Source organism: Mustela nivalis, assembly GCF_964662115.1.
Source record: "Mustela nivalis genome assembly, chromosome: 12".
Classification (NCBI taxonomy): Eukaryota; Metazoa; Chordata; class Mammalia; order Carnivora; family Mustelidae; genus Mustela; species Mustela nivalis.
Window position 1 is genome coordinate 13,210,856 of NC_139031.1, and position 473,261 is coordinate 13,684,116.

At 48.3% G+C, this 473,261-nt stretch overlaps 5 protein-coding genes and 3 long non-coding RNA genes across 15 annotated transcripts; 4 read left to right on the forward strand and 4 right to left on the reverse strand.

The window, feature by feature from the left end:
- The first annotated feature begins 8,093 nt into the window (after positions 1-8,093).
- On the forward strand, positions 8,094-50,720 carry PARP12 (poly(ADP-ribose) polymerase family member 12). Its single transcript, XM_082693887.1, has 12 exons — positions 8,094-8,990; positions 12,590-12,725; positions 15,417-15,717; positions 17,759-17,860; positions 23,799-23,922; positions 30,775-30,970; positions 34,840-34,981; positions 37,793-37,889; positions 43,689-43,764; positions 45,524-45,654; positions 46,495-46,646; positions 49,596-50,720. The coding sequence occupies exons 1-12, from the start codon at positions 8,149-8,151 to the stop codon at positions 49,919-49,921; spliced, it is 2,625 nt and encodes an 874-aa protein (XP_082550013.1). The 5' UTR covers positions 8,094-8,148; the 3' UTR covers positions 49,922-50,720.
- Positions 50,721-53,425: 2,705 nt separating this feature from the next.
- TBXAS1 (thromboxane A synthase 1) lies at positions 53,426-218,697 on the reverse strand. The gene is made up of 14 exons (XM_082693906.1): positions 218,573-218,697; positions 203,434-203,682; positions 166,257-166,350; positions 163,599-163,651; positions 132,513-132,609; positions 119,985-120,101; positions 106,094-106,182; positions 104,198-104,346; positions 102,382-102,512; positions 98,317-98,631; positions 61,266-61,357; positions 57,413-57,550; positions 55,846-56,008; positions 53,426-53,663 (listed from the first exon to the last, which is right to left on the reverse strand). Exons 2-14 carry the CDS (start codon positions 203,520-203,522, stop codon positions 53,589-53,591), a joined length of 1,602 nt encoding a protein of 533 aa, XP_082550032.1. The 5' UTR covers positions 203,523-203,682; positions 218,573-218,697; the 3' UTR covers positions 53,426-53,588.
- On the forward strand, positions 74,625-244,809 carry LOC309845683. Its single transcript, XR_014301417.1, has 4 exons — positions 74,625-79,180; positions 141,529-141,739; positions 241,057-241,115; positions 244,635-244,809. It is a non-coding gene; the product is annotated as an uncharacterized lncRNA (long non-coding RNA).
- Positions 244,810-247,477: 2,668 nt separating this feature from the next.
- Positions 247,478-251,032, reverse strand: LOC309845674 (uncharacterized protein; the record flags this gene model as incomplete). Of its 5 annotated transcripts, none has more annotated exons than XR_014301401.1 (3): positions 247,478-247,895; positions 247,985-248,155; positions 250,842-251,032. XR_014301401.1 is itself a non-coding variant. In XM_082693966.1 (3 exons), 2 exons carry the CDS (start codon positions 250,371-250,373, stop codon positions 248,096-248,098), a joined length of 594 nt encoding a protein of 197 aa, XP_082550092.1. In that variant the 3' UTR covers positions 247,478-247,895; positions 248,051-248,095. The 5 variants fall into 5 exon arrangements, 1 of the variants encoding a protein (XP_082550092.1); XR_014301402.1 differs by lacking the exon at positions 250,842-251,032 and adding an exon at positions 249,840-250,373; XR_014301403.1 differs by lacking the exon at positions 250,842-251,032 and adding an exon at positions 249,737-249,795.
- HIPK2 (homeodomain interacting protein kinase 2) lies at positions 250,190-430,604 on the forward strand. 4 transcript variants are annotated; one of them, XM_082693876.1, is made up of 15 exons: positions 250,190-250,415; positions 305,421-306,504; positions 372,065-372,188; positions 372,456-372,575; positions 374,358-374,444; positions 376,323-376,507; positions 380,745-380,907; positions 384,549-384,675; positions 385,589-385,710; positions 394,422-394,564; positions 397,565-397,744; positions 400,325-400,606; positions 411,083-411,327; positions 417,166-417,323; positions 418,611-430,604. In XM_082693876.1, the coding sequence occupies exons 1-15, from the start codon at positions 250,397-250,399 to the stop codon at positions 419,079-419,081; spliced, it is 3,510 nt and encodes a 1,169-aa protein (XP_082550002.1). In that variant the 5' UTR covers positions 250,190-250,396; the 3' UTR covers positions 419,082-430,604. The 4 variants fall into 4 exon arrangements, with proteins under 4 accessions (XP_082550002.1, XP_082549999.1, XP_082550000.1 ...); XM_082693873.1 differs by having other exon boundaries at positions 250,232-250,415; positions 384,468-384,675; positions 418,583-430,604; XM_082693874.1 differs by having other exon boundaries at positions 250,233-250,415; positions 418,583-430,604.
- Positions 320,754-327,515, reverse strand: LOC309845684. The gene is made up of 3 exons (XR_014301418.1): positions 323,174-327,515; positions 321,737-321,841; positions 320,754-321,629 (listed from the first exon to the last, which is right to left on the reverse strand). It is a non-coding gene; the product is annotated as an uncharacterized lncRNA (long non-coding RNA).
- Positions 430,605-438,991: 8,387 nt separating the features above from the next.
- Positions 438,992-441,047, forward strand: LOC309845682. Its single transcript, XR_014301416.1, has 2 exons — positions 438,992-439,571; positions 439,996-441,047. It is a non-coding gene; the product is annotated as an uncharacterized lncRNA (long non-coding RNA).
- A 391-nt stretch (positions 441,048-441,438) lies between these two features.
- CLEC2L (C-type lectin domain family 2 member L) lies at positions 441,439-455,220 on the reverse strand. The gene is made up of 5 exons (XM_082693961.1): positions 454,548-455,220; positions 447,325-447,399; positions 444,973-445,139; positions 444,036-444,136; positions 441,439-442,105 (listed from the first exon to the last, which is right to left on the reverse strand). The coding sequence occupies exons 1-5, from the start codon at positions 454,735-454,737 to the stop codon at positions 441,994-441,996; spliced, it is 645 nt and encodes a 214-aa protein (XP_082550087.1). The 5' UTR covers positions 454,738-455,220; the 3' UTR covers positions 441,439-441,993.
- Positions 455,221-473,261: the final 18,041 nt, after the last annotated feature.

Sequence of the window (473,261 nt, forward strand, 5' to 3'; positions counted from 1 at the left end):
AGCTGTTTCTATAGAGCGAGTAACAGCGACTGCATATTTGCTGTCTGACATTATGTTGAGGGGTGTCGGCAAATGACTGTAGGACCACAGTAATTACCAGCAATTCTGTCCTTTGTGCTGTATTTGCTGGTACAACCACAGGTGTTACGTGTCCATTTATAACGTAAGCACCTGTCCCGTTTTTGCTCCCATCAGTGAAAACAGTGGTAGCTCCTGCCAAAGGTTCTAAGCGACATACCTTTGGCCATATGAAATATGTTTCTTTACAGAAGTCAGTTAGAGGATGAGAAGGATAGTGATTATCAAACTTTACGGGGTAAGAAGTTACTAAGATAGCCCAGTTATCATTGGAATTTACAAGGATATTCATTTGACCCTTATCACAGGGAATAATGCAAGTATCAGGTAACCGTCCAAGAATGCTAAGACACATCCTTATGACTTTGGCAGTTAAGCTAGCAACAGCATTTGGATATATAGTAGCAGCACGGGAGAGATTATGTGGTAAGTAAGCCCACTGTAGAGGCCCTCCTTGCCATAGCACTCCTGTAGGTGAGCCTGGCGATGGAATGACTATAGCCATCACTGGATCTGCAAGGTTACATCTATCTGCAGTAGTATTAGGCATTCTCTCTTCAATCAAATTTAAAGTCTTAACAGCCTCGGGGGTGAGGGATCTAGGAGAATCTAAACCTGGATCCCCACGTAGAATATCAAATAAAGGTTGTAATTCACTTGTGGTGACTTTAATATATGGTCTTATCCAGTTAATATCTCCTAGGAGTTTTTGGAAATCATTTAGGGTTTTAAGGTGATCCTTTCGTATGTTCATTTTCTGGGCTGATATCATCGTGTCTGAAACCCTCAGACCTAAATATTCCTTCAGGTTTCCTGCTTGAATTTTCTCAGGGGAGATTACTAGCCCCCATGTGGCAAGCTGTTGTTGCATGTAAGTCAATGCCTCAGGGAGTGTCTGCGGATCCTCTCCACAAAGTAAAATATCATCCATGTAATAATAACAATGAATATATGTGAATCTTTTTCGAAAAGACTGAAGGGCATTGCTGACATACAATTGGCACATTGTAGGACTATTGGCCATCCCTTGCGGGGGACAACCCATTCATATCTTTGATCAGTCTCGGCATGATTAACAGATGGGAGGGTAAATGCAAACCTTTCTGTGTCCTCTGAGTATAGGGGTATAGAGAAGAAGCAGTCTTTGATGTCAATAACTAAGGACAGCCAATTTTTTGGCAATGCAGTGACTATGGGAAGTCCCAATTGAATGGGTCCCATTATCTGCATTTGCTCGTTTATCTGCCTGAGATCATGCAACAGCCTCCACTTACCTGACTTTTTCTTTATGACAAATATAGGAGTATTCCAAGGAGATGTGGATTCACGCAAATGACCCTCCTTCAATTGGTCTTGGACAAGTTCTCTAGCTGCCATCAACTTCTCTTTTGTCAGTGGCACTGAGGCACCCACCGAGGCGTATCATCCTTCCATTTAATTCTTATTGCCCCAGTGGCCACTGGAAAAAACCCTGGCCCCCCATAGATGGTAGCCTAGGGTCTCCTTGCCTTTGCTTTCCTAGTCCTTCTCCTGGTTTATATCCCATATTCTCCATTATATGCTTTGCAGGATCACTATATAATTTCTCTGTGGTTATCACAATATCCATTTGTTCCAAGACGTCTCGTCCCCAGAGCGTTACGGGAAGGGGATGCACATAAGGTTGGAAGACTCCCCTATGTCCCTCTTCATCCTCTTACTCTAATGAAGAGGCACTAAGGTCTGGACTTGTGGCCACTCCAATACCTCTTAGTGTTTGATTTGCTTTTACTAGTGCCCAATCTTTTGGCCAGTCTCTTTGGTTAACGATGCTTTTGTCAGCTCCTGTATCCAATAGTACATAGAACTTCCTTCCCCTTATCTTTAAGGGTAACATAGGCCTATGTTTCATATCCATAGTTAAGCATGCTAAAGAATCCCCTGTCGACCCCTCCTTTTCTTTGAAGACCCGTAGATGCATAGTTACCATGCTTACTAGGCAAAATCAAGAGCTGAGCAATTCTTTCTCCAGGGTTAATGACTGTTATACCCTTTGGGGAAGAAACCAAGATTTTAACCTCTCCAGTAAAATCTGGATCAATCACTCCTGGATGAACAATTAAGCCTTTTAAGGTAGAGGAACTCCTCCCTATAAGCAACCCCACGGTTCCCTCTGGGGGCCCTCCCGCTAGATCAGAGGGAACCGCCTGCACTCCCATATCTGGCGTTAGGACCAGTCTGGAGGTTGCACAGATGTCGAATCCTGCAAATCCTGCAGTTGCTCGCCTTGGTCTGTTGGCGGGTAAAGTTGCCGCACCATCTGGGGCAGAGTCATGACCGCCCCGTACATTTGATTCGGGCCCCGGGGGGATGGGCCCAGCCGTCCGTTTTTTGACTCAACCCAATTATTAGGGGGTAATGGGTTGCCTTCTATATCAACCACAGAATGGCATTCACTAGCCCAGTGGTTTCCTTTTCTGCACCTTGGGCATAAGTTGGGTTTAGGATATCCTGGAGATTTACCACTAGCTGCTTCACCAGGCTTCACAAACTTAACTGTTTTTATCTGCCCTTGACCTTGATATTGCGTTTTTCTTTGAGGGCAGTCCCTCTTGAGGTGGCCCCCTTGGCCGCTTAGAAAGCATCCTTTGGGTCTTGCTCCTGTGCCTTGTAAGGCTTGCGCAAACGCAGAGCCATAACCTGTCCTTGAATGACTTGCCCTGAAATGTCTCTGCAAACTTTAATATAAACAGATAAATCCTTAGCCTTCCATGGCCTAAAAGCTTCTCTACACCACTTATTTGCATTTTCAAAAGCCAACTGTTTAACCAGAGGCATGGCAGTATCCACGTCCCCAAATACTCTCCCTGCTGTTTGCATTAACCTATCTACAAAATCTGCGTAAGGCTCATTTGGCCCCTGCAATACTTTGGACAGTTGCCCTTCAAAGTCTCCCGCCCCCCGCAAGGTTCGCCAAGCTCTAGTCGCAGCTGTAGCTATTTGATGATAAACTCCAGGTGGGTACTGACTTTGCGCTTGGGATCCCAAATAAAGCCCAGTGCCGGTTAACATATCTAAATTCTACTGAGGATTTCCTGCTGCTGCATTCCTCCTTGCTGTCTCCTGACAATTATCCTGATTTTGTATTTTCCACTCTAAATACTCTCCCCCTGATAGTACAGCTTTAGCTAAATTTCCCCAATCTTCAGGAGTGAGGTAAAGGCTCCCCACAGCTTCCACCAAGGAAATTGTGAAAGCAGCCTGTGGCTCATATTGCATAACTGCCTCTTTAAGTTGCTTCACCAATTTGAAGTCTAAGGGCTGATGATACCTCTGCTGGTTCTGATCTTTCATAACAGGAAAAAACCCTTTTCCAGGACCGAGTACCTCCCTCCAATTTTCCGCTATGCAAGCAGGACATAGACACGCCCCCGAACAGGCGGGCCTGTAAGGGGGTGGCCATTCATAAGGTGGGGCTGTAGGGCCAGGAAATGGCGCTGTGGTATTAGGTTTATTCCCTACTTCCTCTTTTAATTTTAACTGCGCCATAACCTTTTGTAACTCCTCTTTCTTCTCTCTCAGTTGAGCCAGAACCTTCCTCACTTCTCCCTCTTTTAAATTTTCGTCTCCCTTCACCTTCTCCTGCGTGGCTATGTCTTCTAGCTCGTCCTCAGAGAGCCCTTCGGAGCTTTCACTATCAATATTAGAGCTTTGGAGCGGCTCTCTACGAAACTCTTCTTTCACTTGCTCTAAAACCTCTTCCCCCCTGTTTTATGACTTCCCGCACTGGCTCCCGCTCTGACTGCAGGCATAGTTTTACTAAAGACCACACGGCAAGGTGGCCAGCGCTGACTTCCGGATCACACCTGAGATCTTTTCCTAAATGCTCCCACTGGGGTATATTCAGGAGTCCTTCCTCCAGAAACCAGGGCGCTACTCTCTCAACCTCTTTTAAAAAGGCTTGGGCTGGGACGCCTGGGTGGCTCAGTTGGTTAAGCAGCTGCCTTCGGCTCAGGTCATGATCCCAGCGTCCTGGAATCGAGTCCCACATCGGGCTCCTTGCTCCGCAGGGAGCCTGCTTCTCCCTCTGACTCTGCCTTCCACTCTGCCTATGCTGGCTCTCCCTCACTCTCTCTCTGATAAATAAATAAATAAAATCTAAAAAAAAAAAAAAAGGCTCGGGCTGTTTTCGCCTTTAAGGGGCTGCCTTAGGCTTTAAGCAGCTCCCGCAAAGGTCCTTCCATCCTTATCCTAGGTACCTCGTTTCCCATTTTGGAAAGCTTTTCTCTTGTCCTTATGGAACTTCCCTGTCAAAAGACAGACTCTGGGTGCACACTTACCTTCTCCTTGTCAATCCCCTGTCTCCTATACTGAATTTTGAGGTTCCCGGGTTTCGGCGCCACTTGTCGCTCTCGCCTGCAAGAACGACCAGGAGACATGGAGTGACAAACTTGCAAATCTTTATTGTTCTCCCCTTACCCGGATGTTTACCCCTATTTATATCCCCTCTCCTCCAATCAGCAGACTGTACACATGAAAGGAAGCCTGATCAACGCTTAGCATGATAGAAAGCTTGCAGTGTCCACAGGCTTCCTGTTCTGGGCATAGCCAATCATCTTTCAGGTGGTGCGCAGGTCCTCTGCCTGGCCGCAGGCGCAAGCGCCATGTTGCATATTACGTACATAAGCTGCCCCCAACAGAGGTGTGCATGCAAACTTCTAGATTCCTAGAAATATGTTGGAGCTTTTCAAAGCCCCAGCAGACATCTCATCCTTCAGCTCTTCCTTTAAGCTTTTGGTTAGTCTATTGTTTGCCTCAACTGTTATCCATTGTGTCAGTCCCCCATTCTGTGACGATAAAACACTGAACCACCCCTGGGGAGAAGCCATAGGGACTGGGCTAGTTCCCATGAGAACAAACAAATATGAGTCTTTTCAGGAGGGCCTTCCAGGGAACCAAGTAGACAAGTCACAAGACGCATTTTTGAAAAAGCTATGGCCCTGTTCTGCCCTCTCTGGTACTGGTACCAGGAGCATCGGTGGTTAGTTTTCAAGGGTGCCAGGGAGCTGGAGGAGATAGGACCAGGGTAAGTTAAAATGCTACAAAGCCTCTAGTACATGAATGCTGGTTCCATTCACGAAATTCGGAAAATTTTCATGAAGAACTTGTTCCACTATATCTTCTAGACTTCTTTCTTTCTCCTCCCCTTCAGGGATTCCAATAATTCTGACGTTGGAACGTTTCATGGCATCATTTATTTCCCTGATTCTGTTTTTGTGGCTTCTAAGCTGTTTGTTCCAGGTTTCCTCCTGATCCTTTCTCTCTATCTGTTTGTCCTCCAGATCACTAATTCTATCTTCTGTCTCAGTTACTCTAGCGTTAAGAGAATTTAGATTAGATTGGAACTCATTGAGAGCATTGTGAAGGTCATCCCCGGTAGCTTTCAGCTCTTCCCTAATATTAAAAACATGATCTCTGATCGTTTTCAGCTTGGCCCTAATCGATTCCGTTTGGTCACCCACGGCTTTCTCCAACCTAGCTATTGCTTGGATAATTGTTAGCCTGAATTCTCTTTTTGACATATTGTCTATGTTGATAGCCGTTAGCTCTGTTGCAGAGCTGTATTTTTCTTCTGTTGGGCATTCCTCCTCCTAGTCATTTTGGTGAGAGATGGCTGAATGGGATAGAACTTCCCTATGATCCTGCAATTGCACTACTGGGTATTTACCCCAAAGATACAGATGTAGTGAAAAGAAGGGCCCATCTGTACCCCAATGTTTATAACAGCAGTGGCCACTGTCGCCAAACTGTGGAAAGAACCAAGATGCCCTTCAACAGACGAATGAATAAGGAAGATGGGGTCCATATACACTATGGAGTATTATGCCTCCATCAGAAAGGATGAATACCCAACTTTTGTAGCAACATGGACGGGACTGGAAGAGATTATGCTGAGTGAAATAAGTCAAGCAGAGAGAGTCAATTATAATATGGTCTCACTTATTTGCGGAGCATAACAAATAGCATGGAGAACATGGGGAGATAGGAGAAGGGAGTTGGGGGAAATTGGAAGGGGAGGTGAAGCATGAGAGACTATGGACTCTGAAAAACAATCTGAGGGTTTTGAAGGGGCGGGGGTGGGAGGTCGGGATACGGGTGGTGGGTATTATAGAGGGCACAGATTGCATGGAGAACTGGGTGTGGTACAAAAAGAATGAATACTGTTATGCTGAAAATAAATTTTAAAAAATTTAAAAAATAGGGCGCCTGGGTGGCTCGGTGGGTTGGGCCACTGCCTTCGGCTCGGGTCGTGATCTCGGGGTCCTGGGATCGAGTCCCGCATCGGGCTCTCTGCTCCACAGGGAGCCTGCTTCCTCCTCTCTCTCTCTGCCTGCCTCTCTGCCTACTTGTGATCTCTCTCTGTCAAATAAAAAAATAAAATCTTAAAAAAAAAAAAAAAATTTAAAAAATATATTAAAAATTGCTACAAAGCTTGATGTTTTCACTTAGATTCAGCTGTTTTTCTTGACTCAATGGTAAACGAGTTGCTACAAGACTTTAGTTAATTTCCGGATATCTGAAAACACAGATTCCGACCATTTTTGCCACTTTTTCACTGCTGCCACACTGCCACTGATGGGCAAACTTTCTGAGGCCCTTACTCCATTTTCCACTGATGTTAACCTTCCTTTCTTAAGAAATACTATACTGCAGGGGCACCTGGGTGGCTCAGTGGGTTAAAGCCTCTGTTTTCGGCTCCGGTCATGATCCCAGGGTCCTGGGATCGAGCCCTGCATCGGGCCCTCTGCTCTGCGGGGAACCTGCTTGCCCCTCTCTCCCTGCCTGCCTCTCTGCCTACTTGTGATCTCTGTCTGTCAAATAAATAATAAACAAAAAAATCTTAAAAAAAAAAAAAAAGAAAAACTATACTGCAAAACAATATCAAAACCACAATTAAAAATTTAAATTAAGAATTAAATTTTTGAGAAAAAACTTTTATACAATTTTATGGGGCACCTGGGTTGCTCTGTCAGCTAAGTAGCTGCCTTCATCTCTGGTCCTGATTCTGGGATCCTAGAATTGAAACCCCTGTTGTTTTGTTGTCAGACTCCCTGCTCAGCAGGGGAGCTTGCTTCTCCCTCTCCCCCTACCCCTCCCCCCATCCTGCTCTCCATCAATGTCTGAAATAAATAAAATCTTAAGAAAAAATTTTTACACAATTTTTTAAAAATCCACAATCAAAAGCCAAGAGAAAATTGCCCCTCATCCCATTCCCTAATTCATTTGTAGGTTACTATACTTAAGAGATTTTTACGTTTTTATAGTAACATACAGAATTTTAACATCATAACCTAAATTTTCTTTCTGCCCCTCATCCTATTCCCACTTCCTAGTACCTCTTACTGCATACTCCTCACAGCCAGTGTTAATGGAAATTTTGGCCCAGTGTGTGTCCCTCCTCAGCCTTCTCCTTGCTCATTCAAAAATAGCCACTTCCCCACACAAATAGATGCTCTTTTTGATACTGATTTAGACGTTTCTATACCGTTTTCTTTTTTCCCTTAACACGTCAGGGACGTCCTTCAAGGTCATGCTTGTTAAAGCTGTGTGACAGTCCGGGAAAGGACCAACCACGTTGCTCCCTGCACCACGCCTCCTCCCACATAAACATTTTCTTCCGTAACTCATCTATGTTGCTTTTACTTCTAGAAGATTCCCAGAAGACAAACCGCTGGGTCAAAGGTCATGCGCATTTACAAATTTTCCTAGCGATTCCCGGACTCCTTTCCCAAAGGGCTCTCTCAACAGTTCACATTTCTGTCAACAACCCGAGTGTGCACCTAGGCTCCGAATGCTCCTTAAACACTTGGTCCCTCCATTCTCTGAGGAGAAACGGATATGCTTTCTAGGAGAGACAGACCCTTTCAAGCTTTAAAGCCCTGAAGAGAAAAAGTAGCCTGAAGTCCCGCGGGCAATTCGGCGTGACTGCCGTCACGGGCGCGAGTGTGGGGGGAGGTGACCGGCCCGTGGCCCCCGCACCCCCCTCCCCGCGTCGACGGGAGCCGTCGGGGCGACCCGGCTCCGTCCCTGATGTGGGGGAAGCCCCGGCCGGCGCCGCCAGCGCGCGGGCGGGAGAGGTCCCGGGGTCTGGCGGACGCGCGGTTTCCGACCGCCTGGGGCTTCGGCGGGAGCTGCGCACGGCCCGGGTGTCTCCGCCCCCGGCCACTAGGTGAAGACGCTTCGCGAGCCGCGAGGCGCTGCCCCGAAGGACGTGCCTGCTCGTCTCTGTCAAGTCCCGGAGACCCACTCTTCGGGTCCCCGGCTGCCGACGGAGCGGAGGAGCCGGCCACGGGGCCCGGCGGCCGCGCCCAGCTGGGGGCCCTGAGGCCGGAAGGCGCCGCCGAGCCCCCTCAGCTGCGGGCCGGGGGGCGTGGTGAGGCGGCGCGGGTTTCATTTTCCCGGGCCCCGGGGAGCTTTCGCTTTCGCTTCCAGCTGGCGTCTGCACCCCGCGGGAGCCGCCCGCCCAGCCCGCGTCGGCCGCCGCCGCCGCCGGGGTCCCGCCAGGCGCTCTCCGACGGGCAGCACGCCCCCGCCGCCGCGGCCATGACCCAGGCCGCCGCCCTCGGCGAGGTGACCCAGGTGCTGTGCGCGGCCGGGGGCGCCTTGGAGCTGGAGGAGCTGCGGCGCCGCTTGCGGGAGGGCGTCGGCGCCGACGCGCTGGAGCGCCTGCTGCGGGAGCACGGCCGCTTCGCGGTGGCGACGCGGGCGGGCGCGGGCGGCGCGCTGGCCACCGAGCGCGTCGTGCTGGCCGTCTCGGCGCTGCGCCTGTGCCGCGCGCACCCGAGCCCCAAGCCGGGCTGCGTGGGGCTGTGCGCGCAGCTGCACCTCTGCAAGTTCTTGGTCTACGGGGCCTGCAAGTTCACGAGGGCCGGGTAAGCGCCGCTCCGGGAGTCCGACGGCGGGGCCGGGGACCAGGGGGTCCTGCCCTCCCAGCCTGCTTGGGGCCCCGTTGACGTGTGGGGACGCCGTAGGGGGCCGTTCCCCGGCCTCCCCGCCTTTATTCTCGTCAGCGAACGTTTATTGAGCACCTCCTGAATACCGGGCGCCCTGTGAGGGACTCGGGCTGGACGGTGGCGCCGAGGCTCCTGCAGCCTCGGAGAGGGACTTGGAGCGCGGTACCCGGCGGCACACCCCGGGGCGTGGGGCGACGGGGCTGGGGGCTCTCCCGGAGGAAAGCGGCCGCGTCTGGCTCCTGGAGCGCCATGAGGCCCCCCGCTCTCCAGAGCGAGCTTTGAGGGCCACGCAGCCCGGGGCTCTCGCCGAAGGAGTTGAAAACCCGCTTCCGCTCTTGTTCACTTGCTTACAGGGTGGGCGGTGGCTTCTGTCGCCCTTGGAAGAAAATGCGTGCTCCTGTCCGGAAGCCAGTCCGCTTGTGTCGAAGAATTGGCTCCTTTTTTCTTTCCTTTTTTCCCCCTCTTCTCCCTCCCTTCCTTCCTTTCTCTCTTTTCTTCCATTCTTCCTTCCCTTCTGCCTTCCCTCTCTTCCCTCCTTTTTGTTTCCCCCCTGACTTAACACAGTAGGTTAAGTTATTTTTTGCTCACATCAGGTCCACTGGTCAGCATGAGGTAGGGGCATGGCCTGCGGTCATTCAGGGACCCCGGCCGGAGGACCTAGACTCCGCCTCCGGGACTCTCGTTCTGGCCACTCTGGTATCTGGTTGCAGGAGCAGGTGGACAAGACAGACCGTGGAGGGTTGGTGGGTCTGGACGTGGGAGTGACCTTCCCACACATGCCCTGGACCACAGATGTCTCCTGACCGTCCACCTGTGGAATATGCGCCCCCCCACAAGCAGCTGCTGAGAAATAGCTAGATTAGAATATTCCAGGGGCCTAGCTAAGGCCTTAAGCGGGAGGGATGTGTATGTGAGAGATTTGAGAGACCGAAAGTTGGTGTGACTGTGGTGACAGGATGGGTGAGAGGTGGTGGCTGTTTTCTTATTGTTAACTGAGAGATGAATCGTTTTTTGTTTTGTTTTGTTTTGTTTTGTTAATTATTATTGTTGTTATCGACTGAACGCTGATTTTTCCTTTTCTTACTGGCTGAGAGAGCAGGAGACAGCCAAAGTCTGACGCCTGGGAGCCCGGCCAGGGTCCCAAGCACAGGTTTGGGAGTTATTGGTTGGTGTTCGCCGATGCTGCTGCCCCAGGAGCAAGTCAGAGCTGAGGTGGAGGCTGAGGGTGGGACCTCAGGGAAACTTCTCTCCCCTCAAGAACGGGCAGAGAAGTGTCACCTCAGGGGAGAATGAGGAGCAGCAGCTGGAGAAGAAGGTGGACATGATAAATGGTGGCTAGATAGAATGAATGATTTCTAACTGGTGGCTCTTGTTAATGTCTGTATTTGGTAAAGTAAAGACAGCAGCCCTGTTCTCCAGCTAGTTCCCAGAATTTGGGGTCAGATTGTATTTGTTCTGGAAATCTGGAACTCTGATATCTACTGGCGTAGATGATTTTGAGCTTTCTTTCTCAGTCTTCTTGGTTCCATTTTCCTTGTGGTTCACACAGGACGGTTTCTTAGACTTTCCTTCCCTGACCGCTTTAGGGTCACATAAGGGAATGTGGGGGTGGTTGGTTGCCCTTTTGATGCTTTCCCTATTACTGTGCTTTGTCTTCCTGAACCACAGGATCAGCTGTTTCAGAAACAGATCATGGCTTTTGTTTTTGATCATTGATGACAGCTGGGGAGGGTCCCAGGTCCCTGACTTCCATCCTGTGCTTAGGGGCAGTGAGCGTGTTGCTTAAGAGCACAACCCCAAGACAAGACTACCTTGTTTGAGACCTTGCTCTGCTCCTTACTAGTTCCATGATCTTGGGCAAGTGACTTTATACCCGAGCCTCAGTTCCCTCATCTGCAAAGTTAGGATAATACCACCCATCTCATGGGCTTGTTGGGGACTGAGTGACTTCTAAAACCTTCAGGTAATCCCTGGCTTGTGATAGATGCTCAGCAAGTTTTAGCAGCTGTTGTCACCATCATCATCTTCATCATCTTGGTGGCATCAAGTTTTCCTAGAATGTTTTAATTTTCTCCCCTTGGTTGGTTCTGCAACCCAGATATTTGGCCCAGGCTTGACACCTTCCAGGCAGTGTCCCTTGATTGCTTCTCCACTTCTCTCAGACTCAGGAGGTGCCCGTCCTGTCTGCACTGATATCTTCTGAGCATGGCTGACCTTGCACTTGCCCTGCCATTTTAGAATCCTTTCTGTTTTCTGTCACTTTCACTGGAGTAGGAAAGGGGAAGAGTCCACACAACTCCATGGTTGTTGGTGTGTGCAGCGGAGGAGGGAAGTTGTCTTTCACTGAGATGGGGAAGTCTATCAGGAGTTTGGCTTTCTTTTGAAAAACGTATTAACTTATTAATGCTAATTAACTTCTTAATTAATGCATGTTTATTAACATGACATTAGAGCTTGGGCAGTGTTTGAGTAAAGCTAATGATATTTGCCTGACTATTCTAGGTCCTGGTGACCTGGGTGATCATTTGAAGACTTTGGATCATTGGGGTGTGGTGCCAGTGCCTGGCTTGCAATGAATGTTGCTTGTGAATGTTAAGAATGGAGGAGGGGAGCAGAGAAAAGGGCTGGGCCTCGAGGCATGAGTGAGTGTACACATACCTTTAACCGTAGGTGTCCACACTCATTTATTCAGCCATTGTTTAAGTGTCTGCTAAGTGCCCACCAACTGGCATGCTGTGACTCTTCTTTGGGGAATGGCCCTGTCTTTCTTATCAGACACTGATAGGAGGTGCTGTCCTGGTCCCTAGAATTCAAAGGTGCTACCTCTTCCTTTGTAAACAAGCACTGTGGTTTTTCATTGTATAAACATGCTGGTTTTTCTCTGGCGCTGCTAAACAATATCAAGAACTATTCCTGAAAAATTATCTTAAAGACTGATTTTATGAGTTGTATGAGTTTGGGCAGCCATAGCAAGGTAGCACAGACTGGGGTTTAGACAGAAACTTCTCACAAATCTCAAGTCTGGAGATCTAAGATCAAGGCAGGATTGATTTCTTTCTGAGGCCTCACTCCTTGGTTTGCAGATGGTGTCTTCTTCCTGTCCTCACATGTGTGCGTCTGTGTCTTCATTTTGTTTTCTTAGGAAGACTTTGGTCAGATTGGATTAACCCCCCCCCCCCCCCCGCATCCTCTTTTTAACTTAATTACCTCTTTATTTTTTAAATTGTTAAAGTGATTTTATTTATTTGAGAGAGTACAAGCAGTGGGGAAGGGCAGAGGAAAAGGGAGAAGCAGACTCCCCACTGAGCAGGGAACCTGACTTGGGGCTCCACCCCAGGACACCCGAGATCATGACCTGAGCTGAAGGCAGACACTTAAGCAAATGAGCCACCCAGGCACCTCATTGATTACCTCTTTATAAACTATCTCCAAATACAGTCACTGGGGGGTTAGAACTTCAACATAAGAATTTTGGGGAGGCTCAGTTGAACTGTGACACCAGCTCTGCTTCTTTGCAGGAAGAACTGTAGAAACAGTCACAGCTTGACGACAGATCACAACCTGAGTGTGTTGAGAACTCATGGTGTTGACCACCTCAGCTACAGTGAGCTCTGCCAGCTTTTGTTTCAGAATGATCCCTGGCTTTTGCCAGAGGTGAGTTCCCGGGAGGGGATGTCTATGTGTGTAAGTGATGGGGGAGAAGCCAGAAGGTTGGAAGATAGGAAATATAGCAGAAGAGACCCCATAGTGACCACAGGGATCTGCTTGGAGGAGAACTAAATTACATTCCTGGCTCTGCTGATTTTTATACCTCTGGCCTTGGGCCAACCTTGCCTTGTCTAGAAGACTCCTTTCCTTCTATTGCATTTGTGCTGGCACCACCTTTGCAGGGCTTCTTTGAGGTTGGGAAAGTCTGTTTGGCCGGTGGCTGCCGCATGATGTTTCTTACATGGGGATGAGGGGATGAGAGACTCAGCAAGCTCCTCCCCATCTAGCAGGACTTGGAACCATGTGTTATTGCCAGATCCAGGAGGTCTGCGAGGAAATGATACTGTCTGTACTAAGTCAGTCACACCCAGGGAATTTTGAACTTTAGTTGATGTAAAGTCTCATAATGCACTTCAGATGTCACGCAAATCTTGCTGCAATGACTATGTACTAGTTTAGGTCCTCTGAGAAGCAGACACCAAGATGGGATTCGAAGTGCAAGAGATTTATTGGAGACACAACAGAAGGAGGTGGGGAGCCTTTGGGCAGTAATGTGGCAGGATTGGGAAAAGGAAGAGGCCGGGGTAGGAAGAGACCCTCACTGTAGCACAGTTCCAAGAGAGCTTCTGTCTAGCCAAAGGGAGGTTTGGAACTATAGTAGCTCGTTGTTGCCTGGGAGCAGCCCGTGGAAGCATGGGCTCTGTGTGAATAAGGTGGCGGCTCCCGAGGGCAGCAGCTGAGCTGAGGTGATTGTGCGGTGCAGCACGTCCGAGTGGTGTCCTGTGGCTGGCACAGGTTTGTGGGGTAAGGCTATGCAGATTAGGTTGACCTGTTTCAATGAAAATGCTTCCATATTATTTAATTAAAACCACCCATTTGAGAAAGGTTTTACATGGCTTGGTGATGATTAGCACATAATAGGTACTAACTTTTTTCTTTTGCCTTTTGAAAATTAGTATTGATTTAATTCAGCTAACCTTTATTGACTTTCCACTATGAGTTAGGCACTGGTGATAAGGAGAGAAAAAACCCTGTTCTGCCCTTCCGAGGCCCGTTTCCTGGGTGAGACAGATAAGTCAGCATGGATTGCAAGGTGCTGTTCTAGATGCTGCCGTGGAAGTCAGCACTCTGGTCTCTGGGGCCCAGTTTAGGCACCTGGGGAGGCATCCTGGGGTAGATGGCATGTGCTCTGAATGCTGAAGGTTGCATGAAGGATGAAGGTCTGGGAAGAAGGGGGCACAGAAAGGATGGAACTGGCATGGTTGGGGACTGTATGTAGGTCAGCACAACGTGGATTTAGGGTGGGAGAGGGGAGAAGGAGAAATGGGTGAGTAGAGACTCATCCATGCAGCCTTCAGTATCATGGGAAGGAGTTGCGGTGAGGGGGCCTCTGTTTGGAGAATGGGCATTAATGTTTTGGAGAGATCGTTTTGTCAATAGTATGAAAAATGAATTGGAAGGTGACCAGTCGGAGTGTGTAGCCTCCTTTGTACTTGGGTGTGCAGGTTGTTTCAGAACGCAGTGCCAGCAACTGGGAGCTGTGACTGTATATTTGGACCCAGTGCAGCTTTCCTGCCAGGCCTTCTGCTTGCAGTCTGGTCCCCTTATCGGATGAGCAGTCGGGGACTGCCACCATGAATCGAGCACCTGCTATGTTCAAAGACATTTGTATTAGCCACTTTGTGTGTTTCCCATTTAATCCTCGTGATAGCCCAGTGTTATAGGTGGAAGTATTCCCATTTTAGGGATTAAAAAGCTGAAACTCAGAGCTGGTGAGTGGCCTGCCTAAGGTTAGGCATCTTGTACGTGGCAAAATCAAGGTTAGGGCATAGCTCTTTCTGGCCTTTTCCCTTGGGGCTTCCATCCCCAGAGTGGAGTCCCTACTGATCTAAGTCTGGGTTCAACAGCCCTCTGCTGCATTTCTATCTCTTGTTCAGTGTAATGCCTGTGAATTGCCTGGGTAGACCCTTGGTAGTCTTTGGCCTGGTTCTCATCTTCGGGAATTTGGAATGTAGAGAAGGTGCAATTGATTCAAGTTCACGTCCCAGCTTTACCAACAACCAATTCAATATACATTGTACATACCAAATGTCGATAGCCGTGTGAGCTAGGGCAAGCCAGTGAACTTCTCTGAGTTTCTGTTAGCTCTTGAGAAAGAAAAGGGCTGTATTTGGCCTTCTCCAAGATGCTTTAAACACTCAGCCTCTTTGACCCTGAATTTCAGAAAAAGAAGATGGTATGATGAGGCCTGGCTTAGGGAGTATTGGTGAGTCAATGCGGGAGGTTGTAAGTGGAGTATAAGTTGTTAACTTGCTGCCCTATGAGTTACACTGAAATGTCTCCTGAGAAGGAAGCAGCTCTGATCAGTTGGAAGTTCTTTGGGTTTTCCCAGTGGAAGAGCTTATTCTGCACAATCTGCTGTCCACCCAGTTCTCATTTTATTCAAGGGCATCCATTAGCAGTCATCCGTCTAGAGTGGGGGATGTTCTCATAGCTCTGCAGCTTGTGAGGATGATGGAATCACAGCTTTGGCTAGGTCTCTAGAGGAACCTCTTGTGACCATGCACTGGTCGGGAGTGGGGGTAGTGTCCTGTGTGGCCTTCCTAAGCTGGTGTTTTTTTCCTTTTCTGTCAACAGATCTGCCTTCATTATAACAAAGGAGATGGACCCTACGGCTCTTGTTCCTTTCAAAAGCAGTGTATCAAACTCCATATCTGCCAGTATTTTTTACAGGGTGAATGCAAGTTTGGCACTAGCTGTAAGAGATCACATGATATCTCTAATGCTGAGAATCTGGAAAAACTGGAGAGGTTGGGCATGAGCTCAGATCTGGTGAGCAGGCTGCCTTCCATTTACAGAAATGCTCACGACATCAAGAATCGGAGCTCCACCACCAGCAGAGGGCATCCTCCTACCCTGGGCCCACAGGGGACTTCTGGTAAGGCTTTGGACTGGGGCTCTTGGATTCCACATTAATGGAATGTGTGACCTCAGGCAAGTCTCTGCTGCTTTTAGTAAAGTGCTGTTGGTGATTCCTTCCCAGCTAGTGGGTGTTTTGAAGATGACTTGAAATCATAGCCACAAACAAGCAAGATATTCTAAATAAATGCCAATTCATGTGGAAGGTGAATGAATTCCTACCAGCGAACAAACTTAACACTATGATCTAATCTGCTGTGAACAAAGCCCATTTTATTTTATCTTATTTTTTTTTAAAGATTTTATTTATTTATTTGACAGAGATCACAAGTAGGCAGAGAGGCAGGCAGAGAGAGAGGAAGGGAAGCAGGCTCCCTGCTGAGCAGAGAGCCTGATGTGGGGCTCTATCCCAGACGCTGGGATCATGACCTGAGCCGAAGGCAGAGGAACAAAGCCTATTTTAATTTCAGCTCTCTTTTTGACATGAATAAAGGGAATTATTTAGTCCCCATAAATTTGCTTTGTTCATTGTTCCTCTCCAGTACCTAGACAGTGCCTGACCTACAGTGGGCACTTAGGCATTTGTTGAATGACCAAGTGTGCTAGAATACTTTTTTTTTTTTCTTAAAGAACATCAAGAAACATAAAGAACATTTTTTTTTTCTTAACATCAGGTTTAGTGACAGGCAAATGGGGAAATTTTGAGCAGAGATTGCTTATTAAATAAGCATTTCTTCACTTATTATGTGGGAAATAAATAATGTAGTCCATTAGAGAGGTTATGACACATTGGGGTCCTTTGGATTTCACAGTATCAGCTGTTGGCTGGCCGTTCTGGTTATCCATTCTCTCAGTTAACAAATTTGGGTGCTTGCCAGGGCCCTGGAGTAACTTCCTTTGGACACTAGGACACAGTACTCCTTACCCCCCACCAGAATGCATAACCAAACCCTGTGTTGTCTGTGGGATTTTAATAGGCTTTTATAGGGGTTATCTAGGATTTTTTAAAAAAGATTTTATTTATTTATTTGACAGAGATCACAAGTAGGCAGAGAGGGTGGGGTATGGGAGAAGCAGGCTTCCTGCTGAGCAGAGAGCCCCATGTGGGACTTGATCCTAGGACCCTGGGACCATGACCCGAGCTGAAGGCAATGGCTCAACCTCTGAGGGTTGAGCCCACCCAGGCACCCTGTTATCTAAGATTTTTAATAGACCACTGCTAAAATATCAGGTGAGTGCTAGGACTACCAGCAAACAAACTTAACACTATGATCTTACCTGATTTTTTATATTTAAAAATTATCCTTGCTATATGTGTTTTTTTTTTTTCTTTACATTTTCTTCAGTGATTTTGGGTTAATTTCTTTCAGTAGTGGGAAGCTAGATGTAGATAGGTTTTGTTTTAAATAGATCTTTACGAGCGTCAGTTCAATTTTGGCCTTAGGAAGGGAGGGAAAGCTGTCTGCCTTTGGAGAGCAAAGGTGGTGTCCTTAAAGGCCGCAAAGGTATAGGTTTTTAGGCCCACCCTGTGGGTGTCTTGAGGGGCCTATATAAAGGAAAAGGAAAATGAATAACAAAATAACAGGTGATACTGAATACTGAAGGTTTGCGAATGAATTTTATGTACTTATATGGTGGTGGGGGACCAGGGGTAAAGTCTCATTAGAGCACTACTAGTAAAGGTAAACTTTGAAATCTCCTCCGTGCCTGTTTTATATTAAAATTCCTACAACTGACGTGAAGTTACTCCAGGAGGTTTCAAGATTAGGAGCACAGCCAGAGAAAAAAGGACCCCTCCGTGGTGTCCTGGATTTGGCAAGCAGCCCTGTGGCCTCAGGCTTCCTGGCTCCTCTCTAAAAAGCCAGAGGGTCCATTTACATGTCTGAGGGTAAGTTCATCCTGATCATCATAGGATTTTGTGAGATTGCCTCACCCACTTTTGTCTTCTGCAGAGAAATGAATGAATTTTCTTTTCTCTCTTTTTATCTTGAACTACTCTGACTCCGTCATATCAGAAGCTCTGATGGATGCTGATACGTCTTTGTGGTATTTCTTTGTAGAAAGAAGAGATAGCTCAGGTTCTGTGTCCCCAAATACCTCTAACCAAGAGGAGAGCGATCAGATCTGCTTGTACCATATCTGGAAAAGTTGTAGCTTTCAAGGTAGGTCAGAGGAATCCCCTTCCTCCACTTGCAGGCGGGACAGTGGTTTCTTGTTTCAAGAGTTCTGCTCTAAGGCCACCCTTCAAGTTCTTCTCCCCCATCCAGAGAGGGTTAGGGCCTTCTTAACTGAGCTGGGGTGGCATTTCTGGGGGAGTTGAGGATGGTAACAATTGAATTTCGGAAATAAGAGATGGTAACAATTGAATTACGGAAATAAGACTATAGGTGAGTTTTTGGGAATATAACTGGTCCATGCAGGAAGTGCCAAGTGTTGATCCTTTATCAGCTTAGCATGAGGTCACAGACCAGTGCAGATGCCCAATATAGTGGGAACAAATCTGAGTGTCCCTCGTAAAGGGTTGCTGTAGACTTAGAAATGCCTCAGAAACCCAGAAGGCCCTCCCTCAGTATATGTCCCTGTGTGCTCTTGAGGAACAAGAGCTTAAGTTGGGGGTTTCTCTCCGTGGTCTCTCTTTTATCAAAAGTAGCACTTCTTGTGGGTATATGTGTGTCTGTATTTTCACTAAACCTTTGTTTTCTTCTTACCGTTGGCCTGGGCTTTGACTGAAGAAAGCTTACTTTACAAATTTGGTGACTCTTAAAAAAAAAAACACAAAACACCAAACTTCTTGTTTCATTTTCAGTCTTTAAAAGCCACCCAAGCAATTCAGGACTACTTTCACTTTGTAAAAGAGTCCAATAATACAGAGTAAATTCTGAAGTTCTCCTTCAGCCTTCCCCAAAGGTAAACATGTGCTGTGTGGTCATGATGCTTGCTTTGCATATTTTTAAACGGATGGGTACATGTGATAGGTATTCCTTAACATGCTTCCTTTACTTAACATTGTGTCTTGGAGATTTTTTCCACCTTAGTATATGTAAGTCCATCTTATTTGTGTTTTTATTTTTTTTAAAGACTTTATTTATTGACACAGAGAGATCACGAGCAGGCAGAGAGGCAGGCAGAGAAAAGGGGAAGCAGGCTCCCTGCTGAGCAGAGAGCCCGATGTGGGGCTTGATCCCAGGACCCTAAGATCATGACCTGAGCTGAAGGCAGAGGCTTTAACCCACTGAGCCACCTAGGCGCCCCAGTGCATCTTATTTTTAAAAAGCAACTGTAGTATCCAGTGAGAATGATAGTCCATTGAGCATCTGAGTACACATGCGTATTTCCATAGCTCGGTTCCTGGAAACAGAATGCTAGCTCAAACAGATATGTGTGTCATATATACATGTATGTTTTTAAAATCAACATTATTGAGCTATAATTTACCCACTGTAAAATTTTAAATATTTAGAATTTTTCAGTATACACTGAGTTCTGGTAATGACAATTTAGATATGAAAGAATTTCTTAATTCTGAAAGTGTCCCTTTGTCCCATTACAGTTAATCCTCACCCCCTAGTTTTCTGACCTCATGCAGCCCCTATGTACTTTGTGTCATTGTAGAATTTCCCTTTCTAGAATTTCATATAAATGGAATCATACAGCATGTATTTTTCTGTCCCTGTCTTTGCTCACTTAGCATGTTTATTGTGATTTGTCCATGCTGGGAGATCAGTAGTTTGGTCTTTTTTATTGCTAAGGAGTATTCTGTTGCATGGACTGACTACAATTTGTTTATCCATTCATATGTTTGATGAACATTTGAGAGGTTTCAAGTTTTTGGCTTTTATAAATCTTTTACAAATATGTACAAGTTTTCATGTGGTTATCTGTTTTCACTTCTCTTGAGTGAAGGCCTTGATGTGGAATTACTGGAATATGTAAGTATGTGTTTAACTTTTTATAAGAAACTGCCACTGTCTTCCAAAGTAGGTATACCTTCCCATAAGCAATGTAGGAAAGTTCGTTGCTCTGTGTTCTTGTTAACACTTGGTATTGTCAGTCTTTTAAACTTCAGCCATTGTAATTAATGAGTAATGATATCTCATTGTGGTTTTAATTTACCTTTCCCTGATGATAATGATGTTTAATGTTTATTTTCATGTACTTACTGGCCATTTGTATATCTTCTGTGAAGTATCTAGTTAAATTTTTTGCTAATTTTTTTATATGACTGCTTGATTGAGATATTAAGTATAATTCACATTCCATACAATTCACCCATTTAATGCTTTTTAGTGTAGTTACAGAATTATGCAGGTATTATCAAGTCAATATTAGAACATTTCTTCAGCCCCAAAGAGGTGCTCTGCCAATTCTCCCTGCCTCCATCTCCTGGCAACCACAGGTTTATATCCTGTCTATATGGATTTGCTTGGATGTTTCATGTAAATGGAATTATACAATATGTGGTGTTTTGTGACTATTTTGTCCATTTTCTAAATTGGATTGTTGATCTCTCATTATTGAGTTGTGAGGGTTTTGAGTATTGTTTATAGAAGTCGTTGTCAGATAGAGGTATTGAAAATATATTCTCCTTATCTGTATCATTCATATTCATTTTCTTTATGGTGCCTTTGAGGAATAAAAGTTACAATATCAATGACCATATTAGTATCTTTTTCTTTTATAGTTTGTTTCTTGTGTCCTAAAAATCTTTGCCTGTTCCAAGCCCCTCAAAATGGCTCTATGTTTTTTTTTTTTTCCTAGAAGTTTTGTAGGTTTCACTTTTATCTTTAGGTCTGGCTGTTACTCTTGATCTGTTTACTCTAATAATTATTCCTTAGGTATTGATTTTTGTGTGTGAATTAGCTTCCCGTCTGTGTTATTTTTTCTCACATGTTGGGTGACTCTTGGTTGTCTTCTTGAGAATCCTGGGGTCTGCTGGTGATTCCGATTCTGATTCGGGCTTAGAGGGGAAGAGCTGCTTGGTGGTGTGGGCTGCTGAGATGTATCCTCGGAGTGGGGTGGGAGCTTTGATGGCTTCTCTCTCTCTCCAGCACTCTGGCCACACGCTCGCATGTTCCTTGGGGCAAAGAACAAGGTTGCAAGGCACAAGCAGGGAATGGAGGAAGTGCCTGCTCTAGTGGGTGGGTCCCAGTTACTCTCATTGTGACTGGCCAGGTGTCCTTGCTTTTTTGTTACCTCTAACTCTGAGTTTGTTCAGGACCCCCACCCCAGACCCATTTCCATAGCAGCTCTCTTCTGCATATTTTACCTGGGTTTTTCTCTCTTTAACTCTTGTAAGTTTGATTCTGTGTGCTTCTGTGGGTTTTTTGATGACACTCCTTATTGTTTTCCAGCATTTTTGGATTTGTTCTTCTCTCCTGCCTGTCATTTATTTATTTATTTATTTATTTATTTATAAAAGATTATTTATTTATTTGACAGACAGAGATCACAAGTAGGCAGAGGCAGGCAGAGAGAGAGGAAGGGAAGCAGGTTCCTTGCTGAGCAGAGAGCCCGATACAGGGCTCTATCCCAGGACCCCGGGATCATGACCTGAGCTGAAGGCAGAGGCTTTAACCCACTGAGCCACTCAGGTGCCCTGTCCAGCCTGTCATTTAAAGTGATGTAGGGAGAAAGGGGATATGGATGTGTTATTTTGTCTCCCAAATCGATGTGGTTTTTGCAACCCACCTTCTGGAAAGCCTAGACTTCTAGACTTTAGACTCAACAAAGCAGGGAACATTAGAAGGAGGGAAAGGAAATGGAGAAAGGGGTCAAGAGGACCAGGGAAGATATGGCAGACAAGGGACCTCATTACCTGAGACTCTGCCTTCACCTGCCACCATGGCTGTAGTGGCCTGCATGGCACCCTTTTTTCTTGGGCTCCTTCTGGTTTGTGAGTGATGTGGGCTCCACGTTGAGCTCACATTAAGAACTGGAGGCCCCAGGACTGCTGTTCGACCACAGCACCTTGCTTTGGCCCCTGTGTCCTTCACAAGGAGATGTCAGCCTGAAGGTGATTGGGTGGTGTGCTTTCCCTGAAGGGGGCCTTCTTAAGGGGAGTGTCTTTGTTCCAGCTGTCCAGCACTCACTTGAGCTGGGGTCTGTAGGTGCAGTGACTGAACACTGATCATTAACCCTCATCATTTCCATAGTGCCCTCAGGGAGGGAACAAGAAATCTTATTTGGTTATGATCTCTGGACCATGCCTGTGACCTTATCTATTCAGATTGGGCCCTTCATTATTGTTCTATCATACATACTCTGGTAGAGAGTCCAAGAGGTCTCTTAGCTTGTTATGAGCTGTCCATGCTATAACTCTGGACAAGTCATGATGTCCTGAGTCCCCAGAGTGGCTTAACCCAGACTTGGTGAACTGGGGAATTTCCTTGTTTGAGTCTCCTTGGCTGGGTGTTCTTGTCTGTCCTGTCTGCCTGGCCTCAGGCCTGGCTTTTGACATTCCCAGACAGCCTGCTCACCTGCCTCTATGGTCCTCCTCCCGCAAGGTAACTTTTGTAGAGTCTGTGGGAAAGAAGAGGCATTGAAATGTGCCTGAAAGGCTGTGTACAATATTATTATTATTATTTATTTGTTTGTTTTAAAGATTTATTTATCTATTTTAGAGAGCAAAGTGGATGTGCAAGGGACAGAGGGAGAGAATCTTTCAAGCATATGCCCCGTTGAGCATGGAGCTTGATCTCACGACCCTGAGATCATGACCTGAGCTGAAATCAAGAGTCAGACGCTTAACTGACTGAGCCACCCAGGTGCCCCTACATAGACTTTTAGAAAATTTTATTTTTTTTTTCCAGCGTCAAATTAGCCATATTTCATTGTCATTGTTTTGAAAGATAAAGATGCATGAAGGACAGCCAGTAGGAAATGTTTCTCTCATACCTTTTTTTTCTGGCACCCAGATCCCCTCCAGAAACAATTATTGTTACCAGTTCTTGACTGTCCTTCCCAAAGATTTTATTCTTGTATAAGCATATATGTCTGGTCAGTTTCCTTCTCACATAGGTGCTCTATGCACACTGCTTTTGTATCTTTTTTCACTTAACTAGACATTTAGTTTTTTGGAATATATTCTTCTGGTTCAGAATTCTGAAGACATAGGAAACAACAAGAATCTTTCCTCATAGCTTTGTCCCTGGTGACCCACTTCCCCTCAGCAAGGAAAAATATGCGTGTATGTATGTATTCAATCGGAGTATCTCTAATTTTTCTTTTCTGTGTTTCACCTGAATAGAGGTATGTGTACCTTGTCATGTATCTTTCTACCCAGTAGCGTGTATGTTGGAGGTAGGTCCGTGTCAGAGTGCAAAGAGCGTCCTACAGCTTTTCTTTTAAGTCTGCCTTTCCTCTGTGAGGATATAACAGAACCTCCTATAGAATATTGGAAGGTAGAGAAAGTGTTGGGTGCATTCCAGACGAGGCAGGCAGGATGTGCTGGAGTGACAGAGGTCCCAGAGAGCACAGGGAAGATGTGGGGGAAGTGACTGGCTGGGAACTGTAGAGCTGGGCCATTCTGTGTATTTGGGCAGGGGCAGGGTGGTGTGTATAAACATCTTCAGAGATGTGGGGGTGTTGAGGGGGTGAGTATGTTAGCAGCCAGAAGATCAGAGTGGGCTGGAGCCACACTGCTGACTTAGCTGTGGTCAGATGCGTCAGGGTTTGGATGGGTTTCTAGTGGAGATGAACCTGACTCTGTTTTTGCTATGACTGCTTCTTGTCCACATGCTACATGCATAGCGATAATGGATTGTCATACTGCCCCCTGCAGTCTGATTGGCGTTCTCACTATCAGCTTCTTGACTGGAGAGATGAAATTCATACATGATGTAACCTACTAACACGTGTTTTTAAAAATTGACCTAATGTCCTGTTAAAAGGGGAAGCATAAAAGGGAAGTGTGTATAATAGAACACACAGCATTTCAGTATTTAGGTGCTCAGGTATGACTGCTCTAAAAATGACTCCCCTGCAGTTCTCCAAAGTGTTCCCAGTTCAGTGGGCAGCACCACACCCATTGAGAACCACAGGACTAGGTCATGCTTTGTCTATATTGCCAAGATGCCTTACTTCCTTATATTCTTATTTTAGATAAGTGTAATAAAGTTCACTTCCATTTGCCATATCGATGGCAGTTCTTGGACAGAGGCAAGTGGAAGGATTTGGACAAAATGGAGCTTATTGAAGAGGCATATAGCAATCCCAGGAAAGACAGGTATGAAATATGTCACTTGTGTCCGCTGTGTGCCTGGTTGAGTGTAGGGTGGGGAGTTGAGACTCGGCAGAGTTGAGATTTGATACCGCGTGCGTGTATCACACACACATGTGTGTACACATGCACACCCTCTTCCCCTCCCACACCAAGTAAACAACCTGGACCGGAGGTAAAGGCTTTGGGCTGGAAATTAGAAGTTAATGTTCATACTGTGTTTTGGTCCTCTGCTTTCCCACCTTTCTCTCCTTTAGGAAGGAGCCGTGGGGAAAGGAGATGTTGGTACCAAGTAAGTTTTGAATCATTTGCTGCTGGGATTGATCACGTACATATATCCACACTGATTACCGCGGAAGAGCAAGAGGCATTCATTTGTGAAATTTTAGCCATTGTGTGTAAAGTCCTGTAGCTGAACTGCTGTTTATTGTTTGACTTTTAACTTTTTAATTTTTCTAAGTGTGTCCCACTATTTTCACTTAGTCAATTCAGAGTCAATTGGCAAGTCCCAGAGAGACTTATTTTCAAATACTTCTCATATTGTGGCTTGAACTTGCTAAAATATGTTGCCAAGAAAAGAATTTAAGCCTACTTTTTAAATGGGAAAAATAAATTTGTGCTCAGAGTGCAATTACGCACAAATTGCTGCTGGTAGAGTATGTGAAACAAATTGTTCCCCTTTGGAAGATGAATTGGCTCACATGTGCCCCCCTCTCTCTTTTTCTGAGGCAGAATTTACACATCGGGAAGTACACAGATAGAAATTGCATAGTTCGCTGAGTCTTGACAAATGCACGCGTTCATGTAGCAGAGATTCTAATCCAAACAGAGATCGTTTGCATCACCCCAGAAAGTCTTCTCCTGTCCCCTTTGCGTCAGTGCCCACCCGTGGGCCACCATTGTTCCGACATCTGTCACCACAGATTAGTCTCGCCTGGTCTTGAGCCCCATCTAAATGGAGACTTACCCTCTCTACCGCCGTGTCTGGTGCCTTTCTCTCAGCGCTCTGTTCTCAAGACTCAGCCACAGCGTGCTGTCTCCTGGTGCACATGCGTGCGAGTTGGGGGGCAGATGAAACTGCGGGGGGCGAGTGGGGGCGGGTAGGCTGGGTCTGTCTTCAACTCTGCCAGGTGATGCTAAACTGTTTTCCGAAGTGATTCTGCTGCTTTCCACCCCCATCCATGGTCTGTGGTAACCATCTCCCTAATGTCTGGTATTGTTTGCCATCTGAACTTTGCCCAGCCTGGGGATGTAAAGTGCTATCTTGGCTTGCCTCTCTCCAGGTCCTAATGAGAGAAAGTGTCTCTGCCTGTTTGGGGGCCATTCCTTGTAGTTTGCTTGTTTTGTTGAAGGGAAGTTTGTGTGTTTAGTTTTTTATTTAGTTTAGGAACTCTTTAACTTTCTGAATATTAAATATGCTTTGAAAATAAACTCTTCCTGTCAACTTATGATATTTTTTAAATATAGAGAAGTATTTAACCATCTTTATCTTTATGGTTTTGTACTTTTTGAGTCATAAGGAATCCTTATCCCAAGACCATGAGGAAATGTTTCTAAATTTTCTTTAAAAAGTCTCGATTTTTTTTTAAAGATTTATTTATTTATTTATTTATTTGATAGACAGGGATCACAAGTAGGCAGAGAGGCAGGCAGAGAGAGAGGAGGAAGCAGGCTCCCTGCTGAGCAGGACCCTGGGATCATGACCTGAGCCAAAGGCAGGGGCTTTAACCCAATGAGCCATCCAAGTGCCCCAAAAGTCTCGATGTTTTAAGGACTGTGTTTACTCTTTTGCTGCAGGTGGTGAAGTATGGGTCCACTTTCATTCTTACACAGATGAATTAACCAGTTTTGCCAAATTGCTTTTTAAAAAAAAGACTTATTTTAAAAAATTAAAATTGTAAAAAAAAATTAAAATTGTGATAATATACACATAACAAAATTTGCCATCCTAACTATCTTTAAGGGTACACTGTGGTGGCTTTACATTCACATCGTTGTGCGGCCATCCCCAACATCCATTGCCAGCAGTTATTTTAAACCTGTCAAAATTGAGCCAAATTTGGCAAACTCTTAACACCTTTTATAGCTTATTTTCAGACCCATGTGCCAAATATCACTTGTTTAAGTAGGCCATCTCTTCTTCATGTATTTCCAGGGCCACCTGTGACAGGTGTGGAATTAGCAAATACACCCAGGTCTGTTTCTGGTCTCTTCTCTTCCATTGGTCTGTCAGTCTGTGTGTCACACTGTCTTACCTAGTGGAGCTTTAGAGTGTGTGTTGGCATCTGATAAGCCAGTCTCCCATCTTGTCTGTCTTGGAGCTCCCTGGGCTCTTGGTCTTTTGCTCCTCCTTAGAAATTTCTAAATCTTACTGGTTCATCTCTGCTGCAATTTTTGAAATTGAAATTACATTGACTGTTGTCCTAGGAGAACTGACATCCTAATGGTGCTGAGATTTTTCTGTTCATATACATGATAGCAGCTGATTTATTTAAATATTTTTAAATGTCTTTCAGTAGTTCTGTAATTTCTCCATTAAGGTCTTAGGTATCTTGTGTTAGAGAATTACGTTTTTTTTCCCCCAGTTATACTGAGATAGAATTGACATACAACAGTGTAGAAGTGTAAGCACAAGGACTTGACAGATGTATACATTGTATGACGACCCCCACAATAAGTTCAGTTAACCTCCCTCACTTCATACAGTTACAAAAACAGTTTTTTTCCCTTATGATATAATGAGAACTTGTAGAATTTATTCTTTTAGCAACTTTTAAATATACCATAAAACGGGGCGCCTGGGTGGCTCAGTGGGTTAAACCCTCTGCCTTCAGCTCAGGTCATGATTCCAGGATCCTGGGATGGAGCCCTGCTGGGCAGGGAGCCTGCTTCCCCACCCTCACCTCTGCCTGCCTCTCTGCCTATTTGTGATTTCTGTCTGTCAAATAAATAAATAAATCTTTAAAAATATATATACACCATAAAACATTGTTAACTTTTGTACATTGTACATTGCATCCCCAGTTTAAAAAAAATTGTTTCTCTCTGCTGATGTACAGAAATTCAATTGACTTTTTTGTCAGCTATTACATCTTGCAACTTTACTAAAATATCTGAACTCGGGACGCCTGGGTGGCTCAGTTGGTTGAGCAGCTGCCTTCGGCTCAGGTCATGATCCCGGCGTCCTGGGATCGAGTCCCACATCGGGCTCCTTGCTCAGCAGGGAGCCTGCTTCTCCCTCTGCCTCTCCCTGCCATTCTCTCTGCCTGTGCTCGCTCTCTCCCCCCCTCTCTCTCTGATAAATAAATAAAATTAAAAACAAAAAACAAAAAACAAAAAAAATATCTGAACTCAGAAGACTCTACTGATAATTTGAATTATCTGTAATTCAGAGTTGCCTGTGTGTTCTATCTAGAAGTTAGTATCTGTGAATAGCATTTTTTAAAAAGATTTTACGAGGGGGAGGGAGAAGCTGACTCCCTAATGAGCAAGAAGTCCAGTGTGGGGTTCCATCCTACACCCTGGGATCATGACTTGAGCCAAAGGCAGAAGCTTAACTGACTGAGCCACCCAGGAACCCTTGTGAATAGCATTTTAATTTCCTCCTTTTTTATACTTACGCATGTTACTTCTTTTTATTGCCTTATTGCCTGATTGTAGTGGCTAGGACCTCCACTGGCATGCTGAATGTAAGTGGTGATTAGCTGGAATATTATTTTTTCTTCTTTTTCCCTTGATTTTAAGAGGAGTAATTATTAAATGTTTCACCTTAAGCATGAGTGAATATTTGGAATCTTTGACTTGCTAACAAATCCCAATTTTATTCCTAGAATGCTAAGAGGGTTTTTTGTTTTTTTTCAAGATTTTATTTATTTGAGGGGCGCCTGGGTGACTGCTTTCGGCTCAGGTCATGATCCTGGAGTCCTGGGATTGAGTCCCACATCGGGCTCCCTGCTCAGCAGGCAGTCTGCTTCTCCCTCTGACTGTCTCCCCTCTCATGCCCATTCTCTCACTCTCTCAAGTAAATAAATAAAATCTTAAAAAAAAATACTTCATTTATTTGAGAGAGAGAGAGAGAGTGTGTGTGTGTGTGTGTACAGGGAAAGGGAGGGGCAGACTCCCCGGCTCAGGTCTTGATCCCAGGACCCTGAGATCATGACCTGAGCCGAAGCATACACCTAATTAACTGAGCTACCCAGACACCTCTAGGAGGTTTTTAAAAAATTGTGTATAAAAATGGAATTTTGGAAAATGTCTATGCTACCTAAAGCAATCTACACATTTAATGCAATTCCTATCAAAGTACCATCCATCTTTTTCAAAGAAATGGAACAAATAATTCTAAAATTTATATGGAACCAGAAAAGACCTCGAATAGCCAAAGGGATATTGAAAAAGAAAGCCAGAGTTGGTGGCATCACAATTCCGGACTTCAAGCTCTATTACAAAGCTGTCATCATCAAGACAGCATGGTACTGGCACAAAAACAGACAATAGATCAATGGAACAGAATAGAGAGCCCAGAAATAGACCCTCAACTCTATGGTCAACTAATCTTCGACAAAGCAGGAAAGAATGTCCAATGGAAAAAAGACAGCCTCTTCAACAAATGGTGCTGGGAAAATTGGACAGTCACATGCAGAAAAATGAAATTGGACCATTTCCTTACACCACACACAAAAATAGACTCAAAATGGATGAAGGACCTCAATGTGAGAAAGGAATCCATCAAAATCCTTGAGGAGAACACAGGCAGCAACCTCTTCCACCTCAGCTGCAGCAACTTCTTCCTGGGAACATCGCCAAAGGCAAGGGAAGCAAGGGCAAAAATGAACTATTGGGATTTCATGAAGATCAAAAGCTTTTGCACAGCAAAGGAAACAGTTAACAAAATCAAAAGACAACTGAGAGAATGGGAGAAGATATTTGCAAATGACATATCAGATAAAAGACTAGTGTCCAAAATCTATAAAGAAGTTAGCAAACTCAACACCCAAAGAACAAATAATTCAATCAAGAAATGGGCAGAGGACATGAACAGACATTTCTGCAAAGAAGACATCCAGATGGCCAACAGACACATGAAAAAGTGCTCCATATCACTCGGCATCAGGGAAATACAAATCAAAACCACAATGAGATATCACCTCACACCAGTCAGAATGGCTAAAATCAACAAGTCAGGAAATGACAGATGCTGGCGAGGATGCGGAGAAAGGGGAACCCTCCTACACTGTTGGTGGGAATGCAAGCTGGTGCAACCACTCTGGAAAACAGCATGGAGGTTCCTCAAAATGTTGAAAATAGAACTGCCCTATGACCCAGCAATTGCACTACTGGGTATTTACCCTAAAGATACAAACGTAGTGATCCTAAGGGGCACGTGCACCCGAATGTTTATAGCAGCATTGTCCACAATAGCCAAACTATGGAAAGAACCTAGATGTCCATCAACAGATGAATGGATCAAGAAGATGTGGTATATATACACAATGGAATACTATGCAGCCATCAAAAGAAATGAAATCTTGCCATTTGCGACAACATGGATGGAACTAGAGCGTATCATGCTTAGCGAAATAAGTCAAGCAGAGAAAGACAACTATCATATGATCTCCCTGATATGATGAAGTGGTGATGCAACATGGGGGCTTAAGTGGGTAGGAGAAGAATCAATGAAACAAGATGGGATTGGGAGGGAGACAAACCATAAGTGACTCTTAATCTCACAAAACAAACTGAGGGTTGCTGGGGGGAGGGGGGTTGGGAGAAGGGGGGTGGAGTTATGGACATTGGAGAGGGTATGTACTTTGGTGAGTGCTGTGAAGTGTGTAAACCTGGTGATTCACAGACCTGTACCCCTGGGGAAAAAATTTATGTTTATAAAAAATAAAAAATTAAAAAAAAAAGAAAACAATCATTAAAAAAATGGAATTTTATTGAGTGCTTTTTCTCTATCAAGAGTCTATGCTTTGTTCTCCTGTATTTGTTAATGCAGTTAACGACATTAATTTTCTGATAAGTCCACCATATTTCTAGGCTTAAGTCATAGTTGTGCAGTTCTCTCTCGCTCTCTCTCTGACACACACACACACACACACACACACACACACACTGCTGAATTTGGATGGCCAGTACTTAATTTAAGATTTTTGCATCCATATTTGAGTGAGATTGGTCTATAATTTTTTGATATTATCTTGATCTGGTTTTTATCTTAGGAAATATCTAACTTCATAAAGATGAGATTGGGATGGTTTCTTTTTCTGTTCTCTGAAAACACTCATGTACCGTTAGAATTGCTTTTTCCTCAATAATTGACCATGTGTCTAAAGAATATCGAGGTGTAATGTTTAATTTATGGGAAGATTTTTTAAAGATTTTTTTTATTTGAAGGGTCAGTTTTTTACTGCCCAGTTTCTTATAATTGTTAGAGGATCAGTCATGTTTTCTATTTTTCTTGAGTCAATTTTGGTAAATTTATTATATTTTTCAGGAGTTTGTTCATTTTATTTGTTGTCAAACTAATTGTCATAAAGTTGCTTATAATATCCCTTTTAGTATCTATGGCATCTTTCATTTTTTACCGTCTGTATTTCTAATATTCTCCTTTTTTCTTGATCATCTTGCAGAGACTAATTTTATTTTCAGAGAATATTAATTTCATTATTATTTTTTTGTATAAGAACCGACTGTCCTCCCCTCTTCCCACTTGGAACCCCCCCCCCACACACACAGTATGACACTGTTATATTTAAGTTCACATCTATCAGCTGAGCATCAAGAAGACCACAGGTAGAACCCGAGTGTTCATTTGGCTGGTGGAGAATTCCATTTACCTCTCATGTTCTTTTGCAGGATCCTGTGTGCTGAGTCAGCCAGCAGCTTTCACTTTGATTGTCTAGACTTTGAGTCCATGATGTTTGGCGCGGCCCCCGCCCGCCGCCTCTCCACGGCCTCCTCGGTTACTAAACCTCCACACTTCATCCTCACCACTGACTGGGTTTGGTACTGGACTGATGAGTTTGGTTCTTGGCAGGAATATGGACAACAAGTAAGTGTCACAGAAAGAGGGCAAGTATTTTCCCCCAAGCGTCCGTGATGGAGGAGTAGTTCCCAGACACGAACATGAGGGTTGTCCTGGAGAGTCCTCAACAGAGGCAAAGATGCCCATATCCCCCTATGACTCTTGCTTTGGGGGAATTAGGGCAAAACTAGCTAGTTGTTCCTTTGTAGGAGGTTCTGTCTTTGAATGTTTAGGTATTTGTTGGCTTCATGAGAACTGAATGACTATAGATTATAACGAGTTGACATTTCTTCATTGGTTTTGCTAAATGGGGTAGAGAGATGCCTCTCTAACTGTCGAACAGGTAACTCCAGAGCAAGTGCCTGTGTGTGTAGGAGAGTGTGGGTAGCTGCACAGTATACTTGAAGGCTTTTCAGAGGTGGCCTTCTGCCTTCTCTGTAGCAGCAACTTCACAGAATGTGGGCAAGTGTAAGAAAATGGATTCATTTCAGATATTGATTTGGAATCTGGATCTAATAACTGCTGCTGCCAATTATTTGAAGATGTTCATGGCTGAGTCAGATTGAGTCCCCTGGTCACTTGTAGAGGTACAAGGATAAGAAGGTCGCCACATCTATGTGGATCTATATGGATAGTTTTCCAAAATGAATTTTGGGATTTTGATCTGATAGACACTTATATTCTTCCAGGTTATAAAAGGCTATATTAAAGCTTGAGTTTCTTGTTCTTACCTGCACCTGGAATGTCTTCTTCTCTGGGAACAGTGTAATGAGGGCTGCATGAGCACAGGGAGGTTGGTCTCTCTTGTGCCTCCAGTGTGCCCCTGTGTGGAGAATAGTGCCTATACCTAGCAGGTCCTCAGGGCAGAGATATTGCCTGGCTGAAGGACAGAGTAATTGCTGTCCTCTGGCCTATTGGACATGGTCACGATCATCAGGGGCCTCACTTCAGCCTTCATCTGCTTCCCCTCTGCGTCCTCAAGTGCCAACCTTTCCTTGGTGGCTGTTCTGTCTGCCCTCTTTCCCACCTGCCTGCCCCTCTTGAGCATCCTGGGGTTTTTTCCACCTTCCTTGCCATGTAGATTTGCTCAAGGAGGCTCCCCACCATTGCTCTTGGTTTGGTCAGGAGCAGGAGCGGGGAGGCCGTGCCTGGCGTGGAGGAGCAGGAGAGAATGAGGGGCTGGTCATGCTCCCTGAATGGAGCTTACCTGGTAGCATCAAGGGGGACCCTGTGGCAGGTGAGAAACTTAGCTAATGCAACAACCTCTCACCTTTTGTTTTGTGATTTGTCCCCTTTCTTGGGGAGCTGAGTGGGATGACATTAGACCCTGGTGACTCCCTATGCAAAAGTTTTTCCTTAGGTGACTTTGCATTTTTCCTTAGGTGACTTTGCAAACTGGATTGTCATGACTTTAGGGATTAGGGGCCTTTCTCCTCCAAACACCCCCTACTTAGGCTTTTCCCTTATTCTTTTCTATGCAGCTACTTTCTTGCAGTTTAGGCGGAGTGTATGACCTCATTGAGGACATGAGAATCTCTGGCAATGACCTGTATTTGGGTATCATTGATATATTGCACAGTGCTGGGGTACAGATGCACGTGTGTGAGCTCAGTGGCTTTTGGTTGTGTGGTCTCATTTGGTACCATCAGCTGGATCCTCTCCTAGGGTGGCCTGTCCATTCTAGCTCTTCTTTTCCCCACACACTCCTGGAGTCCCTGCATATGTGGATTTCTTTCTTATTTTTCTGCTAATTGACAGTTTAGGACCATTTCCTTTTGATTCAGGGAAACTAGGTTCTCTTCTGCCTGATTTCAGGATGTACAGCCCAATTTCAGGTCCACATTGCCTCCACCCTATATTAATTTCCTGAGGCTACCACAGACTGGGTGGCTTAGAACAACAGTGATGTATTGTCTCACAGCTGGATGCTGGAAATCAAAACCAAGGTGTCAGCAGGGTCATGTTCCTTTGAAACTTGTTAGGAATCATACCTGCTCTTCCTAGCTTTTGGTGGCTTCCCTGGCTTGTGGGTGCCTCAGTCCAGGCTCTGCCTCGTTGTCCTGTGGTCTTCTCCCTGAGTCTGCACGTGACCATTCTCTTTTAAGGGCATAGGATGTGTGGTTTAGGAGCCCATCCTTTTCTAGCATGATCTCATCTTAACTAATTACAGGGTAGTAACCCTGTTTCCAAATAAGGTCAAGTTTCGAGGTACTAGGTTTAAGACTTCAGCTTATCTTTTTTGGCAACCAGCGTGTCACAATTCAATTCATAACGTAATCTTGGGTTTAAAGGTATTACTGTTCTTACCCCACTGAATTTTCCTATGTTGACCTTGACGTCCCTGAGGTGTTGGGCTCCAGGATGCCTTAACCTGACCTGTATCCTCTTTGGATCATTCTCAGCAGGCTTCTCATGTCGATTGACATTTTGCATTTTTTCCCCCTTGCCTGTGATCCTCTTTGCCTTGCTATAAAACCTCTACTGTTGCCTCACCCTTTTGTACCTGAACGACGCATCCATCTCTACTTGAAAGGCAAGACCCTCGTTTATTCCCCTACTTGCCAGGATCTGACTTCTGTTCCTGTTACTTGTTCATCTAGTCACATAAAAAAAAAAAAAAAAAGATTTTATTTATTTATTTGAGAGAGAATGAGAGAGAGAGAGAGTGAGCACAAGGGGAGGGTCAGAGGGAGAAGCAGACTCCCTGCTGAGCAGAAAGCCTAAAGCGGGATTCAACTCCAGGATCATTCATGACCTGAGCCAAAGGCAGTTGCTTAACCAACTGAGCTACCCAGGTGCTCCTCATCTAGTCACTATCCGTGGAGTGCCCGAAGGAGGTGGGACACTGCCAGGCACAGCCCTCACAGTGCTGTTGACACTGCAAATGGTCAAGCGCCCAGGTGCCAAATCTGGTGGCATTTCCAGCCTTGGCCCACTCCCTCCTCAGTCTCCTGGCTGCCTTGCTCCTCCTCTGTCTCCTTCATGGGCTGTTTCTTTCTGCTCCCCTTCATGAATTTTGGGGGGAGGGTCCCTAGGGTTCAGCCCATGCCTGATGTTCTTCTGACATTAGTGGCCACCTTAAGTGATCTCTGCACCTCTGTCTCCAGACCAGATTCCTCTTCAGAGGAATATCTAGAAACTGGCCCAATGTTTCTGTGGCACCTTTGCATTTGGTTCCAGGCACTGTGCTGTGTGTTCCAGGCACTGTGCTGGTTCCAGGCCTTATTTTAATGATTCTTCCAGCCTGTTGAGGATGGGACGGCACTCTTGTCTCGTGTTAGGGACGTGACTTAAGTTTGTTCCTGTTCCTGTCCTGTTGAGATCACTGAAGTTTAGAGGGGCCAGAATTCAAACTCAGTCCATCCCCAAATCTTAGATGTCCTATAGGTAATTGGAGAGAAGGTGTGGGATCAAAATGGGTAATGCATTTTGATAGAGAGCTTCCGTGGGCTCAGGAAAGAACACAGAGAGGGACTAAGCTCTGAAGTGTGCTGGGTGCAAGAACGGGCAGAGAAGAGGCAGCCAGGCTCAGCCCATCCCTCCAAGTGGACCGAAGAATTCAGTGTTGACGTTCACCCTCATTCAAATGCTTGTGTCATCCATTAGGAGTAATTTGAACGCTGCTGTCTTCTGTCGCACAGTCCACTTACCTGCTTAGCAGGACCTGCATTTACTATTTTCCCGGGCAGCTTTTAGGAGGCATTTGTGTTGGCTTCTATGCTGTGTCTCCCTCTCCTGCCACACCCCTGCTCCCTGGCTTCCACTTCCCTGCCTCCCCCATGACACAGATACCCACTGCAGGCATGTCTGCCGTGTGGTGTGGATCGCGCCCAGCAGCTTGCTTCATCATCGTAGCTTTTTGCCTTCATGGAGTATCTGTCTGGCTTTCCCTGTAGGGCTTGGAGCACCCCGTGACCACTGTCAGCAGCAGCGATTTGGAGAAGGCCTACCTGGCGTACTGTGCCCCGGGCTCTGACGCCCAGGCAGCCGTCCTGAAGTTCCAGGCCGGAAAGCACAAATACGAGTTAGACTTCAAAGGTATGTCCTGACCTGTTGCCCTCACCCAGCAGGGTTTGGCCATCTGTTGGCCTGGCCTTTCCCTCCTTGACCCTGGAGAAGTTCTGTGTACACACTGAGGGCCAGGAAAGGAAAGGAGAGGGGGTCCCTGCTCCTGAAGTGCTGTCCACGTGGAAGGGGAGTCAGACCTGTGACAGATGGTGGCAGCCCGGGGTGGATGGAGGAACAGCTGCCGGGGAGAGGGAGCTGAAGGGAGAGGAACCCGAGGAAGGACGGGAGCCCGAAGTGTGGAGGTACGGGCAGGGGCTGCTTTTGTGCAGTGCTGGTGGTCCTGTAGGCCATGGACGAGGCTCTGGGGTCCCAGGGTTAACCTTGGTCCCTGGCTGGTGTCAGCCATTCTGCTCTGCACTGTGCCCTGTCCTCCCTGGCCTGGCGGCTCCCCATCGTCCTCTCAGCACCTGCGGCTCAGGTGGGCTGCAGACTGAGCACATGCTAGATGTGCACTTTCCTTAAAAGTTACTGGAAGCGGATTGTCCTGCGCCCATAGTGTCCTGACACTGAACTTTAAGTGACTTGTCCTGGTTGCCTTTGCAGACAGACAGAAACAGGCCAAATACCCTTTGGCCAGTTCATGTAGTGACTGATTTTGGAGGATTTTTTTTTTTTTTTTCATTTTAGTTTTTTCTGTGGCTTCTCTTAAGACATTTCCTCATGGTTTTATCACCCCAGCTCTGTTTAACTCAGTGTTGCCTTACCTTTTAAATTCTGAGTACTTCTGAATGTTCAGCACCTTTTGAGGGAATTCACTGGGCCTTCCTTTAAATACAATTTGCTGTTTTTTCTGTTTTGTGGACCTTCTACTATGTGGAGGGCAGCAGAGTGTGTGCACTGAATTATCCTAACACCACGCGACCTGCTCGCTGTGGTTTTGTAGTGCTTGTTTTCTTGGTGAGGGTGGAACCGCTGCCCCTCAGTGTGCCCTTGCAGAGATTCTGTGCTCTCTGCAGGGAGAGCGGCTCACCTGCCCTCAGCATCTGCTGGGGACCAGTAGCCATAGGTCAAGTCTGGTTTCCTGTCCACAGTCTGATAGATACAAATGCACGAAAGGGGTAGCGAGTTACATGAGGATCAAGTCCTTGCAACTAGCACCCATCTGAAGGCCGCTGGCAACCGTTTGAAACACTCCTTTTAAGTATCTGGAAAACGTCAGAGCCAGAAATGTCAGATGCGGCCTTTACCATTCTCAGCCTAGGCTGCATCCCCAGGGGACAGAACCGAGAATCAGGGTAAGGGTGGGAAAGAGCACACACATGCGGTTTTCTGTAAACTGCAGGAAAAAGTGTGTTCACGCCACACTGACCCAGTCTCACGTGGATAGGCACAATTCGTTTTGCTGGTGGTGGATCACAGCAGCAACAGAAGTAGTTTGAGGTGAGTTAGGTTCCCGTCTCACAGCGAGATGTTGTGAAAGCAAGTCTCAGACCCAAGTCAGCCAGACATGTTTATGAACAAAATATTATTAGGAAACAAGTGCAGTTAAGAAACACACATAACAGGTCAAATGATTGGTTCTGTAGGATTGAGGAAGACTAGTGCTGTCATTTTAGGGACTCTTGTCACAAGCTTTGCTCAAGGCCACTGCCAGTGCCTCGATTCCCGAGGGAGAACAGCGATATCTATTAGCTACAATCAGATGGGCAGAATCCCCAAGGTCACGCTTGTTTAGGGACTTAGCCTAGTGTATTCCTTGTAGGGGTAACAAAGGAAAAAACTCACTTTTTCCCATCCACAGAAGGGTAGGGAGTGGGTCTCAAATATAGTTTATTTTGCATGTCTTGAGTAGTTTTACCAGTGAAAGACCATTTGAGACTTAGGATGATGTCAGTCAAGAGGCCAATAAAAACCCAAGTAAGTGTGCTAATTATTGATGGGAGGTGAGGGGTGGACAACAGTGGGGCTTGTGGTAGCCATGTTTGGTGCCTGGGCTCCTGATTAGAAGGTGGGGGACCCCTGCGAGTTCTGATCTTGATGACCACCTGGGCGACAGCATGAGGGACTTCCACCTCAGTGATGTTATGCTCAAATGCAGTGTATGCTCAAATGCAGTAACATAAGTTACAGACACCTACAAATTAATGTTAAAATGGTTTTTTAAATGAAAAAGAAAAAACTGGTTTTGTATTCTTAAGTGCAGAAAGTAAGATGTGACAGGGTTTTCCTGGTGGCAAGCAACATGTAATCTAGCTCATAGGTGTTTGTGATTTTTCAACTTGAGGATCAGTGTCTCCTCTCATCCCCTCAGGATGAACCCGAGGATCATGGGGGTGGGCGTAGGGCAAGGATTTTGTTTATTAAAGATGGTACAGGTTTAAAAAGGTTGAGAAATACTGCTGTGGAGTCAGTTTAGTCAAATTAAAAAAAGTTATGAGTAAAATTAGTGTATTAATTCTAAATCCCCCTGGCTCAAAATGTGGTAATTTGGTCTCAGGCTGGGCTGAAGCTTTTTTTATATCCAAGTTGGGAAAAATTGCTAAGCAAAATAATGGTTTAAACAAGATTGGAAGGAACAATTTAAAAGTGCTCATGTATAATTGATATGTCAATTACTCATCATTCATGTGTTCATTAAACCCAGTCTCCTAAGGATACCTATTTTCTTTTATGAATATTTGAAATGTGAAAATTGCCTTGTTTTTTTAACAGACTGACTCTAGGCTTTACACATTAGGATTAGTTTTCCAAACCATTTAGTTTGTGTTTATAAAACATTGCCATCCTATGTGTGTGTATATATATGCATTTGGTGTTTTGTTTTTTTTTTTTCTTCTTTAGTGTTTGTTCAGAAAAACCTGGTCTATGGCACAGTCAGAAAGGTTTGCCGGCGACCCAGGTTCGTGTCCCCGCAGGAGGTGAAGGTGAAGCAAGCCTGGTAGGTGGCATGAGAACCAGGGGGCCGTGCTCTGCTGCACGTCCAGGAAGCCTCCCCGGGCTGGCATAACGCAGTAAGAGGGTGTGTTGGCTTGTGTCACTGAATGTGCCAGTGCTCTGTCTCTGAGTGCCCAGGCCCGCCCCCCAGGCAGGACCTTCGTACTTTCCTTCACTTAATACTATAGTGCTGGTATTAATATCCATGTTCCAGAAAAGGTCTGAGAATTCATGAAACTGGAAAACCAGGATACACTTAGCACATTTCAGAGAGAGAAGTATTAGCATGGATTATAAGATGATAAATAAAATTCAGGTGTATAGAAATATGTCAGAGTATTTTTCTAATTGTGTGGTAGACTAATTAACTTTTAGTTAATAAAGCATTAAGGTGCCAAACGAAGTGTAACATGAAATAAAGGGAAAAAAAGACCTAAGACACTGGAAAAGAATTGTATAATTAGATTTTTTTTAAAAAAAAAAGATTGATTTATTTGAGAGAGAGAGAATGTGTGTGTGCACGCGCACGCATGGGTGCACGCAGAGGTGGGGAAGGGCAGAGGGAGAGAATCTCAGGTAGACTCTGCACTGAGCACAGAGCCCAATGTGGGGCTTGATCCCACAACCCTGAGAACATGACCTGAGCTGAAATCAAGAGTAGGACACTTAACCGACTGAGCCACCTAGGCGCATGCCATATAATTAGATATTTTAACTCTAAGTGTGCAAGTGGTGTTCCTGATTCATAGGGTATTCTTGTGCAGATTTTTCCAGAAACCAAAAAACTTACTCCTGACTTTAGACTAATTTAGAGAATGGTTAGGGAACAGTAATAATCTCACTTCTCATAATTTCTGTCTGTCTCCATCTTCAAGTGATTGTATATTTTGCTTTTTAACTTGGAAGGGATCTTTATAGTGGCTCTTAGGGTTTTTCTGTTTGTTTTTGGAGTCCGATTTTGTTATTGGTAGTGAGCTGTGGACTTGGCTTCTGACAAAGTACGTGGGGCTCTTTGTTCTCCAGTCGCATCATGTGCGAATGCCAGCTTCGGTGCCATCACCTGTGGCAGTGTGACTGCTGGTATCTGTGTGCCAGGGGCTGGGAAAGGCTTAGGGCCACAGTGTCATCTTTTGGGTAGAGGATTTGTGATTCACAATTACAGGCTGCTTATTGTGCTCTGCAAGCCGGTTAGGCTTGAAGCTGGCTCATCAGTTTGTATTTTTCAGTTGAATAGTTGAATCATAGATCTGAGTGTTTGAAGATGTCGAAGTGATAGAAAAATAATGGAATTATATACCGATAAGAAAATTATGTGTTTCATGGTTTTATGTACTTGCATATCATGGGATACCAAAAACCTGAAAATGGCTGCAGCCGTTGGTCTCTTAGTGGCCGCTTAGTCTCTTCTTCCTCGGGGCGGGATCCCTTTTGAGTTCCAGAAGCCACTAGGGGCCTTCTAAGCATTTAGGAGCAGGAGAGGGCCCTCCTGCAGCTGATGGGGCATATTTAAGAGCTTGGCTCTACCCAGACCCCCACTGAACCAGTAGTTTTAGGCTGGGTGCAGATGTCCTGGGATTAGAGCTGGGAGAAGGGTTCTTTCTCTCTAATCCACATGGCCACCTGCAGGAGGACAGTGGCTGGATGGCAGCAGGTACCACAGCACCTGGTACATGGGGTGTGGCACAGCCCAAGCTGGGACTTCAGCCAGTGTTGTCCTCAGCCAGCTGCGCCTTCCTTTAACCAGAGAAACCGGGCTCATTTCTGTTTCATGGTGAACCAAATAGTTTTTCTCTGCTGGCTCTTCTGGGGTCTTGCAGATGGACCTCAGTAGTTGTATTTGTGGACCATGGTCATTTAAAGAAGAGTTTGATACAAACTAGAGAGAAAAGGTATTATCAGTCCAAGAAAAGGGTGTACTCAGTAGTCAGTGTCTTCCTGTTGTCTCCAGCGTTTCCACAATGAGTCGCCATTTGCATACATTTCTGATTTATCTTTATTATCTTTCTTTCTGCGAAAATGAGCAAATGCGTACAGAGAAAAGTATTTTCTGATTTCACTTTTCTTGCACCAAACTAGAGGCAGCATTCTGTATGTACTGCTCTGTACCTTTTCTTTTCCCTTTCAGGACACTGAAGTCTTCTGAAATCTGTCTGTCTGCGTGGCTCTCCATCACCTGTGCATACCCTAATTTATTTAATCTGTCTCCTTTGGAGGGAAGTTTTGCATTGTTTCAGCTCTTTTGTTGTTACAAGGGTAACACTACAGTGGATGATCTGGTGTACGTGAGGTTTCATGTTCAGGAAGGTTAATGTTCTGGAAGATAAATGCAAATTCCTCTTAATGGGGTTGAACCATTATACACTTGGCCTCAAGGTGCTTGAGGTACTGCCTTGGCCTTGGCAACCAGTGAGTCATCAAGCTCTTGGACTTTTGCTGTTTTCATGTGTGGCAAAGGGTGTTTCAGTGTATTTTAATTTGCGTTCTCTTATGAGTGAAGTTTAAAGTTTTTTTGCTAAATCTACCAGCCATTTGCCTTTCTTTTTCTGTGGGGAGTTTGTCTTTTTGTTCAATTTTTTTGTCAGCCTTTTGGTGTTTTTTTTTATACGTTAAGAACCTTTTATCTACTGGGGAGATCAGCACTCAGTTTCTTATACAAATCACAAACCTTTTCTCTTGATTTCTTAGTTGCCAGCTTTGTTTATAAAGTATTGTACCCGGGCAGAAATGTTTATTTTTTAGTAAAATGGATCCATCTCTCCTGTATATTGCTTCTGGATTTAGAGTTTAGTTAACTGTGGCCGCTTCTACTTCTGGAAGTTATTTTTTATTTTTCCCCTAATCAAAGCCTACCTTAGATACAGTTTGGAAAAAATCTTTCACCTTTCTGAGACTGGATGTTTTTTGTTATCACTGTAATGTGGTCTTTAGAGGGCCACAGACACCACACATCAGAAATAAAAGCGATCATTTTGGTCAGATTCAGACTAAGATATGCCTGATTCAGGCAGGATCTTCCTAGTGCATAACCTGAGAGTCACACAGTGTCCACGCAGTGAAGCCTGTGGCTCTTCCTGCGAACCCAAGTGACGGCTGCCAGCTGTTGGAACTCTAGTAAGCAAGTCTGCTCCCGCCTCTCTAGCCAGCTGGGACTCCTAGAGTGGGTTGCTTTCAGAAACAACTTCTCTGTTTACACGAATGACAGGGTCACAGAATATGATCTCCGCATTCCAGAGTTTTAATACCAGAGTTTGATGTGAAGTTTGAAATGGCATTTACACATCGGCTCTTTGGTTTAGTTCCTTACTGTCCTTATATCCTGCATAAAAATGTTTTATTCATGTGATTGAGTCCCTATTTTTTCTTTTCTTGCCGCCTTATGGATATTTTTGGTCATTTCATTTTTTCCCCTCCTATTAGTTTGGAAGTTATGTACTATATTACTTTATTTTTTTTTTAAGATTTTATTTATTTATTTGACAGACAAAAATCACAAGTAGGTAGAGTGGCAGGCAGAGAGAGAGAGAGAGAGAGAGAGGAGGAAGCAGGCTCCCTGCTGAGCTGAGAGCGGACGTGGGGCTCGATCCCAGGACTCTGGGATCATGACCTGAGCCAAAGGCAGAGGCTTTTTAACCCACTGAGCCACCCAGGCGCCCCTACTTAATTTTTTTAAAGGCCACACTAGAAATTATAACCTGTTCTTAGGTATGAGTTGGTCAGTATCTTTGCCTTCCTATCGACTAATGTAAGAGCTTTCAAATACCTTATTCCATTAATTTCCTCTCTTGTTTTTTAACTTCATGAGTATTGTTACTTTATACAATGAATGTTTCATTAGATTTACTCATGTTTTACTGCTTTGTCTTTTCACATTTTCTTAGATGAAGATCTGTTGGAAAATTGTATTTTTGTTTGCCTAACTACATCTTCATTTTTTTTTAAAAGATTTTATTTATTTATTTGATAGAAATCACAAGTAGATGGAGAGGCAGGCAGAGAGAGAGAGAGAAGCAGGCTCCCTGCCGAGCAGAGAGCCCGATGCGGGACTCGATCCCAGGACCCCGAGATCATGACCTGAGCCGAAGGCAGCGGCTTAACCCACTGAGCCAGTCTTGAAAGATATTTTTATTGGCTCTAGCGTTTTAGGGTGTGGTTATTTTCTCCTGGAACATGGAAGAGTTCATTCCACTGTCACCTGGTTTCCATTGCTACTGTTGGAAAATTGGTTGTTGGTCTAAGCAGAGCCCCTTTTCCAGACTCATTCTTGTCTTCCTCTGACTGCTTTTCAGATTGTGTTGGTCTTGCTGTTCCGTGCTCTCACCCTGGTGTGGCAGGGTGCGTGCTCTTATTTATCCTTTTGGAGATTCTTGGGGCTTTTTAGACCTCTCCTTTGTTCTCCTTAAAATAGCCTTCAGCCTTTCCTCTCCTCTCTTTTCAGAGCTTTGGTTAGCTTCTGACCAGATCCAGGCCTTCTCTCTCTCTCCTCCTGGTCCCAGCTTCTCCTCCGTATCTCTCATCTCGGCATGCTGGATAACCGCCCTTCCTTTTTTGTTCAACTTACTCCCTCTCCTCAGGCGGTCTCCCTTGCTCACAAGGTTGTCCTTGGAACTTCGCCTAGCAAGGAGTGTCTTTCACTTCCAGAAGTTCTTTTTCGTTCTTTTTAAAACCCTCCACATTTTTTTATAGTTCAGTTCCTTGCATATATTTTTAAAGTTTTTCTTTTATTTCTTTAAACACAGAAAAAATAATTGTTCTGTTATAATCTTATAATCTTGCCTCATAATTTCAGCATCTTCAGTCTCCACGGTCTGTTTCTGGCTAATTTTTGCTTATGGGACCTTGGTTAGTTATTTTAAACTGTGCTGTTTTCCTAGGAGAGTTATTTGTGGGAGTTCTTTGAGGCTTAGGATGAAGGTACACATCTCATGCCAGTGGAAACAGAAGGTAGATCTATTGTAGAAAGAACAGATCATTCTGAAATGGAATCAGAAGGATTTGCTATTACAGTGACATAGTTCCTGTTCCTAGACCTGTTGGGTCACATGTCTTTTAGAACTCAGTCTTTGTTTATTTTTATTTTTTGGAAAGATGATAAGGTGCTTATGTTATGTGAAACCTGTAATTAAACATGCTAATATTGCAGCTGTATGAAATAAGCTTAGTCCCTTTAAATAGGATATTTACAGACCACAAATAGCCTCCTAGCAGTTGTAGTCAACTTTCTACTGTCAAAGGAGGATTTTTTTTTTTTTTTTTTTAATTTGAGAGAGAGCGTGAGCACGAGTATTGGGCAGCAGGGGGAAAGCAGACTCCCTACTGAGTGTGGAGCCTGACACGGGGCTCCGTCTCCCTGAACTGAAATCAAGGGGGATGCTCAACCGACAGCCAGCCAGGCAGTCCTGCTAAATGAGTTGTGACATACATTTTCTGTTTTTTAAAAAGTGTTTTTGTATGCCAGTTACACCTCATTGAGGCCTCTTGAAAAGAGAGCTCTTTGAATTTTAAAATTGTGATGAAAGTTTGTATGTGCTCCTTTGATCAGTTATTCTCTGCCTTCCATGCAAGCGTTGAGATACAGGTGAGAAATGGATCCCTTGTGCCTGAGATTTTGGGGTTTGGCCACGTGGGCAAAGATAGATGTGCTCCCATGTCATGGATAGTATGCTTAGGGGCTTCCCCATCTCTACCTGCTCTTACCAAATGGTATGCTGAGACCCCAGACCGTTGGTACTGTGAGTGGCAGCCACCAGTAGTAGATCTGCCTAAGACTAAACAAAATCTCAGTGTTTTTGTTTACATTTTGTAGCAGTGTCAAGTTTCAAGGCCCAAAGAGCATCCCAGACCATTGGGACCCCTCGGCCCTGCCAGACCCTGGCTTTAAGGTATGGGACTCACACTGCCTCGGGCCACGGAGGAGGGTGTTCTTAGACACAGTGAGTGAACAGACTCCACCACTGAGGGAGCCGTCCGGCGAGGCTGGGGCAGGAGGCAGGAGCTGTGTGTGGGTTTAGGTTCGGGTCTTAAGGGTTTTAAGGCTGGATGACCACCAGGAAGATGGTTGGGGCCCCAAGGGAAAAGGCTGTATTGTGGATGAAGGATGATGACCTGGAAATTTCTCAAAGGGCAGAAATAAGAGCTTAACCGCTGTTTAGCCAATAAGTATTAGTTTTACCAAGCAAGAAAAGAAAAAGCCAGGGAGGATTTGAGTGTGATGAGGGACATGTCGAGGGGAGTTGCTATAGGAAGGCGCCAGATACCAGAAGACAGGGACACCAGTTCACATGGCTCATGTCAGGCCTTCCAGCTGACGAGAGCTACACTGAGTTCTATGGAGTACTCAGGCCATTGTCCACTACCGCCTTGTGTACATGAGGTCCTCTGACGCTGGCATCCTGCTGAGCACTGTGCTGACGGCTCTGTGTCTGTCTTCCCTGGGAGGACTCCTCTTATCGAGTTGTACACAGACCCCAGTATGCACACAGACCCCAGCAGCCCAGACACATGTGCGAAGGGCTGGGCGAGCTTCAGTGGTAGTACTCAGCGTCACAGGGCCAGGTGACCAGATGAAGGGGAATAGGGAAGGTTTCACTGGGTCCGCACCTAAGTGATGGCTGATGGTTATACAGACAGAAGTAGGGGAAGAACATACAGGTCGATGGAGACTGCATAGGGAAGGAGCCCAGGGCAGGGTGGAGGGCATGCATAGCCCCTGGGGAGCAGGAGGGAGGTCAGGCAGGTTTGGTTGTATGGTTGAGCTGTAGGCCATGACAGGTATGGGAGCCCTTGACAGTCTGGTCTGGGGGGAGGGGCAGGCTGGTTCCCTATTGGGGGAGGGGAGTTTGTGTCCTCCCATGGGATGGAAGCAAGGAAACCAGTCACAACTTCAGTTGCAGGAGATGCATGGACATTCAGACTGCACTCACCGTAGGGGAAGGCCATGGTACAGAGTGATCGCCCAGGGATCCCTTAACAGGCTGTCATTGGGCCAAGCCTCAAGGAGCAGGAACAGGGCAGCGGGTTAGTTGCAGGCTGAAAGTGCAGGAATTGTCACTGCAGACATCAGCTGCCCTCGGTCAGGGCCCCTCCTGGCCCCTAGGGGGTGCTGTTTCCCAGAGCAGGGCGCTAAGGGAGAGGTGGGCTCTGCTGGGAGGAGGCAGTAGCCAGGCACCATCCCTGCAAATCTCCTCATGCTCCTGCGTTGATGTGTATTGTCTGCTGGCCTGACATCTTCCCCGGCACTTGTGGTGAGGAGGGCTTCTGCCATACACACCTTCTTTAATGGGGTCTGCCCCGCTCAGCCAAACGTGCACATTCCATGCATATTAACACCAGCTCTGGTCCTGTAGACTCTGTAGTCTGTGTGGGTACAGAGGAGGAGCGGGGATGTCCTGGGGACACCGAAAGTGGTGCCGACGTATCACGTGCCCGTCCTTCAGGAGGGTTCCACAGTGAACAGAAGGGAAGTGACCACAAACCGCAAATAGCCCACAGCTGGAGAGACTACACCTCTGGCCAAGGGAGAGTAGTGATCCCTGTCTGGGCTTGCTTGCAGTTCTAGCATTTTATAAGCAGCCTTGGGAAGGCACTGATCTATATACACTTCGAGGATAACGGAGAAAAAAAAATGTTTGCTCCCTGCAGAAGATTACCCTCAGTTCTTCATCAGACGAGTATCAAAAGGTCTGGAACCTATTCAACCGTACGCTGCCTTTTTACTTTGTCCAGAAGATTGAGCGAGTCCAGAATCTGGCCCTTTGGGAAGTCTACCAGTGGTACGTGAAGGGCCCACTCTTGCTGGGCTGCTGACCATCCCCTCTAGTATATACACGGGAGGCTAGCTGCTTGTCAGACATGTCCTGGGTTTCAGGGACAATCTGAGATGGCAGCCACTGCTTTCCCAGTGCTGGGGGCATCAGGGACTGTGTCCCTGCTTTTCTCCCCATCTCTCCATCTTTATAGCTTAGTGCTGGCACATCCCTCGAGTTGAGGGGATTCAAGCTGCCCTAGTGACAACCAGCACTTGTGCTGGTGACTTCTGCCTTCCTGGCGGAAGATCAGCGGGACCGGTCCGTGTAAGCCACCCACGCGCAGAGGGAGATAGAGCTGTGTCCTGACAGCCAGGGAGCCACGCCTCATTTTTGTGCTTGAGGACTGGCATGTTCTTGGGTGCTCAGTGGCTTGTCCTTGTAGGGAGGAGATCTGTAGCAGGTTACCATGGCGGGCCTGGGGTCCTGCTGACCTGTCCCCAGAAGAGGGGGTTGGAGCAGTGTCATCTGTACTCTGGGACTAGTGATGAAATCGGGGTAACAGGGGGAGAGGGACGGCCCCCCACTGACCAGCATCCTCCAGCTCCCCAGCTTCCCTAGCTAAGCTCCGGAGGAAGCAAGGTAGTGGGGAAGAAGTGGGTCTGGTCTGCTTCAGGAGTTCAAGAAGCTGAAGAGGCCTTGAGCTGTGGAGGCAAAGGCTTCCCATGGGCTTTGCACCCAGGTTGTGCTGTTCACCCTGGTCTCATGGGCCTGGACTCATGATGCTTCTAATAAAATGTGTTTTCTTGGGTCAAGTGGCCTGCATTTGGCAGCAAGCACCCTCTGCCTCCTGTCTCATGATTCTAGGCAAAAAGGCCAGATGCAGAAGAGAAATGGAGGGAAGGTGGTCGATGAGCGGCAGCTCTTCCACGGCACCAGTGCGAATTTCGTTGATGCCATCTGCCAGCAGAACTTCGACTGGCGGGTCTGTGGTCTTCATGGTACTTCCTATGGCAAGGGTAAGGGCAAAAGTGGCCCCACCGGCAGAACCTGGCTTTCCTCCCAGGGCCTGGGAAACCCTTTTATTTATTTATTTATTTTTTGTATTTAAAAAAAAAATTTTTATAAACATATAATGTATTATTAGTCCCAGGGGTACAGGTCTGTGAATCACCAGGTTTACACACTTCACAGCACATACCCTCCCCAATGTCTGTAACCCCACCACCCTCTCCCGACCCCCCACCCCGGCAACCCTCAGTTTGGTTTGTAAGATTAAGAGTCTCTTATGGTTTGTCTCCCTCCCGATCCCATCTTGTTTCATTTATTCTTTTCCTACCCCCCAAACCCCCTACGTTGCATCTCCACTTCCTCATATCAGGGAGATCATATTATAGTTGTCTTTCTCCGATTGACTTATTTTGCTAAACCTAATACCCACTAGTTCCATCCATGTCGTTGCAAATGGCAAGATTTCATTTCTTTTGATGGCTGCATAGTAGTCCACTGTGTGTGTGTGTGTGTGTGTGTGTGTGTGTGTGTGTACACGACATCTTCTTTATTCATTCATTTGTTGATGGACATCTAGGTTCTTTCCATAGTTTGGCTATCGTGGACATTGCTGCTATAAACATTTGGGTGCACATGCCCCTTAGGATCACTATGTTTGTATCTTTAGGGTAAATACCCAGTAGTGCAATTGCTGGGTCATAGGGCAGTTCTATTTTCAACATTTTGAGGAACCTCCATGCTGTTTTCCAGAGTGGTTGCACCAGCTTGCATTCCCACCAGCAGTGTAGGAGGGTTCCCCTTTCTCCGCATCCTCGCCAGCATCTGTCATTTCCTGACTTGTTCATTTAAGCCATTCTGACTGGTGTGAGGTGGTATTTTATTGTGGTTTTGATTTGTTTTTCCCTAATGCTGAGTGATGTGGAGCATTTTTTCATGTGTCTGTTGGCCATCTGGATGTCTTCTTTGTAGAAATCTCTATTCATGTCCTCTGCCCATTTTTTGATTGAATTATTTGTTTTTTGGGTGTTGAGTTTGCTAAACTCTTTAGATTTTGGACACTAGCCCTTTATCTGATATGTCGTTTGCAAATATCTTCTCCCATTCTGTCAGTTGTCTTTTGGTTTTGTTAACTGTTTTCTTTGCTGTGCAAAAGCTTTTGATCTTGATGAAGTCCCAATAGTTCACTTTTGCCCTTGCTTCCCTTGCCTTTGGCGATGTTCCCAGGAAGAAGTTGCTGCGGCTGAGGGGGAAGAGGTTGCTGCCTGTGTTCTCCTCAAGGATTTTGATGGATTCCTTTCTCACACTTAGGTCTTTCATCCATTTGGAGTCTATTTTTGTGTGTGGTGTAAGGAAGTGGTCCAGTTTCATTTTTATGCATGTGGCTGTCCAATTTTCCCAGCACCATTTGTTGAAGAGGCTGTCTTTTTTCCATTGGATATTCTTTCCTGCTTTGTCAAATATTAGTTGACCATAGAGTTGAGGGTCTATTTCTGGGCTCTCTATTCTGTTCCATCGATCCTATGTGTCTGTTTTTGTGCCAGTACCATGCTGTTTTGATGATGACAGTTTTGTAATAGAGCTTGAAGTTTGGAATTGTGATGCCACCAACTTTGGCTTTCTTTTTCAATATTCCTTTGGCTATTCGAGGTCTTTTCTGCTTCCATGTACATTTTGGATTATTTGTTCCATTTCTTTGAAAAAAAGGATGGGATTTTGATAGGGATTGCATTAAATGTGTAGATTGCTTTAGGTAGCATAGACATTTTCACAGTATTTGTTCTTGGGAAACCCTTTTAAAGCAAATTGATAGAGGGCATAGGGGGACCAGTGTGAGTTGATGAGCGGGGTCAAACTCAGTGAGTTATGGACCCCTGGCCCTCTGGGGGAGGGTGCCCAGCTGTTGGCACCCTTACCCTGTCCTCTGTGTGCAGCCAGGAGCCTCGCCCAAGGTTCTAGCAGGAGCAGCCCTGCTCAGGCTGGGCTTTGTGTCCCTGTGGAGTGGAGGCTGTGGGGATGGTGAGCATGCGTGGGGGGAGGGGAGCAGGTACCTTCCCAGCCCTGAGTCCGGCCTGACTGTGCCTGCGTGATCCCTGGAATGGGAATCTGAACGCTTCAAATAGGGGGGTGTACGCGTCATCCCAGCTGGAATGAGAGTTAGCTGTTTCTCTGTGTTATTTTCAAGCTTTATTTGGAAATAATTTTAAACTCACAGGGAAGCCTCAAGAATAGTATTTTAAAACCCCCTACATAAATTTTACCTAGATTCATCAGCTTTAACCTTTTTCCACATTGGCTTTATTTCTTTAGACCCACTTGCAAGTGGCATATGTCATGCCCTTTCCCCCTTGAGTGCCTCCTAAGAACAAGGATGTTCTTTGCTGTAACCATGACACGGTTGCTAAGTTGAAAATCTCATATGATGTGATGCTGTAGTCCGCAGCCCTCTTTGGACTCTGTCACTTGTCCATCAATCAGCCTTAATCAGGTTTAGTTGTGGGCACAGGATGGATGGAAGCCGGTGGTGGGTCCTATTTCCAAATGTGTATGTGGCAGCCTTCAGTGCAGGTCCCATTCGACGAGCTTCAGAATTCTCTTTGCAGGGCTGCCAGTGGCTACGGTTGTCCCTGTATGGGATCTTGCTCCCTTTCCACACCAACCCTATGAGGCTGGCGTGATAGCTGCATTTTAGAGCTGAGGGAGCTGAGGTTTGGGGGCTAAGTAGTGATGTGCCCAGGGGAACCTTTAGGATTTGAGGGACTGAGTCAGAACTTGAGTTTTCTGTCTCAGAGTTTGGTGAGACTCCTGATGCCCTTCACGAGGGAAGAGGCTAGAGAAATGTGAGAAGAGGGAGGCAGGGGTGTCGCCTGGCTGACAGGACCCCCCAAGCATCCTCTTCCAGGCTGTGGGCTGCCTCCCGCCGCCCTCCACCCCAGCTGAACCCGTGTGTGTCCTTGCAGGGAGCTACTTTGCCCGGGATGCAGCGTACTCCCACCACTACAGCAAATCTGACACCAAGTTGCACACGATGTTCCTGGCCCGGGTGCTGGTGGGGGAGTTCATCCGAGGCAATGCCTCCTTCGTCCGTCCCCCAGCCAAGGAGGGCCTTGGCAATGTATTCTACGACAGCTGCGTGAACAGCATGTCCGACCCGTCCATCTTCGTGGTCTTCGAGAAGCACCAGGTCTACCCGGAGTACGTGATTGAGTATACCGGCTCCACCAAGCCCACGACGGGTGCCTCCGCCCTCTTCTCCTTGGCATCTTTCTTTGGTGGCCGGCAATGAGCCTGCGAGGATGTTTTTAATGCCTTTCAGGTGTGGCTTCCTTGGAGTAGCTATTTGGGAAGGTTTTTTTTTTTTTTTTTTTTAAACAAAAACTTTTAATGAACTGTTCATTTAATGTTGACTTCCTGATGAAGTTATATTCTTAATCTCTCACTGATAACGGTTTTCAGTTTTAAGCCACTTTTGGGGTCATTAGTAGATCATTAGTAGACTAACCAGAAGTGACTATAGGTGGGCCCGTTACTGCCTTTTACTAGTCTGTTAAAGTTTTATTATTTACACTCTCTGTTGACTGTGGCCGATGGGCACCAGACACAGAGTTTCTAGATAATATTTTATGGATTGATTTTAAATTTAAGTTTCTGCAGTGAGTCATTGGGTTTTTCAGGGTCTCAGTGGCATCTTGTTTAATTTTTTGTCAAAATGATGCAGTAGCCATCAGTGCAGGAGGCCGTCACTGTCTGTTGCTCTGGTTCTAATCCAGGCACCTCTCCTTCCGGGCTTCTGGCCTTGGAGTCGGCCCATCCGTCATGGTGTTAGAGCAAGTGGCTACTGTGTGGCATCACTGGGGCCCCGTCAGCTTCCCTTTGTCCTGGTGGGGTCTGTATCACTCAGTGGAAGGTGACAGGGATAGGTGGCCGCCCCCAAGGACCCCCGGGGCTCTACCCACGAAGGCCCATTCCCACATCTGAGCACACTGGACACCCTCCGAATGTGGGTTTTCTGTTCCTGTGAGATTTGAATACCTGAGCTGCAAATGTCACAGTGGAGCATGGAAATAAAAGAATATTTATCTGAAGTGGGCAGCGACCAAAGCTCATTCTTCAGCGTCTATTTATCTAGCACCTGCTGTATACAGGCACTTTTCTGGGTGTCGGGATAGAACAGCCCCCAGTACTGGTCTTGGGGGCTGTGTGTGGATTTACGCTAAAGATGATGAACCTGAAGGTTCAGGACCTCTCACTCGCTGGGGCTCCTTCCACAATCCTAAGAGGAGCCCTAACTACATGGCCCCATGGTCCTACATCTCCGTTCAATTTATAGAAGTTATATATTCGTATTTTTTTTTCTTTCCCCCAACCGCTGTGAAGTTCTGCGAAACCCAGACTGACTCCTGAGCAGAGTGTGTCATGGATGTGGAGGGCTGGGTGTGTTCTGCCTCACACACAGCAGTTGATGGGAGTCCCTGATGGGCACCAGCTCGCTCTCAGGGAGGAGGGATGGGCAGGGCAGCTCCGTGTCATGATGTGGCCATCCCTTTTGGTCTCTGAGTTCAGTCCTCCGTAATGGGCTCCTCCTCTCCCCCTACACCTTTCCTGCCCATCCCCCACCATCCTAATATAGTGTGTCCACTCCGCCTGCTGCCTCCGCTTCTGTCACTCTGTCCTCGAGTGCTCAGATCCAAGGCTGTTGAATTTTTCCATCTTTGGAACAGGGGTAGGCAGTACCTTGGAACCTTACACAGGTCAAGGCAGAGAAGAACTGAATTCTTTGGCCAGAAAAATGCAGCAACAGCAGTACTATGTTCCCCACCTGCCAGGCTAATCAACGGGTTTACATGGTATGATTTTTTCAGAGCCCCCAAAATATTTCCTCCATACCCTGCCTGATCCTGAAATCTTACTCATTGCTTTTCGACTGAGTCCAGGTCCTACTCCAGTGTAGGTGGAGGGCCAGAGGGGGTCAGGGAGAAACATGAAGTCAGGTACTTGCCAGCCAAGTCTTAAATGTGAGTGACCCCATGCTCATTAACCATCTTGCTGCTGGGAGCTGAGCGGTGGGCAGCAGAGATGGTCCACTGGGAAGTGTGGGTGGGATGGATGGCTGGAGAAACCTGGTGTGGGCGGTGGTCACATGCTCCAGAAAAGGCAGTTGAGCTATGAAGACTGCAGGGGCCCTGGATTTGCTCTCCTTTCAGAAAGCAACCTTGGACCTGAAATTTGAGAGAGGGACAGGGTCCGTGTAACCTGTTTACGGGGGGGGGGGTGGTGGTGGCTAGGCACTGTGGTGGGAAGAAGTCAAAATAACGATAGCCCTTGGTGCAAAGAGGCGGTGAGACCCAGGGCAAGGGTGTGTGACTGACTTGTCACAAGGACTTGGTTGGGATTCAGCTAAAGGGTCCTATGGAGGGCCCAGTCCGTGCCAGCTCCTGCCCCGAGGTAGCTGGTGTTGCACACGGTGGTGGGATTTCAGGGGAGCTCGAGATTGTGGGTTGAAACAGTCGAAGGGCTGAGTCCAGCAATTCTAGAATATGAGGAGGCCTCACTGCTGTGTCTGAAGATGAGAAGCACCTGGACAGAGAAGTTGAGGGAAGCCAGTGGAGCTGATGGGCTGGGGGCGCCACACACGGACTGTGCTCTGAGGAGGGAGTCAGGTGCTCAGCTGGGCTCTTCGGCAGGATGACGCTGTGTGGTGGCCATAGAGGGTTAGGGGCTGGGAGACGGGCAGGCTGGTCAGGAAGGACAGATGGGTCACCAGGAAGTGGAACGTGTGGCCATACATGGCCAGACATCTTGAAGGAGCTGGGGCCCAGAGAGGAGGAGTGGTGAGGGCAAGGGTGCAGAGAACGCTACGTGAGGGGCTGGCCGGGCAGCTCCTAGGGCTGGGACCATGCTGGGGGAAGAGGTTGCCTTCCTGCCTCTGGGGAAGCCTGAAAGTGAGAAGAGGGCTCTCCAAGGAAGGACTTTGGGGGAAGCATGGGGTCTCCTGGGCTAGAGTAGGAGAGGACCCAATGACAGAGGCAGGATCCACAGCCACGGATACATGGAAACCTCTTGTGCCAGTTCTGAAACAGCCTACATGTGGGCCAGCGTCTGGGTAGCCACGCTCACGGACTCCTGCTTGGAATGCTACCTACAGGATACTCAGCCCCTTCTCGCTGCTCAGATGGTGCACAGGGGAGGGGGCTTTGATCTAGGTCAGCAGCCCTGTGTTACAGATGAGTACATGGAGGCACAGGGATGTGGGAAGACCAGCAGCCACGGCCACATGTGGCTGACGGCAGATGTGGGATTCAACTTGAGAGCTCCTTGTTGGATTTCAAATTCTTAGCAACATGATAGTTTTAATAAATTCACTTCTGTGTTTTGATTCTTGGATCAAAAGGAAGAGAAGGTCCAATGCCTATGTTTCCATCTCTCTCACTCTTCTGTGCATTAAAACCTTATCAAGTTAGTATTATCCTACCTAGGAAAAATCAAAACATAAGAAAGCTTTTGAGCCACTGTTAAAGCTGGGCTTCTGATAAATCTCGTTTTTTTAAGTCAAATGCCCCAAGTGCACCAGAAGCTGGAGGCCCAGGAGCTGGTGCTGTAAAGGAAGCTCACCCAGTGTCCCCAAGTCCTCTGTCGTACAGATCCCTCCCATCCTGAGGCCAGGACTTCCTTCAAAACCCCGAGTTCTCAGTCAGTCATTCTGCCAAAATTACATTTTTGCTTCGTTGTCAGCAATCCTGGATGGAGAGAGGCGGGTCAGTGGTTCATACATCGTCAGCAAAGTCAAAACTAAGTGCAATAAACTTTTATTAAGCATTAGGAAATGTTATCTAAATACCTCTTTTCTACTTGCACATCAGGCACCCTTTCAATTGCTTCAGTGATGTTTTCCCCAGAATCTGAATTTCCACAGGAAGGTCTACTTTGAATCTGGGAGTGCCATCACAACACTGTCAGCGGGAGACAACCTTGATATAGACGCCATTCTTTGGCCCTAGGGCAGATCTGGATTCTAGCTGCAGTGGTACCTGAAAGAGATGAAGAGACCGGTTACAGCTAACCGCATCTGCAAGGAAGCTTCTTTGGAACAGGGCCTGGAGAATGATTGTGGCAATGAGGGACAGCAGGGCTGAGGTGGCAAAGCAGCCTCCTAGCACGGCCTTGAGAAGGCGGCAAAACTGCGTCTTGGGGACAATGGACGCTGGTGCCCCAGCAGCACCCTGGCGCCTGACCCGCTTTCCCATGTGGATGAAACACCGCAGGTGAGTAAGGTACTCGGTCCCGCGTTTATCCTCCCAGGAAGCCTGCATAGGCCGTGGGAGCGGCTCACTCTGCAAATGAAGAAATGGAGGTTCAAAGACACCAGGTGACTCATCCAAGGTCACATGACTAGAAAGTGAGGACCAAAGCCTCAAACACTCTCACCTACCCTCCTCTCACTTCCCGGTGCCCCAGCGGTCACTGAGCAGCCCCCTCTATAAGGGGTTTTGGGAGAGTGGCTTTGTAGCGTCCCCTTCTCATGTGTGCTGTGGTCTAGCCTCACCCCCTTCTCATGTGTGCTATGTGGTCTGCCTTGCTGCCATTCAGAGAGCTTTCATGTCCAACTTAGAAGGCAGATTGATGGTGGACTGGGGACTTGGAAAAAAAGCCAAAGAATTGCTCAAGAAGCAGGGTGTCTCCTGGAGCCCTGTGTAAAATGATGGTTCTGTGGCTAATGTGAATGAACGCTTTCAGGGAAAGAAGAATCACTGGGCCTCAGTGTCGGGGCCTTGGCGGCTTTTCAGATGTCTTTGGTGGGTTAAGGTTCAGAGGGGAGACAAGTTACATGACCAGGAAACAAGATGAACTAACCCCGCACTATCCTGTCCGGTAGCCAGTAGCACGTGTGGCAACTGAGCAAATGAGGGGCTGAATTTTAAATTTGATTATTAAAGGTTAGGGTGGCTGGGAGCTACTGTATTAACACCAGTCTAGACAAACTGGGAACTCCATTGGACTTCCAAAAAGAAGACCAGTTGGGGCTAGCAAAGTCAGAGAGGGCTTCCTGGAGGAATGAACACCTGAGGTGGGCCTAGGAATGGGAGAAGCCTTAGGGGCAGGACTTCTCAGGGACCACTTTCAGATTTGAGGGAACACCAAAGGATTTGGAAGATGGGATTAGGCTGGGGGCGGGTGGTGGCATTCCAGCTAGGGAGGAGTGGGGAGAGCCCTCTCACAGTGGGAAGTTGGGGCAGGGAACACAAAGTGGCCTCAGAAGAGCTCTCCATAGATCCAGCAGGCTCGGGGACTCACGGCTGGTTCTTGAGGGGGGGAATGTCAAGCACAAGCAGTGTTGGGGGACAATGGCTGCTGTACTGTCAAGATCAAGGGTTAATGAGACAAACCCCAAAAGGAAGTCTTGCACACACAAACACCTCAGGCATTTGGGGGGCCTGCTTTTCTTTCTGTTGGTTTGGCTCTGTGTTCCCAATTTGCCCCTCCCACTCTCCAGCTTGGAAGCCAGACTCTCTGTTTGTCAGAGGCAATGCCACGCTCTGACTCCAGCAGTTGTCCCTTCATCACTGTGTCCTTAGAATCTGTCCCCAAACAGGCTCCTGTCTGTGCAGAGGGATTCTGAATAGACGTGGAGGGACACAAGTTTCCGGCTGTGTAGGGAACAGCCCACACTGGAGAGGCGGCTAGAGGCAGAGGAAGGAGGGTGGCTTACGGGGGAGCAGGTAGGGGCGAGCCAGGCCTGGCTGGAGCCGGTTTCTTCATTCCCCAGCTAATCACTCATTTGCTCCTCAACATCCATTCAGTGCACGTGTGTGCGCCTGCGCGGTGCCTGGTGCTGGAGACTGCCACAGTGAATAAGGCAGACTTGGTTCCTGCCCTCACAGAGCCTGCAGTCCAAGTGCGTGGCCTCAGGCAAATGACTTAACCTGAGCTTTATTTTAGCTTCTCATCTGAAGAATGGAAATAATACAACCTGTTCTGGGGCATCCCTGGGTTCTCTTCGCTGAACAGGGAAGAGCTACAGACTCGGAGGCGCAGCGTCGGTAACCGAGAAGGTCCGTGGTAGTAGTGGGAATGCAGACTGGGCCAGGTGCGTACCTGAGCACTCGGGCGGGCCCATTTAATCCTCGCAGAGGAGAGCAGGGAGAGGGCGTGATTATTGGCCCCCCTGTCGCCGATCAAGAGCCCCTCCCCCAGCCGCAGCGCTGGGCTCACCTGCGTCTCCCGGCAGGCCTCGAACCGGAACTGGCGCAGGACGTGCAGCAGCGTCAGCTTGACCTCCAGCAGCCCCAGCCGCACCCCGAGGCAGCTCCGCGGGCCCGCCCCGAAAGGCAGGTATGTGAAGGGACGCTGTCGTCGCCGCGCCTCGGCCGTGAACCTGCGGGGGCCGGGCGGTCAGGGTAGGCCCCGGGACACCCGCTTCCCTTCCCCCGGCTTCGTAGGCCCCTCGCAGTGGCCGAGGGATCCCTTCATCTGAGCCCACGTGGGCCTGAGCCCCACCACGGTCCACAGAATCCCGTTTTCCTGTGGCCGCCTCCCTCGGGCTTGGAGCTGGTGGCTACTGCTCCCTGAGCTTCCGTCCTGCCCTCTCTTCCGTCCTCAAAGCCCTGGAGGGGCTTGAGGCCCTTGAGAGGGCCCTCTCCCTCTCAAAAACTGATTGTGTTATGGATCTGAAGGCTCCCTGGGATCCACTGGGATCAAAGTCTCAGGAATCCACAGCCCTCCCCTGAGCCTGTGGCTCCAAATTCCCCAGAAGCCCCAGCAGGACACCTGCAGCCACCAGCTCCCTAAGCAGAATCCCTGGGCGCCAGCCCTCCAGGCCACCTCCTGCCGATTTAGCTTTGGAGGCCACACTGGGCCACCATCTCCTCTGCCCACACTTGTGTCTCAAGTGTTGAAACTGGAACCACTGGGGGTTTTTTGGTCTGTGAACCATTACAGGAATTGTCCTCCCTGCTGTCACATAGCATCTGTCACCTGTGCTCCAGGACAGTAGAGCTGGGTGTCCACCACCGTCTCATAACAGCCCGCTCACTTCGGCTGCAGCCCTGGTGCCTGGGCTCCCCTGTGTACTGCGGGGTATGAATTGATGTAGGTCCTGCTGCCCACTACCCCCCCTTCCACCCCGCTCTGACCCTGGGGTGGGGTGGGAGGGTTGGGGCCTCTTTTTCATGAGAATTTGAAATTCCTGAAGGTGGAAACAGTGTCTGTCTGCCTGGCTCTCCCCTTTGTCAGATCAGGCCAAGGAAGGGATATCCATCGATTCCGACGAGAAGGGTGTGGATGCCTGCTCAGACATTTTCAATCTGGGAGCCTAGAAATGAAATGTAGACAAAGGACCAGATCCACACAGGGGACAGGAGCGGGGATCTAGGGCTACCTTGCGAGCACAGCTGGGTCTCATGAAATCGGGGAGAGATTTGTTGATGGCTCTTGTTTTGGAACAAGCTCCAATTTTTAAAAAAAGGAAATGATGTTTTGTTACGTTCTAGTGCACAACTGAAATCCGGTCGTGTGTCCTGTTTCTTGGCTGGGACGGAGGACCCCCGTTAGAAATTGCCCTGTTACCTGCATGCGGGGCTGCTGAAATGTGAAATCTCTGTATTCTGTTCAGGGCTTTTTAAAATGGTACAGTTAATTTCCTTTAGAAATTATGTCTCTCATGTGTTTAATGGCCATGCCTTTCAACTATCTGGGGACAGCTTTACTAAATCCTTGTCTCCCCTTGGCCACCTCTAAGTGCTTTACCCTCGCATTGCCCATTTGAAGGGACTGAGCTCACCTTTCTGGGTTGAAGGTCTCGGGGTGTGGCCAGTACTCGGGGTCATGATGCAGGGCGCCCACGGCCACCTCCACCACGGTGCCCGCCGGGATGCGCTGCCCCTTCACCTCGCAGTCCTGTGCTGCCTCCCGCGTGAACCTGTGGGGACAAGTCGGTTACCCCTGCCTTGAGGCATAGTAGCAACGAGGAAAGCTTGCTGGCGGTGTACTAGGGCAAATGGGGTTTGAGCCTGAAGTGTGGAAAGGGGATGGGGGAAAGGAAGCCCAGCCCCCTTGCAAGGGTGACCAGGATGGCTTCTACCACACAACCCCCTCCCCCAACCTTCCACTGCCCATGGCCCTACAGCCTCCGAGCTCTTAGACTCCTTTGGCCCTCAGTGAAAATGCAGTCATCCATCACGCCTGAAGAGCTTTTCTTAGGCCTGATTAGGGGAGCAGGGGTACCTCCGAAGGGCTTCTCCCTGCAGGGGCGGGGGTTGTAGGGTTATCACGCTGGCCACACTTTCCCTCATCTTTCGTCTATGGGCAAGCCTCTTTAAATGGCCCTCACCCGCCCCCTCGCTTTACCTAAAGGAAACTTGAGTTTGAACCTCTGGCTCTGTTCCTGGTCTGCGTCACTATGGATAACTTCTACTTGAGGGCAAAACTGCTGGTCAGACTGGTTCCCAAATGCCACGGTACAATCCTTTTTATGTTGTGTTTTTAAGAGCCAGACTATAGATGTTTGCACACAAATACACAATTTATGGAAGAACACTTGAACTTCTACCATGATTTCTTCTAAGGGATGGGACTGGGGTCGAGGGCGGCAGGGGATCAGAGATGCCAACTTTTTCTTTAGGTCTTTCTGTATTGTTTCAGGGGTTTTGTTTTTGGTTGTTGTTTTTTTCTTATAGCATAAGATTATTATTTTTGTAATGCAGGTAATCACTTTAAAAATTAAAATTATCTATGCTGGCTTTTACTTCAGGTTGTAAAGACTGGACTTTCCTAAATATCTTAGAGGAGATAAATTATTATACTAATTACCATTATATTCTGTTCTCACTTATAAAAGAAATGAAGAGCAACCCAAGGCTCCCAGTAGCCTTCATCACTCTGTCAGGGGCCTTTAATGTAACAGGAGAGGCCAGGACTGGGGAAACCCCCCCCCTTTCAGATCCTGAGCTACCAACGCAGTTAATACGTGCTTGGATCTGGTAGCGAAATACCAGTGCTCAAATCGGCCTTGGTTCTCAAGGGGTCCTTTTCCAAAGTCGTCTTCTTTTTCATCTTTACTGGAAATTTCTTGCACCTGGATCCAAGGCCCCTGGAAACCAGAAACTAGGGCCTTTCCTTCTGTATGCGGTTGGGCCTCCCGTCCGGCTAGGCCAGGCCATATCCAAGGCCAGAAAAATCTGCTGAGTTATACCGCCTGGAATCCTGGATTCACACTGATAACACTTCAGCAAGAGTTTTAAACAAGTGTTTTACACACGGGCCATTCTGAGGGTTTTTTTTTTTTTTTTTGGTGGATAATGGTACTCAGTCCAGGTGCGTCAGGGCTTGGGAAAAGCCAACACACTTTTCTGAGATGAAAATAATAAAGTAGAATAAAATAAATAAATTAAATTCTCATACTATCTGTATCCGTCCCCATATCTGTTGTCCGGGCTGAAGTGAATTGGCCTCTCGTTTGGCTGAGAAGAGTGATGGATTCTCTCTCTCCTTTCTGTTGATTGAGAGCAGAAGTCTGCAGAGCTGATGAGATGAACAACTCCAGTGTAGTGGGTATGGAGGAGGGTGAGGCCCAGGAAATCGTGTCTTGCCAGGACCAGAGTTGGCCGGAGGCTGGCCATTCGGCTGGGACAGTCCTTTTTGCTTTCCCCCTCATACGTGATGCGAGACTTAGAGTGTACGGCGTTTCAGCCGTTCTGTCCCACTGTTTTTCTCCACTCGTGTAGGGGGACGAGCAGGCGTTAGGTGCCCGCTGAATGCCCTGGAAGCTGAAGCACAGAGCAGCACAGTGCTTACCTGAGGTCACACCGCCAGCAAGAGGTCGGGGTGTGAGACTGTTTCGACTTTCTGTCTCAGTCTGTTCTGCAGTTTTGGACCACTAGAACTCGATGTGGGTGGAGGACGAGTCAGTCAATTCATCCCAGTTCCCTTGTTTGTGTCCTGCCTTCAAGGGAGACCACCCGCTGCTGCTTCCCGGGAGCCGTGCCTCTGCTGGCCGCCTTTATGCGGTACGGTTTCTGAAGTTTCTAGGGGTCCCTCGGAGAATCGATCAGGGCACTTGCGTGTTGAAGAGCCTGTTCACTTCGTCATTCAATGCATCCCCTCTACAAGGTCTTTCGTGATGAGTTCTTGATTGGGTTTAGGTCTAGGAAGGGATCTGGCTTTGACCACTATATAGAGTTTCCTCCTGCTGGAGAATGCAGCGGTTTGACTCTGCTGGTTTTTCTCTCCGGGAGGAGCCGCGGTGGGGACCTGACCGTAGTTATCAGCCATCTCTGGGGTCCCGTAAAGGCTTCTTCCCCCGGACGGCCTTTGTTCCATCACTGAGTGTCTTACTTTGAGCTTCGCTTTAATGTGGACACCATCTGCCCACTCTCCCTTGGAAGGAAGCTGGATGTAAATCACTAAAAAACAAAGATTGGATGACAGCGTGCTCTGGGGCTCCCAAGGAAATCAGGGAAGGCCCATAGAATTTGTCTTCATGTCCACACCAGGAGAGCACGGCAAGGTGCGTCCTGGGGTCCTGGCTGCTCCGAGAGCAGGGGACTGATACCCGGTGTGCTTGAGGACCACGTGGTTCCACTCACGTCTCTGGAATTATGTTTGCTCCGGGTCCGAACACTTTGGACAATATCTATGATCACACCCTCTGTGATATTTTTGGTTTGGAATATAATGAGATACCTTCAAAGAATCCACATTTTCTCTTTTAGAATGGCAAAATCTACCTCTGTATGGATGATGGAGTGTATTAATGTACAGACATGCAGAGTGGAACTTAGGATACATTAAATGCTTTGTGCCGCTTCTGTTTCTAGAACGTAAAATCTGGCCACTGTTTCCCACCCTGCGGGCGTGAGGGCCCCGGTTAAGACCGTGTGGTCCATGGAGTGCCTCATTTAGGGGGAGTTGGAAAGAAGCAGAAGACCAGATTCCTGCTCTCGAGGCACTTACAGGTTGGTGTGAGCAGATGTCCACGGGTAAGATGTTGCAGAGCAGGTGACAAGTGTCCAGGAACATAATAAGAAGTACAGGGCTCTGGAAAATGCTGGGGGAGGAGGGGCAGACTGCATGGGGTAGCGAGTGTCGGGCTGGAGCTCCAAGGACGGGGCAGGGGTGGGTAGCTGGAGAGTGAAGAGAGGCCTCCCAGGCCTTGGAAGTTTCCCCTGGAATGTCAACTCCAAGGGCAGGGGTTTTATCTGTTTTGTATGCGGCTGATTACGCCGTGCTTGGCACAGCATTCGGCTCAATAAATAGTTACCAAATGGAAGAATGGATGAACGGACCCACAAGCAGGGGGACCCCCAAATGCCATTTAAGCCTAGGGGGCCAAGGAGACCACCTTGGGTTGGGGAGGAAGGTCATGTGAAGAACAGACCGGTGCGGTGACAGTTCGAGAAGGTAGTTCACACAGAGGAAAATGAACCAGACATTTACTGCTGCGGTCACTCTGTGGAAGGCACCGAAACCGGAGAAAACCAGGACTTAGACCTTGCCCTCCAGGAGCCTAAGTCCAGCATTCTCGATAACGCAGGTGGTGACAGACTGAGGACTAGTGATGGGCTTAGATTCCTCGAAAGGGCTTTGGGGTGTAGGGGTGCTGAGTAGGGGGAGGAAGGGCAGCAGCGCAGGCATACCTGAAAGCCGGTGGGTAAATCCGCAAAGTCTCAGCGATCACCATGTCCAGGTAGGGCAGGCCTTCCTGGAAGCTGCTGTAGTCAGGGGCCGGCTGGTGGGGGGTCGTGACAAAGGAAAAAAGGTGAGTTACACAGAGCCCTGCAGCTTTCTGGCTTCTCCAGTAGCTTTAGGGTCCTGCTGAATGGAGAGTGATAAGTGGAGACGTCTCGGCAAAATGCAGTGAGTGCGGTCCACACAGTGTTAGGTCAGCGCCCCGTGTGCTGCCTCGGACTTGGGCTGCAGTGCTGTGTGTTCTCGTGGACCAGCTGGGCCAGCCTGGGCCTTGGGGACCTCGGAATGTCCTACGGAGAAGTTTGGCTCTAATGTCACGGCAGTAGGTGCGGCTGTGAGCATTTATGGAGGGAGGGGGGCTTGGTGGCTACATGTCGCATAGACACCAGCTGGATTAATCCTCCCTGCAGACCCTCGAGGCAGCCGTTCTGCCATCTCTCAGATGAGAAGATTGAGTCTTGGGTGAGGGGCGGTCACGGGGGTGGTAACTGGCACATCACAGAGTTAAAAGATGCAGCGGGAAATCGCAGAAAAAGCAAAAAAAGTTCCAGGGATGTAAAAGATGTGTAGTGACAAAACCCAAGGAGCTATTCTAAGTCAGGAAGGAAAGAAACTCGTTAGGAAAATGGCCAAAGGATTTGAACAAGTAGAGCCAAGAAGGAGAAATAAATTTGCCCAGGATGAAAAATACAAATGAAGACAAGGAGATTTTGTTCTTCAGTCAGATCAGGAAAGGTCAGGAAATACGGATTAGATCAAGGGCGAAGGTGTGGAGAAGCATGACCCAGCAGGCTGTGTCCCTTGGACAATGCCCACTGGGGTGACACTGTCACCCTCCCCTCCCCCCGGCCTGGGGAGGAGGGACACCTGGGAGAGGAGCTGGGGAGCAGGACGTGGTGGGAGGATTGGTTAGAATGGGGTCACGGAGGCTTTTTCGTGGCTCTGCTGGGTTTCCCCAAATCTCTCTCATTCCATTCCCTAGGGAGCCAGAGGGGGTCCCCTGTTTGGTAGGAGACTGCCTCCTTTCTTTCAGGCAGATAGTGCTGATGCAAGAGCCTCCCCTCCCAGAGCAACAGAGGGCAGCACTGGGGGGCAAGTCCAGGCTGCGGCCCCCAGCTCTCCGTGGATGGGCCCCGAGTGGCCTTGCTCCCCCTCAGGGAGGCCTTCACAGGCCTGCAGCTGGCCACATGGCTGCCCTCCCTGGGGCTAGTGGCTAGCAGGACAGGGCAGGGACCCCAAACACACGTGCAGGTCTGGCTCCCCAGCCCACACAGTACCCCATGCACGGGGGAGTGTCTCCTTGGGGGAGCCTGGCACCCTTCTCTTCTTTCTTTTCTTTTTTTTTTTTTTTAAAGATTTTATTTATTTATTTGTCAGAGAGAGAGAGAGAGAGCACAGGCAGAGTGGCAGGCAGAGTCAGAGGGAGAGGCAGGCTCCCTGCGGGGCAAGGAGCCCGACGTGGGACCCGATCCCAGGACGCTGGGATCATGACCCGAGCCGAAGGCAGCCGCTCAACCAACTGAGCCACCCAGGCGTCCCCCTTCTCTTCTTTCTAATGCTTAGTTTGATTTTGCTTATTTTTTCTGGCCGGTGAGTCACAAGATACAGATTGCGTAATTTCATTGATTCTGCATGTACGTTAAATGCTCTGATATTTACATTTAAAACTGGCATTGCGTGATATAAAGGTGAATGGTAGGATTCATGCTAAAGAAGAAGAGAAAAAGGGAAAACCTTCGACTCTACCGTTAATGGCACTTTACCCTGCCTTTTGAGTGAGGGGCCCCATGGTTTCCGACCGCGGAGTTGGCCATACAGGCCACGGTTGATTGGCCCCAGAGTGAGCCTCTGACGGCAGGGCACCAGTCTGGAAATTTAAATCTAGTGCAGAGAAAAAGGAGTTTTGCCTCCAGGAGGTGGGAACTGAACATAAGGGAGTCGTGACCTGTTGGTGACCATGTTCTTCCTTGTGGATGAATGAGCAGAAAATTCCAGTTGGCTGTGAGAAAGAAGGAATGAATTAAATGTGCAGAGAGAAGCGGAGGCAAATGAGAGAGAGAGACTGTTTCCTGGTGCCTGTGTGCCAGTAGCCCCCGTGGGCGGTGGATCCGGGCTCTTAAAACACTTTCTTGTTCATGGCCTCAGTTAACAACAGCTGAATTCTGTTACCTGCAACCAAAGGAGACTTACCAAGTGCAGAAAATGTTAAATAAATAAATAAATAAATAAATAAATGAAAAAGAAATGGTAGTACCACGCACCAAAATGTAGAACTAAATCTCAAAAAGAAAAAGAAAACCATCTGCAAGCAGCGTCCCTAGCGGTAAATGCTTTTGGTTCCCCAAACAAAATCTGTGATTTAGAAGCAATCAGCATTTGTCACAGAAAGAAAACTTCTAAAAGCAGCCTGAAGGAGTTTGCTCTTATAAAGGCAAAGTCTTCACTTATTCTTCCCGTGGATGAGCTTTCTGCTGTGCCTCTAAAGTTTTGGCTCAAGATACACATGGAGCTCTCAGCTTGGTCCAGTGGTTCTCAATGTGGCTGAACATTAGAAGCAGTGGGACGGCTTTCAAGACAGAAGGATAGTTGGGCCTTGCCCTGCGGGAGTCATCTGTTGGTTTGAAGTGGGGCCTGGCCACCAGATCTTCTTTTGAAGCCCCCTCCCCCAGCCCCACCCCAGCAGTTACAACAGGAACCTTGGGGTGAGACCTCTCACTGCCTTAGTCCTTCTGCGTTGTAGCCCAGGGATCCCTCCCACAGGAGGAGTGGGCCGGTGGGGTGGAGGGAGGCTCATGCCTGCACATTTTAACCAACCCCACGTGAGGCAATGAAATTCAAGTCCCAACCTCACAGACAGACGGTCCACCTGTCTGGACCTCTGCCTCCTTGTAGTTCTTTCAGGAAAAGCAGGGATAAAGGGGTCCTGCCTCCATCCCACCAGCAGAGGGCAGCAAGTGTATGGCGAATGGGGACTCCCCAGCCATGCTGAGCCCCTACTCAGAATCACAAATTATACTCTCCAAAGACTTAGAAATCGTGAATCCAAATTCTTCATTATAGAGATGAGATAAATGAGACCCAGAGAGGAAAGGCTTTGGAGCCAAAAGCACACAGATAGGACTTGAAGTGGAAAAACCATGTCCGTATTCATTCAGCAGTCCCTCTACTTATGTAGTTGTTGGCCCCGTGCCGAGCTGCTGCATACTGCTGGCCAGGCACTGTGCTTGGCACAGGGCACACATGCGGACCCTTTCCACCCTCCTAGACCTCGTGGTCTGTCTCCGACTGTGAAGCAACGGCAAGGGTTAGGGAACGGTGAACCTGTCTGTATGAGACAACAGAGGACAGACCTCCCAGGCATTCCTGGCAAGCTGCCAGAAGGAAGCAGTGCCTAAACTGAGATCTTTGGGAAGGATATGAAGAAGCCAGTTACAAGTGGGACGGCTTGTTTGGATGCTGGTTCAAATAAACCAGTCTAAAAATATATATATATATATCCATGAGTCCGCCCCAGGACATTGAACCCTGACTGGGTCTTCGATACACTTCGGAAATTACAATTCATTTGTTTTTAGTGTGATGATGGTATGGTGGTCCTGTTGTAGAAAAGAGCTCTTGTATTTTAGAAATACAGAAGGAAATATTTACAGATGACATGATAGGACATCTGGGTTCTTTCTTTCTTTTTTTAAAGCCTTGAAGTGGGGGAAGGTGGTGAAATGGATGAAAGAGAGGCCCCAGAGGACTCTGCTGGGCGCTCGGTGAGGGAGACATAGTTCTTCCAAGCGGTCTTCTTATTTGTCTAAGTTAAAGTTTTCCTTCAAAAAAAGAAAAAGCTGAAACACTAAATAGCGATATAAATAACAGTAGTGTGTGGCGTTACCCCCATGCAAAGACTTAGAGCTGCACCAAAGAGCTAAACCTGTTTAAAATAGCAGCAGCCTCCTCGCGGGCAGGGGCCTGGGAGCTGAGCTTCTGGCCCAGCCCCTCCAGTGCTGTCGCCCCAGGCGCTCAGACCCTCTGTGCTGGAGGAGGGCTGCAATGTCAGGAGAACTCAGTGTGGTGTGTGTGTGGGGGGGGGTCGTCTGAGCAGAGTATGTTTTCATTTCAAGCCAGGAAGCACTTAAAGCATCTGTTTCCCAAAGATAACGTTAGAAAGGGATCCCGGAAGGTTCTCCCTGACTCCTGTTGCACAGCCCGTACTACTCAGAATTAGAATTAACCTGTCTTGCCTCCCACCCAGTGGGGTTGCTGCTGCAGCCTCTCTCCCTGACCTTGGCCATGGCTCGGGGTGGTCACCCGGGCCAGCCAGGGTCTCTGTCCTGGGTCCGTGGCCCAGCAGCCGGGGCCTGGGGCCAGTTGCCAAGGCAACATCAACAGGTCACCTGGTCTGTAAGTTGAGGTCACGCCCAGCTCACAGGGCAGGGCGAAGGTGACTGTAAGGTGACAGATCTCTGGAAACCATAATGCCCCAAATGAGCAGAGAGTCCTTCTGTTTGAATGTATTTGGTGGCAGGGGGCTTATTTCATCACCAGGCCTTCTGTGGCATGTATTAAATGACTCTATAAGGACGTGTTGGAAGAAAGAGATTTTAAAATCTGGTAGAATTTATTTCGGCTGGGGCTTGTTTCAGAAAAGAAGGAGCTGTGCTCTTAGAAGTTTGAAAATAGATGTTAAATATTTATTATTATTCAATAGTGGGAAATACTGATTAAATAGTAAATATTTGATTGCTAAATATTGGTGAAAATAGAGATTAAAACATAAACTGCCACATGGTTTACAGTCTCAATCCAAAGTTCCTTAATTTTCTGGAAGATTTTTTTCCATCTATATTTGATTTTCAGTGGGCAGTAACTTCTAATTTTATTTCAAAGGTCCTTGGTTTCTTAGTCTTTTTATCATGTAGCTTAGATCTGTGAAATGATATTTAAATGTGATGGATAAACCTGATGGTTGGAAAAATCTATGGGTAAATCCTTTTAAATAGGAAATAATACTATTCCCTGACCCATTACTGTCATCTTGCCACATTTAGATTTTTGTGTGCCATTTTCTCTGAGAGCTAGACGCACGCACATGCACAGACGCACACATGCCCCTCCCCAGAGGCACTCACACCACACACACACCACACGCTGGGTGTGTACAGATAGGATGTGGAGAATAAAGGAGAAAAAGAAAACAAAAATATCGTTGCTTTCTAAAAGATTTTTCCTGGAGATTGAGGGAACCCAATAGAAAAATTAACGTTTTCTTACTCTGCTGAAGGAGACAGAAGCGGGGGCGGCTTCAGGTTTGTCCCCCCGCCCCCAACAGCCGCAACAGCAGCAGCAAAGAGGGCGGGTAATACAGTGATGATCCGGCTTTGGCGCCCGATGCCGTGGTACAGAAAGTGGGCTCCGTTCTGCCAGTCCTTGCCCTCCAGGCGGGGTCGGAGCTTGAAATCCCTGAAGACCCGGCACTCCGGCCTGGGGCAACCAGGGGCCACTCAGCCCATGTCAAGAATAAAGATTTTCCCACACTCTCATTCTCTGGGGAACATAATACCATAATAGGAAACCAAACCGTGGAAAGGGGAACAACCTTCGCTCTGCCCTTTTGAGCACCGACCCAGAGGAAAAGCCCCTCCCCTTGTGACCGGTCTCCGGACAGGAGCACTGAGTCCTGCGGATGAGACCAGAGTGGGGACCCGGGCTCCTCGCTGACCAGTTTTGTAACCAGAGGCTCTGACTCGCTGGCTTTGAGGGTCCGGCGATGCGCCCACGTGAGCTGGTCCAGGTTTGGGGGCCCAAAGCCACGAGGGATGGAGGGATGGGACAGGCCACGAGTCGGGCAGGATCTTTCTGCTAACATCACTGCCTCGCCTCGCCTGGGCCCAGAAGGTCCTGGGTGCTGATTTGAAGAATGTGGCAGATGGAGGGGCAGACATGCCTCCGTACTTTAGAAAAGAAATCAGGAGAGTGAATATAGTATCTATTTACACCCACTTTAAAGGAGACAGAACGCATCTCGCACAAACCTGCGGGTCATGCCAGGTGTTCGAGTTCTCTGAGGGCCGGGCCACGAAGGGATTAGGGAGGAGATTGTAAGGAAAGAACATAACCCCGCCTGTGGGTGCACACACACGTGCACACACATGCACACACACATGCACACGCATCCCTACCACTAACCCTTACCACCGATGGCCCTGGGTGGAGCTATCTTGATGTCACCGACTTTCCCCAGGAATTCCTGTCCTCGGAGATCTGAGACAGCAGTAGCTTTGTTCCCTGCAGTGTTTACTGCTCACAGAGGGTTTTTACATCTCTTCTATCTTTGGGTCTTTGCACCTGTACCGTGTGGTAGGTAGTAGGGCAGTTTTTGTTGCCTACTTTATAGACGAGAAAAGCAAAGATTCAGAGAGGTTAGTGGCTTATCCAAGGTCGCACAGCTAGTAAGTGGCAGAGTTGGAACTAAACCCAGATTTTCAAATTCTAAGACTTGTCCATCAGGCAGTACAGCCTCGACCCCCCTCTCTAATCGCTCTCTCCCTCCTCCCTTCCTCGGCTCCTCCCTCCCTCCCTTTCCTTATGTACATTTTATGGAAGAGTAACATGCACACACAAAACATCACAGGAACCAAAGCTCAGAGTTCAGTGACCTTTCACAAAGCGGGCACGCCTGTGAACCCGCACATCACCGGCACGCCGAATCCCCGCCGTGACCCCATCCAGTCGCTGTGACCCCCAAGGGTGACCTGCCCTGTCTTCTAACACGACAGATTCCTGTGCCTTTTTAAAAATTCTGCATCTGAAAAGAATATGCACAATGTGGGTGTCGCCCGCGCTTGCTCGCCTTTTGGGCCGTGTGTGGGAGCTACCCCCCCCCCCCCCGCGGTAAGGCAGGTGCCGCCATGTGTCCACTCTGGATGGGGCTTGTGCTCTGTGTCCATCCTTTCGATGGTGGGTGGGCATTTGAGTTGCCCCAGTTTGGGGCTGTTATAAATAAAGCTGGGCATTCTTGCATGTTTTTGGTGGACATGTGTCCACACTTCTGCGGGGTATATACCTATGGGATATATATACCTATATACCTTTATATATACCTATATACCTATGGGATATAAACCTAGGAGTGGATTTGCTGGGTCACAAGGAGTGTTTAGTAGGTATTTTGGACAGTTTTCCGTATTGGCAGTCCGTCTTGCCTGAAATTTTAACAGCAATCCCATTAAACCCACGCCCGTTCCCTCTATTATATCTCACTGGGGCTCCCCCCACTTCCGTCGACCTGCTCCTTGGACACGCTGAAACCCGACCACTTGACCACTGTTGGGGGAGCGGAGTTGTTTATCCCTACAGTGGGCACGGAGGGGAAAGGGGACAGATAAGATACGTCTAATCACCTGGTTTTTAAAAATTGTCCCAATTATCAGACATAAGCACTCATAAGCGTAAAATTCCCAGATCAACTAGATTCGAGCCGTTGGATTATCTGCTGTTATGTAATATTTAGGATTCCATTCTCTCCATTAACAGCCGAGTGTATATGATGTTTAAAGAAAAAAGCCCCTACGGAAATGACAGTTAAATCACCCAGCTCACTTTCTCTGCACTGGGGAGAGAGGGGGTTGCATTTAATTTGCAGAGAAATTCTTTTTGCTCACTGTCTCCCGATGTAGACAGTGAGTATGTCTATGACATGAGTGTGACGTGTCCTTAGCAGAGTGTGGGGGTGGGGAGGCAGGGGAAGAGAGGAGACAAGACCTGTGAGTCAAATCTTTGGGGAACCGATTTACTTGTTTATTGCGATTTATTATTATGGTAATAGGGAGCCACTGAAGGTTTGATGAGCAGAGCAGTATGTTTGATGGCATACTGAAAATGGTATTTTGTGCCCTGACAATGACATACATACACGAGGGCAGTTGTAAGAACTGGTCAGTAGGACGATAAGAGGGGAGACTGTTGCAATAGTCCGGGCAGGGGTGAGGAGCTCACCAGTACAGTGGTCAGAGTGGGCTAAGGGTTGAAGGGGAAGTTATGTAAACAGAGCAGGAAAGAGGACCGGTCTGGGCGAGGCCGCTGAGGCAGCTCGTCTAGCAGAGCTCCACTCTGGCAGGCTTGGTGGTGGGGGTGGGTGGGGGTGTGTGTGGCTAGAGGGAGATGGGGTCCCGCTCAGCTGCACAGACAGGTTGAGTCCCCTGGAATGGGGGCAGAACGGAAGAGCGAGGTGCTGGGGACTGAAACACAGGGCCGCCCAGGGAAAGGAGGCTGAGGGACTAGAAAGGAAGGGACTTCCGACAGAGTGACGGACACAGCCATGGAGATTAGGGACAAGGAAAGGACACCGCCTCACTCAGCTGGGTGGGGGAGGGGAGACCAAAGCGGGGCGGGGCGGGGGGAAGGGGGGTTTAACTGCTGAGCACAGGGACAGGGGACGGAGTGAGCAGGAGTGCGCTGGTGCTGGCACACCACTTCCAGAGGAAAGAATTCGGGCCCCCGCTCCCCGGCCCGAGAAAGCCAAGGGCAGAAATGAGAGCATCGCCCCAGACCCAGCTGCAGACTCGTGACAGAGGAAAAGCACGAGCTGCTCCCTAGTTGGTGGGGTGGACTCAGGCCCAGGGAGGACCGTTCTGATGCGACATAGGGAAGGGTTCTCCAGTGACTGGAACTTAATGCAATCTGCAAGGCCCCACGGCCACTGGAGATTGTCAAAAGCTGTCACTGAGCATCTGAAAAGGTTGCCGGAGGCTATTCATGGGTCCCTCATCAAAAGGAGGCAGACGTGGGTGACCTCGTGGTGCCTTCCACAGAGAGGTAGGTCGGAAGCCTCACAAGCAACCCCCAGCCAGCCCCACCCCATCTAGCCCGGGACAGCCTGTGACACCAGCAGATCCTGGGTCACCTGCCAGCCGCGGAAATGTCACGTGACGGTGGAAAGTGATCAGCTTGCTTTCTCCCCGACCTCCGCCCCCAGCAGCCCCGAGCCACAGGGGCCTCTCCATGGCCCCCGCTCCGAGTCCGAGCCCTGGTCACGTACTGTTTGGGGAAACGGTAAACAAAGATAAGAGCTCCAAGCACTGGAATTTATTTTTTATCCACTTGGCCTAAAAGGCGCTGCGTGTTAAATTTAGAAGGCCGGCTTCCAGACCCCTCCCTGCCCTCCTGTGTCCCGTGTCCTCTTTGCCGCCTCTCGCTGACCGTGGCATGGGAAATGCGTTTGGAAAGCTCGGGCGTCTTCCGAGGCTGCCTGCCTGGATGTTTATAGAAATGTACCATCTGCGGGCCTGGGAGAGAGGGCCATTTCCTCCGCTCGCCGGCTCTGCTCACCGTCCCAGCAGCAGCCATCTCTGCCCAAATATTTACCCAAACGTCCTCCAGGCAGGGCCGGTGCTTCGGCCTCTCGCTGTCGGTAGGTGAGCTGCTCCCCCAGGGAAGCCGCCGCATTTACTGCAGGCCCCCTTACAATTTATTTACAAAGGTCTCCCTCACGCCTGGGAATCTATAATTGAACAGCTCTCTTTTCTATGTAGGTTAAATCCCTTTGCAACCAACTCCAAGAACCTGTAGAAATCCTTTTGTCGGCCTGGAATTCTGTTGTATTGAATATTGTTGGAAATAAATGAGCCATTGTCTGGGCTGAGAATTTTCTGGTTAGATAGAGATCTCCACTGTGATGCAATTTATTGTGGCAGGATTTTTTTTTTTTTTTCCCTAGCTCATTTTAAATTCCCTGTTGCCTGCTCAGTCCATTTTTCCCATCTCAGGATATAAGTGGGGAGGGCTAGGCCCAAGCTAAAAAAAAAAAAAGAAAAGAAGTCTCGTTTGCCCACGGATGCTGTCCAGAGGCCTGAGTGGAGTCTGATAACCAGATTTTAATGGGGAAGAGCAGTACGTCTGCTGGTGGCTTTGGGGAACAAGAGTGACTGGCCCTGGCTGCAGGCACGTGAGTGGGAGGTTAGTCCAGGAGCATAAAGAGACTCAGAGCTTCAGAAGGTCCATGAGTTCAATCCTCCGGCCCCCACAGTACGGACGAGGACACACAGCTTGGAGAAGTGGGGGGCTTTGTCCCTGCCCGTGCCCGTGCAGAAATGCTCATTCGCTGATCTTACAAAAAATGATCCCCCTGACCCAACTACGCTTTAAAGTATATCCAGCCCTCATTATGAGTAAATTTTTGGAGTTAAAATTGGAAAAGAAAAACCACAGGGAGTCACATAATGTCTTTTTTATAATCAACTCTTGAGACTTTGAATTTCGCGGTTGACAGACAGAATGGCAAAGTGGAGAACCGAGATGTGGCATTCAGCAGATCTGACTGGAAGACAGTGGCCAGGTTCTCAAGGCTCACCAAGATTCAGTCTGCCCGTCTGTGAAATGGGAACAAATCACAGCTCGAAGGTGGTAGTGAGGATTCCTCATCAAAGGCCAGTCAGGGTTTTCTGAGGAAGCTGTTTGTAATTCTCTTGCTTTGGGCCATGAGGTGTGGGGTGCTCGAATCAGATTTGCTTGTTTCTAAAAATGCTGGTCAGGGACCTTGTGAGTCCACAGAAGCTGTGGGTGTGGGGTCATCCCAGCAGGGGTGGAAATAGCCATGCGAGTGAGAAGAACTCAGTGGACCCACCTTGGGGGAGACGCCAGCGAGAGGACTCCTGACTCCTGTGACCGGAGGAGGGAGGAAGGTGCTAGAAGGTATATTGTGGAAGATGGGGCAGAGGCTCTTGGTGATCTGCCTCAACTCTTCCCTGTGCCAAGAGCCTTGCGGAGCGCCTCCTGTCCTCTTGTAAGATCCCATTTTGCCCTGGAGAAGATGGGGGTGCCCAGGACCAAGGGGCCGGGCACGGGGAGGACTGGCTACGGGGAGGGCTGGCCTTCAGTGAGGGCCTGTCCCCCGGGCAGCCCCTTACCCTCGATGGTGGCTGCCTCGCCACCCCCACCCCCACCCCCGTGCAGTTTTTGCCCTTGCCCTTTCTCTGCAGGTGGCAGCTTTTCGTAAAGAGGATTCCTTACCAAGAGTGGCCTCTATAGTGGCAAAGCTAAGTAAACACGGCTTTACTTGGCTGACATGAGCTTCCCACCCATAGTGTTGTGGGCCCCTGGAGCTAGAGGACCCACTTTGGATGTTTAGGAATGAGGTTCTTGGGGAAAAGCCCTCCCCTTTTTTTGCAATTAAATTTGAGAGTGGAAGGAGACTCAGTACATCACAGACAGCATACGCCTTGGAGGCTCCACAGTGATTTCTGTTTCCAAGCCTCTGCCTCTGGTCTGCTGGGTGGGGGCTGGGCCTCAGGGGAAGGGGTGCTGGGCCAGCCGGCCTGCAGGTGGTCCCTGTCAGGCCTTTGGGAACGGGAACGGCCCGGTAGGTGCTCCCCTCATCCCACGTTATGAGATGTGGAGGGCTCACCTCCCTGGAGTGGACGTGGGGGGAGAGGATGGTCACTCTGTGCATCCTTGTCCTGCCCACGGGTGCTTCCTAGGGCTGCAGGTGGGAGAGAGGGCCATAGGGAGACTGCCCTGCTAATGAGACCCCCACACTCCGTCTCTCATAGAATAGGAGGCTGAGTGCTCCCGGCCAAGGCTCCTTCCCATCCCCCCAGCTGCTGGGCAAGCTGGACCTGTGCCCCCTTCACTGGGCATTCAGTTAGGGGCTTCGCCCACTGCTCCTGTGGCCAGAGTTGCAGAGCATGAGCCCCTGGGGGCTTCATCCCAGTCCCCGCTCTGCGCATAACGTTTGTTAACTGTTTTTGTTTGGTTTGCTTTTATCTGATATTGGACTATTCCGCTCATGTTGGACAAAACCCCCAAAGGGTGACCATGACTGTGGCCACACGAGGGGACATCACCACTCCTTCCCCTCCTCTCTATGAAAAATGATTCTGTTGGTGCGCTCATAATCTTTATGCTTTTATGTATGTATTTATTTTAAAGATCTTTCTAATATCTTTCCTAAGAAGAACTTCACCTGTCCTACAGGGATTCCCTCAGCCATGTCTGGGACTCCCGGGATGTCTGGGAACATGTCCTCTGTGCCCGCTATGTGCCAGCATCGGCGGGGGGTTGGGGTGGCACCGGGCCAGTGAGGGCCCCAGGGGAAGGAGCCCTGCCGACCCTTCTGAGCCTCCGAGAGCAGGGATCCCAGAGTGGGGACAGGGAGGGGACACTCTGGGCGCCGTCCAGCCTGCCCCGGCTGTGGGCTTGGAGACGGGATCAGAAACGTTTCCTGGAGAAGGGGAGGTTTACGCTGAAGCAATTTTTTTTTTTAAAAACATTTATGTTCTTTCACACAGAAACAATAAAAGCCTTAAACCAGGTTTTGGAGCAGCACCGAGCGAGCTCCTTTGCAGGCACGCCGTTTATTGCTGTTTTATAGGAGCGCGTGCTCTCTGCGGTTTACGGTGTCTGCCGCGTGCCCGCCTCGTCGCGGCCCGTGGAGCGTGGCGGTGGCACGTGTTAATTACGGCCCTTCGCTGTGGCCGTGGATCCTAAGGCATCGTTTGTTTCTTTTGTCTGCGGCTCCCCGAGGTGCCCACGGTGGGACGCGATTTCCCTGGACCCGGCAAGGCTTCTCACGGGGGCCTGACCTGAAGGCGGGGGGGGGTGCAGAATGGCACCCTCAGAGGGGCAGGAGGTGACTGTGTCATGGCAGGAGGCCCTGAGCCCAGCAGGGTGAGGGATTTTTGCAGGATCATAGGTCCAGGCAACCAGGATGGCTTGACCACATATGGACTTGACCACAAGTCCTGCCATGGACCAGGCAGGGGAGGAGGTGTGGGCAGGGAGGGAAGCAGGGGTCCCCTGGGGACAGAGATTCAGCCCTAAGGAGGTGGGCATGGCTGAGTGGCGCTGGGCACGTTTGCACTTATGTTTCCTGCTTATCGGGGGGGGGGGTTTGTGACAGCAGATGACCCCCAGGAGCTCCAGGGGCAAGGAGGAGGCCCCCAGGGGTCAGGAGCAGAGGTGGTGGGATGACATCCCAGCAGACATGAGGAGGCCAGACCCCCTAAAGGACCTGAGGGTTGCATCCTGCCACACAAGAGACAGATCTGGGAAACTAGCCGCCGCCTTGAGCACCAGGCTCTGGAGCTGCTGCCTTCACTGGGAGCACAGGCTGCCGGTGTCTGTCGTGCAGGTGCTGCCATGTACTGCCCACGAGTGCTGGACCCACCCCAACGGTTCAGAAAGAGGACAGGAGTGCTGGGCCCAAGCACAGCCCTGGAGCCCCCAGCTGCCAGCCGCGGCCCGGGGGCTGATCTCCCTGTCTCCCCTCAGGGCCAAGGCTGAGGGGAAGGGGCCAGTGCCAGGTGGGTGGGGGGCAGGGACGGGATGACTACAACAAGAGAAAGGAAGCCAGGCCTGGGGCGGGGGCGGGGCCAGTCTGAGAGTGGAATCGACGATGTCCTTTTAAGAAGGGAAAGTTCGCAGCTATGTTGGGAATTTATTGACCCATCCTGGGGGTCAGGCACAGGGCGAGTGTCACATGTATCATTTCACTGAGTTTCCATTTTACAGATGACAAAACTGAGGCTCAGAGGGGTTTGTGGGCAAGGTCGGGAGGCAGAGAGAGTATGGGGCCCGGCAGAAACAGTGGCGTGTGAGGAAAAGCCAAGTCTGCCCGATTCTAAAGGCTGACAAGGCCACGCCGAGGACAGTGAGGAAGGAAGCCTTTTCTCTCATCCTCAGCCGCGCAGGACCACAGGGTGCACTGTGCGCTGTGACTGCTCCGTGCCCACGGCTGAGCAGCCGCTGAGGGACGGTTGGAGGCAGATGCTCCTAAGCGGGCACGGAAACTGAGGCAGGAGCACATAAATGGGTTGGCTTGGGTCTGGAGCATTCTGCAAGAGGGAGGACTCTGGGTGGGTGTGGGTGGACAGGACTCTTGAGAGTCCCGAGTGTTCTGGACCCCCAGCCAGGGAGATGGGGTGTGTGCAGTGGGGGCCCCTCCCTGCAAAACCAGGAGGAGCCCTGCAGGGACCTCGCGAGTCCTTCTGGGTGCCTGGCCAAGTGCTCGGGCTGGCGAGGGCCCGTCTCATCCCAGATGGACGAGGGTGTGCGTGGGGGGCTCCTTGGGAAAGAAGACGGAGCCTCAGAGAATTCTACGGCCCTTGCTCTTAGGGTGCTAGATACAGAGTTTCTGCCTCGTCATGTTTCTGAGCCTTGGACCTTTAGTCCCCCTGAACTTTTGGGGCATTCTTGGGCACCGGGCCCATGAGGAGACCACGGCTCTACCCTATAGTCTTTGCAGCAGATCTGCAGGGGGCTCAGGGCTCCGTGTCCCAGGCGGTTTACCACTCTTACCTCTCTGGCCCCAGCCGGCTCTGGCTTCTTTACGAAGAGCAATTGCTCCAAGGCTGTCCCTGGGCCGTGGAGACCACCCCCGGGGGTCCTGGCCAGACCAGTAAGTATATTTGCAAGTTTACTGAAAATAGCACAGTGCCCAGCTGTTCTCCATTTTTTTTCAAAGGGAAGGGCAGGAGGAAATGGAGTTAAATGACAGCCGGAGGAGGGCCCCTGTGGGATCCTCTCAAGGTTCGTTAACCCCACAACAAGCCATCACCTTCCATAGAAGTCCTTCTGATGTCTGCTCCCTTTGGCTCAGCCTGTGCTATGCTGTGATCTTTCCCCAGTGATCTAAGGAAAGAGAGTCATTTCCACAAACTGAGACTAATGGTAGGTAGGGCTGGGTTTCTAGTTTGGGAACTAAATTTTGTAAAACTGGTCAAACCTGCCTGGTGAGAAAACACCATTGTTACAAAGGTGTCACTGACCTCTGACCCACGCCATCTTCTAGGCTAAGGCCAGCCTGGCCTAGGCAGCCTAATCGGGTCTTTAGGACCTCAGATTACTTAGCTTCCTGATGTGTGTGTGTGTGTGTGTGTGTGTTTAAGGTAACTGAGGGCAACAGTCATAGGGGGTTAGAGCAGAAATGTCTGGAATTCACTTTAGCAAACTCTGCAGGTACCTGCCCATTACCTTTCTTTCTGATGATGTTCCTAGTGGAATGGTCACTTAAAATCGTTTACACAGCTGACTGTTCTGGGCTCAGAGGCCCTGAAAATGGATTTATGGGAAATGATCCTGGGAAACACAGGGTGAGGCTTACCATGGATGCAGCCAAGGAAAGGGGCTTCGGTCCTGAACATTTCTGGAAGAATACTGGCTAGGCGAGCTGGAAACAGCACAACACGGTCAAAGAGCCACGTGCAGTCTCTGTCCCCAGTGTCGGACTCTCGGCCGGTCTCTGGCCGGAGCACATTCCCTCTGCCCCGACCGTTCTGGCCTCTTGCACAGGGTGTGCGGATATGAAACTCCAGTCCCCACGGGGATGGCAGCGAGATCCAGTTCTGGGAGGAAAGGGCGCAGTAGAGCAGCTGCCGCTAGTGTTTGGATTCATGCTGGTTCTCCCGCTGAGCTGCACCCTGGTGTCCCTGGGGACCCTGTGCTATCCCTTCGAGAAGCCCTGCCACGCTCAGGGGCTCAGTGTCATGCCCTGGGCTTCCAGAAGGTTCTATAAAGTCTAGCTCTGTACAGAGGACCTGGGGAATTCGTTTCAGGGTCTGCCCGTTTCCACATCACACTTCTGCCATGGGAGCCAGAGTTGCACAGTGGTTTGAAGCACGCTCACCAGCTGTGGACGGTGGTCAGCTTCATGGTCAGCCTCAGTTTCTCACCATAGAATGGGGATGATTCTAAGACTGTTCCAAAAAGCTGTAGTCGGCAAAAAGGCCAGCACTTGCCCATGCCTGGCGGGCAGTAAGTCTTTGGGGAGTGTGTGCTGCTGTCAAGGCCGTAGCTGTGTATCCGCCCCCCCCCCCCCCACCATGCCACCGTAATCAGCCCGGGCTTCCTCCCCTCTGGCCAGCCTGTGTAGACTGACTGCACCTCTGTAGGCCCGACCCACTCTCTGACTTGGTTTCTCCCCGAAGATGCTCCCGGAATGCCCACTTGGCATCTCAGTCACACCTGAAGACGGGCTCCCGTTGTGATACCATGTTGGGAACAGGCTCGTGGGTGCTGCCCCAACCCAGGACCACAGTTCCCGGGCACCTGCCTGTCTGGCACATGACAGGAAAGGACATGGGGCTGGTGGACATGAGGTGGGGTCAGAGCCTACAACAGGGGTCCGTCTGCCCATTTCTTAGGGCCCCTGGGAGGGCCCCGGGCCCTGGGGCTGCTCTGGTGAGTCCCTCTCTGTGGAGCTTCCGGTCCAACGGGAAGACACACAAAGCCACCGCGGAGCCAAGTGCTCGGAAGGAAAGATTCAAAGAGGGTAAATCGGACGTTGTTCACCGCGCTTCGGAATGCTTGAAGGAGTTCATTTTTTTGGAGCACAGAGAAAAGAAGAACCTTATCTAGTGTATTTGAAACTTGTAGGACTTATTATTCTACAGGGTTACTATAATTGAGCTCTCTTTTGACACATTCAGGGACGATTACCAGAGAACAGGTAGGTCATTAACGGGCCCACCTGGCCACGGGAAACCACCATCACAGAAGCCGCCACGGCGTTCCCGTCCGCCCACACCCCGGCCCAGCCGCCACTCTGGCTGTGTCACCCCCTAGAGGGACACAGTTAGACCGGAGGAGCACTCGGGAGGGCTGGGGGACTCGAACCTCTGCCACACGGAGAAAATCTGCAGAAGCCAGAGGGGTGTAGTCTCTAACTTTGAAGGGTCGTTCTCTGCGGGGCCCAGAGTTTGAAGCGATGGGGAAGCTGTAGGGAAATGGATTTGTGGATTCATGGTCTGGTCCAGTGTGTGAAACGTGGAAGAGCTGAGCCCCTTGTCCCTGGAGAGACTGCCGGATGATGGGTCTCGAGCTGGGAAGGGCCTTCGGGATCGACCAGCGATCACCGAAATCCTTCCAGGTCCTCAGGTCTTGGTAATTCGACCATTATTTTGTTGGTCGCTAGTGGGAAAGTGTGTCCTGGGGAACTAGGATGGAAAATGAGCAAGTTATGTGGGAAGGGCAGGAGGTAGGGAAAGTTCCAGGCTGAAAGGAGACCCTGGAGTGGCGGGGGAGGGACTGCTGGCAGAGGGGCACGGATCCCGAGAACCAGAGTTCTGTGAAGGGACACGTGTCTCCCGAAGGCTTCTGGGATGATAGCTGTACAATGGGATAATGGAAGAATCGAAACAGCAGCAGAATAAAAACCAGCTTGTGGAGAGCACAAGCACCGGGCCCTTTTTGGTGCTTCCTGTTCGTCGCTGCATTTAATCGGCCCCAGCAGAAGGGAGCAGATACGTTCATTAGCCCCTTTTAACCGTTGGGGAAACTGAGGTTTAGGCTCATGCAGCTGGTTCAGGGGTTCAGCCTGGCTTTGAGGCAGGAAATCCAACCCGGAGCCTTCACCATCAGCCCAGCTCTATTCAAGGCAGAAGAAGATAAATTGGGGAAAGGGCCATGGGAGCTGCAAAATGCTATCTGGGAGTCCTGCCTGAGCATCTTGCTTTGTGCGCTCCCTGGGGAGCAGGGCTGCGGCTCCCTGTTCTGAGCCCTGTGTTGTCTGCGGGCCCCCTTCAGCTCAGCAGACCTCCCCGTCTCGATGGCAGAGCATAGGAGCTAGAGCAAAAACACTTGGGCTCTTCAAGTCTGCATTTGCTGTGTGACCCTGAGAAAGACACTTAGCCTCTCTGAACTGATGTTGTCTCAACTCCAATAAGGGAATATTTACAAGAGATGATACCCTGTCAACTTCATAGATCAGGGAGAACAAACAGTAACAAATAAGTTACTATTCTTATGTTTTCCTCACATCTCTGGCAGTGCCTGTCCCACGGGGAGCATGTGGAGCATGCGCTGTAAAGACCTTCTGAGGCACCGACATCGTGAGCCAAGGCTTGGGGCAGAGGGAAAAGAAGATGCCGAAGATCAAAGGGTAAGTGCCAAGATGAAGGCGCTTAAATGTTGCCATGTCAAAGCAATGATATAATCAGATTAGATGAGCAATGATATAAATCTTGGGCATTTTAGAAGAATACAAAGTGATAACAAAATGGTTTAGAAGATGTTTAGGTGAAATAAAACAAAAACAGCGTGGCTCCCAGCATGTGCGTTGTAACTTGGAGATCAAGAAAGTAGACACTAGAAAGTGCAGTAGAATGAAACCAGAAACACAGGCTTGAGAGCTCGGGGACCCGTTTTATTCCTGGTTTAGCTACAAATTAGTGAAATGGACTTGGAGAGTCTCTTAACTGATCCGACACATTTCCTCATTTGTGTAGTGGGTTTTATAAAAATCTCTTGGGGCACCTGGGTGGCTCAGTTGTTAAGTGTCCGCCTTGGGCTCAGGTCTTGATCCCAGGGTCCTGGGACAAGCCCTGCGTGTGGCTCCCTGCTTGGCGGGGAGCCTGCTTCTCCCTCTCCCACTTCCCCCGCTTGTGTTCCCTCTCTCTCTGTCTCTCTCTCGGTCAAATAATAAATAAATAAAAATCTTAAAAAAAAATATCTCTTCATTCACTTTCCTGAGCTATAACCTTCTAACCCAGTGTCTTTCAAAATATGGGCTATGATGCCTTAGGGAGCTGTGAATTCAATTTAGGGGATTAAGACCAGCATTTTAAAAAGGGAAATAGAATGGAATAGAACATGGAGTAAATCGCACACATAAGACATATTATTTCATAAAACATTTGTTTCAATTACATAGGTGTGTCTGGACTGGGTTGATTTATAAAGTATATTTCTTATGATGCACTGTGGTCAAAAGTTTGAAAACCAGCTTTGTAACACTTCCAGTGGTGCCAGGAAAACTCAGGTATGCTGTCTACCTCAGTTTCCCTCTTTGCCCTGGTACCTCTATAATCCGATCCCTTTGACTTTGCATAAAGATACCAAGGGCTCAGAGGCCAGCACCCTTCTCTACACAACATTCCCTCTCCCCTCTGTGAGCACGGAGCCGGTAGGGGATAGGGTATTTATGAAGTCAGAATAGAGTTGCCAGATTAGTCAAATAAAAATAGAAGCCTCTGAGAGTTAACTGTGAATTTCTACTATACAATGAATCATGTTTTAGTATAAGTGTGTACCAAATATTGCACAAGACATACTTACACTATGAAATGATTCAGGGTTGATCAGAAATTTAAATTTAACCAGCCACCTGAATTTTATCTGGCAAAGCTAAGTAACTAATAAATAAAGAACAAACGGGAGGGAAAGTTTCCAAAGATTACAACTTTGTGCCCAAACTACAAAACTTTGTGCTTTAATATGATCATAAATTAACATCTGTATTGTATTATGCAAATTTATGTTAAGTTATTCACTATCTGTCATCACGCTCCAATAAAAATTGTATATATGACATTTAGAAAAAAATGGCATCTTTTGATAAGAGTTTTGTGTTGCATTTTGGTGGCGCTGATTACCTTTGGTTCGCCTGAATGCCGTAGCCACGGACACACAGGGCCGGGGTCTTTGTGAGGGACTCCCTGAATTACTCATGGTCTGTCTAGATCCTCGAGAAAATCTCAGGGAGTGGCCAGGGGCTGCTTTCCCTCCATTTTCATGCCTTTCAGAGGAAATGCAGGTCAGCGGTGAAAAAGGAAAGAAATCCGCCCACCCTTCTTCTAGGAGGTGGCCGTTTCCCACCAGTAAACACTGTGCAGTATGAAGGTTAGCCTCACTGCACAAGTGAGAAGGGAGATGATTTGGTTTTTAATCTCTGTTTGCCTTCACATTTCTGGGTGATTGTACACAAAGAGAAGAAAGCAATTTCTGCGGTTTCCTTTCCATAGCATCGTAGAGAAATGTCCACCACTCAGCTAATTCAATGTCAAGAGTATAATGGATATGCTTTATCTCCGGGCTGATTTGCTTAATTTTTTCTCTGATGATCAGCACCCTCTTGGAGACTTCTGGTATACCACCAGCATTATTATTATTATTATTATTATTATTATTATTTCTGTTACTATTATCATTATTTTTTTTTTTAGTTTTTATAAAATTTTTTTAAAATTGTGGAATATTGTCTGGAAGAAATGTGGGGGTCTGTTCTGGAAAGGTGGGAGAAATTGACGTCAGGTCTCGCTAAGGGCACATTACAACCCAGAGCTGAAGCTTAGAGGACGATAGGGAGCAGCCGGCCCTGAGCAATTTTTGAGGAACGCCAGGCCGGGCTTGGAAGACAGGCTGTTTGCAGCAGGAATGACCGGGAGGAAGGCAGGTGAGGTCTGTACAGTTTGTTCATCCAGAAGAGAAAATACAGGCACTGTCCTGCCGGGGGTGGGGGCGTGGGGTTCGCTACACTGGGCGCTACACCTTGCTTGCTCTCCCAGCACCAGGGTGACTCTTGCTGCTCCAAAGATGGAACGTAGGGGCCAAGGCCCCCAGGCTGCACTTGGTCGTAGAGAGGGGCCATAGAGAGAGGCTGGTAGGCCTAGGGCCCATGTCAGGAAACCGCACCCAGACAGTGTGGTCTCCGGTGGTCTCCTAAAGCCCTTTGCCTCAGTTTCTTCATCTGTCAAACAGGGATTAGATTGCATGATCTCTAAGTTTCTTGTGACTTCAGCCTTCATTCCCTCCTTCATCCAGCACTGAGCACCTCCTGTGTGCCTGGGTGTGATGCAGGTCGCTGCTCTCGGGGTGCCAACCGCCTAGCTTGTCTAGGGTCAGCAGGGAGAAGTGTGCTATCCGCCTAAGAGAAGCACAAGGAGAAGGAGAAAGAGACAGAGAAGCGGGAGGTGGAGGAGGAGTGGGAGGGAGGGGATGGGATATGGAATTCTTTCTAAGGTTGCTGACTCCTGATTTTCTGAAAATATCTGAGAAAGACAGATCCCTAGGTGGGGGCAGGGGAATTTGTTGCTTTCTTGGTCACTGGCTTTCCCAGCTGAGAAGGCAGAGGTAGGTCTCTACTGGCCAGCCACGGACAACTAGGAGGAGGTGCTCCTTTCTGGAAATTATTCTCTCAAGATGGAGCCCCAGCAGGGAGGGATTAAGCCGATGGACACTTCACCTAACCGACACGGAAGTGACTGCACGAATCAGAAGGAAAGAGCATTGCAGCTCCAAAGGCTGTCAAGTTTGATATAGGACATAGGATTTGGAGGCATGGGTGGTGTTTTCATCCTTTCTTCCCATCCTAGAAAAGAAGAGCAGGCCTGGACATGTGACCGGACACTGTTAGATGCCAGCAGTGGGACAGGATTTGTTTCGCTGGATTACGGCCTGTCTCACCAGAAATCTCATGAAGCCAGAGAAAGGTGTCTGTCAGGATACCCACAGACCTTATTAAGTGGGCTTTAAGCTAAATTTTGAGGAACGGGGAGAAAAATGCTACCAGATACGAGGATAAATGACAAGTTTGACATATGAATTATTCCCGAGGGGAGAAACTGTCTGTCTGAAACCCAAGAAACAGAATGAACGGAGAGATTCTGATATGGTGGATTTTCCATAGAAAAAAATTGTTTTACATGGAAATATCGATAGAATTTTAGTTTCAGATGCCCAAGGGCAGAGGAGGAAAATGTAAATTTATCAGATGTTAAGTAAAAAGAAACCATGTACTTCTTGGCTTAGGGTTTTTTTTTCTTTCTTTAGGTATAGATTTTTATGTTGTTTGAGCTGTTTATTGTTTGTTCGAGTAAATTAATTAATTTTTATGGGGAAGTCTGACACATCTTGGTTTATTACGATTTATTAGTTCCTCAAAGCCAAAGATCTAAGTAGAAAATGCCATTTATTCTGATAATGACCTTAGGTACCTGGTGGCAGAAAACAAAGAGAGGCTCTTCTCTCCCTTCAAGAGAGGAGGAGAAATACTTTGGGAAATTGCTGACATCCTGAGAGAGAGCTGGCTATCACAGGGCGAACATGATGGTCATAAATGTGTCCGAATGTGTGCTTGCCCACTTTGGACAAGCATCTGCTCTCATAGAAGAATCTACTAGAGACCCTACTGGTCGTTCCCAAGACAGCACCAAGGAACAGAGAGCTAGAGGGTCTGAGTTCACATCTAGGCTCTGTTTCTGCCTTGAGCCATTCACTTAATCTCCCAGTTTCAATTTCCTAATCTTGAAGGAAATATTTTCTCCATGTAGACATACTGAATTGGTTGTTAGATTGGCTTGGCCCGGGACCAGGCCCAGAACATGTGCTCAACAAATAGTAATTCGTCAACTTCTTATCCATCATGATTATTATCAATATGATTTGATATTGAATACTTGATCCCAAAGAATCACTCCTTGGTAAAAACAAATCCGAAGCGGGGTGTTTCTGAAGCAGACCTTTAACGTAGCTCACATATAAAGCAGAGAGTTACACCTGGCTTCAGGTTCAAGACTGAGTTCAGGAAGACAGAAGCCCCTGAAATAGTGTGAGTGACTCACAGTGACTCAAGTCCGGGAATAAAACTACCAGATGGGACGCATGTCATGGAGCCCAAGACACTTGCCTTTGCTGTTTCTAGGTGATTTCTAATTTACGTAATAATCTTGGTTTGTAGGGCCCATTTCTTTACAGAGTTAGGTCAGCTTTATTTAACACATAAGATGATTATGAATAATTATGGTGCTCCATAAATGTTTACTGTTACAATGACGATAGTGGTGACCACATCATTAGCAGCTTTCTGGCCTACAAATCACTGATTGGCACCCAGACTGGGGAATCATTAAATGAGCTTTTAAGAGAAAGGCAAGAGGGTAAGAGAGACAGAAGGAGAGAGGCAGGCCCTGGGCAGCCAGAAGCACATTCCCTATATTCTGAGATAACCTGTGGCCTAGGAACTTTGTTAGGCCTCAGTTGTCTTGTCCAGAAGGCAGGAAAAACAGCCCCTACCAGCCCTTGTAGGTGGAACACACACAAGAGGACCTTCAGGCTTGGGATCTTCTGGGTGGAAGGATCTTACTTCTAAGAGCTGCCTCCAAAGAAGCGGGTCTGCTGAGGTTCCTCATGGGCCCTGCCAGCGGTGCCTTTGTTTCTTGGCTCTCTGGCTGGGCTAGAACTAAACCGCAGCACAGTCACAGAAAACCCACCCCTTCCTGGGACCAAAAGACTGACTTTTGAAAAAGTAAAATCACATCCAGTAATCATGTAGCGTATTTAAAAAGTTAGTCCTGTCCTTAATTATGCAACCCAAGGTCACTGTCAAAGCCAAGTTTGCAGAAGCACCTCATGGGAATATGGCACTAGCTCTTCAGCCCAGTGGCGTGTTAGGGTCACTTGGGGACTTTTATTTTATTATTTTTAAAATTTATTTATTTATTTATTTATTTATTGGTGGGAGGAGAGAGAATGGGTGGTGGGAAGGGTCAGAGGGAGAGGGAGAAGCAGGCTTCCCGCTGAGCAGGGAACCTGACATGGGGCTCGATCCCAGGACCTGGAGATCATGACTTGAGCTGAAGGCAGATGCTTAACCCACTGAGGCACCCAGGGGCCCCCCATTCTTTTAAAGGAGCACAAGGCCCAGCTCTGCTGCATGCCAACATGAAGCACATGGGCTCCACCCCCAGAATTGCTGGGGATGGGGCCCAGACATCTGTGGTTTCTAGTAAGTTCTCAAGGACAGGGAATTTCCCTGGTGGCTCTTAGGCTTTGATTTGCATGTAGCCCTCTAGTCCAGTGGCCGCGTGGAACATAGAAGGAACTGCTAGAAGGTCTCTAGTTGCCTAAAGTCTGATTCCTCCTAGAGAAGGCCTAGGATCTACTCTGTAATCCAGGCCTCAGTCTACTTCATTCAGAGACTCAGGGAATTTGGGGAGCACTTTGTAGGCCTCAGGGGGGAGCAGCTGCCGATCAGGGAGGAGTCGGGCAGAAGAGCATCCTTCTGAGATAGAGGGCAGGCAGCAGCTTCACCCTCAGGATGAGGAAAATGGCACTCTGCAGCTGTTACCAGCTGGCCCCAGCCAGGAGAGCATCAAGTCTGGTGTCCAAGGAGACCCAGGGGAAGGGAGGACAGCGCTCGCTACTGTGGCACAGTCAAGAGCAGAAGAGGGCCAGGTCAGTAATTAGGCTGCAAGACAAATGTCCCAGACGCATACTTCAGGCTTTTCACCGAAGAACACAATGAACGTGAACCTCAAGGAAATGCAACTAATGGAAAATTCCAGGGCCACGCAACCCGCAGAGAGAGCCAGAGGTGGCTGGGGAACTTTCTGTAATAAAGGAGACAGGGTCAGCCTCACCAATAATGGGAGAAAAGCTGTAAGAATGTTGCCTGTGGAGGGAGAAAGAAGCCCTAAGATATGATGTTAGTTTCTGGAATATTCCTGCTGTGGGTGCGGGTGTCCAGGGAGGCAGGGCAGCGAAGAAGTTGCCCGTATACTCTCTGTCTTGCACTGTGTGAGCCATGGAAAAAGAGCGTTTATAGACTCAGAGAATGGGCCTTGAAAAAATCCCAGAAGGAGGAGGGAGAGCCACCGCAAACCCAAGACCTTCCAGGAAAGCTTATCCTTAGGGCAGAGAGCCAGGATGACAGGCAAGGACAGTGCATACCAATGTGCCGGACGACGGTGTATGCCCCCATCTGCTCGGACAGCTGACATCTTCTCCGCGCCATGGAAATGTGGTACAGACCCAGCTACAAGCCTCCACCCCAAGAGGCAGCCCAGAAGTCCCCCTTTCTAGAAGTGCTAGAGCCATAGGGGACACATGCCCTCAGGCAGGACACCCCAGGATTGAGCAACTGCTTCACTGTCACTGAACACGGGAGACGATGCTGAGCATGGAGACTGAGTTGTCAGGAGATGCGAGTTCCAATCCAAACCAGACCCCTTCCTCGTGTGTAACCCTTGCAAAGTCACCTTCTTGATGCTTCTGCGATGGTGAGTCTTTCATGCCAAGTTGGTCAGGCCACAGTACCCACATTTAACCAGACACGAATCTCAGCGTGGCTCTGAAGATTTTTTGTAGACGCGGCTGACATGTACAATCAATCAGTTGACTTGAGTCAAGATTACCTTTGATGATGTGAATGAGTCTCAGCCAATCAGTTAAAGGCTTTGAGAGCACAAACTGAGGTCTCCTGGAGACGCACCAATTCTATTTTGAGATTGCAGCATCAAATCCAGACTGAGTTTCCAGACTGCTGGCCTGCCCTGTACATTTTGGACTTGCCAGCCCCCACAGTCAAATGAGTCCTTTCCTTAAGACCTCTCTCTCTCTTCTCTGTCTCTCCTCTTGCCCAACTGGTTCTGCTCCCCTGGAGAGCCCTCCCTGACTCAGCCCCTGTCTCCCCACCCATTAAGTGGAGATGGTGGAGTTCTGCTCCATTAAGCGGTGGCAGTCAAGTTCTGTACAGCATATAAACATTCAGTCATCAACAGGATTATTACTGCCAGCAAAGAAGTCTGGTTCGGTCCCTTCCTTTCACAGATAAGGAAACTGAGGCACAGAAAGGGAGATGATAGTAGAATGTGTCTGTACAAAGGCCCTGTGCCCAGAATCGTACCTGGGTTCATTCACTTAATCCTCCATTCACTTAATCCTTACAAGCTATGTACTGTTGTCATCCCCACTTCACAGATAGGAAGACTGAGGAACAGACATTATTGTGCCAGTCCCCCATGTCACACTGACAAGGAGTGGCAGCTCGGTGCCTCCGTGTGCGCCGCTGGTGCCCAGGTCTTGGGGTCTCCTCTTTTGGGTGGCAGTGCTCCTTGGTCAGAGAAAAGTCTGAATGTGATGGGAGCCCCCCCCCCCCAATGCCCCACTGTGGGAGCTTCTGGATTCTGCAACCAAGCAGGTGAACCAGCAAGAGCAGGCACCTGTCACCTGTGAGGGGTGAGAAGTGCCTTCAAGGAGCGGGACCCCCAAAATAGTGATCGAGGAGGCCAGGATACTAGTTATGCCATTTTCATGAAAAAGTTTGTGCTTTTCCACGAAATATCCTCCCTCCGGAGCTCCCTCCTCCTCAGCTGCTTGGACAAGCTTCTCAGTAAGTTGAGTTCTTGCCTACAGCTAAGGAGGTGAGGAGGTCATCCTCTGCCTTCCGGTCTGAAATGACTAATTCAAATGTCTTGGAGACTGAGCCCATTGCAGAAAGAGTCTGGGTGGCTTTCTAAAGCTGCCTGTTCATAACCAGAGGGAAGTTGGTTCCCTTCTCATCTTTATAATAAGGATTCTTTTCGCGGGGTGTCTGTTTTGTGCTTCCTACAGCTCTGGCCCCGGTTCGGTCCCAGCAGGGGGAGGCCAGTGCACTTTAATTACATTCCTCCTACAGGGAACGTTCAAGCAACGAGGCTTTGAAAAACAACTTGTGCCATGAAAAAGAAAAAAAAATCAAATTAAGTGAGTGAGAAACAGGCATTGCCTTTTGCGTCCCAGAGACCCAATCTAAATATTTAAATTTTAAAGACAGAATTCTAAGCGCTTAACTTTATAAACCCTACCCGTCGCAATTCATAGGGGAGTCAAGCATCCCTTCTGATCTGGAATATTCATATGCTTGGGCTGACGGGCTCGTGTGGTTGCTATCTTCACACATCCCATATTCAACTATAAAACAAAAATGCTAAAAAAAACCAACAACCCCAAAACCAAAAACCAAATGCAACACACGCAAAACGCCCAAAATAAAATGTAATGCTGCTTACAGTCCCGAGGCAACGCAGACATTACCAGAAAACAGAGTAAACTGAATGTCTGGGCCACAAGCAAAGAGTTGAGAAAGGTCCCTGTTCTCTACTGGTTCCCCAGTTTCCCGCCATCTCTCCTTCTGTGAGATGCCCAGTCACTGGATCCTGGCAAGTGTGGAAGTAGCCCCCAGGCGGAAGTGGCCTATTCGCTGACTCGAGTAGACAAAGGCCATGAACTGAGAAAGCACAACTAGGCAACTGGGTGGGCAAGGAACCAAGGCAGGTTTCGACTCAATATAAGGATAAAGTAGTAAGTTCCTTGTGCCTGGGAGCATTCAAGCAGAGTGGCATGAATGTGTTTCGGCTATCTGTCCTGGGCTGCAGGATGCCCTAGATGGCTTTAAGATCCCCTTGGAGGCTAAGAGCTCAGGCTCCCTCTGTTCCAGGCTCCATGGGAGCCCTGCGGGAACACAAAGACAGGACCGTAGATGGCCGCGTGCTGCCTCCATCTGTCTGTGTCTCCCTTGGCTGTGGCCTTGTCTATCTGACTCCCATCTCTGTCCTCCCTTCTAGGGTGAAATAGCCATGTTATCTCCCGTGTACTCCTCTGCACTTCCCCAAATTAAATTTGCTTTCAAAGGGGCAAATGGTGTGACATTCGTTGGTTCATTCATTCGTCCTGCGCCCACCTGTCGCGAGCCTGTTGTTTTCCAGGCACTGTTGTGGCTCTGGGAGGTACCAGTGTGCCAAGCAGACAAGTGCTCGCTCTCCTGGGGCGCCTAGTCTCGTAGGGGCTCGATTACAATTCCTCTTCCCAAGAGGAAGGGGCATTTTAATAATGGCTACTGTGTTGGAACATAGGAAGGACCTCCAAATGGTGAGGTTTTAAGCCTAGTGATGGGCGGATGGGGAAAGGAGCCAGACTCTTTTAAGTTTGCACCCGAGGATACCATTCTGAGGCTCCTGCTTCTTGGGGGTCAAAGTGGCTTTGGTCAAGAGAGTCCAGTGAAGTGGAAAAAAAAAAAAAGTGCCTGTATTCATGCTTTTATTCCAAAAGCTAATTGTTGGGAATGCAACTCATCCCTTTGATGTTTTAAGAGCCCACAACGTGAGCAATAGTTAAATAAACAAGCCACTCAGTTGAGACTCTCACTCAGCGCCAAGAGGACCTCACAGAACGCAGAGCCTCACCTGTGGAGTCTGCTTTCCCAAGTTTATTTTTAATTCTTGCTTTTCTGGATTGATGCGCGCTGGCCCCACCAGCTTATTTGCTTAGCAATGCTTGGCCCCTCCAGAGGCCCAGATATTGAATATAAAATACTCGGAGTTGCCACATGAAAGGCACCAAATATATGCTGATTGGTGTGGCCTGTTCCCCGAGGAGTCTCTCCTTTGCAGGTCGCCTCTCCTTCTGCCGAGACAGAATCGCTCTGTGGGGACTCAGGGGTGGGGGCTGGGGGGCGGGGGGGGGTTCAGAGTATTATTAGCTAGAAATTCAAAGTGCCGAAGTGCTAAGCTGGGCAGCATAAGAAAAACATTTGCACGTCCTTTCTCTTCCCACCTGCCTCGCACTGGCTCACCCCCACTGCCCTCATTTGGGCTGTCACTGTGCAAAATTACAGGCTTCGGGGGTGGCCAGCGGCTCCCCTGGGGGCAGTGGGTCAGGAGGTGAGGCAGGGAAGCTCTGTGTCCCCCTGACCTGGGGACTGGAGCCAGGACGAGGGCGAGGAGACTAACTGGTGTTGCAAACTTTGTAGAGCGGGAGGAGAGGAGACGGAGGAGGGGCCTGGCGACAAGGGGAGACAAGACAGGAAGGGGCACCGGAGCTTCACGGGGTTCTGGATGGCGTGCGGCCTGGGGATCGGCGGTCACTGCTGAGGCCCAGGGGAGTGGCTCAAAGTCAGGGCAGGTGAAGTTCCTCGGTGGGTGCGTGGGCATGGGCTGGGGGCACCTCCAGGCAGTAGGGACTTATTTGGAGCCTTGGGTGGGGGCCCAGGAAGGTCTTGACACTGGGCAGCACTCAGGCGCAACACACAGGGTTCTGCCTTCCTGCAGGGGTCCCCAGGGCAAACGCGGGCAGGCGACCCGGATGACAGAGGTCATTGTGTGTACCTAACTGTCCCGTGGGCAGTTACACACTGGGCCTGCCACCTGATCCAGGGCGATGGGTCCGCCTGTGACCCGTGAGTTGAGTTGTCTTGAGCAGTTTTCCTCCCCAGAGCTGGTCCATTCGTGGCAGTGGCCACAAATGGTGACTTCCAGGATGGAGGTCTAGGTGCACGCCCACAGCGTTCCCTCTTGTAGGCTGCTGAGACTTCTCTGCTCTAATATTAGCTATCGGGATGCCAGGGAAGGGTGAGAGAAGCCCGTTCTGTAGGTCAGACGCTTCCAGCACAAAGGACGGGAAGCGGGCAAGTTGGACACGTTCCAAGGTCCCCCCCCCCCATTTTCACTGAGCTTGTAGTGAAAATAGGATGGATTTTGCTCCAGGCCCCAGGGGAAGAGCCTCGAGGAGGTGCTCACTGAGCACAGTACCTCCACGTGGACTCTCCTCCGGGGACTCCTAGAGCTGCCATATACACGAACTCACCATTTGGTCTACGGGGACTCCCTCCCTAAAAGATCCAGTCTGGTGGGAACTGGGGGGTGTGAGGTCAGCTCTCCAGTCAGTCTGCTGCATCTGCCTGGAAAATGACTTCACATCAACTCAGATGCTGCCCCTCGCTTCCCACCCTGGGGAAAGCTGTTGAAGGAAGCAAGCTAATTTTAGGAGTAGAGGCAGCACGCATCTCAAGATATCCCCCCGGTCAGACTGGGTGATTCCTACGCCACTTTCTCTTGTACTCAGTGAAGCGAGAGTGGCATCGTTCTCTTTTGGAAGGCTTTTGAAACTATTTTCACTTCTTAACAAAAGGTAAATTATGGGGGAGTATCTGTGCTCTCTCCGGAGGAATAAGGACTTGCCGCCTCCTGCACGGGCAGGTGCGGGTCGTAGGCTCTGGAACCCGGCGGCTCACAGTGTGCTGGTCCCTGCTCTGGTCTTTGGATTCTGCTTCGACTTCACGGCTGTAGGTTGTCCTGAGTTCCTGCCTCTTTCCGTGTACCTGTCAGCTTTGTGCTCTGCTGGGCTGCCGTGGGATCTGTAGGGCAGGGCTCAGACGCTCCACGAAGCCCCATGTGGCGGGGGGCAGAGAAGTGATGAGGACATCTAAGTTTATTCCTCCTAAAGTGTCGGACAGCAGGACCAGGGCAGAGGGGACAGAAGCCTGCCGGATGTGGGTAAACCCATTTCGAGTCTGTCACTTGAATCTTAAAGTCAACCCTGCCCTACTCCCTGTGTGAAGATGACCCTGAATTTCACCCTGGGTAGCATCCAAACTGGGAGACATATTTTTTCTTCTCCATAGTGAGGTTGAATTTAAGCTACTCATATTTTCACCCAACCCTCCTCCTGTGACAAAGGATGTATATTATTTATGAAACAGCTGGTTGGGGGCAAAATGGCTGTGTGTGTGTGTGTGTGTGTGTGGCCACAAAATATGCTTTCCTTTGAGATCCTCTGGCTGTTTCAAGGAACAAATCCCCAACCTTGCTCACATTAGCAGCATGAGCTAATCAGCCGAAATACCCAGCATGGAAAGCTTTTATCCTTCAGAGAAAAAGAAGGAGTAAGTTGTATTTTAATTAGATATTTACAATGGTTACAAAGCAGCTCTTCAAGAGAAGTTTTAAGAATTTGGCCTTCCTTCTAAGGCATAACTGTGTTCAAATTATCCTAAAGAGAGACTGTATATCAATCCAGCCCAATTTGTGATAAATTTACAACTGGGTTCTGCACAGCAGATTTATAACAACAATTAAACAGAAGGAAAATGGGTCATAAATTCTGGCTGGCACAGTCCGGCACCAAAGAGAAGAAAAGAGAATGGTTTGGCCAGATCAAAAGTCAATAATTTCCACATAAAGTGCTAAAGCTATAGCAAAAACAATTTATATGGAAAGAAGCTGTTTTTTTTTTTTTTTTCCTCCCATCCTTTTCAAAATTAGATATTGGAGAACACAACGAAGCATCTACATTACAAAGGCCTTATTAAACAATTGGTGCGCTTTCTTAGTTTTACGAGTGGTACAGGCCTCTCCCTGCTCCTCAGTGCCTGAGTTTAGTGAAGGGACCTCCCCTTCAATATGACGAAGGAGTCGTGGGGGCAGAGAGTTCTCCAAGAGATTGTGTGACTTGAGAGAGCAAGGTTGAAGCTGGATTTTGGTGGTGGAATGAGAGGCAGGGAAGCCAGACCAAATTCCAAAGCCAGATGATTTGGAAGCAAACACATGTGTTCCTGGAACGAAGCAACCTAGAGGCACGAGTTATAAAGTGGGTTATAGCTGTATTATAAGTGGAAACAGAAATCCGACCCCGGAAAGGAGAAAGACATTAAGGCCACTTGGGTCAGAACAGGTGGCGGGAAATGGAGTATTATTACACGAACGTGTGAGCTGTGAAAGGTGGGCCAAGATCACCTTCACTGCTGAGGGAAGACCTTCCAGAAGAATCCTTATGCCTGCCAGAAGTTTAGTTCTGCTGAGAGCCCAGTGCCTGCTTCGTGGATGTTCACCACGGATGAGCTCACAGTGTGACTGGCAAAGGAAGCAGTGAGACCAGCCACCAGCCAGGACTTCCTCCTCACTGATAGGAAAGCATTGACTAGCTCCGTGGAAACCACAGGACCCTTGGTAGGAAGTGGCCACACCACTTGTAAGAAGTAAGGAACAGGCGGGATACAGGATTCCAGAGCTCGAGAGAGCGTGCAGCGCCAAGTGCTCTTGGACTTACAGACGTGACTCTGGAAGTTCAGCGGAAAGGAGTGTGTGTGTAAGGAAAGATTTCAAAGTGGGAGCCTCTAACCTGTGGACCGCCGAGTCTGTGTACTTGACTGGGCCAAATTCCTGCACCTGCAGCCATTCTCTCCATGTCCAAGAAAAGGGGTTCGGGGATCCACCGCTTCCCCATCTGAGGTCTGAGTGGTTGGATGAGGTCGCCCCCAAGTCCCAGTCCCAGGGATGGGACGGGGACCCAGGTCTACACCAGTCAGAGCGTCCTAATCCCCTCGGTCCCAGTGATTGGTTGAGGGGTGGGCACGTGGCCCAGTCGCTGTCAGTGAGATTCAGGAGACTTCCGCTGATTTGGAAGAGGGGACGCTCACTGCTGCCGGCTGGACCTGAACCAGCTCTGCTACCCCCTCGCCCCCACCCCCACCGGCTTATGGAAAGCTTAGAGGGCTTTAAGGAACACTTGTCAGAGCCAGGAGTCATCCGCTTAGAGAAGAGTGTTTCCTGGGCCCAAGCCAAGGGATGGGGTCTGGGATAGATAGGACACCCATCGAGTCTGGGGGCCGCTGGCCGAGCCTGGCCTTCCATTCTCCAGTTCATTCACCGGCTGATGCAGCAGGACTGCTCATTTGCCCCTCCTCCCCCACCCCAACCTATCTGAGCAGAGGAAAAGTAACTGGGGAGAGAGATGTCAGGACAGAGGGAGAGAGCAGAGGGAGCAGCCTCTGTTGGTGCGGCCAAAGTGTGTGTCTCCCGTGGGCCAAAGGGATGCTATGGAAGGCAGGGAAGCTCAGAACGAGCCATCTTGCCAGCATCCTGCTCAAGAGCGATGCTGGCTGCCAGGAGTTCCCATCACCCAGAGGCATGAGGTGGGAGCAGGCAGCCCGACCCTGTCAGGGAACCGTGTAGTGGGCAGGTCCCAGGAGTGCCCTGAACAACTCTTGCGGGGCCCCATGCCAGAAGCCACTGCAGGGGAGGTGCTGAGAGAAGCCTCCGTTCGGTACAAATGGGGGATCTATGGGGAGACCCCAATCCTGAGAGGAGAAGGGCGCCCAGGAGGGGCAGGGCAAGGATAGGGAGGAGGGTGAAAAAACAGACCACTGGCCCTCCCCAGGGCAGCTTCCGTGGGCCACACGTCAGCCCAAGCTGAGGAGAAAGAAGGACATTAACTTGGAGCTGAGACTGAAGTTTTAAACTGGGCCAGACTACTCTGGACTTTTTAATGCCTAAAACTGACCAGAAATCCTTGCGATCTATTGGAGGTATCATCAAGGAAGGGAAAAGGAGATTCATCAGCACACATTTAGCAGAAATACTTGGAGAAAACACGAAAATCTGCATGTCTGTACTTCACTTAGTTCGGGCTGACCAACATACTGGTTCCACATCTGTCTGGTGACCATTAGGGCAGGTCCTATCTGAGAACGGAGTATGCCCAGAGTGAATGAAGCTGAAAGGTGGGGAGAGAGAACAACCTGGATTCCAGTGATAGAGTTTGAGCCTCTGCATCAAGCCATACCTGAAGGTAGATCTCTTCTCTGGAGTTTTCTGTTATGTGGGTCAATAAACTCTCTAGCTAATCTGAGTTTAATTTTTTATCACTATCAACAGAAAGAATCCTGATGGTTACAGTGCATATACATACTCTTATTCTTGGGGAGAGGGACATAACTTTCATTGGATTCTCGTAGGGCATGGCTAATAAAGGATATGGCTCAGAGGAGAGAAACCCTGGAGCTGAAATCCAGTGATCTCACTGACAAATACAAGGGAAACCATTGAATGGAGCGTGTGGACCTTTCCAGGGGCATCGTGGAAGAGCTAGGTCAGAGAATCCTTGCATGTAGGGGCCGAAGCCCGAGTCTGGCATTAACTGGTACTCAAGAAATATTTGTTGCATGAAAAACAACAGGAAAATTATAACAAGTCATACTGTACATGCAGATTTTCAGAAAAAATATCGAATGTGTGAACATCTAATCTGCATTTCCATGTCCTGACAGATGGCCCGTATTAACAGAACTCTGATTATAGTAAAGAAAGAGAGAAAAAAAGAAAGAACGAACCTACAAATACTCATTGAGTGGGTACCATGTGCAACACTTAACTATTAAAACAATTGTGACTGCCAAGACAAGTTTTTTTAAAAAGACGTCTATGTAGTCCCGTTTCTCAGAGACAGTCCTAATTATGACCCAGAAAAAGAAAATGACCTGGCTTGGTGGGTGGGAAGGGGGTGCTTTCTTGGCTAGGGCAGGGCTTGGACCCGGTTTCTTCTTAGAAGAGGAGTCTAGACCCTGAGAATCTAGGGCTGACTTCTCAGAGTGGAACCAGGGACCACCTGTATCAAAATAATCTGGTAGGTTTATTTAAAATTCAGGTTCCTAAGCCCTGGTCCAGATTTACAGAATAAGAATCTATGAGCAAAGTATCCTAGAATCTGCATTTTATTTTATTTTATTTTTTTAAAAGATTTTATTTATTTATTTGACAGAGAGAGAGAGATCACAAGCAGGCAGAGAGAGAAGGGGAAGCAGGCTCCCTGCTGAGCAGAGAGCCCAATGCGGGGCTTGATCCCAGGACACTGAGATCATGACCTGAGCGGAAGGCAGTGGCTTAATCCACTGAACCACCCAGGTGCCCCTAGAATCTGCATTTTTTAAAAAAAACTTTATTTATTTATTTGACAGAGATCACAGGTAGGCAGAGAGGCAGGCAGAGAGAGAGAGGGAAGCAGGCTCTCTGCCAAGCAGAGCTCGATCCCAGGACCCCGGGACCACGACCCGAGCTGAAGGCAGAGGCTTTAACCCACTGAGCCACCCAGGCGCCCCTAGAATCTGCATTTTAAACCCTCTTCCCGGATGCTTGTCTGTACATGAAAGTGTGAGAAACTTTACCTGCCAGAATCTGTTTATTTTCCCATGGGTTCTCAGTGCCTGGCGACATTCCGCACAGCCCCAGGGGAGGTGGGTCTCCCGGGGCTGGGGGGGATTGGAAAGAGGCCAGGGTTCGGTGACACAGTATCACCCTCACTGAGGTCATGGTCAGTTAAGGCTATGTCAGAGGTAAGGGGTTGTGTGAGTGAGGGCCTCTGAATGGAAGCCAGCGGAAACTCCCCATGTCCTCGTGGTAGAGGAACATAACCAGATACAATTATGATGTAGCCGGTAGGACGGACTCCTGGAGCCCCCAGCTCTCTAGAGGACACCACACATTCTTGGCTTGATTATTTGCTGCCTTCTGTTGCCCTGGACGGTGTCATTTGGGAGGGAGGTATTGTTTTCATAGACATTATTTTTTTTCAATTGGTGATTAAATTTCCTGAAGGCAAGGATCGTGACTTCTCATTCCTAGAGCTCTTGTCCCCCTTCCACCCACCACCATGTCTCCCACACGGCCGACCACTCTCTAGGCTTACAAGTCTTTAGTTCGACCCGTGTTGCAGTTTGTTTGAGACCAAGGGGCGGATTCCCTCTACTGCCTTTACTGCCTTCGTGGGGTAACAGCCAGAACGCCTTCTGGCATGTGCTGTCCCAAGTTCTCAGTCCTATGACATGGGTTTGATCGACTCCAGGGGTGGGACTGACCAGCTTAAGCCCTTCTACGTCCCCATTCCCAGGGCCACAATAGTTGGTTCCAGAGTGGGCAGTGACCTAAGCATCCCAACCAGAGTGAACCTGGTGACTCTGGCTGAGAATGTGGGGCCACCACTTCTTTGCTCTCTCGGTAATGAGCAAGGAAGCCCGCTGTAGTTCTAGACATTCTTGGCGGGCTGCCTGGACTTCGAGAGGAAAGCACACAGGAATGGGGCCATGACTAAGGATGCACAACCACGAAGACACTGGGACCCGAGCACATATTTGACCTGGGTAGATTTACCTGAAGCCCCATCTGTTCCTGGGCTGCTCAGTGATCTGTACTAATAAGTACTCCTCCCTGCCACTTTTTTTTTTTTCTTAAATCAGTTTGAGTTTTGTTATGTGTCATTAAATGTATCCTGATAGATATGCCCGTCAGCTCCCCTTAGTCCTCTTGCAGTAAGGTACCTCCAACATCAGGTTCCTCAGACAGACAGAGACAGACAGACAGATACCACAAGTACCCATGAAACAGGATAAGACAGGTGGTGGGAGTAGGTAGTAGGGTTATTTGCATGCATGACTTGCGGAGACTCCATGCCCAAAGAGTATTGATTAATGGATCGATGTCAACCTGGAGGGAAGCCCCGTCCTGTTCAACATTTTAATCAATGACTCGGATGGAAGAGGAGGCATGCTTAGCAAGTCTCAAATGACACTGGGCTGGAAGAATTGCTAATATGACAGATGGCAGAATCAAGATTCAAAATTATTTTGACTGACTTGAGCAATAATAAGGATAAATATAAACTCTTGCATCTAGGCTGGAAAAAAAAAATCAATTGTCTACGCAGTGGATGGGGGAGACCTGGTTTGGCAGATGTCACAACAGTGTGGCACGTGAAGGGGACTTTATGCTCGTGATGAGCCCAGAGTTGGGGCCATTGGGAACACAGTTCATGACGTTTTCAAATATTTGAAAAATGCCTTGGTGGAGAAAGGCTGACCTTGCATCTACTTCCCCAGTGGGATGAAGACGTGGAATTTTCTGGAAAGCAGTTTTCAGCTTAATATGTAAAAAAAGTTTCTAAGGATTCTAAGAACAGGCCACTTCCCCCAAATTGTGACTGTGATGATTATATCAGAATGGAATAGGAAAAGTCTCTTAGGGTGGTTTTCCCTTTAAAAGCTCAGATTTTAACCATTTTAACAACTTGTAAGTCAAAGCAATACACACAAAAGCATCCAGAAAAATATGAGGTCATAAAGTTGCCTCGCTCAGCACCCTTGAAAGTTTCCTTCAAACTCCCCAAAGAGGAGGCTCATTGAGAAGGAGTATACAGAATCTGGACTCGGGACTGGCCAGCCCCATCTCACCTCACTCCATTTACCGCCTTCCTCCTCATTCCCGCTTTGGCCTGGCCCGTCCTTCTGTCGGCTCCTGCTAGTTAGGACTCCGTCCGTTCCCTTTCCTGCCTCACCCCTGTGCCCCAGGGAGAGCGCTGACCCCACAGCCGGAGCACTGAGAAACCACACCTCGTTCCAGTCCCTGCCCTGTGACCCTCACTCATGGCTAAGACTTTGCGCCTCCTGGGGCATCTGGGTGGCTCAGTGGGTTAAAGCCTCTGCCTTTGACTGAGGTCATGATCCCAGGGTCCTGGGATCGAGTCCCGCATCGGGCTCTCTGCTCTGCAGGGAGCCTGCTTCCTCCCCTCTCTCTCTCTCTGCCTGCCTCTCTGCCTACTTGTGATTTCTGTGTGTCAAATAAATAAAATCTTAAAAAAAAAAAAAAAAGACTTTGCGCCAGGCCTGGTTTCATGGACCACCCTAGATGCTGAAGGTATATGCCCAAGACACCTTCTTTTCATTCTTTTTTTTTTTCCTTTTTTTTTTTTTTTCTGTTATTCTAAGCACTTCCTTTTACTTGCTAACCCAGAGAGGTGGAGAACAGGGTCAATAGCCCAATTTCATCTTATAAACGTAGAATGTGGTTTTTGCAAGGAAGTTATCGATAGCATTAAGTTTCACTTCTACCAACACAAAATCACATGTCCTGCGGATTTCGCACGACTGATTGTACTCACATATTTCTCATTAAAGCTGTCCACCTCTGTCAGAAGCTTCTCTTGGCAGTCAGGGTTGGTGGCCAGGAGGTAGGTGGCAAAAGAAAGCGTGTTGGTGACGATCTCGTAGCCAGCGATGAGGAAGATGAAGGCCTGGCCCACGACCTCGTCCACAGTCAGTGGCTTGGACAGGCGGCCGGGCTGGTGTGGCCGGGGGGCACCTGCGGTGCAGTGGGTGGAGGGGAACACTTGTCTGACCATATCAAAGCTGTCCACCCCCACAGAGGGGGTGGAATGTCGGGCATCCAGGATCAGTTGGAGGAAATCTCTCCGCCTCTACGGGACAAAAGGAGAAAATGCAGATTCTGGCCTCTGAGTCACATGAGTGAGATTTCTTGGACCCGCAAGTGGAGCTTTTCTAAGGAGCTGGAGCTTGATGGGAACCAGCACCCTCACTGTGGGGTTCTCGGAAATGGTGAGAACCTGGAAGCCCCGACTATCCCTCCCATGCACTCTGGGTCTCAGACTTCGGTGCAGCAAGCCACAGACGGTGATGCTGCCACTGAGGAAGGATGAGGCCATTCTAACTGGGCTGATTGGGAAGCGCGGTAAGCCGTTTTGGGAAGGAAAAAATAGAGCACGTCGCAGAACAGTACACACAGTGGAATCTCATTTCTGTAAAAACGGTATGTGTACAATATATACAGTTACACGTATTTGTTCATGCGTAGAAAATGTTTAGCAACATCCATACCCAGTCGCTTGCAGGGAGCCAGAGGAGGTAGGGAAAACCTAGGGGCACGGGGAGGATGGGGGGGGGGAGCTTCGATTTTTTTTTTTTTTTTTTACTACATATTTGAACTGTTGGTTGGCTGGTTGGTTTTCCAACAATCAAACAATGAAAACATCATTTAAACCAAAGCACAGGTTCCCTTGTTCCCTTACGCACCGTTCAGGGCTCATGGGGGTGGCCAAACATGGTCCTCATGCAGTAGGAAGGTGACAGAGCTGGGGACGGCAGGGAACCAGCCTTGGGGATGCTTGTCTGCTCCTTGGGTCCCTTTTCCCCCGGGGGATCCTCTCTCCCATTTAAGTACTTAGAGCTTTCTTACTGTCTTCCCCTCCCTTCCTTACCAGCACAGATACCCTTCGTCTTTCACTACCACTAACTGTAACTATACAAGTGTTCACATATGCCTTCCGTATGGACGAAGTGTATCCCTGGCAAGTCCCTTCTTCGAAAAGCCCGTTAATGTGATGAGTGACAGCCAGTATGTTCCTCTTTTCCAGAGTTTATGGGGCTAAAGCAGCAAAAGAAGGGTGTCTCAACCACCGGCAGGAACATACTATAATTTCAAAGTACTTGACTTGGTGCTGCATTTGCTCATTCATTGGCTTCTGAATTTCTGTCACAGGAATAATCTGTGCCCCACACGTCAGCACTTAATTCCCTCTTGTGAGGTTGTAGTTACTTCCCGTCTTGTTGCTTTTTTTCCTCCGTAAGAGTATAAACATGTCCAGGGCAGGACCCTGTGGCCACCCCTCTACCCCGGGGCGCATGTGGCACTGAGCACGTGTTAGGTCTGTATAAATAATCACTGCGATGCAGTAAAATGCATTTGAGAAAGACCGTGTGAGCTTTGCTTACAAGGGCACAGGATCTGGGGCGGGAACCTTGGAGCACGGGGCCTTTGCAGCTTGCCTGCTGCCCCGCTTTTGTGACCTTGCAAGGTGTCTGCCTCTCAAGATTCCAGCAGGCCTCCTAGCTAAGACACGGGGCCTCAAGGACGTTGCATTTTCTGTGTGTCTTGCCGGCCTGCTCAGGTGAACCATCGGTGGTTGCCGCTTGCTACCCCGGGCCCTGGTCATTCTGATTTCTGGGTGGCATCGTCAAGGGCTGGCTCTCCCCAGACTCCCTCCTGATGCTTGGCCGACATCTGGGTGGCTCTTGGGGCCCCGCTGCCCACCCTGGTTCCGTGGGGCAGAGTCGGGACAGGGCAGGGGATGATGGCCCATCGGGGAGCTAAGAATCTTCCACTGCCTTGGCTCCTGGATGAGAATCGGCAGGACTGACAGCTAGGGAGGGTTAAACTCCTCAGGGCGCCAAGCAGTAGTCCCCAAGGCTCACCCGAGACTTTGCTGGAGGGCGGGGTGGGGACCCCGGTGGCGGGAGGGAGAGCTCCGGTGGCTTTTTCCAGTGGTGGAGCTGCGGCTGGCCCCCTTTCCTCTCCCTGCCCAGACAGGCTGCTAGAGGGCCATCGGGCATGGTAGAAATCCGTCTTCCCCTCCAGCTCCAGAGGTCAGCGGAAAGGGCTGCTCTCTGGGGCCCGCACGTTGGAGAAGAGCATTAGCGTAGATGGGTTTCTTTAATTCGCACTGCATCACGGAGGCTATGTGAACACTGCCCATTTAGGACTGAAACAGTGCTGCTTTATGGCTCTATCCAAGAAAAATACGCACCCTGATAGATGTAGGTGTCTAATCCACCCATCGGCTAGAGCTTAGAAAAATATTTACCTTTTAACATCTGTGCTGCATTTTCCACTGCGCAAACACACATCTGCTTGATGGAATGTCTACAGAGTTTAGATGGGTTTAAAGCAAGTTTTCTTAGTAACCATATAGCTCTGTCTTGACACGGGCAGTCCTGGATTTGTGGTTGGGAGGTTTTTCTCAGATCAACTCATTGTTTGAAACAAATAGCTCTTGAGTTTATGAAAGGAAGAGCTTGAGGCAATGCTAGTAATTGGATCTTTAATAAACCCCTCACCTCACAGTAAGCCGTTGGGTGCAACAGTTTTAGGATCTGCAGCCTGATTCCATAGCCTGTGGGTTTCGGGCTGGGGGAGGGGGAGGGGAGCGCGTGTGACAAAACTGTTATCAGGAAGCCCGTCAGAGCACTGCTGAGGTTTGAAAACGTGGCTCCCTCACCCCTCCTTCCGCAGGCTTCCTCGTCATTGTGGAGATGCAGGAACCCGGGATGAGAATGTTCTGTCCTTTTAGGGGGCAGGGCTGGGCCAGGGAGCCCCAGGGAGCTGATGGTTCCCACACGTCCAAGGGCGTCGAGTGGCATTCATGATGGTGTGTGGGCCAAGGGGCTGTGAGGGTCTGTGCACCTTTCTCTGCCTCCTGAACTGGGACACCTTTGCTTCCCAGTATTGGGGGTAAGCCAGGCGGGACGGAACGAGGCTGCTGCTGGTGCCTCCCCCCACTAGCTGCCCCGCCCCCACTCCCCATCTCATCCTGGGCCAGTGGTGCAGCCGCCGGATCTCCGCGTCCCTCGTTAAGCCCTCTGAGCCAGTCTCTGAGGCAACTCTGCCACGCTCGTGCGAATCAGTTCCGGAGAAGACATTTCAGGCCTGTTTTTTCCTCTTGAAGCAACTTTCTCGAATGCAACGAGGCCCTTAAAGAAGAGCATTATACATGCATGAGTGTATCCAACAGTGAAATTATTTTCCCAACACTGGAAAGTCCTATTTCTGTTCTCAGCCAAGTTCAAACAACAAATATTTCTTGGATTTCCACACTGTACCAGGCCTGGTGCAAATCTGTAGGGAGGAAAGAAGTCTCTGGGTGTCAGGGGATGCGCAGGAGCCCTCAGGCCCCGACTGTGTAGCCACGTCCTCCATGCTGAAAGCCAGTGGGGATTGCTTGTCAGCTGCCCAGACCCTCTCTGCTGCCGATGCTCTTCGCGTTGTAAAACGCCATCTTGCCGATGTTCAGGAGAACGAATATGCTGATGGAAAGTCCAGGTTGGCGCATTTATCTAGAAACTTCTTTGGGGCGGCTATTGCCGGTGCTTGAGAGAGAGAGGGGCCGTGCATTTGGGGGGGCACCCGTGTCAGAATGTGGACAGTTCGCTCCGGGCTTCTCTCCGCCGTCCTTCCCTCCCTGCCCTCACCCTTCTCGCCCATGTTTGCCCCCCACCACCCCACCCCTTCTCCTTTCCTTCTAGTGCCCTGGAAAGCCCTGAGCAGAAGGCGGCTAAAGGCCAGTGTGCGGGGTGGGGAGGCAAGAGGAAAGGGAGAGCGGTGCCAGGTTACGCCCCGTGCCATTTCGCTGCTGTGTCCTATTACGGTCCCTTACCTCTTGTGCTTCTTGCTGGTCCCGCAAGGCAATCACGTTCCTAATGAGTTTGTTAAAAAAGCCATTCAGTTCATCTCGGTTCTTATTGGGCAAAATCCGGGCCAGTGGGACCATTATGGATGGAAATGATACTTGAAAGAGAAAAACAAAAGCACCACTGAAAACAGGGCGGCAGTAACCCGGGGCTATCAGATGCCTGTTGCCAGGGAAGCAGAACCCCCTCCCCCCGCAGCCCCCGTTGGAAGGCAGGGCTCCCCTCGGGGTCCGTGTGCTTTATGGCAGGGCTCGAGCCTGACTTCCACCTGCCGACTCCTGACCGCCCCTCGCACGTGGCAGGCGCTCGGTGCATGTCTGTTCAGTTGAGTCGGCGCTGCCATCTGGCCCCTGGGACGTCAAGCTCGCGCTTAGAAATGAGTTTTCGGGGTCCTAGGTAGGAGGGCCCGAGGTCTTCGTGTTCCATCAAGGAAGGGCCGAGGTTGGGGCATGGTTCACATCTGAGCAAGGCGGGAAGCAGACCTACTTTCTTAACTTTGTTTCCCCAGGGGTAACTGTCCCCCAAGGGACCACCTGAGTGGTCCCCAAGAGCTGCCACAGCCGTCGATGGCAAGAATGCTGGCCCCTTGGGATCCTCCCTTCCTGTGCCAGGCCTGTGCCACCTGTGCCCTTGCTGCCACAGCTTGGCAGGGCTCCGCGGGCCAGGGACACTCATCCCCTCATGGAGTAGGTGGGGGGCTCAGCTGAGGGGCTGAGTTGCTGCAGGGTGGCTCGGGTCAGCTCTGCTTCCCAGAACGGACCGGGGGCCCACTGCACAAGGCACTGCATGAGAGCCCGGATCGGGGGTGTAGTTCTGGACCTCCGGAGCTCTCAGAATACTCTGCCCGTTTTCAGGAGCCAGAGCCTGAACCACTGTGGTGCGGCAGGGAGGTGGGCTCAGAGTGGCCGACAGACGAGGCGTAGCAGCGCCAGGACAGTGGAGCCGCCCACCGGAGGACGTGCCCGGGTCCCTGGGCCACCGCAGGTGGAGCGGACACGGGGAAGCAGCTCCCAGGGGGTGGCTGGGGTGAAGGGTGGAGCGGCGGCTGCTCTGAACCCCCTTGGCGACCCCTCGGTACAATTTCAGCACGGAGCTGATGGAGGTGCCCGGGACTTCCACAGAAATGGACTCACAAATGGGAAAGGGACTGACCGAGGAATGGATACAATTTAGCAGCCCGGCAGAAGGTTAGAAGTTCGGGCAATAATCAATAACAGCAATAGCAACGCTTCAACACTTCCATAAAAGCAAGAAGATGCCGGAATTGGCCAGAGGGCAAAAACTCACTTCTTGAAATAAAAATAAAATAAATCGACCAGTCCCTATGGCATTAGGTAACCTGCCAGTCACCCTTCACGTATGATTTCTAGTTTGCCGGGCGCTGGGCTTCCAGCGGGGAAGTCTTCTGGAGAGGATTTTGCTGGAGGGGAGGAATATGTCATAGAAAATGAAAGGCTGTGGACTCCCATCTTGGCTCTGCCTTTCTAAGCTTCAGTTTTTTCATCTGTGAAGTGGGGACGTGGTGGTTCTCGCGGCGGCGGTGGCGAGAAAGGCCAGCACTACCGCCTTGCTAATGAGTGGCCCCGGCCGGTGACAACAGAAGCCTGGGTGGTTCCAGGAGCTTAAGGTCTCTGCAGGTGGACCCTGTAGGGCGAGTCTCAGGGACCCCTCCAGCGCCCCTTCCTCATGGTGGGGGCTGAACCCCGAGAGCTGCCGTGGGGTCTGGCCAGCTTGCCGGACCCCAGTCCTACACCCATCCCCCTGGGCAAGAGCTGTACTTACAGATTAAAACCAGGACAGGCCTGGGGATGGAGTATGCAAAGAAACGCCTGCAGTGCGTCACAAAGGGGTCCTCGGGGGCCCTTTGGGAGTCCACTTGGGTCCCAAAGGCGACACTCGCAACCACATCTGTGGTGTAGCAGCTGTAGCACCTGCGGGAGAGGGAGCCATTTGGGTTTGGGAAGGACTCGGCCATTGGCCTGGCCATCGTGCCCTGTCCCCCCACACCCCCCCAAGGGATCCGGCTCCATCGTCTGCCTGCTACAGTGGGAAGCAGCTTCCTGCAGAGCTCAGGTGAGGGGCTGGGATCCCTTGAGCATGGCAGCAGAATTCAGGAGGACACGCGGAAACGTACTGGACAGCTGACGCAAACCAACTCTGGGAAGGGGAGGAGGACATCACTTCCTTGACTCTCCGGCTCCAGGCAGCCTGAATCCGCCAGCAACAAAGTCCAAGAAGCAGGCTCCGAGCCTTCCTCCCCGTGGAGGGAAACAGTTGACCCAAAGCCCACGGGCATGAAGCCAGAGCTGTGCAGAGTCTGTCCAAAGCGAGGATCGAGGGGTCAATTGGTATAGAGCAGGTTGGGATCAGCAAATTGGCAACCTGGTTGTCTAGTTTTACTATTTTTGTCCCCCTCTCCCTCCTAATGATTTTGCGGTTTTTCTAAGAGTAACAGACCAAAAACGAGGGTGCTTCACACTCAAATAAATAGAAGACAAACTTTGGGACCAGCTTCATGAACATATGTGTGTTATTACAGAAAACACACGTTGCGCTTTAGAAACAAACAGGAGGAAAAGTGGCAATAGCTCCAGCAAAGTTAACCTCTTCAGCTCTAGGAAACCTGCCCTCAAAGGGCCATTTTAAGCCAGAATGATCTTTTTGTGCTGTCTCGCAGGAGCGGTCAGATGAAGTTATTTCTAAAAAAAAGGCTGCCAACGGGGTATGCATTTCCTTTTATAATGAAAAGTTCTTATTTTTTGTGGCTCGACACGAGTGGGGGGCACACACAGAGTTCCTTTCTTCAAGGCTCTATCACCAACAGCTTATCGTTAAAGAATAAATGACATCTCCAGATGACTTTTTTTCTTTTGAGAGCTTGATTGAAAACATTCCTACAATTGATTACACATGTCCCCGCTATAGTGAAAACAGTTTGCCTACTGAGTGTGATTGCGTCTGATCCTAACCCCCCAAGAGTTAAGGGTTTTTAAGTTAGTTATTTACTTTGCTTTCATAGTTGGTCTTTAACCAACGCACACAGCCCATGACCAGAGAGAAGAGAGTGTGAGAGGATTTTGTAAACACCACGGCAGAATTTGAATGCTGGTGATGGTTTATGTTATTACTTTATGAGTAATGATAATAAGAACGAGTCAGCTTCTGGCTGACCTGCCTCTCTCGCCCTGCTCCTCCCAGGCTGGAAGCCATGACTTAGCCCAGGACAACTGGAGGGGAAGCCAGATAATCAGTCATTTCAATTTGGAGTCCACCGCTACGTCCTGGCTTTAGGCTGAGGTGCGCAATTCTTGTGGTAAAAATGCATGGACTTTCTCAGCTCACCCCCCACTCCTGGCACCCCCTTCCCCCTCCCCCTGTCGCTCTGACCCCTCCTGCCTCTGCAGAGGTCAGAGGGCGTGTCCACACACACTCCGCTGCCCACTCAAGGCCTCCGTCAACACGCCACACCTACCCTGGGCTTTGTTCACATTCTCTTCACATCTTAGGCGGGTTTCATTTCTTCTTATTATTCAGTCCACCCATGCTTTTTATGAGCTTCTAGCATTTCCATAGTTTGCTGGTCCCAAGGTAATTGTCCAGCAATTATGTAGAGTTACAAGAAGCAGCAATCCAAACGCACGATTCCTCATCTGTCATGTGTCCATGTAGCGCCCTTACCTCTGGATGTCGAAAGCCTCCCCGGATTCCGCATAGCGTTTTAAGTGAGCCAGGAGCAGATCACAGGCTTGGCTGATTAAGGGCGTCATCTGATAGCAGATAACAAAGGGGTAATTAGGACACCATGCAGGGAGCCCACCTAAATTAGCTGCAGATAAAGAGGTCGAGTGAGGCTCTTCCTGGGAAAACAGACATTGTTTTCAAGGTAACTTTCACGCATCTAAGAATCAAGAGGAGGGTCTGAAATTCATAAATATCATAAAATACAATAGCTGTAAACGTCTGTTTTGGCTTAAGCAATCTGTTCTTTGGGAAGCGAAAAGAAGAAGGGATTTAGAGTAAATACTGGGAAATAATTATAAAAATGATCATTAAGTGCTTAGACAGAAATGAGAATCAGTACTCGGTTTCATGACATTTGGTTAGCATTAGAGAGTAAATAGACCACAATCCATATGTACTCTCTCTGGAATTAGCCCCAATCCATGTTTGCTTGGTTCCAATTTTACTTTAGGTTTTCTGTTAGAATATAGAATCCTAGTCTCCAAAGGAACGTAAGGTGGTCCATTTCAAGATTTTACAATACAAAATCACTTTCAGCACATTTCTGATGGATGGCTATCCATTTTTGCTTCAGCCGCTTAAACCTTTGAATACGTATGTGTAAGGGAGCCCTTGACTTCAAGGGACCTTCCATGCCCACCTCGGAAAATTGCTGAATTTCTTTTTTTTTTTTTTAATATTTAAATATTTTCATTATGGAAATGTCTAGCATATGCACTCACACACAGAGAATGGTGTCATGAACATTCATGTAGTTACGGCTCAGCTTCACCAAATTCGGATCTCATTTGGAAATCATTTTTGGCTGTCGTCACTCTGACCCCAGCAGTCTGGCTCAAGCAGGTAGGGTTCCTTGCAGAGCCCGAAGGCCACTCACATGATCTTATATTTTCTCCTGTATGTTCGCAAAGCCAAGTCACCACCGTAGAATATGGTGTTACTCTAACGAGTGCACATTCTAGAGTAACACCATAGCTAAAGCAACATGCTGTAACACATTGTTCTGAGCATTTCTTATGGAAAACATTTTTTTTGAAATGTAAATAGGTTCAGATTTTACGATTTGACACTAGACCATAACTTCCTGAGGGCAGAGAAGATTTTTGTCTTTTTGTCTCTTTGTCTTTTTGTTCATTTTTATGTTCCCAGAACCCAGAGCAATGCCTAGCACACAGTAATTATTTGTTGAAGGAGGAAATGAATTTGAATGATTATTTAAGATCCAGTCTTTGCCCTGAAAATCTTGAGGCTTTAGGGAAAGTTATAGAATGTTAATCTACTTATTAGAAGGTATGTTGTACTGAGGCAAAATTTGTCCCTTCTGACAACCTCTCCCTGCTTTTAGTAGACTTCTTCCACACGGTAGGGCTTCAGATACCCAGAGAGCAAGTGCTGGTCTTCTTTACCTCCTAGACACTCCTCACACAACATGGTCTGCGCACACTTCTCCATTCTTATCTCTCTCTGATCAGTGTTACTCCTAAAAGGCAGCTCCATCAGTGGAACACCAGTATTTCAGGTAAGATTCCATAAATCATAAATGGGTCCCTTCCCTGCATGCCAGTCCCAAGCCCAGGTGTATGTGGACTTTTTGAGAAGACATGTGGGACAGGCAAATATGAAGTTCAGGTCAGCAAAAGCTACAAGGTCTGTTTCCACGAATCATCGCCATATGCAATTGACTTTTTGACACTTCAGATTCCGTTCATTAGAAAAGCTTTATATTTACATTACATTTATTGTTTAAAAAATTGTCCTGCCATGTGTTCTGAGCAGAACAATCTTTCAACTCACCTAAGACATTCAGGTGATTGGAGAAGCCTGGCACAGTGGGGCAGCCTGGGTGGCTGTTGGCCAGGTGTTGGAGGGACACATGGCTTTGTTGGATTCCTCCTTCCTGGAAGTCTGAAAGCCACCCCATGTGTTCTGGAGTGTAAGGACAGAACTGTGACACCAGGGGCCCAACTGTTTGCTGTGGGAGCTCTCTCTGGAGGAGATGGCCCTGAGAAGCAGAAGGACACTCCTGCTGAGTAAGAGTGAGCTGTCGGCTAAGCTTAGGGCTGTGTGAGTTCCCGGAGCGGGGTCCGTGGCCTGGGCAACACCAACAGGCAGGTCAAGGAGCAGATATTCAGAGCAGAACACTGCCCCTTCTGCCCCACTCCGTGGAGAGATGACAGAACATCTCAGATTCTCCCTTGTGGCCAAGCCTTCTGGGAGAAGTATCTGGAGAGGAAAATTCTAAGAAAAAGGACGTTCTGCTCATCTAGCATCAAAGCCTTAGAGCACGAGGGTGCATGTGCTGCTCAGTATAGGTGGGCAAGGGGCGTACTCACGCGTTCAGGTCTCATCTTCCGTAACATTGGCTATTGCTTCTTGCCCTCTGAGATTTGGTAAATGTGCCTTCTGAGCCTTCATTTGGTTTGTCATTGTGTGTCCAGGAGCAAACACAGAGCCCATGGCCCTCCACTCTACTTTAGGTGGTTACTTTAGGGAGCTATGGAATTGGTCAATCATCAGTGTTTCTTGTTCTTCCGCCACTTGTGCGTGAACCTAAGTAAATAGTCAGCCAGGCACCAGCTGATGGGTAAGTTGGCCGGGGAAGAGTTTGTCTGATGATTTGCCGAAACAGAAATGGAATTGACCTCATGTGCCTATCCTGGAGTCCGCTCAAAACAGGGATGAGAACGGCTACCCTGATTTATTCCTGGTAACTCCGGGGCAGAGATCTTCAGGACAGCTGTATTCTTTTCTAAATATTCACCCAATTTAATAATCCATCAAAAGTGCATGTAAATGGGTCCTTTTCAGTGGCCTCTGGGCCATCACTCTCAAAAAATCTTAGACTACCTCCGTGTTTGGAGAACTCTGCTATCTCAGCCACTTTTCTGCGACTGCCTTCGCTGGCTATATTCTTCCATTATTTTAATAAACTTAGTGGTACAAGTGAACTCCATTTTCATAAAATCCCATATACTAAATTTCTCTTCGGTTTATTTCAGAGGAATCAGAACATGGTAAAAAAAGAAAAATGCTGTTTGAAAGGAAGTCTTTTTAGATATCAAACTTACAGCTCCCTTAATGTAACAGAAATGGTATGCAACATAAAATTGGATTTATGCTCAACTCTTCAGAAGCATGCCATGTGCATACAGAGGGGTCCACCCGTGCTCAGTCCAGTCGTATGCTGGACAGTGCACAGGGGGGCTGGACCCACCACCACCCACCCTCGATTCCTCTACATGTTTGTAACCAGAATGCTTTGTGGCTGACTGGCATGATTGTAATTTTCTACCATCTCTGCCTGCTGTCTGTCGCACTGAATGGTTAATGACATTTTTATTTGGGTTAATGTGATATGAGATGGGGCATGTAATATGAAAAATGTTTTAAGAAGCAATGCAGAGAAAATATTGTAAGACCGTAGAGCGGATCTGTATGTTGGCCAGTGGGCATCATTTCAGGCTTTCTTCCTTGCATTATACACAAGTAGTTATGGAATATTCACTCCCACACGAGTTGCATACAAACAAAAGCTCTCTTTGATGGGCTTGCAATCATCTTCCTACAATCCACAAGCCCAGCAGTTACTCCCCTAGATCTGCAGACAAGCAGGCATAGGTGGCTTGTGCAAACACACGTGCACAGATGAGCACACAATGCTATCATCAAATCTTAATAAAGGATTCTCATCTGATTGCTACATTTCATCTTTGTAGGATAATGAGAAATTTTTATTTTTGTTTTTTTCCCCATATTTTTCATAAGGCATGGACATGATACTTACCAGATAAAATACTAATGCTATTAGATTTTAAAAGAATGATTTCTTCTTGGGGATGACAGTCTAGCAGCCACGCCTGGGGAGAAGGGGTTCCCATTTTGCTTCTTTCACCTCTCACATGGGTTGGCTTTATTCTAGATGATGCTGACCCTACAGCTGGCCAGCCATTTGGAAACTAGCAGTCACCATCCAGGGTAAAGTACCACCCTCAGCCTGGGGAAGAAATTTGTCAAGGAAGAAGTCCCTGCTCTTTACCTGGAACTGACTATTATTAAATCCCCCAGTTAAAAAAAAAAATGGATCTTTGTTTTTTTCTTTTTTTCCAGACTGTATCTGAGGATTTCTGAGTCAAGCAGGGACAGAGGGCAATAGAATTAATTTAACAAGGTGGAGAGAGCTTTCTGAGTGGTCAAAAGAGACAACTCATGTGGTAATGACAAAGAAGAGCTAAGAAATCTCCTGCTTATAGGCTTTCTACTCTCCTTTTAGGTGATTCCCAGCATTTTGCCAGTGGGGCTTCCTTCTCTGAGGCTAAGATGCTGACCTTGTTGAGTACATCTGACCCTGGCAAGAGCAAATATTCAAAGCCACTGCCAGTTATTAGATTTCCTCTCCTTGGTACTTTTTAGTCGTGTGACATTGGGTGAATTTCTCAACTTCAGTAAATCTATTTCTTCATCTGCAAAATTGGGTAATAAGACCTTCTTCGAAGAGTCGTGACAGTGATTAGAAATATATAAAAGGCTTGGCAGGAGAAGGCATGCCAGATGTCCTCTGGAGGACCCCCATGCTCCCAGTCAGCTCTGGATGCCTGGCACCATTTTCTTTCCTCTTAGTCCTTATGAACAAGACCCCAGTGGATCCACCTGTTCTTGACTCACCATGTTATCATTAGTTCCTTGTCTCTCTCCCTTCATCTTTATCTCCCCATCGACGACTCTAATTCAGACTTTGCCACCTGTCATCTGGAATATGGCTGTCATCCTACTTCTTGAGAACAAAGAAGCGTAAACATCTTTTGTAGTCTCAGTACCTTGTATAGTGCCGGACACATAGGCAGACTAAAAAACAGTTTCCAAAGAGCTTCCTAGCCTTCTTTCTTTTCACTTTTCAATACATTCTATACTCAGTCACCAGATTGGTCTAATGAAAATGCTTGTTATCTATGTATCCCCACTGACTGAAGGACATAGGATAAACCTGTTATCGTATTTTCCAAAGCCCACTAAGAATTGGATCCTGCCGGAGCGCCTGGGTGGTTCAGTGGGTTAAAGCCTCTGCCTTCGGCTCAGGTTGTGATCCCAGGGTCCTGGGATTGAGCCCTGCATCAGGCCCTTTGCTCAGCAGGGAGCCTGTTTCCTCCTCTCTCTCTCTGCCTGCCTCTCTGCCTACTTGTGATTTCTGTCTGTCAAATAAGTAAATAAAATTAAATAAAAAAAAAAAGAATTGGATACTGCCAGTAACCATGTGAGTAAGCTTAGCAGATCTTCCCCCAGCCAAGCCTTCAGATGAGATCACAGCCCAGGCTAAATGCAGAGACCCTGAAACAGAGGCACAGCCTGACCCACAGACATCATGAGCTAATAAAGTTTTGTTGTTTTAAGCTGCTAAGTTTTGGGGTAATTTGTTAAACAGCAATAGGTAGCTACTACACTTTCAGTGTCACCCTCTCGTGGCAATTCCTATATGTTGTCATGTGTTATTGAAGTTTTCAGTATTTGTCCTATCAGGAATGAGCTCAGTGCAACACGTTCAGTTGTTCTCTAGAAATATCTGTGCGATGACAGATTGATGGAATGTTCCTTAAGGGTCTTGACATAGAAGGAACATTAATTGATCGAAGAGCTCTTTCTGTCTGAGCCTGAATGTCATGCGGTTTACCGGGAGCGGGCTTTGTGTGAAAAACCTGGCACATGTGCCCATTTTACCTCTTACTTTGGGCAAGTCATTTGAGTCTCTCTGAACTAGGGTCCTTATCCCCAAACAAAGGACTAATTGCACTGCCCTATGAATTCCCTTTCCATGGACATTCTAGGATTTGAATGAGGTCCCTAAGCATCAGATTGAAACAGTTACTTAGAGACCATGGAAAGAGAAGGCAGCTTCCTACTCTGGCACAGTGAAGGGTTGGATCCTTGAGCCTTTCTGCTTGCTCCGATACATCCCATCTGTAAGAAAGTCTTTTTGTATCTCTTTGATGCATTGACTTCAGAATTACACAAAGACCTACATCTGGTTATTTTTATGTTTCAATAATTTAGTAAAAATGAGAATTAGAAATTCAGATCCTCTGACTCCTAGCTTGTTGCTTTTGTCTCCGAAATCAGAATCCATTCTCTTTGTTCCTCAGTCAATTGACTTCTAGGTTATAATTTCACTGAATACAGCTCTGATGTCATGGACTTGGAAAACAAACAAATCAACAAACACCATTAAACCTTTGGAGCCCCCTGGAAATTTGGAGAACAGGGTCAGCCTGAAGACTAGAGAAGACACATTTCCTGAGCAGGGAGCAGGCAAGAGAGAGTCCCTTCCGCATTATCTCATACTTCTAACCTGAGATGACCCCCACACTTTGATGGTGTGTAGGCAGGGTGACTCATTGGTCTACATATGAAGAGGGATTCAGAAAAGAGCCTGAGCAGAGGGCCCCATCCTAAGATGAAAATATGGGCCTGGGGAGCTGTCCCCCCACGACCCCCGCGGCTGTGGAAAGTGGAGACTCCAGAGGTATGACTTGCAGCTGTCCTCATCTGCCCCGGAAGTGTCTGTCGCAGGATCTAGGGGAAATGGCACATCCTGCAGGCTAAGTGCCTGAAACCCCTTTCCTTACTCCCTTACTTTCAAGTACTTAATAGCTCCTCACCCTCCACTGAAGCTCGCACCAAACACTCCCCCAGCACAGTACTCTCTGTGCCTCAACCCACTTTTCCAGTTTTCTTTCACTAATCCTTATAGGTACCCTGTGTTCCAGCCAATTTGTTAACTCCTCTATTCCCTGAACACATCTTGTACTTTTTGTCCAGATGCATTTGTTCCCGTTACTCAGTCCACTTGCAGTACACCTTCTGCTTCTGTCAAAGCTCAGTAAAATCCTCAGGACTCACTTCCCACGCTATCCCCTATGCCCCAAAGTGACTTCTGCTCCTTGAAAGTGGACGTGAACTCTGTCACCATTTTCCACTACTCAGTAATAATGTAGGATTTATGCACTTTGTTGCCCTTCTACATTATAAACCCCTTAAAGACAGGAACTAATAAATCTTCATTGAATTTTATGAATTTAATGTTTCATTCTATTTGGCACTCTTAGACCTGCAGGCTAGGTTGTTTTGGAATGGATGTCAGAGGGGGGTTTTCTGAATAAATAAGGGGCAGCTAATGGGGATGGGAGAAGGTATTTAAGCATATTGTTGACCTCAGAAAGAATACAAAAATAACAATACCTTAAAGTGCTTTAAACTGGGGGCTAACAAATGTAAAATGAATACTGGTTAACAAAACTTCTTATTTCCTTCTACCCTTCCCCCCCAATATTAAAAACATCCAGGACTTATTTTTATGCAGAATTTCCTGCTGATAAGTATCAGCTTTAGCCATCTAGGTGAATAATCAAGTGTCATTTCTAATAAGTCCGTGGTTCCTGTCAAGAGCTGTGGCCAATTAGAACTCACCCCAACAAGGAGGAGGCTGCCGGTGTTGCCAGGCAACAGCCAAGCTGGGAGGCACATTTAGATGCTCATTTAGATTTAAGCAGTGGTAAGTCAGAGTGACACTATGATTCTGGCAAAGGAAAGCCAAATTATAACCCAGGATGTGGTACCCGGGATGAGGAGTGTGTTTTCTTTTAAATGCAAATGGAAAAGGAACATTTTAACCAGAATTTAAACAGTCCATCATTATACCGATTTTAATTAGGAGGTTAGGTGTCAGTGGAATACAACTGTGTCGAAGGATAATGGTCTCTTGCTGCTAGATAAATACCCAGACATTCTGGAAAATGGGCAACTGGTCAGGCAGAGACAATGTATTTTTGGACGCCACAGTATTTATTAGCACAGCCGCACTTGGTTGTAATGACTTCCATTTTTACTGTTTGGAAGGATTAAGAAATAAAAGCAAATATTAAAAATAGACCGCTGGAGGCTCTTGCAGCCGAGAGAGAGAGAGCTGCTTGCTGCAACAAGCGGGTTCTGTTCTAGAAGCCGTCGTGCACAATCGTCTGAAGAGCGCACAGTGAAAATGCCAAGGCCAAGCCAAACCGTGATGAAGACTGTAATCCTGCAAAGACTTTTGCCCTGAAATGATCGCAGCTATGCATTTACTCATAAGCTGGCTATATCAACTTAAATTTTTTAAAATTGTAGTCATTCTGGAGTAATATGTCTTCTCCAAGGCAGGAAAGGCCTAGAGGGAATAATAACCACATCTGCCGCCGCCTTTAAGATTCATACATTATTGACTGTGCCTTCCTGACAGGAAACATCTGGATGAAAGTGAAAAATTAGGCAGAGCGCTGGATTCTTGGCGACTGTGAGAGATACCAGCCTTCCCTGTCAGTCTGGTTTCTCTTTAACGGAGTCCCTATGCACAGAGATACGATTGGCTCTTTTCCTGTTGAGTGACGCACCCAGCCAGGCTCCGACTGTCCTGGGTGAAGCTTCCAGCTCTCCTGTATCTGCTCAGGGGGTCACCATCAGCTTAGTGACGTGTGTGAATGAGGACATACCCATCCCTTCTACGGTGCTTTGAGGACTGAGAAGACACCAGCCATCATATTGGGTAGATCCTACCCCTGCCCCCACCACAACTAGAGGCACTTAAAAATTGTGTCCCCCATGGACTTTACCACCAAAGTCACAGTGCCCTGTGGCCTCATTTCTCCCACTAGCCGGCTTTGACGTTAATGACCTGTGTTTTCATCTACTAAGAACCTATTTGAGCCCAGAACAAACAAGGTTAAACAGACTGCTTCACTGCAAACTCTCCCAACCCATTAATATGCTAAGGTACGTCGAAAATCTCTCAGAAGGTGGTTGTCAGGGGCACCTGGGTGGCTCAGTTGGTTAAGTGTCTGACTTTAGCTCAGGTCCTGATCTCAGGGTCCTGGGATTAATAAGTCCCGTGTCAGGTTCCCCACTCAACAGGGTCTGCTTGTCCCTCTCTCTCTGCCCCTCCTCCTGCTCATGCTTTCTCTCTCTCTCTCTCTCTCTCTTTCTCTCTAAAATAAGTTAATTAAATAAAAAAGATGGTTGGCAATATTTTATGGAATTGTATGACTATGGTCCTTTCAATCCTCAATGATTTTAAATCCTTTTCCTTGGTAGTAATTCATAGTTTTTAAAGTTCATTATCCTAGTTTGATGTATTCTTCTTGGGTGTATTATTTTATTCTTGGTTACACTGCAAGTTAGCTGCCACTTTTGTGTTGACTTATGTAGTCTTAGATGAGTCTTAGAAGCTTATTCTAACTGACTTAATCTTACAAAATCAGAAGAGCTTAGAGGAATTTACAGATGTGTAGATTGCACGGTATGCTCCCTCTTTTGGATGAATGATAAAATTTAAAAATAAAATTAGTGCTAACCTGGGTCCCCAGGGAATCCCCATTATTTATATTTTACCCTCAGAGAAGAATTAATTTAACTCCAGTTTCGTTTCCTAAAATTAAATCTATTTGCTTTCTGACCCATAATAAAGTTTTACACACCCCAGGGTTACTCATTAGTAGTCTTTGGTAGAGAATCTAGCATAAGACTCTAAAAATCTCAATAAATCTACTGGTTCCCCTTTTTAAAAAATTAATCTCTTAGGGTGTGGGGTGAACACTCTGGCAGGTCCACTGGGCAAAATATTTCCTAATTAAGAAAAAAAAATCCATTGTTTTCTCAGCGATGCTCAGCAGTCCTGTAGTATAAACCTCAGTAGCTTGGCTGTCATGAGACTACGACTGTGGGAGCCTCTTTTTCTGGAATCAGGAGTGCAGCAACCAAATTTTCACCTGGGCTGTATCTTTCTAAGTCATCCCTAAACTGAAGCCAAAAGATCAGTTTTATTTTAAATAAAACACAGCTTTGTGATTTAATGCTGATTTAAAGTAAATTTCGAGCATTGCTGACCAAGGCTGCCCAACAGGCCGATAAAGTCGGCGCCATCTTGACAGTTTGGATATTAATGACACAGGATATTCCAGACACAGGAGAGGGCACAGACTGCCAAAGTGTTAATGGAAACAAGTTGCCGAATGTTCCAAGGGAAAACAAATGTTTATTTCAAGAATAAATTCAGCAAGGAATGGAGAGATTGACATTTCAAAGCTATTTCAGGGAGAACGGACTTAGGTGTCCATAATTAAGTGGAGAGTAGGCTCGGGTCTGTTGTCCGAGCTTCTCTTGTCATCTCTGCCTCCTCCCCTCTGGGTCCCTGTGTGTCCCACTCTCCTCTATGTCCCTGGGATCTGCTTTTTCTGTTTCCGCATGTATATACCTATGACTCTCCAAAGAGAAGGCCAACAATGTGCCTCATGCCCTTACTTAACTTTTCCTTGATAAAATCATTCCCTTTTTTCCTTTTATCTTAGCCTTAACATTTATCTTTCAGTAGAGAGCTTCTTGGTTCTTTGATTCCCCATCCATCCATCCATCAGGCCGTCTGTCCGCCCATCTGGTCATCACTGAGTGCGCATTATGTGCCTATCGCCATGCAGTTAACGATAGAGAAAAGAGGAGTAGGGTAGGTGGGCTGTAGCCCACAGTCATGCTACAGAGAAGAATAGAGTGGGGGGTGGAGAGGGTTCTGGGGGCCCAGCTCCTATAAGTCTGGGGAAGCCCCTGGCATTTGATGGTCAGGCAAGGGACCAAGAGGAAGACACACCAATGCTTTCCACTCGCTCTTACCAGAATTATAGTGGGAAACTTGTAAAACATCTAGGTTTTTTACCCATAGAAGTTCTCATTCTGTAGGTCTTAGAATTATGTATTTTAACAAGGATTCTAGGTGATTCTGGTGTAGCCTTGGGTTGCACAGGGTTTGAGAACCAGTGACCTAGAGAGCAAAGGCCATTGGGAGGTTAAAGACTAAGGAAGCATCCAGAAACCTAGAGGGTCACTTGGGCTGGGAGAGGAGGTAGTCAGAGGCATTAAGACTGGCTCACCCTGCCTCCCTTCCTCCTCCCCTCTACCCATCTTCCTCAGGATAGCAACTACCCCCTTGTCACAGCCTTCACCCTGTCTACACTTTGGTGTGGAGTGACACTCTGTGCTCAGAATCCCAAACCTTGCCCTTCAGATTCCCAGGAAGCTGCCTGTGGAATGAGGAAAGCTCTTTGCTCTCCCAAACATGTTTGACTTCCAAGACCACTGTCTCAAAAGGGCTTCAGAAAGCCTGATATGCGCGCGGGTCAAAGCTGAGCATGGACCTCCTTGTTCTGAAAGGCATCCCCTGCTTCCTTCTGAAGCAACACACACCACCGATTCTGGGCAGGAAGGAAGATCCCAGGGGACATGATCTGTAGAGCGCAACACGCACAGACATTGCTTTAATGTTTGAAAATATTATTCTTGTCACACAGTTCTTTGGGCTGGCGAGCCTTTCTACCCAAGCAACGTTTAACACCTTTGGCTGCTCCTTCCTCCTTGATACACATTTCCCTTCCATTCTCCTGGACTTCTGTTGCAGCCTGGTCCTCCTGAGTCATACTTGTAGGTCTCTCCCCTGTCCCTCACTTGAATGTGGCTCTCACCACCACCCGCTGGGCGTGATCTCGCCATGTCTGTGTTTTTGGCCACCATCTTTCCTGCCCTCCTTTCTTGAGCTCCTGATCTGCAGTCAGCTACTTCCTGACACATCTCTTGGATGCTGCCCAAGAACCTCAAACTCACCCAGTCTAAATGCTCCAGAGGTGGGGAGAAAGGTGACCGTCGCTGCCACAGGAATGGTATCCTTGCTAATGGAAACGCCAAGAATTCAAATTCAACTATATTGAGTGGAAAGATGTTTCACTAGGGTTAAGTTTATGGTAGTCTATGTTAAGTAATTAAGTAGACCTAAAGCAAGACCCAGGGAATCTGGTCTATGAAACGTCTCGCCACTTCCCCTTCCCACTCCCCTGCTCCTGCTGCCTCTCTCACATCATCTATGACCCTTAACCCCCCCCCCCCCCAATAGGTACCTTAGTGCAATGAACCATTTGGAGGAACTCTTTTTTTTTTTTTTTTTTTTTCAATGGATCCAAAGCATTTTCTTTTTCTGGTTCAGATAGGAAAAAATGCTTTGGATCCTAGGAGCACTGAATTTCTCTGGGAAACGACATTCTCTCCATTTCTGGAGTATAAAGAAATCTATAAAGTGCTAAAGAAATCTAGACCTTGAAAAAAGATCCAGATTTATTAAGAAACATAGCTCAAATCTGTCAAGAAAACTTTTTCCCGTTCTTGCTTCCCTTTAAAAAACCAGCTACACTTCCTCAATTTCTTTTTGATAAGTGATGAGATTCTGTGTCTGTGGTGCTGCCCACAAGTCACTGTTTACTCATGAGTCAAGAATTTTGATGCAACATGTTGGAGCTAGCGATGTCAAGCCTCGGTTTACCTAACTTCTCTTCCCCTCCCCTCCTTTCGGTTACGTCAACATTTTAGTGACTGTGGTAATAAAGGTGACACTTCCCCCAACCTTGTTTGGGTGGTCTCCCTACCGCTCTGCAATTTTTAAAGAAGCAGGCCCATCCTTGGAACAGATGGTCCCCTGAAGTGTCCATAGGTGACCTAGTGAAGCGAGGAGCCAGGCCTGTGGCTCCAGCTGAAGTGAGGCCTCTCCTCCTGGCTGAGATGGGTTAGGATGTCGGCTGTGCCACTTACGAGCTATGTGACATGGAGCGTGTTACTTAGTCCCTCTGTGCCTCAGTTTCCTTATCTGTGCCATGAGGGTGATCCTGATGCTATGGACCTCACAGGGATGTGGTAGAGATGGTGTGGTGGACAGAGGGGAAGCCCTCAGCGTGCTGCCTGGCACAGATAAGAGCTTGTTTCCGCTGGTCCTATAAACTGAGCTCACCCCCCGCCACCAATACCAAAACCTCACTGACCGTGGGCAGGATCAGTGGTTTCTGAGCGTGTTTTATTGGACGGGATTAATTATGAAGCACGGGACCTCTCCTCTTCTGGGGAGCTTCCTGGGATTTGTAGGTCTTAAACGGGACCGGATGGGTGAGCATCTTGAGTTAAGAGTAGTCTTCGCTTCACTTCCTGAGCTGAAGACAGACCCTGGCTCTGAGCCCAGGCTTTCTGGAACAGCTAGACAGGGAGCGGCTCTGGAAGGACACTTGCCCTGGAGTTGCCCGGATACTTGGGACTCTGAGTTAGTCCCTGAGCACTTCACATCAGAAGGGCTCATGGGCTCGATCCCCCAAATTCTTGCAGAATTTAGGCCAAACACCAAAGCCGAACTTACAGGTGTGAAGATCGGGTGTGACAGATCTTGGCCCAGAGGCAGGACCAAGGGCCGGAAAGAAAGAGCGGGGCCCCTCCCCTGCGACCTGAAGCCATCTCTTCCCCTCTGCGGACTGGAGCCGCAGCTCACCCTCGTTTCTAGCTGCTCTGTTTCCTCCCCGTGTAAAACATGCTTCACCTGGGAGCTTGGCAGAGATGTAGGATCTCAGCCCATCCCCCACACCCAGACCTGCTGAATCGGACTCTGCATTTTGACAAGATTCCCAGGCGATCCGTCAGACCTAGAAGGATGAGAGGCATGTCTCCCATTTCCTCCTGGGTGGCCCCAATGTGCCTGGGGACGTCCCAGGACCTCGCAGGAGTGCCAGACACGCTTGGAGACTCACAGTTGCTTCATGGCCACTGGAGATGTGGGGCCTGGGGAAGTGGACCTCACTCCAGCGCTCTCCCCTGGGCTTTTTTTGTCCTAGGGAGGTCTGATGGCCCCTGTGGGCAGGGCATTTTAATGTCCTGCTTGGACAAGGGGCGCCCCAGGAACCTGCTCTCCATCACAATTGGGAGAGAAGAAACGGTAAGGGGTCCCGCATTCCTTGCAGCTTACCTCATCCAGCTTGTCAGGACTGAAGGACGAAGTCAGGACACTTCTGACCTCTTCCCATCTTTTGTCGCGTAAAAACAGGACACTGTCCATCACCGGTTTGGACTCCAAACCGGACACCTGAGACAGACAAGCAGAGGATTAGGACACGAGGGAGCGAAAGCCACTTTGGTGACAGTACAGGTCAATGAGAAAGACTCTGGTTAAAGCCCACGAGTGACCCACAAACTGGGACGCGGGGGAAGCATGTGAAGACTCAAGGATAATGGTCCAGAGATTCATGGTGAGGGCGTGTGCGCAGCCGCCGGGTAGGCTCTTCTGACCCATGTCTACCCTCTTACAGTGCCACAGAGTAACTCAGCAGCTTCTGTGGACAAGGAGCGAGGTCTATGAAGTTTCCTGGGTTTCAGTGAGGGTTCCCTGAGGCCCAAACAGCCGGCTTCATGGAGATGGGCTTGTCTTTCCTAGGATTGAGTTTCATGTCTAAACATGGTGGCAGAGGGTTTTGTGTGACAGGATTGGTTAGGCCGGGCCAGGAGATGACAGACTCATGTCTCTGGATCTTTGGAGACATGCTGTGTGGAGGGGGAGAGAATGTGGGGAGTGGCGGGGGGGGTGCGGGTCAGGGAAAAACAAGAGAATCTTTGAGAAGCATGTCCCAACAGAGCTGCTTCTAAGAGACCTCCTATCCCTGTGTTTCTGGGTTCTTCTTGTCATTCATTTTTCTCATTCAGCCAACTTTTGTTGTGTCTCGTGTGCAAAGAGTTGGCTACACAGTGTCTAATAGGGAAGGCACTGCCTGGCCTTCAAGGAGCTGACGGTCTCTTGGGGATGCAGACGGAGACCTCTGCACTAACCAGTATGTGTGTTAGAAATAGAGCCGGTGAGAGAATGATAGGCCCAGCTTGCCAGGAAGGCTGCTCTGAGGAGATAGATTCGAGCTGAGTCTGAAAGCGCCCAAACACGAGGACGCCTCACCCTTTTCCCCATCCTGTTCCATCTTGAAACCAGCTACTCCAACCGGGTCATCAAAATTGGGGTCCCTCAAGCTGGTTGGCACACCCCCAGACCCAGGGCAGTGGGGTACAAGGAAGGCAGGGGGACTGGAAGACCCAGCACTCTAGGTAGCTCTTGTGATGGACATGTTCACTGTGTCTTTTCACTGTTGTATAGCTGAAATATGAAGCCAGCTGTCATAATTCAAAAGCCTGGTAAAAACTCGTGTTTAGAGGAAAATTATAATTTTCAGATAAAATATGAACATTCAAAATAAGCTATAAAACATAACTTCAAAGTATCTAGGGGAGATTTAATTATATGGTGGAATGAAGCTGCAGAGGTATTTTTCTGCAAAGAAATCCCTCTCCCTACTTAGAAGGAAATTCTTTAGGAGTGCCGTGGTCACTGTACAGAATCGTACTTTTACGGGATTTGGGGAACATGACCCATTTGTTTGGGTTCCAGAGTCAAAGGAGGAAGTGGTACCTTGTGTGAATTTGCATATTGGCAAGCACCCAGTCCTGGGCCATGCTACATGTAATAAAGCATTTGGCTCCAAGGAGAGCTGGGTGGTGTTTTATAGGGTTCTGACAGAACAGAATATATTAGAGGTAAGAGTCGTGGTTGATGGGATCTTGCATCTGTCCTTTAGAACTAAGGGTTGGATCCACGAGATTTTTTTAGTCTGGCACCCAGAGGACAAATCTAATCTTGCACGTAATATGTCAGTGCTGTCCTCAGCTCGCTCCCTCACCAGCCTGCCACGCCAGCGCTGTCCTCTCAGCCTACAGCCAAATTCTCCGTTTCGTGATGGGACATTTCGGGGCATTGGTCAGAGTCATGATTTCGTTTCGAGAGATGACTCTAAGAGGGAGAGGGGCCAACAGGTCCCTTCAGAGGAGCAGTGTGGGGTGGTGAGGGGAGACTTGGACAGATTTTGGAAGGTGAAGCTGGAAAGTGGAGACTTGGGAGATCAGAGGGTGGTGCTTAGGATGCACTGAAACAATACTTACTGAACTGTGCAAGAGTCTGTGGAAAAGGGGATTAAGGTTGTTTCAGTGACCCTGAGGGGTGGAAATGGCTTCTATCGTGGAGGCTGCAGGGAAAATTCCAGCTCATCCAAAGAAGAACTTCTGAACAGTCGCACGTCAGAATTGCCCCAAGATAAAATAACCTGTGGTGAGTGATGAGGCCCCATTCCTGGTGACTGTAGTCCCTTTGGGGGAAATTCTACACCAGAGGCTTGAGCGTCCAGGGAGGATTGGTCTAAATGACCCTTAAGGACTCCTCTAATCCTGAGGCTCTATCTCCAGGGGACCGCTGCAGGAATGTTGGTTTTCACACAAGTATATATATACTTTCCGACTGTGGCAAAATACACGCAATGTAAAACTGACCATCATAACCGTCTCTAAGCGTACAGCTCCGGGGCGTGAAGTGTATTCACGCTGTCAACCATCTCCACCGTCTGTCCACAGAACGCTTTTCCTCTTACACAACTGAAATTCTGTGCCTTTGGAGCACTGACTCCCCCGGCCTTGTTTCCCCATAATAACTGTTTCCCCAGCCTCACCCAGCCCTGTTTCCCCATAATAACTGACTCCCTTTACTGACTGATGCCCACGAGCCTCAGGAAGGAAGAGCCAGAGAAACAGGGCTTTCTAGACTCCCATCTGTCCGCCCAGCCCTGTCTCCTGAGTCTCGGTGCAGGTCCCTGCAATCAGCCCTCAGCAGGGTTTCCAGACTCCAGGCCACAACCAGCCACGAAATCGAGATAGTGGATGGCAAACAGCATTTTATGAAAGTCGAGGGAAATAAGGAGTCGAACAGGGTAGAAGATACTCTGAGGAGTGTTTCACAAAGTAAAAATAAGTATTTGGTTTTCAAGGTAGGGGTGTGTGTGTGTGTGTGTGTGTGTATGTGAAAGAGAGCACGCACGTGTGAGAGTGTGATAGAGTGTGTGTGTGTACTCTGTCATGATGTGAAGTGTGTTTTCACACAGTCAAAAAATTTTCAAAAAAGCCTACGCTAACCTAAACCCCCTAAAACTGGGAGTTATCCCCCCTCCCTCAGCTAAAATCCAGCCAGTTACGGAGTTACCACACTGCCACCCTTTACTGAGCACCTATTATGTGCCGGGTGGGATGCTAGCACTGAAACTATCCGGGCAAAGAATGGAATCCTTGCCCTCGAAGGAGCTCACAGTTGACTTGGAGGCTGGGAATGGGGTGCTTTACAACCAGTGTCTGTTGATCTCAAAGCTAACGAAGTGCTTTACACATCCTTTCATTCGTCTTGGGGTGATTCTCCAGAAATGAGGAAAACACCGTCTTGGCAAGCAGCAGTGGTTCAGTAGTGGCCTCGTGGCTCCCCTGAGTTTCCCGCGGACAGTTGAATGTGTTTGTCTTTTCAATTAAGATCTCTTAAAATCGAGTCCAGCTTCTTCTTAAACCAGCTAAGCATAAGCTTTAAGGTTGAAGAATCACAGAATCCCGAGGCACAAGTTATTAAGGAAAACCAACACCTCGTCATTCTGTGTTCCCATGAAGAGAGCATCCCACGCTGGGGGTTGAGCATGGCTCAAACCCGTGGTTCTCAACTGTTCTGAGGGAGCCACACAACTCTTTCTGGAAAATGCTGCCACATGCATGTAGTGCCTCTTTGCGATGTTGTGATGAAGAATGTTGAGGAGGCCTAACGGAATGTGAAGCTGGAGCCACACGAAAAAAAAAAAACAACGCTTTTTGCGTCCTGGCATCTGTAAGGATGTTGACTTCAGATGCGTACAATCTCTGTGGCGCCTTGGCCAGGCAGTCAACCATTTCCCAACAGCCACGCAGAGCTGCAGGCAAACAGAGGGGGGCGCTTCCGAAGACTCTGGAATATGGTTGTAGATCACTGGTCACGAGGCCAGTGTTGCCAACCCGTTCAGTGTAAAGGATGTCAAGTAGGCTACAAAAATAGGAACACCAAAGCGTGCCGTGATCACAAGATGCTGAACCCACCGTTGCAAACTTTTGAATTCTCACACAACCGGGCGCAGATGAAGGAAGCTCTATGGTACCACCGGTCTCTCTCTTGCCTGTGTCTGTGAAACCTCTTGCGCGGTCCCATATTATATGAATCAACAAAAGTTCTAGAATTTTCTCACCTGGATAAGCCTGGATAGAATGTTCTCACCTGGATATTCTTGAAAACGTTACTTTCAACCTATGATGATTGCTCTTTGGCTATAAAAACATTTCAACCAAACAGGGCTTACATTTGGTGCTTTGGTGTAGCAAAAGTGTTCTGTCCACTGGAGAGTTTTCATCCATTGACTCTTGGCCAGTAGAAAATGATCCTAAGGGACATTCTCTGTTCCTTCACTCTGCCTTAGACTGGGACGGGTCTAGGGGGCTGGCTTAGGGGACGTAACCCAGATAGGGCTCCTTCTGCCAACCGGACATCAGCTGGTGGAAGGAAGGGGACCTCTTCTAATTTGGATAGAGTCCTAATGTGGACTCTGCTGGCCTGGCCTGATACAGGGTTCCTAGAATTTTATCCACCAAAGAGGAGGAAACCACAGGCTTGGAACTGTGCTTCTGTGAGCCCCATGCCCCACAGTGTGGGCTCTTCCTGACTGGAAAGAGGGTCCGGGCGTTTGTTAAGTCTTCTGAGGAATGCCTTCAAAAGCTCTCAGCAGTTTCTTGCCAGAAGCAGTGTTAAGGAGAGACAGGTACCCCGGATACAGCACCTGTCATGCTTGGCTGGGAGAAGAAATTCTCCTGATGGGCCCGAAGAGGGACGCTTACATCTCAAACTCAAAATGGCTCTCTGGGATGCTGGCAGGAGACCATGTATTACCCATTGGCACTGACTGTCCCCTGCACTGGGAGCCAAACACACCTGGTAGTTAGCTTGTCTGTGGCTCATACTTGATGCAAGAGGAAAGAGGCCCAGAGAAATTGAAAGGACTGGTCCATGTCACTCAGCTAATAAAAGGCAGCAAATCCAGAATCTTTTTTTTTTTTAATTTTATTTATTTATTTGAGAGAGAGACAGGGAGAGAGAGCATGAGTGAGGAGAAGGGCAGAGAGAGAAGCAGACTCCCCGCGGAGCTGGGAGCCTGATGTGGGACTCGATCCCGGGTCCCGGGATCACGACCTGAGCCGAAGGCAGTCGTCCAACCAACTGAGCCACTCAGGCATCCCGCAAATCCAGAATCTTATTTCATTTCTTTAAATTTAAGCCACGTGCCTTTCACTACACTGCTGGGGCATGACTTGTAAGAAGGTGGGGGAAGATGGGAAGAAACAGGGTGAGATCAAAAGAGATTGTGGTTGGGGTGCCTGGGTGGCTCAGTGGGTTAAAGCCTCTGCCTTTGGCTCAGGTCATGATCCCAGAGTCCTGGGATCAAGCCCCACATCAGGCTCTCTGCTCAGCAGGGAGCCTGCTTCCCACTTTCTCTCTGCCTGCTCCTCTGTCCACTTGTGATCTCTGTCTGTCAAATAAATAAAATCTAAAAAAAAAAAGAGAGAGAGAGAGAGAGATTGGGGCAAAGGAGGAGCGTGAGGGTCAGGACTTGGGCACAGGGACTTGACTTCACGAGATGTTCAGGAATATAACCCCTGAGACACCAAAATTGCTTCTGTGGCTTATTTACTATTCTCTCCCCCAAATTCTGGATATTAATCTCCTGGTTTACACATTCATTTCTACTTCTGCTGACACAACAGTTAAGGAAAGGAGGTACAAATACAAGAACAAGATTTTACTTCTTTCTTTTTTGAAAAATGTAAAGATGGCTTCCTGTTGAAGCAAGGGTCCTAGTAAGACATGAACTATGAAATCATTTTCAGCAAGATTTTGGAGTTTTAGAAAGTTCTTCAGGGCACTGAGAGAAGAGAACTTGAGCATTCAAATCAATACCACTTAGCACTATTCCTGCCTTCCTCAGGCTTCGTGATGTACTCAGGGCCTTGAAAAATGTTAAAGTTCACACTTAACCAAGTTGGAAACGTGAAGCTAAGTGCATTTTTACAGACCAAATGCAATTCCCTGGGCCTGGCTTTTTTAGGACCAGCCACGTCCGGACCTGAGAAAAGCCGGTGAAAGGGGAGGCCTCCAGGGAGTGGGCATCTCATCGTGGGTGTCCCTTGGGACCTCCCACGGGCAGCCCATCCCAGGATGAGGTGCTCCTAGCTCAGGCTGGAAGGTTTCCGGCACATATCACAGTGTGTCCTAAAAGGCATGGCATCCTGGTTCAAAACAAGGCTCGGGCAAATAAGGTTGCACACATCTGTTCCTGGTTTTGGCTGTCTGGGTTTTAAGTATGAACTTTTGCCTTACTTGCAGCCGTGGACCTATCATGTGCATTGACCCCTTCTTAAGAAAGGCAAAGCTACCAAGTGAAATAGGTCAGTCAAAGAAAGACAGATACCATCTGATTTTAGTCATATGTGCGATTTAAGAAACACGCAATCACATAGGGCACCTGGGTGGCGCAGTGGGTTAAAGCCTCTGCCTTTGGCTCAGGTCATTATCTCAGGGTCCTGGGATTGAGCCCCGCATTGGGCTCTCTGCTCCGTGGAGAGCCTGCTTCCTCCTCTCTCTCTGCCTCTCTGCCTACTTGCGATCTCTCTCTGTCAAATAAATAAATTAAATGTAAGAAAGAAAGAAAGAAAGAAACAAACAAACAAGTGATCACAGGGGAGAAAAAGAGACAAACCAAGAATCAGATCGTTAACTATAGAGAACAGTCTGATGGCCGTCAGAGGGAGCGGGTGGGGGGATGGGGGAAATAGGTGATGGGGACTAAGGAGTGCATTTGTTGTGTTATGGGGCGCCTGGGGGGCTCAGTCGGTTGGGCATCTGATTCTTGATTTGGTCTCAGGTCATGGTCTTGGGGCATGGGATTGAGCCCCACGCTGGGCTCCACACTTAGAGCACCATCTACTTCTCTCCCTCTCCCTCTGACCGTCCTCCCCCTCCCCACGCCCACACACTCTCTCTAAAATCAATCAATCAGGGGCGCCTGGGTGGCTCAGTGCGTTAAAGCCTCTGCGTTCGGCTCAGGTCATGATTTCAGGGTCCTGGGATCGAGTCCCGCATCGGGCTCTCTGCTCGGCAGGGAGCCTCCTTCCCCCCCCCTCTCTGCCTGCCTCTCTGCCTCCTTGTGATCTCTTTAAAATAAATCAATCAGACTAGCTCAAAAAAACAAAAAAACAAAAAAACCCAAACAATAACAGGAGTGCACTGGCGACGAGCACTAGGTGTTGTTTGAAAGTGCTGGATCACAAAATTGGCCACCTGAAGCTAATATTACACTGTGCGTTAGCTAACAGGAATTTGAATAAAAACTTAAACCCATGAAGCTGAAAACAGCGCTCGAGGTTTGACATTCTCCCAGCGTAAGTCTTACTGCTCGCATTTGAAAGCCTGAATGTTTTCATTTACTCAACATCCTATTTAAGGGAAAGGGGCTCAGAAATTCTAGAGGAGCAAGTCTCCAAAAGCTGTCAGCAGGGAGGTACCAGCTGCAGGTGTCAGGGACTAAACCCGCCAAGTCTCCTCCAACTCCCTCCCCCCCACCCCCCCCCCGCCCCTGCCACCCCACCTCTGCGGGCACAGCAGGCAGGTCCCCAGGCCCCAGCCCTGGTGGCCCGCTCCACCTGCAGCCCTGGCCGGAGCTTTCTGTGCTGATGAGCTCTGCAACGAGCCCACGGGTCCTTTGGAACGGGGCGCTGCTGCAGATGCTGGGGGTCATAAGGTTTTTAGTGACTCATTTGCTCCGAAGTTCTGTAATCTTTGCCAGCGGCCAAAGCTTGTGGTTTCACAGTGAAACCAGTGATTCCCGTGTGCATGTGGGGAGGGGCAGCGGCTGGGGCAACCCAGACACTTGGGTCTTCATGGTTCTGGGTAAAACCACTCACCAAGTCCATTATGGGGCTATGGGCGCGACTCTTGGGAGTGAGTGGTGTGGCTGGACCTGTGCCTGGACAGGAGACACCCCCGCCCCCGTGGTGCCTGTGAGGGCTGGAGCACACGTCCCACACCTGTAACCTTCGCACCTCCCGCCCCAACTCCGCATGCAGGCAGCAGAACGGGGAGGGGCAGGCCCGTGGCCCGACCCAAGCTCCATGCTGTCGTTCGGGACTAGAACACACAGTTCCTGGTAGCAGTTTGGTGACTGACCACACGTCTTCATGCCCCCATCCAACAGCGCCGATCTAACACAGACCACAGACTTCCCGCAGCTTCCCTGACTCCAGGCCCTGAGGGGAGGCCGGAAATAAGTCCCACTGCTGATGACGACTATTCTGTGGAGTCATGTGGGCCCAGCTCCAGTCCCCACAGATATTTAAAGAGAGAGAGAGAGAGAGCTGCCCCATGGCTTCATTGAGTACCCAGTAGCAAAGGGGAGCTAATTAAAAATACCTCAATTTAAACCCCCAGATCCTGAGGTGCTGGGACAACTGAGGTCCTAGAAATGCTGAGAAGATTGATCTGGGTTTAACAGTGAATTGTGGCTGCAGCCCCAGAAAGGTGCTTCAGGAGGGGCTGAAGGCCGTGGTAGTGGCCCACGGAGTCCATCTGGAGAAGGGGCAAGACGCAGCTGGGACCCCACATGGAAGTGAGGGCCTCAAGGACCAGTGAGTGGAAAAGCGAGATACCAGAACCGCCACCCCGGGTCTGACCCCGGTCTCTTCAGCCCAGGCCTCTCAAGGTGGAAAAAATGTTTCACTCAACAAGTTTGAATTCAAATCTTTGCTCCATACGGATGTGTGTCAGCGAGTACCCTGTGGTGTCACTCCACCTCCAGCCGCTATGCTCCGTCAGTCCTTCACGGGATGCTCACAGCTCACAGCAAATTCTAGAGCCAAACCCAGCTTCCCATATCATAGCCGTTCCGCACCAGGCTGTTCTGGGACATGCGTAAGTCAAGCCTGAATTTGCGAGCAGAGATGGGCTCTCACAGTTGAAAAATGAAGCCATGCGTTATTTAAGTTCCTTCTCACTTAATGTATCAAACTAATATGCTGAGGTATTTTCTGTATCACAAGGGACCATTTGGTGGAAGCTTGCATGGAGTAAGCGTTTAATGTTTACTGAATGAATGTATAATAAAGCTGAATTGCTGAACACTTAAGTAAACATGGCTTATTAGAGGGAAGGCAGCATGGTGTCGGTATGAAGAGAGCACGCCTCACTAATCTCCTTGAGTTCTTTGAACAGATAAATAAGCATATGGATAAGAGGGAACCACAGAACCCGGTTTAATTTGACTTTCAAAAACCTGTGAGAAAATCCCACTCTAAAGATGATTTTTAAAAAACTGAGTCACTAAGGATTGTTTTGTCATGAATATGGAATTGGCTGAAAGACCATAAACAAAGCTAAAGATAAGTGAATACAGTCCCAGATGGAAAACCATAAACATGGGGGTTTCCTAGAAATCTCATCTTTGATAGGTCTTTTTACGTGTTTATGAATGATCTAGAAGAGCAAGTGTGTATTGAATCTCTGGGTTCAGGTAGCAGAGGATGGTTCTTCTGAGGGGGATGTAAAGTTGATGGGGATTTAATTTGGTTTGAACAAGAATGTATCAGGTACTGAAGAGTCATCATGGTTTGGACCATGAGGTATTCCAAAGACATAGACCCTGAAGGGGCCAATCATTGCGTCAGCACACCTTCATTTAACTGTAGATGGCAGAAGGCACCGTGAGGTCAGTGATGATGTGGTGCGTGAGACAAATGCCTGCCGTGAGGGTTCAGACAAGGGGAGAGGTAAATGTGGACTGAAGTAGGGAAGGCTTCTTGGAGGAGGCAGCATTTGAGGAGAGCCATGAAGAATGGCTAGGGTTGAGTGGCTGTAGAAGAAGTGGAGGATCTTCCTGTCAATAGCAGCTAATGCAAGCAGGGTGCTTTTCTCGCCTTTGTGGAAGGTGGGACTTGTCTGTGTGATCTCATTTAGCCTCACTGCAGCCTAGTGAGGTCGATCGGATGCTCCTTTTCTGAAGGAGGAATGAGAAGCTTGAAGAAGGTAAATGATCTACTCCGGCTCATATGGCTGGTAAACGGACCCACTGTTGTGATGCCTCCAGTTTTAGTGAGCGAGGCAGCATGAGGAAAGGCACCGGGGCAGGACTCTCTAGAGCAGGTTATAGAGAGAACAGAGGGGTCAGTCCCGCTGCAGCAAGAACAGCCTGTCTTGGGGAGGTCGGAGCATGTGCAGGGGATCTAAATGACAAAGACCCTCCAGTCTCGTCTGGGGAGCTTGAACTTTATCCCGAGGGCACTGTGTAGAGTGGAAGAAGGAAAACAGAACCATATTCTGGGGATCATAGTCTGGGAAGTAGCAAAAAGTTAATCTGGGAGATGGAAAAAGTTGAGACAGACAACTGGTCTGGAGGAGAACCTGGCTGAAGCTGAGGCAACTTTATTTTGTGCCCCTGCTCGAACTTGCATGTTGAATGTATGCCGGGCCCCAGCACGTCTCGTAGAGCACAGCCCTCTCCCAGGTCAGCACTTGGGGTCTCGTGCCCTGGTGACATCCCAGGTGTCACACGGCTGCCATGTCCCATGTCACTGCCCGGGATGGGGGGTGGCTTAGGCAGCTCAAGGGGTGCCTTCTCTGCCTGCTGGAACACAGCTTGTGGGTCCAGGCCCTGTGAGGTGCTGGGTCCCCTGCTTCTTTAATCGGCATTGCTTACTGAGTCTGCCAGAGCTGTGTGCTACGTCAGACTCCGTCCCTAAGCTCCCGGCAGGACAGGAGAACTTCAGGGGTCCCTGAACAGCAGAGTAGCAGCATCAGGTTTGGGGAGGAGTATGCAGAGGCAGCAGAGAAGTTAAACTTCCGCAATTCCTTCAGCCACCCTGAGGTGGCAGTGTTAGCAGGCCAGGCTGTCACCTCCTTCTAGTGGCCATGTGGTGTCTGACACTCTGGGGCCGGAAGATGAGCTTATTTGGGGTGAGGGACCAGCTACTCAGTGACATCAGAACTGTCACCCGAGGCAGCTGTTAATAGTGGAGGCAGTAAGGACTTGAGTCAGGAGGTGACACGTGAATCCCTGCTCTTCCTTCTGTTAGTCACATGACCAGGGGTGTCGCTTAACCCCCCTGAGTCTTAGGTTCCCTGTCTGGAAAGTAGAGATGGTAATTGTACCAATCTCCTAAGTTCTTAGGAAATTTAATGAGAAAAAAGCCACTCTGGGTGGCTCAACCAGCACAGAACACAGGGGAGCTATGCTGATGTCTTTAAGATTCAGCCCCAGAGATCTACCTAATAAACCTTCCCCCGCCCCATCCCGGATGGCACAGAGATTTCTAGTACAGCACACTGCAGATCCAGACCATATCATACTGGTCTCTTGGCCCATCTGCTGCTGTCACTAGACTGTGAGCTCTTTCAGGGTAAGCCCGCATCTTCTGTCTCTTTAAAATCAGCTCCTAAGGGGCACCTGGGTGGCTCAGTGGGTTAAAGCCTCTGTCTTCGGCTCAGGTCATGATCTCAGGTCCTGGGATGGAGCCCTGCATGGGGCTCTTTGCTCAGCAGGGAGCCTGCTTCCCCCTTGCTCTCTACCTGCCTCTCTGCCTGCTTGTGATCTCTCTCTCTCTCTCTGTCAAATAAATAAATAAATAAATAAAATCTTTAAAATAAATAAAATCATCTCCTAGACAGTGCCTGGCATATGGTGGGTATGTGAAGATTTGCCATATAACCAAGAAAAGAAAAGTGAACATATCACCTCCTATTCCTGTCAGAATGGAAGTTGGGTTTAATTTGCCTCTGTCCCCCCAAAGGATTGTGAATTCTTATGAGCAAGTGCTTATTAATTCACTTTAGAACCTTTCCAAGAATCAACATAAAGGTTATTGGTCTTCTCTGTAGAATTCTGATCCTCCCCATCTTTGAAAAATAGGGACAGCCCTGACATCTGCCTCTGTCAGTCACCTCTCTCATTCTTGGGTAGTTCTCATCAAAGACAGAAAGTAGGATATGTACTTTTTTAAAAAGTTGGAATGTGCACGTTAGTGGATTGGATTGAGCTGACATCGGGGAGCCCTCTTACAGGCTTCTCCTGCTACAAGGGGACAAATTTTCCTTGTAATGCTGCTGGTCCTCCCTTTCCGGCATTAAGACTTTTATACGCTCTGGGAAAGATGTAAGCACAAGAGGCTTGAATTTTGCTTTCCCTCTGATATTCATTAACCTTCCTCTGTTTTCCTCAGTCACTTGACCTATGCCCTCTGGATTCCTCTAGCTTTGAGCACAAGCTTTAAAAAAACCCTTCCAGTTTTAGCATTTTTATTAGCCAGAACTTGTCTTGAGCTTGAGCTTTCTTGAAGCGTTTCTTAAATGCAAATGCCATTCTACCAGTCCTGCACGTCTCTTTTGAAAACCTGAATTCACTGCAGAGCTGTTTTGAGTCAAACTGATCTAAACCTGATAAGAGACCCAATCACATCCCTATTAGATGTGATGTGCAGTCCTTGAATCTTTGAAATTATTCCCCATTCATCCATACGCAGAGAGAAAACTACATACCATTCTGTTGGTAAAGTTATGAAACTTCTCAACCAACACCTGCTCAATCATGTCTGGCTCAGAGATAACAATGAACATCCGGCGACCAAGATAGTACCTGGGGGAATAAAAAGATGGCTTTAAAATGTGTTGTATTTATCTACCCATTTCTTCTTTCCAAAAAGAATTCACCATGCTTAGAATGAAGGATAAAAGACAAATAGGAGGTAAAGATGTGGGGAAGGTGTAGAAATGTGTGTGCTAATCGTGAGGAATAGTATAGCTGTGATGATCTATTATCAGGTTTCATTCCACAGACATTTCTGGAATTCCAACTTGCACCAGGTCTTGGAAACTCTGAGATAAATAAGACAGAGTCCCTGCCCCCAAGGAGCTCATAGCCCGATAGAAAAGATAGATCTGTAAATGTAAACACAATATTAAGGAACTTGTAAGGTCCAGGAGTAAGTAAAAATGGCAGCAGTCAGCATTGTCCATATTGTCCCTAAATGCGGAGGCAGTCATTCTAGCAAAAGAAGGCCAAAACTTTTATATATTGATCCTTTGGAGAAAGTCTAATGTGAATTAATAAATGCTGCAAAAATTCAGGAAGAATCAAACCTCCTTGTGAAGATCTGGTTGCCACCCCCATGCGTGAAAAAGTTCAACAGATGCTCCTGACATTAATGAAGAAATGGAGGAAAGGAACAGCCAATCAACTGGTGGTAGTGAACTCTCAGTGGGGGCAGCACTTGAGTACACGTCTGGTTATATTCATCAAAATCCTGGGGGGCACAAAAGCAAGTAAGACCCAGTCACAGTTTTCAAGGGTCATGCAGTCTGTTGTGAGTGCAAGTTAGCTAATCAGCACACAGCATGACATCTGGCAAGCAGGGATAACATTGAGGCACACCCAACTTCCCAGAGGTGGTGCTTCTCAAACTGAGTTCCAAAAGATAAACAGGAGTTAGTTCAGAAAAGTAGGTGGCAAAGGGAGTGAAGCTATCCCAGGCAGAAGAATCTGTTTGTGCAACTGTCCAGGGACAAGTGTGCTTGGGGGAACCAGGAGTGCTTGGCTACCATCCACATGAAGCAAACCCAAGTGGTGATGATGAATGGATTCACTGCATAATCTCATGTCTTTAGTCTATGAAATTATACTTTTAGGATGTAATGTGATCACTACCATATCCAGCTTAGAGCAATATGGAATAGAGTTTAAAGGGTAAAGCCACAAGATATGAAAACAGCAAATTTTACTCTGAATTTTTAGTTACTAAGAACTTTTCAAAAGCTAAAAATGACCTTAAATATTTTTAACTCTTTTCTTTTCTCACTGACTAGGGAAAAAATGAAAAAAAAAAAATATATATATATATATATATAGCTGGCACTTATTAGGCACTCAGAAAATATTTACCTGAGTGATAATATTTTCCAAAATTGTAGGGGAAATCTTTGGGAAACAGGAATTCAACAGGTGTGGTAGAAGGAAAGAAATGATACTTAGTAATTTTTATTGTTTTAATCAAGAAGACCACAATATGGCTATAAACCAATACTTTCATAAAATTTAAGGGGAGTGTCATGGAACTCTTGAGAATCTAGTGAAAGCTGCAGACATTCTCCTAAGAAACATGGACATTCACAGCATTTTGTATACAATTTGAGTGGCTCTTGGACCCCTAAAACCGACTGTAGAGCAAAGCTTCTTAAGTATAAAATGTGCTTAAAAGCCACCTGCTGAAAACTTCTCCCATTTGGCAAGAAACATAAACTTAGAGATTTAAGAAGCTGAATGACTCCCCTATAGGAGGAACCCAAAGAAATCCACACCAAGACATACCATAGTTAAACTTCTGAAAGCCAAGAACAGAAAAAAACCTTGAAAGCAGCCAGGAGAAGGGATGGATTATTTATAGGGAACACTGATTCAAAGGACAGCAGATTTCTCATCAGAAACCATGGAGGCCAGAAGAAAGTGGCATATTTCTCAAATGCTGAAAGAAAAAGACTATCAATCACAAGTCCCATACTGGGAAAAAGTATATTTCAGGAAAGAAGAAGAAATAATAGTTTTGTCAGATGACAGAATACTAACAGAATTTGTCACTGTCAGATCTACCTTTAAAGAATGGCTAAAGATATCAAAAGAAGTGAAATCTTGCTATTTGCAACAAGGTGAATGGAACTAGAGGGTATTATGCTGAATGTAATAAGTCAATCAGAGAAAGACAATTTTCATATGATCTCTCTGATATGAGGAATCTGACAGGCAGGGCAGGGAGTCTGAGGGGTAGGGAAGGAAAAATTGAAACAAGATGGGATCGGGAGGGTGACAAACCATGAGTGACTCTTAATCTCACAAAACAAACTAAGGGTTGCTGGGGGGAGGGAGGATAGAGATAGGTGGTTGTGTTATGGACATTGGAGAGGGTGTGTGATATGGTGAGTGCTGTGAAATGTGTAAGCCTGACGATTCACAGACCTGTACCCCTGGGGCAGATAATACATTATGTTAATAATAATTTTTAAAAAACAATGACTAAAGGAAATTCTCCAAACAGAAGGGAAATAATAACAGAAGAAAGCTTGGAACTTCAGAAAGAAAAGAAGAATGCAGAATGCCTAAAAAGTAATAGACTAGACTTTTTATGAGTTTTTCAAATCATATTGATAGTTGAAGCAAAAATGATAACACGATCTGATGTGGGGTTCAGTATACTTAGAGATAATGCTTAAGATAATTATAGTTAAGAAGTAAGCAGGGTAAAGGGACCAAAATGGAAGTAAAGTTTCTTCACATCACTTAAAGAGGTAAAGCATCTATACCAATAAACTGAAAATTTACATATGTATATTTATTCAACCACTAAGAGCACTATACAAAGTGATATACAAAAAAATGTTTAATGTCATAAAGGAACTGTAAAAAATGTTCAAATAATCCACAAGAAGGAAAGACAAGTGAAACAAGAAATAGAAAATAATGCATTACTCAATTATAAATATTATAATTAGATAACAAATTGTAATTTGTGTTTGTAGCTAACAGTGTTGAGACAGAAATTTATAGCATTAAGTACTGTCTTAGGAAAAAAGAAAAACCTTAAATGAATAAGTGCCCGCATCAAGCATCTAGAAAAAGAAGAGCAAAAAACCTAAATCAAATAGAAGGAAGGAAATAATTTTTTAAAAAGCAGAAATGAATAAAACTGAAAACAGAAAAACAAAAAGTTAATGAAACAAAAATTGTCTCTTGGATAAAAATCAATAAAATTGGTAAGCATCTAGCAAGATTGACAAAGATAAAAAGAGTCAAGACAAAAATCACCAATATCAGGAATGAAATGGGAATCACTATAGATGCTACAGCCATTAAAATAATAAGGGACTACTGTGACAACTTTAATAAATTTGACAACTTAGAAGAAATGAACCAATTCCTTGAGAACCACAAACTACTAAAACTCACCCAAGATGAAATAAACAATGTGAATAATCCCATAACCATAAAAGAAATTGAATCCACAATTTTAAATTTCTTGAAAAAGACCTCCCAACTCAGTTGGTTTTAGCGGAGCATTCTACCAAACATTTAAAGACTAATTAATAATTTTACATGCTCTCTTCTAGAAAATAAAAGAGGAACAATTCCCAACTCAATTTATGAAGCCAGTATCACCCTGATACAACCCACCCCCCAAAAAAAACAGTACAAAAAAAGAATACTACATAAGTATTTCTCATGAACTTGGATTCAAAAATCTTCAACAAAATATCAATGAACCAAAGCTTGCAATCTATAGAAAGACTTATACACCACAACCAAGTGATATTTATTCTAGGTATACATGACTGGTTCAACATTTTTTTAAAAAGAGTTTACAGTAATTTATTTATTTAGAGCCAACAAGCACGAGTTGTGAGGGACAGAGGGAGAGGAAGAGAACCTCAAGCAGACTCCCCACTGAGCCTGACACCAAGCTCCCTCTCATGGCCCTGAGATTAGGACCAGAGCCAAAATCTAGATTTGCATGCTTAACCAACTGAGCCGCCCAAGTGCCCCAAGCTGGTTCAATATTTTTTAAAAAATCAACATGAACCACATATAAATTGGATAAAAAAGAACTATGTGATCATTCAGCTGATGCAGAAAAGAGCATTTGACAAAATCCAGCACTCATTCACAATAAAAATTCTTATGAAGAGGGGAAATTCCTCAGCTTTAAAATAGAAAGTATCTACAAGAAATCTACGGAAAGGGGGACCTAGGTGGCTCAGTGGGTTAAAGCCTCTGCCTTCAGCTCAAGTCATGGTCCCAGGGTCCTGGGATTGAGCCCCGCATCAGGCTCTCTGCTCAGCGGGGAGCCTGCTTCCTCCTCTCTCTCTGCCTGTTTCTCTTACTACTTGTGATCTCTGTCTGTCAAATAAATAAATAAATAAAATCTTAAAAAAAAAATTACAGAAAAACAGCTAACGTCACACTCGATGATGAAAGAGTGCTTATTTCTAAGACTAGGAACAAGGCAAGGACATCTACCCTCTCTACTGTTACTCAATGTAGTACTAGAACTTTTAGCAAGTGCAATAAGGCAAGAAAAATAAATAAAAAGCATACAGGTTGGAAAGGAATAAACAAAATTGTCCCAACTCTCAGATGACATCATTGTCCACATAGAAAATCCTAAGAAATAAAAAAAAAATACTGAATAATAAGTAAATTCAGCAAGGTTGCTGTATTCAAGATGAACACATACACGCATAAAATCAATAATATTTCTGTATGCCAACAATGAACATGTTGAATTCAAAATTAAAATACAGTGCCATTTATAATATAGAGGAAATAAAGGACACCTAAATAAATAGATACAGCATGTTCACGGGTTAGAAGACCCTACTGTAAAGTTGTCAGTTATTTCAAAATGGATCCATAGGTTCAGTGCAATTCCTGTCAAAAGCACAGCAAACATTTTCTGTAGGCATAGACAGGCTTATTCCAAAATTTTTATGGAGGAGTGCCTGGGTGGCTCAGTGGGTTAAGCCTCTGCCTTCAGGTCAGGTCATGATCTCAGGGTCCTGGGATCGAGCCCCACATCGGGCTCTCTGCTCAGCGGGGAGCCTGCTTCCCTCCCCCCACTGGCCTGCCTCTCTGCCTACTTGTGATCTCTCTCTCTGTCAAATAAATAAATAAAATCTTAAAAATAAAATAAAATAAAATAAAATTTATATGGAAAGGCAAAGGACTTAGAATAACTAAATCCATTTTGGAGGAAAAAAAAAAAGAGTAAAGTGGGAGGAACAGTCTACCAGATTCTGAGACTTGGCTACAGTAGCCAAGAATGTGTGGTCTTGGCAGAGAAATAGACACATCAATGAATGGAGCAGAATAGAGAGCCTAGAAATAGACCCACACAAATATCATCAACTGATTTTTGACAAAAATACGAAAGCAACTCAATGGAGGAAGGATGGCCTTTCAGCAAGTGGTGCTGGAATACTTGGAGGTATGCTGGCAAAAAACCAAACCTCACACCTACAAAAATCAACTCAAAATGGATCACACAGTTAAATGTAAAACATAAAACCTCTAGGGGAAAAAAAAGGTAGAATCTTTGGGGTCTAGGACTAGGCAAGAGTTCGTAGACTTGACAACAAATGTACAATCCATAAAGGACAAAAATTGATCAATTGAACCTCATCAAAATAAAAATTTTTTGCTCTTTGAAAATGCTCTCTAGATGCAAAGACAACTGACAGACTAGGAGAAAGTATGTGTAAACCATCTATCTGACAGAGAACTTCCATCTAGAATATATGAAGAACTCTTAAAACTCAATAGTTAAAAAAAATATATACCAATAATCCAGTAGAAAATGGGCAGGGGCACCTGTGTGGCTCAGTCAGTTAAGCATCTGACTGTTGATTACAGCTCAGGTCATGATCTCAGGGTTAGTGAGACTGAACCTGATGATGTTGGGCTGCACACCCAGCGAGGAATCTGCTTGGGATTCTCTCTCTCCTTCTTCCCCTCCCTTGCTTGTGCATGCTCTAAGTAAGTAAGTAAGTAAATAAAATCTTACCCAAAAATGGGCAAAAAGACAGGAAAAATATTTCACCCAAGATTATACAGATGCCAAGGAAGCACATGAAAACATGTTCAATATCATTGGTCATTAGGGAAAGGCAAATTAAAGCCACAATGAGACATCAATATATATCTATCAGAATGGCTAAAATAAAAAATAATAAGGACATCAAATGCTGATGAGCATGTGGAGAAACCAGATTAGTCATGCCTTGCTGAGGTGGATGTAAAATGGTACGGCCTCTCCAGAAAGTAGTTTGGAAGTTTCTTGTAAAACTAAACATGCATTTACCATATGACCTGGCAATAGCACTCTTGGGCATTTATCCCAGATAAATGAAAATTTATGTTCACACTAAAACATATTCATGAATGTTCATGGCAGCTTTTCTCATAATAGGCAAAAACTGAAAACAACCCAAATGCTCTTCAACAGATGGAAGGTTAACAGTGGTATATCCCTACAGTGGAATACTATGCAGCAGTCGAAAACTCAAACTGTTGATACATACAATGATTTGGATGGATCACAAGGGAATTATGGGAGTGAGAAAAGCTAATCTAGAGGAGGTGACATGTGATTCTTCTTGTATAACCTTTCTGAAATTGCCAAACTGTAGAGAAGGAGAAGAAATTAGTAGTTGCCACAAGGTTAGGGATAGGAGTGGGGAGGAACCCATGTGGGCTCCAAAGAGTGGCGCCAGAGAGCCTTGGGGGTAAAGGGACAGTTCTGTATCTTGGCTTTGGCAGTGGTCACACACATAAAACCACATAGATCTGTACACACACACATACACAAGTGCGTGTAAACTGATAAAATCTGAATAAGTATTGTGGGTTGTACCAGTTTATCAAACCAGTAAGTTTCCTGGTTTGATGATGTCCTACAGTTATTTGGGAGGTCATCCCTGGGGGAAACTGGGTAAAGGGTACACAGGACCTCTCTGTACCTTTTTTGCAACTTCCGATCAATCTAGAATTCTCTCAAAACAGTGAAATGTTTTAAGTCACCTGGGAGCTTGATGTACACAGTCCCTGCTCTGCTCCTCCCCAAGTCAGACCAAGTAGGCCTGGGCGGGGCCAAGAATCCGCATTTTTAACAGGCTCTCCACATTCTGATGCCAGGAGACAACGAAGGCCCACACTCTGGGAAATGCTCTCTGAAGGGGGTGATTTTTCAGCCTCAGTGGCTGGTCAGAACTGTCTGTGGAGCGCTCAGAAAACAATGCCTGCCCCACCTAGACCTGCCTGACCAGAGTCTCTGGGGTGGAATCCGGTCCCTTTTAACAAGGTCCCGAGGGTGACCAGCCTGGGGACCCACAGCTAAAAATCCTGCTCTATATTTAACCGAAGTTCACACTCATTCTCATTTCCCTATATTCTTAGACCTAAAACAAAGGGATTTACATTAGGGTGCACCCATATTCTGGCAATATATTTGTATTGATTTAGTTATTACCAAAATAATTTTACATGTGATCTGGATTTTAAAAAAACAACAACAACAAAATAATGCTTCTATATTCAAATGGAAGTTGTCCTTCCAAGTGGGCACCTTGGGAGTCCTTGTGCTTTTTTCTAGTAATATTGCTAATGCTAAAAACAATTTTGTCACAATTCCTTTAGAATTGCTTCAGAGACTGTTTATGAACCTCGTGAGAAAACTGGCCCCATTTTACATGTAAATTGCGTAATCTTGTGAATTTATATTTACACAAACACTCATCTCTAGTTTGAGGAGCTCCCAGAAAGATTTCGAACAGAGAAAAATGTAATGAAGATTGTTTTTCGGGGTCCCCTCCTGGGTACCTGGGAGGGCTCTGGCCTTCCTGTCTGCCCAGTGCCGCCACAGGAGGCGGCCTCCCCTATTCCGTGCGGTACTGGAGGAGTTGTTGATGATAGCACTTTGCCATTTCACCACCAAGTCCACTCCCGTCTGGTCATGGATGGACTCGCCACCCAGGCATGCCAATCACAATGACTCATCTCCTTGGCAACACTGACTGGTCCTGGGTGGACACATGACCCAGTCAGGGCCAGTCAGAATCCTACATTGGATCTATACATGCAGACTGCAGGGAGAAAGCTTCAGCTTTCTCCTAGAGCTGCTAAATTGGGGATAAAGGGGAACAGGGCAGTTGGCCGCCATCTTTCTACTGTGTGGTAGGAACTGTCCGCAGAAGGAGCAAACAGGAACGAGCAGAGATTTCAGACAAAGGGGGTGTCAAGGAAGTACAAAGTCCAGTTCGAAGCTCTGCCTGCTGCTGCCCTTCCCGGATTCCCCACACTTCAGTCATAGCGTTTGTGCTTTAGGTCATGTGAGTTGGGTTTCTATCATTTGTTAGCCAGAAGTCCTAACCAAGATGGTGCCCCCTTTCCTCCTTAGCTTTGTGAATACCTGACACCCTCCTGCCTCTCAAAATGTACTTCCCCAAGGGGGCTGATCTCAGTTTGGTACATCAGTGTGAAGGTATGGGGGCATCTTACTGCTCCCTGAGATGGGGGGCACCTACTGCCCAGTAATATGCACCCGAGCTCAGAAGGCTGGATCTGGGATCAGCCAGCATTGCCACCCACCCAGACACTAGTTCTGGGCTCCAGCTTCCTTGACTCTGAAATATGGAAGGAAAACATGATAATCTCTATAGTTTGGTGTGGCTTTGAAGCCTTTAATTCCTATGAATTAAAAAGAAAATTACATCATGGTCTTTGAATGTTAAGTCTCCTCTCTATAGGGTGTGAAGGCACTCCCTAGATCAGTGCAATGAGCCAGTGAGGTGTTGGACTGGGTTGAGGGCCATCCTCAGGACCTTTGCACGAACCAAAGCTGTTAGCATTCACTGCACACTTACCACCTGCCAGGCCTTGTTCTAGGTGCGTTGCCCATATGATCTTATCCTTAAGGGACGTGGATGCGGTAGTTACTATACCCACTTTTCAGAATAGGACACTGAGGCTAAGGGAAAGAAGTTGCCCAAGGACGCGCTACTCCAGGGCCGCCTGATCTGTGGAGCTGTTCAACGCTGAGCAGGTGAGTGAGAGGAAGCCACCAAGCCACCAGCTGCGCCGACGGGTTCTTTTCGAGGAGGAAACACAGACCAGCTTCTTGTTTCACTGACCAGACCCCCAGCCCCCACCTGCCAGCTCAGTTACAAAGGTAAGTTCTTACTTCACCTTTTGGTAAAAGTTCTTAGCCATTATGTTCATTTATGTTTATTTATGCACATAAGAATCTGCGTATTGAACTCCAGAGCAACTGGTTGAAGAGAAAATTTAGGCCAATCATGAAGTATTGTGCAAACAAGAAAACCCACTTGTTTGACTGTTTAATTGGCAGATTTTCTGTTTTGTGTTTTTTTTTTTTTTTTTTAAACTGACCAGTCAGTTCAATCAAGATAGCCGATAATTGCCTTCTGGTCACCGAGGTGAGGTAGCCTGCTGGTATTAGCCTGTGGACTGCCTGGCCCTGTGCCAGGAGGCCTGCACCTGTCAGGGGCAGCCCAGCTCTCCAGGCTGTTCATCAGAGGTGCCTACAGGACCCGTCATGAGAGGATGGGCAGGTTACGCAGCTGAACAGAAAAGCACATTGTAAACTAGTACATGTAGTTGTGTAAATAAATACTAGCCCATCCAACTGTATCAGTTCACCCAACAAGCATTTACTGAGCCAAACTCTGTGTCAGGCACAGTGCTGGGTCATGTTAATAATATCCCTAGAAAAAGTCTAGAGGAAGCTGTACTGGCCCACGGTGCTGGTATCTGAAGCAGGAAATGTTGGGGGGCTCTGACTTGTCATGCTGTCTTTATTTCTTTAATGTCCCAGTATTTTATAATGAGTGCGTGTGACTTTTCTAATAAGAAAAAGACCAAAGCGGGGGGAAAAAAAAGGATTTCTCACCGGATTGGCCCCGTGGTGTCTTTTTTAAGAGTCAAGGTGGGCGTTGGCAGTGACACAACTGTCTGGACTTGGGTTCAAGGCCCTGCCTTATGATTTCACAACTGTGTCACCGTGAGCAAACCACAACTTTCTGAACCAGTTTCTTAATCAAGGAGGTGTGCTAGGAGGGTTGGATGAAAAACAGGGGAATGTTTTGCCCACAGTAAAGTTTTAGGTAAGCACTGGTTATGATCACCTCTCCATCAGCAGTGTGAGCCCCCTTCCCTGCGTGCCCCAGCAGGTGGGCCGCACCCTGGTAGAGCCACTTGTAGGGGGTGAAGAGGCTGGGTGAGGCATGCCCCTGGGGGGGACAGATGATCTGCTGGCCCCCAGCCCCCAGCGTCTGCAGAAGGAACCTGGACACTTATCCAGAGACTCCTGGTTTCCAGGGAGGGTCTGAAGGATCGATGAAGCATCTGGTAAATCCTTGCCTCAGTGACAGTGTGATTTCCTGGCACGTGGGGGTGGGGCTGGCTTGGCCTTAAGCCTAACCTCTGGCCCCCCGTAGGTGTGGAAGAGGTAGGCACGCAGTTGCAGAGGGTTGTGCAGAGCCTGAAGGAGGTCACTGTGATGAGTCCTAGTCTCTCACTTTCCAGAAAGTTCTGAGAAAGGCTAGAAAGGCAGAAGTCCACTGCCAGTTGTCCTAGGTCATTGGCTTTCTGGGCTGTGCAGCGGCCATGGTGCTGGGAGAAAGAATGGCCCTAGGAGGCCTGAGAGTCTGTCCCAGCTCAGCTCACTGGGGCATCTTGCTATCCAAACTGTCATTAGAGCCCAGGAGGCTTGAGTTAGCAGAGAGGCAGAGTAGACTCAAGCTGCCAGGGACACTTCCTAGAGGAGCAGTGACAGAGTCACAGGCCCATGGAGTTTGGAGTCACTGGGAGCAGGAGTGTGCCCCCTGCGTGCGGACGCCTCACTGCACACGTGCTGGGGGGCATATACTGACCTCAGCCCTACAGAGCCTGATGGACCGACTCAGCCTTTTATAAGGAGCCCTGCCCCTCTCGGTGGGGCCTGGGGCAGCTCCGTGTCTTCCTCCTGCCCTCCTCCTACTCTGGTCTCTCACTTCCTGGCTGGACTTTGGATCTCCCACTCAGAGATGTATGTCTCCATCAGACAAGACAATCATTGGCTTGTCTTCCCAACCTGCTGCTTGTCTACACATGGGTCCCGACTCAGCTATGCACCTGGGACCTTGTAAAATGCAAATCTAACGGTACCACTCCATTATCTTAAACCCTTCAATGGTTGGTCACCATCAAGGTCTTGGGCAGTCTTCAGCTCGGACTGCAAAATGTAGCCCCTGCCTTGTTCTTCAGCCTCACACCTTCCTATTCCCCATCACCCCAAGTGCCAGGATGGATGGATGATCACCCTGATTCATTGAAACCCTCCATCATCCCTCACCTCCACACCTTTGCACATGCTGTTCCCCCCGCTTTTCTGGAACAGCATCCCTCCTTCTCATTTTCCTGCCTGGTTGACTATTAGTAGTTCTCCACTAACAGTAGTTAGATGTGTGCTTGGCTGTCCGTCCTCGTGATTCTGAGTGCTTTAAACAAAGAAACCTTCTTTTATTTATATTTGGCCTTTAGCACTGACTACAGTTGTGGGCAGGTGGTAGTAATGTTAATGGAGCATGTGTATCCCAGCCCCACCCTCTAAGGCCTCAGGGTAGAGGCCCCGTCTCTCTGGGGAGGACCATTGCAGTAGCCCTTAAACCAACTCCTCCAAACCAGCTCCTCCCTCAAGACCAAATCTACCCTTGAAAGCAGAAGCTGACTATGTTGTCACATGCCTGATAAGCCTCTAATTGCTCTCCATTGTTCGAAGTAATAGGTCCAGCTTCTTGGCCTGTCACCAGGGGCCCTGCAGGAGCCCATAACCTCTCTCCCTACCTTATTCCTCTTCTACCAAGGTTCACAAACTTTCTCAATTTGTGGCACGGGTACTGACTTAGGAGCTTTACATAGCCTCCCAAGGCTGAAGGAGGTACCCAAGAGTCTCCTTTTTAAGCACGTAAGTCCAAACAACTCAATAATTATTCATGTTCTAACAACTCAGTGGACATTGGGAAAAGGAAGACACATAAATTGAAAGTACTTCTCACAGTGTCCAAAAGATGTCACTGTGTTCCCCATGAATATTTAAAATACCCCAGGAAGCCCCTGGAAATTCATGGGTGGCACCCTGGGTTGCCTCAGGCACGTAGTTTGGGAACCACAGCCACATACAGTTGCTCAAAAAATGATCATTTGTGGTTCCCCAGATTTGCAGCTTATCCCCATGCCCCATTCTTTTCACACACAATTTTCCCTGTGATATCCCGGTCTCCATCTTGTTGGGAAACCCCGTTCTGAAGTTGGGTCACCTGTCCGCTCTTCTCTGGACCCTTCTCAGACCCTTCCTTGCGACATCTAGAGCGCCTGGTCCACTCTTTCATTTATTTACATCTCATTCTGTTTTATTTATCGATAGGCTCCTTACTGCTATGGATTCTTTGAGGATAAAGCTTTATTCTTATTTTTCTCTTGCATCCCTGAGAGGCCAGCAGAGCTCCCCCTACATAGGAGTAAATGGGGGGATGGTTCGGAATCTGCCTTTCTCGTTCTGGGGAGTCACTTGGTATGCTCCTGACTTCCCAGTTCCTGCGACTGGCCCATTTGAAGCCAGGCTTGAAGCCTCAGAGCCTTGTGTCCCTTTATCCTGCATTCCAAAAGCCACCATGGTCCCCGTTCCTTCCAAAACCTCACAGGTCTTCCTGTTTCTCTCCCACCGTGATGGAAGCAGCGTCCGCATGGAGGGCCGCTCTACTGGCTTCTTCACCAGTGTGTGTCCCTTTGTGGCTGGCGCTGGTGATCTCAGTTACGGTTATGCACTGTCACCTGGGCGCCAGGGGGCGGGAGGAAGTTGGCGCTGAGCATGCAGAACTCTTAGATCACCCCCCTACTGCCGCCCAATGGCTTTGCCCAGTGATTTCACTTGAATCAGAGGTTCCATGACATGGTAACACTGAGACGAGTGGCTCAGATCCCCCTTTAGGGGAGGACTTAGCCCGCCATTGACAGCGTAGTCAGCAGAGAGCCTCCACTCTAACTCCTGGGTCTTGGGCGACATGGACCAGGCTGCAGCTCCATCTTTGTCCCCCGGTCCAGATGGTCAACTTCTCGTGCTCCAACCGTTCCCACCTCAAAGTCTTTCTCTAACTGTTCTTACAAGGGGAAACTCTTTTTCTTCTTCCTCCTCATCTCCCTGTTATCATCCCTCAAGACCAAACTCAAGGACTGCCTCATCCTGGAAGCCCTCTCTGCCTTCCCTGGCCCATGAGTCTACCCAGTTCATGGCTTCAGGTTGTCTGCTTAATCATGTATTCAGCCATTTACTCCCTGCCATTCTGTACAACTTGGCCTAGGTCTGTGTTTTTCTTCTAAATTAGATGCCAAATTTCTTCAGGAAACAAGAAATGAGTGAGAGTTTTTTTGGTTTTTGTTTGTTTGTTTGTTTTTGTTTTTGTTTTTTCTTGTGGAAGAGCGGGATGATCTCCCCACTGCCGTCAGCTCAGTGCTACCCGCATAACCAAGCCCAAAACATCTGCTGAGTGGACGATGCCAGGGCTGAGGCCAGCAGTGAATTCTTCCAGCCATGGGGGAAACTGTCCCCTCTGTCTCTCTGCCATTAGAAGAAATGGACCCAGACCCCGAAAAGAGTGTGGAGAAGGTCATAAGGAACAGAGAGAAGGGCATGCTGCTCCCACGACGAGCTGAGAAGTGATGGCTGAAAGGGTGTTGCGTATGGAGTTAGAATGCTGTGACTCTAGGCTGGTCCCTTCAATCTTAGGGTCACAGTCCCTACACCCAGTAGATTTTCCAGGTATCAAGTGGAAAAGCAGGTCTCCCCACCCTTCCTTACGGACCTTCTTGGCTCCTGCCAGGAATACGTGTCGTCGGTCCTACTGTGGGTTTCTAGTAGTGACAGTAGGGGGTGAAGGAGGGCTTGGCAGAGTTCACACAAGCCACCTTGGAAGAGGCTGGAGAACCACAGCGACCCCAGGGGAGTCCATGAGAGCCAGGCCCGCCTGTGACCCTCCCCGCCTGCAGACCATCTCCCGCTGGTCCCTCACCCAAGCAGTGTCAGCCACACCCATGGAAAACAGGCCAATGCCTGCTCCTGAGGGGCCCAGGTCCACAGCCCTGGTGCGGTGTCTGGGTGACGGCAGCGTCCTACCAGGAGGCCTCACGCTGCGGAGGAACAACCCCAGGCTGGCAGCCAGGAGATGCGGGTTCAAGCTTTCCTCTACTTTCATGAGTCTCTGGCTCTGGGGCAGGAAGTTAGCCTCTCCCCTGACCCTCAGCTTCTTCATCTGTAAGATGAAGTGGCCCTTCCAGTCCTGGTGAGCTGTGACTCTGTCAAGCTACCGTCACGCTTCCTCCAGAACAGAGCTATGGCAGAAAAAGGGAACTGCTGGGCAGCAGGGTTGGGGGGGGGGCGGTTAGTTATCTGAAACAAACCTACAACAATAAACCTCTCTACTCTATTGAATATACCCGCCCATTTAATTTATTCAGTTAATAAAACTTATTCCCCAGAGGGGGACAGGCAGAGGTAAGCCACAAACCAGTCTGCCTGTGTGAGCATGGGTATATATGTCTCGCTCATAACAATAAAAAAAAAAGAGTAATTAAGAGACGTATTGAAGTGTACAGAAATCCTGAAGGACACCGAAGAGTCCAATTGGAGTTACTGTCCTTGGTGCAAATTTAATTCAACAGGGAATAGATAAATAAAAATAAAGAAAAAACAAATTCAGAACAGATGTTAGGCAAGCAATTTTTTTCACAGTAAGAATCATAAACGTGAAGAACAGCCTATAAGGCAAAGTTGTTGATGCAAACAGCATCAAGCTACTAAATAAATAGTTAGATGGCTCTGCAGGGACAAAGAAACATTAAAATAGTCATTTGGCTGTCCCCGAATATTTGCGCCCACACAGTGATGCCCAGGCATGTCGGTTCCCGGGCACAGGAGGGGGCTGTGTGTGTGTGTGTGTGTGCGCGCGCGCGCATTCTGGTGGGTGTAGAGAGGACGTGCAAGGCATATATTGGTGTGAGACTCTAGCAAAATCTCCTCTCCCCGGCTGCCATGTGGGCGCAGAATATGAATAGTGAGGCTCCGCAAATGCTGGAGAGTCGGTTCGAAAGAAGACAATGGGGTCGGGGAGGAGCCCCAGTGCCGGGATGGCGCACCCACAGTCCTGGGCAGGCAAAGATCAGAGAGTTCAGTGGCAGAAGGATTTCAGGCACAGTGAGGGAGAGATGGGGGCAGGCCCGGATCACAGTGTTTTTAGAGAGACAAGGAAGCTCCAAGATGATCTTTCTAGCCCAAACTCCCCTCCCCCATTGCATAGCTGGAGGAAAATGAAGGACCCAAGAGGAGAGATGACCCGTGGGCACCACCTGGACACTTGCCACGGCCAGGAGGAGGGGAGGTCAGGAATTCCCTGGGAGCCACAAAAAGCCAGAGACACTGCTGCCTGACTTTCCTGAGGACCTGTAGCAGGGGGACGGAAGCTTGCCGCAGCCCCAGCTAGGGACGGCCCCTGGAGCTGGCGCTCTCCCTGGGGGCACCTGCTGGTGTAAGACCTTTCAGAGACTGACCTGAGGAGCGGACGGATCATCACCGCACCCAGGGCAGGCTGCACTCACGGTTCCTTCGATTTTCAGGGCAGACCTGGGAGGTAGCAGGCACGTGCATGTTTTTTTTTTTTTGAAGGTTGGGGACAATGGTTCAGTCGCTTGTTCTAGTCCCACGGCTGCAAACAGCCAAGCTAAGACCAGAACCCAGATCTGGCTGGCAATCCAGTGCTCCTTTGGGCACCGTGGGCAGACCCCCAAGGGTTAGGCTAGGGGAGAGGGTGCCCCTTGGGAGGGGGATGGGTTAGTAGCCCCCAAAGAACCTGATGCATGACCAGAGGGGAGCCCCGCTCTTGTGTCATGAGAGCGGCGCCCCTCCCTCATCTATTTATCCCGTGGATCCCAGGCTGGACTGGCGCGTGCAAATCACTTCTGTGCTTCTGCGGGCTCGCTACTGAACTGATGGCCATGGTCACTGATGGAGAAAGGTTATAGACTGTTGGCCCCAAACCTTGATTTAATATGAGAACCTTTCCCCCAATTCCTTTCGTTATATCCCAAGGAAATAATACTAATTATCCCAATCAGCAACCCGTTGAGGTTTTATCCCAAAAGGTACATGCTGGTCACTCAGCAGATGCTTCCTGAGCCCACGTGTCGGGCACCGTCGTGGGCTCTGGGAATAGCCCCGCACGGGAGACAGACTGCGCGTCCACACAGAGCGTGCATTCTGAGAGCTGCGCGGAAACAAGTAATGAAGTGACTTGTCATTGGGTCTGATGTCCTAAGATGGGAGTGTTGGGAACATCCGAGGAACAACACTAGGGGACTGTGGAACAGAAAAGGCTTGGAACTAGGAGAACCAGGGACATCTGGCTGACTCAGTCCATGGAGCACGCTGCTCTTAATCTCAGGGTTCTGAGTTCAAGCCCCATGTTGGGCAGGGAGCCTACTTAAATTAAAAAAAAAAAAAAGAGAGAGAGAGAGAACCTGCGCAGCCCTGCACTCAGCTCTTGCTAACCATGTACTATTTTTGTCGTGTGTTTCCATATAAGTGGAGGATAATTAAATCAGCTCAACCAAAACCCCCAGGGTTGTTGGGGTGGTCACAGGGGATACTATCCTAAAGGGACAAGACTCAAATAGAAGACCAGAAAACAGTTACCAACTGGTACTTACTCCGTAAGCAGCCCCAGGGAACAAAGGTACATGTCTCTTAGAGTCATGAAAGCAAGATACATGCCCGTAGCCTGCGCACACAAGTCCATAAAGCATAAAAGGAGGTCCATGGGAGCGCTGTTTGCTGGAGGCCATGGCGTGTCTCCCTCCCCCCCCCCACACACACACTGAGGAGTGGGGACAGGGATGGGCAGGAAGAGTGGAGCCCCACTCTCTGTGGGAGCCCCGTGACGTGAGGGTCCCTAAAGCAGAGCGCTCAGTGAAAAAACCAAAGCAGGGAACGGGGACAAAGCCATCGGGATAAGCGAAGGCTAATGCACACGAATACACAGTTTGCAGGAACGCGTGCCAAAACAATGCAAGTTAAGGACAATGGAATGGTTGTCTGTTGGGGAGACAACGGTACGAGGATACAAGGGAATAAATACACATGCAGAACACGTGGCAGCGTGTTCCCTATTTTCCACGGCATCTCAGAATGAACACACACGCACAGAGAGACAGAGACAGAGATGGAGACAGAGACAGAGACAGACAGAGGGAGAACATTCTGAAATGGCGGTAATTAGTAATTACGGGTCGCAACACGGATAATCCACCGTGGGGAAGTGAGCAGCTCTCACCGATGGCTGTGTTTCCTGGGGAATACGTTGGGAGTAAAATGCTATTTGTTAGATCAGTGTTTTCTCTCAGAGCCTGCTCTCTATATTCTAGTCCCAAGAGACATTCTGAAAACAAACAAAAAAGGTTCTGTGGTCAAATAAACCCTGCGTGCTAAGCGTCTCCCTTGGAGGTGTTCCAGCACGTCAGTACGGGAAGGGTTCGGAGAAGCCCCACGATCAAGAGACCTGTGTTCCTTTGACTAACCCAGTGTTTCTCGCATTTGACCAGGGGGGAACGCCCCCTTTTTTATTTTCCATGTAACGATTATTATTGTCCGTGGAAATGGTCCAAAGGACACTCTGTGGGAAACAGCACGTTAGATGGTTGAAGGATGTCGAAGGCTGAGACTCCAGAAGGCCAGAGACTCGAGATTGCAAGCACACTCTGGGACTCACACCTCCCATCTCCTTCCTAATGCGGCTCCGTGCCTGGGGTGCTTTGTCCTGAAGTCACCGGGGATCCCATATCTCATCCATAGCTCCCGCTGATCGCAGCAGAGATGGATCTGCCTTTCCCTCTGCCTTGCTCCCCTCCTCAGGATGGGGGGAAGGACCTTTTTGTCTCCAGAACTCCAAGCCCACATTCAGGGATGAATGTCAGTCGTGTCTTATTCCTTAGAATGGACCAGTCCGTCGTTCACTTCTGCTGCTACAGGATGTTTCCTGGATAAAGTTCTCCCTCGCGTTTAGACCTTGTATTTCTGATGAGCCAAATCACTGTCATCATTCACTAGGGCCATTAGAAGGATTGTTTGTTTGTTTATAAATTCCATCCCTTTCCTCCCCCACCATGACCCCGAGCACCTACTTCCTCCCAGGAACCCACTTCCTTAGCACCATGGCTTTGGTCTGTCTCCTCTCCCACACTGCCAAGGTCATGCTCTCTGTCACTGTCCCAAAGATCACATTGGCCTAGCACACCCTTGGCCTGTACTCACTCCCTTTCTCCATCTCAGCCAAAACCCCATAACTTCCTCCCGAGCTTATGCACCCGGGCACACCATCTCTCCTTCACGGGACCCGATGTGAAGGCCTTCGGCCCCTCTCAGTGAGCGCACACTCTGTGCAGAGGTCGCAAGGACCGAGGGGGACTTCCACGTGCCTCCTCCAGCAAATCGTCACAAAGCAAGGCCATGATCTTAAAAAGTTCCTTGAGGTGTGAAGTCCAGATAGGGAAGGGCCAGTGCCCAGGAGAGGAGACGTGGCCTCGTGAACAAGTGAGTGGACGTCAGCAGGAGTCCCAGACACTGAGGACTAAATTTATGTGAGACACAAAGGCTACAGTGACCTGGCGAGAAGGAGGAAGCTTGGAGGGGCTGAAAGCAGAACCGAAAAGTAAACACATAAATTGTGAAGGGTTTGGCAGAGAGTGAGATAAGAAGAGAAGGGGCTCCGGGAGGGGGACTACTGGGAATTTATTAAAACGAACTAAATTGATGGTGCAGCTCAGGCATTTGTTGATAACAGGGCTAGTCTGGTAAAGAATGTGCCCGCTGGCTTATAGTCAACAGGAAGCTGGGGCAAGATGACTGGGGCCACGCATTCCAGTTAGAAATGTGTGGCTCACACTGACCAGTTGGGTTCCAGAGCACATGGGGAAGTTTACATTTCTCCTGGGGTTCACTCTCAAGGTTGGGAGGCAAAAAGTAACGGCCACATAGCCACGGTCAAAGGGAATAGTAAAGCATTGGGACAGAATGTTGTCCACATGTAAAATGGTGCAGTCAGTACGGAAAACAGTAGGGCATCGCCTCAAAAATGAAAAAGAGAATTACCACATGGTCCAGTGTTTCTGCTTTGGATCTCTCCATGCGAGAACTGGAAGTGAGATCTCGAATTGCTACTCGCACACCCACGTTCATAGCCACGCAGTGCACAATAGCCCAAAGGTGGGAACAGCCCAAGGGTCCACAGACGGATGAATGGATAAACAAAACATGGTTTATACTTAAAATATCATTCAGCCCTAAAAAGAAAGGAAATTCTGACACCTGCTACAACGTGGGGTGACCCTGAGGCCATTATGCTCAGTGAAATTAGTCCGTCACAAAAGGACAACTGTGGGATCATTCTGCTTCTTTGAGGTTCCTGGAACAGTTGAAATCATAAAGCCAGAAAGCAGAATGGTGGTTGCCAGAGGCTACAGGAAGGAGGTCGGGGGAGGCTTTGTTTCATGGGTACAAAGTTTGTTTTTTTTCCAGAGGAGAAGCGTCCTGGAGATGGGTGGTGGTATGGTTACCCAGAAGTCTCAATGTACTTAATGCCCCAGAATTGCACACTTAAAAAGGATTAAGATGGTAAATTTGACATTGTATTTTACCACAAAAGAAGAGCCCTCCAGTCAAATGTCCTCCATGCATGCCGACCTCAACACCTGGGTCAGACCAGGAGTCGGGGACCCACTAATCCCACAGCCACGCGGTCCGGAGGCACAAAAGCCCATTCCATCTATTACGATGAAATCTTAATTCTGTGGGTGTCGGTTGTGGGGTCTCGGACACTGAAGCCTGTTGTTCGTTAACAAGTATAGATATGGGGGTGGGCAGGACTCCGGATGTTAAGTGTCCATTCAGGAGACCACATCCTAGTGGGATCCTGGGCTAAGGAGAACAAAGAACTAAAATGGTCTGAGGGACCCAGACTCTAGCAGAGACATCTAAAACTTCAGGGAAGCCGTTAAGAATCTTTAGGCTGGAGTCCTTCGGAAGGATCGAGTAGCCACGTGAGTCACAAGGGACAAGCTGTAGTCTGGCGGTGAATCTGAGAAGAGAACTTGGAGAGTTACAGACACGTCTCAAAGGAAAGTGGCCACTCAACAGTGGCCTCTCTGGAGGTTCATACCCAGCGAGCACTGCATTAGCGTTGGAGAAGATGGAGGAGATGACCCTGATGGGACGTGGGTTTCCTTCCCAAGGGGTCCTGTTGGGAAGGGCAGTGACCATGATCAATAACCAGATGCCCACTTCCCCTGTAGCCTGAGGAGTACCAGGCGGTGCTGGTGGGTGTTGGAACACAACAAAAGACCACACTCACCACGTCCACCTACCACGTGGCGACGGGCCATCCACCAGCCAAAGGCCCAGGGCAGAGGTTATAATTTCCTCTTGAAACAGGGACAAAGATAGCATCATTTGCTCACGGTGCCTCCTTAGTGGTTCATGTGGGGAGCCTGGGCAACGAGTCAGAGTCAGGCCTTTGTCAATACGCCAGTATACTGTGAGCCTCACTCGGAGTAGGAAATTTCATATAGTAGGTTGCAAAATTCTTACAGTCTGGGGGTGTGATGGGGGAGAAGTTGTGAGAAGCATGGTCTTGAGATAAGAACAATAATCAAGGAACTTAATTTTAGTAATTAAGTTGCTACGTATGATCATGCTCCAGGCATGCAGGCATCCTAAAACCTGGCCGCCCCTTGCTAGGAATTACTTTGTGTGCCCAGCGGCAGAAGTCTCCCACTTAAGACAGACCAGGAATAATTGCAATACATAGTAAAAGACCCAAACTCTAAAAGATTTAGGGGTCTTGAGGAGGAAAGGAGAATATGGTCCATTTTATTTTTTCTTAATAAAGACTTTATTTATTTATCTAGAGAGAGAGAAAGAGAGCATGGGAGTGGGGGAAGGGGAGAAAAATCTTTAAGCAATCCCTGCTCCCCTCAACCATGCCAAACGTGGAGCCTGGCATGGGGCCCAATCCCACCACATGAGATCATGACCTGAGCTGAAACCAGGAGTTGGTCGCTTAATGGACCATGCCACCCAGGGGCCCCATGTGGTCCATTTTATTATTTTTTAAGAGGTTTTATTTATTTGAGAGAGAGAGCACAAGCAGAAGGGAGGGGTTGAGGCAGAGAGAGAGCAGACACCCCGCTGAGCAGGGAGCCTGAGGTGGGGCTCGATCCTGGGACTCTGGAATCATGACCTGAACCTAAGGAAGATTCTTAACCAACAGAGCCACCCAGGCACCCCTAAATGGTCCATTTTAAAGATAAAATTTGATCATTCCCAAAACCTAGTAGAATTTCAAACGTGTGAGACGATACGTGATTTGTTTGTTTGAAAGTTGTATATATCCAGAGTTAATTTGGTGTAGTGATTTAGGAGTCATTGTAGTGTAGTAGGAGTCATTGTAGTGATTTAGATGCCTTTGCCTTCTGCCCTATGTAGCAAGATTCAAAACTGTTCGCCCTTTTTTTTTTTTTTAAATCATTCAAGGGCTCCAGGAACTTGAAAAAAGTTTCTCTGCTCCCAAAATTGGGACAAAGAAGAACTTGAAGCTCTGTGTGAATTCGGAAATTTGCTCCTTTGAATTTAGAAATGACTTTTTTTTTTTTACATCGTGAAATCAAACATAGTGTGTCATTCTTATTTTTGGACAGAATAGGGATGCTATTTGCATTCTCAATTAATTAGGGTTGAGAGCCATAAGAATTGGGTAAGCGTGTGCAAATTTTGAGAGTATCTGTGCAGAAGAGTTCTCGACAGAAGATGTCTGCTAACGCCATGTGTTATCTGGACCTGCTTCCAGATGGGAGAATGCCTTGGCAAATGCCACAGTGATTCATGACTAGGTTACATAATTCTATTTTGCATTTTGGGTTGAACAACTTGGATTTGTTGCAGGTACAATTCAATTAAATATGGAATTTATTATTTGAAAATATTAGTTGGAAATAGAGCTTTCATGCAGTTTTAATTTGAGATGTTCTACTGTTCGGGGGCACACTGGTACAGGGCTGTCACCTGAGGGATAAAGAAGTCACTGATGCCGTTATGTGGTTGTCACTGATGAAGGGTGAGCTCTCTTCCGTCTTGAACCCGCTATGCTGGTAGATTTGGGGAACGCACATGAAGGAGTGTAAAACTGAAAATCTGAGGCTGACTTTTCCCTGCCTCTGAGCCCTGCACTCTTCCCAGCCAAGTGCTTGTCCCCCACCTGCAGTCCCAGCCCCTCCCCAGATGTGGAACAACCCCAGACATCCCGTCCTCAACCTTGATCTGCTGCCCCCAGGATGGGTCTCTTGTCCCCAGCTGGCAGCAGGGACTGGGTCTGGTTTCTGCATCCTGGACCTCACATTCTGCTCCCAGTCTGAGGACTGAGCACCTGTGTGTGAGCCCCTGTGTGTGTCCTCAGGCCTCTCCCCCGCTGATGCCCTGCTTTCCTCCTCCCAGAGGCCCATCTCAGGACCCGGCACCCCGTTGTTGGGGCCTCATGTCCACTGACAGGTCTTCCTGATTTCTGCTTTTCTGGATGCCTGATTCTTGTCCAACTGACCTCCTCTTTGGGCACCCTTCTCCTGGACTGTTCACAATGGCCATGTTTGCTGGAATGGGGAGCTGCCAATTTCTTAACCCTTTAAACACTGTGCTTTGCTCATTGGCTGGAACCTCCTCCATCAGCAACCCCAGCCTGGTCAGTTTTCCGTACCTGGCCACCCCAGTGAATGTCTGGGTCATTCCCTCTGCTGCCCCATCCCTTGGAAGCACACAATGATAGCCATACCTCACCAAGACAGAGTTTTCCCATGAACTACTTAGATATTGACCCTCAGTGCAAAAATAGTGCCGACAGATGTTTTAAATTGCCAGCCCATATATTCTGTTAACACTTTTTCGCTTGAAAGATTCTGGGTTAAGCCTGGGCAGTAATTGTCATAATGCCTGAACTTGTGATTTTAAAGAAGCAACAGCAAGGTATTCTTGGGCAGCAAGTGCTGAGTGAGGAGCAGGATGCCCTCCCCCCACCCCCCCGCGGAGGGACGGTTTCAGCTTATATTCTATTTCAGCCACTGATTTTGTCCAGGGGTCTCATAGTCCGAAACCACCATAAAAACAGGGGCTTATCACATTTTCAGTGATGACTGTTGGAGTCGAGCCATTGGTTTGCAGCTCCCTCGTTTAGAGCTGCCAAGGGTTTCAGGTATCATCTGGCCCTTTGGTTTTCGAATTGCTCATCTTGACTTACTAGTGGTTATGAAACCGATTCAGTGAGCCGTGACGAACTTGTATTTTTTGTTTTGTTTTGTTTTGTTTTCCAGGAAATAATAGAATAGGTCAATGTGGATCTTCCAGTAGTAAGATGTTCTTTTGTAAGACTTTTATTTCAAGTGTGCGTGTCCTGGATCACCATGCAAAATGTTATTATTCACCAAGGCTCATAATTCAAGTGTCGAAGTCACTGATAGAGTCCATATCCCTCATTTTATTTTGAGAAATCTGGGGCTTCGAGAGGGGAAGAGATTGGCTTAAATCCATCAAGGTAACAAGGGGGCAGATAGGGGAGCTGGAGCTGGAATGTGAACCCCAGTTTTCTCCTGTAAGTTGGCATGCTCTGTTTGATGTTTTTCTATCCAAGAAAGGGGAATTCATACAGGCTCCTGATTTTTAGGAGTGTGGGTCCGAAAGACCTGGACAGTAGGAGTCATTGAACTGCGCAGTAACCCCCACCGATGGGTTGTCATAGAATGAGAATGGGGGAAGGGAAGTGGTGAGAAATGGTGTGTTAAAGAAGAGACTCGAAGTCCAGAAAAAATCAGTAAACATCAGAAGGGTCTTTGGATGAAGACTAGGGAAAAAGAGTACTCTTAAGTCATAAGGAAGCCTTATAGTAACTCAGGTGTAACAAGAGACTGTGATAGGGATAGGAGAGGTGAAAAGCAACCTCATTCAAGAGAAGTGGGATGCTAATAGAATCTTCCTGTCCTTTTGGGTCTAGATTGCCTATTTATCTTAGGACAACTGTTCCTTTGATAATTCTACCTATTAGGCTACATGCTTCAGTGGGTGGTAATTATCATGTATTTTCCTGCTGACAACTTTCTTCCTTCTCTTAAAGCCCTCCTAAGAAAAAAAAATCAGCCAATTATATTCATTTTTATAAAAAAAAAATGCACCCCACCCTAAAATGCAACACCAGGGTAATTATTCATTAAAAAATGGGCCCTTGCAAGTTGAGTGTTAGCAACTGATCTCTTTTGACCTGCGAGAATACAGGTATTTAACTCACAGACTGATTCTCAATAATTATGGCATGCAGACCACCAGGTCTCATATTAATTTTGGTTTCAGACTCACATCACTTGAAGATGGTGATCCTAAGCTTTGTTTTCCACACTTTCTTCAAAGACTCAACTTTTACCAAGTCAGGAGACCCAAATATTGCCCCCTCCGCCCCCTATAAGTTGCCCAGGTGTGAGTCTGAACACTTCTATTTTCTTGAACAAAGCAGCCATGGGTTCCAGCCCACGCCATACTCTGCCACGTTTTCAAGTCCCCTGTGTTCAAGCGTCTTGTATTGTCTTAGAGAACAACCAGGGGACACAGGGCTGTAGCAGACTGAGTCCTTCGGAGCCCTTTCATTCCCAGAGTTCTAGGTCTTTTCAGGTCGGCCAGCAAACGTCCTGCACGTTGATGACAACAGCCATCTGCCTGCATTTAAGCCAACCCATCTCAGCGCCATCCTGCTGCTGCACGTGTCTAGCACGTGAGCTCACTGGCTTGGAGCTCTCACGTGCGAATGTTCCAGACCCTACTCTGTTCGAAGTGCTGGCTCTCCTGAAAAAGCATTGAAATGACCTTCCTGTTTTCGTTGCTTTCCCATATGCATCCCAAAGTTCTCAACTTCCTCACTGCCTGGTGACAAGGTGCTGTTAGTTCATGGGTGCTGGCTAATTAAATAAAAACGGTGCTAAAAACCTCCAAGTTGGAAGCATATGAGACACCTCTACCTCCCATGGGCATGAACCTTGTGTCTGAGTGCCAGGTCTTTTCTACCAAAGCCTTATTTGTTTGCTAAATTGATTTTCTTTTTTTTCAATTTGGGGACTCAAGGATCCCTGAGAGATTGCTTCAGATTTTGAGGCTTGCAAAGATGTTCTGAGAACATTCTACTGCTGGTAGGTACCAGAAGGTACTGCGTTCATGATATCCACATGAGATTATTTGGTGGAGCGCTGACATGGAATTAGGAAAGGGATTAGTGCACAGAAGTCAGAAATATGTAGATATGGGCACTAGTAAATGATAACAGTGATATTCAGTTGGAAAAGGATGACTTTCCAGATGGAACACTACCATCTGAAAAAAGTAAGAGTGAATGCCTCCTCCTACCCTTACTCTCAAGTAGATTCTCAAGGTATTAAATATTGAAATTTTTTAGATGAAATAAAAAACACCAGAAAACTGGAAATTAAAAGCATATATTTTTTGAGTAAGATCCAAAATGTAGAGACCATTAAAATTGATTGAATTCAACCATTAAAAAACCAAATGTTTTCTGATTGGAAAAAAAAAAACCACAATAAATGAAGTTAAACAATATATAGGAGAAAATATTTGCAATGTATGTTAGATGTAAAGGGCTATTTTCTTTAATATGTGAAGAGCTTCTACAACTAATTGGGAAATTGGGAAAAGATCACTAATCCAATAGAAAAGTGGCAGAGGAGTTTTCAGGAAAAAAATGCTTTTAAACATAAACAAAGAAAATGGATTTTAAACATATGAAAGATATCCAAGCTTGTTCATCATTAGAAAAGTGCAAATCAAAACTACCATCAAGTGCTAAAGACTTAAAATGATGACCACCACATGTTAATGGCAATCACGTGAGAGAACCAGGTGCTCTCATATACATATTTATGAGAATGTCTATTGATATAACTCCTAGACAGAGCCATTTAAAATAAAATTAGAAGTGTAGATAATCTTTGACCTAATAATTTGTTTTAGGAATTTATCCTACCGACATACTTACATAAGGTAGCAATGATGTATATACAAGAATATTCACTGCTATATTATTTATGAGAACAAAATATGTTCATCAATTGAAAACTTAATTTTAGAATTCAGATACATCCATACAATGGAATCCTTAAAAAACAGAATAGCAGTTATGGGGCACCTGGGTGATTCAGTCATTAAATGTCTGCCTTCGGCTCAGGTCATGATCCCAGAATCCTGGGTTCGAGCCTCACATGGGGCTCCCAGCTCAGCAGGAAGCCTGCTTCTCCTTCTCCCCCTGCTTGTGTTCCTGTTCTCACTATCTCTTTCTCTGTCAAATAAATAAATAAAATCTTAAAAAAGAGAATAGCTATTAACAAGAATGAATGTACTGAAATGGGACAATTTCACAAATATCATTAATGAACAAGGCAAGATAAAGAACAGCATCTAGCATATATTATCCATCTGACTGTTAGGAAATTGATAGCAGAGGTTTCTTCCGGGAAAGAGTGGCTAAGGGTCCAAGAATGGCGTCAGTTTCACTTTCTGCTGAATACTTGTTTGTACTTTATGAATTGTGTACAATATGCATGCTTACCTACTTACAACATACTATTCCAAGGAGGGTATGTGAGATCACTGTACAAATCTGGCTTGTTAAAGGGATATAGGAATGAGGGGGCAGTAATGAAACAGACGGGTGGAGAAGGATGGAGGCCAAGAAGCACGAGAATCAAATTCAACAAGAGGGAGTAAAGTTTATACTAGAAATCAAGGGTCAAAATAAAGTAAGGGCAAGAAGAGATAGAGACGGAGCTAAAAAGAACAGCTACAGAACTATCCCTTAAAAGACATCTAAGAGAAGGGTAAAGAAGCTTTGGATAGGAGACTGCAGGAGTCACAAATGAGCTAAACTTAGGTGCCGTAAGTACTTAAAAGTAATTAATAGGAAGAGTTTAATAAAGGCTTGTCATCCCCTGGATTATCAAGCCAGTTACAAATTGGAGGAAAATCATCTCCATCCTGTTTCTATCCAATTACAAGTGTCTGATGGTTATGGTGATGCTGTTCTTTTAGGGTTTAGGAAGGAATACAAATCCAACTGGGGGCTCACACTCAGACCGAAGGAGCTAACCAGTAATCATTAACTGACGGCAGGTTGTCTAAAGCTGTAAAGCCTCACTTTCTTCCTATTATGTTGTCAGGGGTCCTACCGTGCAATTCAAAAGAGTTCAAACCAAGTATTGTGAATAAAAACTGGATAGGTACGCGTGCCAGTCCATCTGCTTTACATTCAAGTTCAAAGAAGGCAGAGACAACATGTGTAGTTTTATCTGCACAGCGCGTGGCAAAGCAGGCTACATAATTAGATACTTGGTAAAGACATTTTGTTCTCGGTGGTGGTGGCGGTGACAATAAACAGTGATGCTGTCAACCCTTCTTGGCAGAAAGCTTCTCGAGCAGTATCTTCCCCATAGCAGGGAGTGGGAGGGAGGATGGATAAGGAGCCGATCTCCAGTTTGGGGACCCAGACTCCGACTGAGTTGCTATGATAACAACCAGATAAAAAGCATCATGATCCCCATATTTGGCTTTCAGGTCCAGAGCAGAGAGGAGGTCCTCTCTGCGCGCGCTTCTCCCAGCACGGAGTAGTGTCCCGACACCCAGCAAGGCAGTGCCTCTCTATATGGCATCAACAGTGTGGGGCTTCCCTTGTCAGATGCTGCGTCGATCTATCATTTTAATTTTTAAGAGGACCAATCTGGGCTTGGTAATATTTTCTAAAAAAATAAAAGTAGGGGCGCCTGAGTGGTTCAGTTGGTTAAGCCACTGCCTTTAGCTCAGGTCATGCTCCCAGAGTACCGGGATAGAGTCCCATATCGTGTTTCCCCTGCTCTGCAGGGAGCCTGCTTCTCCCTCTCCCTCTGCCTGTCCCCCTGCTTGTGCTCACTCTCTCTGTCAAATAAAGAAATAAAATCTTTAAAAATAAATAAATAAATAAATAAAAGTAGTGAGGGGTGCCTGGGTGGCTCCGTCGTCTATTAAGCGTCTGTCTTTGGCTTGGGATGTCATCCCAGGGTCCTGGGATTGAGCCCCGCATTTCATCGGGCTCCCCGCTTGGCAGCAAGCCTGCTTCTCCCGCTCCCCCTGCCACTCCCCCTGCTTGTGCATGCGCGCTTTCTCTCCCCAAAATAATAATTAATGGATAAATAAATATCTTTTAAAAAATAAATAAAAATGATCTAAAAATTAATATAACTTCAACTAAATCACTGTATAAAAGAAAGGCTTTTTACTGAACGTAGTTCATCCTTGACATTCCCAACTGCTTAACCAACTGAGCCACCCAGGGGTCCCCATCCCTTTCATTTCTAAAGGTGAGCACACCGATTCTCATCAAGATTACAGCGCTCAGGCCGGACTTGGCCCCATCACCGTCTTGACTCCAAATCCAGGAGTGGACATGTTTAAAAAGAAGTCAGCATTTTATGGCTCACCTTTTTCTCTAAAGGAGAAAAATGTTGGCAGTCCTATAGGAAGAAATTATTTCATCCCCTTTCTTATTTTCTCTTTTCACCAGAGGTGGGAACAAAGAGTGGAGATGATACTGCAGTTTCTGTCTCTACAACCTCATCAGAAATCAGTCTCTTCGATTCCCTTTTTCTTGAAATGAAAATGATAAATGGTGTTAAGTTAGTTAAAGTTGGGCTGGTGGAGGTGATTAGACATCCTGTTGTCAAAGAGACTAATTTTCTCTCCCTCCTCCCCTCTTTCTCTTTGCCCCTCACCTCTCACACAGGCATGCACACCACACCAGCCACAAGTTAATACAGTGCCCTTTAAACTCTTCATCTGACATTTTTAAATTATTTTAAAATACCCAAGTGCTCTACTCTGAAAAATCTGTACCAGAAGAGTACTCCAGGGGATGGATTCCTAGAATTCAAACTTAGAGAGGCCTTTTCCTAAATTCTAGGGAAGCTGCTGTCATTCTGAGTCACTGCTATGTCTCAGTAATGTATGGGACGGTCTCCAAGGTCAGTGTCAAGTCAACCACAGATTGAGACTGTTGGGAAGAGAGAACTGGAATGAGAACTTTGAGAAAGCAGTAGAACAGCACAAGAGTAAGAGAAAGGTAAATGGGTTAATCCTTTGAGCCTTTATTAAGTATCTATCATACTTAAAGCAAGAAGTTATGCAAGTAAGAAAAAACTGAAGACCAAGCTAAAGGATATCTTAGAGAATTACATAGAGTTAATTATTATTGAAAGATGTGCACCGTCTCCCTGCCCTTCCATCAGAGGAACACACCTCCCTGCCCCATCCGTGTCAGGCCTGGCCAAGTGACTTGCTTTGGCCTCACTGCGGGCAGAGTGTGCTTCCTGCCCTGACTTTGAGTGGCCATAGAACTTGGTTTGGCCAATAGGATGTTATCAGACATGATGCAGCAGAAACTTAAAATTTTCTTGTGCTCTTAGGTATGCTCTCTTGAATATGTGCCTTCACCTTGAGAAGAGCCTTTCCTGGTTTCCTTGATATTCCAAGAAGGATGAGAGATACATAGAGCAGAGTTGCCCCACTTGAGCCTAAGTGAGCTGGCTGCCCAGAGGACCAGCAGATGCACCAGCAAGCCCAGCTGAGTTGAGCCAAGGGTAGCTTAGATTAATCGATTCCAGCCACTCCTTAGACATGTGATGAATAATAATTTATTGTTTAAGTCCCTGTATTTTAGGTCAGTTTGTTCTGCAGCAGTAACAAACTAATTCAGAGAGCATCTAGTATGACAATTTATTACTTTTGCAGGATCATATAGCAAACTGAAGGGCAGTGAGAACAACTTGGCCAAAACTTTGGCCAACAACTTGGCCAAAACTTTACCCAGCCATAACTCCCAGGTAGGGCCTTTTCCATAAAATACAAGTCAGTCTTTTGAAAATCGTCACTGGGAGAAGAAGCATCACGGATCTTATGGATAGAAGGGTTCCCAAACCAGTGGACCCCATTAGCGTGTACATTAGGAACACAACGGAAGTTTACTGCACCTAACACAGTGGTCACAGACCTGGAGGTCTGGAAAAAAGCTGCTAATAATCACCCCATGGCTGAGGAGGAGCGGTACAGAAACAGACTAAAAATGATTAGGACTCCAGTGTTGAAAGACGCACGTTGAGAATATGACTCAAATCTGTCAAATCTTGAATAAAATAATTGGTTTTAACATATGTTTGTTCACCAGATTCTGGAATTTCATTTTTTTTTTTTAAAGAAGGAGCATTATCTGAGACATAACAAGGGAAAATTCAAGAAAAAAAGAGGGCTCTAGTACTTTACATGGCAGAGGACTAGGGTGACCAGATGTCCCAGTATATCCTGGACAGTCATCATGTCCACTGTTGGCCTGGGATAATTATTAATATCGCCCCCTTTCATGGCCAGCACAGTGTACTGTATTGGATGGCAGGTTATATGGTCATGCAGCTGACGGCATATTTTACTCACAGAATTGAACCAAATGGATCCAAGTTAGGTTTTGGTAAGTTCATGAGAAAAGACCAGTCATGGATTCTCAAGGCAAACTAAAGTGAGGCATGGAGGGCCCCTGTGTCCAATTGCAGCAGTAGTGCGAGATGGTCAAGGCACCCAGGGTCTGACCTAACTGGTCAGGGTCTTAAAGGCTGGGAAATGGTGTTCTTTCAGCCTAGCATGGGGCCCCCTTGGGCAACACTGGGGCCTCCTCCAGGAGCCTCATCTGTACAGTTAGGCCCTGGCTTTGTGGGTCCTCGAAAGACCGAAACGCACGCAACATCCCCATTCTGGTTATTACTTCCTTATCAGAACATGCAGAAATCAAGATAAATGGTAGAAAAGTGGAGTTCCCTCTTACCCACACAGAGGTCCGTATAGCTTTCTGAGCTCCATCTGGCTTTCCCAGAAACCCTGCAGAAAACACATCACTATCGTAAGAATAAGATTCAACAGTATTTCAAGTATTCAAATTTATTCAGGAAAAAGTCCAGAACCGTGAGAACACAATTACATAAACAATAAAAAAATAATTCAAGTTCTATTGCTTTCAAGTACTTTGAAGTATTAGAATAAACAAATAGCTTTAAAAAACGTATTGCCAAGGAAAAATCTCGGTCAACTCTGGTTTAATGGATGGAAGGAGATCATCTCTACTTAAAGTATTTGCGTGGAATTGCTGCTAAAATATTTGAAAACTGTTTGCTTTCTCAACTATGTTAACATTCCCCTCTGCAGTGTGGTTTATATTATTATTAATTTTGGCAAAGCCCCCTTTGACAGCCACTATGTGTGTCAACGCCTGCTGAATCTATCCGAATTATCACAAATTCTGAATATCATGATCCAAGTGAAATTTTTGACTAAAATCAATGGAGTCAGAACATAAGAACCTTAGAGTAGCTTCACATGGGACAAAACATTAGACACATTTTGTCATGGGAAACAAGTATACCTGGAGACAGATGTCAGAAAATGCCACACCCACTGTGCTGCAGGGTTGGGGTCATGTAGTGGGGATGGGGTTTGTGTGCAAATATAGACGGAGGAACTGTAGGGGTCAAGGTCTGGAGATTGCTAGATCCCTGTGTCATGGGAATGCAGTATAAAGGAGACACAACTGAGGCGTGGGGGAGAGGAGACAGTTGGGAGGTGGCGGGTAGAAGACGTGGATGTCCTTAATGGAAATACATCCCATCCTTAATACATCCACTTGCACAGTCTAAGCTTGCCATACATCAAGGAAAGCTTCTATGAATATAAAAATAGTCGCTGAAATTACTATGTTCTAGAAGGATCTTGGCAAGGTTTGTACATACAAGGATGACGAGCTGAAAAGGAGCATATGTGGAAATTACCAGAGGCAGGAGCACAGTGTTCTCTTCGTATCGACAGTTCTACTATTTTTCCTCAGAATGTTAGTACTAAATTACTCAACTGAATACAACTGATCATTCCCTCCTCCCAGAAATATGTGAAATCTATTTATTTTGAATTTCCTCTCCAGCGTGTTGTTCTCTTTTGACACTTAGAAATTTCTTCACACTTGCTTCAAGGACTCACCGGAAGCCTTAATGAGGTCGCTGTTTGTGGGTTTAGCGTTGTGAGCGCGCCAGCCCTGAGACAGAGGTGGGGAGAAGGTATTTAAAACACTAGGAAGAGAGCAACAGCAACAATAAAGAGGAATGAGAATGTCAGACAGAGAAAAGAGACAGAAAGGAAAAGAAACCGAGGAAGAGGGAAAAGGACAGAAATAGCGAATGCTGTTATCTGTGCGGTGCTGAGGGCCAGCCTTTCTGAGGCGGGTGGTGGGGAAATCCTAGAACGACATCGAATAGATATGACCAGGATTGGCCCAGTTAGCCCTTCCTGTCTCTGTTCAGCTCAGCGGTTCTTCACACATGGGATCTGTCGGCTCCTGATGCAGGGTCTGGTGGTAGCACCACCATGAGTTCGCAGATTAAACCATCTGGCTTCTGAGAAAACCCAGTGAAGGGAAACAAAAATATTCTTAGAAGATAGTATCTTGGGTCTCCATCTACAAATGCCTACAGGACCTTTCCACTTGCATGTCTTTCCGGCCAATCAAAGGTATCTCCCCAGACCAGCTGCCCTCCAGACCTTCTGTTTCTGTCAACTCATGGCCATTCTCCCTGTGAACCTGGCTCAACACTTAGAGACGCTTTGGCTTATTTGCCTTGAATTCTCTACACTGAATTCATCCTAGGAGTTACTAACTTTGCCCCCAATATCCTTCTCTTTCACCCTCACCACCTGAGCCAAGCCCTTACCACGTCACGTAGACTTTTTAAACTAAGTTTTCTCCCCTGCAGCATGACTTTCCACTTTAGGGTCCCTCTCCTGCTCACAAGTGATAGTACACAGGCCTTTCTAGAATGCCAGCCACCCAGGTTGTCACTCCCCCATCTTTGGCTTCTAGTCAATCCAGGCTACTCATCAAGCTGTGCCCTATTTCTCATTTAAGTCCAAACACACATATTATTGTTCCTCACCTGGTATTGCATTCTTGCCCTTGTGTTTATTGCTCCTGCCAGACCTCCATCTCCAGGAAGTCCTCCAGGGTGATTCTAGCCCTGACAGATCTTCCTCTCTTTTGAAGGACACCACAGCTACCATCTCTCTCACCTAATCCAGCACTAGGGTACATCCCGTCTAGTGCTGAACACCATGATTTCATGCGCACGCTTAAGGGCATAAGTAATCTCTCTACTTCTTCCACATCCTAGGGCCTGGCACATTTAGATACTCAGTCAGTTGGATTTGGGGTAAATGGAGGAATGGACAGATGGCAGGATTCAACACATGTTGATGAGTGATAATCAATGGAACATTGTCGTCATGTGAGACTTCATTCAAGGAGGAGAAGGCTCATCACACAGTGCCTTCACATATAGACCACCCAGGTGTGGGTGACCTAGATGGACGCAGTGCTCCATGGGAGAAGCTGCCCTGGGCCCAGCATATCTTATGCTGGAAGACAATGGAAGGCTGCCCTTACCTGGCGGAAAAATGTCAAATTTCCAATAAAAGGAGATGGCTTGGGATGTCTGATGCCCAGCTTCTCCAGTCTTGAAAACGCTGATGTGGAATACCTGAGGGGAAAAGCAAATCTTAAAAACCAAGAAATTGAAGTTTTCATTCATATGTTGACTCTGTTGGGAAACAGAATTAGTGAGTTCTCCTCAAGGTAGAGTGGAAGGGAGTGGTTTCTGGTTGACAGTGTCTAAGGACCAAAGCGATAGAGGCATAGAGGGCGAGAGTAGAATGGACCCAGGAAATTCCTTGCGATCCCATGGCGGGCTGGAGATGGAGGAATCCTAAAATCTCAGAGGTGGGAGATACCTTGGCGAGGCTGTCTTCTAAATGCCCTTTCCCCACCATCAATATGTTGTTTTTTAAAAATGTACCTCGCCCCAGTTCAATTCCTTTGCTTCTACATCAACCATGAACAATTATCAGAAGACAAAGGAAAAAAAAAGTCCCAATGGCAAAATTAAGTTCTCTGTGCAAATTTATGTGTTTTGCTGGTCAAAAATGACCTCTGCACATAATTTGTCCCTCATCACATTCCATGGCTTAAGAGAGAAACACAGAAATAGGGAGGCAGAGAACACACCATGGAGACAAAACCTCATCGCCAACTGCTTATAACCTCTTCGTGTCTTTGTTTTCATGGCCCAAAACCATATGGGAAGCATATTTTCTTAACCAAAAATCAGGAAACGTGGGCCCGACAGATTTTGATGCCACTTTCCAGGAGAAAGCAGTAGTCTGAGAAGTGCAGCGTAGCTGTCAAAACATTGGAATTACTAGGATATTTCACCAGCTTATGGGAACAGTGGGATAACAGAGTTAAAGTCAGAACTGGCTTAGAAAAACCTGGACATATGGCTATAATCCCTAATCAGCCAGCCAATTAGGTCAAAAGTTCAGTTAGTTCAGAAAAATTAATGAGTCAAACTGGGTGTTTAGCATCATGCAGAGATCAGCCAAATCTCAATTTAGGAGCAAGGAAAAATATAGAGCGTATCATTACAGCCAAGCTTCCTAGGAGCACTAGAATTTAGATGAACAAAATGCTGCTCTAAAAAATCACTCACTTATCATTAGAAAGATGGAATGTTCGCTATAGTCTTCGACCTCCCCTTTGCCCACCTATAGTCCAATAAGGAGCACTTAAAATAAGAACTTTTCATCAAATATTCAAATATTCAGGGAAAGGACAACCCAACCCAAGTGCTGATTTGCATTATTCTGAGCAATGGGTCTATTTCTAAAGTAGTCACAAGGGAGAACCAAGAATGGGAAGGAGGTTTCCACCATCTGGCTGCTTTACTGGGTTTGAATGAATTCCTAGAACATCACACGGAAGTCCATGTTCAAGTATAATTGCAAATCACCCTCTGAAGCCACATGTGAATTATACAGATTAGTCGTGCCAACATTCCTCTTCATTAGTGTGTGTACCAAAGGTCGATAGCATAGTATGTACAATTATTTGTTCAAGTAGACTATGATATTTTAAATAACTCCCCTCACACCTAAAAGGGAAGACCAAAGAAAACTTATCAGCCCTCTTAAGACTTGCCTCAACATCCTTGAATCTGGTTTCCAGGTTCATGTCTTCATCAGTTTTTGTGAATTATTTTTTTCTAAATGTGATCTCTAATGGATGGAAGGAAATATGTAGATCTTGGGCCACATAATTACATCTTAATTTTGTAATTAGATGTCTTGATTGTCTAATTAAAGGACAAGAAGTCTGTGCCTAATTACATGTGCTAATTATAATGCAAGTCCATGCCCTAATTATGTAACTCCACTTACAAAAACATGGCTTGTGTGTCTCTGCACAAAATTCAGACATTTTCAAACATATGGCATCAGCAGAGAATGTTCTGGACACAACCATAAACTTCACTTTGCAACCCATACTCAAGTATAGAATTTGAGCATCTTCAGCTGGGAAGTGGCCACAACTCGTCATCAGTAACCAAAGTCCTTGCACCAAAATCATCAGGGGGAAAGATCACTGCCACGAGACTTCCAGGCAGAATTGCAAAGTGGGTTGCATTGGTCTTGCTCCCACTTACTTCTCTGCACCCTTGTTTCATACTCTCTGATCCCAATATTCCCATACTGCCCTCTGTCTCAAAAAAATAAAAATAAAAAATAAAAGGCTCTTTGGACAACTCAAAGACCCCAGGTGTTATGGTTTGAATCTGTCACCCCCCAAAAAGATCAGTTGAAGTCCTAACCCCTAACCCACAGAATATGATCTTATTTAGAGAGAGGGTGGTTGCTAATGTGATTAGTTAAGATGAGGTTGGGATGCCTGGGTGGCTTAGTTGGTTAAGCGTCTGCCTTCAGCTCAGGTCATGATCAAGTCCTGCTCCTTGTTCAACAGGGAGCCCGCTTCTCCCTCCACCTGCTGCTCTCCCTGCTTGTGTACTCTCGAGCTCTCTCTCCCTGGCAAATAAATAAATTAAAAAAAAAAAAGATGAGATCATACTCAAGTAGAGTGGATCCCTACCCCATGACTGGTGTCCTCATAAAAGGATAGCCACATGAAGACATGGAGACACAGGGAAAATTTCATGTGACAGCAAAGGCAGAGACCAGAGTTACATAGCTACAAGCCAGGGAACACCAAAGATGGTCAGCAAACCAGCAGAAGCTAGAAAGAAGCCAGGAAGGAGTACCCCCTACAGGTTTCAGAGGGAGCACAGCCCTGCAAAAAGCATAATTTCAGACTTCTAGCTTCCAGAACAGTGAGAAAACAAATTTCTGGTGTTTTAAGCCCAGTTTGTAGTACTTTGTTATGACAACCCCTAGGAAAGGAAAACACCAGGAATACCCCTGAATGAGTTTTAGAGAGTCAATGATAAAAGATTTTTAAAATGTCCTCCTACTACGTTAAAAACTGTCATTGCAGAGGAAATTTCTTTTTTTATGTCAAATCGTGCCATTAAGTCCTGTGCCATCAGAAAAGTGCAGGTGGTCTGGGAGGCTACTGTGAAAGGTAATAAGTGACCAAGTGGCCGCCATATTGTGATATTTAGAACAGCTTCTCTTTGATGGGAATTTTTTAAGAAGATTTTTTATTTATTTGTTTGACAGAGAGAGACATACAGCGAGAGAGGAAACACAAGCAGGGTTAGTGGGAAAGGGAGAAGCAGGCTCCCCGCTGAGCAGGGAGCCCGATGTGGGTCGATCCCAGGACCCCAGGATCATGACCTGAGCAGAAGGCAGACGCTTAACGACTGAGCCACCAGGCGCCCCTCTTTGATGGGAATGAATGCAAATATCCCTTAATTATGATTATGGACATCTATCATTGTTTACATTAAGGATACTAATGTTGGAAAATGACATCAGAAAGCATATGCAGTAGCTTCAGATAGCATCGTTTGGTTTCATTTCAAGCTCAAGCGATTGTTTCTTGGTACAGCACACACACCCCTGCAATGGCAATGGTGTGCCTTACACTGCCAGTCTCTAAATAAATTGAACCATGTGGATCAATTTCAAAGTAAGATTTCATTTTTAAAGCCTAGAAATTACCCAGCATTTCATTTTCCCCAAGACAAAGCCCTTTCTTGGTGGATTCAACAGAAGTGGTCAGCCAATACACTGGTTAGCCCAAGAAGCCACTTGTGATAAATTGTGGGGATATTTTGATGACTCATTCATTAAAGAGACAGTCAAGTTGATTGAGGTTTGGAGCAAGAGAAGACCATCAAATGATGGCCTGCCCTCCAAGATTTCCCTCATTGCATATCTTAAGCAACCATAGAGGAAGTGGTTTCTCTGCAGTGTGCTTCTGGAAAGAGCCAACTCCTGGTTCATCCATGACGTTCTCACTAACACTATCAAAGAATTTCTCCTTGATGAGTTTCAGAGGCTGTTGATATTTTTGAAATGCTGAAAGATTCCTTTGGCAAGAGCACATCTCCTGGGGTAAAAACTGTGATCCTCCAGTGAAGCCAGGTAGCCCATCTGTCCTGCTCTTTGGAGAAGAAAAGCCCTTTGTCATGGTTCTCTGCGCTTGCAACACGTACAACTCTCAATTCCATTAAAAATTGTGGCCACATTGGAAATGTTATTAGAAACTAAGACTTTAAATTGTAGCTTCCAAAAGGTCTTCAGACAAAGGAACAGAATGCGATGTTGGCTAGCTTTGACAGAAATACTACCAACTATTGGAGATATGGCCTATTTTCATTTTACTCTAATTCTTTCCAGTTTTTTCTCTGAGGATATTTTCTATTTTTGAGATTCTATTTTCTATAATGTTTTTCTATTTCTATTTCTTTGTATTTCTACTTTTTTCATTTAATATAAAGAAAAATCTCCATGTTGTGAATTCTTTATGAATATTATTTCTATGGCTATATGATACTCCTCTTATGGACATATCCTAATATACTAAACTATTCTTCTTATTAAATATTCAGGGTGATCTTGAATTTTTAGCTAATTTAAATTATGCTACTGTAATGAATATCTCTGTGCATCAAGCCTTTCCAGCACTTTCTCCATGGAGCTTTCCCAGACCTGAAATCCATGGGTCACTGGATTCAAACACTGGTACACAAAGCTTCCCAGAAAGTTTGTCCCAACAAGTCTCACTGTGTGTGTATTTGTTTCACCAAAGGCTCTCATGAAATTTTTTTCTAATTTTGTAGACACGTTAATGTATCTTGATGTCTGCATTTCTTTCATTATTAGAGAGAGAGAGAGAGAGAGACAGAGAGAGAGAATACATTTTGCCATCTCTTTTTCCTCTAATTTCAAAAATATTTCCCAACTTCAAAATGATTCTCCCTGCCCCCTCCCCCCTGTTCCTACCATGGCTTATCTAGGTGGCAGGCACAATTGTGCCACACTGACTGGTTAAATAATTAATTGGAAACTGAGCAGTCATTGATAGGTGACTGCAGGCTGACTCCAAGCACACATTTGGACCGGGAGAGGAAGATAAGCAAATGAATTCTGAATAGTTTTTATTTAGAAAATAACTCACCATTGCCTGTTAGTTGATTTTAAATTCTATTTTCTTCTCCTTCCTTGCCCCATTTATACCACAGAAACCGTAAGCATAGCGGTTGCCTCAGTCATGCCTCCCACCAGGAGTTCCTTGGAAATACGAAGCTTCTAGAAGAGGTCATTCCAGTTTGCCCTGTCAGCACCTCATCTCTGTTTCAGCATCCTTAGCCTCATGTTCAGTCCCCTTTCCTGGAACCCATTCCCTCAGCTTGACTTCAGGGCTGGAAATCATCTGGTGTACATTCATCCATGTCTCCTTAGTAGTACTAGTTAGATTATCTACTAAGATAAAACTTGCAAAGCAGAATGTTCATTCACTAATCTATAAAGTTGGTGTCCTTTTCCAGGAACAAGAATCTGATGTTCCTGCTCAGGGTCCCTCCTTTCCAAGTACTTGAGACACCAAATCTATCATCAGAGGGTAACGTGTTGAGTCAGGTTCTATAATAAGAGGGGGCTCATCAAACAAGTATGTCCCTGGGATCCTGGTAAAATAATCCTGCCCTAAAGCCAAGCATACCACTAGAAACAGTTGGCCAAGAGACAGTATGTTTACTGTCCTGCTCCTCTCTCCCTGCTGACTGGCCGCCTCTGTCTTACACCTTAGTACTAGTGGTGCTTGGGTCTATTCTGATCCTTTTGTCTGGCTTGTGGAAACCCCTCACTATTTTAGCTATTATAATTCTGTAATACTTTTTAATATCTTACTTTCTTATATTTTAGAATTAATTAGTCTAGTTTGATGAAAAATTTTGTTGAGATATTTTTATTGGAATTGCATTAAATTTATAAATTAGAGTACAAATGTTATCACCACATTGAGTATTCTCTCTTTTTTTTTTAAAGATTTTATTTATTTATTTGACAGGCAGAGATTACAAGTAGGCAGAGAGGCAGGCAGAGAGAGAGGAGGAAGCAGGCTCCCCACTGAGCAGAGAGCCCGATGCGGGGCTCGATCCCAGGACCCTGGGATCATGACCCGAGCCGAAGGCAGAGGCTTTAACCCACTGAGCCACCCAGGCATCCCCACATTGAGTATTCTCATCCTGTGAATGTGTTGTAGCTCTCCATTAATTCTATTATCTCTTTTGTTCAGTAACATTTTCTAATCTTATGCACAGAAGAGTATCTTTTTGCCATCTACATGCATTTGTTATTGGTATTGCTCATGTGTAGAAACTCCATTTGGACTTTTAAAAAATTACCATATAGTATATTATTAGTTTCAGAGGTAGAGTTTAGTGATTCATGGGTTGCATGTAACACCCGGTGCTCATTACTACAAGTGCCCCCCACTGCCCCTCCAGCAACCCTCAGTTTGTTTCACATAGTTAAGAATCTCTTATAGTTTTTCTTCCTCTCTGTTTTCATCTTATTTTTTTCCTTCCCATCCCCTATGTTTATCTGTTTCGTTTCTTAAATTCCACATATGTCAGAGAAAGACAAATACCATATGATTTCACCATTTGTTTTTTATGCCAATCTTATCATCAAGGATCCTTCTAAACTTTCTCTTTAGTTCTACTGATTCACCTGTGGATTATCTGATTTCTTATGCTGACAGTCATATTTTATACAAATAATATCAGTTCTATTCTTTTAATCCTTTTCTCTCATTTTTCATTCTCTTCTCTTATTACATTGGTTAGGACCTCTAGTACAATGTTTAAAAGCAGCATTAAAAGAGAGTATCCTTTTCATTCTCCTATGGAGTGTATCTAAAAAATCAAGTGTGAGGTTTTGCTGCAGAGTTTTTACAGATATCCTTTAATGGGTTAAAGACATTTCTTCTATTACTAGTTTGCTTAGAGAGTTTTTCTAGATTAGTCTTGCTATAAGCTTGTTTATTTTATTAATCTTTTCAAAGCATCAAATTTTGCTTTTTTTGATCATTTCTAGGTTTTTTGTTTGTTTTGTATTTCATTATTTTATACTCATTTTTTATTGTGGTATTTCTTCTACTTTCTTTGGGTTTACTTTTTGTTCTTTATTTCTTTGTTTTTTTTGTTTGAGTTTTTAAGTTAACAATATAACTCACTTTTTTACAGTATTTTTAAAAAATAAATGTAGTTAGGGATGTAAATCCTACTCTAAGTACTTCCCCACACACACACCCAAAGACTTCTTTACCTGCATCCTACACATTTTGAAATGTAGTGCTTTCATTGTCCAATAACATTCTAATAGGAAACTTCTGAATATAATATAAAACGTACTGTAGGGGCACCTGGGTGGCTCAGTTGGTTAAGCAACTGCCTTAGGCTCAGGTCATGATCCTGGAGTCCCAGGATCAAGTCCCACATCAGGCCCTCTGCTCATCAGGGGGCTGGCTTCTCCCTCTGCCCCTCACCCCTTTCATGCTCTCTCTCTCTCTCTCAAATAAATAAAATCTAAAAAAAAAAAAAAAAAAAAGTACTGTAAGGTGCACACAAGCAAAACTCAGGGAGATATTTTAGAATTGTAAGACCTTCCAATTGTTTTCAATTCTACCCAGCCTTATCCACAAGACATAGTAAATAAAATTCATTATAATTTGAATCCAAAGACCTAGAAAAGGGAATTGCATCTAATCTTCACTCCTCTGGAGGTAGAAGAATGAAGGAGTACTGAGCAAATACTGAAGTATCTGACTGATGTGCAGTTCTTTCCCCAATAATGTAAGAACCACAAAAGCCTAGTCATTGTAATCGTTAAACTGATGACAGCTTTGTCACAACAGAAGAAAAATACATTTATACAGACATGCAAAGAAAGTTATACAGTCATTACTATTATTATAATTTATAATAATTTTGGATGTTTCCTATGTACCAGGTACTGTGCTAAGAACTTTTTTATACATTGTCTTACATGAGCCTTCCAACAATCATGTAAAGGTAGAAATCAATATTATCTTCATCTCGCTGATTAGGAAATTAAATCTTAAAGAGGCCAGGGAATGTACCCAAGGTGATGCTGCCACAGTTGAGTGAGAGTGGAAACCAGGTCGGCCACATTTCAAACAGGTGCTGGTAGCAACTCACTCCACTAACCTGTTCCTTCTCGTCCTCGAGGCCGGGATGCTGCGGATAAGCCACCACATGAGAACACACAGTGACTACGCCGAGAACAAAGGCAGGCTTATTAGAAACCCAAAGTACAATAATAACAGATACTAATTAACTGACGATCATGATGAGAGAGCTTTTGTCCTTGTAAAAGCCAACCCCCTCACTTCTGTTTCTTACCTGTCTTTTACTCAGAATGCTCAACTATTTCTTCTTTCTGTTGTGTTCCTGTTTCCTTTTCTACTGGATCATTCCTATCCATATACAGACATGTTGCAGTATCTTCCATCTTGGAGGAAAAAGGTAAATTCCTTCGATTCTAGTTATTGCCTTGTTTTTCTTCCTTCCTTGCTAGTAACTTCCTTGGAAAGCATTATCTAGACTTGTTCTCTTCCCTTCTACACCCCTAGTCTCTTCTCCAACTGTTCCAACCACGTTTTGTGTACCCACCACTTCACTGGAACTGCCTTTGTCAAGGTCACCCATAATCCTGACTGGGTCAATCAGTGATTTCCTGGCCAGTCTTTGTACTTGACCTCTGAGCAGCATCTGGCGCAGATGAACACTTTCTTCTTCCTGAATCATTCTCTTCCTCATGCTCCCTGTCGGCACTCCTTCGACCTCAGCAGCTGCTTCTTGGTGTCTTCGCTGGCTCCTTTCCTTCTAATAGTCACATCAGCTTATATACCCCTATACATCACTAACTTCCACATTTCCACGTCTAGTTCCATTCTCTCCACTGACCTCTTCTTTATCCAACTGCCAAATTGGCTGCACCCTTTTAATGTCTGTTAGGCACATTAAACTTAACATATCTAGACCTTAATTCAGTTTTCCCTCTAAACTTCATCCTGCCCAGTTATCTCTATGTCACTGTTGCAACCACGATCCACCAGTTGCTCAAGCCAGAAACATCTGAGACATGATCGAGTATGTGATTGTTTAGAATATGTCTGTATATGGATAGGGTTATACATCTCCAGCCCATTTACAGTAGGCTGGGTTATATGACTTTTTTTTTTTTTGCCAACTGAGCACGAACAGACACGATGTGTGCCACATCCAAGCAGAACTCAAAAGAGCAGCACGTGGTGAGCCATTTGATATTTTCCCCTATACCATAGACCACTAGTCTCCCAAGTGAGAGTTGTTCCAGAAGCCTGGGTCCTTTTATGAAGATGAGGAGGACCAGAGTTGAAAGTGGCCCATGGTGGACATTTCGTGGGGGCAAGAAATAAGTATTCGTTGATGTAAATCACTGAGATTGGAGGCAGTTGCTATCCATGTGAAACTTACCTGAAGCTGACTGATACTAGACCTGATTTAGCCTTTTCTTTCGTTTTTCTTACTTTACATACATTCTTATCATATCTGCCCACTTCTCTCCATCTCCACTGCTTCTATCCTGGTACAAGCCCATAAGAGGATGATTTGCTAGTATCTAGCATATGCATTTCCCTTTGACCCATCAAATTCACTTTTAGGAATTTGTTCTACTCATATACTTGAACATATACATATGTTGAGGGGTATTCATTTCAGCATTTCTACAACATGGAAAGACTGGAAACAACCTAGATATCTGTCAGTTTGGGGCTGTTTAAATAAATCATTATGCATTATTAAATAAATCATTATGCATATTGAATAGTATACTATGCAGCAAAGTTGGAAAGTCATCAAGACACAATATTATCCATAGTCAACATTTAAATTTCCCCAATTGTCTCATAATTTTACAGTATGATTATCAAATGAGGACCTAAATAAATTCTATATGTTGTAATTGGGTCAGAGGCCTTTTAAGTATCAAGTCTCTAAATTTCCCTCAACTTCTTCCCACCCACCTTTTTTCCTCTTGCATTTTTTATAAACAGAACAGGTTGTGTCTTATAGGTTTTCCCATAGTCTGAATTTCACTGGTTGCTTCCTCTGGTATAGTTCAACATGTTCTTCAGTCCCAGTCTGGTAGTGAGATCTAAACCATTGGTTCTTGAATTTGTCTGCACCCTGAGAACCTTCAGAATATTCTCATTTTGTGTCCCACTCCCACCCCCCGTGGTGACTTAATTATTTAGGGTGTCGCTGGAGCTCTGGAATTTTAAAAAGATCCTCAGGTGATTGTGGTGTTCCAGGTTTGGAAACCACTGATCCAGAGGCTTCTTCTTTCTTCTGCAAGACTGCTCTATGGGAGATTGATAATGTCTGTTTTTCTCTTTTATTGTGATCTTAGCTGCTGTGAGGATCATCACCTAGATCTATTAATTCATTAGAAGCTGCAAAATGCTGATATTCCTTCTGCACTTATTAGCTGGAATAATTCTAAATTTACCCTCTACTGCTACAATTACTCTGAAAAACTGTTCATATAAGAAAAGTAGGATCAATGTTCAAGTCTTTCCTTTTATTGTTAGTTTTCAAAATAATGAGTTGATTCTGTAACATCATACATTAGTAACTCATGATATTTTGTATTCTTATGAATTCATGGATTTAAAAAATATTTGATGCTCTTTGATCCATTGCAATCATCATTTTATTCATCAAATTGTCCCATCTTTGGCTAGTGGGAGCATTTATAAGTTTGCTCCTGAGTGTTTTTGATAGAACGTCTTTCTTGCTTTCTGAAATGACAAGATGCTCCAGGCTCATCTTGTACATTTCTTGCCCTAGACCTAGATTATCCACTTTCCCAAAAAGTCCTGGTTCTGTTTAGTGTAAAATGATCTCTAGAGATCCTAAGAGGAGAAAGACTTTTCACTGTACTTCTTGGTGATACTTCATGATACTATTTTGATACTTCAATCACATAAATGTCTATTCAAAAGCATAAATAGATCCTGAAACTTTTTAATTGACTCCTCTGTAATTAGTATTATTTTAAATGTCTAGTGGTATCTACAGAAAAGATCAGTATGGTGAATCCTATTAGAAAGTGAGGGAATTTTTCCACCTCACACAAATCAGAATGGCTAAAATCATCAGCAAGTCAGGGGATGACAGATGTTGGAGAGGTTGCAGAGAAAGAGGAACCCTCCTACACTGTTGATGGGAATGCAAGCAGGTGCAGCCACTCTGGAAAACAGTATGGAGGTTCCTCAAAAAGTTGAAAATAGAGCTACCCTATGACCCAGCAATTGCACTGCTGGTATTTACCCTAAAGGTACAAAGGGACACATGCGGGGAGCCTGGGTGGCTCAGTGGGTTAAGCCTCTGCCTTCGGCTCAGGTCATGATCCCAGGGTCCTGGGATCGAGCCCCACATCGGGCTCTCTGTTCCACGGGAAGTCTGTTTCCTCCTCTCTCTCTGCCTGCCTCTCTGCCTACTTGTGATCTCTGTCTGTCAAATAAATAAATAAAATCTTTAAAAAAAAAAAAGGGACACATGCACCCCAATGTTTATAGCAGCAACGTCCACAATAGTCAAACTACGGAAAGAGCCCAGATGTCCATGAACAGATGAATGGATAAAGAAGATGTAATACACACACACACACACACACATACACACACACACACACACACAATGGAATACTACTCAGCCAGCAAAGAAAAGAAAAAAGACATCTTGTCATTTGCAATGACGTAGATGGAAGTAGAGGGTATTATGCCAAGTGGAAGAAGTCAATCAGAGAATGACAGTTATCATATGATCTCATTCTTATGTGGCATTTAAGAAGCAAAACAGAGGATCATAGGGGAAGGGAGAGAAAAATAACACAAGATCAAATCAGAGAGTGAGACAAACCATTAGAGACTCTTAATCATAGGAAATGAACTGAGGGTTGCTGGAGGCGAGGTGATGGGGGATGGGGTAACTGGGTGATGGGAGTTAAGGAGGGCGTGTGATAAAACGAACACTGGGTATCATATGAGACTAAGGAACCACTGACTCTGCTTCTGAGACTAATACACTATATGTTAATTAATAGAATTTAAATTTAAAAAATAAAATTTAAAAAGAAAGTGTATTATACCTCCACCAGAAAGGATGAATACCCAACTTTTATATCAACATGGACGGGACTGGAAGAGATTATGCTGAGTGAAATAAGTCAAGCAGAGAGAGTCAATTATCATAGGGTTTCGCTTACTTGTAGAGCATAAGGAATAACGTGGAGGACATTGGGTGAAGGAGAGAAGTGAGTTGGGGGAAATCAGAGGGGGAGATGAACCATGTGAGACTATGGACTCTGAGAAACAAACAGGGTTTTGGAGGGGAGGGTGGTGGGGGGTTGGGTGATCCTGGTGGCAGGTATTAAGGAGGGCACACATTGCATGAAGCACTAGGTGTGGTGCATAAACAATGAATCTTGGAACACACACACAAAAATTTAATTTAAAAGAAAAAGAAAGTGAAGGAAATTTTTAAAGCAAGCTCTCCTAGCTGTATTAGTTTCCTAGTGTTGCTGTAACAAACAACCACAAAGCTGAAACAAAACAATGTATTATCTTACAATTCTGGAGGTCCATAGTCCAGAATCAGTCTTGGTAGTCTAAAGTTAAGATGTCACTAGGGCTGCTTCTTTCTGTCCAGAGGAGTATCAGTTCTTTGCCTCCTTGGCTTATGGCGACATCTCTCTAATCTCTACTTTCAGGAACCACATTAATGTCTCTGATTCTGACTCCTCCTGCATCCCTCTCATAAGGGCCCTTGTGATCACATTTAGGGCCCATGCGGGGAATTCAGAACACCTTCCCCATTTTTGAGAGCTTTAATCACACCCTCAAAGTCCCTTTTGCCATCTAAATGGCATTCACAGTTTCCAGGGATTTGGACCTGGACATCTTTGGGAGTCATTATTCAGTTGCCACATCACCTTATATTGTGTATATATCCTGACTTTATGTTGGAGTATGCCTGAAAAGGGGAAATGTCTCTGTGGGGACAGTGAGATCATCAGGGCTTCCTGTTTAGAGAGAACTGGGTGGTACAGCTCCTTGGGGGTGGGGCAGAGGCAAACTCCAGGCTCATCTGACACAGCCTCTGTCTGGGCCATCACTGAACTAGGCTTTGCTGGCTCTACTGCCTGAACAGCCAACAGATAAATATTTTAAAGAAGACACTACAATTTTCTTTAAACAAAGAATAAGTCATCCAGCTGATGACTATTATAGCACAGAGAGCTAACTTTTCCATTTTTATCCCATCTTTTCAGAGCAGGAGAGTCGGTTGAGTCAATAAATCTCAATCGGTATGAAGACATTAAACTTCTAAATTCAGTCATTTGTAGAACATCTTTACAATTTTGTCATATCTGCAAATCTCCTCTGCTATTACTTGCTTCCCCATTTCCTTTAAATAAACTTAAATGCATTCATTTAAAAGGAAACTATGTTGTGGCCATAAATGAAAACCATTACCACTTCCAAAAAGAAAAAGTAATGGTAAAAATCAACACCTTACCATGGAAAACTTTTGAGGTCTGTGAACCCCCTAGAAGGACTGTGTTGTTCTACAGGCCACTGGTGGAAAGACCCGGCTCTCAAGGATGGCCCAAGAGGTGACATTTTTTTAATGGGCTCTGTCTCAGTTGCCCCAGCTCAGCTAATGGTGTAACGGCACGGCCAGAGGATGCTGAAGCATCTTTCCCAGGGCGCATGTGCAGAATTAGAGTGAATGAATGCCATCATCCTGTCCTTCCCTTTCTCAGAACTGAGGAGAGCTGGTCTGCTTCTACCATTGCTGGTCTGCTTCTACCCTATGATAGTAGTTTACCCTCCCGAAGGGGAGAGGTCCTCATGGTGAAGCGCGTTATCACTGTTAGAGCTAATGGGAACTGACATGTCACAAATGAAGAGTATCACTGGGTCGACACGCAGTCCCTGTATGTCTCATAGCAGACCCAGCTCCCGATGCCAGGGAGGCCACAGGGACGTGGCATGTACAGCCTAGTGGACTGGACAGACTCTCAGTGGCTCGTGACAAGCAGTTAATTACGCATTTACGTTATGATCCTTGCCGCGAAGAAGCATCCGTGCCAGCTGAAATGTACACTTTGTGTTTTGATAACTTAGCACTTCCTCCGTCCGACTACTGGATGGTATTTGTCGAAGCTGAGAACAAATGACAAGCGGTCCTTGTGCTTATTACCTCCCCTCATGGCTAGTTTTCTGGCAACAGGACCCTCCAAAGACGACCGGTCTCCTGAAAACCATTAAACTGAGGACAGAGGAGTCAAACTGGCCTACGGCAGGGGAAGGCACAGGAAGACTGCGCTGCTTTGGAAGGACTGGGGAACCAGGTCCGGTGAGCGGGGAGCACGGGTGCGTGGAGGGGGCCCTGCTTTCTCAGGCTTTCTGATGCCCATCCCACCCCAAGAAAACCTACCAGCAGGAATTAGCTGGCACCTCGGGCAGAAGCAGCACAGGGCAGGGAGTCAGAGTTGGTCAGGAAGGGAGGCGGCACAGTGAAGCCGCCTCAGCCCCTGCTCCACTCCTCTCCTCCAGGCCACGCGGGTGGCCGCGAAGAGATTCTGGGAGTGGGCCTTGCCCTTCTGCACCAGCGAGAATTAAGGAGAAGCACAGAGAAGTTTCACAAGGTGAAAACACAGGCAACCTATTTTGTTTGAAAAATAGAGCAAAGCAAATGAATTATGTCATAAAATCAGTTAAGTGCTATTTATGAAGCACTTCTGGATTTTTTTTAAAGTGTTGATTATTTGACTGAATTTAACTAGTCTGAGCCTCCCTCCCCCCACACACATGAGAAAAAAACAATGACCTATATAAATGCAGGCATGACGGCTTCCCCTCAAACCTCTCTTCCAGCATGGAGAAGGGGAAAGAAAGACTAATGGCTTAATGCATTTAAAAAATATTCATAATAAGTATGTTTAAATAAAACATTTATATTTATTATGGCATATTTAAACGTATCAATTTTAAATACAGAGCAATTCACATATAACTTTATATGTTTATACATTTGAAAAGGAAATGCTGCCTCCTGTATTTGGGCCTTGAATTCCTTATGTGTGAGGGGACCGTAGGCCCAGACGCGGCATCTTACAAAAGCCCCACCTCATCCTGCTTCACCCGGAAGCTGGAGGACAGATAGCTCCTGAGAGGTAAAAAGCAAGTCCTCCCCAAATTTCTTACAAACTCCTGTCAAGAAAGAGTTTTGCTCCTGGGCACTCCCATCTTCCGAGCTGCCCCACTGCTGAGCTCTGCAGCCTTGCCCACAAGAATGAGGTTCTCATCAGAGAGGCACAGGCAGCTTCTAGATCTAGAGACACAAGTCACCGGAGATGTATTTTTGCAGAGGTGGAAAAAGAACTAGGTGGCTCCAGGTCAGTGGAAGCATCACCAGGAGACAACTGAAAGGACTCTTGTTCCTCGTGGACAGGTAAGGGTCCAGGCCAGAGCCCAGAGTTCATTTTTATCTCTCTATCTGCCAATTAGTAGACTGGGCCTCACTGATAATTGTGCTCTGGAGGTAATGGCTTGTTGAAGTAATTGATGGTGTTTGTCCTCACTAGGGAATCTTAGCACATCAAAAGATGTTGAGAAAGCCAGAAATTCACCTAGAGTCTGAATTAATCACTTTGTCAAGCACAACAAAGGCTGTCTTGCTTGGTTAATAATCCCAAATGAGGTAGCAACCCTCAGTTAAATAAGGAAACTGTGGTGTCTTTAATTAATATTTCAAAGAGCTCAGACTGGCTTTTTTACTCACTTGATGTTTATGAGAATGGGACAAAATGCATCCAGAGCAAGAAGAGTGAGGCCTGGCCTCACGGGCTTCGTAGAGAAGGATCTGGGGGCTTTCGTTAACCACAGGGTCAGTGTGTGTGGCTGAGCCCGGGTCAGAGGAAGTCAGTCTGCGCGTCTGCCTCCGAACGCTGCCCTGTGGCCTCAGCACTTCCTCTTACCGAGGCTTGGCTTCTGGGGTGCTGCTGAACACTTCCCCCTTCCCCCCAGCTCAACTACTTCAGCCTCTCTGGGTTCACCTCAACGCGGCTGCCCTTCAGCCTGCCCTCTGGCCAACTTTCCGACCTCAAAATGGCTCTCTTCACAGGAAGCTCAAGCTTCCCCAGCTTCCCCCACAGGTCTTTGCTGCCTTTGGCCTCTCCCCCTCCTCCCCCTACCTCCCAGAGCCCCAGGCCAGCTCGGGCTCGGCCCTGGCTTGCAGCCATACTGCAGCCCTGACTCAAGGTCATGCAGGCCAAGGTCAGGCTGGACACACTGCCGTGTTGGCCTGATCCCCGCTGCACTGCCATTTTGAAAAGAACGTTGACACCCCCAATGCTACTTGTAAGCCACCGTGCAGGGTGAGGGGATGGGGTCGGGAAGGCTGCCAGTCCAGTTCGGCAATCCTTACAGAATGTAGATACCATACAGAGGGTGAGTAAGACATCCCCGCCCCCCCACCCCCCAGAGTATATCCTATGGAAAACCAATGGGGGAAGGGGGGATTTCCCTTGGACTTGGGGAAGCCCTGGTAACTAACAACCTTCCAAGTACTTCTTATCTTACCTAATAACTCCCCAGTTGGTATCCTCAGTGTCGTCTTTGACTCTTTCCATCAATCTTTGTCTGCAGTCAATCGTCAAGTACTGTCAGTTCTGCTTTCAGAAGATCTTGGGCGTGTTCTTCTCCTTTCTTCTAACTGGCACTGCCCTGTTTCAACTCTCATTGTCTCCCTGGGGCATGGGCCCCTCCTTTGTGTCCTGACCTGGCCTTCCAGCCTCTGGTTTCTCCCTTCATCCAATAATCCAGTCCACGCCAATCCACACCAGTGCCAGAAGAATCTTGCTAACGCACAAATCTGATCATGCTGTGGCCCAGTTTGGAATTCTCTATTGGCTCCCTGTCAAGACACACTCAGCTCCTTTATCTGGCACATAGGACCTTAGATGATCTGGCCCTGGCTTGACTCTTCAGTGCCACTCCAAGTGGACTCTTCTCCCCTGCCTTTAGACTCTAGCAATCTTGCACGACTTGGAACATTTCTGGTTATGCCGACTTGTTTTATCCTTCCAGGCTTTTCCCGCACGCTCTTCGTCAGGGCCAAGACTAAGGTGACACAGCAAGGGATCTAGGGTGTGACATTTAAGGAGGCACTCACTCTCAGGGATGTGCAAGCCTGAGAGTGAGCGCCTTCTTAAGTCTTGTGTCCCAGATGCCTGCTTACCTCACCCTGGTCCCAGTACTCTTCCCTGCCTGGTGTGTCTGCCCTCTTTCTCCACTTGGAAAGTCCTGATCATTCTCCAGGTCTCTGCCAGAGGGATGCCTCCTCCAGGAGCCCTCCCAGACTGTCTTTGACACATAGAGACCATCTCCTTGGCCAAGGGCTCCCTAATGAGGAGGGACTGCAAATGAAGAGTGGAAAGCTCAGTGTATTGTTTGTAGGAATACAATCCCAAGTTCATTATTTATTGTACCTAGTTCTGTTTCCATCATGTGGGTTTAGTCATCTGTAGTTAATCCTTTTGTTTTTATGAAGTCCTTAAAGAACCCTTTAGATGTTGTTGTGAAAGAGTGACATCTGCCTTGGGTGAACCCTAACAGACAATTAAATTAGAGCCCAGGGAGGACAGAGGGGGCTCCTCTCATCTCTGTGCCCTGCATAATAGTAGCGAATAATTACAAAGTGTTTCCTGCAAGCCAGGAGCTGGTCTAAGTGTTTCACACATGTTAACTCACTTATTTCTCTCCGTGCTCTGTGCACGCGGTGCTATGATGATCCTTTTCATCTTGCAGATGTGAAAACTGAGGCTCAGAATGATTAAGTGATTCACCTAAGGTCACACAGCTAGTAAGCAGCTGAGAATGTCTGGTTCTGGAGTCTGTGCTCTTAGCTAGCAGCCTCTACTGTCTCTCCTTTTTATTTTTATGGAGCAGCCGATTGCCTACAACCCGACCCGTCTACTAGAGAGTGGCTTAAGGACTCTGAGACGCCTGTGAATAGGCAGATGCCATTATCCCCTGGGATCAAATCAGTTGATCAGACTGGCTACCGAGTCAGCAAGGCCACAAGACTTGACGTAAGGACTGGTGAGCTCGAAGAGAAGCCTGGCCTATGCAAGGTAGACCAGCTGTTTCTTTGGCCAGCCCAATTTCAGTATCTCTAAGTAACCAAGGTTGGTACACAGAAGCACAGGTTACTGGTGCACAGAATGGTTCTGTTCTTTCGTATCTTGCCTAGTAGGCACTCAAAAAAATATTTGCCAATAAGGGGTGCCTGGGTGGCTCAGTGGGTGGCTGGGTGGCTCTGCCTCTGGCTTAGGTCATGATCCCAGGATCCTGGGATCGAGCCCCGTATCAGGCTCTCTGCTCAGTGGGGAGCCTGCTTCCTCCTCTCTCTCTGCCTGCCTCTCTGCCTACTTGTGATCTCTGTCTTTCAGATGAATAAATAAAATCTTTAAAAAATATATATATTTGCCAATTGGATTTGAGGTTATGTCCTCATGAACCCAGCCAATACTGCCATCTTTCTATTGAACTGCGACCTGCCCAATAGCCTGGAACAGGCCAGGAAAACCCAATTCTGTCTCCCAGCTTTGCAGATGGCTTAAAATGCTTAGGCAATTGAGATAACAAAAGGTTACTGGGAGTGTTTCAAAATGTTTACAATCCCACTGCATCTTGTTTGTTACTATAGTCCCCACATCTCTGCAGTGACCTAACTCTTAGCAAGTTGACCCCGTGGCCCTTGCTCATCTAGCGATGGTGAAGAACCACAGGACCAACTGGAAATTGTATGGAAAAGGTCAGAAGGCAATGACAGCTCCAGTCTAAGATCGCCAAGAGTCCCGATGCCCTTTGCTTTTCAACATGGTTGGTTCTGGCTCTTATGGCTCTGGGACCTGGTTCAGAGGTGCAGACCTACAGAATCAGCCTGACCTTCCCCGTAGCCAGCCCATCTGGGTTAGGCCTCTTACCTGCCTCCTATACCTTATAGTCTCTTGTATAATTACTGTCTCCTGCCCCAGCCTTATCCTGGCCATTCTTAGCTCATCATTTGTACTGGGTATTTATTGCTGTGTAACAAATTGCTCCAAAACCAAAGTGGCTTAAAGCAACACATATTTATTACCTCACACAGTGTTTGTGTGCTGGTCATGAATCTGGGCACGGGCTCCCCCAGAGGTGATGGCTCTGGGTCTCCCGTTAGGTTACAGTCAAGCTGTCCACTGAGGCAGCAGTGGTCCGAGGCTAGCCTTGGCCTGGGGAATCTGCTTCCACACTCACTTATGTAGCTATTGGTGGGCATCACCCACGAGCCTCTCTGTAGGGCTGGTCCGTGGGCCATCTCTTTCCCCGCTGAGCAAGTGGTCTAAGGGAGGCAGGGAGAGCCCAAGATGGCAGCTTCAATCTTTTACAACCTAATCTTGGAGGTGATAGATTGTCACCTTGGTTGTATTTTATTGGTCACATGCCTGACCCTGATAGAGTAGGGGACAGGACTGTGCAAGCCTGTGAAAATGGCGGAGGCAGGGGGCACAGGGATCATTAGGAGTTATCTTGGGAACTGGCTGCCACCTTGCCCTTGCCCCAGTGTGAGACAATTTAATTCAAGTACATCCTTCTTCCAAAGTTTCACCTTGCGTTTTTCAAGTTGGTTACTGAGCCTTGTAAAGTATGTAAGCTGTTCTTCCCTAAGATTAAAACAAGCTTTGGTTGCTCTGTTCTTGATTCCCCTAAGTAGTTAGTGCCTCCTCTGTGCTAGGCACTGGGCCAGATGCCCTCTCTCCTGACCAAGCGTATACGTAGGACCTTCTTGGCTTTTACTGAAGAATAAAATAGGGAAAGTTTCTAGCTAAGGGGGATGAAAATGGATGTAGAGCTGTCAGAAAGACAGGGCCAGTGACAGGAAACATTTCCCAAGCTCTTGCTATGGATTAGGCATTGTGTCAAACACCGTGCCCTTTCCTCTCCAACCACATTCTTATGTCCACCACATAGATGGGGAAACAGGCTTAGAGCCTGGCCCCAGGGGCACAGGCCTTGGTCTGACTGACGGAGGGGCCTGAGCCTCCAGCCAGGCCTCTGATGGGTCTGCTCTGGCTCAGCAAGGCCAATAAGAAAAAGGAGACTAAAGGAGTCTCCTAGGAGCAAGAGAAAAGAAAAGCAGCCCAAACTGAGGGATTATAACCACGGAACTAAGTTCTTTAGTTGCTCTGGAGGCTAGAGTCTGACATCCAGGTCTCAGAAGTGACATGGTCTCTGAGGCTCTAGAAAAGGACCCTTCTGGGCACCTGGGTGGCTCAGTGGGTTAAGCCGCTGCCTTCGGCTCAGGTCATGATCTCAGGGTCCTGGGATCGAGTCCCGCATCGGGCTCTCTGCTCAGCGGGGAGCCTGCTTCCTCCTCTCTCTCTCTCTGCCTGCCTCTCTGCCTACTTGTGATCTCTCTCTGTCAAATAAATAAATAAAATCTTTAAAAAAAATTTAAAAAGGACCCTTCCTTGCTCTTCCTAGTTTCTGGGGTTGCTGGCAATCCCTAGAGTCCTTGGCTTGCAGCCACATCCCTCCAAGCCTGCCTCCATTGTCACCTGTGTGTCTATGACCTGAGATCTTCTTCACTTTGGCTGTGTCTGCCTCCAGGGTCCCTCTTCTTAAAGCACACTCACTCATGGATTAGGGCCTACTCGAATCCACTGTGACCTCTCCTGAACTTGTTTGCATCTGCAAAGACCGTATTCCCAACTAAGGCCACATGCTGAGGTCCCTGGTAGATGTGAATTTTGGGGGGACACTACTCAACTCAGGGCAAAGACCATCAGAGCTGTCAGCAGTCCTGAAAAAAGCCTGAAGGGAGTAACCCGTGTGTGTGTGGGAGGGTGGGGTGGGGTGGGGACAGATCTTCCTGGCCACTCTGGGCACAGGAAAAAAGGAGATAGAAAGAAACTGACTCTAATGAAAGAAGACACTAATTCAAAAACATTTTTCCCCACAGCTCATTCTGAAAGCTAGGCTTTGTTGGTTGCCGACTGGGATAGGGGGACTCTTGTGATTTTTGTTGTTGTTGTTGTTAAGATTTATTCATTTATTTGAGAGGGAGACAGAGAGTGGGCAAGTGAGGGAAGGGCAGAGGGAACGAGGAACCAGACTCCCCGCTGAGCAGGGAGCCCCATGCGGCTGATCACAGGACACTGAGACCATGACCTGAGCCAAAACCAGCAGCTGCTGCTAAACCGACTGAGCCACCCAGGTGCCCTGGCTCTTTTGGTATTTATCATTACTTGAACTCCTCTGTATTTAGCTGTTTTACTCCGCATTCTCGGTTTATAAGGAAAAAGGATGCAAAATCTTGTGGCTGCTTTCGGATGGCAAGAGGAGTCCCTGTTCAGCTCTGCCAACAACTTTGTAGTGAACAGTGTATACAAGTACATGACTGGGAGGGGCCCGGAAGTGAGTTTAAAGTCTTTCTTTGTCTTTGAAAACCTGAGTGAAACTCACCCTGTGTGACAGGCCTTGTGATACTGGGTTACACCCTTTCGTCTTATAACCACCAGCCAGCACCAAGGGTTACTTTCTTGAAGGGCAAGAGATAATCCTAAAACATATATATATTCTTAATAACACAGTAGGCCTTAGCACCATGAGAGTATTTAAAACAGCTCTGGAGCTATTTCTGTCTTCAGCCATAGCCATGTCTTGGTATAACAGCACCCATAGATTTACTGCCCAGCAAAGAACAATAAATTTATCCTAAACACTGCAGCTCACAATTTACAAGGATGTCCCCTGGCTGTAATATATTTCAGGATAGGGTGGACACACTCGGTTTTCTCCACCCAGGCTTCTTCAGGTCTTCTGGACTTAAGCAGTGCCTCCCTTCCATCCTGCTTTTCTAGCCTGGAGTTGGGTCCCCGATGGGTCAGCCACTCCCTTCCCCGCCTCACCTCCTGAATCACTGTTTGTTCTTCTCAGAGTATGTTCCAGCACCGTCTTCTGTCTGCCCCTGGCCTCCAATGCCTGTTCACCAGAAATTCCCAGGCACATCTCCAGACTCGGTTCCGGTCAACCTGAGCCCCTCCCCTGAGCTCATGACCCCACGTTAGTACTGTTGGTGCCAGCATGTCACTCCATGGCCGAGACCCACCGAGACCCGCCATCTCAGTGTCTCAGCTGCCAATTTCCCCACCAATGTCTGCTCTTTTTTTCAGAGGTCACTGTGTTCATTTACAGTAAAAATCCAGGTGTCTGGTAGCTTTAAGGTTTTGTTGATTCTTTGTTTTTATTTTTCTTATTTTGTTTTGTTACTCATGGCCTCTTTCTGCTTTGCCAGAGATCAGAACCCAGATGTGAAATATTGGAGCATACGGTAATTGAATCACTGCTTGCAATTCTTCATGCCCTCCCTGTATCAAAATTCCATATCACCGCCCTTTACTGGACAGCTTTCAAGTACCTCCCATTGTGGTGGGTGGTGTCTTCTTCCCATGAATGTTGGGCTTGGGCATATCAATTACCTTATCCAGAGAAATACAGGCAGAAGTGACATTAAACCACTTCCAGACTGAGGCCTCAAGAGACATCATTTCCCCTGGCATCCTGTGCTTTCTTGTGATCTGTCAGGAGTAGAGTTTTCCCCCCACCTATCCTGTTCAGCCTGGGCCCCATTACCAACACATATGGGTCAGATCTGAACCCAACCCACAGCCTAGAACAGAACTACCCCCCAACCCACAGACTGTGAGAAAAACGAATGCTGTTGCTTGCCAATGAGCTTAGGGTGGTTTGTTACACAGCGTTGCAGCTGTAGCTAATACAGGTCAGTTCTCCTGACTTCTCTGCTCATTCACTTCCTCATCTGTAAAATGAGGCCACTGGATCATAATCAAGGTACTCCGCCTCTTTTCTACCCCTGCGCTACTGATGTCTCTGGCAGGCACCCAACAGTAATAGAGACTAGATGTGGCAGAGTCAAATATTACAAATCTCTAAAGAAAGAGAAGGATGCGGAAATGTTAATTCCATTTAGGAGTGGCCTCGGAGGGAGTCATTTCAGTGGGGCTGACGGGTGAATGGGAGATGAGAGTGTGAGCAAGTGTGGGGTCCTCTTTCTAGCCTCGTGGCTGGGAAGAGAAGGGTGAGTGCAGTGGTAGCTGAGTGAAGCACGCAGACAAAGAAGAGATGGTGAGTCGGTTAGTTGGTTGGCTGGCTGGCTTACTTGGGTGTTTTAAGATGAGAGGGATTAAAATCTGCAAGGAAACATTACAGTGTCATATTTAAGGGGTAATGAAGGTGAGGGCTTAGACGGGAGTGTGCAGGAAACAAAAGGTCTGGTCTGTGAGAGAGAGTAGAGGAAAACTTCCCAGGATTTATGTACGGATTTGATATGCCTCATTTACATTCCAGTTCTCAAACCCATGGGCGAGGCAGGTGTCAACCAGTGAGACAAAGACGAAATGGCCAAGGGAATTGTGCAGGTACTGTTCAGACCAGAGGAGAAATGTAAATTTTGTCGTAGGAAAATTTTACATGTTTCTGGAAAGCACTTTGGGTTTAAAGCTTGATTTATAAAGCACTTTTCAAGAAATAGATTTTCTTCTCTTTTTAAACACCTACAACTAGGAGATACAAACTGGCATCGGCAGACTAATAATATATGTGGATAGAAGATGTATCGATCATGAGGTACTCATCCTCCCCTTTTAAGGAGACAAGAGCAGGAGGACTCTGTCTCCACTCTGTCACTGGAAACTCAAGCTCAGGAAGGCGGCTGACATCTCAGAGCTTATTCCCATCTCTTCTCCCTCACCTTCCTTCCTGGCTGCTTCAAAACCTGCTGCATTTTCTGGCGCCCGTCCCCACCACCCCATCCATGGCCATCTCCAACAGCACCTAACACTTCTTAGTCGCTAAACCCAACAGGTATTTTGCAACCTCATCTTACTTGTTCAAGGTCAAAAAGCAACCTGGTGAAAGAAGTCCAAGGTCACTCACAACAAGGCCACTTGTTTGAAATACAGCTGTCCACACTTTTTCACTTCAGTGCCCTCCTGAAGAGCACGGGAGAATTCGGAAGGGTGTTAAAATTATTTAATCAATTGACTGAAATTGAGAACAAAATCATGAGCCATCTCCCCTGGATCTACATCATTATTATGGGGTATAAGCCTGCAGCGATCCCGTAATAACTCGCTATCACTTATCGAACATTACCGGGCCCGGCCTGTCTATTCTATATCTTAACTCACTGACCCTTGCAAACACGCCAGGAGGCAAGCACAGTTACTGTGCCTATCTTACGAATGGGGACACTGAGCTACAGAGACCTTACCAACTTGCTTAAGTTTGCAAGGCTAGCCAGGGCTTTTGAATCCAGGCAATCTGGTTCCAAAGCTCATGCTCTGGACCACTGTGCAAGTGCAGAAAGGCAGCCAGGAGTGAAGTGGGTTTTGGTGAGGTTTCAAAGACCGTGTTGGAGAACCAACATGCTGCTCAAGTGCCTGAGGGTCCTTGGATTTCCCAGATGGGTGCCATAGTCACCTCTGCATGATGATTTTGTTTAGGAACCCTTCCCTTATCAATAGTGCAGAGATGAAATTCTCCCACAGCCCAGGCTCGCCTGAATTATAAAGACAGAATCTTTTATTAAGATCCAGAGTTCAAGTCGGTGACATTTTGTTATATAACAAATGAGAGTGGTAGCTTGTTGCAGTGGTACATGGTCAAAAATGAATGGAAGGGACGCCTGGGTGGCTCAGTTGGTTAAGCAGCTGCCTTCGGCTCAGGTCATGATCCCGGTATTCTGGGATCGAGTCCCGCATGAGGCTCCTTGTTCAGCAGGGAGCCTACTTCTCCCTCTGTCTCTGCCTGCCACTCTGTCTGTCTGTGCTCACTCTCTCTGACAAATAAATAAATAAATCTTAAAAAAAAAAAAAAGAGTGGAAATTCTCTATGATAATATCCATAGCAGCAAAGAACAGCTAGTTTGTACTGGGAGTCCCTATATGCCAATCCAGGCCACACTGAATTCTATGTATGATCTCTCTCAATTCGGCTTAGCTCAACAAGAAGTCTGAGTGCTTATTTACCCAATAGAAATGTATCATGTGGCCCAGGCACAATGCTGGGCACTTGAGATGGAAGGTGTGTAAGGCCAAGCCCTGCCATTGGGGAGCTCACCTTAGATGAGTGGAAAGCGAGAGAAGGGACCAGATGCAGTGGGGCCAGGAGCATAGGGAATGGCAGAGGCTTCCACCTGACCCGAGCTGGAGAGGGCACCCCAGTAGAGGCATATGGGTGGTAAACAGCATGGTGTCTGGAAGGAACTGTGAGCACCAGAGAGGAGAGGGTCTGGTGAGAATCGCTGGGAAATGAACAGGCAGAGGGTGAAGGGAGCAGGTCAGAGAGGGGGAGGGGTGGCTGCAGGCCCTGGAGCCTTCATTCCCTAGGTGGGGCAGGTGCCATGGAAGGGTTTTCTGCAGGACAGTGGTGAGCTCCTATGGTGTGCTTCTGGCTGCAGAGTTGCAGGACAAAGTTGAGGGACACAGGCAGGAGGCAAGGAAGCCAGTCGGGAGGCTATTTCCAGCCAAGAGATGCTCTTGAAATTCTGGATGGCAGTAGTAGAAGAGAGAAAGAGGAAAGAATAATAATTCAAGGACCATTTAGGAAACGAGACTGGCAAGAATGTAGATGGGCTGGACATTAGGGTGAGCAGAGCTGGCCTAGGTGGCCAGGTGGAAAGGTGTCATATGTCGAGGTGCAGGGACTGTCAGCCCTTTCTTATTAATGAGGAAACTAGCAAGGATGGACTTTTTTCTGGTGGAAAAAGTGTATCTGTCCTAAACTGTAAAGGCCTAGCTGATTCCCATGGTACCATATTTCTCCAGATATTCCCCAGTTACCTTCCTATATCATCCTTTTTGTCATGAGATGACGCTCCCTATTTTGGTCACTCTCTGTTTACAAATAGAGTTCAAGCCCCGAAATGTATAACTGACTGTGCTTTACAATGCTTATGGCCTGGCATCTCCAGATGCCTACTGATTTGCGAAGGTAGGAAGCGGGTACAAGAGATATTATCAGCATTTCAAAGAGTCTGATGTAAATCAGGCAGTTACTGACAGTAAGATCGTGCAGGTTAACGAAAATACCAAGGTTCTTTGCTTTGGAGTGGAATTATAACTTGGTACGCTAATGCTGGTTATCTCATTGATCAGCTGTTCTCACTGGCAGAGCTTCTATCATTGTCTTGGAATGACTAAAATGGGAAAATCAATCAATCATTACTTAAATATGCATTGTTATTTAGACAATGGGACCTATGTGGAAATAATATAAACAGTGGGTATTTGCATTGCTTTAAACTGTGGGGATTAGTGTTCAATAGAACAGGGAAGAGGAGGTGTTTGTCCTTTGATGCCTCTCTTTTGGGGGACTGGATACCTCCTGTCCCCCTGCACTATTGTCAGGGTATCCTGGCCAGACCCCAAAAGCTCTAAGATCCATATGCCACCTCTACATGGCTGTGTCCTGCTGTCTGTCCCATCCTTTCCTTTTTGCATCCGAGCCCTGCTTTTTAATTTCTCATGTGACAGTTTATCTGTCTGCATTCCTGAGAATGTGATCCACTGCACATCAGTGAGGGAGAAGCAGCACACAGCCTTGAAAACCTTCAGCATTCAATGAGTGTGTGAACTTAGAAATCATTTATTTACTTTCAGCAAGCCACGTGCAAGGCATTCTGCTAGGTGTTGGGAACACAGGGCCCCTAGCGTGCAAGTGAGTCGGAGGGAGACTGATCCTGCCATCCCCGGTGCTCACAGGCCCACACGTGCATCTCAGTGACCTGAGGGATGGGGATGATCATTAACGTTTATTGAGCAGCTACTATGCACAAGGCGCTCACTGGCTCAAGTTCAGCCCTGTGCTGGGGGTTGGAGTCAGGCTAAGACAGGACACATGAACACACAATAAGATAATACAGTAAGTACCGAGATGGCCATAGACACAGCGGGGCTCTAGGGAAGTTCGAGGTGGGCCGGGCTCCTGAGGCCTGGCTGGTTAAGGTCACCTTCAAAAAGAGTGGCTTTGGGCAAGGTCTGAAAGGCTAACTGGGGTGTCCACAGAGAGAGGAGGACATTCACACAGCAGGGACTGTGATGAGGGAGCAAGAGTAGGGAGAAGAAGGGGCGTATTGTGTGCAGGTAGTGGGGAGATGTGGAGGAGGATCTGAGAGCACCTTTAGCTGACATGTGGGGGCTGAGGCTGGTTTTGGTGCACAGGGCTGGCTGTCCCTAGGGTGTCCGTGTGTGGTGCTCAGAAAACGGTTTTGGTTGAAGCCACTATTCATCAAGGTTGGCTTTGCTTTCAGGCCATCTCTGACCCTTTTTTTCCAGACATCTTTGAGCAAAGAAAGGGCCATCCCCCTTCTGGGACCATGTTCAGGAATTTCTTCTGCTGTGGTGAAAACCAAGACACACCTTTGTAAGGACATATGGAAGTGGAGGGTGGCCCGGCAGCGTGGCCCCATGCCGGACTCTGCCAGGGGACCGAAGACAACCGAGAGCCCAGGGCTCTGGGATCTCCCCACCCAGTCCACACCCCACCCCTGCCTGTTCCCAGAGAAGCTATGCAACATCACATATTTTGGCAAACCAGGAATGAGGTGGCTCTTCATAACGGAAGCACCAATGCGGAGCAGCCCTGACTGCTCCTTCTCTCGCCAAAGTTCCATCCCCAGAACTTTGAACTCTGAACTTTCTGTTCAGAGATACATTATACGTAGAAATATGTTATACGTAGAAATCCCTGCCGTGCTGCTCAGGTTCCTAAAGAGAGGGCACTTACCCCAGTGGCAAGTGACAGCCTAGGTGGAGGGAAGGGGTCGTTCAGTTACTTTATTTCTGGAAGAGCCACGGTTCTCCCAGGGAAAGCAGCACCAAGCATATACTCAAGAATCACAGTAAGGCGCCAGCATAAATGCGATTATTTGCCTTGTCTATAGAACGAATGAGATTCTGCTTTTATCCCTGCCCAAAGAGTAGATGCTATGAGAAGCCTGAACTCTCGCGAGATAAGAGAAGTATGACCTCAAGTATTAAGATTATTGGTGTTGTTTTCTTCACAACAAAACAAACCAAAAAAGCTAAGAACAATGCATATGACCCATGAGAGGGGCCCCTCCCCAGAAACCCCCGGCTTCCTCTTGAGTGAACAACAAGAAGCCTTATTGTTTTATAATCACATTTTATTTTGAGCCAAAAATAATGTTTCCCAGTCTAATCACCTATTTGCCAAAATTTGGACTGTTTTTTTAAAAAATCAATCCATTCTCAAAAAGATGACAGCTGGTTGCCTTGAGGTTGTCGAGAGACTGCCTCCAGACACCAAGGGCCATTCCTAAAGAAAAGTGCTAAGAATGTGATTTCTGATAGCGGCATATCTGCAGTAAACGTTCAGCCTATCAGGAAAAAGCCTTTGAAGGTCATAAAATTCATTTGGCTGTATAAGTTCTGGTGTGTATGCTAAAATAATCAGTCACGTTACTTTATAGTCACGCCTCGTACTCTCGTTCTGGAAAATCAATAAAGTGAGGGGAAGGCTAGGGATATTGTGTATAACTATTTAAAAGAGAGAAAATAAAAAAAATCATATTCTGTGAAAATGGTCCTCAAGGAAGCACAGACCTAGTTTTCTTAAGCAGGTTCAATTTTATATCCCAAGCCCATCACTGAGTTATTAAACCAAAGGACCCATCATATCCTAAACAAAAAGCACAAAAAACCAAAAAGGGAAATAGCATGCATCCTTCTCTAGATGTTCTGGGGCACTGCAAATTATCCATGGCCTTTAAAATGTATTTCTAAAATGTGTCCATTATTCACACCGTTAATGTTTTGTTCCACCAAATGGTACAAACCCTGAAACCGTGACACTTCCTCACCCGAAATTTCTCCCTTCTCTCCTCTGCCACGTCAATTCTTCCTTCTCTTTCCAGTCCCAGCCCCAGACCCTTCTGCATCCCATAGCCACCCCAGACAGGCTGGCGACCCATAAAGTCTGAGGAGCGAGGGCTGGAAGGCAAAAGAGAGTCGTGCACGAAGCCATAATGAGGCCCTGAAAAGCTGCTTTGTCAGAGTGTTTCCCGGCTCCTGGGACCCTCTCCCCCGGAACCACTGCTGAGGATGAGTAGGGTGTCCGGGAAGAAGAGCAAGCAGTTCCTAGTGGACCACTTGTGTTTATCTGACTCGCTTTTCACCAGCTATGGCTGGTCCTGTACAGACTGGCCCCTGCATAGAGTCCAGATCCAGAAGGCATTCAGTGCTCACGGGGGCCAAGCACCCACACCATGCAGGAAGTGCTTTGGTGGCATTCCCAGCAGATGAGGAGGGATGTTCCCCACCCCCCGGAGCAGCATTCCTGCCACCGTCGGAGGACTGTGTTTTTCCGTTCACTTCAAGGTTGAATCAGAGCCAGCCTGCACACTGGTGCTCCTTTACCCTCTAGACTCCATACCCTCTATGGCCAGAAGTAAACATCATCAACCCTGGAGCCTCGAAGCTTGTAGAGGGATCTTCCACATATATTTTACTCCCCGTTTCCACCGGGCTACGCAGCTGCCTGACCAGCACCAACACATCTGATTGCTCTTTGCAAGGGAATATCTTAGCTGGTCAAGATCGCCCTTCACCATAGCCATACATAGCATTTCTTAATCCAATAAACTTAGGAAAACTGGGTTAAGTGAAGTTAAACATTTCTTGACTGCAGAACTTTTGGGACCTTTGATAGGCTATGAATCTCCAAGAAGGTTACTGCCTACTTCATTCCCCAAACATTTTTAGGAACAGAACTTGGAAAATGGTAGCCAAACTGATCTTCAAATACCCTTATTCTGCAGCTAGACACCTCTCTCTCCCTCCCTCTGATCATACCTCTTTTTCTCTCCTTCTGATAATACTACGTGGCTTCCTTGCTCTGACAAATTCGAGGTTTCTCACCTTGAAACCAGCCCAATGGTATCTGTTGTTTTTTTTTAAGCATATTGATGTAAGATTGACAAATGAAAGTTATATATATTTAAGGTATACAACTTGGTGTTTGAAATAGGTATACCTGTATAATGATTACCACAATAAAGCTAACTAACTCTTCTATCACCTCACATAGTTACCATTTGTGTGTGTGTGTGTGTGTGTGGTGAGAACACTTAAGATTAACCTCTTAGGAAATTTCACGTATTCGACATTATTACTAACAGCAGTTACCCAGCTGTACATTAGGTCTCTAGAGCTTGTTCACCCTATAACTGAAGGTTTGTACTCTCTGACCAACATCTCCCCATCCCCCCTACCCTCCAGCCCCAGGCAACCACCATTCTACTCGCGACTTACATGAGTCAACTTTTTGATTCCACATCTATGTGAGATCATGCCATATTTGTCTTTCTGTGTCTGGCTTATTTCATGTAACATAATACCCTCCAAGCTCATCCACATTGTTACAAATGGTGGGTTTCCCTCTTTTTTAAAGCTGAATAATATAGCTTGTCCATTTGGTTCACAATTTATCCATCCATGGGTCAATAACACTTAAAGTTGCTTCCATCTTTTGGCTATTGTGAATAACGCTGCAACAAACTTGTGAGTGCAGATATCCCTTCAAGATGCTGATTTCATTTCCTTTGGATATGTACTCAGCAGTGGGAGTGCTGGATCACGTGGTGGCCCTGTTTTTAATTTTTTGAGGGACTTCCCTATTTCCATAGTGGCTGCACCAATCTGTGTTCCACCAACAGTGCCTGAAAGTTCCCTTTTCTCCACGTGCTCGCCAACTCTTGTTATCTTTTGTCTTCTACATGATGGTCATTCTAACAAGTGTTGAGGTGACTACTCTTGGCTTGGATTTGCCATTTCTGTGGCAATTAGTAATGTTGATCACTTTTTCCTATACCTGTTAACCATTAGTATGTCTTCTTTGAAAAAGACATCTGTTGTGTCCCTTTGCCCATTTTTTGATCGGGTTGTTTTGTTGCTATTAAGTTGTGTGAGTTCCTTATATATGTTGGATATTAACCCCTGTTCAAATATACGGTTTGCAAATATTTTCACCCATTCTGTAGGTTGTCTTTTCACTTTACTAAGTGTTCTCCTTGTTGTGTGGAAGCTTTCTAGCTTGATGTGGTCTCACTTGTTTATTTTTGCTTTTGTTGCTTGTGCCTTTAGTGTCATATAAAAAAAAAATCGTTGTCAAGACCACTATCAAAAGGCTATACCCTCTGTTTTCTTTTAGGAATGTTACAGTGTCGGGTCTTACATTTAAGTCATTAATCCACGTTGAGCTATTTTTTGCTGTGGTATAAGATAAGGGTCCAGTTTCATTCTATTGCATGTTCTTATCTAGTTTCCCCAACATCGTTTATTGAAGACACTATTCATTTTCCATTGTGTGTTTTTGGCTCCTTTGTCAAAAATTAATTGAGCATATAAGCATGAGTTTATTTCTGCATGTTTTCTTCTATTCCGTTGGTCTATATGTCTGTTTTTATGCAGAACATACCATTTTGACCCTACAGCTTTGTCATATAGTTTGAAATCCAGAAGGGTGATGCTTCTAGCTCTGTTTTTCTTTCTCAAGATTGCTTTTGTGGCATAAAAATGTCAGGATTTTTTTTCCTATTTCTATGGAAAATGCTATTGGAATTTTGATAGGATTACATTCAATCTATAGATTACTCTGGGTTGTAGGGACATTTTAACAATATTAATTCTTTTAACCCATGATCACTGGGTCTCTTCCCTTTTATTTGTATCTTTTTCAGTTTCTTTCATCAATGTCATAATTTTCAGTGTACAGATCTTTTACCTGGATGGATAAATTTATTCCTAAGTATTTTACTATTTTTGATGCTATTGTAACTGGGATTGTTTTCTTTAAATCTCTTTTCATATAGTTTGTTGCCAGTATAAAGCAATGCAGCTGATTTTTGTATGTTTCATTTTGTATCCTGCAACTGTACAGAATGCATTTATTAACTCTAATAGCTTTTTGACGTAGTCTTTAGCATTTTCTATACATAAGATCATGTCATCTATGAACAAACAGTTTTACATTTTTCTTTCCTCTTAGGATGCCTATTATTTCTTTTTCTTGCCTAATTGCTCTGGCTAACACTTCTGGCTTTATAATGAATAGGAATGGTGAGAGTGGGCATCCTTGTCTTATTCTGATCCTAGAGAAAGGTTTTCATCTTTTCACTGTCAAGTATAAAGTTAGCTGTGGGCTTGTCATATACAGTCTTTATCATACTGAGGTATATTCCTTTTATAGCTAATCCATTGAAAATCTTTAACAGAAAAGGAAGTTGAATTTTATCAAATGCTTTTTCTGCATCTATTGGGATGATTATATGGGATTTTTTTTTTTTTTTTGCTCCATTCTGTTAGTGCAATGTTTTATGTCAAGTGATTGGTGGATATTAAGTCTTCCTTGCCTCCCAGGGAGATATGGTTTCTTCTGAATATGGTCTAGGATTAGATTATCTAGACTACTGGATAGAGTCTGGGCTTAGAATTAGAATCTAGTCTTCCCGTATGTAAAGCAAGCTCTCTTGGACCAAGAGATACCATGGTATCTGGTCCAGTGATTTTCATTATAGTTGTAAGTCTTAACAATCACCAGTAACAGGGCACCTGGGTGGCTCAGTGGGTTAAGGCCTCTGCCTTTGGCTTGGGTCATGATCCCGAAGTCCTGGGATCAAGCCCCACATCAGGTTCTCTGCTCAGCGGGAAGCCTGCTTCCTCCATTCTCTCTCTCTGCCTGCCTCTCTGCCTACTTGTGATCTCTGTCAAATAAATAAATAAATTATTTTTAAAAAATTATCACCAGTAACATTTTACCTTAACCTGGTCTTAGAATGAGCCTTGATCAGAACCCTAAAGCAGCCTGATTCCTGTTTTAACAACCAGTTGATTCATACCTTCTGAGTCTTGGGCTCCTGAGCTTTAAATGCAGCCTGGCATTAAAAGCCTTTGCCTCTTTCCAAGACAGCCCTTCTCACCTTCCAGTGTATTCCTACATTTACCTTCTTCGACTGTTTAGCTGTAATGGAACCATTACAGTTTACTTTTTGCACTGCCTAATTAGCCAAGAAGCTCTCCCATCACTCCAAATTCCCCTTGTACATTCTACTCTATTGGTAGAAATAATGAGATTATCATCCTGAAGACTTCCACGCCCAAAGCATAAAACTGGTTTCCTCTTCACTACTGGAGAAGAGCAATTTCCTCTTCTTTTTAGTAAAGTTTCTCTCTTTTTTTTTATTTTTTATTTTTTGCTCAGTAACTCATATGCATGAAAGAAATATGGAAGCTGTCAAAAGACTAAAAAAAGAAATAGAAATCACTCATAATCCCACCAAGGAAGAAAAACCGGTGTTAATATTTGGGCCACTTCCTTATGCTCTTTTAAAGAATAAAGCAATCTTTGCCTTCGGGAATTCAGCTGCCAAGTATTAGGTGTGCTTGAAAGTTTAAATACACTAGAAGTTAAAGTTGTCTCTAGCAATATTCAGTTCATACAACTTACTTCTTATACATTAAATCTTTTCCAGAAGTAAAACTTTCAAACAATTTTACCCAGAAAAAAAATGAGCTTTGAAAATATCTTGTCATGTGAGCTAATCACCTTTGTGTGTGTTTCATGTACTTCTGGCTAATATATTCTACATGTCCGCTCCAGCTCCAGCTCCAGCCCCAGTGGGGCAGCCTTGATCTCCTGATACCCCATCAACTGTTGATTTAAATACGTGTTGTTGAAAATTGTGTCAAATGCACTTTGAGGAAAACTATAGAAATATACTGTGCCTGTTTTATAATGGTCTCTTTTTGAATGAAATTGACTCTTTTGCTTTCTTCTTTCAAATTCACATATGCACTTCATGATTAAGAAGTCTTTATTAGTAGACCTCATGGTCTCTGTTTGACAGTGCGTCTGGGCCTACAGCAACAATTTAAAAAGGAGTCACTGAGTTGGTACAAACTGAAAACACAACAGGCTTTCAGGAAAAGGGGTGACTCGTGTGGGCACAACTGTTAAGATCTGTAGTGATCTGGGAAGGCTAAGAGAAGAACCAGCAAGAAAAACACCAACAGAGATCAGAGGCTGGAATTAGCCGTCAGCTAGCATTTGCAATGCACCAGTGCCACAGGCTGGGCACCGGGGTATGGGGGGAGTGTGATGGGAGATGTGGTAAAAGCAGCACTGAGTGGGGACTCCTAAGTGCTCTGGACAAAGAGGAAGAGCTCCCCTGAGGAGATGCCCCTGACCTGAGCACTGAAGGAAAGAGAAGAGGAAGGGAATTCCAAGCACGGAAGGACACAGGCAGCAACACGACCACTTTCAGAACAGGTTATGGGGGAGAGGAAGCCACTGAAGAGGCAAGAGCCAAACCCTAAGTCCTGGGTGCTGGGCTCATGAATGTGTACTTCTTACCTTTACTGCCATTAAACCAAATGCTAGAAGGACATATGTGCCATGGATAGAGATTTCTGGAACTGCAGTGAGCCATGAGACCTCACCCCTCCCTGGCAGGAACTCACAGGCCAATGCGCAAGGCAAGACGCAAACCTCCTAATTCTACTTTCTCAGAGTTTAGGCTCTCCCTGACACTCTTATATGACCCAATGGCAAAGATGATTCTCAAAGGAAAGACAAAGGAGTTTGAATGATCAAGATGAGCCATCCTCCAGTGTCTTCTTGGGAGCAAGATGGCTATGGGGATCTGTCTACCTCCAGCTTTCCCTGAGCACTGCTCTCTTTCCACAAGTACCCCTCAGGAGAAGGAAGCAGGAGGAGAGATCCCACCTCATTCAAGCCGGCGTCAGTTGCTAAGAGGATCCCTATAGCCTTGCCTGGAAGAGGAGGCTTGAGAGCCCAAGAATGGTCACCTTGAGCTGGATCAAGGGATAGACCCTGGAGCTCTAGAGTCACGACTGCAGCCACGGTCTTCTGCTGCCTGCTCTCCTTCAGCGTGATTCCCTCCAGACACCATGCTTACCCCAGAGCCTCCATGTCTCCCCCTGCCTCGGGCATCCGATCCCGACCCCCTGTTTCCTGACCTTGTACCAGAAAGCCTCTACTCCAGGCCTGGCATACATTAACAGATCAACAAATATTTTTAAGATAACAAATTGAAGTCAGCTTTCACTTCCTGTTTACCATGGCTGCTTCATGCTTTTATCTAATCTGTGACTTTGCTCGAGGTTATTAATATGGCCCCAGGAGTGGATCGCACAGCTGCCTTGCTGAATGGTGCGGTGTTATTGTCCGCGACTTCCTGATCTACAAGAATGATACCCATCCAGTTACAGCAGCTTATCAGTCAGGACACATGCCCCTTTCCATGACCAGAAGGACACTAACGTATGCAGTTCATTCATTCGTTCATCAAACATTAATCGAGGCCATACTATAAGTCAGGCACTGAGCCGGGAGCTGAGGGGGTGAAAAAAACACACACAACAGAGACAGAAACGTGTAGAAAAGTGTCTAATACCAACATTAATGCTGTGAAACGGCCTGGAGGATTCAGACGGGACATACTTTGAGAACCACAGTCAGAGCATAGCTATTGATGGGAAAATAGATTCATAATCCTATGAAGAAGAAATTTAAAATATACTGAGGGGCGCCTGGGTGGCTCAGTGGGTTAAAGCCTCTGCCTTTGACTTAGGTCATGATCTCAGGGTCCTGGGATGGAGCCCCGTGTCAGGCTCTCTGCTCAGCGGGGAGCCTGCTTCCCTTCCTTTCTCTCTGCCTGCTGCATCTCTGCCTACATGTGATCTCTGTCTGTCAGATAAATAAATAAAATCTTTTAAAAATATATATATGTACCTGAAGCACTAAAGACTTCTCTTCCTCTGCTTTAGCATACATGATGGTGGCTGCCATCTCCTAAGCACCTACAATGTGTCCAGACTGAGGTATAGGCATCCCTGAGCACAGGAATACTTTGAGATGGATGAGTGGGGTGGTGGGGGGTAGGAGGAGCAACTCGTTGCTCCTGGTTTTGCATGTGGCTGGTTTCAAGGCAAGATAAGCTGCACTGAGAAAAGTTCAAAAGATAATTAAACCAGTTAAAAAGCAAAAACAGCACTGGGACTGAAGCTGAGTTTCAGAGCCAATTTCCAGGAAGTCATTTCATCATCACAGAACATCAAACGTGAATTCCATTTTCAGCTATGCAAATTCCAAAAGAATAATACCTTGCATTTGCATAATGCTTGATGCTTTTCAAAGTGCTTTCCCAGTTATTAATCTAGGGGAGGCTTTATTACCACCGGAAACATAAATTGAAATTCTGCTCAAACTCAAGTTCTCCATTAATTTTTCCACTTTCTCCTCAAAAACCGGAGCCACGTAAATCCAGGTGCTTTGGATCGAGTGGGTGACTGTAGTAAGTTAAACCAGCAGGGTGCATATGCATAAATGGGCCCATATTGTGCGCCTTTCCCTTGACAGGCATAGGTCTTCGGCAGAGCTGGACTTTGAAAGCTGCCTATGGAATTAACCAGGTAACAGGAAGCTACTCTCAGTTCAAATCCGAGATCCTTTTAGGGTCTCATGTACTTCCAATCACCAGAATCCATTCCCTTCTACCAAATAGCAGAAAACTAGAAAATTAGTTCCACCACTTTGTCCTTAAACCCACAGAAATCCCTGCCCGTGTCCTCCTGCAAAGTGGCCCACTATGCCAGACAGTTCCTACGTCCCTCCCGTTTTTAATGTCCCATGAACCAAGAGGCTGAATCCACAGTATCCCCATCATGGGGAGCAGATCTCAGAAAAGCAAGGGGAGAAGATATGACGCACACGAGGAAATGCTTCCCCCCAAACCTTTCCAATTTGTTTCTTTTTCCATCTTTCAAACTTAATTATGTGTAGCGTTCTCAGTCACTGAATCACCAGCCTTTCCTGACACCTCGATCTCATGCATTTTAGCAAAAGATTAACCTGGCTGTTTGCTTTTAATTCTGAAGCTGTGTTAATACTCAACTCCCTCTAGATTAGGAGAGAAGAAAAACACTCCCACATCCCCCGCCCTGGCTCTAGCGAGGCTCCAGGGCGGCTGATGCTGACAATGTCACGGTCGGTCGTGGGAACTTGCAGGGTGACTTACCACTTCAGGAGGGCCAAGAGGACTGCTGAGAGGGCCGCTGCCACCATGGGGCCATTCACTTCTAGTCCGAGAAACCCCAAGACTTCCATTGTTGCTGAGTTCCTAGAAGAGTGATCTTCCGGAGGAAAGAGGGAGGCTGACCCCCTGCTGTCACAGGGACCACGATCCACAGGTGGAAGAAGGATCAGGCAACCAAGACCACATCACATCAAGTGGGTCCCCAAAATGCGCTCTCAGTCAGAGTGTCTCCTTATAAAGAGGAAGGAAGAGAAGGAGAAAACACAGAGTTTCAGTGTAAGGCAATGAATCAGCAACTATTTTCTGGAGGACAGCACTGTCAATAAACATTTATGTTAACTTCCCAGGGAAGTAGCAGCAGGACTGGTCCCATGTTTGTTGAGACGCTAAATGGTTGCAACCATAGATTTCTACTCTGAGCAGCAGTCTATGGAGAAAGACTCCCCTTCCAAAAAATTAACTCATAATTCAGTGAAGATATGGGGTCTGGAGACTCTGAATGTCCCAGAAAAAAAAAATGGAATCAAATATCAGCCTGATTGAAAGTGCTGGTGAGGAGTCAAGATGGCGGAGAAGTAGCAGGCTGAGGATGCATCAGGTAGGAGATCAGCTAGATAGCTTATCTAAACATTGCAAACACCTACAAATCCAACGGGAGGTCGAAGAGAAGAAGAACAGCAATTCTAGAAACAGAAAATCAACCATTTTCTGAAAGGTAGGACTGGCGGAGAAGTGAATCCAAAGTGACAGGAAGATGTGACCCCAGGGGGAGGGGCCGGCTCCCGGCAAGCGGCGGAGCAACGGCGCCCAAAATCAGGACTTTTAAAAGTCTGTTCCGCTGAGGGACATCGCTCCAGAGGCTAAACCGGGGTGAAGCCCACGCGGGGTCACAGAAGGATGGGGGGTGTCTGAGTGTCGCAGAGCTTACAGGTATTAGAGTGGGGAAGCCGGCTACAGAGACAGAGCCGAGGAGTGAGCTTTCAGCTCGGGGTTACCTTGAACCGGTCGCAGGCTCAGTGAGCTCAGAGCGCGGCCGGAGGTCAGGGAGACGGGAGTTATTGGGCGCTGTTCTCTGAGGGCGCACTGAGGAGTGGGGCCCTGGGCTCTCGGCTCCTCCTGGCCGGAGACTGGGAGGCCGCCATTTTCATTCCCATCCTCCAGAACTCTACTCAGGGAACAAAAGCTCCCAGAGGCAAACCCGAGCGGATTACTCAGCCCGGCCCCTGGTAAAGGCGGTGCAATTCCGCCTGGGGCAAAGACGCTTGAGAATCACTACACCAGGCCCCTCCCCCAGAAGATCAACAAGAAATCCAGCCAAGACCAAGTTCACCTACTAAGGAGTGCAGGTTCAATACCAAGGAGAGCAGAGGAATTCCAGAGGAGGAGAAAGCAAAGCACTGAACTCATGGCTTTCTCCCCATGATTTATTAGTCTTGCAGTTAATTTAATTTGTTGTTGGTTTTTTTTTTATTTTTTTTCTTCTGCTGCTGAATTTTTTTAACTTTTACCCTTTTTAACGTTTTTTAACTAGTTTATCTAATATATATATATTTTTCCTTTTTGTTTTTTTTCTTATTCGTTTTCTTTTTTTAATTGTTTCTTTTTTCCTGAACTTCTTTTTATCCCCTTTCTCCCCCCGACCAATTTGGTCTCTCTTCTGGTTTGGTTAAAGCGTATTTTCCTGGGGTCTTTGCTACCCTTTTAGTATTTTATTTGCTCCTTCATATACTCTTATCTGGACAAAATGACAAGGCGGAAAAATTCACCACAAAAAAAAGAACAAGAGGCAGTACCGAAGGCTAAGGACCTAATCAATACAGACATTGGTAATATGTCAGATACAGAGTTCAGAATGACAATCCTCATGGTTCTAGCTGGGCTTGAAAAAGGCATGGAAGATATTAGAGAAACCCTTCAGGAGATATAAAAGCCCTTTCTAGAGAAATAAAAGAAATAAATCTAACCAAGTTGAAATTTAAAAAGCTATTAATGAGGTCAATCAAAAATGGAGGCTCTCACTGCTAGGATAAATGAGGCAGAAGAAAGAATTAGTGATATAGAAGACCAAATGACAGAGAATAAAGAAGCTGAGCAAAAGAGGGACAAACAGCTACTGGACCACGAGGGGAGACTTCAAGAGATAAGTGACACCATAAGATGAAACAACATTAGAATAATTGGGATTCCAGAAGAAGAAGAAAGAGAGAGGGGAGCAGAAGGTATATTGGAGAGAATTATTGGAAAGAATTTCCCTAATATGGCAAAGGGAACAAGTATCAAAATCTAGGAGGCGCATAGAACCCCCCTCAAAATCAACAAGAATAGGTCCACACCCTGTCACCTAATAGTAAAATTTACAAGTCTTAGTGACAAAGAGAAAATCCTGAAAGCATGGGGCGCCTGGGTGGCTCAGTGGGTTAAAGCCTCTGCCTTCGGCTCAGGTCATGATCCCAGGGTCCTAGGATCGAGCCCCACATCGGGCTCTCTGCTCTGTGGGGAGCCTGCTTCCTCCTCTCTCTCTGCCTTGCCTCTCTACCTACTTGTGATCTCTCTCTGTCAAATAAATAAAATATTTAAAAAGAAAAATCCTGAAAGCAGCCTAGGAAAAGAAGTCTGTAACATACAATGGTAAAAATATTAGATTGAGGGCAGACTTATCCACAGAGACCTGGCAGGCCAGAAAGAGCTGGCATGATATATTCAGAGCACTAAACGAGAAAAACATGCAGCCAAGAATACTATATCCAGCTAGGCTATCATTGAAAATAGAAGGAGAGATTAAAAGCTTCCGGACAAACAAAAACTGAAAGAATTTGCAAACACCAAACCAGCTCTACAGAAAATATTGAAAGGGGCCTCTAAGCAAAGAGAGAGCCTAAAAGTAGTAGATCAGAAAGGAACAGAGACAATATACAGTAACAGTCACCTTACAGGCAATACAATGGCACTAAATTCATATCTCTCAATAGTTACACTGAATGTTAATGGGCTAAATGCCCCAATCAAAAGACACAGGGTATCAGAATGGATAAAAAAACAAAACCCATCTATATGGTGCCTACAAAAAACTCATTTCAGACCCGAAGACACCTCCAGATTTAAAGTGAGGGGGTAGAAAACAATTTGCCATGCTTATGGACATCAGAAGAAAGCAGGGGTGGCAATCCTTAGATCAGATTAATTAGATTTTAAGCTAAAGACTATAATAAGAGATTAGAAAGGACACTATATCATACTCAAAGGATCTGTCCAACAAGAAGATCTAACAATTTTAAATATATATGCCCCTAACGTGGGAGCAGCCAACTGTATAAACCAATTAATAACAAAATCAAAGAAACACATCAACAATAATACAATAATAGTAGGGGACTTTAACACTCCCTTCACTGAAATGGACAGATCATCCAAGCAAAAGATCAACAAGGAAATAAAGGCCTTAAATGACACACTGGACCAGATGGACATCACAAATATATTCAGAACATTTCATTCCAAAGCAACAGAATACACATTCTTCTCTGGTGCACATGGAACATTCTCCAGAATAGATCACATCCTGGGTCCTAAATCAGGTCTCAACCAGTATCAAAAGATTGGGATCATTCCCTGCATATTTTCAGACCACAATGCTCTGCAGCTAGAACTCAATCACAAGAGGAAGTTTGGAAAGAACCCAAATACATGGAGACTAAACAGCATCCTTCTAAAGAATGAATGGGTCAACCAGGAAATTAAAGAAGAATTGAAAAAACTTCATGGAAACAAATGATAATGAAAACACAACGGTTCAAAATGTGTGGGACACAACAAAGGCAGTCCTGAGAGGAAAATATATAGTGGTACAAGCCTTTTTCAAGAAACAAGAAAGGTCTCAAGTACACAACCTAACCCTACACCTAAAGGAGCTGGAGAAAGAACAAGAAAGAAACCCTAAACCCAGCAGGAGAAGAGAAATAATAAAGATCAGAGCAGAAATCAATGAAATAGAAACCAAAAAAAAAAAAAATAATAATAATAATAGAGCAAATCAATGAAACTAGGAGCTGGTTCTTTGAAAGAATTAATAAGATTGATAAACCCCTGGCCAGACTATCAAAAAGAAGAGATCGGACCCAAATAAATCAAATCATGAATGAAAGAGGAGAGATCACAACTAACACCAAAGAAATACAAACAATTATAAGAACATACTATGAGCAACTATACACAAACAAATTTGACAATCTTCGAAGAAATGGATGCATTTCTAGAGACATATAAACTACCACAACTGAACCAGGAAGAAATAGAAAGCCTGAACAGACCCATAACCAGTAAGGAGATTGAAACAGTCATCAAAAATCTCCAAACAAACAAAAGCCCAGGGCCAGATGGCTTCCCGGGGGAATTCTACCAAACATTTAAAGAAGAACTAATTCCTATTCTCCTGAAACTGTTCCAAAAAATAGAAATGGAATGAAAACTTCCAAACTCATTTTATGCAGTCAAATGCTCTTCCACTGAGCTATACCCCCTCAAACTCATTTTATGAAGCCAGCATCCCCTAATCCCAAAACCAGACAAGGATCCCACCAAGAAAGAGAACTACAGACCAATATCCTTGATGAACACAGATGGGAAAATTCTCACCAAAATACTAGCCAATAGGATTCAACAGTACATTAAACGGATTATTCACCACGACCAACTGGGATTTTTTCCAGGGCTGCAAGGATGGTTCAACATCCACAAATAAATCAATGTGATACAATACATTAATAAAAGAAAGAACAAGAACCATATGATACTCTCAATAGATGCTGAAAAAGCATTTGACAAAGTACAGCATCCCTTCCTGATCAAAACTCTTCAAAGTGTAGGGATAGAGGGCACATACCTCAATATCATCAAAGCCATCTATGAAAAACCCACCGCAAATATCATTCTCAATGGAGAAAAACTGAAAACTTTTCCACTAAGGTCAGGAACACGGCAGGGATATCCATTATCACCACTGCTATTCAACATAATACTAGAAGTCCTAGCCTCAGCAATCAGACAACAAAAGGAAATTAAAGGCATCCAAATCGGCAAAGAAGAAGTCAAACTCTCACTCTTCGCAGATGATATGATACTATATGTGGAAAACCCAAAAGACACCCCTCCAAAACTGCTAGAACTTACACAGGAATTCAGTAAAGTGTCAGGATATAAAATCAATGCACAGAAATCAGTTGCATTTCTCTACACCAACAACAAGATAGAAGAAAGAGAAATTAAGGAGTCAATCCCATTTATAATTGCAACCCAAACCGTAAGATACCTAGGAATAAACCTAACCAAAGAGGCTAAGAATCTATACTCAGAAGACTATAAAGTACTCATTAAAGAAATTGAGGAAGACACAAAGAAATGGAAAAATGTTCCATGCTCCTGGATTGAAAGAACAAATATTGTGAAAATGACTATGCTACCTAAAGCAATCTATATATTTAATGCAATTCCTATCAAAATACCATCCATTTTTATCAAAGAAATGGAACAAATAACCCAAAATTTATATGGAACCAGAAAAGACCTCGAATAGCCAAAGGAATATTGAAAAAGAAAGCCAAAGTTGGTGGCATCACAATTCCGGACTTCAAGCTCTATTACAAAGCTGTCATAATCAAGACAGCATGGTACTGGCACAAAAACAAATAGATCAATGGAACAGAATAGAGAGCCCAGAAATGGACCCTCGACTCTATGGTCAACTAGTCTTTGACAAAGCAGGAAAGAATGTCCAATGGAAAAAAGACAGTCTCTTCAACAAATGGTTTTGGGAAAATTGGACAGCCACATGCAGAAAAATGAAATTGGACCATTTCCTTACACCACACACGAAAATTGACTCAAAATGGATGAAGGACCTCAATGTGAGAAAGGAATCCATCAAAATTCTTGAGGAAAACACAGGCAGCAACCTCTTCGACCTCAGCCACAGCAACTTCTTCCTGGGAACATCGCCAAAGGCAAGGGAAGCAAGGACAAAAGTGAACTATTGGGACTTCATCAAGATCAAAAGCTTTTGCACAGCAAAGAAAACAGTTAACAAAACCAAAAGACAACTGACAGAATGGGAGAAGATATTTGCAAACGACATATCAGATAAAGGGCTAGTATCCAAAATCTATAACGAACTTAGCAAACTCAACACCCAAAGAAGAACAAATAATCCAATCAAGAAATGGGCAGAAGACATGAACAGACATTTCTACAAAGAAGACATCCAGATGGTCAACACACACATGAAAAAATGCTCCACATCACTCACCAGCAGGGAAATACAAATCAAAACCGCAATGAGATTATCACCTCACACCAGTCAGAATGGCTAAAATTAACAAGTCAAGAAATGACACGCTGGTGAGGATGTGGAGAAAGAGGAACCCTCCTACACTGTTGGTGGCAATGCAAGCTGGTGCAACCACTCTGGAAAACATCTGGGAGGCTCCTCAAAATGTTGAAAATAGAACTACCCTATGACCCAGAAATTGCACTACTGGGTATTTACCCTAAAGATACAAACGTAGTGATCCGAAGGGGCATGGGCACCCGAATGTTTATAGCAGCAATGTCCACAATAGCCAAACTATGGAAAGAACCTAGATGTCCATCAACAGATGAATGGATCAAGAAGATGTGGTATATATACACAATGGAATACTATGTAGCCATCAAAAGAAATGAAATCTTGCCATTTGCGACGATGTGGATGGAACTAGAGGCTATTAGGCTTAGCAAAATAAGTCAATCGGAGAAAGTCAACTATCATATGATTTCCCTGATATGAGGAAGTGGGGATGCAACATAGGGGGTTGGGGAGGAAAAGAATAAATGAAACAAGATGAAATCGGGAGGGAGACAAACCATAAGTGACTCAATCTCACAAAACAAACTGAGGGTTGCTGGGGGGAGGGGGTTTGGGAGAAGGGGGTGGGGTTATGGACATTGGGGAGGGTATGTGCTATGGTGAGTGCTGTGAAGTGTGTAAACCTGGCGATTCACAGACCTGTACCCCTGGGGATAAAAATACATTATATGTTTATTAAAAAAAAGAAAAAATGCTGGTCACCCTGAGGACATCATCTCACAAAGTTCATTGGTTCCTGGGGCCCGAGGGGTCCTTGGTGACTGGCCATTGGAAGTGACCAAAGATCCTGCCTTGTGTCTGCATTCTCTTCCTGAGTTGGAGGATTTCTCCCATGTCTAAAAATGTGTGCATAGGCTCATAGGCATGGGTCCTTTGTTCTGCCTCTGAGCTTATCTGACCAAAGTATACTGAATCATTTTTTGCTAATTAGTCAGCGTATTACACTTTTAATAATGGGGAGGGTGTATCAGAAAGTGAGTCATTCACTCACCATGCTATTCATCCATTCGTTCAATATGTATGGGGGACCAGGCTCTGGGCTAAGTGGACAGTGTTGGAAAAATGGAAGTTGACCCAGGCTCTGGGAAAATGCCTCGGGGGAGAGAGGGACAATAAACATGTCGACAAATAAATAAGTAATTGCAAGTTGAGAGCAGTGCTGTGAAGGTCATGAACACAGGGCTAGGTCTAAGAACAACTAGGGAGACCCACTGAGGGAGTGTTGCAGGGGAAATCTCTGTGGAAAGGAAAAGCTTGAAGCTCAGTTTCTCCATTGAAGAGCCATGGGCAAAGCCTTCTGGGGAAACAGGGTGACACAGACAGAGGCTCTAAGGTGGGAAGGAATTCCCGGGGTGGGAACTGGAAAGAGGCCAGTCCTCTGCGGTGGCGTGGACCAGCTCAGGGAGGCATCTCTTCCCTAAGAGGTGGAGATGGTCACTAGAGGCTAGACAGCACAAAGCCACAGTGAGAAGCGTGGGTTTCATTTTATGTGCCTCTTAGAGTTTTAACATGCTCGTATTTATATTTGGCAAAAGCATTCTGGCCGCACGTGGAGAATTTGTTGGAAAAGAGCAAGAGGAAAAGCAAGGAGGACACTTAGACCATTGATTTGTCCCGAGATGAGCCGGCTTGGATAGAGCAGGGATGGAAGGAAAAAGAAGTAGATGAATTTGAAAGATATTTAGGGGGCACCTGGGTGGCTCCCCCACCCAGGTTAAGCATCTGTCTCTGGCTCAGGTCATGATCCCAGGTCCTGGGATCAAGCCCTGAGTCAGGCTCCCTGCTCAGCCAGAAGCCTGCTTCTACCTCTCCCTCTGCCTGCCACTCTGCCTCTCTCTCTCTCAAAAATAAATAAATAAAAGATGGGGGGGATATTTAGTAGTAGACCACAGAATTTCCCAGTGGATGGGGTATGATAGGAAAGGGGAGGGAGGAAACAAGTCTGACTCCAAGGCTCCTGACTCGAGCTGTGGGTCAATGTGTAGAGGTGACAGTTACTGAGATGGGGAAGATGGGATATTGGTGGGAAGAATCAAGAATTCAGTTTGGGTCCTGTTTAGTCTAAAATGCCTGGGAGACATCTGAGTGGAGCTATCAAGTTGGAGAAGAATCTTGGCTGAAAACAAAAATAATAATAATGAATAACAACAATGCCATTTATGGAGTAGCAACTATGGGCCAGTTACTATTCTAAGAGCATTCACATGTGTTAACTCACTCAGTCCTGCAAAGCTTTGTAGTAACTCCCTTTTATAAAAGAAACTCAGACATGGAATGTAGGACTCCAAAGCCCATTTTCCTAATCAAAAGATTATATGCAAATATGGAAGGCACAATATACAAATAGTATTTAAATCCAGAGGAAGAGGGAAGCCACAGCCACAAATAGGATAGCAAAGCACACAAGGACGAGGTACCTTCCCAGTACTTCCCTTCTCTCCAGCCATGTGCCGTGCCTACCTGTTTTTCATCCCCATTTAGGTGCCACCAACAGCCACACCTATGTACCTCACACTCCAGCCCAGCCCTTTTGATGTCCACTCCCCTCTCCATAGTCTACATCTCCTCGGTCCATATCTGATCAGGACTACACTGAGAATATAAGGGATCTGTGTATTCCTCCCCTAACAAAACAGAGCTAGGCTCCATCTAGGGTCCGGTGAAGTATGGTGCTTTCAATCACAGGAGCCACAGTATGGGGCCTGGGGGCAGAGCTAGCAGGTGTAGAAGCAGCACATCACTGTGGCCGTGGATTCAGAGAGCTGGAAGGACCTCAGATATTACTAAGGCCGGTGTATCTATCAGAGAGAAGCTCAGGAAAAAAAAATTTTTTTTCTTAAGATTCCAAAGTGAAATAAACATGAGAAAATGCTGGTGTAAGCATCGATAAGTAAGCGTATTTCCTGAGCCACCTTTCAGAGACTTGAACTTGCTAATGTGCCTTGTGAAGCTCAGAGAGTGGCATGCAGGGAACGGCATCGTTCTGTGACCACAGAATTCTTGTGAAGGGGTATTTATGAGCACATCCGGATGTGGTTCTTAGGAACGTGCTTTGAGAAATGTGATGGAACCCAACTCTCATTTACAGAGGGAATAAAAACCCAGAAGGGGAAAGTGACAGGCACAAAATCCCGTAGGGATAAAACGTGGTTCTCCCATCTCCCTCTTCAGGCTCTTCATCTAGAACACGCTGCTCACCCCCCCAGCCTGAGCCGGGCACGGGTCCTACCTTGTTCCCAGAGCATCTCTGAATCCCATTGGCCAGTTCAGAGCGGTCTGACTTCCTTGCGGGGTTGCCAGCTCCCCAAGTGACTGAGTTCATTCATTCCTTTCTCTGGTATTTCTGGAGCCCTTCCTATGTGAGTTGTGATTTGGGAGAGCTGTGAAGGCTGGGGAGAGATCAGCACCCCCCCCCTTTCCACACCAGCATCAAAGCAGAGATAAAACTCAGTGATTCCAGATAGTAAATTAGCCAAGATGGAGTGGAAGGATCAGAGATGAACAAGAGCAAGGATTTTTTTTATCAGAGAGTAACATGATTAGGAATGTATCACAATTTTGAAATCTATGATGCAATGCAGAGACATTTTGGGGGTTTTCCACAGTGAAGGACAGACTGTCGCCAAGATGCTTATTATAATTAAACATTAGGCCTTTACTCTCTGAATATTTTCTTTTCAATGGTATATCTATTTTTAAAAAATCAACTTTCTAGGACTCTCTTAAAAAATTCTGTAATTCCTAGAGATGAACTCTGTCAACAAATTAGCACATATCCTCTTACATCCTTTTCTGTGCAAATACAAATGGAGGTATATTCTTAGTTTTTATAAAAACAAGATCATCATACTCGTGCCCTCCCGCAACTCGTCTTTTTCACTTACTATGGCATGCATAGCCTTCTGCGTCACACCTAGAGATAGATGTACGTCACTGGCTTCCTCAGATCCCACAGAACAGTCGTGTTGACTCATTCAGCCTGACTTCGCCGAATGACATTTGAATTGTTTCCAATCATTCCCAACTACAAATGAGGCAGCCGTGAACATCCTTGTACATATCGCTATGGCCTTGGGGAAGGACATCCCAAGCGACAGTCTTCGAAGTGGGAGGGGGGCACCCAAAGATACGCATTCCAAAGAGGCTGGTGGATGCTTCCCCCCCCCCCCCCGCCAGAGGTAGTTTCAATTCTCCTTCCCTCAGGCTGTGTCGAGGTGCCCACTTACCCTACCTGGTGGGACACCCCACAGGGCTTTGCTCCTTCTGTCTCATCCCACCCCAAGTCCATCCCTTTGTTTTCCTACATCCAGGCAGACATCTCCCCCAGAGTTGAGTCAACTGTTTTGACTTAAGTCTTGTGTTTCTTTTTAAAGCTTTCACTCCATAAATTCTGTGGTATTTCCTCCATGTTCTCTGTGTTTAAAAACTGCCTATGCAGATGTCTGAGTGGTGCCTGCCTTCTCTGCTGAAGGCTCCCAGCTGGCCTGTCCGAAGCCTGATGTCTCAGGGCGGTCTGAGGCGCAGGGGACATTCTCCCTGCCCAGTAGGGCCCTGAGTGAAAGGACAATGGGTGCTTATCCAGCACCATAGAAGTTCAGAGAACATTTACACAGAACTTCATTTCAGCCTAGAGCAGCCCAGAGGAGTAGGTAAGCAAGACCTTTCATTCCCAGGCTCTGAGAGCAGGAGGCTGGAGCTCAGAGATGTAACAGGACTGAAATCTGGAGGCCAGGCTCAGGCCCCCATCTTCTGGCTTGAAACCTAATATTTCTGCCCTTAAATCTAAAGTCACATTTTGGCTTAAAAATGCATATAGTTCACCAAGCCAGCCCATGGTCCGGATACAGTTTATCTTTATGTTCCCCCCCTGGGGCACAGAGCTGCTACAGTTAAGGAAGATGCAGGGATGGTGTGCACCTATGAGCTGTTTTATCTCCTTGCAGATGACACTAGGGCCCCTTCTGGAAGGGGACAACAAGCTCTTCAACTCCATCCAGTATCTTAGAGCTTCTCCGTCCAATTTCTGAGAATGTGGGGTGAGAGGAGGGGGGCTCATCCATTCTTTAACAAACATTTATTGAACAGTTGCTAAGCCCTGGGCTCCAGGAATTGAATCCCAATGTAGAAGACCTAGGTCTCGCCGCCAACAAATGTTCCTCCCAGGATAGGGAAGCAGAAATGTAAATATTTAAGTGTCCTCAGTGTGAAAGATACTGTGACAAGTATGTACGGGGTGGGGGTGGGGGGCAAAAACAGGAGGGAGAAGATTGGTAAAAATTTGAACAGACGACACGTTATCTTTAGACTGGACAGGTGACGTCACTAAGTGATGAGAATGGGACAGATGTGCTTAGCGGAGAGAACACAGCTCACTCTTGCCCTGAGGTATAGGAAGCCCCAGCAAGTAGGGAGAAGGGGCAGGTGCTCAGAGACCAGGTCACGCAAACCATTGCGGGCCATGCCAAAAAGTTTACACTTTATTCTAGGATCCATGGGAACCCAGAGGAGGACCTAAGTCGAGCAATAACACGATGAGACTTGTTTTTAGAAACTTCCCTCAGGAGGCAGATGGGATGGGTCAGACCTGAGGTGGGGAGACCAGCGAAGAGGCTGCTTGGCCATCTAGGTAAGAGATACTGGCCTGCATGAAGCCGTCGAGCTGGAAATGGGGAAGAGAAGACTGTGCTTTGGGATGGCTGGGAAGGCAGGATCGGCCGTAGCTGGTCATTGATGGAGTATGGGAGTGAAGAAGAAGGGGTTGTTGAGGATAACGCCCCACAGAGAACAGGTCGGGTGTTTAAAAGCAGGTCATGGGAGAAACACTAGGAACAGCAACTTTGGGGGAAGCAGGGGCATGGCAGCGGGGGTTGATGGTGTCCAAACGGAGCTTGAAAAGCAATTGAGGAGAGGGATGGTCTGAGAGAGCAGGAAACCCCGCAGAGGGACCCCGTGTTCCTGCGAGGATGTAGCGCTTGGTTTTCCAGTGACCCGGCTCCTTGAAGAGTCCTCTAGCTTGGAAAGTTACTGAACCCCTCGGTGCCTCAGTTTGTCGTCTGTGAAGTGGGGACAGCGGTACGCACTTCCCAAGGTGGTCATGAGGAAATCAGGGTGCCCGTGGGGCTGCTCAGCCGAGCTCCTGACACACGGCGAGCACTTCATATGCGGTCTGGGGATGTTTTCACCAAAGCCACGGGAGGACGGTTGGAAGGAGCAGGAAATGGCCAAGGGCATGAATGTTGCAGAAGGGTCAAGTGAGGTGGTTGCCGAAGCATCTTTGGATTTGGCAACGTGGGTCATCACGGCCACCCCCAGAATGGCTGTGGCCGAGCGGCGGGCGTGGAGAGGCAGAACCAGGGAGAAGGAGGCTTGGGCAGGGCTGAGGCAGCCTTCTCCGTCATCTCTTCGGCCCCATGCCTGAGAGGTGTGAGGTGGGAAAAGACGCAGGTTTGCACCGACTGGAACAGGATTTCCAGGTGCCACTACGGGGGGACCCGCGTGAAGTGAAGCCACCTCCTGCACCAGGAGGCGGGGGTGGGGGACAGCGGCCATCTGTGCGGGTTTCCCCTCCCGCGATGAGGACAGAACTCTCTCCTCTCCTCGAGGTTGCTATGGAGACACGGACGGGTTCGCGAACAGTTGTAAGATCTATGTCGCATCTTGACTTTGTGTTGCTTGTGAGGGCAGGGACCACACTTCACGTATCATTGTGCGACCACACCGCCTGTCACACTGCCAGCGCGTACACTCGCGCGGCTTTAATTAGCATCTGTGAGCCGGTCAGTCCCGAATCTGTTCTCCCAGCCCCGTTCTCGGGGCCAAGGCTCAGACATTCATCCCCTGCCTGCCGGTGCCCGGCTCCCAGATATCCCACAGACGCTAACAGACGCGAAATGTCTAAAACTAGACTCGTCGTCGCGGCGTCCGTCCCCCGTTAAACTCTTCACCCTCATCCCGTGCTCCCCATGTCAGTAAATCACTCCTCCTTCCACTCTGCTCCCACGTCGGAAACTGGGGCTCATCCTTGACTCTTCCTCCCCCCTCCCCCCCACCTCCCCACCCCCCCACCTCCCCACCTCCCCACCCCCCACCCCCCCCACCCCCCGCCACCACATCCCTCCATTAATCACCGACTGCTGTTGTTTCCACCTGTGAGGTCTCGCTCATTCTGGTCACTACTCCCTTTATCCACTTTTTTTTTTTTTTTTAAGATTTATTTACTCATTGAGAGAAAGAGCAAGCAATGGGAAGGGCAGAGGGAGAAGGAGAGAGAGAATCCTCAAGCAGTCCTCCCTGCTGATCCCCAAATCCCAGGTGGGGCTTGATCCCAGGACCCTGAGATCATGACCTGAGCCAAAATCAAGAGCCACTTATCCGACGGAGCCATGCAGGTGCCCCACCCGTCCGTTCTTACGCTCACTCCACTGGCTCCACGAAAGCACTGGCAAGTGGCTGCATTGGGCGATGGGAACACCCTCGTGAAGCAAACAAGCTACAGGTCTTCAATCTCATAGAGCTCGTATCTAGAGCAGGATCTACTCCAGTCACTGCTCTCTGCTCCCCCGACCCCAACTGCAGTGGTCTCTCAGGGCTCTGTGCCTTTCAGTGTAGCCATCAGTGTTTCTCTTTTGAGTCTGTGCCAGGTGCTGGCACCGTGCTGGGTGTGCCCGAAGATCGCAGAGGCCAGCAAGACTGGGGCCCACCCAGCAAGTGCCAGTGGAAGTCTTTGGCAGCTGCAGGAGGCTAGCTAGCGGTCAGAACACGTAAGATCTGCTGGGCCCTTGAAAAATGTACTCCCTCCTTCCAAAAGGAGCAGGGAGCCATTGAAGGAAAGGCTTCAAGCAGGAGAGTGACATAATGCTATTCAGGCCAACTCTGTCCCATCTGCTTTCACTATTAAAATGAGTGTGGAGCTCATCAGATGACAGTCTAACATCCACAGGTCACCGGGCGCCCCAGTCACACAGTGGGGGCCCTGAAGCTGGGCTACCGGTCAGACCTTGACTGTGCCTTTCATCAGAAGGCGGGAGATGCCCTTGACCACAGGCTGCTCTTGATACCGCTAATCAGACATGACCCACTCTATGTCTTTCACATCTCCGCTTCTCTGTCAATTTGTGTCACCCATGATCTCAGCTCGTCAGATGTTAGTACTTCCAAAAATTATCATCGGATCTCTCCTGGCATGCCGCGTGGCTGATTGTGGCTACATGTCGGTGATCTCACAGTGTTGCGCCTGTGAACGTGGAGAGTCAGCAGATGTCTTGACTGCCTTAAGGCGAGTCTCGGAGCTTTCAGGCAAGCCAGTGCCCAGATCAGCCATTTCTCACCTCCTATCACTGGAGGTGGGGCAGGCCTTGTGGAGACAAACTGCCCGCCCACCCAACAAGCAGAATCCAGAGTCTGACGCGTGGCCGCCATGATATTCCCAGCAAGTCAGTACCGCAAAGTCCCCACGCCGAGGAAAGAGGGCATGGGGACACATGCGCGGGACCTGATGATGGGGATCCCAAAGCCGAAGTTAATCAGGAGTTTTGGCAGCAGTGCTTTCAAGGAAATAGATACATAAGCCAGTAGTGGGATCCCAGGCCCCAGAACAGCAATACAGAAACAAGACCGGAATCCCGATGGGGCAGGAAGGGAAAGAGAATGAATAGAATAGAAATAGTAACAAGAAGCCCCCGTGTCTCAAGGGCTTAACCCTACAGGAATCTATCGCTTACTCACCTGACAGTCCAAATGTGGGCGTTCACACAGCCTTCCGCTCAGTGACTGGGGACTCAGGCTCCTTCCGTTCTGGGGCCCCGCCACCCACTACCCGGCAGATGCCTCTGCTGGGTCGTCCTCAACTAGCTGGTGAAGGGGAAAAGGGAAGAGAAAAGGTGTGAGGAAGGTTTTTACAGGTCAGGCCTGGGAGTGGCATGTTTATCAGCTATCCTGATGTCCTTGGCCACAATTCAGACGTGGCCGCACCTACCTGCAGAGGAGGCTGGAAATGGAGAGAGAGAAGGCTGGCGAACACATAGCATTCCTGTCCCAGGTAGGTCCCATCCTGGGTATGCTCTCAGTCCAACGATTTCTGCAGAGGAGGCCAGCTACTAGAACAGGGTGGAAGGTGGCATGACTGAGCCCCCTTTCCCCCCAAAAAGGCCAAACCCAATAGTCAGTTCAGGATCAGAGACAAAGGGCAAGCAGCCTGTAAGATGAGAGGATTCTGCTGTCTGGTGGTGCTCTGGCTCTTTCCCCAGCCCATGTCCCATGGCACTCGCTGTCAGCTGCGGTTCTGTGCTGAAGTCTCAGCCAGGAGCTTTCCCACAGCTCTGTGAAGCCGTCGGAGCCGTGTCTGTAAGATTCTCATCTAGAACCAACTAGACTAGACTAGTCCGCCTAACTAGACTGTCTTAAGACGTGGCTCTGCTTGAATCAACTCCCCATGCCCCAAATGGACTATGTGAATCAGACATATTTACTCCACCTGAAGAAGTCAGTTTTGTACCTTGAACATTCTGTCAAGCTCTGGCTTTACTGGTACTACCTTCCCCCCACCCTCCTCATCCACACTGGTTTGTGTGATGAGGCCCCAGGCTGCCTTTTCCCTGCCCACTGGAGTCATGACAGGCCTTGTGCCATTCTATAGTCTCATGTCCCCAAACCCCATCTTGTCTGCAAAACTCAGATGTCACCTCCTCAAGGAAGCCCTCCAGGACTACCCACGATGATGAGCTGTGCTTTTGTGTGCTGCCATACCATCCCAGGCTTTCTCCATTGACGTTGCCTGACTAGTTGTCTATCTGTACTCTAGATGTAAGCCTTCTGAGAACAGAGGGCATGTGACTCAGCTTCTACAGTGTAGCCCCAGTGGCCAGGAGAAAGCCTGCTGTCACTCAGTAGGTGTTGGTGACAGGCGTGAAGGAATGAATGCCTGTGTTTCAGGTAGCAGCCACCAGATGGCAATAGCGCTCTTCGGGTTAGGAAGGTAAAGGGGCGGGCTTTCTGCAGGAGCACCCGAGATAAATTGAGGTTTGTCCCCATCATCCAAGCACTTGACTGTCTTTCTGTAAAATGTACCAGTTAGCTGAAATAACCACAAAGTCTCCCCAAAGCCCATACGGAAAGGAAAAGGTACAGAGAAAGAGCCGTGGAGCCCTTGCGCCCTTAGGACCGACCCCTCTCCACGTCATCCCAGTATGGAGTTACTGAACTCGAAGGCCCGAGAGCGTCCAGACCCCTGAGCGTGTGAAGTTTCTGAAACTGTCCCCGCCTGACCCCTGCGTGGCTGCCTGTACCTGTTCCGGGTTCGCCGGCTCTAATTTTACTTGCTTATCTTATCGGGGGGTTGCCAGTGGACCAGTTTGGCTGGGGAGGAGGGTTGATGAAGGCTCGTGAGAGATAAGGTTGGGGGGAGGGAGAGGCCAGCGGGAGGAGGCCTCCGGACACCACGCTGGGCAGTGTGGACTTTACCCCAAGCGCAATGAACCGCCTGGCGAAGGTTCTTGTGCCCCGCACGTCTGCACACGCGTGCTGGCAGGTGCCGAGCTCGCACGGGAGGGAGGGGACCTGCAGTGGGGAGGGACGGACAGGTGCCGGGCGGTGTGGAGAAGGACAGACGGTGGGGCTGGGGGACACTGAAGCAAGGGCGGCCGTGTGGGGGCGGGGGGTGGGGTAAGGGAGTCACTGTAGCAACCTAAGATGTAGGGCCGAGGCACCTGACTGTGGGGGTCGGACCAGCGGACATCCGGGTGGATTCGGTCGGTTCCGCAGGTAGGGCAGCTGCAGGACTGGACGACTGGTTGGGAAGCAGAGGGGGAGAAGAGAGTCTGGCAAGGAGCCCCACTGTTGGACTAAGCCCTGCCTTTGCACAAATGAGAAAAAGGGCTGTCTTCTCGAGGACACTCGACTTCTACCTGCTGTCAAACCGTCTTGTCTGCAAAGCTCCTAGGTGACTAGGGCCCCTGAGTGAGTCGGTCTATGCCTGCCCTGCTCCACTGGGGTGGGACCCTCAGGGTTCCAAGCCTGGATGCGGGAAACAGGACTGGGATGGCATTTCTGAGGAACAGTGGAGGGGGGCTGCTTTTAAGAGAAGGAGCATCCTGAGTTTCCTACATCTCCAGCACAGTGGTTCTCAAACTTTGGAGGGCATCACACACACATGGTAGAGCTTGCTAAAACACTGGGAGGTAAGTGTCTGGTTTAGCAGGTCTGGACTAGGGCCTGAGAATAGGCATTTCTTCCAAATTCCCTGGTGATGCAGATGCTTCTGGTTCTGGGACCATGCTCAGAGTCCTACCCAAAGCAAATGAATCAGAATCCAGGTGAAGAAAATCTCCTGGATGTCCTCCCTGTCCCTACAGCTCAGGTCAGAATGCTGCTCTATAGAGAGCTGCAGTATACTAGCAAACTGTTTGGCTTCTGTTCCTGAATTTCCCCCATTCTGTCTCTAACGCTCTCCTCTTTCCCCCAGGAGAGGATTCAACTTCCCCTCTTTCCCTGATCACACACCATAGTGGCCCAGAACTGTCCAGTCCTCCCTAAGAAGCAATGTGACTATTTGAAACTAGGTTCTTTCATACTATCTACTTGCCACTTTGCTTTTTCTAGCTCTTCCAGATATCTTCTAGATTTTCCAGAAACATCTATGCTGCACATCCTGTGGGCAGGACATGCCTGCTTACTGCTTACCTGCTGAATAGGAGTTCCCCATTCCGCTGCTTCTCTTTTCGGTCATGACCTCCTCTTACCCCAACCCTGGTCTCACCCCTGCACTCTCCAGTCACCCAGGGTTTCGGAGTAGACATCTGTCTCACCTGACAATATGATTATTCGAGGTTCTGCAGAAACTAAAAAAAAAAAAAAAAAAAGTGTGTCCTTTCTCTCATTATGGTAGTAGAAAGAAGAGGTAACATAAGGTGTGTGGGGGATAGAAGTAAATATGGGTCTGAAATCCCACATAATTACATAATGGAGAGGTATTGCCAAGGTAAATTAATAAGAAAACAGTTGGGTGATGTTTACCAACAAAATCAGTTTGGGGTGTGTTAGTCCCTGTTTTTGCTTTGTCAAATGAACCACGAATACATCTCCAAAGAGGCAGTCCCCTCATGGAGTGACCGTGTTTCTCTGTCAGCTTAGTCAGGCGACCTCAAAACTAGGGAAATGGCCAGGATAAGGGCTGAGAGCTCCTTGGGGCTTCTCGACCACTGGCAGCTTTGCTGGACGCCTCCCCGTCCAGCTGGCTGGCTGACGGGCTTTCTCGTGTCTGTCCTGTCTTTCCATCTGTCCTGCTCCATAAGCTACCCTCACAGGCCTGAAATGTCTCTCTTACATCAAAACACCTGGATGATAAAACTGAGATTCAAATGATGTTCATTGTCGGTATCGTGGGGGACCCCTTCCCCTCTCCCAACAGGTTTTGTAACTGAGTCAAGCCACCTTGGATTTGAGACAGGAGTTAGGCTCGCAACTGAGATCAAAGAAGCCAGCACGCCATTAACTGTTTAGAAAACAGTCTGGAACCTTCGCTAGGTCAGGAGCTCAGGAATAGACGCCAGGAGAGGAGGGTAGATAAGAAAAGTGCCCTGTGCTCAGGGACCTTGCCCCTTGGCGACCCAGCACTCCAGACTTGAGGCAAAACCACAGGATGCAGAGTCTGGGTGAGGACTCCAGGTCAGTGCCAAGAGTCACCACCTTTGGCAAAAGCCAGGGAAATCGTCTTGGGAAACCAACGAAAGAGTATAGGCTCTTAGTCAAGTCTTCCACCTTTATAGCATCCTGGGCACCTAGTCAACTGGTCTCTGCTTGATTTCCTCCCAAAGTGGGAGGAAATCACTTCCTTGTGAGGCAGCCATTCCCTTGCTGCAGAACTTTAGAAGAGGCTCAAGATTTCCCCCAGGCCATTTCCTCACCTGAACAGTCACTCCCACATCTGTTCTTCCATCTGAGAGTGGCAGCCCCCTGTGATTCAGGCACAGAGTGCCCACTTGACCAAGCAGTTACACTCCATCTCAGTCAGGTGCGGTGACTCTTGGCAAAGACAAGACTAGCACTAGGGCTGCTCAACTCCTGGCCTAACTTTTTTTTTTTTTTTTTTTTTTTAATCATACAGCTCCGCCATTGCATTGAGAGCAATCCAGACTCCAGATTTCTGAATTCAAAATGTACCGCACTACTGACCTTCCCAACAAACTTGGGTGAAAAGGGGAAGCGAGCTGAGGGTCAAAGGGAAGCCAGCTCTTCAACTCTAGCTAGAGCTACGGAGCCAGAGGCTCTTTCTTCCTGCTGGGATGACTTCTCAGGGAAGGGCTGACACTCTCTCAATGTCATTGTGCCTCACCCAGGAAAGACAGGGAGCAAAGGTGGCGCTGGAGGAAGGCAGCATCAGAGCCACAGGAATAGTCCAAAAGGAATGCCACCCACAGGAGGCCAGACAGAGAGATGACAGCCAGATCCACACCAACAGACGGGCGGCAAAGACATCGCTGTGCAGAGTAGAGAAGAGATGGGTCGAGCAAGCTCCTGTGTTGCCTTCGCCTCATTCATCCTGGCTGGGTTGGAGTCTGGGTCCCAAGTATCACAACTCTGATTCATGCCTGCTGTTGGCCGAAAATGATGTACTTTCTACCTGTCCTCATTGAACCTAGTGACTGTTAACATCTAACACAGTTTTTAAAAAAAGATCTAGAAAACCCACAGTCCGTGAGTTCTAGGGGTCCTGACACAAGGTCAGATAGTTTCAGTTACATAACTGAGAAGAAACAGTTATGTGGGATTCGGGAGCCCAGTCCAAGGTCTGAGGACAGTTTCAGTGGCCATCGTCCATAAGTCTATGATGGATGTTTTTATTCCTAAGAAGCAGAGTATTAAAAAAAAAAAAAAAAAACATTGGGACTAACCTAAAGAACCCTACACTTTGTCTTTCATCTCTGACACTTTTCAGGAAGCCATTAGCAATCCAGTGGGCAATAGATTTTCCTCAGCCCCTTGACCAGAAGCATGTTTTCTTTGCCAACATGCAGTTGGTCCTTCTATGGTACTGTGGAATGACTGACACATGAAGGAAATGATATACTGCCTCCAAGGAGGGTAGTCAAACATCAAGGACATCATTGACCCAGTCCTGGAAGATCTCTGGAACATGGCATGTTGGAGGACTGGATATGAAAGGTCCATGCCTTGCCCAAGATGTTCTTCTCCACTCATTGTCCTTAAACAGAATGGGTTCCTCCTCAGAAGATGCACCAAGTGACCCGTCAAGTGTTTGCAGACATTTAAAGCGCTTTGAATGGGGTAGTAACTGTTGTATTTCACAGGAAGCTAACGTGTACCATGTTCATCAATGCCAGGACACCGAGGATCCCCATCTTCTCCCCCCAAAAGAGAGTTGGGAATGTGGTGAAGTGGTACAGCCCCCCTCCACTCCTTTCAGGTCCTTTTAATCATCTTGAAACCAGTCTCTAAGAAGAGTACTGTGCTCGTGTGTATCTGCTCAGGAGGAACCCAGCATTGGCCACAGAATGTGGAACATTCCAACTGAAGTATCTTTGCCTTGGACAGCGCCTCCGTGTAGCTTTTTACGGGGCGCGGACAAAGGAGAGCACTCTCAGCATTCCTCTACGCCACCGCTTCTCAAGGATGGCGGCAAGAAATAAATCCAAGGTACTGAGCTTCCACCTGCAGGAGACTGCTCTGTGGCCTGAATTCTAGTTGTGCCAAGACTAGCACTTGAGAGCCTTGAATTTGGGAACGAGAAGCCACTGTGCCCAGATTTATGACGTTCCCATGTCTCACCCACCAGCTCCAGGCACGTTCCTGAAATTTATGAAATACAATTGCTCTAAAGGGTGCAGGCCAGGAAGTGCGTGGTTGAAATATTCCACCTGGCCAGAGACACTGTCTGATTTAAGGCTTTGCTCATTTTAAGTGGGGGTGGGTGGGTAGTTCTCATTCACAAGAGCGGTTTTTCCAAGCCGTCTGAGGCGTCATCAAGCAGTCAAATCCTGCTTGAAACGTTCAGAAAATATCCCTCACCAAAGGTCATTTGCTGTTTCCATCTTTAGGGTTAAGTACTCCTGTGGCTCTTGTCTGAGTGAAAAAGTCCTTTCCTTTTAGTTCTTCTTTTCCTTCCTTCCTTGCTTTAACAATTAGTTATTGACTCCATAGACCGTGTCTAGATTTTCCTCACAAAAATACGTTCCACAGTTTCCCTTTTCAAGAGCCCCAGTCATGCCATGGGATCATCTCTAGTCCAGAATTATCAAGAATGACAAGAATGAACAGTCAGGTCTCCCAAGATGTTGCTTGCAAAGACGTGGGAAGAGCCTGTGCATGCCTTTCTGTCCTTCTCCAGTGGGAATAATTTGGCTTTCAGACTAATTATGAGGCACAGCTCTCTTTCTGAAACGTCTACTGAGAACAACTTTACTCCCATCACCCAACCACACCTCTGCTCATGAACCTCAGACTCTTGGGAAACTTCTGTTCACCTCAGGTGTAACCCATTATCCGCTGTAACAAAGAGCGACTGTATGTGCAGAGTACGTACACATTTATACCCAGCAGAGGCAAGAAATAATGTTTCCCTATAAAAGGAGACTTTTTTAAAGAAGTCTCAATATTTTCAGGTCGAGTCCAGTTCTTTCAAATTCTACTTACTCGAATTCAAATTAAATTCGAAAAATTAAAACCAAAAGGCTAAGGTCACTCAGATGAAATTCGTGTGACCTCGGGCTTTTGCGGTCGCTTTTCAGACCGATATGTGTGTGCATGCAGAATCTTAAAGACACTGAGCTTGTCTTTAGAGACAGAGTAAAATCGACATAGGTTTTATAAACACTTAATTCCTACGAGACATGGGCCCAGACTAGCTGGCGTAGTTTGGGTATGTGTGATAGTGTTGGTTTTCACTCTGTTATGATTTGCTTTTAAATATTTATTTGTGAAATATAAATCTTGCTCACATTGAAGTCTGTTCTGAAGAAGTGACTACTGCTTCTGCTATTGCTTAATGGAACTGCTGAATCTTCTTAGAAAACAAAGAGATTCCGTTATATAAACAAGTCATCCCAGTGAAGCATAAAATAACAATTCTAGAGAACGCGCAGCTACCCCTTCCCTGTGAGGCTGGGGCTAAGTTCTGCAGATGTGCGGTGAATTCGGTATCCGGAGATAATAGCCTAGGCGGTTAATCAGCTACCAGCGATGTGAGCAACTCGAAAAATGCGGAGGAATTAGAGTCTGTGTCATTAAAACAACAAGCGCTCACTTGAAAAATTGAAAAAACATCACCAGCACCATGAGTACATTTATAGACTCCTTTTCCACTGACCCATTCCCACTGCTAATACACCTGTTACATAACAGACGCTTACTCGCTGTTCTGTTCAGGCCCACCAGAGAATGCTTCCTGGTGGACTGTTCTGGTTTTCTGTCAGTCAGCATGATGACTTAAGATGTTCATCTCGTTCAGCAGAAAAGACTAGGTTTGAGCGTAGAGGGCCGAAGGACATCCAATGTACAACTGTTTTAAATGATCCTTTTCCCACAAGTGGTAAATTTGCATCCTACAGCACAAATATGGCAGTCATGGACAAGGGGACTCCATGTCTGGCGACTGGTTGGGAGAATATGCCCTTTCCTACCTCCAACATATGAGCAAACTATGCATAGCTACAGATGCTCTAGTCTATTGTGTCAGCTAATGCAACCCACAGGTTGATGAACCAATGAAACATTGGTTTCATTGAGACCTGGCTCACTGTTCTGTAATGCAGCCCATAGCCTTTCCCGTAGTGAATCGGAAGGGAGATGGGTGAGGGAAGGAGGAAGCGAACAGGAAAGACATCATCAGTTTTTTCAACAACAATTCACAGAGCGTCAGCTAGGTACCAGGCACTGTACTGGGATTAAGATGAAGGGGACACTGCTCCTGCCCTCAAGAAGCTCATGCAGAACGAGGGGAGAGACAGGTGGAGAGACAGATCATGGCCACATGAGCCGTGTAAGAGCAATGACGGAGACGGAAGACGGGTGTATTCCCAACATGAGCAGAGCTGACTCTTAAAGGAAATATAAGCATTGAACAGATGTCGGTGGAGAGGCGGGGTCTCTGAGAAAGGGGTCATGGGCGCCCTGGAGCTGGCTTGAGTGGGCTCATGAGGACCAATCATTAAATGTTCAGGCATCTTGCAAGCAGCCTGTTACACGCGGTCATGAATTATTAAATAGTAAATCATCAAAATTATTTTAATTATAATTACTAAAACGTAAATTATGTAAGTTTGTGATTGAATAAATCATATTAAAAATGAAGACAATAAATATTTTAAAATGTACCGCTCCCTGATTATTTTGCCTCAATTTATGGTCATCTGTGCCCTTGAGTTTTTTTCCTATCGTACATGTCTGGTGAAAACACCGTCTAATTGTGGCTACTATCCACCTCTTCTCGACGCTACGTTCAACGACATCATATACGTTTGCAGTTGGCTATGGTGGGAGTATTTATGCCAGAAAGGCCTCACATGCTACCGATCAGGTAATATTTCCTACCCAGAAGGCTACTTACCAGCAGGCAGGGGACGAGGTTATTCAAGATGGAGCTGGGCAGAAAGCAGGGGACACAGTGCATCAGGGAACAGGGAGAGAGGATACCAAATCCCATAGGACCCGGTCCACGTTGAAGAGCCGGAGCTAGAGGATTCAGAGGACTTGTGTGGTTTCTGGCCTATGAGACCCAGCAGAGAGCTGGATGTGCAAAATTGTCTCCAGCTTCATCTGGCTGGAGACCTTGAACCGAGTACCATGGACGTGAGGATGGTGGCAAGAACTTGAGTGCACAGGGCCACCAGGAGAGGGTCTAGAGGAAGAAGTACGAGAGGCTGGGGGAGCAGAGGATGGAAAAGGAGTACGGGAAGAGGTCATCTGGAGAGCCTCCATGAGAAAGAAGCGTACTGGACAACAAAAGAGAAGAATGTGTCAAGAACCAGCAGAGAGAGAAAGGGGAGGAGGGAGAGGAGAGAGACCTGGTGGGAGAGCAGCAGAGCACAGGCGTTCGGCTCCCAGCCCCAGAAACCACTGGGAGGACCGAAACCATCTCTTTAATAAAAATAGGGGCAACTCTTGCTCTGTGGCAAGGAAATACTAAAATATGCCAGTGGATGCCCCACTGAGAACAAAGCCACGATTTGTTCTTGATATTAGAGCAAGGAGGGAACCCAAATGAGAAGGAGATCCAAAATTCAACTTACCAGAAAGTGGTGTGTGTCCGGGCATGGAAGTGGACCAAGGGAGCCTCACGCCTCTGTAGAGAAGTGAGGAGGGCCCGGGAGAGGCTGCCAAAGGAGGACGCATCCTTCCTCCACCAGAGTCAGGAACGAGGCACGGCCAGTCCAGGAAGGAAGCCCTCGGGCAGCTGACCTCCCTCAAATATCCTGAGCAACTCCACCTGCTGATTTCAACCGATCGTGTTGCAGAAGGTCATCGAGAAGGCATGACCTCCACAGGATCCGTGAGTTGGACGTGTGCAGTTGGAGCACCTCACCCGTCCCCTGTCCGTGGAATGCGCCTTCTGCCTGTGGTTCGGTAGTGGGAGCTGTGTTCAAGGTGTTCTTGAGGCCAGCTCTGAATATGTGAGTGAGGCCCCTTAAGGATGCTGAGAGCCACTGGCTCGTGTCGCCGGGGACATGCCTCTAGGTAAGATTCCCCGCTTAGTACACCTGTCGCCTGGCAGTCTGCGCCAGAAGAGGCAGCTCTGTTTCTTCTGTGTCGGCCTGCTCTCTAGTCTGGGGGTCAGTTTGCAAACAAACACGCAAGAGGAAGACCGAGGTATAAACGAAGACTGTGCAGCCATGACATAGAATATAACATACGAGCTGGGAACATGGATTCCTGAGCCAGATTGGGTCTGAATCCTGGTTCTCCTAATGATTTGCTCGGATAATTGACTTCCAACTGAGCCTCAGTCTGCAAAATTGGGCTAATGATAAAATACACTGCATAGAGATACTGTGGAAATTGAGTAAGGAAATACACAGGAAGTAGTCACAGCAAGGCTTGGTCTTCAGCTGGCGCTACTGATGAGAACAATTATGATTCCCCGTTAGGACACCTCGCCGCCCGGGGTCTCCTCCCCACACCCGTTCAGGCTGTTGGATCGTTGTCCTCGTCTTCCATGCGTGGATCCACAGTTTTCCAGAAGCTAGAATACAGCAACGTACACTTCCCATGCAAACTGCATTCACTCCTCAAAACACAAATATCATTCACCTTTCTCTGAAAATTTAGAACTTTCCTTTCGGTTCCTGTCCTGTTTCTGGGTCACCATTAGGAGCATGAATTATGGTTGGCTCGAAACGACCTTATTTGAAATCGCGTCACCTTGGTTTGGGGGACAAATGTGCTCTATATCATAGGTCCTACACATCACGTATGATGTATAGACACTGGTCGTCTGCCTACCAGGTTTCTAGTCTCACGCTTCTCAAAATTTACCCAGATCTTTTTGTTTTCAGTGTTAACTGACTAACATTTTGTTTTCTGCCTTTCCGTTCTCACGTCCCTCGGAAGCCATCTGGTAGGCAGCTTATAATGTGGTCTGCACAACGGTTTACCTGGTTTTGCTGGCTCGGGGCTCAGTGAACATGGCCCCGCCCCTTCGGTCTCCCTGTCCCATTCGCCTCCCCTGCTGACAGTCTTCTCCTCCCCCTCTGCTTCTCCCTTGTTGTGTCCTCCTCTCTCCCCGCTTCCTCCTTCCTTCTTTCCCTTCTGGCTTGCCTTCTTTCTCAGTGCGCCTGCTTCATCCATCTTCTCCCCCACGGAGCTCATAGATTCTGAACAGCACTTGCTTGAATCTCATTGTCTGAGCAATGACTGCCCTCCCTGACTTCTGTCTGTTAAAAAAAAAAAAAAAAAATTCTTGTCATCCAAGCTTCATGACTGCCTGGATTCCAGATAAACTAAGATTTATTGTGTGTACACAATGGCGACCCCCAGGCTACGCACTTTGAATGCATATCATGAGCTTGCTGAGGAGAAGAATTTAACCAGCAGCCTCTTTGTTTTATCTAGAAAGCATTATTTTTATAATTATGGATAAAGGTAAGAAATGGTGTCAAACTAATGCTTCGTGCGGCCAGATCGGTGATTGAGGTCAAAGGAGTCTTCGTGAGGGCCGGGGGGCCCTTTTTAGGAGGCTCGGGTGCCGTGTGGTTCTCAGCTGGGAATGGACACGGGGGGCTTGAGGGAAGCCCACTTACCACCTGTGAGTCTTTGTTTGCTGACCTTTAATATTCTCTCTTTCCCTTCACCTCAAAGCCAAAGAGCGAACAAGAAGGGAAAGAGTTAGGGAGAGTTCACAGGCTTGCTGGAGATAGGACAAGATGGCTCCAGATAGAGGGAAAACTTTCCTTTTCCCATTTCACAAGGAAGCACTTTCCTGCCCAACAAGCTGAATCACTACATGTTTAACCCAACCTATTTGACAGAATAATAGGACTTTGGAACAACTCCTGCCATCATTTCAGCCTTTTTACTAACCAGGCAAGAAAATGTTATGTAAGGGAATTTGGGAGCAAATGGCTAATCGTGTGACCAAAACCCTTGCCAGCCCTTGGAATCATCAATTTGTGGGGAGGAGTCACCTGGGTCAGCCGCCCCCCAACAATGTTCCTTCGAAGTTGAGTTTGGCTCCATTTGAATTTGGTCCCATTACTCACTGAACTGATTTTCTGGGGCTCCAAATACTCCTTTTGTTCCAGGTGGTTAGGGCTTTTCCTCAAATTGTCTGTTGAGAATATAAAGATAGAACAAGAAGAGAGAACTATTTTAAATGACGACAATGTCTTTGTAGGCCCGTTTCCGCTTATGTCTAAGACTCACTAATTATACTTTAATGGATTTTTTTTTTCATGTTGAAATTCGCGTGCTCCGTGTTGAGGCTTCCATTGACATTAGGATTGGACTGAGGCTGTATCATGAGAACATATCTTACTCATTCAGTTAGTTCATTTAAAAATCCTGCATATTGTGTCGACACGATGTCAAGCAGCAGGTTTCACACCAATAGACACATCTTTTGGAAAACTAAAATACATACATTGCTTTGGGGGAGATGAACAGTCTTTATCCCAATAGTCATTAGAGGCTGCAGTCAGAAATCTAAAACTCTTTTTTTTTTAATTAATAGAGTTTATTTTTTAGTGTAGTTTTAAGTTCACAGAGAAATGAGTAGAAAACACAGAGCGTTCCCATATACCCCTGCCCAGCCTGGCAGCTTCCGCTGTGATTGACATCTTAGGTTAACGTGGTGCATCTGTTATCATTGACAAGCCAGTATTGATATGTTATTATTAACTAGAACCCACAGTTCACACCAGGGTTCACACTCCGTGTTGTTCATTTTACGGGTCTCGACAGCAGTAAAATGACGTACCCACGATCACAGCCTCAGACAGCACAGTTCCACTGCCCTAAAAATCCCCTCTGCTCTCCCTGGTCATCCCTCCCTCCCTTGCATCCCTGGAAACCACTGATCTTTTTAATGTCTCCATAGTCTTGCCTGTTCCTATTCCAGAATGTCACGTAGTTGTAATTATACAGCACACAGCCTTTTCATACCAGCCTCTTTCATTTATTAATATGCATTTAATATCCCTTCATGTCTCCTTGTGGCTTGATAACTCATTTATTTTTATCACTGAGTGATACTGCATTATATGGTCATTCCACAGTTTGTTTATTCATTCCTTTTCTTTCTTCAATTAAATACCCCCATTTACATTCTACCTAGTTTGGTGAGGGATACAAAAAAAAAAAAAAATCTAAAACAGCTTTATTTTCAAGGTTACTCTAATTATGAAGATAAGATATATGTTAGGCAAAATAGTATAGAAGTATATTTTAATGCATCGAAGTTTATAGTTGTCAGCCAACAAATAGGATCTAGAAAAGCAGTGTTTCCAGGGGAATATAAATCTCTCGAAATTAGGCATAGATGTTTTGTGTGTATGGCCCAAGGTATTCATCAGATCTTCAAAGGGATGTAGTACACCTCCTCCCACTGTCATGAACCCCTGCAAAAAATGAGGAGGGGTGTGAATCATCATCAGTTGCTTTCAGAGCTGGAAAAGAGCGCATGAAGATGGTAGGGGCTGATCTGAAAACCAAAGGGTGGAGGTAGGATATGGTTTGGTGAAGCAAAGGATGAGGAGTAAGGCAGGCTATGAAAGGGAAGTCTCTCAAAGTCAAGGAGGTATTTAGTTGGGGATTATAAACTGTGGAATGTCTTGCTCACCGCCAATAGAAAGTGTCCCATGCCACATGTGAGTGGACACATAGGGCGCAGGTGCACACACATGCATGACTTACAGAAGCAACACTACATACACACACACACACACACACACACACACACACATCCTTTGCCAGCTCTGTATTGACAAATCCCTCTCTAAAAGGCTTTAGATTAGCTAGTCAATATGAAACCATGAACCCTGATCAGGAAAGAGGAAAGGGCAGAGGGGCAAGGAGGCATGATTACCTCTGCTCTTTCAGGCTGATCTCAGCAGCGGGCAAGCTTTGCTCATTTTCACCTCCGTAGCGTGGACGACAGAGTGCCATGCAAACTGTAAGGCACTTTGTAAATGTCCCCACGATCATGCTGGCCCATCTGGTGTGGAATAGGTTTCCTTTTCTTCTCTGCCTTTCCCAGCCAAATCCATCCCTAGAATCTGGCTCAAAATTCAAGCTTTCCTTTGTTTGTTCATTTCTCCTGGTCTCTCTTTTGTCTTTAACTACAAGGCTGTGAGACAGAGCTACTCACCAAAGGACGCTCTACACTCTAGTGGTGTCTGATGCAGAGTAGGTGCTCAATACATACTTTCTAAATGTACTAAAGACTAATAATAGAATTCCTGCTGGGATGTTTTATGCTGTTTTTCTTCCTCGTGAACTTTTAGTTTGTGCCATTCACATAGTAGATAACTAGTTATGTATTTAGAAACTGTGATCCAATTTGAACATCTTACCTAGTTGGCCTTGAATTAGGTGGGTTGCAGACAAATGACCCACATGGTATAGGTCAGATAATGTTACCCCAAGTATTTGTATTTGCTCTTCTTTTCCTTTGCCATCTGGACTTGGTTTCTTTTCTTTTCTTTTTTTTTTTTAAGATTTTTATTTATTTATTTGATAGAGAGAGATCACAAGTAGGCAGAGAGGCAGGCAGAGAGAGAAGGGGAAGCAGGCTCCCCGCTGAGCAGAGAGCCCGATGTGGGGCTCGATCCCAGGACCCTGAGATCATGACTTGAGCTGAAGGCAGAGGCTTAAACCACTGAGCCACCCAGGTGCCCCTGGACTTGTTTTCTATTAACATTCTATTATCCAAGCTTCAAATGATACTCAATGATTTTTACAACTCAAAAAATACATTCTCTAAGGTGATCTCATGGAGAAGTATAAAAGCAACCCCTTCTTTCCCCCTCATCTGCCCACCCCAGCAGAGCTGCCTTCATAGCTAAAACCTCGCCTAGGCGCCTGCAATCATCTAAACCCATAAGCTGCCTCATCCCTGGTGACTGATGGGGACTGGCCGCCAATCACCCACCTTCACTTGGTGGAATTCCTGAAGAGTAACCACCCATGTCTCTATTACCCTTCGATTGATTGGTTGGTTTTATTGTCACTGGACTGTAGGCAGATGTTTGGGCCAAATTCTCTGTTAAATTTGACTTAAAAGACAAGGTCATCAACCTCTGGGAACTGCAGAAAGAATAGACAAGGGAGTGAGTGATAACACAGGTCAGAAACAAGCCACAGAATGATAATGGGTGAGGCCAGATGGGTCTTTCAATCTCAGAGGGATTGTATCTCTGTAGAGTCTTGTGGAGCCAGGGGTCCATGTCTCAGCTTTGTGGTTTCGGTAACTCCGTTTTATCAGTTTACCCAAGAGCTATCAGCAGCCAACGAGTTGATTCATTCTAACCAAACCACAGACTGGCTTTGTTGTTTTCCCTATCCACAGCCCCAGTGTATTACTTTAGAGTGAGAGATATATCCTTCCAGGGCCCAAATATTTGGGCTCAGGACACCTACCTTCTGAAACACATGGAACTGATAAATTATATTTCTGAGGAGGAGAGAGCTTGCTAAGCATGGAATCAGAATCTTGGGGTATACTTCTACGAGGAATAGTGCAACTTAACATACACACAAGCCCTGCCCTGCTTTGGAAAAGATCTTCCCAGGGAAAAGAATCCTCCAGTGTGGAGAAACACAGACACCTCCTTCCTCTTCTTCTCTGCTCTCTTCTTCTTTCTTCTTCTTCTTCAACTCTCCTTTCTGTGTTTCATGAGGATTACCATCCCTTCACCGATGTCATTAGAAAATGTCCTTTGTCAATATTTTAAAATTATACTTAAAATTATTTTAGTTGCAAACTATGTGATCATGCAAGAAATTTAAAAAAAAAAAAAAAAACTTCACAGACGTGTAAAGAAAAAGTGAATCCTCTCACATTTCTACCATAGTCTCCATTCCCAACCCAGTGCTCATATTTAGTTGGGGATTATAAACTGTGGAATGTCTTGCCTTCTGCAAGTACAGCCTTCTGCTCCTTTCACTTGGGCCAAACAAAGATACACAGCATAGTTAAGGATTTTTACATTTCTTTTGTAAATATGGGGTTTTGCAATGCACTTGAATCTCAGACTTAGTTCTTCTCATTTGGTGTGTCATGGTCACTCTCCCTAGGTCAATGGATAGAACTTAAACTTATTATTTGAATAACTACATCATATTCCATGGAATGGGTGGATGTACCCAGTGTCTTACTTCCGGGCAATTCTAGTCTTTAGCCACTATACAAACAATCAAGTTTGAAAATACTTGGTGGTCAAGGTGCATCAATGCCTTTTCCAAAAGAAATGGTAATTCCAGTTCTATAAGCTGTTTTACACAAGTTACAGTGAATTTTGTTGACTATTTCCTAATGACAGAAAGATAAGGACTTTATTCTTATCAGAAACCCGTATCTCCTAATCACATGAAGGGGCTGTTAGACTCATGGGATATGCATTCTTATAAAACTTCAGCCACACCGGGAGAGGTCCTCTGATTTAAGCATTTTGCCCATTTCATAGCATGGGAGAATATTTGAGCTGGCCTAGCCCAGTGGGCACTTAATAAATATTTGTTGAGTGTTCAATACACAAAGGTCATCTGGTGTAAGTTTTTCATTTCACAGATGGGGAAATTGAAGCCCAGAGGGTTAAATGAGGCACAATTAGGGTGTAAGGGAGGAAAAAGTCTGAGTGATCTAAGTTGCAAAGCAATCTGGGAGCTCAGAGTTGGAAGGTGAGGATTTGGGCAGGTAGAACAGCCGTGTATATGGGATACACACATGAGAAGAGGCAGACGAGAGAAGACTTACAAAATTGGTGCACTAAGACTATAGTTCTTCTCTGAAGCTTTGTTGGATGAGGCAGCCAGGGTTCCCATTGAAATTTCTCATTTTAATTATTTCTTGAGGCTGAACCTCTGTTTGAATGTGACTCAGGGCAGAACTCGGACCCCTGACAGCTTAGCTTTCTGCCACAGGGGTGGGGATGGTGTGGCATTCACCAGAACGTTCTCTTCCGTTGGACGCTCAGATGGACCCATTCGCCAACCACCCTTTGTAGTTAGATGAGGCCACATGACTGAGTTTGGCCCGTGGACTGTGGACGGAAGACAGGATACCACTCCCTGCCTGGCCCATAAGAATCTCCCATGAGGGCTTCTCCATTCTCTCCACCTGTCTGCCACCAGCAGGGAAGGACTCCGAGGTCCCATGTGCAGGTAGGGGAAGCGTGGATCCCTGAATCACCGCGTGGAAGGCTGCCTGCTAAGCACCCATTCTGGACTGCTTTCAAGAGCGAGAAATCAATTTCCACTGTGTTAGGTCACTGTGAGCATTTCTCTGTTCCAGGAGTTTGTGCCACTTAAGTGTTCTATTTAATTAACTACAATAGTGTTCCTGCATTGTGTGTGTGTGTGTGTGTGTGTTTAATGAATGACCAGATATAAAATCCAGAACCAATATCAATCAATACTATTATTATATTTATTATTACACATATATAAATACGTATTAACTATATTATAGTTATTATTACACACTTTCTTAATATTGACTAATTGATACAAATGTAAAACAGAGTCCTAACCCGCCTACCTTATCCATGAGAACGAATACATAGGTGCAAGGGGGGGAAAAAAGATCTGACGTTACAAATTTTCCTGCTTCCCGTGGAACTTAAGTTAGTTTGATTTCTTTTCTCCAAGAGTTTAAGGAATCATTTTTCTTCTGGAACCCTGTCTTTTTTGTCAGTTCGTGCTTGCCTGATGACTTGCACTGCAGAGGTTTCATTCTCTTGACGGGAATGGAAAGTTTGTCAATAATTTTTTCAGTTTTTCTCGCTTTAAAGGAGGATAAAAGAGTTATAGGAAACAATTGGGGAGAGTGAAAGAAAGGGGGATTAAAGCAAATTAACAGGACCTGGATTGTTCCGTTTTCCCAAAGCCACGCCAATACTGTTAGTAATGGTGGTAAGAGTGAGGAGTAGTAAAAGTTTGAATGTTTCATTCAGACATGAAGCCCAGAGGCTCCTCGTGTTCCCTGCTGGCATTTTAAGCTAAAGCAATTCTGACTTTATAGCTAAGAGGAACCGTTTAGCGAGCCTGAGGTCTTGTCGCAGCAGCGTGGGATAGATGGGTTCCCGCTTGGTCACAGGTATGTGGGATAAAGGGGAATTAGTGTGGACGGCTACGCATGCTTTGTGGCCAGGAGGAAATAATGGCAGGTGTAAATAGGTGACTTTGGCATGTCGTCCATGGGTCTCACTGACCGTATTCCTGAGGCTGCATGGCAGCAGTGGGCTGATGGAAAAGTTGCATGAAAAGACCTAGACACAATCTAGGAAAAAAAAAAATGCTCACAGGATTACAGTGATTTGAGACCATGGTAAAAAGACGATCAAATCCTCGCCACTGAATCACACATTTTACTAACAAAGAGATTAAACATACTAAAAATTATAGGCATTTTCTGTCATTTCTCAAATTATGACAAAGGAGACCAAAAAGTGAATATGTGTGACCAATGGGTGCCAGTCTGGGTGGGAGTGATACGCCTTCACTCCGCGGACTCCTTCCGCACACAGGCAGGGGTCGCACAGACAGAACTGGAGGGAAGTGTTCTATCTTCTTTCGGTAACAGTTTATAAGGTGGGTCCTTGCCCAGACTTAAAACCTTACAGCTTTTGTTTTCCAGTCCTTCCTGTTTCTCCCTCTCCACCCTCTTGGACTCCTGCTCAGAAATATTCCGTGCTTCTCCTCTGCTTGTGCAAATAGACTTGGTACCAAAGACCCTCCCCAACCCAGGCCCATCTAACCGGAGATGTACTTTTTAATCCCCTGTTGCCCAACACCTACCCCCTGGTGGGACCGGGCAAGCCCCCCCGCAGTGCTCCCTGATCATTCCTTCTTTCCCAGCCCTAAGCCTTTGCTCCTCGCTCCTCCACACGGCCAGTCCTGTGGTGCCCTGGGTGGAGGTTAGCATTGAGACCACGCAGGTCTGGCTCCTGGCCGAGGGCAGGGCTTCATGGACTCAAGAGCACGGGACCACGACTAGAGCTTGGCTTGATCCACGGCTGTCAATTTCTTGAGATTCTTAATTTCTGAAGAAGGGCCCCCCATCTTCATTTTGTCCTGGGCTCCACAAATTACGGCGCCAGGCCTGTGGGTGGAAACTATGCGTGTGGGCTACTCCGACACATGGCCTTGTGTTTTTATTTAATTAAAACGAAGACAAAGGTTGAACTTGACCTGGAGCCCTTTATGTGTGTGAAGCGATTTTACGAGCATTGCCTCATCTAAAGCAGCCGGCCTACCTTGGGGACGAGGAGGACGCCGAGTGCCCGCAGCCATTGTGGGTTTTTAGGCATTTCGGATTCACTGAGATCAATTTTCTGGTTTTCCTTTCAATTTTTCTTTTATATTGTTTGTTCATCCCCAACCCTTCTTGACCTAGTTCAGAGTAGCCTAAATGTTCACTGTACCAGTGCGCTTCCTTAGCCACTCTGACAAAGTACCATGAAATGAGCGGGCTTAAACACCAGAACTTTCTTGTCGCACTGTCCCGAAGGTGAGAAGTCTGAAATCAAGGTGTCTGCAGAGCCACTCTCCCCTGAATGCTTCCTTGCCTCTTCCTAGCTTCCGGAGGTTGTGTGGCCCTCTCTGGCCCTCCTTGGCTTGTAGGCACAACTCTCCCATTCTGTCTTCACATGGCATTCTCCCTGTGTCTCTGTCTTCACACGTTGTCCTCTTACAAAGATGCCACTTATATTGGATGAAGGCCCACCGACTCCAGTACATTCTCCTCTTTTTTCTTTTCTTAAGGGATTTATTTATTTATAAGAGAGAGAGAACAGGGGGAAGGGCGGAGGGAGAGGGAGATAAGTAGATCCCCACTGAGCTTGGAACCCAACATGAGACTCGATCCTAGGATGCTGAGGTCATGACCTAAGCCAGGAGCTTAACTGACTGAACCACTCAGGTGCCCCCAGTACACCTTCATCTTAATTTAACAAATTCCGTCTACAGTGGCCTAATTTCCGGGGCTCCTGGGTGGCTCAGTCCCTCACCTTAGGTCATGATCCCAGGGTCCTGGGATTGAGCCCTGCATCAGGCTCTCTGCTCAGTGGGGAGCCTGTTTCCTCCTCTCTCTCTCTCTTTCTCTCTCTGCCTGCCTCTCTGCCTACTTGTGATCTCTGTCAAATAAATAAATAATAATTCAAAAAATCTTATAATGGCCCAATTTCCAAATAAAGTCATCTTGAGGTAATGGGGGTTAGGATCTCAAACATGTCTCTTTTGTTGGGGGGGGGTGGGCACACTTAAACTCCTAACACTTCTCCCTCGCCGCTCTAATTAGAGTCATTAGGTCCTACAGATTCCAACTCTGGAACGCATCTTGCAGACAGACGTTCTTCCTGTTGCCATCCCGGTACCCAGGCCTCCCCGTCTCCCAGTCTTGAGGCCCTCCAGCGTATTCACACTCTGCAGCCGGCAGGGGCTTCTAAAACCTTGGTTGGATCTGTCACTGCCTCCCTTCCCGTTATCTCTTGAAATATCCCAACTCTTTGATGAGGTTTATGAGAACTGGCGTGACTTGGCCCCCCGACCCCCTGACCTCTCCCGTCCACCTTCCCCGTCACTCTTCCTCTCGCCAGGCTCCTTATTCCTCCCTATGCTCCAGGCAGACTGAACTTCCCCCGGTTAAATGTTCAGAGCTCTTGTTTTCCAGACCTTTTCCGGAGCTCTCCCCTGCCCGCTTCATGGTTCAGTATGCGGCTTACACGCCACTACCTTCAGGATTTGCACCCTACTGTGTGCTCCTGTTTCTGGGCAAAAGTAGTGCAAAGGGGGCCTACACAGCCCTCTCTTCTCTGCTCTCCGCCAGAGAGAACCCTGAAATCTTCAGCCCTCATATTTCTTTTTTTAAAAAAGGTTATTTATTCATTTGGTGGAAAGAGAGAGCGAGAGAGGGAATACAAGCAGGGGGAGTGGGAGAGGGAGAAGCAGGCTCCCCACTGAACAGGGAGCCCAATGCGGGGCTCCATCCCAGGACCCTGAGATCATGACACAAGCTGAAGGCAGACGCTTAACTGACTGAACCATCCAGGTGTCCTAAGTTCTCATGAATTTATGCACTCACATAACCAACCTGAGCTGGAGGTAGACACTCAACCACTGAGCCACCCAGGTGCCCCAGTCCTGGTATTTCTGCCCTACCTCCTTCCTTCCACTCCAAAGGCAAGGTAAGAATTTAAGTCAGTCTGTACAATCAAATCTTGGGGTGCCTGGAAGAAGAAAATGAAGTCTGAGTACAATAAAGGATGATTTAATAATGCTTGTCATGCACTATGAACTTGAATTGCACTTAGTGTTCCAGAAATGCAAAAAAAGAAAAGAATAGAAAAGAAAAAAAGAAAGAAAGAACTGTCCTTGATTATGGCAATGCACTATGACCAGATTTCATAGGATTGAAGATATTATCAGGAGTTGCCCTCTTATAGCATTTGTCCTTTGTCCATCAGAGCACTGGTCATACCATTGTGTGTTGCCTTTTCTCTCTCCCCATTAGATTGCAAGTGACTAGCACAATGCCAAGCCCATAGTAAGCCCTCTAATGAATATGATGAGTGACCAAATGGTGTAAAAGAACTAAATCACCAAGAGGTTAAGAGATTTGCCCATGGTCAGAGAACAAGTACTATGTAGAGGCAGACATTGAACTTGGGTTGGCATAATTCCAAAGGCCATGTTCTCAGCCATTGCCTGTTGGGTGGTGAGCTCTAGGAGCCCCAATCTGGGTCTCTCTTTTCACCGTTGTATTCTCAGTAAATCCCTGTTGAATGAATTTCTTAATTTCTTTTTCTAAGATTTTATTTAATTAATCAATTAATTTATTTATTTAGAGCCAGGGGAGGGGCACAGGAAGATAAAGGGAGAGAATCTCAAGCAGACTCAGGGCTGAGCACTGAGCCTAATATGGGGCTCAGTCTCACAATCCTGAGATTATCATCTGAGCCCAAATCAAGAGTCAGATGCTCAACCAACTGAGCCACCCAGGCGCCCCTCTGTCAAAAGAATTTCTTGAGTGAGAAACAGAAAGACGATAAGAAATAAAGGAAAGGGGAGAGAGATTATGCAGATGAATTCAAGAGGATGGAAAACAGAGAAGGAAGAGAGGAGAAAGAAAAATAAGACAAAAGAACTCTTTTCCACCCAGTCCCAACTCAGAGGCTGGTGCATTCTGGTCTTACTCATTGGCCAGGGTTTTATGAAGCTTCCAGTATATGCTGGGAACTGTTAAGAATCTCGGGACACATCAGTGAATAAAATAGACAAAGACTCCTGACGTTGTGGAAATTGCATTTTAATTGGGAGAATCAGACAATTTTAAAAAACAAACTTAAAAGATAAATAAATCATATATGATGTTGGAAGATGTAAATACTATGCAGAAATAGCAGAACAGGATAAGGACAGGGGTTCTATCTTAGAGCCCCGTATCCACAAGGGGTTTGTGGCTAGAGTTCAGGGGGGTTTGTGAACTTGAGTGGGAGAAAAATGACTTCTTTATTCTCATTAACCTTAAACTTCGAATCTGACTGCAGGCAACCAGGCACCTGAGGGATTGTAGTGGCTCTGAGTTTGTTCCCAGTGGAAGTTACAGGTATTTTTTTACATTATATCCTTACCTTGAACTATTGTTTCTACTCCTCACTACTTTGTAGCTATTGGACCTTCAGTTCCATCTAGTTATTTAATGTATCAATAAAGAAACATATATTTGGTAACTGTATCTCAGTGTTAGTAGTTTCTTTGGTAACTTTGTGTATTTTTTTAATGCATTTAAAAACAGTGTTGCAGGGCGCCTGGGTGGCTCAGTGGCTCAGTGGGTTAAAGCCTCTGCCTTCGGCTCAGATCATGATCTTGGGGTCCTGTGATCGAGCCCTGCATCGGGCTCTCTGCTCAGCAGGGAGCCTGCTTCCTCTCTCTCTGCCTGCCTCTCTGCCTACTTGTGATCTCTCTGTCAAATATATAAATAAAAATCTTAAACAAAACAAAACAAAACAGTGTTGTGAGAAGCGGTCCCTAGGCTCCACTAGACTGCCAAATGAGTTCACAAACCAAAAAAGTTAAGACCACCAGGTAAGGGGAAGTAAGGTGCAGTGGAGGACAGTGGGGGAGGGACGATAGGCTGCAATATGAATAGGGTGAGCGAGGTCAATCTCATAGCTAATGCCATGTTCATCCTCAGCCGGCCCTGGCTTTGCCCTGAGCTCAGACTCAGGCTCTGGGCGATGCCAGCCTATTCCCTAATGTAAGAACTCTGCCCTTCCCTGCTCCCCACCTTACCCTCTCAGTGGTTACTTGCCACAGGATTTAACATTTGGAAGTTTGGAATCAACAAAATACTGTCAAAAGAGCACAAGGAAATCCAAGAAAAAAATATAAATAATATACATATTTATAGAAGTATATATTTATTTTATTATTTAAAAAATATTTTATTTATTTATTTGACAGAGATCACAAGTAGGCAGAGAGGCAGGCAGAGACAAAGAGGAGGAAGCAGGCTCCCTGCTGAGCAGAGAGCCTGATGCAGGGCTCGATCCCAGGACCCTGATATCATGACCTGAGCCAAAGGCAGAGGCTTTAACCCACTGAGCCACCCAGGTGCCCCAATAAGTATATATTTATTTTATATTTAATTTATATATTTTACATAATATATAATTTATATAAAGTCTTTAATTTATATAAATTTAAATATATGGATATATAATCATATAAGTATTTAATTTGTATGAATTTAAATATATAAATACATGTTGTAGTTATTTATATTATATATTTATATATTTATAATAATTATTACACATGATAATTATATATGTGCATATATATGTATATGCATGTATATTTAAATCTCTGTTGTTCTGCCTTCTATTTAAACATCCAGCTCGGCCAGCCAAACTGGCTCAAATCAGGCAGGCAGTATATGTCTCCTACAGAAAAGATAAGCAAATCAGCAGTTTCTGAATGTTGATTAAGTGTATCACCTAGGGCAAATGGAATGCAAGCTGAAGCTACTGCCATATTTGTAGAGAAATTCTTTAAAAATTCAAATTCCTCTCACACATACAATGAAAATGCTCAGAATTGTATGCCAAAGATCTTTTGTTTCTTAAAAATTACACTTCGAGGCTGTTGAAATATTTTTAAAGAGCTACACGTGGACTATGATGAAACACTATCTGGAAATCACAAAATTAAATTCTTCTTTATATTAATTAAGATGCTGTTAGTGGCAAGCAGCAGGAGGCCCAGCTAGAGGTACTGAATAAAGACCTAGCTTCTCTCAACCTGGAAGTCTGTGGCTCACCTCCGCGATGTCAGGACTCTGGGCTGGCACCTCTAACCCTAGAGGAAACCACACCGCCCCTAAATGGTTGGGTCTCTCCCTTCCGAGTGTCAGCCTTTTGCTTCTTAGCTTCCCAAACCAGTGGGTGTCCATATTGGTGGCTGTTGAGTACCTCTGTTTTGAGTAGTTTTAAAATGCAGATTTCCAGGCACCCCCACCAGAGATTCCTGAGTCAGCTGGCCTGGGGTTCTACACAGGGAGTATCTTTAGAAAGTCCCTTTGGGGTTTTGATATGGGTGACCCAAGGCCCACACTTTGAGATCTGACACCAAGTACCCTCTTCCCATGTGATCTCCTCGCTCCTATGAACTAGCCACCCCTGACAGACCGATGGCTCAAAAACATTTCTCTCTCTTACCGAGAACTCTTGGCTGAGCTCCAGCCTCCTACACTCACTTGGCAAATGAGCATCCCTATCTGCGTGTCTCACAGGCACCTTAAACTCAACAGGTTCAAAATTGAACTCGTTTTCTCCCCACACCTGGTGCATATAGAATAAAGGACAAATTCCTTGTCTTGGCAGCACGAGACTCTGCCTTTTCTTCCAGCCGCATTCCCGATCACTGCCCTGGCTTCATTCTTGGTGTATAGCAATATTCTGACTTCTGACAGATCCCAGACACCCAGGGCTTTCTACACGCTTTCTCCCTGCCAGGATTCACGCTCTTGGGCACAGACAGGCCATCTCCTCGCTCCCTGTAAACACACTCTCTGCCATTTGTCCCTCTGTGCTAGCTTTTGACAATGTGCATCCTTTTACTTCTGCATTCACTATAATGTATTATACTCTACCTGGCGGTTTTGAACTTGAGCTCCTTGAAAGTAGGGCCGGTGGCTTATTCCCTTTTATACTCCCAGCTCCTGCTCTAGACTCTAACACATGGTAAGCAGGCAGGCACTGACCATTTGATGAATTGAATTTCTTGGTGGGGAAAAAAAAAGAAAGAGAGAAGGAATGGCCAGGGAGGTTGAAAGGAAATTTTAAAAGGGCACTGTTATGAGAAGTCAAGGGAGAGGATTGGTTCCAGAAGGACGAAGGGATTAACAGTGGCTAACTAATGTTTGTTTAGAGATCAGGCAGGGGAGAGGCCGAGAAAGGGCCCTGAGTTTGGCATGGGAGAGGTCACAGGCAGCCTCAGATGACGGGCGTCCAAAAAGCCCTCTGCCATTGGGGCCATCCCCCTCCCCCCAGGGGTTGCCACATAGGGGCAAGCTCTTTCCTGCCCGTGGGAGGGAACTCTACCATACAAAGTTGACACAGCCCAGAAATGCATGGGTCCACTGATTAATCAGTGAGTTAAGCTTAACTTGGCTTAACTGGATCCTCAGTCTTTTGAAAGAGCTCTCCCATGCCTACTCTCTTTTCTGTATCCACTCGGGCTGAAGGCTTCTCCCTATGCTCTTTCGGCCTAGTTTGTCCACATTCGGCCTGGACTTGATGTCAGGCAAACCAAGCTATTATCCATCTCCCCTCATCATGGAAATTTCTCTGCAGAGCTGGAGTGCTTCTGTGAACTGCTTCTCATGTGCAAATCCGTCCTAATCTGCCATTTCCAAAACCTCCAACAAAATCACCCCATCTTCCTGTGCTCTGTTCACACTCGTAGGCTCATGGCATTTATTCTTCTGACAATAACTCCTTTCTATCGAATACTGTTCCTGCCTCTCTTTGCCTTTCCTGTGTCCCCAGATCAGGTGTCTGATCTTCTTTTTTTCTTCTTCTTCTTCTTCTTCTTCTTCTTCTTCTTCTTCTTCTTCTTCTAGGAGCAGAAGCAGAAAATGAATGATGTTTCTGTATTCCCCTGAGTTTGCCAGTGCAATTTCTCCAGGATGGCCATTTCCACAGCTTCCCTTCACCCTGCCAAGCCTTGCTCTACCCTTTGCCCTTAAAGCTGTCGTTCCGATTGTTCCTAATTTAAATGCAATGTCTACTATTTCACATCTTCTGTCAGCATCCTGCCCTGCCAGTGAAGACTTTGTTTGGGGGAGTCATGCAGTTGTCCAACTGTCTATTACAAAATATCCCATTTAAGCTAAGCAAAGGTGTAAAGCCAAAATATGATGTAATTTCTTTAGAATACCTAAAACAAATGTAGGTTGATATTATGACTTGCTAAGACGTGAATCATAAAAGGGAAAGAGAGAAAGAAGGAATTGTGTGTGGGATAGGAAAATGCACAGAAAAAGAAAACGAGGCAGATACATTGGCAAGAGAGAGAAAAACAGACATACACAGAGCCAGAGACCAAGAGAGAGGCAGGTTGTTAAAAGATCCTGAGAAAGCAAACCATCTCTTCCCAGGCATATCCAAAGGCAAGACCAGAGGCTTCGACACAGAAGGACCAGGCAAGGAAACCAGAGCCTTGCCTATCAAGTCCAGATACGATACAACCTGCACAGGTATCACACTACAAACACCCAGAGAGTGATAACAAGACACAAAGACCTGAAGATATACACCCCAAAGACAAACATCTACATCTTATGGTCTTCAAGGTACTGGGATGTTGCGCATTTTCACAACGGTAGGCATACATGAGAAAAGATGTTTGTCATTTGCCCTATAAGCAAAATGAACTTGAAACCAGGTCAGAAACCCCACCACCACCACCATGTGTGGTCAGCCCCGAGGAAGATATGACTCATACCATTTGTCGAAAGACACACTGAGGAAAGGTAACGTAGATGGCTACCAATTCCTCTCCAGTTCTCTTGTGTTCGTGGCATTTCTCAAAAGGCACTAAAGTTACATGGCCTTTCAGCAGCATAGAGTTCCATGCAGTGCCAAAGGAAAAAAAGAAAAGGATTTATTAAATGGGCAAATATTTGTAAACTTCTAAGAATACTAAGTTCGAATGTGTTTATTAAATAAATGTAATGTGGGGCATACTAACCTAGCCAAATGCGCTAGCCCCTGGAGCCAGGTCCTTGTCTTACCCTGTGACTTGGGTCGCACGGTTTCTACCAGGGATGCTCTCTAGCGCCCTCTTCTGGAGCCTCGATAACCCTCCTCACCCTCTATTCTCCACCTGTCCAAACACTGCATGTTCTTTTCCGGTTGAATTTAAGAACCCTCCATTTCACCAAAGTCACAAATGTAACCTTGTTGCTAAATCCAATGGCTGTCTCCCCCAGTCGCATGTCTCATGTGATCTCTCATTAGCGTGGAGCACTGCTGACCACACCTTCCTTTGTGGTGGGTGGTCTTGTCCTAAGGACGTGGAGGTTGTCCTCCTGCTTCCCTGTCCTCTCCTCCACAGGGAGTTCTTTTTCCTCTTCCCTCACTTCAGATACTGGTGCTCCTTGGGGCTGTGTCTCAGGTTCTGTCCCCTTACTGCTCTCACGCTCTCCTTCAGGGGCAGTTTGCTGTTAGGTTTGTATCCTGATGCCACATGACTGTGATCACAGGAGGGAAGGGAGACAGAGAGGTGTATCAATCTGCCCATTCATGAGAAAAAAAATCTAAATTCATTTAAATAACATTTCCCCACCTACATGATGCCATGTATGCTGGCTCAACGGAAAGTTCTTTTTTTGCTTCAGTCAAGCATCACACAGGTAGAGTTTACTCTTAGTGGTCTAAAGAAAAGGCAGCCATCTTGCCTGCTTGTCTCCATCTTGTTTTCCTTTCATGGGACTCACTTTCCATACCCAAGGTGGGCCTGTGGGAAGGAGTCCACCTTTAAGATGTTTTCAGGTGACACAAGTGATCTTTCTTCATTTTAATTCACCTTCTGTGGGGGGTTTCCTAGTTTCCTACCACAGGCCGTGTATCCTTAAGAACCAAAATTTATTTTCTTGCAATTCTGGAGGATAGATGTCTGAGGTGAAAGGGTCGGTAGGTTTGGTTTCTTCTAAGGCCTCTACCCTGGCTTGCTGATGGCTGCCTTCTCCCCGCATCTCACATGGTCTTCCCTCTGCATGTCCGTGTCTTAATCTCCTCTTCCTATAAGGACACCAAACGTATTGGATTAGGGCCCACTCAAATGACCTCACTTTAACTGCATTACCTCTTTCAAGACCTTATCTCTAAATACAGTCACGTTCCAAGGCACAGGGGGTGTGGACTTCAACATACGGATTTTGGAAGGACAGAGGGGATATTCCAGAGAGAACTACTGCCTAGAATCACTCATGGCTTGACAGCAGCTGGGACAAGGTGAGAGGCAATTACTAAATATGAAGCAGGGCAAGCCCTAAGCTGAGGGACATCCAGACAAGTATACCATGGACTTTGCCTCAAGATGCGGCCAGCCCAGTTGTGGGGACAGGCCACCTCCAAAGAAGAGGAGACTCAGCCATCTAGGGTTGGGTATGCCATGTGACAGCAGAGCATGTGTGAAAGGAACTGTTATGGGAGCCTAGAAGAAGAGAGAAATATCAGTTTGACTGGGGCACCTGGGTGACACAATCAGTTAAGTGTTAGACTCTTGATTTCAACTCAGGTCATGACCTCAGGGTTGTGAAATTGAGCCCCACGTCAGGTTCTATGGTGGGCATGGAGCCTGCTTGGGATTCTCTCTCTCCCTGTCCCTCTGCCCTTCCCCACTTTCTCTCGAAAAGAAAAAAAAATCAGTTACATTGGTCACATGGAGTTTTTCATAATATTAACAAGCTTTTATTGAATCTCTTTTATCTGCCAGCACTCTATACTAGCTCTATCTCCAACCCCACCTCAGGGGCCATGGGGAGCACTATACATAATAATTAAAACCCAGCTCTTAGCACTGTGCGTGCTGCAAAGTTGCACACAATACATGGGGGCTGCCATCACTCCCCAGATATTTGGGCAGGATCTAGCCTATGCCAGGCAACATGCTCCTTGCTGGGGAATTAAGATCAATGTGGCTTTTGCCCTTGCTGAATGGGCAGTTTAGAGATCTCCATCCAATATGGTAGCCGCCCGCCACATGTGGCCGTGGAAATGAAAAATCCAGTTCCTCAGGCACATTAATCACATTCCATGTTCTCAGCAGCCACCAATGGTTATGGTTCCATCCATGCAACGAGTTCTGTTAGGTAGCCCTGGGAAGGGGAAGAGAGACAATACATGTATAGTAATTGGATAAGGATAGTCTCTTACAGATACAAGGGAAGAATGCTGTTCTCCTTACGATCTCATAGTAATGCTGATGCAGAAACTGCAGCTCAGAGAGGTGAAGCAATTTGACCAAGCTCACACAGCTACGAAGTGGAGGAACGGGGCTCTGAACCCAGATCTATCTTCATCTCATGCTGCCTCTGGCTGTTTTGTGAAGGACCCAAGTCGGGCACAGGTAGAAAATCTGGTGAAAGAGAAAAGACAGAGAAGGCGCCCTTGGTGGGAAAGTCGCAGCTTGGGCAAAGGCACAGGTGGGCAAGGCTGGCGGAAGACCGCAAGGGAACCAGTCCTGCTGGAGGCAGTGACTTGCTGAACTCGTGTACTTGGGATGCTAAGTCAGGCCTGCCTGCCTTGATTAAGAGCCAGGGAGCTGGGTACCTGTCAGCAGAGGTTGACTCCGTGAAGGATGTTAGCAGGAGCACAGCAGGGTCAGAACTGTGTGTTAGGGAAGTGGCAGCACTTAGGGTGAACTGGCCCGAGACCAATTAAGGACAGCAGGCGGGATAGAAAGGAAGGGGTGAATGAATGGTGTGAAGCAGAGAGCACCAAAGAGGCCAAACGATGTTACCTTAAGAGTGAATAGTGTGCAATACTGGGCAATGCACTTGGCTTCTAGGGGCCTCCCTTTTTCGGTTCTAAAAGGGAGGGCTGCCCCAGATGGTGTTTCCAGCAGTGGTAATCTAGGATTCTGCAAAGGTGAATAACCTTAGGCTAAGAGAAGCAGTAGGGAGCGCTGCACTGGATATAGGGGTGAAGAAACTGGCAGAGTCAAAGGTCACCCTAAGAGGAAGGGGGAACTATGCACTTACCACCCAAACTAGCTAAGTGTATGAAAGGGCTTACTTTTGGGGGGGAGGGGGTGCCGTCACGGGGTATGGAGGTTGGGAAGGATAAGAAGTAGTGAGAAAATCATGATTGTTTTTAAGAAAGTTACAGTGATCGTTACTTTACAGCTCCCACGGTACAGATTTTAAACTTTTGACCCTTGACCCACAGTAGGAAATAAAAAATTTACATCATGGTCTGTACAGTTGTCCAGTATATACAACTGAAACAAAAGGATTCTGAAACCATAGTGACCCTCACTAAAGGACAATGGATTCTAATACTGTCGCTTCTACTGCATCGCATTTTTTTTAAAGGGGTCGCCATCCACGGAATCAATTTTATGATCAGTTAATGTGTCGCGACCCACAGCTTCAAAAACACTGCCTAAGCGTGGACCCGAGTCTTCTTATGTGGGAGGCGACGGCAGAGCATCCTTTCAAAGAATCCAGGAGGGAGCTGAAGTGAATCGGGAGAGACTCCGGGCTGGGGAGTTTGGAGGATGTTTAGTTGAAGCCCCGATCCGAGCGCGAGGACCAGGGCAGAGGCCTGGGAGCCACCGTCCAGGCGGCAGAGTCGGGGGCCCCCAGGACTCCGCGGCCGAGAGCGCGGCGTGCAAACCCGATTCCCGCAGGGATTCGGCCACCACCGGGGCCGCCTGTCTGGGGCGTGCGCGGAATGGCTCCGCACCTCCGACCTCCCGGGCGCGCCAGAAGCTCCTCCCCTCACTCGTCTCCCCCCGAGGCCGGCGAGCGCCCACTCCTCCCTCCATTCATTCCACACCTAGCTCGGAGCGAGGCGGCTGCACTGCCCGCCCGCGGCGCCCCCCGCGCGCCCCTCCGCTCCCGCCCCGCTCGCGCGCGCACACAAACTTCTGGCTGCCCCCGCCCCCCCGCGCGGCCCGGCGGTCCCCGGCCGGTCGGAACTGCCCCGCGCGCACCTTGCCCGCGAGCCTGGCCGCGGCCCCGAGCCCCGCCCGCGCCCCCGGCCCCGCCCCGCCCCGCCCCGCCCCGCCCGCGCCCGCCCCGGCCCGCCGCTCCTGCCCTCGGCTCGGCCTTCCCCGCCTCGCATCCGTGCCATCGGCGCTCGATTGCGCGCGGACTCCGCGCTCCGCGGCTCGCTCGCTCGCGCTCGGCCCGCCGCCCCCGCCCCCCGCCCCCCGCCCCCGCCCCTCCTCCCGGCTCCGCCCGCCCCTCCTCCGCCTCCCGTGCAACTTTTGCCGAAGCCCCCACACACAGCCATGCTGAGCTGAGCTCCGGCCGGGCACTGGCCGCGCGCTGCCCGCCCCGGCTCCCGCCCCACCGCGGACCTGCTCGGGGGCCGCGGCCGCCCGGCCCCTCGGCCTCGGCCGCTGCGCCCGCCCGCCCGGCCGCCCGGAGCCCCGCGCAGGGCCCCGGCCGCGGCGGCGGCGGCGGCGGCGCCCGGCCCCCTCCCCCGGCGCCGGCCAAGTGAGGCGGTGATGCGGGCGCTGGCGGCCCCGGCTGCGCCGAGAGCGGAGACACAGGCTCAAGATGGCAGATTCCGACTGAGGCTGGGGGGGCCGAGCTCGCGCGCCGCGTTCCCTTCTCCGTTGCCATGAATCGCGGACACCCCGGCCCCGATGGCCCCCGTGTACGAAGGTAAGGGGCGCCCGGCCCGCCGACCCCGCTCGCCCAACGCCGCCCGGCCGCCGCGGCCCCCGCAGCTTTGTTCTGCCCGCGGCCCCTCGCCGGGCAGTCCCCGGCCCGCAGCCCCCCGGGCGCCCGGCCTCCGGCGCCCCACCCCCGGGGCTTTAACCGGCTCCCGACCCCTCCCCGCCTCCCCCTCCTCTGCCCACGGAACGGCCGGGATCCGGAATTTAACAGGATCTTATTTCCAGGGTGGAGAAAAGGGGCTTGGGGGGGGGGGGTGTGCGAGGGTGGGCTACTGCCCGAAGAAAAGAAATTGGGAGGGGGCGCCTGGGAAAAGACAGACCCGTGACTGTGCTTTTCATTTATTTGGAATAAATAAAGGTGATGTGGTTTAGCTTTCCTCCTCCCCCCCCCCTCACCCCCCAAGAAAATTACCTTTAGGGTGATCTTTCCACTCTGTCCCCACGGCTCCGCTTTCCACTGCTCTCCACTCCCTCCCCACACTCCTTTATTCTCCGCGAGCCTCCGATTTAGGGGGGCTGTCGAATGGGAATGTATGGGGCTAGGTGGTGAGAGGGGGGTACGGAGGAAAAGTCCATTTCAGACCCAGGCAGAACAATGAAATTGGCTAAAATCTCCCCGCATTAGCGTGTGTAAGGGAAAATATAGTTTAGGTTTTCAAGTCGGGGCGGGGGGGGGGGGTAGCGGCCGAGACGTTTTCCTCGGTCGGTCTGGGTAAACCTGCGTGGTGCACCTTCACCTGGCATGGGATCGTTTTCCTCATTTGACTCTTTAGGAAGAAAGAGAAGAACGGAGGGCAAAAGCACTCCACTTCCCCTTGCCCTTCCTCTCTCTCGTTTCTCTTCAGTCAGTTCTTGTCAGCTTCGAGCCAGAAATCAAACCAGAATCAACTAAGTTTTTACACTTCGGTGTGTTTTTGTGTGCTTGTAGTAGAAGGAATTTTAAACCGAACGGTGCCCGATTTTTTTTCAGTCATTTCGTCGTGAAAATGTTTTCCTTATGAAATCATTGAAATAGCAGCCTTTACATACTTTTAGCGTTGGTCCATCTGGCTTTCTTTCGGTTTTGTTCCGATATTCTGTGGATGAAATGGCAAATGAGAGGGGAAAGGGTTTGTGTGGAGCAGAGAGGAGGGGCTGGGAGAGGAGGTTTTAATCCTTCTATAAATCCCGAGAACAGTGCTGGCGAGTGAGACAGGGAACGCATTAATAGTTTTATCTCTGTTACAAGAGGCAGATTAAAAAAAAAAAAAAACTTATCTGAAAAGAAAATCTGTTATTAGTTCCAGGGCTCCAAATGAATTTGGTTTCTGGATGGAATAAAGTTACCAGTCAGGCCCTGGATAATGAGGCTGTAAATAACCTATGGACTGTAAATATTTTTTTTCAGACTCTCTTAGAAACAAAGGGGCTGTTTAGAAGGCAACAGAGAGATGTTATTCCAGGGGCTTTCCTCTTTGATTCTGAAGAACACAAGGTCCATTTAACCATTCGACAAAACAAAACGAAATTTCTGATCACTCCACCAGGCAGAATAGAACGAGCCGGTGGCCCTGTGAACAGGGCAGGAGAACCCATGTCGGGCAGTCATTGTTCGTCTGTGTCTATGGGAGGGGGCTACAGTCAATGCTCCCACTGTCTATGGAGTGTTAAAATGAAACAATTTTCTCTTTATTAAGTACCTCCTTGAGACTCCCTCTGCTGGACACTCTGCGTGTGCATTAGGGAGGGAACTTGGCATTGAATTCAGAACTATAGTAAACGCTGCTTTCCGTTTTATAAGGGCCTGGGTACGTGCGTTTGAAATGTATTTTGTCAACTTTATGAGAAGCCCATCTCGGAAACTGTGCGGGTCCTCTCCCTTTCCTTTCGTTCTAAATCCATATGGAATGTAGGCCATACCCCCGAGGCTAAGACTTGGCACTCTAGTTGGACTACAGTGTTCTTTCCGTGCATTACACCAGATAAAGAATTGTGGGTGGGTAAAGTGTTAAGGTTTAAGCATAATCGTGGATCTCAAAGGTCTCGGGAGCTCACTTGTTTTTCTTTGCAGGCTCCGTTCCCTGTTCCAGATGACCTACCTGGTCACCTCTTTCCACCCTGGGTTTCGCTCAGTCTTGTCTGTGTGCTGTCTTAACTGTTCCTACACCTCATACCCTTCCAACTCTGCTGGAGTTTCCCTGCCTCTTTATCCTTAGTTCCCTAGGCTTCCTCCTCTCCCTTCCCAGCCAGTCCAGCCTCCCCGGGCACAAGCTCAGGCCTGGGTCTTTTGGAAGGAGACTCTTGGTCATGCTCTAGAACAGACAGGTGACCTCTATAAAGGATCGTGCTGCTGGAACCTACATTCACTTAGTGTGATGAGTGCATCTAAGACTCTGGTGACCTCCTTTTTCCCTCCTTGGCGAGATCCACTGGATTCAGTGAGCCTGATTTTTACCGTATCCCCGTCAGAATGCATGGGCTCCCGCTGTGTATCCTGAAGGAGTAGGGCTTTTCCTGGGGGAATTCGCCGAGAAGATTCCTAATCGTTTTCAAGCTGCCACAAAAATCGAACATAGGGTTCTTCTCAGGAGCAGTATAATGACAGGTGAGGCATTTCAGCTGGAATTCGGGAGCGCACTCATTCCTTGGATGGAGTGCACTTGCCCCAAGTTGGGATACTGGGTCAAGGTCTGAATGCAGCAGTGGGGCCTTCTGAACTGCCCACTGTTGAGGGAGAAACGTGGTCTTTGAAACAGGGTATGTTTGATAATACACTAATGGGTAGCAAAGTGTTACCAGTCTCCTGCTACTTGCTATTAAGGTTAGGTTTATAAATAGCACATTCATTTTCAGTAACTTGGTACTGATTAAGCTAGACTTTTTAAAAAGGTTTATTTTCTTTAGAAAGTTAAACATTTGCCCTGCGATTGTGTTTACTCCATCAAATTGCTTAGCAAGCCTTTTTTTCAGTATGTAGTGCAAAGGCCAGCCACATAGAACCACAGGCCTATATTGCCATGGGTTCTGAATTAGAGGACCCTAAAATCCAAGTTAATCATGTTCCGCTATACCCGAGATGTGTCATGTCAATTAGTATTGACTTACACAGTCCGACTTCCCAAAACTCTAATACTCAAAGTTGTCGTCAGATGGGTCTGAAGACACCTACCAAAATGCCTACCAAGAAATGGGTTCTGAATCATCTTCCATTAAAAGAATTTGATGACACATGTTCTAAAATATCTTTTCCTGTGTTTGTGTTTTATATTTTTAAAATGAGTAAGTATAAATATTGTTTTCATTCTCACTACTTTTGAGCAGTGAATCAAGGCTCATTAATTTTACCCTCAGTTCCGGACAGTGTGGTCTAGTACTGGAATCAGAGAGACCTGGGTTTGAATCTAGCTGTGTGACTTTGGGCATGTTACTTAACTTCTCGGAATTTTGTAGTGTTTTAAGCCTCATTGGGCTGTGCAAGGACTCCATCAGAAATGAGTGCCTGTGAAGTGCCTGGCTGTAGGAGGTATTTTGTTAGTTTGTTAGGCATGCGTTAAATTCCTCTATTTTGGGGGGCTGTTTACAGGCATGATGACTCCAGGGAAGGACTAGCCCACATATAGTTTAGAAAACCAATAATAGCAACATTTCAATTATTAATCTCCTGCTATTCCCCCTCCAGTTTGGGCACCAGCAACAATAAACCCCCTATGGCCACAGAAGAAAGAGCCTTTTTGACCCCCTCTGTGACCTTTCTAGATTTCTATTCCCACTGAGTTTCTGCTGGTTTCAGGTAGAGAATTTCTCACATTCTGTGCCACTTTAAAAATGAGGAAACAAACCGTTAGAGCAGTTTCAGGAGCTGCAGCTGTGCCTCCGTGAAAGTATCCCGAAGTAGGAAAGATAACCTTCGACCCAGATCCATGCCCCCACCCCAGGCAGGCCCCGAGAGGGAGCAGCCAGAGGTGGTTCCCCCAGGACCTCCTCAGAGGAGCGGCAGCCACTCAGTCCCAGGCCAGGGTCTGGCTCATCGTGCATTCAACATAGTTTTCCTCGAAGAAAAAATGTGGTGCCTTATGCAAGTTACAGCTGCTTCTAGTCTTCATACTTAAATTTTTTTTTAAATGTTTCATTTCTCTTCCTTCCTCCGTAGAGACTAATCTTGGGGAACCACCTTTGAAGTTTATATGAAACAAAGTAGTGATGATCAAGAGGGTATGCTATGTAACCATTTTGTATTGTTCTCTAAACGTGTAATTTGCCAGAGCTTTCTGGTAGTCTTATGGTGGCAATTCGAGCACTTCAGGCAGCTATCAAAGATGGGACTCAGGATAATGCCAGCCGACTTTATATAACCACCGATAGAGTGTGAACCCCAAAGGCCCAAACTCGTAATAGTTCCAATTCATATGGCAGAACTCTAGTAGGGGGTGGGGGTGGGGCGGGGAAGAAAACTGAAAAGCTGGTATAGGAAGGTCTTTATTTTTCCTCTAAAAGAAACTGAGACGTGAAGTTTGCAGCACAAAGCATGACCGAGGCTCCACTTGGTCCGTGTTGCTCGCTCCAGTTCCGTGAACTCACGGTCCTAACAGATCCCTGAAGTGAGTGCTGTCACCCCTGTCTTACGGACAGGGCACCTCTTGAATGACATCACCTGCGAGCATTTATGTAGGGTCCCTGTCTTCAAGGAATTCAGGGGCTATGGGAATTGAGAGTCAAAAGTACTTCTGGGCTTTCCGGACAGTGGCCTGACTCAAGCTGGGATGTGTGTGTGTGCGCGTGCCTGCATGTGTGCCAGTTTTGTTTTGTTTTTTAAGATTTTATTTATTTGACAGAAAGAGATCACAAATAGAGAGGCAGGCAGAGAGAGGGGAGGAAGCAGGCCCCCTGCTGAGTGGGGGGGGGCTGGATCCCAGGACCCTGGATCATGACCCGAGCAGAAGGCAGAGGCTTTAACCCACTGAGCCACCCAGGCGGCCCACGTGCACCAGTTTTTAATTCTCAACATACTAGTGTTTCTTCAGGTGTAAAGGGAAGACCCCATTTCCCTATTTTCTCTGGAAACAATATATATATTTTAATTTGGACCAAACAAGTATTTTGGAATGTTGGAAATTCCTATTATAAGTTTCCTTAGAAATCACCCTCTCTAATTACCATCTCTTCCTCTTTCATTACTCACATTTTGTATCCTTGTAAACGCAAATATGTTTCTAATTTGCACACACCACTGGGAGGATTCGTTTTTGGTATTTAGGGTCTTGCGTTCTGTTCTGGATGGACCCCTGCCTTATTTGTGGGTGTTGGAGAATTTTTTAATTCCTGGCTTTGCTGCCTAGCTGCTATCTTGTATTCCAGGTGGTTTTGTGGTGCTTATTAGAAGGGATCTAGATCCGGAGGGTCACTCGGCAGATCTCTCAGGGAGTTGTAGAAGAAAAGCCAGCTCGGCATCTCGGGAGTTTGGGACCCAGGGCAGGAGAGGACCTTGGGGGAAGTGTAGTTCATCCTCCTGCCTTCAGGAAGGTGAATGTCCATGACTTTAAATTGACAGTTCGCGGAAACAGTCCCCTGCCCCCAGAAAAGGCCACACTAGGAACCCCCTCAGTAACCAGTTCCAGGATTCTGGTAACCCAACTGCTGAGAAATTCCTGGGGCTGCCTGATTCTCACCTGCCTGCATTCAAACCTGTTTTCTTTTACTCAGTTCTTTCCCCTAGAACCTTTCATGTATTTGGAGATAGTAAGTGAGTCTCTACAGCCCCTTCCTCGTGGAGCCTGTTCTGCGTCCTCTCCCTCTGAGCTGTCTCTAGTTTGTCCACATTAAAAGGAAATGGTGGTGGTCGAAACCGAATACAGTTCTTTAATAATGGTCTCATTAGTACAGCGTACACAAGAAAAATGACTTCAGGGTTCTTGCATCATTGTGAACCCCTGGAGGGGAGAACCAAATCTGATTCATCTTTGTATCCCCCACAGTAGCTGGGCAGTTCGTTAAAGCTAGTAGCCCTTTGTAAATATTTGCTGAATTGACTCTTCCTAATACATCTAAGTAATAACTTCCTTTACATTAGCCCTGGGTTGGTGACCAACAGTTGGCTTGCTCTCACCGCGGTCTCTGTGCCTTCTGCACATGCCTGGCCCGCCTTCACCCCAACAGTGCCACCTTCTGCTTGACTCTGAATGTGCTTGGTTGCTTTGAAGTCACCCCTCTACCTCCAGCTCTTTAGAACCTTACTTACTGTCTCCTACAGAACTGACAGAATGCAGAGGACTCACGTATATGAAGTTGAACAGCTCATCGAAAGAAGAGAACACACACAAGAATTTTGATTCCGTGTAATATCAGTTCGCCCAGGTTTAGAAAGGAAAGTTTGTCAAATTCTTTGGAGACTCTGAGTCAGCTAAAGCCATACCTGTTTTTCCAGGTTCTCTGTGACAAGTAAGCTAAGTGTTCATGAGAGTGGCTTCAAGTCAGCCTTAACAGCCAGGATTCCTCCCTGTCTTTGGTCTAAAGCCAACAGAAAAGGCAGAAGATACTGATGGACAAGGCCATTCAGCCTATGGCTTTCTGACAAGGGATTTTACCATTAGGAAGTAAGCTAGTGAAATAGTTGCCAGTTTAAAAAAAAAAAAAAGAAAGAAAGAAAAGGCAAACCTTGAAAACTGCCACATAATTTTGTGGTTTTTACAGCCACTTTATTTCTGCACATGGCATTGAAGAGATTTGTAGTGTTTTGAAAGTGGTCTGTTTTAGCAATCCTTGCCTAACTTCTTTTGCTTTCATTCGTTCTGATTAATTAAATGCCACTGTGTTTAAGCAGAATGAAGATGGATTGACTCTTTGATGTGCTAATGCTGTAGACTTTCTAAAACCTTCTCCGCCAAAGCGCTGGATGAGCGCATGAGGGCCTTCTCCTTCAGGTGTGCGGCTGTGTGCCGCCGTCCTCGGGGAGAGAGCACCATAGAAGCAGCCCTAACTTTGGTTAGAAAAGCACTTTGGGGTCACATACTTTCTAGATTGCGTCTGCATCCTGATGCCATCAAGTCGCCTCCTGTGTTTTTACTGTTTTCCTCCTTATCAGTATCACCTCAGGGCTTCAGCCTGTGGAGTTGTGATTCACAACATAAAAAGATTTTTCCTGCCACTGAGTGGCTCAGTGGGTTAAGCCTCTGCCTTCAGCTCAGGTCATGGTCTCAGGGATATGGGATCGAATCTGGCTCTCTGCTCAGCAGGGAGCCTGCCCCCCCATCTTTTCTGCCTGCTTCTCTGCCTACTTGTGATATCTCTCTCTCTCTCTGTCAAATAAATAAATAAAATCTTTAAAAAAAAAAGGTATTTTCCAAGAGCTTGTCATAAGCAAAGGGATCCGTCATGCCAGTTCTGTGTGGAACTTCTGGTTGCACAGGGCATTAAAGAACAAATTTTAATGGCAAGTGGCCGGGCAGTCCTGTGAAAAGTCTTCTGGTAAGGAGATTTGGAAAACCCTGGTTTATTGCTGGTTGTGGAAGTCCATGCTTTTTTCCCCCCCTCCTCTCTCTCTCCCTGATGAAGAATTTACAGAGCTCTGACAAAAAGCAGCATGTAAATTCCCGAAATTGTGCGGAAAGGCAGCACGTTACACCCTCCTGGGTTCTGTGACTGCACTTCCTCCCCAGCATCCAGGCTGAGAGCAGCCTCGCGCAGGAAAGTAAATTTCAGGGGATCTCGTTACAGGCAGAGAGCGTGAGCACGCTCCACGCGCGCTCAGCTTTAGCCCTGCACCGCTTAGACTTGCATCCCCAGTGCTGTGCCTAGGGTTACTCATCAAGTGTGACCTGCACCATCAGGGAAGATCAATCAATATTCATTATGTTCCGTTAACCAAGACTGGGAGGTTCTCTAATACATTACAGAAATGTTTCCTTTGGAAAATAGTTAAAGAAACTCTCGTTTAATTATAGCACAACTTCAAAAAGGATTTAGGGCTCCCTCAAGGGTTAAACTTCTGGAAGATAGGAAATTAATTTATGTAGATCGGTTTTGTGGAGCAGCTCATTGCCACGGATGTCGGATGTCGGATAAGCGAGGTATTCCCGTACAAAGAGACAACAGAACCAGTCAAAACTCTTGTGCTGGCTTAACAAGGTGAATAAGCAGGGTGCATAATGGAATTCATTTGCAAAGTAATTTTTGCTTGGCTGGAGTGGTAAGCACAAAATAGAGCAGCAGACGAGAATGGTAAGTGTTTGGGATCAGTTGTTGAAAGGTTTAAAAGGGGTTCTAATTCAAGAGACATTTTATGGTGAGGAGAAGGGGACCAATATAATCAAAATGATACTTGAACAAGGTAATTTTTCCTGGCTTGGCTGTAATAGTGGAACGAGGCAGCCAGAGGGTGAGCCGTGCCGGGAGGCCGTGTGCTGCCGTGGGAGTTGCGAGCGCTGTGAGATGGAACAGAGGCTCTGGTTGGGGTCACACAGGAAAACGTGCCTAGAGCCCTTCTCAGCAGGCCTGACCCAGGGGTTCAGTACCTATTTGTTCCTTTTCGCTTCTCCTCCCCACACCTTGTGGCCATCAGGAAATCTTGCAGGGATTGGCAATATCATGCTATTTATCCTGTTTTTTTGAAGAATCTCTTCTTTTTAGAGGGTCTCTCACATTGAGATTAGAGTATCTCAGAATCTTACTGGGCACGGTGTATACCTGGTGGGATCATCACATGCTAGTATCAACCTTTGACACGGGGAAGCTGAGGCCCAGAGCAGTGAAGAGCCTGCCCTGATGTTGCCTGGAGAGAAGGGAGGAGGCAGAGCTGGGGTTCTCAGCCCCCAGGGCAGTGTGCATAAAAGGCTCAGAACAGTGAGGTGGGGGCGGGGGGGGGGGGGGGGGCTTCCCTGGGCCGTGCTACCAGTGGGAGGTCCAGGGTGTGTGGTTCCTGCAAGCCTCTCAGAGCCCTCACCTTGTCCCCCAGACCTGCCTGTAAGGGGGCTGATGCGGGGGGTTCTCCTGGGTCCTCATGCAGCCCACGATACCTCCTGCCGTTCCCCTTTCCCGAGGGAGTATTTCCCCCTTTCCCGAGGAAAGCAGGGTTACCTGACCTGCTGTCAGCTCCATGGCTTCCAGTCCTCTCCTAGGAAGCTCTTCTTCCTGTTTCTCTGAGAAAGTTTGCAGCTTGTCATCATGAGCTACTTATTAACAAAAACAGAAAAATCACAGAAGAGAAACCAGTGGAACCATAATGAGTTTCAGAGGACCTCAGAGTCCCTTCTAGCCCTTAAGCAGCTTTTTTTTTCTTTTTTCTTTTTTTTTTTTTTAAATTCTAATCTTCCAGGTACAGTGTAGAGTCATTTTTTTTTCTCAGAAAACCAAAACATGCACCCAGGGGCCCTGGGGAAGGCCTGGGTGCCAGGGACCTAGAGCATAATCAGAAGAGCGCGGTGCTCAAACCCGTGCCCCCTCCGTGTCCTCCGTGTCCTCTTGACCTTGGGAGCACGGGCCTGGGGCCTGGGACCTTGAAAGTACGGGGTCTTTCCTACTTTCTGCAGCTGGAGCCCTGCCCCTCCCCCATGCTAAGGGCAGTGCTGATAAGGGGACCTTCTTGCTGTAAAATCTGGGGCAACGAAGGCAGCTTGAACTGTTTCCTGTTTATACAGGTCACGGCTGGGGATTGCTTCACTGGATGCTCAGCTTTCCTTTCTTTCCCTCCTGAACCTTGATCTCAGACTCTGGTTGCTCCATAAAGCAGAGTTGATGAAACTGACCCATTTCCTGTTGCTTGCTCAGGTAGCTCCGGAACCAGTGTGTCTGTCCCTCCCACAGCGAAACTTGACAGAGAGCCTAGTAAATCCTACAGCTTTTCTGTTCCGTCTGTTTGAGCCCTTGAGGTGCGCGGCCTCTCCTCGTCTTGATGTCATCTCACGTCTCTGCTTCCACCTACTTATTACTTCCCACTCTTCAGCCCACAGCCAGGCTCCTCAACCTGCCCGTTTGTTCTTTGACTTTGTGTATCTTGGCTGTGTTTTCACCCCGACGTGCTCATAGGTGTGAGGGTCTAAGCGGAGGGACCCTTGAAACCCTCGTCTGGGGCCGTTTGTGTCTGGCCCTGTTGGGAGAGGCGTTTCTGCGACTCTGGCACCATCCTGGCACCGTCCGTCACCTGGAGGGCTTGTTAAAACTCATCAGGGGGCCCGCCCTCAGTTTCTGTTTCAGTAGGTCTGGGGTGGGGCTCGAGAATTTGCATTTCTAATTGAGAACCCCGGTTTTAGAATGAATGCATTCAGAATGAAAAATCAGTACCTGTTTCAAACAAGATGGTAGCTGTTTTGATTAGAGCTTCCCTTGAAGGAGTGAGAGTCAGAGACCTGACGTTAGCATTATTTTTAGTTCTCTTGCCCTTTTGTGGCCGAAGCTTCCCAAAGCCGTAGGACATTGTACAGATCCGGCCCCTGGCCTTCTTGCCTCTGGCTCGGGAGAGCTGAGGCCCCATCTTCTCCACGGCTTGAGCTACTGCCTCTTGGCCCAGTCTCTGGCTCATCTAGTTTGGCCCTGGGGTCCCAGAGTGTACTGGGCAGCTGTCATTCTCATGGTAATGATACATCTCCGTTAACTAACATAAAGAGCTCTGTGATCTTCCCTGTTTGTTCGAGAGGACAGTGAGGCTTAGAGATGTTAGATAATGTGTCTCGGGTCTCCCGAGCAGCAGCTGGTAGAGGCAGGGGCTTGTGCCCCAGCAGATGCCAGAACGTGCCATTGTCTTGTCCTTACAGGTGAGTCGGAGTGGTCCGTGTACCACGCGACAGGGAGATACGCAATCACGATCCCGGGGGAAGGGGCGGATGGTTCTAGAGTGTTCATGTCTCACACACCTCCCTGAGGCTCTGCTGTCCCATTTGCCTCGTCTTCATCAAGCAGGATCATGTTGACCTGATGATCTAGCACTTAGGCTGGTGGCTGGCCCACAGGATGGATATAGTAACAGGCAGCTGAGACGTGAACCCGTTTTGAGTAGCAGAACAGATAAAACATCTGAGAATAATCTTGCTGAGACCTCTAAGGAAGAAAACGTGTCATAAAAAGATGAAAATGACAGCTAATGCCTGTTGGGCCCTGGGTGCTGCTGCTTCTGCTATGAAGTTTCACTTGCATTAATTCCCTGAATCCTCGAAGCCTTGCTGTAGGGTAGGTCATGCTACCATCGCGCTGCATGGAAGCTCAGGAAGGCTCCACGGCCGCTGACCCCGATGCCAGGCCATCTAGATCTGGAGCTGGTGCCCTGGACCGCCAGGCTAGAGTCCCAATCCTCAGTGAGGGCCCAAAATATGGAATGTGCTTGTGGTTTTTCGCCAAATATAGATGTTCTTCGTTCCAATCAAAACCTATATAACGGTCTTAAAATTTGAGAAGCTAACTTCTTCTTTTTTTTTTTTTTTTGTAAAGATTTTATGTATTTATTTGAGAGAGAGACAGTGAGAGAGAGCATGAAAGGGAAGAAGGTCAGAGGGAGAAGCAGACTCCCCATGGAGCTGGGAGAGAGGCTGCCTTCTGTGGGTCTTCTTGAAAGACGAGGTGGTGCAGGCCTGAAAGAGGAGGGAGGAGCGAAGGGGCTAGCTCTGCCGTGCGCGAAAGAAGCCAAAAAGCATCAGATTTGGCACGAAGCTTGACCCATCCGTGGGGCAGAATGCGTGAGCCAGATTTAAGGCCCTATTGTCGGTGAGCATCTAATAGATGACGAAGGAGGTGCCAGGAGGCAGTGGGCGAAAGGAAACCCGACTGAACAATGGGAGCGGGACCACATGATAGCAGTTTGAACACTCCCAGTGGGTATTCTCACCTCACATCATCATACCAGCATCAGTTCTACGTGATTAAAATGTTAAATTCAACAAAAGTCTGCAGAGCACATTCAACATGCCAGGTGCCGTTCTCAGTGCTGTGTGCCCCACGGTGGACAAAACAGGCCAAGACCCTGGCCCCGAAGCTGTGTGCGTTTCAGTAGGTCAGGGGAAAGAATTCGTTTTTGGTTTTGTTTTTTGTTTTTTGCTTGTTTATTTTGATTAAAGCTTGAAAGAAATAGAAGTGGATATTTATTAAACCTCTGGAGAAGTTGAAATTTCTAAGCTTAGAATCTGTAGAAGAAATTATAGAGGGAAACATCAGTAGTGTTGTCAGCGTAATGTTCCCCAAATGTTAAGGTTATTTCTGGTTTTACTATCATGAGATGTTTCTTAGCGTTACTCAGTGTAACAAGGTGTGGCCGAAATTTAGGATAGATTCTCCAAAGTTGAATTAGTAAGTCCAGGGGTGTGAACATTTATCGTGTTTTAGATATGTGCCACCAAGATTACGTTCCTCCCCAAAGTATTTTCATATTAAACAAATAGAGCCTTAAGTTCACCCACCTCTTCATGCAGGAAGGAAGAGTTTCTCATGGCTCCGGGGGCTCAGCCCTCCTCATTCCCAAGGGCTTTCGATACCATCTGTGTGTGTCAGGAGCTCCCAAACTTCTGTCTCTCCCTGGATTTATATTTTGAGTTCCAAAGTCATAGAACCAACAATCTATTTGCCATCGCTACTTGGATGTCCCACAGGTATCACGTTTAACACGTACAAAGAAAACCTTTGGGTCAGTCCTCTGAAATACAGGCCTTTTCCAGAATTCCTTATTTCCATAAATGGCATCATCTTCCCTCCAGTGGTTGACATCAGAAACCTGGGAGTCATTCTTGACTTCATTTTACTTCACATTTAATCCATCCCCAAATTGTATTGATTTTTGCCTCCCAAATATAGCCATTCTTGTTTCTCGCTAGAGTTATGTTCTATAAAGCTGCCACAAACACTGAATTAGCAAATACTGAAACAATGCTCTTAGGTTAGCTTCCTGCAAGCCTCTGGTCATATTTTCGTCAGCCGGTCAATACATAACCTTGTCTATGTGTGCTTCTGTTTAAGGACACCTTCTTTAATACATATCGTTAATTCATTAACACTGAGCTAACAGGCTGTAGAACTATTAGCTCGTGCTTGAATGAAGCTTACCAGCACAAGTATTTTCTCTGTAAGGTATATCATAGACTTTTTGCATTGAAAAACACTGGACAGTCCTTCAGCACTGTGCTTAAGGGTCATTTTAAATTCCCAACAAAGCCACACACACAAAAATGCAAGCAACATGGTGCTAATAAGACAGTGGAAAGTATTATTGCCTGTCGTACAAAACAACCCGGAAGGCAGAGCATGGCCTGGTCCGGCCTCCGCTGGGAACAGGTGCATCAGGCGTGGCTGGGGATGACTGAGAGCGCCCTCTGATTACTGTTTGTGGGATTACAAATAAATTCTCATGAGTTGTCGAGTTCGCAAGTATGGAATCCGTGAATAATGAAGGACTGCTTGTGTATGGTAAACCTGTCCACTTCTCTCTACACTGCCATCCTCTGACCCAGTGGTCAGTGGACTCTTTCTGGAGAGGGCCAGACAGTAGGTACAGTTGACCCTTGAGCAGCATGGGGTTAGGGGCATCAAAACACAGCACTAAGAATCCATGTATGAATTTTGACCCCCCCCAAACTGGATTAATAGCCTACTATTGATGGGAGGCCTTACTGATAACATAGATGATTGACATATATTTTGTATGTGTATTATATGCTGTATTCTTACCGGAGATTAAGCTAGAAAAGAGAAAATGTGATTAAGAAAAATCATAAGGAAGAGAAAATACATTTTTGGGACTCTGTTGTTAAAAAAAAAAAAAAGACCTCACATATTAGTGAACTTCTGTGGTTCAAACCCACGTTGTTCAAGGGTCACTGGTAGTTCAGGCTTTGTGGGCCAGCCAGTCTGTGTGGTAGCCGCTCAGCTCTGTGCTGGTGAGAGCAGCTGTAGACAGCACATCTTTGGGCGGATGGGACTGGGTTCCAGGAACAGGCTTGGCTGGACCCGTCCTCAGGCCGCGGCTCCAACGCTGCTAACCCAGTCCAACCCACTCCGGTGTCTTACCTGCAGGGTCTTCCTGACCTGCTTGTCCCCCGTGTCTCTTCCCGAGCCTCCAGCCTACGTCCATGGTGATCTTAACATGCACATTCGATCTGATCCCTCTCCCACGTCAGATGGACAACCGCTTCCATCACACTTCAGGTGAAACCCCAGCTCTTGCATATCACGGCGCCAGCACGGTTCCTTGCTGAGTTGCTCCCCCTCTCGGCGCTGTCCCGGCCTCCCTGGGCCTGTGCCTGTTCCAGCTGTTTCCTGCCCCGGCACCGTGGCCACCAGTCTGCCTGCCTGGAATCCCCATCCGCCTCCTGCCTGACTCCCTGCCGCTCACCCCGCAGTCCTAACCAAACTGTCACTGCTTCCTGCGTGAATTAGACGCCCCTCTTCTGATCTTGAGGCACCCTGTTCTCCTTCACAGCACTTAGGGTTTGTCTGGCACCTGCCTCCCCACTCTAGACTGCAGGCTCCGTGAGGGTGAGATCACACCTGTGGTGTGTCCGTTCTCTGCCCCAGGTGCCTTCTTCACACACGTTGCACACACTTCCAGAGACTTGCTAACTCCACGACGGAACACGCAGCCCAGTCTTGTTCATAATGGATTTTTGTATGATGCTACAACACAGAGACCTGAAAAAGTCCCCCGTTTAGAGCGCACAGTGTATCTTCTAAAATTGAGAGTGATGGTTGAAAAGTCATCCTGAGAAGTGGATTTGTAAATGGGTGTGAAGGTGTCTTTATTGTTCTGCCAACAGGCATATGCAGTCCGTGTTTTCTCCCTGGGACTTGAGCGCTGTGTTAAGTCCTGTTAGGCTGCCTTTGCTCCTGGAGAGTTTTTGAACTCTGCCGGTAATGTCTTCTCATGGGGAAGTGGGGGTCAAGTATGCTCGAGGAGACATTTGGCCGCCTCTTTTAAAGACTGCCTATAGTATTAGTCTGGGGAGAGCTTTGATTTGTCAGAGAATCATTTTCGCAGTGAATTCCACATTAAAGATTGTTCCCGGGTCGTCCCACCAATCCTGCATATTAGAGGTGGGCAGGCAGCATATTTTGGAAGCATAATACATCGTTTCTTAGATGGCCTTTTGTAGATTAGCATGGTGAGATTTTTTTTTAATTTTTTAAAAAGATTTTATTTATTTATTTGACAGACAGAGAGCACAAGTAGGCAGAGAGGCAGGCAGAGAGAGAGAGTGAGAAGCAGGCTCCCCACTGAGCTGAGAGCCCGATGTGGGGCTCCATCCCAGGACTCTGGGATCATGACCTGATCTGAAGGCAGAGGCTTTAACCCACTGAGCCACCCCGGCACCCATAGCATGGTGAGATTTAAAGCCCATTTAATTTCTTTTCTTCTAATGTATTGGTGTAGAAGTCCTACTTCTGCATTATAAAAAAGTTAGAAAATAAAGGCACACAGAGCACAAGAAATGCACATGCGTCTGCCTACCAAGATGACCACTGTTCTACCTCGCAGGTCTTTCTGGTGTGTGTATATGTACAAATACTTTTTTAGAGAAGCCAAGTTTAGGTACAGTGCTATTTTATAATCGTTTTTTTCAATGACGAGTGTCCAGCCTTGTATTTCAGTAAAGTGCATTTCATTTAACTCCTTGTCGTTTCTCCTTTTGACACCAAAAGTGACCTGTGTTGTATAACTTTGGTATATAGACTTACCAAATGGTTGTACCACATAAGTACTGCCTATCATCATACATTCATTAGGTTTTGTGAAATGATACTTTTTGTAATTCCTTCACTTCTTGGATAAAGTAGAGTTTGCTCTCATCTTCAGGGGCTCTCTGGTCGCCCCGAAATAGCGGTTCCAATGGGAAAGGCAGGATCTTTGCTAATCTTCTCTCCCCTGATCACTAATTTTTCAAGGAAAGGAGTTGTGTAATAAATAGCCTTTTCAAATAGTGAGGAGTGAGGTTTTTTTTTGTCTTTATCATTGTACAGGCGTGGGTTCTCATTGATTTGGTGTGTTTTAATTGTTCATCTTTTTGTTACATCTTCAGGCGGTGAGACACCGTCAGCTAGCTGCTGTGATGTTTCAACAGGACCTTCATAAACCCGAAAAGCTTTCTTACTAAGTGGCACAAGATGCCCCAGGCTCTTCTTGGACTTTCCGGTGGTCTCAGACAGTGGTGTTAGAGACCACAGTCCGTGCATTAGGGGTGGTTATTGCTACAGAGGTGACTTGTTTCTAGGGAATTCCAGTGATGGAACTAAAAAATATATGTTGTTAAAAAGTTAGAGTTTTGGGCACCTGGGTGGCTCAGTCGGTTAAGTTTCTGTCTTCAGCTCGGGTCATGATTCCAAGGTCCTGGGATAGAGTACCATGGGCGGAGAGCCTGCTTCTCCCTCTCCCTCTACTGCTCCCTCTGCTTGTGCTCTATCAAAGAAATAAATAAAATATATTTTTAAAAAGTTTTGATTGACATTTCCCTGTGTTTTCAGTTTCTTCAGTTTTATCATTGTAAGTCCTTTATGTTCTACAGAAAGTCTTTATTTTTTGTTTCACTTACAAGAATAAAGTTTTGAAATACCAATACATACTATTATTATAAATAACCAAAAACTATAGAGGAAGGTTTAAGACATCTTTATGATTTTTGTTGTCCTGAGAATGTTTCCAACTAAGGATGTGTAATTAAAAAACTGTGTTCTAAAGCACCTAAAAATAAATTCTTCCTCAGGATGATGGTGTCACCAGGTTGACATATGTTAGGTTCATTTCTTTTCGTTTCTTTTCAGTTTAAGAAATTTTTGAGTTTAGCTTTTTTTTGGGATAGGGAATGCATTTGTATGACTGAAAGGTTGACCCTATGTAGGTATTACATCTTGATGAAAGGTAGATAGGGATTTGTTAAGTTATTTCCTCTACATTTCTTTATGTTTGAAAGTTAAAATAATTAAATTTAAAGTTTAGCAGTCTCCCCATATCGGTGGGTGACATGTTCCCAGACGCCCAGTGGATGCCTGAAACTGTGAATAGTGCTGAACCCTAAGATGTCCTCCATTTTATGATGTTTCCCTGTCATAAAGTTTCATTTATAAATTAGGCACATTAAGAATGACAACGGTCACCAATAGTAAAATAGAACAATTGTAACAACGTACTATAACAAAAGTTACGGAGTGTGGTCTCTCTTTCCCAATGTACCTCATTGTACTATGCTCACCCTTCCTGGGATGATGTGAGATGCTAAAATGCCTGCGAGGTGGGGGCTGTAGATGTTGCTGCGTAGCTCTTACTGACCTTCTGACCAGACGTCAGAAGGAAGATTATTGGCTTATCCACCACAGTTGACCTTGGGTAACTAAAACTAGAGAAAGTGAAATCATGGATGGGGGAGGAGGTAACTGCATATAGAAAGATATGCACAATGAGCTCTTGCTTTGTCCCCTTACAGATGGCCATTTTTGTTAATGTCTTGTTCATTAACCCTTTCATTTTGCAGGTTCAGATTATGTGTGTGTGTGTGTGTGTGCGTGTGTGTGTGTGTGTATTCTTATTCTCCTTTGTTTACACAAAAGGTGATATACCTTATATATGGTTCTACATACTAACTTTTTTCTCTTAATATGTTCTAGCACTCTCCCTGTTAGTACATAGAGATTATTTTCGGTCTTATGGTCACAAAGTACTCAATTTTGTTGACATACTATGGGATATGGAATAGTAACACAATCTTGGATTGAATCCACTCCTCTGCTGTTTACAAACCACCTGTAAAGGGTAAACCTTATATACGTGTCATTTCATACTCATGCAGGTGTATCTGGGGCAAAGAGTCCTATAAGTGGGATTGTGTGGTCAAAGGGTGAGTGAGTACGTCTGTAATTTTTTTTTTAACGTCTATAATTTTTTTTTAAAGATACGACAAATTCCACCTGTTAGGATTTGCACTGTTTTTCACTCACACAAGCAATAGGAAAACACACCTATTTCCCTAGAGTTTTACCTACAGAATCTGTTGTCAGACTTCTGGATTTTTGCTGATAGGTAAAAAATGATATTTTGATGTAGTTTTAATTTATATTTCTTTTATCAGTGAGGTGGAACATCTTTTCATTTGTTTAAATGTCATTTTATATATATTTTTTGTGTACTGGGTTTTGAACTTTATACATTTTCCTACCTTGTTGTTGGTTTTCTTTATTTCTGAGAGCTCTTTATATAGTGCCTGTGATATGAGTTAAAATATTTTTTCCCATTTGGCTGTGTGTGTGTTTTGATTCCTTACGGTGGTGACTTTGCCCTTTGAAAGTCTTTTTAATTTTATGTAATCGAATTTATCTTTCTGTTTACAGCTTTTGTATTTTGAGTCAGAATCGGAAAGACATTTCCTATTTCAGGTTTTTAAGTCCTTCTGGCACTTTGTCATTTCATCTTTTCTACTTACATCTTGGTTCATGTGATGTTTACTCGGGTATGTTCTGAGAATTGGAGCCAACTTTATGTTTTTATATTTTTTCAATACTCAGTTGTCCCAACACCATTTATTGAAAAGCTTGTATTTTTCCCAGAGTATCGTAATATCTACTTTATTGTGTACTAAATTCCTATAGCATGGGGTCTCTTTCTAGACTATACTTTTCCATTGATCCATCTGTTGTCTATATTGAGGTGTATGCTGTCTTTTACTTAATATCTGAAAGATACGGAAGCTCTTCCCCATTACTCGTTCTTTTCAGAGTGTTCCTGGCTATTCTTCTTGTTTGTTTTTCCATATGACTTTGAGAATCTACATGTCTTGATTTTAGAAAAACCTGTTGGCATTTCTGTTGGGATGGTGTTGAATTTACAAATGACAAGGTCGAGTCTTCTCATTTAAGATCATGTTTTCTTTCAATGTGTTCTTTTTGTTTGCACTTTCCTAATGTTTGAAGTTATTTGTGTAGAGCTCATGCAGAGATCTTAACTTTATTCTTATAAACAAAGTCATTGCCTTCTAACTGGTTGTTTGTGTCTATGAGGACTATTGATTTCAGTGCGTTTTTTTTTTAAGCAGTTTTATGGAGACATAATTCACATAAATCACTCACTTGAAATGTAAAGTTCAGTAGTTTTTAGGACAGTCACAGAATTGTGCAGTCCTCATCACTATCCAATTTTATAACATTTTCACACCCCAGAAGGAAATCCTGCACCCATTCATAGTCATTCCCCTGCCCCACCCTCCCTTCAGTCCCTGGAAACCACTAATCTTTCTGTTCTGGAATTTCTTATAAATGGCATCATGCAGCACATGGGTTTTTTGTTGTTGTTGTTGTTGTTGTTGGCAACTGGCTGCTTTCACTTAGCGTGATGTTTTCAAGGTTCATCCATGTTGTTTCAGGTATGTCTGTCTTTTTTTATCATAGCCCTCCTTGTTGGTGTGAAGTGATATCTCATTATGGCTCTAATTTGCCGGTTTCTTGATGAATTTCGTTTCCTTTTGCCACCCCCCCCCCCCGGGAGACATCATGAGGGCAGGGTTCTGATTCTAAATCCCAGGTGCCTACCATAATGCCTGGCAAATATTTGATAAAGTCTTATTTAGTGAATGACTGGTTCTGTTATATTTCTGGGCCATTTAAAGTTAAAATGTGATTTAGCACCTATAAATTAATTTTTATTTTACCCTGGGCAAAACAATTAGAAGGTGTTTCCCCTCTTCCTCTGGGAAAGTCATGTGTTAATCTAACAGCCCAGTAAAGGCAATTCTGTATGGTCTATGGTTTGTGATGATCAGCACTTTTTTTTCTTGGATTAGAATGAATGAGTGACAGTGGCTGGTACAGATGTCTAGGAGACTTACTCTCTTTTCAGGAGGCTGATTTTAAGCTGTAGATTCAGTTGTTTGGGAGGACTACTTGGCAACACATAAAAAATAAAGGTGAGAAATTAGGTAAAGGTGTTCAAGGCCTGGGCGTTTTGAATTAAATCAATCAGTTTACATTTTTTGAGAAGCCCCAAGTTTACCAAGGGCTGTGTTCCAGAATTTCCTTTGTAAGGTAGCTGCGTAGACACGGATTGCTTTTAACAATCGAAAAAAGTGGCATCAAATAAGATTAAGGTCTCATGCTAGCCTTAAAGACTCTTTGACAGCATAGGGTGCCTGGGATGCTCAGTCCATTGAGCACCCGAACTCCTGGTTTAGTCTCAGGGCGTGATTTCAGGGTCTTGGTACCAAGCTCTCCCTTGGGCTTCTTACTCAGCGGGGAGTCTGCTGGAGATCTTTCTCTCCTTCTCTGGTTGCTCGCTTTCTCTCTCAAATAAATCTTAAAAAAACAAACAACGAAAAGAATATTTAACAACACAGTTGATGTGTGTGTGGAGGCAAGGGGTATGTGGGAAATCTTTGTACCTTCTGCTCATTTTTGCTTTGAACCTAATGTCTATGTTAAGTTTTGTTTTTTTTTTAAGAACATAGCCAAAATACCTATTTTTATAGGAAATAATTAAATGGCAGAAAAATAATCTTGAATAAGAAATGATTACTTTTCCTTAATGTCAGTGTATGAAGAAAGATGTTTTAATTATAAAAATAGATGAGAGAGTTAGAGTGTGTGTGTGTTTGCAGGAGACTTTGGGACACTGTGCAAAGATTTGTTTAGCGGCCGAGAATCCTGGATTTTTATATCGCCGCAGTTTTCTCCGAAATATGTGACTTTATACGTAATTGTTACCCGTATACTTTTAAGCATGTTTAGGTTGGGGATAAGAGGGAGAGAAAGATTGATTAATTCACTGATTTATTTCTTCATTCATTGACTGAGACGGATTGATTTCCCTGAAGTGTGTGGGCCTGAGAGATGGGGAAGGTAGGACGCGGGTCAGAAGCACGTGCTTGCCGTGAGGAAGCATTTGCCCGAAAGGAGCTGAGAATGGAACTGTATGAGACAGAAGCAATCCCTGAAGGGCGATGGGTTAGGAACAAGAGAGGTAGCTGTGGATCCAACCTGAGCCAATGATCTGAAACCCGCAGGGAGTAGATTTAATCAGATTGGCAGGAAGAACATTATGATGCTGAAATTTCCCCACAGATGGACGGTTCTGGAGGAGAGTGATTCCTTGGGAGGAATTCAAGATGAGCATCTTTTGCTGGGCCTGCTAGAGGGTAGGGTCCAGTATAAGATGGATGATTGGACTAGATGACCTTTAAAATTCCTTCTGAGAGTGAAGATAGTCGTCCTGATAGGCTCGAACATGTCTGAAGGTTGTGGTTCCATCTCTGTTCCTCGCGCCGTCCACAAAAAGGTCTTGGTACATCTGGTGCTATTTTCTAGCAACACAAAATGAAGCTTCGGTCAGGTGTTTCTTCGACCCAAAGCCAGGTGACAGCGTTTCCTGAGCCCATGTGCTCCTTCTGCTGTGGGAGACTTAGAGAAAGGAGCTCTTGTTGAAATGGTTCTGGTGTCAACAGACCAGGGCCTGATGGGCCCTACCTCCTCTTCCCAGCCCTTGAGTTGAGGCCTGATTAGCAGCAGCCCCCCACTTCCGAAGGGCGCCTCCCAGGCAGAAGTGCGCTCAGACGACAGGCCTCGACCCTCACCTGGAGCAGGTCACAGCCTACGGCCCGTGTATTTGTCTTTGAAGTCAGACGGCAGCCCAGCGGGCTCAGTGCTGGTGCCTCCTGCTCCGTGGTTGCTCAGCACAAGCTCTAGTCTAGGAAGAGTGCCAGTCTTCACTTCCAGGAATCCTCTCTCCCTAAACGGGGCAATCTGCTTTAAATGCCTTCTCAACTGGCGCCTTCCCTACCTCACGATCGGCATCATTAAAGGAACTGGCTCACCTTTTTAACTGCTTGCACAGTGCTTGATCGAGGTGGGTGGCTGGAGCCCGTGGTGGGTGTGTGCGTGTGTTCATGTGGATGCGAGTGTACATGTGCACAAATACCCTGTGCTTCGGTCCTCGAAGTGGTCATTTTCAGCAGTGTGAATAGTCATAGACCAGGGGTCTGGCTGCTCAGTCGGTAGAGCATGCGACTCTGGAGCTCGGGGTTGTGAGTTCGAGCCCCACGACGGGTGTAGAAGTGACTTAAAAATAAAATCGTTAAAAAAAGTCATTGATATATATGAGTTTTACTTTTGTATTTCCTCTATGTGCTCAACCTAAAAAAAAACCAAAAACACATGTTTTTTAAAGCAAGCTTGCTACTGTATGCACACAGCTTTTTGTATCTTGCTGGAACAAGTGCATGCTGGGCTGAGAGATACTCCTCTCTCTGCATGGCCCCAGGTCTGGTATCCTTCTCCGCTGATCTTTCCCCTTCTGGTCTTGACCTCCTGGCCTCGGGCACACCACGGTGTTCCCCATCTACTGAGCTGCGGCTGGGCTCAGAGGACAGAGTGAGATGTGGCGGGCCCCCTGGGGTCGCTCATCCTCTGATTTCCAGTCCAGTGACAAGCCGGCCCCTTCGGTTGAGCTCCTTTGGAACCTGGGTTTTTATGACCTGGCACGTGGTGTAAACCAGAGGCTTCTCTCCGGGTGTGCCTGTGACTGCCGCAGCCCTCTGTTCCATGAAGGCAGCCACGGTCCCCAGGCCCTTCTGGCTTAGAAGTCAGACCTGCAGCGACATTGGAGGCCAGTATGTACGAAGCTGTGCGCTAGGTGGTGTAGTGGAAAGTGGAAGAAAAAACATAACTGTGCCTCGGGGGCACTTGAAGGACGGACAAGGAGCCTTGGGACAGAGAGAGGCCCATCTGGGCTCTCCTGAGCACGGGGACAGACGCCGTCTGGGGGAGCGCGCACTGGCAGGGTGCAGTGATTTCCTGGCTGTGGGGACGCACGTGTGTGCACACCTGCCTCGTTGGTTGCCCAGACCCCCTCGGTGATGAAACATGATGTGCCCAAACGTAGGCCCCAGCGGTGGCGGCAGACTCGGGGTCTCGGCGGGCTGGAGAGGCGGCAGAGGAAGCCCCGTTTTCCCCCCGCAGAGCAGGTGCACTGCGAGCGTCGGCCGGTGGTGTGCATTCCTGCTGTGAGGAAACCAGGGTCTGTGAGAACAAGGATCTGCTTGATCAGAAGTGGCTTTGGAGAACCACATCCTAAAAAGCAAAAGAAGCCTAAAGGTAGGAGGCCTGGGGGGATAGTGCGTGAAGTGGTCCTGACCTCAGGAGGTTCGCTGCGCTCAGGAAGACTGGGTTTCCCGCAGCTCGGGAGTGAGACGGCTGTGATTTGGTGCCGAAGGGAGAGGTGAGTGGGGAAGCGGGAAATCACACGCAGATGCCTCGAGTGACCAGAAGGCCTCAGACGGAATTCACGCGCCTGGGGAGGCCTTGCAGAGTCTGGCCGTTGGAGGTGACTGGAATCTGAGAGAACTTTCTTTTATGTGGCCGCGTGCAAGACGGTTGTGGGCGTGGAGAAGAGCCGTGCGACGCATTCCATTTCGGGTGTCCCCGAGACTGCGGGAGGGGCAAGGACTGGGCTAGGAACCACGGACATCTGGGGGGCGCAGCAACAGGGGGGCGGCGGGGAGGGAGAGACAGAGAGCACTTGGACTTCAGTCCCGGCTCCTCCAAAAGAAGCTGCTTCTGTGTGTGGGAGGGGGCAGCCGAGTGGGTGGGTCGGAGAACATTTAAAATAGTTCCACAGCGTGTGGGGGTGCCCACGTGTGTCTGGGGTCTCGGAGAGAGAAAGCAGATGGCCGGTGCCCCCAGCGCAGTCACACTTCGGCGTGGAAGCACCATTCCCTGGCCCCGAGGAAGCGCAGTTGTCTTTGAAACGGACAGCAAGTGTCACCACGATCCTCCCTCCCCCTCTCTTCTGAGGAAGAGCAAGAGCTGCGCCTAGACAGTGGTGCGGGATTTTTACTTCGGGGGAATTCCTCAAAGCATTGATCCGAGATGAACCTTCCAGCCTTCCTGTGGTTCGGGGGAGCACGCGAGAGCTGCTTCGGAGGAGTGTTCCTGGGAGTGGTGTGGTTCTGGGACTCACCTCGTCCAGCCTCTGTCATTTCTTGTCCATCTTCCATCTCCCAAACTTGGGGTTAGTGCTTAGCACTTAATGATCCTAAAGATTGGTTGGACCTGCAGAAATTCATGTTTGTCTGTCCGTCCGTCCATCCATCCATGCGTCCGTCCGTCCATCCAAATAAACCATTCATCAAACAAGGAAGCCTTCCCTAAAGGCCCCCAGCTGTCTCGTCTCCCTTCTCTTGGGTACAATTGGTAACAGCCCCGTCCACTTCAGTGCCCCCCAGGCACAGGAAATGCTTAGCTTACACTGATCAAGACAGGCTCCTGAGCCACTAGAGGGAAGGTGATTGCAGGTGGTGGTGGTGGTGGTGGTGACATTTGAGTCAAATCAGGATTCCACCGGAGGAGAAAGCAGGAATGGCTATTAGGAAGGCAACTTACAGTGTCTGGTTCAACATATTAATTATTTTCCTTTTTTTTTCTGATTACATTGAATTTTTTAAAACTATGGGCATTCTCTAAATTTGGCTCTATTTATTCTGGTCATTATTTCCATTGAGTTCAATTCAACTAAGTATACCTCACTTTATGCTACAAATTATGCTTTGTCTTATAGTATGAACACATATACTATAATAACCAGTACACTACAAAAAAGAATTTAAGAACAGGAACGGGAAAAATACAGATATTATAAAAGTTCAAAACCAGAAGGAAGAGTATCACAGGTCTGCGGTCAGCGAGCAGTCCTCTGCCTTGCTCTAGCTGAGTCCCCGATTGTCCCCGAGCTTCACAGGGTCAAACAGAAGGGGGGCGTGTGGTCAGTTCAGTAATTCTTGCTGCCAGAGAAAGAAGATATATTAAAAGAGAAGCAGAGTATTTGTTAACTTCCCCTACAACTTGGGGCTTGAACTCATCACCATGCGATCAAGAGTCACATGTTCTGCCACATGAGGCAGCCAGGTGCACACCCCAACCCTTTCTTTGAGAGGAAGAGAATCTTAAGCAGGCTCCGGGCCCAGTGCAGAGCCCGACATGGGGCTCAGTCCCACAGCGCTGAGATCAGAACCTGAGACGGAATCAGGAGTTGCGTGCTCTACCCACATTTTTAAACTAAATTTTGCTTGTGGGGTTTTTTTTATCTAGAAGAACCTGGTGGCCTCATGAACAGGGTGTAACATTCCCACAGCCGATGGACAGCTGCGTTCTCACAGCTCTTTCTCACAGTTGTCCTCATTGGAAGCTCAAGGCAGATCTTCAGAATGCAGCTGGGCAGAAGAAATTCTAGCCTTCAGCAGGTGTGGTTCAGGGCAGTGCTAGAACCCGAAACTTTCAGCAGAACTGCTGGTCTCCATATCCAGTAGACAGCCTTCATAAGCATTACTTCTTTTAATAGATAGATGTGTGTATCTATGTATACTCAGATAATACTGTGTGTATGTGTGTGTGTGTGTAAATGTATGTGTATGTGGAGAGACGGCTCAGGGATATATGCTGTTGCGGACCATACTGTGTTCTTGCTCACTGATTGAGGCTTTAGGCATCGACCTGGGAAGGTTGACATCTTCTGTAGAAATTAAGGACTCTATTTGAAACACTCACAGAGGAGAGTTCTATTTTTGTAAATAGGATAATTGGGTGGAAAACTGTGCTAATATCTATCTTTATTTAACCACTCCCAGGGACAAAGCCTAACTGTTAAAGCCATGAGTCCATAACCAAGAAACCACCATTTACGCAGGGACAGTGTCCTCCCTATACAGGCTGGCAGTTAAAAAGAATGGGGAAGTCAAAACAGCCAGACCAGTCCATTGCCTCAAGCCTATAGACAAAGGTGGGAATGAGCAGGTACACTGATGCAGGGCAGTGGGGCGGGGTGGGGTGGGGGGGGAGTAAGTGACACCACCTGCTGCCAGGAATGTTATATAGTAAAAAGGTTATGGAAGAGGGTTTGGAGAAGTGACACGTGAGATAATTCTGTCCTGACCCAGTGATATTTGTCTCAAGTGACTTTGATGACCTGTGCTTGTACAGATTTGAGTGGTCCGTGGTAGAACACAGCCTAGTACGGCCTGCATTGCTGCACACAGCACAGTGCCAGAGGGAGGGGTAAGGGTGGAAAGCAGAGAGAACAAGCCTTTACAGAGCTCCTGCTGTGTACTAGGCATATCATGACATGGTTAGGAGTGTGGTTTTGCCATCACAGGGACCCAGTTCCAGGCTCTAAGCCCAAGTTCTTTCATTCGAAAAATCAGGGCAGATGGTGCTTTACCTCACAGACTTGTTGAGAGGTGTTGCGAATATACCACCAATGCTCAGTAAAGGGTAGTTACTAGTTTCTTCACATCATGTGAGGTGGATCTCATGCTCCCTATTTTACAGATGGGCAGACTGAGCCTCAGGGATGTTAGTTAACTGCCTTGTCCACGATTTTTCATCTAGGAAGTCTCAAAGCTAGGATTCAACCTGGTTAGGTTTTCTAGCCCTGGAGGCTGTTGGGTTTTCTTTGATCCTTGCTACCCGAATTGGTGACTAGCTCTCCTCTCCCACCCTGAGATGTTTAGGCAGTGAACTCAAGCACATTTCTGGGCACGCCGTGCTGGTGAATGACTTTCTGTTCTTTGTGCTCACGTCTGACAAGCTCAGGCAGTGGTTTGTGTGATGATTGCGGCGACTGAGCGCCCTGTGAAGGGGTCTGGCCCAGGACAGGTTTTCCCATGTGGGGTTGGCCACGCCCCCTGGAGAACAGACCTGTGCAGTCAGGTCCTGCGGCCAAGGAACACAGCCGAGCTTACCAGCACTGTGTTTCGTGACCGTTGACAGTTGTCATAGTTCCTTTTGTGCTTCTGCCGAAGTCTGTGTTTCTGTCTTTGTCTTTGGCCCTTGTTAAATCCAGTATGGTGGGCTTGACCTGACTTTATGTATAATGGAGATAGCTGTATGCAGTACAAGCTCCTGACTGGGGTCACCACCTGCGCCCACAAAGCTGAGGAGCTGGTGACTTCTTACTGATCTTTTTGCATTAATAGAATAATGGGGAACAGATGGCTTGCTAAGAGGAGTGCTTTTTCTTGGAGGCTTTGAGGGCCTGTTATGGGCTGAACTGCATCCACCTCACCTCACCCTCCCCCCCATTTATATTTGCAGTCCTAACCTCCAGGACCGCAGAATGTGAGCTTATTTGGATATAGGGTCATTGCAGATGCAATTAAAGATGACTTCATACTGGAATGAACTAATCCTATATGACTGGTGCCCTTATAAAAAAGGGGAATTTTGGACACGGACAAACACACAGGGAGAACGGCATGAGAGCACAAAGGTGGAAGTGGGGGTGGTGCTCCTATGATCCAGGGAACACCGAAGATCACCAGAGACCGCCAGAAGCTAGGAGAGATTCTCCTCCACAGCCTCAGAAGAAACCAACCCTGCTGATGCCTTGATCTTGAACTCCCAGCCCCCAGAGCTGGGGGAGACAGCTGAACCAGTGCTGGGTAAGCCCGCTGGTCTCCGGTTCAGGGTCACAGCAGCCCTGGCGAATGCAAACAGGGCCAGCCCGTGGAGAGGTGGTGACTTCCCAACCCCGGAGAGAAACGGGAGTCACTCATATGCTCCGGTTACAGTTTCTATCAGAGTGTGGAGTCGGACGGAAGGCAGAGAGTCAGGAAACAGAGGGAAGACAAGCAGTACAGACAAGCAGACCGAGGTCTGAAGAATGTGAGTGCTGGTTACGTGAAGGGCCTGGCTCACTGGGTGTTTTAGGTGAAGCAGTTTGCCCCTGGGGGTTGGAAATCTGTTTCCTCAAGAGTACAAGGTGACGGTTTATTAAAAAACTGCCTGCCTACAAGTGTCCGTGTCACCGTCCCGAACAGTGCTGTCGGATAGAGCGCTCTGCACTGACTGTGTTGTAGATCCACACTCATGAACACAGTAGCCGCTTGCCCCCTGTGGCATTTTAACACTTGAAACCTGGCTGGTGTAGCTGAGGAACTTAGTTTTAAATTCTATTTAATTTTAAGTTAAATCACCACTGTGGCTGGCGGCCGTTGCATCGGACAGTGTGGAAGTGTGGATCTAGAACAGAAGCAGAGCATTGCCAGAGGAACCTGAGAAGAAGCAGCCTCAGCAAGGCTCCTGGGAAGGATGGGCCAACTGATCACCTTCATATGTGGTCTTGTCCTCACTGACGGGGCTCTGGTGTGAGTGAAAGTAAAGAACACGGCAGAATCTTCTAGATGCTTTACTGAAAAGATGCTTAATACAGGGCTTTGTTTGATGTTGCTCCTCAGAGCCCAGATACAATATTTAGTGCTGGGGCGGGGGTTGCAGATTAACAATTGTGGGAAGGACATGGGGAAGCTGGGTCTGTGGTCCAGGTAGACTGAGCTTGTTTTCAGGCCATGTGTGTGGGCCTTGAGGTGCCCCAAGGGACCAGTAGTCCCAGTGTCAGGACTGCAGTGATTTCCAGATGAGACTACCTTCTCTGGAGGCAGGGTGGCCTCCCTTGGAGTCTTTGGTATTAGACTGGTTGGCTGCAGAGGCCCAGTACAAGGTCCTAAGGCCCCCTTGCCCCACCCCTGGATTGGCAGCCCCCGCATGGGATGCGTGATCTTAGGGTGCTGTTAGGGAGGGAGTGCACAGGGGACATTTTGGGATCAAAAAGGGAACCCCAATCCACTCATTATTATGTGAAAAAGAGCTCACCCCCTAAATGTTTTTGGCCAGCCCTGGACAAATGACTTGTCATTGTGTCACCACTGGCTTTGGCTCAGTGCCCAGTATAGTTTAAAAATCGCTTCTTTTTCCAGCTCTACATAGTTATCATTTTGATTTCACAGAGAAGTAAGGGCCCATCAGTCTTGGATTCTTCTAACCCCTGCGACATATGATGGGTGCATGCAGAGATAGTGTGCGGCAGGACAGTGCCTGCCTCTCCCCACACTCCCCCTTCACTCTGGGGGACTGGTCTCAGAGCAGGGCAGGGGGAGTGATGGAAGGAAGGGGCGGTATGCTTGACTGAACGGGGAGCAGGTGGATGTTCAGCGGAGTTTCTGGGTCTTGGAGGGCAGGGGTTTTGTTTGAGTAGAAACTGAGGAAAAACTGCTCGTCAGCCTTCAGCACGTTTGGTGTCACGTGCCCAGGATGTGGGGGACACCAGTGAGCAATGGAGGCTAGTAGCACTCATGCCCGTACCGTGCCCCCAAGGGACTAGCCCACTTGAGCACCAGCTCTCTCTTCAAGAACTTGCAAACTCATTGTAGCCAGGATTAGACAAAGCAACGAAAGATACCAAGTGATGCAAGGTAATTTGCGATGAGCCCCATCAAGAGAAAACCCTGAGGGTCCCACGTGACCAGGGATGCCTTATTGGATCTGGTTTTTGAAGGATGGCCTTGATTTGGATGGGCACCCGGGAGCCCGGGGTTGCTCCAGGCAGTGGCGCCCAAGGCACAGCTGGGGGACTGTGGGTGTCCCAACTTGGTGAGACCAGAGCAAGTCACAGGTCACAGGTTTTTCCATTTGAACGTACGTACTTGACTGTAGTTGCCGTTGGCAGATGGAGAGTTCAGAGGGACTACCCTGAAATCATTAATAATTTGCAGATGTAGTCCGTAGCCGTGGTGTGTCGGTGTGCCTCTCCGTTCCAGCAAAATCCATGCAAGGAGCAGCTCACGGCCTCATCTGCTCTGCTCTTCCTGGCTCTTTTATTTAATAACCTCTCCATCACCTATTCATGTGAGGTCATTCATCTCTTCTTTTTCTGTGTTTAAATAGTCTTGGCTGCTACTTACTGTGAAGGACTTGTCTGGTTGGTGGGCGGGATCGACCTCAGTGCGGTAAACGCACGGAGTCTAGGACACAGCCCGCCGCACATGCGCACAGGAAGCGGACTCCTGCCCTGGAGCGTGGGAGGAGTTAGGGCGGGAGGAGGGGAAGGTCGGGATGTGGGAGCCGGGTGCTTCACCCCGGCTGCTGCGGGGATGCCCAAGACAGGGATACAAGAGAAGAGTAAGTCTGTGGGGTGAGAATAGAGTAATGACCTCGATTTGGGACATTTTAAGTAGGAGACAGGACATCCCCGTGGAGACAGTTAGGAGGCATTAAAACTCCCCAGTTTGGGAATACTCAGGGCCCCATAATACAGAGGGAGTTCATGTGGCTCCAGCTCTCCTCGGCTTACCTTGGTAGGTGGCTCCCCTTAGAGTCACTGCAGATTGACGGGGGAACATTGCTCAAGTCTCCTGCGCCTTTATCCTCACACTTGAATGCTAAATCCAGAACTCCCCATTCCTGCCAAGTAGTTCAAAAGCTCTGAGGGATCCTTGGAACAGTCGCACCCTGGTGGGACTTTTCAGAGCACTCCTGGGGTTGGGAGAGAAATTTCAGGGTAACTGCAGAATAGTGTGAGCTATAACCGGCCTGAGTGATCTTCTGGCTGGGATCTGGATGTGAGACGGGCGTGTTTGAAGGCTGCCGAATACCTGTTGACCCGCGTGCCCCAACTGGGTGAACTTCGTCTACCTTTGATTCCTGACTAATCGCAGTGAACAATGCACCAGCTTGTCTCCTGTAAGACGAGAGGGGTGCACGTTCCCACCAGCCTTGCCGCCTTGGTCGGACAGGTCAGTGGACTGCCTTGAAGCTCTGCTCATTCATCTGTAAATTGAAGGGATTTGGCGAGGTGCCCTTTAACACGACTTCCCACACTAGTGCTTTATGTCGGTCAGTGCCTGCCTTTGTCCAGGGAGTGCTATTTTTTTCCATAGGAACCGTTCTGCAGTTGCTAGTTAGCTGATCACCTTGGTGAGAAGCAGCGTGGAGGGGTGGTCAGAACGTGGCCTTTGGAGTCAGTGACCCAAGCTTAAAACCCCTCTGTCACACAGCTGGCTGTGCGACTCTTGGCCACTCCAATTCCTTGCCAAGTCCTCAAGTTTCCTCGCTGGTAAAAAGGGGATGATAATACCCCTTTCAGGGTCATTGAGTCATACTCTGCGTCAAGGAGCTGTGCCTGTGCCCTGTTTTCAGCAGTTTTGTTGAGATATTATTCATATGCCATAAGGTCACCCCTTTTGAAATGCCTTGCTTTGTACCCTGAACTCATTGGGTTTTAGTATATTCCCAAAGTTGTGCGTTGGTCACGTCTACCTAAGTCCAGAATATTCTCCTCACCCCTGAAAGAAAGTCTACACCCATTAGCAGTCCCTCCCCATCCTCCCTCCTCTTACCTAGTCCCTAGTAACCACTCACTACCTCTTGTCTCTGTGGACTTGCTTGTCCTAGACATTCTGTATAAATGGAATCATATGATAGATGGTCTTTTATGTCCAGCTTTTACTTGGTGTAATGTTTCCCCACCTTTTTCCTGTGATCAGCACTTCGTTCCTTTTTATGGCCAAGTAGTACTCCACTGAAATGGATATACCACATTTTTGTCTCTCCATTTGTCACCTGATGGGCATTTGGGCTGTTTCTGCTTTCTGGCTGTTACGAATAATCCTGTGAACAATTGTGTACAGGTTTCTATATGGACCTATATCTTCAGTTTTCTTGGTACCTCATTGTAGTTTTGATTTGCATTTTTCTAACAGCTAATAATGGTGAGCATTTTTCATGTGCTTGTTGGTACGTGTATTTGGAGAAAGGGCTATTCAAATTCTTTGCCCACTTTTTAAAAATTGGTTATTTGTCTTTTTATTGCTGAGCTCTGAGAGCTCTGAATATATTCTGGGTACAGAATATACATGCACTTTTTTTTTTTAAAGATTTTATTTATTTAATTATTTGTCAGAGAGAGAGAGAGAGCACAGGCAGACAGAATGGCAGGCAGAGGCAGAGAGAGAAGCAGGCTCCCTGCCGAGCAAGGAGCCCGATGTGGGACTCGATCCCAGGACGCTGGGATCATGACCTGAGCTGAAGGCAGCCGCTTAACCAACTGAGCCACCCAGGCGTCCCCTGACATGCACTTTTAAGTAGGCATGCAGTCATTGTCACTTCCTCTCTCCAGGCTTCTCACAGAAGCCTGTAACCTATGAGGTGACATTTAGAACTAATTGCTCAGATGCTGAAGCCCCAGTATTATGAGTCTAAACCCCACCATTTTGTCTTCACCGGAGCTCTTCTTAGCATCGAGCAAGTCTGATGAGCCGTTCTGATCCTGAAGCCCAAATCTGGAACCTGCAACAGCAGGGGGTACCTAGGGTCTGGAAATGAGCTCTGGGTGAATCTATGGGGATAGTGGCTATTTCTGTCTCTAACTCTTGGGCTTTTTTCTAGATGGAGGCCTTAGGGGGGTAATTGTGCAGTGCTTTTTTGTTTTTTGCTTTTTGGGTTTTTTGTTTGTTTGGGGTGTGTGTGTGTGTGTGTGTGTGTGTTTGGTTTGGTTTCTTGCTGCTCCTGTACCAGGTTATCCTCTGTTCTGTGCCGTGGGCATCTGGAAGTTGGGGCTGAGGACCACGTGGAGCTGTATCTGAGAACATTAGCTTCTTCCCACAGTGCCACCACCAAGATGAGTAGCCTATTTTCCAAGAGTGATCTGGCAATTTTAAGTCATATATAAAAATGTCCCGAGGAAAATCATGGGTCTGCTATAAAAAGAAGGGAGTTTTATGGGAGACCTTTGAAGACCTGGAAATTGTTCTCTGTTCTGAGAACTGTACTTGGTGTCTCGAGATATCTAGACTTTGCTGCCCCTTCACCTTTGTACCTGTCATCCTCCTTCTCCACCCCTCCAGCCTGGCCTGTGTAACCATCCCTCAGGGCCCAGCAGGGTCTCTTCAGTTAGGACCCTCTCTTCCTACACTCCAGGGGGAAGGGTGCCTGCCAAGCAGTGAAGGCCTGGACCGCACCCCCTCCCCTGCTCCCACCCCAGAGAGCCATCTCCACCAATCTGTGAAACTGCCAACCCACAGATTTGCCCTAAAGACTCAGATGTGGCTTTGAAGGGTCACGGACAGATGATATTGATCCCTCCTCTTAAGTCCGTCAAGACAGGTTGAAATCTCGTTAATGCCCAGAAAATTTGCTTTGGGGGAACAAAGCCAGCCCAGTTGCATTTGGATTGGATGTTGCTTACTTATATTAAAAAGTCAGGAAGGGATGGGAGGTACCTCTTGGTATGCTCGTCCTTTATAGGAACGACTGTCCACAGGGGCCTGTCTCTGGCTCCTTTACTCCTCTGAACATTTATTTGGACCTGCCTCTACCTGGCCGCCCTCCTGATGATTTCACAGAGAAGCGAAAGCACACCCTGCCCTCAAAAAGTGTGCCATCTAGTTGGAAGGAGGAGATGAATCAGATAATTACTCAGTGTTAGAGCTGGGAGGGTCCTTGGGGATTATCAGTTCAGTATTTGCTAATCTCCTTTCTTGACCAAGAATACTTTGTGTGGAGGAGAAAACCTGTTTTCCTTTGGTAAAGACCTTTGGGTCACAGAGTATGTTGTGTGGCCCCCTCTTGGAGATGCACAGTGCTTTGAATCTCGTTTTTTTCTTCTTTTTCCATAATAAGAATTAATAGCTCACACAGGACAGCGCGCATACTTCGGGAAACATTGTCTTTCACAGACAAGGAAACCTGTGTTCAGAAATACTAAGTGACTCGGTCAAAGTCAACAACACAGAGCCAGACTTGAAACCAAGTTTTCTAACTCTTGATCCATTGCTCTTTTTACAATTAATAATCTTGTCACACTTGAATGAGGGTGTGTGGCATTGGAAATGTCATTTATACTATTAATGACAAAAAGGCAGGCTTCAGAGTAACTCCCCCTGAGGCTCTGACCGGGAGCACCAACAGCTTTGCCACGGCGAGGGGACAGCCCGCGAGCACCAGGTCGCCCCCCCCGCCGCAGCTGCCCCCACAGAGAGCCTCCTCTTCGGCAGCCGCGCCAGGTACCCGCTCCTGCTCTGCGCCGGGATGACCGAGCCCGAGGCTGGTGGCCAGCGAGGCCCGGCTTCCCTCGCTTATGTCCCGCAAGTCCAGCAGAGCCTGCCTCCTGCTTCAGATGCAGACTGCGGTAGCTCACAGCTGACAGGAGGGCGGCCGTGTCTGTGGAGCGGCCATCTGCGGGCTTTCGCGGGGACCGCCCTGTGGCACAGCTCCTGGGGATGTCGGGACAACGCGTCAGAGCCCAGGGTGGCCACTCCTCCAGCGGTCAAGCCTGGAGGGGCCACACGACCCAGCAGCTCCACTGGGAGCTTGTGCCCCGGAGCGCGGCAGACATCATCCCCACAGACTCCGGTCCACGGGCTCACAGCGCTGTGCACGGCCGCAGCCCAGGTGGCCCTCCGCTGAGGGGCGGGTGAACGAACGAGCCCTGTCCGCTCGGAATATTATTTGGCAATAAAAAGGCAGGCAGTGCTGACTCATGCAATGACACAGGTGAACCCTGAAAAAATTATGTTAAGTGAGAGAAAACAGACACAAAATGCCACTTGTCGTACCGTACCATTTGTATGAAATGTCCCAAATAGGCCAGTCCATGGAGACGGAGAGCAGGGGAGAGCTTGCCAGGGGCTGGGCGGCGGGGGACAGCGGGGAGCGGCTGCTGATGGGCGGGGGGCTCCGGCGTGAGAAAGTCTGGCGTTGGGTAGTGACGGCGGTCACACGCCGAAGGCGCTTAAAACCACTGAGCTGTGCATCTTCAGAGGGTGACTTTTATGGGATGTGAATTTTATGTCGATAAAACTATTCGGAGAAAACTGCCCTGAACTTGCCGTTGTGGTCAGGTCCTTCGCGAACCTGTGCAGGCTAAGGGTCGAGCGGAAGGAGGTGGGAAGGCCCCCAGCAGGGGAGGAGCAGCACTGATCCTGCGGCTGGAAAGCGGCGCAGGTGATGCGTTTGGATGACACATTGGGGACGCACTGAGTTTTCTGTGGGATGTACTGTGTTCGCTCAGAATTTCAGGATGCCTTGAATTTCCTCACCCCAAGGAAGTTCTGGCTGGATCCTGTTAGATTTCATTGATTAATTAATGTTCACCCTCATACATTTAAAAATGTATATTTTGTTGAGAAATAATTGTAAGCTTACTAAAAATGTGCAAAAACAAAAACTTAGAAAGACTAGCCGCATACCATTAGCCAGACCGACCAGTTATGATTTTACCCCATTGCTGCTTGCAGGGATGCACTCTCGCTCACTCTTTGTCGCGCGCGTGTGTGTATGTGCGTGTGTGTGTACATACACATCTCTATTTTCATATACGTGTACTGCAGGGCATGATTTTGAGGGTATGTTCGAGGTGTCATGGCCCTTTATTTCTACATCATCGAATACACGAGCCACAGGCCACACGTGGCTGTTTAAATTAGGATGAAATAAAAAGTAAAAGTTGGTTCCCAGCCACGCTGGCCACATTTTCATTACTCAGCATCTCCCTGAGGCTAGTGGCCCCTGTGCCGGGCAGCAGAGGTCAGAGGGCCTTGCCGGTATGACAGAGTTCCAGCGTGTGGTGCCGCTTTCCCCCGAGCGTCCTGCATGTTTCCTGAGAGCGGGGTGCCCTCTCTGCAGTGCGGCACAGTCACCGTTAGAGAACGTGACACTGATGCAAGAGCTTGTATCTAACAGTTTGTATCCCAGTTCTGTCAACTGACCCAGTCATGTTCTCATTCCTCGTGGAATGAGGTCTTTAGTCCCATCTATGGCCCCAATCTGTGTGGCTTGTGCCCAGGGGAAGCGTCTGAGCTAAAGACGTCAAGCTTTGATGCGGGTGATCCTTCGCCAGGGCCCTTCTTGCCGCAGACTTGACGCGCGTGCTGGGGCCAGCTTGCATCTCCCCGGCTCAGAATTCTTTTGGTGTCTGTCACTGGTTAACTCATGGTACCGTTTCCCTCGCCTTCTGTACCGACAGTCAGTCTCCAAGCAGGTGGGGCTGTCTCTTAGGTCGGCAGGAAAGGTTTCCTGTGAGTAAAAGGAAACCGGCCTGCCAGCAGGCACTGTTTTTCTTTGTTCTGATAACTTTTCCCCAAATTTCAGCCTGCATCTAAAAAGAGGCTTGTCTTGTTCGTTTGTTTTCTGTTTTATGGCTGAGTTGTGATCCCACAGCTCTGAGTCATTTGGTGGGACCCAGGAACGAGGGGGCATGGAGGAGCTTCCTGCCCCCAAGTCCTTGTGCGCGGAGGCCAGGTCTGTAGGCCCAGCGCTGCCCCTCACACATTCCAAGCGCTGCCCACCATGACCTTGGCCATTGGCACCTCGCTTACTTCCAGGCCTGGGGAGAGACCGACTCTTGATGATTCTCGTCTGTGCTCTGGGTGAGGAGTGGGGGGGTAACGAGCAAATTGCAGAGCGGTTTCTGCTTTGGAACTAACTGGTATTAGAGCTTATTCTCCCCAAGAGTCCTGGTGACTTCATGGGATTTTACGGCATGAGTAAGCATAGGAAGCAGGTTCCCGGGCTGCTGACCTCACTTCCATAGAGGCCCCACCTCCCCCCGAGTAATTTCTAGCATTTTGTGGGAGTAAGAGCTGGGGAACGAGAAATCAACAGGTTTATTCTTCTGCTTTGCTTGTGTTTGCCCCTTAGAATGTGTTCTCATACTCTCTCCCACCTTTTATTTGGATTCAGCATTTCTTAGAAGAAAAGAATACTTAGCAAGGTAAGAGTCACTGAAGAACGCGGTGGGATTCCTATATGAGCCATATAGTTTGAGCCAAGAAAGAAAAGGGAAAAGGATTCATGCAGAGAGAGTGGAAATGGAGCTGATGGTTCATTTTCTGCTTAACTAAAAAGGAATGAAAAGGGCTTGGCTGGCAGGGTCAAGACCACAAGGCGAGCAGTTGAGAGCCATGTGGCGCTGGATGGCGGGGAAGTTTCGTCCTTCACCACCTTTTGAGAACTGACATACAGAGGACTTTGAGCCCTGGGTCCGCTTGGCACACTTTGCGGTGGGGGGGTGCGGGGGCAGTAGATGGAGTGTATGTACTTGATGCTAGTGAAAGACCAGGAGCTCTCAGGGCATCTGCCATCAGAAGGAACACAGAAATTTGGATGGTCTCCCTTAGTAGCTCGTGTGTAACAAGAGCTATCCTCATTGGCTAGATGGTTTGATTGACCTATGTGCTTCTAGAAGCGTTACTGAGTGTTTTCACTCCAGGGCTGTAGGTCCCTGTCACTTCTGGACCCCCCAGCCTCAGGGTTAAGGTGTTACTAGTTCCCTGCTCATGTCCTCCCAGCTACAGGGGGAGAGCATCTTCTTGGGACAGTAACTGATCGAGTGTCTAAGAGCAGATTTCATTTTAGATCAGCTCTGACCTTGGAGATCCACTCACAGGGAATCTGGGAGACTGGAGGGGTCTCTACAACAGTGACCTGTGAGCATCCTGGTGATTCAGAGAGCCCCCAGGCCTGGCCATGCACCCTGGGTCAAGCCTTCTTCACCACTCCCAACCAGCAAGGGCCCCTGGTTCTGTCATCTGTCACCCCGGCTGGGCAGCATGCCAGATGTCTCTCCTGTCCTCTCCTTTCCCTACCGGTCATCAGGCATTACACTGCTGCTTCAGTCTCTTGTCTGTGGCCTTGGCTTATGTTGCCACCAAGTCATCCTTTTGTTCAGGATCTCACCCCCTCACAGGTGCTTCTCCACCAGGGCGGGCTGGGAGCCTCTCGGCCCCAGGCCCCGCAGGCCAGTTCCACTCCGCTGCCCGACTATTCCTCTCCTTCTCTACAGACACCGCTCCTGGCTCCCCGCGGCCTGCAGGGTGAAGCTGAAACCAGACCTGCCTGTAGCTCGTCTTTCCAGACGCATGTGCTGTTCCCTGCGGGAGCCCTCAGCTGTGTTCAGGCGCCCTCTTCTTCCTCGTGTTCCCTTCAGATAGGGCTGCTCCTGTCGGATCTGAAGTGATCTTATTTTTATATTGTATCTGCAAAGCAGTCCAGGTCCTTGGGGAGGTCGATGGCTTGTAAACCTTAAATAAAAATATTTAGTCTTATTCCCTAGCAGAGATATGTGTCTTCTGATGTGCTGGTCTCACTGCTTAAGATCACCCCTGCTTTGTCTTGGGATGCTCTGTCCTGGGCTCCATCCTCCCTCCGAACCCCACGACATATCCTCAGTAACAGTTACAATGGCCCCTGCGGTCAGTTACTTGTTCTCAACATTCCCTGTCTCCTCATGCTGTCCTTTCAGCCCTCGGGGTGCTGCTTGAACATAGTAGGCTCTCAGGACGTTTCTGGATGCCCACCATGGCCTCTCGAACCCTCCACCTGGCAGACCTGAAAGTGTGACTTCATAACTACACCGAGGATTATGAGGTTCTGAAGGACTGACTTGTAGTAACTAATCCTCTAGAAGACTGATTGATCCATCTGGATCGTTACAGAGAGAGGCTAGGCACGCTTAGGTATTTCCTTCTCGGTCAGAGAAGCCTTTGTGGAATCCCAGTAAGACATTAGATTGCTTATGGAACATAGAATTTGAGCAAAAGGTATTATGTATTTTTACAGGTAACTATAAATTATGAAAACGCTCTCTAGGGATATTTCTCTCCAAAGAGCCTGAATCAGGCCCCTGAAATCAAATACCCGTTCTCTCCCTTAACAACGAAAAATTTCAGACTTGTTTATAGTCTTCTCAGACGACTGCCACTTACCATTGTAACATCACTCCTCTTTGGTATGTTAAGCACGTTACAGTCCCCAAGTTTATAGATATTCCCCTTAATGACATTTTAGGATGATCACGTTTGAGTCACCAGCATGACAGCACCTTAAATCTTGGTTTTGTAATTCCTGAGCATTCCTTCTTTTGGGATCTGCAGACCTCTGTTCCTAGGTCAGTACGGCATAGCCGCACCCTAATACTGTGTGCGTCAGCTCTAGGGGTCTCGGTCTAAAACTCCCTATAAGTAAGGAGTCCGGAACAGTGTCTGTCCATCCATTAGTGAATCAGTGGTACCCTGGGTGTGGGAGCCAAAGCTATTTTTAAGCCCATTGCTGACTTCAGTGATAAAGAGGGTACAGAATGTGCCTTGCCAGGTTTGTGAGCTTATCATGACTAATACCCATGATCATTATGATGTCAGAACTTGAGTATTCTTTACCAAGAACATAAGCATTGCATCATGCAGTGAGGGGCAGGGCGTAAGAAGTGCTTTTCCCAGGAGAAAGGCCGCAGAGGGCATAAGCTGCTGCTCCTGGTAGGGTGCATAAGCCTGAGCGTGGCTACGCGGAGCTCCCGTGGCCGGTGTGAAGAGCAGCTGCCCGTTTTGGACACTAGGATGTCATTTGTCTCCCAAGTTTCCAGACCAAATAAGGCCTGTGGGACGGAGGATCCTGTGGCATCCCCTGGTTTGGGAAAATTACTGGGTGGGGGTTAGCGGGTGCGCACCGGAAATCACTAACGTCTTTGAGGATCGTAGCTGTTCCACGAAGCTTTTCCGCAGGGCACAGAAGTGACGCCTGAATGTGGAAAGTAGGGATTGAACCACTTGGGACTTTTAAAGCCATCTCGAAAAACATGTGCTCTGCTTTTGACGGGCGAGCGTGATAAGCATCAAAATATATTTGCAGTCGACCTCACTGATTCAGACTCGTGTGGGACAGCAGCCTTGAGGAGGATGACGGTGCTCGCTGGGATGGGCTGCGTTCCGCTGCGCCACGAACAGCCCCGCTGCTCAGGGACTCCTAACACGAGGCGTGTTTCACTACCAGGCTGCTGGTGTGCCTCGTGGGGCTTGGCTGGGGTCCCTGCCCCTCATCCTTGCCCATTTCTCCATCTTCAGGCTTCGGAGCCTCCCCCCGGGTCATCGTGGGCAGATCACACGCAGGCTCCGCAGAGCTTCTGCCCAGAAACGACACTTGACACGCACTTTTCACTGGCCGAAGTTAACCATGAGGCCAAGGCTAGCTCTTCAGTTCTGTGGCTTGGGGTATCTGAGTCATGGCAGGGGCTTTCAAAGGGAAGAGCTCAGGACACTTTATGGGCAAACAGAAGAAAATGTTGGAAAAACATACATTTTTACCTCATCCTTTAAAATTTTCTATTTTTTGTGCTTTTAGTAAGCCTATTATGGTAGTAAAATAGCACGTCTATAATTTAGTAAAAGTAAATATCTCCTATATTAGAAGTGTTCAGTTTTTTAATCAAGTGCTCAATCAAAAAAGATAGTTTATGTAATAGATACAAACCTGCAGTGAATATGTTGTACCTAGAAACTGGGTCCCATCACCTCACGCCCATCTGAATCGCCACCTTCAAAAAGACAACAGGTGCTGGCAGGGGATGTGGCGAGATGGGAGCCCCCATGCACTCCTGGGGAGAATGTGAATTCAGGTGCAGCCACAATGGAAACATTATGAAGGGTCCTCGAAAAATTAAAAATACAGCCACCACATGACCCAACAGTTTCACTACTCGGTAGTGTCTCCAAAGAAAATCAAAGAATATATGCACCCCTGTGTTCGTTGCAGCAGCATTTACAAGAGCCAAGATACGGAAACAACCTAAGTGTGCATCAGATGGTGAATGGATAAAGAAGACGTCACACACACACACACACACACACACACACACACACACTGGACTACTACTCAGCCATAAAAAAAGAATGAATCTTGTCACTTGTTACAACATGAGTGGACTTTGAGGGCATTATACTAAGTGAAATAAGTCAAATACCCCATTAGTTCATTTATATTTGGAACCTAAAATTCAAAAACCAACCAACCAAAACAAAACCGAGAATCATAGATACAGAGAACAGACTGGCTTTTGTCAGAGGGGAGGGGGGTGGGGGGATTGGTGAGGGGGATTAAGAGCTACAAACTTCTAGTTATAAAATGAGACATGGGCGTCTAATGTATGGCTTGGGAAGAGGGTCAGTGATACTGTATTAACGCTAAGGTGACAGTAACTAGACTAGCTGGGGATCATTTCCCAATGTATGCAAATGTTGAGTTGCTGTGTTCTGCACCAGACACGAATATTGCCTATTAGTTATACCTCAGTAAATTAAAAAAAGAAAAGGAACTGCATCCTAGTTATGACCAGGGTTACAACTTTTTTTTTTTTTTTTTAGATTTTATTTATTTGAGAAAGACGAGTGAGCATGAGCAGGGCGAGGGGCAGAAGCAGACTCCCTGCTGAGCAGGGAGCCCGACGTGGGGCTCCATCCCAGGACCCTGAGATCATGACCTGAGCCAAAGGCAGATGCTTAACCAGCTGAGCCACTGAGGTGCCCCAGGGTAGAACTTCTGTAAAAAACGTTTTTAGGTAAAGTGGGTAAAATACAGACTCTGTGTCTGTATCTTCTCAAGCTCCTAAAGTTTCCTGGGCGTCCTCTATGGCAGTCATTGAAAGTTGCTTTCTTCTTGACCAAACCTGCCTTTTCTCCTGGAATCGCATTTGAGATGAGTCCCATTTCACTGTTTTTCTATTGTCCTTTGTCCGTTGAAAAATAGCATACTGGACCCGTTGTACATGGCGGGCACTGTGCTGAGTACTGGGAGCACCGGTTTTCCAAGATGCATTGTATGTTAGGCCTTGGAGAACCAGCCGACTCTCTGTCCTCCCCTTCCACGAAATACTTGGTCAGGGCTTGCTTCCCGCCAGGCACTGTTCTAAGCACTTTGAGTATGCTCACTCCCCTAACCCTCTCCAGGACCTCCTGAGAAACTGTTACTGCCTCCATTTCACAGATAAAGACACTGAGGCATAAAGAGGCTGTGTAGCATGCTGAGGCTGCACAGCCAGCAAGGGGCAGAGCCCCGGCTGCTGGGAACCCAGCCACCATCTGGAATGAGCTCCGGGAGCAGAGACCAGTGGTAACCCCCTGCCGGCAGGTGCCTCCCTGCATTAGAAGGCAGGACACAGACAGGTTCTCCTGACCGTTGGCCATGCTGAGGGTTCCCCCGGGGCAAGAGCCCACACGGTCAGATCAGGCTCCTCCGCTCAGTGCGGCATGTGGGTGGCCCAGCGCTGTGGTCGTTGGCTGGTGACCACACCAGAACCGGTTGGGTGACCATGACTCAGAGCATAGAAACATCCTTGCAGCAGACCAAGGAGCCTGCTTTAATCTGCGCAGCATAGACCCGGCCCCTGGCTGCCCCGCCAAGGGAGCCCTCCACAAGCTTGACACCCGCGCGTCCCCACATGAACACCTGCTGCGGTGACGTGAAGAAGACCGCGTCGCGTGGATGTGGTTCTCGCGTACAGAGCACAGGGTCGCGCTGCTCTGTGACTCCCCGCGAGCTCCCGGTCCGCTCGCGCTTGCCCAGCCTGTACTCACCGTCCTTACGGCTCTCCTGTCTCCCTGTCCCCTCCCACGCCCTTCCTCCCAGCGTCCCCCACCTGCTTTCCACCCGTCTCTTGGACTTTCCTTCCTTGGTGTCTCCCCACCTCCGCTCCTCTGTCCAGCCGTAGGAGCGGCACTTCCTCTCCCTTACCCAGAACGATCTCTAATTGCGTTTTGTCAGATGTCAGGCACAGCGACAGAGGGGAGTGAAGAGCCTCAGCAGCAAGCAGAGCGAGCAGAGCGGCTGTTGGGAGCGGCCGTCTGCCGCAGGGCAAGGGGCCGTGGTTTCCGCGTCCTCAGAAGAGGGCGGGCCGGATCCCCAGTCTGCACAGGACCCAAGGGAGAGGCCTGCGTGCGCTTGGCATCGGAGTGTCCCTGTCTGCATGACTTCTTCCACCAAGGTCTCTTCGAGGGGAGATAACAGCCTCGGAGAGAGAGAGGCTCAAAGACATACGTAAACATGAGTCGGGGAGGCAGCGGACAGGTGCGGCCGGGGGCAGCTTGCGGATGGCGGGCCTTTGTCCTGCTTGCTTCGTCGCGCGGCACGCAGTTGAGGCTGGAACAGGGCAGGTCTGGGGAACCGCCGGCCTGGCCCCTCCACCGCTGGTGCACAGCCGCTGAGCACACAGCGAACTTTCGCAGGCTTTCGGTGCCAAGTTCTGTAGTTTTGAAGTCAGAACGTGGGTCCCGATGAGCAAATGCATTTGTGCACGAAGAGGAGGTGTTTTGTACCCTGGCGGGAATGGTAACTAAAACAAGGGGTAAAGCTCAGGAGGCTTCTAGTGCTTATCAAGCAGGAGGAGGCAGAGGCGGACCCTGAGGGAGTCTTCCGGCGTGACCCTGCAGTTGTTACGGATACTATGTCACAAGTTGCAGACATACACGTTTTTTCACTGAAATACATCTCAAATTGTATGACAGTGTGTGTGTTAGGTTCCTAGCACCACTGTCATAGTAAAGTACCCCAAACTGGCTTAAAACAAGACCAGTTTATTCTCTCATAGTTCTGGAAGCCAGAGGTCTGAAATCAAGGTGTCAGCAGGGCCAGGGTCCCACTGAAACCCTGGATAGGGCCTTCTTTGCCTCTTGCTAGTTTCCGGTGGCTCCTGGAGGCCCTCGGCAGGCCTCGGCTCACGGCTGCTCCTCACAGACCCGTCTCTGTTGCCGGATGGAATTCTCTGTGTGTCTGTATCTTTCCTCCTCTTCCTGTAAGGACACCGGTCATGCTGGATTAGGATTCACCTTAATGGCCTCATCTTACCTCAGTCACATCCGCAAAGACCCTGTTTCTAAAGGAGGACACATGTGCAGGCATCGGGAGTTAGGACTCCAGCATATCTTTTGAGGGGGCGCATGGTAATAGAGTTACATGGAGAAATGGAACTTACATACTTTCTTGGTGTAGAAGAGAATTGGCAGTGGCACAGTATTAGAATACCAAACGGAGAAGAGTAAAGTAGGTTTCCAGTGCTGATGTCTCAGCCTGCCAAGCAGTTCTGGAGGTGAACCCACGTAAGCTCAAAAAGACAAATCCATTGTGGGCTGGGCATGGAATGAGTAAGGGTTAAGTAAGTAAAACACTTGATTTTACTTTGCAACATGATACCAAACATTGAAGAATAACTTACTCTATTTTGCTTAAAAGAGTAAAAAGCCTTCCAGATTTTTGGTCTTGAATTAGACTTTATAAGACATTTCTGAAAGATCGAGAAGTTGATGGGATGCCTGAGTAACTCAGTTAAGCATCTGACTTCAGCTCAGATCATGCTCTCAGGGTCCTGGGATCGAGCCCCACGTCATGCTCCACACTGAGGGGAGTCTGCTTGTCTCTCTCCCTCTCCCTCTCCCCCTAACCCCTGTTCATGCTCTCTCTCCCTGTCTCTCTCTCAAATAAATCTTTAAAAAAGAAAAATTGAATGGGAGGCTCCTGTAGCGTTGCCAGACATATACCTAGCCTCCCCAGTACCTGCTCTAGCTCTGGCTGACTCGTTTCTTGAGGCGGTCAGTCATGATTTTGGAACAGTAGTGAAGGGAGAGGGATGCCAGTGAGAGGGAGTGGCGGAAGGAGTCAGGGACAAGGCTTTTGCAAAGATCTGTGACACAAACACCTGCAAATTAATACTTTAGAACGTTCAAGAACAAAAGGAGTATCCTTGTAGATCTTTGAGAAGTGTGTATTTGAACAGCTTTCATCCGTGTTGAAACCAGAAGACTAGCTGATTGTGCTTGTATACTTTATGGATATTTACCCTTTTAATCCTACCAAGTTTGTTTAGAAGGGTTATTTTCTTGAGATCCTCAGTTGGAAGGAAAAATGCAAAGTTGAGAAATGTTAACAGCCTCTACAGAGTCTGCACTGAAAGGACAGTGTGGGGCGCCTGGGTGGCTCACTCGGTTAAGCGTTCTACGCTTGATTTTGGCTCAGGTCATGACCTCCGGGCTGTGGGATAGAGCCCCATGTTGAGCTCTGCGCTCAGTGAGGAGCCTGCTTGTCCTTCTTCCTCTGCAAGCACTCTCTCTGTCTCTCTCTCTCTCGCTCAAATAAATAAATAAAATCTATAAAGAAAAATTAAAAAAATAAAATAAAAGGACAGTATGGATTGCAGAAGAGAATTAGTGCATGTGAGACAAGACTGTCCCAAGGAGGAAGTGGAGAAGGAAACCTCCATCTCCTGCCCAGCGCACAGATGATTTCTCTTTTGAGCTTTCTCAGGTCCTACTTCAGAAATGTTTGACCCACCCAGAGTAAGCACTATTAACGCAGCTGGCTCTTGCCCACTTTGATGGTGTTAATGGGTCGCTGCCAATTCTCCTTTACACCGAAACTGACTACAGTTATTCCTCAATATACATTACAGGTACCTCCCTGTACGGCCTTTTCCAGAAGCACTGCAACTTACACTGAGGCAGAATTGAATTTAAAATAACCACTTGGCTTTTGCTTGTTTCCGTATGTAATGTTTGACTAATTGAAATGCCCTTGTAGGTCCTTTGAGGCAAAATATAGGGAAATCACGAAATGAAATGTCTTCTCTCCAAGGAGGGAAGAGCAAAGAGAGTTCTTTTGGAATATCCTGACTCTATATCCTGAGAAAATTATACTCTAGTAAAATGCTTTTGATTAACCCTCTCCTCCCCCTGCCCCAAATTTGCTTTATTCCTCACCCCCATTACTGCAGAATAGGACCTCATTTGGAGATAGAATCTTTACAGAGGTAATCAAGTTAGAATAAGGTTGTTGCAGTGCGTTCTAATCCAACATGATTGGTGTCCTTATAAAAAAGGGGGAAATTTGGACACAGAGATTTGCATAGAGATAAGAGGGAGTGAAGACACAAGGGGGAAGACAGCTTCCTCCAGACCATGGAGAGCCTTGGAACAGATCCTGGGAACAAGTCCTCAGAAGCAACCAAACCTGCCAACACTTTGATCTTGACTTGCAGCCTTGATCTGGAATTTCTGTTGCTTAACCTACCCAGTCTGTGGTCCCGTGTTCTAGCAGCCCTAGGAAACTAATACTCTTAGGTGTAGAAGTTTAGGTTTTTTAAAACAATTCAGAGTTAACGCAACTCTAGTTTTTAAAAAGGAGTTTGTGAGTTACTTTGTTTTTCCTTTCATTGATGCCACCAGTTTCCTAGAGAAAGACACTGAAAAGCACATGTGTCTTCCCTTCAATTGCACTACTAGATTATTTATCAGAACGATACAAAGATAGTGATTTGAAGGGGCATCTGTTTATTGAAGCAATTTCCACAATAACCAGACTATGGAAAGAGCCCAGATGTCCATCAACAAATGAATGGATGAAGAAAATGTGGTGTATCTATACACGTATACATATATACAATGGAATATTACTCAGCCATAAAAAGAATGAAATCTTGCCATCTTCAGTGATATGGGTGGAACTAGAGGTTATTGTGCTAAGCAAAATAAGTCGTCAGAGAAAGACAAGTAACATGATTTCACTCATATGTGGAATTTAAGAAACAAAACAGATAAGCTTCAATGGCAAAGGGAAGATAAAATAAGATAAAAGCAGAGGGAAGCAAACCATAAGAAACTCTTAATTACGGTGAAGAAACTGAGGGTTGTTGGAGCGGAGGTGGCGGGGGGATGGGGTAACTGGGTGATGGACATTAAGGAGGGCGTGTGATGTGATGAGCACTGGGTGTTCTATGCAACTGATGAAATGACTAAACTCTACTCTCTGAAACAAATGATCAGTATGTGTTAACTAAATTGAATTTAAATTAAAAAATTTTGAAAGCATGTATGCCTTATACTGGATTGGTGACTTTCAGATTGGCAGATTGGTAACACGACCTCGGTACAGTCCCTTTGTGGATCCCATGTACTTAACCACTGCAGTGAAAGGCTGGTTTATCCCCAGCGGTTTATGGCTTAGTTAAGGCAATGTGGCAGAGTCATGGAAAAGGTGAATCTGAGAGAGGCTCGTAGCTATTATAGGCGAGGTTAGCAACTTTTCAGAAAGAGAAGTCAGTCTGAACACGAGAGGAGCTGATTTCGACACATAATGAGCCAGTAGGTAGGTAGATTTTGAAAGTCCTGAAGAGAATCACATTTCTTGGAAAAGCCAGGAGATAACATGGTACATTTGGTTCTCTTCCCAGGAGAGCACCCCTTCTTTCTCTTCCTCTTGACCCTGTGGAAAAAAAGGTCTGTTGGCTTATTTCTGGCCAGGTCCAATAGCTCTTTCTCTGTTTTCATTCTCCGGGATCAATCCCTTAATTGTGTTTATCATCATTTTATCCTTGACTTTTCCCTGTGACTCATACTTTCCTCCTCATGCTATTTGACCACGTCTGTGCCCCCAAGGATTTCTTTATTTGCCATCTGCTCTTCTTTCCACACCATTTCTCCTGGGAAAGAGCTTTACCCACATGGCTTCGTTTTCCATCTAGGTGTTGTTGATGACAGTCCTTAGGTCAACTTCTTTAGCCACGACCTCTTGTCCATTCTCCTGTCCTGGGTTTTTTGTGTGTGTTGTTTTGTTTTGTTTTTCGGTACATAGAGAACATTTCCTCTATGTTCTTATAAATGCCTACAATGAAATCTATCCAAAATAGAGCTCTTCCAGCTGGACTCTCCTCTCAAAATTGGCAGCACCGTTCCTTTCTTAGTCTCTTTGGGATGTGAACTTTTGATTTCAGTCTTTTCCCCTTTTGGTATATTTGTCACCTCATCCTGCTGATCTTTGTTTAGCAATATTTTTGGCGATGTCCCTTTGTCTTTGGCGTATGCACGAGCTGATTCAGGATCACTCTTCCCTCTTCCCCCTCTGATGAATCCTGTGCTAGGTTAACGCATCCTATTGAAACCCATTCTCTTCTCAAAATGGTTTGTCCTCAGTCAAGATTCATCTCAGCAAATGGGAACTAGATGCTGATTATCCATGACCAGGGGCCCCTGACATCTTAACTTTTCGCAAATGAAGCAATCCCTTGCCTCAGAGTTTCAGGATGAATAGTCCAACACTGAGTATTTCAGCTTGGATACCTTGTCAGGACTCGTACTTCAACTTGTGGACAGCCAGCTCTGTTATCCCCCCCCCCCCAAGATAGGCAGCTTTGGCTCCATGTTCCATCTTTCCTGTCACCATGATGGAACCCCACTCCTCTGAGTCTCCCAGACATGTTTGATTCTTCTCTCCTTTGCTCTTACAGCTCACCTGTTAGTGCTGTCTTCCCTTTTCTTCTCCACAAAGTCGTATGTTTCTGCTCCTTCCTTCCTATTTTCTTAGGATCTTAGGATCTTTCTGAGGATCTTAGTCCAGACCCTCACTGCATACCCACCCCCCACCCCACACTGCTGTGCAAGCCCAGATCATCTGTCCACGGTGCCTCTATGCATCAGATAAGTCAAGTTTATCTCTTTACTGAGGCAAATTTAGTTTATTTGAACAATTTCAAATGGTCGTATTTCTCAGACATCCTCAGAAGCAGATGATACAGAAACAGTAGATGACCCAGGATCACCGTCGCAAGCGCCCATCGTCTTAGCAGGTGGGGTGCCGTTGGCTGTGCTCTGTCCTTTACATCTGTCGCCTCTCGTGTGTCAGCTTCTGTTTCTCCTTGCCCGTTGTACATGTCTCCTGGTTTGGTGCTTCTAGTCCGAGAACCGACAATGTGAAGCAGAGTGCTTAGTAGCATAGACCTGAGAGTCAGTCAGACCTCAGTTCAAGTCCCAGCCCTGCTCCTAGTAGCAAAGTGACCTTGGACCAACAAGGTCATCTCCCAAAACTCCATTTACTCAGCTGTAAAACAAGGAGAATGCACTTCACCCTGCAGTTGCGGGGTATAAGCCCTTAGAGTCTGACCCAGAGAACAGAGTCAATGACAGTCTCTCTACAGTGTACTTGGTGTTAGAGGACAATCAGTTAAGACCGGATGAAGGCAGAAGGTTTAAAGCGAGTGGCAGTAGTGGTAGGGCCTCATGCGGGCTTCATTGAGTATTCCCAACTTAACTTCTCTAGAAGATTGAAGTTATCAGAAGATGACAATTCTGGGTAAGTAGGCTGTTGGTGCACATAGTTGTTTCTTGGCTTTGCATTTATTTTTGTGTTGCTAGCATGTAAGTGCTCCTATATTGTCTCTAAGCAAAGCCTAAACTTCCTGAGGGCATAGTCCATAGGGCTAGCTGCTCCCCACAATTTGCTCACATCTGTTCGCAGGATCCGGAACAGTGTCCTTCTGCCTTTCAAAAGATAACACCATTTTTCTAACCTCAGCTCAAGTCTTAACTACTCTAAGCTCCTGTCATACTTACTTGTGCAAGTTGCTTAGAATTGACAGTTGTTCTTTTTAATTTGCAATGAACTTGACATCGCCCATGGGGTTTTAATCTCCTTTAGGGCGGTGCCGATGTGTTAGACGTTTTTGTGTTCCCTTTTGTGCCCAACCCCATTCTTTTTTATAGAGAGGACCCTTGGTGGAATCAGTAGTATTGTTATTATTACTGATGGAGGAATTCTGTTGAGCTTTGGCTGATCCTAAACTGTGCTCTGATGGAATACACTATATATTTAACATTATATAACTAGTGGATAAACAGACTTTGATTGAAAACAATATAAAAGCCCCAGAGACATTTAGTATACACTATTTTGGAAATGTATCATTTAAAATTGGCTAATCTGAAATTATCTTTGCACTACTTGTAAAATATGAACTTGATAAGCAGGATGACTGTCATTAAAATTTTATGAATATAGTTTTGCATGTCCATGAAGACATTTTTTTTCTAGTACTTTTCAACTCCTGAGGCATCAAATTACCATGTTATACAGGGTAATCAAGAGATTTTCAAGTTAACTCTTTTCTGGTTGCCTAAAAATGTCCATTCAGGTGCATATTTCTAACATTCACATATTTTTGACATTCCTTTTGACGTATTCTACACCTTTATAATATCGTATTAGGTAATGTGATCTCTAAGACAAATATGGCATCCCGTTGGATATGGGACTTAATCCTTCAAGTTCCTGATTGTTTCTATCAAATACTCATTATTCAGCAAAAGCATGTGTCAGAGGATTTGGGGAAGTGGGGGAAATTTGTACCTCTTACACTAAGGTCCTCACAATTGTGTTCTTTTTAATAATGTAACTGGATTCTGCATGGTAACCTGTTTCACATCTGCCAAACCACAATGAAACTTTAATCCACTGCTGGAAATGGTGCTATTATTTTACTTATAATTCCTTCTCTCAAGCTTTGGAAGAATTCAGTGAAGTTGAGTTCAGTGTAATTTCTTTTTAAATCATAGTTGAACCCTCACTCATCTCCGTGGTTTCATCAGAGTATGATCTTCCAGTAGATAATTTTGGGGTGGTGAAATGGAAAGGAAATGTACTCAGATGTGAAGCAACTTTTCAGTTCATCTAGTTGTGAAATACAAAATTATGAAGAAACTAAGCAAATAAGTGGGGGGAAGAAAGGACTAAATGGGCCAGTCCTTTAATAAATGACATAAAAAAAAAAAAAAAGAAATCTTATGAGTTAAGACTTCAGGAAAATCATGAAGATTTTTGGCTATTTTTATTTTTAGGTGGAAAAAATTACTCTTAACCTTAGAAAACTGTATTTCTCATTAAATCATTAAGACAGAGACAACGAGGCACATAGACCTTGATTTGAACTTCTAGAATCAGGGTCTGAGTGCTCGCTTCGGCAGCACATATACTAGAATCAGGGTCTGATTTTTCCACTTATCCTAGGAGCCTAAACCCATCACTTGACTTCCTAGCTTTCAAAGTGGGACCCTTGTGAAAATGAATTGGAAGGGGTAACTCTGGACTGTGCCAGACAGAGTCTCGTGTGTGCTCCTCCTGTCCATAAAACATCCAGCTTGTATCCTAGTATGTGCTAGGTGCTCAAGATTTTAAGATCTGGAGAATTGTGATAACCCCGAAGAACAGTGTTTGAGTCTGAGGCAGCCGGCATGGTGAGGGGCATTTCTAGCCATGCACATCTCCTCTCTGATCCCGGGCCTCCATCACCAGAGGTAGCCAGTGATGATTTCCACAATTTTATGACCCTTGGCTGTCATCCCAATAACAAATAAGTCATAAGCCATCATCTCTCCATCTGTAAAATTCCACTTCTGCACCCTGGCCTTTCTACCAAAATGTTTTTGAAACAGGAAAAAAGTAGAAAAAAGAGCCACTTCTCCTTAATGTAACATCAGTGTATTTCCTCTACTGCCCCCCAGCCCTTCCCTCCCCAAGTACTTGAGGGTTGAGGAATGAGGGGCAAACCAGGTAGCAAAGGACAGTGGAAGTGCTTGTTTTGTCTCCAGTGGCTAATTTACTAAAAATCAAGGGATTGGTTATTTCTATATTACACACAACATCTAAAACAGTATGAATATTTAATACTGATAACTATAGGAAAAAACATTTTCAGTGTTATTGCAGAATTAGGGGGAGGTTGACTCGAACAAAAAGAGCAATAGGAAAAAACAGGTAGAGTAGGTTCTGAATGAGCACGCCAGAATAGTCTCGTTGGGCAGAAGGATGTCTACGGAGGTATCATTTTGCATTGGTAGATACTAGAATTCAGGATCCAAACAAGAAGGGAAGGCTCTGTCAGATCTGTGGGATGAAGGTGGGGTTCAGAGCATGTGTCGGGTGTCAGGCTGAGGCTGCTTGTGGGAAGTCAGAGCATGTCCAGGCTGAAGTATAGACAAAGTGGGCACTGACACCAGGACAGGAGCTGCCTAGCCCCTGCCTTGTTTTTATTTTTAAAAGGTCTTGGTTTGGGTGGGAAAATAGTGGGAGGTTTTTCTTTACTCTCCAGAGGGAGGCCTGATTCCATAGGTGCCTGTGATTGGTCATTGCTCGGAAGCCAGAAAACTAAGCTCTCTGGGAGGCCGGGCCAGTTCAGAGTGCTTTGTTCCATCAACTGAGTGTCTACCACGGGTAACAAACTTGGTTTAATACTGGGGAAAACATGAGGATGAGGTATAAACTGGAGTTCTTAGACCCGGAGTATAGCCTGGTTATGGAAACCGTGACCTAAATGTGTAAAAAGTGAAATAGCACAAAAGATAAGTAATTCAGTTCAACAAGACAAAAGAGATTTTGCAAGTCACAAGTGCAATTTGTGGCCAAATGGATAGTACATATGGTAAGTGCCGTAGGGAAAGAGATATGATCACTGTGGGTTGGAGAGGTCTGGGAAGAGGAAGGATCTGAATTGTCTTGTCTTTGAATAAATTGAGAGAAATGGTGAAAGCCTGCCAGAGGAGGGAATGGTGTAAGAGCGTAGAGGTAGGGCGTATAAGAGACATTCTAGAAACAGTGAGTAGAGCAGCTTAATTCAAGTTGGAGGTTGAGGACAGTTACTAAGTTACTAGTTGGAGATGAAGCCAGCAAGGTAACTGAAGTCAAATTTGATGGTGTTAAATGAAAGAGTCCTCCACTTTATCCTGTAGACACCAAGGAGTCATTGAAAGTTTTTGGACAGGGCGCCTGGATGGCACAGTTCATTGAGCGTTCAGCTCTTGTTTTGGCTCAGGTTGTGATCTCAGGGTTGTGAGATTGAGCCCCAGGTCTGGCTCCACACTCCGGAGTCTGCTTAAGGCTCTCTCTACTCCTTACCACATGCACGCACTCTATCTCTCTGTCTCTGTCTCTCTCTTTAAAATAAATAAATCTTAAAAAAAGAAAAAAAAGAAAGAAAATGGTTTTGGTTTTGGACAGAGGAGTAACATGCTTAGAAATATTCTAGGAAGATTAATCTGGCGGCTCAATATGGAGAAATTAGAGGGAAAGAGACTGCTCAGGTAGACCAGATGTCTGTTTGGTCTAGTCCTACTAGAAAGCAATAAATGTTTTAATTTTGGAAGTGGCAGCAGGAACAGAAATAAAGAGATGGATACAAAAGACATTTTGAAAGAAGGAAAAATTACTAAGACTCAGCACCTTCTTGTCCGTGGATAAAAGAAGACTCATCAAAGGTAAATCCACATTTTTGGAACCAAGTGACTAGAAGAATATTCTATGAACAGAAAGGGGGATGTTAGAAAGGGGTGTGAGGTGGTTAAATTTTTAGGAGAAGATAAGGGAGTTCAGCTTTGGAAGATAGTCTTTCATGTAGCAGGGGGCAGAAATATATTCATGGAAGGTAAGAGGGAGAGTCTGGCCTGTGGTAAAGGCAGGAGTCACCTTCATAGACAGGACAGGTCAGACTGAATGAATGTCTTCCAGAGAGAACAGAGTCAAAGTGTTGGAAATGCCAACATTTTAAAGGAGAAAGAGGTAAAGGAACCACCAAGGCACACAGTATGCAATCAGACACTGGAGGAGGAGATTACAGATTCTCCTAAGCACAGATAAGAGCATCAAGAAGGAAGTTGTGGTCAGTGTATCAGATGTTGCAGGGAGGTCAAGGGGGAACAGGGGCTGAAAAAAGCCCTTGGGTTAGGCAATTAGGAAGTCGTTTACCTTTAAGAACACAGAACTATAGTGTAAGGATGTGAGGGTTGGGGGAGCGTGGCTTAAGGAATGAGCCTTGAAGAAAAGGGAGCATAAACCACTGATTACAGGTGAGAAGAAGGAAAAACTAAACGGGGAAGAGTGTGGCTCTTACTCCTCTTGGCTTTTAAGTTGGGAGTATGTTCACACACACACGAAGGCAGAAGGAAAAGATTAAGTCATTGATTTGCTGGGCAAAACTTTATTAAGTGCCTACTGAGGACTTGGAACTAATTAACAGGCAGGAACTGAAAGCTGTAAGAGAAGAAAAGGACCGGGGAGGGAACCAGAGAGGAGGAATCATGAGAATTAGACAAAATTTTTGTGTTGGAAAGGAGAGATTCCACTTCCTCTGAGACCAGAGAGAAGGAAGAAAGGATGGCAGGGGCGGGTGTGTGTGTGTGTGTGTGTGTGTGTGTGTGCGCGCGCGCGCGCGCGCATGGAGATTCTGGAATGTTCTGAAATGAAGAGAATAAAGGTGGAAAGCAAGGCTGCTGACAGTGGGCTCTTGGACAAAGGGGCAGGTGTCTGCTGGGAGAGAAAGGGTGGCCAGGGTGACAGGGGACCAGGGGGGAAGGAAAATATTTGTTAAATGACCACTGTGGCTAACGAGAAGGGATCAGAGACACGAACACGAGGATGGCTAAACAGCAGTGGTGCTTGAGGAAGCCCCTCTGTCCTTGTGCTTCCAGGAGAAACGTTTGTCAGCTGCAGTTAGCTGGTGAGCAGTGTCTGTTTCCACTTTCACCTCTAAGAACTTGCCTTTCTCGTTCTCTTATTTTTTCTTGATAGTTTTTTATAAATTTTTGTTTGTGTCTAGAATCACCATAATTGTAAATCGTACTATTCCAGAGTTAATGCTCTTACAGATTTCTGCGGTTATCTCAACTGTGGCTGAGATGTTGGAATGAAATAATAGTGTTTTCTAGATAAACACATTGGTAGATGAACTGAGCAGGAAAGTTAGTGAGTGGAGCCCATGAATGGTGCTACCTCCTCCTCCCCCCCAAATACATAAATGCTTTAATGATATAAAACATATAAAATAGATGATAAAATGTTTTATTGAGGCCATCTAAATGAAGATATCAGACTGACTGCTCTTCTCCTCAGCCTTACAGAATTCATTTAAGATGACTAAGATCCCAGAGGGTAATTACAGTTCATCCAGAAGCCAGTGGTTCATGAGTGACTCCACGATTGGACCGGTGTGGGAAGACATCTTAGCTAACCTGGGGTCTGTGACAGGGAGCAGTAGACCATGTGGGACAACTTAGTCTGTAACAGTTAACTGGGCCACCTGATAAGGTCCTCAGTTTTAGTAGGATTGTAGCCCAGTGAGAATTGAGGAAGAATCTGTTTCTATCACAGACAATATTTATTTATTTTTATTTTTATTTTCAAAAGATTTTATTTATTTATTTGACAGAGATCACAAGTAGGCAGAGCGGCAGGCAGAAGGAGAGGGAGAAGTAGGCTCCCTGCTCAGGCTCCCTGATGCAGGGCTCGATCCCAGGACCCTGGGATCATGACCTGAGTGGAAGGCAGTGGCTTATCTGACTGAGCCACCCAGGCACTCCTGTCACAGTATTTATTTAAAAAGAAGTAATGAACAGACTTCTGATACTCTTCTTTCTGTATCTGAATCTTGGTTGTGTTCCTGACTGACTCTACGGCTCTTCCATTCTCCTAATGATGGCCGTTAGAACACTCAGACTCCTTGGCCTCACAGACAGAGTGGCCACAATGTGCTTCCGGGGGGAGTAGGTTGGCTTTTCCCCGCCTTGCTTTGAGGTTGGAGGAAAATATTCTCTAGGACCCAAGCCACTGGGCGGATGTGTTGGATCTGTTGGATTCACTCATTTAAGGGTGACTAAAATCCTTCTCTTCCCCTTCCTTTTTCTTGTAGGTATGGCCTCACATGTGCAAGTCTTCTCCCCTCACACCCTTCAATCAAGTGCCTTCTGTAGTGTGAAGAAACTGAAAGTAGAGCCGAGTTCCACCTGGGACATGACTGGGTACGGCTCCCACAGCAAAGTGTATAGCCAGAGCAAGAACATACCACCTTCTCAGCCAGCCACCACAACCGTCAGCACCTCCTTGCCGATCCCAAACCCAAGCCTACCTTACGAGCAGACCATCATCTTCCCAGGAAGCACCGGCCACATAGTTGTAACATCAGCAAGTAGCACTTCTGTCACTGGGCAAGTCCTCGGCGGACCACATAACCTAATGCGTCGAAGCACTGTGAGCCTCCTTGATACCTACCAAAAATGTGGACTCAAGCGTAAGAGCGAGGAGATTGAGAACACAAGCAGCGTGCAGATCATTGAAGAACATCCACCCATGATTCAGAACAATGCGAGTGGGGCCACTGTAGCCACTGCCACCACATCGACTGCCACGTCCAAAAACAGTGGCTCCAACAGCGAAGGGGACTACCAGCTGGTCCAGCATGAGGTGCTGTGCTCCATGACCAACACTTACGAAGTTCTGGAATTCCTGGGCCGAGGGACATTCGGGCAGGTGGTCAAGTGCTGGAAGCGGGGCACCAATGAGATCGTGGCCATCAAAATCCTGAAGAACCACCCGTCGTATGCGCGGCAGGGTCAGATCGAGGTGAGCATCCTGGCCCGCTTGAGCACGGAGAGCGCCGACGACTACAACTTTGTTCGCGCCTATGAGTGCTTCCAGCACAAGAACCACACGTGCTTGGTGTTTGAGATGTTGGAGCAGAACCTCTATGACTTTCTGAAGCAGAACAAGTTTAGCCCCTTGCCCCTCAAATACATCCGCCCCGTCCTCCAGCAGGTAGCCACAGCCCTGATGAAACTGAAGAGCCTTGGTCTCATCCATGCCGACCTCAAACCGGAGAACATCATGCTGGTAGATCCTTCTAGACAGCCGTACAGAGTAAAGGTCATCGACTTTGGGTCAGCTAGTCATGTGTCCAAGGCTGTGTGTTCCACCTACTTGCAGTCCAGATACTACAGGTAAGACCGCTGGTCCGGACACAGGAGATGCCGAGTGCCCTTGGTGTGCACAGAGTGTGCTGCGGGGGTCTCCGGGGCGGGCTTGGGGGTAAAATTACACGCCTCCAGCTGTTGTCCTCAACGTGACCATCGTTTGGTCGGAAAATGAGGACATGCACGTGAAAATGATGGTTAGAAGCCACAGCGTTGTGGAGCCAAGTAAGCAGCTTGGCGTAGGTGTTCAGACTCCGAAGGGACTCCTGGAGGCTGGGGTGAAGGGCATGGCAGGGCCGTCAGTTCCTGGCGGGTGTGGGGAGCCGGAAGTGGGCCGGGGGGCAGGAAGGGTGTGCGTCATTGAAGTCCCTGCCACGGGGACACACAACACTTGCGCCGGAGACCAGGAGGACAGCCGCGCGCAACCACAGCGGGGTTCCCGTAGGTGACAGCGGATATGAGAGAAAGGATGGGTTGGGGGGTTGGGGTCTTAAATCCTCGACTAGGGGGTTGCGGCTGTATCCTTAAACACGGAGCAAGCACTGAGGCGTCGGGACAGGTAGCAGGGTGGTGAATGGAGGGTAGCGGGACCTGAGCACTGCTGAGAATTCTGTGTCCCCAGGGAGGAAGGATGGGGAGGGAGCGGTGTGGCCCCAGGACTGAGGGGGCCAGTCGGCGCACGCCTGTGGTGGAGAGCTCCGGGTCTGTGGCAGCCTGGGTAGGGAGTGCAAAGCTTGTATTCCTTCCCTCGCTCAACAAGGATTGACCGCGCTCCTGGCACGTGCCGGGTGCAGTGCCAGCTGCCAGGAGACGGCACTGGCTTTGAGAGACCCCGGGTTGACCCGGACACCTCCGCTCGCTAAGCTGTGTGGCATGGGCTTGTTGCCTTGTACCTCTGTGCCTTCTCTTCCTCACCCGTGAGCTGGGGAAGTCTGGTCTCCAGCCTGGGGGTTGCTGGGACAGGGGACTGCGTTACGCAGCCCAAGAGCTTCCCTCGCTGTCCAGCTCGGGGTTGGTGCGGGGTTGGTGCGTGAGGAGTGGGGAGAAGTGGGAAGCAGGAGAGCGTTGGGGGACACAGCAGGTGGGCTCATTTACAAGGCTGTCATGCAGGCCATGAATACAGGGCCCCAGGACTCCTGTGCCTGAGTCCTTGTGCCCTGGCTGTGCTTTCTCCATACTTCCTTCCAGGCCACAGAGAAAGGCTGCAGAAGGTGCTAGAGCTGTGTGAGCACAACTGACCGCTCACATCCCTGAGGCTGACCGGCCCCGTCTACCCCCCCCCCCCACCCTGCGGGTCTCAGTAGATAACCTTCCACCCAGGCCCTGAGAGCTCTGGGCCCCAGGCCATGCCCCTTCCTGTTCCTCACAGGGGAACAGGCCCTGCTGTGTCCCTGCCGCTGCCCCAGCCCCCAACTCCTGAACCACAGTAGCTCTTCCAGACTCCACTCCTGCCCCAGCCCCTCCCCGCCATGTCCTTCCCCAGCATTCCACCTCGTCCACCCATTGCGGCGGCATCTGCCCGACTGGACTGAGGATCAGCCTCCGCTGGCTTCTGCCCCGCCCCCCGCCTCCCTTGCCCCCCTGCTCCCCACCCCCCCTCCCTCTCTGCCAGCCCTAGGAGGGAAGGCTCTGCTGCTCACTCACTTGCAGTCTGCTGGGGGCCCCTCTGCTCTGGAGCCACACGGAGAGGGAAGCCCGGTGCCCGGTGCTGTGGCCACAGAGGAAGGGGACCTGGGCCTGGAGCCTGCAGGAGAAGCCCCTGTGGGAGCCCTGAGGGCAGGGTTGAAGGAGGAGGATGTGTGAGGAGGACTGCAAGCCCAGGTTCTCTTCAGGAAGTACCCTTCTTTGAAAGGTGGCTCTGGGTGGCGTCTTAACGGGTCACCTTCACAGGTCACGGAAGGACCCGCTGGTGCTCGGGCTTCTAATACTCGGTTACCCTAAATTGCTGTTTAATGAACAGATACCGGTTTTATTCACCTTCACTAGAAATTGAGCATGGCGACTTGTCAAGAGACTTTTAAAAAACTTCCAGAAAGGCATGGCATATCGAGAGTAAGACTTGATGGGTGAACGAAGTTGATTTTAGGGATTCTTTATGTACTCGTGGCTTCTCGCCGCCTTGTGCCCCTTGCACGCGCCCGACATTCCCACCCCCCCCACCCAGTGGTCTCTGCCCCTGATGCCTGGGACCAGGGAGTCTGTGGGTGTGGAAGGCTTGTTTGCACATAGTGTCAGGGCTCTCCAAAGCTCCCCTCCCCCATCTCGTACCTCTGGCCCCTGCACCCCTTTCTTTAACCCTTAGATGACTGTTGCCTAACATTCTGGGCAGGCAAACCTCTTCCTCCTCACAGTCCCTTTGGCCAAAAAGATGCATATCCTTGGTTCCCTATGGTGGGCCTCTGTGCCTGGCTCTGGTTTCGTGGGCACAGCCCCCACGAGAGCCAGCCCAGCTGTTCTACCTCAGGTGCTGCATCCTCTTGACGTTGGTCACCTCGTTCCGTGCCCTCCCCAGGCCTCTTCTGAACCTCGGAGTGGTTTGCTGCCACAGAGAGCAATGCAGGTGCTTCCGGACGGTCTCAGGCGCCATCTGTGTTAGTCCCAGCTCTCTGTGAGGGACAGCCAACTCTGGGCCACGATTACCAAGTTGATTTTTCTAATTGCTTTGCCTCTCATAGGGGCTGGGAGCGGGAACAATCTCTACAGTTGTCCACTGTTGATCTGAGAAGGAAGACATTTTCAGCCACCTCTTGAGAGAGCATGTCTGTGTTTGGGGTGGGGAACTCAGCACACGGTGGATCTGTCCTTCCATAGGGCCTGGTTCCCCTGGGGTCCCCCTGTGTCTGTGCTGGCTGCATTATCCCCTGGGACCTCTCACTTTCAAAGGGGAGGACACTCCCATGTCCCTCCTTATTTTAAATGGGACAGTATTAAATATCTTCCCTTACTCTCTTCCCTGAGAGTGACATGGAAACGGTATGACATAGAGAGACGTTCCTGTCCTCAGCCTGAGGTACATGGAAAAATCAGTGGTGTCACAGAGAGGAACTCCAGGATTTGGTTGGCCGAGGCTGGGGGCATATTACTGTAGAGGCAAGCCTGACGGGGTGTTTTTCAGGAAACAAAGGCTCCACTCTTGAGTTTTTACCTCGGATGCATGAGTATCCCCTTCCTGCTTGACCTTCCAACTTGAAGGTCTGTTACGTAGGCAACTGCCACATTGTACTGTTTCTCCAACTGGATTCTGCATGAGAACCACCAGGAGAGCTTGTTAAGAACACGTTTCCACCAAGGTCCTGCTCCAGACCCACCAAATCAGAAGTTTCCAGAGGAGTGCTCCCAAGAAGGTCTCCACCCTGTGCATGTACACACACACACACACACACACACACACACACAGAGTTTACTGCAGGGAATTGTATACAAGCTTGTGTAGGTGGTTTTCAGCCCACTCTGAGAAACACTGCTGGGGAGAAAGAGATTCCCTTAATGGTGTCCCTTTCCCATGCTCACACCCCAAGAAACGGAGTCGGAGGGAATTCTCTTTCTCCTTGTTACCTCACCTTGGAAGTCCCTGCCATTTCCCTATGTGAGTCTACACTGATGACAGTTTTTAATGGGGTCTTTTTGGGGGTTTTTTGTTTTTGGTTTTTTTTGTTGTTGTTTGTTTCAGTGGAGAGCGAGCAAGTAATAAATTGATGTGGGGGTATTTCCACCACTGGTGAGGCCAGGAAACCAAGAACAAGACCAAATATTAAGCTTTACTTTCCGGAAAAACCAACAAAAGACCTGCCATTCAGGCAGAAGATAGTGATTAAAATGTGTAGATTTGTTTGTTTGTTTGTGTCTGCTCTGGGCTATTCAAAATACTCTGGACTTAATTTGGAACAAAGACCTTGACTAAGACCTCAAAAAAATGGGCATAAAAATTTAGGACATAAAAATGTCCAGTAATCTCCTTGTTCAGAATAATCTAACCCTTTTTTTGGCTGATTGTTTTGGTTGCAGGGATTATCTTCCGGTTGGTTGGTTACATGGTCGTTTGAGGTCGGGTGGAGATCTGTTTTAACTCAGTTCAGTTATCAGGTGTTTACTGGGTCTTGCTGTGGGTCCTGCGGTGGATCTCTTAAAGGAAAGGAGGTAAAGGAAAAGGTCTAATCCTGAGTTTATGGCCTCTCTGAAGTGACCAAGAGCCGAAACAAATCACCTAGAGTGGAATTCTGGTGTTTAGACAGCGCAAATGTTTGACAACTCTGTAGGTGTTCATTGAGCCTGGAGGGGAACGAATCATGAGAAAAACTAGGGAAAGAAATTCAGAGTTAGCGAAAGATTGTGCCAGACGGGTTAATAGGGAGGATTTCTAGAGCAGGAGCTGTATCGTAGGAATCTTGACGTGGGTCGTACAGGAAATGAGAGATGGGGGTGAGGGAGCCCGGGAGCCACTGGGATGGGCACAAATCAGGCAAGATGGTGACATCTGGAAGGACTTGAATGAAGACTTGGGTTGGAGTAGGGGTTAGGGGAGTGAGGTCTCATGGGGGATACTATTAAGGTAGGAGTTGGGGCTTGGATTTAACAACTTATTTAATGAAGTTAATCAATTAGAATAGAAAAAAATAGTTGGGGGGAAGCTAGAGGCTAGGAGGCCATAGTCATTGTTCAGGAATAAAGGGAGGAGGCCCTGGATTACAATGTCCGCCCCAGCAGCAGGAACGTGAACACTTGTAGTGCTTTTAACCTTCCAGGTACCGTGGCTGTGTCGTTGGCCTAGAGGCGACAGTTTTCTGTTAATTGAGCTTTCTCTAAGGCACAGTTCTGAAGCTCTGGTCTCTTTGGAACCTGATGTCCGATCCCAGCACGGTGTGTCCCCAGCTAACCGTGTTCCACTGAGTCATGGGGAGAACGTCAGTGTGAGCTCTCCACTCTCCTGCGTCTGATCCCATTATGACCAGGACCTGCGTTTGGTCATACGGTTCCTCAGAGTTGAGGGGTAGCCTGTGGTTTTTTTCTTCTGTGGGTTGAGCTTGGCCTCCTTACCCACACCGGAAGCCCCCTCTTATCTCCTCCCCACCAGTAACGGACACGGGGGGTCTAGCATATTCCAAAATGCCGTACGATGCGTCACTTCAGAAAAGGGGCACAGCTTCCTAAAGCCATAAGCGTAAGTAGTTTTAAAAATGGCATAACTTGTGCAGATAATCAAGTATAAAGCGTACCTGACTAGAAGTTCGGTTTGACTGAGAAGAGCCCTGAAAGGAGTCGCATTGCAGGCGTTAGCTTTTTAAATTAATTTACATTTATTACCAGCAGACAGATACAACAGGAAAAGGCTCTAGCTTGCCCCTTGAGGGTATTCAGTGAAACAGTCGTGCCACTGGCAAGCTCATCCACCGAGGGCGACGGTTATGAATATGTGAAAGCTTTCAGGGCTGCGGCTTTTCCGAGGAGAATAACCACTAGGCTACCTACCTGCCTGTTAGCTTATCTCCAGTTTCCCTTTACTTGGCTCTAGGACCTTGAACCGTGCAGAGAAAAATTTGAAATTAAAGCTTTCTTTAGTGGGAAGCTGGAGTGGGAAGCCTTGTGTGTTACTTGGTCTGTCGGCCTGAGGGCCCCTCCTGCATGCACACGCACCCCCTTCACCCACACACACGTAGGTGGGGTTGAGGACCCAGTGCAGAAGCTGCCCTAATGCCCCAGAAATGGCCCCATTTTCTGCCTTGCAGCAGGGATACCAACCACATGTCCCCAAAGCTGAGGACAGTGGGACTGGAACCATGTTGGCGTTCAAGGGGTAAACCAGGTGTTTCCAAAGGGTAATCTAGGGAGCCTCCTGCTGCAGAACCACGCGGGTCCCTCTCAAAAGCGGAGATCCCTGGGTTGTAGAACAAATCTAATGAGTGAACAGGCCCTCTGGCTGCGGGGCAAGGCGACATACATTCAGACAAGCCCGACAGCTAATTGTGCTGTTGAAACTACTTCCGAGGTATGGCATCCAGAAGCAGTCCGAATGTAATGTGTACAACCTGATGGGTTTGAGCGCATTATACACCATGAGGCTGTCCCCCAGTCTATGCCATGAACACGCCATCACCTCCAGAAGTTCCCTCCCATCCTCTTTGTTCATCATCATCATGATTTTATCCTTTGAGAGCTGTGGTTGCTCTAAATGGCAGGGCTTCCAGAATAGGTCACCTGCATCCGCCCCACCGCGGGTGGACCACACGCCCCGTTGAGATGGGAGAAGCGGGACTGCCGGTGACAGCCTGGCTTTGAGCTGTGGATCGGTCACCTGAGCGGCTCACAGCCCCTCTGTGGGGCCCAGTCACTGCCTGCCTTGTGGTCAGACCCCTTTTGCCCCAGTGGTGGTGACAGAGAAGATCCAAAAATAGCTGGTGAGCTAGGAGAGGGCGAGTATGACGTGACCCGGGAAGCAGGGGGTTGGAGGAGGTGGGCTGGTTGGGGGGCAGGGAGGACAGCAGACGAGCAGCAGAGACGACCGTACGTGTCATTCTCTGCGTGGTTTCCAGTAGACGTAGCACTGACTGCCGGGTGGTGACCGGGCGCTCCCTGCAGCCACAGCTGGGTTTGGAACTATCATCCCAATTTATGCATTGAGCAAATAATTTTTTGAATTCCGAAGATGTGCCAGACACTGTGCTTTGTGCTGAGGTTTCAAGCAATGAGTGGGAGGAGTGCCTTCAGCTATGCGGTTCTGCCCCTATGTCTGTAATGGAATGAGCTGTCCTTGGGGAGCCGTTCGTTGGGTGTGCCAGGCTCCCCTGTCCTTGTCCGCCCAGTGTAGACATCTCTCGTTAAACTGACAAGGGAGCGTGTGCAAGACAAACCCAGAGTCTCCTTTCTCCCTCAGCCCCGTTGGCTTAAACCCCCGTGGAGAGTCAGGGCTCTTGGTCTTGTGTATTGGGCTGTGGCCCTCTTTCCCAGACAGAGGTGGAGAGGGTGGCATTGTGGAAATGAAGGTGTTAAGTTGGGTGTCCCGCAGGCCGAGCCAGAGACAGGGCTTGGGTGCCAAGAGTCCTTTTGGGAGATCTCAGGGGACAGGAGCAAGGGAATGGGGGAGTGATACCAAAATTAGGGGCTGCCCCATTCTGCTTCCAGGGAGCCAATGAAGGTCTTTGGGATTGGGCCCCAGAAGGGTAGAAGGCTGGGGCTGGGTGGGCTGGGGCAGGCCGAGAGGAAGCTGAAGCAGAAAAGCAAGGTGACATGAGGCACAGAGAGGTCCTCGATGACGGTGGCTGAAATCAGAGGGCAGAGCTCCAGGTGTCTTCTGTGACGCTCTGCCCAGAGACACCCAGGGCCTCCCCGCCACTTACATGTGCCATGGTTTTAAATGGAAAGAGAATAAAAGGGAAATGCCCTTTTAGAGAAATTTAAGGACTCTACAGGCTAAGAATTCAGAGTTGAACTCTAAACGTTTGGGTTGTTTGGAAGTTGAAGAACTTACTTAAAATCTAAAATTAATTACAAAATAAAGCAAGCTAAAATTCATGAATCTTACCTCCACCTTTTGTAGCTGGTTGGGTGCCAGGTGGAGGTGGGAGCCGGGCTGGGTCTGGGAGAGAATACCCAGGCCGGGGCAGGGCCACCGGGGACTGAAGTCGGAGCTTGTGGGAGAAACAGTGGAGGGACGTGCCGGGAACTACTGTTCTCCTGTGTTCTCTGCGCGCCCTCAGCAGGGGACCTGACACTTTTCCCTGCGGCTCCACTGTTGAATGAGTGAATGACCAACTGGCCCAGGGAATGAATGAACGGCCTCAGTGGCCCAGGCTCAAGCTGCCACACGGCGATGCCCTCACGCACCCACTTTCCTGCGGCCTTTCACTGGTCACCTAAACCCTGGGCCTGTGGCGTCTGGCATCTCCAAGTCCTGGATCAGACGGGACCCCAGTAGCAGCCCTTCGGGAACATCCACGTGTCACCAGGAACGTTCATCCCGTCTTGCCTTTCCACCTGTGAGATTTCAATTTAAAACCCGAAGACAGCTGACTCGGCTTTTAACAGATTAGTTCCCTGAAATCAGCCAACATCTGTCATGTCCCATTTTACCTCTGCAGAAAATTAGAAGTGACTATCCATGGGGGCGCGGAGCCAGGGCCGAGGGCAGCACCTTCTCACTGGAGAGCCTTGGGGGCGTGAGACGGCGCCGTCCCTCCGGGCCTCCAACCTCCTCCCCGCCGCTCCGTCTGGGGGCCTCCCCACGCCTGAGAGACAGGACTCCCCTAACTTGCTCTTCGGACCTGTGAGCCGAGGGAACGAAGATTTCCCGTGGAGAGAGGGGGCTGGTCCGCTGCTCCGCGTGCTCGGCACGTGCGAAGCTGTCAGCGAGCGTGAGCTGCTCATACTTGTCCCACGACAGCTGCTGTGCGTGTCATTCTCTTCGTCATTTCTGTATGTGGCAGCAGGCCTGGCTCTGAGTTCCAGCTCTGCTCCCTTAGAGCTGTGTGACTTTAGGCAAATTCCCACACCTCTCTGAGGCTCCTTGTCCTCTGCTCTTACAAGGGGAAAATCACAGCCGTTGTGGAAGCTGTTGGAAGGACTCCGGGAGGGAGTGGCACGAACCTGCGGGAACTTCGCCTGGCCCGGGGCGCCTGCCTCTCTCCTGACTGTCGTGCTTTTTTACATGCCTCGGACTTAGCATTTATTTAATTTGGACTGCGTGTCATTAGCTGTCGACATCCCCGGCATTCACCAGCTCCTGGGGATCACGCACGGTTTCTTTTTCATCTCTGTGGACGTGGAGGCCCAGCACGACGCGTTCCCTTCGGTCGGTGCGGGGGCCGCGTGCTGGGAGTGTGTTTGCTGGGTTTCCTTCGGCATCAGGAAGGGACAGTGTCCAGCTCCACAGTGAAGGGGTCAGCATTTGAGGAGAGGCACGATGTCTCCCCCCGCGTCTGGAGGGAGGTGACAGAACTGTGTTGGTGTGGCGAGAAAGGCAGGGGGTGCTCTTCCTGACTTGAGGGCCCGGGCTGCTGCCCTGCGGCTCCGGTGAACCTGAGGACGGCTGCGCGGTCTTGCACTGGAGAATGGGGAATGCACACTAGAAGCCCCGCAAGGTCAGATTGCATTCGACCCTTGCCGTGACTTCCCACACCCGCTCCCCATCTCTGCCCGCATCAGGAAGGTCAGGGAGCCAAACTGTTCAGGGATCCCCCCGAAGGCATGTGTGTGTGTGTGTTGTGTGAGCGTGTGTTGCTATGTGTGTGCATGTGTTGGACGTGTGAGTATGTTTTGGTGTGGGTGTTGGATATGTGACTGTGTGTTGGTGTGTGTTGAATGTGTGTCTGGTATGTGTGCATTGGATGTGTGAGTTTCGGTGTGAGTGTGTCTGTTGAATGTGTGTTTGGTATTTGTGAGTATGGGTGCTGGTGCTGGTGTGTTGGTATGTGTAAGTGTGTATTGTACATGTGTTAGACATGGAGTGTGTGTTGGTGTTGGCGTGTGTGGATATTGGATGTATGAGTGTGTTGGTGTGAGTTTGTGGGTATAGAATGTGTTTGGTGTGTATATTGTACATGAGTATTGTTGTGTGTGTGGGTATGGATGTGTGTTGCTATGAGTGGAATTGTATATACGTGTTAGATGTGTGAGTGTGTGTTGAATATATGAGTGTGTGCTCTGTGCGTGTTGAATATGTGAGTGTGTGCTGTGTGTGTGTGCACTGGTGTGGGTGTGTTGGGTGTGCCAGCGCAGTGGCAGCAGGTAGACTTGCCTGTGGGATCCCCCTATTTCAGCCCCTTTTGGACCTGCTTCACGTGACTGGGGACGTGTACTGTCTAGCTCACAACCTTGTTTATGTAAAGGTGGAATGGAAATTCAAAGTTTTTTGGCCAGAACGCAAGGGACGAGCTATTGGTGTCCCTTCGTTGTCGTCTGCTGACCTCCAGTGAAGGAGTTCTAGCTCTTCTTTTTGTCAGTTGGAACTTCTCTTAGCAAATGAAAATGCAGTAAGCGTGACCCCCCAGGATATAAATAGACCTGGCCCTGAGCTCTGCTGTTCTCACTTGTGAACATGGAATATTCGCCCTGAACTGCAGCAGGGCGGCCTCGGGGAGATGGGACAGCTCCGCGTCCTGGTTGTGGATGGATGTCGTGCCGCAAACCCATACGTGGACTAAAACACAGAGGTCTCGCATCAAGAAATTAAATAAAAATTTTTGAAAAAAAAATTTTAAATCTGTTTATCCTTAAAGACCTCTAAGGAAATTGTTGATAACATTAAACCCTTAAGCCTTATCTTGCCTGGTTTTTCTTCCTGTTTTTGTTGTGTTGTGGTACGTTGGGGCAAAAGAGATAAATTTGTTCATCCTGTGACAGGATGGTGAACAGGGTAACAGTCATTTCTGGAAATGGCCGGATGGGGGAACCCATGGAAACGACTCTGGGGAGTGAACAGCGGCCGGGGACGGAAGCCCCTCTCTCACGCTGGCTCTTCATTCCACGTGCTGCTTTGTGTGTAGGTCACGACCTGTCCTCTAACACATAAGGACAGTGACCGCCAGGAACAGAGAAGTGACACACTGTTTCTTCTGATCCTTCTGAAGTGTCAAAATCCAAAAAGAAGAGGAGACTTTGTGGAGTTTGGTCCCCCAGCTTTATTATGCCTGCAGGGTCCTGCCCTTGGCTGTCCCACCATTGTGGCTGTGGCCAGCTCACCCATGTTTGAAACAAACCATTTTCCCCAAACCAGTTTTTCCCCGATGGCAGGCCCCCCATCTGAGGAGATTTTCATGCACATTACAGAGAAGTAGCAGGTTTTGCAGGAAGGTTCTTTTGTCCCTCACAGAGAGCGGGTGCCCACATGCCATCTTGGGCGCAGTGGGTGGTTATCTCTTCTGCGTCTCAGTGACGGACCTTGGAGAGGGGCCCCTGTCCCCGGCAGCCCTCCCAGGCATGACGAGGCCAGTTCTGACAGCAGGACATGGGTCATGCCCCCCAGTAACTGGGCCAGGGCCCAAGGCCACATGCTGGGCACAGAGCCACGTTCCTTCCTCTCCCTCCCCACTGACAGGAGCGTTTCCCTTCCTCCTTTGGAAGAAGCAAGAGGGTCACCAGCATGTGAACGCCGTGTCACTGTGCCTTCTGCTCTGGCTGTCCTGGCAGCGAGTTTGTGGGTATAGAATGGAGACGGGAGCTCACGGCCACACCGTGCCTGATTGCCTTGTCCCTGTTGTGCTGCTCTGCTGCTCTCTCTGCATTAGTTCCGGCAGCTTTGGGGTATCCTCGCTCGCCCTTAAGCGTTCCCTTTTCTTTCTCGGAAGATGCTCCCCAAATCTCCTTCCTTAATTCTCTGCTCTTCCTCTGTTCCCCGCTTAAGCTCCCATATCCCAGGTCCTCACCTGGGATTCAAATGCCTATTTTAAGGGCCCCAGCCCTCCCCTCACCCCATGAGGCCTCAGCGCCTGCCAGGAGCCCACACTGTCGCCTTCACTTAGGAGAACTCCCCTGCCCTCTTCCCACCGGGACACTGGGCCCCCGAACCCCACCCCACTCTGCTCTCCTTGTGAAACTCAAGGGCCAGATCTGCCACGGCCAGAAGTGATCGCTCCTTCCTCAAGACATTTGGGTTTAATGTAATGCATCTAGTTAGCCATCCGTCCATTTGATCTTCAAGGAAGCTGCACCTCCTGGGGCCAGAGCCTGGCTCTTCAAGCCTCTGGAGGAAGCAGGGCTGGCGTTCCAGGCGGTTTCACGGTGAGCTGAAACCACTCACCAACACTGGCTCAACCTAGGGAGGTGACAGGGGTCAGGCACCTGGGTCCCAGCATCCCACCCACCGTGTGACGCGGGACGAGTCTTAGCCATTTCCTTAGCGTCTGGGTCGCGCAGTATTCCATAAAGGCCTTGCGGACCATGAAAGTCTCTTCAAGTGTCGGGGCTGCCTGGCTAGGTTGTTGATGCTCACTTTCTTCTTTCTCTTCCTTTTTTTCCCTCCCCTCTCCCTGTGTTCCCAGGGTACTCCCGAGTTAAGCCAGGTCGACATACCCATAGTGATGGGAACGGGTCTAGGCGTCACATACTTGGACGGGGTCAAGCCTTTCAGCTTTCTGAATGTCACTGGTTGATTGCCTTCCTGTCCTGTGTCAGGGTCACCCCCGTAAGAAACGTACTCAAGTGCGACTCTGGGTTGGAGGCCATGCAGATCCAAGTATGGTTTCTGCTGGCACCGACCGAAACTGTGAGCTTGAAGATAGATTTTCTCAGAAATGTGCCATTTAAAGTTTTCTCCCAACTTGTCATGTTCATATTCTGTGTCATGGTTTGTATGGAAAAGCACATATTTGCATCTCATTGCTTTGCTTTATAAGCTCCATTCAGCAAGGAAGTCACCGCAGACGCCAAGGGGATGCTGCCCTTGGCTCTGAGGAGGGGACTGTGACTTCCTCTGAAAGATCATCTCTTATGGGCACACACGTTTGGGTGACAACCTCAGGAATGGGAGGCACCAGAGAAATTAGCCGAAGTGCCGAATGAGCCGGAGTCTCTCTGTGAGCGGCAAGTGATAGTTTGTGTCTGCCCAGGCCTCTGGTTTCTGATGGTCATTCATGTTTTCTGAGCAGCCCAGGAGCGTGGCATTGTGTGACCATCATCATAGCTCTGAAGGTAGCTCAGACAGCACGAGCATCGCCGTCTCACTGTGTGGTTCATGCCTCTCTTGGGGCTGCCCACGTGTCAGTGACCAGCCCACGAGGGCAGCCTGTATGTCCTACTCTGTCCAGACGATTCCTGCCCCACTGCAGAAAGCCAGGGGTGCTGAGGACCTCCAGGCTTGCATCCTGGAACCCCAAGGGATGGCACGGGACGGCCTCAAGCTGCTCTAGGCAGGCCGGGGGGCTGGGGTAGGCCTCAGGAATAGTTTGAGGGGAGCTGTCCTCCTTCCCTCCCTACTCTTGTCCAGACAGACACCCTGTCCTCTGGAGAGTGCCAAGGAGCCCCAAGTCCTTACCCTGTCACGCTGGGCCTCCCTAGCGGAATGCTTGGTTCCGCACAGACACTGCAGACTTGCATGATGTTTGGGTTTTGTTCGTTGCTCCCTCTGGGCCTGGTGATGGTGGAACATGGTGTCCTTGACGCCCCCAGACAGGGCAGTGTCTGCACCCACCGTCAAAGGAACACGTCCAGGTCAGAGGCCAGATGGCAGGGGCCATGCCCCACCCCGTCACCCCACTGTGCACCCAGGCCTGGGTCTGCCTTGGCCCCAAGAGCTTAGGCCCAAGAATGAGGAGGATGTCTGCAGCCCACTGTGATGGGAAGGGTCAGGTGCTGCCCCCACCCCCAGGCCCAGCTCCACCCCCGGCTGCACCTGATCTCCGTAGACCTTCCCCTGCACTGACTCTCCCTTCCTGCTGTGGCAGGAGGGCTCATGCGGCTCAGCTGTGGTCACATTCTCCCAGGTACCACAGAGGAGGCAGGAGGCACTTTGCACATACTCATGTTATCCGTCTTCCCATCTAGCAAGCAGGACTCACCGCACTTAAATACTTCCAATTTTGCCTGCACAGCATGCAGATTGCCGGGTTGGTTTTGCCACAGAAATTGAACATTTCTAACAAAACATGATAGCACTGCCTTTCCTAGCAGGTAGGAGGGGGGCTCTGCTGCAGGAGATGTGCCCCCTGCCATCCTCAGGAAATGCGATAGCGCCCGGAGCTGGCGAGAGAGGCTAGGAGTCCCAGCCCGTCGTGTCTCCTGAACAGGGCGCTCTCCATCCCGGCTACCCCGTGTTCCCGGAGCTCGGCGTCCCCGTCGGTGAGGCAGGCGGTTGGAGCCGATCGAGGTGCGCTGTGGGGCTGAGTGCCCTGTGCAGTTACTGGTTTTCTTATTTGTTCTAACAGTTCTTCAAGGACCTCCTCATGTCTGATTTCCCTATTCGGCTTTCCCGGGCTGCTCTGCCCTCCACGCATCTCTCCCTCGTCCGTTGTAAATTCTCGTTGTGTTTGAAATACCTAACTTTATGCCTGCCTTCTTGCATGTGAGGGAACTTTTGGACTTCCATTCGTTTTATAATTTGACCTGTGTGTTAGTCTTGGCCAAACAGCTAGACTGTGAATGTCCTGGGTGTCCGTTCTAGCGATTAACATATTCTCCATACTTGTTTGGGGGAGTTGAGGATTAGCGATTTCACAAGGCCTGTTAAAGGAAAGCTGTTCTATAAATCCCCTAAGCTTTTCATGAGCTGCAAAGGTCAGCATTAATGAAAATCATTTCAGGAATTTTTTTTTAATAATTTGGGTGTGTTTAAAAGAGCTCTTTCTGGAACCTTCATACACTGCCTATGGGAATGCAAAATAGTGCAGCTAATGTGGAAAACAACTTGGAGATTCCTCAGAAAGTAGAATTTCTGTACGATCCCCGCAGTTCCACTTGGAGGTATGCATCTGAATTGCAAGCAGGGACTCAGATAAGTGGTACCTTATGTTCGCAGCTGCATTATTCAAATAGCCAAAAGGTGGCAACAGCCCAGATGTCCAGCAGTGGGAGAATGTATGAACAAATTGTGGTCCCTCTCTACAACAGAGTGTCATTCAGCCATAGAAAGGAGGAGAACACAATTGATGCTTCAAACTATGCGGTTAGGGGCACTGACCACCCCTTGCAGCCAAAAATCCCCATCTAACTTTCAGCTTCCCGAAAACTTAACTACTAAAAGCCTACTATTGGGGCACCTGGGGGCTCAGCCAGTTGAACATCCTACTCTTGATTTTGGTGCAGGTCATGATCTCAGGGTCTTGAGATCAACCCCAGTTCAGGGTCCACACTGGGCGTGGAGTCTGCTTGGGATTCTCTCTCTCCCTCTTCCTCTAAACAACAAAAGCCTGCTGTTGTCCAAAGCCTGACTGACCAATAACGTAAACAGCCACTGAGTAATTTGTGTGTTACCAGTGTTGTGTACTGTATACTTACAATAAAGTAAACTAGAACAAAGAAAATGTTGTTAAGCAAATCATAAGGAAGAGAAAACACATCTGCAGTGCTGTACTTTATTGAAAAAAATCCCACGAAAGTGGAGCCATGCAGTTCGAACCCGTGTTGTTCCAGGCTCAGCCGTACGGACGTGCGCTGCTCGTGGAGGAGCAGAGGAGCGTCTGAGATGGGCTGAAGAAGCCGGACGTGACGTGTGGTGTTGGAGTTCTTGTCTGTGACATGTCCAGAATAGGCGAATTTATCCAGATGCAGATTGCCAATTTCCAGGGGCTGGGGGAGGTAGGGGAGAGAGGCACAGCTGCCGGGGAAGGGGTTTTACCTCTGAGCCATGGGAATGTTCCAGAACTAGATAGAGGTGATGGTGGCATAATGTTGTGAGGTTACTCGATGCCACTGAATGGTGTGCTTTGGTTCATTTGACGTCCTGTGGATTTCACATCACTCAATCAAATATTTAAAAAGAAGAAAAGAACTTTTGCAGGCTGAGAATTTGCGATGGGATGAGCTTGTACTGTGGACGGAGGATTAGGCCCTTTTGGGTGTGTTTGTACCTGGGACCTAGACTTGTTAAAAATGCCAGCTAGGAGAGGAGTAGTTCTGAGCTGTATTTGTGTGGTAGCGATAGGAGTGGATTTAAAAATCCTTACAGAAGCAGAATTTTGAGGATGATTTATACTTTTCTGGTGCTAGGTTGAAACACTGAAGTAAATTGGGGGTTTTCTCTTTTTTTTTTCATTGACTTGGGAAGAAACGGCTTTATTGTAGCTGTCTTTGCCCACCACACCACCCTCCCCCGGCGCCTGGCGTGTGACAATGGAGTTGGTGTTGCCCTAATGAACAGGATGTTACCTGAAGGCCAGGCGCCATCTGCCCAGTGAGCCAGGAGTTCCCAGAGCCTCCGTGGTGGGGGGTGGGGAGTGTCTCTCCCCATCTCTCTCTTTCTGTTTTTCTCTCTTTCTCTCTCTCTCCCTCTCTCTTTCTTCCTCTCCCTTTTTTCTCTCTCCCTCTGTTTTTCTCCCTCTCACTCTCTCGCTCTGTCTTATAAAGGGGGCAGGCCTGGCCTGGGAGAAAAAGACCTTTGTTGGTGGTATTTTAGTATTCCTAAAGTATACAGTAGAGCTGATTTTTGAGTTGGCAGCCCCGAAATGAAGCCCCAGCGCTGCCATTTCCCGACTCCGTGTCCGTGGGCAGGTTGCTAAGCCGTCCTGTGCCTCAGCTTTGTGGTCCCTGCCTGGGGACACTCGGGCCGGCTCGGGAACGGCCCAACGAAGCGAAGCGCGCACGTTCTGGGACGGGGCAGCGCCGAGGAAGTGGAGCCTGTCTGAAGAGGCAAAGGCTGCGACCGCATGTCATCCGTGGAGGGTTCACTCCAGGGAGCTCGGGGGCTCCCTTCAGTCTCCGTGTGGGACCCCCTCTCGAGGTCCCCAGGTATCGCACACTTTCTTTGCGCTGCCGAGTAGGGGAAGTGCAGAGGACCCGGGTTTTGTTTGGTCTTTCATCCACTGTCCTCCTTAATCGATAAAGACTCCCGCATCCCCCCCCCCCCAACCCTTGGATTCCACGTGGATAGTCGTATTTCATTCTCACGGGCCTTTAGGTGAGAAAGAAATGGACGTATCCCCATGTGTGGGTTTACACACTGACTTCTCTCCCCACTGCTATCAAGAAAAGCAAAGTTCAACAAACATGACATTATCACTGACTTTCCAGGGACCCTCTCCTTGCCTTGGCATCTGTTACTCGGTGATATACTCACCCCTTCTGGCCAGTTCTCCCAAGTCGTAACCAGTCACATGTCCACTGTTCTCCAAATCTCAGTCTGTTGTTCCTTCTCTTTCCCCTTCATCCAGGAAGCATTTCTCAGACACCCACTAAACGCAGGGCGGTGCGCCGGGATGAACACAGGAGGCCCTTTGGCTCAAGGAGAAAGAGAAGTCGCTGTGATCCCAGCAAAGCTGTATTAAGCGGGGCTAAGAGTTCATTAAACTCTGTTTCTATAGCCATTTTATTCCCCAGGCATGCTCTTCCATAATTCTGGGTAATTTGTCCAAAATATCTTTTGCAGGTTATGCTTTGTGACTCGTAAGTCTCCCTTCCCTAAGTTTTTCTCTTGAGTGTGTTCTTTCTTTTCCTGGAAGTTTGTGCTGGTTTATGTCAAACAGCTCCAATGGCTTCTGGTTCTTCGCTTTTCTCTGGCCTCTTGGGAAACTTTTTAATGTCCTCTGGCTCAAACATATCCGTTTCCGTTCCATGGACACAGATGCGTGTCCTCCCTTGTCGCACTGATGCCGATTGCGTTGGCATTATCGGCCCCCTTGCATGGTTAGGCGGCCCCAGGAGGTGGCGTGGAGAGTCCCCCACGGTCCCCCACGGTCCCCCATGGTCCCCCAGCTAGCAGGGGACGGAAGATGCCCCCGATCTCTCCGAGGCTGTGAGGTTATATTTCAGCTCTTCCGTCCGTGTCGGGGCTGCCCACTGTGATGGTCACTTTGATGCCGAGGACCGCTGTTCGCCGGAAGCCAGGCTGCAAGCAGCCTCCTCCTTAATGGTCGCACACATGCAGCTGCCGGCAGTGGGAGACAGTATGAATATTAATAAACTGTATTTCACTTTTATTGCTTTTTTATTAGGTTTTCATGGAGATGGTGTTTGTGAGTGGAGTTCAGGCGCTGAGCTATAGACAGGCGTTTTGTTATCTTGACAAAATGGCGAACCTAGCAGCCACAGGCAGCGGTGTGTTCAGGAGCAGCTAGGAGGAGAAAACGCCTGTCAGCATGGCCGGCCGTATAAAATGGGATGAACCTGTGAATTTTTATACTGTAGCTACCATCAGAGGCCGATAAATACCGTCACTCAGCCGTTCTGTGGGGAATTTCTCATGTGGCTGCAGCAGTGCCCCCCACCAGGTGATTCCGTCACCTCCCCCCAGGGTTGTCATGGGAGGGTTACCCTCCACTCCACGCCCCTGCCCGGACCCCACAGTCCTCACCCTCCCCCTTCCATGACTTGTCTGACATCTCTCCACCAAACCAAAGTGGACACGCCTCCCCCACCTCTCAGGCCTTTCGGTCTGTCTCTGTTCTGCTGTGACCACAGATGCCACCAGGCCAGCAGGTGAGAGTAGACTCGTCCAGGCCACTGGACTGGGACAGGTGGCCCTTTGAGACCCAGACAGACCAGAACGGAGCTCCCATGTGGCTCCACAGACGGGAGGTGGTCCTATGCCGGAGCAAGAGCCATCCCTCAGTAATCCCTTTGGTCCTTCCCTGCGCGGGGGTGCTGTCTGGAGCTCTGAGCTGAGTGTGGCTGGGCTGTGTGGCCGTCAGGCCCCATCGTCTTTGTGGCGGAGATGGAGATGTTCCTCACTGGGCCGGGTGACAGAGCCTCAGCCACATAACCTTGTGTCTTGTGCAGCGTGGGAGCACACGTGTCTCTGGCAGCTGTAGGGGACAGGTCTAACCGAGCACGGCTGTTTCATGAGCCGGGAAGATGAGACGCAGTGCTGCTAACTTGAAATACAGTGGTGTATTTCAGCCAGGTCAGAAGACCTAGGAAACCCAAAGTGGTGAGGAATGGAGAATATTTAAATTTAACTGTTTTTGGTTACTTACTGAAGAGGAGGGGAAAAAGTGTGTTCCTGCTTTTTCAATTCCAGACTTTACCTCAGTTTAGAATTACTCCACAGAAAGACTCTACGCTTCGTGCATGTAGAATTTGCTCATTCTTAGAATTGGATTATCACCCTTTTCATGTCTTCAATTTGCAGCACTCTTTATTGAGTGCCTACTACATGCTGAATACTGTATTTTAATACTCTGTTGAATGCAGATATTTTTAGAAATAGTCATGAGTCACAATATTGGAGGATAAAGAATATCCCATGTGACCGAAAGTGACTGAAACTTATCCATTTCAACACCAAACTTATCCATTTCAACACCCCTTTTCTAGACAGAAATCTGACCAGAAGACACCTTAGCCCCCACTGCCTTGTGACAGAGATTAGAGGACGAAGGGGGAGCGACCCTGGGCTTTAGCGATCCACCTGCTGGTGGCCACAGGCCTACATTTAATTCTCTTGACAACCCTTCCTATCCCTACCTAGTAGATGAAAACATTGAATCTCAAGAAAGCAGCTGACAAGTACCACAAAGCTAGTAGTAAGTAGCTGCTGGGATTTGAACCAGACGTGGCTGATTCCCAAACACACACTTCTGCCAAGGGGTGTCGTCTCCCCACCGAGCCTTTTCTTTTCTTTTTTTTTGTTTTTGTTTTTTAAGATTTTATTTATTTATTTGACAGAGAGAAAGAGAGATTATAGGTAGGCAGAGAGAGAGAAGGGGAAGCAGGCTCCCGGCCGAGCAGAGAGCCGGATGTGGGGCTCAATCCCAGGACCCTGGGATCATGACCTTAGCTGAAGGCAGAGGCTTTAACCCACTGAGCTACCCAGGCGCCCCCACTGAGCCTTTTCTTAACCCCTCAGGGTTATCATTACGTATGCCAAAATGTGCTCGTCTGTAGAGATGCAACGTATGCATTCTAGTTAGATGCTTAATTCTCTTTGCTCCAAAGTAAAAAGGCTCTTGTTATCTCTGTTCATTGAATTCTTAATAACTAGAGCTGCTGTTTATTAAGTGCCTATTATATGCCAGGAACTATAAACACACACACATCATCTCTCTTCCGCCAACTCTTGTAGCTAACTATTTTGCCTGTTTTGCCAGTGGGGAGACAGTCTCAGAGAGGTTAAGGGTATTGCGCGTGATCCCATAGCCATGAAGGTACAGAGCTGGGTCATTCTCCCTCCAGACTGTCATGTTTCCCCAGAGCAGTTGGCCTTGTGGTCTCAGGGTTCAGCCGTCTGTGCTTCCTGCTGTCAGGGTGCTATCCTCCCCTCCCCCCAGCAATGCGATGTCCCAACCTGCTCAGGACTGCAGGGTCAAGTCACCAAACTTGTTAGAGGTCCTGAAGAAATAGTGCACACGAGCCAGAGGACCTGGTGTCTGGCTTCAGGCTGAACATGTGACCTTGAGCATGTCAATAACTTCTGGAATTTTAGGAGCGTAAACCCCTAGTCCCTGCCTCCCTGCCCAGGCATTTATCATACACAGAGGAGAATTTCTGTGTCCTCTGTCCACATAATGTGTGTAGGCTGAGTTGTGTTTAGTACATATGCACACAGCTTTCTTTTCTGATGCACATAGATGCTATTTTGATTAGTATATTGAAAAACATTATGTGGGTGCCATAGCTTTTTTGGCATTTTGTATTTTCTGTTGAAGCTAATAAAAGTACAGTTACTCCCATGTGGCTTCGACTGCCCCCCAACCCCCAGTTTGAGAGATGGGGCTGAAGTTCTGCTGAATGTTCAGGACTGCAGTCTGGGGGAAGGGGGAGCACCCGTGCTACACACCTCAGTAGGATCGCTGTGCGTGTCTCGGATGCGGGGACACAGCCGGCTCTGAGCAGAACGGTGTTGGGGTGAAGCAGGCTCTTCCTGGAGGAGGCATCTCCACGGCCAGGGCACGTGAGGTTCGTGTGTGGACTTTAGGACCTCTGTTTGTGGTGCTTCGAGGCCTTTTGGAATTTACCTCCAAATTCTGGATTATGTTCTCGTAATTGTTGATGCCAAATAAATGAGCTCCAACCACCGCTAAATTTGTATATCTCTACTAAAAAGAGAATATTATTTCAGGTACTCATCAGAAATTGGTCAATCAGATTGGTCATTTCTCTGAGCACTGGCTTATTGAAACTTCAAAAAAAAAAAAAAAAAAAAACAGATGCCTGGGTGTTTCAGTCGTTGGGCATCTGCCTTCAGCTATGGTTGTGGTCCCAGGGTCCTGGGATCAGGCCCCACATTGGGGCCTGCTTCTCCCTCTGCTTGTGCTCTGTGTCTCTGTCAAATAAATATATAAAATATTAAAACAACAACAACAGCAGGGGCCCCTCGGTAGCTCAGTTGGTTAAGTGTCTGACTCCTGGTTTCGGCTCAGGTCATGATCTCAGGGTAGTGAGATCGAGCCCTGCATCAGGCTCTGCACCCAGCAGGGAGCTGGCTTGGAATTCTCTCCCCCCCCTTCCCCTCCCCCTGCGTGGGCCCGTGCATAGGCTCATGTGTTATCACTCTCTCTAATAAATAAACTCTTTAAAAATAAATAATTAATTAAAAAGTAGTAACTGGCTGTATGCAGATATACCCATTGGTGCATTAAAGTCTTTTAACTTTCCACAAATTTTATTTTTGAATATAGAAATATTTTTTTTTAATTTCCCTTTTCATACAGTCTGGTCCTAATAGAGTCAGTACCTTCCCTGAAAGGAGAAGTTGTACCTCATAGTTTATTTCTAAAGAATCTCTGGATTCGTTTCATAAGACGCAGTTCTTAATTCATTATTTATTTTTAATATGTAATTTGATCATTTACGGAGTCCGGTCGTGTATACTATTTCGTTTAATCATCAGAACAGCTCCGTTTCATCCCCACTTACACATGTGGAAACTGAGAAGCTGCCTCGCTGGACACAGAGCCAGGAGGGAGTCCGGCCAGCCACCCCGGCCCCCGCCAGCTCATCCAGCACCGGGCTTCCATGTTAGTCCAGTTTCTTGCGCAGAAATTGTATTGTATACGGTCATGCCAGGTCAGAGTGTCAATGACTCCACGTAGCATAATACTGGTGGGGAGGAAAAAACCCTCAAAACCTCAAACGAGCAGGCCTCGGTGACTCCGCCGCTGTCCCAGCTGTCCCGTCATAGGCTTATTGTGTAGGAGGAGGACGTGCGTTTGTCCGCGCTCCCTCCCCAGACACGAACACTGAAGTTCATTAGCGATAATGGTAAAGGGCGCATCTGAGTGCTAAATTACCAGCAGCCGCCATGTCGTCGGATGCTGGGTTTATCCGCACCAGCGCCAGATGTTTGCACAAGAGAAACTCCGCAAGTACAGGGACGTGTCAGCTAGGCTGTGCGGCCAACCCCTTGTGGAGCCAGGACCAGGCCAGGGTGACAAGGAGGGGAGTGTTCTTTTGGTCTGAGGCGGGCCTTTTCTGCAGAATCCCAGCGTTAGGGCACCAAAGGCGATCTTGGAAGTGACCTCATCCCATCTCCTCCGGGGCAGATCCTGCTTGACACCCTTATGTCAAACACATACACGCTCCAGGCCCGGGGCCCAGTGCTGAGGAGGAGCCATTTCAAGGCCCCTGAGGCAGACTGGCCAGGTTCAGAAGCCTGACTGGTCAGGGGCCTGCTGGGTGCCCCTCCCCCGTGCTGTGAGCGGGACCAGATGCCTGACTCTGAGTCCAGTACTCATGACGCACAACACAGACAGCCGTTCTCTGACAAGTGGACCATGGGCTGATGTGGTCCTTGCTCCTTCGTGCCGGCCAGCAGGTGTCCTGTGGTGCTGTGGAGCTGCTCCGGGCACAGCTCCTTCCCGAGCTCTTGCCTGCTGTCTCTTTAAAATCTGTCGCCTCTGCTCTTCCCTGGTCCTTGGGTACCTGGCATTGGGCCCCGTGTGCCCCTCTGCCGTCGCAGTCCCTGTCCCTGTCAGGGACACTCTGTCTCCCAGGGTGACTAACACATTTCTCTGGACTCTGTCCTCCTCCTCCTCCTTTTTTTCTAATTTCAGAGTCAGAAATCTCTAGACCCCAATTAGTCTTGACTCTTGTCTGGCAACATCCAAGCCGTCATTTTGAAGTTCTGAGCCACATGATTAAATGTGAGGTCAGCTATTACCCTCGGGCCAGCGGGAAGCTGGTGACGGGCCGAGGCGGGCAGTTCTGTACAGGGAGGAAAGCCATCTGGACTCGCTAGGTGAGAAAGCCCTCGGAGCCACTCCCCTGTAGCGGGCAGAGTACTAGGCGACTTCACTGGTTCAGCTGCTGCGTATAAATGATGTGGTATGAAGACAGTTCTGGGCTATTTCACGGGAAATAATTATTTTCATTCCAAATCAGATAGCAAGCCGATTCTCTCTCACAGGAGAGTACGTACCATAAGTAACTTCGATAGGACGCACTTAAACTAGCTAAATCATAATGGTGAGAACTTCCAGGTTTTCTTTTGCCCGTGAACTTCCTTGTGGTCACTGAATTAGGCCGTCCCATTAACACCAACAAAAGGTGAACCCCTTCTGTCTGATTGTGTATGTCTGGTTTGGTCAGACTCCCCCCAGAGCAGAGTGGGCCTGTCGGGGAGGCAACCACGGCGTTCATCGTACTCAGCAGGCCCCTCCAAGCTACAGCAAGGTCAGTCTTTAGCTCTTGCTCTGGGTCGCCAACTGATAATTAGGAACGTTTTCATCTGGAGAATTTTTCTTCATATGCCTTGGGAATATTAGGGTTTGACTTGGCAGTGGTACCAGAAGATACGAGCTCTTAATCAAACTAGAAATGAAATTGCAATATATTTTAGTACATGTAAACTGTTGAAAGTACCCCAAAGTCTTCAGAGTTAATGGTCCTCTTCACTTTTTTTTCCTAGGTTCTGTACTGATAGCATTAAATATATACACATAGGCAGAATTCTCCTTGTAATGAACGTTAGTATTTTTAAGTTTGCCGTCCGGGTGTTGGTTGAGTGGGAGGTGGTAAGAGGGAAAGTAATTTTACATGGGAATTCATCTCTGATGTTAAAAATAGTAGTCACCAGAGATATACGATTGATACACAAATATTATCCCCTACCACATTATGCAGGGAAGCATTTGATGCTAAAAGTGTAAGCCGCAGTAGAAAGTAAATAGGAGACCAGCCCTCTGAGATGTTTACCTGTAACTGGGATCAGAGCCCCGGTAAAGCCCTTGGGAGAGAACCAGACGCAAGCTATCAGCTTCCACCTCCCAGCCCTGAATATCGGAGTTGGACCCAAGAGGTGACAGTACGAAGCCAGCTCTTGCAGACCTTTCTGTGTCTTCCAGTGCCTGGTGGCCCCTCGGCTGCTGCTGACATTCAGAGGTCAAGTGATCGTGTACCTGACAGTCCTTCCTGGTTAGTGGAAGCCGCCAGGAGAGAAACTGAGAAGGACGGTGGACAGGAGTGCGAGGAGCCTGCAGAGCCCAGAGAAGGCGAGGCAGGGGCATCTCAGGCATCGACGAGTTCACGTGGTCAGGAAGGAGCAGGACCTCAACGGGCTGGGTCTGGCCAGACTTCGGGGGCAGTGAGCGGCAGTGCACGTGTGTGTGTGTGTGTGTGTGTGTGTGCACAACGTGCGTGTGTGTGTCTGTGCACACGCATCTGCAAACACGGTGGCCCGCGACACTTCTCCTTCCAGGCCTCATAGGCCGTCTGTTTGCCGACCTTGCCAGCATGTTACAGAAGGTCGGAGGTGCTCAGGAACAAGGGCAGACTTACTCTGGGATGTGCTCAGACTCCGCTTTCCAGAGCCTGGCTGGAAGGACGCGAGGCCTCCTTCTCCCCAGAGATCTTCGCCCTCTCTGTGGGAGCCTCTGTTTCATCCCGTATCTGCATTATTCTCCTGCCCTCTCCCTCCTCCGCGGGCTCCAAAACTGTCTCAGAACATTATCGAACACAAAGGTGAGCAGTTTTAGCGAGAATTTTGTTTAGTTTAGGGCAGGAGGGACTAGTTATCAGACACCCCCGCTCCCTGCTTGAGGTTTCCGAGTTTAAGGGTCCAGGAGACCAGTATTTCCCCAGGGGCTGGTGAGGGATGCCTGGCAGTAGATTCGAGGCGTGGGTGGGGGAGGGAGACAGAAAGTGGGGGTAATAAACTACTCTTGCCCTTTGTTAAATTAAAACAGAAATTCTTCAGTAACATTAAGTGTTCTGTGTTCGGCACATTTGCTGTTAACGCTGATTCCGAGATTTACCATTGGGTGCGTTCAGATCGATAATTAACACGCACAGAGCCCGCACTGTGGACCAGCCATTTGCAACAGAGAGCGCGGACCAGAGCAACAAGTGTTCCTGGTCTCAGGAGCTCTTCACTCATGGTTGGGGGGGGGGGGGGGACACAGAACCTGGTCACTACTACCCAGCCCCCGAGAAGGACCCAGAGGAGGAGCAGCGCAGGTACACAGCCCAGGGGGCCCAGGGAAGCCTTCCCTTGGACCCTGCAGGAAGCAGAATCGATGTCTCCCTCTTTGGAGCCCCAGGCCCTCATCTGACACGCCACTGCACCCACATGCTTGCAGGTCTGGCCAGCCCTTCCCCCACTTAGATCTCTGGTACCGAGCACTGTGCTCAACTCACTGTAGGTCCCTCCGGGGATGCTCACGAATGAGTGAATGAGTGAATGAATGAACGTATGTTGGTTCCAAGGAAGGATGAGCCCGGGTTGGCAAGTTGGACTGAATTAGAAGCATCTGGAATGCCATGAATGTTACAGGTCCTTGGCAGTGAGGGTGTTTCCCTTAGGGAGGAAGCAGTGTAGCCCGCAGTCCGCCCCACACACAGGGCGGAAGCTGGAGGACAGCCGGCTCGGTTCCTGACCGAGAGCCGAGCCCCAGCATGGCCCAGGATCCATCCCAAGAGTGTGCCGCTAACAGAGGCAGCATATTAAGGGAAGAAACCAGACATGAAGAATGCCTCTGTGATTGTCGGGCTGGGAAGAGTAGAGCCGACTCAAGCCAAGCCACCGTGGTCTGGGGCAACTCAGATCCACGGAGAGACTGTCCTGGAAACGGGCCCTGGGTCATGGGATAGAGAGATACCAGGAGGTTCCAGCGCAAAGAACTTCAGGCCTTTCAGTCCTAGGAGGGCAGAGCTCCCGGGCCTCGGAGTGTGGACCGGCAGGTAATCCAGAGTCTTTTGGCCGTGGAAGTGGATATGTGCTTCTGTTTATTTATAGAGGTGCCTGGTGTTCTGAAAACTCACCATGAAGTTTCGAGATCAGCTTTTAATAAAGACAACTGGAAAGCAAGATTGCTCCCTCCCACCTCCCTCGTTCACCTCTAGCCTGTCCACAGTCCTCATTTGGGATGGCAGCATGCTTCTAACGCAGAAACAAGCTGAGGAAGAGAAAGCTTAAAAGCTAAAGCCAGAGAGAACTTTGCAAATTTCCTTTTTCATGTTGGTGATGTGACGTGGTGGCCAAGACATTGACCCAATTGAAGCTTCGAGGCTCCATCAGAGAGCCGCATCTAATGGCCTCGTCTGCACGTTTATATTAGGAAAGGTGTGTTACCAGCTCCCCCAAAGTGCAAAGTCTACCCAAAATAGAGATGGAAGAGTGACTTTATCATCTAGTGAGTCAGTAGCAGCCAAGAGGAAGGATGGATATAGCATCGTGATATTCTGCACGGGAGATTCACAGGCAGGCACACTGGGGTGGGGGTGCCGTGTAAGGCAGCGGCCCTGGGGTGTAACAGGGCCCCCAGACCCCATGACGGACTGGAGACATAGCCCGTGGAAGCAAGCTTCAGAGGGTCACCAGAACTGCTGTCAGGCCGCCTTCCAAGCTTTGTCAGACAAAGCTTGGAGGGACATCCGCTGAATTGTCAGGTGGCTGTGATCCAAAACAGAAGGGCCAGGCCCTCTTGTCCTGGTTGGGACATTCAGGAAGCACATCGAAGCCTACACATGCCCACAAACGTGAAAAGGATTCTATCTTCCGAAGACATTCAGCTGATCTTAACATGAAGTTAAAGTGATTCTCCACATTCGAGGCATTTCTTCAAGCCTGTTTAGGATACAGCCCCGGATAATTCTGTTCCTAGGGATATTCGAGATAACCCATGTCTGTCATGGTCTGTACTTTAAAAAACATCTCTCGCCTCATAAACACCCTCTTAAAACAGCTTGCCCTCAACACCCTAGGCATCTTGTGGGGCAGCATTTTAAGTCAGTGACATAAATTCAGCATTAGGTACCTAGTGTCAGAGTTTGTGGCCACTTCTCCTTCAAAGTGCCGTGCCTGGGTCGGGGTGGGGGGACTTTTTTTCCCAAGGCGCCACACCTGCTGCCTGATGAGCTGTTTGGGCACCAGCAAAGCTGGGGTATAAATCAGGACCGGCTGGAGGCTGGTCCTCAGGAGAGGGAATGGCGAGCCAGCTTCATGGGGTCTGCCACAAGCAGTCCTAGGGCAGAGTGGTTTGAAAATGTTAGACATCCGTTGAAATCTGCCGCAGGAGTCTTTGGGGGGGTGGAGGGCCATTCTTCGGAGAAGGGTTCACCTGTAGAAAATTCTGGATTCACCCTTGCTTCCCCACCTTCTCATATCCCCCCGTCCACACTCTTCTTTGTTGTGATCTGCAGGAAGCTTTGCCCCACACCCTTTCTGCCTTCGGGGATGAGAAAGCCCAGTGTCCGCATCGAAATGATTCTTAATAAAGGCATCCTAGGTGTTAAGTATTTATTTTAAGGTAAATGTTCTACTTGTGAGAGGTTAAAAAAACAAATGTATTTTCACGCAGAGCCTTTAACTAGTCAGTGTGGGAGTGTCTTTAGGCTTTTTTATCTGGCTCTGCAGCAGCCACCTAACAAACTGGGTTCCTGAGCTGAGCTGACAAGGACGCAGAAATGAAGAAATAAACAAAAAGCCATGTTAATTTCAAGCTTCAGTAGGAACACAAAAAGAAATATTAGCACTCGCTGAATGACAAATAATGAAAGGGTTAGGATTTGCTAATGCTTCTAGCGAGGTTTTGTAAGCTCTCCTGGAATTTTCTTCCTGTCGGGTAGAGCACATTGATGACCAGCAGTGCCCCGTGAAGGTGGTTCAGTAGGAGGTGTAAGTTAGAGATCAGGACCTGCAGGCATGTGCTGTTTGTTCCCTTCTAATGGACTCACAGTAGCCCCGTCTCTCTAGTGTAATCATTGTCATTGCTGGATGGAAAGTCACTTCACCTGGCAAGAAGGATGGTCAAGGTTGCTGCTATTGTTAAGATATTTGTAAAAAAGAAAAGCAGGTCAGCTTCCAGCTCCTGTTTGTTTCCTACGTCTTTTACACCCCTGTCCTTTAGAAGTTTGTCCTCACCTTGACACGATTATTTTACACACTGAGAAACATTAAGGTTCTGCAACATGAACTCCTGGGTCAGGTGGGACAGAAGGCACTGTCGATTTCTGTTTACCTTAATTCAGTTTCAGAGGTGTTTTTTGAGTACCTCCTGTGTGAGGCGGGGTGTAAACACAGGCCTGTGGTGTCTCGTGGCACATCAGAGGAAGGGGAGCTTCACCTTCTCTTGAAGGAAGAATCAGGCGACTTCTTGTCACCTGCTAGATTGCTTCTTGTCCTTGCCTCTGCTAGATTGTAACGTTCACACACAGTCACTTTGTATACTCAACACTTAGCAAGTGTTTGGTGCCCAGTGGGCAGCCGACAGATGTCTGATGAAGGAGCTGACGGGCACGGCAAGAAAGGTGTTATGAGGCAGGGGCCTGCAAGGTGAACGGAAGACGCCGTAGGACATTGACCTTGACAATCAGTGAGTGTGAGGGTGCTCCGGGTAAGGAGACCGGTCTTTAGTCTGGAGAGCCTGGAGTGGGAACAGCAGAGAGCTCAGCTTGGTTGAACCTTGTGATTCTTAAGAAGGGGTCAGCAGACTGTCGCAGGCCAGCCTCATCCACTGCTCACTAGGTGCTACGCTGGCCAAAACGAGCACAGTTGACCTTTGAATAATGCAGGCATTAGGAGCACCAACCCTGTGCATGGTTGGAAATCTGTGTATAACTTTTGACTTCCCCAAATCTTAACAACGAATAGCCCACGTTGACCAGAATCCTTACCAGTAAATAATCAATTAACCTATATTGTGTATATTTAAGATGTGTTATATACTGTATTCTTAACATTCAAGTCAGCTAGAGAAAAGAAAATGTTGTTAAGAAAATCATAAGGAAGAGAAAATACATTTGCTGTACTGTTCTATAAAAAAAATCCATGTAGGGACACCTGGGGGCTTAGCCGGTTAAGTGGCCGATTCTTGGTTTTAGCCCAGGTCATGGTCTCAGGGTCCTGCCATCAAACCCCAAGTCAGGCTCCCTGCTCAGTGGGGAGTCTGCTTCTCCCTCTGCCTCTGCTCCTCTTCCTCCCTCCCCCCCCATAAATAAAATCTTTAAATAAACAGATAAATAAAAATTTAAACTCCGTGTGTAAGTAGACCAGTAGAGTTCTAACCCATGTTGTTTAAGGGTGAACTCTAATTGTCAGACGCAGTCTACCAAGATGAAAATACTTGTTATCTGTCCCTTCACAGAAAGAGTTTGCTGACCTTTGCTCCAGAGGAATCCACAGGGATGGGTGGAGTTAGCTGAGAACCCTATGGTAACATAGCAGTGTGTACTGGGCTGTCCTGATCAGGGGACTGACCTGGTCAGAGGCGTGGTTTAGGAAAGTTACTGTGTGGGAGTGATTCAGTGGGGCAGGGCTTCGGGAAAAGAACTGGCGCAGAAGAACCAGTTAGGAGGACATTACAGTATCCATCTAGTCGGGCATTGCTGGAGAGAGCCCATCACTTGGAGTCTTCTTTGAAAGTTGACTTGCCACACTTTGTCCCCAGGACTAGAAACCTTTGCCAGTTTGTGTCACTCATTTGCAGACCCACCCCAAAGCTCCTTCCAGAAAACTCAAGTCAACCCCACCTAACTGGTCAGGCTCTCTCTCACTTCTAGTGTTTGCACGAAGTTGTGTGTCCTGTATCAAAACCTGTCCATACTCTGAGGCCAGAGGCTTTGGCCACACGTCTCTCAGTGGTTAGCTGATATTTTGGACAATAACTAGACCTTTTTAAATGTTGATACAGTCATTGAACAGGATGTGTTTTTGGAGGAAATAAACCCTGTCTCATTCCGTACATTAGTCAGAATCCATCAGGTCAGTAATGGTAAGAGCAAGCATCTGTCTGTCTGATGCACCAGCTCCCATCAGATAAAAGTAGTTCAACCCTCATCAGTCGTTTGGGTACAATAAAACTAAAATTAGACACAGCATAAATCCAGTCAAAAACAACAGCATTTATCCCAGTGTTTGTTTTAAGATTGAGAGAGGCAAAAGGCTAAAGCATCTGGCCTTTAGGGACAGTTCCGTGAGAGGGCTCCGAGGGGGAGGAGCCTGGTGGATGGAGGGTAGGTGACCGCGGGTCTGGGACCTCAAGTTCACGTCTAGCACTTCTTTCCCAGGCCCTCAGGCCTGTCAAGGGTATGAAATGCAAAAGTTTTGGAAATGCAAATCAGGTTTTACTTAGTAATATTCATTAATGACCTAAATCAAGGGAGAATCTCCTACTTAACGAAGTAACTAATTCGCTCTGGGAATTGCTGTTGGAAACAGGAGACTAATTGATTAATATGATCATGGTGTTCATTTCTCTTCCTTCTATGGAAAGGAGCCAGGATTCAGCCCTTGCTGGGTTTGGTACTCGGGGCTAGACTAGATCATTCTGCCCGGAGTCAGTTTTGCTCCTCTGCACACAGCTGGCCTGATCCCCATCCCTGTGCTTCCGTTCCTGCTCCCTTCACCAAGGAAGGCCGTGTCTCTAGCACTTTCTCTCTAAAATTTTGCAAGTTCAGGCTCAGTGCACAGCTCACCCTTTGGATGAATTCGGGCTGTCTTGCCCTTATGGATCCGCGACTTCTTTAAGTCACCATTTTACCCTACTCAATACCATACAGTTTATCACATAATTTTTCTTTTTACTTTATGTATGGAATAGTGGAAGGCGGTTAGCAGATTAAAAACAAAAATTCTCCCCCCATTTTACATGGTATGAAATCTGACCTCACTGAGGGGATGAGCAGATCTCATCTTAGCTCTGAGGGTCGGATAAGACAGTGGAGGGGAACCCACATTCTCGCCGTTGGTGTCATTAGCATTGTTGGCTATATATCTCTCAGCTTCTCTACTACACTGACACTTAAGATCTCCAAACCAGCCATCAACCAGCTTTTAAACACCCTTTATGAATGGGCTTCACCCTAAGCCAGACAGTTTGCTGGCAGTAAACAATGTTTAAACAGACTTCTTCAGTTACTAACTGCCATTGCAGTAGGAGGACAGGGAAGACCCACCTGAAGCAAAGACAAGAATTCAAATGGCAATCCTCGCCAACCTGCGTGCACCCGGCTGGGGTCTCCCTCTCTTGGAGCACGGGCAGGAGGGGCTCCTCAGCCCCCGGAACCCTCCCACGGATGGCCCGACAGACCTCGGTCCCCAGGGGCCCCCTAGCCCTCATCTTCCTGGTTTAGTCTTACAACAAGGAGCAGAAGATGTCGGGGCAGCTGCGCAGAGAGGGGCATCTGGCCTTGAGCTCAGGAGCCCTGCCGGCTGACCGAAGTATGAATGAGAATGAGGGTACATCACTGTCAAGGTCAGACGCCCACGCTACTGCCCACACTTGTTGCTAGCCAGCACGCTCCTTCTGTGTGTTTCCTGGCAGTCCTTCCGTCACCCCCTTCCTGCTCTTCATCTCCCTGGGGGGCCCACGCAGGGGCTGCTCTGTGGGTTCCGGGCACAGTTTAGTGGTCATCCTCTCCACACACACCCCCCTTTTTTCTTCTTCATAAAAAATGTTCTAACCACGGCTTCTGTAATCACCTCTGTTCTAACCACTGGGACTTTCTGTTCTAGACAGATTTATTGCTGTTAAAATATTTGTCTTAATTGTTGCAGGTGGTAAATTCTGCCTTATGGGCTTTGTTCCAACTTGCATTATTTTTTTGTGAGGAGGATACTAAGTAAATCATGCCGTGACGAAGAAGAGTGAAAGTGTAAATTCTTTATAAATAGTGATAGGAGTCAAAGATGAGGTAGGCATGTAAAAGCCCATGATGATCAACTAAATTGTGATTCTGGTCTAATGATCTTAATTAATTCCCAAGATTAATAAAAATTGTTACTTTTAATTGTTTTTGAAGTCCCCATGTTGTGAAAGTGGGGCTTGAACTGACTTTTTTACAGCAGTTAACACTTGGTTGATATGATATATAGAACTGTCTCAGTTGTTGTTATAAACTTGACTGGGCTTCCGTATCAAAGATGTTTTATCATTTTTTCCAACTTAAATGTAATATTTCATTTTCAAATCTCTAAGTCAGAGGCTGATCAATTCTGTTAACATTTCACTGGTTCTGAGGAAGAATGTCAGTTCCCTGAGGGCAGGGATGTCTGGTAGAGATGAGTCTGTTGTATTACTCATGTATTTACTGCATTCTGTCGAGCTTCTGAAACACGCCAGCACCCACTGTGCTCACTGCATAAGTATTGAATGAATGAAAGAATGAATGGCTATAGACCTAAAACTAAAATAAATCAATAAAAATCTCTTTATGAAAATCCAGAACAGTATATTATAGTGTTAAAATTTGAATGTGTAGGGGCACCTGGGTGGCTCAGTTGGTTAAAGCCTCTGCCTTCAGCTCAGGTCATGATCCCAGGGTCCTGAGATCGAGCCCCACATCAGGCTCTCTGCTCAGCGGGGAGCCTGCTTCCTCCTCTCTCTCTGCCTGCTGCTCTGCCTACTTGTGATCTCTCTCTGTCAAATATTTAAATAAAATCTTTAAAAAAATAAAATTTGAATGTGTATGTTGGGATGAGCAGAGTGTTTTTTGCAACTAATGAATTGTTGAACGCTATAACAGAAACTTGTGAGGGACTATATGCTGGCCAACTGAACATTAATACTAAAAAAAATTAAATTAAAAGAATTTGAATGTGTAATTTCAAACAAGAACCATAAATACTGAACAAGTGGGAATAATTAAAAATTCTTTGCTCCTTGGGCACCTGGGTGGCTCAGTCTATTAAGCAGCTGCCTTCTGCTCAGGTCAGGATTCCAGAGTCCTGAGATGAGTCCTGTATTGGGCTCCCTGCTCAACGGTGAGCCTGCTTGGCCTCTCTCCGCCCCTCCCCCCACTCTCTCTGTTTCATTCTCAACTCTTTCATTCAAATAAAAGAATAAAATCTTTTTTTTTTGCCTTTTTTTTTTTTTAAGATTTTTATTTATTTATTTGACAGACAGAGATCACAAGTAGGCAGAGAGACAGGCAGAGAGAGAGGAGGAAGCAGGCTCCCCGCTGAGCAGAGAGCCCGATGCGGGGCTCGATCCAAGGACCCTGGGATCATGACCTGAGCCAAAGGCAGAGGCTTTAACCCACTGAGCCACCCAGGCACCCCAAATGAATAAAATCTTCTAAAAAAAAGTCTTTGCCTCTCTGAACGATAGCGTTCCATGCCTGGAGTCTGGCAATGCCTGTTTCTAATAAATGCATTGAAGTCGCTTCATTAAAACTTTACTCCCTGCTGAAAGTACTATCGGAGAGTCTAATCCACTTTGGCACAGAGATCATATAAATAGTTCTTAATCGGCTTTAATTTTCTGATCTACATTCAGCAGTGTTTATAGAGGCTGGCGTCAGTATAGGTGCAGAGCAATCACAATATTAAAGAAAATGTCATGTTAGCAGTTCTTTTCAAGGAAGTCTATGAATACAAAGTTCACCAGTGTTGTTTTCTATAAACCTGTCTTTGGTATAATTACTATTTCTTTTAATTATTCTACCTTTTACTTGTATAATCTTTTATTATTGTTTGATGTGCCAGTTTAACTCCGCTGAATTCCAGATGTAATACTTTGTTTTTAAAGTATTATAAAAATATCTTAATGTTCTTTCTGTGGCAAATTATTCTTTGGGTTCATCGTTTCAAATTGTGGGTTTTGAAAAGTGTTATTTTTCAAGTTGTAATCAAAACTAGGGGAGATTTTAAACTTGACTGCAAGAAATCCATGGGGGGGGAATCCATGTAACCATCCGGAAGGCAGGGGTGCAGCCTGACCCTCTCCCTTTGCTGTCGTCAATAGGTGTGATCAGTAATTACATGATGTTGCTCTTGCCACATAAAGAACTGGGCAGGAGCGTTCAGAATCTTAATTCGGGTGCAGACCTGTGGAGACCCTTTGACTCTGAGCCCCTCCACCCAGCCATGTGTTTGCTTGCAGAAAAACAGCCTCCTTTTATGATTTCTGAACCTTCTCTGGCCAGCCTCTCAAGTCAGTAACGAGTTGAAAATGTTTAGTTTTTATCCTATCAGTTCTCCCTTGCCGAATGTCTGAAAGCAGTTTGGGAGTAATTTAAACCAAATTTTTTATTTTAGTAAATCCACTGGAAGTAAATGTAACCTATTAATTGTGTTGTGTTTTTGCTGTGTCTTGGCATTTCCATAAATAGAAGGTTAAAATAATGGGCATTACATAAAGCTTAATTCTCCCAGTTTAAAATTCAGCCAGGCGCAGGCCTGTGCCTGGCTGCAGGGGTGACCTCATGGCCATATGACTGCCATCAATAGCTCTTTCTCTTAATCCATTTCCCCTAAAAGCCGTACTAACACATTTATAATGTTTGTAGCCCTTTCCTCCCATCATAATTGGCGTAGTTGAGCACTATGAAAGTTTTCACAAGATAGGAGCCGTTGGGTTATTCTAGGGTTTAGTACCTTATTTGTGTGTGTGACTGTGACGGTATTGTTGCAAATGCAACATTTGGTGAGACCAAGGAATTTCCCATCGCGTGTGTGTGGCCTCGTGGTCATCTCTCCGTTTGCCAAATGTTTTCCGTATAAGAACTGTACTCAACAGATAATATTTGGAGAACCTGTGACACAGTCTTATTCTCTTATTCACAGTTGAGTCTCGAAAGGCTGATTCTAAAGAGACAATTTTAAGATCTTTCTCTCTCTAAGTCTACAAAAGAAAAAAAAACAACGGGCTTATTAATGTTCCCTCCGTCTGGAATTATGTGAGTACAGCTGTCTCCATCCTTGGGTTTTATCTCCACCGCCACACCACCAGCTCCTCCACGTGAGAGATCCTGGCTCTGGTTTGATGGCTCTTCCTCTTAGAGGACTTACAATCAGGTGGAGTGCACAGTGACCCAGTGGCCCCGGGGACAAGTGGCCTCCTGGGTGGGAGGAGGGCACTGTGATTCTTCTGGAAAGGTCACCCCCTCCCCAGGATGAGAAGCCCTCAATTTTTTTGATGTAGTTGTTAGCTAAAGGGATTAACCCAAAGGGAGAGATTTTAAGGCCATGTCCTTGGTTTTGTTGTTTTTGAAAGAAAATTGAATTGGGCTTTCTATAAATTCACTACCTTATACAAGAAAGCACAGGTTAAATTGATCCTGCCACTTGAATCCTTCTATGGTTATTTGATTATTTTCAAAATATCTTGACATTTGAAAGGCATATAGACAAAAGCCAATCAGTGTAAATAGTTACATTTCAAGGAGAAAGAAAAGACAGACATCAGCCCTTTTTTACTTCACCATTTTTAACCACTTAGATTCAGAGCTGGATTTTTTGTCTCAGCTAAATAGAACAGCTACTAGTCAAGTCTAATGTGCAGTTTCTAACATTAACCAGACTATCCCAGAAAATCTGAATAACATTCATAACTTTTAATCACAAACTTAACGGCATTATACTCTCACAGAATTGATTTCATTTGTTAATTTCTTCTAGTTAGTCTAGAAAAAATAAATGTGATAAAACACACTTAGCAGTGCTTGAAATGAAAGCAGTCTTACCAGACACCCAGCTATAAGCAAGTAACTCATGTCTGTTTCCCACAACATCTAACATCAGTCAAACTTACTGGTTAATACTGAGATTCTCTGACTATTGTTCCTTAAGGTATTATAGATTAATTGATGTGTATCATATGCAAATACATGCAGCCTTCCCTCCTACCTAAAAGACAACCCAAAGTAAAATGGAATATATTCACTACTTACTGCATACGAAAACCAGATTGTTCTAATGTGCAAAGGAAATTATGTTTTGTATATTATACAAATGTACAGATGTTTTCCTGGGTTTCTGGCAGTTTTTTTTAAAGGGCTTATTCTTTGCTGTTGTTTCCTTATTATAAAAGCCAACAAGTCAGCACTGTTTCTGAAATGGCAGTCACTATTTTAGGACTCTGCAGCAGTGACTCAGCATGGAGGTAGATCAAAAATTATAAAATTGAGTTTAAAACTATATATTTATATAGTCCCACTGAAGGTCAATTTAGCAAGTCATACCAGCAGCCATAAATATTTTTATATCCTCTCACCTGATAACCTCATTCCTTAAAAATTACAAGTAGTTAATTTTTTTTAAAGCTGTGTGAGTATATATTATTATCCAGCTGTTTCTTCTAGAAATTGAATATTAAAGGGGCACCTGGGTGGCTCAGTGTGTTAAAGCCTCTGCCTTCAGCTCAGATCATGATCCCAGGGTCCTGGGATCGGGCTCTCTGCTCAGTACGGAGCCTGCTTCCCTTCCTCTCTCTCTGCTTGCCTCTCTGCCTGCTTGTGATCTCTCTGTCAAATAAATAAATAAAATCTTTAATTAAAAAAAAAAATTGAATATTAGAGACAACCAGAATCAGAATGCTTTTAAATGGTGTCCTGTCTGCCCAGCTTAAACAATGAAATCTCAAAATTTGGGAAAAAAAAAAAAGGAATATTAATAGTCGGTTGCCTCTGGATTAAGGGTGTAAAGACCAGAAGTGTACAAGAGTAATTATAAACCATCAAAACTGTGGTGTTAGAGCAGGAACACAGATTTTTTTTTTTTTTTTAATTTACTGTTTTGTTTTTGTTTTTAAGGGAGGCTCCACACATAGCACAGAGCCCAGTGCCGGCCTCGAACTCATAGCTCTGAGATCATGACCTGAGCTGAGATCAGAAGTCAGACACTTAACCGACTGAGCCCCCCGGGTGCCCCGATTTGCTTTTTTAATATTGTTACAAAGTTGCTTAATGCACTTCTCAGCGTGTTTCCGTCCTAGAGCACTCACTGCAAGGTGGAACCGAAGGGATCAGCCCACACGTGTGTCACATCAGCGACAATAAGGGGCCTCATGGCATGACAGTGCCGTTTGACAAGTGACCGCATCCATTCCCAGTGTCCTGAAAGAACAGCAGTGTCTTCTAACAGTCGCTCCCAACTCCCCGAAAGTCATTAACAGACTGGGATATAGTGCCATGGTGTCCTGTCTGCCCAGTTTAAACCCTCCAGGTAAAGACAGTGTTTGCCAGAGCAGAAACTGACGTTTGGCCTCCTGACCTCTGACTTTTAAGAAGGTGCCAAAGGGTGCCTGTGGTTCCGTGGGCCTTGGGTTCTCCGTGTGGCTGTGGGGACAGCCTCCTTCCCCAGTCTCAGAATGCCCGAACCCGCAGTCATCGGGTGCAGGTTAAGGAACAGCTTGGCATTCACACCCCACTTTATTTTTTTTTTTTAAAGATTTTATTTATTTATCAGAGAGAGAGAGGGAGAGAGAGTGAGCACAGGCAGACAGAATGGCAGGCAGAGGCAGAGGGAGAAGCAGGCTCCCCGCCGAGCAAGGAGCCTGATGTGGGACTCGATCCCAGGACGCTGGGATCATGACCTGAGCCGAAGGCAGCTGCTTAACCAACTGAGCTACCCAGGCGTCCCTTACACCCCATTTTAACACCGATTTCACGAGTGCTCGTCTTGACCTAAATTAAAGGAGAGAAGGCCCAGGCAGGGAGAACACTTGCTCTTCACGTGTACCGATAAAGTATTTTGAAATACTGCCGTCTCCAGAAACATGCTTCCCATGTCATCTCTGTCCCATTCTCGATGTGTTTTGCACGGCGAGTCACTGCCCGCCCTTTCCGAGCCTGGCTTCTGGCTACACAGCCACTGCCGGGCAGTACAGACTGGTGAGTAATTGCTCTACTGAAGGCACCATCTGGGCATCTCAGCGTTTGAAAAGGCAGATCTGCTTACTGATTTTAAAGCGCTTACAGTCTGGTTGAAAACAGACCAACTAGAGAGCACTCTCAAAGCCCAGGAAGAACAGGTCACATCGCTGGCGTGTGCCGACCCGAGAGCTGGATGAGCTGGAGCAAACGAGCAGCAGACTGAGCCCAGCTGAGCCGGCGCGGGGCACCGCAGGGCAGAGTGCGTGCCCACGTCAGGGGAAGTTAAGGACCAGGGGCTAATTTAAAGCAGATGAGTTTCGCAATGTGATGAGAATAAAGAGCAGTTGTAGATTTCTGATAAGTGGGCAGTGGACTAGAAATGGTGACTAAGCAATGGGCTGTTTGATTAACATGGCCAGGGGCCTGAAAACAGGAGTCCAGTCAGGAGAACTGGGTCGGGGCCGGCCCAGTGAGGGCACCTGCTGGGAGAATGGGAAGGCACAGCCAAGTCACATCCTTTGCAGAAAAGGAATCTGCTCCCTTTAATGAAGCCATGTGGGATAAGCGGGACGGAGGGTAACGAAGCGGTAGAGCCAAAAGGAAGTATAAGCCTCCGGCAACTGTCGTTGGGGTGGTGTAGACGACACGCTGGGGACAGGGTACCTGTGACGACTGCAGAGGAGGGATTTGAGCATCCTGTCCTGGCGTGGTGTAAATACCCAGTGTCAGTAGGATGTTCCCGCTGAGGACTCCGGTTTAGAACTTGGGAGCAGTTAGGGCCAGAGATTAGATTGGTCTGTCTTCTGGGCTTTGGATGAGTTAATATGCAGGAGGAAAAAGTCGAAAGTCAAGGGGAGGATTAAGTTAATGGTGGCAAAGGGGAAGGGACAGCAAGAGAGCTGGAGGGCCCCCATGTGGCCCCAGGCTCACCTCACTGCAGAGCAGATGGGCGCAGAGGCCATGCCCAGTGTCCTCCCAAGAGGACGTTGTGACCCAGAGCCCACACTGGAGGAAGGGAGAGGCTTTTGGGGGGAAAGGCTTACTGGAGCAGTTGAGGAAAGAGGACAAAGGCAGACAAAGCCGATGATGGCGTAAAAGAGGGGAGATGTTCAGGGTGAGGACTTTTCTCCGGTCGGGGCGAGTCTGAGTGGTTGGCCGTGAAGAAGGGGCAGCCCCAGCCCCGAAGCAAGTGACCGAATGTGAGGAGAGCAGTCGTGGGAGAGCAAGGCTGCCTGCCTGCGCCCTCTGCTAGAGCAATGACCGTGGGAGGCCATTCGGAGAACTCGTGCAACACAAGACACTGGGCTTGAGTCGGGCTTGTGAGGACGCGGAGGGAGAACTGAGGAGGTTTCTGGGCTAGTTGCTTCTTATCAGTTACTTTGTCTCTAGGCTTCAAAGGTTGGACAAGTGGAAAGTACTAATCTCGCCGAGTTAAATTTTACCCTGGAGTCTACTTGAATTTAACTTCTGCTCTGTGTTTGTACATGGGGTTATATCGGGTGTCTCCGGAATCCAGTTTTACCAGAAGCTATCATTTAAAGTTTGTTTACTGGGTCCCTAACACGTATGAACAGTGTTGGGATCAACTCTGCCTTAAAACCCCTTCCTCACCCCTCCGTCACTCTGTGGCTTATGTCCTTCAGCTAAGGCATACCAGTAATAGTTCCTGCGGCCCCAAACGGTGTGGCTCTTCCAGTTTCTGGAACCCTTTGATCATAGTCTTTGCATCTGAACCTCAGGCAGCTGAGGAGCCTGTGATGCGGTCCAGCTCCGGAGCCACAGAGCCATCCGTCAGACCCAGGCCCTGTGGCTCTCCAGCTGCACCTTGCCGCCGCTTCTGTGAACATAAAAACAGAGAGGGAGAGAGGGACCTCGACATGGTGACCCCCAGTCCAGTATTGGAGGTGGCAAAGGCCATTATTCTATGCATATGTGACTGGAAACATTTAAATGAATACTGTACAAGGAAGTCAGAGAGCACTAGAGACCAGATCGTAGGGGGAAACGCTTCATGGAGGAAGGGGCTTACAGTGTTCCCCGAAGATGGGGGAGGAATTAGCAAGGCGGAAAGCAGGGAGAGAGAGTAGGGGCCGAGGCAGGTGTACGCAGGAAGTCGTGTCGAGCTGGCAGGCCGTGGTCAGAAGGGAGGCTGCCTGAGATAGAGCCGAGGGGGCGTGGGGAGGCCAGGTGACGGAGGACCCCGACAGCCAGGGAGCAGGCTTAGAACTGCCACCAGGAAAGAGAACTAGAGAAAGACTTGCAGGAACCCCGGGTGGGCACCCGAATGAAAAGCTTGTCACTGATTCCCAGGAAGATTCTAATAGGGATTATTGGGCAAGTGGTTTATGGAACGATCACAAGATGCCCATGTGACCTCCCTGAGGAAAAAAGCATGCAAAATGAAACCCATTTATTTTCTACACAGCATTCTCAGAGGGACGGATCTGCAGGGGAGGGTGGACAACAGAGAATTCCTTACCTTCGTGTAGTTGTTTTCTGCTAAAAGTACATTCTGAATTTCAGCTCAGCATTTGATAAGCATTTGAAATTCCATGAGCAAAATGGACAAATAAAGCGTGGACAGGGGTAGAGTTGGGTGGCTTCTAGCTGGCGGGAGGACCCCACTCGAAGGGCATGGAATAAAGATTTGTTCCAGTCAGAAGAAAGTCTCTCAAAGCATGCCGCAGGATTCTATGTGAGGGAACTGAATGAAGACATAAAAAGCTTGTTTATCCACTTTGTGGGGAACACAAGCTTTGGAAGAACATCTAAGTTCCTGAATGATAAAATCAGAATTGAAAAAGATCTCAATAAGACAGAAGCATGAGCCAAGTTAATCGTATAACATTCAGTAAGAACTGTTTAGCCTTAGCGTATTTAAAAAAAAAAATCAATTAATGGGAGAAATAATGATAAAACATATTAAAAGACCTTGGGATGGGAGAGGGTGAGAGCAGTCAGTATCAGACGCTCTCCCAAGGGTTACTGCAGTCTTAGGACAGAGTAAGAAAAACCATATTTAGAACAAGGGAGGTAGGTAATAGGCTTGTTTTATCATATTTTGATCATGTTCATTTTATCGTGGGGAGCAGTTTTACTCAGTGTGAAAAATCTAGGGATGTCCAGCACGGAGGAGAAGCACCTCAAGGTTCATGACAAGCAGCTCCCAATGTATAGAGTGTTGCCACGTGGGAGACCCGACCCCCACCAACAGGGAGATTGATCCTGCCCTCATCTGGGGCCACACGGGGAAGTCTGGGATGGGCAGATTCAGACTCCGCAAGAGGGTCATCAATGGAGGATTGAACAGGTTTGATGAGCAGTTGTCAGGGATTCTGAAGAAAAGGGTTTTGTTGGGTGTAAGGTCATACTCCCATGGTTTCTAGTATGTCATCCAGCCCTGTGCTGGAGCTGGCTAGTACCAGCTTGCAGGAGCTGACTGTTACATAGTCAGGAATGTTGCAAGCTAGTAGCAAAACTGTTGGCAGCCACCGGTGGGGACAGGGCAGCCTTTAGACCGTAGGAGTCCCCAGATGTTAAGGATCTGCCCCCCCCACCTCCTCCCAGCATCATTGTACACGCACCACACCAATAGTGTCCAGAATAAGGAGGGTCTGTTAGAAGCTGGGCTCCTCCGGAATGTGAGAGAGCAGACTAGGAAAGGGAACGTCCGTGATTACGTCCTTTGGACTTTTCAGATTCTGTTTCTCTTTATTGTACGCAGCTCCCCTGGTTGGTTTGCAAACCGTTTTCTATCTCCTGCCAAGGTCTGGGGCCTCTGAGTTTCTCTGTTACCAGATCTGCCAGGGAAACTCGACTAACTTCCATTTCTTGGAATAATTCTTTCCTTGTTATGTCCCTAGACTGGCCAGCATATACAAGCAGCGGTCCCCACCCCATTCTCAGCCAGTAGCCAAAGTAGCCAAATTCATTTCTGGGAATCAGAAATGAATTCAGCCATTGAAATGGGATTTGGAAACACCTAGGCTGGGAGAACATGTGATTGCAGGTGCAAGGTCCAACTTGTGGATATAACAAAGCCCTGCAGGCCATATGGCGGTAACCGTCCAGATGATCGGGCTGTGTGGGTTGACCTCAGATCAGTCCCTGTCCCCCTGCTTTATGGCAGAGAGCAAATAGTGATTTTAATTCTGTTGTTTATTTCTCATTTCTTCTTAAAGAAAAGATTTACATAAAGTCTGAGTCATGATACAGAAGGGAAAAGCAAATGTCCTGTGGTAGACATGATAGGCAAATTCATCTGTGGTCATGCAAATTGCTATTTTAGCTTGTTCTGAGGCTGTAAGTAAAAAATAAAAACGGTTGTTCTTACTTTTCTGATATGTCTACTATGTACCATTTGGAACCCCAGAGGCTTTTCTGTTTTCCCCCATGATGCCTTCTCTCTGCCCCCTCCCCTTCTGGTTTCCCCAGAGACTGGACAGTAGCACCCAGGAGTGGTTAGGCAACCACCAGGTATATAAGCTTCTGTTACTTCGAGAGACCATTCAGTGAAGTTCATATTCGCAGCCAGTGACACTGTTTGTATTTGATAAGCGTTTCTATTGCCAAAATTACCCATCCAAAGGTGATTTTAGAACTAGGAAGTAAGCAACTCCGCGTCTCCATGTTCGAATTATGAATAAGAGAGTGGAATCCTAGGTGTTGGTGTTAATGTGCAGGCAAATATTGTAAAGCCGCACCTACAGCTGAACCACGTGAAGATGAGCCCCCACCCCTACCCCAGTCTGGCGATGGGGCGTGAAGAGGGTCAGGGAGGGCTGAGTAAGGGAATGAGGACACGGCAGGAAGAAAGGGCAGAAAAGCGAAAATGCGGGTGTAGCCTGGCAGGAGTTTCCAGGCTGGAGACACACCCTCCGAGGGAAGGTCTGTGATACAAGGTCAGGGACTAAAGGGGAGCGGCATTCCCATAGCAGAAGCTATAGGATGACATGGGGTGACACGATGGTCATGTTCACCAGAGGCTTGACCTGGGTGGCTGGGAACCCGCGCAAGACTCCCACTCCAGACGTAAAAAAGCTGCAGCCACAGCCCGGGATTGCAGTTGTGTTCACTGGCCGGAGTTCTAACCCCTGTGCTTCAAGCCTGGAGAGCTACAGGATGAACTTGGGAAGGACCGCTTCGGACTTGAAAGCGTGCAGAAGGAATTGAATGGCACTAAATTCAGCGGCATGAGCCGTGCACCTGAGATGCTTACAGGGCTGAGAGTTCAGTTTGAATGGCTTAATTGTGATGTGTGACAGGGAAAAGGTTAGAAAAAGAGAGAGTCCCAGGAAAGAAGTAGGGCGATGAGGGAATCGTGGACACCAGGGCCATAGAAAAGCAGCTGAGCTCAGTGAGGTGGTGCTCTCCAGTAGAGAACACCCCTCCCAGGCCCCTTGCCCTTGCTGGCCACAAAGAAACAGGGGCCCCATTGTTTCTGGTCAGCCACATGCTGCTGGACTTAGCGAGAAATATGGCCACTGGTCAGCATCTGACCTTCCCCAGCCAGGCTTCCCAGGGACAAGTAAGTCCTCTACCCTAAGGTGTCCATTGTGCATAATGAATCCACTTCTCTCCCAGACTCCTGGTGCTGCCTTACAAGTTGATAGTTACTCAGAGAATTTTCTGTGGTTCAGATGAAGAACCATCCAGGAGAAGGACTGACAGCGCCATGACTGGAGACAGGCCTTCCCGGTGTAATCAGCAAACACGGTAGCGACCTCATGGGGTTCCTCCAGCAGAAGATTACAGGCAGCAGCTGGGGTAGTGGACGCTCGGAATTTGGCACGTCTAAGACAAGATCTTAGCCCACCTTTGAAGCGTCTGCCGGCTTTGCTCTATCATCAGAACTCTTGTCTCCTCTCTCGACCCAGGACTAAATCCTTTTATTTTTAGTGACTAATAAACTAAATTTGTGCTTCTGAAGGCTCTCCCAGGTCCAAACTTCCCATAGAGTTGGCATTAATTTGCTTCTATACAGAAAATTTGGTTTTGCTTTCCCATTTTTAATAGATACTATTCTATGAAAATATTTAAGTGGAATGGAAAACTCTTGGCTCATTATCTCTTAATAGCCATTTCTGTAGCATACATGGAATGATTGAGGAAATGAATTAAGCTTATAATTAAGTCTTTCTTATATAGTGACACTCCGTTGATCTTTACCCCAATATATAAGGTGATCAGGTAGGAACTGTTCTCACCATCATAAGTTGAGTAAACATAGGTACATAACAGTCAAGTGACTCAACCGGAAGTGCAGAGTTGGTAGGAGGCACAGTCGGGTATAGAATCCAGGTCTCCTCATCCCTGGTCCCTGATCCCGAACTCTTAAAGGGCATCTGCCCCTAGAAGAATGGTGGCCAGCCATACGGTGTGAGAGAAAATAACTCAACCCATTGTGCCTTGGCGAGCGCCTATTAAATAATCATACCCCATTCAGTGATGTGGGTGTCCAAGAAAGGAAATGCCATAGTTTTGCATCAGGAAACTTACAGCTTAATTGGAGAGACCAGACTGCAACATATACATACAACTGTGTGTAATGGAAGGTGAGTGAAGGGAAAGAAGAGAGTTCTGGAGTGTGTTCAGAAGGTTCTCGGGGGAAGAACTGAAAGTGAATCTTGGGGTGCCAGGGTGGCTCAGTGGACTAAGCCTCTGCCTTCGGCTCAGGTCATGATCGCAGGGTCCTGGGATCGAGCCCCACATCAGGCTCTCTGCTTGGCAGGGAGTCTGCTTCCCCCTCTCTCTCTGCCTGCCTCTCTGCCTACCTGTGATCTCTGCCTGTCAAATAAATAAATAAAATCTTTAAAAAAAAAAAAAAAGTGAATCTTGGGCAGAGACAGGAGAGGCCAAGCAGCATGATGGTCTATCTACCAGGAGGTCATCTGGTCGAAGCAGACAGTGCAAGTCCTGTCTCTGTTTAGAGATGAGGACACTGAAGGTGAGACCGAAAAGCTCAGCATAGGTAAAGCCTGAGGATTGGGACCAGGGAAGTGACAAATCAAATAGACTAGGTCGAAGGGACATTTGGGTCATCTCGAGCCCCTCTGATAGCATGGTCATGACCTGCGGTGCCAGGGCAAATGCTCTCCCACAGACAACTGTGGGCTAGTGTGATGCGGTGGGGGGCAAGATGGGGCTCTTGGTTAGCGCAGAAGCCCAGCCGAGCCTGGGGGGACTGCTGGTAGACATGACAGTCGGACTGGGCGCTGAGGAGGCGTTGGGTTTGAACAGGAGAGAGAAGGCACGAAGCCTGGAGTAAGAAGTGGGGTCCCCAGCCTGAGAGAAGAGGCAGTTAGGAATGGTCCACAGACCCCGGGCTGCTGTGGGACCTGGGAACCCGTGAGAATTTGGGTTTCATGTGATCAGCAAATTGGTTCTCAAGCAAGGGCGTGGTATGATGCAAGTCGTGTCAGGAGAACAGTCTGGCAGCATCTGTGGACAGGCTTGGAGGGGGGAAGATTAGAGGCAGAGAAACGAGCTGTGAGACCGTGCCAGTCACTGGGGTGAGGCCGTGGAAGTTGGGGTGTCAAGATTGAGAAGGGGGAAAGCGGCCCTGAGGTCTGTCCCGAGAAGAAAGCAGAAACTTGAGGGGTAAGGGGAAACTCCTGAAGGCCATCCTTTGGAGACAAAGGAATAGCGGTTCTGTTGCAATAAATGGGGTAGTTTAGAAAGGAACCCGATTTGGAGGAGGGAAGGGAGAGTTCAGTCAAAGACATCCAAATTGGGAGACTCCCACCTTTGAGATTCCTGGCGGACCAAGAGCCCAAGGAGAGGGCGGGGCCAGGGATGGAGCTGGCTGACCGCGGGCGCCGGGTGGTGACCGGGTCCCAGGGAGGGGACGGGGCTCCAGAGTAAGGAAGCAAGACAAGGCAAGGGAGCCAGAGCCAGCACAGGGAAGAGGCGGCTGGGAGAAGTTACCTGCAGTCCAGGAAAACACATCACAGACCGAAGGGGATTTTGAAAGTAGTTGGAGATCATCAGGATCTGTCATCAAAGGGAGAGGAGGTGAAGGATGGGACCCAGGAAGAGGCCAGGGGAGCCGCATGCAGGGCGGGCAGGTGTGCTGCGTGAGAGCGGTTCTTCTCCTTGCCTTCGACTTTTCCTTCGAGGGGGCCTCCTGCCTCCCTGCCCCAAGCCTTCTCAGCTCTATTGGCTCTGCAGGGACCTGTCAGGAGAGCACTTCTCTAAAATCATAATTAATAGTTAACGTTTCTGAACTACAAGTCTAAGGTACATTTAGGGTTTTTTTCTTTTTAAGATTTTATTTATTTGAGAGAAAGCGAAGGACAGAGTGCGAGCAGGACGGGGGAGGCCGGAGGGAGAAGCAGACCCCCGCGGGGCAGGAGGAGCCCGCTGTGGGGCTTGATTCCCAGGACCCTGAGCTCATGACCCGAGCCAAAGGCAGCGGTTAAACCAGCCGAACCAGCCAGGCGCCCCTCGAGTCTAAGGTACACGGTACATTTAGGTTGGGGTTTGTGCGCTGCTTTGGAACTGAAGGAAGGTTGTGTACACTGTCCGTGCAGGGCTCTGTCAGTAGGGAGAGACGGGGAGAGCCTGGAGGAAGGGAAGGGGACAGGCAGCGCCACTTAAAAAGAAAGGGGAGAAGGAGAAAAGAAAGTGCAGTGTGAGGTGAGACCTCCGCCCTCCGTGTTCAGCCCGAGGCCCGCAGGCAGCCGCCTCCCCAGCCGGCAGAGAGCTCTCGCCCGGGGTCTCCCCACGCAGTCCCTCGGAGCCTCCTCTGCGCTGTAACTTAACAGCTTAATCATTCCAAAGGCTGAGATTTGCTTATTTATCCGAAATCTCTTTGTTTGTTCTGGATTTGGTTCCCTGCTCGGTACTTGCCTCCAGATCTCCCTGGTTTGCCTCTCTCGTTACTGTGGTGAACATGCACTGTGCACCCCGTGGGCCCTGGGAACTCAGGAACCGGCTCCCAGGAGTCTCAGCTCCAGGCTGAGGACCTTCATTCCCGCAGCACGTCTTTATCCTGGTGAGGTCCTCGCTGGTCCTAACAGCCCTGGTGCAGATGCATTCTTTCCCGTTGCTCTTTGTTGCCTATCAATGCGCGATTGCGTGTGACGAGGAGGAAAGTGTTGCTAGAATCCTAGCGTCCCGGTGCTGGCAAGGACTTCAGAAATCACCCTGTTCAACCGCCCGCTCAAGGAATTCCCTTCAACAGCTTTTGTTTAACTTATTAATAGCTTTTTTTTTTCCTGGATTTAAACTGTTCCCCAAAATAAACACTGGGTGGGTGATCCTGGAAGTGGTTTGAGAGTTGATATTACCAGGAATATCAGGATGAACAAATTTCTTTAAAAACCAGAATTTTGCCTGTTTCTTGAGATTCCACATGGTCCTGGCCCTTCTTGCACAGGCTTTGGCTCTCCCGCTGATCGGTGCCCCCCACCCCACAGAGACAGCGCTGGGTGCTATCACAGGGGGGGCCCTGTGGGCCCAGGCGATGGGCGCAGTGCAGCCTCAGTCTGCGACAGAGGTGCGGCCAGGACTCTTCTCCTTCCCTAGTGCCGTAGCCCTTACAGAGCTGTGGTTCTCATGTGGGGCGTGGAGCCCCTGACTTGTGCGCCAGCACGGGGTTGGCGGGGGGGGGGGTGGCCATCCAGCCTGTGGGAATGTGGTCCTGTCGGGTCTCTGCACCATTGGGACCCCATTTTGCGTTTTTGTCATTTAACACGCAAGGCTGCACATAGATAAAACTATGTCTGCATTCATAAAGACATGGTCTTGGGGGCTGGGAGGTGAGGTTTGTTCCCCCCATCACCCTCTCCCCTACCCCCCTCCCCGCCACCTTTGAGAAGGAGAAAACACTGCGCAGGTGGGCAGGCTTTGCTGATGCTACGTGACACTTGGAGAGCCCCGTCACGCTGGGTCAGGAGTCCCAGGCTGTGCTGCTTGAAGCTTGGAAGTTGATGTCCTTTGCTCGCATGTCAGCTCTCAGAGGCCCATCTCCCAGGGGGCCTCCTTCTACAGGTCTGCATGTGGCCATAGGGAGGTGTCACTGGTCCCATAAAATCCCTAAACCCGCGTCCATGTTGCGTCACTTGACAGCTCTTAGCACGGCATTTTCCAGTTACTCACGTGGAGAGAGAGATGCCCTTGTGTCTGCACTTCTGAGTGAAAGAATCAAAGAACAGCTTATTGTCTGACCCCTGGGCCAGGACACAGGAAGTCAAACGGTTGTATTTTCTGCCCTGGTGTCCTCTGCCCCTTACTCGTCCAGGCCGAACCCCTCATACCCTTTCCTGGTTCTTTTGAACATTCCTTGTGTCCTGCCTCAGTACCTTTCCTCACACTGTTCTCCCGCCCGCATGCCCTGCCCCTCCTCTGGGCTCTCTGAGGTCTGCCTGTCCCTGACGGTCTTATGCAGTTCTGCCTCCTGGAACTCACCCCTGTTCTTCCTGGCCCCGGAAGGGAGTCCGCCGAGGTCCATGAGGGTTTAAGCTCCAGGGCCACCTCAGTCGCTCAGACGGTGGCTAACGTCTGTCCGATTCCAGATTTCGGCTCAGGTCACAATCTCAGGGTCATGAGATGGAGCCCCAAGTCGAGTTCCGTGCTGGGCATGGAGCCTGCTTAAGAGTCCAAAAGAGTTTAAGCTGTGTGAGGGCAGAAACTGTTTTCTTTCTTAATTACCAAGTACTGAGCAACCAGCACATAGTAGATGCTCAGTAAACACTTGTCAACAGGAAGACGGTGATTGCCGGCAGTCTTGGGGCACCTGTCCTTTATTGCTCCTGTCTGCATTCCTCTTCTTTTACACATGTACCAGATGGAAGCTCCTTGAGAGCAGAAACCGTAGCTTTGTATCAGCCTCTAGCAGAGTCTCGGACACACTAGGAGCTCAGTAAGTACTGAGATCGAGTTTATTACATAATCACTCAGTGATGTTCCCTGAGCAGTGGGGTCGGGGTGAGGAGGCAGGCAGAGTGTCTTGCCCCTGCTGTCTCATACAGAACCACCGAGGGCAGCATTTTCAGCAAGCAGAAGGGTCCCCCTCCTCCCGTCTAGCCCTTGACCCTTTAGGGAGGATATTAAGAGCACGGTGCTGCTAACATTATATTCCTCTTCTAAAAATTTGCAAAGCGCTGTATAGAATTGTTCACGACTCCCTCATTCAGTGGTTGGCTAGTTAATTCCTGAGTAAGCCACTTTGAAAACTGATTATAATCCTGCTTCAAATGGAGAGTTGGGAGAAGGCCAAAAAGGGTATATTATTGTATCTCGTCGGAGGGGAGAATCCGGCAGATAGTCGCTGAGTTATGGCGCCAGAGCCTTCCTTTCTTCTGTTATTGTAAATTATTGTTAGGGTAGAAAGCCAAGTCAGCAGAGTGAGACTCTGGCATTGTACTTCCTCTCAGCTGAGGTCTTACATAATGAAGACCTTCGTAAACAAACATTGCATCAACTTAATGTGGGATCTCTCCTATTAAAGTTCATGCTGTTTAATGTAAAGCGGAATAATTGTTTCCTAGGCCTTCTAAGTTCTAAAGTGTCCCTTGCTTCTGGGGTAGTTTAATAAGAGAAAACTAGTTTTATGCCCCACAGAAGTCCCCAGTATACTGCTAAAACGCTAATTCTGTCTCGCTGCTCTGCTCATCTTCCTGCCTCTGTCTCTCCCTCATGGGTCTCAGACCCCAGGGCCCGTAGGTCCGGTCTGGTGCCGTCGGAGAGCTGGCGGGGCTGTGGCAGGGGTGGCACTAGTCGGCCTCGGTGAATTATTGCCAAGCGCACTTGTGTAGCCCAGATTTGCCAGGGCTTTGGATTTTCAGGAGAAGCTGGGAATCCAGGCTTTTAGGAAATATCACCTGATTTCCAAATGTTAGTAACTAATTAAAAAAAAAAAAAGTTAAATCCTTTGCGGCCCAAACAGTTTCTGGCTCTGTGTGGGATGCTTTCTGGGGGAGGGTCGTTTGCAACCTTTGTCTCATCCCTTCAGGCCTTGCTGCCTGTGGGCACTTGAAACCCCCCCCTCACCCCTTATCACTTTCAGTAGGCCTCCACCCATTTTAAGGGGGTTCAATTCGTTCCTGTCCAGAGCCTCTGCCGCTGCAGGGAAGGGACCAAATCGAGTGTCTCTTACAATGTTGGGTCCCAAGCAGATGCTCAGCTAAGGCTTGAGGAAAGATCGAGCCCCACCTTCCTTTCTGCGCTTTCTGTGCTCCGTCCTCGGTTAGAAGCACGCACTCAGCTGGGCGTCCGCTATGGCTGTGCAAGAAATGACCTCAAAACTCCGTGGCTTCGCACCACGGTGAACATGGATGGATTCCCTCACAGCTCCTGTGGCCGGGAACGTGCTGCAGCTGGACTGGATGATGCTGCCCAGGTTCTCCTGTGAGCTGGAGGACCCGCCACGGTGGCCCACACTCACGGCTCGCAGGCTGTCCTGGCGACCTTGCCCTGTGGGCATCTGCATGGGGCTGCTTGAGTGGTTGTCCTCATAGCATGGCACGGGCTTCTCCCTGACCAGGGCGGCCGCTGCATCCTTATGACCTCATCTGCCATGTCACACGTCCTCATTTCTGCAAAATCCTGTTTGGTGTTGAAAACACTGAAAGGTGAGCATCACGCGGAGCCGTCCTGGAGGCCGGCTGCCTGGACCCTCAGGAAGTCCTCGTAAACAAATGATCCAACACTGAGAGTAGTTTTTCAAAAAATCTTAAGGGAATAACAGTTATGTAACAGTTACCCCATCTACTGTTGTGTCTTTGGGATCAGCTTCAGAAATTAAATATCCTATTTTTTAAGATTGTATTTATTTGAGAGACAGAGCGTACACCCACGCATATGAGAGAGCATGGGGGCAGAGCAGACGCAGAGGGAGACGCAGACCCCCCACTGAGCAGGAAGCCCAATGCGGGTCTCAGTCCCAGGACCCTGGGATCAGGACCTGAGCCAAAGGCAGACACTTAACCCATTGAGCCACCAGGCGCCCCTAAGTATCCTGTTTGTATAGCCCATCCTAGACCCGTCTTCCCTAAATGTGTCAACTCATTTTTTTTAAATACTTTTGGAAACTTACCTGTCTCACCTCTTGGAGTGATAGACTTAAGTGTACCAGCTGCCTTTCAAGGAAACCCTTTCAATTACTGCTTGCTTCTGCCTGCTTCGAGGGGCGTGCCTTGTTCTGATATTCTCCCAGGTGCCTGAAATGACACTTCCCTACTGAACCTAACATTTTTTTAAGGATTTGAAAGGAAAATCCCCAAGAAGTAGCGTCCTGAATAAAGAGTAGAACCCCTTTGATATATTAATAGCCCTTGTGAAGACAAATAGCCCTCAGAGGTTCCCTGGGGCCCTCTGAATTTAGTGGGGGGTGGGCGCCAGTTAATCAGAGGCTACAGACAGATAGAGGGGTTCCTCCAGTTCCTGTCGGGGGATCTGTTTCTGATACCTCCTTTCCAGCCTCCCACCCCAACTCAAGCAGCAGGACTGAGTGGGTGCTGCCGGGGCGCGTGCGTGCACACGCGCACGAACACACACACACATACACACACACACGTGCGAACACACACACACATACACAAACATACACGCCCCCCAGGCTGCACCTTACCTTTGCCTTCTTCAAGAACCATCCTTAATAATCATTTTAACCAGATTTCACCTGAATGAAAATGTTAAGGGGGAGGAAAGGTGCCCTGACGTGATTTCCCCGAGGAAAATCCCCACTGGTAGCTAGTGCTTATTTGTTCAATAAACAAAACCTGAGGCTGGGAGTTGACGGTCAACACTAGCAGAGTCCGGGAGTGTGCCCTGGGGCGCAGGGGCTGTGCAGCCTTCGCGTGTGCACCTGGGGAGGGGTCCAGCACCACCGAGCCCCTCCCACTGCGCCTTGACGGTGGTCCCCGAGTCGGGGCGTTGGTAAATGGAAATGAAATGTATGATTCATAAGGCTGAGGTGGTGTGCGATCGGTGGAAGGGGGGGTGGTAATTACAGAATTGAGAAATGAGGCTGCAGTGTTGTAAGTAACCTTTCTAGGTTAGAGGCTGCTGTGATAGATGGCCGGCATTGTTCTCTTTCTGACCTTTTTCTGAACTTCCCCTTAGAAGAACAGAGGAAATACAGTTCTGCCTTTTCCCATATTGTTTTTGAATAATACCTTCAGATGCCAGCTTTTAGCATTTCTGTTCTTCCGTTCGGGGTTTTGCTTCCCCTGCCCATCCCCCACCCCCACCATGCTTTGCTGCTTCCCAAAGAAGAATGTAGCCGCTAATTACTTTGTCCCAGTATTAATGGTAAACACAGAGGCTACACAAATATTTGTCCATATTGAACACAGTCCGTACAGGAAAAGAAGATCGCCCTGCAACATCCTTTCTCTCCGTCCGCCCCCCCACCCCACCCCGGCCAAGCAGGGCGCTCCGCAGGGTGGTCCTTGGTAATGGCGCAGGCAGACCGGCGAGAAATGTGTGGGACGTGGCTGTTTGGTAGGAAGATGATGGAGCCAGGGATACGGCAGGCTCCCGCTTGCAGAATAGGCATTTCAGCCAGATGTTAACGTGCACGCAGAGATGATGCTCATTCACATTTAAGCTGTCAGTGCGATCCTAGGAGGAAAGGAATACCGGGGCTGGGGAACGTGTGCCCTGCGAGCTTCCCTTCCTCCACGTGACCTGTCATACTCAGCATTGTGTCCTCCTCCCTTCTCTCTGCTGCTGTCGATTTCCTGGTCTCAACTGTGACTCCCTGGTGATGTCCCCTAACTTCGGGCTCTGGGATCAGCTGAGGGCTGTCAGCCTCTGTGAAGTCAGGGAACCCCAGGAGAGAGAAAGAAGGAAGATCTGTTTGATTTTTCACACAAATAAGCATCATTAAAGAGGCAGCGGAAGAGTTTCGCTTAGCCTTGCAGTTGACTCTTGAGTTGAATGTTGGGGGTATTTGGGTTTGTTTTTGTTTCTTGAAAAACCAAGTCTTTTGAGGCCAAATGAAAAGGAACTAGACAGTTCTGTGTCAGGGCCTTTCAGACCAGGGACAGGATTTGGTTAGCTCTGGTTAGCCGGTTAATGTTGATTGAACACCTGCTGTGTGCCCAGCCTCCACCCGCAAAAGGAAGCAAATATAGGTTCTTTCTCCTCAAGGAACTTCTGCTCTCCTGGGGGAATCCAGGGCAGGCCTAAATGCACGCACACCTAGACCTACTTATAGACCCAGCGCGCCACAGAGGCAAGCATGACAAGCAGGCACTCGGTGGCTGTAAGTGACGTCTCAGAACTCCTGTTCTTTGGCCAAAAAGAAACAGCTCTTCGCAGCAGTCATCACTGCCATGCTTTCAGACATCCGCTTAATTGCTCGTGGGTTTTTTTAGTTGAAAATCTAAAAAATCTCCGTAACTGCCTCCTTTCTTCTTCGCATTTTCTCTGGCTGTTTGTTTCTTCATCTCCAGAGAGATAAGTAGTTTCTCCTTTTCACCCACCTCTCCTCTGCTTATATATATTGTAAAGATAACAAACTTCCTATGCCAAGCTTCTCCCATTAAAAATAAATAGAGTTTTATTGGTTTCTGTTCAAATTTCCCCATGGAAATCCCCATTATCAGAGAAGAACTCAGAAGAGCTGCCTGCTCCCTACCTCTTCTCTTTCCCTAAAATGAACAAGCAGACAGTAAGTTTCATCCTCCGATCATCTGTCCGGTTCAACAGACATCGCGTATCGAGCATTTCCTCTGTCCTTGCCTGGTGCTTGGCGGTCCGGGAGAGAGGACGGAGCCGTAGCCTCTTCTAGCCCCTGAGCGTGAAGCGTGACAGCGGACGGCTGTGGAGGACCCTGGACTCTGCTGGGTGCCGTGGGGCACACAGAGATAAAGAACGCAACCTGCCGCTTCGAGATGCTTCCAGTCTCACTGAGAAACGTATTTTAAACAATCATGAGTATCGGCGCAGGCACGAGTGGAAGAGCCGAACGGGCAGTGGGTGTGCTGTAGGAACCCAGAGCAGGAGGGTTCCCCGGGCAGGGAAAGCTTCTAGAAGAGGCGGGCTTCCTGTGGAGGGCCCCTGAAGGCTTCAGGGGGCAGCCAGAAGAGGTGCTTTCCAAAGAGGCAAACTGGGAGCAACGGGGGGGGAGGGTCCCTGTCCCCACCCTGACCACTCGGGTGAGTCTGGACGGTTCTGCCTCGGTCCCTGCCTCCCTCCCCCCTTCCTCTCTTTTCACCTTTGTGCCTTGAACTCCACCGATGTGTGGCATCTCCCCGATTCCAGGCGCTGGTTAGCTCATTGGCTGAAGTAGTGTTTGGTGCTCAAGAGAGCAAAAGGAACATGCTAGTGGCTCTCGCTGGAGGCTGCTACATTTCGCAGGCATGCAGGAGAGACCGGCTCTGGGTTACACAGAGCCCCATTGTTAGGGTGAGAAAAGCAGCTAAGGGGAAGATAGGGCAGTGGTATCTTCATCTGGGGGGCACTACCTCCCCTCCCCCTCACAGAAACGTCCCCTGTGCTCCACGTGTGGCTGTGCGGTGCTGACCGTGAGGCCCAGCGGCTCTCCCCAGAGGGATGCCCACCCCTCCGGCCCCGGGAGTTGGAGGTGGAGAGGCCTTCGCGAGCATGTGTCCAAGCATGAGTCCACTGCGCTCCAGCACCCCCTAGTGTGAGCTGGAAAGAGCCGGTGGAGCTTTTCCCTCCATGACCCAAACAAACACAAGAAAGCCAACTTGGGCTTTGTTTGTTCTATTTTGTTTCAGCTCCTTTAGGAAAAGTTGAGTGTTGGAAGGGTTTCCCTGAATAATCTGCCCTTGGCTGGAGACCTAAAATTTATGCCCATTTTGTTTGACAAAACTCCTGCTGGCAGATGAACCAGCCTGCCTAGGGTGCACCCTCCTTGTCCTGACCGTGGCAGGTCCGAACAGGCTACTGTTAAGCCCACCCTGTGGCCTCTCCTGACACCGAATTGGGTGAAGGCTGCACCCTCTGCCCTTTTCTGTGGGTCTGGTCTCCTGACAAGGCCAGCATGCAGTGCACCCCCCCCCCCAGGAGCAAGGCCTGCCTTGTCCACCAGGCTCCACTGCCCCCGTCACGCCAGCGTGCTTGGGGACAGGACTCATGCTGTACTCCGGGGTTAGAACCAGCCCCACTGGCCAGCACAGCTCCTGGCCTTATTTGCAGACTGGTCGGGTGGTGTGTTAGCAGGCGTCAGCTCCTCTTGCTCGGTTAATCTTTCCCCAGAGCGCCACACGGGGAGGGAGGCCTGTTCGGAAGGTGTGGGAGCATCCCCATAGCCACAGTGGAAACTGACCCTCCCGTCTGTGTTTGGCATCTCTACTCAGGGGATTCCCTTTCATAGCTCAGGTCTCCGGCCTCTGCTCTCTCGAATGCTGTGTCTCCATTCGGTGACCCTCGGTGCATCTCCCTTTCAAGAAGGACCAGGTTTCCATCTTCAGTGCCTGTTTCTTAACCCTTGGCCATTAGCTGTGGAGAAGGCCTGGTGATTCAGCCCCATGCACCGCAGGATCCAATGGTGCTGGCAGGAAAGGAAACGGGCTGAGGATGAGCCTCGTCTTTGTTACAGCTCAGCTCACTCACTAAGAGCGGTGAAGCCCTGGGCCTCTCCAGGGCGAGCCCAGAAACCCCTAGCAGGAAAGCATCGTGGTTCTTCAGCCCCATGTGGGTCCATCTGTCCATCCAGCAAACATCTTGGAGGACTCACTATGAACCCGCTGAAGCTAAATAATTAACCAAATGTTTACTGACATTTAAATTGGCAAAGTTGCCCGTAAGTGATATTACCTTCGTCCCATGCTCGTATCCGGGGTGGAGGGTGAGCCGTGAGTTGACTGTCAGTGTGAAAGAGACCAGCCTTCTCCCCCCTGGCCTGACCTCTCCTTTCCCTCCGCTGGTGGGTGACACATCACCCTCTGAATCAAGTGGGGGAGCTGTGTTTGCAGTTGATCCCCGGGAACTGAAATTCTGAACTCCCTCCTGGTGCCGAGAGAAGAGGAGCCGCCGCAGGTGGCAGTGGGACTTGAGAATGGGCAGGCTCCCCGGGGAAGCTCTCAATGCACAGTTCAGCCCTCAGTTTTAGTCAACAGGCTAGCAACAAAGCAGAAGAAAAACAATCAACAAAAGGGACTAAAAGGATGGTCTGAGGCCGTGTCTCCGTTCTCTCTCAGCCGGCTCCGTCGTCTTCCCAGCTCCGGGGCTTGGTGCTGAGCCCGCCCTCTAGCCCACCTGTCTGGGGAGCCCGCATCCTGAGGCCTGGGGTGCACGCTGCCCACTGATGCACTGGCCACACGGTGCCACCACAGGTGGAAAGGGGGTGGCGCATGGGAGGGAACGCGCAGGGGCTATGCGACGCTGACCACGCTCTGGGTCTTCACCCGGCGGGTGGGGAGCCCTGGTGCTTGCCTTCTGAGAAGTCGTTGAGCTCTGTGTTTCTGCTTTGTGTACTTCTTTGTGTCTTATCTTCTACAATAAAAAATAACTTAATAGGGGTGCCTGGGTGGCTCAGTGGGTTAAAGTCTCTGCCTTCGGCTCAGGTCATGATCCCAAGGTCCTGGGATTGGGCCCCGCATCGGGCTCTCTGCTCAGCTGGGAGCCTGCTTCCTCCTTCCTCTCTCTCTGCCTGCCTCTCTGCCTACTTGTGATCTCTGTCAAATAAATAAATAAAACCTTTGAAAAAAAAAAAACTTAATAAAGGTAAAAAAAGATCAGAAAAAAGAACCTGGAGCAGCATATGAGTGAGAAGAATCGGTCTAGGAAGATACGTGCAGAAACCTGTGATTCTCTTTCCCTGGCTGATGGGCGCGTATGCAGACATTTATCGAGCACGTACTTTGGCAAAAAGTGAGAGCATAAAACCTGATGATCTTATAGTCCTGTGGGGGCTGGGAGGCAGGACCAGGCATTTTCTTTTTTTTTTTTTTTTTAAGATTTTATTTATTTATTTGACACAGAGAGATCACAAGTAGGCAGAGAGGCAGGCAGAGAGAGAGAGGAGGAAGCAGGCTCCCTGCTGAGCAGAGAGCCCGATGCGGGACTCGATCCCAGGACCCTGAGATCATGACCTGAGCCGAAGGCAGCGGCTTAACCCACTGAGCCACCCAGGAGCCCCAGGACCAGGCATTTTCCAGCAGCCCTTGGCTTCTTGGTCGAGGCACCAGAGACCAGACTGGGAGGTACAGGCAAAGCAGACGCAGTGTATGTCAGCGGAGTAGGAACTACAGGGCGGTGTGAGCATCTGTGAAACGAGCCATCGTGGGGTCTCGGCTGATTTCTTTGTAGGGACCTTTCTCATTGAGATCTAGAAGGAATTTCAAGGCTATCATCAGAATATACTCCAGACATCTGAGTCCTGGTTTTGAATTTACACCAACATCATTAGAAGCTTTGGGGATTAAGTTCCAGATCCAGCCTTTTCTTCTGGAATGTAAGCAGGAAAGTTAGATTTTGGTGCTGTACTCTGCATGGTCCACTTATACACAGGTTTTGTTTTGGGTTTTATCTTTTTTAAATAAATACAATGCAGTACTATAAATATATTTTCTCTTCCTCACGATTTTCTCAATCACATTTTCTTTTCTCTAGCTTACTTCACCGTACAAATGCAGTATATAATACATATAATGTACAAAAATGTGTTAATCAACTAATTATCAGTAAGGCTTCAGTCAACAAGTAGTTTAAGTTTTGGGGGAGTCAAGTTATATGTGGATTTTCGACTGCTTGGCAGAGAGTTGGAACCCCAACCCCATGTTTTTCGAGGGTCAGCTGTATATGTACTGAGTGTATACCAGGAAAGTCTCCTTCACAGCCAAGATGTTCATTGCCCATACAGATCAAAAAACTGTCACTAATTCTGACATTACCCTAGAAGTGCTCAGTTGAATCAAAGAAGCCAGCTTCCTTTGGGAGACTCTCCGAGTGTGACATGAGAAATGACAACATCTAGACCAGACCGTGGTTATTATAATCAGACTTCCATATGGATGTAATGAGTTGTTCTAATGTCTTGAGCATCTCTCTTGATGATGGCTGGAGACATTCAGTTAGAACAGAATCTCCAGCGAGGGTCTTGAACTGATCCTCCTCAGCACACAGCGTCTTGGACATCAGCAGTGTTGCCTGAGGTAGAATTTCGAGAACATCCATGCAGTGACTTTGCTGCATGAGTACCACTGCCCCAGCATGAGTGGGGTGTCCTTGCTAGCTCTCCTTTTAGAATAAGAGCCTTGCTCCCTGGGGCAGCCCTCCACCACGGTGCTATCCTCAGCTTATTACAGGGCAAAGCTACTTCCATGGAATGTGTCTAGAAATCTCAACACTCCACAGTGCTTGGTCAGGCCATTGCAAGCCAGACTCCTCATCACCGTGGCTGAGTGCAAGCCAGCGTAACAAGTGGGCTTCTGGCCAGCCTCACCCTGTGGCTTGTCCCTGAAGCTCTATCCCTTGGTCCTCTTGTGGTTCTCATCTACCCAGCTCCCCAGTCAAAGACGAAGCCATTTCTCTCACATGTCCTTTTCACTGAGGAAGCTGTGTCCTTCTCAAAATCAAATCCCAAGTTGGCCTTGGCTTCACCAGGCCTCGATCACTAGTTCGATCTCCACGGGACCTTCGTGGGTACCCCAGACGTGGTATGAAGACGTCCTTCAGGGATGCTGCTCCCCATTTTTCTAGCAGCCCACTGGGGACCGGAGGATGGGTTCTCTCTCCATCTGGCCGCCCGGAGATGCGCTCGCCTGCACTCACCCCGCAGGCTTCTTCTGTGTGGATCCCTCGAGCTTTGCCGTTCAATTTCTCTAAAATAGCCTCCTTCCAGTCCTCCGATTTCTGCTGTTTCTTGGGTCCTGTGTTGCTTTGATGTGACCCCTTACCTCCCACCCCGGGTCACCAGCACAAATAGTGGCTCAGAGCTCATGTCAGCATTTCTGAGTCCCCTTATATTTGCAGTGGAAACATAAGATTGAACAACCCATCTGAAATACAATTTTACATTTTGATTGCTTCTGCCCCAGCCACACTGAGGTTACTTTCAATCTACATATATTTGTGGGAACGGGCTTTTTCACTGCAGTTCAATTCAAGTACACCTTATAATATCAGTGATTATAAAATACCATGGACTAATAGAGTGTCTTGCTTCCAAGGAGTTCAAACTGCTTTATAATTCCACCGACCATCATTTATCTTCATACGCTGCTATAGAGACTTGAGAGAAGAAAAGATTAATAATCACATTTCACAGATGGGGAAATAAAAACTCAGAGAAATTGAGTAACATTTTTCCAGAAATGCACAGTTCTTCCTGGGCTCTCTGATTAGTGTTGCAGATTTATTGCCCAAGTTGGGAGTGGCCGTGAACCTTGCACTTATTTTACTAGGCACCGTGAAAATGATCGAGACATCGACTCTGGGCGTCCACATGGCCAGGGAGGCCAGGTAAGCCAGAAATGGTACCGTGAAAGGGCAGGCAGGCTCGGGACAGCATCTCCCTGTGCCAAGGGGAAGTGTGGGGTCTGTGGCCAGGCAGTTTTCTTTCTGAAGTGAGGTGGTAGGTATTTGGCTGTTGGTTACAGCAAAAAATACTCATTTTTGTGCCTTTTATAGAAATAAATGAGACAAAAATGTATCATGTGTGTGCTTTAATGTATTTAGGCAGTTTTCCTGTTTCCACCTATAAGGAAGAAAGTGGGCTTTAAAAATGAGGAAAAGGGATGCTCTTTATTCGACTGCTGTGAACAGACATGTTCCAGATAAGCGACTGAATATGTTCCGATTGCCTGTTCTCTGCCAGGCGCTCTGCTAGGTGCGTCCTACGATGGTGCTCTGCTTCGTTTCAGCCTCGTACCAATGTAAGGAAGTCGAGGACACAGCTAGAGCCTGCCGGCACCGGATGCCACCTCCAAGCCTGTGTCATTCCCACTCAGCTCGTGTGGTCTCCACATTTCTGTAGGGGGCGGGGTCACTGCCTCGTGGGGTCACGTGGTCTGGGCATGATCTGGGAGTACCCTATCCTCTCGGGTGCTGCGAGGAAAGCTAGTGCAGTAAAATATCAAAGCTTCAATAATTCACGTGTTGAAAATGACAGTTGTTTATTCTCCTCCTATAAGAAAAATAGAATTTTCTGTGTCTTGCTGGGGGAATGTTCGAAAGGAACAATCTCTCTCTTTCTTAGGTACAAATTTTATGTGGCATTTCATGTATGTTTAAAGTATTCTGGGTGTCCCAAAATAGCAACGAGGAGACTTGTAAGATGATTCCGTGGGGCGGCAAATGAAGGATGAGTCATTAACAGAACCTGGGTGATTTGGAGCCCAATGGGGAAGGCCCATTTCCCAAGCCAGCAGCCCTACCTGCTGTGGAACTGAGCCGAGAACAGAAACCACGTCCATGGAAGAAACCAGAATATTTTCTTTTTGTTTTTAAGTGTGTCAGGTTTGAAGCAAAAAAGCCAAGAGGTGTGCCCTTTGTCATAGGGCCTGTCGTCAGAGAGATGGTGCCAGCTTCAGGGGAAGCTGCTGCCGCTGGGGATGTAGGGTTGGAACAGAAAGGTTCCTACAGACGTGTAAGGAGCATGTCTTCTTCCACGCCCGGGCCCTGTGCTCGTGCCGCGGACACAGCCATGCCGTGGGGACAGGGCGGGCGTGGGGCTTGCATTCACCCTGCCCTATGCCCCAGAGGCCACCACCGCCTGTCCACCTACCGAGACGCAGCTCACACTTCTCCCAGGAAGCCCTCCCGGCTCTGCCTCTCCCCCAACCCCCTGGCATTACCCGCCTTGTGCACTGGGCGCGTACTCCGCTCCTTATATGCTAGCCGTTGGCATGCTCTCGCCTGCAGCCAGACAGTGAGCTCCTGGAGGGACCAGGATCGGGTTCATTTATTTTTCGGTCTCCAGCACAGTGCATGACACACGACAGACACTTAGGACATAGTGGTTTGGACATGCGAGGAATTGAGTGAATGAGCGGAGCTTGAGCCAACTTCTCGCTCAGACCAGCCATTGGCGAGAATGGCTCTCACTTCAGTCAGGAGTAAATGAGCTTCAGCCACCATCAGACGTGCAACAGATTTGAGGCTTCACTTTGAACTTCCAGGGGCTCAGAGCCGTATGGACCAGCAGTGCAGGGAACAGGGCGGGTGCGAGATCACAGCAGAATGGTCTTCAGTCCCCAGAGGACTCCAGACAGCCAGGTAGGAAAGCACCTTCCTTAGCTGAGGGCTCCTGGCCTAGACGTCCAGCAGGCGCTCGCAGAGCACGCGAGACCCAGAGCCGCCTGCCCCCCAGGAGGCTCAAGGGGGGGGCCCATGTGCAAAGGTGTGTTCAGAACATCTGGACCGAGCTGGTTGTCGGTGGTCCTGAGTTCATCCCCAGCGTGGCCGGCACGGGGAGGGTGGGCAGCGTGGGTTTGCAGAGGAAGCAGGTGGGGAGGGCCCAGCTGTTGCAGAGATGTGATCAGGGTATTGCGTGCGCCAGAAAAGGAGTGAAGGAGACTTTTGAGGAAGGATTGGAAAAGATCGAAACCAAAGGCAAGTGGCCTGTAGGGGGCTGGGGTCCTGGACTGAAGAACCATGAGCAAACGGAAGGCGGCGCTGGCTTCCAGAGAGTTCAGAAGAGATGGGCTTGGGAGGCCTGAGCCATGAGGCCTTTCCAGCCTCCTCAGGACCCTGGAACCCCCGGCCAAGCCCTGCCGCTCTCTCTGGACTTGTGTCGGAACCCACTGGTGAGCCTGCCTGTCACTCTGGCCCACTCCCAGGGTTCCTGCTCGCACGGAGGCCTGCTGTTCCTCGGGTGACATCCCGCCCCTTGTGCCCGGCTTCGGTTCCCTCACGAAGATTTGCCTCTTTGTGCTGCCTGAGAACTTGCCGCCTGACTCGCATATTTTAGCATTTCCTTACGTTTAACGAAGGTTTATTCAATCAACAAGTCCTTATTGATCAAGTGGCTACCAAATGCTAGGCCACCCTGTGGACGGAGCAGGGGGAGACACACAGCACGCAGGTTATTGGGGAAGTGCTGTAAAGTGACATTTATGGCACTGGAGATGGAGACTAACTGGTGTCAGGGGAGGCCTGTCTGTGGCGGTGACAATTACGCAGAGGTTTGAAGGATGAGGAGGCAGCCAACGCCGCACGGAGGCTCTCGGTCCAGAAGGAGCTGGGGTCCTCCAGAAACTGAAATTGAAAGGACAGTGCAGGGCAGGGTCCCGATCGCTGAGGTCGCGTGAGCCGTGGAGGGATTTAGGTTTCCATCTGAGGGCCGCCGGGGGCCTCTGCAGGCCTGAGAGTGAAGGCGGAGGCGGTCCCGCTGCTCCCGCAGCTGCACAGAGAGTGGCCACCACGGTGGAAGGAAAGGCCAAAGGCATGACCTGAGACGGGGCTCCAGGTGCCAGGGCCAGCGCGGTGGCAGCAGACATGGAGAATCAGGGGCTCGTCGGAGAGATCCTTGTGAGCGGCCACATGGACGGATTGGTGGTGAGGCCAAAGAGAGAGAAGGGGACTGGAGAGTGTCCGGGTTCCCAGCACGGGCAGCAGGTGGGAGGGGCCAGGAGCTGAGCCCCACAGAGGGAGGCTGAGGGGAAGAGGTCCCTTGTAAACAGACTGAGTTGTAGGTGACTATGAGTCGTTCCCAGGGAGACACTGGGCCACCAGGACAGAACTCTGGAGCTGAGAAGGTCCAGAGTGGAGAAGGACATTTAGAAGGACAAATGGAGCTCAGACCTGTGCAATGGACGTGACGGCCATCAGCTTCCTAGGGCGGCGGAAGCCGTCCCCTCAGAACGCGGGACTTAGAACAAGAGCCGTTTACTTCCATGGGCCTGGCAGCTTGAAGTCTAAATCCTGGTGTCAGCAGGGACCTGCTCCTCCTGAAGCCATTCGGGGACCATCCTTCCGTGCTTCTCCCAGCTTCTGGTGGCCCCGGGTGCTCCTTGGCTGCTGGTGGCCTCACTGCAACCTCTGCCTCCGTCCCCACGTGGCCATCTTCCCTCAGTCTGTGTCCCAGTGTCCCTCTTACAAGGACACCCAACCTGCTGGCTTCAGGGCTCACCTGCTCCAGCATGACACGATCTTCGCTAACTACATCTGCAGCGACCCCGTCGCCAAATGGTGTCGCACACTGAGGGGTCAGGGATTAGAACTCCGACCTGTTTGGGCAGTTGACACAATTCAGCTTCTAACTGGCTGACCTGGAACAAGGGTGCAAAGAGAGAAGACAAAGGGTCCCTGGGCTTCGCCCTCATGGAGCAGGTGCCTAGAGGACGCTAAGCCGGCAAAAGAAACAGGACAGATGTGGGAGCGCGTGGGGTCTGACGACCCCGACTGCGTGTTTCAAGACAGGAACGGGACGCGGTGGTCCCCTGTGGGAAGGACATGTGTCACGGAGCTGAGAAGCTGACCAGGGGATGTGACGTGACAATGGTCGGGACTGCGCCCTTGAGTGGAGCAGAGAGGGACGTGCAGCGGGAGGAGGGCGAGAAGAGGGGGGCGGCGGGGCCGAGGAGCTTCAGGAGATGACCCTGGAGAGCTGGGGGGTCAGGGCAGAGAAACGGGGCCGCGGCTGCGGGGACATGAAGGGACAGAGGAAGGGTTTGGTTTTGTGCGTAGTTTGCTTTGTGCTTACGTTCTGTTTTATTTTTTGAAATGGGAGAACCCAGAGCCTGCTTGTCCGCTTGTATTAGCTGTTTCTGTGCCTGCGTGTTTGTGTTGCACACGAGTCGTGTTCAGCCTGCCTTGTCACGTGGGCTCGTGTTGCCCTCCCAGCCCCTGGGGACAGGACCCCGCCTTCTATTGCTTTTGTCCCGCAGGCGTGTAGCCCGACACTTGAGCATTGGATCATTGTGTTCACAGCAAGAAACATGTTCTGCTGTCCGTGTCCTGGCGTGGCGAATGGCCGCCGCCTCATTTTCTAGTAGAAAATGGACTGAGAGTGGTCTTCACAGACCCTGTTCGGGTAACTTCAGTTGACAAAACCCCCATCTGGTGTTTCCTGCCGGAGAACATGCCCGAAGTCCCCCTTGCACCTGTCTTGTATGTTGACTTTGGCCTTGTACATCCTCAGGGAACAGAAACTGGGAAATGGGTTTCCAGAGGTTTCCCACGGCCTGCTCCGGAGCATGAGAGCAAGGTGATGAATCAGTTAGGAAAGCCGGCCCCGTGAGACCAGTGTGTTCCCAAGACCCAACCTGGAGACAGGGGTGGGGAGACAGAGGTGGGGCTGGGTGATCCGGCAGCCGCCCGCCTGCAGGGAGCTTTGCCGGAACCGGGGCAGGAGCTCGTCCCCCCACCAGGGAGAGGCCTGATGTGCGTGTGGGAGGACACGCTCTAGAACGGAGATGGCGGAAAGGCAGGCAGATTCCAACACATATGGGATAAGGGGATTACGTCGCTAGAGACAACCTGCAGTCATCTCATCCATTTACACCATCCACCGTGGGGCCTGAGGTGACTGCCAGGGGACTTCCAGGGGACTCATGAAGCCTTGGTGTGTGGGGGCAACCCTAGACACAGTGACTTCGGCCTGTTGTAGGACTGAAGGCCCCATGACACAGGGCAGTCTGGCAGGAATGTGCCTAAAGCAGCCACAGGACCCCCCCCCCCCCCCCGCCACCAGCAACCGGGACTGGAGGGCACAGGGCCCCACGGGAGGGGGAGGCGCCAACAGAACCCTAGCAGCTGGGGACGCCAGCACTGAGGGAACGGGAAAGACCCACCCGGCCTCGGACTCTGGCAAGAGGATGTTTTGAGCCCAGACTGAGGACTCTGGCCTTCTAGAAGCACCTGGCAGCGGTGCTGAATCCCCAGCTAGGAGCAAGTGAGGAAACGCCTTTTTACTCCCAAAGAATCAAGACTTTGCAACAAAACGTGTTGGTTTTTGTTGGTTTTCTTCAGCGCTATGATCTGGAGACAAAAGATGAGCCATGAGAGCACATTTAAAAGAGCAGGTGGGGCGATGCTTCTTAAGTGGGGGGAATTCAGCTCGAGCTCCAAGACGAGGAGGGTGGTTTGAGCACACTCTGGCTCCCTCCTCCCGTGCTGGCTGGGTGAGGATAACCCAGACGGAGCCGTCGCCGCAGCTCCCACCGCTCCCACTCCAGGCTCCTGAAAGGGTCGGAGAGTGGCGTCTTCTGGCATTGCTTAATCAAGTGGGAAATTTACAGAGAAAACAGAAGCTGGGCTAATGCATCTCATTATCAGCAGAGTGCCTTGAGCCACATTTTTTTTAAGCTGTGTTCATATCTCATACTTTGAACCTGGTTTTCTCCAAAATGTACCCCTGCTTAATCGTGACACATTCTTAGAAATGAAAATGCGCTCTGTGGTCTCCTTGGTTTTCGTTACTAACTACATGTGAAAATTTCCCTTTGAATTTAGGTAGTTTCCTTCAGAAGCTCCGGCAGGTAACCTTGTCTGCCACATGAAGGGACATAATCCTACAGTCAGGAACGGGTTTATAATGGGGTTTGGACTGGTACCCAGATTATGGATTCAGGAACAGGGTTCTGTAATTACGCTATTAGAGGACTTTTTAGGAGACTACCTTTTTAGAAGCTGATGATTAAAAAAATTAGTGTTTTCTTACAAAAGTGTGATTCAGGCTCCTAAGAAGATGGATCATTGGCATTAACGGATTTGGGGTTGGATCCCCTTAATTCTGGGTAGAGGCCTGCTTTCTCTATTACTGAAAGTAGAACACCTGTATTTGAGAATTCCTTTGTAAAAACCAGGCATTCTCTAAAGATTGGTTTCCTGGGTCTTCAGTTACAAAAGATAACGCGTGAGTCTTTCTAAAGTGGTTACTAGTTCATCTGGTTGGAGTATAATGTCAATGAAGTCATGGATGGGGCTCCCTGGAGGTCTGTTCTAGACCGCCCCTTCATCTCAGCCGGCCCTCTGACCACACTGCCTGCTTACAGGGAGGACCAAGCCCAAGAATGGAGGGGTCACGGCCACACAGTACAAGAACCACAGGTCCCTTAGAGGGGGGCAGTCATGGCACCCCGGGTTTGAAAGATAGAATTTTATGGAGAGTTCGTGTAGAAGTAGCTGCCCACACTTCCAAATTGCTAATGATCTCTCTCCCATTCTTCCTTTTCAGAGCCCCCGAGATCATCCTTGGTTTACCGTTTTGTGAGGCAATTGATATGTGGTCCCTGGGCTGCGTCATTGCGGAGCTGTTCCTGGGCTGGCCGCTCTATCCGGGGGCTTCCGAGTACGACCAGGTGGGTCCAGGCAGGGCAGGCGTCCCAAGCCCTTCCTTTACAGCCTGACACGCGGCTGGCTTGTAGGCTGTTTCCTTGTCTCCCAAACCTTGCTTCTCAGAACAGCACTTTTCTTTCTTTATTCCTCTTTCTTGCCCCTTTTTCTTCTGTTACTTCTTTCTTTCTCGATAAAATTGTCATCTTTTTCTCAAAGGCACCAGAGCCACAAGTACAGCATATGTACAGCGACAGGAAACACCCTGACCTCGTTCCCGTCTTCTCTTGCAGATCCGGTATATTTCACAAACACAGGGTTTGCCAGCTGAATATTTATTAAGCGCAGGGACAAAGACAACTAGGTTTTTCAACCGTGACACAGACTCACCATATCCTTTGTGGAGGCTGAAGGTAGGAAGAGCGTCCCTTCCACTCGTCCCCAATGCCTGACACTCGGGGATGAAGGGCACCGTCCAGTTAGTGGGGAGCTTTGGCCACCGGCGCACAGATTGTGGCTTTCGCTTTGATTCAGTCAGCAGCATGGGAGAGGGGGCGCCCGTTGTTGATGTGTGAGATGGATGAATTCGGATATTCAAAAGCACCGCTTGGCTCGGCCTGCTGCCTGCAAAGCTCAGATCCCAAATTCTGGTGGCTAAACTCTGGGATATAATCCCAGTAAACCACAACTTGTTGGGTTTGTGCTGGAGACAGAAATGAACCACCCGCTACCCTCGAGGAGCTCCCAGTCCAAAGGGAGCCTGGATGCATGCGGCGAGCCCAAGCCCCTCCGCTCCACCCCCGCTGTCGCACGGGCTCTGTCTCTGGTGGGAACAGAGTGTGGGGCCATAAGCAGGGAGCCTTAGACTACTGCCTAGGACAGAAGATCTGGAGGGAGCGTTTGAGCCGGGCCCGAAAGGATGAAGAGGGTCTTTTAGGCAGAGGAAACAGCCTCAGCAACATGGCATCCAATGCTCTAGGGAGGGGTCTGTTGGTCCCAGCCAGCAGGAGGTAAAGCGCACCATTGCACACCGTAAACTCTCGGGTGGTTTTACTTTAACGGAAACATATTTTGCTTTCACTTTGATCTGTGCCTAGTAATTAAAATTAATGTATTTTCCTGGGAAGGAGAAAAGAATGCAAGTCTTAAGTATGTTTTATGTTCATTTTAGGTGTTTCTTTTTTTGCAAGGAGTAGGTGGGGTTTTTTGTTTCTTGGTTGTGTGTGGTTTTTTCTTTTTTGACAAAAACCACAGCTGAATTCTAATACGATTTAATGATAAAGTATGGCCCGTGGTTGCAGATATAGAAAAGAGATTTGAGAGCTAAGCAACACTCTGAGGCTGTTGAGGAGAGGGCTGGCACTTGGCAACTGCGAGAGTGAGCAGCTCAAGGTCAGGTCCAGGGAAAAAGAGTCCCAGGGTAGAGGAGGGTGAGGCCAGCCGGGGGCAGGATTTGCTTCTGTGCCTTAGCAAGGAGCCTCAGTCCTCTCTGGGATCAGAGCCTAGCAGCTCCAGGCGTGGCATCCTTGAGTGAGATTTGGAGGATCAATTACCTGTGATCCATGGATGAGTCCAGAAACCCCTAATAACTGGAGACAGCCACTTCCAAGACCAAGGCCAGTACAGGCACCATATGTGCATGACCCAGCCACAGGCTGACTCTGCAGCCAGCTGCCGCCTCTTGGCCATGCCTCCTTGGCAGACTCCTTCAGCTTGCCATTCCTCTTTGTCCTTCTAGAACATGGGTTGGTCATCATCCTACCTAGGATTGTTGTGAAGAATATGGAATGAGCTCATGGGCTTTAGAACAGTGCCTGGAATGCAGTGAGAGCCTCTGGATGAGAGTTTGAGAAATAGAATTGAGATTTATAGAACCATGTGGAAAAGGGCATCTGCTTTTCCACATGTGGAACCTCACCTTATCCCTTAAACTCAGGAGAGAATGAAGGTTATCGGGGATGGGGCATATTCTTGTTGGAACCCTCTGGATCGTACCAGGCTGGGTGTCTGTGGGAAGGAGAGAAGAGAGAGAGGGGTTTGTGTGGAGAAGGAGCAGGTCACTTTAAGAAGACTCAAAGTGTCCTCTGAAAGAGGGAAAAGACTTCTCCATGAGAAGCAGAAGTTCCAGGGTTGGAGTCAGTGACGAGGAAAGAATTCACATGACCAATCAATCAGCTTTTGCCTCTTTTGACTAGACACCAGACGACCATGAAGCAGAGACGGGAATTAAGTCAAAAGAAGCAAGAAAGTACATTTTCAACTGTTTAGATGACATGGCCCAGGTAAGCCCCATGGGTGAGTATGCAATATTAGCCCTTTACAAACCAAGTGCAGCAAGACTCTGCTAATACAAGATGGCAGGTGGAACTGCCGTGTTTGACCTTGACCTTGAACAATGACACACCACTCTTAGTAAGAAAACCATTGGGCTGGTGGAACATTTTCAAAACCTTACACTAGCTCTTTAAAAATAGTTTCAGTTGATTGGTTCCCATTTGTTTTTAAAAAAAAAAAAAAAAAAAAAAGTACTGGCCAATCTTAGTGATGTTTTCATGAGGAGAATTCAAGCTCCCGAGCACATTTGAGTCTCACACCCATGATTCAGTGTATTAATCCCCTCAGGTTGTTGTAACAAGGTATGACCACCTGGGTGACTTAGACAGGGGACATTTATTCTCTCACACTTCAAGAGGCTAGAAGCTTGGCATTAAGGTACCACCAGAACCAGCTCCCTCTAAAGCTCTAGAGAGAAACTGAGGCCTTGGACCCATGCCTCAGGCCTGTGTCTGCTGGCCCCTGGGGTCCTCTGTGTTCCCTGATGGGGAACTGCTTCACCCCGGCCTCTTTGTCCTTCTTCGTGGAGCCTTTATTCCTGGCTTTCCTCTTATCTGTGCACCCAAACCTCTCGCTTTGTTCTCTTATGAAGACACCAGCCATTGCTTTGGGACCCACCCTACCCCATATGACCTCATTTCGACTTGATTGACATCTGCAAAGACACTGTTTCCAAATAAGGTCACATTCACAGGTTCTGAGCATGAGGACCTAAACATATCTTGTGCTGCCACACAACTCAACCCACTTCAGTCAGTCTCTCTCAGCTCACTAGAGGGACCACAGGCTCTCACCTTTGTGCCCAGAGAAAATTCTAGAACTTTAGCTATTTTTAGTGGAAAGACAGTCTAAAATCAGGACAACCCAAAGAGAGTTTTTCTTAAAAGCAATGAGAAGTAAAGCTATAGACCAGTAAACACTCAGAACACTTCTTACTGAAGGTGAGTGTAACCAAAAATCATGATACTGAGTAAAGGATACTTGTCGGTTGATTAGAAGCTTAGATTGCCCGAGAAAACTGAAATTGCTTTCCAGAGCATGCCTTGGAAAATAATAGAAAGGACCACAAAACAAGTCTTTCAAAATCTGCCCTAGGCTTGCTCTTGGAAGAAAAATCCGGTGTTCAGATATCCTCCTTGCCTTGGCCAGAGGTAAGCCCCGTAACGACGGGGCTGAAATTAATTCTGGCCCTAACTCAGGGCACTGCCAGAGGACACAGACACTACAGACAGAGGAAGAGGTCACATTGGCCTCTGCAGGTTAAATAAATAACCCTTTCTTGTATTTCATTTTTTACTACTTGGTTACTACTTAGTTACTGTTTTTGAGTTGTGGTAAAATATGCATCACATAAAACTGACCACGTTAGCCACTGTTAAGGATCTAATTCAGTAGTATCAGTAGTATCAAGTACATTCAATAGTACAAAGTACATTGAGTACTACCAAGTACATCCACATTGCTACGCAGCCAGTGCCCAGAAGTCTTTCCATCTTGGGATTATTTTCAGTGAGGTGTAATGTGAGGTACATTTCAACTCAGCTGATGGAAGCAGGAACAGTGCACATCCTGTCACTCCTGCGTGGTTTTGGGTACCGGCCGCAGCCTGCGCCCTGGCCTCCCTCGGCCTTCCCTGGAAAGGGAGCAGCCACAACCTAGAGTCAGTGACCGCCCATGCAGGTGGCAGGAGCCCTGCACAGACAGCCTCCTGGGGATCGGGAAGGGGACACTGAGAGGGAGATAGAGTTGCGAGCAGAGAGTAAGGGCGGTCGGGGGAAGGGGGAGGCACAGCAGGGTTTTGGTGACCTGTCCTGATTTCCCTCCAGGTGAACATGACAACAGATTTGGAAGGCAGTGACATGTTGGTGGAGAAGGCCGACCGGCGGGAGTTCATCGACCTGTTAAAGAAGATGCTGACCATAGATGCTGATAAGAGAATCACTCCAATCGAAACCCTGAACCACCCCTTCGTCACCATGACACACCTGCTCGATTTTCCCCACAGTACACAGTAGGTGTCCTGCTCAGTGCTTTTCACCAGGGGTCAGCAAACGTTCCCTTTAAAGTCCCAGGTGGTAAATATTTTAGGCTTGTAGAGTAGCTCTTGCCATTACAGCTGAAAGCAGGAGGCCAGTGAGTGAGGCTGCATTTCAATCAAACGTTATTTGTAAAAACAGGCAGCGGCCAGATGGGGCGCCCAGGGCCACACTTCGCTTTACACTGAAAAGGAGGAACTGGTGGGGGGGATGAACCGGCTGCTGGGACCTGTGCGTAAAGGGAGTGCTCGGAAGGTGAGCGTCCAGGAAGCAGAGCCACCTTCGGCACCACTGGTCTACCCAGAACCATGCTGGAGTGGCCTCGGTCTAGTGGGGCTTCCGGGATTCCGGTTGGTTCAGTCGTTCATCCATTCGGCGGGCTGTGTGCTGTGCCACGGGCAGGTGCTGTGTGGGGCAGAGCAGATGGGAGCCGCCACCCACTGGGGCTCCCAGCCTGTAGGTGAGAGAAAGGCACCAAACCCGTGATCCCCAGAGAAGCGGCTGTTACCAGGGAAAGCAGGCTGCCCTCCGGGCCGGGTGGGGCAGCCCCTGCGGGGTGACTGCGGGAGGACGGGCGACAGGGCACCAGGGAGGAGGCCGGCAGGGGCAAGAAGGGCGCTGCCTGCGTGGGGCCTCCCAGGGCGGGTGGCAGGGGGGCCGGGTTCTGGGGGCAGAGAGGCCTCAGGATGCGCTGGGCAGGGCCCCGTGTTAAGGATGGGGATCTTCATCCTTCAGTCCCACAGAGGCACTTCTGAGCAAGGGATGGCTGGTTCGAGTTAGGCTGGACAGAGACCCGCCTGCCGCTGCTCCATCAGGCCAGAGGAGCAGGGAGACAAGGGCCCGTCCGGGTCGGCAACGGGGAAGTTGCGGGTGGCCTGAGAGCTGTTTGAGGGGAAGCAGCAGCCAGGTTAGCCGATTACGGGACTGGGCGGGGGAGAAACAGGAGTGACTAGAGGGGACCGAGGGGGTTTTCTGATAGGAAGAGACTAGAACAGTTTCAGATGCTGGCACGAGGTGTCTGTGGTGAGCGAGGGATTGAGGAGAAGGATGCAGACATTCCCGGAGGGGCCAGGCGGGGGCCAGGCGTGCAAGGCCATTGTCATCAGGCTAGGCCAATGTCAGCAGGCCACCGGGTTGAGAAGTAGCTGAGAAGCCGTAGTGCCTGATATCCGAAGCCTCCGCCGGTGGGCCGGGCCTGGGGCACAGTGGAGGAGCAAGGTAGCCCAGGCCACAGTGACGGATGGCGAGAGGGGGTGGCAGGATGAGGGGAGTGTTCCAGAAGACTGAGACCCAACACCAAGAGCAAGGTGTTTGGCTGCATTGATTTCTTCCAAGCAACTCTGCCTGGCTTGTCGATGGCTCTCTCCTCCGTCCCTCCTCCCTGGGCCTCCTGTACACATCTGTGTCCTGATTTCCTCCTCCTCGGGGAACTGGATGAGGCCCACCCTGACGGCCTCATTTTACCTCTCTAAACATCCTGTCTCCAAATGCAGGCCCATTCTGAAGCACTGGGCTCAGCACCTCAACACAGGGATGGGGGCACAATTCAGCCCATAACAGAGGGTGACGAGGGGTAGCACTTCAGCCTCTCAACCTCGAGATTCTTGGGATGTGACAGAATAAGAAGTCCCATCCCCGAGTGTGTGTGGGGAGAAGTGATATGCTCGAGAGAGTGCCCGATTTTAGTTCGGGTTAGGGCATAGGGATGCATCGGGAGGCTGAGCATGAGAGAGACCTCTGCCCGTCCCGGCCGGTGCTCAGGCTGGACTTGACCCTCTCTGAGCGGCAAGAAATGAGTACGTGGCCCCCTCCATACCACCTCTAATTTCAGTGCTTGTCCTTATCGGTTGACACTGAGTAAGTCAGATCACATTGCCACAACCAGTGTTTCCTTGGTTTGAAACAACCAGCCTCTAGTACAAAGAAGGAACTTGAACCCCTCCATAGCAGAATCTCGTTACAGGATTTGTCCTGCTTTTGGGGTGGAGGGTTAAGTCTAGCAGTCGGTCTGTACAACAGAAGGAAGGCACACTTGGTGAGTTACTGGATAGGGCTCCCGTGAGATCTGTCTCTCCGTATTCGGGGCAAAGTGAGACACTTGTGGAACAGTGTGGCAGGAGGTGGAGTCCTGCTCTCTAGAAGGCTCCCATCAGCCGTCTGCACCATGATGACATGGTCCCCCACAGAAAGTCAGTGGCGTGGTTGAACGACCTCAGGGCCCTGCCCATCTTTGGGTCCTGTGAAGGAAGTGGGAATAAAATGCTTCATTATACTCGATGAAGACCAAGCTTGGAGACCATGAGCATCAGCTTCAGGTGCAGAATTCGGTGTAGGTCCAAGAGGATCCCTGGCAATTTAGAATTCAGAAAATGGGCCCCAGAAGGAAAGACAGGTCTTTGAGCACACCTTAGCTCACCTGAGAGTAGGCCTAACCCCTCAGGGGCCCTAGTACTGGCTGGGAAGACCATGAGAACTATAGGGCAAGAAGAAACCTCCAGCCCACACTGCTGAGGACCACGCTCAACCTTGGGGCTGGGCCAGAGCTGCCCCAACATCTAGGTTAATAGGTGAAAGGGACCCCTTCTCCATACCGGGGGGCTAGTGCACAAATTCCTTAAAAGCCATTTTCTCACAGAATTAACCCAAAGTGCAAGCGCTTGCCTGTCTTCATGAAACTCAAAACTCAGACCACTTCAGTTAGAAAATTCATAGTCTAAAAGCTTCAGAATTGTCACAAAACCATATAATGCATTTAAATACACTCCAAAAAGAATACAAAACCCATCATTTTATTCTTTCAGCTTCCACATGAAAGCACTTAGCCGTTTGCTTGGTACTTAGTAGATGATTCAAGCACGCTGGCATCACCAGCATTCTTGCTAGTTTTTAACTCTTAGCTACCACAGAATAGGTTTTCATTTCTCTCCAGGTCGTCAGTCAGTAGGTGTTTATTCCGTGTGTGTAGTGTGACCATTGTAAGTAGTCATTAACTCAGAAAGGAAGGATTCTCTGAGCGCGTCCAAGTTCAAAACATCGTTCATGGAAAGGATGTTTGGGGATAGTCCACATACACCTGGTTGGCCCAAAATCTAGCACACCCATAGGATCCATTTGTGATCTTAAAGTAGTAGAAAATGAATATTTATATCCAGTTATTACATTATTTGTAACATAAGTATTTAAAATTGAAATTTAAGTGCTCTTTCACTATCCTGAATGTGAGCATTGGAGGAAAAGTAAGTTTCATGAGAAGACAGAAGTGAATGAGAAACAATGTATAAATTCTGAGGGCTCCTCTGTGGGGGATTTTCAAGAGCTCAGTGGTGGAAGCCACTTTGGCTTTCCTTTTCCTCCATGCTGGTGTCAGCAACATTTGTATACTTTACTTTCCTAACTAGGATTCTATTTTGATTTACGGATGCACTGGAGGAAGAGAGTGCCGGAGATAATTTTTATTTCATGTAACTGGGCAAGAGTGAGAAAAGCGAAAGGGAGGGTGAATCGGGAGGTTGAGGAGGCTGTAGAGGCACGTGTGAAGACTGCTAGTGATTAGCTCTTCACCTTGGCAGATGACCTGTCTGTCCTCTCTTAAAACTTCGTCCTTACTCGTAAGACAGGGGCAGCAATCCTCTCCCTTGTAGTTGTAGGACTGAGTGAAAGAGTGCTGGCAAACACCTGCCACAGTTCTCAACCAGTGTTAAGCACGATTACTATTTACCACTAGGATTACTGTTCCTGTTACACGTGCAATCCCAGGGGGTCAAAGAGTGACGACAGGGACAAGGTGCTGGGCTGGCTCCTTCCTTGGCCACCCCCTAGATGGCGCTGGTGCCCCAGAAGCTCGAGAAGTTGTCTTTGGTCAGAAGCTGCTATTTCATGTCCCCAGTCAGAAGCCACCCTGAAGGCGAAGTATGAGCGGTGGAGTTAGTTCAGAAGATCAGGGTTAAATAAGGAAAATACAGCGAGAGCCGTCACGTCTCTTATGCTATGGAGAACCATTACTGGTCCTCCATGGGGGAAGGGAGCCTAAGGCAGTGGGGGCGGTTCATCTGAGTTAAGGGGACTCTTGCAAATGTAGACTAAAGTTAAGCTTCCCCCATTCTTCCTTACTGCATTAATGTTGTTCTCCCTTTCTCTCCTTCTCTCCATTTTTTCCCCTCTCTCCATTACCTTCTTCTCTTTCCCTACTGCCTCTGCCTTTTGCACGAACAGTGTCAAATCATGTTTCCAGAACATGGAGATTTGCAAGCGTCGGGTGAACATGTATGACACAGTGAACCAGAGCAAAACCCCCTTCATCACGCACGTGGCCCCCAGCACATCCACCAACCTGACCATGACCTTCAACAACCAGCTGAACACTGTCCACAACCAGGTGAGTGGGGAGCAAAAGGGAAGGTGGGCAGGGCTCACCAGTGAGCATCAAGAGTCATATTTCCCCCCCAAACCTAGTCAGGAGATCTTATACAGGAGACACTGTCATACACAGAATTCCTCTACTATGTCGGAAAGTGTGTACTTCCAAACTTACTTCCTTTGAGGGACCCAGGCACTCTGTATGGATGCTGGTCCCACAGAAAGGTTCCAGAAAGGACTCTCTTGGGGTGCTCTTTCTGAGATGGTACCTCTTTGTGTTTCCCTCTGTCCCGATGTGGGAGTAACGTAAAGCCTCCTGCTCTAATGGCTTTGTGTCTGACATCTGCCAGTAAAGAATTCGAGCCCGGGAAGAGACGCTGGCGATCGTGCAGTACAGACCCCTCCCCCTTGTCCCCGCACGATGGGGTCTACGTGATCTCCCAGGACAGATAAAACCCGTCCTTTCTCCACGTCACAGGGAAAATCAGTTCATCCGTCTGTCACCAGAATCCCAGCAGCTGGAACCATAAGGTTTTCTTCTCACACATTTCCAACTTTTTGCAAAAAATTAGCAGAACCCCGCACCTCACGCATTACTTAAAATATGAGTGATGCCCAGGAACTATTTACTGAGTAAGTAATCTCCAAATCCTAGTCCAGGTTGCCTTTGATATCTAAGAGAATTTTGCTTTTATTCCCAAATTCCGGTCTTCCCACTTTCCCCAAAGAACTAACTGTTCCTAGATTTCTTTTCAGCCTTATCAAATCTGCAGTGGTCACAACACTCCTGTGTGTGTCTGCACACACCCCTCCAGAGGAAAGGAGTGTCTGTGTTCTAATCCTGAAATGCGAACACCTCAGCTACCAGCGCCCCCGCCCCCGGTCTCCTCCTCTTCCCCACCTCCCGGGTCTCTGGGCCAGTCCTGCAGCACACTGAGCTGCCCAGGCCCAGCTTTTCTTCCCTGCCCTTTGTCCCCCTGTGTATGTCTAGGAGAGGCCACCTGGAGACTGCCACCCCCAGGGCTATTGGTATTAAGACTCTCCTTAGGGGGAAGAGCCAGGCCAAGACCTGAACTCCAAAGAAATGAATGCACCCCTCACCCCCCCAGAGCCTGGCCCAGCACTCACAGCCAGACCTATGAGCTGCTTGACAAAATACCACCGTGGTTCTGTCCTTCATCACCAGAACCCCATCACATCAGCTGGCAGAAGTGGGGGGGGTGTTTTAAGATTTTATTTATTTATTTGAGGAGAGAAAGAGTGAGCGGGGGAAGGAGCATAGAGGGGGGACAAGCAGACTGCATGCCGACGTGGGGCTCCATCTCACGACTCCGAGATCGCAACCTGAGCCAAAACCAAGAGCCTGACCCTTAACCGACTGGGCCACGCAGGTGCCTCTGGATGGGTTAATAGGACAGAGAAGTTCGTTTAAATTGATGGGGGGGGTTCAGTGCAGGGCACAGGGGACAGAGGTGAGACCCTGAAGCGCAGAGGCGTGGAGAGAACGCTGTGGGCCGTAGGCTGTGTGTGAGTCAGCAGGGCCCGCGCTCGCACCACGCTAACCCGCAGTGAGTGGACTCTGGCTGGTGCCATGAGCACAGCGAGCAGAGGGAGATAAATTCGGAGGGGAGATTTGGCCAAACCATGGGAAAGGCATGCCGGACTGAAGTGCGTGGACAGTATTCATTAGACAGTAATTGGAGATTTGGGGGCAGAGGGTAACAGGCACAAGGTAGTCTTTTGGAAAGAGGGAAAGTGGAGGCCAGAACTCACTAAACAGAGCCCAGGAGAGAGAGACCAGAGAGAGACCCCCAGCTAAAGAAGTCGGGATTAGAGAGTCAGGTCCCATGGATGAGTTGAAGGAGGCAGCCACAGGAGCTGCCACAGGAGGTGGAACAGGCGAGTCCCCTCGTGGGACTCGCCTGTTGGTCCCCAAGGAGGGAAGCCCAAGGGACAGTGGGAAATGTGTATGAGGAGGAGTCTCCAGGACAGGTGGGGCCACAGAGAGAACAGAGAGGAAACATAAGGCATGTCAGCAGTTATGAAACACAGATGCTTACACACACGCCTCCCACATACATTCCCAGTCACGCTACCTGGAAGCCCAAAACAGCCACTTACTGTGACAACACGTATCTTAAAATCCAAACATGTATGTCACCTAATGTAGCGATTACTTTCAAACAGATTAATTTGCTTTGCACAAAAGTTCACCATAAAGTCTAAGTATTGAAACAAATAAAAATGTAAAATGAATTGGGGTTTTTTTGGTAAAGTGAGATTTTATCCTTCTTACCAATTTTGAGATGTATACGTACCTTCTTAAAATTCTATTTCTACGTGTGTCCAAGATACCCGTGTGGCTCTTGCCTCCTTATCCAGTCCCCGGAAGCTCTAGCAGCAAAACTTGTAAGCCATGTTGAATCCGAGGACGCAGACGCCCTCCTCCCCCTAGCGTGTGCGGGATCAGCGTGAAGAAGGCTGAGACGGGGCAAAGCCAGAGAATTTCCAGTTCAGAACTGAGTTTCTGTGCTTCCCACAGACATTCATTCTCAAATGATGTCTCTTTCCGAAAGATGCAGGAGAGAGGACATAATTTCAGAGTTTATTTAACTCCTCCCCACTTAAATTCTCCTGACCCACCGGCCCTCTCCCCTCTGGCTTCCAGCCTTCGGAGCCGAACACTACTGTAAGAATGCCCCAAACTCCAACAGGAAGCCCCAGGCTCAGTGTGTCCCTCTCCCTGGCTGTTTCTAGAGCAGGTTAATTTGCAGTTACATGCTCTGCAGCCGTCTGAGCAGCTCTGTAAGCAGTACTCGCCTTAGGCCCGAGCAGAAGGGCCCCCTTCCGAGGCCTCCCACAGCCTTCCTCCGTGTGTGTGTGTGTGTGTGTGCGCGCGCGCTTCTGTGCCTTCTGTGCCTGTGCCTGTGCCTGCAGGTGGCCTCCTCCTGCTTCATCCTCCTGAGTACAGACTGTGCCACCAGCCCCAAGGGAAGGGGGAACAGAGCTTGCACGTGTGAGCTGGCAGGTCCACACACGTGCACCCAGAGCACCCAAGCTGTGGGATGGAGCTGGGGCAGGAAGGGAAGCAGGAGGTCAGCTCTCGTCTCCTCCCCTGCCCTCGCCCATTCCTCACCCCATCACCATGGTCCGGTGTGGAACCCAGGCAATCTAAGAGTCCTGAACTCAAACCTGGCCTTCTAGGTAGTTGTGAAGTACATTTGTCAAAGCAGAAAGGCAGAACATAAATAGTTCCTGGCCTGGTTTTTAACTTTGCAATTTTTAGACCTCCGTTACGCAAGCTTCAGTGTGCCCTCTCGGCCGAGCCCCGCCAATGTTAGGAATTGGCGTGAGTGGAAGCACCAAGGGTGATTCTGTTGTGGCCACAGGTGCCCGCTTCTCCCTGGGACTTCAGCAGTGTCTCCACCCCCCTCTGTTTTCGCTTTTTTGCTCTTGGTTCTTATTCGTTTGCTCTTCTTTTGAGTTCATTTATTTGCTTTAGACTCGTGGCTCCCAGCATACCACCTCCCTCATTTTTTATTTTTGTTTATTTTTGTTTAATCCCCATCACTCCTTTAGGCTCCCACCTCCACCAGTGCCACTCTTTCCTTAGCCAATCCCGAAGTCTCCATACTAAACTACCAATCTGCACTCTACCAGCCCTCAGCGGCGTCCATGGCCGCAGTGGCCCAGCGGAGCATGCCGCTGCAGACGGGAACAGCCCAGATCTGTGCCCGGCCCGACCCCTTCCAGCAAGCTCTCATCGTGTGTCCGCCCGGCTTCCAAGGTGAGGACCAGCAGACGCGGCCCCTCACCTGCTTCTTACCGCGGGACCTCCAGGGCCCTGGTACCCGCAGTTTGCTGGCATCACTGAACTTGAGGGCCCCTCTCCTGCTTCAGCCAGCCTAGAAACAAGAGGACTTAAGCCTCAGCACCAAGTTGTTTTTCTCCCCACCTTGCTGGTGTCTTGGTCCCTGGCCAGCTGTCTCTAAAGGAGCGTGTTGTCTGCGCTTCTGTTGTTAGGCTGATGTCAGCTTGTGTTTCGTCCGATAAAATATCCTCTGGGCGGTTATCTGGAAAGAGTTGCCACTCTGCCCGCCAGTGTAGCCTCCTTTCTCATGCAAAACACAAATCTCCCTGAAAAGTACCTCCTAGGCTGGTCCCCCAAATGATTCATGAGCCACACACCCCAATGCTCTTCTGAGAGCTCGAAGAAGCCAGAGTTGAGGTGCACAAGGTATCCAGAAATCTCAAGTGTTTATTTCTGCTCCCCCGACTGTGTACACCTGTGTGTGGTGGCTCAGTTTCAGAGTCGGTGCCCTTCCGGTGTCGGTGCCGTTCCAGTGGATTCGTACACTCTTCCCGACACCCCTGGCTCTGACAGACCCCAAGTGTATTTACATGTTAGAAGCCATTTTTCTACTGTGATTTGTTGGCATAACTGTTCCCCTTCAGGCTTTTACAGACTCCTTAATTTGACCTTCTGATCTCCAAAAATGTTCAAAGTTGGGTTTTTTATGGCTTTTAAATTTTTAAGTTAGAAACTAAAGGGGAGACTTGCAAAGAGCCAGGTGACAGCTGGTGAGGACTGGAGTTGGCGGGGCAGAGGAGACCCAACCAGCTGGCTAGGAAGGTTCTCCACATCCAGCGGTTTCTGACCCCCCAACAACCCCTCTCTCCCTTCCCTGGGTCTGGAACAGGATTGCAGGCCTCGCCCTCGAAGCACGCTGGCTATTCCGTGCGAATGGAGAATGCCGTGCCCATCGTCACTCAAGCCCCAGGAGCGCAGCCTCTTCAGATCCAACCAGGTCTGCTCGCCCAGGTAATTCTTTCTTTATTATTACTCGTACTGCCATTATCCGTGTTAATGTTGTTCACAAAAGAGATAGATCTCCACTAATTCCCTCCTTGGCGATGAGTTAGGTGCTTTGACTCATTAGAATAGATCAGTAATATTCTGAATGATCCCCAGGTGAATCACCTTCCTACGTACCTTGCTTATAATTCCACAAAGAAATTTAGACACAGGGAGAGTCTGGGGAAATTATTATTACTATTGTAGCTTTATAATGCAAATTAATATGGGAGACATAGGTTTTAATCCTAACTCTGCTAATAACTTTGTGACCTAAGGCAAGTCAGTTAACATTTCTTTGCCTTGGATTTCTTTCTTATAAAATAGAAATGATTTTTTAGAGCCAAAAAGAACCTTAGAGATTATCTCCTTATTTCATACGGAGCTGAAAAGCCAGGATCACAGAAGCTGTGAGCTGGAACCTTCCTTATCTGTTCACATAGGTACTCTGAAGGCAGAATGAGAACACAGAGGTGAATGTGGTTGAAAATGTGTAACATGTTGTGGAAATTTAAGGCAACAGAGTGACGCAGTAATAACAGTCATCCATCTTTAACGGCACTGAAACAAATACATCATCATTATGCCAGACACTTTATAGTTGTTAATTGATTTAATCCCCACAACAGCATGATAAGTAAGGTATCTGTCTCCAGGTGACAGATAGAGAAAACAGGCACAATCCCCGTCTCAGAGTCCCATAGCTACCCGGTGAGAGCACCAGGACACAAACCCTTCTACAGAATCGTTTCCACCGTTGGGCAGCAAGGATTGCTTAACCCAAATGTTGTTAGTTTAGAAGCACATTAATTTGTAAATAAAGTAGGTTCCCAAAGCCTATTCTCAGAGTGTTCCTACAGACAGTTCATATATGGTATCTTCTGTTGAATAGAAGTTTCCGGGCTTAATTTTAATGTAGCAGAACTGCAAAGATGTGTTTGGGCTCCCTACTCAGTTGGCCTTTCTCATGGCCCCGCTGTCTTGTCTGTTAAAGCTGGCACCCTTCTTGCTGTCTGGGAAAGCCTCGTTTCCTTTTTGTTCTTCAGAATTTCCTTGTCAGCTTTGTCCCTTCACTTCCCATATGAACTTAACCATCAGTCTTGCAAACAAAACAATCACTGGCTCAGAGTTACACAGCATTGAGCAACTGTCATTACAAAACAAAAGGCCCTGAACTGTATTTGCTGGACCTGGGTTAAATTTTGTATTTACCTGAGGAAAAGCTGATATCCTTATAGTGTTCAGTCATTTCATGCACAAAATATAGCATAGCTGTATATTTATCCTTTACTCTTCATTAAAAGTTTCCCTTTTTTGGAATAATTCCTAAATATTTAGCAGGTTTTGTCACTATTAATAATTCTATTAATTTTCTTTTCTGATTATTTGCTTTTGGTTTCCAGGATGAAACCTGTTGGCTCTACTCAGTTTGTTATATCTAGTAGTCCTTTTTTTTTCTTAAATTTTATTTTTTTATTTGAGAGAGAATGCGTGTGCGCATGTGTGCACACGAGCAGAGGGAGGGGCAGAAGGAGAGGGAGAAGCAGGCTCCCCGCTGACCAGGGGGCCTGACACGGGGCTCGATCCCGGGACCCTGAGATCATGACTGGAGCCACCCAGGTGCCCCTATCTAGCAGTCCTTCTAAACTCTGAGTAGTTCTGGTTGTTTCTGTGAATTCCTGTGGATTTCTTATGGATTCTACCTTTTTACTAGCTTTGTTTCTTCCTCCACAATCCTTCTTCCACTGTGCAGCAGCACCTCAAGCCATGTTCAACAACAGTGTGGACGCTGGTCATCCTTGACTGGTGCCTAACTTTAGAGGAAATTCTTCTGTTTGCCATACTTTGTTTGCCATTGGTCTTTGACAGAAACTTTACCAAGCTTGCTACCTTTTGAATGGTATCACATGTTCTTTATGCATTTATTAAAATACTCATGTGGTTTTTGTTCATCTGCTAATATGACAAGTTGCATTAACAGGTTTTTAATGTTAAACTGTCCTTGTATTTCTGAGAGGAGCTTCATTTGATCACGTGTGTTTGATTCGCATTTACGCTTTACAATACTGGATTGTTTGTAAATACTGTGGTTAGTGTTTTTTATCTAGATTCAGAAGTGAGAAGTCACCTATAATTTCTTTCTCTTACAAAATCCTTATCTAATTTGAGCTTCGAGGTCATCCCAGTCTCACACAGTATAGTATGCTGGATATAATTACCCTCTTCTTCTGTGTTCTGGAACAACTTATTTAAGGTGGATATGTATCATTCTTCATCTCTGTTCTTGTGTCCAAAATGGCCCTGTAGTGACCACTGACACCACTTTCTGATGGCCTACGGAGTTGTGTTGCTGGAAGTTTATAAACAGAGAACCTTCCATATTTAAAGTAGGCCGCCTACTTCTGCCTCGCTCACCAGTCCTCAGAGCTTCCTTTTGCTCACACAGTTTGGTAGGGGGGAGTTCGGAAAAGGCCAAGAAAGATCAAGAGAAAGAACTATAAGCTCACTCCGGGGGCCAACTATCTTGTTCTTATTTTCTTTGATTGGCAGAAATCCAGACCAGCTTCCCGGTGCTCCTCCTCTGTGAGCCAAAACCTATAGAACTTGCACATACTTACAGATTTTTTGTTTGTTTGCCCACTTAACCCTGGCAAGCCAGAAATCATTTCTGAAAGAAACAATAATTAGCATTCTTATTAGCTAATCTAGTCATTCTTCATTATTCGGTTTGGGGAAAACCAGTAGGCTCAGCATTTCTGAATTTGCTTGTCTTTTAATCATAGCAGGGAAGAGATTTACCTTTGCCTACTTGAAAGAGAGTCCCTAGAGTGCTGTAAATCTCCAAGTGGATTTAACCTAAAGCTCTAATTGGGAGAGGGAACAAAAAATACCTGTACAAAGAGTTTAGTCTCTACAGTGTTTATAACACGGAACTACTAGGGGCAATTTGAATGTTCATCATAGATTTGTTAAGTAAATTGATGTGTGTGCATAAAATGGAACACCATGTAGCCATTAAAAAGGACACGATGCGGGCACCTGGGTGGCTCAGTCAGTTAAGCGTCTGCCTGCGGTTCAGGTCATGATCCTGGAGCCCCAGGACTGAGCCCTGAGTCAGGCTCCCCGCCCAGCGGGGAGTCTGCTTCTCCCTCTACCCTTCAACCCGCTCATGCACTCTCTCTCAAATCAAATCTTTAAAAAAAAACAAAAAAACAAAAAACCACGGTAGACCAATGTGTCTCGACATGCAAAGATTTCTTATATTCGGTTTAAAAAAACTTCCTGTACTATCCAGTGTCACCGTGTGTCTTTCTGTCCATTGGTTGTTTCTGTTCACTTAATCTACAGCGGTATGTCAGCCTAGAAGGGTAGAGCTCTCCTGGTATTTTTAATTGGTGCCTTCAAAGGATGAAAGTTAAGCTGACTTATAAAACTCGTTTGGTGGCTTTTTAAAAAAGCAGTAACTAAACATTTAAACTAGCACCTTCATGTTCCTCTGGGTAAATTTCTAGGTATCAGGCAGAGGCTTCCCAAATATTATTCCTTACCTTAAGTATATCCAGCAAGTGGGCATCACTCTTTTTACAAATATTTAAACCTTTCCAAGGATTGTATTTGTGAAAGTTTAGAGACGGAGTCTTCTCAGTCCAGTCCTCACATTCGTTTTGTTTGCTTTGCCTTTTCCTCCCCACCTTCCAGCCGCTTCTCACGTCCTTCAGAGGGAGACCGTCTCTCTGGGGGTGGGAGGCAAGGACATGTGCACCGAAGGCCAGAGTGAACTCACACCCTCTTGTGTCAGTGATCTGGGAGTGGTCTTCCCAGACTCTTACCAGTACAGCCTTGTTGGTACCGCCCAGCGGCGGCTGGCACCTGTGTCCTCTCAGGCCTCAAACCAGAGCTCGCACCCAGACCACCATCAGAAGTTGGGAACGAGTGCGTAAAGACAGAGAGGCGGGAAATACGGGCTCAGATTAGACAGTATTGAATTTATCTCACGTTTCAAATGGCGGGGTCCAAAACCCTTTTCGACTTGTTCCAACAAGGCTGGAACAGGAATTTGGAGCTCTCTCTCACCCCCGCAACCCCACCCCACCCAACCCCCACCCGTCCAAAATATGGAGGTTCATGGAAGACCACAGCCTTTCACCAATAAGGTGCCTTCTAGCCAGTCAAGTCCTATTATCTGAATCCCTTTAAATGCTCCCCTAAGGACAAACAGTTGGCTGGAACTTCTTAAACTGTCCAAAATCTAAAACTTCACTGCTTCTCACTCAAAACCTCCTCTAGTAACATTTTTAGCAATGAGTCTGTCTAACCTTTCTGTCTTGCTCTCTGCTTCTGTCTTGCTTGGTGTCTGAATTGTTCATGAATAAGGAAGGCTTTTCCATGCTACTTTCATGCATTTACCTCGAGTCCCTGATCTTCAATAGAGGCATCGTTTCTGTGTATCCTTGCTATGAAGAGAGGTAGTGTGCTGGCTGAGGGCAGGAGCTCTGGGATTTGATTGCCTACAAGTCAGAGGCCAGTCCCACCATCTGCCAGCTATGTGACTTTAGGGAAGTTATTTTTAATTTTTTTTCCAAAATAATACATGCACCTAATTCTTAAAGTTAAATGAGTGAATAAACTTACAAGAAAATAGTGCCCTGCTCCATCCCATCCCCAATTTCCGACCCCCCCCAAAATAACTTTTCACTGTTTTGTCATTTAACTCCAAGTTTCTAAATAGCATGCTTAAACTACTTTTTTCTGACATTTCCATTTTGGAATTTCCGTCTTACTGTGGAAGATGAAGACTTGGCCCCCAGACCACCCCATCCCCCCAGCACCTGCCCAGCCATGCACTGTCCCTCTCCCTCTGTCTCTCTCTCTCACTCTCTTCCACTCTCCCATTCTTCCCAAGGAAGTTTCTTTTTGAACCACTCTGTATTATTTACATAATTATTATCTTCAGTTTTATATACTATTCTCTGCTGAGCTTCATAATATATTCTGATTCTATTCCTTTCCTGTGCAGCTTGTTTGTCCTGGAGTTAACGGTGGTTTCATTTTTCCATTGGCTTAGTTTCCTCCCTCTTGAGACTCTCCTTGTCCACACTGGTCTGAAATTGTGTGACTATATGCTTCCTCATGGGTCTTTTTTTCATACATTGTCTTGGACCCTGTTTGCCCTTTCAGTCTAAAAGTTTGTTTTTTATTTTTTCTTTAAGTTTTTCCCCTCCATTTTCTCTCTCTCTTCTTTCAGTATGGAACGTTTCGAGAATGTGCATGGCATCCTTGTGCAGGGGCCGCGCTCGTCTTCTCCATATTGTTCCAACTTCAGTATGTGTGCCGCCAAAGCCAGCACTTTCTCTGATTCCTCTTTGTGAAGTTCTTCCTAATTGGATGTTGGTGCTTTTGAATGAATCTAATGATCTTCATCTTTTATTCTCTCTATATATATTCTATCTGTGCTTCTTTCCAAGAGGTCTTTTTCAGCTTTTTCTAAAAACCTTGTATGGAATTAACTTCTGTTACAGTTCTCATTTCTAAGAATTCTTTCTTACTCTCTGAATACAGATATGGACAAACAGATATATATTCCTGTATATGATCATGTTTCGTGTGTGTGTGTGTTTGTGTGTGTGTGTGTGTGTATAATTCTTTTTTTTTTTTTTTTTAACTCTGTGAGGACAGTTTAAGGTTTTGGAAATTTTCTTCTGATTTCTACACTGTTTTGTTTCCTCTGAGTTTCTTGTTTTAGACTCATGTTAGAAGCTTCCTTTAATATCTGGTTGTCCTTGGCTGTTCATTCATATATTTTTTTTAAGATTTTATTTATTTATTTGACAGAGAGAGAGAGATGACAAGTAGGCAGAGAGGCAGGCAGAGAGAGAAGGGGAAGCAGGCTCCCTGCTGAACAGAGAGCCCAATATGGGGCTCAATCCCACAACCCTGAGGTCATGACCTGAGCCGAAGGTAGAGGCTTAACCTACTGAGCCACCCAGGTACCCGGGCTGTTCATTCATATTAAGACTGAAGCACTAAAAAACTAAATTTGAAAGCTACAGGAGGGTGAGAACGGACTACTAAATGCAGGCTTCTCTCTAGTCTGATAAGGACTGAGCCCAGCATTTTCATTGGCAGATTCCCTGATCCTCCAAAGTATCTGTAGTTTTTTCCTCTTGGACTAGTCAGTTTTCCTAGAGCGAATCCTCCAGCCTCCTACTTTGGGTCTGCAAACTGAAAGGTAAAGGACTCTCACAGACTTGACCTCGGATAACTCAGTAATTGCCCGTCTGTTTTCCAGTTTCTAAGATCTTGTTAACTGTTGTCTCCTCTGTTGTCTTTGTCCTTACAGATCTCTATATTATTTATTCCTTCACTATCATTTCAGTTGGGTTTAGAGAAAGAGAGCAATAAATGTTTCATTTCCTACATTTCTGGCAGGTGATTTAGCATCTCTGTAGTTCTGTTTATCTGTCTGAGAAATGGGGAGAAATAACAGTCCCTACCTCACAAAACTGGTATAAAGATGAAGTCAGAAACTTGGGGTGCCTGGGGGGTTCCACGGTTGAGCGTCCGACTCTTGATTTCACGGTCATGGGATCGAGCGCCACGTTCGTTTGGCTTTGGACTCAGTGCAGAGCCTGCTTCCCTCTCCCCTGTTCCTGTCCTCTCTCTCAAATAAATAAATAAATAAAATCTGTAACACACACACAAAGATAAAGTCAGATACCTATCTGTGGTCTTAGCTCTGTTCTTGGCACACAGTATGCATCAAGAAGTATTCGCTCTAGGGGCGCCTGGGTGGCTCCATTGGTTAAGTGTCTACCTTTGGCTCAGGTCATGGTCCCAGGGTCCCAAGATGAAGCCCAACATCATGCTCCCTGCTCAGCCAGGAGCCTGCTTCTCCCTGTCCCTGTGCCCCCCACCCCTGCTCGTGTGTGAGAGCATGTGCTCTCTCTCTCTCTCACTTACTCTCAAATATATAAATAGAATCTTAAAAAAATATATTAGCTCTAATCTTATAAATTATAAAGTAGTACTAAAGCATAAGTTATAGAAGTGTACACAAGTAATCATAAAAGAGTGAAGTTCATCTCCCATGAGCTGAACCTGTCATTCAGTGGAAGGCGGCAAATACAGCCTTTACCCTGTCTCTTTGAGGTAAAACGTTAACATCCATTTTGGGAATGTAGGGGGAAAATGATATCCTTGGCTTAATATCAAGATTTATAATTCAGAAGTAATAGTCAAAACACATGCTTTTCTGGAAAGCTGAAATGAGCCTCCAAGTCAGTATGAACCTTACTGCAACAAAATTATTAGTCATTTAACTTTTTGAGCTTGTAACTGTTTTAATCAATTAAATTATTTTTCTGCCGTGTCTGAATTCATTAAACATGGAATATAGTTAATGATAATTAATTACCTTGGTAGATTTGCTTCTTTCATTTTATCAACAAACATTTATTAAACACTTACTGTATAAACTGTGGTCCCTAAGCTTTTTGCCTGTATCAAAACAGATCAGTAAGCAAAGAGGCAGTGTAAAAAAGGTATGCGCGATCTCACTGGCCTCATCTGCACAGTGAAAAGGATGGACCAGGTGGACCATCCACTCAGATCTAAAGTGTGTTGCATCATTTTATACACATCATTGTTTCTTAAGTTTTGACTCAAGTTCGTGATTCCCTTCCAGAAGTGCTTGTCTGTACATAAGAGCCAAAATGCACCTATTAAAGATGAGGTCAGTGGAGCACTGTATTCGAGAATTTATCCAATGTCAGTGATACCCAGCCCACTGGAAAGAACAACATGTAACTGAATCTTTAAATTCTTGACCCGCCCAAGAAGTATGTTACCTGAGCGGTGTTCCTTTAGGTGTCCAACTCTGGACAACAGTGTTTAGTCTGAATCATTTACTAACCAAAGGTAAGCAGAAGAGTGACTAAACATACAGGAAGCGCAGACACCAGGCAAACCACTCCCCCCAACCCCCGCCCGCCAGTGACTCTAAGGAAGAATCGGGAAAATTCATTTTAGAGTTCTTAGAAAAAGCTTAAAATTTATGAAGAATCAAGCAGTGTCTTGCTTAACTATATGTCATTTTGGCTTTGGTGGATCAGGGTAATTCTCAGTGAAAGTTAAGTCCCCAGCTGAGAATATTTTACTTCATGCTTGCTTGCTCTCAGGTGTGGGCAAGTGTCTGGTGATCTCAGAATTATGTTACTTTAGGTTAAGAAGATACACAAGTTGGAGGTCTAGATTCTAATTCCTAAACAAAAGGCAAAATAAAGGATATGAGATGGAAAACTTCCTGAGGGCAGAAAGTTACCTTTGTGTGGCCCAAGGCAGCTGTTTCGGTCTCCTGCACATAGCTATGTACCAGCACAAATCAGAAGTGAACTTTGGGAAACCTTGAGCATTGTTCTTAGAGCGAATTTCTAAACAAATCATTCTTCCACGCGAATAAATCCCTTCCATATGACTCTGTGCCCGTGTACTTACTATCTTCTGTGTAGGTCACCGATTTGATCACCCCTTAACTTAGTTTTCAAGGCCAAAGACTGGGTCTCCCCTTGAACACCCATTGCAGGGTCCAGCTCAGCCCCAGGCCCAATCAGGACTTGACTCAGGCAGACAGACTGTGTGATTAACAAACGTGTTGATGGCACACGTCCTCTGTTCTGCAGCAGGCCTGGCCAAGTGGGACCCAGCAAATCCTGCTTCCCCCGGCATGGCAGCAGCTGACCGGAGTGGCCACCCACACGTCTGTGCAGCACGCGACTGTCATTCCCGAGACCATGGCAGGCACCCAGCAGTTGGCCGACTGGAGGTAAGCACGAAAGCAGGCATATCTGGGATGAGAGGCATGTCCACTGCTCACTCAGAGGGCTCCTGGCTAGGCCCATGCTGTCAGTTCTTTGGCTTAGAGAGAACTATTTAAAGTAAAAGGAAGATTATGTGGAATACAACTGCAGTGTAATGAGAGTTCATTTTTCAATAACTGTACCGGGACACAAGAAAATCAGCTTCTTTACCTTAAGGTCAGTTGGCCGCCATCGACCCCAAATCCAGTTACATCGTTTGGTCACACGTGTAATTCACAGACTTGCCTCTGGATGATTTTTGGTTTGTTTCTCAGAATTAAATTCCACTCCCAGAGAACAAAGATGTGTCAGCAGTAAAAGAATGCAGCAGGGAGTCCTTGAGGCTCCAAAGCAATTCTAGAAAGTGCTCTCAAGGTGTTTGGAGACATGGGCACACTGGAGTTGAATTTGACCTCTCAGGGGAAAGCCTGACAGAATGGGGCTTTATTTGGAATGGTAAACTCTGGCATGTTTGCTGAATGTGTCTCTTCAGTTAATAGTGAGATCTGATAGACCAAAGTCCATTTTCCACAGATGTCAGAGGCCCGCAGCTGACCGCCACCGGCCCACTGTGCCCTGTATCTGACTCCAGCACCCCGCCCACCCTATGCACTGGCTTTCTCACCAGCACCTTGCTCTCTTGTTTTTATGGCCACTTTCCGCTTCTCCATCCCAACACTACCACTGCCCCCTTCACCCGAGCAGAGCCAAATGGCAGTCCCCAGGTTGTTCCAGCTTCCCATGGCCCTCTGGGCTCTCTCAGCCCAAACATCAGGGCATCCCTCCACCTTCCGACAGACTCCATACCAACCATGCAGCCTCCCTGAGGTTCTTTTTCGGATCCAAAAGGCTATGGTGATTGAAGCGCTCTCAGTATAACAAAAAGACGTGGAGACAGAACCCTCCTCCCCACCCCCACCCACCAGGCAAGCCTCAAAGGCAGCTTCCTCTCTTCCTCCATTTAATTTTCTGACTGGTAGAAACAAGAGAGGACACAGGCTCTTTCCTGCAGCCCGACTCACTTCCCACTGACAACACCCACCTAGTCCATCCCCACTCACTGGAAGCACTTTCAAAGCAGTGGTTCGGTTCTGGTTCTGCAGGACCTGGGGAAAGTTACCTAACCTGAGCCTCAGTTTCTTCTTCAGTAAAGTGGGGATAATAATCCCTACTTCATAGAATGGCTAGGAGGTTTAAATTAAGATAAAATACAAAGCACTTGACCTATATTTAACATGTATTAAACTAGCATCTGCTGTAGGACAGGCAATGAATAAATGAACAGATCTGTTATCTTCCCTTCCCCCCACTCCCACTGGCTGGTGCTGTGTGAGACTGTCTTCCCTCTCCAGCTCATTAGGAACAGCAACCAAGTGGAAAAGCTGTCTGACCAATTGGTTTTTTTCTCTCCCCCTTTTCTCCTAAAAGACCACAGATATATGCTGTACTACTTTTTCCTGTGTCTTTCAGCATTTATAGCTCATTTAATTTTAGCAAAACTCACCTACTCACTCATATAGATTTTCCTCTTCCTCCTCCCTCCATAGCTCTTACCTGGTTACCACAGGAAACGCTTAAAGCTGACACTTTGTTTCCAGTCTCTTCTCCATTTCATGTGTGGGCCAAAGAACATCTATAACCATGGCTAATAAATTAAAGAGAAGTACTGGTGCTAGACTTGTGTCAAAAGAATGCCATGTCTGTAGAAGAAACAGCAGCTACAAACTCAAGAAGCCATAACATCAGTTTCTAAGTGTAAATGTCCAAAAACGCTATCAAAATCTCTACACTCTTGTATAGTCCTTTTTTTTTTCCTATTCATCCTTTTCCCCAAGTTGCAAAGATGATTTTTATAATGTTTTTTTTAAATTCAAGTAAATTCTCCTTCAATTTTTAATTCTATTAGGTGCTGAATGGGCTTTTAAGGGCAAGTCTCTGAATTAATCACCACCTTTAATCTTTCTGTGGAAAAATAAGCCTTTGAGCTCCACACAATCCAGATCATAAGAACTCTTGAAAGATAACCCATTTTCAGGAAAATGGCTACCAGTAGTACCTCTATCAACATGTGTCTTCCTAATTTTGACTTAGTACCAAATTCTGTACACGTCTAGTCAACCTTCAGTTAATCTAATTGTTCATTCAGCAAGCATGTAATTAATTGATCAGCTGCTACATGCTTGAGCATTGTGCTAGCCACGAGAGAATTCAAAAGAATGTTAACATTTCCAAACAGCAAGAACGTACAATGTCTAGTTTTCAAAGTTGTTTCCTTTTTTTTTAATATAAGCTACAATTTTTTCATTTATAAAATGGCATTGCCATTATCTCCTACCTCACAGACTGTGATAACCCATTAAAGTCACTCACAAACTCTAAAAATGTACACACAGTCACCTGTCTGGGGACTTTAAAAGGTAGAGGGACTATTTATCTTCTCTCACCTGTCTGGGGACTTTAAAAGGTAGAGGGACTATTTATCTTCTCTCCCCAGAACTTAAGGTGAACTTGCAACATTCTTCCCAGTTGCAATGTCCTCTTTCTCACTCACCAACAAACTGGGTTTCTGCCCACTCCTTTAAACATCATCGCACCTGGGAGGCTGATCTGATGAGCTCATCTCTTCAACAACCCCATGAGCTCGTGGGAGTCAACTTTTTTAATTTGGCTTTTAACTGGGGAGGAACTTTTATCCTAAAAAAGAAGCTCCAGGGGCACCTGGGTGGCTCCGTGGGTTAAGCGGTTACCTTGGGCTCCGGGCATGATGGTCCTGGAGTCCAGTCCCCCATCAGGCTCTCTGCTCAGCATAGCGCTTGCTTCTCCCTCTCCTTTCTGCCTGCTGCTCTGCCTACTTGTGCTCCCTCTCTGTTTCTGTCAAATAAATTTAAAAAACCTTAAAAAAAAAAGCAGCTCCATATTTATAAAACCAGTAAAGTTCCTTGTTTAACCATTGTTTTCCCACACAGGAACACCCACGCTCACGGCAGCCATTACAATCCCATCATGCAGCAGCCTACGCTGTTGACTGGTCATGTGACCCTTCCAGCCGCCCAGCCCTTAAATGTGGGCGTGGCTCACGTGATGCGGCAGCAGCCAACCAGCACCACCTCCTCCCGGAAGAGTAAGCAGCACCAGTCCTCTGCGAGGTAGGTGGTGAGAGTTGCCCTGGAGCGGGGAGATCTCTTAGCATTAGGAGTGTCAGCCTGTGCTCCAGCATGTGCTCCGAGTCCCAGGTGTGGGACAGGGAGTGGCCGGCAGAATGTTTTCGGAATGTGTCCTACCACTGCATAGCACTAGGGCTTGAAGGAGACATTCAGTCTCACTTCTCTAACCTGCCACTTGCCTTACCATCCTCCCTGTGGTGCCCGCTCCCCACGGGGAGGGCCTGGAATTTTCCAGTGTCCAGCGCCTTCATCTGAAGCCATTTGTGCCCTTTCTCTTCTGCATAAAACACCCAGACATGCCTCTGACGTTGCACTTTGGAAATCATAATACTGTTTGTTTGTTTTTTTTTAAATGAACGGTAGAGAAATGTTCTTTCTTTGATATCCAGGGTCAAAAATCAATCTCACTTAGCTGCTTCTTTAAAAATATGCAATAATTTTGGTTAATCATAGATATTACCAGCAGAATAATCTTTTTCAGTCCCTTTCAGTCCAGTTTCACCTCAGTGAACTCTTAAAATAAGACAGAAAAGGCCATATACTACATGGTCCCATTTAGATGGCATTTTGGAAAAGACAAAAGTAGATCAGGAGTTGCCAGGGAGTACTGGGTGGGAGAGGAAGGGATTGACAGAAAGGGAGCCTGAGGGAACTTTCCAGGAAAGTTCTCTGTCTGGATTGGCAGGGCTATGTGTACCTTTGTCAGAACTCACCCAACACTTCCAAAGGATGACTTTTACTGAATGTAAATTATACCTCAATAAATTTGTCTTTTAAAAAGATCTCCAAATTAAAAAAAAAAAAAAAAAATCGCGATCAAGGTCGTGTGGTGCAGAATTGCTCCTACATTTTTCTCCAGAGTCACTGACTTGGAGGCACTTAATTGCTTATTTAGAATAGGCTGCTCAAGAGAAAGAAGTCCGGTACATAAAATAGTCCAGTGACTTTTGGTTTCCTACTTCCTCGTTTAACCAGGTGCCAGAAACTAGGCCTGCCTTTTTGTCATTCTCCTTTGAAGTTTAACCTAAGAGCTGACTTCCTTTGAGTTGTCGTTCTTCACGATTCTTCACTGGAGTATTTCTGACAGTTCTGGGAAATTCATCTCAGATCTCTGGCAGCCCTGTGACAACACAGCTGTGTCATTATTAGATTGTCTGGCAACAGGGGCCACCATCTCAGCCCTTTGCTCTGTCATGCCCAGCGGTGTGGGTGGTCACACAGAACACTAGGCTGACCCTGGGCTGAGCTTAGCATCCTCAAGGCTCGCCTTGTCAAGCAGGGGCAGTAAGAACTCTTAGCCTGCCCACCCATGGACAAGCCCCTCCCTGTTGCCCACTCATTACCCAGCTGGCTTTATGAAGGCTCATTGCCAGTACTTTTCAAGATCGATATAATTATACTGAAATTTTTGTATTTGCCTATTTTTAAGACCAATGCCTTAAGGAAAACAGAAGGCTCTCCCTTGTTGGGTGGTACAGCCTGGCCCCCTATTCTTTAACAGTGCCAAATGGAGATCCATTAACTGCTGAGGTAGTGAAAACATCATCTCAAAATTGCAACACAGTAACAATAATAAATGTATAGGTTTATGCTAAGTGCAAACAGTGGAACAATCTTATCAGTAAAACTTACTGCCAGCTCCCAGAAAGGGGCAAGCAACACATCTGACGCTAGCTATATAGAAAATTAAATAAATCTACAGAATTATTTTCATCTTCGTGCCTCCCTTTTGGCTAGGAAGTATTAGAATCTCTAAGGACATAGAAGAGTCTTAAAAATTTCACTGGGCCTTCACTATACAGATAAAACTAAGATCAGCATGGGTTGCTGGGGAGGGGAGAGGGAAAGGTATTTTTTTCCCTTAAGTTAGCAGACACTACATTTGCTAATTTGATAAGGAGTTCTGAGCCAATCAAAGACAAGATTAAAAGGTCCCTATTTAAGTACACCTTTCCCTCCTGCATTTTGCCCAGTTTTTCTCATTACAGTTCAAACAGACGGTAAACTTCCTGTGAGGCCCAGGTGTCAAAGACGTGAGTGTTTTCATTTCATAAGTTGCAAAACAGCCATTAGCAAGAAAACCGAGGCTCTGTGTGGCAAATAACATTTCTTTCAACTCCCTTCAAAACAAGACCCATGTACATTTGCAGAATGACAGGACAGAGCTCAGGAAGTGAGGCCTTGACCGTGAAGATAGGAGGGTAGGCAGACAACCTTGAGACCTTGGGCACTGCATCTGCCCCCAGAGACCAGCCCAGTCCTTGGGCACAAGCCCTCTCCCTCTTCTCAGGCCCCTGGCTGCTCCCTTTCTCCCACTGGGAACAGGCATGTGGCACCAGACCAGAGCCCAGAGAAGGCCAGGTCTCTCTGTCGTGTGTGTAGCAAGTGACTGAATGAATGAGCTCCAGGGGCAGCCGCTTCTGCAGTTACAGAAAACATCTGAGTGCCCTGAACTTCTCACTTGGTAACAGAGGTTTGACAAAGCCGGTGTCCCTAGACAGTTGGGCTCCTTGGGAGGAGCCACAGGGGCCTCCCTGAGCGTATGGGCCTTTGTCGTTCCAGAAACGTCTCCACCTGCGAAGTGTCCTCCTCACAGGCCGTCAGCTCCCCTCAGCGGTCCAAGCGCGTCAAAGAGAACACGCCTCCCCGCTGCGCCCTGGTGCACAACAGCCCGGCCTGCAGCTCCTCGGTCACGTGCGGCTGGGGTGACGGGGCCTCCAGCACCACCAGGGAGCGACAGCGGCAGACGATTGTCATTCCTGATACCCCCAGCCCCACAGTCAGCGTCATCACCATCAGCAGCGACACAGATGAGGAGGAGGAACAGAAGCATGCCCCCACCAGGTGAGTCCCCCCCCTGCCAGAAGGGAGCAGGGCCGGGGTGCACCGTGTGCTGCTGGCTCACACAGACAGTGCTCCGTGGAACTGGGCCCCTTCCCGTCATCGGACATGGTGATCGCAGTCTCCTGGCCCCGACATCCTGGTTTTGCCATGGTCTAGAGTCCTGAAGTGATTTCAAGGGAATGTCTGACAGATTTTCCATAATTGTTCAGTGCCCAAAGAAGTTTGAGTCACTTTGGTCATGAAAAATAGTTACAGTCCCTATACATCTGGGGGACCTGAAAGCAATGGTACGCAATGCCGGCGTATTTCAGCTCCTGTAGGCTTCAAAATCTCTGCCTCGGGCCATTGAATTTATTCCCAGTTGGTCAGGATATTTCTCTAGCATCGCCTTGGCTCTCTCAGAATTTGAAATAATTGTCCAATTAATCAGAAATTTCTCGATGTCTGATTAACCCAATCTTTCAAACTGCCAGTTGGCTCTTCAACCCAGAGAGCATTACTGTTTATTCCAAAGTAGTAAGAACTCATTTTACTCTGTGGATGCTTCCTGGGAAGGGAAAAGGAATATTTATTATATCTGTAAGACTGTTAGCCCTGGTGCCAAAGGCTCTTTTCCTACATTTTCCAGCCAGACTTGAATAGAGTGCGGTTTGTACTTGGGCTGCCTGACGAGCCCCAGGACCGTGTCCCTCTGGAACAGTCGGTCCCCTGGCCTTTTGCAGCCCCGGGGGCCCCGGGGCTTTGTAGATCCCAAAGCCTCGCAAGCCCGGCTCCAACCTGCCAGCCTTTCCCTGGACCAAGAGGCAGGGAAGGGAAAGGCCGAGCACTGCCAAGTCTAGCGCTGGTGGCCAGCACGTGTCCTGGGACCCGAGGCAAAGCTTAACGATCACAGTTAGGCCCCCGTTATCAATCCCTGACTGAATACAATGACACTAATTAGTAATCACAAATCTTCTTGATGAAATAATAAATTCTCACACCTGAAATCATTACCAAATGTACAGATAGGCTAATTAAAACCCTCTCGCTGTCGCTACTCCTGCCCAGGCTATCCCTTTCCCGTCTTTAGAAGGAACTCAGTATTTTGCTTTGTTTTTCATGAGAGAGCTAGTATATGTCTCATTCCAGTGTCCTCTCCGCCTGTTTAGTGTCTCAGCCTGGTCCTCAGTGTGTCTCAGAAAAGAGTGTCATAGAGCCCTTCTGGGACTGGCGTCGGTTCCCTTTCTTGATAACATCCCCATGTTGATTGAATACTCTGTCCTCCCCAATGTCTCACATCCCCCTCCCCCAGCCCAGGAATATCTTGGGCTCAGGTGGTCCCATCACAAAGAGAAAGGCTTCTCCCAGCCCACAGCAGCCTGTCCCTGAGTTTGTAGAGTGGGCCATAAAACAGGCCCAGCAGCCCCGCACAGCCCTTTGCTGCAACTGGGAAAAAGAAAAAGCAATTTAAAAATCTGACAATCAACTAGAAGGGCCTATTGTTTTTGAAGTATGAGATTCGAATTGACAACGGAGCCTCCACTTATGTGCTCAGGAGAGAACAGCGTGTCTGAGGAGGAGGGAGGAACGAGAGAGCGATCTCTCCACCTATCAGACGGCTGCCTGGGCTGAGCACTGCGCCAGGCCTGAGCATAGACTTCTCCCCCAGTGCTCCCCAGGGCCCCAGAAAGACAGAACTGAAATTCTTGGCAGAATGTAAGGACTTCGTTGTGAATCATCTGAGACATGGGGGAGGGCTGGGAACGAGCTGATGGGCGGGCTCTCGTCTGAGGGACAAGTACCAGTAAGTGACTGACGGTGGGCTGCTGAGGACCAGAGCTTCGTAAACGGGAAAATGCAGCGGCCCGCCTGCAACGTTACACCAAACACGGGAACCGGGGAGTTCTTGAGAAGGCTTCCAGCTGTCCAGCTATGACGGGAAGCTTGCAGAAAGACATAAATCATGTTTTCTGGAGAGGTCAGATGACTGTTGCCTTAACAAAAAAGTTAAGACCCAAGAAGACAGGAAAGTGGATTTGAGTCTGAGTGGGATCAGACAGAAGCCCATAGCTATTTTATTTATAGAGAAACCACTGTATAATGTGTCCATGGTACTGTGACTTCCTTTTGGAGTGAGAGGAAAAGGGGGAGGATATATGATTACTTGTTCTTAAAAATCAGAATTATCATAAAGCTTAACATAGTAAATATTGATTGGCCTCACCAGAGTAAGACCTTATGCTAGGCAGTGCAGGTGTCATTAAATAAGGTAGACGGGCTCTGCCCTTGGGACGTTTGCAGGGTAATACGTGAGATACGACTCCTACAAATCATGACACAAAATGGAATATCAGCCCCCGTAAAAACCAGAAGAGTACTGTGGCTGTTCAAAGGGAAAATAGCTTGGGGAAATAGCAGGGAAGAGGGGACTTTCTAAGGTCAGAGGTCCAAAGGGTGTAGATAAGCAGGAGAGGGGGTGAAATTGTGAATTCCAGCCCCAGTGGCACTGGGGCCTCAGAGGTAGGCCGGCAGGATCCGGAGCTCAGGGGGGCAGGTGGATCCAAGGGCAAGGCCGGGACGACAGGGACTTTCAGAATAGAAAGGGGATTGGAGGGTCTCCCCTTCGGTGAGGGTGGTCTGCTTCAGGAGATACCGAGGAGCTCACGTGAAGGCTTCCGTCCTGGGAAAACAAGGATGCACCCGCACATGCAGGTCAGGGAGCCTCTTGGCCTCAACTGGCCGGAAGTTTCTAACCCACCAGTGTTCCCTTTCAAACAGTCAGGACTTTGCTGCTTGTTCCCAAACCCACTTTCTCCTGCGCTGTGAGCATCTTGATTCTGATCTCCCGTGTTCCCAGCCTCGTTTCCCATTTGCTGCTCACCCCAGGATTTGCGCCCTGACTCTGTCGAAAATGCTGACTGCTTCTGCTAATGTGACCTGGCACGGCAGCTCGAGAGGGAGAGAGGGAGGGGCCGACGACGCTCACCGGGACAGTAAGCACAGTGTCTCGTGGCAGTCGCCTGTGCTGCCAGTGGCTTTTAGAGGCAGCATGAGATCAATCAAGGCAGACCCACTGTGTTAGACCTGATTGAGGGTGTTGTGGAATCTCTGGGACCAGATGACATTGCCTAGAAATTTTTAGAGGAATGCCGAGGCAGAGTTATGATTCCCGACCCCCAATATTCGGCACTGTTGGTTGCTGGAGCGCGGGGATGGTCAGCAGCTCCTGCTTTGTGAGGAGGAGCCCAGAGCAGGAGGGCGCAGGCTGGGTGTGAGCAAATTAAGGGCGAGGGGTATCCTGACAAACCTTGGCTGCGCATTCTCATTTACATTGTCCCGTGCATCATTGGATGGGGTGGACGAGGCACACAGCTGTCTCATTTGATAGGCGAGGAAGCTAAAAGCCAGAAAGGTAGATGACTTACCCCAACTGATTGAAGGTTCTAAGTAGCAGAATCAGGCATCAGGTCCCATGCCGTTGAAAAGACGGCAGTCTTGATGATTGGCAAAGACAACTGATTTCTCCTCAGTCCTTAATTTGACAGCGGTAAACTGCACCCCGCCCCATCCTCCGACCACCACCGTGCTCGCCCATGGTCATGTCCACAGTCTATCCACCCAGCCCCGACCCGGAGCTCTCCCAGGAAGAGGGCAGATGCCAGCTCTTCTGATTCTTTGAGAAGATGTTTTAAAGCGAGGAGGCCAATCAAACCCCACCACCTGCTTTTCCTCAGTGAGTTGCTGTTGGAAGAGGCGGCCCCATGGGCATGGCTGGAGAATTGTTCTGGAGAGAGAAAAACCAAACTGGAATTTTTCTGGGTCCCCCAGGATGAGGTAATAGAACCAGTCCTATTTTAAATATTTACAAATGATTTTGATTAAAGGAGCACCTGACTGTGCTGAATAAGCCATCTTCTCTCCCTTGAAATCTCCTGGGACGACATCTGCGGGTGCGTGCCTTACTATTCAGACCCTTTGCCAGCCTTGCCTCCTGCCGAAATTGTCCTGCAGGGGCTGTACCACACAGCCTCCGGGCACGAGGGTAATTTTTAAAGTGTGTCACCAAAGCAGCTCGTGTCAGCTGATCAGGTAGAAACCATTTTGTCCGGCCTTCTTATTCTCTCACGTATTCGTTCATTCAGTTTTCTGGATATTTCTGGAAGACAGGTTTGATTTTCCTGAGGTCGTCGGGGCACAGCTGCTTTCGGCCTCACTTGGCGTGTGAGCCGCCGGTCCCGAGTGCCAGCACCAAGGTTGCCAGAGTGTAAACTTTAAGAAGGTTGATTCATTTTTTTCACTCGGTATTTTAAATAGGAATCTGACCCAGCACCAAGGTTGCCAGAGTGTAAACTTTAAGAAGGTTGATTCATTTTGTCACTCGGTATTTTAAATAGGAATCTGACCCTAAATGATGTTCTTTATACGAAATTGAAAATCTCGAGCGATTATTCTCTTTAAAAGGCACAGTGGACGCCTGGGTGGCTCAGTGGGTTAAAGCCTCTGCCTTCGGCTCAGGTCATGATCTCAGGGATCGAGCCCCACATCAGCGGGCTCTCTGCTCAGCAGGGAGCCTGCTTCCTCCTGCCTGCCTCTCTGCCTGATCTCTGTCTCTCAAATAAATAAATATAATCTTTTTTAAAAAGGCACAGTGAGGACACTGCTAAACTTCTGTGCCGAAGACTTGGGTCTGAAAAATGGACATCAGCCTAATAGAGGGCAACAGACATTTATGATTACACGGGCAAGGTCAGCGCAGAGTGGACCCCGTGCCCTTGGCCAGCCACCGGCCACCGTACTGCTTCTTCCTCCCCTCCTCGTTTGTAGGCCTGAGTGAAGAAGCAGGAGCCTGACGCATGGTGTCACTGCAGGGGCTGTATTGTTCTGCAGCGTTAAGTCACAGTGTAGCCTCAGGTTGAGGGACAGTCCCAGCGTCCGACTCCTCTGGGGAGACGGAAGGATGTTTAGTCCAGCGGACTTCACCGCATCCTCTGTTCCTTCGAAACACCCCTGCGGGGGGAGTGCTGTGTGGAGGGGCTGCATTTTGAAGAAGAGACACCACACCCGAGGCTCCCCCGCAGCCTGTCCTGACACCACAGCGTGTGTCAGAGCCACCTCGGATGTGTAGTCGCAGCCTCGTGGGGCCGCGGGAGGAGCAGGCAGGAAGGGCCAGGTCCCACAGGCGGAGCAGCGTTCAGTGGCCCCGTTACAGGAGGAAGCGGAAGAAGGACGAACACCTGCTTCTGTGGTGGGGGTTGGGGGGACCATGGCTCCTTCCGTGCCTTGCTTCTGATTTTCTAGAAGGTGGTCACTTACGACAGTCTTCCTAGCAATACGTACGTGTGTGTGTGAGAAGGAGAGAGGTACACACAGATATCAGTGTGTGCATAATGTAACTTGAATAGAACATATGCACCAAATTTAAAATGGAGATTTTTGTAGCCTCACTAATGACTTTAAGTTGAGAGCTGTGTACTGCACTGGAAAGAGCTCATTAGCCTAGAGGCATCGGCTTCTGGCCTCTCTCCTCACTAGGTTCAAGGCACCCAGCCGTGTGCTTCTAACTGGGTGGAGGGGGAATGGGAACAGGACAGCAAGTTGCATGCGTCCCCCATGAAGGTGGGTGGTCAGCAGCTCTCATCTCCGTCAGCTGAGACAGCCGTCCCTGTGGCCAGCCCCGTGCCCCATTAGAGAAGACCACTGTCACCAGCACCAGAAGGAGGAGTTACTCTTAGTTAGCATTTTTGGTGCTTGTAGGCAGGAAGGGGGAGCATAAGAGAGATGATGCGGCAGAGTGATGTACTGAGTGCAAGCCCAGAATAACTCAACAGCAGAGAAGCGTAACCTGACTGCAAAGTGCACTAAGGACTTGAGTAGATATTTCTTAAGGAAAACTCGAAGTGGCCAACAGCTCTGTGAAAAAATGCTCAGAATCACTCATCATCAGGAAAACACAAATCAAAACCACAGTATCACCATCTACCTGTCAGCATGGCTGTTACCAAAAAAACAAAAGCAAAGAAGATGTGGACGAGCATGCGGGCAGACCAGGAGGAATGGGGTGCAAACCGATGCGACCACAGCGGGAAACTATGGAGGTTCCTCCAAAAAATTAAAACCAGAGCTACTGTCGATCCGGCAGCCTCACTTCTGAGTGTCCGTCCAGGAGAGCGAAGCCAGGACCGAAGAGGTATCTATACTCCTGCGTTCACCGGAGCATGATTCGCAGTAGCCAAGATGTGGAAACATCCTATGTGTCCCTCAGATGAGCGGACAGAAGAATGGGCCAAGGAAATGCAGCACGTGCGCACAGTGGAATGCTAGTCAGCCTTAAAAAGAGGAAAATTCTGCAATATGCAAAAAGCTCTTAGCCCGAGGTTTCTAAAATCGTCAAGTTCGTAGAATTGAGCAATGGGATTTCCCTGGCCGGTGGCGTGAGTTAGGCGACACCTACACCCAAAGTCAGCAGCGCTGTACCATGCACTTAAGACTTTGTTAAGGGAATAGATCTCCTGTTAGGTATTCTAGCCGGTAGCGTAATGGTCTTCACTGTGCAGTCTTGCAGTGAGCCTCAGGGGGACAGCGTCTGCGAAGCACTTTGACCAGCAGTTGTACATCAAATAAATGTTGTCTGTGGTCATTAATCAGTGTTGTAGTTAGAGAAGAGTGCTGTTTCTCCCCTACAGCACTGACCGTGGAAGCAGAGCAACGGAGGAAGTCACACAAAGTTTATCTGTGGAGATGAGTTTTGACCTGGGTCTTGAAGGATGGGGTTGACGGAGACTGGCAAATAGAAATCAGAAGCCCATTCGAGAAAGGGCCTGACAGGGCAGGAGCCCCACGGTTGTGTCCGTTCCTCCAGCAGGGGTTCCTCCATCGGGGCTGATTTCTGTACTTCCAAGATCTTTATTTCTTCCCATCATTTTAAAGTGATGAAAATCAGCTGTTGCCATGACAACACAAAGCAATTTGTGAACTCTGGGAGCTTTGTTCTTTACTCAGAAGTGGTGTTCTGCCGAGGACATTGAAGGAAATGTTTCTCATTCTACTCCTCTCTCTCTCCGTTGTATTACCCAATTCGTAACGAGATTAATAAACTATCGATAATAATTAGACACTGTAGTGGAATGAACCCCTGTGGAATCAATACCTCTGAGCCAGAAGAATCCGTAGTGGTGATGTCAAATGTGCGCTCATTTTTAAAGTGACTCATTTAACAGCTTCCCATTTGTCCTCAAATCTGCATAGTGTATTTGGACAGAGTGCAGAGATTTTTAACAGTAGGAGAGATTAAAAACAGAGCTATCAAATCAATTCACCTTTTCCGCTTGTCACAGGCAAACCCAAAAAGATACATAAATTAGCCCTGGGCTGTGTTGTTGGCTCTTTGCTCATTAGGCATAGTGAGCTCTGAAAACAAAAGGCGGGACCCATGAACTATTTCTTGATGTTTAACCCCACACTCCTTGTAGATAGCAAGACATTGACATGCAGGATCCTCAGCCTCTGAGGGAAAGTCCCACCAGGGTTTCCATCAGGAGAGGGCCCTAAAGTCTCACAGCTCATTCACACTGAGCTGTCAGCCGTTGAGAGACTCTTGTCGGCAAGCCATCTTTCGGAGTCCAGAAGCTCACTAATAAGTCTTGATGGGACCCGCCCAGTAGATCCTTTCATGGCACTTTCCCTGACAGATTTCAAAGCAGGTTGAAGTGGAGGGATGTCCTGGGTCACACTACTATCCAGGCCACTGTCCGGGCCACACCAGTGAATGGACAGTGGAACCAGGACTCGAACACCAGCTCCCAGGACACATTTGGAAACCAGCTTCTGTTCTTCACGTGGGGTCCGCGCACCTGCAGCAGAACACGTATCTGTGTGGCGAGATGACCTCCGCCTCACCGTGTATGACACAGCGGCATACTGTGTGACACAGTATGTGTCTTCATGACACAGACCTGGCTGTGGCAGAGCATGGAGGACAGGGCGACACATCTCCCCTCAAGCGCTCTGGAACTGGGCTCTCTACAGAGTCCTGGCCTCCGGGGCCTCTTCCTCTGGTCCTGGGACCGTTTGGTGATGGTGTATGCATGGCGGAAGGGGGGCCCTGCATTAATTCCGCCTCTGGGCTCTTGCACGTGCTGCTGCTGTGAACGCTGGCCTACGAGTGTCTCTCTGCATCCCCTCTCTCTGTTCCTTTGTACAGGTACCTAGGAGTGACATTGCTGGGTCCTAGGGTAATTCTGTGTTCAGCTTTTTGAGGAACAAGCGTATGGGCTTTTTGCATTTCAGTTGTTAAAAGTAGGAAGCATAGGTCTTCATTAATTAAAGTGTATCTATTTTATCAAAGTTAACGTGAAGAGCTTGTAAGTCTATGCAGTCAATCCATTCGTCGCCTCCCTTTGAGCTCCTAACAGTTGTCATCAGCAGAACTCGTTTGACAGCTCGTCACAGAAGCCTTTGTGACATCCATTATTCTCTTTAACCGATTATTTTAAAGCTTTTGCTCTTTTACTTGTCATGTTTTTATACAGTCCCCCACTGCAGTTTTAATCATCTCAAGGGCGGAGGCACGTGTTGTAGCTCTTTGAGCAGGAATCCCCCGTCACACCGTCACACAGATCTCCAAGGTAGCTAACTAATGAGTTTCCGTTCCTTTCATATCGATCTTCTGGTTTATTCATAGACTAAAAACTTCTCCATCCAATCCGTGCCTCGACAGAATCCACTTTGCCTGGGTCTGTTTTTGCAAACCCTTTTTCGTGTGTTAAATGAGGTAACACAACCCAGAATGCTCATTATAACAGCTGACTTGTACGCGCTTACCCCATGCCGTCTGCTGTCCAAAGCATTTCCGTGTATGTTCTCAGTTCTCAAGGTCAGCCTGTATATGTACGTACTGTCGTTACCCACGTTGGACGGAGAAGGCGACAGTCACTCAGAGGTTGAGTAGCTAACTCCCCTCGGCCACACAGCCAGCAGGTACGGAAGGTGCTAGCCGCAGGGCCCATGTACTGAGCCACGGACACAGTTAGGGAGGGACCCTTCTACCCTGAACCAAGAAGGACAAAATATGTGGCCAATCTTCAGCCCAAATGTCAGTCGTGCCAGGCTTCGGGGAGCAGGGGGGCTCAGACCTTATGTGGGCTCACCTCCCAGCATTTTGTAGGTCCCTCTTTGGCTGTCCAGGGCTCTCGAGCTCGCCCACATCTCTGCTGCCCTTAGGGTGGCAGGGATCTGTCTTGGAAAGAGTCTGGCCTGTGACTGGCCGCGTGACCTTGGGCAAGACACCTGGGGGAGGGGGTATGGTCGTTCCATTAAGTGTTCCATAAATAGCAGCTTCTTCTCTTAGCAAATTAGTTGGAAACTGACCATCTGACGTAGGCAGTCGATATTTCTTAAAAATAGATGATCAATATACAAAAATAGATGTAAATCCATTTTTAAAACCTTCACAATAAGCAACAAATCCCATATCCATCATCCCACCAGCGTGTCCTGGAGGCAGACAGAATTGGTTCCCAGAGGAGCCGCACCGACATAAATATCTTGGGAGAGAAAATGTGCTGGCCACAAGCCATCCGAGCGCGTTCCTCTCTATCAGCATAGAACAAAGTTCCAGATACAAGCGGAAAACCAGAGATCCTGAGCAACTCTCTCCCCGTGGGAGCCTTTCTGACCTCCCCGAGACACAGAGCTGTCCCCTCCCTGGTCCTTGGCCCTCGCTGGGGGCAAGGTGACAGGAGGGCCAGGCCTCCTGCAAGGAAGAGACTCTCAGACATCTGAGTGGCCCGTGCCACAAAGTCATTGCATGTAAGACCACACAGCACAGGTGTGGCTGAGGGTGTCCCGTCCAGCTCCCGATTTCTTTCTCCCAGAGTGTCTGACCCGGGCTGTGTACGGTCAGCCTCTCAGAGCCTCACTCTAACACCCCCTCTCTGCATCCTGCGTCCTCCTGGATGTTTCGCTCCCTCCTGCCTGCGTTCACCAGATCTCCAAGGCCTGAGCCTAAGCTGACGGTGCTCCTCTCCCAGCCCAGGACCTCAGGCTGCAGGGTCTTGCTGGGCTTTTTCTGCTTGCAGAGCTGTCCCCTTCCAGTGGCTCAGAGGGTACTGCCACCCAGCTGTGGGCTACAGGTGCTTCCCCTGCAGTTCTGCCAAGCCCTGCTGCAGGGGGAGAGCCCAGGGCTACCTGTAAGTTTCTCCTAGGTTCCAGAAGCACCTGTGGGTCCAGCTCCAGCCCCTTTCTCCTGTCTTCATGAGCCCCCTCCTCCTCCCACTGCTGGTTGGACGGGTGACACTTGTGTGCCTCGTCTCCTCATGAGGGTCTAGAGGACAGATGTCACATTCCTGCCCCCTCTCCAACTCCCCTCTCCCCTCTCTGCTCACCTCTGCTGTCTCGAACACCAAGAGGGGCCTCTCACACAGCCAGTTCTGGAATGCTGCTTGTATCTCTCACTTCACAGCCGCCTCACGGTTCTGATTTCTCCCTTTCTGTTTTCAGCACTGTCTCCAAGCAGAGAAAAAACGTCATCAGCTGTGTCACGGTCCACGACTCTCCCTACTCCGACTCCTCCAGCAACACCAGCCCCTACTCTGTGCAGCACCGCGCTGGGCACCACACCAACACCTTTGACACCAAGGGGGGCCTGGAGACCCACTGCACCGGGAACCCCCGCACGATCATCGTGCCACCCCTGAAAACCCAGGCCAGCGAAGTGTTGGTGGAGTGTGATAGCCTGGTGCCAGGTAATCGGGGGCCGGGACACCCCTCTGCCTCTCGCGCACGGTTTTCCTTGGGTCCTGCGACGAGCGTCGTGTTGTGTGAAGACTCCTAAGCCCTGGGCCACTGTAGCTCCTAACCCAAGGATTTCACTCAGGTAGCCAGGGTAGGATTCTGCTTACCACCATGTAGAAGCAGCTGTTTCAACGTTTTTGTTTCTGTAAAGACTACCTTGCTGCCTTTACAGTGGCTCCCCCACTGATGAGCCTGATAAAGATAAGAAATAAAAGCCACCCAGCTCCCACCTTGCTTGTCTGGTATGACACCAGCTTAGAGAGTTCCTGACCAAGCAGAGCAGCTTCCCATGTGGAAAGAACCTTCTCTGAGTCTTGGCGGGTGAGGGTGACGTAGGCTCCCCTTGGCGTCCCCTCAGAGCTCGCTGTTGGGACGAGAGGTCATAGTGAGTGTGCTTGTCTCCTTACCAGCGCCTCTCATGAAGGCCTGAAAACTAGGCTCTAGAATGAAGGCTGAGGCATAACCTTCCAATACACTTAGCGGCTCCCCCCGATTTGCTAGTCTCCCTTCAGCGACTTCCTTGTTCATGCTCACCAGTGGAAGAATTTAGGGAGTAAACCAGAAGCCATCTGCTCTTCTGCCACAAACTGTCAAAGAAGATTTTGTTCAGATGCAGGGAGGCGTTTGTCAGGAAGGACCCCCGTCTAAGTCATGTGCTGCAGGAGGCCTTGGAACCTTCTTGGGGTGGTCACCACACATAAGCCCACCAGGTTCTGTCACTGAGAGTGACCTTCTAAGAGGGTGGGGTCTCTAGGGACTTTTCTAGCCATAGGCCAGCCTACATAGTGTGGGACACAAGGACATCTCTTTCCAGAGCCTTTCTCTACCCAGGCAAGGATTTTAGTAGAAACCTCAGCAGGAAGAAACATTCTCTAGAACCAAAGGAACCTGTAAGGCAAACAGAGTTGTTCACTGAGGAGTTGTTCATCCTTTGCCAATATTTAAACTTAAAAATATGAGATAGATCTAGTTTCAAGCAATTACTTAAGGGATATATGAGTAGAAGAACTGCGAGGACTCCTTAGAGCAGTGGCCCTTGCAGTTCTACTCATATATCCCTTAAGTAATTGCTTGAAACTAGATCTATCGCATATTTTTAAGTTTAAATATTGGCAAAGGATGTCATTTCTGTCATGTTGTATGTCTTGTCACTGTTGAAGTACTTCGAATATGTGTGTCAGAGCCTCGGAACTACAGATTCAACTCATCCAGTCCATGGGGACACTGCCTTGTCCCCTCATGAACAGCCACTCCTTGCCATCAGCCAGGCAGCCAAGCTAGTTCAAAAGTGGCTTCCCTGTGACAGCCTCCTCATCTCTGAATTTTGTTTCGTGCAGTGGAGTAGGGAGTTTCCAAAGCGTCTGCAGCCTGAACAAGGGAAGGCTGGGCAGCCTTCGGTGTTTCTTACCCAAGACAGCCTGGCTTTGCTAGCGAGGGACTCTCCGTCCCTCAGGAGTCCGTCAGCTTTTTCACACCTGGAGGCGGGGCACCATGTCCGCTTTCCAGAGCGAGAAGCAAGGGGAGGCACATGGATGTGAGAGAGAAGGTGGGAAAGGAAAACCAGCGGATGCTAAGGCTGGTGAATCCGTTCAGGAAAAGATAACATTTGCAAACTCAGAATCTGGAGACTGGCCCTTTAAATCTCTACTGCCACATACTTTCCAGTCCTCAGGAAGCCCTACATGTGCCTGCGAGGGGCCGCCTGACTGGCTCAGTCAGGAAAGTGTGTGACAGTTGATCTCAGGGTTATGGGTTTGAGCCCCACGTTGGGTGTAGAGATGAGTTTAAAAAAAATGAAATCTTAAAAAAAAATTTTTTTAATAGCAGGTTGCAATGCACGTAGCTTGGTGTGAAGGGCTCTCCCACTTAATTAACAGTAAAGGTCTTAAGACTGTGTTGCCGAAACCCTTAAGGAAGTCTGGCCCTTTTATTGAGCTAGTCCTGCAGTCTTAAAAACTCCAAAAACCGGGGCACCTGGGTGGCTCAGTCGGTTAAGCGTCTGCCTTGGGCTCGGGTCATTTGCCTTGGGCTTAGGTCGTGATCCCATGGGCTCCCAGCTCAGTGGGGAATCTGCTTCTCCCTCTGCCCCTCCCCTCCGCTCACTTGTGTGCATGTGTGCACATGCTCTCTCTAATATGTAATTTTTTTTAAGTTAAAAAAAAAAACAACCCTCCTAAATCTCAATTTTTAAGTTTACAGCAAACTCAGTGGTGGTGAAGCCTGACCTGAATTAGCAAGGGGCTGTTCACAGTCTCTTTGTCATAGTCCTCTGTGTCGCTTCATAAAATATCCCTGGGTTTTGGGGCAGAAATGTTCTTGGCTTTGATTACAGTTTGGTGCCCAAGGCCATGCTGGGAGTAATCTAACATACTGAACCTTTCTAAAATCTGAAATTCCGAATTTCAAAAATGTGTGACTCCAAGGATTTTAGATCAGGGATTGAGACCTACAGCATAAGACCGTGGGTTTTGTTACATCAAGAGTGCCCCTCCGAGACCCCTCGAGGCTGCGACAGTCACATTCCCTTTAAAATATGGTTAATTATCTATAAAAATTGGTTCAAGATAGACTTTCTTGAGGTCACTTAGGAATTAATTTTTTTTTAAGATTTTATTTATTTATTAGACAGAGATCACAAGTAGGCAGAGAGACAGGCAGAGAATGAGGAGGAAGCAGGCTCCCTGCTGAGCAGAGAGCCGGATGCCGGGCTTGATCCCAGGACCCTGGGACCATGCCTGAGCCAGAGGCAGAGGCTTTAACCCACTGAGCCACCCAGGCGCCCTAGAATTAATTTTTTTTTAAAGGTGGTTGCTGCTAATTTTTCTTAGCCTTTTAAATCAGCATAAGAGAGGAGCCAGAATCCACAGGTTAGAAATCCGCCTTGGAATTGCGTCCGCCTGTGGTGCTGGTTCCGTTCCATGGAAGGTGACACCCTTGTGAGGACAGTTACTGAAACTATAAGACCACCTAGTCCGACCCCGAGTGAAGAGCAGCGCAGAGACCGAGGGCTGGCTTTGCCGGCATGACAGCAGCCTTGGGTCTGGAAACCACAAAGGCGGGAGAGGACAGCTTTACGGAACTGTATTTCATGCCTTTCAAGGTCCATTAACCATTTCCACATGGGCAGGGGGCCGTTCTGAGCACTTACCCCACCGCCTTCCCCCAAGAACGGCTGGGAGTCTCTGAGGGCTGTTTCTGACCAAAAAGAGAAAGCGGGGTGGGGGGGGGGGGGAAGGTCGTTCTTTGCAGTACGGCTACTGGTTCCAAGCAGCCAGGCGCTGCTGTCTCTGGGGAAGCCCGCGGTGTAATTTTCTGCCACAGAGAGAGATTCGTTTTCCCCCGGGAGGACATGCTGCGCGGTCTTTCTGGTGACAGGCAAGAGGCAGGAAGGAACTTCACGCTGGTGCCTCCTGGTCCCCAGCCTGGGCGGTTTCTCAATACTGTGCCACTCGCTCCAGCATCATCCCGGGCTCAGAAAAAGCAGGAAAGCAGCCTTCCTCGGGGTCCTGGTGCTCAGTTGGCCCGGAGAGGCCAAGGTGGGACCATATTGCAGCGCTGCCCCCGACCCGCACCCCAGCTGGAGTCTGGGTGTTCCCCAGGCCCGGGTCAGGAAGAATGCTGTGCGGGCCACAGGCCCTTTCCTCGCACAACTCTCCCCTCCTGTGGCTCTCAGCTCGGGAAGGAGCCCTGGGAATTTCTCCTGCCACCTTCTCAGGTCTTCTGGGTTAGTCAAGGTTCTTCTGGAAGGCAGCAGAATGAACTCTCCACTGCCTTAAGACACAATTTACTGGAAGGAATTAAGAAGGCCGAGGGAAAAGTTCAGCAGCCCTGTCCCAGGCTGGGCCGGAGCCAGAATTCCCAGGACCCGGGGCACTGGCAGCCCAACGCCTGCTTCCCGGAGCACTGCTTCACTCTGGCCCAGCGACTCCCAGCCTCCCAGCTGTCCGTTTCCAGGAGATGGGACTTGGTTGTCCCAGCTTGGAGTGGACACCCATTCTTGAGCAGCATTAGCTGGGGGACAGGGCTCAATAATCAAGTCATTAGCAGTAGCTAACACACCTAATGCTTTTAAGAGCGTAACGTGACAGGTACTAAGCGGTCCGTGTACAGTCCCATATGTGAACCCTCCGTAAAGCTACCACTATTCCCCCAGCTTCCCAGATACGAAAACGGAAGCACAGAGAGGTTAACTAACTCGACTGAGGCCAGGCACTGGACCTCGCCAGAGCCCGGCTCCCCAGCCCACCCACACTCTGCAGCACCCTCCCACTCACCTAGTGCGGGCAGGACCCCCAGGGGCTACCTTGGGAGCCACAGGGTGGCGGATCTTTGAGAACAGCCAGGCAGGGCTCGACCAGAGCATGTCCCTCATGGCTCCAAGCCACACCTCAGGCTTGACCTTCAGCACTTGCCCTCTGCTGCCCTTGGCACTTTATTCATCTCAGCAGGAGGAAATGGTTCTCTTCATCTCTGGGCCCCCCTGTAGGACCCCCTCTGAGCCAGGGGGTCCTTATTCGTGCTCTGACCCAGGCCCCATTCCCTGTCCCCACAGTGGTGGTAGCAGGTGCGTGCTGGGCTCTCTCTCACCATTTCATCTGAAACTCCTAACTCTTACAGTCTCAGGCTGTGCATACCTTGAGCTCAGGCTCATTACCACAGAATGTCCAGAGAGTTGAAGTGGGAGCAGAGAGACCGCATCCCCAGCTGGGGCCCAGACGGCAGGCACAGTTTGTGACCTGCTACAGAGCAGCAAGGACTCCTTCTCCATCCCTCACCCGGCAGCGTCCCCCCAAACCCCTCCACCCTCCAGCTCTCGGAGGGCCTTGGAGAGTCTGACTGGGTTTGGCTTTTGCACACCTCCATACTCCGGGGCCTGGCAGGCCAGGCTCCTCTCCTGCGGTGCTTGTTGCTAATAGAGATGCCCAGATACCCCTCCCCTGGTGTTCTGATATGGTGGGTGGATGGGAGGACCCCCACTGGCATGGGAGGACCGTGCCAATGCACGGTCAGATTGGGGGTCTCTGTGAGGACCCTGTGGCTCCCCCTCACCGTGAGGCAGCTCTCCCTTTCCTGGAGGGGGGCTGCTGCCCGTGGGGCCGGGAGGCTCCCCATGGACTTCACTGTGCACCCCAGTCCACCATCCCCAAGTGGCCAGTTTCCCAGACCTTCAGTCTTCACGTTTCTCTCGGCAGTTAATCAGTGTTCTCTCCTGCCGGCCCCAGCCGTCTCCTCTCTGACTTGATCTCCTTACCCTGGGACTCGTAATAGAGTTGCTCCAACCCGGTTCCGTCAAGGGCCTGCTCGTTGTGATGTGAGCCTCATTCATACTTCGCATCCTCTGGCCCGGCCTCGCCTGTTGTCCCCTAGCCACCACGGGCAGTTTTTCCCTCAGGACGTGTGTGGCCCTTTTCCTGAGGCTCCATTTCCTGTACCCTGCCGATCACCGCGTCTCCGGATCTCAGCAGACAGCCCTGGACGGGGCACGAAGAGCTACAGAGACCTCTCCTCTTGTCCTCCGTTAGACCCTTTTTGTGCTCTTCGGTGTCCCCAGACAGGGAGTCCCAAGTCCAACAAGCTGGGACTTGCTCCAAAGCCCAGTGGCCAGTCCAGCGTCGCGGTAGACTCTTCACCGGGTCTCAGGGAGATGTTGAGATGTTGCTGATGTTGAGGGCTGGTCCCGGGAACGAGCTCCTTCCTGGCGGAGCAGCCGTGCTTTCCTAGAGGGCAGGGTCTTCTGGGCAGTGGAGGGCCTATGACCCGTCTGTGACCCATGGCTCTTCCCCACACAGTCACCACCAGTCAGCACTCGTCCTACAAGTCCAAGTCCTCCAGCAACGTGACCTCCACCAGCGGTCACTCTTCAGGGAGCTCGTCCGGAGCCATCGCCTACCGGCAGCAGCGGCCAGGCCCGCATTTCCAGCAGCAACAGCCTCTCAATCTCAGCCAGGTGAGTGCCGCCCGGCCCTGGCCTGCAAGTCATCTGGGATCACCGCAGTCCCCTCCGGCCTCAGCTGCCCAGCAGGTGGCCGTGGCTCAGTGGGCCGCATTCCCCTGGCGGCCGGATGGGTCCCGAGGGACCTCTGCCTTCTTGCCACCATGGGTGACACTGGGGGAAGTACGTCTCCCTGGGTCCCAGAGAGCCAGCCCCGAGTACAGTCCGTTGTCTCGTGTCACAGAGCACTCAGTGGCATGGTGTCAGAGCCTTACAGCAGGATGGCCCCCAGCTCGCCCTCCCAGCCAGGCAGAGGCTAACACACCGCGTCCTGGCCCCGTCAGACCAGGAGGCCTGGGGAGGACCTTCAGGCTGACAACGGCGGGCTGACTGGCTCATTGCCGTGAGGGAGACCAGGCCACACATGGGGAACCCCAAGGGGAGGGCAGAGAGGACTCGGAGACAGTGGGTGGCGTTGAGGGGGAATTACACGTGAGCAGAGTCTCCACGGCACAGCGGCCCGTGCGCGCGCAGGGCCTGCGTCTCGTCTGACCCACAGAGTGGCCTCGGGGGCCTGCTTCACAGGAGCCACGGAAGTGAAGTCAATGGGGAGTTTGTGTTCCAAAACCCCTTGTCCAAAGGGGTGCGCTTGCTAAACTGAGGGCACGTGTCTGTGTCGTCAGGACCCTGGGTCTCTGGAAGAGAGGCTCTTCCCACAGCAGAGTTCCCAAGAGCCTGGGACTTCAGGGAACAAGATTTCCCGGTGAGGGAGGAAGCAGCTGCGGCTCAGAGGTTCCTCTGACACTTCCCAGCCAGAGGAGGCCATTAGGAGACATCCTGTCTCCTCTTACCTCCTCAGGCTGGCTTGGTCTGTGTGTCATCCAGCCGGGGACTTTGGGGACTCGGGGGACTCGGGAAAGCGTTCCTTTCTCAGGCCAGGCTGATGTTGCTTTCCCAGCCTACAAGAGAGGCATCTTCCCTCACTCCTGTGGCTTCGGCCTCCCCTCCTGTCCTCCCCCTCCTCCCCACTCCCCTGTCCTCCCCTGCCACCTCCCCTTCCTCCCCTTCCTCTCTTACCCCTTCTCACTTCTCTCTCTCTCCCTCCTCCCTCTCCACTTCTCCCTCCTCCCTCCCTCCTCTTCCTCTGCCTCCCCGCTCCCCTCTTCCCTTCTCTCTCTCTTCCTCCTCTCCATCCTCCCTCCCACTTCTCCCTCCTCCCCTTCCTGTCCTCGTGCTCCCCTGTCTCTCTCCCGCGTGTCTGGCCCCCAATGCAGCCCTCTCCTGGTGCTTCTCCTTCTCCAGGCTCAGCAGCACATCACCGCAGAGCGCGCCGGGAGCCACCGCCGGCAGCAGGCCTACATCACCCCCACGATGGCTCAGGCCCCGTACTCCTTCCCGCACAACAGCCCCAGCCACGGCACTGTGCACCCCCACCTGGCCGCCGCAGCCGCAGCAGCCCACCTCCCCACCCAGCCCCACCTCTACACCTACACGGCACCCGCGGCCTTGGGCTCCACTGGCACCGTGGCCCACCTGGTGGCCTCCCAAGGCTCGGCACGCCACACCGTGCAGCACACTGCCTACCCGGCCGGCCTCGTCCACCAGGTCCCCGTGAGCATGGGCCCCCGGGTCCTGCCCTCGCCCACCATCCACCCGAGTCAGTATCCAGCCCAGTTTGCCCACCAGACCTACATCAGCGCCTCTCCAGCCTCCACCGTCTACACTGGATACCCACTGAGCCCCGCCAAGGTCAACCAGTACCCTTACATATAAACACTGGAAGGGGAGGGGAGGGGAGGGGGGATGGCCAGAGGGGAGGAGGGCGGAGGGGCAAGGCGGGAGCTGGGCTTTTTATACTGAAGATGCGGCACACAAACAATGCAACGGGGCAGGGGGGGCAGGGGGCAGGGACGGATACAAATGAAACTTGAACTAGGAGGTGGGGGACTTAGAGCAGAGAAGAGAACATTTTAAAAAAGAAGGGATTGAGGAAGGGGAATTCTATGCTTTTTATTTTAAAAAAAGAAAAAGAATAAAAAGAAAGCATCAGTAACAAAGAACACAGCTCACGAACCCATTCTGCACCAAGCTGGAGAGGAGAAGAGAGCGACGGAAGATTCTGGAAGGGGGGGGCCCCAGTTTTTGAAAGAACTTTATCTATGAACTTCTCAAAGATTATTTTCATATGGCGGCAAGTGACATTTAAGAATTTGCTGTCGGGGACACCTGATATGGAAATCCAATAGATTTTTAATGATGGAACATAAGAATTAGGGATTTTTCCAGAACTCTGAAGGGTCAGCAGCCCTCTGGAAGGTCAGGCCGTGGCCTGAGGAGGCTGATATTGCGGGGAGTGGTTGCGTGGGGTTGGCCAAGCCCAGTTGTAGTTCGTGTGTCAGGACTGATTGGGGTAGGGGTGGCCAGGCCGAAGGACGCCTCCCCACCGCAAGGAGGGCACATTTCTCTTCCGGAGCACTCTGGATAAATCCCTAAGCAATGTTACTCCTCCAGTGTCATTAGTATTGTGTGTTGCAAACTTTAGGGTTTTTCTTTTTTTTTCCTTTCCTGAAGGTTTATTTTCTCTTTGAACCAATCCCTAGTCACGTAGCATAGGACTAGCGGTCGTCGCCGACACCCTGGTAGAATGTAGCAGTCAGCACCCCCGTTTTCTACTTTGTGTTCAACTCCAGTGATACCAATAGACTATTCCTCAACGTAATTGCACAAAAAAAAAAAAAAAAAAGTGATAGAACGTAGGCATGTAAGCAGTGTGGTGGTCCAGGTGTGTGAGCGTGGGCGAGTGTGTGCGGGTGTGAGCGCGGATGCCGCCCTCCCCGTGTGTCCCTCGGCGCCGCCATCACGGCTCTCGCATCCTGGGTTTGACACCGGTCCCTCCTAGTGCCTTACCGACCCACAGACGCGGGGTGAGGGGGATTCCGCGGTACTCCAAGACGCGCACTGAGGCGAGTCCCGTCAGCTCAGCTCTTCTCTCGTGCTGTTGCAGCATTTTACTCTGGTCTTTCCTTGTTTTCTTTTCTTTTTACTTTAATTTAATTTAAGTTAATTTTGATACCTGTTGTCTTTTTTGAGCTGTCTGCTAGCAGGGGGGTGTCGGGGAGTCGACAGGAGCAGGGGGCAGGATGGGCAGGTGCCCCCGGGAGCTTAAGAGGTGTGGGAGATGGGTGGGCGGGTGGACCAACCTTGACTTTTACTTTGGAGACGGAGAGCACGAGAGACTCCCCACCCTGCACCTCCCCCCACTCTGCCTCGTTTTGCTTGGGGGGCCCGGCTCTTACCCTTTGTGGGGGCAGAGGTCCCCCCGTGTTGTCGGAATGTTGGCCTTGCCAGGTGGCTGCCTCCTTCCTGATACGGAAGCCCAGGGGAGAGGAGGCCACCTGCCATCTCCGGGCTTGGCACAGCCTTCCTGCTGTCTGCGAGGTGGAGCCCGCCCCAGGCCCTCACCCCGACCCCACACTCTTGCACACCCCTGTCCTCTCATCGCGCCGACTGCATATTGCTCTCCCAGTTCTGCTGGATCCTTCCCTCGTAGACAACCATCAACCTTTGTTTGCTGCTGCATCTTTCCTCACGTTGCCAGGCCTGCCCAAGACTCGACTTCGTTTTTGGTGTTAGAGGGGTCTGGTGGGCAGAAGGTCAGAGAGATGTTTATGAGGGTGACGAGTGGGTCTTACACTGCACTTTGGAACACTCCCACAGGCGCTTAAGTTTCCAAAGAAATTTACCCCTTGCCCTCTTTGTACCATTGATACATTCTGGAAGTTTTCTCAGGCTTTGAACACTGCCGGGGGTGGGCGTGGGGGGGATATCTCCATTCATAGCAAAATTACTCTGAGTACATGAATGTTGGGAGACTCTCATCTTAGATGGGGCTTGGAAGGGTGGCCCTAATTGTCTGATTCTTGATACTGAGTCCTAACTGATCCCAAAGCCGAGTCTCCAAGGTGCAAAGAGATGGCTCCCAGTTGGGGCAGTTTGACCTCCTGCTCCCTGCCCCCTGCCGTTTCCCACAACCATCTACTGTGAACAGTGGTTTTATCGTGATCACCTTAATTCGGTAACAAAGCCAGGCCATCACCTTAGCTGTTAGCTGTGAAATAACTCTGGAAATTCCTCCTCCCCAACCATGAATTCTGCTCGTCTTACAAAGAAATAGATCCCCGAACTGGAACCAGCTTAGTGCCGGCGTGAGGCCGAAAGGAAACACACCATGACCCACCGGAGGCACACGCTCGGGCAGCCCCCAGGCCCTGGCCAGTGAGCCTGCGAGAGGTTCGCCCCAGGGCAGGACACTCTCCTCGGGGACCCACCAACTGACCGATGGATGGATGCTCCTTTCCCGGGACATGGGGAAGGGCCGTCTCCCTAAGACCAGTCCAGAGACAGTGGGGGAGAAAAGTCGTTGGAGGACACATGAGCCAGAGCCCTCTCAGAGCCAGCCTGGAAAACCGGCCTGTCCTGACTTGGCAGCAGCCAGATGGCAGCAGAGCCCCGTCCCGTCTCCTCCTGACCAGCGACAGAAGTCTTGGCTGCACGTGAGACCGCATGGCCTTGCTGGGTGGCATCCGGGTCCCCTCATAGAGCTGACTCCCAGCCCTTCCTAGATCTGATCTCCTCTGGGAAAAGACAACGTAGCCTTCCATTTGAAAGAAAATTTCTTTGTCGACTTAAGTTGGAAGTCTCATTCTTTCACCTGAGATTTTCTTTGTTTTCTTCCAGATCAGGAATGAACGTTCCATGCTGCTCCTAAAGATAATATTATTGTCCTAATTGTTCTGATTATCTCCACTGTAATTTTTATCAAGATCATCATGTTGATATTTTAGCTGGGGTTTTAAATGCACATTTATTCCCAGTATCTTCGTGTTTTCTCTTTAATATTTAAACTTATTATATCTGTGAGTATATGAGTAGGCAGGAAGGACACGCAGTGTCCAGTTTTGTTAAACAAAAGACAAAAAGGAAAGACCCAGGAATTAGGAAAATTGTTTCTGTCATCTCTAGTCCACAAAGAGCTATTAAGAAAGATCCTCCACAGAACAAAAGTTGGAAGAGGAATCAAGACCTTTTCTGTGCACAGGCCAGACTGGACTCTTGACAACACAATCACCATCGACGCCGTACTCTCCCAGAGTCGCAGTGGCTTGGGCAGAGTTGTGAGGCGGCACCTCCAGGGCCCGGCCCTCAGCTGTGGCTCTTTCCCACATTCCCTGTGCTCTCGTGTGCCTCTAGAATCCGCTAACTAGATTCTTGGCCTGCTTCACATCTGATACTGACCTGTCATGCAAAAGATAAGCCCTTCTGCCCAGGGCTGCCCCACATGTCCTTTTCCCATCAGTGTCCCGGAGGTGTGGCCCTTATCTCCTTCAGTGCAGACACGGTTGTCTCCTCCTAGAAGCCACTGGCTAGAATGAGCGGATGTAAGGGTGCTAGGCAGGTGGTACCTTCCGCCTCACTCCCCCTCCTCCCACTCACCAACCATACTGCCCACTTCTCCAATCTCTTCCCCCTTACCCCTCCCACCCCCAGTACCTCTTCTCGGCGTGCAATTCTAGGGACAAAACTAGGAGCCAAAAAAAGGTGGAGGGATGATAAGAGGCCAGAGGAGCACTGACAAAGTCAAGCAGCTCCTCCAACACTGGCAGGCAGGGCCTCCGGAAAGCGTCGGCCCGCAGAGGAGCACAGCAGGGCCTCAAAGCCATCCCTTTGGTGCACTATACCTAGTTTGTGATGGGCTTTTTAAAATTGGCTTGAGATGCCCACATACTGCCCACCCAACCCAGAAATACAGGTCTTAGGTTGAACTGTTGGTTTTACTGAGGCTTGCCAAGGCTGAGGTCAGGCCGTGCCCAGCCCCGGTGCTGACCGGCAAACAGGAGTGCGCCGCCCCCCTTGTCCCCCAGCACCCTCCTCTTGGGGTCCCCAGCACAGAGCTGCAGAATCAAAAGACCCCCGTGTGTGAGGCAAGCCCCCTCGTGCCCTCCGTAGCACTTGCCCAGATCTCCCGTACCTTCCTCCAGGCTCTGAGTCACCCCAGCAAATCAGATGAACCAAAGCCTGCCCATCCCTAGGACCAAGCTCTCTAAAGTAGAGGGATGCCAACCTCGTCCTTGTTGAGACCATAAATGACCTAGAACATCACCTGTTCTTCAACCACCTCTAGTCGAAGAAGCATAGCAAAGCGGAAGAGGCGAAGGTTGGGAAGGACAGGTCAAGGAGAACCATGTAGCTGTCTGTAGCCTCAGGAAGTCGGGGGGATGTGCTTCTGCCCCAGGGGTTCTCGCTGATGCGACTGGGCGTGCACATCCATGTTTCTGCACTTAGTGCCTCGTTCGTGGCGTTCTGGCTGTTTCCAAGGGAAGGTGAGCAGGCTGACCGGTGGGAGAGTCTGAGGCTTGATGCCAGTTAAAACTGTGAAGTGGTGCATGTGGTTGATCGCGTTCAGAGGGCGAAGAAGGGTTGAGGCGAACCAGCGGCTGTCTCCTGGACCGAAGCTGCGTTCTGGCCTTACTGGCGGTGAGGGGCTTGCAGGCTGGGGAAGCCAGCTGGCCTTGCACTCTTCACCCTGGAAGAGTCAACCCGCCCGAACACCAGACTGTTGGATGTAAGGAAGGGAAGGGGAGATCAGCACAGCGGCCGAGAGGCTGCTTTCCCTCGACCAGATCTCTGGAAGGGCGAACACTCATTTTTGAACAAGCTTATGGTGGAGGATTTGGGTTGTGTGAGTGTGTGTGCGTGAGTGGAGCAGACTTTCTTGGAAACTGGAGGAAGGAGATGAGGAGGCTTAAGGAGTTACTGCTGACGGGCTGTGGTCGGTGAAGCGAGGTGTGTCCGTGAGCTGGCCCCAGCTTTCATCCCAGGCCCTCTCGGGTGCTGGGACCAGGGGTCGGGAAGTGGGGCCCCCGCTGGCCTGCCCAGGAGCTGCTAGGACAGATCACAGAAAGAAGATAACGAGGTGCTCTCAGGTAGCAGAGGGAATTCAGCAGGGAGGCGAGGACCCTTCCGCAGGCCTGGCCTGGGACTTCACGACACCAGCGTGAGCCATTTTGCCAGGAAGTGTTCCGGCCCCGGAAGCACTTTGCATGCTGCTCTGGCTCTGCTGTGTCTCGCCAGTTTCGGATGGGGAAGCCTCAAAACTGAACAGGCCAGAGCTGTCCTTAACAAATTGGAAAGGAAGGTGTAACTGTTCCTTTCTTTAGCCAAAGAACCCTTCTCAAAGACACCTCCAGATAGGGACAAAATGGCATTCCTCTTTCCTTTCCGGGCAATAATGACATCATCAGCGATGCGATTCCACGTGTCTCTCTTTGACCTCTCTCCTGACTTGTATTTATTTATTATTATTATTGCATTGATTTCAAACTGCATTCATCTTTTAAAGAAGTGGAGATCAGTAATCCTACATGCTGCTGCTTGGGGAAGCTGGAGGCACCGCGCGAACACGTGGGCTTGACTGATGGCGCGTTGTCCCAGAGACTGACCGAAGCTCGGGGGGTCGGGTACACGCGGGGCTGTGCTGGGTGTGTCAGTGCTTTCCCACTTTGATGCCTTAGGACTCTCCCTCCTAATCTCCACAGACTAGACTCTGTCAAATCCTAGTCGGGCTGCTAGAGAATGGAAGATGGCAAAACGACCCTTAAACGCAATAGAAACCTTCCCAAGGCTTTTGGCACCCTTGCACCCCAGGATGGCCCAAGCCAGTAGCAGTCCATCACATCTCTCTCGCAGCTTCCAGAAGTTCAGGAGAGCCAGCTCCAAGCCAGTCGCCCCTGTGAGATGTGGTGAGCGTTTACAGAGAAGTGACCCTCCTGCAGAGGATGCTTTGTCAGAGATCTTCCTCATTCCCCACAGGTCTCTGAGGGCCCCTACCCTAGACGGCTGCACTGGAGCCGCGTGTTGGCTGTCGCCCGTTTGCTAAAAGGTGCAGTGTCCCTCCAGGAAGTTGGAGGCAGCATTTGCTCAATGCTTCCGGTGTGCAGGGCCCCAGGCCAAGCCCCGGATGAGCTTATCTCATGGGCCCCTCATGGACGCCCTCTTTACCCATAGGAAGCAACGCTCTGAGAAAGCACGCGTTAAAGGAAAGGAAATACGACGGTGGTCCAAAATCTCCCAAGTTTCTAGTGAAATTTGTGTTCATCAGGACTTCACTGAGATACCATTTTGTTCCACTTTTTTAATTAACAGCAATGAGTGGCTTCATGCCTTCTGACAGACCATCTAATGATACTTCTGTTTACCGTGTGCCAAACACTGTGCTCAAAACTGCTCACTGGTTACCTTGTTTTGTTTAGTCTCCATAATAACGGTGTGAAAGGGGCCCCATTTGTCCCTTTCCAGGTGAGGCATGTGGCTTGGAGAGCTGGTGACATGACCAGGGTCACACGGCTGGTGAGGGAGCAGGCCTTGAACCTGGGTCTGCCCAGCTCCAGAACTGAGCTTGCAGCCACCAGCCTCCTCGGCCACCTCCTCTGTGTGTGTGTGTGTGTGTGTGTGTGTGTGTGGTGTGTAGTGTGTGTGTAGTATGTGTGGAAAGAAAAGCCTTGAAGGAATGTCACCCCTCCCCATCCCTGCCCCATGCGTGCAACCCAGCAGAAGGTCTGAATGAGAGGAAGCCCTGACTTGGATGCAAGCAGAAGGGGCAGAATCCGTTTTACTTTTAGAGAAAATCTTAGGGGCGTTTCTTTTGATTCACAGTAGAATTCATTTCCGATTCCTTTCCAGTATACCAACTAGCTTTAGTAGTGCTGCTACAACAAACTTAGGAGTGAAGAAAAAAGTGTTCTTTTCTTCTTTTAAAAAAAAATAATAAATTTTTTCTTGCTTATAGTTAATTCTAGAAAGGCAATACTAAAGGTATATATTTTTTTTAAAATGCTATTTTTTACTGCACTGATAAATATCATGACAACTCTGGTCTCTATAATCGATCCACTCTTCAGCTCTGGGTAGAACCAGATGCGGGATTCACACCAAATCTGTAAATACCGTGTGTGGGTCTGGTGTCCAGGAACTTTTTTCTTTGTGTTAAAAAAAAAAAAAGAGAGAGAGAAGGAGAAAAACCAAGATGACTCTTAGAGGAACCAGATAAGGGTTTCTTTGGAGATACTCTTCTCAAAGAAATGGAGAGAACGATCATGTAAACAGAAAAATCAGCCAGCTTTTAGGGTATAAAGAAGGAGAGTCTCTTGCCGCAGTATGAGATTAATAGTAATGCAAAAGCATTTTTAATTTGGTTGAAAGTGATAAGAATTTAGAAATGCTTTATGATGAGATTTTTAATTTTTTAGAAAACTATTACCATGTGTTATGAAACATCTCCTCAGTTGTGTTGGGTGGGTTTTTGTTTCTTTTTTATTTAAAAACAAAAAAAAAAAAAACAAAAAAAAAACAAAAAAAACTTCTCTATTGACTGGCTCCAGGCTTGTTTGCCTAAATTCTTAGGTAGTTTACACGAGTTCTAGAACCTTCTAGAACTTTGACTCCATTGGAAGCAAACCCAGCTAATCAGAATTTGAGATCCTGGTTGGTTTCAATAGGTATTCTGGAATTCTGACAGAACACCTAAAGATTTTTTTAAGGAAGGTTTTAGATACATTATCTTACACAAACTGTGACCTAATGGCAATAATTACCTCAAATGTGGGCATTCATCCTGGTTTTAGCCTTTTTTGAAATCATGTAGCCAGCTTGATCTTGGGATTTAAAAGACTATGAACTCTGTGTGGGCTGAAAATAATGATTAATGCACACCCTGGTCATTGTTGCTTAAGTGAATTCTGAAAATAGCTGATCTTTACATCAAAAATTAAACCAAGGAAGAGATTATTCTTTGTGTGTTGTAATGAAATGTGATATTCAAATGCACATGTTAAGTATATATGTTTTTAGCTACTGTAAAATGCTGTTAGCCTTCTAAGATATCAAGAGAGCCACATTTTAAATGCGTAAACTAAGTAATTGACTGTGGATACTTAAGCATATTTCTGGCTACGTTTTATAGTTAAAGTGTTTTATAGTTTACATTTGAACTGGTACTTTTTAAAGAAAATTTCTGTTTCTAACTGACATCTTCAGACCCCAGCAATCGCCTCTTTAGTTGGAGGCCATGCCCCTCCAAGGCAGGTATTTTCTACCCGTACCATTGTGTAGCCCAACACGAGCGTTTCCCTCCACGTTACTTACTGGTTTCCATGTGAACGCGAGAGAATGTGAAAGATTTCTGGATTGAGTGGGAAGGGGGTGAGTCCGTAGCCTGGGCCAGATGTGAAGACCTCATGCCTTGTTGTATCAACGCTTGTCTCCAAAGAGGCCTTCTCTTTGACATCCTGGAAGAGGCAGAGAGAACAGATACCCGGTTTGTTGATTTTGTCTTGATCTGAGTGTTTAATTTCTATTGATCCACTGACTTCCAGTCACCAGGCAGTAAAAGACACTGGGATTTAGGCGGCCCTGAAGGTACAGCTGCTATTTCTGGGCCCCTGGCAATATTCTGATCGGTGTTTTGCAAGGGGAGCCGCCCCTCTGCCCACATACTTCGGCTGGGCTTTCCACATACCTGCTGTCACTCATTCCTTTTCTCCTTTAAAACAAAATAAATGCAGAAGGATGTGTTTACTTTTTACTCTTTGTCAAACTCAGATTTGAAGCCGAGGTCGGTGGGAGAGGGACACTAGATTCCTCCCTCCAGACTGTTAAGTGCTGCTGAGCAGGGGACAGGCTGGGGAACCAAGGGGCAGCCGGGGGAGGAGTGTGGGTCATCGAGACCCTCGAAGTAGAGATGGTCCCTGTGACACTTCAGAGAGTGGGCTCCACTGTCTCCTAGGAACAACCTAGAACATGCTGGTTCCCCTAAGAGTTTTAGTTTGTTTCTTGTTTTCTCTCCTACCACAACCCAAGTGCAGAGGACCTGCTGTGATAAAGGGCATTCCGTTAGCAGATAAGACTTTGCGAACTGCAGGACGCCTGGGACCAGGGAACTGTTTGTGTGTGTTCATTTGAATGCATTCGCGTTCTCCCTGTGACCCCTGTGGACCGTACGTTCTCATGACTGACAGGTTCTTGTAAGAAACATTAGGGTAAAAAAAAAATTTTTTTTTTAAATCTCACTCTTCCTAATAATACTCCTGCTTTCCCTCTGTTTGGTCTTTTCCTTTGCTTGAAACTCATCAAATTAATTTTATGTCATTGTCTTTGGGGCTTAACCATATGTTTAAAAACTAGAAGCATAGAAATTAGCTTCGAAAAAAAAAGGACGCTGCATCTGAAACTGGCTCCTTCTAGTGTCCTTTGAACTGCTCCACACAGATCTCTCCTGGTGTGGCCTCCCTACTCCTTGTCCGGGTCAGTGTCTCCGGGGCCACCTCCACACACCCCCTACTGCCACCACAGCCCCCCACGCAGGCATCTAGGACTCCCAGGATGCTCTCAAGAGCCAGGAAGAAGGACCCACTTGGCCTCGTGAGCGGTGGTCTTGCCTCCCTGTTAGATACTCACTTGCTTGGTGGAAGGGGCAATGGATTTATCATTATGATTATCATTATTATTAATTATTAATATTATTATTATTATTATTTTAATAGTTTTCGGCTCAGGTTATAAGAAAGAACTTGGGAAGTGGAAAGTGACTTGACCATGCCCATCCTTTGTAGCTTTCTGTGACTTCTGAATGGAACACGAAGCGGCCCCCACCCCACTCGCCTCTCCTCACTTCCAAGCAGCGCCCCCCTGTCCCGTGGGCGCTGCCTCTGCCTCCGGGTCTCCCCCCCACCCTTTCACGCTCCCTCTCACTTTTGTGTTACTGCTCATTTAAAGCTGTCTTCCGTGGCTTTTCCAGGGCACAATCATTTCTGGCCCCCAAAGCATCTCCTCATCCTCTTTGTGTGCGTTTTGTAACCAAATGAAGTAGACCAGAAAGTCCTACTTTGGGGCAGGAGACTTTGTAGTTTAGTAGAACCACTGTGTAGAGATAGATGGTGATATATATGTTAGTGTATATATATATCAAACCAAATTTCTGATAGGACGAGTATAGCTTTACGGATGAGGAGGAAGAGGAGCTTTCAGAAGTCAGGCAGCAATGGCGTCGTCCACGAGCCAGGGGGCCGGCCCAGGCTGCCCCTTCCCCAGGTGGGCCCGAGGCCTGGTGCGGGGTTCTCGTCACCCACCTCACCACAGCAGAGGCAGGTGGCCCTGAGGGGGGCCGCCACTCTCTCTGGGTCCCCAGCCTCCAGGGCACAGATGAGTGAGGGGGGGCAGCATATCAGAACGACTGGAATTTTCCATCCCATTTTGTGTTGACCATATGTAATGAGCTGCAGCCTTTGATACGATATCACGTTTCCAAGAGCGGGATCCATTAGAGTGGAAAGAGAACAGATCTGTAGAAATGTTTACCTTTCAACTGCCCATGAGTTCCGGACACTGGATAGAAAGACTCACTCCCCAGAATGAGAGCCGGGAAGAGGAGACCCGGTGGTGATTGGTCAACAGTCCAAGGAACACGGCTCCCTCCCCAAGGTCACCTTGCCTACATCTTCCTCCACCAGGTCATCTCAGCTCAATAGCCCTATGAAAGCCCCGGTCTGTTGTGTTCCTTCACTGTACGGTTTCTGTAATGAAAAGTGTTAATCCATGTTAATCTTTGTGAAAATTATTGCGTGCAACAGTATTTTCTCGTGTACCTCTTTTTCCTATGTGAATTGTCCCTCTTTTCTTTTTTATTTATAAATGTCTACTTTTTTTAAAAAAGCAAACCAATGTGTTGTAGACCTCTATGTAACCTATTCCTTAGTCTCATATTATAGGTATGTTATAAGAATGGATATTTTACTTGGCTTTAGAATGTTTTACAAGAAAAATAATTCTTAACTGATCAAGTCCTTGCTACTAAAATGCTTGTGTTTCTCATCATGATGTCGTGTGCTTCTAAATTAATAATCATTTTCGTTGTAGAAAAATGGAGTGAATTTATATTAGTCTTGGAAACTAATAATAGCATTGTAAATTTATGAGATGATTTTAACAGAAAAAAATTATAGAAGAATATAGTTATTTTAATTGTAATATTACTAACTGTAGGGTGAGAAAGGGGGGTCCCGTTGTGGTGAACTATGTTATAGCTTGTTACTCACAGTTTCTTTTTGATCATTTTTTCGGTCTCTGAGGTGAAACGAGTTATTAATTAAAATTTGTAAACTCACATATGCATATTGTATATGTGTAGAAATGTAATCACACTTTGTCTTGGAATTACATTAAACTGTTTGGAATCACTGTAAACTTGGCCTGGCATGCTTATTTCTTCTAGAACCAGACTAGTTCTATAAGACTAAAGAGGTTCCTGGTCCAAGTAACACCGTTGGGGACTTAGCTAACCGTTCAGAAGTCCTTTAACCCTGAACGCTTTCATCACACAGCACCACACCTACGGTCGGCCGAGATGACCATGGAGGCCTGTAGAGAGAGGGCCTCCCGAGAAGGGCCCACCTGGTCCGTTGGGCAGTCGTCGCCACCAGCTGTTTCTAGAACTGTCATCGTCCCAAACAGAAGCTCTGCACCTGTTAAGCAATCCCACCCCGTTCCCCTCCGCACCCCACCCCCAGGCGTGACTTCCACCCTTCTCCTCTCTGCCTCTGGGTACCTCCTGGAAGTGGGATCCTACACTATTTGCCCTTTACTTGTTGGTGCTGGCTTATTTCCTGTACCCGTCTTCTCCGAGGTCATCAATTTTGTAACATGCATCAGATTCTTCTTCCTTTTTAAGACTGAGTAACATCCCATTGTATCTAAATGCCACATTTTGTTTATCCATTCGTCTATTGTTCTGTGTGTGTGTGTGTGTGTTTGGATTTTGTGACTAATGCTGCTGTGGACATCAGTACGGAAATAGGAATCCCAGTTCTTTTGGATGCGCACTAGGAGTGGAATTACTGGATTATCTGGAAACTTCTTGCGGAACCGCCCAACTATCCCCAGCGACTCTGCCGTTCTGCATTCTCACCAGCCATGCGCAGGGATCTGGGGTTCTCACCCGTCGTTCTTAGCCTGCCTTCCATTGCCGGGGTCGGGGGGACCTCAGGACCGCCCCACTCCCAGCCCCTGTTTTCACAGGCTCCTGCTTTCACGAGCTCACAAGCGGCCTAACCGCATCCACCTTCTCACCTGCACCCTCAGCTTCCTGCCGCCCGTGCTCCTGCCACACCTGCTTGCTGGACCTGTCCTACCACCCACGGCTCTGCTCTGACACCCAAGCTCCCGAGCTGTCGGAGAAGACCCGGAACGCTCTTGGACCTCGTCCGGCCATCTGATCTCGTCAGCTCTCTCTGTGACTAGTCGGAAACCTCCCACTCCCCCTGTGGCCCTGACTACAGGGAGCCCCTGGGCACAGTCACCACTGTATATGTACACCACATCCTCTTTATCCGTTCATCTGTTGATGGACATCTAGGCTCTTTCCATAGTTCGGCTCAGAATATATAGTTTTAAATTAGAAACGCACCACCAGGGATCCGACATGGAGGTCATGCCTGCCCAGGAGCCTACCCCAAACAACCAGGTATATGTTCTTTATGAGTCTGACTTCACTGTTTTCGAACAATCACCTAGAATATTTAAGCCTCAGCAAATATTAAATATGTGGAAAACCAGAGAATACACTAAAGGCAAAGTATAGATAGGACACTAATGGGATGGTGGCCTCGTGACCTCATGACCTTTGAGCTTACCTGTTCAGTCCCTCCTTTCTGTCAGGACTGAGCTTTTTTTTGTTTGTTTTTAAGGTTTTATTTATTTATTTGAGACAGAGCTCAAGCAAGAAAGATCTCAGAGGGAGAGGGAGAAGCAGACACGCCCCTGGGCAGGGAGCCTGAGGCAGGGCTCGATCCCAGGACATGGGATCATGACCCAAGCCCAAGCCAAATGCTTAACCGGCTGAGCCACCCAGGTGCCCCCATACTGAGATTCAAAGCAGATGCCTTGGACCACCCCCCGCCTTCAGAGTCTGTCGCACTTGGGCCGTGCAAAGCTCCCCTTGGGAGATCTGTTTTCTTCCAGCAGATCTCCCTCAGAAGATCTAATTCCATTACGCTCTGGCACCGCTTGAAGTTGGAAAAAACCTCCTGCCCAGCGACAACCCTAATCCCCATTCCGTAGGGAAGAAACATCGAGGAGCTGGACAGCCTGTATCGTGAGACCATCCAACTCCAGGTTTCCACTGTGGTTTTACAGGTGCCGATCTAGAGGAGCCCCGCAGTCCTTTCTCACGAGACTTTGGCGTGTGACAGCACGTCTGAAACAACGCAGGAGGATAGGTACTCCTGGAAGGATAACACTTGACATCAGCTTTTGTGTCTTCTTCTGTTCTGTTTAAATGTCTTGTGTTTTATTACAGTGGCTCTCAGGATCCTTACCCATTGCAGACTAAGCCTGTGGACCGGGCTGCTCGGGAAAACACAAAGCACCAGCAGGTAGCTCAAAGGCCAGAAGGAAAAGCCGGCCGTCTGGAGGAAGCCGAGCTGGGAGGAAAACGAAACAGCACCGGTCTGAAGAGAGCGCAGGCCTTGAGCCCCGGGTGTCGTATGGAACTGAAGCTTCACTGAGTTCTGCACCTGAAATTAATACTACACTGTAAGTTAACTACCCGGAATTTAAATGAAAACTTGAGAAAGGATAAAAAATTAAAAATAATACCATTTTTTAAAAATGAAAAAAAGAAAAGAAAGCTAGCCCAGGAACCGGGGAGGGAGGCATAGGAGAGAAGGTTGTATTGACAGCATATGATTCGGGAGCGTGGGAGTCTCCCGTATTCGGGCTCAGTTCCAGGAGCTGTTGTCCATGACCCGTGAAAGCTGGGAAATCCCTGACTCTCTTGAGCCTCAGTTTCCTTAACTGTAAAATGGCCATAATACTACATCTGGCAAAGACTGGCCACATAAACCCCAAAGCCAAGTCCTCCTCTTACTGAACACACAGCTAGATTATATGTCCTCGCTTGCTCTGCAGAAAAATGTGACCGGAATGGGGCCCTAAAAAAACGGTCACGCATTTATCCACACTCTCTTCCCTCCATTTCTGGCCAGATGAGGAAGATCCAATGAAGGACTCTGAGGGCCTAGACACGGTGGGGCCTCCAGACAGAAGCAGCCCAGGACACTGAGTGACCTCCTCATAAACCCACATGGGACAAAACCACAAAAGAGCAAGAAATAAGTATTTTTGTTTTATATAGATTTTTAATGGTCTTATAACTTTTTTGTTTTATTTCAATTCAAGTTAGTTAACATACAGCGTATTCTTTTTTTTTTTAAGATTTTATTTATTTATTTGACAGAGATCACAAGTAGGCAGAGAGGCAGGCAGAGAGAGAGAGAAGGAAGCAGACTCCCCGCTGAGCAGAAAGCCCGATGCGGGGCTCGATCCCAGGACCCTGGGATCATGACCCGAGCCGAAGGCAGAGGCTTTAACCCACTGAGCCACCCAGGCACCCCTCTACAGTGTATTCTTAATTTGGGGGCAGAATTTGGTGATTCATCCTTTGGGTAGAACACCCAGTGCTCGTCACATCCCGTGTCGTCCTTACCGCCGCTCACCCAGTGGCCCCATCCCCCCACCCACCTCCACTCCAGCAACCTCAGCTCATTCCCTAGATTTACGAGCATTATTATTATATTTAAGACTCTGCAATTTTAGGGTTGTTTATTGTAACAACTAAGCTATCCCGATTCATACAGACACCAGTCCCTGAAAGCGAGGTCCTGCTGTAACGTCTAAACCAGAGAGAATACATAGCATTGGCTTAGCAGCTGGACAGAGAGATAGGGAAATTGATCTCAGGAGCCGGAAAGGTGATGCCCCATGTTATGCTTTAATAAAATGTGCCATAATCCTGCCATTACAAACCCTAAGCAGTCTGCAAAAAGATCTACTCAAGCTAGCACGTCAATCTGGCAAGACTGTAGGAGGAACGGTCAATACACAAAAATTGATTCTATTTCTTTATACCAGTGACAAACAGTTGGACTGTGAAATATTTTTTTTAAATTGTAGAAGCATGAAAAAATTATTTGAAGATAAGTTTTTCTTTTTTTAGTTGGGAAATTATTTTCTTTGGGGATGTGGGCAAATGTCTAATCTCAGAACTTCTGGAATTGTTTCTTGGTGCCAGCAGCCCTGGTGTCTTGGGCACCTTTAAATGCACAGTCTCGCTCAAGGGCCGGCACTCGTCCACTGCGATGATGTCACCGATCTGGACATCCCTGCAGCAGGGGACAGGTGCACAGACATATGCTTATGTCCTTTCCCAAAGAGCTTGTAGTTTTGGGGGTAGCAGAGGTAGTCTCGGCAGATGACAGAGGTCCTCGGTGTCTTCACCGTGGTCACCACACTGGACAGAATCCACCCTTGGATGGAGACATTGCCGGGAAAGGGGCGTCTCTTGTCCCTCTTGTCTCATCAAGGTGCTCTCAGTGGCCTCCTTGGGCATCTTGGAGCCCAAACCGATGTTTTTGTAGGATCACAGGAGCTTCTCCTTGCCAGTTCCTCCAAGCAGGACCCACTTCTTATTTTGAAAGATGGTTCACTGCTTTCGGTTGATGTGCTCAGCCTGCACGTCTGCCATCTTCCTAGCCACCTGAAAACGCTTGAGGATAAGTTTTTTAAAAATATATGCAGAAATTCCACCCTTAAAACTTGTAACAAGTTTCTGAAATTTTTAAAAGACTTTTTAAAAATGGAGAGATCTACACTGTTGAATGGAATAGTCACATTATTAAGATGGCATAGGTCTCCACACTGATTTACAGATCCAGTGTAATCCCGGCTTTGTTGGTACAAGTGACAAAAAACAAACAAAAAAAGATAAAGCATTAGAGCCCCATGTGATAATATCCAACAGCCTTCACTGGAGTCCCGGGAAGAGAGAAGAAAAGATGGGTGAGGCCGGAGAAATTATTTAGGTAAAGGTGAAGAATTTTCCAAAATTGATCGATGACACCAATGCACAGAATCGACTAGACTGCCCTGCTCAGCCTCCCACGACTGTCCTGGCCAGTGGTCTGTGGGCAGCGTGCGTGCCACCTCCTGGCTGGCCCCTGGCTTGTGGAGGGGAAGACAGGCTATGGTCGGCGCAAGTCTCAGAGGCTTGATTTCTCACACACACAGTTTGCTGCAGATCGAGAACCGTCCAGGAAACCCATCCTCTACATAGCGGCTTAGCATTCCAGGATGTCTCAACCTTATAAAGCTTCCAAATAAACAAGTCATGGTTGGGGAAAGGAGGGAACATTTGAAGAAGTCTGCTTTGGTTCTTTTTTTTTTTTTTTTTTTAAGAATTTATTTATTTATTTATTTGACAGATGGAGATCACAAGTAGTCAGGAAAGCAAGCCCCCTGCCATGCTGAGCAGAGAGCCCGATGCGGGGCTCGATCCCAGGACCCTGGGATCATGACCTGAGCCGAAGGCAGAGGCTTTAACCCACTGAGCCACCCAGGCACCCCTGCTTTGGTTCTTAAATGCTCCCACCTGGATGGGAATGCAAGCTGGTGCAACCATTCTGGAAAACAGCATAGAGCTTCCTCAAAAAGTTGAAAATAAAACTACCCCACGACCCAGCAATTGCACAACTGGATATTTACCCCAGAGATACAAATGTAGTGATCCGAAGCATCCCCTGCACCCCAACGTTCATAGCAGCAATGTCCACAGTAGCCAACCTATGGAAGGAGCCCAGATGTCCATCAACAGATGAATGAATGAAGATGCATTATGTTCTATATATTATATACACACAATGGAATATCACTCAGCCATCAGAAAATGAAATATTGCCATTTGCAACAACGTGGATAGAACTAGAGGGTATTATGCTAAGTGAAATAAATCAATCAGAAAAAAACAATTGTCATATGATCTCACTGATATGTGGAATTCAAGAAACAAGGCAGGGGATCTTAGGGAAAGAGAAGGAAAAAATGAAACGACGAAACCAGAGAGGGACACAAACCATAAGAGACTCCTAATCATAGGAAACAAACTGAGGGTTGCTGGAGGGGAGGGGTAAGGGGGATGGAGTAACTGGGTGATGGACATTAAGGCGGGGATGTGTTGTAAGGAGCATTGAGTGTTATATAAGACTGATGAATCACAGACCTGTCCCCCTGAAACAATGCATTATATGTTAATTAATTGAATTTAAAGTAAGTTTTTTAAGGGGGTTTGGGAGAAGGGGGTGGGATTATGGACATTGGGGAGGGTATGTGCTTTGGTGAGTGCTGTGAAGTGTGTAAACCTGGTGATTCACAGACCTGTACCCCTGGGGATAAAAATATATGTTTATAAAAAATTAAAAAGTAAGTTTTAAAAAAAAATGCTTTCACCTGGAAATGACATGTGCAGCTTTTTCTTGGCTAAAGCAAGTCACTGCATACCTAACTGCAGAGAGACTGGGAACTACAATCTTTCCGTGTGCCCAGAAGGACAGTGAAAAGGCTTGCTGGCATTCCCATCTACCACAACTTCTGAAACACATCCAGTGTGAACCGCTACATCCAAAGGCACCAGACAGAGCAAAGCTGTTCCCCATCACTGATGCGTTTAGTCTATGGCATGAGCTTAAAAAAAAAAGATCTTTACTTTGTTAACCTCTGAAATTTGGGCATCCTGGCAGAAGCTGCTAGCATACTCTAATATTCTACTCAACTCGCATTATAGTTAAAGAAGATAGTAATACTTTTTTTTTTTTTTTTTTTTTTTTTTTTTTAAGTAGCCTTCAGGCCCATTGTGGAGCCCAATGCAGGACCCAAACTCACAGCCCTGAGATCAAGGACTAAGCCGAGATCAGGAGTCAAAGACTTAATCAACTGAGTCTCCCAGGTGCTCAAATAGTACCTTTTTTTAAGCACTTACCATGGGGCTGGCACTTCATGTATGACTTAACACAGTTCCTGGCCCTACTCACCTCTCTATTCATGTTAGCTGTTACCCTTATTCCAATTTTGTCTTATGTGTCTGTATTTGCTCAGATGGGTTCTGTGCTATGAACCACAGGACCCTAATGGGAAGGGGAAGGTGGTTGAGCATCTTTCTAACACATCTGCAAGTTTTCATACTTTGTGGGAGACTGAGCTGGAAGTACAGGTTTCTAGGATCAGAGACAGCATGGGTAGAGGAAAGAGCGCTGGAACTAGCAGTCAAGGTTAGTTTAGTTCAACGCATATTTATTGAGCACCGTCTGTATGTACCAGATGCTGCAGAAACAAAGGAGTGTGAGAGTGGACCTCTGCCCTCTAGGAACTTACACTTCTGCAAGGATGATGAACAAGTAAACAAATAAAGCAGGGCATGTGCAATGATAAGAGTATAAACAGGGAGCAGGAGGGCCACAGACCTGAGTTCTAGCTCTGCCACTATCTGTGTGACCCTGGAGATGTTACTTAACCTCTCTGGGCCTCGTGGGTGGTGAGAATGGGGTAGATAATTTCTAACCCCTGAAAGTCTAACCCGTACAATTCTCAAAACACTGTGAGGGATACAGGGCAGGTGCGATTTCTACTTTACGGAGGTGAAGCCTGGGGTCGGAGAGGCTTAGCAATATGGCCCAGGCTCCACACCTCCTGGTCGGTAGAGGCAGCCCCAGACTAGTCTCAGGAGCCAGATCCAGCATGTGTCCACTCCAGGCTGCCCCTCCAGAGAGCAGGGATCTTTGACGAAGGTGGGAGGAGGCTTTCCAGATGCCCCCACCTTGAGTCCCATACGCTACAGACCACGAAGAAAGAAAGGGCAGGTCCCTCACCCACTTCCACCCCCTCCTGGTGTGAGCGCTCAGCAGACAGTGGGCCTTTCTGAAAACCAGGTCATGTTTTACAGAATGACGCAGTGACATTAGCACGGTTATCCTGGCGGGCCCGGGAACCTTCAGCGGCCAAGCCCAGTCAGCCTGGTTTCCACTCAGCCATGTCCCCATTGCGGACTCTGGGTGTCAAGGACATTTTGGAGGCTGAGGCAGCTCTCCCTCACTGCACTGGGCCACCCCCCACCCCCCAGCCCAGGCAGGATGCGCACGCTGAGGGAATGTGAGTGAGCTCATTTAACTGAAGCAAAGCACATTAAAGGGGTGCCTGGGTGGCTCAGTGGGTTAAGCCTCTGCCTTCGGCTCAGGTCATGATCTAAGGGGCCTAGGATCGAGCCCTGCCTCGGGCTCTTTGCTCAGCAGGGAGTCTGCTTCCCTTCCTCTCTCTGTCTCTGCCTGCCTCTCTGCCTACTCTTGATCTCTGTCAAATAAATAAAACGTCTACAAAAAAGCATATTAAAGATTCATCTCTGCTGTCCCTCTAAAACCACAGCATAGCCACCAAAGCTTAAAGAACAGTGACCACACCAGCCTCTGCCCCCTCTGGCGGTGGCACACGGGTTCCAGGCGCTGTGGGCAATCTTGCTGTCATGGGAACCATCTTCGGAGCAGGAGCCGTGTGTGGCAGGAGAGGCCACCAACACAATCCCTGCTCTCCAGCGGTTTACAATCAGATGACGGCGCAGTCAGATGGTGCAGAGAGGAGTCACAGACGACAAGGCCGGGAGACTCCGGTCCCGGGAGATGCTCAGTCTTAAAGTGCTGGAGGTTTGGGGGAAGGGAGCTGCTGTGGTTCCCCCAAGGCCTCTGGGGGAGGCTCCAGCCCGACCTTGACGAAGGAAAAGGACAGAAGTCATTTGCCTCACCCCCACCAGCTGTGGTTAATTTGAATGAAATCCTATGAAGGAGACAAAAGTGTCCCGAGAAAGAATTGCCTATGGGCATCCACCTTGTTTTGCCAGGGTGGCCCCGCACCCCCACACGGACACCCTCCCAATCCTCCCTCGCCAGAACTGGCCTCAGAGCGGGCTGGGCAAGGGACATGCCCGCCACACAAGTGGCTTCCCAAGGACCTGTGAGGTGGGGGTAGATTCAAACCCTGCCTCCACCACCCCGTGGCTGTGTGACGCGGGGCAGCCCCTCAACCTCTCTGAGTCTGCTCCTCTGTAACCGCGGGCGGGCAGGAGACGCGCGAGGGGGACACTGGCTGACCTGGCGGCCCAGCGCCCGCACGCTCACCCAGTCCTCCCTGTCGCCCTCCGTCTCCCCAGAGGCCGTCTGAGGAGCGCCTGCTGTGAGTGCTCAGCCTTCTACGGGGCCCTGCCCGCTGCAGGGGGTCACCGAAGACCGGACTGGCGTTTGGGTTCAAATCCACCCAGGGAGCGGCGGCCCAGGCTCCAAGGTGAGCACACTCTCAACGCCAGGGCACGCCTCGGCAAGGAAGAACCTTCGCACGGGGCTCGGGAGTGGGGCCTGGGGAAGGCGGGGGACAGGGACGGTGGGGGGGCGGGAAGGGCTGGGGGAGGGTCGGAAACCGGCGGGATGCCCGCCCTCGGTGCTGCCCCCCTGTGGCCGCCAAGAGCACAGCACCGGGCCCCGCAGCCGCGCAAACCTGCGGGCTCAGCCCACGTGGGGGGAGTGAGGAGCTTGGCCGCTGTCTAACCTTGGGAAGGAGGTTTCTGAATTCTGGCGTGCCAGTGTTTGGTTTCTGTCTCGTGCTTCCTTCCTTAGTAGGCACCTGATGGGAAAACTCTGAAAACCTTGGCGACCCCGAGTCAGTGTTCCTTTAGCCGCTAAACTGATTTAGAATTGTGGTGTGTTCCCAGGACAAACCCAAGGTCAGAAGAGCTTATCTGGCAGTGCAGACTTGGAAGCAGCTGGTGGCAGGCTTTGGACAACGGATGTGAATACCACGGGTTCACCATCCCTGTCGTCCCGCTGCTCCTTTCCCAGCCCCCTCACTGCTCAGCTCTCCCCACGGGAGCGCCCCCTCCACCCCACCGCAGGACAAGGGCACAGCTCAGAAGCCCTGGCAGGCCGTGACCCCTCCTCCAGACCTTTGGACCCTGCTAGGGACCCTCGCCCCCTGTGGCAGCATTTCCTGCCTCGGACATTTCTGTGGGTACCACCTACAAGGCTTTTGAGCCTCGCCATCTTTGAGGGGAAGAGGGACCATGGCCTGTGCATGACTGAGAATCAGTGGGAAGGAGACTCCCCCCAACCCCCACACCCCAGTAGCCGATGCTGCTGCTGACCATTTCCTCAGTCCTCAGCCCCCAGACAGGCTTCCCACACGCACAGGGGAGGTGGTGGGCTTCCTGCCACCCCCACGGGGCCCCACCACCCCCATGCTGAGTCGCTTGTCACCTCTCTATTCTACATCAGGTTCCTCACTGCTTTCCCACTAAAGACAAAAGACGAAATCACAAAAATGTCCATATTCTACTAAGATATCTGGAAAGCAGGCAGAAAGTTCAACAAAACCAAGCTGATAGTTTTGTCTGAAAACCCAGCAGTAAAAGGACTGAGCAGAGCAGAGCAGGACTTGGTTTCCCTCTGAGCTATTTTCTGAAAGTGGGCCAGGACCCAAATTCACCTGAGAGGAGGCTGGGGAAGCCTGGGCCGTACTAGGGTGAGCTTTGGGGCTCCAGGTGTGTGTGTGTATGTTGGGGTGGTGGCACTTGGAGCCTCTACAGGCCCAGGGGAAATGTTGGACCCCCATTTCCTCCCCAGGCAGATCAAGGAAGATCAGAGGCCCTAGGACCTACACACGCTCTTATCCTACCCCCCCATGACCACCATCTTTTCTGCACGGCTAATCCTCCTGCTCACTTCATCCTCCTTCTCCCCTGAGACAGAATAAACCATCCCTCAAGTGTGTTCTAGAACATTCTGGTGCTTCCCAAGCTGTTGCCTCTGCTCCCTGTGTGCTCCTTGGGGGATAAAGCTGTTGCTCCCCACGCGTGGTGTGGTTTCTGGCACGTGGTAGGTGTGATGTGAATAAATTTGTCATCTTGAGTTGCACAGTGATGAAGGACCCAGACGGAGCACATCCCCCGAGCCTCTAAGAATAACTCGGCAGCCCCGCCACATTAAGTGGTCCTGAGGCCACAGAATGGGTTTTGGTCCTCGGCTCCTACACATCATCACCTGCCATGCTAGATCGGGTGCATCTCAGTGGTGGCTCCCCGCAGACAGGCCCCCAGAGATGTGTGCCTCTGCCCCCACCCCCCCAACCCATGACCCTGGAACAAAGGGCAGCCGATTCCTCTGGATGCCAGTCTTCTCTTTATTCTGCCAGTGACCAACATGACAGCACCACAGACACAGCAGGAGCCTGCCTGAGAACCCCGGGCCAGGCAGAGAGGGAAGATAGAGGGGGCCGGGGAAGCCCGCCTGCTGGCCTCCCCAGATCCCAGGGGAGAAGTGACGGTGCAGACAGAAACGCGGTCTGCGTCAGCGCCCACCCTTCCTCCAAGCACCAGGGCCGCGTGGGGGAGACATGTTCCAGCGCGGGGCCAGGGAGGGACTTGGGGTGACCAAGAGTGGACTCTGAACTTGAGAAGGGACTGTGTGCATGCCTGTGCAGGCGTGTATACGTGTGCGTGTGTGTGTCTTGGGAATGCCTACACTACTGAGCACGTGGGATTTAACAGCTGAGCCGCAGGACCTGCCTGGGGCCAAGGAGATGAGGAGCCAGGGCTGTGGGACCTGGACCAGGGGCCGGGGGTGGAGGGCACCCTCCACTGCTTCGCTGTGGAGATGAGCTGGGGCCAGGCCGGTCTCGGAGCCCGGCTGGAGGCCCGCCTCTGGCCTGACCCCGCTCACGTGTAGGCCGTCTTGCTGCACACCCAGGGCCGGGTCATCAGACACTCGGTTGACACCAGCCTGGTGGGCTCCACGAAGACACACTCTCCCAGGCCCGAGATGGGGAATCTGCGGCCAGAAGACAAGAGAGCAGGCGCTTACAACCTGGCACACGTAGCCCGTCTTTGGGTGGCCCTGGAGGCCCTGCGACCTGTCCCTCCCTCTGGATCCACCTTCTAATACCTTTAGCCCCTACAGAACTTTCTAATGTATCCCCCCATTGTCTGCCTGCTGTGTGCACCACAGCTCCAGCCATCCTGAGCATGCCCACAGACGTCTCCTGAACACGCCCTGCGCTTTCCCATCCTGCTTCCGCAGCCTTCCAGTCAGCTCACTCGTCCCATGAGTCAGAATCTGGGTCAGGACCACCCTCTGCCCAGCCTCCCTCCCCACAGCAGCTGCCTGCACCGTGGGACATGGAGGCCTGTGTCCGTCTGTCCCTGCCTGTCCCCCAGGCGGTCAGCACCCACACAGTGGGCTCCATGCCCCCTCATCTGGGCTCCCCTACAGCACCCAGCGTCCAGCACAGGAAGAGCCCAGCAGAGACGAGCCAAATGAAGCTATCTCACAGGAGCGGACCTGACTCACCCTGGTGTTGGCTAACGTCATCAGTAGATGGGGGGATGGGGGTTCTTTTTACCTAAAATCATTTCCTTTTGAATTACAAGATTTCTTCTCAACCTTAGTCACCCTGACCTGACATCCCTGCCAGGGCTGGAGCCGGGGTCTCACAAGAGGACACCAAAATGACCTCAAGAGGGGGTGCCAGGCAGGACCACCACAGTGCCAGAGCAACACGCCTAAAGGTCCTCTGGTTGGCAGATGGTGAGCACACTGGGAACCCCAGCCTCCAGGGCTCTCCCAGGTTCAGGGAGCAGGAAGCTTCCAGAAGAAGAGAGAGAGAGGCAGAAAGTGCAAGACTTCTCAGCAGCTCTAAGGATAGATCTGGGATGAAGGAGAAAAGGAAAAGGAAAAAAAGGAAGGAACAATGAGGACGAAGAGGGGTGCACAACGAAGGGCACAGGAGCCAGAAGGGAAGACGCTGACAGATTGCTCGTCGCCTGAACGCTAAGCCCTAAGCCCGCCTTGGATGGGAAAGTGGCTGATCACCAGCTCCCAGCCGTGGTGGAGGGCTGGGGGTCTTGGGTGCCTCCCACTTCTCCTGCCTTGGGGACCCTGCTGCATCATCATCCTCAGGTGAGCCGCTGTACCCCGCCTCTCAGCTCCTCAGGGCCTATGCTTCCAGCCTTCGGGGCTGGACTAGAAACTGAGGTTCTTGTTCCCCTGTATGCCCCCCACCGTGCTCCCCTAAGCCTGGACTGCTTCCCCCATACACACAGTCACCACCCCCACCACGCACGTCCCCTGCCACCAGCACTCCACAAATCAGTCCCTGTCATTGCACACCTGCCATGCCACCACACTCTCCACGTCCACATCCCTTGGGCCACACAAGCAATCCCACCACTGCTCACACCGCCAGCATCCTCAGGTGCTGTTTTCTCTAAGGGAGTGCTCACGGTACCCCGGCGGCAGAGCCCCTTTCTTCCATAAGATTAATGTTTAGGCAACACCGGCTGCCCCGAATAGAGGCTCCATCCCAACCCTCCCCAGCAGGCAGCTGTGGTCATGGGGCTAAGTTCTGGCCAACGCCAAGGGACATCTGGGTCTTGTCTTCTCTCTCCTCTGAGCCACACAGAGCCACACAGACGAGCCGCTCCCCAGACGGGGAGCCACAAGATGGAAAGAGCCTGGGCCCCGCAGCAGGAAGCTCTGATGATTACATACAGTGGAGCTGCCAAACCAGGCTGGACATTAGCGGAGAGGGGGAGAAGTAAAGCCGTCTTCATTATCATTCTCTCGGTCACACGCTGCTGACCCTGGAGGTTAGAGCTCTAGCTAGCACAAACCCACTGGTTCTCCCTCATGAGGCTGTGTCCGGGGGGCCAGGCTTCCCCTAGCCTAAGATCAGCAGCCAGAAGATGAAGCCTCAGCTCACGTGTCCGGGTCAAACGGGTCGCCGTTGACCCAGTGGAATTCATCCCCGACTCTGCGCAGGCCAATCCAGGGCTCCCTCCGTGTGAACTTGAACATAAATTCCTGTATCAAGGAAAGAGGGAAACCCCAGTCATCTGTGGTTTCCTAACTGTTCATACATCCCTGGACTAACCTCAGCTGAGAAGACTGGCTCCCGGGATATAAAGACCCTGAAAGGGGGATCCCTCACTGCGTCCTGCAAACAAGGAGCTGGGGTCACCGAGCGTCCAGCACTCACGCTGACCCCTCCCAGCACTTGCGAGCATGCCCACTGGACCAGGAAGCCTTGGACAAGGTTTGTCTTCCTACCTCTGTGGTCCAGCCAACCAGTCAGGGTTCCTGATTGGCAGGAAGCCTGGGATTGCCCACTTAATGGATTATTTGGGACAGACTGCAACATTCATTTGGCTTCTCCGCCTTCTCTGCAGCAGGGAGATACTACTACACTGTGTATCAGAGACAAGCAGAAGTGACTTTGCGATTACCTGCAACTTTGAATTTCCATACCACTGTTACCCTCAAAATCCAAAACAGATCAACAGACTCATTGTGTTTCTTGCGCTTTCCTACTGAGAAAACTGTTTTGGGTGTTCAGCGGGAGCTCACGCCCTGATTTGGACGCGTAGAAGGTGCCAGTGTGTTCCTCATTCACAAGGGCATTTATAATTGGAGATGCTCACACTTTAGGATACTGAGCTGGGCTCAGCAAGCCAGCCTTGGATTGAAATCGTTGGCCTTCACCATGGCGGTGGAAACAGGAGCCCCTTGGAGACGTGCTCGGACCCCACGGAGCTCACCAGCACACCCCATGCTGCGCATGCTCTGGAAACATGTCGCAAGGGACGCCACACCCTAGGAGTGGGGTTGTCCCCAGAGGTCACCCCCGGCCCAGTGCTCACCAGCTCCTTCTGGCTCTGAATCACAGCCAGCGCAGCCTCGTGGGTGTGGCAGTACTGCCTGCCCGTGTTCCAGTCCCGCGGCTCCTCAGAAAAGAAGTAGCACTTCCTTCCGTAGAGTAGCCAGTCCTCCGGGCAGGGTGCCTCACACTTGATACAGCCCTTGGAAGCTGAAGGGGAGACGGGGGTGAGGGGACGGACTCAAATCTGACAGCATGCCTGGCTCCCGCCTCAGGAATCCCACTCGGTGACCCAATGCTCCCTCCACCTGCCAAACGCTGGTGCCCTCCGGGGTTGCGTGGTGCAGCCGTCTCCCCAGGCGAGCCCCTCTCACGGTGCCCAGCGGGGGAGAAGGTTGGTGACCCAATAAACAGGGAAACTGGGGAGATTGGCAGGGGCATGACCGCCAAGGGGAAGTGCCAGCAGTTTCAGCCCTGGGTCAAGACCTCCTCTCTCTCCCCAGACTTCCTGGGGGCATGTAAGCCCAGAAACACAGATTTAGGAAGGACCTGGAGGCCACGTGTACACGCTCTCCACAGTGGGAACCCTCGGCAGGTTCCGAGGGTCTGATCTCATTGGCCACACCCTCATTAGCTAACAGTTCAACCTGGTCCACTACTGCGCTGCTGTCAAGTTCTTTCTCGGGTCTGAGTCCCACCTGCCTCTCTGGGACCCAGCCATACAGACCTAGGATCGGCCTCTGAGTGACCCAGAGCAAGCCCGGCTCACCTTCACCAGCCTCCCCTCGTCCAGGTTTAAACAGACACCCTCTCTTCCACAGCTTCTTGCAGGGGAACTATCCACACTCTTCTCCATCCTGCCTGGCTCACTGCGATGTGTCCACATCGGCACCCAAATGCTGCCCCCAGAACAGACTGGAACATGCCAGTTGTGGCCCCAGGCCCAGCAACAGTGACGGCCACACTCCTTCCAGTGGCTGCCAGCTTGCCAGTCTGCAGACCGCTTCCAGGAAAGGAATCGGCGGGTACGTGCAGACGTGCACTTCCCTGGGCGGGCGGAACACACCCTTCGATTGTTTTCATGGGATCTGTTTCCAAGCCAGCTCTCCCCTGTGTCCAGAACAGGTATCAGTCACCTTTTAAATCTGTCCGAAGGTCTTATTTTTATTTCTTCCACCTTTATCTCATTCACGTTGGCTCATTTGCGTTTTGAAAGATAGATTATAGTCTTGATTTTTTTCCCACCTCTCATATTAAGCACCCTTCATCTGTCACCCTTAGCATCCTTGTATCACCGACAAAATCCATCGGTATCTTTTTGTTTCCATACATGTGTTTGATTACAGTGTAGACAGGGACAGAGCCAAGAACCGGCCCGTGGTACCCCAGCCCTGAGAGACCTACAGCCACACCGACACCAGTCGAATAATCGACAGTCCAGCCTGTCTGCTCAGTGAGCCGCGAGACCACTGGGAGTCTTGCCCATGGCGTGGGTACATTTCAGCTGCTTTATGAAAATCACAATACACTCTCTCTTCGCATTGCTCTGACCTCCCCAACCTAGTGTGAGGACAAAAGGAAACCCATTTAATTTGTCGTGATTATTCTACATGAATCCAAGCTGGCACCGGTGGTCACCATATTCTTTTCGAAAAACTTATAGATCCTCTGATTAATGTGCATGCCCGAAGGGGAGGATTTGGTGGGAGCTAAAGCTGCCACTGGACTTCTCTCCCCTTCCATGGCGCCTGCCTCTGGGTGCTTCTCAAAGATTAAAGACAGAGGTACTGAAACCACTTTGCAAACCCTTCGGAATGCACTACACACTTGGACTTGAATCCATAAAAAGCAGCCCAATCTCCCAGTCCTAGAGCCTTGCCTGTCCTTGAAGGGTTCCATTTCTTTTATTCCTTTCTCCCTTACGGTCCCCCCATGGGGAGCCCCCTACACGTGACACCTCCTTACTGGGCAGGGGAGATGGTGTCCCATTCATCCTTTCTTTTTTTGTTTTCTATCCTCTGCATTTAGGGGGCCTAACACACAGCAGGGCTCCACGAATGTTCGTTAAATGAATGACCGTGATCTTTACCGGCATTGTCCCCAAACCGTCTCCTCCAAGAAGCAGTGCCTGTCTCACCTCAAGTTGGCTCTGCATCCTCGCAGCACGTACGGAATGGTACTGAAGCCACCCAGCCACACCCCCACATGACTTAGTAAAGGGGACACAGAGAGTTGTCATGTGAATATATTATCTTAGGCTAAACTCTCACCTAGAAACAGCACAATGTTTTCTAGGCTTTGGGCCCCGCGGAATATGTGGTATGTCTGGAACCTTTCTTTACCAAGGGAGACCCGAGTTTGCCGGGGTGGGTGCTCTCAGCCCGCACATGCTCACCCAAGATGCTCATCACCACCAGGATGGCGAACAGAAGGACCGCGATGGCCCCCAGCAGGAGACGTGTGGTGGTGTCTGAGGAGAGAAAGAAGCGGTTCAGTGTCCGGCCACCCACCCCACCACCACGCCCCACTGCCAAGCCCCAGGTCCTGATACCGCGGGAATCTGCCACTGGCTGAAGCCAGGCCGCCATTCTGGGGGGGGCAGGTCAGAATCTATGCCCCTGTAGCCTAAAACCCTTCCCCTGAGCCTCTGCACTAGCTGCCTTCTGGGCCGAAGAGCTTTCCAGTTCTTGCCTCCTGCTGCTTCTCTACCTGCTCCCGGTTTCACGTTGAAATGACCCGGCCCGTCCTCACAGCCCAAGGGGCTGGGTCCTTGCTCCCAGAGTTCTCCTCCTCCACTGCTACCCCTGGAATCCACCCCTGCCCCCGCCTTCCATCCTCTTCACAAAACCTCCCCTGATCCCTTGCCTTCTCCCTTTTTAATTTTTATATGTTTTTTTGTTATCACTGAAAATTTTTATTTTCTTTTTAATGAAGAACCCTTTTAGATTTTAGACATTGGCTCTATTTAAGTTTCTCTCTCTTTTTAAAAGATTTTATTTGCTTGAAAGAGAGAGACCAAGTGAGAGAGAGAGAGACAGAGCACAAGCAGAGGGAGGGGCAGAGGGAGGGGCAGGCTCCTTGCTGAGCCTGGAGCCCCACACAGGCCTTGAGCACAGGATCCTGAGATCATGACCTGAGCAGAAGGCAGACGCTTAATGGACTGAGCCACCCAGGTGCCCCTATTTTAGGTTTTTCTTATTGTCATAAAATAGACATAACTTAAAAGTTGCCATTTTAATGATTTTTTTAAAGATTTTATTTATTTATTTGACAGACAGAGATCACAAGTAGGCAGAGAGGCAGGCGGCGGGGAGGGGAGATTCAGGCTCCCTGCTGAGCAGAGAGCCCAATGTGGGGCTCGATCCCAGGGGCCTGGGATCATGACCTGAGCCGAAGGCAGAGGCTTTAACACACTGAGCCACCCAGGCACCCTTTTTAAACCATTTTTAAGTGCACAATTAGTGGCATTAATTCCATTCATGATGTTGTGCGACTATCCCCACTGTCTCTTTGCAAAACTTTCTCACCACCCACCCAAACAGAAACTCGGTGCTGATTAAGCTTTCACTCCTGATTCCCATCTCCCCCAGCCCCTGGTTACCTCTAATCTACTTTCTGTCTCTGTGAATTTGCCTATTCTGGAGATTTCATATGAGTGGAATCATACTATATTTGTCCTTTTGTGTCTGACTTATTTCCCTTAATGTTTCCAAGATTCATCCATGTTGTACCGTGTGTCAGAATGACATTCCTTTTCATGGCTGAGTAATATTCCATTGTATGAATATACGCATATGTATATATGCATATATGTGTATTTGCTGTTGTTGTTTATCCATTCATCTGCTGATTGACACACAGGACATGAACGTCCAGTCCATAACAATGTTCTTGAAGCAGCGGCCCCCAGAACCTTCTGCTGCGACGGTCTGATTTTGTCTTAGCTCGCTGCCACCTTAGAATCTCTCTTTGCCAGCAGCCTCAGCCTCCTGCTTCTAATGACGCCATACTGGAGCTCCTGGGTGGTGCAGTCAGTTGTGCGTCTGACTTGGTTTGGGCTCAGGTCCTGACCTCAGCGCAGTAAGACACAGCCTCACCTCGGGCTCCACACTCGTGCTCAGCACAGTCTGCCTGGGACTCTCTCCGCCCCACTGCCCCTAAAGTAAATAAATAAATCTCTTTCAAAAATGATGCCATATTTTCTCTTATCTCTTTGAGGATATTACTGATGGTTTTTTGGAGGGGGAGGAGAGGAAAGGTGGGCAGAAAGCTTATTTCTCCCTGCGTAGTCTCTTTTTCCCTCTAAATTGTTTTGTTTTGTTTTGTTTTGTTTTGTTTCTCTTCATGTGTTTTGGGCTCTAGTTTCCATGTCATCGAGGTTCCTCAGATGTCTGGAGATGCTTGGTGATTTGCTCCTGGTTAAGGCAAGAGGAAAGAGTCCATTGGAGCCTCCGAGACCGGGGAGGGGCTTATCGGCTGTGGGGTCTCAGTAGAGTGACCAGGCTGGGCTGGTCCTCAAGGTGCTGTGAGTGCTAACCTTCTGGGGTTTTTCTTCTCGGGTGGGCCAGAGTTCCTGGAGAAGGCTCTTCTGTTTCCCTCCTGAAGAGTGTGGGCTTAACCAAGAGAGGCTGAGAGGTCATCCTAAGCATTCATTATGTAAATGTCCCCTTAATTTTTTGTCCCCAAATGTCCTGTCCTCTAGAGACCCTCTCTCAAGTTTAGCTCCAGGCTCCTACCAGGACTGGGAAGAGAACCTGGCAACTGAACCCTTTCTAAAATGTTCAACCAGCCCTCCTGTTCCAGACCTCTCTTCACTCACTGCCATGATGACTGGGGCCCCCCATCTCCATACTTCGGGGGCCCCTGCACGTGACTCAGGTTGCTCCTTGGCTTTCTGAGCCTTCTCAGGTCAGTGGAAGCAGTTGCTACTCCTCCTTGATGCCTAACTCCCAACTGTATTGCTATTGTCTTCTCTCTTCTTGTTGTCCTTACAGCCTTTTAAAAATCCCTTTACTGTCGTATCAGCGGGCTTCCGGAAGGAAAGAGGAAAAATGTGCTGGGAATCTGCATGTGCTTCTCCAACACCACCAGGAGCTCTTCATTCTTTCCTGGGGACAACTGCTCTGGATACAGCACCGGGGACAGAAAAAGGACACTCGAGGGAGTCCCGTCTCGTTGCTCACTGCTGCCCTCGCAGAAGATGGCTGTGGGGCCGGACAATCCAAAACAAGGTCGTATTCGTTTCCTAGGGTTGTGGTAACAAACCCCACAAACTAGATGACTCACAACACCGGAAATTTCTTGTCTTCCACTTCTGGAGGCCACAAGTCCCCAGTCAAGGCGCCAGCAGGGCCGCAGTCCCTCGAAAGGCGAGGGAAGTCCTTGCTCGCTTCTTCCCGGCTTCTGAGGGTTTGCTGGTGACCTTCCTCATCCCAGTTTGCGGTCCCCTCATTCCAGGCTCCGCCTTCTTCATCCCACAACCTCCCTGGGTGTCTGTCTTTCTGACTGTCATCTTATAAGGACACTAGTCCTATGGGATTAGGAGCATACCCACTCCAACATGAGCCTGTCTTCACTGGTCACAGCTGCAGTGACCATATTCACAAATAAGGTCCCATTCTCAGGAGCTGGTGGTTCAGCTTCTTCAACACAGCCCTTTGGGAGAGCAGGGGGAGATACTGTTCAAGCCAGAAGACGTGTCTAACTCAATTATCATTCCTTCTAGACAATGGTCCACAAGAGTCGGACTTGGAGGACGCAGTAGCTTGTGTTTATAAAGGTAGGCGATGTAAGCGTCATGTCAGCAGGGCCCGCTGAGAATCTGGCTCCCAACCCAGACAGATGACCCCTCACCCTCACATCCAGGGCCCAGAAGAGACTCACCACTGACCTCTCTCAGTTATCAGAGCCACAGTCTGGTGAGCATAGTCGTGACTCTTTGAAACTATCAAATGTAGAGTTTGGTAATTTTTAAATTTTTAAAAGACTTTGCTAAATGCATGTGTGTGGTTTTGATCAGGAAGTTGTGGGTTGATGCCTAATCAAGAAACTTTCAACATTAAAAATTCAGAATCGGTGAGCCCTGGAAAATCTATAGCCTGGCGATATGCAGAATCACTCTGTCCCCTGCCATACCCCCCGCCTCCAGGCCACTCTTCTCCATCCCACCCCTGATACCAGAAATATCCCCATCTCCAGTCACCCCAGTCTTTCTAGAACCCAGGCCAAAGCGCTGGGTCATCTTTCCCAGCCCCTCCCCCTCGGCTGGGGGGCAGGTGGAAGGAAAAATGAACAGCCACCAGGAGAGAAGTCTTGGTCAGGAGAACTTCTGTTTGTTTTTCTATTTATAGAGCTAATTGTTCACCTAAGAAAAGTCATGGAGTCCTGAGCTCTAATCCCGGTTTAAATTGAAGAAGTTCTCCATTTCACTTAACCCATGAGGAAGGAAAATATGTCCAGGCTGGAGATGGCAGGGGAGCACGGGCAGGAGAGCTACACGTGTTCCAAACACACTTCAGTTTTGTCCAACGAGCCTCACGAAGCCCAGAATCCTTGGTCCACGCGGGATGAAACAAGAACTCTCAGGGCAGGGGGCCTTTGTGGCAGACACACCTTAGCAACGAACCTGTGTCCTTGGGCAAGACACTTGGCCCCTCCGAGTCTGTTTCCTCACCTGCAGAACACTCACCAGCCCCAGCAGGGTATGTGTGAGGATTAAATGGGACAGTATCGTGAAAGCCCCCAGCCCGGGCTCCGGCGTAACACATGCTTCTGCGATGTCAGCTGCTTGGAAATAAAGGAGCTCAGGGCCCCTTAATGTTTAGCTTGGTCAAGTCCAAAAATCTCCCACTTGTCTCAAGACAGGTACTTGGCTAAGCAAGGGCCACACAGCCATTCATTCCCAGACCCGCAGACCCGTCACCCCAACCCGGGTGTTTCTCAGTGTCAGCCGACCGGGCTCATTACACGGACTTCAGTCTGGAGTGGGGAAGCCGACTCAAGGTAGGTAGACCAGAAGTCCAAGTGTTTCACCTGCGCTCCCTCATCACAGGCTCAGAGAGCTGGCGAGAGGGGTCACCTGCACAGCCTACCCCTCTGTGTGGCCCTGAGAGGCAGAAATCATTAACGAGTTTGGTACATAAGGAAACTGAGGCTCAAATGAGTTTGAAAAGCTGCTAGCCCATGGTGGCGGAAGGTGGGTTTACCCAGCTGCAGACTTTGTGTTCTTTGTGCCTCACCAACCTGCCTCGGTCCGAGTCCTGTGATTTCTGTCCACAGGGTGACACCCTGGAGAGACCAGTCCCGGTCCCTGAGCTCCCCTCTGCTGGCAGGAGATGGGAGGGTCAAGGGAACACCCAGCAGACCCTCAGAGCACCCGTGGAGGAGAACACCCTGGACTCGGACCCCAGATGCTAAAACTACTGTAGAAAAAGCCCATGGCTGGGGGGCGCTGGGGTGTGGCATGCCGGGTGGCTCAGTCAGTTGAGCTACCGACTCTTGATCCCAGCTCAGGTCTTGATCTCAGGGTGGTGAGTTCAAGCCCCATGTTGGGCTCTGAGCTGGGCACGGACCCTACTTAAGAAAAAAAAAAAAAGTAAATAAATGTCCATAAGCTTCAGATGCTGAGCCCTCGAGGACCACAGGCATCAAGGGTGGGCAGCTGCTGGGAGCCCAAGGGGAGAACCAGAGGTGGCAAGAGACACAGAGCCAGACCTGGTAAAGAGCCGCACCGGGACAGGCAAGACAAGGCTGGAAGGCTGGACACAAGTAGGCACGAAGCACGGAGCAGCTAGGTTCTGCTGGGGTGGAGGAGCCAGTCACTGGGCCATTTTCCTGCCTTCTTCAGCCTAACTGCAGGTGGTTGGCCCAGCGCCGGTGAGGAGCAGGAAGCAGAATGGGTCAAAGTCGGGGCAGGAGGTAAAATAGGAACCAGCAAGCCAGAGAGGCATTGAAAGAGGCCACATCCCCCCTGAAGTGGTCCTAACCGTCAGGGGGCTGGCGTTAGGTTAGGGCAGACCCTGCAGGAGCGCTCAGGAGTGAATGAAGACATACCGGCAAAAGGTGTGAGCAACTTCAAGAAAGAACTTGGGCGGGAGGGAAGCAGGGAAGCAGGGATCACAGGCAGATCCAACAATGCCCGGCAGAGAGAGGGGTTTGTCCACCTTTATTCAGCTCAACTCTTCCCAGCCTGCAACGGCTCTTCTACTCCGTGATCCAACATCTCTGCTTCCTTTGTCCGGGATCACCATCCCGGCGTGGGACTGTGGGACTGCCCCTCCCTCCAGAGTCAGCGCAGAGTTTGTCCACACCCTTGGCCCTCTAGCCTCTGGGTGGAAAGCTAGCATTCCTGTGCCCACCTCTCCCTCCGCGACAAGGCACCTGCGCTGGCAAGCAATGGCTAGGCCTCGCCCACCTCTCCCACCTCGACCACCCCCACCCCCAACCACCACCCCACCTTCCTCACCGACCTGGCCACTCTTCCAAGGGCAAACCCACTGGCTCACTCTAGGCTTAAAAACCTCTCAACACCGCCTGCCGAACAAAGTCCAAACTCTTTGGCAAAGCCTGGGTGGCCATCCACAGTCTGGGCCCTCCAGATGCATCTCCTCGCACCCCTCCCCCCATCCTAGTACTCCAGAGTTCGGTTTGACACAAGGGACAGGCTAGTCCCGGCCCCCTGGTCCCTGAACGTGTCAGTCCTTGAGCCTGGCGCACCCTGTCTTCTCTCCACACCTAAGACATCACCTACTCCAGGAAGCCTTCCTGTTCTAAGACTTTGTCCCTGTGGGTTGGGTGACGCCGGCTCTGGGCTTCCCTGATTAATACTGCCCAGATCCTCAGCCTTTGGCCTGGGGCTGTCATGAGGACCCAGAAGGCCAGCACTCTCCCACGCCAGCTGCAACATCTCCCACACCACCCACCACCAGGGGCCACAAAGTTCTCCAGAAGAACTCATGAACTTGAAATCTATTTTCCACTTGGTTACTGCTCCCTGTACTAGTGTACTGCACTAGTAACTGTACTGTACTAGTGACCCCCTAGCCAGGGGCACTCCCTGAGCCCATCTGTCTGGAAGGGGTATGTGGCACTCATGACCTTGCAAGGAAGAGCCTAAGGCATGTTCTCGACATCTCCCCTCCCTATGTGTCCCCATCACCACCAGCACCCTCCCCCCACCCAACTTCCCACGGGGCATGGGCACCATCTCTGGTCTTAGAGCTTTTGTCACTTTGCCCAAACCTTTCCACTACTACAGATTTCAGCCGCCCTCTCAACATGCCCATCAGATGAGAGCCGCTCAGTAGCTGACACCCCGTCTTAGTTCTGGAGGAGATTGGGGCTCAGAGCATGAAACCTGCTCCCAAGGTCAAAGATAAGTTAGCTGTCTAGGTAGGGTCAAGGTTGTAACCATAGGTGGTCCCTAGCTACATCCCCCACTCCCTCCACCATGTGGCATTTGAGGGCCCTGAAGTCAATCCCCCGGGCGCTCCGCCCTCCCCTCCGGGAGCTTGGCCAAGGTGACTCTGACCCGCCTCCCAGGTCCCCAGGTAGCCTGGTCCCTGGGCCAAGGGGCCGGGGGTGGGCGCGGGGGGTGATGTAGGGTCGCTCGGCTCTTACCCTCCAAGGCCGCCTTCCAGCTGGTGCTGCCCTCATAACCCGACCCGGATCGTCGCAGCAGCCCCTCGGGACCTCGGCCCTCCACCTCGGCAGGCGAGCGCGGCCTGGGCGCGGCGGGGGCGGGCGCGGGCCGGGCGGCTGGGGGCGGCGGCGGCCGGGTCCGCGCGGGGGGCTCCCGGGCCGGCTCCATGCCCCGCGCTCCGCCGCGCCGCGCCCGCGCTCCTGCGCCGGGGTGCGGGGCCCAGCCCGACGCGCACTCGGCGCTCCGCGCGCCCTGCGGGCCCCCCAGGCCGGCCTCGGGTGGACGAGGGCCGCGGCTCGCGCAGGCCGGGGCTGAGCCCGGTTCCCCGCGCCGGACGCCCTGAGTCCGGTCGCTGTCGCCTCCGCCGGCCGTGCGCGCCGCGCCTGCCCTCGCCGAGCCGCAGCTTCCGCGCAGAGCCGGGCCACGGGGAGGAGCGGGTGGAGGCGCGCGGTAGCGGGGGTGGCGGGGTGGCGCGGGGAGGGAGGGAGGGGTGCGGGTGGGGGACGGGGAGGGAGGAGGCGCCGAGGAGCAGGGACAGCCCCACAGCCACGGCCCCGCCGGCCACCCGCGCCCTCGGCGGGATGCCAGATGCTGCAGAGAGAGGAGCGCGGATCCTGGAGCCCGGAGACCTGTCCTCTAAGCCGGCTGGCCCTCCCAGCCTCCGGCCTGTCCTCTGTAAAAAGGAAATAAAGTTGACAGGGATGGTGCAGCGAGACTTCAGGAAAATGAGGGGCTTTCCTCTGGCGTCCTGGAGCTGGAGCAGAGGGGTAGGGCTGTCACTTGGCCCAGACCCTTGACCCAGGAGACAAAGGAGAGAGCAAAGGTCTGATGGGGACAGGTGGGGCAACATTTCAGGTTGGAGAGCATCCGTTAAGCGCCAGGGACTTTTACAGACATGAGCCGACCACCTCCCCGGTTTAGGTTGAAAATTGGAAGTCAAGGGCATTTCTGAAGGCTGCATCGGGCAGGTGTGCGGACGGTGGGTTTTCTCACTCCCAGGCCCGGGCTTCCTCAATGACCTTCACTCCACCTGTTCTCCCTCCCTGACTGACAGTCACCTGAGGCCCTTCCCCTGAATGTTCCCTCTCCCATCCCAATCCCACATCTGTTTCCTCATCCTCAACTCCTGTTTTTCCATTGGAATGAGAGCTTAATCTGTGTACAAGCTGTAGGTTTCTCGGTTTATTCCGTTGGATTGGGCTTGAGAAACCAAATTGCCTTCCCACCACACTGGTGCACGCCCACAAGTCCACAAAATCACCTAAGAATGCCCATCACTGTGGGACACCAGGGAGGTCCTAGGTCTTGGCAGAAATAGGGCTAGGAACAGATTGTTTATAATCATTTCACTTTACATAAGTGAATAAAGTGAAAAATTGTAAAACCACACAAAAAGAAGAAAAACTAAATACTGGTAGTTGAACATATTTTGTTGCATGGTTGTATTTTGGCATAGTCTCCTTCACAGAGTTTATTCTTGGCTGTCAACAATCAAATTCTCATTGCCAAGTCCATGTGAGTATTGCTGTACGATTCACTGCTACTCCGCTCAAGCCACAGGGTCTTCAAGGTCCTTCTTCTTTGGGTTCAGGAAGGCAGCGGGACCCGGTTGGGGGGCAGGTATCTTTCTACTGAAGCAATGTTTCTCTGCTGAGGCAGAGCCTCCCTTCTGTCAAGTGTTTCTCTCTGGCCCATGCATGGCTCATCTTGCTGGAACAAGTCTTCCCAGCAGGAAAGGACCACTTCCCCTGCCCTGCCCCCTCTTTTTTACCAACAGGTTCCCAGGGATGCCTGTGATCCAGCCTCTTCCATCAGCCCCTTCTCAGGCCAGGTGATGACTTCGAATCTTTTTCATCCTCAGCCATGCCCTAATATCTAGCCCATATCTGTGACCCCCAAGTGGAGCACACAAATAGAATGTTCGGAGTGGGAAATAGTGGGGATCATCAAAAGACTTTGGGCAAGAGATTTTCCAATCCCAGAGCCGAATGTGAGACACACCGCCGATGATACTACGGCCCAGGAAATGAGCCCGCCCTTGGTTAGCTCCGCAGACTGCGTACATCAAAAGATGATCATGGTGAATAAATCTTTGAAGCAGCAAAGATTTTGGCACAGCTACTCCAAAGATTGTCCTCAGGAAGGATGAGAATCCATGAGAATTAAATAAAGGATGTGACCACGGCAATAAGGAGGGGCAAGGCGGTAGCTGGTGAATCCCCACATCATCTTCTCTGCACCCGGGGGCCGAGGCACAGTCTTCTTCTCATTGGTGCAGCAGGGCTTGGAGATGGCAGGGAGGAGAGAGGGAGGGGGCTAGCTCACACCAGCCACTACGAGTCACATGCCAGTGTCTCTGATAACACAATTCCCTTGGGATTTGGGGGCGCTTCTAAGGCAGTGGAATGGTCACAAAACCATCTACTGCTCAAGTCACAGTCCTATCTCTGTCTCTTACTGACTTCTCTTTCCTTAACAGTTTGAATAAAGTCCATGCCATGGCTGGCATTGCCCTAACGAGGGTCACGTGTCCGTCACTGACTCAATCATTACGGTAAGGTCCAGGCCATATGTCCAAGCCAGAGATGGGGTCAGAACCATCCCCATCCCAGTCACGGGACTGACAGGGAGGAAGAGATGATTCCCCAAAGGAAAGGTAGGCTGATATTCCTGAAGGAAGAGGAGAGCCTGCTGGCAAGAAAAACAAAAAATTATATGCTGTATATTTAGAATAGTATACAGCTGTTTAAAAAGAATAAGGTCAGTCAGCATATGCTGATTGGGAACAATCTTCCAAGATAAATTAAGTTAGAAGAAAGCAGTATGCAGGAGAGTGTGTATAATGTATAACTCATTTGTGTCTACCAAGATGTGTGTGAGTGTGTGCTTGTGTGAACATTTTTGCAAGAATACACGAGAAACAGTGAACGGGTGTTTATCTCTGTACAGTGGCACTGGGGTGTGGATGGTGGAAAGAAGTCTCTGTTTATTTGTTTTCTGTCCTTCTGAAAGCTTAATTGAGTACCTTCACATTTTCATTAAACACCCACCAACAAGGTTCCACCTTTAAGTTGCGTTCAGTGCATCCGTGTTAGAATTTTTGCCTCATGGGATGATGGCTGCGTGCGTGTAATCTGTGACCTGGCTGAGGTTTTGACTGAGAGGCAATTGCCTGGGCTAGCCCAGTCTGGGCAAAGCAGAGCTCACTTCCATGCGCCTTGTTCAGGAGCAGAGGCTGCTAAGACCTTCAGAAGGAGAGGGAAGCAGAGGGCTTGGCTCTGAGAGCGCAAGTTGGGGGACTTTACCCCTTTTTGGAAACAGAGGGGGCCTAGATTTGGGATGCAAAGGGTCTTTGGAGGGATTTCAGGGCAGCTTCAAGCCCACCGGGGCCCTTTTTTGGCACCCTGGTCCCAAGGAGTTTGCTTAGGCCATTAACACCACTTATCAGTATAGGGCGATTACTGTTTATATCTAGTTAATGCGTAGCGGGCACATTCTGCAAATCACCAAGATGTGTCAGATCAACTCCCTGGTGTTGTTTCTGAGTCCAGGGAGAGTGGGCTCTCCTCTGTTCTGACTCCATCAGGTGCCACTCAGGTACTCGGGCTACCTGCTCACAACTTTACAAAATGGGGAGACAACCTTGATTCACCATCCAGGAACTGCCAGCCATATTCACAGACACCCATTTTCCCCAGGATACATGAAAATCGAGTCAACGGGAATAAAAAATTCCTCCTTAAATTCATTCAACATTTATTGAGCCATGGAGCGCCTAGGTGGCTCAGTCAGTGAAGCATCTGCCTTTAGTTCAGGTCATGATCCCAGGATCCTGGGATCGAGCCCCCGTGTTGAGCTTCCTGCTCAGTGGGGTTTAAAAAAACAATTATTGACCATCAGTGACCTACTGGGTGTTGCGTGGGGGCTGGGAATACAGAAGTTGACGGTGTGTCCAGTCCTGGCCCTCAGAACTTCCTGATAAGGGCCCCACCAGCAGGTAGAAGTTGACCTTTTGGTGGTCTCTATTTCTCTTTAGAGAGACTCAGGTCTCTCCTGAGTGAGAGACCACCAGGTCTCATTCACTATGAGGGTGAGTGCCCCGGATACCAGCTCTGAGAGTGACAAGGCAACTGTGTTTAGTATTGCCTGATGGAACCAAAGTCTGCAGTCAAGAAAAGCTGGTCTTGGCCAAAAGATGGGCTTTTGGATGAGAATGATGTCTTCAATAATGATCCTGCCAAAAACCACTGCCTCATGCATTAGCCCGCTCCCTAGAGGGTAATAGGAACCAGCAAGTGACAGAAAACTAGACCAGTACAGGCTGGGGAAAAAAACCAAATCTGATTTTGTATTTTTTTCCTACAAGGACAAAAATAAACACTTTTTCTATTGCAAAATGATTAAATAGGATGTTTTCATGCAAACAATGTATACATTTAAAAAATGACTTTTCTTTAGACTTTGGTATACAGTATGTACTCCTAGTACTTCTTAATATATGTAAAATAAATTCTTATAATTTTTTTACAAAAGTAGAGTTAATATATTCTGCAGCTTGCTTCTTCTGTCATTTCATATAGCTCTATTGCATTCCTTTTTTTTTTTTTAAGATTTTATTTATTTATTTCACAGACAGAGCTCACAAGTAGTCAGAGAGACAGGCAGAGAGAGAAGGAAGCAGGCTCCTCACGGAGCAGAGAGCCCAATGTGGGGCTCAATCCCAGGACCCTGGGATCACAACCCTAGCCAAAGGCAGAGGCTTTAACCCACTGAGCCACCCAGGTGCCCCTATTGCATTCTTTTTTAACAGCAACATAGAATTCCATAAAGTATGGAGGTATCAAAATTATTATTACTTCATTATTTGCCTATTGGTGGACACTGAAATTGTTTCTAATTTTTTAATAGTACAAACAACACTGCAATGAACATTCTAGTACATACAATCTTGTGCCCTTGTAGGAGTGTTTCTGTGCAAGAAATTTCTAGAAGTGGAATCAGTGGGTCAAAACTTCTCTGAGATGATTCAACTTGATTTTGAGGTGAAGAACACTGTGTAAGCGGACAGTCTGCAGATCAGAGCGTTACAAAATAATAAACAGGATTAATAATTCAGAGTAACCTGTAAAGTTTGCCCAAGGGTGTGCTTTGTGGAGTTGGGCCCACCTAGTTGGAAATATTCCAATTGGTTTCCTCGTTAGGACAGGAAATGAGCGGAGCCGGATTCCTGAGTCGGTGTGTCCCCCTGGCATGAACGTGAGAGAAGTTTTGATGTCAGCATCAGGATTAGCCATGAACTGAACACATCAATGGATGCCACATGAGTTTGGGTCATACAGAGCCAGAGACACTTGGAAGCACCAGCCCTCAACTGGGGAGTGCAATTCTGAAGAGAGAACAGCGCCCCCAGGAGGCCTTTGGATGTGAGCACCTGTGCTCACCCATCGGCACTGATCTCTCTGCCACTTTAGGCAATGAGCTGGGGTGGTCAGTTTCTAGCTGATTCTTAAACTCACCTAGAAATATCTGCGGTCGAAACCTCCTCTTTTTTTTTTTTTTTTAAGATTTTATTTATTTATTTGACAGAGAGAGATCACAAGCAGGCAGAGAGGCAGGCAGAGAGAGAGGAGGAAGCAGGCTCTCTGCTCAGCCCCATGCGGGACTCGATCCCAGGAGCCTGAGATCATGACCTGAGCCCAAGGCAGCGGCTTAACCCACTGAGCCACCCAGGCGCCCTCGAAACCTCTTCTTAAATAAAATTAATACAACATACCACAATAAGACTCTGGGTGACTCTTAGTGAGTCTGAGTATGTCTTAGTGTTTTTCTCTTGTGAGTGACCAAAGGTCCACGGTCAGCAGGCGTGTGTGGGTGAAATTTCGGACAATGGTGTAGAACATTCCCTAACCTAGTGAGCGGAGCCTGGCTGCCAGTTCTCACTGCACTTTTGCTGTTGTCCCAAAATCACTGAATAGTCAGCAATGTTCCAGAAGTGATAGGAGGTAACACAACTGTTTGGAAGTGATAGGAGGTAACACAACTGTTTGGAAGAGGGTCCTGAGATAAGAAATAAAACAGCAGACAAGGAAAATGTGGTTCTGGAATGAGAATAAGCACAGGAAAAGCACTGGGCTGAGACTTTTTTTTTTTTTTTTTTTTAAAGGAACAACACAGGAACCAAATAAACATCCCTATAGTCCAGGGTTTTTCAACTTCCAAACTGTTGACTTTTTGGTCTGGAAGATTCTTGTCAGGCGGTGGCGTTGGAGGGTTGGGTCCTGCGCACTTTCTATCCACTAGATGTCACAAGCAACCCCAAACAGTTGTGACCATCATTAATGTCTCTTGAACTATTGTCATTTTTGAACTCTTGGAGATTCAAGCAGCTCTTGGGCAGTATCTCTCTGGAAGACAAGCAGCCGCTGTGGACTCTGTCCCTGACCGCAGGAACCACTTCGGACTCTTGTTATTACTTGGTATTTTCCCTCATCCTGCCCTGGGGCCTGAATTCAGTTACCACGGGGCAGACGGAGTAGCCAGTATGGAAGGGGAGCGGCCTCGGAGGACCAGAAGCCCCACAAACAAGAACCCCAGAACTTGGTTTCTGGAGCAGCAGCGTGTGGTTGCAGGGAACCCTTCCAGAGAACTGCAGACTCCAGCGCGGTCGTACCCAGAGGGAGATTGAGGGAGAAACCCCAGGTGAGGGCCGGTGTGGAGAATCACAGGAAACTTCCTGCGTCGTCCAAGTATTTACTGAGCACCTGCTTCGGCGGTGTAAGCTGGAGTGTGCGTGGGGGCGGGAGTGGGGACCGACAGTAAACGGACAGTAAACCTATCAAGGTGGGGAGCCACTCGGGTGCTTCCAGGAGACTGTTCTTGCGGTGGAGTCTTGCAGTTCATGCACAGCTCCCGCCTTGGGGGTGGCCTTGAGCCCGGGGTCTGTGCCTCAGGGGCCCTGCTCGGCCGGGACCTGCTCTCTATTCCTCTCAGGGCTCGCGTCCTGCCGGGACTTAGCGCTTCATCTAAAACCCGACTACCACCGGGTTAGCGCGGCGCAGGGGCAGGGGGCCCGGGGGCGGAGCTGCACTCCAGAGCCACGCCTCCGAGGGCGGGGCCCCAGACCGCGCCGGCGCCCGCCCCAGCCGCCCGGCGCCTGCTCAGTCCCAGCCGCGGACCCCGCCGCCGGGAAGGCTCCCGGCTTACCCCTTTCCGCCTCAGGCATCCCGGCCGGGAACGCGGAGCCGCGACCTCCCGCGCTCCCTTTACACAGGATCGCCCTCTAGTGACAGCAGGGTATACTGCTGCGTTCAGACGGGAAACCCGCCGACGTTCCAAGTTTGGAACGTTCTGGTTAGTGCGGGAACGCTTCGGGGTGGGGACTGGACCCACTCCCAGGCCCTGTGGGGGGAGGCAGACGGGTGGCCCTTCGCCTGTCTGCACCCCGCAGCCCGGGGCCCCAACGCAGAGGAAGGGGGAACCTGGGCCACATCTAAGGAAGGCCCCGTGTGAACAGTGCCCTGGTCTTCAAAAGAAGGTGCCCGCGGCGCCAGTGAGGTTCGCTCCGAGAGCCCACACTTGGCAGACGGCCTGTGTGCAAGTAGGTCTGGCTTAGGAAAGCCCACCCTCTGTCGGAGCGGGGAAGGGTGTTCAGGGAGACGGGGGGACAGAGGTGGGGTTCCACTAGCTGCGCTAGCTGCACCAGCTCCCAACAGGCCTGCCCTCCCAAAGTGCCACCTCCAGAGGACGGCAGCTCAGGGCAAAACTAGGTTCCTGAAACGGCCTCCGGCGAGCACCTCCCCCCTCCCCCCACTTGCCCTGGCTGCCCCGCAGACCCAAGGAACCAGCGCGCTCTGCAGCACAGGTGGGGACGAGACTCCAGTCGCCTATTTGTAGTCACCCCGAAACTTCACTAGGGGTTTTCTTGCATCCCTCCAGGTTGGCTTCGTGGAGGGAAAGGTTTACCGGACAGTACGGGCTCTGAACTCAAGTTGGGGAGCTCGCTACTGGAAAATCCGTACCCCCGAGACAAGTGATGGTAGGAAAAGAAAGGTGATTTTATTCGGTAAGTCAGCAGCTGGGAAGCTGGCGGACTGATGTCTCAAAGATGATCTTCTCCGTCCAAGCAAAGCCAGAGGGTTTTAGACTGAAAGAGGGGAGGGGAAAGAGGGGGGCTGCATGTGGAAAACTAGGTGTGCAGGGGTGTAGTCCTGTTGTTGGCATGATCTGGAACAGGCCTGTCGGCATCTGCGGCAGCTGACCTGACCTTCTGGGAAAGCCTGGTCCTTCATCCCCAAGGCCAGTGGTTTGCAAATCTCCAAGAAAGTTAGTCCTACTACAGACCAAGGGACTTAGGTCAGCAAGCAAGGAGGGCATATGCTTGAAGGAAGGTAATCCTTAAGACCGGTTGGCCGGCTGTTACAAAGGCACCCACCCCCTTTAAGGGACTAGCTTTTCTCTGCAAGCACTGTACTCCCAAAGGCGGATGCCGTCCCTCCCTGCAAGATCTTCTATTGGGAGGGAAAGAAAGTTCTCAGTAGGCACCACTCAATGAGCCCTGCAGATTGGCTTGGTCGGCCTGCTGGGGTTCTTTCGCTTTCGAATATGGGGCATTTAGCACCTCTTAGCCCCAGTGTTGGACCTTCGCTGCCGTTCTTGGGCAACAGGACAAATTCCCACCCATATGTGATCAGTGCCTTAATAGAAGCAGATGCAAACCACGAACAGAGAGAGCAAGCATAGCTGCCATGTATGTTTGTGCAAATTGCTCACTGCACAAGGGCACCTGGTGGTGGTAGAGGGGTGGGCACTGGGCACTGGGATCCGGAGCTCAGTCCTTACCTGATCACAGAGCGGTGCAACCTGGCAAGGGCTGTGTCTGCCCAGAGGAAGGGGAGCCCTCTTCAGATTCACCTGCTCTCCGTGAGCCCATCTACAGGGGCTACATTTTCCTTCTCAGGCACAAAGAGGAGCAGGCTGCAGCCCTTGGGGAGTTAGGTGGCTGTCTTTGGAGAAAAGGCTCCTGTGTGGAGCCCCAGCCCAGGATTCTTTGGTTTCTGTGGGCCACAATCACCTCACTTCTCCCACAAGTAGAAACTCCCTTGGAGGTCCAAAGTGTGTTAGCGGGAGAGCCAGACCTTTTCTGGTATTTGTGGTCTCCATCAGGGCACTGGTGGGGCACAATGCCAGTGCACTTATTGAAGCCTGGTTTTTGATCGTAAGGTTTTTCAGGTAAAAAAACACGTATTTGCACTGTTCTGTTGACTCTGGTCTGTTTCCTTAAGCCGAGCTGTGAACAGCGTGCCCTCGTTTCTCTTGTTCCCCAAATCCTTTAGGTGCAAAGACACATCTCTACACTGAAAGGTCGTTACAATCCCAGCAGACAAATGTTAAGGAGGGCCCAAAGGTGGGTTTATGTTTCTTCCATCTGGTCTATAAAATCTAGATGGTTAGGCACCTTTTGATGTTGGAAATGGGTGAGGTGTTTCATCCTGGCCCACCAGAGGACCAGGGAAACATACACATTTCCTCAGGGTGCTGCAAGGAAGTACTTACAGCCTGGGTGGTGTGGACCAAGGCAGTGGGTAGATGCGGGGGCAGGCGAGAAGTCCAAGATCAACCAGTCATCGGGACTGGCGCCTTCTGAGGGCTCTCCTGGCCTTTCTCCCAGCTTCCAGGGCTTTGCTGATGATCTCTGGTGGGTTTTGGCTTGTAAACACATCACACCCACCTGCCATTGTATTCACGTGGCATTCTCCCAGGATGCGTGTCTGTGTCCCGATCTCCCCTTTTCATAATCACCCAGTTATACTGGATTAGGCCCCCAGAACAGCCTCACGTTGACTAATGACGTCTCCAGAGAAGGTCCCATTCTGAGCTTCTGGGGATTGGGGTTTCAACATCTGAATTTGGGAAGACACAATTCAACTGATACCATTAAAAACCCCAAACAAGGGGCGCCTGGGTGGCTCAGTGGGTTGAGCCGTTGCCTTCAGTTCGGGTCGTGATCTCAAGGTCCTGGGATCGAGTCCCACATCTGGCTCTCTGCTCAGCAGGGAGCCTGCTTCCCTTCCGTTCTCTCTGCCTGCCTCTCTGCCTACTTGTGATCTCTCGCTGTCAAATAAATAAATAAAATCTTTAAAAAAAAAAAAACCCAAACAAGATGGCAGTAAAGCCCCTCTGCCCCCACATCTACCCACTGCCTTGGTGACAGGAAAAGGGATGTGGGAGGGAGGGGACATTCAGCTCATAAAAGCTGCAAAAAAGTTTTTCTTTCTGCCTCAGGTTTGTATCAGGATTGTGTCTCATCCCCAGATAAACAAATCCCCAAGACAGGCAGATAAGCCAGACAGTCTCTTCCTTATGTGTTCCCAGACCATAAGGGAGAGGGAGGTTTCAATGACCAGAAGAGGCTGTGAGCGGCCTCGGTAGCCAGAGACATGTTCATCCCTAGAGGGCCTCACAGGCCTGGCCTGCCCAAGCTGTCATGGACCTCACAGCCCCTTTGCCCCCTTGGCTTTTCAAATCATAAGTTCTCTTAATCATCATCGTGAAGGTCTCCTTAAGGTTAACCATAACTTAAATGCTTGTTTCAGTTGATGGGTTTTGCTTGCAGAAATGTCCTAATTCTGGCTGCAAATCAGTGTTTAAGTCTCCAGCACTGTGGCTGGAGGGGCTGTCGTGCTATCCCAATCATGGCATTTGAATTACTTAAATCTGTCACGTACAGAATCATCCGTCATCCCAGTTTGGGGCTCTGGTGAGGCAGGTGGGGAAGAGCCAGCCACTGACGGCCTGGGGAGGCTTCAAGGGCAAAGATGTGGTAGAATCAGGAAGCCGCTGGTCAGACCTTCAGCCTGTAGCCCAGAGGTCCTTACGTTGCCCTTTGTGGGTGGCCTGTAATCTCTGAACCCCTAAAATGGAAAACTGCAGAATGTGTGTATTTTACTACAAAAGGGAAAGGATTCTGGCTTTTGTTGCATTCTCAAAGGAAGCTAGATACAAACCGATTGAGAGCTACTGACCTCTCCTCCCCTCACACATCTTTATGCTAAAACAATAAATTCCGTTTTCTTCTACCATGTAGAAGTTCATCATGAAATTGAGAATTTTTAGCAAAGGGAGCAAGACCTTTAAACTTGACCGTGGTCCATCTCCTGGTTTGGACCTTGAATTTCCTCACAAGGTTATATATATGGACTTATAATTTGGCGTGTGCAGGCTAGGTTCTAGTAGCCATGAATTGGCATATGATGTGGTCCCCTGTGGTCTGGAGTCTCTGATGGGTCCCTCTAATAGAAGTGCCTATTCTTTATGGAGAAGCAGGGACCTTGATGGAGCCCATGGACTTGGTCCCAAGATTGTTAGGGATGGAAGGCCCTTCCCCCTCTGTGGAGGGTTTTTGTTCATGTCAGCTAGAGCTGAGTGGCACGTGGCTTCTGTGTGGCCAAAGGATTCACCTGTTTATAATTAGGACAGAATCTCATCGAATATTCTCTCTCTCTCAGTCATGCTCCCATCTGTCTGACCCTCCTCCACCACTCATACCCTATTACATACAGAGAGAATAGATATAGATCTACAGATAGAGATAATGGGTAATAGTCATGGTACATAGTAGGGAAAGTTCTGTCCGCATTATAAAAAGGACAATGGGATATCAACTTTTACAGAAGTAAAATAGGAAGTTTTAACAAACTGTTTAATAAACTATTTTCTTTAGTAGATTTCCTTCACAGCCAGAGATCAGTAGTCTCCCCTGCAGAGGTCACTTCTTTTTTTTTTTTAATATTTTATTTATTTATTTGACAGAAAGACACAGAGAGAGGGAACACAAGTAGGGGGGAGCAGAAGAGGGAGAAGCAGGCTTCCCACCGAGCAGGGAGCCCAATGTGGGCCTCGATCCCAGGACCCTTTGATCATGACCTGAGCTGAAGACAGCCGCTTAATGACTGAGCCACCCAGGTGCCCGCAGAGGTCACTTCTGCACTAACTGATGGACATGGCTTTTACTTTGGGGAGAGAAGCTTCTTTTTCTCAACTTGCTTGCATTTTCTCTTTAATGTCATCTAGAAAGCGTGGGTCATTCTGACGCACACCTACAGTGCCCCGAGAAGATCCCCACCTTACCGTGTGCTCTGACCATCTCTCATTGGCCTTCCCTCTCCTTGTATTTGACAGTCTGGCAATCACGCTCATTACCATGCGGGACTGTATAGCGTCTGGGGAATTATTCCTGCTGCTGGGAAAGCGTTTGCACAAGAGCACCAAGGGTGGGGCCTAATGACACCCCTGACCCGGCCAAGCTTCCTGCGGCAGTGTTAGCATCAGTGTATGTTACTGTCTGGTGCTCCTGGTCTCCGTTAAGTGCCAAGCTCATTACCTGTGTTGCCAGCGTGGGCCACAGAAGGCTCTTACAACTCCCACTTTGTTGGTGAGGGGATTTCAGGCTCTTTCTGGGCCATCTTTGGTCAGATGGGATGAGACTACACCTTGGGGGCGGTCCCAACGGGTGTAGGAGAGGCTGGCACAAATGTCCATGGTAAAGCAATGTGCCGGCTGTGGGCTTCCCCTGCTCCTGCCAGTCTTGGGTCATTGGGGCCCCTGAGGCATGACTGTGTCTGTGGGTGAGAAATGGGGTCAGACTCCTGAGGCCCTAGAGAAGAGGGACACGTGGTTTGGATGCAGGCCGGAGGGAAGATCGGGGCTGGCAGGGAAGTAGCCATGATAGGGGTGGGGGGAGGTGCGAGCAGCGTGTGGAGAATCCCTGAATTCTGGGGCTGTTCCCTTGTGAGAGGAGAGGGCATCTCTGGGGAGTCACAGTGTTCACGAAGCACCCTCCTTTCTCTCACATGGACAAGTCCTTGAGTGTTCGAGGCCCTTCCAGATTCTGAGGCAGGTCTCAGGAAGCAGACCCACCTGCACTGAGGTGAGCAGAGGAGGCTGAGGGAACAGTTAGAGGCAGGTGAGGGGGAGCCATCACAGAAGCAGAACAGGACTGAGATGGACCAAGGCCTAGGAGGGCCAGAACTCCACGTTTCAGATAGACAACGTCGCACCTCAGACAGGTGACCCCATGCCTTGGACAGGCAGAGGCAGCCGGGTCAGTTTACTTCTGACAGACCAATTTCAGGGCCCAGGACAATCAGGAGAGACCGACCCACAGCTGGCGATGCGGCTGCTAAGGCCTTATGTCTGACCTTCATGCCAAGCAGCCCAGCATCACTCTTTGGCTCCAGCACGGCTGTCTAGCCTGGCATCAGGCAACCCATCTTCCCTGGGAGGACCCATTTTCTAGATCCAGGTGGAACCAGAATCAAATGTGATTAAAAGGACCTCAGGCTCTTTGGCTTCACTGAGCTCTGCACAGTCCGGCCTGGAGTGGGTAGTCGGGGTCTTGCGGAAAGATGCCACACCTCTTCTCTATAGCGAGTCACCCACTGGGGCCCCGGGCACAGGGTCCAGTAGCAGGGCCTTTGACCAGGCTGTGCACCAGTAGCGCGGACTGGGAATGGCTGAGGCCAGGGTCTCCGCTCACCTCAACTCTAACTCGAGTGAGGATGGAGGCCCCCTCAAGCGGGGCACCTCGTCAGGCCTGCTCTTGACCATGGTGAGGAAACCAAGCCGGTGGGTAGGACTAACCCGATCCCCAGTTAGCCACCTTCCTCTCCTACTGACTCATGACCGAAAAAGAGGGATTTTGTGTCTCTTCCTCTTCTCGGGACAGTTGGACTTTTTGTCCTGAAAATGATAGCGTTCCTAGCCCCAAGGGAGAGTTGAGTGTTTTATTTTTAAAAGCCGAGGCTTATAAAATAATCATAACACAGGAGATCTGGAATAGAGGAGGTCTCTGGATTGAGTCCAAAGAACAGCCCAAGGGTGGAGGATACTGGGCAGGGACCGGTGTCCCCACAGTGCCAGAGACCAGCTCCCTAAGGGCAGGGAGGGGGGCAGGACGTCCCACTGGGGAGGGGACGAGATGATGTGCGGAAGCGGCCTCAGTGCGGTGTGCTGGGGAGTGACAGCCGGGAGGAGGAGTCCGTGACTGTCACACAAAGGCTGAATTAGTCTGGGTTCTTCAGAGAAATCAAATCAATAGGAGATATCTTAGAATTTCTCAGCCTCTCTACTCGGGTGAGCCAATTCCTTATATCTATTAAAAGGAATGATAGATACTCTGTAATTTACAATCTTCTAAGGAAGTAGCCCACCCCATGATAGAGGCCAAAAAATCCCAAGATCCGTAGTCAGCAGGCCAGAGACCCATCCCCCAGGCCAAATTTGGGGCCCCCCTCACCAGGGTGTTCCTGGATATCTGCTGCTCAGACTCTGCTGATGGGGGTCTCCCCTCAGCCTGATGGAGTCTTCCACACGCTTGTGATGTGAGGTGACGGTGGCTGCCTGTCTGAGTCTCGTGTCCCCCACCTGCCTTGTCTCCCCCTGGTCTCCTGGTACTTCCTCCAGCCCCCCTTGCAGATTGTTTCAAATGCTGAGCCCCGGATGCATGGAGAGCAGCTAAGGAGGGGCTGAGATCCACGGGAGAGCTAGCTCTGCCTCAGATGTTACTAAGTTGGGTCTGTCTATCCCCCCCCCACACACACGTGTACACACATATGTACACACGCACACACTAGTTACTCGTCATCCAGCACACGCACTGTTCTCCACAGGAATGGTTCTCTGGGTGGGGCTCCCGGCAAGAGGGGATCTGTCTTGACTTGCAGAAAGCAAACAGCGGGTGACTCAGGGAGATGTTTGTCTGCTCTTCTCGAAGTCTCCTCGGATGAGCTTGCACGCATCCGGGCGGGATGTTCTCCTGATTCCTGTGGCTGTACCGACATACCTTTTGTCCCTGCACGGGAGCCGTGGGGGGTCTCTCCTCTGCCCAGGCCACTGCAAGTGGATCAGCCACTGAATGAGGGCAGGGACAGGACTGCCTGTCACTCGCAGCTGTTGGCTGAGGTCTCCGAGAGCGACGGAGACAAGCCCAGGGGTGCGGAGTGGGTGTGTGGCTGGAGGGACTGGCCTGCTGAGTAACTGGGAGGCACCTCGACCTCAGCCCAGCGCATGACTCGCATGGACCAGATCAGCTAGAGACTGGGAGTGAAGCCTCCAGGGCACCTAGAGGGATGGACTAGGGGAGCCCGATGCAGGAAAGGGGGAGAAAAGAGGAGTCTGGGAGTCAGGAACGAGTGACGGCATCCTGGCCTTCCCACTCAGGAGGCATGGGCTCCTGGACAAGCTCCTCGAGCTCTCTGACTCTGGTTCTTCACCACCACAGTCAGAATTCTGGTGCCTCCCTCCCAGTGATGACAAAGTGAACAGACGCGACAGCCGAATGCCACAGACGAATTTGATTGCACCCTGCTTTGAAAAAAATCGGGGACATTGAAGTAGGATCTCTTTGGTATCATCTAGTATGGACTAACTGTTCATTTGCTGGTTTGAGAATGGTATACTTATTTAGGACAACCTGAACTCTTAGGAAACGCGCAGCACAGTGTTTGAGGGCGTGTTTCCTGAGGTCTGCAGCGCACTGAAATAGCAACCAAAAGTGTGTGTGTGTGGAGATGAAGAGCAAATACGGTGCAGTGCTAACTGCTGAAGCGAGGAGGAAAGGGTGCACGTGTTCATGGTTTATTCTTAACGTTTCTTCCTAATGTTTAAAATGCGTCAAAGAAGTGCCTGGGTGGCTCAGTGGGTTAAAGCCTCTGCCTTCAGCCCAGGTCATGATCCCAGGATCCTCGGGTGGAGCCCCGCATCGCATCGGGCTCTCTGCTCAGCGGGGAGCCTGCTTCCCCCTCAGCCCCGCCTGCCTCTCTGCCTACTTGTGATCTCTGGCATATAAATAAATAAAATCTTTTTTAAAAATATAAAAAAAAATAAAATGCATTGATAATGGGGGAGAAAAGGAATAGATGAGAAGATAGGCCAAGTCCCCTACGCAATGCCTGTGCCCCAGTCTTTATCTAAGCCACTGAGGGTGACGTCAGCCAAGAACCAGAGATGAACAGGCCAGATACTGTTCTGGGGACATAGCAATGATTTCTAGAAGACAAACATTCAGAGACAAACATTCAGAGACAAACATTAAACAACAAAACAAGTATGTGAACTTGGTAACCAAAGCTAGTGCTCATGTGCTACGAAGACAGTCCTCAGGTGAAGGACAGGGGACTCGAGGGGGTGGGGGCGCCTCCGAGCCTCTAAGCAGGTGGAATGTGAGCTGAGCATGGACTGTGCCAGGGGGCCGGCTGTGCAGAAACTACCCCTCCTCCTCTCCCTGTGTGGCCAGGAGCCCTGGAAAGGCTCGGGTTGCCAGAGGGGACATCAGCCAAGAGCCTGGGGGTGGTGGGGGGTGGGGGTGTTTGCTTCCTCCCTGGGAGAAACCAGCCATGCTCTGGTTTATGCTTTTGTAACTCTTGGGTCTGTTGAGACAAGTCAGATACCCTCACTCTCCCTGGACCAGTGAACTCCATGGCGTGGGGGCAGGAAGACGGGACAAGGGTGCCTGCTGAAACACTTTCTGGAAGCAGCCCGGGATCTGGCACTGGCCCCAGAGGCAGCCCTTTCCACAGCCCCCGAGACGGGTGAAGACACTGCCCAGTAACACAGGTCACAAATGGAACTTCATTCATGACTAAAGAAATGCAGGAAAATGTATTTTCACCCATCAGATTGGTAAAGACATCCGGTACCCGGGGTGCTGTGGGGAACGGCCCCTCCGCCGGGGTTACTTCGGCTTCTCATGGAGAATTTGGGGTGTTTTGACACTGTCCATCAAATGTGAAATCGTGACCACGCTTTGGCTCAGCATTTCCGTTTTGATGAAGCTATTCTAGAGATGTCATCAGTTGAGTTTTTAAAAACAAGGCAAAAGGATGGCACTGAATTATAATTGGTTTTTGTGGAAAGGGGACTGCCTATCCGTGTGTTGGCCAGCAGGAAACTGCTTAAGTAAATGATGTATGGGTATGGGTATAATATGAGTAAAGTCTTAGAAATAAAATATATGTACCCATAATAACAATATAAATAATATAGGCATAGAAGAAAGTCCAGAAGTCTCTATATTGAAATGTTAACAACGGGGCTGTCTGGGGCACGAAATCACTTTCTACAGCATGGCTGTTATAAGCAGAAAAAAAAAAAAATAAGGATTTAAAGTGGGAGACAAGGATGGAAGGAAAAATGACAGCAGATAGTGGCTCTTCTCTGGGGGCAGCTGGGAGATAAATCTTGAAACAGCTGGAGAATTCACCTGCCTTAGCGTCTCCCAGAGTTGTCAGTGGCCGTCTGACCACCGAGCCACCGTGGCTCGCCATGGAAGGCACAATGGAGACGGCTCCAGAGCCCAGCTCTCACCCAAAGGGAGCCCCACAGAGCCCAAGGCAGCCGGTGGTAGAATTTGGGTTTTCTGCCACTTGCAGTCAGAGTGGTAAATGATATCCTAACTTGAGGTAAAAAAAGGGAGGGAGGGAGGGGAGAGATCCCATGAAGGATCATGTGATCGTGTGATCATGAAGTCCACACACATGAACAAGCAGGCTTCAGGAAGGGCTGAGACCAGGGAACCGCCAGGGACCTGGAGAGGGGTTTGTGGGTCTTCTCTCCAGGGAGCCGCCCTGTTGGAGTTGTGACACCTCCCCGCCCTCAGTCTCTCAGATCAAGTGCCAAAATTCCTGCCAGGGAGAATCGGATTGGCCCAGCTGTGTCAGCCACGGGGGGGGGGGGGGGTGGAAGGGGTCCAGAGCGGGGACACAGAGACCACCTGCATCCGTCCAGAGAGCCGTTGCCAGGGCGGGCAGCCATTTGGACGGGTGACTTGTTTGCTGTGGCAGCCTGTGGTGACAAGGTAAAACACTGGGTCGCTTAAATGACAGAAACGTATTAACTCCCAGCTCTGGGGGCAGGAAGTCCAAGGTTAAGGCGCCAGCAGGGTTGGTTCCTTCTGAGGTCTGTGGGAAGAGAATCTGCCCTGGGCCTGTCTGCTATCTTTGGTAGTTTGCCAGCAATCCTTGGCCTTCCCTGGCCAATAGACACATCACCCTGATCTCTACCTTCATGTTCACACAGTGTTCTCCCTGTGTGTGTGTGTTTGTATCCAAATATCCCCTTTTTATAAGGACCCCAGTCATGTTGGATTATGAACCCGCCTACTCTGGGATGACATCATCACAGTCCCCGCCTAATTCCAAAGAAGGTCACTTTCTGAGGCTTGGGGGATTAAGACTTGGACATATGAATTCGGGGCAGGGCAGGGTGGAGAGATGAAATTCACCCCACGGCCTATTACATACGGTCCAGGTCCAGAGAAAGATCTGGGCTGGAGGGAGGCTGCATGGTCCATGACCTAATGGGGAGTGAGAAGCCTTTGGGAGCAGATGATAAAATCAGCAGAGTGCACGTGAGGAGAGCCACAGATGCGTGGCTTCCTCGAGATAAAGCAAGCACTGAAGACATGTGCGGGATTTGAGGGTGTGTGGTGGCCTTGGTGAGGCAAATGTCGGCCGACTAGCCGGGTCGAGAAACACTGCGGTGGTGTAAGGAGGGCTTAGATGTGATGGCGGAGTGGAGAAAGTGCGCTAGTAGGTCGGACGTACAAGGAAGAAACCAGTGTCCGCTGGAGGAGGAGAGGCCAAGGAGGCATTTACCACCTGCTCCTGTTTACTGATGGTGGGAAAGAACCAGTTGTG

What these genes read in the sequence shown, in the direction of transcription:
- HIPK2 (XM_082693873.1), top strand. An exon ending in ATCCTTTGTGGAGGCTGAAG is followed by an intron (nt 372,576 to 374,357) that starts GTAGGAAGAGCG and finishes TCTTTTGACTAG; the next exon opens with ACACCAGACGACCATGAAGC. An exon ending in GTGTGATAGCCTGGTGCCAG is followed by an intron (nt 411,328 to 417,165) that starts GTAATCGGGGGC and finishes TTCCCCACACAG; the next exon opens with TCACCACCAGTCAGCACTCG.
- CLEC2L (XM_082693961.1), bottom strand. Translation starts at nt 454,737, where the DNA reads ATGGAGCCGGCCCGGGAGCCCCCCGCGCGGACCCGGCCGCCGCCGCCC. An exon ending in CTGGAAGGCGGCCTTGGAGG is followed by an intron (nt 447,400 to 454,547) that starts GTAAGAGCCGAG and finishes TTCTCTCCTCAG; the next exon opens with ACACCACCACACGTCTCCTG. An exon ending in GGTGGTGATGAGCATCTTGG is followed by an intron (nt 445,140 to 447,324) that starts GTGAGCATGTGC and finishes TCTCCCCTTCAG; the next exon opens with CTTCCAAGGGCTGTATCAAG.
- PARP12 (XM_082693887.1), top strand. Translation starts at nt 8,149, where the DNA reads ATGTGGGGGAAGCCCCGGCCGGCGCCGCCAGCGCGCGGGCGGGAGAGG. An exon ending in GGCAGGAATATGGACAACAA is followed by an intron (nt 30,971 to 34,839) that starts GTAAGTGTCACA and finishes CTTTCCCTGTAG; the next exon opens with GGCTTGGAGCACCCCGTGAC. An exon ending in CTTTGGGAAGTCTACCAGTG is followed by an intron (nt 45,655 to 46,494) that starts GTACGTGAAGGG and finishes TCATGATTCTAG; the next exon opens with GCAAAAAGGCCAGATGCAGA.
- TBXAS1 (XM_082693906.1), bottom strand. Translation starts at nt 203,522, where the DNA reads ATGGAAGTCTTGGGGTTTCTCGGACTAGAAGTGAATGGCCCCATGGTG. An exon ending in ATTTGACATTTTTCCGCCAG is followed by an intron (nt 163,652 to 166,256) that starts GTAAGGGCAGCC and finishes TGTTTTCTGCAG; the next exon opens with GGTTTCTGGGAAAGCCAGAT. An exon ending in CTATACGGACCTCTGTGTGG is followed by an intron (nt 132,610 to 163,598) that starts GTAAGAGGGAAC and finishes TTATTCCCCCAG; the next exon opens with GTACTATCTTGGTCGCCGGA.